Genomic DNA, 529,002 nt, shown 5'->3' with positions numbered 1-529,002 from the left:
TACGTAGACATACGTAGACATAGTACAGCATACACTAAGATAGATACATACTAATTACTAGAAAACAGTTAATTGATATGATATAACACGATAAGATAGCGATACGATATCTATGTTTAAAGTTTGCGAAAAAATCGAGTTTGAAAATTTATCGATAATACTAGAGCGTGGCTAATCATAAACGATTTATCATTGTAGAAGCGAAAGTTTATTTTCAATGAGGTGTTTCTTCATTCATTCATACGACTATTTTGGGGGAAAAATCCATTTTCCCCTTCTCCAACCTCGCACGAGGATTCGTTTCGAACGAAGAGTTCGTATGCTGAATTTCACGTCTTTAAGCTTCAGAAAAACTATTATTCCGTAAAAGAAATTTTACCCCTTTTCACCCCCTTAGGGTTTGTATTTCTAAAAACACTTTGTCATATCATATTTACGTTATATAAAAAAAAAAAAAAAAAAATAAAGAAAATACACCGTTGAAATTTCACGTTTCTAGGTACAGCGGTTTGGTGTGAGCGTTGATGAATAGATCAGTCACTTTTGCATTATACAGGGTGGTTGGTAACTGGTGGTACAAGCGGAAAGGGGGTGATTCTAGGCGAAAAAAGAAGTCGAAAATATAGAATAAACATTTTTCGTTCGAGGCTTTGTTTTCGAGAAAATCGACTTTGAATTTTGGCTCGGTACGCGTGCACTTTATCGCGTCTCGTTATAACGGATCTCACTGTAGATCGTTGTCTCGATTGACGTTATTTTTTTAAATTTTTAAATTTTTAAATTTTTAAATTTTTGAATTTTTGAATTTTTAAATTTTTAAATCTTTAAATTTTTAAATTTTTGAATTTTTAAATTTTTAAATTTTTAAATTTTTAAATTTTTAAATTTTTATTCTATATTTTCGACTTCTTTTTCTGCGTAGAATCACCCCCTTTCCGCTTGTACCACCAGTTACCAACCACCCTGTATATGTACGTCTATACAGACATACATATACGAATATGATGTATATATATTGAGTAACGTCCTTACCTTTCTAACTGTTCATTTCAAAGAGAAACACAAACAAGCTTTGAACTTGTGAATTATCTACGTACGTATTATAAAAATAAATATTATGTCATATTTAGAATATCAACTTCAGTTATTATGTAATATGGTTGTAGTACGTTAAATAATATTTAATATTCATTGGAATAATCGAGAACTTTTAATATCAACTGGCGAAATATCCGTCGCCGTTATTTTCTATGGAAAAATGTTTATATCTATATTTTATTAAGTTCTATTCAAAGTTTAAACTTTTATTTTCGTGAACTTTTCTTTATCTGTTCTTATCGGAACTTATAATGTGGGAACGTTTTCTATAAAAGTTTCACGGTCCGTGTTTTAAATAGAATCTATTAAAAAGTTTCCTAACTCTCTTCAACCCTGAATTCTTGCGATTAACGAAATTTCGTTACACGGTATTTCTTGCTTGTTGGAATGTTAGAGCATGATTTTATCGATATTTTAAATAATTCGATGATATTTAATCTCTTAGAGGTATTCCATAAATATTAAACATCGATCATTGAAACATATAATAATAAAAATGTCAATAGATATTAATAAAAATATTAATCTTCTTTCCGATATATTCGTATAAACGTTAGAAATTAATCTTTGGAAAAATCGATTGAAAAGTGACTTAACCTAATTAAGCTTCTATTGTAGTATTTTTATTCAACCCACCAAGCTTACAAAGTCGACAATCTTCAACCTAACGCTTTACCGACCCCTAGCGGTACAACAGCATTTGCACGTCCAACCGGCAGCTCAGGCGCGAATTCTCCCTGGCGCCGGCTCTGTTTCGGTTTACATTCTCCAATACCATTCTTTTCGTTCATCGCGAACGGTAAATTTTTCAAATTGGTATAAAACCGTGGCAGCTTACAAAGCAACGCAACTGACGCGACTGAGCAAGGCACTTTAGTACCAAATAACAAATTACTGCTCGAATAATGAAGAAGATTGTCGGCAACAAAAAGCCGATTAATAGGCTATCGGTTGGTAAACGTCGGCGACAAAAATCCGATTAGTCGGCTATCGGTCGGTAAAGTGTTAACGTATTTTTGATCCTCCAGATTTCTATCGTGTTCTCAAAATTTCAGTTCAATTGCATCTTCGAATTGAAAGTTAAAAAAAAAAAAAAAAGGAAGAAAGGAAACAGGCGCAACGTTCCAGATCTGCCCCGAACAAGCGATCTGGAATGTCCGAACGATAAAACGGAACGCGTTAATAAGAACAAGACAGGAATGTCAAGAACCAGATATACGTTACTTAACCATCATTGAAGCTTCGAAATCTAGAGAACTTGAGCTTATCAAATTTTTATCGATTTACATCAAACAAAATTAATTGCTTTATCGGTATTAATCCGATTAACGTAGAAAACTCTGCGAAATGACAATTAATCACAATTATATAATAGTCTATCTGTCTACCTGTCAAAGTCTCATCATTATCAACAGTTCCTGGATTGTGGATTTTTCTGCGAATTTCCATCTTTATAAAGCCAACTAACCAAATGGTATCCGAGTATAAATCTGTTTCATCCAGCGAACGTTACAGTGTACCATATTTCCCATATTTCGTCCAATTTTGCCACTTCAAATTTCCTGCAAACCTGTACAGACTTGGCTCGAACGTTTCTTAAACAGCCTGCACCTGCTTCGTTCCACGTAACCTGACGTTTGATCTTGCAAAACGTGCGATCGCTAGTAACATGTTAGGTGGTCCGAAAAGTTTCTTTCGTTGTATAAGAAAATAACGAATGCACAACATTTCTCTATTATTTTATCGAATTACGAATGATACATTTTATTCTATCGAGATAAAGATCACAACGTTCGATAGATTAGGTTTCACGTTTGTATGAAGATGCGTGGTTACGTGTCTGAGAAAGAAAGACACTTTTCGGACAACCTGATCATCGATAACGTTATCGTTTATTAACGACGAACCATCTTGGATTATACCGACGAATAAATAAACAAACAAATCGCTGACCTACTCTTTGGCAACCTTACCTTGGCAACTAATCACTTAGTTGCCAATGCAATAATCGCGCCAACTTTGCTCGCAGTACGCCGCGCGTTCATCAACACGCGGGAAGAGCAAGACGCGCGAAAGAAGGCACAGAATCCGTTTGCTGGCTACGGAGAAAGAATGGCATTGTCCGAGGGGAGTACCGTCCGAAAGGATGAGAAACTATGTCGGTCGGTTGGCATCGATTTGGCAGAAGTAACGGGAGCCAGAGTGCCTGCCAGAGGAGGAGATTCTACATATAGAGGTAGAAGCGAGTCGCGAGCCGATTCAGTCTGGTTGAAGCCACGCGACATTACGACGCTGTGCCGAATCGCGCAAGTCCAACCGCCGCTTTTTGTCCAGGTGTCATATTGTCAAGCTTCGGCCGAGTGACCGCGAGAAACACCACGTGCTCCTCTCTTCTCCCTGCTCGCAACGTAACACGAGGTGGAGCACAGCTGATCGATCTTCGTCTCAGCGTGAGTCACTTTATGCAGAACCGGACTGCGAATTTTTATTCCCATACACGCGTTTCTATTAAGCTGATGGAACGAGTGGAATTTCGGTAGAAAATCGATCTCGTCCGGTGAATATTAGAATAATAATCGGTACGCTGTATAAAGGCGAGGGATAGAAATAAGCGGGACAGGTCTAAGCGAGAGCAGCTAGTGGAGGTAGATTTTTCATTTTCGAGCAAGTTGAACATCAAACTGCTACTATTTTTTGCCGTATACTGGTCTTGGTTATCGTGCAGTTTTATAGTCAATGTCGAGGCTATTGTTGAAGAAATTTACACGTAGACAGTTGTTTCAATGGACAGTGATTTGTTATGGAGCAGGTCAGTCGAAGAAGGGGAAGGATTGTCCGTTATTTGGACGAGCTCGAGTGCGTTACTTGAAACAATGAAATTAAGTGTTATTTTGGAATGTCAGTTTACTTTTTATTTATTTTTATTTATTGCTTATCGATGTGTAAGATAATCTATTTTTACACGTAGGTAACAGTTCAATGAGGGAGAGAGAGAGAGAGAGAGAGAGAGAGTATTGTGTATTGGAATTTGGGATTGTCAATAACACGTCTGTTGATTACTATGAATAGGCCAAGATCAAATATACTTGCGAACAATTCGTTCGAAAAGCGAGTAGTTTTATGAGCAAGTGTCAACTGCGGTCTGGTTAATTAACCATCAAATTAATAAACAAATGGAAATAGATAAGACAGGAGGAAAAATTATTCGTTTATAGATTATCATTTGTTCGTCGATTAGATGCAAGTGGGAAATAAAATTTAACTTGCAAATTAGCAATAACAGATAAATTATTTTTATTATTTTTCGTTTTTAAATGATTTTCATTAAAATAAGAAATTTCATAGAATCAAATTTTGCCCAATTTTGTGGCACGTAGATTATTTACTAAATAATTGAAATTAATATTTATATTTTTGCGTAAACATTTCGTACTTGAAGAATTTATTTCCACTACGTTGTCTCTTATTTTTGCTCCCAAACTACGTTTCGTATACTTTGCTTATCTTTGCGTATTATACGATTACCTACGATCACGATCGTTGCACGATGATTTTTTCCAGCCGTGAAACGCGGAAGTTCGAAATTCTCGTTCAGAAATTTCTAACAGTTCGCAGATTTGAATTTGAATTTCGATGGGCACGGAAGATAATGATTTCGTTACGAAGCGTGGATCGTTGACATTGGGCACTTGAGTTTACATCGAAATATGGAGATTTCCCCCTCCCTTTTTTTTTTTTTTTTTTTTTTATTTCGATCGAAACGTAGAAACGTCGATTCGAATCGAGATAAAACGTAGAAGCCCGAGCTTCGACTTGAATACGCAAAAGTTCTCGTAAAAATTTCAATCGAAATTTAAACCAGTCGATAAAACGAATCAAATCTCGCAAATACGAGAATTAAATTGAAACGAGAGGAGAAAGGAAGAATTATTTGTATTTTAATCGGAATTCGAAGCAAGAACACCTGAAATCGCTAAAAGAGGAATATCCAAGACGATTAATCCATAGTTTGGTCACGGTTGTACGTTAAACTTCAGATACGTGTGTACGTATAGGAATTTTCGATTACCAACTACTCCGATGTTTACAACGCGCCACACAAAGATTACATCCTTATCGTGAGATCCTTGGCCGGGGATTAAATCAGGATTATCGATCGCTCCACTTGATTTTGATTGCACGGAGCATGCAATTCTACGATAATGCAGCCAAACAGTTGAACATTTGTGGAAACTTTCCACCTCTTATGAATAAGTTACGTACGTTGTGCAAAATATATTGCAACGTGTAGAAATGTTTGATGAGTAAATTATGGTTGTTCAATGTATTATACACCGTATGATGTTATATGAATGGTATATTATAAATAATAATTTATAATATACCTACACGGATGCATATTGAAATTGCATTAACATTGCAACGAGATACGACTATCGTAATAATATTGGTGAAATTTAATCAGGAAATGTATACAATAGTTGCAGACACAAATTTATTCAAAAATTACTACACACCATGTATAGCCAGCTTATACGTACGACGAGTGTCGAAGATGGGGAAAGTAAAATTTTTGTCGAGGTTTATTAATATGTAGTTGGCAGACGTTCGTGCAAATTCGTATTTTTATGAATGGAAGTGGACTTTACTCTTTAAATGATCTAACCGGTATCCTGATTTGAATAATCATAATAATGATAATAATTTTTATTGATCTCCCTACGCGATTAAGACGTTTCACTATCTTCATCTTCTATACAAAAATATACCACGTATGATGTAATACGACAAACATATAGCAAAATTCGTATACATCAGGCCGTGGCAGAAGTTTCTTTTCTTTTGTATGAAAATAACAGACGCACGACGATTTTTGTTCTACTGGAACAGAATGGATCGTACGTAATCCAACGAAATAATATGAAACTAAAGATACTGCGCATCTATCGTTTACTTATAAAACGAGAGAAACTTTTAGGGCAATCTAATCTATACACATAACTATAACATTTTATAAGAAATTTTAGGAGAAATTAATTTTATAAGAAAATAACAGATGCGCAACGATTTCTGTTCTATTTGAACAGAATGGATCGTACGTAATCCAATAAAACGATATAAAACAAAAGATACTTCATGCATCTATTGTTTCCTCGCAAAACGAAAGAAACTTTCAGGACAACGTTATCGACATTTTATGTTCGGAAAAAGTCGCAACGCAGATTCGGAAAGACTTACGTAGAATCGTAACTTCGCGAGTCTTTCTTCCTTTATTTTCTTTTTTTTTTTTTCTTTTTTCTTTGAAGCTTCGAAGCTTCCTACGTTAATCGTTGAAATACTTTGGCGAGCCACTGTGTGTGAAACGACGAAGCGAAACGATCCGAATTTTCCCGTTTAACACCATGAACGGCAAGTTTCGATCTGTCGATAACGCGTGACCGAGACTCTATCTTTCTGCCGTGGTATAATTAGCCGGTTAATGGAAACGCAACGATAACGTGCCCTTTAACGTCAATTAGCCTTGGCACAATGGTAGAATTCGATATCAATTAGACTACCTGAATTTCGGCCTGTGCAATTTAATTATCCGCGTCGTCAAAGTGTCACTGGTACGGTAGATTGCTAATTAATTGCTTTCTGTTTCGATCATACGACCCGCACTTTCTATCGTTTCGTCAAAGTCATCGTTACAATGCGGCGGTAAACTCGACACGCAGTGGCGGTCTTTTCGTCGAGCTTTTGCCACTTTCTTCGAGTTTCTTTCATCGAAAGAATTCTTCGAGTTTTATCGTTAGAACACGGCAGAACTACGTTTAATTGAACTTGTCGGCGGACAGTTTATATAATCGCGGTTCATAATAATAGGAACTCGTTGACTTTCCTTGCAACCTGTTATTTTTCGTTCGCGTAATTCGAATAAGAAAATACAAACAGTGACGTTCGGGTAAGCAAACTCAGCCAGCCAAAGCGCAACTAATTGATACGCTGAAATTCAAACGATCCAGCACGTTATATCGTTTCAATTTGTTACGCGAATATTTCTGAGTTTTTGAAGAGTTCAACGACACGAATATTCACAAGATGCACATAACGCGCGAGGATATGTCAAATATCCGGGCTACGTACTGCGATATTTGCTAGATGGAGCATTGTAAATTTGTATTTAGCTTCAATTCTTTTGATCGCTGTTCAGACAAACATAAAGATAGGGGTAGAATGGAAATGCAAAAGTGTACAGCTGCGGTCTGTTTCTGACGATAGGAAATAATATTGCGTTGGCAACTAAGTGATTGCGGATTTTGTCATTACCATCTAATTAGGTTTAAATAATTCAAATTTTATTAATTTAATATACCTGTATTTAATTACTAACATTATTTTCTTTCATATAAAAAATTACATTACCTACAATATTTATATAAATATAATATTTATAAATTAAGAAATTATACATACATATATATATATATATTAAATTTTATAAAATATTAAATTCATAATTATTTAATGGTAATTTCTATTTTTTGTTTACTTGCTAAACTTGCATTTTTTTTACTTTACTTTACTTTATTACTTACCTAACTAGGTGATAATGATAAAATCCGCAATCGCTTAATTGCCAATCCAATAAATTAGCTACGAACAGCAATCGCATAATATATCAAACGAAGTGGAAAAAGGTGAAATACAAACACCATAGTACCAGGTTTTCAAAATATTTACTGTCGTTTATCCAATAAAAATTCGAGATACGAGGAAAAAGAGGAGGAAAGAAAATTGGGTGTTCTCTTTCCTTTGAGATTGCTTTCTTCGTCAAATTTCTTTATAAATAGGAAATTTGTGAGTACGAAATCAATGAAAAATAGTAGATGTAATCTTTGAAACGTATAGTAAACTTTCATTTTTTGTAGAGTGAATGGGTTTGCGAAAACAGGAAACGTACAGTACCTGTGTCTCTTTATCAATTCGATGTTACGACGCGAGAAAAGCGCCGCTTCCCAACGATTTACAGCCGTCCGCCTTATTTCTCGCGTTTTTCACAGTTCTGTCAGCCGCGATTTACGATCCCGTCCCACTTATACACGCGTCTCCGAACTCGCTGATAACGAAATCGAAAAACGACGCGTTTACCATTGTGTTTCAGTCGCTACTGACAAATTCCGCATCCAGATATTTCCTATTTATAGAAATAAATAGAATTATTCATGGATGCTTTTTAAAAACAATTTCCATTTCTCTATCCTTCCCCTCCATCCCTTGTTTCTTTAAATTTATTCATCGAGATCGTTATTGACAAATTACGTATCAAAATGCTTCCTCTTTGCAAAAACGAATTAAATTATTCATAGATATTTTTGAAAAAATAATTCCTATTTTTCTCTCACTTTCTCTTGATTGTTTGTTGAAATTCGATGGGACGGCCACTGAGAAATTTCGCGACAAAATATATCTTCCATTTGTAGAAACGAACGAAACTACAAGTGGAAAGAAGAATTTCTATTTTTTCTTTTCTTTTATTTATTCCTTGCAATTCGACGAGACGGTTGCTGACAAATTCCTAGTCAAAATATTTTCCATTTGTAGAAACGAACGATATTGTCGATGAATACTTCTTAAAGAAGAATTCCTATTTCTTCTTTCGTTGCTCTATTTCTAACAATTCGACGAAATGTACACTGACAAATTACGGATTAAAATATCTCCTATTTTGTAGAAATGAACGATATTATGGATGAACACTTCTGAAAAAAGAATTTCTATTTCTTCTTTCGTTGCTCTATTTCTAACAATTCGATGAAATGTACACCGACAAATTACGGATTAAAATGTCTCCTATTTTGTAGAAATGAACGATATTATTCATAGACACTTCTGAAAAAAGAATTTCTATTTCTTCTTTCGTTGCTCTATTTCTAACAATTCGACGAAATGGCTACTGACGAAATTACGGATTAAAATGTCTCCTATTTTGTAGAAACGAACAAAATCATTTATGGATACTGCTGAAAGAAGATCTCCTATTTTGTCCTTCCTTTCTCTTAATTGTTTCTTTGAGTTCGATGGGATGGCTATTGACAAATTCCCGGGACAAATTATTTCCCATTTGTAAAAATAAACAAAATTACTCGTAGATAGCCGCTAAGAAAGAATTCCTATTTTTCTTCCCTTTAAACTCGACCAGTTCTATCGATGAAATGAACGTTGAATTTTTTAACGGGCAGGCAGATTGACGTGGACCAGTTCGTGAGACATGGAGCAAACTGGCATCTCGATAATACAGACTGGTGCGATCACCGCCAGTACAGCGGGAAAATCGAAAAGCGTTGGCATCCCGTTCAATCCGAGCTCCAGCATACAGACTGCCACGAAGAAGTTCAAAATACCATGTGAGTCTGCTCTCTTTTTCATTATTAACGGATTTTCATTGTTAATTTATAAAGAGACGGTGAATTTTTATATACTCGTTGGAAATTTATCTCTGCTATTTTTCTTACCTCTTTGTATCTCTTTAGATATCTTCTTTTTTCGCATAACGCTTTCGCGAAGTTCATCAAAATCGACGAATACCGAAAGATTAGTCAAATTACATTGCATATAAAAAATGTACAAATTTGGACAATACTCGGCGTGTAGATTCCACGTTACAATGGAACACGGCTGAAACGGCGTTAATAATCAAATAAGAACAAGCGAAAGCAATGTGCTATTTTATACGAACAATGCTTGGAATATGTGTTTTGCCTAAATGAATAGGCTTAAGAATAATTAGAATGTAGAATTTATCCGATAGAATAACAATATCAGTCTAGTTATAAATTAACAATTTCGTTTCTCAGCGATACAAAGCATAACGTGCAATGCTAAAATATGCTATATAGAATAATAAATCGTAAAGAATAGAATGATGATATATATATATATATAGTTCTATCGTGAAACTAAACGTTCCTTTTAATGAGAATGTAAGCGAGCGGCGCGACGACGAAAGTTTCGATTCCGCAAAAGTTCGTTCACCTGATGATTAAAACGCGACGCGTGGAAAAAAAGAAAAGAAAAAAAAGAAAAGAAAGAAAAAGAGACGAAAGGACGATTCGACTGGGTCTGGTGGGTTGCCGGTTGCATTGCTTCGCCATGGAATTCCACTAGGCGGCCTGGTGGATAAAAATTCGATCGTACCGCGTAGAAAGGTGCTCGCTGGCACCGGTTCCCCTCGGGTGAAAGAAAAGAAAGTACCGGCGACGCGACGTGCATTTCAGGAAATCGGGTTACCAGAGATCTCGTGATCGACCGGAAACTGCATCACGTGAAACGAAACCCGTGACCACCGAGTGATCGGTAGGCTCTGCTTGTGTTCAGCGCGCAACAGATGTTCTATTCTATGATCGGGAAGAACGATCAAATAATTTGCATAGGTGATCCACGTTGCTGAAAACAGCATCTTATAGACGAGAAAATATCGACATTACGTGGTATTTTTCCAAGTCTAGTTTTTTTTTGCCACGGAACGAATAACTAGATCGACGTAGAGGAATTATCGTTGTTCAAAGAAGGTTCACAACGATTATACTTTGATAGTTTTTCGTCAACTTTTGGTAATTTATTATTTGCTAGAAACACGTTGCTCGAAGCAACGTATTACAGACGATATTTTCACGGTTTTCTGATCCAGTTTCTTTTTCGAATGGGAAAGATAACTAGATTAAATAACTAGGTAAGAGTTATTGATATTGTTTAAGAGAGATTAAGTGCACGTTTCGGTTCTTCGTTTATTTCTTCGTGAAATTGTGATAGCTTACTATTATTTTTCCGCCTTGATCAACACATTATTCGTACTGTTTAACCGGTTTACACCCGCATTATAGACGCTTTATTTGGTAAATTGGCTAGAAATTTGAATGCGTTACATTTCCCTTACGAAACATCGGAAACGATACGTTTTTATTACTAACAATTGGCAAGAATGAATTTTTCCCCGTGTCTAAAGAAACTTCGGTCTTAAAAAGCTTCACGACGATCGTATCTACTCGTATAGTTCTTTACGAAACTTTAGTCACTTATGCTTATTTTGCACATTTAGTTGTTTTTTTCCAATCGAAAAATCAACTACACTCTGCTAAGAAATAATGTTATTCTTATTATCCGAAGGAAATTACCAACAATTTTATTATTCAGTTAGTTCCCATAAAAGTTTCTAGGATTTGCCCCTAAATGTTACTAGATTGCATTGAATATCACCAGGACGAATTCGTTCCTTAATATCTTCATAACCTTTGTATTTGCACGTCGAATTTCCATGCAGCAGCTTAAAGGACAGCAGGTGAATTATATTTACACGTGTTGAAGTTTCAATAAGTCTACGACGAACAATAACCCGGAAGATGGCTCTATTCCTGCTATTGCGTGTCATAGTGACATAGTGTGAGATAATTAGCATCGTGTTATTACCAGTCGCCCGAGACTAATGACGAACACTCGCAAATTGTTTCAGCTATTAAATCGAATAGTTACTTCGTCTCTGTCTCATTATATTTCCACGAAAGTAGATCTGCTGTTCAGGCTTAGACATTTTTAACGTCTAATTAATTAAACAATATCGTCTGTCGCTAGCATCATGGAGGTTAAAAGATTTTATTATTCGAAATTCGAGATTTTATTTTCGAGAAATGGAACGTGAACGCGATTCCATGAAACTGGCTTTCGAGAAAGGTCAAGAATACCTTGTCCTTTCTCACGATGGCAAAAACCACATGGTTTGCACGTCGAGTAAGCAGATTCGAACCTGGTTTCTGCAAGCACCGTTATGGAAGCTGAAGGCTAATCGTGCTAATTTCCCTCTTGCACAATTCAACCACTGTTACTAGGGAAACTATGCAGTCACAAGTTACCAATTAATACGTCGAATTAACACGTGAAAAAAGAGGTTCTACGCGGCAAGAAAAATTCATTGCTCGCTAATTACTTTAACTGACTGAAACGAAAGAATTACACGTTCGTTCACATGTTAATTGATCTTTCCAAGACTGCAAACTATAACACGTTCTAATAGTCAGAAATTGATGGAATTGACGTTACGAAAAATGACGTGGTTTGGCATACTGTCGAATGAGAAATTTTAGTAACCATTTCTATACAAAAACCTTTCTAAAGAGGGTCATCCCGCGTCTCACGAAGCCCACGGCGTTGTAATTTCATTAGACTTGTACAGCTGTGGTCGAAAGAAAGTTTATAACTGGAACGTGGGTTTTTAGTAACAGTATACTAGATACCTTTTATCATGTTGATAACAACAATTTGTGTTTGCAGTGTGTCCTGAAACCGCTCAAATATCTCGAAAAATACGAACGGTAGAAAAAAATGTGTCGAACGAAATTCCCACGATATCGAGGTAGATGTACTCTTGTGTATTTCACCTTGAGACGATCTTGAAACCTCTGGTGAAGAACGGTGCGGAAGGCACGTGTTTATTTTGAAAAGTTCTGGATGTCAGCTACAAAAACATGTGATAAAAGACGAAGGTCTCCTTTTAAAAATTGTAACGTTGACTTCACGGAAGATTTCAAGGTCACCGAAAAGTCAAATACACAAGAGTATAATATGTTTCTCTGCGTGTCGTGTAATTTTCTCTTTGAAACCCTCCTTTTTTTCTATCGTCCGTAACTTTTTCGACTACACGTCAACTTTAAAACTACAATTATGATACAATATAAACTACAAATTTTCTAATCCGAATCTTCGTTGCAGTTACATCGCAGTGATCAAGAACGAATATTCTTCTTTTCATATTACGCGAATTCGTTGGTTTTGCAAAGTAATCTTTTAGAAAATGTAATAAAATTCCAAGGAACTTCCACCGCCATCCAATTATACGATGAATATTTTGTTAAGAAAGATCGAAAGGTATGAAACAACGATTGACCACATTGCAACATCGTTCTGTTCCCCTTGAAGAAGACAAACGCGAAGAAATTGGACTCGCCGGTGAAAACGAGAAATCTAAAGACACTAGCACAGAAACGAAAGGTTCCCACCCTGAAGATACACCTTCGCCAGTTTGATTGCCTGGCCTGATTTAGCCAAGCATTTACGAATCGTGTTCTCACGACTGTCCCACTTGCGAAACGCAAATCACACGAAACAACGTGGCCATAGGGGCGCCACGATATCGAGCCGATATAATCGCCGTGATTTCCCTCGTTTTCCACGTTCCAGATACTTTCGCGCGCAACTTTCTTTCCGGCCCGTAAGAGTCCTCGATAAGCGAAATCCCATGAGATCTCTACCTGCAATACATCCGAGTGCCCTGTTCCTTCGTCATCTGCGCTTGCAAACTCGGCTAATAAACACGCAGGGATCCTGAAACGTATTTTTCCGGTGAAAACTGGTCTTTACGAGGCGTTCAGCGTCGTTGAAAATGGCCCGTGTAGAAAGTTAGACGCGATGCGTGTAAGCGTGACTGGCAGAGCGGCGAATCCTAATCTCGTTAGTACTGTCTTTGAGCAAGAAATCGCGATAACCAGCGTAACGAGTGTTTGTCGTGTGCAGGAACGTGTGTTTTGCGAACAGTTTATGCAGCCTAAAGCATATCGTAATGTAGTAAATTGGCAGAAGATCAAAGCCAACTTAACTAATTCCAACTTTGAGCATTAGGTTGTACGAGTAACTGCAACGAGCCTTTCATGCGCAGCCAGATATGCGTCATGTGGATATTTATAGGGCTAGAGACTTCAACTAAGCATTTGAGGAACCCAGGTACCCGCGAGACAGTCAGGTTTACAAAAATTGGCGCGCGTAACATGAGGCACCCATTTCAGGAGACACAAGAACGACGAAAGAGGTCCGTATGAACATGTGTGCTGTCTGTTCTAGTTTCCAAGTTAGAGCCATTTTTGTGTTTCCATAATTCGCAGCTACTTATCTTCGTAGGAGTTGGATAAGTACTATACACCTGGAATTTTTGGAACGTTGCGAAATTCTTTGATACGACGGTCGCGAGCTTGCGGACAGACCGAGCGGTAAGTAAGTCAGTCGCGAATTAATGAAACGCGAAAATGGCTACATGACTTTGAAACGAGGACAGGTAGCACACACGTTCTTGTGCCTCCTGTGAAATGGGTCCCATGAGTTATGGTACACCCTTATCATTAGCAAGGCAGTGAAGTAACCTGATTGATGCTGTGGATATTTACATATCTCAACACTTTACTGACCCCTAGCGGTACAACAGCATACGCACGTCCAACCGGCAGCTCAGGCGCGGATTCTCCCTGGCGCCGGCTCTGTTTCGGTTTAGACTCTCCAATACCATTGTTTTCGTTCATCGCGAACGGCAAGTTTTTCGAATTGGTATAAAACCGCTTGGCAGCTTACAAAGCAACGCAACTGACGCGACTGAGCAAGACACCTTAGTACCAAATAACAAATTACTGTTCGAATAGTGAAAAAGATTGTCGGCGATAAAGAGCTGATTAATAGGCTATCGGTCGATAAGCGTTGGCGACAAAAATCCGATTAGTCGGCTATCGGTCGGTAAAGTGTTAAATTGCATTACAATATAGTAAATTGGGGAAGAAACGAACTCTTTGAGCACGAGACTTCAGTAAAGAAGGACTTAAGGTGAAAAGCAATTTTTCTGTTATTATGGTGGGTACGTGATACGGTTCTATTAGACACCAGTTAATGAAGCGTGTGAAAGAGAGAAAGAGTGGGAATTGTGTCGTTTTGGAGAGCGGTCAGTGGACGTTCACTGCCAACTTGGCTCAATGTCGCACGTGTAACTGTTGTAGCTGTGTAGTAGAATTCGTGAGATTAATTGGCGATGGCACGACGATCGAAGCGACGAAGAGACAAAACTTATCGGCTAGCCCAATCGCGTAATTTTCAGAAAAGGTGACCGGTAGAGTTAATTAATATATTCGTGACTCGCGAGATATGGTAATCGATAAGAAGTATTTTTCAAATTATGTACAACATGATAGTTCCTTGTGAACGCAAACATAAGCACTCGTATCAGGCACTTTTATATAAATGTACGAGGATTTTGATGATTTCGAGATTTCAATGGTTTGAATGTTTTTTTTTTAATTAAATAGAACTTGACTCGTTTTCATTGCAAGTTAATTCAAAACTGATCTTGTATTGTACTCGAACAAAGATTAAACGGAATTTTTAAATCTTATCCCAAACATAATCAAACTGATTCCAACTTAATTCGAATCTAAGTGAAACTTAATCAAATCGCTTCAATTATTTTCAAACAAACGTAGCAATTGACTAATCTACACTAAACTTTTAAGTCTATTAACACTCGAGCTTAATTAAATCAAATTTATCTCAAACTCAATCGCTAAAACTAATTCAAACCTGACTCAACCCCATCAAACGAACTCAAACTTAGTTCAAACCTAATCCAATTGCTTCAAATGCTTTTTACAATAAAATTTCGTCTCCCAATCGTTTTCTGTTTACACACATTTGTCAAGTTTTTTTTTTTTTTATTAAAGATCTAAACTTAATCATCCGTTATCATTTAAAGGGAAACCAAATGAAATATCAGATAAAGCGAATCAGAATCGGCTAATCGATGAAATTTGACGACAGCAAGTTTTTTTCTTATCTAGATATTTGGAGAATTTGTCGAGTGAAGAGATGGTCGGGGTGAACGTGTTGCGGAAAGCGCGGAGGCGACGTTAATTGGAGCGTGGAACGCTCGAGCAAGAAGTAGTCCTCGATCTTGGGAGCTTTCGCGCGTGCTCTCGTCGAATCGCGAGCTATATGGGCCGAGGAACGACTAAACTGCGGCGAGACAGAAATTAATTCCGCGCGCGCTTTCTACTCCAGTCTCTCGGCACGCTATTAATTCGAGAGGAACTCTATTGTTTCAGTTTCGAGCGTATCGAGATATTTAACACCGGCCAGCTCGTAAATCACGCGATACAACGCTACATTTTCTTAATCTATGCAAAACATTCGGAGATAGGTTAGCTTTTCAATAAATTCTCCTAGACGTGGAATCTAGTTTACAGGACGATGCAAATGTAATGTAAATCGATATTTAAACAGATTTGATTAAAAGTTGTTCTTATTAGAAATCCAAAAGTACGTTAAGTTGTCAATAAGTTCTTATAAACACGGAGCTTTATATACAGAGTGATGCAAAAGTGAGCCCTAAGAAGTAGCGGTCAGAACCATGTTGGAATCTTGGACATGACCTAACCTAAAATTCAATTAATGAAGTATTTAATTTTATTATGGAATATCTTCATTAGAGATAACGATACATCTTCTAATCTACGTAAAACATTGGCAAAAAGATAAGATAATCAGGTTCTTTAAAAAATATGTCAAATAAATATAGAAAATTAGTAGGTTTGAAAATCATCATGGTGTAAATCAAGATTTTGTGAACTTGAATTTAATTATATACTTCAAGTTGAAGAAATATAATGAATTTTTTATTACAATAAACACAGAACATTAATTAGAAATATGGATGTAGAAAAAGTCGGCAACAACTATTCCTGAATGTACTTGACGATCGTGTGAATGTTAAATTAAGGTGGTTTCATCCCATTTCACGCGAATTAACCGTTTATACGTTACGTAGTGAAAAATCGATCGCTATCGAACTTTCTATCGTGACGTTTTTTTATCGACGCAACCATTTCCTTCTTTATCGAGCCACACTATCGAGTGATTAATGATTCTTCTCACTAAGAGCAGATGGCGTGCTGATTACCACCATAAAATATTAATTGATGCAAGCTATGGGGAAACTGGCCATTTCTTATCGTGTTTCATGCTCGAAACGTAGACGATCAACCTTTCACTCTTTTCTAAATCACGAACTATTACTTTCTCGAATCCTAATTACGAGCAGGTAACTTTCATCGTAATTACCGGCAACACCTATATCCCTCGCAATTCTGCTATTATGGACACCAGATATCATCGCAAACTTGTATACACAATCCTCTGAAAAGGGGAACTTTGGTTCTAACACTAAGTGAGAGAGGCACTTCCTCATTCTTAACTCAAATTTGCAACAACGGTTAGAGCGTGTTGCCACCATTATCCGACGACTCATTCTATAAGACATGACTTACATCGCGCTTTTATGTAACAAACATTTTTTCGAAAGTATTCAATTATAATATCAGCAACATCTTAGAACAGTGTTCTAAAATGAATTCACTTTCAAGCACTGAACCAAAATATTTACTTCGTTAACTTTATTCAATGTATATTTTGATTTCCACGTGATTAAATGTTTCTCCTTCCTGTGTTATTTTATCAACGTATTCATTAGGCATATTGAATCTAAGAACCGGTTTCTCTAAATTTGTTTATCGATACTCTAGTTTCTTTTTCCTTAATAGGTTACCTTACCTGGTTTCCATAAATCAGCTGAAGGAAGGTGAAATATAACCACGACTTTTGTATAATAATTTACCAATCAGTACCGATATCAATGATAGCGATGCCAATGAATTGACAAGTGATAAGTTTAAAGACTAAAGTAAAATTTCATTCATGATAGTAGTGCAATTATTTAGAACGGTCCCCTGTGAATGTGCAGATTGACGCACCTCACTCTACAGAGATGAATAACACCAGAGTCGATCCTTTCCCAATAATTAGGCTATCATCAACATGGAATCGTACTTGAAAGCCGTGGCAAACGTCAATGACTGATCACTGTCACTCTCGATGGGACGCTAATGGAAATTGTGCGTGACACGTGTTGCCTTCTAATTATATCCGGCCGGCACACGGTTAATCACGAGAACTCTGCCGTAATTCTGGGGCAGACGTGCCTCCGCATATTCTCCGTCTAACCCTATACACACCGATACGCGGTAATTTTGCGAAGAATTTGACATATCACGATCCGTCGAAAAATTGAGGAGCGCGTAACGAACACGAGGCCTGTTAGATTTTTTCAGAAATATGTTTTACGCGACAATACGTTCCGATGGTCAGGACCTAGACTCATATTTGAACTCAACTGGAAACCAGTTAAAAGTCAAATCAAACCGAACCAAACTAATTCGAGTTTAGCCCAAACCTAACCTCAAAGGTATCTTTCTTTCAGTTTTGAAACTTTCATCGAAACTGTGACTTTGTATCGCAACGTTATAAAACATGTATCGCGAGATACTTGAAACTGCACTTTGCCAAGTTTGACGCCATTAAGGCTACTTAGGCGATTTTTGATGGTTCACCGTAACGGTTATGGCGGCCATTTTCTCCGCGCGAAAGTATCACGATAGTAAACCTAATGAAACATTAATGTCAATATGATATTTTCCTTTTATTTTTTTCCTCTTATATACCTCGAGAGTGGAAAGTTGAAGCTGAGCGTTAGCTTATTAAAGCGTATCGGGTGATTCATGAAATACTAAATTCTAGGGAATTATGGGGATAATTGGTAAGAGTGACACGAACAGATGTATAGAGTGATTCACTCAGTGCGTCATCTCTGAGCTACCTGAGTTTGATGGCGATGATTCGTTTTTTTTTCTCAGAAGCTACAAAACCTCGCTAATTTACAAATAAACAAGTGCATTTCGTATATTCTTTGGACTATGTAAAACGAGAAGAAACGTTAGAAAGATATAGCAAAATTTTGTTCTGTCATTAGCAATTAGGAAATACCAGAAACGAGGATGTTTGATAAACACGAATCTAATAAAAAATTATTCGATGCTGCTGGGTTTCGTAAGAAGACAAATTACGCAATATATATGTATCGCTGCATCGCGAGCGAAACTTTTCGCCTGTATCTTTTAAGATTATTCAGAAACTGCTCGTTTGACCTATGCTATTGATTTCTTCATCGCTGATACCGGCTTTATCAATCCTGGCACACGTATACGTAACAGTGACCCGAGATTACTGCTCGCATCCACGATAAGTAGAACAGAAGCACTTGTAATCAAGCCTACAAATCGTTCAACACAAGCGTACAAGCCTCGTTGCAGTTTCCTATTAAAAATAACATATTTCTGTTTGAAGATCACAGGGGACGAATTTGATAAACGATTTTTAAATTCATTAGTCGATCGTATACGTATTGAGTTACATAATTCAATATTTAATGACGCATTCTGTCAAGACGTAAATTCTTTGGTAATATTTATCGATGGGTGAGTTTTTAGTATATTTTCATAGGCGTAGAATAGACGCTTTTTTCGTACAGGGCTATACAAAAGTGAAATGGGAATAGCTTCGGTGGTAGGACATCTCCTGTTTGGATATCGAAAGTAAGTTGCTTTTCTTACGGTATAGGGATTGCTTAAGGTTTGCAAGCTCATAGGTAAGTTAAGTTCTGGGAATATTTTCGTGATTTTGCTATGTATCTAGGCTTAGTCTATAGGATGATACAAAATTTGCATGTTCAGTTTAAGATCTAAATAAACTTATCGACAGTAAGTTGGATTCTCAATATGTGCATAATTTCATCTATTAGCTGGTACAAAAGTGAGGTTTGTCAAAATTTAGGATTTGATCACAGACTAGTTCTTACTGGGAATCCAAACATACAGATTAAGTTTCCAATAAATTCCTGTAATCATTGCACGCGGTTTCATCCATAGGATGATACAAAAGTAATGTAATTATTAAAGTAACCAAGTTTGATTTACAATACCTCTTATTAGGAAGCCAAATGGAAATCAGGTTTTCAATATATTCTCGTGTTCGTGCAGCTTCATCTACAGGACGCTACAAAAATGACGTAACCCTCGAATTAAACAAGTTTCATCGAGACTTTCGCTTCATCGATAACCCAAATGCGAATTTGATTGCCGATAAATTCTCATATTCGCACAGTTGCATCTACAGGACGTTGCAAAAGTAACATAACCTAGAATTTAACCAAGTGCAGGAACGAAATGGCTGTTATTGAGAGCCGGAGGGCGACTAGGTTTCTTCCAGGAATTCTAATCTCGTTTCCGCGTCTGTCTAACGTTCTATTCAGAAATAGAGAGACTCGGCAGCCAGGAAGGATGAAATTTCGCGCGATTCAGGGGCAATTTCATCTGGAAGCGGCATCGATCGAGCGTGCACGTTCGCGGTTACCCTAATGAGTCGCAGCCAGGGGAAGGCCCCCGACGTAATTAAGAAAATTGCAGGCGATCGAGCGTGGATCTTCGTTGCGCCAAGAAAATCTCGCACGTGCTCGCCAGCGTTATTCCGGCTTCCGGTTCGGCTCGAATATCAGCTCGTGCCGCCTCTAATGTTCACCTTTGCCTGCCCGCTTGCCCTCTTCATTATGCATTCACCGCGAGTCCCTTCGTTAAACCTCTTTCTTCGCCCGATAGCCATCTCCTTGACATCTGTATTCCAACCGAGGCTCTGTTTACTTTGGCGCCAGCGATATCGGTCAGCATTGCCATTACCATATTCCTAGATCCATTAGACAGACCTTGTTATGAGGAATTTTAAATTTACGACGGCTAAAAGCGTTCCAACTCTTAGCACGGAAGTTGCCCGCGTTATATTAAATATTTTGAAATTTCATTTACGCTGCAATGAGTCACGACGTAGTCGTGATTACGTTGGCAAGGATTGAAACAGAGCTGAACACGTCTATACAGTGGCTACGGAACGCACTCGGACACCACTGCGTTCATTATTGTAATTGATGTATTCATTGATTGGATCTGATCGTTTTATTCGTTTTATCAAAGAATGCTATCCGTTGTATGTTTCCAATTATCTACAAATACCTACAAATTTCTATGCAGTCCTATGGACATAACGTCATTCCTAGAATACAATGCTGACACGTTAACAATTCTCTGCTTCTTCTTAACAACTAAACAAAGTGACCTACAGTTTTGTCAAAGATCCAACTAAGAGAAATTACCTATTTCAATAAATTTCATTTACTACAAGTACCTAAAAATTTCTATGGAGTCCTATGGACGTAACGTCATTCCTAGAATCCAATGCTGACGCGTGAACAATTTTCTGCTTCGTACTAACATCTAAACAAAGTGACCTACAGCCGTGTCAAAGACTCAATTAAGGAAAATTTCCTATTTCAATAAATTCCATTTATTACAAATACCTAAAAATATCCACGTAGTCTATGGCCAAACCGAGAAGCTGCCATGATCGTAAAATGACCGTGTTATCGAGCATTGAGCAATTCGGCTGCACTGACAGAATCAAAAATGAAATAGCAGCGAAAGGGTTGACAGAATCGCAGCAATTCCGATATCGATGTATCGTCATTCTCCTTCCAATTGGCGGCCACCTTCGGGCCTGTGATCGGCTGTTTTTCCATCGACAGAACATGGCCTGGAGTTCCGCCGCGTCATCCGACGACCGCGTCTCTGGCAATGACTGTGCGTCCACTTTCCTTACAAAAATTGCCTCGCAGGTTCAGCTAGCGTAAGACCGTATGACAAAAGACACACCGATCGATCGTGAATCACGTCTCCGTCGCGTCGATCCGGTCCCTCGATCTCTCACAGGCAATCATAGTTCTCTCCCTCTTGTCTCGTTACAGGGCTGAGCAATTTGATGAGAGAGGATGCATCCGGCTGGAAGACGCTGTGCATTGCCGTTAGCGAGGCGATCGGCACCGCCATTCTGGTCTTCGTTGGATGTACAGGGTGTATCGGAAGCTTGGGTGTTCATCCGAACGTGATGCAGATCTCTCTGGCCTTTGGACTAGGTGCCATGATAGCTATACAGGTGAGCATCTGGAAAGTGGCTGTGAGTCGGAGTTTTCGTGCCACATCTTGGCTTGTCGTTAGGTCAAATGCAAAACCAGGGCTTCTTTCGTCACAGACGACAAAAGTTAACGCGTGTAACGTCGTAACGATCGCTGGAAAATTACTGTGCATTTCTTATCTGCTCGGATACATTTGCTGGGAATGAAAAATATCATCGACAGATAACAGCCCGTGCGTGAACGTGCAGTATGTTTTAACGTCGAATGGCTGAAAAGAAGAGTCTAGGAGAGTGAAACTTGGCTCGGTGATAACTCCACGCTATGAGGCTGTTTCTCGCGTAACGGTGTTGGCCCGCTCGTACGAATAAAAGCAACTACGGACAGATTCCTGACTATTTTACGAACTCGTATGCTGTCTGCGTGCAAACGAGATAACGCGAGCAGAGCGGTCATTTCGACGCGATGATAACGCGCGAGCTTCTAAATTAATCGACACGTTTCTTCGTTGGGACAGAACGTGGTATAGTTAAGTGGTGAAGTCGTGCTGCTCGCTTGAACGCGACGCAACATTCGCGGGATTACGTTCGACGTGAATTGGCCAGCCAATGTTTTAGAGAAACAAAAGGCAGTTCATGCACGTTGCGTACGATCAATCGAATCGACGCCACGCAGTAAACAAATCCAAGGTTTAACCAACGTCTTACTACGTTATTTCTTATGTAACTTTTGTCGAATTTGTAATTATACGATTGAAACAGGTTTCTTAACACTGTCAGGAAGTTTGATTTTCTTCACCTGATTCAATATTTAACCGAGGAGACCGTACACGAGTATAATCGAGGAAAAAATATATTGTCATTTCACGTATACACTGTTACCTCTGTAAACTATTTTCAATTTCAATTCGAATGTATCTTGGACGATAAAAAATACACAGTAATTTCCTTAACGTCTCTATCAGTACGTGTATATAAGTCGATTCACAGGTAGAAACGGTTAATTCCACATTCTGACATTTGGAAAATTTGATTGCCAACGTACTGATTAATTCATTGATCAATGCTCGTATAATATCATCAATCTTCTCTACTCTTTGTTTCGTGTAGCTGACAAATTATATGTATGTCATCGCTCAAAAGTAGCCGAACATTTCTTTATTCGTTACAAGATATGACGATCAATAATATTGCAGCGATTTTTATAATCGCCACAGATGTTTCCTAGTTCATCGTCAACCAGTTAACTGGGGAATTTAGTTTTAGAAATCTCTCGTGTACACGTCGAACGCAGTTAACGCTTTGACTGCCACGTGGGTCATATATTACCCGCCACGGTTTCTGCTGTGACGCCACGTGGGTCATCGGTGACCAGCGCGCTTCAACTTCTTACGATTGTAAAAATTGAATGAAAATTCACAGTTAGGGCATTTTCGATATAACCGATAAATAGAAGATACTTTGAAACAAAAAGTGCCCCATTGAACGATTAAACATTTTTATTAGAACGTCGATAAAAAGAAATGAGAAGAAACGTTGCATCTAACGGTGCACCGTGTTAAAACACTTTGAACATAAATGTGGCTCATCGATACAATCCGGACGATAGGTGGTCGCCTTTTTGGTCTGATTCTTACCAATTTTTGATCCTAACTGTTTAACATTATTTTATAGCACTCTCTGCAAAATTTTCGCGCCAGGTACGCTTGCCCCTCTTTCCTCTGCATTTCGCGTCGCGATCTTTGTCGAATAAGGATATTTCACGGCTCTGGTGAATGGCACCGTGTAAGGTGCATTGCGAGTGCCATTCTAAAATCTGATACCTTGATTTTTGTTGTTGTCGCTTGTTTATGGAGTATCATCGCGTTTGAAATTGATGTATTTAACAGTAACTCTAAAGCTAATTTCGTACACCACTCGAGGGTTCTTCTATGTGTCGTAGAATATGCTATCGTTCGATCCGATAAATCCACAGCACGTTTTCCTCTCTTGTATTCTACCACTACCATTGGTTTATCAGAAACATAATTTCTTTTACCTCCACCATTTCAGTCGAACGTTTCGTCGAAATCATAAAGATAATCGTAATACTGTTTACTAATATCTTCTACACGTTTCAACGATATATTCTGCACGTTTTGCCTACGACGAAGTAACGAATGCGAATGGTTTGTTGAAGTAAACGAAGCCTTGTTATAATATGTCGCTATCAACCGTTAACAAGGCGCCACGGTAATCCCCGTGACCAGCAATAAGATAAACGGTACATCGGGGAGGAACGTTGCCTTACATCGTCAACTTATTGTTATTTTACCATTATATGCTTTGAATAATGAAAATACTCCCGTGGTGTCCTGAGCGAAACGTGTGATTTCCGCGTGCCAATCAAAGTGTTACCTAATTAATATATATACATTTCATTGATATACTGCTACTAGAAATCGACCAGTTACTTGTCCGGATACTAGTTAAACATATTATATATAGTGGGAAAGCTATTTTCACATTTTTAGAGTTATCTTGCCACGTGAAAGCTAAGGTAGCCGAAGAAAAATTTGCACTCGTCGATCGATCGAAAGAATATCGATTGTGCTACGTTATTTGTATCTTTGGTACTAACGCTGTCAGTTGCTCTAGCTAATAAATTATTCCGTAATTTAACAACTCGCCAATGCGTCAGATATACACGCGCTGGCTTATAATTAATTCGGGGTTAGTCTAATTAATTCTAGTTCCGTTGCTCGAGAAACCAGATGCTAATGAAGTTCAGATAGGTTGATTTGATCGAACCTCTTGCTTTTGGCACTTCTAAAACTCATCCACTGCTTACAATTGCTAATCAAGCCAATCCAAACAGGGAATCAGAGGGTCAACGACTAGATTGAAACTCTATCTTTAGACTTCCGGGAACTCGCAATAGCTTCGATTTCAATCACGCTGACGCTTGTAAATTCTTGAATCTCTATCCGACTTGTCACTTTTCTATTCCAACTTTTCCTTTTACGCCTCTGCCATCTCTCTGTTCCATTTCATACATTTTCTATCGGTGTTCGACTCCGCTCGTGGCTTCCACCAACCCACGGAACGAGCGAACGATGATAAAAATTTACCGAGAGTGGTTCACTGATTTATCGTAACGTCTAGTTCGCCAATTTCTTCGAAATTTACAATTTCGGTTGTTTTACTTGCCGCGGCAATTCAAATTGCAAGCGAGAAAGTCGATACGTGAATTTATTACTTTCTGTCGTGCAGCAACGAAAATTCCTTTGTCCTCGCATCGTTGGTTTCTTGCTCGGTCGTCGTCATAATCACGAGGCTGACATGCGGAAATTTCGCTTTTCTAATTATACTCGCGATATATCGTTTATACTATGTCAGAGAAATAGCAAACTCCCTTTGATTATCCAAATTATTACTAATTGGGTTGGCAACTAAGTGACTGCGGATTTTGCCATTACCATTTAATGGCAAAATCCGCAGTCACTTAGTTGCCACCCAATAGATACCAGGATGTTCGCTTACAGCGGAGGACGATAGAAAGTGGAAAGAAAAAAGTAGCACAAGAACGCGCGATAATTGCAGAGGAAAGTGTTACAATTGCCAAGAACAATTAAATTACCGATTAGACGTAACGCAGATGACTGTTATCAGCGTGATAGAAATCTAGCAAAGAGTGTTATCGGTACAGCAAAGTTATGATGCAACGTAATTATTATACACGAGTATAAATTTGAAACTTTCTTCTGTTCACTGCCGTGCATTTAGCAATTACTTCATTATTGAATATTTAACTGCAGGAATATTTATATTCCCTGATGTTTCTTGTCTCACTGTGTTATTTTACTTTCCAGTGTATTGGACACATCAGTGGAGCGCACATAAATCCCTCCATAACAGTGGCAGCTCTGATCCTAGGGAAAGTCTCTCTGCCCATGACCTTCCTCTACATTTGTTCCCAGTGTATCGGTGGACTGATAGGCTTCGGTCTGATTAGGGTAAATCATCGCTCGATACTAGCGCTACAACTACCGTACTAAGTGATTGCGGCATTTATTATTGCCATTAAATGACAAAATCCGCAATCACTTAGTTGCCAAGCCGATAGTTCAAGGTGTTCGCTACGATGAAAAATTGTGCGGGATGCAATTTGCGTTAACTAACAGGACACGAGATACAAAGGACAAAAATATGTTTGCGTAGCAACCGTTGGTGTCGTTGCTGTTTTGTAAAATTCGTAGAAACCAAGGTTCAAAGTACGTGCGCGTCTTGTCGGCAATTTTTCAGTGCGTAGAACTCGAAATGTTCACCATTTGCTGATCTTTTTCCGTCGATTGGCTCTTGACTAGTCCGCGTGATTGTACGCGCGATCGATAATATTATTTACAATACAAATAAATGTATATATAGTATACATACAGGGTGGTTGGTAACTGGTGGTACAAGCGAAAAGGGGGTGATTCTAGGCGAAAAAAGAAGTCGAAAATATAGAATAACAATTTTTCGTTCGAGGCTTTGTTTTCGAGAAAATCGACTTTGAATTTTGGCTCGGTACGCGTGCACTTTATCGCGTCTCGTTATAACGGATCTCACTGTAGATCGTTGTCTCGATTGACGTTATTTTTTTAAATTTTTAAATTTTTAAATTTTTAAATTTTTAAATTTTTAAATTTTTGAATTTTTGAATTTTTAAATTTTTAAATTTTTAAATTTTTGAATTTTTAAATTTTTAAATTTTTAAATTTTTGAATTTTTGAATTTTTAAATTTTTAAATTTTTAAATATTTATTGTATATTTTCGACTTCTTTTTTCGCGTAGAATCACCCCCTTTCCGCTTGTACCACCAGTTACCAACCACCCTGTATAATGCGGTAAATAAATAAATTGTAATGAGGATTATATAGGGTGAAACAGATAGAAGAGAAATGTGCGAACCAGATCTGCGTGGTATTGCCATGTGATTTCGTGTAAATGGTTGTTTGATAGTTGGAGGTCGTACGAAGGTCAAGTTCGATTTTTCAGACGGGATGACACGTTTCTTTACGTAGCATCAGTGGTGCACTGGTACGTTAATAAATCGCCATTACATAAAACAATGTGTTGGATCGCTCACACGAAGTATATCATTTTCTCTTGCAATTGACTTTCATTGACCTTGAATGTTCTTCAACGTGCAGATCATTGTACGCGTGTTAAAACGCCACGCTAGATGGTACGTAAAGAAGCACATCGTTCCATTTGAAAAAACGAAAGTGATCTTCGTATGACCTCTACGCGTCCATTTATCAAAGAACTATTTACATCAAATTATATGCTCCACGACATCGTGCAATCTTTGCTTTCACACATCTGTTCTGTCACCAATAACAGCAGAGATATTTAGGTGGCCTATTTTAGCATCACCCTGTATATGTAATAAATAAGATCGTACGATAATTATAACAATGCACGATAATACGATGGTACGACACGGATCTAGTCAGGAGCGGATTTACCTTGACGCTAGTGACGCTATGGCGGCCCCAAAAGTGTTTGTGAAAAAGATCAACGAACGATTGTCAATGAACGATTGTCGCAATCGGATAAAATACGATATAAAAATGTAAATCTGTCAGTTTACAAAGACTGAGATAAGAATTTTGGCTCGGCTGAAACAACGTTCGTCGAATCAACGCGTATAGCTGTTGGAATATTCGAGACGCCCATCGACGACTCGATGGGTCCATTCGAAAGTGACCAGCAGGATTGTTGCGTTTCCTAAGCTGCGCGAGAATCCACCGAATCCTCCACTTGAATTTCTGCCAGCAGTTCTGCATAGTTAATATTCACCTAGCCTGAGCGAATATCGTGTCCTCACCAATTTCCATATTGGTTTAACAAAAATCATTTGTGGCATCTTATAAATTTGCTTTAGAAAGGTGAAAGACTGGGCCGAAGGTGACCCAAAGTGATCATTAGCTTCGGGCCCGCAAAGGATTAAATCCGCCATTGAATGTGACAACAATTTTATGCGACATTTCGATCAACACGTCGGTAGTTTTAGCGTTAAATCGAACCCCAATCGAAACTCGTCCAGCTTCTTCGATACAGAATTCTTCGATCTCTGCAGGTGATAACACCGGTGCAGCTAATGTACACCGCGCAGGGGGCAGGAGACACCTTCTGCATGACGGACATTCACGCAGATCTGACCACTCTTCAGGGTGCCATGGCGGAGGTCTTGGCCACTGGGCTTCTCGTCTTCTTCGCTTGCGGTCTATGGGACTGTCGAAACGCCGCCAACACAGACTCGGCACCAATGAGAGTTGGCTTCTGCATCACCGTCCTGTGTCTCATTTTCATCCCATACACTGGCTGCAGTTTGAATCCGGCGAGGACACTAGGTCCAGCCATCTGGAATGGCTACTGGACTAATCATTGGGTCTTCTGGATTGGTCCAATCGGTGGCGCTATCGTGTCGTCGTTGCTGTATCGATGTCTGTTTCTTTGCAAGACTACCGAGTCTGAATAGCGGACAACGTCGGAACAGTGCTGCAGGATGATGAATGGCGATGGTAGGTTTTGCAGTTGCAGGATCGGGATTATTAGGAATAGCGAATAGCGATAGTAGAGCGTCCATTTGTTCCAACTTGTCGCTGATTAGCCTCCTGCTACGTTTTGTTTCCCGCAGGACAAACGCGGGATGATAACAGGGCGACTCGTAACTTGTGCGATTTCTTCGTTCCAAGACTCGATATCGTCACGCGGAAGAATCTATTCACGCGTTAACCGAAGCGACTCTTTGGCGATAATTTCTTAATCGTCTGAATTAATTATAGAGGCAATTTCATAATTTCTTTATTTGAGAACGTAGTTGTATGGGAACATATATATGGCGTATTAACCGTCGCGCTGATTTTATACACAATGTATATCGATGCTACAACCGTGGAGAGGGTGATTGTACATGAAAAAATAAGTCGAAAACGTGGAATACATTTTTTTCATTCGAGGCTTCGTTTTCGAGAGAATTCACTTTGAATTTCTTCCGGCTACGCCTGCGCTTGACCATCTCGTGGTTAAAAGCAAACATATGCCGCACTTTTATGAGTAACAATAAAGCGTGTAATACTTAAGAGTTACTTTATTAATGCAATATTTATTGAAAATGCCGGCCATCGTACTGCATACACGAATGTGGTCTCCGAATTCAATTTTTAACGCATCTTCCGTTTTCAGTTCTTCGAACGAGAAAATGATCCTCGCTTTTCATTCTGCGAGATTTCTGCCGTTTTCGGAATAAACTTGTCGTTTATCATGTACGTTTCTACATAAAAGGACAAAGTAAACAACGGTTTGTATCGAGATCCGTTTGAGCACGACATATTCAAGCGCACGCGCTCCAGCATCTCAAGCATCGAACGCGCACACAGCATTCGACGATTCACAGTTCTCGTCGTCCTCTTTCGTACAGATAGAATCGAGAATTGCTGGAAAATTTCTTTCGTCTTGGTCGGTTTCCGCTCTGTTCGCTCGATCTCACTTTCCGCGACTGATCGATACGACCGAGGGGAAGAGGCGGCGAGAAAATAGTTGGAGCCACGTTAATCCACTGTCTTATTGGTTTCAGCGAGCAGAATCGTATTCAGATGGTCCGTAGTTCACAATTCGAGCGAGAAATCCTAATCGTGTCGCGGAAGCCGAAAGTGGGGGACGATCGCAGGGCCGAGTAAAGGATCGAGGATCGAGAAGAGGCGGAAACTTGGCGGAACGTGAGGCGAGAAGGACTTCTCGGTTGCGCAGACCGATTTTCCCAAACGATTCGTTCTCTTCTTAGATCGATATCATCTCCTCTTACGTATATTTTTCTACGAAGTACGTAATTTCCGAACCGCGGCGCAAAGTTTCGCGTAATTTCGATGGAAAGTTTCCGAGAGGGAGACAAGAGAGGGAAGCGTCGTAGAATGAAAATTGTTCGTAGAATTCTTTGTCTGTGAATAAAACGCGGGAAAGGATTGCCGATTGTTTTCAATGCCTCGTTTATCGAATGGATAGGTCACGGAAGAATCGAATTCTTCGATCTATTGCGTTTTTAAAATTACGAAATTCAGAATTTGCCAAAAGCGATCGAGATGTGTGCACGCAGAGGCAGAAATAAATTTGATACGTTTTAAGAAACTTTTATCGTGTCTTTTCGCCGCTCCTACCTTCTTCCATTCTTATTTCGATTTTTCATTCCCAGAAAAAAAAAAAAAAAAAGGAAAACATTTTATTATTCTATATTTTATTAAATTCGTAAGTTTACGAGATCGCGAGTAGTTTCGCGAAAGAAACGCGATCTCTGTCAACCGTTCAATCTCAAGATTGTAAATAAAATAATTCTCCAGCCATACGATCCTTTCGTACAATTATTTAATCACCCGGCAATCGTTGATAAATAAATAATAAAAACCTCATAGCTGATAAAAAGAGTGGTTTTAATTTCAACGGCAGGCTGTTGCCTGTTTCGACAGCTTTCGCATTCGAAAAAAAGATTTCGAAAATGAGCGATTAAAACCGATTTATTCGCGTCGCTCTCTGCGAGTTCCCGAAACGTGCAAACGCTGGCAGCTGGCGCAAAAAAACTCTCGGCACGTTTACCAACACCGTGCAACAGCTCTTGGCGCGATAACAGAGTTTATCTGCGAAAGTTTTTTGCTTGAAATTCGAGAAATATTCGACACGACATACACAGCAAATTAAGCGTCGTCTATGAGAGAAGATGGGCGAGTGTGTGGCTCGTCGTGTAGTCGTAAATAGACACGTTCGAATTTTTTCTTTCTTTCCTTTTTACCGTACGAAGAGGCTTGGTAAACTTTCCGTATGTTTTTTACAGAAGTCACCGGCGAACGAGTCGTTTCGCGACTCATTTTCAAAATCGTTTTTTATGCAATAACACAAACTGTCAAAACAGAGAAATGTTCGGTCGTTGAAATAACAATGGAATATCGGTGTTTCGATCCGCCACGGAGCTTTCACGCGCAACAGCGGATGAGGCTCCAGGATAAATAATTTAATCACTTCTGTTGCAATCGGACACGGATTTTTAACGCCGACTCGATATGTTTGTAGCTTTTAGCGTATTTCACTATCGTTAATTGTTCTACGATTTTTCACTCGCGATAGATACTTATATATTTACATATATTATATTTATTTATTTGTAGATGCAGATAGATCGTACACAATAGCAGCATTCGTGTCAATGACGAATTATCATAAGTCGAAGAATTCTCAGGTTTCTTAATCGCGTATTGAAAGAAACGTATGACTAATCGTTTCTAGAAATTGCATATTTTATTTTATCAACGATGTCTCTGGTTTCAGATATTTCTCATACTCGATAATATTTGTCGTTCGACGAGTCGTTTTGTTGAAACGGGTCGACTTTGGGGGTCGAAATTGCAGCTAATTAGAACGACGTATCGCGTGAGTCGATAACATCGATCGAAAGGCATCTGTCCCGTGAAAACAGAGAACACATTTCAAACCTCTCGAAGCCAATTTCCCTGATCTTCTGCATTGAAGCTCGACTTTCGAAGCACCGCGTATATTTTCTTTGAATTTCCCCAGAGTCGGTGCACGTCGTTTGAATTTATAAGAAATTTGAAGACGCAGAAGTGCACAGAGTGCAGGCGATATGCAAAGATATAAAAAATATCCGGAGCACGGGCGATGGATCAGGCGAAAGAAACGAGTGAAAGCAATTTTATAAAAATATTATTTTTCTATAAATATCCACGATATATTTACTTACAAGCAACTCTACTTCTTCACTTTGCTGTTCCGTTTCTAACCGAGTCTACGTTTCTCCCCAAAGAACGAGTCTTACATTTTTTAACCAAATCTGTCCGATCTTTCTTCCGAAGTTCGATTTTTTTAAAGAATTTAACGAATTTCGTTGGAGGCGCCGTCGTTTAATTTTGTATCAAATCGAAAGATGCAAAAATGCACAGAATGCACGTGCTTTGCAAAGATATATGAAATGTGTATAATACAAAGGGCAATATTTATCAGGCAAAAGGAACGAATGAAAGTAATTTGATAAAGATATACATTTCTACAGATATCCGTGCTACACCTGTAAGCGATCTCTAGTTGAACACAGTGAACAAACATTCTCATCATTTTTTCTCAAGAGAACGCGCTTTAAACTTTCTAATCCAATTTCCCCAATCTTCTCTCCGATGCTCGACTTTTCAAGCACGTCTCACGTTTTCATTAGATTTCTCCGGAGTGTGCGCACGTATAGCGACTCTTATTCAAAATCTATCAGGAACATCAAAACTGAGAGAAAAAAAGAATAATAACACTGAACACGATGTACAAAATATGCAAAGTGTAAAGTACAAATTAGTGAACATTTTTGTAATTTTGTAAAGACATAAACTTGTATAGATATCCGCAGTCTGCTCAAACGCAAGCTTGAAAAAGCATACTAACCAGGTCTGAACCTAATTGAGCCCACGTTCCCTCAGAGTCTCTTCTCTTATCCAAAAACCACAAGAAGCATAAGGACGCAAGGATGCAGAAATTAATAAAAGTAATTTTGTAAAAAGAAAGACAAATTTCTGTAGAGATCCGCAGTCTGTTTAATCGCAAGCTGCACTTCTGCAAGCTTGAAAAGGCATTCTAACCAGGTCTGAACCTAATTGAGTCCACGTTCCCTCAGAGTCTCTTCTCTTATCCAAAAACCACAAGAAGCATAAGGACGCAAGGATGCAGAAATTAATAAAAGTAATTTTGTAAAAAGAAAGACAAATTTCTGTAGAGATCCGCAGTCTGTTTAATCGCAAGCTCCACTTCTGCAAGCTTGAAAAGGCATTCTAACCAGGTCTGAACCTAATTGAGTCCACGTTCCTTCAAAGAGTCTCTTCTCTTATCCAAAAACCACAAGAAACCACAAGAAACCACAAGAAGCATAAGGACGCGAAGATGCAGAAATTACTGAAAGTAATTTTGTAAAAAAGAAAAAGACAAATTTCTATAGATATCTGCAATCTGCTCAAACGCAAGCTCCACTTCTACAAGCTTGAAAAGGCATTCTAACCAGGTCTGAACCTAATTGAGCCCACGTTCCCTCAGAGTCTCTTCTCTTATCCAAAAACCACAAGAAGCATAAGGACGCAAGGATGCAGAAATTAATAAAAGTAATTTTGTAAAAAAGAAAGACAAATTTCTGTAGAGATCCGCAGTCTGCTCAAACGCAAGCTCCACTTCTACAAGCTTGAAAAGGCATTCTAACCAGGTCTGAACCTAATTGAGTCCACGTTCCTTCAAAGAGTCTCTTCTCTTATCCAAAAACCACAAGAAGCATAAGGACGCAAGGATGCAGAAGTTAATAAAAGTAATTTTGTAAAAAAGAAAAAGACAAATTTCTATAGATATCTGCAATCTGCTCAAACGCAAGCTCAATTTCTACAAGCTTGAAAAAGCATTGCAACCATGTCTGAACCCAATTATGACCACGTTTCTAAACGAATCTCCTCTGAAATCTCCTAAAACCAATTTGCCTCGTGTTGCAGCCGAAGCTGAACTTCCGAAGCACCCAGTACGTACATTTGGTAGTTCCTTGAGAAAAGTGCCGCGAGTCGGCGCACCTATGTTGTTTACAGTGGCCGTGTAGACGGACTGGTGAGTTTGTTGCACGCACGTTAAAAATAAAACTGGCTACTCGCTAATCGAAAATAAACGTAGGCTGTTGCGCGCGCGTTCGCGCTCGTGCGCACGCCAGTAGCTGCAGTCTGGTGGGGCGGCTACGTGGAGCAGAGGTTCCACGCTGAATCAACCGTGGTCGAGAGACCGCGACCACGTGCCAGCGCGATAAAAGTGCGTACGATCGTACAGGATCGTGACCGTTCACAAACAATCGGGACGAGCGACCGTGCGCTGCCTCATTCTTGCTTTCCGATCGATCGAGATCGTCGCTGTTCGATCTCTCGCCGTCTTCGCACACAGTGTCAGTGTATACTATATACTATACTATACTATATTATAGTGAGCGTGTGACAGCAACTGGCGTCATGTCCTCTAGCGATCTTCGTTCAGGTGAGTAAGCCGCATTTGCAAACAAATTATTCTCGTAGCAGGTTGGTCAAGTTGGAGGGAAAATGTAGTCCGCAACTCTGTGATTAGTACAGATCGCTGTAGATAGGAAAATTGGTGAAAATTTGCAGCGGATGAAGTTTGGCAGAAACGAGAATGAAAGAGACGATTGCAGCTGACCGAAGATATATTTAACGCGGTACTGTTAGTAAATTTCGCGAGGATGAAGTATGACGAGACAAAGAGAAACGGGAATCGCGTAGGTCGTTGGAGATAAATTGTTCTGGTAGAAATTTAGCGATGTAGATGGCAAATAGATCTACCGATCGAGCACAGGTCGAGCGAACGTTTTGTTGCTACGATTTATTAATCTCGCGTGGACGAATTTTTAGACAGAAATGGAAAGGATAGGAGGATCGAGCGAATCGTTGTTAAATATACAATTGTTCTGGTAGAAGATCATTCGTGTAGATCGAAAATAAGTCCAGCGAGAAAGCATAGTAGAGATGGCTGGAGGAAAGGTGTAGTAGATTTAGCGAAAATTTGCTGAGGATAGGTTTTCATGGTTTTGAGAGAGAAAGGAAAATAAAAGAGGGATTGACCAGACCTGTAGAGTAAAATGGGGCATGGTCGTGCGTACAATGGTACACTTTGTTTGGTTTCGATGGCACCTCGTCACTCGGTTCGTAGTTATACGCGGTGGCACTGTAAATACCGAGTACAGGCGGACTGAAAATTTCGTGCAGAAGATATGGAAGTTTGCTTGTTTCTGACAAAAATTTGTACCCGAGCATCGACGAAAGGAATTTTGAATATTCAAATTGGCTAATCGAATTTTAGATTCGATGAATGTTTTTTTTTTTTTAATTGCAACTTAAACGATAATATAACGATATTTGCAAGAAATCTGATGATCTTGTGATTTTAGATTCGATGATTATCCGCAATTCGGTGGATAATTCTTTCAAATTAAATGCTGCACATATTTGGTATTCAATAGCTGATTTTTTGAATATTGATGCATAAAAGATGTTGCGAATATTTCAATTCGCCGATTGAATTTTAGATTCGTTTCGAGTTTGAAATTCATTCATATATTCGGTTGATTCGTTCGGTTTTTTAAATATGTATACGTTTGGAATTTAATGGACGAAACGACATCTTAAACGATGAAGTTTTATTCTACAATAATTTTCAGACACCCTGTGTATGTTCTATCATCGTGAGAACCAGGCCAATTGCGAGTACAGTTCCATTTCCGAAATGTTCGTAGCCTGCGAGACCAAGTGTCTCGAGATTCTTGGCTAATCAAAATACACGTTACACGCAAATCCATACACATATCCATATACCGGGTGATCGCGAGAAAACTATCGTCGAAATAAAGTTCTTTTAGAGGAAAAAGGGAAAGAGAAGGAATAAAAAGGAAATTTCTTCGATAGATACATTAGTTCCATTACTCTCTTGCCAGACTAAACTAACATAAAAAATGATAAATAAATAAAAATACATAATAAAAATCATAACCTAAAAGATAAAACGATTCGCTTTGAAAACCAGCATTGGGCTATTTTTATTACAAATAACGTGGTCTACTTTGCAAGATAATTAATTCTCACTCATCGTAATTTATTGTTTCCATCATTTTTGCGAAGCGTGAATTTTAGAGGTGACTTTCTTAATATTTGCTTAGAATTCAAACTCGATAAAAATATGTTTTCCAGGAACAAGGTAAGAAACGATTGAGACATTCAAAACGTATTATTAGCAATAGACCGAGGTACTCTATGCAAATTCATATTTCTTCGAATGTAATTAAAAAGATTCAAGCGTATGTTAGAAAATTGTTCTTACCTTGCAAGCATCACCGAAATCACTATACTTTGCATATTTTATATATTCTGCGCAATTTCGCACTTTTCAATCTTCTACGGATGCGTAAGAATCCGTGATCTGATCGTTAGGTGACAACGAGGAAAGCAAAGGCGAAGGAAAAGTTAGGGAGAATAGCGGATAGCAAAGAGAAAGGAGCGCATAGCGGGAAATTAGTAAGAAATCGTGGCGACTTTCGATAATCACAACTTGCGAACGAATACGTACGCCTATGGAATATCATTTTGCAGATAAAAAGTTAACTGACAAAAGTTGACTTTCTTCAAACGCTAAAAATCTCGTCTGTTTCGGAAAAATCTCGGAAAGGCTACTCTACTTGTGCGAAAACACGATAATAATCAACGACGATAATTAAAAGATTCGCGGCAATAAGAAGGCAGTTTCGATATTTCAACTTATTTTACTTTTACTTCTAAGCCGAACAACAGGAAGAAACGCGTAGGTTTCCGATTGAAAAGTGGAAAACTTTATTCTGACTGCAAGTTTGAGAAAGTCGTCAACGGAGAATTTCTATCGATTTTCATCACGATACTTTTCATCTACCTTTTCAAATCTACCTTTTGTACCTTTAATAATATCGATAACCTCGATACATGGCGAATTCGTCCACGTAATTTGCAGACGCGCGTGCGGACAGAATTAACGCTGCGAGATTGCAAGAAATTATTGAAAATTAAATTTTAATACAAAAATAAATCAGCTCCTACATGTTTCTCGATTCGTCGTATCGCATTTTACCACGAACGCGATCTTCCTCCCATGTTTCTTTTCTATTCCATAAATTTATTGGCTTGGCAACTAAGTGATTGCGGCCTTTGTCAATACCACCTAGTGACAAAAGCCGCAACCACTTAGTTGCCAAGCCAATATTAACAGGATGTCGTATCCGTTTTTGTTCCTTCGTATCAACTTAAATACGCGTTCGATAAAACATTTGTAATTGCTATCGACGCGCTGATGTAACGAGAAAATTGGGGAAAATAACGTGGAAAATCATCGCTTCGAAGCTGTATCATTTCTCCACTCGAACTGATCGTTTCGAAATTTCACCTTCCTTTAGAGACAAAAATATTCATTTTTCTCGCTGTCGTAACCAACATTTAAACTGCGGTTTACGTACCGTGAATTTTATTGGCTTGGCAACTAAATGACTGCGGCTTTCGTCAATGCCGCTTAATGACAAAGGCCGCAGTCACTTAGTTGCCAAGCCAATATAAACTTGTGATTTTACGAGCGAAAGTTGCAATTTGGAAAACGTGGAAACGCGATTTCAGCTTCTTCGATTAACGTCGCGCTAATTCATCTCTCCTTCTGTTTTACGATACACGTCGTCGCTCGTACAATGTTGCACAGCGTTCGTAATGCCTGTTTTATATTTGAAACGTGGTTGGTTTAAACGAATAGCTCGGTACGAAGAAGCATAATGAGATCCATTGAACATGTGAAACGTGGAGGAAGATTTGCTCGGGAATAACAAACGGTTGTTGCAACTGAGTTCCGCGACACTAGTCGACCGATGCTTCTGTGCATCATTGTATACGTTGTTACAATGATTCGATAATATGACACGATTCCAAGTCGTTCGATATGGATTTCTGTTTGACTAACATCTGTTTGTCATTTGCTATTAGTCATATAGCAAGTCATTTAACGTTTATACAATAATTTAGTACGACTTTGAAGTTGTGCCATACATCTTTGTCTCAACAATGGCAGATCACACGAAGAAACACGATAAATAGGAAGATATACGTCGATGATTATGAAATATACAGACAGTAGATGGCCTACATGAAGAATGTAGCAAAACATGAGCTTATCGCGTATGTTACGTTGCATCTATTTACATTAGAACAATCTGCAAGTAACTTTGCAAAGTAGTGGTAATTGAACTATTGGATCGAAGTGGCTGCTACGTCGTTAAACAGAATCCGGTTGATACGTCGAACGTAAAACTGTAAACATCTCGAAAGGAAAACTATATGACTTAGGCCACTTTCATAATCACCGGCACATGTATTGTCTTATTGATCGTCTCCTTTTTTTATTAGTTTAGTGACTAATCGTGATCGCTGAGAGTTAATCTTTGTACGAAATATAGTTTTATATTTGCAAAGGAAGATAATAATTTAGCCTTAAGATTGTAATTATAGATAATATTTAGAAATATAATTTTCTTTATGGAATAAATCCAAAGAGATGGAATATTAAAACTAAATAAAATATTTCCCAACAATGTAGTTAATTCGATCATTAAAATTTATATTTACACAAAATGTATTTTTTTTATATTTGGGAAAGAAGATAATAATTTAGAATTAAGATTGTAATTATGCTTAAAGATAATATTTAGAAATATAATCTTCTTTTTGGAATAAATCCAAACAGATGGAATATTAAAACTAAATAAAATATTTCCCAACAATGTGGTTAACTCGAACACTAAAATTTATATTTACACAAAATGTATTTTTTTTATATTTGGGAAAGAAGATAATAATTTAGAATTAAGATTGTAATTATGCTTAAAGATAATATTTAGAAATATAATCTTCATTTTGGAATAAATCCAAACAGATGGAATATTAAAACTAAATAAAATATTTCCCAACAATGTGGTTAACTTGAACACTAAAACTTATATTTACACAAAATATATTTTTTTTTATATTTGGGGAAGGAATAATTTACCTTTAAAGATTGTAATTATAATTAAAGATAATATTTAGAAATATAATCTTCTTTTTGGAATAAATCCAAACAGATGGAATATTAAAACTAAATAAAATATTTCCCAACAATGTGGTTAACTCGAACACTAAAATTTATATTTACACAAAATGTATTTTTTTTATATTTGAAGAAAGAGGTAGTAATTTAGCTTTAAAGATTGTAATTATATTTAAATATAACATTCGCAAATATAATTTTCATTTCGGTTCGTACAAATCCAAATGGATGGAATATTAATATTATTGGGTTGGCAACTAAGTAATTGCGGATTTTATCATTACTACCTAATCACAAAATCCGCAATCACTTAGTTGCCAAGCCAATAAATAAAATATTTTCTAACAATAAATTAATTCGAGCAGCGCGTTTGGGACCGATTACACTGATCAAGAAACGAAGCTAACGGTTACGTAAAATATGGAAACCTGGTTGGATTAGTTCGCCTTTTCTTTCCACTTCGGATGACCTTGGAATACATACAGCTACGAGAATACCATTTAAAATCGCTTCGATCGATGAATTATAATATTTACATAAACAGAGTTTCACAGGAAACGGACATTCTCGCATTTACGTTTTATGTATATTTGGTGATTATTTAAAATATTCGTTTTACATGGAAAAATAAGATTACTTCGTCGCCTAGGTATAAAAATTGAACGATCGAATAGAGAAACGATGTCTGTTCGTTGGAATTTTTCTAACAGTATTGCGAACGAGACAAAACACGTGACGGCGTATTAAAATTGCAAATCAACATCAGATATCTGCAATTACATCTTAGCAGATGATATGAGTTTATGTTGTTTCTTTTTCTTTTCCTTTTTTTTTCTATGTGATAAAGTCATGTTAAGGCTATGTAAAGTTACGCAACAATTCCCTGCAACTTACGATTTATTCCGTTTCGATTTATTTTGCTAAATATTTTCGTGTTGATAACGATGTTTAACAAATTGGAATTTTACATAAATAATATTTTATATGCTTACAATAAATGTTTCCGCGTTATATTTATGTGATCATTAATGTCGAACAGACAATTTTTCCATTTATGTGGCCTTATAATTATTATAATTTTGTTATATGATTATTAGCGTCGAGTAAATAAATGCTTTCTCCATTTAGGTGTTAACACAACTGTAACATATACGGCGTGACATTTTTAATAATGATACATTTAATATGAAGAAAAAAATTGCGCAAGAGAGATATTTTTTAACGTAGACACTGTATGTCCCATTCTCAGCATGACAAATTTTTATGCAACAGCTTTTATTTAGAAAATTAAATCCCGCTGCTGAACGAGCTATTAACATTGTTAATGAATCGCTACCTCGCTACTTGTTCGCATTTATTTTCATTAATTCCATCTTACCATATTCGTCATTTATATCTCGGCTGGTTTCTCAGGATCCATAGAAGCAAAAATAATCCAGCTTTCTATGGATATTTCCAAAGAAGTTTCAAATATGCATACAAATTCGTGCAAATAATAATAATCTGTGCTCGTCATAAAACAAAACTAACGTCCGTCGATTTTGTTGTAGGGAAGAGAATTAGCAACTTGGACTATTTGGAGGAAAAATGTCATTCTCCTGTACTTGATTGCAGTAAAATTCCAGAATAATTCATTTTCCGGGAACTCGAGGAGAAAGAGATAAACTTGAAAAAATACTGCGAAAGATTAGAAAAAATGCTTAATGTGCACAATCGAAAGTCGCGCGTTTGTTTGCGAATGTAAATGTAGCTAAAACGCAAGTAAGCAGCGAAGATTCGATAACAGAATTGCATCGTGCGATCAAACTTTTTGATTGCGTAACGATATTACTGCACGGAATACCATTTTCTACCGATCGTTATACTTTCTTTTTACGAGCGACGAACCGTCGCGTTGTCCTAAAACCTGATCCTCCGGTTATCGTGTGCCAGTCTGGCTCATAGGTGTGTGTATATATATATGTATATATGTTTAAATTAGCTTCGTTTTATATTCGTATCGAGATTGCTTCGATTTTCAGTTGGGTCAAAGTCGTTGCTCGTTCCAATTCGTGTCTAGTTCATCAGATCTATCGTGACTAAAATTTCTTCGAAACCGATAGCAACGACGAATTCTCCGCGAAGATAAGTAACGTAACTCAGAGAAGATTGGAATTGTTCGAGGAAAAATTCTTGGCCAATTTATGCCAGTTCCGTGAGAAAGCATCCAAGTATTTTCATTGTTATACGATAGAGACTTCTCTCGGTGTAAGTTTCTTCTTATCTGCTTAATTATAAATTACAGTTTATGCGTTAGATTTAAATTTTAGATTGAGATTAGATTTAAAAATGTTTCTTTATCATAGAATAGAATCTTTGCTTTAGGTCGCGAAATTTATGTTTCTCGATTATACGGTCGAACCTTAATTTCGAACAATTGAATAAAATAATGTGATTCTTATTACTTCGATTAAAAGTCGAAATTTGTTAGACCCGAATTTGAATTTTAGATCCTAAGATTTAGCTCTTTCTCTTAAATCCCAATCCAAATAATCTTATTGATTTTATATCTTCCAATTAAAATAAACAAAATATTTTGTTTATTTTATACCAACAGTTTTGTTTTGTTACAGTTCCAAAAGTTAGGTTAGGAACAAGTGGAGCAGTAGGATTAAGCTAGGTCTAATTTACGATCGTTTAGGTTAGGTTTAAGTTCGCGTCCATTACTCTGTGAAATCTGTCTACGAAGGGTTTAGGTTAGGTTCGTTTCACAAAATGTTTCTCGTTTTAGCCAAAAACGTGTCGTAAATTAGAGAGAAAGGGCCAAAAACGTTGGTCCTGATTCTGACAGACTGCCACTTATTTTAAACAACCTATCGAATATTATGAAAACAGTTCTTATCGTTCATAATGTCACAGCTGCGCTTAGATATGATCGTTTAAAATAGCTTACGAGCCTACGAGACTATAGATATCTATAGGGGGATTGAGAAACAATGTACAGACACGGATAAGCCTAGACAAGTTTTTTTATTGGCGATGAAAACGATACTAGCGCCTCTGGCCTCCATCTACCGAGACTTACGTAACCTTTTCTCTTTCGTAACGAAACTTTTTCTATTTGCATTGCTGCGTATCTACTCGTTCCTCCGCCAATTATCAGTCAGGTTTTAGAGGGTTGAATCTTCGTTTATCATTCAGATGCAATGTGCGACGATAAAGTCTAACCAAATTTGTCTTAAACCTGATAGTGACAAATTCACGTTATTCTCGACTCTCTTAATTAAGTCCTATCATATATAATACTATTTAGAATCCTATATAGTTACACGATCTTTAGGATTTCGCGCAGCTATCAGATTTTATTAAATGAAATGTTGTAGCGAGGTATAGAATTTGTTAAATTTTATGGGGGTTTTTGAGGTCACGTCGGTGTATATGAATAACACAATGTTACCAAATAAGAAAGTCATTTCGATAATTATCGGAGTACGAGGAATGGCACAAATCAGTCCAATTAAAATTTTTGACCTTTAGAATGGCTAAATCTTTTAAAGGCAATAGATCGATCATTTAAAGCGAAGCTCCTGTTAAAATTATATGAACTTTAATCTGATGGACTTAAAAGATAATTAAAACATTTGATCGATTTATAATTCCAAAATCTCTCTTTCAGTTTTTCTGAACATGTATGACGAATTTGCTAGATGGCGTAAACGTGACTAGAGCTTTTTTCATTATCACTAAATCAAACAGAAGCCCAACATTTTTATTTACGTACGATCTCGTGAGGAACCAATTAAATTTCATCTTATCTGGAAAGTTCTCCACGAAATGCCAGCGAAAATCGAACCAGACTGCCTTTTATCGGCTCTCTGTCCGAGCAAATAGAGAAATTGCGTTATCAGCCAGGGTTATCCGACAGTTGTGTCCATCGCATCGTTCTTGTCTCGTTTGAATTTCGTACACTAACATTTCTTTGCCATTTATTTTTTCATGCTGTACGAGATAAGTTTATGACAAATACATGTACCACTTGTATTAAATATCTTACCATTTTTATATATATTTTTTCAGATTTGTTCTGTCTGATTACGGCGCTAACGAAATTTCAATATGTTCTACGTGATACACGTGATAATATTAAAACTGTGGATTTCCACATATTTATGGAAAATTTAAAAATGCGAAGATACACAAAATTCGCGTAAACTGGAAAAGTACATAAAATATCGAAAATACAGTACTTGTTATAATATTTTATAGATGAAATTTAATTATATTTAATGGATGAAACACAGCTTTGCTGTTTTATTTGCATTAATAAAAATATGAATTTGCAAAAAAATCTGCGGTCTACGCATAACGCACTCATCGAGAAAAGCGTTCAAGCACTTTTGTTGACCATTGTAATTTGTACAAGTGTACTTCCAATTATATCGTCATTTTTGAATTATTTTGGCTACGTTTGATTTAAGTTGTCGTTATATTCCAGTTAGTTTTTAACTTTGTTTCAACTATGACTGTCTATACGTCGATAGATCATTTAGCATCGATTTGAATGTAAATTAACGAGCCGTACGTTTCCTGAAAACACTCGGTAAAAAAATTAGAATATAGCGTTAGTAGTAATAATAACCGTGAACGTATATGTTTAGTGCTACAACTGATACAATAGTTTTATTCATATTCAGTTATTCAAACCGGTCAAATACTTTCGCGATATTGTCAAAGTAAATGCTTGCGCTAAATATCTTGTAATTTCTGTAACATATTCCCAACTTCGTTTCAAACTCTATCAAGATAATTGTACAAGAAACTTTACAAATGCAATTATGATAGTCGTCTCTCGTTACAATGTTAATGGAATTCTAGAATGCTTGACGTAACGCACATATGTTTGTGTAAGAAAGACGTGTCTGAATACATTCTTTTCCTTAAGTCGCTGTACGTATGTAAAATGTTGAGGTGATCGAAAATCGATGGGAATCGGCCTGAAACGTGGCTGGAACGCGGAACAAAGGAGGTGGACTTAGGTTGGCCAGACTGGCCGAGCTGACACGAGGCATTAGTCAATTCGAACACGATCTGCGTTATATCTGACGCCGCTTATCCCCCTAATAGGCAGATTATACCGACTAATTGCCGCATAATGTCTCGATGCCGATTCCATAGAATTAGCCGATTGTCGGTTGGCTAGACTGCCCGAGGACACTCTCTAAAAACGTTTATTCAATGGACGATCGACTGGAATGTTTGTTTGCTTAACTGGAATTGGGTCGTCGGATTTCTTTTCTCTGCGCGGCTCCTTTTTTTTTTTTTTTTCTTTAGATTAGAATGGAAATGTATGGTAATCGCAGAGGCGTTCCGACGACGAGTCTATAATTACTTTCCTCGCTATCTCGGTAGACTTTGTAGTTTGTTCTGATGACCATTGTTATTATTAAACAACAATTCTCGAGGCATTGGGAATCTTTGCCGCGTCACGAGACAATGCAGAGTTTATGAAATGGTTCTTCTACTTTTCAGTGTTTCCTCATCTTCTGTTTTTATTAAGAAGTTACGAAGCTCGGAGAGGTGGAAGTTTTAATTGGCAAATTGCGAGATCTACGATGAGACGAGATTTAAAAAAAAAAAATTTCCAGCTTCACGGAGACTACCGCAATATCTGTAGTCGATCGAGAACTTTCGAAGAGTCTACGATGAAACGAAAATTTCCAGGAACCCGTAGTCAGTCGAAAATTCGGGAAAATATATAGCGAGGTGAAAGTTATGGGAGAATCTACGATAAATTACAGCATCCTACCACCTGTGGCTATTCTAACTGTGTTAGCCCACCTTGCTAACACTGTACACCATATGGTGTCCTTTTTCTCGATCCTTGTCGTCCTTAAGACGCTGCTTAAAACGTACACTTTAGTTTTCATATTCATCTCGACTTTCGAACCACCGTGTATATCGTTCTCTTTTTATTTTCCTTGTTTTGCATATATTTGCGCGTGCGATTTATTTTTCTCCGCGTCGTATCTTTCTACCGAAGCATTTACCCTGCTAATATTAGATAAACAATATTAATAATAATAATAACAAGAATAATAATAAAATAAGAATTCTGGGCCGATCCAAACAGACAAAGATTCCGATATCGCGAATCTACAGCAATAAATGATTATTTATCGAAAGAATAGGATAATCTGAACGATCTACGACAAAAAAAAGACACAAGTGGTTCTCGACAAAGTGTTCGAAGATAAGGCAGCACTCGAGTCGAGTCGAATCGACTTCAAAGTTCGTGTCTTTCCTTATCAATCGTGTCAACTTATGAGGAAAGATCGCATGGAAATTTTGTGAACTTCTACATTGATAGGGTTTGGTATTTTGGAAACTGGAGGAGGTTAGATTAGGTTAGGTCAGGTTAGGTTGGGTTAGGTTAGGTAAGGAAGAATATTTATGGCGGAGAACGGGGGAAAATGTCGAAGTGGCGCTAGTGTCGCTAGTGAGAGAGCCGAACAATGCGACTGGCATAAATTACACGCAATTACGATGTATCCAGCGAATCGCAATTACCTGTTCACTGGCGTAAAAGCGGCGAAACGCATCGTTGCACGATGCCTGTTTTAAAATCCAATTATCCCTTTCTAAAATATCTCATTCGTATCCTTTTGAAAAAGAAAGATACACTGTATATGTTTTTCTATGCCTCTAATAGATCGTAATGTTGTTCTTGTTACTAATTATATTATTACTATTGTTACTAATTTTGCGATTACTAATCTTCACCGTATTTATCTGTAACAGTATTACGATCTTAGAACATGAACTAAAATTCTGGATCATGTGAATATAAATCAGTTATCAATTTACGAATATTTATAGTCCTGTCGTGATACAGAATGAGGATGATAAAATAATTAATAAAAAAAGATTAAGAGATTAAAGCGAATGATTTTTGAAATTCAACTTGTATTCTCTTCTGTTTTTCTTACGTACGTCTATCATTTACGATAAAAACGTTTCGGATAAGATATTTTTAGAAAAGCGTACAATGTATGCGCTAACGTAATTCGATTACGATGAAAAAATTCCAGCGTTAACGAATTCCTCAAAATTATCGCTTTTATGTAACTGCAAATTAACTACGATGATTACGAAACGGCTACAATTACTTTAATTACTCTGGTTCGTAAATCAGAATCAGCTACTATAATGAACGTTCGAACGTTTATCTTACACCCGCCACATAAACAAAGCGCAATTACCCAAATTATAGTCGGATTATTGTAAGAGAATTAATCGGACATGTGAATTTGCTTCACAATGTCCATAAAGATTTTGTAAATTCGCGTGGGAAGAATTATCGACGTTAAGTAGCGGAAACTCGGCCGAGGCGAGTCGACTAGCGCAAATGATCATTAAATTTGCAAAGTATCAAAAATTGGGGTAGAATCACACGCAGGAGCCAAGCTTCGAAAATTCCAAAGCTTCGAAGCGAGCCCCAATTCACGCGAAACGCGATGAGAGAGATTAAATTTGCGAAATTTACGAATCAACGTAAAAATGAAAGGAGTGGCGAATTTTTGAAAATCGGTCCGAGACGAGGCGATCGGCGTAACGATGTTAAATTTTCGAGACTTGAAAATTGGCATGGAAACGAACACGAAACCGAGTTTCGGAAATTCGAATCGACTGTGTAGCACGAAAGAATTAAATTTTCAAAGTTTAGAAATTGACGCGAAATTTGGGAAATTCATGAACATTCACCAGGTGAACTTAAAGTTCGGTCGATAACGTGGATATTGTTTCTCTTTGGCGTTGCCAGGAATTTTCGGTAATTGCAGATAACGAGATCGTGGAACCACGTGTATGGGCATTATTTTGTATGGATCCAATTTCCACGGGTACAGATATTTTCATCGGGACGGATCGATAGCGATGCCGAAGAGCCACATCAATCACCGTGCACTCTTCCGATGAACGTGCACTCTGATTACTTTGCCGGCATTTACGGACTAGAAGAGCGGATTCGCGGACCAGAGGGCGAAAATACAAGTAACCGCGTGTTTCGGTGAAAAAAACGCGCCCCATTTCTTTTTTTCCAAGTCCATTCGACGCTGTAATATCATCTAGAAACGTATATGCGAAGAGATTCGTGATTAACTGTGAGGTTATGTTCGCGTGCACTTAACGATCTTTTGGTTTGAAACACCCTGTATAGAAGTATCGAGAATTAGCAGTAAGTTGGTAAAGGCTACAATTTAAAATGCAAAGAAGTGGAAAGAAAGCGTTGGATTGATCGAGCTTGGAAGATGTAGATTTAGTTACTTTGAAACGCTCTGTAGTTTTTAACGATTATTTTTAGCATTTTCTTTCGTCGCTTTCCACAAACTTCGAAAATTCTGTTTAACGTTTCTTTTCGCGAGTTTGTGAGTTGTCGGAACAACTTGTATATCGCAGAAAATATTACGTGAAAGGAATTGGTAGCATAAATTTTGAAATATTCTGTAGTCAAGTGATAATAATTCCCGATATCAATAGCAGCCAATGATGATGTTATGTAGGGGTTCTGCGTACATAAAAGATAACTAAGTAGCATTTCTTAACGCGTAAACAGTTTATTAATAAATCTACATATAGAAAATTCAGTATTTCAAAACAAATTATTTTTATCTAAAAATAAACTCTATCCTTCTTCGCTTGTCCCGAGAAAATCTCTCAATAATTTTTTTATTAAAGTTGGAAATTTCTGAAATTTCTTTTTCGATCGAAATCACACACAGTGGTGTTAATCGTTCATGACATTTTTTAAATAACGTAGACTCCTTTTAACGTAGAAACAACCATTAACCTTAAGTATATTATACTGTATTTACATAATATACGATATTTATTAGTATTATTTTGCACTTTCTAACCTCAGAGTGTTTGAGTCTTTCGTTTTTTCTGCGGGCCGCCATTGTTCGATATCATATTTCCTAACCTCTAAAACGAGTACTTCCATAAAGAAATTAATTAATAATAATTACTCTAGAAAACTTCCTTGTCTAAATTTACTTGCAATTTGTACAATTAAACACCCGAAATCCTCGCTTATCAAATTCCTAACCTCCAAGATAAAATCTTCCACGGCAGAGGTTGATACTACTGCGGAAAACTCATTTATTCGAATTTAATTAGGTCTAATTAAAGCAGAAACTGTGAAGAGCCCTGTATTAACGTAACGGAAGTGTTTGATATTGCGGTTTCAATTGCGTTACGAAACTCGCACAACTAAAGGAACAACTTCGGTAGACGGTGCTGAGTGATGTTTTACGCGACTCGATCTTCCCGGGTCTGACGTTATCTCTGTAAACGCGAGTGTACGACCTGCTTGCGTGTGGCAAGGTGACGTCCTGATTTACGATCGATCCTCGTCTCGATCTATCGTTGCACGAGTGTAATTCCTGAGTAACGTGCAAACTGTGCTCCGTCATTGAAATTCTACACTCTTTCGACGTGCACCAGCCAGTAAAAACAAATTTACGATCAATTCTAAGAAATTTCAAGGGAAATCGTATCTGGTCATCATCTTGATTCCAATACGTATCATAAACGATACAAACAGTGACATACTACGTCGTTGCTTTTTTTTTCTTTGAGACGATATCGGTTTACGGAATATTATTCGTAAAAAAATTCGTCAAAAAGGTTCGTATTACTTCGTTCGTTAGACTGTCGATACAAAAACGTGGACAGACGAAAGGATCTTTCGAGGCCCGTAAAAGCTACTACGGTTTCGTCGAACACATCAAAAAGATCTACCGGAAGTAGGCAGAAACAGTGGCGTCAATTGAGTACAGGATAAAATACGAAGGTGTTTCAAAAACAAAGTCCCATTCGCCGGAAGGTTAACGCACATAGATAAGTTCAGCCGTCGTTTCATCGTTTTATTAGAAACGATAAAGAGTACTGAAAATATGGAAAATAATGATTTTCGACGCAGAATAAAATTCAAAAGGCGTTTCAAAATACAAGTCCCGCCGATAAAATATTAATATCCGTATATTTGACTGAAAAAACGTTTCGTAGTTTTACTAAAAATAGTTAAATCGATGGTATCCTTTCTTTTCTATCTTCTATGTATATATACGAAGATAATGCATAAAATCTACCTACAGAGCGTTTCAAAAAAAAAAAAAAAAAAAAAAAGAGAGAGAGAAAAGAGAAATATCCACGTAAATGTACACAAGGACGTTTTACCATAGATATTGAACTCTTCCAAAAATACCGATCAAACAGGTGCAATATTTGCGTTTGAATGGCATCGCGCGGTGTAAGTGTATTTACACTGGGCTATCACTCGGCTGAGCCAGTTTCGTGCTGCGTCGTGTATAGTGGCTAATCAACTGTCAACATCATTGTACCAACGTATACGTCGTATTTCGTTGGACGAGACCGACGTAGATAACTATCGTTCAGACTACTTATTTCATCGGTGCAAGTGGTTCCGTGTACGCGTACTGTGTAATATCGACGCAATGGTTTGCAAGTGCGGTAATATACTCGTATATATATACATCGATGATAAAAAAGAAACAAGTTCTTCGTTCATCGTGAAAATCTTCGTCTAGGCCATTTCTCGCTTCTTCGTTTGCTTCATCTCGTTTATATTTTTATACATGTACATTTTATATATTTATATACATCGTGCGTAAATACGTAAACGAGGGAAAGAACGTGTATCGTACGTTAGTGACGACTCTTTCGTAATATACGACGAAACATTCAAGATCGTAAAAATATTACCTGGCGACAAATGTTTCGGATAAAACTCGAAGAATATCGAAAGAGAGAATTTTTAAGAGAAATTAGAAGATCAAGAAATTCGGAATTAAAAAATCTTAAAAGTTGAAGAGGTAAAACGCGACGAATATAAACGCGACGTCGTTTAGTAGCTATTCCCGTTTTTCTGCGAAATATCTGTGCTTTGGTGAAAGTGTTCCGTTTTGAGAATACCATGAAAAGCCGAGAAATTTATAATTCACTAGTTTTTGGACCCTCGAACATCTTGTACTGGTTAGACGGAAGAAAAATAGGTTTATTAATATTTCACCTTTATCACCGCCTGTCTCGCTCGTTGAGAGAGCGACCACCACGACGGGAACGTCTCTGTCCTTGTCGACACCTGTCGAGACTCGAGTCTCGAGAACACCATTACGAACGCTCGTTTGGCGTGTTTTCTATACATGATAAATGTCGCCGACGTCGTGGAAAATGTCTGTCACGAGTCTGACGAGTGGAACGAGAAGAAACATTTTCATAGAATGAAAAGTTACCGAGGCTGACGTATATCTCGATTACGAGTTCTACTCAAATTTATTTAAAGATTCTAATTAATCAGATCCCTGAATTTCGATTTGAAAATTGCTTTCCTAGAGTTTTTTGCGGGATATTTTACGGGATGCTTTATGATAAAATTTATTGAAAAGATGTAGGTCCATGTATGGACAAGGAAATGAAACCACCTGTAGCTATTAAGGTAACAAGTTTCGCGTCAAAGTAAGAATATTTGCTCGAGGTCACGGCATCTTCATTAACATTCTGGTTAAATAAAAGGATGGAAAAAACTAGTTCCATGCCGTGGATAATAAAATGAAACTACCTGTAGCTATTAAGCTAACAAGTTCCGCGTCAAAGTAAAAATATTTCCTCGAGGTTACAGCATCTTCATTAACATTCTAGTGTTTAGAAACATTCTTCTAACAAGAGAATGAAAATCCATGCCGTGGATAATAAAATGAAACTACCTGTAGCTATTAAGCTAAAAAGTTTCGTGTCAAAGTGAAAATATTTCCTCCAGTATTTTCATTAACATTCTAGTTAAATAAGAGAATTGACAAAATCATTGACGATTGAGATTATCTAAGAAGTTACGGATCGTCTACAGTGTGTTTCATGTTGCAGGTTTTAAGGAGCTGATGCATGGCGAAGGCGCCATAAAGAAAACCGTGTTGATAATTTTGGCCGAGACGATTGGCACCTCTATATTGCTATTCGTTGGCTGCATGGGATGCGTTGGAGGCCTGGGCTCTGAACCCACTCCACTTCAAATTTCTTTAACCTTTGGCCTTGCTGTGATGATTGTGATTCAAGTTGGTATCCATCAATTTTGGCAATTCGATTTTATTTACACATATTTATTCTCTGGTTAATTTTGTTATATCTGATGATCCAAATTATACACTATATTCTTATTCTTATTTTATATATCTATCACACTGTACAACTACACTATGTATTTTAAAACAGTCTATTCATAACGTATGTTAGCTCTCGTCTTTTGGATCAAAGTTAGAATTTCTATTATCATAAAGGAATACATTTCTAGACAAGACTCAAATTTGAATTAATCGTAGTAGAAATACAAATAGGTTCTATTGCATTTGTAAATAATTTTGCCATGTTCCTAAATGTCTATATGAACCGACTATTCGTGGCTATTGAATAATTCGAAGCTAAGATTCGTTTGGTCCTTTCAGTCTATTGGCCACATCAGCGATGCTCACATTAACCCTGCCATCACGGTGGGATCGGTAGTGCTCGGGAAGAAGACTATTCCCGAGGGATTGGTGTACCTGTTGTCCCAGATAGTCGGCGGAATCCTGGGGTTCGGCATGCTGAAGGCTCGTACTTTCGTAATTCATTCACAACTTTGATCATCCTCTATTTATATTGATCGTGCACCGAAACGGATAAACTGCGATGTTGAATTCTTTAAGGTCGCGCTTTTAACAGGATAACTTGAAAAATTCGTCCTCTAAAAAGCTATTGGTACTTTTCTCTAATTAAATTTTATGGGTACACGTACTTTCTGAAATATTTTAGGCTGATCAAGTTCGTGTTACGTTGTAAAATGAAACGACCTGTACCTGTTTCGAGGCAGAATATTTTCTCATTGTAACAGGCAATTCTGCAAGAGCAAATTTGGAGAATATGTGGACTTTTTACTCATTGTATTGTGCAAGCTGATAAACCAGCCACTTGACACATCAATCTTAAGCTTCAAGATTGCTCACAAGATAGATATCGCTTAATAATAACATAATAATACATCGAATATTATTATCATGCGTGGATCAGGCTGTAAATCTTTGAAAAATACGTGAAACGTACAAGAGAATGATTTTAACGCGATTTCGAAAAGAGGCCAGTATATAATCGCAACCTCGACATGTATCCGTTTATCGAGTTCAAGACCTTCTGTTACATTCATTTATGGAACGATAACTAGTCATGATATCACGCTATCTGTATAGACCGTGGTCAAGCTCTATTTGAAAACGAATACCTGTGATAACAACGTTTGCAAACGTTTTTTCTTATCTAGGTTGTGTATTCGTTAACTTTTGTTTGATTCTTTTTGAATACAGTCAATCAGGTAGATTTATAGAATTAAGCATTATGTTAATCCGAATCAATTTTAACCATTGCGTTAATCTTTGATTAATCCTAGACTCGAATTGTTTATAATAGCAATATCAATCATAACCGTTTCATTGATCTTCAGCAATCCAAACTGGGATTGAATCATCCACCATGTCCATTCTAACCAACTCCAATAGGTACTATATCGACTCAAGTGAATTCCAACCAATGCATCAACCTTCCATTAATTTTCACACATTGCCAAAGCACTAGAACCGAATAGTTCATCACATCAATATCAAACAGTCAGGACTATTTGAGTAATCTTCAACAATCCAGACTGGAACTGAATCATGTACAATATCAATTCTAACAAAATCCAGTATATAGTATATCAACTCAAGTCAATTCCAACCAATGCATCAACCTTCAATTAATCCTTTCGCATTGCCAAAGCATTAAAATTGAATAATTCATCACACCAATATCAATCAACCCTGACCAACTGCAACTATTCATTATTCTTCAAGTAATCTTGCCACGCATTATCAAAACTAATCCTAACTCCTAACCTAACCTACTAACTGATCCTAACCATATCACGTTCCTTATTACCAATTCATTCTTTCTGATCTTAACCAATCCTGTATTAATCTCTCATTTCCATGAAAACCTCGATGTACCGGAACTGGCGTTGCAGGTGGTGACGCCGGCAGGTAACCTGACGAGCAAGACCCTCAGCGAGGCGGACATGTTTTGCGTGACCGATCTACACTCGGAGCTATCTGCGATCCAGGGCCTGTTGCTCGAGGGCATTTCCACCGCTATACTGATGCTGGTCGCGTGCGCCGTCTGGGACAGTAGAAACGTGAAAAACACCGACTCGGTGCCAATCAGATTCGGCCTGACGGTCGCTGCTCTTGCGCTCGCGTTCGGACCTTACACAGGCTGCAGCATGAACCCGGCCAGGTCATTGGCACCAGCGCTCTGGAACAATCAGTGGTCACATCACTGGATCTACTGGTTCGGCCCCATTGGTGGCGCCCTTTTATCGTCCTTCATGTACAAAACTATCTTCGGCGTGAAGAACCACACGCAGGATGAGTGCTCCGCTGAAGCTGTCGCGCTGAACAGCGTCAACATTCAGAAGACGGAGGTATGATCGTTACCTTCGTGTTACATAAGTATTTTTTCATTTTTTCAGCTATTCAGGGTCCGTCTTTTTTCTCTCTAATTCCTTCTTTAACTCTTTGTAAGCTGCTATATAATCTATCGTGCGCTATTTTTGTATCTTTTCCATTTTTGAATTTTCCTTTTATCTTTAATTTAAGCCGATCAGAGTCCATTTTAGATGGAAGATCCTCTTTTCGATTCCTTGTAGACTTGGTACATTAGTATCAGCTCATGGTGCGTCATTCATTTTTCAATATTTCCAGCTGACCGCCGTGTACTTTTCTAAATATTCTACTTTTAGCTATTTACAGGCTTCGTATCAAAGTCCACTTTGTTAAGAATTCTCTTTTTCACTCTGTGTACACTTGGTACACAGTGCGGTACTATCTGTCGCTCAATTTTATCAGCATTCGTGCCACTGAAAATATTTAACTCTTCGTACACTTGGTAAGCTCGTTCACCTTCTGCTCTGGCATCTATCTTCTAATATTTCCAGCTGATCGCAGTTCCTTACAATGAACATTTTCTCTTTAATTTCTCCCACACGTTACATTCGCATTATGTACGTATCTTTCGTCCCTTTTATATAACACATACAATTTTATATTTTATAAATGAAAAGAACTTATTAAAAGAACTAACTCTTCGACTTATTTTTTCACGTACAATCATATCCTTCTCACTTATACTATGAATAACGGGACACCGTGTATAACACGTATAGCATATGCAGGAAAGTTCGCAATGCTAAGTGTTGAGATACCTTCATGAACTGTTGTAACTAACCCCGCAGTCTGGTGACGACAGACGTCAGTCTCTGGATTCCTCCTCCGAAAGCCATTAGGCTGCAACTAGGACAGTTTGCAGGAAAGTGACTTAAACCTGATTCAGAATATTCTTGCGACAGCGTGGCGCACAGGATAAGAAGTTAAACGATACGTCGTCCGAAGAACGGCTTTGCCCAGATCCACGGTTAGGGTTCCCATCGACGGTAAACCGAGAACGTTAAATCTCACCGCGTCGTAAAACCAGTTTCACCAAACTTCCTCGCCAACGACGATTTATCGCCGACCTTTACGGCCAGCCCTTACAAGATAATCCGCATCGCGAAAAATCTCCATGCACGGCATGCATCGCGTTTACATGACGTACATAGTCAGCTAAACTTACGAGCTTCTGCTCGAAATATCTTTCATTCGTCGCGATGCTTCCCTTTTAGAATTTCTTTTTTTTTTTTTTTTTTTGATTGAATTACTGACTAGTCATCTGACTGAGGTAGTAGGACGATGTGAAAAGAGAACTGATAAAATCAAGTATCAACGTTGGATTCGCCACTTCGATTTATTACGAAGATTCTTCGAGCTTTCTGAGAACTTCGGTATCAGAAAATCCAACGCGCGTCCTAGTACGTTCGTGAAGAGTTTGAAGATATTTTTGGTAATAGGAACTCTGGACGATCGGGAAGATTAAAAAATAAGCGAAAAGGCTAAACATCTGCAAGCAAAGGGATTGAGAGGTTCACGTAATTCTGAGTACCCTGACTTCGGTAAAGAGAAACACATTTCTGTCCTCTGATACGAGATGATCCAAGAAATCGTTTGATGTAACAGGTCTACAGAGTTGACGCGTCAGTTCCAACATCTTGCTGATTTTAATTTACACAAAAAATAGTTTGATCCTCCGTGTTGAATTTAGATTGAAATTGCAAATAGGCAGGACATTTTCTAAAATGCTACAAGGAAATTCTAAAAATCTTAATCAGTGCCTAAAAATAGAAAGGGTATGTTCTCTGAAGCGTTATTTAAAGTGCTATCACAGGTTAGCATTATCTTCGGTCAACTTCACAAGTCGATATATGCACATAAACGTAACTTAATCTCTTGCTCAAATATTACTTGAAATAAAAGTTTATCCATCTCGATACAATTCTTCCGTCAGTAGCACGAACGAGCTATCGCGAACAATCAAAGAATTATCGAATCTTATCAAGGGATTAGGAAAACCAACTAAAGAATTAAAGCAACCGAAGCTGTGTAGTAATTTGCTTCGCCTATTAAAGATAGTGCCGAGTATCCCACTTTGCAGTATTTTACATATTTTACGTATATCGTGTACATTCTGCTGACTTTTGTACTTTTAAATTTATGATAAATCTGAAGGCACAAACGTACACGGTGTGATACAAACAAAGCAAAGATATATAAATAAAAACTGTACGTAAAAAAAAAAAAATAAAATATGGTACTATAGTTATTATATGTAGCAAATAAAACAACTGGCACAATCCATTCTTCGAACGATATGCAGAACAATATAAATTTTTATAAAAATCTGCGTTCTATCGGGCAATGATCTATCAAGATTGATCGATTCGTTTTCTCTTTCTAGCCGTGATACAAAACTGAAGAGGGCCAATCGGAAACGGCGAGGGTACGGATCGATAGGCACCATCTTCAAGAAACCACGAGAGATTAAGCGTTCAATGGAGGATTCGAATGGATCGAACGGATCTACCGGATCGTACATCGCGCCATCTAGGATCTTTTGTACCACCGTTTTTCTCGATCGTATAGAGTTCGAACGATCCAGGAAATCGCAAGACTGCTCATCAGAGAGATAGATCATCCGTTGCCTGCGAAGTATTGTTCACACGCGGCAACGTTATCCTGTTAGGGAAACGATATACAGCGTATAGGTTATGTGCATCCCGGGAACGACGCTATTCCGCCATTTTACGATTCGATGATCCACCGTGCACAATATGGTGGCTGTTAGATCGGAACCGATGCCGGGAACACGCATCTCGTTGTTGTTGTCTTTTTTATTTTTTTTCTTTCGAATACTCCGTTAGTATATGTTTTGCGCAACATAACCGTGTTGCTTGCTGCTTCATAGGCGATTTCAATTCGCTAATTGTCGTTGTACATAATTGTTATATTTTTTATAGATGTATTTACTCGTGACGATGGAAAAATATAATCGGATAAAAGTGAGCTTGCAATTTATTCATCAACCCTTCCTCATTACCTTCTGCTTGAGAGAAATTTGTTTCTTTCTTCTTCGCATCTTCGGAGAATTGTCGAATAAGAATATATATATATATATATATTTAGGAAATTTTGAATAAAAATGTTACAATCTCCTGTAGTACCGAGAACCGTGTCGCAGCGGTGTATTGACGGTAGCCTGTTTTCAGGCGCCAGGCGAGCGTAGAAATAAAAAGTCTAGCTCTTATAATTGGTCTCTTTTATTAATGATATAACAGGCTTTTTAATTATAATCTGAGATTCTGAGATACAGAGCTTTGGAAACATTGCGCGAAAAGTTATTTACAGAGACAATTAGCCGACGATCGACCTGGAAAATTTCTCTCCGTCACTCATTACGACCATGAGGCTCCGTTCGGAAACAAAGCACACAAATCACGCTATATATGAAACAAGTTCGATAGAATGAATTCATCGGCGGCGATGACTGTTCGATAAAACCTGTACCGTTTGAAACAAACAGGAAAAATCAGGAATTATTTTTGAAATACGATAACCAACGATTGATCGTTAACTAATTCATTCATAAGACCAAAATTATATCTGCAAAGGTATTTACTGGAAGTAATAATTAGAAGCCATAATTTGTAGCCACCGAGCCATAATTAACTAATCAATCGTAATCTCAAGTCATCCAACCGCGTAATAACCATAGACTGTAATAACAAAATATAAAAACTGACTGGCTAATTAGCCTGTTCATAAAACAACCGGAAACATTAATCGTTCTTAATCTCAAGCTCCATAGGTAAAAATAAAAGAATCTTCAAGTCTCAACTTAATACTAGTAATAAATTTAATAACAAATGTTAAACTATCCAATAATAAAATTAATGATAATAAATTTAATAACTGACAAGTCCCGTTGGTGAAAGTCAATCTTATTTCGAATTATTTTATCCGCAAAGCCAAAGTCAGTCTCGACGACTAATCAATCCTAACACAAATTTCCATAACTCAGGGCCGCTATTCACTCGAGAGAATTTTGAAATCTTCATTTATAAACAGTCATCGTTCGTTATTCAATTAGCATAAAATTACGGTTCGAGTGAATAGCCAGACGGAGCGAAGGGATCTCTACGGGGTTGGTTTCCCATGGGCGACGTAGCTTGTTACAGCGGAGTCAGAAAATTAGACGAGGACCCGGCAAAGAAACAAATGTGTTTCCGCGTAAGAAAATGGGAAAACTACATCAGGCTGTTGGCGAACAGAGCGAAGTAACGTTTTCCTATGATTTACATAGCAAGCGTCGACTCAATAATTCAACTTTCAATCTGTTCCTTAATGCTCGCCTCCCTTTTCTTCGCCGTTTCTTATTTCTCACGATTCCTTCGCAGACACGTACACCTGCATGCGATATAATGACCGTCTAAGACGAAAATAATTACAGCGAGCAGTGAAGCAAATATTTGTCGGCTCAAATTTCTCGACGCGACGCGCGATAAAAAAACTATGGCTCGCGGTCTCCATCTATAGTTCCAAGAATTTCATGCCGGACACACGCCAATATCGCGATTGACGTATTTAAGGCTATTTGTCGACGAGTCTTTTGCACGTTCTACAGTTTTTTTTCGTGCAGTTCGAATCCTGATCTTTGGAAGCTGCTATGAGTGAAGTTTTATTTTTTGCAACGGCAAGCTTTTACCTCTCATCTGTATTAAGCATATTTCTTCGACTTTATCGATTCTACTGTACGCGACTGAAACGTTACACATCGTTCCTTAACATCGAAATGATTTCCTTCGATGACAGCTTCCGAGGGCTAAAATACGACAAGAAGGAGCTTCGATATGTTTGAACTTTTGTTAATCACTTGCCTTGCAATTGTTTTCCCGGCTATATCATTGTCAGGTTTCTGATATTTTAATCATTATTCTATATACACAATATGCGTTAATTATTATTTTTGTACACATTACATTCAATCATCGTAACATTACATTGCTATATTAACATATTCTTTTGTGTTTGCAAACTGTAGGATTGATGTATTACGTGGAAATTGCATTAATAATTCATAGTGCAGCAATCCGGAATTAAAACCCAAACTAAACTTCCACGCAAATATTAGTCCTATTGGTTGTATCAATTGTACAGTATATTTTACCATGTCTGGAATATATTTTATGAACCACTCTATATATATTAGTCGGCCAGCTACATAGTACAGAAACTATACATTAAACACGATATATATCTTACATTTTTCTCTTCAATTTTCCTTTACATTTATACGATAATTATTAACATGAAATAATTAAACTGTTCATCGCATATATCGCATACATTTGCACGGATAGTTTTACATTGATGTAAATTATGTGATTTTTATACAGTGGAACGATCGGTTTAAATTTAAACGGTTGGACATTGATTTATAGGAATGTATAGGGTGATTCGGAGGAGAGTTATGGTGGCCATAAAGACAGATAAAAGCGAACCCCGTTTTGTTTGCGAGGCAACGTTTGCGCCTCCATTAATATCCTCGTTTACTTAACGTTATCAGTCTTGATTGTGTCATCTTAACGTATGTGCGATCCCGTAATTCCGTTACCTACCTGTGTCAATATGCCACTTCCCCGTGGAACCGATAGACAACCATATCGTATACAAACATTCGGCATCTTATCTCCCTTAATTCATCTCACATTTTCATTTCGAAATTTATACAGATAACGCGTTACAGTTTATTCGGAACGTCCAATTTTTTTTTTCTTTACAGCAATACGTTGAACTGGGCTATTTAAAAATATCATTTTAAAGAGTGTCGCGAACGATTCTAACTACTGTTAATTTCACATTAAGACTAAACCCGAAGCTAACGTGAAACTTACGTTGAACATTCGCATTTTTATTTAGAAATACGCCTATTATTTAGGAACACTAACATTATATATCCGTTGCTTTTAACAATCACCTAATATAATTCAGTTTTGTAAAATTGTGCAATCTTCTTTACTGTACCCTTTAAACTTCTTTTCGTCCACTATTGTGTGTGATTATTAAACCAACCTGTATAAGGCGTTACCCCGAAGTTAATATTAATAAGAATAAAATCAATAGTAAATTTTCGCGAAAATAATAATCCAACCGATGGTAAATGATAGAAAGATTCGAATCTTCAGTTTTCAACACATTGCATTTTTCAGATTCGAATCGCTGGAAATAATTCTTTTAAGTTCCAGGAGAAATCGTGATCTAATCGGGAATTCAGGTTACTAACATTTACTATCACTAAAAATGATTCTCTGGTTTCTGAGGAAAAATTCGTGTCGCCAGAAAAAATTGTCTGTTTTATTTACTTTTTTTTCTGAAACGTCCAAATTACGAACAAAAACGAAACAGCCGACTAATCCTAATCCGATCGAAAGTTCAAAAGTACGAATTGCTAAAAATTGAAATACCTGTAAATAATACTCTACTCTTCAACGGCCGAGAGAGAGAGAGAGGGGGGGGGGGGGAGGGAGGGAGGGAGGGAGAGAGAGAGGGGAGAGAGGGAGAGAGAGAGGGAGAGAGAGAGAGAGAGAGATCGATAACTAATTTGGATCTAACTAAAAGTTAAAAAATTCCAAAAAACTGGAATAATAGAGAATGACTCTCTTCGGTTTTGGAGGGTCGAACGTGAGCTAAATCGATGACGAGTCTTCCTCTAATTGGCCGTGCGTTCGTACAAAAGGTGAACGGGAGACGAGGACAAAGGGAAATGCGAATGGGACGCGTTCGAACGTCCGTAATCGGAAAGGCTTACAAGCGCGTGTAATTGCCCATTGTGGAGGCAATCTAGCATTTTCCAGGAAAAATATTCGAGCACGGGCCTACTTAGAAAGCGTAACGAACCCGTTCGATATCGATATGCCGCACGCGGAGCCAATTGTACGGAAAATCACGTGACTGCTCTAATTCTTCGACGCCGTGTCGATGTGCTTTTCATACACGGGTGAAAATTTCCTTTCTTTTTTTCCTTCTTTTCATTTTTCCAACACCCGTAGTCTTGTCTCTGTACGTTTACGCGACGGACATGTGCGTTAATTATCAAATCGAAATTCTTCGAATAACGGTACATATATGGATTTACAAATAATTCAACGTTAATAAGTAAAATAGTTAAAGCAATATAATTAGAAAATAGGAATCTTACCGTTGACACGAAAAAGACGATAAAAAAATACGATAAAATGTTGTAATTTTAATATCAATACGGCAACTTTACAGTTAGCAATAAAAACACCGATATTTGATAAAAAAATATGATAAAAAAGTAGAATATTGTAATTTTAGTAGCAATAAAAGAACGTTACCGTCGGCACTTAATACAAAAAATTAGCACAAAATACAATGTACGATAAAGAACATATTAAAAATAGAATATTGTCATTTTAATACGAATAAAAAGACCTTATAGTAAAAAACAGCAGTAGTTGTACCAGCGTTGGCAGTAAAAATATAATATTTTAATTAAATATTTATTTTCACGGTTAAAATTGTCCGGCCGAACCTTTTTAGTACATGGCTTAAATATCATTAAAATATTCCATTTACGAATGAACACTTGGCATTTAAATTTAGTCAAATTCTACATTTACACGTATGAGCATGGGGTTTATTTGAATCTTGGTTTTGAATTACAGCCGTCGTTGTGTTCACGGATTTCTTTAATAAAATTGAGACAATACAGTGAGACTCTACCCGATTATTTACAGTTGATTCAAATTAGAAATTATTCGTGCAATATGATTGGTAGTGATTTGATCAGATGTCTGCGGATCTATATTGGTATGAAAAATGATCATTGGAAACACTTGGTGTATAGATAACCGCAAACAAGGTGAACGAACTGCAACGAGGCTGTAACTCTTGATCAAGGTTGGCCATGTGATCTGTTTGCATTAATCGTTCTATATATAGCACGAGATAGAAGTTATTATTACCAATTATCCTCTGTCGGATGATTTTTTCTCAAGGTTAGTTTCTTTCTAAGGTCATTACTTTCTTTCTCTTATAAATGTTAAAAACACATTTAAAAGAATAATTATTATATCAATCTTGCATTCTTTTTAATTGAAACGACTAATAATTACAATTTCGCTAACGTGCAAATTTCAACTAAGATTTTATTACGTATAAATCCAAGTCTATTACCTTTTAGCATACGAATGAAATTTTAACAAAATGGCTGCCAGTTATATCAATTATAGCTATCGTGTACAGAGAAACTAAGCATATACAAGACATAATATACATTTATCAATGTTTCTACACTTTTGAAATTGTTACAATATCATCTTAAATGTATTATATTGCTGTAATAAAATGCTATGATAAAATCTGTAACATCTCGAAATACGTTGATGCAAACGCTTAAAAAAAAATCATCCACCAATACGATTTCCGATATAAAACAAGTATCTATCGTGCGTGTGAATTAATAATGTACATATAATATATGAATTAATAAAAAACTCACGGATCTCGTAACTCTTTTTATCGGCATTCCAATGAACGTCAGCAGCTTCGTAATTCAAACGAAAATGATTTGTTGCACCTTCGACGCTCACCAGTTGAACGAGTAACGTGCTTTGGCGAGTAAACAAATCCTGGTACAATGGACAAGGTGATCATTATTGACTGCACACACAATACACGTTATTACAACTTATGACACGCCGCCGACATCGCACATTTCAATCTAACGTATCACGTATTTATTGAAAATCAAACTCAAATTACGCTTGATTTCAACGGATTCGTCAAAGAACGCGTAACGTGCGAAACTATTCGTTCGATAATCGAAAGATGCGACGCGAGCGGCGAGGTATCGAATCTCACAGGTATGTACACTACTGTACGTGTTAACTTCGCTAACTTCACCATTGGTCCATCTTGTACAATTAATTAATGACATTATTTAAATAATAAACTACCGATTTTTATGCATTTATAAGGAATTTGAAATTGTAAAATTACAAAAATGCACAAAACGCACATAATATGCAAAAATGTACAAAATTTTCAATGTATACTGTATATTATAATATTCGGTGAATGAAATAAATTTCTACTTGCTGTTAAATTCCATTTGTTTCATCAGTATATAAAAATATGAATTCGCACAAAAATTTGCATATATGGGGAATTTTACAAATTACAAATCACAAGCCAGTATTAATCACAAGCCAGTATTGTCAGTATCAATAACTTCTCTTACATAACAAACTTGGTAATAAAATAAATAAAATTGTATTTGTTAGTTTTATAACTTACACGTCAACTGATTATTCTACTTCATGTGAGAATGTGCAGTTATAATAAAGAAGTTTATATTCCATAACTTGTAACTTATTGATTGACTAGTACTGTTAATTGGTAGAGTATTGTACAAGAGGATCTTATGTAAAATAAACAGGTAAGATATTCATAGCTCACTCTCGCTTAAAGGAGTAGAAAGACGTACATTGCCTCTAAAATATATTTTCAGACATTCTTAACTTCCAATGAAGCATTTTTTTATTAGCTTCTACATTTCATTTTCATGGTATCAAATTATTGTAGTCGCATCAAAGTAGTATTAAATGATACAAAATTTAATTAGTATATTATTTGTAATATATTGTTATAGTAAATTAATTTCAATACATAGAAATATACTATATAACAAAAGAGATTATCTTATTTTCGTTATTACTGAATAGTAGTGTTAATCTAGATCCAGATCGAATCTAACCTGGACCAACTCAATTTCAACTCCGGTCTTGTAAACTCTAGTACGTATAAAGTGTTGGAAATACATGGAATATTTGGTAAGGGAGGAACTATAGGTGGAGTGAACCGTACCTTTTAGGAATTCTTCGCATAGGATCTCGCTGTAGTCCTTTCAGAATCCTACCTACCGCAGTTACGAGCCGCGTTACTTGCCCCTTCGAACATGGAAAAAGTTTGTACTGCGGTTATGCTTTGTCCACTGCGCAAACTCGACCGGTCGTTTGACTCAGTGGTCGATCTCCCCGGATCCCGCCCGACCCCTCGCCCGCAAGCGCGCGCCGGTAGGCTAACCTGACCGTGAACAGGCGTGACGCTATTAAACGTCCGAGAAAGAAATATTTATCGGAATTTCACGCAATCAACCCACTGTAAACTCCATATATGACTCTAACGTGCTATCGAATAACACTGGTCCTCTGATTTCATTGGTTGTAAATAAATACTTTTTTTCTAGAACGGATCGTTCGGAGTTAAAAACAGTTTTAATGTTCCGTTTATTTTTAGAAGAATAACAAAATATAAGAAACGGTAATACGTATTGGTGTAATTTTCGTTAGATTTTCAGAACTAATTTCTGATTGGCTTTTAGATAATTCGTAAAGGGCAAATAGCCAATAGGATTCAATCACGTATCTTATTATTAGTTTTGGCGGTAACCGACGTATGCACTTCCGGTTAGCAGTTTCGAAGTTTCGAATAGTTCTGTACGTGGTACGTTGCATGCAAAAAAGAATGGAAGAGTTTGGTATCTGGAACATGTTCCGTTTTCTTCGAGTGTACTCTTATTATTAAAAAGAAAGTAACGCATGAAAGTATAGTTAACTACAGGTTCGAAGTACGACGAAGTTTTACAGTATTCTGAATGTGTAACCTGTACACCATGAGCATTGGAAAGATGTAAGGAGAGAAACGAAGGTATGTTAAGCTTTGACAATTATATATCGTTCTAATAAACGATTGTTATATGTTATATGTAAATAACTGTAGTACGAGACTGACAAAAACAGCGAGACATTTGAAATGTAAATTGTTATTACATAAATGTTTACGTAATAAATGTCACTCGTCGATAAAATTTCATCCATGCATTTTCAAATCGTACAAAAATTATTCTCGTTAGTGAATTGTTGGTTGGAAGGTTTCAATTTATTCTTTTTATTGGTTTAGTGATATTCTTAAAGAGACATATTTTACTTCTTTTAAAACGTATTACGTATTTTATATTATACGTAATACGTATTATATTACGTATTTTAACTAATGCTTAAGTAGCCTTGAAATAGTAAGAATATTATTTCTTCACAAAATTGAAATTAATAAAGTTATGCAACAACAAAAGAGAAATGTATCGACTCGGACGATTCTTAGTTTGGTTAAAAATGTTCTATTTTAAAAGATATAATTATCGGTGCTTTTATATTTCTAAGATATAACTAGTCTTGGTCAATTTCGTATTATTACGTTTTAAACGAAGTTTTACGACATTATAACCTGTAAATCTGCAATTAGAAAAATACAAGAAAATAGGTACTGAAAGTATATCGAACTTGAACAATTATTCCAATAAAACAATTAAACTGACTAAATTTCACATTTAAAAATTTTAAAATTACAGTATCCTATCTACGATCAATACAATAAATATATAACAAACAATTATACAGTAAAGTTAAGTAAACCAAACAAAAATAATTCGACTAAACTTTAACTTTACAACGACAATTACCAACGAAAATAGTAGATTATGAATTTATAGGAAATTTGAAAATGCAAAAATGCACAGAACGTTCATAATTTACATAAATAAATATGTACAAAGTATAGTATCCTGTATAGTAAAATCTAATAATCTAATAATCTAAAATAAAATCTCTATACCGTGTATAATCTATTTAATAGATAAAGCAATTTTCTATCTAGGTTCCATTTCCTTAGTCATATTTATAAAAATACGAATTTTCATAAACATCTCTAGTCTAATGATAAAAAATCAATTTCTTTCTTACTTCCAGGAACCCCACGCCCTTCGCTACGTACGTTCCTGTCTGATGGCATTCTTCTCACTTTCTCCTACCCTGAATCGAATGGCGCCGTGCGTTCGTCCTTCTTCCTCGTTCCCGCGCAGTCTCCACACTGAAAGCCTCGTCGTTTCTCCCTCTCTGTGGTCCTACCTGGCTTCCCTCTCCCGGTCGGTGGTCGATGGAGGGGCGCGGGTGAACGCGGTCGGACGACAGTCCTTCCGCGGATTGCGGATATTGTGTCGGGAAGCCTCGTGGTACGGTGTCCTTGTTATACCCGTGTTCCTGCGACGCGCAGAGTGGAAGGCGAGTGGTATCCAGTTTTTCCAACTCGCGATAAACCAACTCGTGTCTTTTCGTCGGGACCTCGAACCTTCTGGAGGACTGGAGAATCGTTTCACGGTCGCCGTCTCCTTGGTGCTACTCGTAGTTCGTTCTCGCGTTCTCTTCCTCTCCGTACTTCCGACGTACGTACTTCGTGACACCGGTTGTAAGGTTATGTTCACTCCTGTCACATCCGCGTGCCGCTTCGTGCGACCGTACTTTTCTTTAGTGAGTCTGTCGCGAGATACAGTGTCACATCATCGTTTTACGTAGTGTTTGTCGTCGTATATCGTTCGCGAGTGCACGTCAGAGAAGTTTGTGACTTTGAGGGACACGTTTGGTCTCGAAGGAGGCGATTCACGAATGACGCTACCACGCCTGGAGTCTTTCTGCATTTCGGTAAGTGAATATTTAAAGCTTAATTTTGTTAAGGACGCTCCTCGTGGCGTGCAATGCTCGCGTGCCTAGACGCTACGTATTTCGACACTCTTTCTCTTTCTCTCTCATCGGTGTTTCCCTCCTCCAGACGCGGGGAGATCGTTTCGAAAGATTTTTTTGCGTGCATGGTATTAACACGTTGACTGCCACGCGAATTTACATATTTCGTTGTAAAAGTCGCAATAGATTGAAATATAGTACACCATAACGTTTAATTTTTGTAGAATATTTTGTTTTATTTGTACGCCTTTTTCTGGCAACGCTATCGAAGTAATTCGCATTTGTAAAAATCTGTTCTCTTATCTTAATTGTCCTATAAAATGTAACAATATGGGTCACCGGCGACGACCGTGACGATCAACGTGTTAGTGTATCGATGTTTCTATGTTTTTATTCTATCGCGAGATATTTGTGTTCTAATCCGATTCGAACAGTACAAAGTTACATTGTGTTGACTTGTGTAAAATATCAACTTTAATCACGTAAATTGTGTTTTCCTTGACACGACGTTTGGTTAAACTAATTTCTAAATGAACGTATGTATATAACGTCTCTGAATAACATTAATTAATTGTACTATTTTCAGATTTATAAACGACATCGCGTTAGAATTTAAAATTGCCCATTCAGCTTATTTATTTATTAGATGAAAATTACATGGAAGACGTTAAATGTTTGAAAAAATTGAAATCAGTTTTAATCTTTGAATTTTTGACATGGTCATTTTTCGTATTTAATATTTCTATATTTCTATATCCATTGCATGCGTAGTGCATTCGTTGCACGTGCAATACAGCAAATTTCTTTTTTTATCTACAACAAAGCGAATAGTGCTAGCCCATTAAGTCGAAACTCCATAGAAATAACATTTCACATACTCCGATCCAATAAATCCAATTACATAAAATACCTCTCTAATGTATATAATATAAGTTCTATTTATTTTAACCAAACTTTTATTTCCATTATAAAGCTCCATCATTCCGTACAAATCTTTTTCTTTGATCTAAAAACATGAAAATTAGAGACTACCATAAACGAACGATTTGGTGCCTGCATAGTGGTAAAATGCACAAGTATAATAACAGTCATTGACGCAGTTCAGTTACAAAAACTTGATTGAAATTCCATTCGTATTTGTTCGCGCAGCTAAAGCGCGTTTAGCGTATTACATTTCTCAATAATATTCGAGTAGAAGATTGGAAAAGACGTGGCTTCTTGTCGTCGCGAGAACAGAGTGTGAACTGCCAGGTGAATTAGAGCGGACGATAAGCAGAGACAGAGGATTGCCGTGGAGACGATGGCGAGGAAAAGCGGAAGTTCATCTCCGGTCTAACAGAGGGATGTGTAACGAAGTCAATCATCTTTGCTTGCTCGCTTGGCCCGGTCTCCTCGAGGCTTTGCTATTAATTAACTTTTCTGACAAGTTATTAGCGCGACGAGATCAAAGACGCCACGGTATTACTTCGTTCCATAGCGTCGTCGTCTTTCCTTCTTTTTTTCTATTCGTCTCTCACTTTCGCCCCGCCTAAATCGTCGAACCGTGGCGTGTAATTAAGACGGCCATCGCGTGCCTAGGTGTACGCGTTAATTATCTTGTTTATAAAGCTTCGTTGGGAAACTGCGATAGCGAAGAATCGGAGCCAGCGTTAGAACAACCCACGCCCACTACCATGCGTGCCGAGAATTTTACGATACACCTGTAATCATGCGATAGCTACTCGTATTTAACGAGTGGAACGATACCAGTGCGTTTTCAATTTAAACTAACGGCGTAGATTCACGGCCAACTGCGAGGTTTACCGAATCAACGCCCGCGGGATCTTCCTTTTAGTAATTAGCGCAATAATGAAATAAGAAGGCTTATAGCGCGCTCCAGTTTGAAACTTAAATACGAGGATTCGTTCTCAGCAATCGTTCTCGCAGTCCCATTAGTCTCAGAAGGGTTAATAGAATATACATCAAGTTATCATTGCCCTATAATTTCAAACTATGATACAAATTAGGGAAACGATGCAGGCATTTAAATGGAAAATATACCAACTCCAGTGTTCCGACTAATTGACTAATTTTATTAAATTATCTACTCTTGATTCTTCTTGGCTGTACACAAATTTACAATTCTATGAGAACCTTGCGATACCGTTCTGGCGTGAACGAACGAAACGTCGACTCCTTGGAATTTCTCCACTTGGTGTTTTACTCTTTCTCTCGAGGAAATTCAACGATTTTGTCATTTTTTTTTGCGCGCGCTAAGATTCAGCAAGGGATGAAAGAGTCTGTCTAATCTCTGGTTAAGCAGCTTACGAGGAAGAACGACTACGCGCGCATATGGTCGTCGTGGAGCCTGTTCCCGGTCGTCTTTGTGCGCCAGGGAATCGTTGCAGTCGCTTCTTTTGTCGAAAGTTCCCCGCTGGCTGTGACCACCTGCGCCCATCTCGATACCTGTTTCGGTGCATACGTCCTGCACGCGGTGTCTCGCCCGCGTTTTCGTCTTCCCGCGTCCTTTTGCACCTGTCTGAACCTTAGCAGTTCTCGCGCCCTGATTGATTCCTCCGCAGCTGAAACGCCTACCCCTTGGCTGCAAAGTATAGCATTCGCTGCTCTTAACTCAGGTTTTGTATTTGAGGAATATTTTAAGCCCCGACGAGTCGCCATTCTCCTTCGTGAACATGTATTTTTACCTTTTATTTCCGCTACTTCTTCGTTATTTATTTACGAATTTATATTTGTAGGTGAATGGGTTCTTGGTAAATCGGAAAGAGCAAGGAGAAATTATTTCCCTCTGTCTCTCATCTCTCTTCGTATTTGGTTAGGATGGAGGTAGATTAATTGTTTTTGTTTCTGAAAAATTATTACAAAACTTATATATATATAATTATATTGCAAAAATTTGTTGGTAGAATATGGAAATAAGTAGCTGTCGAATGACTGTGTAACATTAGAAATCCAGCAAGTAGATCACAAATTTTGGGTTTAATTAACGTTTGTTTATATATGTTACGTAATGTTTATATATATGATTATATTATAGAAATTTGTTGGTAGAATATGAAAATAAATAGCTGTCGATTGTCTCTGTAACATTAGAAATCCAACAAGTGGATCACGAGTTTTGGGTTTAGTTAACGTTTGTAAAAATTTGTGGTAAGGAGGAAGGTGGGAGAGATTCCTTTTAAATACTCGGATGAGTAGGTTTTGGATCATCTGTTATTGTTATACGGCCAATTCACGTTTCCCCGGAGTCAGAGATAGTTTTGTATATCATGAATATTCAGCTTACATAACATTGTAATGGTAACATGGTAATCGGAAATTTTCTCCTCGTACATTCCATTCGTATTATCGCCACTATCAGTTCTGGCGATTAAACTGTATCATTAAATTATTATATATTATTTCATTTTAAACGAAACTGTCGCAACCTGTCGATGACGTGACTAGTTCATTGAACCAAACGTTCCAAGCTTTTCCCAACGAAAATAGAAATTCGAAGGCGAATGAAATTTTAATACGCGTTAACCACCGTCGTCCGTTTCTCGTACGTTAATTACTTACGGTTAATTACCTAAAGGTTGAAATATTTTTAGCTCTAACAACGTCGATTAAACCGGACTTATTTTTCATCCAACGAATAAATTCATTAATAAATGAATATACAGAGTGTGGCAATTTATGAAAAAATAAGAACAAAATATGTAACAAAATTTTATCATTTAATTACTCACATCCAGTCGTTAATTAGCCATTAGTTTATCAAGCATAATTGATAATTCCTCAAACTCGATTTTGCAAACTAACCCGAGAATGAAAATTTCTATTCGTTTCCTTCTTATTCTCCTACAAGGAATCGTGTCCTGTGCTCTTTTGCGTACTATTCGACCGTATTCTGTACGTTTGATCTGATAAATTATCGGATTGAAATTACCACGTTTATCGTCACAAGTAGAGTTGTTCATTAACGAAAATAAATGTACGAAGACACAGAGGAAAGTAAGGAAACGAAGAGTCGAACTGAAAATGCCATTCTCTTCGAATTATAAAGTAGAAATCGCGATAACTGTTGTATATGACTTGTTAATAAGGTTGTATATCATCTTGAAACACTCGAGAGACCGCTTCCTGCGGGACGTGGGATTCGTCGAGGCACAGCAGCTGCTACAGTCGGTCGGTTTGCTCGTGGAACTTTCCGTTGGGCGAACGTGCACAAGCAGAGCGCAGGGTAAAATAAAATGTAATATCGTCCCGCCAATGTTAACACGCGGCGTTTGTTTTGAAACGCGCGTGCACGTGGTCCGGCTGCTTACGCTCTCGCGCTTAGAAACTGGATTCTCGCGAGTGCAATGGAGAAAGAGGAGCGACGTGGCTGCGTCGGCGAGAACGAGATGAGCTGCTCATTGATGAGAGCGAGAGCTGGCGTTGGCGAAACGAAGAAAGAATCTCGCTGCGTGGGAATATAGTATTGATCAGAAGTTTGAGGCCACGTTCAACGAACAGGCCACAGATATTTTTGTAACGGTTCAGCGATCCCAGCTATCGTTCGAGAGGAGACAGAAAGATTATTGTATTTTTCGGTCGAATGAATTAGGATTTTAAAAAGATAGGTAAGGCTGCTTTTGGTATTCTTTCTTTTTATCTTTCAAACCACCGAGTCATCGTTTTTGCTACGTTCTTTAACACTGGAACTACCGATAGTTAACACGAAGCTATTTCTATTCGACACGTTTCATATTTCGCGATTTGGACGAGAAAGCATAGAACATGGCCTGGTCCAAAACGCAGCCTTTCTACGTAGGCTGTTTCTCTTGGAAAATTTGTTAATCGATCGTGTACTCGTTGCGAATTCGTTTTATCAGTCGCTGGAAACACCAGTTGAAAAACGATCGTACTAAAATCTCTACCTCGTTGAAACGATTATCACCAACTCCTTCAGAGTCTGATAAAATGCCGAGGAATTCAGAATGAACGATCTGGTAGAAAAAATATGTGCTTTTATCTCTTTGTAAGAAATTAGTATTAGCAATTGCATTATGCTCGATAACATTCGAAACGTGACATTTATATCGTAATAGGATGTTCAATGAATTGGTCGAATCTTTCTCGAGCTACGATGCTAAAGTATTACAAGGCGCTCTATGTTATCATAAAATCATAAAACGTATGTCCGTGTTATTTTTAACGACATACGCACGCACGTGGTTCATCGGAAGATTCTTTTTCTTAGAAGCTTCTTAATAAGATGTTCACGGTAGAGCAAAATTCTTCAAAGAGGCAATCGATTGGTGAAAGAAACGTTGGACGACCGAACCCTCTTATTTTTTTCTTGTCGCAGACAGTCATTAGGCAATTTACAGGAGCGTCTGGGTCTAGCCAGAGCGTGAATAGATAATCACACGCACACAGTGCCGCTTCATTAAATTGGATTCATGCACGAGCACGTATCCTCTGGCGTTAATTCATCTTATTTCGCTTTAGCCGGTTTTTCCATCCTCTTTTAACGACGACAGACGGTCATCGAGTGTCGTTGCCAAGTCACATATCGCCTACCCAGCTGGAATAACATCAGCGAGATCCTCGTTTCTTGCCATTTTACACGTGGACAAGTTACGTTTAAAGAGCAATCCCTAAGCATAGAGTCGAGGGCATCGCCTAATTAACAATGGCGCCAGGTCAACATCGGTATGTTCACGCTATTACGTATGTAGGTAGGAAATGTAAATATAAAGCTAACTATTCGCGGTGCAATTTGGTTATTGATAGACTGTGAATATTTATGCAAATTTGTATATTTGTGCGAGCAGCAGTCAAAGAGTAGAAGCTACGCAGAGATTAGTTTTGTTTACTCAATATCGCAACTAGTAGAATATTTTGGATATTTTTGAACATTTTTTCTGTTTGCCTATAGGAGGCTGAAGACATAATGCAAATAATTGTATGGACAATTCAATGTGGATATTCGCATATTTATGCAAATTGTTATTTGTGTAAATACACCTAAAGCAGTAGGAACTAGGCAGAGATCGGTGGCTTCTACCATACCTTGCATATTCTGACAAATTTATTTAGGTATCTACTCTAGCTTTAAGGTACATTGCAAACAGTATCCATACGTGGACAATTCAATGTTGATGGATATGTATGCAAATTGTTATTTGTGTAAACACACCTAAAGCAATAGGAACCAGGCAGAGATTGGTAGCTTCTACCTTATCTTGGATATTCTGACAAATTTCTTCAGGTATTTACATTAGCTTTAAGCTTTAGCATTAGCTTTACATTGCAAACAGTATCCATACATGGACAATTCAATTTTATTTATATTTATGAAAATTCATATATTTGCAAAGACACCTGAAGCAGTAGGAACTAGGCTGAGACTGGTAGCTTCTAACATATCTTGGATATTCTGACAAATTTCTTCAGATATCTACCCCACCTCTAAGGTACATTGCAATTCAACGTTGGTGGATATTCGTGCACATTCCTATTTCTCTAAATACACCCAAACAAACAGCAACTAGACAGAAATTAGTAACTGGTACTATATCTTGGATATTCTGTACAAACTTCCTACCTGTACCAGGTTTAAGTTACAATACAAACAGTATCGTTACGTGAACGATTGAACGTTGGTTTCCTGACGTTGCTGTTAACCGCGCCACAGCCTTTTTAGCCCAGAAACAAGGAGGACTCGACTGCATCCGCCTTACGAAATTCCCGTGCCTGGTCGCGATTTTCCTGGCCCGGCTAACTGTTTTAAACAGGAGACGACGAAGAACGATTAGATGTTGAAGATCGCGCTAACCAAATCGGATCGTGGGCACGATAATTTCGAGATGGAAGTGGCGTCGTGTAATCTCGAAACGTTTAATTTGCTCGGCCCGCCGTTAAAACGATCCGGTTCTCGCGGCTGAAAATAACGAGATCTTTAATTGTCCCGTCTAACGAGAGGCTGCTGGCTGCTACCGCGTAGTTGTGCGTTACGCTTCCTCCTCCAGCCACTCTTCTCCTTCGTTTCGCTTCGTTTCGCCCCTGCAAAATTACAAACAGAATTACGCTTCGCAAAAATTGATAGAAGTTAAAGTGGATTTAAGAGACTGTTGAAAACTGTTTTCGGAGCGGAGTTCGCCTTCTTGCTTACTCGAGATTCGAGTACGTTCGTCGATCAGCTGAAAGTTGGCGATATTAACTCTTCAGGATTCAGATAAATAATTTACCTTTTAATTTTCCCTCGTATTTCCTCGTTAATTGGTTGCTTTTTTTTTTGTTAAATTTGCGATCGAATTTTTGTAAGCTTTTTACGGTTCAGGAAGTATAAATATCTTTCGAGATCGGTAACGGGACAGGTAAGATCGTCGAGTTACAAACTTTAGGATTTTGTTAATTAATTCAAATTAATAAATAACTTTGGCTGGCTTCGTGACCGCTGCCTATTTCTTCCCTAAATCTCTTCTTGCTTCTTCTTTTGCAACTTTTCTCGATATTATCCTATTTCGCATAGTCGTAACCATAGGCAACGCTGAAAAAACGCCCGGACAAATGGAAACAAAAATATATGGACGTTTTACGCTCGGGAAAGATGGAAAAATCCAATTGAAAATTAACCGAAGAAGGAGAACGCCAGGTCCACGCATGATAAAATGAAAATTAAATTTGAAAATTCAAGTTAAAATTAGTTAATTAAACGCTGACCCTACTACGAAAACACTAGTTGCATTTGAATTTTTCTGAAATTTATCACGCGCACAAATTCAGCAAGCTGGTTCGAGGCACGCAGAGTACCTCGCTGGCATAATTAGGCAATCGATCGCAGGTGAAAGCGATTTCGTTCTTCGCCTGTGGGGATGTTCAAGATGATAGATAAACTGATTCCCCTTGGTATTTCCAGTTCTGCCCTGTTTCTCTCCCAGATATTTACATTCCATTTACATTCTCCTTGTCGCCTTTTTATTTTCACCCGGTGAAATTTCAAAGAACGTCCCTTGCTACGCTGAAAGCGTAACGATAGTCGGACAGCAGACTGCAGTTTCAACGGGGAGGTCCAAGGATGGCGATTATCGCCAGAGAGGCAACAGTGCACATTCTCGACGTCGGCGTTTAAAATTCCTCCGGCCAACGATCCGATGCCGAAGGTCGATTAGACCTGGTCGTCCTTGTCCGCTGGACCATTCCGGGCGGCTCGTTCCCACTGCCGAAAGGGAGCCTGGTCTTCCATTTCCGGGTGGGTCGAAAATTAGCCTTCTTCCTGATTCCTTGATCCTTGAACCGGGTCGAATAAACGTCCCTACAGGGAAATGTCTGTGTCTACGATGTAGCTACCTCGCAGCGTTGGTAAAATTCTAGAGTTTGCGCGCCAGCCACATGGACCAGTAAATTGTCAAAAGCTACGAGAAGATAAGCGTTTCGATCTCGCGCTATTATGTTGGGTCGAGTAATAGGCTTCCTCGCTTTTCACTGCTGTGTGCGTTCTGAAGAATATTTATTTATTTATTTATTTAGGGTAAACTTTTTGAGTAAACACAGAGGACAGAAGAAGAAGAAAGGAAGTAGAAACTTCGTACGTAGTAGACTTTGTACGATAATTGAAGTGACATCATTCTGTATGAGAAAACGTTCGATTTCTTCCACTAATGTGGTGAAAATTCATCAGGAAAGGAATTCTATTCGTAGAAAAACGTGTGTGTGTCTTAGTCGTAGAGAGAACCGAGTCCGTCGTTCGTTTAAATCCTCAAGCGCCGTAGGTGGCAAACGTATTCGTCGTTAGCACTAATCTTACCAGGCTCGGTGAGATGAAACGACTGGTTTCAAGATTTCGTTTAAAATTGTAGGTAATAAAATTTTATGTAAATTGTCATATTAACGAAAATTGAGAAATTGATTGATCGGATAAAACTCGTACAAAGGCAAAGGATATATTTTCTCAAGACGTGTTTTCTATTTTCGTTGCACAAATATATTTTATAACGTTGCTATAAAATTATAAAAGAATTGTTATAAAATTGCTGATATTTCAGCGTCTATGGGTTAATGACATTCGTATCGTTTTATACAGAGGCTTATTTACCAAGCTGGCGTTGCCTCTTAACGCTAACATAGCTGTTGAGAATTGTGGATCTTAATTGCCGAAATAAAAGTAAAGGAACACTCAGGTTACACTTAGAATTCGTATTAAAATAGTTTTAGCTTTATTTATTGAAGGATTTCCAGGATCTACGTGGATACATATTTGCACGCGTCTCAGCACTCTCCTTGTCTCACCATCTTCCATACCACACAGCCAACGGAGCAGTTGCATTCTTCTGACGCTGTGCACACACATACTTGCGCACACTCATATTCACATACGTGTGTCACTACTACGCGACCAATCTAGTCTAGCACACAAAATTATACATATCTCAATAATAGCAATTATTTATATTTATAATTACTATATTGGAATTACTGGAAAATATGGAAATGGAAATTGCTGTTAGACTGTACGTTACGATAGTGCCATTTGCGTGTAGTCCAGGTTATACGATAAAAAGAGAAACATTTTTTCATTTGCCACATAAATGAACCAGACTCGCTACAATCGAAGATACTGAAAACAATAGTGAACATCCCATGGTATGTCAGAAACGAGGATATACGCAAAGACTTAAAAATACCAACGGTGAAAGAAGAAATCGGCAGGTACGTAAAAAAACACAAGGAAAGACGGCAACACACCCAAACCAGCTGGCTGCTGAAGCGGGCAAAACACTCATAGAAAGAAGACTAAAAAGAAAACACCCCATTGACCTCATTAAAGAAATAAAATAGACAAACTCGAAGATGGTATCCCTTTGGGGTTAGCCATCCACATGTTATTTAGCAATTGAGTTAGAAAAATTTGCCAATGTCCAGCTGGACAAATTCTAAAGTACAAATTAAATAATAAAAAACGAAGAAAAAGAAATAATTACAGGACTAAAAGGAAAACACACCACTGACCTCATTAAGGAAATAAAATAGTCAAACTGGAAGATGGTATCCCTTTGGGGTTAGCCATCCACATGTTATTTAGCAATTGAGTTAGAAAAATTTAGCAAATGTCAACCTTGACAAATTATAAAGTACAAATTAAATACTAAAAAATTCATTCCTACGCTCACAACAAGTCGTCCACGTGAAATCTCTCAATCGAGTTTAAGACCTGGCAGCCACCCGAATCTTAGCTTTTAGAGTCGAGGGATTGGTATCTGGCGACTATACCAGGCAACCCCGAGGCTCGATTTTTAGAACCGAGGATTTACGATCTCGTGACTGAAGCTTGGTTGTTGCGGCTTCGACTCTGGAGGAGTCGTTGCCGGCGGATATCATCGAGATATCGCCTAGCAACGAAAGCTGATAGCTGGTAGCGAATCGATAGTCGGGCCTGTAACGCAATATATTCGATGGCACTCCTCGGCCTATGCTTGCTCTATCATTTAGCCTGTCTCTCTCTCTCTTTCTCCCTCTCTCTCTCTCTGTTTCTCTGTCCCTCGTTGTCGATCACTCCCTCATCCTCTCTTCGTACACTCTGCTGGGTCCATGTACATCCTCTACCCTTGGGTAAATACATTTATTCTGATGCACGCGTGCGCGTATTAGACAGGCGTACGTGTGCGTGCACGCATGCAAATTGGCGCGTTTGGTCGCGTAGGCGCGAAAAGTCATCCGTGGCGCCACTCGAAAATTCCCTTCTTCCGCTTAGCTCTTTTTATCTTCCCGTCACTCACCGTGTTTTCTCGGTTCAAATTACTCGGCTTTTCTCCTGCAACAGATCGCGTACGGCGGACGAGTCTCACGACAGTTGCAGGAAAACGTAATGTCGAGCGATCGTTGTTGGAAAAAGTGTACGTATTGGTTTGGCAACTAAGAGATTGCGGATTTTCCAATACCACCTAATGAGAAAATCCGCAATCACTTAGTTGCCAACTCAATATTTTGCAACTTGGGGATTGCGTTACTTCCGCTGTATACGTTTCGGCGGATTTTGCACGGATCTTTGCTACCTGGTTTCTTTAAACCACGATCGTACACTTATTTCGTTAATCGCACACTTAATTCCACGTTTCGTTGAAAATAAAAAAGAAAACCGGCCGTTAGGAAGCTTTCATCGCGCTAAGGAAGGCGCGTTATTCGCACGACGCTGTAATTGAAATTATATTTAGTGGCTAATTAACACTGGAACTACCGATAGTTAACACGAAGCTGTTTCAACCAAAACCAGTGAAAATGACTGGTTTAAAAAATACGTAATAATAGAATATTTGTATATTTATCGATTTATTGCTTTCTTACAGAAGCAATTCCATGTTACGTAGTACATTTTTGCTATTATTAATCCATCTGGGATCCCTGAACGAGGGTTGACGCGTTTATAAAATCGTAGAACCAGTCATTTTCACTGCTGTGGTATTTCCAGCGTTAGCATCCAGCGATCCAGCGATCGATCCGGAATTTTCCTGATAACTGATATCGTCGTATCGAATGATACGCGGTCAAAATTTGAAAAACGCGCGGCAAGTTGTATAAAACGAGGAAACTGGTTAATTGGGGTTCGATAAACGGATTGCAGGACTCCTGTACACTTTGACAAATACCAGTCATTTTCACTGCTGTTGGTATAAGTAGCCTCGACACAAAATTATTTTCAGTTTGAATTCATAAAAAACAAAATAAAATTCGTTATATTATTCTTTTAGTTGTCGTTGCGATAGTCATTACAGTCATAACACGAAGTAAAAATTTGAAAATAAAATTATAAAACCAATTAATTTCACTGTGGTAGTTCTAATGTTAATTATATTTCGTTATTTCAATCTAACTAACATTATATTTAAAGGGCAGTAGCTTCGATAGATTTGTATGTTCACTCGAAACGAGAGGAAATTCAACGACGATCTAGTAGAAACGTAAATCCTCTCCATTTCCTTTCTTTCGAAACGTTTCTAAAGAGAAACAATTACTCCGATAGGCAGCCGTTATCCAATGTTTTCTCCATAGTTAAAAGATTAATCGAAAAGCAAGGAGGATCTAGAAACGACCGAGCATGGTCTGACAAACGTTTAACCTAAATCATGAAATCTGGAAAGCATTTGGCTGCGAACGTTTCTACAGAGGGCGGCAACTTGGATGGACCGTGGGATTTTTCTAAAAATCGCTAGAAAAATGCCAAATAATAGAGACGCGGTCGATTCAGAGATTCAAATCCCTTGCTGAATTCGCTATTTTACCAGGCACACGATTTTATAATTGACAAAATATATCTGGCGTCGAACGCATTTTACGAAGGGCCATTTGCGCCCGGGGAATTTACCGTGCTGTTTGGGGGCCAGACGAATGGCCGCAATCTGGAAAATAAACAGCTGGCGCGGCCAGCGAACGCCATCGACCAGCTCGTACATTTATTCTTCGAAAGGCGCAAGAATGCATTTCCCTTCTCGTTGTCCTCGATTCTTATCCGACTCTTGCGTTTTCCGCTTGTTTCGTCGCGGTTTCCGTTTCCAGATTACACCGATTCCCAATCCCCCCCTCTTCGCTCGTCTATTTTTCGAACAGAAAAGGGAACGATGTGTGTCGCCTTCGACGAAAATAAAACGTCTAGGAAACGAAGTTATGGTCGTGTGTAAATTCCAGTTCGCGATACGTCTCCTCTTCTGTATCATCGCGATATGTAGCAAGCTTTGGAGCAATAGCTTCCATCTCGGACAGAAATGTCGTAGGGAGGAATGACCGTTGGAAAATAAGACGAGTTCACGTTTATTGATCATTCGTACTTCGCAGCCTCTGTTTGTTAACGTTTTACGTCGTGCAGGGAATTGGTTTTCGCGCGATCGCTAATCTCAGGTGCCTGCAGCGCAATCGCTCCAGCTTTTCCCATTTTTGCCCACGGCTCTGTCGTTGGATGATGGAAATGGCGATTGGTGTTGCGATCTCAATTGTTAGCAGATTTTGTTCCGATTTTGTAGTACGTTTCTTTTTACATCTCGACTGGGACTGCAAAGTCCGAACGATTTCCAACGTATCTTTCCAACGTATGTGTTTGCCCAAAGTGTCGAGGATATGTCGACGATACATTTGTACGTTAATATTAGGTTGTCGGAAAAATGCCTTTCTTTTACAGACGCGTCTTTTACAACGGAGTAGTAGCGTGCCGTGAGGCACTTGAAGTCACCTCTAGCATGATTTCTAAAATCACGAAGAAACTTTCGAAAGATTCGATAAGCCTTGGTAGATAAAGCTTGAGTCATGGTAGATCTTAACTCTGAAAAATTTGATAAGTCACGAAATTCCTGAAAGATATCACGGTCTTGAAAGATTGCGTAGTACGCGATTCCGAGCCGTCTAATGCTTCGTGGGGCGAGAAAACGGGAGGTTTTGGTCGACAGTATGCTTGACGGGTTAATCGCGAGCGTAGGACACGCCGAGGCCTGTGCAGAAATCGCCGTTAAATGCGTTTCGAGGCGTCCTGTTTATTGCGATTATCAGACGCCTGGTTCGTAAAAGCGACAGTCGATATTTTAAATTGCGGTGATGCCGCGATAAGCCATTATTTCGAGATCATGAGGGAAATTACGCGTTTTATCGAGGCCGTTTTCCACGACGTTTAAGACCGACAGGAATTCCTTACATCGCTGAATATTTATCACTCGTCCGAGCGAAATTTAATTAAAGTCTGGCTCGCTCGCCAGCGTCGCGAGACACTTGGGCCTGGCTCGTCCCTTCTCCCACTTTATTCTCCAAGAATTTTATTCTTCCAACCGGGACAAAGATCTGTTTATCGCGTTGAAATTTGTCCTCGTCGGTTTCACTAGATTTTGTTCCAGATTTCGTTAATTCTACGCGATGTACACTCGATTGTACTTACGCGACGTAGATCTAATATCGTTGATTGTTTTTAAGTCTACTCAAAGTCTGTTTCAGATACCTAACACTGCTCAGTTTATCTATTCGATGTTTCTCCAACGTTTACTTAGTTCTATTTACATCATTTAACTCTACTCAGTGTCTACTCAGTCCTATTCTAGGTCTACTCGATTCTACTCAGTTCTATTCGAGGTCTACTCAATTCTACTCGATGTCTATTCACTTTCACTCAGATTACTCGGTTGTGCGTAATATCTATTCGGTTTTACTCAGTACTACTCCGTATTACTCCAACCTATTCGTTCCATTCAACGTCTATTTCCCATTTCTGCTGATATTTCTATTGTTGGATGATCACTCGAGTCTTCGGACAAAATTTAAAATTCTACGTACTTAAAACTCTCAAAAGTATCGATAAATCTCGATAAATAAAATTCCTCTAAGGTCATTCGGTTTAACTTGGTTCATTCGATTTAGATCATTTAACTCTACTCAGTGTCTACTCAGTTCTACTCGAGGTCTACTCAATTCTATTCGATGTCTATTCACTTTCACTCAGATTACTCGGTTGTGCGTAGTATCTACTCGGTTTTACTCAGTACTACTCCGTATTACTCCAACCTATTCGTTCCATTCAACGTCTATTTTCCATTTCTGCTGATATTTCTATTGTTGGATGATCACTCGAGTCTTCGGACAAAATGTAAAATTCTGCGTGCTTAAAACTCTCGAAAGTATCGATAAATCTCGATAAATAAAATTGCCGCAAGGTCATTCGGTTTAATTTAACGACCACACAGTCTCGCGCAATTTCACTCGATATATACTCAATTGCATTTACGCGACGCATGTTATTCCGTTGTATATTTACACAGACTATTCGCTCGTACGCGAGATCCACTTGCTTCTATTCTACTGGATTCTGGCGGATCACGTTTGAATAATTGATCGTCACTGTACGTCAAGTCATTTTATCACGGTAGAGCAACCTGACAACGCAATTTATTCGCCGGTGTGCACCATCGTATCTCCAATGATACACGCGTTTCACATTTTTGTATTTCCGCGAAGCGTAGATCGCCTGCTTGCAATGTGCGCGCGCTGCGGCGAAATAAGATTTCGTCGTCAGCACGTCAGGTAAACCGATTTCCGCCGCTTCTTGCCGCACCTTTGCGTCCCGTAACACAAAGCCAACGTAATTCCTGCGAACCTATCCGCGATTTTTCGCACGTTTCCCCTCCCGTTTCCATTTACAAACAGATAAATCAGAGTTTCAATGAGAATTACGCAAGCAACTTGTAAATCTCTTGTCCCCTGTAAACAGTACGCGGTTCCTTTCCAAGGGAAACGAATTTCCCCGCCAACCGCCAATGTCGAACAGCTCCCTTTCTTTCTCTTTTCTTTTTCTTTTTTCACGCAGTTTCAACCAACAGCGACAAGATCTCCTAATAAGAGGTACACGGTCGAGGAAGAACGACGCGTTCTCTCGCGAGAAAACCGTATATGGAGACAAGTGTAGGTCATTGGCTCTGTTTAAACCGCGCGGAACACCTCGACGTGTACGTGGAAACGATGGTTGGAAAAAGAATCGGAATTGTCGGTGGACGATCGGCGAGCGTGGCCTTCGTACGCCGGCGAAAGGAAAACGATCCGGCGCGGAAAAGGGAAAGGACGATGTTAGGGCTTGGCAATTTTTGTCGACCGTTGCAGCCTGCGTACAACCATCCGTGAGAGGCTGCTCGCTTTACAAAGAGGCCATTTTTATTTGTTGCAAGCGTGTAGAACCGTCGCTCGCCTCTACGATCTTTTTACGAGTATCGTTTAGAACCGAGTCGCTCAGCGATTACGCTAATTACGTTGATAAATAAGAAGCAAGTAAGAGACAATGCGATGTAGCAGACGTTATCTTTTACATTTTTCAATTTACTCGGACATTTACTTTGCATCTTGACGAATTCAATCGTACGTTTCTCCAGAACTGAACCGAATTGCTTCTAACGAAGTTGAGCGATTTTTACGTCGTATCTTTCTCCATAAGAAGTCTCATAATTATTCCATTCTAGTTACGTGTCCGCGTATGATATCTGTTGAGAATTGTGGATCTTAATTACCGAAATAAAAGACAAGGAACACCAAGGTTACATTTAGAATTCGTATGAAAATAGTTTTAGTTTTATTCGATAAACGATTTCCAGGATCTTCGTCGATATACATTTGCACGCGTCTCTGTAAAGAAAATTATGTTTGTGATGAACCAATGGTAGTGGTAGATTACAAGAGAGAAAAATGTGCTGTAGATTTATCAGGTCAAATGATAGCATATTCTACACCACATAGAAGAACCCTCAAGTGGTATACGAAATTAACTTTGGAGTTATTGTTCAATTGTATCAAAACGCGATGACAATCGCGTGGCAAGATAAATTTAAAAATGTGAAAATAGGTTTCCCGCTATATATAATACGTTTAACTAGTATCCGGACAAGTATTTGGCCGTAGAATCACGTTTCTCACGTGGAAAGAATGCCAACTATGCGAACTGTTAATAAGCAAACGGCGTCAGATTTTATTTATCTGAAAAGATTTATAGAAATTTTTGCTTTAGGTTCAATTTTTGAGAATAAATGTTATTTCTATCGTTGTAGGAAACGTGCTTTTCTTTTCTAAATAGTTTCGTCAAAATGCTATCGAACGTAAATTTGCCATTAGAACCAGATAATTACGAAATTTTGCCAAAAGAATATTGCGGTTTTGTGGAAATTTCGGGCACTGCAGTTTAACCGAATTGCTGGATTCATCGTTCGTTGCATATAACGTAATTGTCAGGAAGATAACAAATACTTTTTTCTACGTCTCTCGTCACAGATACGACCGTGTTATAATTTGTCATTTCGCCAGACCTTGTCAAAGACTTAAAAAGGAAAAAGAAAAGGAAAGAAACGCGATACTTGGTAAAAACGCGTAGTGGGAGGACTCCAATTAGGCGAGTTGAAGTATAATGTGCTTCGCAGAACTGTAGTATGATGGATGATGATGGATGTAAAATGTTAAGTATGGACACATAATGTAACTTTAATTGTGCATATCATTAAAATTATCGAGTAACTACAGCTGATATTTTGCACGTATCGTCGGCCAATGTACGCGCCGCTGCTACTGTCCTTGCTGAAACACGTTATATTCAAAGTCCATCAATTAGTTGTGTCACTCTAGTCAAGCCGCTAAATCTATACAGCAGAATTTTTCCATTTTTCCAGCTTTCCCGTTCTGATCCGCCTTTCGCTCGACGAATAGAATCTGCCACGGTGGAAAATCGCGCGGATTTTCTCTCAGTCGGGAAAATTCGTGGCTTAGCCCAGATTCCAATAGCAGATTCGAAACTCTGGAAAAGCCGATCGCTAGCGTACTTTCACTCCGCCTCGTTCGCTTATTTTCCAAATCAACCGATCGCCGATCTTCCTTTGTACATTTACACGTATCAGTTTTTCCATTTATCCAACTTCCACCTCTATCCATACGTTTCCCATATCCCAGCGTTCTTTACCAGGTTCCTTCGACAAGGTTTTACCAGTTGCAAAAATATCTATCTTCCTCGCGTTCGCCCACGAAACTCGCAATTTTCCCGCCTTCCGATCGAATCTGACAACGCGAAAAAACGCGGGACCTTCGACGAGGAACATTCTACGCTCAGCCTCCATTTCCATAGCACATTTTGATTCTCTAACTTCGGATCACAACCGATCGAATTAATTTCTTCCTCGCTCGCCTCGCCCTTTTCCTTTCACATCGCCACCTGGCGAAATGATAGTCAGCCGTGCGTTGCACAAGGGCCGAAGGCCTTCTATCGTGTTGGCAACTGAGTGATTGCGGATCTTGCCATTACCATCTAATGACAACACCCGCGATCACTTAGTTGCCAAGCCAATACCTTCGCACCGAATCCTCCGTCCTCTTGTCTTTTCTCTTCGGCCTTTTTATTCCTGCGCCCTTGTTGGCATACAGTATCACGATTTCGTATTATGAAATGAGCTGCAGGGTTAACGAGCGAGCCCGGACCACGTTTCCAGCGTAATTAATATAACGAACGGGTCGCTTGAACGTTAAAGTAACGCGTTACGGGGAATAATGGGTCGAGCGAGGAATTTTTAAAAGGCCGCGCGTATCGTACCGTGAAAACGAACGCGAAACGTTAGTCGCCAGTATCGTCCCTTTTCTCCGTATCGCGATCGCGTCTTCTTCCTCTCGGACAATATTTCCTTTCTTTTTTTTTTTTTATTCCATTTTAACAAGCACACCGTGCTCTTTCTTTCTTTTTTTTTTTTTTACTTTTTAATCATCGTCGTTATTTGCCTTTAATTGGCTTTACTAGCCGGTTTTTACCTGGCCGTGTACCGTTAGGTCATTAGCGACGAATTTGGCCACTGTTTCTCCGACGTTGGATTTTGTAACTGGACTTTATCTTGTTTCTGGCGATTCGCAGTGCGGACTTGTCGCGTCTCTTTTACGCTTTGAAATTATATCTGCCACGGTTGTCACTGTGTTTCTTCCTGCTACGCTCCTGCTCTCTTGTATTTTTATCTTTTTTAAGGAAGAGGTTTGATAGAGTCGGAAGAGAGGAAAAGGTAGGAATCTCGTTGGATCTGTGTTTCAGGTATTTTACTTGCAAATGATTCCGCCGTTTTGCCACTATATTTTGTTTATAGTTTACCCTTGCGTCGTTTCATCTCTGTGTTCTTCTTTCGCCGTTTTGTTTGTTGCCAGGGAATTTTGATGAAGTTTGAACAGGTCGGACGAGAAGGGAGGATTTTTCGGTCGATTAAAAGTGTAAACAGAGTTGGCGAATCAATGTGATCGACACGGTGCAATTTCCCGTCCGGGCTAATTCCCTTCATGAATATTTATGCGTGTAGCAGGCTCCCTGGCTAATGATAACGCCGATGCCAATTATGTCCTTGCGTCGAGTCACTCGCCCGTGGCTGATTGCCGCTTCTAGCCTGCAATTCTCCTTGCTGTGCATCAGTTCCCTGTTACGTGCATTTTTCTAGCGATTCTCACGCTTCGCATAGATCGCTATTGCGTCGAAAATAGCTTCTCGCAGTTTTAAAGAATCCTTTCGATCGTCCGCTTTTTCCTCCTTCGTTTCGGAAATGTTAGATTTTGAGAAAATTCTTTCGATGGATGTTGTTATCTTCTAATTGCGGAGAAAATGAGATTTCAAGCGTTTTCTACTTTGGTAAAATTCACATTTTTCATTCCTTTTCACTCAATTCTCGTTCAACGAATGAGATAGATTTTCTGAGAATTCCCAGCGAATAAACAGATGTCGACCGAAGCTTCTCGAGTATTTTACAAAATCTCACCCGTGTAACGTCCTTGGGAAACTACTTTTCTACTTCTTAAAAATAACGTAATCTTCCATTGCTCGTCATTTTTGACAATTGCAAGTACAAGAAGGGACGTAACGAGAGTCTTTAAGAAGCACCGTCGTTCGACGTTGCTTAGTCGAGCAACCGCGATGCATCGTCTTCGTATCAGCGTAAGGAATTTTTTGATATTGAAATTTTTCATTTATTTTCGTCGAGTAGCAGACTCTCTGCAAGTTTTCCTGATATAAAACCTATGACGTTTTTTACACCCGAAACAACCAATTAATTGCGTTTGACGAGTATATTCGTCGCCTGTATTTATTTACACACTCCACGACCTAACGTCATGAAAGATTTCCAAAGCTGAATTCCGCCTGGTCGACTGGTCAACGTGAGTAATATCAATATCGTTAATTAATTTTCGTTCGGCTTAATTAATTATTTCAATTAATTTATCCAACGCAATCAATTACACTGGAATTAAATATCGACTGTTTTAATAAACGATTCTCTCTTAATCTCCAAGAAATAGTATCTGTAAATACTTCTGTCGACTGTAGCAACCTAACTGTCATTGTCGCGTTAATTCTTCGCTTCGCGTAACGCTGCTATTATTTTCAACATCCAATTACCGCGTTATACGGCGAATACCCGTAACCTTGCAAGCTTCCTGTTCCGCGTCCGATGGCAAGGCCACGGTAAGATCGTACGAACCACGAAATTTTTCTCTCAGGTTCAGAGACACGGCGCGAGATATCGGCGCTGAATTCTCGCGGAACTAACCACCGTGTGTGGCCCATACGTATGGACGTATATGCCCATAAGGTAAACCGGTGCAAACGGTGGCGAACCCCGTGAAACATTTTCGTCTGGGTCGCGCAAACTGTCCATTCCATCTGGATCTGGTTCGTCGTCGTTCGGATTCCGTTTGGTACGTGACGTGGTCGATATTTGGAAGGGAACAGACTGGCAATTTGCAACACGAAGGTAGAGGGCCATGGTTGTGGTATTAAAATGCGCCAGCATGATTCTAATAGAAGGCATTACCGGGCCTGGGGTTGGATGCAAACACGTTGTAATGTATTCATATTGGCCCGGCGTGCTCCACGGACCTCAAAGCGGAGACGGCTCTTCCTCGGCCGTGATATTTGAATTTTAATGCCAACCTACGACCTATCTTTCTCTCGGTTTCTCCTACCTACCATTCCAGAGCATCGCCTTTTCCTCCACAATCGCCGGATTTCCCTCCAACTGCCGAAGCCAAATACCTTTCACGAGACATCGATCGCCGACCAACTCTCGTCGCGATCGTCCTCTCTGGAACGTTGCATTGCGGAAACTTACAAATTTAGCAGCTGCTATTGACAAAAATCGGGGTGCAGGGATTTCTTCACCTGGCGTACAACATTTTGGAGCCAGCCATTGATAAAATCCCGGCGAACTGATTTCTGGCCCGCTAGCCCACTAACCGATTGACCAGTTAGCTGTTCTCGACGAGTATACTCGTCACAACGCAAAACATTGTCGACGAGTATGTTCGTTGCGAAGGAACGACGATATTTTGCGTTAATGACGAGTATACTCGTCGACAATGTTTTGGGTTATGACGAGTATATTCGTCGACAATGGTTTGCGTTATGACGAGTATACTCGTCACGAAGGGGCGACAATGTTTTGCGTTGTGACGAGTATACTCGTCGCAAAGGGGCGACAATGCTTCGCGTTATGACGAGTATACTCGTCGACAATGTTTTGCATTGTGACGAGTATACTCGTCGACAATGTTTCGCGTTATGACGAGTATACTCGTCGGCAATATTCTGCGTTGTGACGAGTATACTCGTCATGCGTAAAAAGTAGTTACCATCGTTCGATCTCTGTTTCCTTGAAAACGAAGCCTTAAATGGAAAAATTGTATTTTGTTAATTACATTTTTTACTTACTTTCGCTTCTAAGATAACACCCTATCGGTTCTTTACTCATATCCAGTCTGTAGATTATTTTAAATTTTTAAATCATTTTATCTTTTAATAGAACATACAGATTAATAATCTCTGGATTATTTTTCTATTCTGAATATTTCTTTTTAACCGCAACTGTGCTCCACTTGGAAATTACGTTCGACGTAACAGTCGTGAAATTTTTGTCGCCCTCAACATTGGATACTTTTCAATCGGAGACATTGAGAACTATCATTGTCTATAGTGTGTTCGATATTCATCGATCGTCTCATTCCTTTCCTTTCTTCTTTTTAATTTCTGCCCAAGATTCGAAGTTTGCTCGGTTCTAGTTGGAAGAGAGCTGGTAATTTCAGATATCGGTCTACGTGAAAAGATACAGAAGAGAATCCTCGGTTTGGTTAGATTAGTAAGAGGACACGAAATCTTGGAAATGACAATTGACTGGAGACGAAGACGGGCCCTGTGGAACCCTAAGCCAGGCTAGCCATGTTCTGGATAATCGTTTCCGGCGATGTCGTTCCCGAGGGAAGAATCGAGGGTTGGTCCTGAGAAACCCTCGATTCGCAGTTATCTTTACTTCCCCACAGCTCTTGTGACTTTTGATTCTCGCAGCCAACACGGTTCGTCCTACCAATCCCAAGGAAGATGACGTTCGCTTGATCCCCGTTGGATTATTTCGCTGACTGTACGTTGCTCAGCCGGTCGACGATTCTACGAGTCTGATAAAAGTCCTTCGCTCGTACGCCTTGGCCAAAGAATCCTGCGTAGATAGCGCGACAAAATTTTGAATTAAATTGCCTCTATTCCGCACTAGCGTCGCACAAAAGCGAGGCAACCGTACTTTGTCGTAATATTAGCTTCGATCAATTATTCGGTAGTTTAACGCTAACCTTGGCAATTTAAAATTCCAACTTTATGTAAATTCTTATATTATCCGATTAATCAATTTCTCGATTTTTGTTGATATAAGAATTTACATAAAGTCGGACGAACGTGCAATTTCGAATTAAATTTTGAAATATGACATTCCTATGACCGGGTCTCGTAAGGTTAGCGCGAACGATCGAACAATCGTAAGAAAATACGAGCGTGGAACACCTGCGACGAAAGAAAGGTTTCTCGAAGTTTCACCCTCTATCTAAGTTCTATGAAAATAAAGGAAAAGGAACGAACAAATAAAGAAATGAAAAAGATGTTCAGATACGCTGTAAGAGAATGTTAGTTGGTAAATAAATGTTGACAGTGGCGTCGGCACCTCTTTGTAACAGAAGATAGCGACAAAGCGCGGTTCTCTTTTTAAAAATCGAGCATAGCGTTTGTATCATACAACGTAACGTGATTTTTCGCTATCTTGAAGAATGCGTAAGCTGATTAGTGTAGCATTATAAGAAGAATATATGCGAGGACGAAGGCAGACCGTGTTGAAGAATCGCACGAAACGCGTCGGATACGACTTTCTTATTTTTTTTTATTTACCTCGTAACATAACGACGAGACGAAAAGACAGAAGCGAGAGTTTCGATACAAACAGCGGCGAAGATGAATTAGATTCAGACGTACAACTATCGACGCGAAAGAAAGCGAAAGTAGAGATATCGACTTAGGAAAAAAAAGACGAGTGAATATAATTTCGCTTTTCACTGTTTCGTAAGAAGCGTAGTGTTGGAGCAGTTTCCTATAGAGGCGATAGGAAAAAGGTCACCGAGTGCAAATTCAAAAACGAAGATTTTGCTCGACCAATAATTCTGAACCAGTCGTCTGTTTTCGACGAGTATACTCGTCACGAGTAAAAAGTAGTTGCAGTTTGCTGTTTAAATAGCAATTTACTAATTGCAATAAACTAATAAAATGAAAAGACAAAACAGTTGTTTCGTTACAACTTAATTCTATGTTAGAACAGTGTTCGACGAGTATACTCGTCGTCGTTTATCTTTTGTCACACGTTTTGGGCACACGCTTTTCAAAGAAATCCCGACGTTAAGGTTTTTATCGTAATCAGAATCTGAGGACGAAGACATTATTCCTACATATAAAAAAAGGTACGAGACGATATTTCATCGGAAGGTTTGCTTTGGTTAATCGTGTTAGTCGAGCAAGCGTCTCCCTGGATTGTGGCAGGAGCAATAAAAATAGGAGGACGAAGTTTCCGCTGAAGGATTACCGGGGTTGAAACAAGATTATCGTATCTCGGAGAAAATTGGAGAAAGAAAGGCGAGCGTCGTTTGCTTAAAAACTGTCGTAAGCAGTCGGGAAGAAAACAGCGCGATAATAATGGCCGGCGTTGTCTGGTCCGCGGAAACGGCGCCACGGAAGCTTCCGGTCTTGTTATCTCGATGCTCCACGGCGAGCTCGTTAATCCCTGCTGCCTTTCTTAATACCTCTACCTCGTTGTCTTCAACTGCTCTGCGAATTTTTTCCTTCTTATTTATTTATTTCCTTCTTCTTGAAATAATGGTAACGTGGTGGAAGTTAAGCTGGGACAACTCGAAGAAATTAATGCATGCACACTGCTCGAAGTACAGAACGAACCATACAATACGATTTATAAGAAACTAAATGCAACTCTGTTCAAAGAACAAAGAATTGACGATCTTCTTCGCACCTTCTTCTTCTTATTTATTTACTTTCTTCTTCTTCAAATCGTAACAAGATAAACACGTTAAAACATGGTATTAAGTTAGGACAATTGAAAAATCTTAACAAGTGTACAACTGTTAGAAATTTAAACTGGGCCATGCAACGTGATCTGTAACAAGAAAGTAGATTTAAATCTACTGAAAAAAGGAAGAATTTACAATATCTTGTTCGCATCTTCTTCTTCTTCTTCAAATCGTAACAAGATAAACACGTTAAAACATGGCATTAAGCTAGGACAACTGAAAAATCTTAACACGTGTACAACTGTTAGAAGTTTAAAGTGGACCATGCAACGTGATCTGTAACAAGAAAGTAGATTTAACTCTATTGAAAAAAGAAAGAATTGACGGTATCTTCTTCTTCTTCTTCTTCTTCAAATCGTAACATGGTAAAACATGGTATTAAGCTTGGACAACTGAAAAATCGTAACACGTGTACAACACAACAACGTTACAAACTAATGTTCGCGTAATCCTTCCAAGTAACTGCTGCGATCTGACAAATTATCCAAACGAAACCGCTACCTTGATCCACCTTGAACGATGAAAATTTTACAAATATTCCAAAGAATATGGAGAATTTATCGTACAGTTAGCAGCAAGCGGATGTAAAATACGAAGTTTAGCAGTTGGTAAGCGTAGCCATCGGAAAGACTATTAATAGGCTTCGGGTGGATAAAGTGGACGCTAGAGATCAGGTCAGAGTTTATTGCATGGTGGCCGAGGGTACGCACAAGTGAAAACCCGTTTTTTGTATTCCAACGGCCGGGATGATTTATGACGCTCACCAGCTAAGCTACTTTCGGCAAAGCTGTTTCCTATCCGTAGCTCCCGTTAGTTTCGTCTGCGTTTCTCCCTTCGAGTTTGTTACCGGTCCCTTTCCAAAGGGCCTACCAGTCTCGCAGCTCCGAGACAAGCAGATCAGATACGACACGACGAAATACGAAGACAAACCGCGTCATGCGTTTCTGATCCAAGAGGAAGTGCCACGACGTCATCAAACGAACGTAGACAAATTCCCCCGTCAAGTGGCGTTCCGAAGAAGCGCGCTAAGGAAGCAGAAAGTAGGCAGCGCTAGATCGAAGACGATAAACAAACACCAACTTGGCTGAGCCAGCGCGCGAGTCAGCCAATTGGATGGAAAAGGAAATGACCGCGGACTTCGAGCGAATGGGAAAACTGCGGAGGCAGCAGTCGGTAAAAGAACACGACGCGTAAATCCAAAAGGACTTAACGTACATGTTATGATCCGCTGACGAAGCAAAGAATCATCGACGAGCTATCGCGCAACGATAGTTGAGCTTCGCGACATATCAAACGTAAAAATTCCCCTGGTAACAACATGGGAAAGAAAGAAAGAAAAAGAAAAACAGTTTCAGGGGACGAAACGGTTAATCGTAATTCTTGACAGCATAATTTCCTGGATACAACAATCAATCGAGACTTAATCGGCACTTAGCTCGTCCGCTCTACCCTCTCGACCAGCCAGAGAACCCTAAGAAGTCCCTCTTCCTTTGAACCGTTCCCAGTGACGAGCGAATTTCAGTGGATCGAGCTGGCTGAGCGCGATAACAGGCTTAATACAGCCCGGAACCGGATGCACGGCCATTGTACCCGGACAGGTTATCGGCATCCGTCGATCGTTCGTCAATTCGTTCCGTTTAAACGTGGACGTATTTCAGCCTCTCGCTTCAGCCTCGCCTTCCATTCTCCCTTTTTATTTTTTACTTTTTCCTTTTATTTTTCCTACATCGAACATCGATCAATCGAGTCCCCTGTCGGCCATCATGCGCTCTTCTTGGAGCAATCACGAGCGTGAAGAGCTGCAACTTGTTTTATTATTGCTGTACATCGTGATAGCGTGATGTAGAAAAAGAAGAGACGAGAAAGTAGGAAGAGCGAGTCGTTTCTTGAACTCTTAACACAACAGGCTGATGGGATGATCGACAAATTCTTTGCCAAAGAAAAGAAGGTTGGGAAGAAAGTGGAGGATTTTTCTGTCTGAGTCTTGGCTTTCGTTTAAACCGAAGATTTTGAAGGAATCAGAGAGATGTGCGAGCTTCGAGGAATCGAAATTTTCTGTTTTTTATTTCCTCGTCTTTTTTCAAATTTTGGTACGTGCAGCAGGTAGGTAAAAGGGTATTTTGAAATGCTAAAAAATGCTCGAGTCAGCGAATACGAGCGTGTTTATTTTATTTTACAGGAAGATTAACCGAAGGCTTTAAACACCGTTTCTCTCGAAACTATGTTCCCCATCCAGTCACATCTCCGAAACTCTTTATCCGATTAACTTGGAATTTTTGCACGTTACTCTGAGTAACATTATCTACAACGTAGCCTACAGTTTTTTCGATATCTTGATCCGTTGAATTTTTATAAATATTCCAAGTTGATTTCGCTTGAGCGAAAAGTAAAATTTCGCTCTTAACAAGCCGTCGTTCCCTTATTGTTCAAAGTCACAGAAAATTCGTAAGCTGCATCGAAGATAATCTACCTTTGTATAAGTTGGCAGAAAAATGTTTCGCTTTCTACGATCCAGTCACGTTCGCCGCTGGCTACGAGCTGGCCGCATACGCAGTCAGATAACGTTGTCTCGCTGCCTCAGTTTGCAACTTTATTCGGTAAAAAAAATATGAACTCAGAGGCAACATGTCGCGTAAGGTTGCCCATAAAAATCTTGGTCCTTTACCAAATACTCACAGGCAAAAAAAAAAAATTCCTGTCTTCCTAGGCCTGTAGGGCTGCTTGCTCCCTTGAGAGGATCCGTTGCATAAAATCCAACAGACGAATCGCTGTTTCTTACTTTTCCGAAGCTTGGGAAATTCTCTGACGAATTTATAATTCTATGGAAAACGATGCAAACCTACGAGCAGTAGGATTATCTGCTGCATTTCACTCGTACTTCGCGTCCATGCAATTGTCTAAACGTCGTTGACGTAACTGTTTCGTTCCGAACGAGTACACTGCAATCTTCTAAAGACGTGCCAGGGATATTCATCTTTCCCTATTTTCTTTCCATCTTCTCCTCCGTCCTTTCCGCAACTCTTCTCTTTCTTCATTTCCTCTTTCTTCAGTTCTTTATTTCTACCTATTGTACATGATATCCACAAATATTGGGTTGGCGACTAAGTGATTGCGGTGATTGTCGTTAGATGGTATTGACAAAATCCGCAATCACTTAGTTGCCAACTTTTGAAATTGTTCGAACAAGTGACATTTGGCTTTCGCTACGCGAAGCGACAAGAACCGCGGAAGAAGTCGCGTGCATGTTGTTATCGTAATTACGACGTTTGTGTGACGGAGTTTGAGATCATGTCGGGTCTATAGGATGTCGCCGTTTCTATTTTCCAGTTGCGCTGGCGCAACTGTTTGTCGTCGTTCCTTGCCTGACCAGGCTGCATCTATCAGGTCACGTAATATTTTACCTTGTTGACTTTCCATCTTTTGTACGTGCGATTTGGCTGCCATTCTCCGCAGTTGAATGCCGCAGGTCCAAATTTCATCATACTTCATCGTACCTTTGTAAATTAGCATCTTTCCGTAACCTGACATTCTTGTAAACTGCGAGCTTCCATAGAACGTTGTAGCGACGTCATGAAATTCCATGGCGATCCCAAACTTTCGAATTCCACGTCATCCAAGATCACACACACGCACACACACACACAGATTGCCGTATTATCCAACGATACAGACTGACACGTTCGACGTACATAGGTTGGAAAAATTGTCGTATGGATCGTAAGAGATGCAGCCGTAGAAACGGTGCGTAGCGTAAGGAGCGCGGCTGAAACGTAGTGGAAGTACGTGGCACGATTTCCCAATAGGAAAAAGGGAAGAGGCAGCGAGGCGGACACGGAAATCTCTTAGATATTTCTGCCAGTGTCTCCTATTCGCGTGTTTCGGCCGAGTATCGTTGGCTCAACGGCACGCGTGTACGTCCGTGGAAACGAGTAGCTCGGAAAGAAATAACGAGAGGCTCTTGGAGCTACCGCTCATTATTTTCCAAGTAAATACGCGGTAAAGGGGAAAAAAAGAAGAGAGAAACGGCGGAGAGGAAAAAGCGGGACGCTGGGACGAAAGAGAAGAAATTAGCCGCGAAGGTGCCGGTTCGAGGCCGACCTGGCCGGCCGGCCGCGCGTCGCTTGAAACTTTAAAAAGGACAGAGGCGAGAGGTTTCGCTAATTGGGTTCGTTGGAGGAAGAAAAGCCCTGGATTCCAGTTGAACGTAACTCACGGTCAGCACATTCCTCGAGTTAGCTTCTGTCCGCTTCTGTTTCGAAAGACACCGATCAGCCAGCCTCGAGCTCGGCTAATTACTCGCCAGTCCTTTGAGACTCTTCTGGTTCTGTGGAAACGCAGTGCGCAGAACGGTCCAGTCGGCTGGAATATCGCGTGAAACCGGGTTAAGAGTACAGCCGCGATGTCGAGTATGGGGAAGATCGATTTGCGTTTAACGCGAGCGTAATCGGATTCAGGACACGCGGCGAGATTCTCCGATCTAATCGTTTGGCATTGGGAATCTTGCTCGAATGGCGTGTAAGCCCGAGCAAGATTTAATCGAAACTAGTTGGGTATGATTTTCAGCCGCGTGGAATCGATTCTAAACTAAATCGAACTCTGATCCGGAACAGCTGGCAGTCTGCACTTGATGCAGTCTATGGTGATCTAGTCTCTTAGATCAGGATCAGAATAGACCTAACCGAGACCCGTCTTGACTTTAAGTCGAATTTAAACGCAACTCACATTCTGCACTTTGGATTCTTTGGTTAAACTTTTCCAAGCAGCATCTAAGCGCAATGAAGATCCATTTCAGAGCTAACCAAGTCCAATTTTCGTGCTGACATAGATCCGAAGTCGACAATTCCTGTCGTTTTCAACCTCAGATTCTACACATTCTACACATTTCTACACATAGTGCTATCTATCGTAGCAGAACTTTGTGCTTGATTTCACTGGCCGGTGTTTTGCTAAGGCTAATTAGGTCCAATTATGGTGTTGACATAGATCCTAAGTCGATAATTGTTATCGTTTTCAACTCACTTAGACTGTAGACCTAGTGCAGCCTATTGTAGCAAACTGTAGCAAAACTTTGCGTTGAAATTTGTTGGTTGACTTTCGGCCAAGGCTAATTAAGTGCAATTTTGGTGTTGGCATAGATCCTAAGTCGATAATTCCTATCATTTTCATCCCACATAAAGTGTAGACCTAGTGCAGCCTATTGTAGCAAAACTGGCAAAACTTTGCGCTGGTTTTTGTTGGCCAGTGTCTCGCCAGCATCTCAGGCTAAACAAAGCCTAATTTTAATTTGATTTAGCTAAATTTTTGTCGTGGTCCAAATTATTTCTAACTCAAATCTGAAGCTTAGGTCTGTGTATTTAAGGAGGGATTCTCGTGCAACAATAATAAAAGCATGTGATTTTTCTGAATTTTTTTTAGGCTAACTGCCAGTTACGTGAAACTGGACCTTTTTAGAAATGTAATATTCTTGTTTCAATCACTTTTTAACAGTTTATTAACTTTCTCAACTGCAACGTTTAATAAATTTTTCAACCGGCGCGCGCGATAACTGAAAAATTAATTGATCGATCAATTTCGGACGAAGCTCGTGCACCGTAAATTTCTCCAGGGATTCAGCCAGGTTTTCTGTTTGATTATTTATTCGTAATATTTTTTTAAACGATATAAATTCAATTTATCTACCGAAAGAATTAAATTTTCCTTCCAAACGCCAGAATCTTCCAATTTTTCATACTTGTCTTTCGAAAATAGCTTCAATCCCGGAGTAAACTATCTAACTTTAAGTTTCTCAACCTATGCATTCCGATCACTGTGACACGTGTTCACGTTGTCAAAGACCATCACAACAAACGACAAAAACCGAAACAAAAATACTACATTTGTACTTGAAGACTAGCTATTTGCGTCTAAAAATTAGCCAGCAGTTAGTCTAAAAAAAATTCATAAAAAATCTAAGCCCCTTTAAACCAGTTAACTGCGTTTGACGAGTATACTCGTCGACGCTTACTTCATGCCACACGTTTTACGTACACACTTTGCAAAGTTTTGAAGAAGCTCGTATCTAGAAGCAGCGTAGCTAGTTTGTACAACTTTCTGTGAGATCAATTCGACTAGTGTTTTAACGTGGAATAAAATCTAATCTAAAGCACCGCTACGTCTCAATCTCGTTCTCTCGAACAGCAACGCGATAAATCCTAATCTACTAAGAATCTCAAGCAGCTCCGTAGATCCTAACTCGAACGTAGCTGTAACACGAAGCTAATTGAGAATTAGCACGATCGAATCTACTGTATGGGCTGGCAACTAAGTGATTGCGGATATGTCAATACCACCTAATGACAAAATCCGTAATCACCTAGTTGCCAAGCCAATAGATCCAACGTACCTGATGCTGGAACCATCGACGAACCTATTTCCACCAAAATCAATGAAAACGTCTTTAACAAACTGGACTGTAAAAAAACACCTGACGATAGAATATTTGTATTTTATTGATTTATTACTCTCTTACAAGCGAAATTCCATCTGGTAGCACAATTGCCTAGACGAGGATTGGCGCATTTGTAAATGTTGAAGTGGTCACCACTTGCAAGAAAACTCTGCATCTGGTCTTTTTAGTTTTCTCAAGGTTTTCTCAAAGTTTCGACCGGTGTGCCGGTCCCCTGGCTCTAATCGTCATTGAACTCGACTCGACTCAAAGAAATTCAGCTCGGTAAAAATGAAAGCAGAAGCATTATGTTTCTCGTTGGAGAAAGTGTGCAGCGTTGCCAAGATCGCAGATGATCGTTGGTTGGTAAGTTGCGCGAAACAACGAAGCTCTGACTCGTTTACCGAATGCGTTGTTCCCTTTCCGCGATCTTCAGAACAAAAAGGAAATCTCTTTTCGATAAGAAGGAAACGGAACACTTTGGAGACCGCAGGCAACGATTTATCGCGGAGCGAAGAAAGGACAACAACTGGCCAGGAAAATGTACGCAACGAACAAGAAGAAGCCGGCACAAAGCAAACGCGATGCTGTGATAGATCGTTCCATACAAACTCTAACTTTGTGCGTTGAAATTTTCTGCAATGCCGATCCAATAAATCCGCCGCGAGTGGATACGCTCGACGAATTGAACAGGTACAATGCAGCAAGCCGCGATTCACGGTTCAATTAAGGTCAGCGTCGTTTTAAAGCGTGCAATTTAATCACGATATCCGGCCAGCGCTTAGCGAGAAACTCGACAGGCCAACAATGACAGGGCTGTATCGTTCGTATGGCTGGTCGAGACGCAATTACGGGTCCGGACAATGCTCGCCCCCTCGTGTTCCCTGCGTTCCGCTTTTACCTCGTCGCCGCTCGTTAATTAAGAAGCCAAGAATTTTCAGACTTTTACCTTCGATCCGTGTTTTTCAGCGTGTCGCGCGCTTGCTAATAGCGAGGAACGCGGGTCCACACGCGGCTCGTTTCGCAGCTTCACCAACTTTCGCCCCTTTGTCGATCGTTGCGAGTTGGAATTGGAGCGCAAGTCGAGACATGCCACGTTACGAAGGTCGCGATGGTCGCAGGATTAGCAAATTTTCTGTTAGAACGCCGCAACTGTGAAAACGCTCGCTTCAACCGGCAACTTTTGGTCATCGCGAGCCACAGCCTTCGGTGTAATTACGGCGTGTAATTTAAATACGAAAGAAGGGAAAGAGGCGGGTTTGCATGTTGCAGATTATGTGGAGGAAGTAGGGGATTTTTGAGAAGCGAAACTCGCGAAATCTTGTGTTACGACGCAAGAAATCTTGTTAAGTCGTATTCGTAATTACCGGCGGTATAATTTGATAAGAAAAGAGGAAAGCAGCTTTAAAAGGTTGAAACTCGGCAAGTTTCACGGAACGAAAGAAAGTTTGCCGGAGATGCTGAAATTTCATGGAATGAAAAATTCTCGAAACGCCGCGATTTCTCCAACAAAATACTGCGTAGCGTGAAATCGTTAATCCTAGTAAAATCCCGACATTCTTTATGATTACGGAACCTAAGTAGATAGGAAGAGAGGAAACGGTTCTTCTTCCTCTTCTCGCCGCTTTCGAAACGTTCCAACGTGTACGATATGTCGGGAAAATGATGGATTCTACGAAATGCGAGCGTTTGTCGTAACAGTACGTAACGGACAAATCGTGTTTGATATTTTTCACTTACTTTCGCTTCTACGATAACATCCTATCGATTGTGTACTCACGTTCAGTCGCTGATCAGCCACGTCCCGGTGTTCTTGATGAATCTTCAAACTCGATTTTCTCGAAAACCGAACCTCAAACGATAAAACGTTATTCCACATTTTCTTCGCATTTTTTTCGCAAGCAATCGCCTCGCGAAGCTTGTACGTGTCATTCGGCCGTACGATTCTGCGTAATGGCAGAAGGAAAAGGAAGGAAGAGGAGCTTCTCGTTAGCGAAGACGAACAAACGGAATCCTACGATTTTTTCCCAATACGTCGTGTAGTATTTTTGCGCGCGAAAGAGGTGGAAGCGACTAATCGGAGAAGGAAATTCCAGCTGGTAAAGGCTTTTTTAATCATCGCCTGGTTTAATTTCGACCCGGTTAGGAGAGGATTTCCACGGTTTCGTGACCTGGTTCGCACGTTTCTCGTTCTACAACGCAACAAACACGCTCGAAGCGATTAATTTACTTGAAAAGTTTCGTAATCAGACCGCAAGCGGGCGTCGTATACTCGCGATAGGGCGTGACGCTTTTAATATAATTTACATAGCTGGAGAGTAGGAAACAGGGCAGAGAGGTTCGGCGATGGCGCAGCAGTAAGAGGCGACGTCGTTCACGCATTAACCGCTTTCGAGAGCTGAAAACATTCGCTGAAACGATACGCGTTTGCCGCAGTTTCCAGCGAACGCTCCGCAGAAGCGAACTCTGTCTTCTTTCGTTCTTTCTTTTTCTCTTTTTTTCTTTCTTTTTCTTCTCTTTGGTCGCCAATGATTATCGACCTGTCGTTACGCATACCGGGTGTCCGGCTTTGATTACGTAAGTGTAGCTGACCGTAGGCGACAAGCATAGAGAAATTAAATTAGAGACGTCAAAGGACGGACGAGGGAGAGAAAGTTTCCAGACGAACACATTTATCATCGTCCCTGCAAATCGACTAGGATTATCGATGGATAAAGATGTATCGCGTGGCGGAGATAAGCGATGGATATTTTTTATATATGAGACACGCTTGATGGAAAAGCATACGACAGTGGTTGTGCAGACGTTAGACGATAGAATAGAAACCTTGGAAATATCTGGCAATTGCTGCGATCAAATGTTTCAGCAAAGGGATAACAGGCATCCAAGATGACCCTGTCTTGTTCACGTTCGCGAAGACTTTGGCCTGTGTAGGCTCTGTATCGGTTAGCTGTCGCGACGTCTTTGCTAAAAACGTGTACCTAAAACGTGTCGCGAAAGGCAAACGATGACGAGTATACTCGTCAAACAGAAATCACTGGTTTACCTTTTCATTTTACTGGTGCAACTTATTGCAATTCGAAATTGCGATTTAAACAGCAAATTGTAACTACTTTTTAGTAGTACACGACGAGTATACTCGTCAAACTGAAATGACTGCTTTACTTTTTCATTTCACTACTGCAATTTATTACAATTTAAACAGCAAATTGTAACTACTTTTTAGCAGTACACGACGAGTATACTCGTCGTAACACGGAACATCGCCATTTCTTCGTGACGAGTATACTCGTCAGAAATGGTTAAGAGTACCGCGAGTATAATTTCGTATTTGATCGTTGATCCTATCTGCAGGAAATTCAGTCGAATTTCTCCGTGTCATTATGCAACCGGTGTACGTTATGAGAATCGATAGACAAGTAATCCGGCAGGAAGGTTTGATCTCTTTCACTGGAATCTTAATGTCACGCTGCATCCATAGCTCGCCTCGTTTATCTTCATCTTTCTTAAAACGTTGTCGAGATACGACTTGGAGGAGCGAGTAGTTGGGTTGCCATTTCACAGATTCGCGTTCGATATCGAATACAACCGGATACTTTGAACGATTACCAGAGTAGACGGTTGTTTCATTCGTCCGTGGGTCGAAGATTTGCGCGATCGTGCTTCGTCGAAGGCCTCGCTGAGAACGAGCCCTACGTTTGTTCCTTAGCGAGAGAAGGTAAAAGGTAAGAACGTAGCGCGATCCTGCACTTGGATCGCCTGTTTGCGTTCTATGCAGAGTCTGAAAGACCGTGAAACGTGCGCAAGGTTGACGGTATCCCGCGAGGTCAATGACTGAGAGAAGAAGTGTGGGCGTGTCTAGCAGCCGGTTACTTATCGAGACGATTTAATCGATGATTTCCCAAACGCTTAACCCACATTCCACTTACGATTGGCTCCAGCTAGCCAAGCGTAAATTAGCTTCTACTGGTTTTCGTATCGCCTGACATAACCTAATTTGACATGGTCTTTCCTTTGCCTTGCGATAATTTAACTTTTTCACACATTCATACACATACACCTATAAAATATTCCAAACTAGATTTCTGTTCCACGATTCAACCTAACTTGATGCAGCTTTAATTTTGTCCTAATCTAGGTTCATCTTCCATAAGAATATCACGATCTATCTTGACCTAATCGAATCTAGACTTACTTCTACTTTTTTCTACCTTTACTTAACTCACACTTGGCCGAACCCTACTCGATCTATACACTCGATTAAACCTCGCTGAATTTATAGACTCGCCTTTCTTCTAACTTCATTTGAATCCATATTTGACCCAGTTTAAGCTCCACTACACCTGTCTAGCCTAGAGAAACTTCCAGTTACCTGCTGCACGTTGTGCCTATATTCAACCTTGAAAGTTGCAAGTATAACGCACGCACACTGGCCTGAACTATCGGCGTTCTTTTCATCGTACGAGATCGATCCAAGTTGCTTTCAGCTGGAACAGGCCAGGTCTTTGTCCGTAGCTGTTTGCTCCGGTGGCGACGGAACAACGAAAATGCTCGCAGCGGTCGTGCGCTCGGAAACCAGCAATCGGTCACGGTCCTTAGCAAACCGTTAGCACGGTACGTCTCTCTGTCAGCGACTGTGTCCCTTCGTCTCTGTCCTCGCGAACCACCTCGTCTGAGATGCACGCGTAGCGACTACAATTTGCCAATTAATTTCCTCCAACTAAATTCGTGACGCCAGACGAGCATTACTTTTGCTCGCTGAGTCGTAGATATACCGGTGTGCGTTTGACCAAACTGAACTCTGCAAACGTACGTTTTAACGACCGGTTACGTCGCCGCCATTCATCGTCTCGCGGCAGGACACGCGGATCGCGTGTACCGACTGTTCGCGAGCCTGTTGCGTGTTCCGGCTTCTCCTTGGCCACCAGCCAAAAAATGCGTCCTGGCTAGACGAATTTCCCTCTGTCGCTGGGGCAGACGGTTACGTTGCCGTGCGCAACGTTTCAACCAAGTTGAGTTGTTGCTTGCGGTGGCAACTTATTCGTGCGCTGTTGTTCGCACCGTGTCTCATTTGCCGTACGCTCGAAGATCTCCGCTAGAGAAATGATTTTCTTTTGTTATTCCGGGGTTCGACTTATTTGATCTGCGTGTGAGAAATATTCGCACGATTTATAAATCGATGTTGCTAAAAAAAAAAAAAAGGAAAATTCTAAAGTGGTAGTTTCCTATGAAAGTTTAATATTTTGTCCGATATGGGTTTTTTTAATGATATATTTTGAGCAGTTTAATATATCGAAGATTAGTTTTTATTGATAATTCATGTTGCATTTGATTCCTCTATTAGATGAATTTATTGTTCTTCAGCTTTTATTGTTTTTTTTTTTTTTTAGTAATTCTACGGTCCAGTTAGTCCCATAGGAATCGCCATACTTCCGTAAAAAACTCGTTGTATTAACTTGATAATTTAAATTTGCAATATATTGGAGTATTCCGGAAAATGTTAAATTCATTTCTCGTCGATTTATGTTCCAATACTCGGACAATAAATCGGCATATTCTTCTTTTTTTCAAACAATGTTGCAAATGTGGACGACATAAAATACCATAGTAAGTTCTGTAAACGAGCTTTCAAAGTTACATTCAAAATTGTACATTCGTCGTTGTTCCTTTCGTTCATCCAACTTCATGTAAATTCTCGCATCAAGAAAAATCGAAAAACTGACTAATCCGACGACAATAGGAATTTACATATAGTCAGAAAGAAGCAACGACGAATGTCCGATTGTTTAATTAAATTTTGTAACCGATGTCGTGTTAACGATTGCCGCGACAATTTGTCCTCATTTTCACCCACAGATATAGCACATACTAACGAAAGAAGTCTGAGCGAAAAAAAAGACTGGGTCACCCTGTATATGTACTTGGGCTAGACCGGAACGCGACAGTTATGAGAAAATTGCTACGAACGTAAATCATATTTTTTATCGCCGTGGCGCTCGTCTTTCTAGTTTTTACTTTGTACAGACGCGGTCCACCGTCTAACCGGGAGCTGCGAGAAGAAACGGGCTTGATTAATCCCCGCGACAGATTTTGCGCCTCAGCTAATTACGCGAAGCGAGCACGAGCAGAAGTGGAAAGGGCTAAAAGTAGCCGTGTCGTGCTCCTAAAATCCTAGGCTTCGATGAAAATAATTCCAACCCCAGCGCGTTGCGTTCCTTCTCAGGCCTCTGCGAATACCGAGAAATCTGATTAACGAGAATCACTACGTTCGCTGTAAAGTGGATTACGTTACTGCACAGCATCTGTCGCACGATTTAACACATTGTTGACCGGCAATTTTACTGACAATTTATCTCATGTCACCGGTTATTATTTCGTAATTGCACGTGGGAGTAAAACAATATAAATAAACTTGAATAAATTTTATTTATTGTTCAACTTTGAATATGCATTGGACAAGGTGCAGTTTATCAGAAAAAATGCTAATTTTTGGCTAAAATTAATAAAAAATAAAATACCGCTGTTCGTCAAATATTGATCTGCACGATCTACCCTTTTCGCGTGTTTATTGTATTGCAATATGCACGTAGGTTTAGTGATATTTCGGTGGCCTAATATATGAGATTCGCTGTCTTCTGACACGGTATCACTTTCCAAGTCACCACAATTTCATTCACAAGCACTCGGACAATTAGATAAAAAATCTGCATGTAATTCATTGGTACGTTCCGTCATCGTTGAAGTTTTGTTTACAACAAAGGACGCAATCTGACGGCTACTGCTGGTGTATGCGATTTTTCTCTTCATCCGCGTTACCTTCTTCTCAGTTAAGAATTGTGCAAACAACCGGACAGTGAGTGCCGGCATTCGAACCTGGTCTCGAACGTTCGTAACCAACTGCGCTAACCACAGCTCTGCCGTCGTCCGGTCGAGGATAGGGTCTTTGCGTAGCAAGCCACGGGACAGAGACCGTTGAAAAGTTTGCTGTCGAGTGCCGCCACATATGCATCATTTGGATGCCGGATATATGGGGTGCCGGATTCAGGAGTCGTCGCGTGGTCGCCGTCTATATGCGGCTCTCGTACCGACAGGTCATCTCCTGGATGCCGTCTATAAGCGGCACTCGTACCCACAGGTCATCTCGCGCGTGCCGCCTATAAGCGGCACTCGAAGCGAAAGGGTTAGCGTTCCAAATGTGTCTTTCAAGCACCACCGATGTGCGGCGCTCTACTTCAAACGTATTTTTGCCTCGTTATCGGTAATTGTTTACAAATAAAAAATAATACTCGTCAGCGAGTACTGTGAGACCTGTGAACTGAAACCCGGTTTGCATCCCAACGAATGTTTTTGGAGAGCTATTCTGTTCGCTCGATTGTACCAGATACGTGTTGCGCGTTATCGCAACACGCTTTGTGTGCAGTACAGAGGGACAGAACGTGGAAAAGTGTATTTCTCTGTTAGAATGGTATCGTTGAAAGACGAGAGAGAGAGAGAGAGAGAGAGAGAGAGGGAGGGGGGAGGGAGGATGGGCATTCTTGGAGGCCTCGTTCGTCGGAGCTGCGAGTTGCTTATCGAGTTAGGAGTTTAAACCGGTGTAGAGATGAAGATTAAGGGGGTTGGCAAGTGATTCCAGCGGCGGACAGCGATCGATTATTTACGAGAGTTTCCGGGGGGCGGGGGAGGGAGAACGATATCGAGAGGCAGGATATCGCGTTGGATCCGTTATATCGGAATTGAAATCGAATTAAGGAGTTGCCACGCTTCGTTACGGCAACTTCTGATACGTTAATTAGCGCCAGTGCTGCTGAACTTATCACCTTGCAGATAATTAGACCTCGTGCACGCTTGCCAGGTATTCCGGTGTCTCTGGCAATTCGAGCTCGTTCGTTTTACGCGCAACTTTCTTGCCGTTGATCTTTCCCATCGCGCCGCCATTTCTTCAGCCGATACACCTTTCAACTCATCGTCTTATCGTCCGTAATCTTCTGAAAGATCGTTTCTACCTGCCTGCACTCGGTTACGAACGATCTCCGGAAGACGTTACGAACGTGTCTGAATAATCTCTCGTTTAATCAGTCGGATGTTCTCCACGAGTGTACCCGTCGCGAACAAGTGACAATGTTCCGCGTTACGACGAGTATACTCGTCGCGCGGTACGAGTAGTTACAATTTTTGCCGCTTAAATCGCATAACATTGAACAATGAAACAGTCGTTTCGTCGCAACTTCGTGGCTCTTATAATGTAGAATCTGTGTTTGACGAATATACTCGTCATCGTTTACATTTTGCCACGAGTTTTAGATACACGCTTTTCCAAGAGGTCGTAACAGCTAATCGGTTAATCGCGATTAACGATAGTCGTCGTTATCAGTGAGTGATCCTAATGGACTTTCGAAATGCTATTAACCTGGCCCTTAAGATCGCCTCAGTTAACCTTTGAACGATGTTTAATCGACGCGTATCTTATCGGCTTTACACAGCCTTTGAAAATAATCTTGTTCCGCTGTTATATCTTGCTTAGTCTTTATCGACCATTAGGAAACCTTTATCGGTCATTAGACCAACTTCATCGATCATTAGATCACCTTGATTGATCGTCAGCAGAATTTGATTGGCAAGTCATTGATCATTACGTATCCTTGCCGCCTTTTAAACATCAGCGATCAATGTTCGATTCGATCTACGTTTAGCTAACCTTAATTGATTCTTAATCATCTGCATGTTTATGTTAATACAATAGACTGGCGTATAACGCGGTAACTAGACGAATTCGAGTTATAGAAAATCGTACTGTACGGCAATTTTTCTCCTATAACGCGCATAATTTAGAGGAACATGCTTGGAACGATCATTGATTATGTCAACTTTCATTTTCTGTGTTTTATCGAACAGGACAGTATTACAAAAGTATCGGATTGGCAACTAAGTGATTGCGGCATTTACTATTACCACCTAATGACAAAATCCGCAATCACTTAGTTACCAATCCAATATTTAAGTTTAAAATTTAGTTTAAATTTAATTTAATAGTTTAATTTAGTTTAAAAAATAATATTAAAGCCATTGAAAGCAATCTTTATTCATCTGAATTGTAATATAATTTTGATTACAGTATTTATATTAATTATAATTGAATAAGCGTGGAATTTTTTCAAACATTCGTTAGGATGCTGTTCACAAGTCTCACAATAGAAAACTGTTCTTCTACCGCATTAATTCCTATCATTGCTGTCACTATAACTGCTTTCCAAGTCAACAGCTACATCATTATAAACGTGAAAATCAAAATTCTCACCGTAACTATCCATATTTTCCTCGCAAAGATAATTCATTTTTCTTCTCGACATAATTAAAATAATTAAAATAGATGGGTTTACGATAAAACAGGTTCGGATCTGACTGTCTTTACCGATCGCTTGTAACCCACTGACGAGTATTATTTTTTATTTGTAGACAATTAATGGCCTCTGTCTGCTCCGTTTAACGCTGTTCGTCGTACAAATAAACGCGAACAGCAGCGCGATAACGGCAATCGTATCGAATCGAACCGTGGAAAATCAGGGCCGATGTTTCATCGATTAGAACGCGATTATCGGTGCGCGCAGCGTGCGAACGTAATAATACGTCGATTGTTGTCGGTTGCGCGGCTAAGTAAGTTGGCGGAATGGGAAATGGAATGGCGACGTGGAGTCGCGTGCCGGCGTCGTCGCCGTGTTGAATCGTCGCGAAATTGCTGCAGCTGGTTGCTGACTAGAAAACAAACGGTTGTTAACGATTCGATCGCGTTTTGCGCGGAGGGGCGGATGCTCGACTGCGTCGCTCCGATAATTTTCATTCGTTGGAATAATAATTCCGCGAGTGTAACGTGGGCTACCGGCCGAATTAACCGCGATTCGCTAGTCGAAACTCGGCCAACAACAATACACGGCCAATCGTTGCTGTTTGCACGCGCGAATTGTACGTCATCGGCCGCGCCGCGTCCACCGTTCGCTATCGATTGGCCGTGCGACTTTTGCGCGCCAGGATGTTACTTGGGAAATGGAAAAAGTTGAACTGGAAATATTGGCCGGCACGCTGTTTAACCCTTTGAGCGCTGCGTTGTCCGGCGTTAAGCGTGCGCCATGGATGGCCCACTCTTTACGAACAAGCACACCGTGGGCTGCTTATGTTTCACGAAGGGCGTTTTAGTCTGCTACACACTTTGCTTTTCGCTTTGGTTTGTCAGTTTGATAATTAGTTCTTTCTGTTTCAACGAAATCGTCAGAATGTCAGCTGGATAACACCCGTACGTCTATTTTATCACGCCACTTTTAGCCTAAATCGAATGGTTATGTGAGAACGTATATATACGTTCATAGCGCTCAAAGGATTGAGAGGCTGCAGATCGTAGATGGGCGTTTCTCGCCAGGCAAAATCCAATCGAGTTGCAACGTTCCAAGCGTTGGAACAGCTTCGAATAATAATAATACGAGAGGAGGCGGCGCGTTTCGGACTTTAAACTCGCTCGCTTTATCGCTGATAATAGTTTAATTGTTAAACGAAGTTTGGCAGAAACTTTGCTCGTTTGTTTTTTTCCCCGTAAAGGGATAGCCAATATCGCAGGGAAAGTTGCTTTCGCGGTGCATCTGTTTTTTAATTTAAACTTGGCAACCAGGATTTTCCGCTCAGGAGTTTGGTAGTCGATCGCCGCGAGTTTGTTTACCGATTTATCGACCCTCTTAGTCTTCATTTATCCGTGTCCGTTGCTCCGCTTGAGTTTCGACCAGACCAGCGACTCTTTCAGTGGCAATCTCGCGACGAGTACGATGCGCCACGGTGTATGGCAGCTAGAAAAATCCAACAACTAAGTTGCTCCCTGTCGCTTAAATTTTCCATTCGTCATGCGCTCTTCGCGAGCATTGCTTCTTACCACTACTTTCATTTCCACCATTAATCTCTCGAATTGTGTCTTTCCGATCTCCGACTCTCGTTTTCAACCCTCTTTTACCATACTCTCGCCATTCTTCCGATTGTCTTTCGTATCGCGCTGTTGAAAAGAACACACACACATGGAGAATATTACATATATAATTAGAATATAATGTAGTTATAGATATAATAATAATTAGAATATAACGTGCAGTTGTCACGTAGGAGACACAAGAAATCACGAAATTGGCCGGTGGTCTCCTCGCGTCGCAGTTCGAAGGTTTCACAAATAACGTAAAGAATTGAACTTTAAATATAGTGGTACGAAAAATAAAATAAAATAAAATGTATTGTATAAATTCAACAGAGTGAAGGTTCAGAGTGTTAGAACAGAGAATTTTTTTTTATTATTTAATTTGTACTTTACAATTTGTCCAGCTGGACATTTGCTAAATTTTTCTAACTCAATTGCTAAATAATATGTGTTTGACTATTTTATTTCTTTAGTGAGGTCAGTGGGGTGTTTTCCTTTTAGTCTTCTTTCTATGACAGTTTTACTCGCTTCAGCAGCCAGCTGGTTTGGATTTGTTACCATTCTTTCCTGATTTTGGCAAGTTTTATGTACTTTGGGTTTGGCTCCTATGGAGGGGATGTCACAGGGGTCCAGTTCAGAGATGGCCATGCTGTTACCGTTTTCTCACACTGCAACACTCTCTATGTTGTTGTTTCGATGGCCTACGGGATATTCGTTAGATCCCCTTGGTTTTTCTATCGTTAATTTTTGGCTCTGTGACACAGTGCTATCTGCACGCTCACTCGAAGATGGCATCCCGCTGGGAATAGCCATCCACATGTTATTTAGCAATTAAGTTAGGAAAATTTAGCAAATGTCCAGCTGGGCAAATTGTAAAGTACAAATTAAATAATAAAAAAAGAAATCTGCACGCTCGTTTATTTCTCTATACAATTTTCAAGTGCATCCCCAAAATCCATGCAACGTGCACACGACGTGCAGCAGGATTCGCCGTTGCGTGGTCTTCTCGACAGTTTCTTTCTCTTCGTAAATGGCGAAAGTAGCCTAACGGTGTACGAGAAGCAGAGAAAAACGAAAGGAACATCGAAGCTACGAATTTACTCGGAGGCTTCGTCATCGGCCGACTGCCAAATGGCAGCAACGACGTTCATGCGAAATGTGCTCGGTCGCCACTCTCTTTATCGCTGGCCCGGCATAAATATTCCCTTTGCTTCCAATCTCTCGTCAACCGCACGAATTTCACTCGCCACGCTGCCATAAAATCTGAAAATAACTCGCAACGAACGTAGGCGAGTCACGAGAGTTTTGAACAACAGTCGCATAGGAAACATAATGATATGTAAATAAGCAGTAGCTGGACGCACGAGCGAGGGCAACGTCTTTATCGGCCACTGCGATTCGCTGCGTGCGGAACGGGTCTTCGTTGGCGACTAGGTCGTAAATAAAAGCGGCGCGGAAATTACAGTGGAGCGTAACGCCGTAATACGCTGCACGTAGAACGAAGAAAAATAACCGACTGCTGCTCGCTGGGCCACCGTTTCTCCCTCTTCCCACTGTACCTCGCGATCGCTTCTTTCTTCATCGCGTAGACTTTCCTTCTCATTCGTCTGAACACCGTTGACACAGTTCTTTTTTCTTACACGATACTAATCTATCGCGGTCAGGGTAAATGATCTTGCGCGTCGTTCCCTGTGTCGCTATTTCATTGGGTTGCCAACTAAGTGATTACGGATTTTGTCATTACGTGGTATTGACAGAATCCGCAGTCACTTAGTTGCCAACCCAATACTTGATCGTCGTCAAGGAAGGAACAAATAGACGTTACGACCGCTATTTTAGCTTCTTATCTCGTCAGAATCTTCGTCATCTTCGAGAACCACGGTCCTCGTAAGTTTCATTCTCGTTTCCGCCATTGTCATGTCATTGTCAAAGCGATCGTTGCCTTTGTCTCTTTGGTATATATATATTGTTAAGAATTTGGATCCTGATCGGCGAAATAAATGTATAGGAACACTTAGAGTACACTTAGGATTGATATGAAAATAGTTTCAGATTTATCTAATATGTGATTGACAAGATATTCGTGGATACGTATTTGCGCGCGTCTCAGCGCTCTCTTTGTCTCACCATCTTCTTTACCACACTACCAACGGAACAGTTGTACTCTTCTGTTTTTACGAGACGCTGTGCACGCACATACTCTCACACATTCATACTCATATATGTGTGCCACTACTACGCGCTAATCTAGTGTTTTTTTGTTTTTATTTAATTTGTACTTTACAATTTGGCTAGCTGGACATTAATGTAGCGTAGCACACAAACTTACACATATCTCAATATATATATATATAACGTATTATCTCGAACAATTGTTCAATTAAAAAGTCCGCCCTTCCGAGCTTCGTGCTCGATGCTTGCCTCGATCGCAGAACCACGTGTCTGAATCTGATAAAATTCCCAGCTATCTGTATATTAACCGGTTACTAAAGTTCCACAATGAAAGCGAAACAACGTGCGACCGTCTGTCGTTAGCCCTCGAGTAGCCTAATCGTCCATGCACCCCTTGTTGAATCCACCCTTTTTCGATCAGCCGTCATCCTTGCACCTGACAGAGAGTGCAAACGTTCAGCTGAAACGGTGCTCGAAAGGGGAACGCGAAAGGAAGGAGGGCGTTGATGTTGACGAGGGTAGCGTTCGGTTGTGCGCTGGTGGTACAGGTTGTTCGTAGCCACGGACCCTGCGACACGGCCCATGCCAAGGGTTGCTGCGACGTTTGTTACCCCGGGAGAGGGCGTGTGTACCGATTTACAGCCGGCAGTCACGGCATTGGGTCCGCGCGATAGTGTGGCGTGAGCGTCTTCCTTTACGTAGCCACGCGGCTGTCGTAAATAAGGCGTTATCTGCGACGATTTTTCTTTCATTTTCGCGCCCTGTCGCTGTAAATCACACTCCCACACCTCGCTGCGTCCACGAATCTCCGTTGCAAGTTCTTCCTTCCAATGATTTGCTCGGTGCCACTCTAGGGACTTTTGCACCACTGCAGTACTACTGAACTAATGGAACCTACAATAGGGTAGCACCGTAAAGTGTTGAGTTAAGACAACCGGAGGTGAACCGCGTGATCAGGCTACGGGTAAAGAACGGGGGCTGAGATTTACAGTCACCAGATGTTATAAAATAAAAAGTTACTTTTTTAAATAATAATCTCTCGACACATTTTCCTTGAATCAGCTACTCTCAGGCAACGACTGCCTCTGTATGTATATTTTTTTCATATGTATATCGTTACTTATGTATTATAACTTATATAGTTGATGGAATTGAGTCAATTAAGGGATCATACTTTGATCACACGGTCTACCTAAGTTGGCTCTACTCCGTTGATAGAAAATATCGCGATAAATATGCTAGTCGAGCGTCTCGTATAGAAGACGTATCGCCAAGCTGAATTAGAAAGAAGATGAAAATTGTAGCGAGGTTGTTCGTAAATGGGGGAACCCTGGATAACTTTGTTATCCATCGTTTATTCGAATTTTCCTGTCGATATCTCTGGCTGATATTCCGAGCAACCCTATTTTCCTAGATATTCCTCGTAGATATTCCTACGTAAAAGGATCCTCTGGAACGGAAGGAATTTCCATAGTCGGATGATAAAGAGAAGGGCAAGTGGAGATGGAAGCAGATATCCAAGGAATACGAGGCAAACGTTCTCGTTGCATCTTTTAACATTGCGAAGCGAACACTGGGAAGAGTACGCGTGCCAGCAACGAATGCACGGTCTATCGTCGTGCATGGTCTTTTCTCTTCGTGGTCTTGTGCGTGCGCGCGGACCTATTTAAATATTTACAACGGCGCGGAAGCTGCCGGGCGCCGCTTTTATTTGCCAGTTCGTTTGCACGAGACCTCTAAATTGCCGGCACTCCGTGATGGAATATTGACCGTGGTGAGATCTTGTACACCGAGTTTGTAGGCTCGTCCAATCAACCTTGTTTCCGAGAAAATGAATATCCTTGACCTGGAATCTGCCCGTGATCCCACCCGGCCTCGCTCATCATCTTACGTATATTATTACGACTATGTTACGACTGTATTACGATCTCCGCTACCCCATAGACTTTACGTAAACTTCTAGAAATCTGACGTACAGAAGTGTTCGAACCCGACAGAATTAAAGCGGAATCTCGGTAACGAATTATTGGCTCGGCATTGGATTGCCACCTAATGACGAACTCCGCAACCACTTAGTTGCCAACTTCAAGAATAACTCTGCATCTTTACTTTTGCATATCCGTGACCTGGAGACCGCTGTTACGAAGACGATAGAATTCAGCGAAACAAAAAAGTATCCTAAATAAGCAGAGGTCCATATCATTGCACCTTTGAATATAAATTATGTTTTGGGTTACAAGGTCTAGGAACAAAGGAGCTATAAGTAGATTTCTGTTGCTGTTTCTTGTAGCCCTCAGCTAGAGCTACAATGTTAACTTCTTGGTAATGTCCTTTGCTATAGATACACGAACCTGCTGCCAATCAATCTTCTATTGTATTGTGACATTGTAAGAGCGAGGATCTGGACTTTGCCGCGTCTGGAAATGGGTTCTCTATCCCGCAGTGTCTGTATCGGATGTTCGTCTCCGAGCGCCTAATTTCTCGCCTACTTATGTGGTTAACGTAACGCCATTAGACGAGAGTTTGAATGTTGCTGTGACGAGCCAGGCGCGAAGCAGCTAAAACAACGACAAAGCCGATCTCGGGAAGCAAAAGGATGTTGGTTGGATCGTTCGTGGAATTTTGTTCGGAGCGTGACTGGGATGCGCTTTCGCAGCTGGTGGTCTGTGTATCGCGGCACGAGAGACGACGACGGGGCTTACGAGCTTAATGACGAGACTTAAACAGTCCCTTTGGAAGCTGGTTGGCCGTGGAATCGCGAAACTCCATTGTCCTGCTGTTTCCATTGCAGCTGCCGGCGTCCCAGCTTCCGGAAACTGCTTCCTTCGACGCCTCGTCACGCTAATGAACGGCATCGTGACTTCGTTAATGCCATTAGTCACAGGGCTAATCCCATTGACATGTAGAAATTAGATTTCGCTGGGATGTTGGCCTTTGGGGAGACCAGTTCCTCCTCTCGAAAGCAAGTTTCGCACGAAATCCTCGCCGACCGGTTGCGCTTTGCCTCCATTCGTTTAACTTGCTCGATGAAGGTTGCTCGGTCGGTTGGGACAATTAGACGATTGTCGATTATTCCGTGGTGGACTTGGTGTTTCGCAGATGGCTCGGCTCTTTCACAGTCTGCCTCGCTGATCTCCTCGCCTTTTCCATCATCGTCGAGCTTCACTTTCCGCTCTAAGGGGAAATTAATTAACGAGTTTGCAACTAGCCAAGTTGGGTTAAACAAAAAGTAGCGAATATTAACTCTTGTACTCGCATCGGACGCTTAACCTATTGGCTTTACTTCAGCTATAAATTATGCATAGAAATTGACTACCTGCTAGTCAACTTGTTTGACTTAGTAATAGCGTTAGGAATTATTAAACCGAGGTCAAACGAGCCAGCGAATATTAGCCATCGTCGTCCTGCCATACGCACGAGCGTTTAGATTTTCGCTGAATTAAGCCTAGGCAATCAGCTGACGTAATTAAGGTAAACGTAGCAGATATAATTAACCTACGATCGACTGATCATCGCACGTGAATAAGAAATAGAATAGTGGACCTCGAAGATGGTATCCGTCCACGTGTTATTTAGCAATTCAGTTAAAAAAATTTACCAAATGTCCAGTTGGACATATTGTAAAGTACAAATTAAATTAACAAATTAAAGTACAAATTAGCAAGGTTTGTACATTACGTTGTCCGGAAAGTGTCTTTCTTTTACAAACGTGTTTTTTATAACAATGCACCTTCATACAAACGTGAAACCAAGCCTGTGAGATATCGCGGTGTTTATCTCAACAGAACAAAATGGATCGTACGCAATTCGACAAAACAATATAAAACAAAAAACATTGTGCGTCTGTTATTCCTCATAAAACGAAAGAAACTTTTCGGACAACCTAATACCATGTCGTGGGTGTCGCCAGGGCCCAGTTCACAGGCAACCTGCTGGATGTTCGTGTTGAGAATTGTGGATCTTAATTGCCGAAATAAAAGTAAAGAAACACTAAAATCACACTTGGAATTGATATGAAAATAGTTTCAGATTTATTTAATATGTGATTGACAAGATATTCGTGGATACAATTTGCTCGCGTCTCAGCACTCTCTTTGTCCACCATCCCACATACTCCCACACACTCATACTCGAATATGTGTGCCACCACTACTCTAATCTAGCGTTCTTTTTTCTCTATTTGATTTGTACTTTACAATTTTTCCAGCTGGACATCAATCTAGTGTAGCACATAAAATTACACACATCTCAATAGTTCGTTAGACCACCTTGGTTTTTCCATCGCTAAATTATATGTCGGTGACAATAACGCAGATAGCGATTACAAAAATTAGGTTACAGAAAGAGCGAGCATCGTCTTTTCTTGCCTCTCGCTGCTGCAACTCGTAAACTGTAGCCTCATCAGGAGTAAAAAATTAACCGATAGCCCGTGTTATTTAGACGATAGTATCAAGAACCGCTTAAGACAGAGCAAATATTATCGTTGGCAGAGAAAGCGGCGAGCGAATGTGCGATAATTCGGTGGATGCTCGATGTGCAAGGATTCTCTGGTCGTTTTAGCTTTCGTTAAAAAGCAAACGCGTTACGTTATCCTTAAAGGGAAGTTGGTTCCCGCGGGACCCGATGTTATCGAGCTGGCGGTCGGAAATTTTCTGCACTAGCCACGAGGTGAATTCACAGGCTGAGAGAAGCAGCAAGGAAACCGGATAAAGGGCAAAAGGAAGCGGAGACCGCGTCCGACATATCGATTGTTCGCCGACCGATTATTTGCACCCAATTATAATTATTGCTGCTCTTTCAATTTCTCTCCTCCCTTTACTCATTCTTTTTCCAATACTTCCTTTCATTATCGCGGAATCCCATCTTCCTTTTCTTTTCCATTCCACGTTATCTCTGTCGCTTTAATTCTTCCGCGGCTGTAATTTCATTTCACGCGAGACAGCAAAAAGTCCCAATACAAACTGTATTAAATATAACGCACGTTTAATTTAATAAAGTCAATTTACTTGCCGCTTTTCTACCGTGCAGTTTCATCTACCGATATTACGATCTTCGCGCTATGGATTTTAAAGCCTGCGATTTTCTTGGCAGCAAGTTTCTTTGGAATTTTTAACAACACCGCTATTTATTCGTTCGCCTTATTTTCCACTAATTTTCAGAAAGTTAATACGATATTTTGTGCATCGTTTTGCGAGCGACGACCGAGGGAAACAACCTTAATTTTGCAGACAAAGAGAAAAGAAACGAGATCGACGATACTCGTTGCTTAGTAGCTTTGATAAGTTTGCCAAAGCTAAAGTGAAACTGACTATCCATCAAGCGGGAAACCTAATAGGACAGCATCTACTACCTCTCAGGTGGAAGTTGTATAGCTCTTGAAGTAGGATAATGGGAATCACGGCCGAGTTCTACCATAGACATCGCATGATCCAACGGGTTACAGGACGTAACGAGCTTTGGCAGTTCTGCCAGAAACTACCATCGTAGTCTCTCGTCTTGTCACGATCTATGGCTGAATTTCCAAGTAGAACATGGTCGGTTGTAGTTGCCTTCTTCAATCGCCATTTCCACGATATCTCGCCAGCATTGAAATCCTTGTTCCGCGTAGTCGTATCTCGCGCTTAGGAAAATGCCAATAATTCTATCGAGCATTTTTCTTTCATCTTTGGACGATCAACGATTCGACGTATCGCGCGTTCGGTAGTGTCTTTCGTTTCTCATACGACTATGCGAAATCGAGCGGATGAGATTTGCGAAGAACTTTCTGCTAGAAGCTCCCTTCTCCACACAGTTTCACATTCCTAACAATAACATTAGATAGCGTCGCGTAAAGTACTTCCCTTGCCTCTGAGACTGTTCGAGCGTCAGCTCTTCTCAGTTCACGTAGTAAAACAAACGAATGTGTCGGATAAGCTTTATCTTGTTCGCATTTAACGAAGAAGAAGGGTACTGTACATTCTCTGGAATTAAACCTCTACTGATAATTACCCGGATAAGGTCCAACTCGTGGCACTGCTCGTACCCTCGGATTTTCAATTTTCAAGACACGCTAACTCTTTCGAATCTGCCATCGCAAACCCGACAAATTTTCATCTTTCCTCTGAGCAAGTTCGGTATAACTGTAGACTATATATCTGTGACTATAAATGGCAATAGTGGATTTCCATCAGCTTCTTTCAACCATCAAACGAGCCAAACGACGCGCTGTAAGCGAGGGAAGAGGAATTTTAAAGTTCGATACGTTATCGACCCATTTTACATGGAAATCGTACGTTAGATGTTTTGTTGAAGTAATTAGTCGGAGAAAAACTCTAAATTTTTACTTTTGTATGTCCGCGACCTGGAGACCGCTGTTATGAAGAGAATATTGGAATGGAAACTAAGTCATAGTTGCCAACCCAATAGATCTACTGAAAATATAATGGAAACGTGTCAATAAGTGACGTTTATATCGCTTTTTACTAAAATTTCCAGTTCTTATAGTAAATGGTAATTTTTATTTCACACGACGAGTATATACGTCAACCGCGCCGAAATAAGTCCAAATGACGTGTATATACGTCGAGCGTAGTTAACTAGTTAAGGGAAAGTCTTAAAAATTCATCCACTCGTTCCTCCATCAGTCAACCTGAACACGTTCAAGAGTCTCTTTAGGTTCGATAGTACGACAAAATCGTTTTCTTAAAAACTTTTATCGTTGTTATTAAAACAATATATTTACATGTGTTTATCTACCATTGGACATTTTACAACTGTAAATGACAATAGTAGGTTCCTGTCAACTTTAACCACAAACGTGCTGCACGCTCAACGTGCAAAAGTCCCTCCAGGCGTCGTCATAAATCACGATCGAATTTTTCTCTTATCGCGATCCAACCGAACGTAAAATCACGAGATACCAATTAGAGCGGTGTGCAAGATCTTGCGTGGCGATCGATCGAGTTCGCTCGAGATCCCGCAGGGCCAAATCTCAGCCAACTCAAACCTGTACACGCGTAATAATAGCATACGCCGTGGCACGAATCGCAACGATCGCGAAAGGATGTGTGGCTGGTAAAAGGAGAGAGACGAGCAGCCCGGTCACGAGGTAGATCCAGTTTCCATGGATATTGGTTATCGATCGGGCAATCCTGTTTCCTTTATCGCATGTCCCGCTATAGTGTCGCCGGTATTCCAGCCCCGTGGCTCCTATGAAGTCATAAAGTTGCAACGGGGTAAAGAAACTTTATGCGTGATATTATAATACGTATGTCTCGCATGAATTTGCCCTCTCTCGTCCCTTGCCGGCAGCCAGGGGGTTGCTTTATTGCGTTTATTCTAAATCACCGCACGTGCCCGGAAATCCTGTCCCGTTCACGTATTATATTGCTCGTCCCGACGCTGCTTCATCGTCTGCTTTGCGAGAAGGAATTTTTCCTTCCTTGCTTTTGCTTTTGGTAGTTTTTTCATGGAAAATTCGTCGATACGATCGTCCTGTTGAGATGAGGCCAAGTTGGCGTTAGACTGTCAGGAGCGTTGGCTTCCACGTTCCTGACTGCGATCATCGATTAGGACACGGTGTTAATTTTAGAATAGGATCCCAGTTGTAGCCTACAATTGATTATGACGTTGCAATGGTTTGGACGTTACGGTTTTAACGTTATATCGCGTCTGCTGCACGGGATGCAGCGTCAGATCCCCGCGAAGCTTTAGGTCCGCGCTCGATCTCAGTCGAGGTGTCAGGTCTCATCCTACAGTCTTGCGTCTGAGCTATTGGGTAGGTCGTTGAACGTTCCAGTATTAGCATCACTGAGTGGACTGCTATTAAAGTGCAATTCGTTGCGATATCAGTATTGGGTTGGACGATTAAAGTTCTATATCAGCTCAGATAGGACTCCTTTACCTACGTTGCAGTTTTGACGCGTTGACGACGTCAGACGCTAATTAGCGTCTTTCATTTTGCACCCGTTGGTGACGGGTGAAGCTAATTACTTGGTCTTCCAAAAAAAAAAAAAAAGAAATAATTCGTAAAAAGCACTCGCTTTTATTATCGTTATCTGAACAGCCCTTTTGATCAGTTAGCTGGTGCGATCTCTTTGAAAAACGCGTACCTAGAACGTGTCGCGAGTATACTCGTCGGACACAGAGTATGCGCGGCTGTTACGATAGAGAATGAGGTTGCAACGAAACGACTGTTTCGTTTTCTAATTTTATTACCGACGGTGTTGCGAATTATCAACTAATCGGTCAGCTCCAACCGATCGGTCGATATCGCGAACCTTAAATGGATCCATAACGCTCAAGGTGGAGGAGGTTTAATATATCGACTGTTAGTGTAATTTGCCACTTTATTTTGCACTTGCTGTATACAAGCAAAGTTGATGGTCTGAACACGACGATTGTAAGATCTTGCTGAGACTGCAGTCTTTCATCCGCTTGGTACGACGTTCTGTAGATGACTGTCTTAGTATGTTGGTGATACTCTCCACCAACCGTTGAGTCTCGTCAATTCATCGTGTCCTCTCGGCTAGGGGTCTTCCCTGGGGTTTTTCCTTAACCTCTGAGTCATCAGATTTACAGTTATTTGGTATTTCCCAAAGAAGGAAGAGGTGCGGGTCGAGCCATAAACGCACGGCCACTGAAAATCTCGAACAGACGAGGCTCGTCGTAACACGAAATATCGCCATTGCTTCATGACGAGTATACTCGTGAAAAACCGGCAACTGGTTAAATCGGTGAAATTAAAACGCAAAGATCAAAGTATTATATTAAACCATTAAAACTAATGTAGGAAAGTTATTCTGCCAATCTGACTTGTTGCTACTATCGTTTCAGGTTTCTTGGATCTTGGCTCTACACGCGAAACTGTACGCGTCTCCGATCTGAAACAAGTAAGTGCACAATTATTTATTTTATTTTATCGATATCACCTTCCAGCTGGAACCATAACAATAAACCAATTTTATTTCTTGGCTGGTAAAGTAATTGAACGACGTGTAAATATTTCTGGAAAATTGAAATCTTCTCTGGATTTCTTCGCTTTTACTCCGTAAACACGTCGTCCCGTGTTTTATGATAATCGCGCAGCTTCGATCAACTTACTGCCTTGACGAGATATATCGCGCAAACTGCCTTCTCTTTATCCTCTTTACGCTACCAAGGCACTGTCGTCGCTTCTCAGACCTTTTGTTTCTTCGCGCCCAGCCATGGAACAGCGTTCACGATGGATCGCCGCTAAATTACGCGAATAAATTGCGGTCTAACTGTCTTGTACATTGTTTGTCTTCATCCTCGCCCCGGTTTCCACCGCTTCCACCGTTTCCGTGGCCTGGCTCGAGCTTGCGGCACCTTTCAACCGCAACATTATCGCTGCTGGATGGCTCGCCTCCACTGTATCATCGCGTGTCCTCCGTATCTCGCATACGTGCAGCGAATTTGTCTGAAAGATGAATTTATTCAGCCAGGTATTCCTCTGTACGCGATAATTCAGCCTTTCGTAAACGAGGCTAATTAACCACGCGTTTTCATCGTTTCAATGCACGCGATTAACGTTCGTGTTTGAAGAAACGAACGATTTGCTTGTACGAAAGATGACATAACCGGCGAAGAACACCGAGAGAAATTGAAAAGAAATGAAGGAAAAAGGGGAAAAAGTATAAACTGTGGTAACGTCGTGGCTTCTTCTCAGTTTATGCAGTTCATCAATGTGCTTCCCGAACGATTCAATTACACGTCGCGACCCACCAACGGTTGGCACCTGAAACTTCCCTAACTTGCTACAACTTTTTCCATTCTGTCCGCCCTTGACCCAAATCTCACTAATGGCGTTCTATCGATTCTGGCTACCACCTGCGTTCGTCTTGCAGTTGTTCCATAATTGCGCAGTTGCTTAATACGATACGAGGCACTTGCAAGTAGCAGAATTTATCGTCTACCGACGCATCTGGCCGATAAACTTCTGACTCGACTCGTTCGTTGCTGTTTCGCGACGTTCCTATCTCGATGCCGGCGGTTCAAGGCTGTGTCAAAATGGAATCACTTGCTCCAACGCGTGGAAATATCTTCAAATTTCTCGTAGAAAAATTAATCTTCGAAATTCGTTTCACGTTGCTCCCCATCGTGTCCCAGCAACCAGCCTGCCTGCCGAGCTTCCACGTTAAACGATACTTTTCCACGGTAATTTAGTCAGAGTATTATCGATACCGCTGGACGAAACAGGAATTCGGGAAAATTTTATGTCAAATGTTTCGCACGTGCAGATCAATTATCGAGAAAAGAGCGTTGGCTGCGCGTGTTCAGCCGGGAAGTTGCTTGGCGAATTTGTCAGTGCCTGAGCCAGCAGCGGGGAGTTAATTTAACTTGCTTGCAGGATTTCGCGTGCCACGCTGGCGTAATTAAATTTTGAAGCAACGTAAACGAGCAATTACTGCGTCTCGCAGTCGTGTTTTCGACGTGGACTCAACTGCCCGGTCACCGTGCAATTATTTGCTCGCGATTGATACCGGCCCTCCATCGATGCTTCTCCATCAGCAGCGGAGAATTTCGTGGAAAGACCGCTAAAGGACCTACGAGAGAGTTGCCCCGGCAATACTCAGTCTCCCCTATTTTTCTCTCATTTTAGTAGATTCCTAGTTTCGTGCTGCAGCGCTAACGATATGGTTTCACACACGCTGAAATTTCACGAACTTACACACTGATATAGAGCGTGAGTCTTCCAAGACGACGACTTAACACTGGAACTACCACACCAGTGAAATTGGCTGGTTTTACAATTTTATTTTAAAATTCCTACTTCGTGTTACATTCTTTTCCGCAATGATGTAATTACTTTCGCAACGATAACTGAAAGAATAATATAATGAATTTTTCTTCTTTTTGTTGTTTCTTTATGTATTCGAACTGAAAATAATTTTATGTCGAGGCTACTTGTACCAATAGCAGTGAAAATGACCGGCACTTGTCAAAGTGTACAGGAGTCCTGCAATTTGTTTATCGAACCCCAATTAAGTGTAAGTGAGTGTAATATCTCGCTGATAACAAACAGATTACAGCACTGTGTGTCCACTTAGATACCGTGCAACTTTTGTTCGAGACATCGTTTCGTACAACGAACAACTTGCGAGTTAATTTAAGTCGTCGTGTTGGGAGACTCGACCCGTGCAACGATTCGATCTCGAAGTGTTTTAAACACGAAGAAGGTGACACGGGAAGATGTTCGAGAAGGTGATGGATACTTTGAAGAACTGTATCTCGAAAAACGTCTCTTCTTTTTTTCTTTTTTTTTTTCGAACCTATAGAGCTATCGCTATATCGATTGAAATTTCGTTCTCGTATTGAAGATACTAAAATATCGTTTCATTGTTTCGATGCTATGTGCATGCTGCCGAGACGACAGTAATAAATGCGAGACGCGATACTCGAGGCACCCTTGAGACCTAGCCTTGAATCATGCGAAGTGGAAAATCCTGTCCTGTCTGAAGCCGATCATCGGACTGTACGATCGCGTACATACAGTAGAAGCTCGATAACTCAGAACCTGTATAACTCGAACCTCTGTATAACTGGAATATCTCAATAAGACTACAATTTTCTCTATTTCTTTGCACTCTGACTATGGAAGCCTCTGCAAGTCGAAATAAAATTTACCTTGGAATTATTTCGAATTTAATTGGAATTATTTGCCATCGCCTGTCCACACGCGTTCTTTGCACCTCTGTTTTAACTGGAATTTGGAATAACCAGACTTCGCTATGGGTCGAAGTTTATCGAAGCGCGCCTGTAGCTGCGCCGTGTGTCAGAAGATGCGAGAAAGCAATCGTACGGTATTCGATAGTCCGACATTCGATATTTCGTCGCGGAATCCCACTTCGTCGACCACAGTATACCACCTGTTACAGAACACCCTGTATATTACACGCAAACGACGAAAAGTCGACCACCTGGTCAGTCATTCACGCTGTCGGCTCGTGGGACGTTAATTTACACGGCGGAGACGTAAACGTGAGGGTTTGCTCACGTTATTTCGGTCGTTAAAGCAAAACACGTATATAACGTGTCGTTGACAAGCGACTGGTCCGTCGTTTACCGTGACGCGAACCTGCTCTGTTGATACACCGCGAAGAAACTTCGAGAGCTACAGGCAACCGAATCATAGCGCATTTCCGATACGCGAGCGCGATAATTTGTCCTAGAAATTCGGCTGCTCATCCGCTGCCGACTGGTTAATAATATTCGCTATTCTAGTTTGCTTTTTTCTTTTTTTGAAGAGAAGTAAGAGAAATTGCTTGCCTGAAATAAAAAGAGTAGCAAGATTTTTGATCGCAACTATCAAGATCGGTGAATCTATCCGAATTCGGAGTTTTTCTCGAAACGCTAAATTCGAGTAGCTCGCGACGAAGTTCGAAATAGGATAATTACTTTATAAGTAAATTACTAAAATTATGTAAATTATATTAATTATATAAATTAATAATTACGTTGGTTAATCTGCAGCGAAAAAGTTGTTGCTTAGAAATTCGGTAGAAGGTAAAAGCTAGCGTTTAATTGTATGAAATACTGGCAGAGAAGGATCGTTGACACGAAACGAAGCGTCCAAGTTACGCAAGCGTCTGGTCGTCAGCGAGATGATCACCTGGCCAGTCAGTCAGTCATTCATGCAACGTGCGTAAACGAGCGTCGCGACGCGACTAGGCGTCGACTGCCTGCGTTATTTTTGTCACCGGCAACGCTATTTCCGTTGGGGTAGCACCTAATCGAGTCTACGAAACACGGCTATTTATTCCCGCGCGGAATTAGGTCGAGTCGGTTCTACTCGAACACCAAACAGCATCCCTATTTTCATTTCGCCTTTTCAAATAACGATCGTCTGTTAACCGGTTAGCTGTTACGACCTCTGAAAGCTTCGAGAAGTGTGTAGCTGAAACGCGCGGCGAGAAACAAGCGACGACGAGTATACTCGTCGAACACAGAATACATGTGACTGTTATAATATAAAATTGAGTTGTAAGGAAATGTTTGTTTTATTTTCTCGTTCGATTACTCACAGGGCTCGTCGTAACGCAGAATATTGTCATTTTTTCGTGACGAGTATACTCGTATGAATATCATTTTGTTGAATTTCAGGGTAGATATTGAAATCACGTACCTAAATCAAATATCACGACCAGAGGCAAAATCAATGACCAGATGGTCAGAGTTGAGTTTACAATTAGTGAGGAGAAATTACATCCTAGGGATGATCGAAGTTACACCTTTGGACCAGGATTTCTGCAATTCAACTCAATTGAATCTGGCAAAAATTAGATGCTACGCAGAGTATGGCATTAGGGTCGGCATTAGATACCAGGACCAAATTTTGCACCAAATTCGCCCATTATATTCTGGAATTGATGATGGATACTAGGTATCAGCGATGACTATGTGTCGAACGTCGTACAGTCTATAACCGAGAACAGATTATCGTTTATTACTAGAACCAGGGTTAAATTGTAGAACCGAACCTAATCCGAAACTCAATCAATCATTAGAGTTGATTATATGGCATGGCTATAGATTAGATCTAGAATTAGGTATCGGTAGAATTAGGTCCAGTTATTGTATTGTAGATTGAATCTTGGGATTCAACTAAAATCGTTTCTAAGCGAAAATGGCCTCTGCTAAGAACTATCGTTTAGACCCAGAATTAAACACTGTGAAGGAATATTATTACTGAGATTCGAATTATACCTTAGAACGAATCGAAATTATAAATATAATAGAATTCTACCTTAGAATTATGTAAATCCACTCAAATATCAAATCTCTATCCTTATCCCTTGTTTGTCCTTAAAATTTACCGACCAGGTTCCAAACTGGCTTACAGATCCAGTTTAGAACGAACAGATACCAATCCATTCGAGGATCAAAACATCGATCTCTTCAATAGCAATGTTCTTTCTCAAAATTCACCAATCGGAATCTTGTCCATTGATTCGTCTTAGAGTGCGGCTCAAATTTATAGCCATCCTCTTATCCACATTGATTCGTCTTAGAGTGCGGCTCAAATTTCAAGCCATCGCCTTATCCACACTGAATCATCTTAGAGTGCGGCTCAAATTTCAAACCATCGTCTTGTACACATTGATTCGTCTTAGAGTGCGGCTCAGATTTCAAGCCATCGTCTTATCCACACTGAATCATCTTAGAGTGCGGCTCAAATTTCAAGCCATAACTTATCCACATTGATTCGTCTTAGAGTGCGGCTCAAATTTCAAGCCATCGCCTTATCCACACTGAATCATCTTAGAGTGCGGCTAAAATTTCAAGCCATCCAAGAAACTGTATTCCCCTAGCCATTCCCTTTCCCAAAGCTTATTAAACCAGATGCCAAGTTCTGCTTCGAATTAGGCACACGATCCGATCCACCCAGCTATGACTCGTATTATCGAAACTCGTATTTCCTCGATATTTATTTTTCAACACTCATCACCTTATCCACATCGATCCATCTTAGAGCGCGGCTGAAATTTCAAGCCAGCCACCGAGAAAATTCTCTGTTCCCCTAACCGTTCGGTTTCCCAAAATTTATTGACCAGAAGCCAAAAGCTTCAAAGAAGCTGCTCGCAGATTCAGCTTAGAATTAGACGAATTAGACTGGGATTTCAGCGTACCCGAACGATCGAGAAACCTATTGCTCCAACAGTTATTCTCATTTCCAACGATTCGCTAATAAACTCTCTCCCCTCGATGGTTGGTGTAGTGGCATAGCGTCGGCAGGGTCTCCGCGGCACGCAGTGTATATTTGATGCGGAGTGTATATTTCATCGGTCGGAAGAAGCGTTCGATTAAGCGTACTGTCGGTGTGCGTAGTCGCGTCGCCGAGCCGAACGCTTGCCAGCTACAAGCGGGACAGACGGGGCGAGAAGACGCGATTACGCACAAACTAAACGCAGTCTGGCTGTGCACGTCGGTGTCGTAGCTCGGTGTTAGTTGGCCAGATTCGTAGGTAGGTTGTCTGGCCGATGGCCTTTCGACCCGAGTGCAGTTTCGCTCGCGAGCTGCGTCTCGTTCGTCGCCCGTGTGCCTGTAGCGTCAAGCCCATCTTCCAGTCTCGTTCTTCCGATCTGTGGCTGCATCTCGTCCTTCTTCAAGGTACACTTGCATGCAACCTGCTACATCTACGCTCTCCTCTTCTTCTTCCATCGATTTCTCCATATTTTTCCCACCCTCCAGTACCTTTCCCACCGTAAGTTTCGCTACAACGTCGAGTATCTCGAACAGCTGCGATTCTTTTCCGCTGCTGTGGACTCGACGCAGTCTTCCTTCCTCGCCTCTTACCTGTCGGTGTGATCGGATCTGGAAATCGCCGCGAGACAGTGATTTACAAGTTACACGCCCATTTCCTACTTTTTCAATTTTCTTTTCAATTTTCGTCTATCGCGAATTACAGCGAACAGTTTCAGCGAATTACAATTTCTATTCGTCCGAGCAAACGGACACAGACTTTTGCACAGGCTACGCTTCTTCGTTTTACCTTCTGAATCTGACTGTTGCACGAGCATCCAGCGAATCGGTTGAAAAACCCATAGAGAAACGTTGGTAGAACGTACCGTCGAGTGTTCCTCTGTCTCTGGAACGAGAAACCAGGCATCTGGATATCCAGAACGAGCTTTTCACGACGCGTATCCTCGCGGACGCTGGAATCGTCAGGCTGACGACGAGTAATCGACGCTCTGCCGTCTTTTCAACCGGTTCCCACTCTTTCCTTCGTCTCTTCGGCCGGTTTACGGTTGCATTATCGTCCGAGTCTCGTCTGAAAATCTCACCAACCTTCTCTTTTACGATTCTCTTCCCTCTCGGTGCAGTCATCTTCTTGCGTTCCAGGCGTATCTCGCCCAGTAGAGTCCACGCACGGTCCGCGTCAAGTAACTGGCTGTCGTTTCCCTGTGCGCGTCATTTTTCCTGCAAACGTGAAAAATTGCATTGGGTTGTCCGGAAAGTTTCTTTCGTTTCGTAAGATGAAGAACAATTTCTGTTTTATATTATTTTATTCAGTTAGTTGCGATCCGTTTCGTTCTATTTCTATTATTATCTTCGCGCATAATTCAATAAAGTAATATAAAAGAAAAAATATCCTCCGTCTGTTATTTCCTTCTAAAGCGAAAGAAACTTTTCGGACAACCTAATACTCGCCGATTTTGGTGCAACTCGTTTCTATCCGAGCCAGCCTGTTCTGTGTAAGTGCTCAAATCTATAAAAAGTGAACGACCAGAGACGTCAAAAGATCGTTGAAGCGAAACTCGTGCCTTGTTGCTCTTACGATCTATAAATCTGTGCGAAAAGTGTTCCGAGGAGAATCATTTTCTAATGTAATTTCTGTAAGAAAGTGATTTGCTGGAATAATCGTACGTGCTTTCCGTAACGAAACGATTTCTTCCGAAGATTCGTCCAAGATTTGTTTCAACCATTTTTTCGTACCTTTTGTCGTTTTACTATTTGCAGCACTTGCGTGGAAGAGTCGTCTCGGGCAAAAGAGTTGATTTCTTTCTTAAAGCAACAAACGAAATACGACTAAATTCTCAGGTAAATCTAACGAGCAACGCTTGCGCGAAAATCGTTAAAATTGACGCGAGTCAACGAGGTTCTCTCGCTGGTGAAAATTTATTTCGCACGAAGGCAAAAATTGCAAATTGAAATTCAAAATCGAGTTACGCTCCATGTCGGTAGGCAGCGGACTTGCTTTTGTTTCTCGACCCACGCGGACCTCCAGTTAACTCCGCCGCAACTAATTTTCCTTAAGTTTTGTGAAATTCGAATTACTTCGATTAAAGCCGCGGTTTAACTCGCCTTGGATTTGGATCGAGTTATTGGCTTGGCAACTAAGCGATTGCGGATTTTGTCAATACCGCCTAATCGCAAGATCCGCAATCATTTAGTTGCCAATCCATCTGCTTGCAAGTTTCAGTCAGAGATTCGTTCAGATCCTCGTTCGATTCCTATTCATCTAGCAGCAAGTTCCAGCAACTTTGCTTAGGCTGAACCAAGATATTATCGGTGCGGATTAAGCGACGCTTGAGTTAGCTCGACTTACGTTAAATCGCACGCTTACGTTCCATTAATTACGGATCAGGTTCATAGCCATTTCACCGGACCTCGTATCACATCCTTACGATGGTGCACGCCTTTCCGCCGAAACGGTTTCACACCATTAACACTTTGACTGCCACGCAGAAATCACACGTTTCGCTCAGGACACCACGGGAGTATTTTTATTATTCAAAGCATATAATGGCAAAATAACAATAAGTTGACGATGTAAGGCAACGTTCCTCCCCGATGTACCGTTTATCTTATTGGTGGTCACGGGGACCACCGTGGCGCCTTGCTAACGGTTGATAGCGACATATTATAACAAGGCTTCGTTTACTTCAACAAACCATTCGCATTCGTTACTTCGTCGTAGGCAAAACGTGCAGAATATATCGTTGAAACGTGTAGAAGATATTAGTAAACAGTATTACGATTATCTTTATGATTTCGACGAAACGTTCGACTGAAATGGTGGAGGTAAAAGAAATTATGTTTCTGATAAACCAATGGTAGTGGTAGAATACAAGAGAGGAAAACGTGCTGTGGATTTATCGGATCGAACGATAGCATATTCTACGACACATAGAAGAACCCTCGAGTGGTGTACGAAATTAGCTTTAGAGTTACTGTTAAATACATCAATTTCAAACGCGATGATACTCTATAAACAAGCGACAAAAACAAAAATCAAGGTATCAGATTTTAGAATGGCACTCGCAATGCACCTTACACGGTGCCATTCACCAGAGCCGTGAAATATCCTTATTCGACAAAGATCGCGACGCGAAATGCAGAGGAAAGAAGGACAAGCGTACCTGGCGCGAAAATTTTGCAGAGAGTGCTATAAAATAATGTTAAACAGTTAGGATCAAAAATTGGTAAGAATCTGACCAAAAAGGCGACCACCTATCGTCCGGATTGTATCGATGAGCCACATTTGTGTTCAAAGCGTTTTAACACGGGGCACCGTTAGATGCAACGTTCCTTCTCATTTCTTTTTATCGACGTTCTAATAAAAATGTTTAATCGTTCAATGGGGCACTTTTTGTTTCAAAGTATCTTCTATTTATCGGTTATATGGAAAATGTCCTAATTGTGAATTTTCATTCAATTTTTGCGATTGTAAGCAGTTGAAACGCTCCGCTCACCGATGACCACCGTGGCGTCAGAGGAGAAACCGTGGCGGGTCATATATGACCGACGTGACAGTCAAAGTGTTAATTTCGTAGAAAATAATTTTGCCATGCGCATTAGTCCGCGTGACTGCGTTTCGCTGCGAACGCGCTCGTAACGGACGCGAAACGCACAGTTTTAGCGGCAATGGGTGATCAGGCACGCCATTTGTCGGCTCGCAAGAATGGTCCGGACAGCTGCTGAAAAACGACAGTAATCTCGCCAAAAAATATACATTCGTTCCGTCGCCGTATTACTCCCTCGACCGGTTCCACGCTCCTTCCTTTTTTTCCCTTCGCCGCGCGCGTTTCGCTTGATAAAAATGCGTTTTGCCGGCCGTCGTATTTTCGATAGCGAATTTTTATCGTAAACCGATTTCTGCCTCGCGCTGCGTCGGCTGTCTGCTCGTTGCTCGGCCTGTTGAAGCTTCTGCCTGTTTATCGTCTTATAGAACTCGATTCGGTGCCATTTTTATCCATCCGTTTCCATATTTCCACTCGCGATTTCCATTTTCCCAGTCTCGCGTTTCGCAGCTGACGATAACGTAAATGGCGATAGTGTACCTACGAAACGAAGTTACAGCTCGTCTCGGCACATTTACGGCAACGCGATCGACCAATTTCAAAATTTTATTCAACACCAGAAACTGGTAGATCGTTTCGGTGGCCTGTTCGAGAACAAACTTTCGTCCACGTGTTACCTACAGTCGGTTCCGTTAGTTACACGATGTTGTTTTAACGCGAGTGTTGAAAGTTTTTGTTGCGCTGCAAAAAATCTGGTCGAAAGACAGATAAGACAGCGGACGTTGTGTCGGGCCACGGATCGTTGCCAGCGAGACAGAAAGAAGCAAAATCTATGGAGAAGCCGAAAACAAACAAGTGGCGGAACTCGCGGGAATCGATAACATTTAACGGAATTACTGGAAGAGAAGCGTGACGAAGCGGGGAAACTGGGAAGAGGAAGAAATAAGTCGACGATCGAGGGAACTGTAAAGAGTAAAAACAGGTGTGCGCGACGTTGGTAATTGAAACGTTAATGGACACCGAGAAAAACCGTGACTAGAACGGCTCGACGTTAACATTACCACGGAAAAAGAGGGGGAAAAATGCAACTGGATAGAGGAAACGGGTGAAGAGAGAATGAAAGAGAAAGAGAGAGAGAGAGAGAGAGAGAGAGAGAGAGGAGAGTACAATGGGAACGTCGATCGCGTTGCGGCGTCGAGAATTTTAATCGATGTTTCCGGATTGTCGTTGCAGCTATTCCGTCGCTCTTTTGTCGCCAGTAATTTTCATTCGCTAACGATTCGATTCTCGCCGCAAGAAAGCCTCGTCGAAGTCTCGTTTCTCGTTAATTGCTATCCTACCGTTGTTTTACCCTTTCACCAGACGCACGTGCTGTCCTCTTCTCTCGCGCCATCTATGCAACAAATATTTTTACGCCACTGTGTCTCTCAACGAGACCTTTTTTCGGCTAATTTTCGCTTCTCAACCCTCTCGGCTCTTACCGAACAAAGGAAACGTGGAAACGACAATATCGACCGATCGAAGGATGGAAATCTGGTAGATTTTTTTGCAGCCGGAATCTTTTTTATCGATTAAAACGCAATCTGCGGACGCAACACGTGCCCATCGATCCTGCCAACTTCTTTCCACGAAATTACCACGATATTCCGCGACAGATTTTTCCATCGTAGAAACGTCGATGTGAAAATAATATCTTTGCCTATCCTTTGGATATAAATATGTATCGGGAAGTTGAAGAAAAGTGGGCATTTTTTATCCCTTTCTGGTGATCGTGATCTTTGGACAACAAGGTGTTTAGCATGGCTGGATGTAAGTGTTAATTACGTGGAAAATATTTGCGGTGTGAAACGCGAGCGGAGGGCCAGCGTTCCTCGGTCATAAAGAAATTATGGCTCGGCCACAGACAGAGAAACGCGAAGAACTCCGGAGGGAGAAGCGGGGCAGGCCGCAATCACTGTGTAACGAAGACAACAAGGACTTCCTGCATGCTTACGAAGTATACGCTGTCGGTAGTCTGCCACTTGGTCTGCATACCGGGTGTCACAAACATTTATGTAACTCGATTCCTGTTTTTCCAACCTTGCGTCGATCCGTAGCATGTTCCCGGCGCATGTACAGCGGCGTAGGAGAAAAATTTCGACACAGGAAACATTCGATAATCGCACGAAAAGATCCTCTGGATAATTGCACGATCTTCGTTCCCGTTGCCGAGGGCAAGTTCGCCCGATACAACACGAAACTCGACGGCCCACCGCGATCGAATAACGTAACACGATCCGATGTCAGATATCGCTGAAACGTGGTATCGAGTTACCAGTTCGGAAGCGAAACTTTGTTATTTCTAACGTTTGTTGTAAAATTTTGTTGCTTCTAGCAACGTGTTTGCGACGGCTCGCTGATTCGAACGAGACCAAACACGATGTAATTTGAACGATATTCAACTTTTCCTATATATTTAATTATCGTTTATCGAGTGAGCGAACATGCTGGAAATTATATGGCGTTTGGTGTCGTTCTAATCGGAAGAACGTAACGAGCACGTTGGCGAAAGTTTCATTGATCGCAAAGCAGAGATAAAGCATCTTCGTTTTCGAGTTAAAGGTCCCAGCTTATCGCGAACCTTTAAACTTTGCCGAACGCGTCCACTCTCAGTCCTCTTTCTTTGTCACTCGCGTTCTTCCTCTCTGCGTTCCACGCGTCTCAGATTTCAATTTCCAGGAACAGAGTCGTTTTTATATCCTCGTCGGTGGAAAGCTCGAGCCCCGTTCCTTGCGCAGTTGTCGAACGTAAAATTATCGCTATAGAACGGAAGACCGTGAACATTTAAAGGCTCATCGCTCGATTGCGTTGTATATTCTATGGAATCTAAGAATTCTCGTTGTTTCAACGTCATTTGTTCAAAGATCGGCGTGCTCCGAAAAAATTGATCGAGTTTGGCTACGTTTAAACAGTACGGCGATACATCGCTGCCTGTAACTAATTGTTACAAGAAACCGGTCACTTTCGAGCTCTTTATTCCGGCGAATCGTCGCGTTGGAAGAATTCAAATGTGACGAAAATTCGCGAGTCCGTGAAGATCCAGTTAGAGGAAAAAACAGGTGTCCCAAGGTTTGCCTCGTCGGTCGACTTATATCCCATCTTCGTCGACGTTGTTGAAAATTTAATGCTCAGCTGTTTCACTCACTCGTACCATAACTGTAGATACCTGCAAATGGAAAACTCTTTGGCTGAAGTTTTCGCCAAGTGAGAAGCTCGACCCCTGGTCGAAAGTAGCCTTTAAAAATCAGTGTAACCCACCCCCGAGAGACATAAACCACAGGTCCGACTCGCAGGAGTTTAGGTAGAAACACGGTCGAGTCGCAGATTTATGCGAAGTTTCCTGCGGTCGTGTCCATCCGGCGTCACCGAGCCATCCTCGTTCGTTTCTTGCCAGCGAATTATGCGAAGATCCGAGCGAGCTCCTCTTGCCAGCCGCTCGTACCGTGTTCTCCTTTGTCCGTGCCCTAACCAGGATCCTCGTAAAGCACCATACGCTCACGGAATGTCTGTTGCCGAACTCTCAAATGTCTCGTTCACGGGCCTTGGTCTTGCATCCGGCAAACTCCATGGGCAAGTTTGATGGCTGCCTTCCCTCGCACGCTATCGGGATTATTCGAACGTTAGCGGCTGGCGTCTTGGACCGGCACGCCGTATGGCTCAGCCAGCCATTAGTTTCCGAGAATCGGCTGCGACGTTGCGCGCTGCGAGTTGGACGAGCGTCGCTGACGAAACTGCCCATTGACAGCGATTTTACATCGATTGCTGCGACCTTGCTGGAAGTCTCCCAGTGGATCGACGATACAATTGTCCGCAATTTCGTTGCACTATTTTCATAATCGACTGTATCTGAGTTTCACATGATTTTGATTTTGCTTTGATTTAGGTTTCGGTTTTCTCGGATCACTCTCGCAGTTGTCTTTGTCGATCTTCGATAATTGATGGACGTAACATCTATCGGAGCTAATTCCTTTTTGCTTCATGTGGCAGTGAAGCAAATCGACAGTTTCCATAAAGACGAAGCCAGGTCCGGGACACGATTTCTCCGGCAAAGTGGAAGCTGTTGATTTCTCGGTTTTGGCTTTTGCATTTCGTTAAACGGGCTTCAAATTGGCTACGTTGAATGTTATCTTCTGGCTAGAATTTCCACAGAGCTCTCGTGCCTTCTTTTTCATATCTTCTTTTCGTTCTATTATCTTCGTAGCCATCTCTATCGGGCGTTATCCAGCTTAGCTTAAGCCGAGATTGAAGTCCCTGGAAGATTTCCGACATCGTAGATTGTTTCTTAAAGCTGAGGCTGCCTGCCGGCTGTTTAGGCGAGGCTTCTCGACATAATACACATCATGGACACGGTGTCTCCGATATTTTACGTACTTTTCGCGTGTCTTCGTCTTGCGTGTGGTAAATATCATCAGTCTGAAAATGAGGATGGCGGCTCGCAGACTTGCAGAGTTGCAGATTTCTACGATGTTTCTGGTTTCATGAGCGAGCGAATCGTAGGCGAAACGATGGATTGTTGGAAACGATGGAAACAGCCGAGAAATGCAACGAAAAGGGTGCACAGTGGTAAGAGCGACTTTGAAATTCAGCCGCGCGAGGTAAAGTCCGTAAACTCGTAATTAGAATCGGCTGGCTAATTTGATTCACGGCGAGAGGCTGTGCGAAAGGGGTGGAGGCGGAACCGGGGGATTCTAAAAGCATCGTGGCCCCGCAACGAACGGAGTAAGTGGCAATACGCCGATGCACGAAATTCAGAATGAATTTATTAGGCGACGCGCGGAGGTCTGCTGCTGACGGTCTCTTTGAGACGTCTGTCGACGCTGCTGCATACACCGTGTCTATTTATTATTCACGACGCGCTCAGTTTTAATCGCGCGCTCGTTCCTTTTCTATTTTCTTTGCTCGCCACCGTCGCAAAGCTTTTCTACCTTTCGCCTCACCTTCCACCTTTCGCTCGCATCCGATTAACGAGATTCGACTGTTCGCGTTTTGCATTGGTAACTAAGTGATTGCGGATTTTATCATTAGGTGACAATGGCAAAATCCGCAGTCACTTAGTTGCCAACGCAATATTTACGAAGAACGTAGCGCGATCCTCTGTTCTTTGCAAGTGGACAGTGTCGTTTCTGAAAGAATTTGCATTTGGCGAACGTTAGCATGAAAATTACCGATGTTTCTACAGGGACGCGCGAATCGAATGTTGGATTTTCGACAGTAATTGCACGATCGTTTGCTTCCGTCTCGATTAACACTGGAACTACCACACCAGTGAAATTGACTGGTTTTACAATTTTGTTTTAAAATTCCCACTTCGTGTTATATGTTTTTCCGCAATGATGTAATGACTTTCGTAACGATAACTGAAAGAATAACATAACGAATTTTATTTTGTTTCTTTATGTATTCGAACTGAAAATAATTTTGTATCGAGGCTACTTGTACCAATAGCAGTGAAAATGACCGGTACTTGTCAAAGTGTACAGGAGTCCTGTAATCCGTTTATCGAACCCCAATTAACCAGTTTCCTCGTTTTATACAACTTGCCACGCGTTTTTCAAATTTTGACCGCGTATCACTCGATACAACGATATCAGTTATCAGGAAAATTCCGTATCGATCGCTGGATCGCTGGATGCTAACGCTGGAAATACCACAGCAGTGAAAATGACTGGTTCTACGATTTTATAAACGCGTCAAGCCTCGTTCAGGGATCCCAGATGGATTAATAATAGCAAAAATGTACTACGTAACATGGAATTGCTTCTGTAAGAAAGCAATAAATCGATAAATATACAAATATTCTATTATTATGTATTTTTTAAACCGGTCATTTTGACTGATTTTGGCTGAAACAGCTTCGTGTTAACTATCGGTGGTTCTAGTGTTAAGCCGCAGTTTCGTGGAATCGACGCAAAGCACACCCGGTACATGGGCCGAGCGTGGAAGGGGCCGCGGCTGATTTGCTTTTCAGTCGCGCGACCAGTCGAACGTTTCGGAGCAGCGCGAACCGTTTGAAGTCGACCGCGGTGTTTGCGATGGAACATTTTTTCCACGCTGGCACCAACATCCACGCCGGGCTCCTCTGCATTCACGGCGTCGTCTACGTAGCTAATATCCGGCGTCCGACGTGAAAAATCCTCGCATCCACTGGCCACCCTGCCCTTCTCTCCTTTGTTGAAACGCGAATTTCGCCAACCCTCTTTTTCTCGCCTAAACGAAGTGGACGTGACGTGGTTCCGCGCCCGGAACCCCAGACATGAAAAACACAGTTTCATCGCGCGCGTAATTGAATTCGGCTGCCTGCGCGCCTCTGAAATATCCTTTCCTTAGCTGCGATTTAACGTTAAAGTCAACCGTGCCCCACTGACCCCGGCCCAACTAAGAAGAAACTTTAACCCTTTGCACTCGTATGTCGAGTGTGGCTCGACATCAGTTTTTATCTCAGCAGCTCCTTTATCGAGTCCCACTCGACATTCTTCCATGTCCACCTCTTTTTGTGAAACGTGCGAAAGAAAACGAGGATTGCATCCTGGAAATTGTTTCGAGATATATCATACACTTGAAAATTAGAAACTACAACAATAGTGCGAATAGAACTGGTATTTAAGTGAATCTCTTTCTTCCTTTATTTATCTAAATTGCCTTATTTTTTAGTTAAAGTAAATTTCAAACGAAACACTTGAAAGCGTTGCCAGCTACTGGTAAAAAAATTGAAATAAAATTCAGGATGCAAAGGGTTAAAGATCTTGACCGAAGGTTATGTTGACTCGCTGCGATATTTGCCAACGTCACGTTGTCAGAACGTGATTCTGTCAGAAGCGTCACCGTGTTACGTTACAACTGTGCGCAAGATGTACCGTTTATTTATATTCTGCTTCCAATTTGTTCGTATTTGACGATATCGGATCGTACAGGGTGGGGGTGGTAGTCGTAGTAGAACCGGGCAGAGAGCGACATACGTCGACAGTACGTCAAGAATTGAGTGGAAAACGTGGAATAAAATTTGTTCATTGGACGCTTGGTTTCTGAGAAAATCGAGTCTGAAGATTCGTCGGCTATGTGATTTAACTCGGCCAAGCGCCGGCCAGCTACGTGCAAACAATCAACAGGAGATTATTGCGCGCCTGAGAATAAGCGAAAAAGAAGCGAAATGAAATTTCTCCGATTTAAGGCCGCGTTTACAAGGAAATCAATTTTCAACGCGTTTAATCACGCGCCCCAAACATACGCCCGATGCATTTCCAAGATTATTCTTTGCTGGGAAACGAACCACCTTGTGAGAAAATTGCATTCTATATCGTTGGCTTGTTTTTAAACGTAGCTTAAACCCCGTGTCGATAATTTCACTCCTGTTCAGTCGGCGATTAGCCAAATTTCAAATTTTCAAGAATACTCGTCAAATCTTCCAAGTGGATTTTCCTTTTCCCGGCTGAAAACATGTTGCAGGAAATTTTTCTCTCGTCGTTTTACGTAGAATCAGCCGAATGTGCGGCGATTACCGCCGCGCCGCAAGCAGAAAATCACGTTGAAAATTGGCACGAAAACGAGGAGCATGCGGATTCGTGGAGTTTCGCAAATCGCTCGAAGTTAGCCTAACGCAGAAGATTGCGGATTGGCTTTTAAACGACTGGATCGCTGCATCGATTGTTGACCTTGCGGCACGAACCGTCGCTATTCTCGTCGCGTTTTAATGAATAACGACGAGCAATCGATAGTCCGTGGGCCGCCCAGGACTGGGTTTTCAGCAAGTCCAAGGAGAATTCCATTAAAGTTAAGCGACGTGGTCAAGTACGCCTAAAGTCCATTGAATTAAACATCGATGTGGCCCTTCTGTGGCTTTGTTTACGCCCGATGCTCGATGGTTTCGGAAGAGTCGCGCGAGGAAAAGGCGTTGGTGGCTGAGAGTGAGGCTTCTCGGTGTCTGGAATTGGCCGAATCCTGCCACGTTTGACGATCGGTTAATCGGCCAGTGAACGCGAAACGTTCGAACGAAAATTGGAAAAAGAAGTTGAAAATTGAAGTTTGCGTTGCAACTGAAATTCCAGTTCCGACGCGCTGCCATATAATCCACGCGTCTGCACGCTGTTTGAAGACCTTGCGTTCTTGCGAATGACCGATAGATCATCGAACTTCAGCTGCACCCGAACCACGAAGTTCCGAATATCCGCTGAATGTGTTTCGATCGTCCACGTAACTGACGAACCCTCTTCCTCAAAAAACAGAAGAAAAAAAAAAGATTAAACTTATTCCAACCTAACGGCTTTCGCATAAATGTGAAACGTAATTTCCCAGCATCGTAAGTCGACCGCCTCGTGAGTATCCTCCCAAAAATATTAAAGATTTTGAGAAGAGAAGAAAGCTTCACTTTTACCAGCAGACGATTCCACGAACTGTTCTGAGACCTTAACGCCAGCTCTCAGACCTCGCAGCGAGTCGCAGGATGCTGAGAATGCTGGGACCACGACAGCGCCTCTAATCGGTCTGGCGGATAAAAGAGCGAGAAAGGAACGTGGTCTCGCGACGAGGCTAAAACGGCGACGCGGTCAGATTAATCCAAACAGCTGGCGTTCCATTATTCTGCGAAATAATGACAAGTTTGCGGAGAGGAGGGGGTATCGTTCGGTAATGGCTGGCGACAGTTCCATCGCGGCTCGCTGAGAGCAATATCGACGTAAATCGAGTAATAACGTCGCGAAGCAGCGGATTCCACGCCGATGTAATTCCTCGCATAAACATCCAGCATGCAATTACGCGGTAATGCAATTTCCCGCCCAACCTGCCTCGCTTCATCCTTCTCTTTCTTTTCCTCGCGTCTGGCGTCGCGTTTCAAGGAAACCACGCGACTGTCGAAAATGAAGCGACACGTGGAACGTGCGTAGCTTTCGGACAAATGACAGTCGCGATCGAAAACGTCGCTAGAGCGAAGAACGAAGATTCGACCGGTTGCTGAGTATCGCAGGCTCGCGCTCCTGTCGCACAGACGATAACACGGGGCACAGGAAGTTTCGTCAGCCGCCGAAACTGTCCACGTTTGTTTGATCCCAACTATTCTTCCTCGCAAGATGACGTGTCTGTTTTTGAGTCAGAAGACAAAAAAGAACGTGTGAAAGTCGGCACAGTCGTTGGAATTTGTGAACAATTTCTAGGACAAAAGTCATGTACACCCTATCGCTGAACTTCGCGGTATAAAAGCTTCCTGGTGGAAATTTGATTCAGCAGCGAGAAGACAGTAGAAGAAGCTTGGCCGTATAAAACGGTCTCGTACAGGCTATCGTATGATCTCTTTCTCGACAAAGTAACGGCAATTCAGAGACGGACCAGCGATTTAATTTCGTTGCAAAGTGTGCGTGGTCCGACCTGGTCTACAAGCGTTCCAGCTGTTAAGAGATACGATCGAAGGCTAGCGCGGATAGCTTGGCGGATGGATGTACTACCAGGTAGATCTTTTCCATCGTTTTCTCTTTGCTCGGTCGAATTACAGCGGCACAATTGTATTCACGTATCGTCTATTGCGCCCCACCCTATGACATTCTATTCTACTGTTCTCTATTGTACTATTATTCTAGCATTTCTATCCTCTATATTCTACCATATGTATACGCTACCATTATAGTACTCTCTTTCATTCTATCGATGTAACATTCTCCTATTCGATATCATTCCTCCGTTCCAGTATCGCCTGCCGTGTCTGTCACCAGATATTCGCATTTCCATTTTCCAGCGTTTCGATTTTCGAAGAAATTCATATAGCAAAGGCGTGGATACCGTTAGCTGGTGCTGAAACTTCATCGAATGGCAATTACGTTGATCGAAAGGTTAACACGAGCGTTAGAACTTGCAGACCGAGAACGTTATCGCCAACTTGTATTAGTTAACACTAGCTCGCTGTTCCGGGCAAACCTCTCTTTCTCAGTGCGATGATAAATTCCGATCGATCGGTCGTGAGAACGACTAAAGTTCTGCACCAGGCGAACAAAACTGCGTTACGAATAACTTGTTGATTCGCTTCAACAACCGTCTCTCGTTCGAGAACGTTTGAAGCAAGTTGCTGGGATTCCTTATCGTCGATATTTTACTTCGATGTTCATCGAGACGGAGAGTACCGCCCAGAGACGAGAAGATGAGTAGCGAAACATCGCCCTAGCGAAAGGAGTACACTCTTCCCGCTCCGATTGATTCCAAGTTTGATGCTGCAGCCTCCGACTGTCGAATCAGTTTTTGTCAGCCTTTCAATTCGACAGAGAGTCTTCGTATCAAGCATACTTTAGCCACTCTTGTTCTTTATCTTCTCTTACGGTATACAAAAATAAGCCCCTCGACAATCAATGTACGTTCCATGGATACGATATTACATCTCTTCAGACTACTATTCTATCCAAGAATTCCAAGCTTCTTCTTCTTTTCTCGTCATTTGTACGTTAATGTAACTACGTCAGCTTTTCATTGACGAGTCCAGTCAGATTCATAATATAATCAGCTTAATCATCCTCATTTTTATTCAAAAACAGTCAATGTGCATTCCATGAATACTATATTGGATCTCTTCAGACAACTATGCTATTCAAGAATTCTAAACTCTTCATTCTTTTCCCATTAATGGTACGTTGAAGCAACTATATCATTTTCCCTGAGTCTAATAGAATTCATAGTATACTCACCTTAACTATTCTTACTTTTATTCAAAAACAGTCAATGTACATTTTACGGATACCATATTGGATCTCTTCAGACAACTATGCTATCCAAGAATTCTAAACTCTTCATTCTTTTTCCACTACTCATACGTTAAAACAACTATATCATTCTGCTATTCACGAGTCCAATAGAATTCATAATATACTCGCCTTAACCATCCTTATTTTTGTTCGAAAACGGTCAATATACATTCCATGGATACCTGAACGTTTTTTCTCGTCAGTTGTACACTAAGAAGACTACGCCAGCCTTTCATCGATGAGACCAACTCGATTCACGGTATGCTCCTTCTAACTTCCATTTTTCGGAATCTTCTATTTTCCTGCTCGTACCTTACGAAAGCAACGTAACTCTGAACGATCCATTCCAGAGATGCCAAACGGCAACGCTGCAAGCATCATTCGCCTCCAAGAATCCTAGACTTTCCACTCTTTTTTCGCCCCTAGTGCTACACCAAAAAAGCATCAGCCTTTCATTAGCCGAGTCCGCTTCGATCCATCAGGCAACCCACTACCCCTGCACTTACAAATCTTCGCATTTCTCCCTCGCATCGTACAAAAACACCCAAACTCTGTATACGCTGCATTCCACGGATAGCTGGAACTTGCGAGACAACGAAGCTTCCGTCGAAGAATCCTGCACCCTTTCCTCGCCACTTGTTCATCGATCACCGCGCGGATCACGGCAGACACCCTGTGCGTGTACCGTCATCCCCTTAGATCCGTAAAAGGAAGCGGGGTCGAGCGGACGAGCGGCGCTCGCGAGTCAAAACACCCTCGGGCCAAGCGAGACCAACCCCTTCGCCACTCCGTACGTTCACTCGGACGTTTGCACGTGTGGGTCGCGCGTATGCAGCGCGTAGGAGCGTGGATTATATCGGCACATGCGCGGTGAACGGTGTCGCGTCGCCGGAGAAGCGGACGTAGCCGCCGGCGTGTCAAAACTATTCCACCCGTGGCGAACGTTCAGTACGGCGTGGTACTCGCTCGCGAACGTTCCCTTCCGTCCCTTCTGCACGCGTCCGAGCTTCCGGCTGCCGCGTGCTCGCGAGTAAACGCGTCGCTTCCGGTACCCGTTCTTCGGAGCCGGCTGGCCAGTTGGCGCGAACAGGAACGACGCAACGTTATCGCGTGTCGTTGTTTTTCCCAACATTCGTTCACTTCTCTTGCGTTCTCGCAGTCGTTGTTCGAGTTGCCCGGTTGCTTGGAGTTTCCGTGTTCGCAGCGTTGAAACGCTTCTGTGCAGTTTGAACAGCCAAGTTGCACTACGTTTGATGGCATCTTAGCTAGACGAGTAATTTTCCAAGTGGTAAGCACGTTTCTGTAATTGCACAACTGTAGCGTCGCGTTCTTCCGGCTCTTCTACTCGTTCGTTTACGTCTATACGTTTGCATCGTTCGGGTTTGACAAGGTTTTACGAGGTTTGAACGAACAGGTTTGAGGGGATTTGTTGGGATGACGAGATAGCGCAACTGTTCGTCGCGTGGAAATTGTCATTTTGTCCTTTGAATTGGTTCGATTTGGTTGGCGTGAAGTTTGAACGAGCAAGTTGGAGAAGGTTTAAGGTTTGAAGCGAGGAATAGGCGTGTTTTTCAAACGGCTAATAGAATATTGTTTGTAAGTTTAGCGAGGCTTGTCGGCGGTTTCGTTGGTTCGATGTGCTGGATATTCTTCGTGCAACGGATGATAGATTCTTGGCGGTTTCTGCGGCAACGTGGTAATGTATTCGTTGCCGCTGACGCGAAATTGCGCTGGTTTGAGAGATAGCAGTGCAGCGTAAGAAAACGGTATCGTAAACGAAAGTAAAATACTCTCGCGTAACCGCATATCGAGTAACTGACAAATTACGAGCTGCCTTTTGCTCCTTCTTCCCATAGTTTTACAATTTCATATTTGCTTGTAACAATTTCAATTGTTCAGACTGCATCTAATAATAATAAGAGTAATATTATCTTGGCAATTACATTCATTAGGTGGCAATTACAAAATCCGCAATCACTTAGTTGCCAATCCAATATTATTTCATTGGATTATGTACATTCTTTTCCAATAGAAGAAACTTTGTTACATCTGTTATTTTCTTATAAAGTTAGGGTATGTTACAGTTATGTGCAGACATCAGGTTGTCCTAAAAGTTTCTTTCGTTTTATGAGGAAACAATAGATGCACAGTATCTTTTGTTTTATATTATTTCATTGGATTATGTACATTCTGTTGCAATAGAAGAAACATTGTCGTGCATCTGTTATTTTCTTACAAAGTTATGTGTATATATTAGGTTGTCCTAAAAGTTTCTTTCGTTTTATGAGGAAACAATAGATGCACAGTTCTTTTGTTTTATATTGGCTTGGCAACTAAGTGATTGCGGATTTTGTAATTGCCACCTAATGACCAATATTATTTCATTGGGTTATGTACGTTCTGTTTCAATACAACAAATAATGTTGTGCATCTGTTATTTTCTTATAAAGTTATGTGTATATATTAAGTTGTCCTAAAAGTTTCTTTCGTTTTATAAGGAAACAATAGATGCACAGTTCTTTTGTTTCATATTGGCTTGGCAACTAAGTGATTGCGGATTTTATCATTAGGTGGCAATTACAAAATCCGCAATCACTTAGTTGCCAACCCAATAATTGTGAATATTCACAATTGAGAAATAATTTCAGAAATTAGCAAATAATTGGTGAAATCGATAAAAGGTACAATGGAATTTTGCAATTATACGGGTAACTGTACGAGTCTGTTAAACAATTTTTTGCAATCGTAGAATACTGAAATTACGCGTTGGCGTGAGAATGTCGAAGACGTGGAAAATGTGAGGCGCGGACAGGAAGAGCTGTCCCAACGGTATATCAGCAAGTTATCGCAGATTTCGATGGCCGGTTGCGGTCCACCGATCGTTGGGTATCTCCGTTGAGGAAACTCTCGTTTCCAGGAAACTTGTGTTGCGTAACGCGCGCGACGCGAGTCGGATGAACGACACGACCGAACGATTCCACTGAAAACAGCGAATCAGCTGTTCTCCTCGATTTAACTCCTTTGCTTTGCGGTTCGTTCCGCGTTTTAAAACTCTTTTTCCTCGAAGATCAAACGCGCGATATTTGCGTACCGTCGCTCCTCAAATAATGGCAAACATCCAATTTCAGATACAAATTTCAAGAAGTTGTATGCAAATCAAAATTGCGAAAGATTCTACGGATTTGTAGATTTTTATCGAACGTACGAAATCGACGATAAATTGCCGATTGAAAGGTTCGGCGTTGAAAAGAATTTACAATCAAATGTACAGTCTTAAAATAGAAAAATGTTAACGATAAGTCGGTATCATCCTTCGTTGAGAAATTGAAATTAAAGGTAATTTCATCGAAATTCAGATTTCTCTGTTTGCCGTGTTCGATGCACAGGGCTATTTGCTTTACTTGATTCGCGACTTGGAAACCGCACAAACTGGCTATCGTGATTTTCACGTAGCAGAGCCGCGTTATGACAGTTTGACATTAACAGATGTCGATCTCGTAATTCCGCATCGCCGTCTAAAAATCAATTTTATCGTGTCATAATATCCCGCCGTACGCAACTGCGATAACACAGTGGCAAATCAAATCGTTAATCGTACATTTCCTAGTTAGATTACATGCTGTCGGAAATAAGGTAAACGCAGGAGGCCGATACGAATCAAAAATTAAAAGAGTCGCAGCCCGAGATTAAAAGGGAAATATCAAGATAAAATCTTCGAATTAAATCAGCGTGAGATCCGCCACAGAAATCATCTATCTCTCTCCGTATTTCTCTTTCTTCTCTGTTTCAACCAAAAAGTATATTGCGTGTACAAAAAAAAAAAAAAAAAAAAAGAGAGAAAAAGGGAATGCTCCTCATCTTTTAATTCGAATTTCCACTTGGGACGGATGCAATCCTGTTCATCGTAAACAAACAATCGAACCGAAATATTCGAGGCCAATGAATCGATTCGCGTCCGAGCTCGCGATCAGCCTATTTTTAAAATTCAAATGCGCACACGCCGCTGTTGTTTATGGAATCGTCGCGGAGAATGGAAGCCTGGGGCGGGGAGGGGCAGGCAGGATTCGATATACGCTGGTCGTTATTAACATACGAGTAATTGGTATTGTTCGCTAGAACCGCCGGTTTCGCGATAAATCGAATAGCAATACGGAGATTTTCCGCGTGCAAAAAATCCCGTTACGGGCATCGATTGTTGGCGTTACGTTGCGGTCGTTTCGCTTCTAAACGATTTTCTTCGCTGCCGATAAGTCGATTCTTTTCGACGTTTATTAGCATACGATAATTGCCAGCGAGCTCGTAGCTCTTTCCTATCGCCGTCGCTCTATTTTTTTTTTTTTTTGTTTTTTTGTTTTAAAGAAATGTCCATTTTCTGCTGTTAACGACGTTTCCTCGTTTCATAATGGCTTCAGTCGTTTCAGTCGTTGGACACGTGCAACGATTGATAAAAATCGAACGCCAAGTACGTGTGTCCCGTAAAACGCGAATCGACTTTGACCCACAAACGTACCTCGCGAAACGTACACGCAAAGGCCTGCCGATAAAACGTGTCTCGTATTTAGTGCTGCGCAAATTTCACGACAAAGTGTGAACCCACAGATGTCCCACAAAGTTGTACCCACAATTGGCCCACAAAGTTATACCCACAAATGACCCACAAAGCGAGGACCCACAAGTGACCCACAAAGCGAGGACCCACAAAGCGAGGACCCACAAAGTTATACCCACAAATGACCCACAAAGCTAACCGTTCTCTTTGAACCTTCAGACGGGTGGTGGAAGAACCAGGCTCCGAAAACAGCCTGCACTGCTCGAGGAACAAAAACGATCGGGACGAAATTTGAGGGAAAGTAGGGAAAGCGGAGAAAACGGCGAGGTAAATCGAATTAAGGAAACGACGCGTTCCTGTTGAATGGGTTGGCGTCGGACTGCACACGTTGCGAAGAGGCCGCGTCCTCGCGACGGTTTCGTCGAGCGCATCGAGTGAATCGCGATAGAGCACCCTCGACACGTCTGCTTGTCGAACAAAAGGGACGGCAGCTTGAATCCGGCCGGCCACTCGTCGCGCCAACCCCTATTTTTCCACCCCTCTGCCGTCTGACCATCTCGCTCGTCCGCGTCCCTCTCCAACAAGGAGAATCGAAATCGAAGGTCGAGCGTTCGTTGATCCGTGGTTGGAGAGCGAGGGGATTTTTCAAGGCAAGGTAAGCCGTTCGTGGTAATCGTCGCTTCGTGCATAAGGCTAATTCTTTCAAATTGAACTTTACGTGCTGCTGGTTGAACCACGATGATAATTAGACTGCGGATTTTCATGCGCCTACAGGAAATGTAGAGACTCAGAAATGCACGTGCACCTCCTATAGCCAGAAATAAAGAATTGATAGAACTCTTTTTAACAGCGCAATCTACGGTTCAGCTTCGAATCGCGTTCAAGTTACGCTAAACATCGTAACTTATTGGGTTCGTAGATGCAGGTGCCTGTAAACCGGACCTGACTTGTACTAAAAATCACGGTCATTCAGTTCCCTTGGACTAAGCTAGATTTATTGGCTTGGCAACTAAATGATTGCCAATTTTGTCATTAGATGGTATTGACAAAATCCGCAACCACTTAGTTGCCAAGCCAATAGATCAGATTCGAGATCAAGGAGAAATAGAAGCAATCGTTGGTCTATTTGCCAGGCAACTATCGTTCATCTTACGAAAAGTAGATGAAACGAAACGATGCGCTGCTACGAAAGTAGGTACTTGTGTTTCGTGGCAAGTTCGACCAGAGTTGGAACAGAGTGGATATTCGGGTTTTCAGCGTATAAAGTCGCGACTGGTTCTCCAGGCGGAGTCGCGGTGACAGGTTGGATCGATTATCGCGTGCGAAACGACCTTACGTCGGGAGACAGAAGGTTTCTGGGAAACCGTGTCTCTGGTTCACCAGGTCGTATTTATTGTTCTCGCTGGAATTGGATCGCCCCTTCCTCCGCCTCGTTCCTCCTTTCTTCGTGATTTTAATCCGCGGTCACGCGCGCTCCTCAAATTTTTACCAGCTCTGTAATCAGACCAGAAACTTCTTGGCCCCCGACAACTCTTCAAATATCACAGTTATCGAAATTGTTCGCCTTCTTTGCTATTATGCGACTGCAAAGATCACGACATCGTACGTTTTGAATTTCGTTTCTGTCGCTTTCATTTGCGGTGTCACGAATTCCAACGATCGACGAAACAGCAGAAATCGATGATCGAAAAGACGAAAAAGGAGAAAGGTGGAAGAGCAAGAAAGGACCTAGATAAAATGTAAAACAATATCGAATTAATGTACATAAGTATAGAGGACTTAAAATTTCTGTAAAACAGTGTATGGAATTTATCCGATGAACTGGAGGAAAATCGGCGGCCTTTTCGTCGAAGAGATCGAAACAGTTCGTGCGGAGAATTCGGCTCGCGTTCGTCATCGATGCGAGAACGCGTATCGATCGCTGGAGCCGGCCAATTTCGCGGACAGTCGAAACAGTCAGTCATAATTTTCGCGGACGTTTAATCAACCCCGTGGCCCCCTCTTTCTCTCTGTATATGCCCTCGTAATTCATAGCCGAAGCTATTTACTTTTCCCTTCCTCCTCTTCTTCCGATACTATTCGATCTCGCTCCTGGACTCTCGATATTCCCGGCAATAATATACAGCGACGCGCGAACGTGCCCGATAAATCGTCAGCCTTCGTTCCGATACTGCGACTTCGAATGGGAATTTTGACATTTTTTTATTTCTTTTTTTTTTTTTTATTTTATTCCATTCCAGTCCAGAGATAGTTTTCATTCGTCTGCAAGTTTCATCTGTCCGTGCAAAGATTTTATTGACCGCTCGTGACAAATACGTTTACGACGATTAAAAGCGATGTCGCGCAGCGACCATAAATTCCGCGACACTTTGCCGAAGGATTTTGTCAGGTTCGGTGAAAGGTGACGTCTGCAGAGATACTTTTTCGTAAGAAAGAAATTCTTTATTCCACCGTTGGATACACTTTTCCGCCAGTCTACAAGCTTCTCCATCTGTCAGACTTAGCAAGAGCCTGCTTTTACATCCACACTTCCACCTAACCCGAATCTAATGCAGTCGTCATAACAATTCAGCAACTGACCCAGAAACGCAAAATGTGTCGTCGTTACGTATACGCTCGCAAGCCTTTTTAGCCAGGTGAAAATCCTAACCTAGTTGCAACATACGGACAGTCTACTTTGAATCTGTCTCGCGCCAAATCCAAACTGAACCCTGACATTTGTTCAACTGGCGAATGTAAAATGGACGAGAAATTGAGATTCGTACAATGCGTATCGTTAGATATCGCAAGCATCCACCGGCTCTAAACAGACGTAAAATTTGTCCTTTGCAGATCGTGTCAGCGCGGACGTGTCCCATGAAGTCGATAGACGACGGCAGCAAAGTCGGGGCGCGATCTTCGAGCATCACCGACACGGGATCGGACGTTTATCGCGGCACCAGGTGAATCGAAGTCGAGCAACGCTCGCCCACAAGTAAATCCCGCCTTTGCGCCATGTACAAGATCCTTCGACGCGGCTCCAGCCGCGTGTTCTTCGCCTGCGTGGTTCTCTTGACTCTGCTCTTGTGTCTGTACTACGTGAACCAGGCACAGGCGCCGTCCACAGGTCCATCTGCCGGCATCCTGAACGAGGAGCTGAGATACGATCGAGGTCTGACCTCCATCACGCCGGACTACGTTGAATCTCCAGATGCGAAGGTCTCGCTGGACACCTGTCCCGTCATCGTGCCCAGGAACGTGAACATCGACACGCAACAGGAGTTCAGGAAGTTCGACTTTCAGGTGAGTGAGCTTGTTTCACACGGCTGACGGCGAATTTCTAGGTAAAATGGAAATCCAACGACGATATTCTCTTGCAACTGGATTGCTGACGTGTTTCTTAGGATCTAGGAGATTCGAGTGGCTGAAATTTGGTTTATTAGTGGGCCAATAGGATTCAGTCGCTTCTGAAATAGTCGTTTCGACGTTCTTCGTGTTACGTTCGACCAATTTGCCGATCCCGATTAGAAAGCGATTAGAGTTTGATGGGCCTTTGGCCTGGCTCTTTGAGGTTCGTTGACTCCCGATGAATATTAGTACAATAAGCAGTGTTTAATCGAGCATGGCCTTGATTCATGCTGGATTAAAATTTGATGGATCTTCGATCAGGTCCTTTGAGGATTAGATGATTTTCCTTGGTGAAACGCGTTAGACTAATACGCCAGAATTTGCGGTTGGAACTGTTCGTTTCGCGACTCAACGATCCCAGAGAATATAACGCGACTTAAAATGTCCCAGATAGCGTAACATAAAGAAAAGTTCGATAAAGAGTGCCTCTGTTAGCTTCCTTTATACCTCAGCTAAAATTCTGTTTGCTTTGAAGGGAGGAGAAACTGGAAGGAGGAACAACTTGTCGCCTTGAAGGATTCGGAAAGAGCAATTAGCAGGGAAACGCGGTCTTTCAATTAATTCCCGCGCTATGCAGCCGAATATTTATGTTCCCGTGGTTAGAATGATCCAGGGACAGCGCGTAAGTCCGGTCGTTTTAAAAGTACCGCGTCATTAGCCGTGAAACTTTCCTTTCTTCGTAACCCTCCGGGGAGTCTGCGGACTTTGCCGATTTAATGGACGACCCCTGTAACAAGGAATTTTTCCTCTTTTTTCTTCCCTGCTTCCCCTTCTTTTCTTCTTTTCTTGCCGAGCCATTGAATCGAAAATAATTTAGCAGTTTGTCTCGAGCTTCTAAACTCCCTGGCCGGAAAGTTCGTAAGTCTCCGCGAATTCGCCAACTTCTTCCGGCCTCTGCATTCGAACGAGAATAGCTCGCGTCTCGGATAATTTAATATCCTCGGGAAATTGGCCAGGGGAAAGTGAAAACGCACGAGATTCTCGAATTTCTGCCGTATATTCCCTCGCGCATCAGCTTGCACGCGTTGTTTTGTTTCTGTGGGTTCAGTGGCGAATGGTTTTGAAATTGCTGTTGCTTTAAGATTGCGCCTGGATTGCCAACGTTGCTGTTGGTAGCGATCGGTTCCCAGTGGATTCGAATATCCAAACGTTGGTTGCTAGGTAAAATCATAGGCGTTAAATGGATTCCAATATTCAAATATGTAACTATTGATGTATCAAATATCCAAGTAGCGAAGTATTCAAACATAGGGTATCGAATATCGAAACGTCGGGCGCGCAGGGTATCAAATGACCAAGTATAGCGTGCCAATTATCCTAATATCCAACTATGGGCTATTAAATGTCCAAATATTCGACTTTAGGGTATCAAATGGAGTTTTAAGTATTAAATAAATCGAAATATCGAGAAGCTCTTAGGACGTCTGACGCAACTCTTGTTGTATCTCGTTCGTAATTATTCCGATGCTACGATAATGCTGTACGATGGTCGATACTTCTATTAAAATACAAATAGTCCCGTTTTCGAAATGGGATAATCGAAACGCTGTAAACTATGAGATCCAATTAACAATTGCGGAATAATTAGAATCCAATTGCCGATCGATGTAACAGGATGTTTCAATTTTCTGCCATTTCATATTGAAAATATTTTTCTAAACAAGTAGTTGGCCAGATAATTGCGTATGTAGATTAAACTGGGACGACAGCTTGCATTCTATTTTTCACCCGTTCTTCCATCATCGATGAACATCGATTGCAACCCACGCACGTCCCACCGACAATTTATAAGGTTATTCATCCCGTTGCTGATAGAATTTTGATAGTCGATCAATTCTTGAAAAAAATTCCAATGGCGCGCGTCACGATTTTTCCAACTTAATATTTACCTTCTACTCTTTTTTTCAAAATCAATCGCATATTTTTCAAAGCCTGGCTACGAATTTCAGTCAATCGAATTCTATGGAATCATCGATTCTGTGAATCCACCGATTCGTATTTGCAAGTTCAAGTTTAAACGGATGATTCGAATTAATTGCGATCGGAAACCGGAAGTCTCAGTTGACGTACAATTGCGTCCAATTGTGAAAGGCAATTCGGTGACGAAACGATGCTCGTCGCGAAGGTAAACGAGTTAAACCTTTCAATTGCTTTAGACTTTCAAATTGTTTTGATTAGCGTGCAAAAACATATACAACATATATATACAGGGTGTACCTGCATAATCTTCGAGGATCTACGGAATAAGATCAGCGAAGAAAGAAATTTAAAAGAAAATATTCCTCTTCGAGACTTCGGCTGTGGACAAATCACGTTAGAAGGTTCGTTGCACAGTACACAGGGTGTACTTTGTTAACTTAGAATTCGATAAAGCTGATAGAAGATTATTCTATTGAAAAATAGAATGGAAACAGTATCTGGAAAGTTGACACTTCGCACGACTATGTTTTTAGAATCCGCGAGATAAGATCAATTTGTACGGTTAAGAGCAAAAATTTGTCTGTTACATTTGACGTGTACGTGGTAAAACGGCATGAACCGAACGTAGAATCTGAAACGCCCTGTATAATCGGCAAATTCAGCGGACGTAATATAAACGCATCGGCTATGAACATTCGGTAAATTGAATTATCGTTCGCAGAAAGTTTATGCCGGACGGTGATCAAATCGAGCGGCTTTAATTAATATGTTCGTTCCTCGATAATAATCACCGGATGAAACGATTTCGACGAGCGCCAGCTTGCGCGCGCGCGCTCCAAGTAGAGTGCACTTTACGCGAGATTGAGCGGCCAACAATCGCAATGGTGTTGATTACGAGCACTCGACATGCGTTAATCACGAGTTCCGCTAGTTTCCATACTTTATTCCCTAAAATCGAGAAATTTGACGAAAGTTTCACATTTTTATTTCAATTTGTGTTTTACGATCACAACGCAATCGTCGAAAGTATTTACTGGACATTCGGTTGTTTTTATTTGAGGTTAGGAATTTACGATTACGATTCAATATGGAAGCTGTTGCAATTGGAAGTAAATGTAGCAACACGTGCAGCTCTAGCACGGAATTGCGTTTGAGGCTCTTCGTGTGTTTTCTGTTTTTCATAAAACTTTGCTGTAGATTGCAAATTTTAAATTGTCGAAAATATCTTTTTACCATCGTTGTCCATTTACTCTTTTTCCAATTGTGCAGCGAGCACAACGCGCGTCTTGAGACTTTCAGGCGGAATCGTACTTTTGATCGACCCTGTAGTATGGCGGGAACGAAATCGCCGGACGAGACGCGACGACGTTATACAACAGTGGAAAATTTGTTTTCCGAGCGTGGCGCGTCGCCGAGGGTAGCGCGTCATCCAACAGAAGATGGAAACGAAGATGCAGACTCTTGCGATTTAGGCTTCAACCCCCTCCCTCCTGTTCTCATACCCTTCTCTGTGTCTGTCGTACACCGACAGACTACATCTCGCAATTTGCTTAAGCAAACCTTTCCAGAAATTCATATCCGTCGTTGGTCGTCTTCTTCGAGGCACCCTTGAACCTCTGCTGCACCGCCCTCCGTGATACTTGAGCCGAATATTCGTGTCTCGCACCCTCCGACCGGCCAGAAATCTCGCCATCCTCGCTACCTGTCCAGCTTATACAACCCAGGGCCAATTACTTTTGGATTTTCCAAGCTGAGGCCGCTTTTTAATCTCTCGTTTGGATTCCCCTTTTCTATCGCGCGGCTTCTGATGAAACTTTCCAAGGTCGCGAGGCTCCTCAGGCTCCTCAGAAGGTTATGGTCTACGTCAGCTTTGTCTCACATTTTCTCGCAACTGCCAGGGTTCTTCGATTTGGGCTGACTTTGGATTAGCTTTTGGGTAACTTTAGTTTCTGGAAATTGAGCAGTTGTTGGTTTGCCGTGGCAACTGACTACTTCGATCGAATTCTTCGATTTCGGTTGGCTTCGAGTTTTACCAAAACTGGATCACGTCAAGTTGTAAAACGCGACTGACAAATGGCTGTAACAGTGCGGTCTTAGCCTGAAAGATTGGCAAGCGTAGCATCCAAGCCCTTAGTAGCCTGAACCATAACAAGATCCTCTGTGACGAACGACTGACCCATAAACCCCATGAAGCAATTAATTTCGGGAACCTTTGAGCCTGCACTTGGCATGTTCCGTAAACTCGTCGAATTTCCAACCATAATTCCGTATCCCTGCATCGAGCCACAAAGAGGAACACGGTATGCTCGTCTACGTAAAGATAGACACGTAGCAGTGCGGGTATCCTCTCAAAGACGTGACGCTTTGAAACGGCCTGGCTCTCGACACAGCGCATCGACTGCATCGATGGCAACGACACGCCGCCAGCATCTCACGATTGCGGATTCGATTTTCCCGCGATTCGAATCCCAATCGAATTTCTAATCCGATCGTTGGGCCGACTCTCGACAGGGACGTACGTTTGTACCCCGTGCGAAATGTTCGTGACACAGCTTCGCCTGGGAATTTCCAATGGGAGAAACCCACTGTCCATCCGGCTCCTTATGCTGATGAAATTGAAGCGGTGCGCGTGACCGGTTCCCTCTGAAATATAAATAATACCCTGTCCGTTATCGCTGCGAGGATCGAATTTCCTCAGATCGACTAGCCGTCCTCCTCGTCTTTCCTCTCGGCTTCTCTTGTTTCGTTATTCGACGACGAGTTCTCGCTCGAGATCGATGACCTGCTTTCCAGCCGTGGATACGGATCTGCAGACTCTCAGCGAGGATAACCAGGATAATTCGCACTTAACCAAGCTTAATCCGGGCTTAACCGGGTTCAATCTGGACTTAACCAGGCCTAATGTGAACTTAAACGGCATGATGTAAGCTTAATCCTGCGCAATGTACATGCGACTACGTGAAATCTACGCTGGATATGGTTCGATATAAAATCAACTTGGCCTGATCTACGCTTAATTGGTCGGAGTATAGAGTTAATCGGGTTTAATATTAATTCGCACAGGCACGTGATGTAAATTTAATCAGCCATGTAATCTGAACTTAACCGAATTCATTTGAAACTTCAGCAGACTCGATGCTACGTAAACCAACGTAAACTGACATCGGCATAATCTGAGCTTAATCAGGCTTAATATAGACATAATCAGGCTCGATCTACATCAAAGCCTAACCAGGCCTAATCTGCATCTAAGTAGGCTTAATATAGACCTAACGAGGCGTTAGACCTGGACTTAACTAGATCTCCTAACCGAGAGCTAATCTGATCAAAAAAACTGAAACTGATACCGGCTGCCACGTAACGTCTATAGTAATTTATCGATTTAATTTTAATTAACCGCGTAAGGTATGCGTTTAATTATGAAAGAATAGAAATCCAAAATTCATTCGATGTTAAATCGAAAGAAATTCGTCGATGATTTTTGCATCTCGAGGTCCAGAGTTCACGAAGTTCTACCTCTTATTGTCTTACAATTTCAGTTCCGCTGAGAGTAATTAGTTTATCTGCAGGAGCAAATCCATGAAACTTTCACTCGACTTTAACCGAAACGAAATCTCTGTCGTTTAATGATCTCTCGCATCACTGACGAAGGGGTCCCATCGCGGATTTAACCGAGATTCGATAGAAGAAATATGTTGATCCTTCGTCTAAAGGCAATTATGCGGCGACACGACCGCGTCTCGTCGCTATGAATCAGATTTTTGCGGGTCGTGGCGGTCGATTACATCGCCAGCAAATCCGATAACGAGGTCCTTTGCCCACGGGGATTACAGGCAGAAACGGTCGACTGCCTTTTATGCGGCCCGCAGAGAAGAAGAGAGCTTAAGGGCCGCCAATCGCGCACGGGTTTACTTATTCTTCACGCTCGATGAAATCGTTCCGCTCCGAGGATTGCGTCTCCACGAGGACTCTGCTCTGTCTCAAGAAAGATCGCTAACTTCTTCCTCTTCTTCTTCATCTTCCTCTTCTCCTCTTTCTTCGTCGGTCAGTAGATCGAGTCGAACCGTTGGTTAACAATCTAAAGCTAACTGAAACCTAATCAAACCTAACCAAATGTAATCAGATGCGATTGAAAGCTGATTAAACTTAATCAAACCTGACCAAACGTAGTCCAAACCTAATCAAACCTGATCAAACGTAATCCAAACCTAATCAAACCTGACCAAACGTAATCTAAACCTAATCAAACTTAATCAAACTTAATCAAACCTATTATATATATATATTTGTATAATCAAAACTCAACAGAAATGTAGCCTAAACTTGTTCGCGGTTACGTGACTCTTTTAGATTCATGTGACGTTGTCGAAACTGACACTTTCGGTCCGTGATATTTACAGCACCGTAAAGATCGTGATAAAGCAGCAACCAAATCACGACAAAGACATCGGTGCACGTACGAACAGGACAATTAGACAGTCCGCAACGCGTCAACCGATGGGTCGGCCAAGTAACCACATCTGGATGGCTCTGAGCCCGAAGATTAAGAAACCGAGGACTCAGAAACAGGGCGACAACTTTCAGATTTCCAACCGACACTAACCGTACATCGTCCGAAACTCGTTAAAATCTCGATGACAGAGATCCTGTGTCGCAGTTGTGATCGTCGAAGAATCTGTGGGAATCTTATTTTCCAGCTACCACGAGGACAAAAAGTTGCCGGCCGCGATGCCTCGAACTGCTTCAATTGCGGGGTAAACCTTCTCTGTTCGCGCAGCTTCAGCTTCGAGGACCCTTATGTATTTTATATACGCTCGCATAAAGGGTATCGTGGCTGTTGAGGACCGCGGGGAACGCAGCACGTTTCTCAAAGGACCCGCTGTGCTTCGCCTTTCTTTTTCTTTCCATCTTATCTGCCGCTTCCTTCGTGCTTCCTCCTGCTCCTCGAGCGAGCCGGTTATAGAACGTCAGTGAGAGGAACAGAGACAACGAAAGGAAAAAGCGGACGGTTGTTCGAGCTGACAGAAATAAGAGGCACGCTCTCACTCTGATTTGCAAAGGCATTTCCGGGATTACTTTCCGCAGCTTTTTCTCTCTTATTCCTCTCCGACTCTTGCTTCACCGTCAGATTCCCAGCAGATCCTCGTCGTCGCGTCCTTCTCGATCGAGCGATTTTTAAACGAACGTCATCTGCAAGAAGAAAGAAAGAAAAGAAGAAAGAAAGAAAGAGAGAGAGAGAGAAAGAGAGAGAGAGAGAGAGAGAGAGAGGGAAAGGGAAAAAGAATAATTGGAAACGTGGAAAGGTAAAATTCCAACGAACAAAAATTCTACCTTTATCCGGGTCAGGATTACTTAGACTCACGAGTTTAGGTTCTTCGTTACACGCTGCGGACGGGGATTAACGGATCCCTTGGGGAATCTCTTTCGCGCAAGCCGATAGATTCGGGTCACAAGCTTTTGCAATTGCAACGGCGACTGATAGTTTCGGGAATTTTTCGAGCACTGCGCGTAAACGTGCTCCAGGTGACTGGCTGTTTTTCCTCTGACGGATAAAAGCAAGAGGAAAACACGGCTAATGCCGTTAGAGCTGTTTTAACCTGGCAAAGCGAAAATCTTGCTGTCAGTAATTTCATCGCGACCGCCACTGGCGATACAATTAACGAACGTAAGCGTCTGCTGTCAGTTTGCATGATCGTTTCACTCCTTTGTACCGACGAGTTTTTCAGCAAAATGGAAAAATCGTAGCTGAAAGGTAGAAGTTTCCCGCCAACTTTTGACTCTCAGCTGGATCTGCCAGTTAATTGGTACAACTTTTTCCTACGTAGACGTTTCAGACAAACTGCACCGTTTCAGTCGATAAATATAAAATGGTAGAAACAAGTTTCTTTTCATATTTGTTGCTAGATCAGTGACGATGCGTATTCCATGCCAAATTCTGACATGTACGAGGCTGGTACTTCCTGCACTTAGATATGAAAGCCACGTGAGACGATGGAATGTACTTAGAGAAGGTCGCCTAACTTTATTCGTGTATTCACGTACTGAAGACATAGCAAATTTTCTGTTTAAATATTTTAAAATTCCGCTGACGCTTTATGCTTTTCGAAGGCTGGAAAAATTTCTGCGAAAGGAATTTGTTACCGAATTACAGCAGTTAACGATAGTAGAGTTATGGATGAATTATTAGGTTGTCCGAAAAGTTTCTTTCGTTCCATAACTCATTTCGTTATATTTCTATTATTATGTTAAAATCAATTATGTTAAATAAAAGAAAAAACATTGCACGTCTATTATTCCCTTATAAAGCGAAAGAAACTTTTCGGACAACCTAATATTTGTAATGCGCTGCAGTATTTTACGAAACTTCAAAACTCGTTTCGTCGATAATCCTTCGTAAGAAACGATGATCCGGAGGATTGCGTAAGACGATGGTCGTGTGAACTGAAATATACGAAAGCTATAAAAATACAACTTAGTACTAAAGTTGCAATGAAGAAATCTTTTTAAAATGTATTTGTATCGTCGTTCTTTCGAAACGTGGTATTACTTCCTGGCCAACCCCTGTATCTTCTCGATAAGAAACTCAGAGAAAATAAAATTTCACGATTAAACTCGATCAACCTCTCCCCAAACACACACACACGATTATTGGCTTGGCAACTAAGTGGTTGCGGATTTTGTCATTAGCTGGTATTGACAAAATCAGCAATCACTTAGTTGCCAATACAACTTCAAGTAGTATCGGTCGGTAGTTGATCAGACATCTCACGAATCTCAAAGTTGTCGTTCTTCGCTGCAAAAAAAACAAAAAACAAAGAAATCTTCTGTTTCTGTGTAAAAAGTAAAAAGGGAGATGCAAAGGACGAATGGCCAGAGAATAATCGTCGCGGAGGAAATAGTTCAGGGTGGACGTAATATCTCACGAGTGAATCCATCGTGTGAGGTGTGGCCAGGTTTCGTCGACGATATACGCCGTGTAATTAGACACCGACGTCCTAATTCAGACGGTCCAAGGAAGCAGAATATTGGCTTTCGCCTCGACCCGAGTATAACGAGCCGAACCCTCTAATTGAACTCCGCAGGAATGTTCGTACAACGGAGCCTCTTCACGGAGCCGGCAGGGTTACAATACGCGGATAACCGTGGACGAGCAATGCGGCGACAGGTCGCATTCCTTTGGTCAAACTCGAATATTAATCGGGCTAATTAGAGGTGCTGCTCTCTGCTCCAGCCTCTGTCACGAACCTCGTAAACTAACTAAGAAACTATAAGATGTTTGAAAAAAGAAATAAAAAGAAGAAAGATGAAGATATATAAATATGTATCAACTTCCTTGGAGGGAGTAATTCACAGATTTGTAAAAATATTTCCATCGTTTCGAGGCTCGTGGTTGCCTGGTTCAACGGGAAAAGCGGTTTTCCGGATAAAGCCGTAATAACGATGGTGAAGGAAGATCCTCTCGGGAAGATGTTGAGAATACGTAGCTCTGTGTATGCATAATGGTAGGACGAATATGGGTCGGTATATTGTAGTATCGTGGACAAAGGCCCTAAGAAATATCGGGTGAACCATGAACAATATCGCGGGAAGGCCTAAGTGCCGTTAGGCCGAAAAGGGCCTGACAGTTTTACCGGGAATTCGAGTGATGGGAGTCGAATTGAGTAGTCGTGAGTTGAGTAGTCGTGGGTTGAATAGTCGTGAGTTGAGTAGTCATGAGTTGAGTAGTCCTGAGTTGAATAGTCATGAGCTGAGAGTCGAGTGGTCGAGTGATGAGAAGTCCAGTTGCGAGGAGTGGAGAGTTGAGTCACCGAGTTGTTATGAGTTGTAAGCTATTAATTGCGAGTTGTTTATTAACTATTTAATTACAGCACATTACTGTCTTTAGTTCACGTTATGTAACCATCGTTTCCTGTTTAATCCATTGTAAATAGATCTATCGGTCAATAAATTTATCATATGAGATAAATAAACAATCCTATAATATCGTAGACAAAAATTTTGCATCGGTGGGCACGAAGTTGACGATGTTTCTAAAATGTTCGATTGCTGACCAGTTAAGAGAACCAGCTGGTTTTCGCGTATTGATAAATTCACAAAAATTATAGCTTTCCTTATCGGATATAATTATCCGCAGTTTGCAAAGGGAGATAAGCGTGCTGAAATAACAACCAGCATTATTCTCCAGCTATTATTTTCGCAAGGTGTTTTTGCAAATCCTATGTTAAAAAAAAAAAATTATCAGCGAAAGATCTTTGGTATTTTCGATCGTTGAAGATACGGTTTTAATTGCTTAAAGAAAATAAATACTCGATAGAAGAAGACATAGACGTGGAAAAGGGAAGAAGAAAGGTAATAATAGCTTTGGTTAGAACAACGAAGTTACAACAGAGAAATGGAACCGTGGAGTGTGTGGATCAAACGAATCAGGGGACGGAGGAGACTTGTTCCGCTCGTAAAAAGTTGGACCGCGTTGTCCGAAGATACCGGGGCCAGCCTTATTGCTCAGCCAAGCGACGAGGATGCCGGAGATTGTGTAGCTCGCAACTTGTCCCCTAGTCGGCTTTTGTCGTGGAAACTGCTGGAAAAGAGCCCAGTCGCCGAGCTTTATCACGCTCAGAATGTAATTCTATCTCTGCGCCCTTAAATTTGCCAAATTCATCCAGGTCCGCGTGAATAGTCACCTTTGACGATCAACCGACGCTGTTGGCGTGTCGAAAATTACGTCTCCTACAGACGGAGGAAAGAACGCGCGAAAAAAGAATTCGTAATTTTGCCACGAATAGTTTTTCTCGGGACACGCCAGTGCCTCGTTGCTATTCTCGTCTGTTCCATCGGAAACTGACTTGCCGAGTTATTAAATTTTCGTAAGTCCGCATTTTCCCTCGAAACGATATCATTTGACCGGGATTTTCTCTTATGAAAAATTTCCAAACACTCGCTACGTCGCCCTAACGCTTTTGCTGTACCGTAGAGTCGTCCATAGACGCAAGGAATTGAAACGTAGTCTCTGCGATCCTTGTCAGAAGCTCGGTAGAGTAGAATTTGCCTGTTGCGTTTAATCTAATTCTAATCTAATTCATTGGGACGTGGGATATTTCGTGCACAAATGGCAGAGGATCGAAACGAACCTGACAAATTAAATTACAGAAATCCGACAATCCATCAGCCTACGGTGTATCTTCGACAGAATCATAGTGCTACAATAGCGGGACGCAGAAAGTTGCTGGCAAACTTGGACAGCTTGTGTTGGAGTTCTCGTCAACTTCTTACGAAACTCTTTCTTCTGAGTTGAAAACACCAACCGATTTCTATCCTCCACAGCGTTGAACGTCGTCTTTCGGTATTTCAGAATCTTCTGGTCTTTGATATATGGCACACGTCCAACGCGTTACACTGGTTCGATGTAAACGGGTCACGCGCTTCTTACGAGCCTTTTACAGGCTCGTTGTTAAAAACGTCTTCTAACTACTCGCTTTTTGCCTTCTTTCCACGAGTGCTGTATGCGCGAGCCTGAAGTTTGCCACCAACTTTCCAGAATGCCAGATTCGTCGTTGCGTATCGTATTCCAACCACTTAACACCCGGCAGCGCCAAAGTTGAAACAAATTCGAAATTCCAAGTGCAAAAGTGATGGGCAAAGTTTCCTTCCGCCAAACGCAAAGCCATTATCGTCGAATTCTTCCCATCGAAGGGGGGATAATCTGCATTCGAACGAAACGCGTGATCGATGCCCGGAATATTTACACGCGATGGAGGTTTCAGCGTGCGAGACATAAAGGGCGGAAAGGGGAAAGGGAGTGGTAGATTTATTTCAGCGGCGAGCATTTGTCGAACGTTATTCCAGAAGCCTTCGTGGCGAAAGTGAAACGCGATACGATCCGCCAACCAACGACTGAGACCCCAAATAAATTAGCGGATATTCCAGATCCCGGGCAATCCGAGAACCACCTCGTCCCTTTCGCTCCGTTGCCTGATTATTTGTCGAGTTCTTCTTTGCGTCAGCCTGTCTCCCTACTCCTTCCACTGTGTCTGCTCGAGCATCGATTCACCACTTCCGTTCTCCGCAGCGTCTCGCTGTTTCGAAGGCAAACGTCTACTGACGTCATCCTTCGTTTGATCCGCAGGCTGATCTTTGCTTCGAACGATTTTGTTCTACCGAAGCTACTGGCTAAAAAGAAGTTTGCTTTCCACCTATTACGTTTGTATTCTATGGTGTAAACAGGAACTATGGGGTCTAATGGTTCACTCGATTCTTAATCCTTGTACGTTTTTGACAAGGTTTTACGGTGTCCAATATCGTCCATAACGCGAGATTTCTGTGGCCTAAATGTTCAGTTGTGCCTCCCTTTATTAGTTTGGGATTTTGGGACACGAAGCTAATTGTTGAAATTATAATTGGCGTAATATATTTGATAATTTTCTAATGCGTAATCTGTAGAATATGCAGCCTGCATTTAACAAGGTGTAATCACAAATGGAATCAATAGATAGCGTTAGTATCGCATACGTTATCAGATAATATGGGGGTCATAGATTACTATGAATGGCCATATTGATATCATAGATTCTGATAGAAAGGGATTGAACAGTAGCACGCAGGGATTTGCGTTTTTAATGGCGCATAAATCCTCGAATTGAAGAAATTAACCTAGGTTTCACCCAGATGTGACCCATTTCGACGATAATTTCATCTAAATGTAATTGAAACGACGGTCGGTTTGATTCGAATCTAATTAAAATCTAACCTAACCTCGTCACACCTGCGATTGACTTTTTTCCCCCTCTAACCCAGGTTTATCTCACTTAATTCTATCCGTTGTCAGTTCAACACTAATTTACTGCAACTCTAACCAAACCGAACAGAAATTGAACGCGATGATCGTGATTGAATCCTAACCTAACCTAGACCTAACCTAACTCAATTTCAATTTGGCTCAGGCATCGAATAGAATTTTCCCACTTCTCTTTGCTGGCATATTCCAAGCTTCTCAAAGACTGTCGGAACAACGATTGAACAAAGCAATTAATAATAGAGGGAGGGCACGAAGGGCAAGGGTGAAAGGAGAAGAAAGGCTGGGACGCGGTCCAGGAACGGTTTTTCAGTCGTAGCCCGTATAAAACGCGCGATAAGTACAGACCGTGCTGAAAAGACCGAGGGAGGCTTTGATTCATCGAGGACCACTTCTGCGAACACTTTTTTCTCTTCCCCCCTCCCTTTCCCCTCTGGCCTGCGTCGTGTCTGCACCCTTCTCACCCTTGCGTTTCTCCCTTTTCTCGCGTCCTTTCTTTCTCCCGGTTGCCTGGCTTCGTTTTACCATTCCACGTCAGAAGTTCATCGCGTGAAAAAGCAGCCACCTTGGCACCGATTGCGAAACCGTACCTCTGCTCGTCCATTTTTCCCTTTATCGAGTCTGCCGCTCGATCTACCGGGTGGAATTTAGGCATCGGCTCAACCTAACCTATATTCATCTATCTATGAATTGGGATCGTGTCCTAACCTAAAGTTGGGTCTGCAGATATGTTAGGCAACAACTTGACGCAAATTAAATTTATTCCATCATGGAGTTGGCTGTTGGAATTGTCGAGTGCTGATTAGGCAAAAATCTGATCTGGTCCAGACCGAATCATTCGTTGGGTCGTTTAACTTCAAAATAAATCTTTCGGTGAGTCCTCCGATCGAAATATAGGTTAGGTAAACGCCTAATTCAAAATTGAACTTGTGTTCGTATAACCCACGGTTCACCGAGCCCTTTCATCGATTCTAACAGGTGCAAATTGCATGAAATGAATGTGCCCACATGCTTTCCTGTGTGTTAAACTCGCAGCTCGATGTATCGAATACAGATTATGTATTAACTTAATCTGATCGAAGACTAATCTCGATACCAGTGTAACAGCATACCTGGTAAATCTATTCCAACCATAATATTGACCTAACCTACACTTCATGTCACGTCTATGTTCATAACCTGGCCCAGATTTACCTGACTTAACCGTAATTTAACACAAACCTAACCCAACTCAATATTAACTTGGCGCAAACTTGACCCAAGTGAACATCGATTTGATCAGAATTGTCATTCGATCTGAACCTAACCTAACAACTTAACGTCGTTTCAGTTAAACCTAATCTTCAAATTAACGATTGAAACTTTTATTTGTTCAAGAATTTACATCTCCATTCTCCTGTAATATTTAGATAATGTTTTCCACGTTTCTTAAAGATGATCTAAGCGTAAGTCAGGTCTAAGCTCTTCCTCAGAAATGTGAAAGTTGAGGAAAATTCGGAATGCGTAATTTTCACGATTCGAGTTGACGGTGTTGAGCCAGGCCAAAGTCGGGCTATTAAACGGAACTAGGAACTGATCCCCCAACTCCCCGTATCGCAGTGCTATCCGACTGCGCGTGTGTGCGTGCACCATGAATTTTCCAATAAGAGTCACGTCGAAGACGACCAGCCATTTTCTCCTGTCGCCACGGCCTCAGCATATTTCTGCTTCCTCCGCCACCCTTGTGGAATTTCTCTTCCGCATAGTTCCTGGCCGCCTCTCGCGCTCGTCGTTGAAATTCCACCTAGCTTGATATCACCCTCTTCCTCCTCTTCCTTCGGTCGTTCGCTGCGTATGTTTCCAGTATTTTCTATGGCTCGAATTTACAGAGACTCGGAAGCCATTTCTCGAATATATTTCATCTTGGAAAACTGCATCCAATTTTATAATATTTATCTAGATCAAGGTTATGTTCGACTCTTCCAATCTTAGCGATGAAGTTCCATTTTGTTATCGTGGTTTTAGCTTTTGCGAATATATCGTTTAAATTTCTGGGAACTTGGCAGTCTCTTTGAATCGTATTTGCCCCTGGATGACCGCAATATTTAGCCTAGATTGAGGTTATGTTTGATATCTATAAACTTATCGATGAAGTTTCTTCTTGTTAGCGTAATTTTGAGTTCTGTGAAAGTATGGCGTAGTGTTTTAGGGGTTTCATAGTTCTTTCTTTACTATATGTCTTTGCATTAGTTCAATATTTATTAAGATTGAGGTTATGTTTCATTTCTTCTAAACTTGGCAACAAAGTTTCGTAGTTTCTAACCTATTTTGAAACCTTCTTTGAGATCTATTTACTAAAGATGTTCTAAAATCCTGTTCGATAATGAACTCCAGGATTTTCTAAGAAAGCCACATTGATGAGCTTGCGATACTAGACTCGAAAATCTGAAGATAAAGATTGGAGAAAGAAAGAAGTGATATGCTGTATTATTAGGAATATTCCCGGATGACTTGGCTCGGTGTGATTCGTCGATAAGGGTGCGCCTTTAATTATCCCCGCCCGGTAATGGAATCACGCGGCTCGCACGATAATCCGTAATGAATTTTAGTAAATTGCTGTGATAATGAGATGAAATACGCTTGACCGCCAGTTTACGCTGCTCGCGGCAACGAAATTGAATTTTCCCTCTCCCTGGTCGAGACAATGTCTTTTTATTGTCTCTGCTTCACGTGCTGCCATATTGTCACGTGGCTCGCTGACGATCCATAATACTTTCCCCTAACCTCATCTTTTCTTCCTTGTACCTTTTGATTAAAGTGTGATTAATTTTTTCAAATTAAAACATCCATATGATTCTCGTTACGATAGACAAAGTGATTCACTATATAAATTCAAACTCTGTATTTTTTAAAACAGTTCTTCGTACGGACCTGACAGAGGTTTCATCTTTCCATTGACTCGTCGCATTTCTATCAATTCCCTACTTCTGACAGGCGAAATATGTTTACTTTGACTGTTGGCTAACTTCACGAACTCGCTATATCGTTGATCGAACTCAACGACGAACACAAAGAGAGATATCGTGATCCATAACGCAGACAAATTCCATTTCTCTCGAAAGATTTGTCCCTTCGCGAGGTAGTAATTGACTTTTCCATCGTGCTGCTCCCCCCCGTCGTCCTCGCGTATCATCGAAGCCGGAAGTCGATAAAACGAATTCCAGGGACAGGGAATTTATTTCGTTCTTCGCGAGCTTTTCCAGCTTCGATCCTAACTCGGCCTATAACTGCGTTACCGTTCACAATTAGGACGCCCATTGATCGCATACGACGCGTGATTACCGATTATGAAACGATCGATCGATCAATCAGAACGTTGTATTTGTTGTAGCAAAATTGCCACCTAGTACGAACTAGCGAATAAACAGTTGAAACTGTTAACTGATGTCGTAGATATGTGACAAATTAACGATAACAGATTGGCCCTCGGTATCCTAACCTCAATCATATCGAAAATTTCGAAGCGAACTGAATTCCAAGAATTTGCAGAATGTATATACGATAATTCATTTATTAAGAAGATAAGCAGCTCGAAGGAGAAAAGTGCTTTATCTGCTGGCGAAAATCTAAGTATCTACTTTCTTGCCAGAGAAGATCGTAAAAGTCGTGGAACGGATGCACCGACAGTCTGTCGGTACTCGACGATCGCTGGAGCCCCGGAGAGCGGGGGATTAATGTTACATTGGCCTCTGGGAACGAGATATACCGTTAGAAATGCGAAGCCAGTTTAAAAGTTAGGTTAGGACGTTCAATTAACGAGTCCTCGAAGCTATCTCCTGTTTTCATCCGGGAATATTTTTATTTACTTTGCTACAGTATCGCTGAAGGAAAGTTTACTAGGTTAGGTTCAGGTTAGGTTAACCAAAGCAGCTGCTGAGGAGAATTGCAGCTTGGGAAAGTTGGATAGGTTAGGTGTGAGTTACATTAACGAAATCGATATCGTACGTAGCTCGTTCGATCGCGTTAATCGTTGGTCGTATCGGAGGGAAAACAAATCGAATCGCAGGACCAAGAGCCAGCCTCGTTCATCCCACCGTATTTCGATTCGCAGTTTCGGACGCGGAGGAGCAAAAAAAAAAAAAAAAGGAGAAAAAGAACTGGAATTCAAAGCAAACGCGACCACCGCCATCTCTCCAACGCGAAGTTATACGTAAACTACGGGTCAGAACGATGTAGTCGGTTTAATGGAGGCTGAAATAAAAGCCTGGGCCCTGTCGTTGAGTCTGGCTCCAAGTAAGTGACAGTTTCGACTTACTCTCGAACCTGAACAAATCGATAAACCTCCACATGCACGTTCTCTAAAAAAAAAAAAAAAAAAAAAAAAATGAGAATGAAAAATAAAAAAAATGATCATATATATTAGATTTTACAAGAATTTCTTTCTCTCGTTTTAATTTCCTAACCTGTTAAAGAATGTTATACGGTAACCTCCTGTCTTTGATTCGAACGTGAAATAACAACGCAAGAACATTGCGATAGGCAGGTGAAAAATATTCTGGACTGTGACGGTACTGAAACGATGGAAGAGGGTTACACAGTTCACATGCACGGAAGGAAGGTTTCGATATCGCCTGGAAAGCCTCGAGGTGAACACAGAGGTCCGGTCTGTCGCGGTAATGGATATCGTCGGGTCGGCCTTTGTGCACGCGATTCATCCGCAACGACGCTTCTTCCCGTTTGTCTGGTTCCGCTTTGTCGTCGGTTGATTCCTCTTCGAACGCGACAAAGCCAGCGAGAGCCCTCGCGATATTCGCTTTTAATTAATTCCGTCCTACTCTCCTTCCCTCTTCTTCGATCGCAGGTTCAAATTTTCTTCGTCGTCGATCGGCGTTCGAGCACAATGTGCCCCGTTGGTTATACGATAGCAACACGGCCCGGAAATGAATTTAGGGTCGGGGTTTTTCCTCGCCCAGGCATTGTTCTACCGTTGTTAATCGCGAGAAACTACTGGCTAGCCGACGTGCAAGTGACGCGCTTGGATCACCTTCAATCCGGTGGAATGGCTCTTTGTGTGCTGGCGATTAATTCGCAGTTGGACGAAGCGACGTTTCGTTGAGCCGCGTTAACAGCCGACGCTTTGTTCCGGCTGAGTCCGATGACACGAATTACAACGCAGCGCCGCTTAACGATTAACCTCGTCGTTGTGCGCGCGAAGCCGATTGTTCACGCTAACACGTCGGCTCTGCCAAATTCAAGACTCGCGCAACCATTTAATTATCGTCCATCGACCACCTTTTTGCTCACTTGTTGCTTAAATACTGGCTACTTTGAGTATTTCCGCTACTTACTGATTAGTATTCCATGCTTGATTATTGGTACTCGAGACTTTTGTTATTTCGAGTACCGATGTTCCGTACTTGAGAACATTTGCTACATGGTATTTATTTCGACGTTAGTTCGAGATTACGTATTCGTTGTTGCGAGCATTTGGTACTCGATGTTCAAGTACCGGTATTCGCTTACTAAGTATTGATATTTGGATGTTGGTATTCGGCAGGGGTGTTTGAAATCCAAATACCAGTATTTAGTATTTGAGAATAAGTACTTGTTATCCGATATTTGATACTTGATTATTGGTCTGCAGTAATCTGGCTATTTCGAATTTTAGCGGCTATTACCGGTATTCCCAATACCCATTATTCGGTATTGGAGTACTGGTATTTGTTGTTTGAGTATTGGTGTTTAGTGTGCACAGTACTTGGAACTGAAATACCGGTATTCGCTAGCCCATACTTGATACTCGAATACTCGTTTAATATTTAGTATTCCTGTAATAATATTCGACGTTTGACACTGATCCAATATGTATTAATATATACCATACTCGATACGCGTATTTTGTATTCAGTGATCCGTCGGTACGACTATTTTCTGTCTGATCGCGTCCAACGACAGAGAGTAAAACACGCAGGTATTTATCGTGACAAACGCTGTATGGTCCCCCTTCGTTTCCTTTTCAAATCGTATGCCTGTCCCGGCTTGAACGCCGGTTCCTATTTCCCCGTGGGTTGATTCACACGTAGCCAGATCGGCTTTCATGTGCCTGGCGCATTGAAAATCCCTAAATCGAGTACGCGTAGCGCGTGATAATCGCGCCGGTTATATTCGACTATTTAACCGTTTTAAATCGAGCTGCAGTGATCGATAATCGAGTGGAGGCGAGCGCGATGCACGCGCTGCAAACAAACAGGCGGACAAAGGGAGGTTCTGGGCGTGTGTTTGTCCCGACGAAACGAAAGCAGCCAGCGGGCTAACGAAGCATGATTACATAATTAATGAGACATCTACCAAGAGAGAGAGAGAGAGAGAGAGAGAGAGTTTCTTTCGAAAACAGTTCTGTCGATGAAGTTTCGTCTTGATAAATTTTCAGGATATCAGGATTCGTCGAGTGAAATTTAGAGGAAATTTTCTACCCTCGCAGTGGCTCTTGGGAGTCGCGGCAGTTATTCATAATGTACAGTACACGGCACACCTATACGTGTAATACTGCCATACACGTATGACAAATTCCCAGTCCCTTGGTGTATATTTGTGTTAGCATTTTTGAAGTTCGAAGTCCTGTAGAAACGACGCTTGGAAATGGGAATATCCTCTTAATAGAATATACGTGAGGCCGGTCTGTTCGTGACACCGCGCGGCCCGACCAAATTAACCTTAATAAGCCTGTAACCTCGTCATCGTTTCGTTGTAGATAAACCGATTATTAGCGGCACGAGCAGGTCTCGTGACATCGGCGTCGAACCTGACCCTGTGCGCACACATCTCGCAGCCCTGATCGCTGTCGCGTCACGTTTTACCGCGCGTCTCCAACAATGCCCCTATGTTACGTCCACGTCAATACCAACTTAATTAATTGATATCGTAGATTCGTTGGAAAGTATCGTCAACTAGCGGAGTAAAGCTCGATCGCTACTTCCACGTCACAGCCATGTTGTTTCGCTTCTTTTTGCAAGTGGTGAAAGCTGCGCAGGAAAATGTATTGCGATGGATTCTGAAAACATCGACAGAGAGTTCTGCAACGTGATACGAATACCGTGATTCTCAGATGGAAATTCAGGAGAAACGAAAGTCAGCCTAAATTTCGAAATTGAGCAATAGACGTTTTTAAAGAAAAATATTCCGTAAAATCTAATTTCCACCAGGTTATTCACAGCCAATTGATACCAATTTCATCGAGATCAATGGGCGGAAATGGGATATGTTTGCTCGTCAGTAGCACTCGACGTTAACGTCACGTGCATCCAAAATCTTGGCTGACCACGTGTTCTCGCTGAGAGCGTAACCCAACTTCGGACACTTGACACCTCCGCGTTAAACATCTCCGACATCTTGAATTTGATTCACTGGCAATCAAACGTTCGAGCTCAAATTTCCACAAACGGCCAATTGAATTTCGTGTTTGCTGGCCGCGTTGAATGAAATTTTTGTTGCCGCGTTATGATCCTGTTATTAGAGGCTGAGACGCGGTTGGTGAAAGTGCGTCTTTATGAGCCGCGATTCGACGCGCGGATTAGCGAGACTCGTGGAGCTTAAATTGCCGCTGTTTATTCTGCAGAAACGACACACGTAGCCCGGTTATTCAGAGGCAAATGAATTTCTGTAATCCGCCCCTTTCATGGCCTCGCCGTCCGGATATTACGGCTCACAATGGCCGCCATTCTAATCTGCTATTCTTCCTCGAGTGGACCTCCGAAATGCCTCTCGCTGACGGTACACTTCCTTTTTATTGCGTCCCGAAAGGCTGCTGTGTCTCTGCCAAAGAACGCTTCTGGTATATACGCGTGTCTCTATGTGTGTACACCTGTGTATTTCGTATTTTATCTCCCGCTATTTTCTCCTTCTCCTTTTTTCTTTTTTTCACGGAGGACTTCAATTGCCGGTCACGCTTTCGCTCGTCCAGCCCTCTTTTAAAGCTTCAGTTTACCAAAGGCGCGTACGACAGTACGACGACATAGCGGGTCACGTGACTCGACAGGGGCAGGGCGTGGGAGAGAAATAGTCGGAAGACTGGTTTTTCTCGCGAGTTTCAACAGCGACCAAGGAACTCGGCCCCGGGTATCCCGTCCAATCGATAGCCGGCATCGCGATAAACACCGTGGACTGCTATCGGTGTCGGTGAACGTGGCAGAATCACGCGAGCTTTCAACGCGCGTGCGACGGAGCAAATTGAAATTAAGCCTGCCATTTTTCAACGCGGCACGAACTACTCTCGCGTCTGTGAGCTACTCCTAGCGACGCCCTGGCAAATGTCAAGTTCTCTCCTACGTTTGTACTTAGAATGAGGCAGATATTCGAGTAATCGGCGTCCATTCCACTCGTTTGCTGCTATTCGATATTAGGTAGTCAATATTCACAGTGATCTGACAGTTTGTTAGACGAATACCGATATTCGATGTTCGATCGGTGGTATTCGGCGATTGGAAGGTTAATTTGGAATTTGGTATTAGTATTTCACACTTGAGTCCTGTTTGTTTCGTATTCCAGCATTGATAACTGGTGTATTTGGTTCCCGAGTACCGGTATTCGATAGCAAATAACTTATCCTCTTCGAATTCCAGTTGAACATATGCGAAGTACTTAATACCGTCGATCGAATGAACGTATCATGCCGCGGTATTCCCAACTATCTTCCTTTCGACGATCGCACGAGGTCGCGAATTTTACGACCGACAGCAACGAACTGTACTATCGATAATAACGGGGTTACCACGACACGTGATCGATAAACTGCTTTACGATTTATAGAACGGCGGAGCTGCTCGTTGGACCTTGCGACTCCGCCAATCGATATTACGCCAGAAATTCATGAGAAGTTAAAAATTCTGTTCACTGCGGGACCTGACACACGGATCCTCGATTCTACGAAACTCGTACAGACGAAACCAACCTAGTTCGCCCGATTAGTGGAACTAGTAACATTCTGACAACCGTAATCAACGAGAATTCGCGTTCGTTAGCTTCTACAATAGCCACTCCCACGTTTCGTCCACGGACTCGCGGTATCCAAAGGGATTAACTCGACCGATCCGACAGTCGAACTTTCCTTACTGGTGCTACCCACCATTCTCGATATTTCCGTGAAATTCCCAGCTGTTCCATCATCACGTGACCGACGCTATCTTTCAGCACAGGAAGCGCCGCACAATAGCTCCTGATTAGAGGCCTGACTCCTGTGTACTCACGAATCGAAATGGTAGAAAAATCGCACGAATACACGGACCTAGCTGTTCAATTTCATGGACTGAACGTGGTATTATCGTAAGAGCGTACCAATCTTCGGACTGGCTAGAGTGGTTTACGATCACAGTACGACCACCATTGAAGATTCTTAGGTTATCATTATCGTGGATGTGTTTTCCGGGGAAATCAACCTTCTGGTGAATATGTATTCACCGTACGGTTGAACATACGAATACAAGATCCATTTTTAAAGTAAATTCCAACTAGTATTTCACCGTGACCGAACAAACCGAGCCTTTGTCTCTGCTGTCTTGATATTTCGGGTTTGGATCGGGTCGTAAAATGAAAAAAACATCGTACTTATAACTTTCTGAATTTCGACCCTACTCGACTACAATTTCGGGTACCTGTAATTGCGGGTACCCGAACGTTAAAAAATGTCGGGTACCCGCGCATCCATCTTTTCTGAACACATCTCGTATTATAGTACAAACGATGTAAATTCTTATGAGAGTAGCTATATCGTTCTTCGTCTACTTCTTCGTAAACAAACATCTTCGTCGTAAAGAAACGGAAATAATTCTAGATCATCAACCTGGCCGAAGGCGAAATTCAATGCAGGAATTGCGACTTTCTGCAGGCTATCGGTAACTTTGAATAGGAGGCCGTAGGGTACGGAAGAAGGTTGTAGGTAGCAAACGCCGCGAGACACGTGCACGTCGATTAGCTTTACGGGCGACTGACGAAATAAACCGCGGTGAATGGCGGTTAATCGCGCGAAAACGCGGCCTGCCTGAAGAAGAATGGAAATTCTGCTCTCGTTCGTACACCTCACCGAAGGATTACCTAGGCTTCCGCTAGTACAAGGCAACAACGATCGATGGTTAACCGTTTCATAGTTGCGCGATTGCATTTATTTTATTTTATTTTATTTTATTTCACATTATGTAACTATGGGAAGAAATCTTAGAAGAACCATCTGACTATCTAATTTGTTCATATATTCATATATATTCATTTGAAGATGATAGAAGATCGTTTAGCTTAAAGCTTTTAGGATTTTTAGCGTAGCCTGTCGCGTGAACTCGGAGGGCATCTACATTTTGAAGTTAGACTTCTCGATTTAGTTTATAAAATGGACTTGGAAGGAGGTGATTTTTTTAAAGTCAGCGTTTATAACGTGGTTTATAACATGGATTAGGGAAAAGACTATTTTTGAATGTTAAGGTTGTTAGCGTGTAGAGTATGTCGGCTGCATTCGTACGCTGCTTCCTAAATGGCTTGTACAAAGCTTTGGAGCCACGGACTGAATGATGGACGCGCAGAAAGAGGGACAGAGAGAAACCGGCGGTTCCGCCGTGAAGTCGAATCAAAGAATCGGATAGTCAGGTACGCGTTAGAGATGTCGTTATCGGCTTTTAATCAAGCCTACTCTACCTTTTCTGAAACCTTTGCCACCCTCCACATTCTGATTCTTTTGCCGGTGAAAATGGCCTCGCTAATCCGAACGCGTTACGCTCTCGTGCCAGCTTAATGGACGCGCAATTCTATTTCGTGTTCCGCCAGCTGAACCTGCTGCTCTGCACTCGGCCAGAGATCTAATAGATTAGCAGCGCTTTTCGAGTTTTTCTGCCTTTTGTACGCCTCTATATGAAACTATTTGCGAAATGGAATAATTTTTCTTTGCGCTTGTGCGCGAGACAGATGAGCCTGCCGCTTTATATTCATTGTACAGACTTAACAGATTAACTGTGCTTTTCAGTTTTTATGCTTTTTATATGTTTTCTCGTGAAAGCGCGCTTGTTCTGTGCGAGTTTTTAGATCGCAGATTATAGCCATTGTGAATTTCCAATAACAGGACTTCCGATTAGCAACAGCTGAATCTATCGATTTATATTCAATCATGCGATCTAAATAAATTAGCACCACTTTTGCATTATACGGTGGGTGTACAGTAGTCCTGCACTTTTTAAAGCAGAATAACTTTTGAAAAATTCAACCGAACGACTTGATCTTTGAGAACTTGGAAGAACTAGTTTACCGGATGACGTGTAACAAGATTTCGAGGAAGTTGCAATTGCAAGTTGATCGGAATTGCGAAGAGAAAGTAAACGTGCTTTCTGGCAACTTTCTTACCTGGGCCTGTAGTCAAAATTTAAGCAACGCGTTTACAAGATTTTTTGCCAGGTCTGTAGAAAATTTCATCGAAATCGGTTAACGTTTTTACGGACGAAGAAACACGGTTCTCACGATTTTCGACCTGAAACCTAAACAGTTTTTCGATCAAATTTCGACAAAACTTTCAGCACACACGTAAGCGACATAAATCTCCAAATGTATTATTTCAATTCCCGTTACAGGCTCTGTTAAAAATACTGTAGAAATCGATCTTTGCTTCTCTTCTACGATTTCTACCAATTGCAACTTCCTCCAAATTTTCAAAAAAATTTTCCAACTGGTCGAAAAAAAGAATCAAATTAGGTTGCAAAAACGAAATTTGTAAAAGTTAATTCTGGTTTAAAAAGTCTACTTTCTTATGCTTCCGCAGAGGGGAAGATTCTTCTGAAACGTTCCAAGTTCGAACACGACAACTTATTAGGTTGGCAACTAAGTGATTGCGGCTTCTACCAATACCGCCTAACGACGAAATCCGCAACCACTTAGTTGCCAACCCAATGGAATCGACCGATGTCGTGGAGCAAAAACGTATCTTCGAATTCTGTCTAAATTCGGCTGAAAGTTGTTTGTTCGGAGTTGCGTCCCGAAACGCAAATTGCGCCTGACAGTGCATCAAATATATTTTTAAGCGGCACGTCATACAGAAATCTGCACGACACGACGAAGCGAAGTTAACCGGCTAACCGTTTCCCTATTTATACTTGTCGATACTTGTCAGCTTGTCGTGCGGAAAGCATTAATTATACAAATAATTATTTTTGTCTCTGCTATTCTTACACGCGCAACCAACGTGTCGAATAGCCGAGCAAGGGGTGAAAAAAAAAGGTGTTAATTGAACGTGAAAACGAATCGAATCTAACGGGGACAAAGTTCATCGGAGTGCAAGTTGGCCAGCAAGCGGCTAATCGAAGAGGAAAATAGCAACTGCGAAACTTTATTAAACCGTAATCGTGGCAGACGCGTTTACATTGGAGCGCATTGTGCGCGGAACGCGAGGGGCAAAAGTTGGATAATCTAACCGCCCTGCGTTAAAAGCCAGCCACCACCCCCTTAGCCTGTCGGTGTACGCCCGGCCTTTTACTCTACCCATCGCCATCGGTCTTTCTACGAGCCGGAAGGCGCGTTTTCGAGGAACGTTGCCGCGCCGCACCCAGCAAACTACAAAAATGTCTGCCTTTGACTGGAGCGTACGGCGCACCCACCTTGTCCCGATCTTCTTTACCAGCCAAGTGCAATTCCGCGTGTTAAACGTGCCAAAGTGTCGACTGCTGCGACTCCCAGACAATCCCACTCCACTTGGTACTTGCGCGCTCCCTTTTATCGCCATGGGAAACGAACGCAGCCTGTTTCGATGCAACGTTCCAATCATTTTTCCGACCATTTTACCTTGATAAGTGGGAAAGTATTTCTTTTCATTTCTCCAATCGTTCACTGAAATGCAGTTTTATCGCGTTTGTAGGAAAAGACGCGGTTTGGACGCATCGTTGAAAGTATTAGGTTGTCCGAAAAGTCTCTTTCGTTTTGCAAGGAAATAATAGACGCACAATGTTTTTTGTTTTATATTAATTTTTTGAATTATGCAGAAACATAATAATGGAAATATAACGAAATGGATCGTACCTAATTCAATAAAATGATATAAAACAGAAATTATTGTTCATCTATTATCACCTTATGAAACGAAAAAAACTTTTCGGACAAGCTAATACGAAATTTGTGAATCTGCAGTGATTTTTCTTTTTTTTTTTTTTGTGAATATAATTGAGCGAGGTGGGGGGACGATGTTATTGGGTGAATAATTTCGCGTGAGAGAATTATGCAGACGCTTGCGGCTCGTGACAGTAAGTCGATGTGGCCACTCGATGGTCTAATTTAGGATGTTTGAGTATCGTGAAAAGAGATATTGTATCCTCTGGCTGGACGAAACAAAAGATTGCACGGCCACGAAGAAGCGCAACATCGTCACGGACGATGCTCGTCTGGCAACGATAATACGATCGAGCCGTGAAACTTTTTCTATTACCCTTTGGAAACTTCTATAGGAAGCTATCCAAGTATCGACGCGAACTAGACGTCCGCCAGGGATTCTTCTTCTTCCTCGCGTTCCTCTAAGTAGAACCCATGATAAGAATGTAGCCAGATATTTGTTGATTCCTACGTTCGGTCTCCGTGTTTCTATCTTCGGGTTTTTCGTGTTGATATTTCCCTGAAACGTTGTGTTTTACGATTATCGCCGTAAACACACCGGAGTGGTATTTTTCTTTTATCACCATCGTGGCATTTCCCAATTTTTATCTTCGTTCGACGTTTCAACGCGGGCTCCACCCTGGAAATTTGTTGTTTGTCTTGTCGTTCTCTTCAAGGAACGAGATTACAGAAATTCGGGTTTGGCTTTCGTTTAAAAGGATTTTGCAATAGAATATGTTGCGTGTAAAATTTGGAAGGAATTAATTTTTTACTTAACCACGCTATCGTGGTTCTAAAATTAGTTATAGAATTGAAAATAAGTTTGTTATCTTTGAGACAAGCCCATGCTCTGCAATGCTAAATTTACAATCCTGTGAGAAAAGTAACGAATTATCGTGGTTCTAGAATTAGGTATAGAATTGAAAATAAGTTTGAGTTATCTTTGAGGCAGATCCATTCTCTGCAGTGCTTTATTTACAATCCTGTGAGAAAAGTAGCGAATTAATCAATTTGTACACTATTGTGGCTCTTTGGAATTAGCCACAGTGTAGAAAGCTTCGAAATAAAAATGAAAATTTACGCTGCTCCACGAAACCATCATATTGGTACAACATTCCTGTTGCAGCTGATGATGACGATATTCTGCTTCTGTTTTCGAATACAGAGTTCGAACGAGTTAGATGACGAGGCTCGCAGGAAATCGGCCCGTTAATTAATCAGGCTGCCGCATGATAAGCAGCGGTCCGGCACCGATAACAGCGGTAATTCTAAATTCGCAACACGCTAGTGGCGCTTGCATACGCTCGATAAACACACGCCGGCCAATCCACCCCCGCAACGTATTAAATTATTGCTAAGGAAACAGAGGGTGTGGCGGTTAGTGACTGACAAACTTTCTGTTTACACTGCCCCATATGTGTGACAGTACGTGCTCACGGTACACCGTGCCCTGTCCTGCTGATCAAGCAGCTTGTGCGATAATTATATGGAAATGCTAAGAAAATCCTGACAATCGGTCGTTTTTTCTCTTTTTCCTTTTCTTTTTTTCTTTTTTTTTTTTTTTTTTTTTGCATGATAACTAGGTGGTCTCGTCGCAAAAATCGGTGAGGATTCTTCTTATACCTGGCACTTTTACAAAGATAGGTTTGGCTTTCTAGAATCGAATTTTTCCAAATTTTATCTCCCATCTTCTGCAATGTGGAGTTTTCTCAAGTCTAACATTCCTGTATTTAACATTATGTTGCTACACAGATCAGATTGTAACTGAGTCACACCCTCTAATTTTTGCTCCACAAAAATTGAGCAGTTGCTATTGCACGATTGGGGTTAGGTTATGGTACATTACCTCATTAGGTGGTAATGAGAAAATCCGCAATCGCTTGGTTGCCAACCCAATATAAATGGAATGTTTTCGCTATAGCGAACGTCCAATTCTGAGCGTCGTTGTACCATTCTCAAGAGCAAATTCTGCAGCTTAGATTTCAATGGATATTATGATAGTTATAGTCCAGACCTACGTCATGCTATGGTCATCACGTATCTGTCAGAAGAAACATATTTGGCAAATATTTCACACATTATATGTATTAATCAATTTTCAAACTCAATTTTGTCAACAAGTAAACCTTAAATGAACAAATAGTATTCCATATTTTCTTCTTATTTTTCCACTTTTCATAAGGAACCACCTCATATAGCTGCTGGTACATGTTATTCGGTTACACCCTGTATATATCATATCACATATTTCTTATATATTTTTATATTATAAAAAATGTAACTGTAAAATGTCACAGGCAAATCGGACACAAATGGTTTCAAGCCATTTTGAACTCTGTTCCTGCACAAATTCTCCGAAGCTTTAATCCATAAATTAGTCGACACTGGTAATGGTGAAAAGTAGCTGGAGAACGTATGTTGGGCAACTAAGTAACATAAATGCTTCAAATTAGCAATAAAAATATCTTTTTCGTCGCACGACAAGGATCCATCTAACAATTGGTCAACGTTCTGCTACTTACAACTCGTTAGTAACGTGAAACCTAAACGAGCCATAAAAACCCATCAACTTGTATTCAAGTGTAACTCATAAGCTCGTGCAACGATGGGTCTCAGGCGAAACCATGGTTGTCAGCTTACCCGTAATTGTGTAAGTTGTACGGATGCGTTTGCCTGGTGCAAGGTGTAAGTGCAGGTTAGACACGAACACATGGCATAGGCAGGCGTATTGCTGGGGAGTAACCGAGTCGGAAGTCCGTCGTAGCCGCAAGTTAAATAGCTTTCCGTTACCGCTCGCATTACTCGCCGACGTACTGAAACACTCTCCTCGACTCTCCCTTTCTCTTCGACTGTGTCGCACCAACCCTCGGTTCGCTGCTCGAATGAATAATGCGGTCGACGCACAGACCCGACCCTTAACCGGTCTCAGTCAGCCACTCTCCTGTTTCTGCTCTCTCTTTCTCTCTCTGTCACGCGCATGCACACACACACACACACACACACACACATACACACACACGGAGTCCAGTTGACCAGCGAAAATTTCCTCCAACGTTGTCCACCAGGCTTCTCGTGCGAGCTTCTCTGACGCTGGACTGGAAGGGATGAAAGGGAGAACGACGAAGGTAAAGGGAAAGGGAATGAGAAAGGATGGTTTCCTAGCAGCGACGAATTTAGACTTTACACTTTGCGTGTGCATGGCGGACGATTCATCCATAGCGAGGCGTGGGAAAAATAAACGTTAAAAATAGTGGACGTTTGGTTTGTAGAGTATCACGTTACGGAGGATTATGTTCGGATTAGCTTGGACAGCGATCGTTTCACGTGATATCGTAGGGCCTGCAATTTTGTTAGAGTGCAGGGCAGTGTCCTGCAGTACCGACCGCGCTAAGTTCTTTCGTTGTATCCCTTGGTCAGATGTAAGTAGAAGAGTTGTACGTTATACAGCTACACGTATTCTGTGTTCGACGAGTATACTCGTCGTCGCTTACTTTCCACGACACGTTTTAGGCACACGCTTTTCCAGGTTTCCCGACAGGTCGCGACAGCTACCTGGCTAACATTGGGAATGTCAACGTGTACGTTTAACGTGTCAAAACAGTGAAAACAATGGGATAAACAGTACGACTGAGAAATATGTTGCACAGGATTGCTATATTCGCGTGTTCACTGAAATAACAGTGCTAGTATCTGGTGAAAATGGGGCAGAATTAATTTTGGTCGCTAGCGCGCACGACATTCTCCTAAGGAATTGCTCAATTTCAGCACTGTGCTAGTTCCCCTAAAATTGAATATTTTAATTTCGTGTGACTGTCTCGCAAAGGCCAGCTTAGGAGAAATTACAAAATTTGGATCAGCACTTTTGAACTTCGATCCGAAGATCAGGCTACCTACGATCAAACGTTCGTTAAATTTGCTACATTTTTGGCCTCATTGGTTAACAGGAAATTTCGAAATCGCGAGAAGACCGCGTGCTAAGGCAATTAATTCGCTGTTGATCAGTGTCATCTTCAGGACTTGGTCTATCTCGGCGTAGCTCTGTTTCACCGCTCGCTGCACAGCAAAATAAACTATCTCGACATCGCATGCTCCGTAACATGAATTCGAAAACGGGTTCATTATGGAGTCGTTTAAGAGGGACGTTCGAAGCAGCTGTATCCTGAAGGATAACGGGCTCGTAGAAGGTGGATTGCACCGTCGTGAACACGAAATTCTCCTGTAGAAGACAACGATATCGCGGTCGTAAAACATTTATGGATGGAGGCTGGACAGGGTCATAACAGTTTCATATCTTTTTCGCGGCATCTCTCTGGCCTGTTCTGTGAAACAGCGCGCGATTTACTTTGGCGGAAACGTTTCCGCTGTGTTTCACACCCTCTACTGTGCCACCAAACCTCTATGGAAGTTGCAACGATGGGAAAAAGAATTCACTCGGTTTCGTTCCGAGCAGAGTCTTCTTTTTTTGGAAATCGAATCGCAGGCTTCTGGGAACCGTGATTTTCACTCGCGATCCGTATTTTCGATTTCCATTAGGGCTGTATTGCCAACGTAGAGCGCTGCTGCCGCCTCCTAACATCTGTGCACAGTGCACACGTACAGGCGCATTGGGTACAGTGTACGTGACCCAATTGAAAAGTCGATACCTTAGAATTCAACGGAAGGAAAAGGCCCACACCCCTTTTCCCATCTCGTTCGTCTTCTTTCGCTTCGACATCGTCGTCGTGTGGTCCCTCCGCTGTCGTCGAACACGTTCCGCTTACGATGAAAGCCAGTCTCCCTGATCAGGATCCTATTCCCTGTCCTCGCTGTGTGCATCGCATATTTGCATAGTCGAATGAAAAAAAAAAAAAGAAAAAAAGGAAAAAGAGGACAGGAAAATAAAGGAAAAAGAAACGTTACGCTTCGAACGGGAATTCTGCACTTTGAACGCTGGCTACGGTGATGATAAGGTGAAAGTTGGTTCACGCGAGAAAATTGTTGTAAGTGAAGATAATAGCTTTCTTTATCGTCGATTGGAAAATTGCTCTTTCCTCTCGCGACCTACGTTCTTGTAATTTCATTTTAAAGCTTACGCAGTATAGGTGAATCGAAGGTTGGTCGACCAGTTTGACGTTTTTGACGAGTATACTCGTCATAAAGAAATGACGATATTTCGCGTTACGACCAGCACTGTGGCTAATAAAACGAAGAAATAAAACAATCGTTTCATTACGATTTAATTTTATATTATAACAGGTACATATACTTCTTGTTTGACGAGTATACTCGTCGTAGCTTACTTTTTGCCACACGATGCGAAAGATGGAAAATGAATTAGCATGGAGAATTTGTAGTTTCGACTTCGTTGTAAATTGTCACGTTAATTTGTCGCTTTTCGTGGTATTCTTCGGTTAAAAATCGATCAATATCGAGTTGTATTTTTGCCAGCATCCATTTTCGTTTCTATGTACGCTTCAATCTTCATTCTTGGCTTCAATCTTCACTTCCATTCCAAGTGATAGATATTGTCACCTGAAAATTGATTAACATCCAGAGCACGCCAGTTTTTCCATTGTTGTAAATAAGAAGACATAAAACACTGTTCCAAGATTGTGTAATAAAAATTGACTTTGCAAGCAGGTGAGTAGTAAAAAACGATAACGCGTTTTACGACAATATCGTCCAACTATCGCCATCGTCTTGCCGTATTTTCCTTCGTCCTCGATAAAGACACTCGACTTGCGAGCTACGTGCGCCTATATCCACGTTTTCTTGATAAATTTCGCTTGATAAATACTTTGAGAGAAGCTCGCTGTGAAAATCAAACACGCGAACATATTTTTCTGTTCTTTGAAGAAAAGAAAACTTATACTTATACCTTTAATTAGTTCAGTATACCTTTCTATTACAAATTCATTCACTGGTTCTTCGATCGGTCAAGCTCAACCTCAACAATTATCACACAGGGTTTCTGTTAACAATTTTTTAGGTTTCTGGGTCGAATATGCCAAGGGAAAGCTGAAATCGGTACGGCTTCGATTATGCTATCGATTCGACAGCTGGCTGGGTTATGGTTGCTAGCAGTCTCGACGTTGGCAGTAGGAAAAGGGAACGCGTGCAAGCTGTTCAGAGCCGCTACTTGACCCGCAAACCTTGACCGAATCTCCAGCCGCCACTGTCTTGCCTGGCTTTCGAACGTTCCAGATGCTTGCAAGTTTGTCGAGCGTAGGCGAATACCGTGTCGTCGGTTATCGGACGTTTCCTCTCCATTGCGGCATCGGTCCGGCCAGGAAACGACACATTTCCTCCCACGACCGTTAATGTCCAAACGCAGCATCGATTCCTTACGACCTTGTACAATTTACCGGCTGTCGCGAGGCTGCAGAACGATCTTCCTACGACACCGGTCGAACTAGCTGAAATCCTGCATTTTCCGCGAAATTATGACGAAATTTTCACAGAACGAGGAATTTAGCCCGAGACGACTCCGACGAGATATCGTAAAACTCTTTATTTGTAGATTTTGTGGAAATATTCGAGACTTGCGTTCTATTCCTAAAATTTCGCCGAAATATCATGGGATTTCTGCTTTTGCTTGGCGTTCCGATAAAATATCGCCAAGTGCTCGATTTTTCCTACGATTTTTCATCGAAATATTACAGAATTCCTGCACTTTCTTAAAACCGTCAAATATTCCCCAATAGTGGTTTTTCTATTATCTCAAAGATTACTTTTATTAATCTCTTAAGTATACTATCCACCAGTTTATTCGAAGTATTTCGCTTCATAATCATATCGTATCATCCGTTTAATTCCGTTTTTAAGTTCATTTCGTATTTCCTATTTGTTTTTTACGTGTCGCTTTTGCTGACGGTAAACTCGTCCTGCAACAATTTGCCGTAGTGTGTGGATCGTTTTCAGGTCGATCACGCTAATAATTCCATTCGGAAATCTTGAAACCGTTTAAGCAGTGGCGGCTGTACAAATGACAGAGCATTGCCCTCTTGGAAAATTCTTTTCGTCTGCTGTCTCGGTTACGAAAGACGATAATTCAGCGTGTAACATGGAGTCCTATTTTGTGGCGTGCACCGTGCGTTTCACAAAGGCAATTTCACCTGACTCATCCAAACCTGATCAGTGGTTTCTCACTGGAAATATCGAAAAGACAATCCTGAAAGTGTGTGTTCAATCGTATCATAATTATTATCATAATTATTCACAGCGCTGTATTTTTACAAATATGGGGAAACTTGAGACTCGAACGAAATGCGTTAGAACCGCCCCATCTCTTTCGCAATTTCCCAAGGATTGGCTGCACGAGCGGTTGAAAAACTACGTTTGCCGGTGATAAGGATCGGTGGAAGCGCAGTCGATCCTTCCGGTAAATTTCCAGGCGCCACGGGACGAGTAATTACGGCGGCGACGGTACGGCGGCGGCGGCGGCGGCGGCGGCGGACGCCGGGCGCAAACGCGATTTATCCCTCTCGTCCCTCTGTTTCGAGGTCCGCGAACGACCAGCCTTCGGTGCCTGGGACGCACGTATTATACGCGATGCCGCGTCGTAAATTTCATTTTGCCCAGGTCGATGTCTGATCGCGGCCGGTTGCGCTCGCGATGACGCATCGCGCGATAATGCGTGGCCGCAATTTCCTACGTATTTTCGGATAAAGTAATTCACACCGGGGCCCATCAGCGAGCATTACGCGGCTGCCGATACCCGATTACCCATAATCCGGCCGGTTCCAGCCGAATCCCTCACGAATCCTGAATTTTCCATGTAATTAATCGACGCGAAGTAACGAGTCGTAATTCGCGCTGCGTTGTATCGTGTCTGTAGCGGAATTCCGATTTTTAGAATCATCACGTTGGCAACTAAGTGATTGCGGATTTTGTCATTAGCTGATATCGACAAAATCCGCGATCACTTAGTTGCCAATCCAATAATTCTGAAAATCGAAATTCCGCTACAGACACCGTATTTAGCACATCGGTTCTCCTCTATTGGGTCGGCAACTAAGTGATTGCGGATTTTCTCATTAACTGGTATTGACAACATCCGCAATCACTTAGTTGCCAACCCAATAGAAGGGAACTTTGGTGCTAAATAGGCGACACGTGCTCACCAAAGGAGAACAAATTTGGTCTTCCATTAATAAAAGAATAAATCCAAAGATAATAGAAGTTGAATCCCCCTGAAAGAAGAATTCCGCTGATAAATAAACAACATAAGGCTGCTAAAAAAGAAAAAAAGAAAAAGCGAAAGAAAAGAGGAAATTCCAAGGATAAAAAAGCTATTCAGAGCGCCATAAAGATGATTCTACCGATAAAAGGAACAAATAGGGTTGAAATTTATCAGGACCCCTTGGTCAGGATTGATTGATACGATCTATAGGATTTATTTCGCTGCCAATGTGCTTTGGTTAATAGTAATAGCGCGTTCGCACAAAGGAAACACGTAAAAGCAAGGGGAACGTGTAGGAGCACGAGGCAAATGGTTGCATGCACTGCGCTAAGCATTCCTTTGTTCTTGACGCGTGATTGACGCGGAATAGTCGATGATTTGCAGTCACTCTCGTGCCAAGATTACCCTGCAGCCGAGCGCGATGGATCATCTACACGATTGAGCCAGCTGCTTGGAACAGATGAGCACGTTCTACTTCGTAGGATGATGATGTTCCTACGTTTGACGTATCCGAGTCTGTTGAGAGACATCAGTCTCCTAATCTACTGTAACGCAGTGCCATTGAAAAATTATGCGTTACGTTATCGTCTCTGTTCGATTCGATCGAAAATCGCGTCTGCTCGGCGACGAACGATCGCGTAGAGGACCGGAATCTTGGAAATTTGTCAAGGGAAACGTGGAAGAGTCGCGATTCTAGGATAAAAGTTGAAAGGCTACAGATTTGTACAGAGATCGATAGATCTCTGTACAACAACCTGGAAAATTCTTGTTATATTTCTGCTTCTTTTATTTCGCCTTTGTGTCGCATCGACATCGCTGGCTCATTAGCGACGCTTCCACCTGGTTAGTCTTAATTTGTTAATTTTGGAATTTAGTTTTAAAAATCCCTTACGAGCTGCGCAGGTAAAATCAAGTGACGAGTATACGCGTCGAAACATAGTAAATACTACTATTATAAATCTGACGAAAAAAGTAAAGGAAAACTAGAAGCAGGTATTGCATTTTTATTCGATGAAAAATTGACGATTCGTCGTTGAAAATGGTGTTTATTATTAATAACTTGAACATTGCGAGAAAATACTAAAAGAAATGTCAGAAATTCGGTTGATCTCCGTGTGCTGGTTTTCAAGACAACGTACCACACAAAGTGGCACTTTGTAACGTGAGTCCTTACAAATTCCATTCTTTCGATTTGCTTTTGACGGTGTAGCTGCTATAAAGTCGCGTAAGCTGATATAAAAGGCAAAGAAATTCGGGGAATGACCGATATACGCGGCAAAGAGGATAATCAAATAATCAAACTTTTTTCTATAAAATACACGATAGATCCAGTGAAAGTGTAAAGGAAACATGCCACTAAATGACTTCTTATAGTACTTTACTTCTTATAGTAAATGGTAATTTTTATTTCACACGACGAGTATATACGTCAACCGCGTCGAGATAAATCCAAATGACGTGTATATACGTCGAACGCAGTTAACTAGTTAAGGGAGAGTCCTAATAATAGTGGAAATGACCGGTCAATTACGGGAAACAAAAAGACGAGCATTTCAAGAGATGCTACTGTACATCTAGAAATTTGCAGGAATTTCTGTCGGTTCGTCTTTATCGAAATAATTCCAAGATGCAAGCGCAGTGCGATGCAGCGTAGCAGAACGAAATTACAATTTTATCGAGCGTTCTTGTCGAAGTAATTACTTGAAGAAAAACTCTACGTCTTTACTTTTGTATATCCAGAGGTGTGACCTGCACACCTCTGTTACGAAGAGAATAGAATTTAGTGAAACAAACAAATATTCTAAATAAACAGAGGTCCATATTATCGTGCCTTTGAATATAAATTACTTTTTGGGTTACAAGGTCCGGAAAGAAAGAAGCTATAAGTAGATTTCTATTGCTGTTTCTTGTAACCTTCAGCTACAGCTACAGGGTTAACTTTTTGCTAATGTCCTTTGTTATAAATATATGAAGCTGCTCACTGTCATAGCTTCTTCTGTTGTATTGTAACATTGGAAGAGCGAGGATCTGGATCAGTACACGCTATACCTGAACTTATACCGTTACTTGTTTCGATATATTTTTCTATTACAAATTAATCCACTCGTTCTTCTATCATTCAGTCAACTTGAAGAATTTTAAGTGCGTGATCTTTCGTCAAAATTACGTAGAACTTTCCTCGTTTAAATTTAAACAAATTTAACAACGAGCCAATTATACTGGGCCCAGCAATCTTTGGAGTTTGAAGGTTTTAGGAGGAAAATGCTTCTACTTCTCGTCTTCTTTAAGTTTCGTTGAAGAGTAAAACTGGAAATTTCAATTATCTAACTACTCGCCTTGTACTATATTTGGTTAGCCACTGCGAAACTTAACAACGTTTATTTGGAAACTTTCAGGTATTGCAATCTTGAAATGTGTAAAAGCAGAGCTTAAATGTTTGTAGAACGTAATTTTGTTAATACTACGTGCGCTGTAATTATCCTCTGCATGGAGAACATGTAAATAAAAATATGTGGTAAAGTAATAAACGAGGAATACGATATTTCGGTGTAATAATCCAGTATCAAATGAATCTTTGAACAGATGTAAATTATTTCTCGTTTTTCCACCTACTTCTACCACGAAATTTCCCATTTCCTTTGGTTTTCCTGCGCCAACTAACTCACGAATAATCGTAGAACGACTGCTTTCCATTTCAAACGCAATTCCTCCCGCTGTTTGTCGTGTATTATTTTCCGTAATATCGCTTAAAATATTATCGTCGCCAGTAATTGCCGACCTTTTCAACTTGGTTCATCTTCTAAAGAGAAATCACCAGCTTCAAATTTCCCGGAGAATAAAACCCTACAACCGTTTCAACGTTAACGTAACATGCCCCGAATACTAAATTTATAATTTCAACAATTTTTCTACTACCCTCTGTTACCTTCCGAACTAATATTCGAAAAATTCACCAGAATATTCATAACGAGTGGAAATTCAACAATTATATTCCTATCGTTCGTAGACACGCGACACAGGAAATTAAAATTAGAAAAGTTTCGCGTGCTTCTCACGAAAAGTTTCATTCGCCGATATAATTCTGACACGTCCGATGCAACGATTTATCGTACACTGCGTGTACCGATTCATCGACTTGAGGCGCGCGCATCCGCGTACCTATACGAAACAAAAAAAAAAAAAAAAAAAAAAAGAAAAAAAAAATAGAGAAAACACGAGCGCGTGAGGCCAGTAGTTTCAGCGAAGATGTCGTCGGTAGTATTTTTCGATTACGGTAATATTGGTATCGGGGCCAGCCGGTTCGAGAGAGCGAAACGAGAGGGTCGATTTAAAAACTAACCAGAAAAGAATGAAATACAAGTGTAATTTGCAAGCTAGCCGGCCGGCAACGCGAAATTTAATGCAACGACGCGAGAAACAGAGACAGGGAGAATGGCGCGCGAATATTTTTTTTACTCCCCTTCGCCTGGCGGAAAAAATTCCTCTTCCATTCGCGTATGGAGGTGGAGCAAGAGGGAGGAAAGGGTTTCTTGAAATTAATATTTGCAGGAGCGAGCGCAAATAATTATCGCGCGTATTCCTGTCCCACGAGCTACGGTGAATTGAATTTCCCCCGCTTTTCCTTTGGCTGACCGCCAAACGACCAGCGGGAAATATTCCTCCCGCCCCCCTCCACCCACTCACTCTTTGGCAATTTAAAAAAAATGCAACTGCGATCCTTTAATTAAAAACACGGCTGACCGTCCGGCCAGCTTGTTTCGACGTATCATGCGAATGAGCCGGAATTTAATTAAAAGAAACTGTCTCTGCTCAGCGCAGAGCGCTGGTATTGCCGTTTGCATAGTCTTGAATAATCTAACAATCAGTGGACCAACTTGTTTCAGCCGGATATACATAGCAGATTTGGAAAGATTGTCGGTCGTGGGAATTTTGACGGTAGGAATTTTCGTAGCTGTTCGTTAGACCGAGTACTGTTTGCAGAAATAATTAGCGCTTCTGTTGTAATTAAGATCTGCGTTTTAATTAAGATTCGCGGCGCACCGCGTTCTTACAGTGCTCGACAATTTCCGTAAAACCGCTGTAATTTTTGGTGAAATCTAATAATTGGTCTGTTCCAATGACGAGTTCGTGTACGGTGGTATTTTGATGAGAAGATTGAAAAATGGACGTGTAGGTGGAAATGGTATTGATACCATTAGCGGAAGAAATTGAAGATGATGATCTGCTTTATCGACAGGACAACGCTGCGGTTCGAGCGTCGAAACGCGCGAAGCGGTGGCTACATCTTAAAGATATCGATATTTTTGATCCGGCCAGGTTGTTCCCCACGTTTGAATATCATAGAAAATCTTTGGCGAATAACTGGGAGAAAAGTTTCTTCCAATTACAGAAGATATAATTGTATCGTGTTAACCAGTTAGCTGTTCGATAAAACGTAACCGATGACGAGTATATTCGTCAAACACAGATTATCTGTGGCTGTTATAACGTAGGATTAACTCGTGACGAGATGACCGTTTCATTTTTCAATTTTATTACTGCAACTTACTGCAATTACTAAATTGCAGTTTAAACAGCAAATTGTAACTACGTTTTACGCATGACGAGTATACTCGTCGTAACATAATATTGCCATATTTTCGTGACGAGTATACTCGTCGTAACACAGAATATTGCCACTTCTTCGTGACGAGTATACTCGTCGTAAAACACCTAACTGGTTAATCACGTGTCTCCATTTTTCACGTAACATTCTTCCGGAACCTATGTCTGTCATATTACACGAGAGGATAGCTGTATTTCTGTTATTTCTGTCGCGAGTCCAACCTAACGTCAAATCTAACGCGAACCAATCTGACCGATACAAACCTAACCTATACAAATGTAATGAACGAGACATCTGCGTTTCTTATCGATATCCTGCGTCACTGTCGTGTCAAATGGAAAATACAGATGCCACGAGAGAAGCCGTTTCATCGCTCGAATTCCTCTAAATGACACGTCCGTGGAAAGGAAGGTCTGCAGACCCCTAAAAATGAACCATTCGAGCGATACCAAAGTTCAGAATCCCGGCAGACGGATAAACGAAAAGATAGATAGCCGCAGAAAATAGGAGGCTGTCTGCTAGTCTCGGCTCTAATTTCGTTAAAGGCGCGTGAAGGCGAGGCGTAAGATCGATCGGGGGGACGAAAAGAAAGAGCCTGCCGACGAATAATCCGCCGTTAAAAGACCGCCTCGATGGATTAGATGGGACGGGAGCCGAGCTTTTCGCTGTTTAATTAACGTCCCCGGGATTAACTCTGTTACAGGGAAGCTCGGATGATCAACGGATAATCGAGCCGGCCTTTCCGCCTCGAGGACCATCTCTTTCTCCCACCCTCCCTCTCTCTCTCTCTCTCTCCTTCTCGTCGGATTGGTTGCCTGGGAATTCAATTTCCTACGGTAACATAGTCGAAAATATGAAATCTGCAGCCAGGGATTGTTGAAAGCCACCCTGGCGGAGTCTCGCCGCTCGGAACTCCGAACAAAAGTGAGATTTAGGGTCTTCCATGACGTATACGCGCCGCTACGGATTATTTCTAGCGTTGCCGAGGCTCAAGGTCAAGCTGCCGTTACTCTAAAACTCGTACTTCATTAGGGTTCAGCCTTTTGCTGACACGCAGCCACACTTGCCACACTTACGAGCGATGGCCTTGGTCGAGTAACACAGATTTCTTTCCTCGCGGATTCTTCTGCGACGATGCAGGTTAAGAACGTTAACTATTATTACAGTGGACTGCCGTCTAAGATTGCGAGTTCTTACAACGCCAGTTGCTTTAACGCGCCAAACGTATCGCGACGCGCCAAGGAACAAAACACAGGAATTATCGTGTACTGATTCAAGAATTAGGTCCGTTTTGGTCGAGCATTGGATCGTTTTCGTCGTCGTTGCCGGTTTCTTATGTTACGTCTTTGTTCTGTTCTTTCACATTCTTCATATAACGCATCGCAATTTCGATATTTCCCAGTGAGCAAGAAACGTCAATTCGCAAAAGTGTCTCAGCAAATATTCGATCGTGGCTAAAATGTGTTCAAGCTTCGCAGTAAACTGCTTGATCTACTCGTTTGCGCGTTCATTCTATGGTTTCGTGCCAATTTGCGAACACTCGGTGAATACGAATTGCGACACGGTGCTTTAGGTTTTAACGCCACCTTGCTAATTCGGAATATCAAGGAAAAACCTGCTGAGAGATGGGTGCTGTTCTGAATGTGAATTACGCCGAAGGCAAAAGAGGTGCAGTGTTTCATCCGTGCCAGATGTTTGGTACATTGCAAACGCGTCGATTATGACGCGGAAGCTGCTGCGACTGCTGCGAGTTAATTTTAAGAATCATAGACTGTGCTCGTGCTGCGACTTTTGTCCCATCGGTTCACAAGAGAAAATCGTTTTACCATCTACTCGCTCTTTAATTTCATACAGCGAAGATAAATCGGAATATCGCTGCTCCGTAACGCAATCCTTGCTTTATTTCCATTTTTTAATTACACCAAAGTTACAGATACCTTGCGCTTTCCGCCATTGCTGAGATTCTAAAGTATAAAAGTTTATTAGTCTGCCTATGATATTACGCAGTTTTATTCCTTCCTCTCGTTCTCTGCTGCAATTTCTTCTTCCTCTCAAACAAACTATATGCTTTGGTATTGGTATTTGGTATTCCAAGTACGCCGCAGCTCCTCTAATTATAAAATATTTATCATCTGAAACGTACTTTTGTCAGCAGCAATCTCAGCTCGCCGTATACTCAAATCTCGCTACTGCGATTTCTCAGAAATGTTCCAACAGTTCACACGTTTTTACATGCAAGTAGATTTTATCTTGGAAACTTGCTCGTTCGTGGTCTAATACGATAATATCATTGTCCCGTAATACGAAGACAAGAAGAGGCAAAAATATCGGTAGCAAAGTGTCCTAATACGAAAACCTGAATCGTATTCTCTGAGTGGCTTCAAAGACCATAAATCGTTGGGAAAGTTCGTGTGCGCCACTTCCATCTCGCCACTCGTCCTGCTTCTTTTTCCTCCCCCTAATTGTTTTTATTCCAGTTGCTCTTCTACTCGAACCCCACACATCGTCTCAGCGAACATGCGATCTCGCTGGACTAGGACCGATCCTTTCCCTTTCGTCAACCCATTTACCGTTCCACGATCATCCCTCTTTGCCGAAGGATACCAAAGCGTCCTTGTGCCTCCTCCAACTAATGGTGATCGAATTGCTTTCGACTGTTCTCGAGGATTCCAGATCGACCGGAAGGGAATCAGTTCTTTTTCACGTCTAGAATCCGAGCTTTTAGAGCTCTGGTGTAATAACAGCGAATCCAGATCATCCATCTGGTTTAATTTATTAAAAAACGTATAAACAATCTTCAATAGGATTTTCAGGATGGAATACTCGGTCATTCGCAGTATTCGAGTAGCTTTCCGCTAGAGAAAAATTAGACCACAAGGGTTCGATGAATTTAAAATGTAGAACTTTTTAAATACTTTTTATTGCAAATCAGGTTGGAAATGGGGATATTTTGGTAATATCCTAATGAGTAATCGTCTGAAGGGTCCTGTGGCAATTAATCGACGATCAGACCTTGAGAGATCAATAGCCACTCGGCTAAGATTTTTCAGAAGTTTGAGGTGCTCGATATTTAAAATGCAGGATTCTTAAAATATTTTTTATTGCAAATTAGGTTGGAAATGGAGTATATATTATGGTAACACCTTAATGAGTAATTGTCTGAAGGGTCCTGTGGCAATTAATCGACGACCAGACTTTGGCAGATCAATAGCCACTCGGCTAAGATTTTTTAGAACAGTTTGAGGTGCTCGAGCCTCGATAACCACTTGGCCAATTTATTCGAACGGTAGCAAGTAGCATCGGGCTTCTTCTTCCTCTAAATCAGTTTAGTAGTCAATGAGCACTTGGCCGACGGTTTTTCGCAGTAATCAGCCACGCTTGCCTTCCAAGGCTTTTATCCGCTCGACACCTGGCCGAAGCCCTCGAGTAGTCGGATAAGTCAACTTCCAGCCAATGGCCACTTGGCCAATATTTTCCGAAGCCGTTGGGCTTCGGTTTCTCACCAGCTTTTATCCACTCAACGCCTGCTCAGAAGCTTCACGCTTAAGTCAGTCTTTAACCTGTGTTTCCTAGATCAATTACAGCGGAGCCTCGGTAACTCGAACCTTAGAGGAACCAGGCCAACATCTTCGGAGGTTCGTCAAAATTTTTGAAGAAAACAGGTTCGACGAACGAAAATTCGACGCGTAGAAGCTTCGCGTTCATCTTTTCGGGAAGCGTCAGTACTTTAATCAATTTTGAAAAATGTGATTCTCAATTTCACTTGATCTGACTTTTCAACGAGTGATCACTGAAAGCGAGGCGTTAACGTTGCCCGGAACACGACAGCGAGAGAATTTCAAAGGCGCTGTAGGCGTGAAGCCTTCTTCGCTCGTACCTGGTCGCGTTTTCGTTATCGACCAAGGTATCACGTCGAGGCAATTACGACGATAAAGCCGTCGTTTAATTTAACGCGCGAACAGCACACAGCCAACAACCGCGTGAACCAAAATGATCATCGATTCTCGACAAATATTCCCCTTTATATGTCCGGATCTTCTGCCCTGTCCAACCGCAACATCGCTTCTATCAAGTTTCCGTCTTTCCATTCGATATCGTTCTTTTTCTAAAAATCAGAAACTACACAAATTTCGTCAGGAAAGTCTGTCAGAGTTCGAAAATTAGTTTTTTCCAGCAACAAAAAACCATTCTACAATCTCGCCGCGTTACTCGCCATCACAACGGATGACTTACAACTTGTTAGCTTCCCTACACCGTAATAGTATACCTTTCAGTGTGTGCGTGTATGTGAGGTGTATAGGACGTGGTAGGTGCTAAAGAAACACTCGGAGACGTTTGAACAGTATATTTATTAATACTTCTCGCTTTCGACACTTTACATAGAGCTCGCGATCACAATTGACGATTCGCACTTGGTGGTTACAACTCGACCGATAGACGATAAGTTAAGGTAGCGATTGAGCAGAGAGCGCGGTAGAAGTTAAGATGCTGACTGTTCAAGATACGTCGAGGTACTCTCTTTCTGTCACGATGATGCTGCGAAGGAGAACTGTACCAGACCATCGGATTCGTTAAGGGGGTATTCCAGTCTGGAGGCACGAATTTCGGGCGGTTTTTGAAGCTCTGTACAAACGAAACAAAAAATATTGTTACTATCCGTTTTCTTATCATTTGTTTGTTGATATTTTAAGATTACATAAAAAATTACCCGAAGAAACTCACAAAGTTATGAGCTGGCAAAGTGGGAGGTCCAAAAAAGAACGGGAGGTTCAACCCCTCCGGTCATCTGAAACAAAAAAACCGAACGGATTCTTAATTAACATAGATGCCGCTATAGCATGAACCTTAAAAAAGTCAAAAAAAGATTTTTTCGTGAAATGGCGGCCGTTTGAAAAAGAAAACTGGAATACCCCCTTAAGGAATGGTAAGACTGAAAGATGTTCGTTCGTTTGAAGGACTTTAGCTAGATTTAGGCTAGTTCAAATGTGCTATGAAAATATTTCGACATCTGACAATCATCTTGTCCGACGCATAGAATCTTTGTGTAGCGAGCCACGGGACAGAAACCATTGGAAGGTTTGTGTCGAGTACCGCTATATATGTGTTATGTGTGTATGTGTGTGTGTGTGTGTGTGATTGTTAAGGAACCCATTGCAGCAAGCAGTGAATTAGTAGACGAGTGGCAGTAACCGTTCTGTCATTAACCACGTGGTTCAGAGTCGTTAATAACCGGAGCTCGCACTTTCTTATCGTTCGTCGTAAATTCCATGACTCGTTGAAATCGATGCTAGTCGGTAGTATCGTGGTGGAAAGTCGTTCAGCCGAATGTTACTCCCTCGTGCCTGCTTATCGGCCAGCCGATGATTAATTATTAATTAAAAAGCGCCAGGTAACGCGTGACAGCAGCATAAAAATCGAGCGTCCGGCCGATTTTCATTGGCGGTTCGACGAGGTGGTTGGCAAATTTGCATATTATCGCGGTTCCTCGTCTGCTTATCGAACAACACGATAGTTCCATGTACGTAACTGATTTGTCTCTGTGTTTCTGTTACAGCCGTCGTGGATGCGCAGCCGGGAATACTGGGACGACAGCTTCGAGACTCGTTACGTGGTGCTCAGGAAAGATCCGACGAGGCCGCCGTTGAAGGTAATTATGCCATCGTTAACGTTATCGCTTGTCAACCGTTTGCGCGCGCGCTATCGTCACCGCCCGATTCTATTTTACGCGCGGAGATTCTGCATTTTCTGCGACTGAGAATATCAACGAGCATGGAAACACGAATTCTTAATGAGCGACGGAGGAAAGGAAAAGGGAGAAAAGAACACCAGGAAGCGTGAGAAAGCAGCGTTTAACACTGCAACTACCACACTAGTCAAATTGACTGGTTTTACAATTTTATTTTAAAATTCCTATTTCATGTTGTATCTTCTTCCGCGATGATATAACGACTTTTGCAACGATAACTAAAAGAATAATATAACGAATTTTATTTTGTTTTTTATGTATTCAAACTGAAAATAATGTTGTGTTAAGGCTACTTGTGCCAATAGCAGTGAAAATGACCGGTACTTGTCAAAGTGTACAGGAGTCCTGTAATCCGTTTATCGAACCCCAATTAACCGGTTTCCTCGTTTTCTACAACTTGCCACGCGTTCTTCAAATTTTTACCGCGTATCATTCGATACGACGATATCAGTTATCAGGAAAATTCAGGATCGAACGCTGGATCGCTAGATGCTAACGCTGGAAATACCACAGCAGTCGAAATGACTGCCTCTACGATTTTATAAATGTGTCAACCCTCGTTCAGGGATCCCAGATGGAAGACACTTTTCGTGACTGTCAAAAAGCGTGAAAAAAACAGCCTTTCGAAGGATCACGCGAATTTTTCTACCGTTAAAAATCCTGCAATTGTACCAGTGTAATATATAGGAGAAGCGTGGATGTGCTTTAGGTGTGTGCAGCTCTGCCCATGTCGCGGTTTTCCAGCAAACCTTTGTGCAGCGATTCCCTTGACCAGCGGTTCCCTTGGCCCTTGACGCTAATGGGAATGTTTCATTAAAACTCACGTGGTCGGGAGAGAAAACTCCAGGCGCTTGCTCGTCCGAGAATTTTCAATATTTAGCCTCATAGCTCGTTTATTTATTCGACCGGATAAAACTCCCTGGTTTTTTCACCGGAGCGGCTCGAGTGCTCGATAATGAATCCCCGGCTCGGTCGATAAGTTGCGCCTTTCGCGATGTTCGCTGAAAACTGTGGATCGTCAAGCTTGTTGAATACCGCGGTGAATGCACGAAGCGGATTTGGCCGGACGCTTGTAATCTGCAAGAAGCTTTCTTCTCTGTTCGATTGCTGTTTTTCTAACGTGGAATAACCGCGCAAAATTTATTCACCTAAATGTCAACGATCGTCAATTCGCGGTAAGTCGTAGGATCGTAACGAAAGAAAAGTAAGAAAGAAAATTTATGACGTCGTTTTCAGCTCCTCTACTCCGACACGAGTAACTCGTTTCGCGTAAATTCGGACGATCGTGGATCTTGAAGAAGAGTCAGTTTGCTATGGCGAAATCACAGAATGCGTATCCGATCAGCCAGAGGCGAAACACAGATTAGAGGGTTGGAAGGGTTGAACGCAGCGGAGAAGAATGAACACGATGCGACGATAATCTGATCTGTGTAATGAAGCGGTAGGAAAGCAACGCGGCGGATGGAAAGGTGCGTTTACAACGCAGGCCTGGGCCAAGCTCAGCACAGGGATCGTACGTGCTCAGCAACGGAGCCTCAAGGCGGATCCGCGCGGCGAGCAACTTCGTTAACGAATCTGCGAAATGCCTCGGATGCATCGGCTTAATTAGCTCGCGAACGTGAATGCCAGGCTGCCGTTGCCAGGCGCGACCGGAAGTGAAAGGTGAACCTCCCCGTACGAAGTTGCTGCTCGATCGGTTCGATGCACCGCCGATACGCCGTCACGTCTGCTCGTTAGGATGAAACATATCCCCGTGCCATGATGAATTTCAATGTTCGCTGAAAAAGAGCAAAAATCCTGCGATTTTTTCATCGCGGCAAACAAGATCCATCGTTTCTATGGAATATTCAAGTTAGGCGCTCTCGTGCGCTTCCGAATTTACAATCTGGAGCTTTCGTTTCGGATTTTCGATAAAAACTCTACGCTAACGTATCATTTGTTCACAAATGAAGTTACAGAATGTAATAGTCAAGTCGTGCAGTCATAGAGAGTCATAGCCAAGTCGTGCAGTCACAGAGAGTCGTAGTCAAGTCGTGCGGTCACAGAGAATCAATCGAATCATGCAGTCACAGGGACACGATTTTTGAAACTACCTGTAGACGTCGAATAGGAGAAAAGGGAATGGAATCGAGTGGTAGCCTCTGAATAAAAAAAAAAGAAGAAAAAGAAAAAACGTTTCAACTAGCACGAAACTGGATTTGGTTGGAGAAAATTCAATCAGGCTCACAGTTCCGCGATCTCCTGGTACGGAATCGCAAATCAAAGAGGTCGACAGATGGAAGACGTCGATCGGTGGTGTTCGTCGTCTATGCGGTGAATTTTTCTCCACGATATTATCCTCTCAGTTTTACCTTGTGGGTTATCTACGCCCGGAAGAAAAGCACTATAACCTTGTTAGGCAAGATTGCAGAATATTGGCCTGTTTATGACGCTACGGTACCGTGAATGGACGACATCGAGTACCGAACATATCTTACCATATCCGTACACGTATTCTTATATCGTGCTACGCGAGGCAACTTTTCAGTTTCAAAAAAATTGCACCGAAAAAAAAAATCTGAACACGAGAATTTCTTCCTGAAAAATCCTACGATATAAAACCTGTTCTATCTAAAATTCCTGATTCGGACATCGATTAAAAAAAAAGAACGCTGAAACAGCGGAGAAGAATTTCCATATTAAGTCGGTGTATTCAGCTGAACGAGAAGCAGTTGAAATGACGACAAAATGGCCACTGGTGGGTATTAAAATGGCGGTGCAGTAATTCGAACGATGGAATCGGCAAACAAGCGTGGAAATCGCGGAGCAGAGACGAAGAACGGAAGGAAGGATAAGCAGAATGGGAAGTGGAAGGTGCGTCGGATGCATTCCACGACTAGATCGGCATTGTTGTGCGCGTTTTCGAAAAGGCCACCGCCCACCATTGTACCTGGCCGACAATGGCCTGATGAGCCAGTATTGTCGAACTTGTCGAACTCCGGCACGATGAAAGGGCCGAGGGGAAGCCGCGTCCGAAGTCCCCCGGCAAGTACGTGCCTCCTGGGACTCGATGAAATCGCTTTCGTCCGGGAACCACTTCCGTCCAAATATTTGTTCCGTCATTCCAACTCCGTACTTTCGATCCAACAATTATTAATCCTGTTTTTCTTCTGAGCTGTTGGGCCCTCTGCTACCAGCATCCATAATTCTCCACAAGGGAAACAGTGGCCAGATTGGACCGAGTACTTCTGAAACATTCAGTCGATTGTTATTCGGTTAGGAAGCTTGCGGATCGATGGGGAATGGGTTTGATAGTATCATTTGGTCTGCGATCGATTTATACTGAGTCGCAACTCCAAGTCTTCTGATGCTTCTCGAGAGATTAGATTCGGGTTAGGTTAGAAAGATTGGATTGGATGTTGAGGCCAGGACAAAGATTGTTTATTCTTCTTGAAGATGCCAGTGGATAAATTGGACCAGGTATTTCTCAGTAATATAGCTGAATGCTGTTAAGCTGTTTTCATCGAATCTCCTGACGATATGATTCCGATGAAATAATATCGAAGGCGAATCTGTCCTAAGCAGCTGTCCGCATCCTCGAGGTTCGGATGGATGAGAACGTTCTTCCCAGCTAATGAGCTTCTGCTTAAACTTTCTTTTCCTATCGATTGACTAAAGTACACACCGGAATCGCGAAGACAGGAAGGAGACGGTGATCGCTTGAAAACGAACTGGCTTTTGGTTCTCACGAAGGGACGCATTAGACTAGGGAAGAAGTTGCGCCAAGTTTGCAAGTTGCCAGGCCGGAAATTAACCTGCACAGCTCGTGATGCACTTTTGGCGGCGACTTCTCCTTTGAGAGTGGCGTAGAAACCTGGATATAAAGTCGTCAGAGTGCGTGACTCCGGGGACATGTTTCCGGCAGTTGCAATTCTCTAATTTATGATAACAACCTATGTACACAGTGTCCAATTAATCTTCCAATTCCTCAAGAAAAATTAAGCTTCGTAAGCTAAATTTGGATCAAATTACGATTAGAGTATTTCCCACGAGAACACCAATATCTAAGGAATTCTATCGTTCGACATGATTGACGTAAAGCGCTAAACACGTAGCAGTGGAGAGAGACATGATAGGTGAAGGTAAACAGCATTCGAGATACGAGATACGTTTAGGTCGTAAGAGACGTCCTCGTAAAAAGTACGTCTGCTCTGGTAAAATGTTGGTGTGGTTGCCTATCGCGACTGGGGAAATGTAATGGAACGGTCACGAGTCGCTTGTCGTCCTCTACTTACCCTCTTCCACCCTTTAACTCTCTCCACGTTGCTTCTTTTCCTTTCCGGCGAGAACTACCGCCAGCCAGCTCGCTTATTAACGTTATTTATTCACATAATAGCAGTGCTTTCTTATGCATACAGGATAGCAGTGTAACAGGAAGAAAAAAAAAGAAGGAAGAAAGGTGAGACGCTAAGAGCACAAAAATTAGGTGCCATGGAACCGGCGTAAAGCACAAAAAACGTGTTAGCGTTGGAGTACTGATTGAAAAAAATAAATCAAAGTGCATGCAATTGTCTGTAGAGAGAAGGTCAACCGCTGACAGCTTTCGTATTTAAAACTGTCCATTCCATTTAGAGGACGACGATTCGAAGAAGTAGCCGGCAAAGTTATCGGGAAACTGAACGATCGAACGGATCGTACTAGCTGAGAAGAGGAGATCAATGAAGAGTGAAGGGGCAGGGGTGTATTAAAGGGGCGCAGTGATCCGGGCCACGATCGTCTCATGCATACGAATAAGCCTTCCTTGATATCTCCCGTGGCGGTTTCCGGTAGTAGCCGGCTTATTAAACGCTCTGGATGATCGATCTGTAATTAACGCTCGTCTTCGGGAACGACAATTCGACAGTTGGCACGAACCTACTGGAATATCAATTTAGAGAAGTTCCACTATTCTCACCTATTTCTTGCTTATTGACAGTAGAGGATCGTTCGATAGCTTCTCGATACGGATAAAATAAAATAAAATAAAATGAATGGATCTGGTGAATCTCATAGAATCCGATTCAAATCATCGATCCAGCTGAAATGAAGGGGGTGGGAGGGGGTCGGTCCGGTCGGTCGAGTAATAAACGGGGGCGCATAACAGGGATTTGTCAGTGACCTATGCACAGTTTAACGTGCCGCGGCTTCCACGCTGATTATGAGCGAATGGATATCGGTTTATTGTAATCCTTTGTGGCAGCGGTTCTCAATCAGAAGCCGAGCGAAGTATCTTCTTTTTCCCATCATGACCGAGCGAAACGGGTCGCTGTGTGAAAGATCAAACAAGCGGCGCGTTAAATATTCATAAAAGAGAGGCTGTGAAAGCCGATGGGTAGAGGAGAATGACGGGAAAAATTGAAGCGTCGGTGCCGACCGGTATGAATTTTCATTAACGCGAACTTTCGGCCCGGCCGAAAATCAAATTGACTTCGACGAATTTCAAATGCAATTTCGAATCTCCACTGAAATCTGCATGCTCTACGCTGCAACCAACAAAGTCGCCGCGTTAATCGTCGTATTAGTTACGAAAAAGTTAGGTTAACCTAGGTGTCGCTCGTGCAATCCCCTAGAATGTAGCTTCCCCTAGGGAGATTGAATTATCTGTGTACGTAGACCGGAGGAAAGGCAATTTTTCTCGAAATTTCCCCGTTCCACGTGGTAGACAATGAACAACAATCAAGCCAGCCAGGCTTACGGCTGAATGAGCCAATGGTAAATCGTAATGAGTCCTGCAAATTGTTTTACGAGCGATGCTGGCTGGCGTGCGGCTACATTACAGGCTCGACCCAGCGGTGTATCAATTACGAAATAATGTCGTTATCGTGGCGAGCCTGGAACGGCCTAATTAACGAATTTCTGCTTCGAACTCGTCGATCACGACTGGTTGAGAACCACTATCTGGCTATTTCAGTTAGGAATTCGTTAAGTCCTGCCATGGATCAGAACGGTCCGACTCATTTTGATCGGAATATGTATATATGCATATTTAATATATAATATTTTCAGCAAATATAGCGATACATTTAATTGCGACAATGGAGAAGCTAATATCGTGGCTCTTGTTGCAGTTACATAACCTAAAAACTGATCGTTTCGGTCTTCGCCTGTAAATACGATCTGTTAGCCAGGATTCAGCTGCGTTAGCCGATAAACGAATTCAAACTCCATGAAATTGCAGACCTTCTGACGTTTCGCGTTCAAATGAAAGTTAGAATCGCTGTGGGAACTTCTTTTTGACCTATGAAGATTTACGGACAGATAGTAAGAGTGTATTTTTTGTCGTTTCAGGTGATCCTGGTGCCCCACAGTCATACAGATCCAGGATGGTTGAAAACGTTCGAGCAGTACTTCCACAGCTCCACCAGGAGCATCTTGAACAACATGGTGTCGAAGCTTCAGCAGTGGCCCAACATGACTTTCATCTGGAGCGAAGTGTCCTTTTTGTCACTTTGGTGGGAAAGGTGAGTAACATGGGAACACATGATAGAGGGGATTGGAACAGAGTAGAATACATGAATACAAATGGTAAAAATCACATACGCGGTAAAAGAGAGTATAGTGGGATGCTGTAGACGAAGGGTAGCTTTTCCTCTGATCGACGACGGTCGTCATTTTTCAACAACATCTTCGGCAATTCTCGCCACATGTCCCACTCAGCAGGATTTATCATATTTTATTTACCATAATACGAGTACAAACGCGTATACAAAAATATTCCACAATAACAATCTACATGCCATCCATCAGAAACAGTATAAACGCACCAAAATTGTCGTCAGTAGATGCAATGGAAACGGGCTTATTTTCTGCAGTATCGTTCTTGTCTCTAGTCGTTCGATTGCCCCGGCCACAATGCTCATCGGTAACATCGCTTTTTATGCCCACGTTAGGAGTTGGCGTTGTACGTGGCTCGCGAAGACGACAGTCGTAAAGGGCGCCATTAAGGGCGGTCGATGGCGGCTGAGATGGCCTAGCTTGAAAGAGCAGTTAAAGCATCCCCTTACGATGGATGGAATATCCGCTAGAATCTTCCTGTGCTTCTCTTTTTTTTTTTTTTTTTTTTAACGATCGAAAGAGAATCCAGGGATAAAGATGAGGAAGTATCGCGAGTATAAAAGGGAATCGCGAAAGGACAATGAGATGAGATCCCCACCTACCACTGCTATAGAAGAACTTCTTTATGAAATTGACGGTGGATCGAATTCTGTCCAGCACCGGCTGGGACAAGGGATCATTTCCGATTCAGGGAAACGGAAATCGTGTGGATAGCGATCCAGGAAAACGGAAATCGCCTCGATACCGATCCCCGGCTATCGTTCCGTAAGAGGATCACGTGGAAAGGGGAATAGATTTCCGTGGACTTAGCTCGGCGACCGTGTGTTCGCGTGTCGTGAGCTTCTTCCTGAAACGAGGCTGTCATAAAATGGCCCATTAGAACGAGAAACGGCAGCGTCATGGTGCTTCGGGTTTAGGTAATATCCGGCGGATCGAAAACCACCTCCTTCCTTAACAACCTGCAACGCCACGACTGAGAACGAGCCTCTTTTGTACTATACTGTGTAGCAGGAATTGTTGGGTCGTTGCAGCAGAGGAGTTCTTGTTTCCTCGTGAGCCAGCGTGAATTTGAGCTTAATGCGAAGTTCTGAAGAGGAGATTTCGTATAATTAGTAAGTCTGAGTAGTAGGAGAAAAGGGAGGAAAAGGCGAGACACCGAAGGTAATTGGCTGGGATAGGTCAGAGCGTGTTTGACTGTCTCCTGGCTGACTCGGGTTTCGAATTCCCACGGACTTGGATCGATTTTCACCTGGCGAGAAATTATTTTCACTTGCTTCCCATTTTACTATATCCCTAGTGCACTCTACAGGTGAAAGAATTTTACAACCACTGAAAAGTACTGAAAAGTGGTCAAAGTATTTGATCAATGTATGTGAAAATGGAAGTTGAAAGTACGTAGTGTACTCAAGAAGATGGAAATGCAACCAATGGGATTTGAACTTGAAATGCATGTTTCTCTCCACTAGTGAGTCTCTCTGACTGAAAGCTTCGTAGTATTCTACATAGCGAAGGTCCGTGATACTTTTAAAGGTACTTCTAGATTCTCTGCTTCCCCGAGGATCAATCCGTGTACGAAGTGTTAACCGGAAAACCTAAAGACGTCTTGGTGCAAATTGACGACTTCCTCGGCATTTGGGTTATCGAAGAGCGGAAACGGCAGTGGAACGGAATTTGTTGGTGGTTTACGGACCGACGTGAACCGCAAGGAGGCGGCCATTGCGGCCTGCGTGGGATCACGTAAATCCCAGACCCACTGGAATGCGCCCCGGCTATAAATATGATTTGTATCACGGATTGTATCGTGCGAAATTACAAGTTGCGGCGTAACACGTTACACCCCTCCCCCGTTATCTGCGATGTAACTTACAATTACTTGACCTGTATATCAGCTGCACGTTGTAAGGCATTCGTGCTTAACCTCCTTAGATAGTGAATTATACTTCCAGGAATGTCTTTGCAGTTCTACAACCCTAGAAACATTCGCTTCCTTCGAAGTTAATTTAACGTCTGGCAGTATAACCTGAAAAGTGATTGATAACCACTCGCAAACTATTGTAAAATCTAGATAAACTTGAAACTATGCATAGAGATTCGTATACGTTATCAGATTCGAAATGTACTAAAGCGCAAAAGTGCTGACTGCATCAGAAATGCGAAAGCAGCTATGTTCTCGACGTGCAAATTTTCGAAGTTGAGGATGGGGTGGATCGTGAAATTTAGTTGGATCTGATCATCGTGTAGACTTCATGACCTTAACCTAAAACGAGAGAAAAGCTGCAGAAGATTTTGCAGAAGCAATGCGAGATTTGTGGCGGTTTTATGGCAGACATAAACGTTCTAACGAGGGAGCTGAGCTCTCACGGGAGTATTAAGCCCGGTAGGCAATACTTCTCCCGATCGATCATGAATTCTGACGTTAGTCGACGTTGAACCATCGATTTCGACTCACGAACAACATAAATATCGTCCATAAATTGTAATCGATCTACGTTTGGAAATTTTCAGGTTAGGATGCTAGAAATACATATTCAGCTAAAATCTTTGGCTTTCTTGTTCGTTTACAGTGCCCACCCCACCAAGAAGATGGTCGTGAAAAGGTTAGTGAAAGATGGCAGGCTAGAGATGACCACAGGGGGCTGGGTGATGACCGACGAAGCAACGTCGCACATCTACGCCATGTTGGATCAGCTGATCGAGGGTGAGTGCGGCCATCTTGAATTTTTATCGCTTCTGAATAGATCAGCATATTCAGGACCGGTATAAAACGGTATAAAATTAGAGGAAATGGAAATTGGGTATAACGTGGAACGCAATAACCCACGTTTCCTTTATTCGAAGGAATTTTTACTTAATCTCGACTTCTCGGAGGTGATGAAGATGACGAGGGTCTTCGCAGGAATTGCCTGCAGCGTTCTTAACGCCCTCTGATTGCAGAAGAAAAAGGAATCTGGCTGGTTTAATGCCAGAATTTTATCGTACCCTAGAATTCCTCTCATTACAGTTGAGACCTCCATGATACTAGCCGCGCCATAATAATTACCATTCCCTTAAATACGTCCCGGCGTTATCGTCGTCTCGTGGTCATTAAGCGCGATCGTGATCCAGGCTATGACGTTTGAGAATCCTCAGGAACTTCCTGATGATCCTGGAATCCTTCTTCAAGGACCAATAAATTGTATACGAAATCTTCCTGTCAGAATTGGATTTATATTGTCATGGGCGACAAGTGGCGAAGGAGTTTGATGAATTATTAAATTCGTCTCAAAATTTCCATTATGATAATAGCCATTTCCATTATGATAAAAGGTCTATGTAAGGAATCTTCGTTCTTCGCATCCTTCTTTATTTTGAGATTAAAATAAAATTACGATATAAACTAGTTTCGAAGTATCCAGACAAAAATGGCCAAATTGGTGATGAAAAAAGTTCGAACTTTTTGGTCAGAATCGAATGGACCAAATTTGTCGGGATATTTAAACCGCAATTTCTGTTCTCTACAGCAAGGGATTCTCTGCGCTTGATCGATTTGGGTCGGTTTGGAAATCCTTCGGGTCTGTTCCGACTGATAGCAATATAGGAGGATTTGTTGGTAACGTGTTGCGTTTTCGACGTTGCATATTCACATACAGAATATTTGCCGATATATCGGCGTGTAATGCCCGCGAGCACGCATATTGACCGCGGCTGGCCTGGATATTTAACGTTCTAAGCGCGAACCGACCGCATACATATTCAGAAGCCTAATAATTGGAAGTTAATATAGCCTGCTCGGTATTATTTCAATGGAACGTGTGGACCGGCTACACAAGTTGCCGTGTAAATTGCAAATCTGAATGCAAACCAGTATGTCCTTGAATGAAGGAAATCGTGTGGCTTCGTTGTCAATCTATAATAAGAGAATCACGAAAAGTAATATTCTGGAAAAAAAGGGAAAGTAAAGAAGGACTTTCGAGATAAGTTTATAGATTTTATCGTTTATATATTCACATACTTTTCTTTTACATTCATTTATTGGATATTTATTTATTTTATTCAATTTATTTTTCATCATTTTATATTACCATATTTCCTGTTAACGAGAGTTCCTCTCATTTCTTTTACAAGTAGGGAACGAGGATGACAGGAAAAATCGTGTTTGTAGAGGAAGAAATTACTCGTTCCCCTGAGGTAGTCAGACAACCTGATACCAACGCTACATATTTCACTTTGTTTCCTTCTGTATCTCCGAATTAGCTTCACAGACATTACAGCGTCGGATCTCAAATTGACTTCATCTCGCAGCCAACGTCGAAGTTACCAACAGAAAACGTCCTCGAACCATTTGTTCGCGGGATGAGCCGTCGAGAACCGGCAGAATCGGCCAGGCGATAAAGGATCGAGAGATCTTTGGAAACCTCGGTATCTCTCGGTGGATCCAGTGTAAATATCGCGGGAGAAAAGCGTTCATGGCCGCGTGCTATCGCGCAGCATGGAATTTCTGCTCTTCTCTGGCTGCTAGAGAACACAGGAATCCACAGTTGGAAATACAGGGAAGCGCAATCGAAGGGAAGTCCTAGCGGCGATATTACGTGGCTGAGATCCACCCACTTCGGGCTTGTCGGGTGAATATCCTCGACGAAAGCTTCTCCCTTGTATAAAGGATGTAATTTAAGTCCACCAGAATACGCGGAGCATCTCTCTGCGATCCTCTTTCCTTTGGATTCTCTTCACCGTTGATCTTTTTTTCTTTTATTTTTTATGATTCCAGCGATAACTCGCTTCTGAGATCCTTTTTGTGCCGATTTCGTTGAAAATCGAAGTTTGAAGAGGTTACGTGTGGTTTGATAAGCAAAGAATTCGTCCAGTGTAGCTGAGTAATTTTTTTATGGTGTAGAGCCTCCTGATTCCTTCATTTTCATTGCTGTTCTATGCGATAAGATCTTCTTCTTAATTGATTTTATGTGGAATCGAAGTTTGGAGAGGTTGGATTTGGTTTGAATGAATAATGGGGGGTTCGTGAGATCGATTAGACTAAGTTTTTAAAGGTTCTGATGGATGTTCTTCTTCCTGATCTTCTTTTATTGGTTCTTTTGATGGTCCACGTGATGGATCATAGTTGGGATCCTTTTTCGAATTCATATTGAGTTATATTCAGGTTGAATTAGGTTTGAACATGAATTAGGAAGCTTGTAGACCCATCAGTGATAACTTTTCGGGGACTTTCAATATCGATCCTTCCTTTTAAACTGGTTCCGCATTTTTTTAATGAAACTACTGTTATTACTTGCAACTGTGTGATTTAGCATTTTGTGATTGCTGGTTTTTACAAACTCATGCGCGCGTCTAAATTATTTCTCCATCCAAATATACACTCTCAGCTTCTAAAGCATGCCTTTTGCAAACGGATCCCGTGGTCCCCTTTTAATCAGATTACTTGTGTCGTCCTAACCATCCACCAAGGAGAACGGCTTATTACAATCGCTTCGAAACCTCCCCAAGCGTTTCGTAATTAGCTTTCCCTTCTTTCCCTCTAAGTATCGTCTCAGAAACAGGCGACTAGCCCTCTTTGAACATCTCGAATCGCGACTTTTGAACGTAAATGGCACCAGGTAGAGGCGGAATTACATTTGAAAAAAAAAAACAAGGACGCCACTTAATTGCGTTTCGCGGGAGTAATCGTCGAGCTTTTCTTCCGGGAGAAGTAAAGTGTCGCGTGGATTCCTTTGTGCCACGCCAGGCGAAATGCGCCCGTTCCTTTGTCTCCTGTTTCTGCTCGAAAAACAACCTGACGTTTGTCGTGGTCGCTTTGAAACTTGACGGATCGGCAGAAATAAATAACTAATGCTTTATTTTAGTCCTTTTTGCAGCTTGAAGAAAGTTTCTCATTTGTGAGTCAATCCCCAATATTTTTAAGCTGACCGAGAAAATGTTTTCGACGCTGCAGTGTCCTTTGGATCCGTAGAAAAGTCGTTAAACGATAGATTTTTAGGTTATTTCATGTACCAGTCTTTAAACGTTTATTGTGGTCGTCTTAAATGAAGGTAAAAGGAGGTTAGGTGGTGAATCAGGTTAGTTCGTAGGTTAGGTGTATTTGAATTGTCATTTCAGGACTACGAAATTGTTGGAAATGAGGATCGAGATAGGAACGATCGGTTTGAGGTTAGGTTTTCACGGTAGGTGGCGCACATAGGCAAAATTATGCATCTCGCAACGACAAATCCAAGCGTCACGGATCGTAAACGGATAAGCGTAATTTACGATCACGAACGCGTCTAATTCCGATCGCACCTGTTCGATCAATAGAACGATTGATTTATCGAAGCCCACGTAAGGGGACAATAGCGACAGCCAACGATAATAAACCACCCCATTGTTTAGCAGAGGAAATCGCGAGCTATAGCCGTCGTTGAGCGGCAAATTAATTATCCGTTTCAGATAACCAATTCCCTGACGGCAGTTTATCCCAATCAGGTCAAAGCTTTTACTTTGAAAAATAGATTTAAACAGTTTAATGTTTCGAAACTTTTAGGTTCGTGTCAGCTATAATTTATTACTTTCAGATTCAGGCATAGGATTAGGTTATTAAATATTAGTAATAATTAAAATATTATAAGAAGCTCGATATACTTTTGAGGTTAGAAAACATATTTTGCCAGTAGGAGGTGTTAGTGTTAGATTGGTTCGAAGAAACAATCTGCCGTGAAAGAACGGAATAAAAGTAAAAGGATTTCATAGAATTATTCGAACAGGAACCGAAGCGTACTAAGATAGATGTTAACGGCTGAGATTAAAGCGACATGGAAGAGCTGAGTTGGTGGATTAAGCGAGCACTAAAATCCAGAATCCTCTAAAGTAATGGAAGATAAGGGATGGAGAAGAGGTATCGACAATTGCAGAAATCGAGATAACCGCGATCCTGGCGTCGAACACGCAGGAAGCCCGATAATAACCGGAAGTGCACCGGGACGAGTCCATTACCGGTCTGTCCCGAAACGCCGAGCTCGTTTCGGTCGGTCCCTGAGAATTAGCAACAGCTAACGAGCCCCGTTATCTACGTAATCGATTCCATCGCAGAAGATTCGCATCTCGCGCCAGCTAATTTCCTCCCCATGACCGAGATTATCCAAAGAGTTTCAAATTTTCAGAAATAATTTTGCAAATTTAGATTAAACAGAAATACGTTACTAGGCTAGCTGTATTCAACCGCTAAGTATAAACCAGGTATTATTTATAGGTTAGGTTTGGGACAAGGTTTTAGCCATGACCAGGCAAAACTAGGTTAAGTTAGATTAGACTCAGATAGATCATAGGCATGATACCATGTCCAGGTTAAGTTTGCCTTAGATTGGATTTGGATTTGAGTTTGGATTATGATCTTAGACATACCAGGATACCGTATATATCTGGGTTAAGTTTGAACTATGCTTAGGTTAGATTTGGGTTCGAATCTGATTTGGTTAAGATCGTGAACGAGATCAAGATGTTTGTTCTAGCTTAAGTTCGATCTGAATTAAATGTTAAACCTGAGTCAATTGTTAATTAAATCTGATCTGAAATCAGTTTTACATTTCATAACTTTGATCGTGAAATATGATTGAAATATTATTTTTAGGTTATGTTATGAATCTAATATACAATGATAGATTTGATTTAACATGTCTAAAATGGTACTATATTTGATATAAAAATCGTCATCGTTGATCTCTATAAATAAATTCTTTGGCAAAGCTGCCTATAAACGGGAGAGTACTTTATTTCTGTTCTAAGGCTACGTATACCTTCCTATAGCATTTCCTAGAGTCTGAAGAAGCTGGTGGTATCTTTGATTCTGCTGAAATAAGAGCAACAAGTGGCGCGCGGTATTTATTATCCTTCCGTTTGCTCGCAGCTCTTCTGGCTGACTAATGCGACGCCTCGCTACTAGACGAGTCTGTCAGTGATAGAGGTCGACGTTCTATCGAACGGTACAAGTAGTCGCGGAACGTGTCGCGTCAGACGGCTGCCAGTAACGTTGGACGTTTTAAGGTCAGCCAACCTAGGAGGTGAAGGCTGAATTATTAAAACAGCAATGGGTGATTCTCCATCGTGCAAAATATATTCAAATTGAAAAGAACATTAATCTTACGAATTGTACTCGGCTGAAAGGTTCACTGAAAAATGAAATATACCTAGATGGCCTGTCAGTAATATCGAATATACCATCTATAGATTTACCTCTGACTCATTTTGCTTGAAATGACATTTACTACTATTTCATTGCCCTTTCTATATCATAATATGTGTTTTATCACTTTTACGTATTTGGTTGGTTAAAAACATTGTTCGAACAATTTTTAATGCGTTACTTATGCTTAAATTACAGCACAGATACTGCAAAGAAAAAAAACGAGGAAATTCACAAATTTCAAACCAAAAGATATTGATATTGCTATACAACGATAACTAAATTTTATATATTATTTATACCTTTTTCATCAATTCTTTTCTTATTGGAAATCTTCTCATCTTGAAATTTTTTGAAGAGAAATTTAATTCGATTGCAAAGTTTTTTATGGTAATTTCTTTCGTACGTGCGGATCGTTTCGGAGGAAATCAAGGCGTCGATTGGAAACCTAGAAGCAGCTTCGACGAGGAGCCTGCCCTTTAGCGATACTTGGCCTGGATGAACTTGCCAATTCCCTGGAATTAAAGCCGAAGCGTGCTCCAGAAACGTTCGAACGACGATTCGTTATCCCCGAAAGCGCACTCGGTTCATTCCCCTAACTTTTTCCAACTCGTTCGTCGGTCACTCGCCCTCCTCCTGTCCTTACAGAACTTCCGTGACGCTGAAACTTTTTTCCTCGTATCATTCTCCCCTTCTAATCAAGCAGGCTAACCTAAAACTTGATTTAACAATTTTTTAATCCTCGTTTATTTTGACCAACCCAATATTTATATATGAAAATTAGTACATAAAAGTAATCAATTTTATTAAGGGCAAAATATGAAATTATACCAACGAATATTAAATTTTACCAAAACTTGGCAAAAAAGGGAAAATTGTCAAAAGATGTTACCAAAATTAATGCAAACATTGATGATTAGGATTGAACATTTGATCATTTGATCCTAAGGAATTGGCAAATTATAAATTTGAATATTCTGAAAAATATTTTCTGTAAACTTCTCTGTAAATTTATTTTTAACAATGATTCATACCTTAGGAACCAGAGGAATTAAGAGCTTTTCAGAGATCATTGCTCGTTGCTATTTAAAAATCAATTTTGCAGCATCATAACGTTCTGCTATGGCTGTAACAGTTTACCTATGACATAGCTGTAACAATCGTAGAAAATAAAAACTTATCGTAGATCCATTGATGATCGAATTACGTGCTCAAACATCCTCAAACATCCTCAAACATCCTCAAACATCGTGAAAAAAGAGCAGAGATTTATTATTCCATGATAGTATAGTCTGTCCCGATTTAAATCACTGAATAGAACGTCTCTCCCATTGGAATTATTAGGTTCATCCACGTCAGCCAACAGGATGGTTCCGATCGTGTAGCAGGGAACAGTCTACGCGCGCGATAACTCGTTTAATGCACACATGTCATGTCTAATGGGTTATAATCAGTGGAGTACCGGCTGAGTGTAGTTTAATGGTTTGTTCGCTCGCATTAGGCCATGGCACACCCTTTCATCCGAGTTCCCCTGCTCTTCAAACCTCCTTGTACACACTTTCCCTTCCAATGGCTCCTCAGCAAGGGTCTCAGTTTTTGCCTCGCTTCCTCCATACTTATTGTACTAAATAGCTTCGCTTCTGCATATGAAATTTCATTTAAGATGATTTAACATGAATATAAATTTATATTAGTCTACATAAGTATTAGATTACGATTGAATTACTATACCTAACTATGAAGTTAAGTAAGTGGTCGTAGCGGGACAGTTTGTAAAATTGCAGTTCCTATAATAGGAGCTCGTCAATTTTCTTCGCTATCTAATAATAATATTTTCACATAATAGAAGCTCACGTTCATTGAATTCTACCGAGATATGTATATGTTTATGTGTTAGACTAGGTCAGATGCGTAGTAGTAATACTTGTATGTAAATATCAGTGTACGCAAGTATGTGTGTACGCAAGTATGTGTGTGCGCGGCGTCTCGAAGAGACAAACGAAGGTAAACTGTTCAGTCGGTTAACAGAGATAGAAGAAAGTGCTGAGACGCGTGCAAATGTGTATCGATGAATATCTCTGAAATCGCTTATCCAATAAATATAGAATTATTGTAATATAAATTCTAAGTGTAGATTTAGTGTTCCTATACCATTATTTCGGCTATTAAGATCCAAAATTCTCAAGAAATTCAATCGGCAGGGGCTCGGTTAATCAAGCGTGAACTAAATTTTCGTTCCAATAAACGCGGTTGAGATAGACGCAGCTCTACCACAGTGGTCTGGATATTACATTTGGTCTGAAATATCACGTGCAATCGCGAAGTTAAACGTAAGCAAATTAACATATAAGAAATTGCAACGAGATACATGCCATCCACAGGTAAAACGAATTTCTTGAAGAAACGCATTAATTAATTTCATCAATCTTCTGACTCCTCTTATTTGCATGCTTTAATGGCTGAATGGGAAACTCGTCGTTCTTCGAATCCTGTTACGATCTCCGTGGATTTGTGGTCGGGGACGTTCCTTCGAAACGTCTGCAATAAACTGAAAACTCTGTGGAAGCAGCGAGGAACGCGCAATTTGCGGGCCAAGCCGGCTTCCTCGAATAATTGACGCAATTTCGACGCTACGACCGGCGGCCACCGATGACTCTGTGAATGCGGATCGTACGGACTAACGGACCGGTAACAATCCGCCAGTGGACGTTAATGTTTAAGCACGCTCGAACGATTTCGAGTAGCGCGCGTCTGAATCGAAAATACCGGCCCTAGCCCCAGGAATTGCTGGCGTCCTCGCGACATCGGGCATTAGGAAACTCGAATTAGTTTCGAGCCAGGAACGCTTAACCACTGCCACGATTATTCATTTAGCTCGTCTGCCCACCCCCTACGAAACCGGCTACGACTCCGTCGAATTTATTTGCCTTTCTCGTTTTATTTTATTTCACTTATTTAATTGAGAAATCGTTAGAATGCTTGCACCGACCAATTGGTAATTTCTCATTGAAATTTTAATACATTCACAACGACGTATTCTTGCGTTGAATAATAAACAATCGACGACAAGAAATATAAAATAGAATACTAGACTTTCGAGTAGAGTGGAATGCAAACGAAAAAGGTTGGTTATAAATCTTGTTAATTTATCGAAAATTTGACTATATTTTATGCTTCTGGTGAAAATATTTTGGTGGAAAATGGTTGAAATTCTTCTCAACGTAAAATCGCTTCTAGTGGCGTATCAAGTTCCTTCATCAAAGTAGAGAAAACCACGAGCAAGATGAAATATAAACACTAACTGCTTCTCTTCGCAGTATTAATGTTTATGAAAGCTGTTGGAATGTCGTTCGTTCATAAAATATAATACACAGTGCTAGAATTGCGACCTGTGTTTTTTATCATTTTTTTTTTTTTTGTTTATATCTTGTTTTCAATCCATAGCTTCCAATAATTGAAACAAACAAGCTGTGTTGTCTGATGAGAGCGGGGGATTCGTTCAATCTGTTACGGTTAACGAATAACCACGAACGAAAACTTTTACTAATTTTATATAACGTTGCCCGTCTTCTGTCGCAAAATCTCGAAAATGTCGATTTCCACCGCAACGAGTATAAATGCCGTGGAATTTATCTGCACAGGTTAGCAGAACTAAATCGATGGACTAAAATATTGCGGATTCGAATAAAAAATTATGTCCAAGTGGTTAGAAACGGTTAACTGGCGTTCCCTGGTTAATAAGTTAAATTTGCCCAATTCGCATTTTCGTGGAATGTTCGCCGTTCCAACGATAAAACTGAAACGGCGAAACGGAAGGTTGCCTTCCGTGCAGATAAACGAGACAGATACCTCGAGGACGTTCGGAGGAGAAACTGGGTCAATCCGGATGGAACATTTGGGTCAGCCAGTCGGAAGTCCCTAAGGGGTACACGATAAGGCATGCCTCAACGAATTTATGTGCCGTAAATCGAACGCGTAAGATCACTCGAGGAATCGTAGCTCTTCGTTCATTGGTAGCCTGGTAGATGCTATTGGTTATTAATAAAATTAAATCTGATCCGGTCGGCGGTCGTTTTCATTAGCGGTCTTCCAATTGTTCCACGCCCAACGAAATGCACTTGGATTTGCACACGTGACGCTCGTGGGTTGCCTATTGTTTCCGGGGGAATAGCGCAGAGCGAGCCCCGCGGCCACCATTTTCGATTACCATTTCTCTCTATTCCTGTTAATCCGGTGTTTCAATCTTTTTCTTTGCTAAAACGCCAGGAAGTATTGTTACCACGTTTTTATGAGAAATCCAAGTTACGCGGTCGTCGTATGGTTGGTGAAATTCCTGCAATGTATTTCTCTTATTAGAAAATTAGTACGCGTGCGTGTAACGATGCTAATTTTGTTTATGATCTTTCTACCTTTGTACAAATTAATGGCCAGGCGTATCATCTTTCCACGTGGCTATTAAAAAGAAGCTTTCCAACAGCCATTGTAACGTTAAAGAATCAGAATTAACACTTGCCACAAAATTGTTTCAATTCGGCATTTTGTCATGCGGGTCTACGTGGCTATTATCATCTTAGTGGCTGATCTTTGAAACATTTAAAAAATTACTCCACGATGTTGCCATTTCCATGTCTGATATTTCTATCTCCTCGTAAGATCCGTGTAACCTCTTTGAGTTACGTACAATTGGTAGAATCAGCGTGGGAAAAATATTGAGCGAACGGTTGGAGAATTTCAACTCAACGAGCCCCTTCGTTTTCCAATCCATTGTCAAGTCGTTTCGCAATCGCGGTGTCAAAAAGCAGAACTGGAAAATGTAAATTGACTGAAAAGGAAGATCGCAGATGAGATATTGCTGGAGCGCAATGTTGGTCGTTAATGAGCTAACCTAAATCCGCAAGAGCGTTGTACGTAGGCCAGGAAGAGCCCATAGAGAACAGGCTGCATCCACACGACAGCGTGCGTTAACACGCACGCTTAGCTGCACATCGTTGCATGCACAGCAAGTGCATCTGTTGGTTGTTGTTGTTGTTGCTGGGCTGTTCTGATGCTCGTCCATGCGCATAGTAGAATCCTGAATACGAATTCGGTTTCGCAGGAATTTCGGGGACGCTTCAGACGATTGCATTAGCCTGATAATTGGACCTGTCTCCGTTTGCCTCTTTCTCCTAAAACCGTATTAACTCAATTACTGTTCTTGGAACGGTATTTCGAATTTAATTGATTAAACTTCGCATTTCTGGTTTCTTTTTATGTGAAACGAATTCTCTAATTTTCATGCATAAACTTGAAAAAAATCAAAGAATCGTTTCATGATAAAAAAAGAAAAAGAAAAGAACAGTTTATCAGGACAGTCCAAAAGCTCGGCTCTGCCCAGTAGTTCATTTTCCACGTCAGAAGTCGCGCAGATCGCAGAGAATTCTATTCCATTGTACGCGAGCATTTCATTGGATTCGATCAACGATCGTTTATCGAGGGAAACTAGGAGCCCGTGTGAATTCGTTTTCCCTTCGAAAATACAAAGACCAAAGGAATAAAATAAAGAAATACCTTGCTACGATTGCACATCGAATACTGTACCGTGTTCCTTCTCTCCACCTTCAATGTACACATTTTTCTAAATCGTCTCTTCCCTCGATCGACTCGCGTTTCTCCATGAAATATAATACAATTTCTGGCCTATAAAATTAATCGCGAAACTTTACTCCGTTCATAAAACAATTTCTAATTAATTTTTATCAGGCGATCAGCGAGAATGAGGCTCGGCCATAAACGCAGTTTATGGAGTTAATAAACGTAGATAAGCAGTCGTAGACCTAAGGATAGTTACTGTAATCGACGCTAGAGGCGCTGCGAACCATATGACACCATAAATTGTCGATCGAGAAACCGAAACGCAGTCTCTATCCTGTGGCAACGGATGTGGATTAACTCCCCCCTGTTGCACAGGGTCAAAAGGGGTTGTTTGGCCAGCGAGGAATGTTAGGAGGGTGAGAACTGATAAATAGGCTGCGATTACACCGTCCACTACGACCACGTATCGAAACGGGTCTCCGCCGTGAGAAATCGGGTCTAAATTATTGAATACCTCTGGTACAATGGCCAACCAAACCTGTTACCATCTTTTCCTATTTCGTTCTTCTTTTTTCCAAATAGTCACACTGCTTCCTAAATCGACCATCCTTCTGATGGATGATTTATTTGATCGACTGGGAAATCCTGGAAATGCGTTAGTGGATAGGATACAGATTAATTTCTGGACCCAACCGTTTCGAAAATAATCGATAAACATAAACACACACAGATATATCTTAGATTTCCACTTTTATAAGGAACTTGCATCGAATCGCACCGCGCGGATTCTACTTGTTTCGCCTGAAAGCGCTCAAGAAGAAGCTCCTGTTCTCCCTTGGAGCATGAGCTTTTAAACGAGCCCCGGAGATATTTACACGGCGATAAGTGTCTCGTGATCGGCGGTACGAACGAACGGCACTCAAAAGACGTTCTTCGAATTTAACGACGCTGTTCGCATCGATCCTTTTGATTTGTACAAGACCTGTGTCTGTCTTAATGAGACCTGCAGAAGCCTCAAAAGATTCACCTAACCGTTCCCAGGACATTAAACGGCCGGATGGCTTGCCAGTACTCGGCATACCAGAAAAGCCGATTATTCCGCGGCGTTGCTAACTATTGTGCAAACTGAAGCTCTTCATTCCCTATTCACAGCCTGCAGACTGGTGTTTTTTAATTGACCCGATTCTTGTCTTTTTAATTCCAGGTCACCAGTGGCTGAAGACGAACCTGGACGTGATTCCAGAGTCTGGTTGGTCCGTGGACCCTTTTGGTCATGGTGGTACTATACCATACTTCCTGAAAGCCTCTGGAGCTTCTGGTACAGTCATCCAGAGAATACACTATGCGTGGAAGCAGTGGTTCGCCAAGGAACAGTACGGTGACTTCGTCTGGATACAGCCCTGGGATCAAACCGGCAAGGCTGATATGTTGACTCATAATCAACCGTTCGATATCTACAACATCAAGCATTCCTGTGGTCCACATCCTCATGTGTGTCTGAACTTCGACTTTAGGAAAATTCGTGGAGAGTATACCGAGTATTCGGTCAGGGCGGTGGAGATTACGCCCAACAATGTGAAACAGATGGCTGAGCTACTTCTGGAACAGTATTCTAGGACCGGCTCACTGTTTACGCATAACGTGGTGTTGATGCCGCTTGGGGATGATTTTAGGTGAGGGTTAATTCGAATTTTGTGATAGAAATAATTAGAGAATTAAATAGATAATTATCACTTTTGAAGCTGTTTACTCGTATTGCAATCCGATTTTCTTGAAAATGTGAAACACTATACTGCATAAAGTATTTACTAGCTCCATATTCTACTCTATTTCAGATACGACCATGCTATCGAGTGGGACCAACAGTACACCAACTATAAAATCCTAATGGACTACATTAACAGTAGAAAAGAAGAGTACAATGCAGAAATAGTGTTCGGTACACCCAAAGACTACTTCCGTGAAATCAGAAAACGAATCGAGGAGTTCCCAACATTGAAGGGCGACTTCTTCGTGTACTCCGACATCTTCAGCGAGGGCAGACCAGCTTATTGGAGCGGCTACTTCACTACGAGGCCGTATATGAAAATTTTGGACCGTGAGTTGGAAGCTAATCTCCGATCAGCTGAGATCCTCTACACCATAGCTCTAAACGTGGCCAAGCAATCTGGCAAAGACTTCATGTTGTATGAGACTTACTTCGAGAAACTGGTGAAGGCCAGGAGAAATTTAGGTCTCTTCCAACATCACGATGCCATCACTGGCACCTCCAAGTCTTTCGTCATGAAGGACTATGCTCTGAAACTGTTCGAATCTATTTCAGACACGACCAGTCTCCAGAGTTTCGCCATTCAGTCTCTGGCTGGAAGCGCCAGCAAGCCTAATTCTGTGTATGTTCTGGCCGAGTCGGATAGAGACAGCTACGAAAAGCTACCAAAAAAGATACCCATTGGTATCAATGGTCAGGAAACTAAGAAGATAGTTCTATTCAACCCTCTGGCTCAGCCCAGGCAGGAGGTGATCAGTCTCAAAGTCACTTCCTACAAAATTAGAGTTCTGGATACACAGAAGAACCCTATTCCGTATCAGATAGCTCCTGTGATGAACGCCACGAGCATTACTCACGATGTTTATGTTTTGTTATTTGTGGTTGAACTGAAACCTTTGTCCATAGCCACGTATCATCTTCAGCAAGTAGATAAGGTGCCCATGGAGGCTATTTCCACGGTGTATTGCAGCAGATGTGGCAAAGACAACGTATTTCCTATCAAACCCATGCAAGTAGGCGACGTTCAGTTGGAAAACCAAAGGATGAAACTGCTGTTCGATGGTCAGACCGGGTTCCTGAAGAGGGTGACCAAAAAGGCGACTGGTAAGATCATGCAATGCGCCATTCAGTTCGCTGCCTATCCGTCTGCACAGTTCCACAGTGGGGCCTATTTGTTCATGCCTGATCCTAATCTTCGAGACATCGATAAGGACGTTCTTGAAGCGTACACCCCTCATCAAAAGATCTACATTGTTAGTGGAAGCCTGAGTTCGAGGCTGACAGTCGAGTATGGAAAGTTGTTGAGCCACCACGTGGCCATTTACCACAGAGACGACGGACTGGGCGAGGCTATCTATCTGAGAAATATTGTGGACTTCGAAACTCCGCCAAAGAATCGTGAAACAGAAATGTTCATGCGTCTGCAAACTGATATCCTGAATGGTGACCCTCCAGAGTTTTATACAGACCTAAACGGTCACCAGATGATCAAAAGGACGAAGATAGAGAGAATTGGCATCGAAGGTAACTACTTTCCCATCACCACTATGGCCTACATAGAAGATACCAATCACAGACTTACTCTGTTGGTGAATCACTGCCAAGGAGCAGCCAGTTATCAGCCAGGCTGGCTAGAAGTGATGTTAGACAGGAGAACGCTATACGATGACTCCAGAGGAATGGGTGAAGGTCTTCTGGACAATCGTAGAACTGTCATCAAGCACTGGCTACTGCTAGAAGACATCACCGGGGAAAAGGACAAGTACTCCAAGCCTTCCCTCTTTGCCAATCATCTAAGCAATGCTCTCAACTATCCTGTAAACATTTTCGTAGTAGATGGTACAGAAGGTGACATAGCAATGGCACCAGAGGTTAGGCTACTAAGTCAAAGTTTCCCCTGTGATTTGCATCTGTTAAATTTGAGGACCAATCACGATCAAAAGCTGCCACACTTCCCTGTGAATAGTGCCCTGATGGTGCTCCATAGACAAGGTTACAGTTGCTCTGTGGGAGTGGACGTGGCCATGAAACACTGTCCACTGACTGAGAAAATTGGTCAAGGGACCTCGTTCTTCAAACTAGCGAATCTTAATGTAACCAAGACTTCGCTAACCGGCACCAAGACGAAGCAGAGGCTAAAGGACGGCCTCCAGGGGGTGAGCCTACAGCCCATGGAGGTGGAAACATTCAACGTAAATTTCGTCCAATGATTGTAAGCCCAGCAGAAGCGTTTGCCTGCCTTCTCAACAGGACACTGCCCTGGCAGATGCTACCTCTTCGGGTCTTCGTGCAATCCACTGGAATCAGAGAGGGAAATTGCCCTACAGATGGCGCTGGGACCGTGTTCTTCTTGCCCCATTTGTTACCTTGTATTCCATGGTCAATTCAGTGTACATACTTAGACGCCACGGTGATGTTGACTGTGTCAGCATCAGTGTACATACACACACCAGGCCATCACACTGTGCTCCATTCTCTACCTTTTAGTTGAGTTTCTAATTAGGCAGGCAGGGACAGGAAGAGAGAGTCCTCATAAGAAGAGAAATTATACATGCTCGCTGTGTCCTCTGACTTCACGTTAGATTCACAAGGTTTCCTATGCTCCTCAAATCATCTTACACGACTGTAGGAACATTTAGGAGTCAGAAATCATTTCTGAAGCCCGGTCTCCGCCGCTAAAACCATTCAAATGTTTCTACACCAGTCAATTTTTACTCCCAGATACTTTAAAGGGATTACCGGGCGAGGCCTGGCTTCAGAAGCATGCCAAAACAAACTGACGACACAATCAAACGTTCAAAGTGCATTACAGACTAGTAATCTGTACAAAGGTAGAGATTCAGCTCGCGCGAGGCGCATGGGAATAGTGTGGATTATGATGAACAGGGTGCTCCACTTAGCTTATGCGTTTGAATGACTTTATGATTGAGATTATTCTTGAGAATAGATAGTTTTTTGATGGAAATTAATCAAAAAAGATTCTTATACCTTCAATTTCTTAATTGATCAAATTTCATAATTGATTAAAAAGGCCCAGATGACAAAATGGTGAATTAAAACAATTTTGTGGAAAGTGTTAATTCTGATTCTTTAACAATATAATGGTTGTTGGAAAGCTCCCTTTTAATTTTTTTAAAATATAGGAAGTAAGGAAAAGTTTACAAATAAACCAATATAAATTCTCATAAATCTTCTAAATATTCTAAGTTCCTCTAAGAACTAGTAAGTTACTTCGCTTAGGACAATAAAGTTTGCCCCATAAAAACAGATAATTTGTAGAATACACGTCAAATGTTTTAGCTAAATGGACTCACCATGTGAAATACTATAAATAATATATTATATTGTACATATCAAAACTGGACTTAACCTTAGACCGTATATTGTGATAGCGTGAGATATATAATGTAAATGGTATACACCTATTTTCATATGCAAAACGTAAAACGATAAGACTCTCTCTTCCTTCTCCAGACAGAGTGATGAAAGAAAATGAAATCAATCGCCAGAGACCACTGGTGACTTCCAACGCTCTTCCAATTCTAGCGGGGACACGATTTAGTTGAGCCTGAAGGCTGGAAAGTACCTATTTTTTACTTTTGCTAAGCGAATCCGGCTGGAGAGACGAAAAGGTTCGATCAGGCGTCCGCTGTACGACAGACTCGTGTAAATATTAGACTAATTAGCAAGGGAGGAAGCGTCGTACGGGTTCCACGCGAATTTTTACAACCAAACCGTTCATTGAAGTACGCTTCTTGGTCAAAGAAGAGGTTAGGTTTCAATTTCTCGTGACCAGCTTATTTCAACAACTCATCGAGCCTAGAGTGGCTTATATAAACATTTGTTATACGATTGTTAAGGTGTTTTTAATTTTATCTATTGAATATTTGTCATTTTTACAAATTTTATCAGTGACTCTTTCTTGAAATTAGGGGTATCTAAATAAAGTATAGGAAAAAATATTCAAAATAAATTTTTCAATTTATATGTATTACATTGTTTAATTAGTTATTATTTTATTCTTAAGTTTTGGGGAAGATGTATGCTAGGAGAAATTTCACTGACGATTCTGCTGCTGGAAATTCCACTACTAGTAATATTTTGCAAGGGGACTCCAACGCAGATGATGCATTTGTGTGCATCTGTAATTAAGCTCAGGTTGTTGACCTCCTAGTTTTCTAATTCAAGTACTTGGTGAATTTTATGGTATAAACAAGTAAATCGTTGGTGATGTGATTAATAGCATGTCCTGGTAATGGTGAAACTATAGGGACGGAGATGAAAAAAATACGCTCTAGTTCCTTTTAATTTTAATTCTATACGTTATTTTTATTGATTTAATTATGCTTTACACTAAGAAAACAAATTAGCGTATAATATTTTGCAACCAGAAAAATTGAAGTACAATTATTTTTAAGATTTTTGAAGTACAAGTAGTAGAAAATCCTATAATCTGAAAAGTCTCGTATGTGAAGACACTAGTATCAATCTTCGAAGAAGAAAACACTAGTTACTGGCAAAGGGACAACCTGTCTCCAAGTGGGCCAACTGAAGAAAGTAAAATATCAAGATGGTTGTTGAACACGTCACCACCAAGAGATTCGCGTTGGAACACCGGAGAATTAGATTAAAAAAAAAAAAAAACGATCGCCGGAGATCCGTGACTGTCCTTGTAACGATATTGTAACATACTACGTGTTTGTGCTGTCTCTAGAGAAGAAAGATCTATATTAAAGATGGTATATGTATACATACGTGTACGTGTGCACACGGCATGCACGTGTGTAGTACACGTATATAGAGATATATTTGCAAATCGCTGGGACCACTCGCAAGAATAGCTACTTGCGAGCTGTCCAGCTGGATGAGGACAATTACACACCACGATATTCCTTATGTTATGATGTAATATTATATTTATTGAATAAAGATAGTAACTGACGTATTTTAATTAAGAGCGTCGAGATGGATTCTTCCTATCTTCTCCTACATCTATGTTATATTTGAAATATAATCTCTCGTCACTTCATTTTATTATATTCATTATATTACACTTTAATGACTCCTGCCAAGTTTAACGCAGACTTCAACATTCTTTCAATATCAGGATACGTAACAATAAATAAGAATCTAAATTTAACTAGACACAAAACCAGAAGAATCTAAACGAAAGAATCATCATAGGATTATGTATCAAAGAAGTTCACGTCTAAAAATTTCATTTATGAAATACTGTGTTCAGATTTATTATACCAAGTAGTACTGATCTTTGACCATAAGCAATATTCCAAGTTGAACTAGACAAAAGGTTGAACCAAAATCGGGAGATTTTATTTACAAGATATTGCATCCCCACAAATGAAGCATAAATTTATTATAGCAAGTAGATCTGATCGTTGGTAATAAGACATTACATTTAAACTAGACAGGAGGTAGGCCCAGGAGGATCTAAGAACAATAAATCCGTACTAAGGAACCTCATATCTTAAGAGGATTTTGTTTATGAAATATTATGTGCCCAGATGAAGCACAAACTTGTTATATCAATTTAACTTCTTGAACTATCTCAGTGGCGCTCATTCCCAGCGAGAAGACAAAGATGTGCTTTGAAGTAACATCATCTGAGTGGTAAATTTGTAGACAACGCATGATAGTAAATCAATGAAGCGACGCCTCGTCGTCGAGTATCTAGGCTAAGCTTTAATCGATACGATTCCTTGACATAATTCTCATTAATGAGAGTACGAGATACCAGCTGATGCGCTGATGAACGCTACAATGCCAATTTCTTATCCGCCGTGATTCGTGAGACGCTGAGAACGCGGTTAAAGGGTCATCAGCATGAAATAGAATATTCATTTGCACTTCTCCTAAGAAGCTTAGAAGATCACCTTAATTCCAGGAACTTCACTATGCTATTTAGAAGGCCTGAGCTTAACCACAGGGACTCTCCGGTTTAAGATAACATCTACAAAGAAATTGGACAAAAATAATTATCTTCATATTTTATTTATACACTAGATAGGCTCACTGTTGTTATAAATTTATTGTAGATTTATCATATTGTTAAATAGATAGACTAAGTATGCTGTTAAATATAACATTTAATATAAGTCAGTTGTAACAAAATCTCAAAGAATGATACTTACCTGAATGATAACAGTGATCTAATTTTCGGGGATTTTCTTTTTCATAATTCGAGATACCTGTCAAAAACTTCAAAATGTATTGATGTGTCCCATGTTTTGGTAACAAAGAAAGGCAACTTTGAAGTGAAGAGATTCTTGCCATACTGAAAGAGTAATAGGTTTCAGTTCCATGTTGTTTACTCAACAAGTAAGTAGTAGTAGACAGTATTCTGACTATCTAAATCTGAGTTAGATGTGATAAATGAAGAAAAAATAGATAGCAAGAAATTAGAGTGGAAGAAATTATCTTCATCTCACTCCATTCAAATTCACTAAAGAAGAAATAAATAAATAGGAAGAAATTAGAGTGGAAGAAATTATCTTCTTTCTGCTATTCTATTCAAATCCACATTTAGATGGCAGACTTGAAATGTAGAGAAGTTCACGGATATATTTAAACAGTGGCTGCAGATAGCTTAAACTTCATTTGAACGTGAGAATGGCTTGCAATGACTGAGATAAGTCTCGAAGGGAGGAGAAAACTAATACGTAAACGACAGTCGCGGAGCTCGACCACTCGAAGAACTAACAACGTATTTCCGTCATTAATTAAGGATGTCAGGGGGATATTCAGTACCGTGAAAAGGCCGCGGAGAGAAAAATAAGTGGACGTTACGAGTGTCAGCTCCACGGTTGTGTTTAACGAAGCTCCAGATGGAAACTCCAGTAAAAAGGAAATCGAACCGATTGTAATTAAAAGTTGTATAACGAGAGGGGTCGTCTCTTAGCTCTTCCCAGCCTCGAATTTTCTTCGTTGCCTGCTCAAGATGCCTCTAAAATCCTTCGATAATTATATTTTTCATGCCAAATGTACAAGAAGTATTTATATGTAAAATATTTTTTAAATAATTTTGTCAGTTTAATCAACAATTGGAATTTTTAGAATTTTGTACTGTTCCTCTAATATCTTTAAATTTAGATTTTTATGATAAATGGACTCGAAAGAAAAGGACAAAATATGTTCGAAATATTTTAATTTTGTGCGTTTAACTAATTTTTGGGTATTTAGAATTTTCATATTTTCCCTTCAGTTTTGTAACATTTCCCAAATCTCAAATAAGATATGTAGAAAAATATGTTTTAAATATTCTAATCTTGTTGATTTAACGAAAATTAAACATTTGTAATAAACAACTAGTGAAATAGATGAAGTAAATGTGGTCCATGAAGTGTTGTTCTTTGAGTGATTACTGTATGGGAAAAAACCTGTCTGAATGCAGGAATGCACTTCATTTGGGCACATTTGCGTGGTTGGCCTAGTTCTCAGCTCTTTGTAGCGATATTACATACAAGTTTCACGAGCTACACGAAAATAAGTTGTTGCCTCGGTCACAAGCAGCATTGTTAAAACCTAACCAACGATTCACTCGATGGCCTGGCCGTCATGAAATACTCCATTTTCCTTCTGTCAGTCTGGGTCAATGACGACATCGCTGAACTGTTATTTTAAGCTGTTTCAAAGTACTTGCACACTCTGTTAGAACTTCACACTTCAACATCAGTCCATCCTAATCTATTTCTCACTCGTAAACTTTATACTTACTAAATGTAGCACAATTTCGTCATTTTATTTGAGCTCTGTTTGTCATAAACACTTAAATTTGAGGAAGTCAAAGGAAACGATTAAACATTTCATCATCTAACTATTTTCACTCATAGAAGAGTCACAAAGCGATACCACTATGATAATTATCCAGTAGCAAATAAAAATGTCCCTAGAAAATACTAGAAATTGTATGGCCAGATAAAAAGTTGCGACAAAGCGTCCATCTTCTATCAAATTAAAGACACTGTGGGCTAAACTTATTTCCAGGAAGACAAGTCGTCTGAAATTCCCATTTCTGTTTTGGAGCTATCAAACTAGAGGCAAACTCCGGCACAAGCTTTTTCCCAAGCTCGACAATGGCCCAGTGAAATAAAGACACGAAGGGCTTTAATAACAGAGACCAGCCAGGGGAGGCAGACAAATAGCCGGCTTTTCCTTTGTGTCGTGAAAAAGGCGTCCAACCTCTCTCTCTCCCTCTCTGTTGGTCTCGAAAGATGCCAGAAATTTCGTGTCCAGGCCCAGAAGTGCGTCGTTAATTTGTATGGAAATACAAGGTGGATTATAAACCACAGGCTGGCTTTCTTAGGATATCGTCTTGGGGCAAATTATTCTGCGGAGAGCCGGTAGATTATGACGAAAATCATTTTTTAAGGGTCGCTTCAGCGATATTGCCTCGCGTGAAGTACAGGGTGTTCCAGTAACCATGGTACATTTGGTAAAGCAGCGGTTCTACGTGAGAAAACAAATTTAAAATGTAAAATAAAGTTTTCTCGTCCAAAGTCACGCTTTCATCTACTTGAAAACTGAACGCCCTATTAAAAACTTTTATTCTAACTTTTGGTTTATCTTAACACGTAGAACAAGCTCCTGTAAATTATTTAGCTCTCTCCAGTTCAGAATTGGCCAGATTTAAGTATATTTGACAAAGTTTCAAATTTCATTTTCTTGGAAATAGAGCGTCCCATGAAAAAGTGTTATTCTACATTTTCGACTTATTTCCGTACGTAAAATAACTTGTCAATTATTTATTTCTATTCTATATTATCGACTTATTGTTTCACGCAGAATTTCCGCCTCAACGTTTGCGCCATGATTATGGAGCACCCTGTACAGGTGCACGCTGCTGGAACGTTCTTTAATGAAACGTAAAACCGAGGCTTTAAGGTAGACGTTCTTATTAGATAAGACACGATCCCTTAACCTTTAAGCGCTTAAATTTAAGGTTCTACGACGTCGGATACTGTAAAATTCGCTTTCAACTAATTGCTGACCTACGTGCTCTGGGAAAAATTATTTCACTGTTTTTATCTCGGAATGAGTTTTAAAGAGATTATAAATTTTTCTTGACCTGTTTACCAGAAGTTTGTTTCCTGTTCCTAGCCAAGGACAAGCTTGGTCAGCGAAACGCGTTCGAAGGAACAGATAAACTCTGATCGAGTTGCATTCAAGAGCTGATTCGATAATTTGGAAAGCGAGGGATACAGAAGTGCTTTGTTGGGAGTGAACTTGAAGTAGAACTCAAAATGAAATATACCTTCTATCTTTCGATTTAAAGCTAAAAAAATATATTACTTTGTGATGAAATATGGTGTAGCTTATCAAAAATGAAAGTAACTTTTATGAGCAGATATACATTTAGCAAACTGTCGGTAAGGAAAGACAGAAACTATTACCGATAATCGTCAATCGATAAAAATGCGTTAGAGATATTGGTAAAGTAGGTTACTAAATCGATCGATATATGTATCAACGGAGATCATCATTGAGAAAATTTATAAAAGGAAACATACTATCACTGCCATCTCTCCATCTTTTATGGTACTTGACCGTAGAAGAAGTTAGAATACAGTAAAACTATAACTTAAATAATCTTTATGATTATTTCTATTCAGCTTTATAATAAAACGAAAAAGTAATTTAAAAGATGTTCGTTGATTTATAAAAGACAATTAATATAACATTTTATTAGAATAATAAAATTTAATTTAGATGTTGAATTAATCAATAATAAACAGTAATTGAAATGCTGTTTGATAATGATATAATTTCAAACTTTGTAAGAAAGATCAGAATTACTTAATATATTTGAAAATATAAAATTAGATACGCTCTAATTAATTACTCAACTAATACTTACCTTACGATTATGTTCTTCCAAGTCTCTTTGTAAAAATTGCTGTATCACGTTATTAAAAATCCGAAACACATGTTATAACTTCTAATTGATTCCTGACATTTGAATGCCTAACACTAAATGTGTTAACACCTCACTGTGTTAAGTGGCGTTCTCTACCGGTTGATATTGTAAAATAAAGCTATATCATAAACGAGGCATATAATACACTTAGCACTCAATGTATCTTTCTATCCATGTCATTTTGCGAGAGAAACGATACGCAAAAAGTGAAAGAAAAGTTATTCTATCGTGATGGACGTTTGAATTTTAATCTGGAAGTAATTACAAATCTTGTTAAATATATAGCTTAGTGATTAATTAATTAAGTATATAGCTTAGCCTAGTTTTGTTAAGTATATAGCTTCTCCAATTTTGACTATTTAATTTTATTCTTTTAGTTAAAAGTTTTATTAAATCACTAATATAAAAAATCGATCAGTGAAAATTAAGAATATTTTACCATTTTATTGAAAAAGGATAGAATTTTCATTTAATTTCATTTGATTCATTGAATGCTCAAAATTTACCAAAACAGATTCATTTAAGTTAAGTTCCAATACATTTATTTAAACATGTTTGGATAAACGGAAGTAAAAGTTCTGAAAATGACCAAAATATAACTAATCTTTTTGGTAAATTTTGAACACTAAGTGGATTAAACTGTAAAGATAGAATTTAGAAAATGCTTTATTATCTTTCCAAAAACGAAGTTACTAAATCATTAAAATAATTTTCAAAGTGATTCGGTACTTGAGAGCTCTTTCATGAATTGAAATAAATTCAGAATTCTCAATTTGATGCATCCACCTATATCTGAGGTGATTCAAATTTTGGCGCCATTGCAACCAACAAGCCTCCAATCATTTCAAAGCATTTAACTGCTTTTAGTCGTTATACGACCGCGCACGCGAGAGTTCCGTGTTGAGTGTGATAAAATTCGTGTGATTTTTCGTAAAAAGTTGAAAAATATGCGTGATTGAAAAGGAGCGATTTGTAGAAAATGTTAGCGATATGGAGAAGTCTTGGACTCTGAAGAAAGTAAAAGGGATAGCTTGGATGGAATTGCCGCCATGAAGAACATCATTGCGCAGTATGAATACGTCAAGAATTACATGTGAATATGATGGTAAGTACCTTCCAATTTTCTTGATTATTTATAATTAAATGTTCATGTTGATTATTTACGAATGTAACTCCGAATATAAAAGATTATTTAAATGTATACATATTATGGAAAATATTGAGGTAACATACAATTTAAGGTTATACAATTCATATTGCATAGCGTTGTGAGGCGCGAAAATTTTATTTGAATTGAATGAATAAAACTATATAATTATTTGTGGATTATAATATAAATTGATAAACATATTCAGTGTAAATAAATTATTTAATTCTATAATTAGATTTAGATATACGTATAAGAAATTTATTGCATCATTGAGTCATTTGAGTTATTAAGAGCCATTATCAAATGCTATCAAAGTAACAATGTTTGCAATTGTCAAATATGGATTTGAATTTTTGAACTTTTTATTTTTATATATTATGTAATACTGTACAAAAAAGGTTATGTAAAATTTTTAAGTAAATATATATGTTATTTAGAATTATTAAAGTAATAAGTAGGCATAGAAATAAGTCTCAGTTACTATTGAAATAGGAAACATATTTATTTATGTGACATTGTAATGAATACGATTTAAGATTTTTAAAGAAATTTTCTTGAATCTTTAATATAGTAATCAATACTTTGTTTTCTATAATTAATGTATGAAAACCATTTCATGCAAATGTTCCAACATTTAATTGGATGTTCGTTATTGCGAAAAATGAAAAAGAAAATGCAGTAAAAGAAGAAAATAAGGATATCTCAAACATTGTACATAAAAGAAAAGATTCATTAACCTAAGTAACTCTGTTAGAATTCAAGCTGTATTTCTCTCCAGTGCAAGTATCGCGCATCCTAATTATTCTTCATTATTTCATTCTACTCAAACCAGAAGCTCAAAGAACACAGAGCAGTCTCAACAAAGATATCTGTTTAGTTCATCAATTAAAATATATATAAGATTAGTATCTCAAGCCAATCCTGTATCCTCTGGCGACAGAAAGTATAAGCAGACCATCATATTTATAGCATCATATAGCATTTACAGTCTAATTAATTAAGTCTAGGTGTATTAAATTACATGTTCTTTAGTAGTACTTTCATATGACTACTAAAATTTGATACTATGAAAATGAAATGTGTAGAAGCTGATAAAAGAAAACATTTCATTGGAACAATACCTTTTGTAGGCACTGTACAATTTGTCTGTAGAATAATTCACAAAGATATTTAGATTTTTGCTTGTTCTCATTAAAGTCCCATAGGGGATTTCCCAACATTGGGTACTCTGATCTATAAAAAAACAATGTCTTACTTTCTATCAATACTTTGCAATATTCATAAGGAACTGGAAATCTTGATTCGTTAACTCATACTCATAGAAGAATACAGAATGTTCCAGTAATCACAAGTAGACTGCTATTTACCAGCTGTTAAATAACTTTCAAGGAAACACTTTCTCCGATGAGATTCTAGACTTTAAATGATTGTACATAAAAATCTAACGAACCAAAACTGAATTCTCCAAAGAATATTACTCAGGATTCAGAACAAAATAAAAATATATTCTCTTTTGTAGATTAAGATACGTCTAATAGGGGATCTCCTGCAGAATTTCTAATAGAAGATTTCTAATTTAATTGGTGCAAGGAGTTTCATCAGACCTGTCTCAGTGAAGCTCAATGAAAGCAAATAGGAAGTTGAATACCAAAGCAACCTAAGACTCTGACCAGGCAGAATCAACGTGGTTACGTGGTTCGAACGGCGAGAGCCGGTTAAAGAAGTGTGTTCTGATGAATGAACGAATGGATAAATGTCAGAGCGCCGGTAGGGGCGGTAAAAGAAGAGACGGACTTGCGCCCCTGCAGGTCCGAAGTCTGTTGGAGGGGGCGAAGAGGACGTAGGATGTAGAAGGGTGAGGGGTCGTTGGGTTAATTGCACCGCATCACAGAACGTAGTATTTCGTAGTACGTGATGGTGGGGATGTAATGCGTCCTCGATCGTCCTCGTCCTCGTCGACGGCGTCGTCGTCGCCGTCGTTATTCGTATGTAAGCTGCACGCTCGCCTGGATCGACGTATGCGTATCAGGGCCGTATCCACACAGGTGTTCCGTTCGAAAAGGATTACTAAAGGAAATATTCAATTTTCTATTCAACTTTGGTGTAACCTCGTTACTTTAAGTCTCTACTAGTATAGTGATTATAAAATTAATTTCAAAATAACTTTATTTCTTCTTTTTTGATATAAAAGAAAGTTACTTGAATCTTCTATTGATGAGTAGTGGCATAATAATTTGTATAAAAATTGTATTTCTACTTTCCAATTTTTATTTCTTAATGCGAATTGCAGAATGCAAATGAAAGTTAAGTCATCAAACGTAGAACAAATTATCGCAGTCGTCCGTGATGCAACAGTGTCAGTTGAGGGTTAATAATGTTATTACGCTAGAATTACCAGATCAAAATAACTTGAATCAGGTTTTTTATTTTTCCAATAGAGCACTTTAAGGGAGGAACATAAGTTACATTCTCTGTCTTTTACAGAGAAACAGTTTTAAGATTCTGCATATTGTTAATCAATCCCATATTATCAAAAATGTGTTTCTACTATAATTTTCAATTAGTAGAAATAGATAAATATTTTTGGTGTTATTAATATTTTAGTTTTATTCGGATAGAAACACTTATTTTGGGTATATTACATTAAATCCAATTAACTATCTGGAACATATCAAAGAGCTTGTTAGTTTTAGTGCTAATAACAAAATTAATTCAAAGTAAATAGATAAGAAAGAATATATCTAATGGATAAAATAGACTAATTAGAGATGGCTTCATAATAATTGAAAGTTGATGAAATTCTATTTATATATTAGAATTTATGTATTTTCACTTTTCTTCAGATGACGATAATAAGGTGTTAATGGATTTGGAAGTTTTAGGGTGTACCAAGGAGTGAGAATTTCTGAAAATATCGAAAGACTTAATCTGACGAATCCACGGGCAATTTAATCGCGTATAAAGTTTAAAATAACTTCTATACTTGAGTGTCTTGGAGATTTCTGAAGGAACCTGTAATCTTGATGAATTTAAGGAGCAGGCAATTTTCGCGAAGCTATTTCTGCTCTTGAGGGAAGCACAACTTTTGCTCCATTTCGTCAGTCTTAAACAAACACTTATAGAAATTGTTTTATTTCTTTCTTAGTTAATTTATATAGATTAATTTAAATAATTTGTTTTAGAACATTTGAAGATTACAAGGGAAAACACATGTCTTCATCGTATCATGGTAATGCTATAATTTCATTGATCTTGATGTTATTCAGTGATTAAAAAGATATACTTTGATATAACATAGTTAAAGATAGGAAAAACCTATTTAGTTTAAAGGTGTAACTGATTAAAAATACCAAGTCCATAAAGATTTATGAAAAAATTAATTTACCATAATACTTTTAAAGAATCAATGTATTTGATGATCTCACTCATAATCAATTTTAATAAAAAGACAAATTTGGTAATATACGAGAATTGTTAACAAGATATGAGGTATTAAAATTGCTCTCATATGAAAAACAAAAAGTATGACTTATCACAGCTTTCCCCTGTAGTTTTCTTTTATTAGATGTGTCGCATTTAGGAGATGAATTTAACAGTGCCATATCAAACATTGGCGGAGCCCCGAGTCGCCAAATGGACGATAATACGAACCAATCGGCAGGACGCACTTGATGAACGTAATAATCGATCGGTTGAGACGTTTGACACACTTTTCCAGCCAGATAACGATTAATTTTCGTCGATGTAAATCTATACTAAGTGATGTGGCGAAGGCGTTTTCGTGGAAATGGCACAGGTACACTGAAACTCTGTATTGTAATAAATAATCGATACCATTCGTTGTCTCTGATGTAGCTGTGGTTCAGATTAGAGAAGTACCTTTTCAACATATTGGGATCCTAGGGGAAAATATCTTCTTCTTTGATATTTTCTACGGTACATTCAAGTGAGTCAGTTAATAATTTCCAAGCAAAAATTATTTCAAAGTACCAAGAGATACTCGGAAAGAAAAATTCATTCTGAATGCTAACAATTTCAAACCAAAAGCCACGCTAAAGCTCCAAAATACTTTAAATTTCAAAAGATCCAATATATTATATTATATATAGACAAATTGAAAATTTGCATAATTTTATGTACAATCAGGGCGAAGAGGAGAATTGATACGGTGTTGGTAGCTCGTGTGCGTGACGTGGAAAGCACACGCGAGCACACGCTCACGCTGCTCGCGTGTCAACTACCGTAACCCTCGAGTACATCGGGGGTTTCACGATGGACGGGGTCGCGGCTGAAAGGAAGGGGCTGAAAAAAGGTGTGAATGCCGGATGGCATTCATTCAAATGCCGTCCAATCACAGCATCGTACTCCAGGTCGAGCAGCAGGGCCGGCATGCATCGGGAATTATTAAGTCCTCGCGATTCCCTGTTGCGTTAACGAGCCAAATTAACTCAAACCGAGAAGAAAAACCGTCTGCGGGATAAACTGGATAAATATTGTATTAATTATCGCTGCATTGCGTATGCCGTTAGCCACGCCGAAGTGGATGTTCTAAAAAGGAGCTTCATGCTTATAAAATAGAAATTGAAGACTATTTTAAAGATTGGTTTGGGAAAAGGATGAGCAAATGTGGAGCAAGGACTATTGTATTTGAGCGAGATTTCAACAAATCAAATAAAACAGAAACTGGAATGGAAAGTCGTGGCATTAAATCAAGTAGATCTGCTGATTTCCTGTGGATCAATTTTGTATAGTTAATTGCATTGTAATTTTCGTTGAATAGTACAAATTGGTTTAGAAGTGTAAACAAAGCAATGAACAGTACGTCGAACGGTATTAGTTAGAATAAGGATATTTCTGATAAAATATAAACAAAAAGCAGAGCCAGAAATATGTGGTTATATTTGAATAGCAAAGTGTGTGTTGCATTGAAGAAGATAAAAATGAAAATTGAAGATAAGAATAAGGTACCATTTAACTTTCACTGATCTCTTTGAACTTTTATCAGTTTTACTTAAAATAACTCTTCTAAATGGAACAAAAGCTTCTAGGAATAAATAGAATAAAGATATAATCTTTCCTAGATTCTGCAGTTTCAGTTAGACACCGCTCTGAAATTTATGAATCAAATAGAGAGGATCCGGCTCGACTTGCCGAGGCAACGTCTTTCTGCCGAGTGTTTTTGACACGAGGCGGTCTCTCCAATCGATCCAGGCTAGAATAGCCGAACCGGAAGTGGGACGTTTAGGCTCGATGGGAATGACAACGAAGAGAGAGCGACTTAACTTTGGATCACGACGGGGCCCTCTCGCTGTGAATCACTCGAACGAATTTCCTCGATAAGATAGCTAGCTCTCCTCCCAGCCGCCTATTCTTCCATGCGAGAATTACTTTCGTTCAACGAAGGAGAGGCGATTCTTCTACTTAAGAATTAATTGAAAGGGAAACGAATCGTCGACGTTGATCGAACGGGGATCTAGAAGACATCAGCTTCTTCCATGAACCATCCTGTTTCATCTCTTTCATAAGTTATTAAATAGATAAAAAAGAAGAACGTCAAGAGAAATTGCTATTATAATTTTGCTAGATTAATTTACGGTTATGTGTATTTCATTTGTTAGAATACTAGTAGGATTGTTCATACTTAAGATGTGGCCAAAATATTGGGTTCACACGTACTCGCGTAATTGTTTTCGTGGTATAAGTTCGAAAGAAGAATTTCTTCTTTTGAAGAGATGTAACGGATTCTGTGAGAAAAATTAAACGATACTTATACTTTTGTTAAATTCTGCGATACTGCAACTGCACAGAACTTTTTAAACGCTATCTTAAAGAACTGAATATTTAAATCATGGAAATAAGTAAAAATATAGAAATTTAATGGTTGAGCTATTTAATTTTATTAATATGTTCAGATCTACTGAACGAAGATCGACTAGCCTTGATATTTCCAAAAGAACTGCTATAATCTCGTATATAATTAATTTCTATAAAGAAATTCTAATTTAATCTAACGATGAAAAAATGTTTCGTTTAATTTTAATTTAATAATTGAAAATTACCGTGAATTAATATTAAAAGAACAATAAGAGAAGATAAATTCTCTCTAGCAAAGAGAATCTTATTAATTCCACTTAATATTTCTAAATAGATTTCAAGTATCAATTTGGACAATAACTCACTAGGTCACAATTGGTGTGGTTAGAGGCATCACTGAAGCAGGATGAAGGTAGATCCCGTTTCACGTTCAGGTTTTCTGGTGTCTACGGTTGAAACTGATATACTCTGAGCTGAAAGACAAGTAACTTTCATCGATCTTGTTCGGTGATCCCGTCATCCCCCAGTGGCGAGGATCTCCCTCTCGTTTTTGCGTTTAATTGCTCGTCACGACGACGAGCGTCGAACCCGAATAAATTTGAAAGCTGTTCACGGGGAATTTTATTGAACGTCCGGCAGAAACTCTGCGATGATTCTCACCGTTATTAACGTATCCATTCTGGCCGCGTTTTACTCTCAAATTATAAGAAAATTAAGCAGTTGTTTCACTGAAATGGAAGAAAATATGTTGCAATCTGATAGAACAGTTTCCATCTCAACTAACATAACGTCAGAACAATTTTCATCCGAATCATTCTTACTGTTAAAAAGAAATCAATTTTCTAGAAAGAAGATTGTGACGAAGTTTAACTAAGTGTTACATCTGTTGGAGGTCACATTTTAAGAGAACAATTATTGTTATTGAGATATATATCGTTAAAATTGAATATTAATTGTAAATTATTATTATATAAATTATAGATAATTGTAGATCAAGAAGGGACTTGTGTATAATACGATGAAAATTTTGTTTAAAACGTTGAACCGTGCATCGAATAGAGATTAAAGTTATTCTTCCGTTTTTGGAAAGAGGGAGAACGTAGACAAAGGTGATTTTCGTTATGAACTGCTCAGTGGTCGTGGCTGGCACAAACCACTAGATTCCTCTTCATGTTAAGGTTCTGTATATTTTCAGTGACTTCTGTCAGAGAGTAGTATGACAATTGACAGCTGATTGCGATCTTGCACCCCTGTTGGGAGGGAGAGGAGAAAAAATTAGCGACGGAGGAGGCAATCAACGTGTCTGTGAAGTAGCGTGGCCCTAGGTTTTGCGACTGTATCGACCTAATAGTCCGTAGTTCGCAGCAGCTCGTAAAATACGGCGATTACACGACGTGATTTCGAGGAAAACCATAATAGCCGACCCTGACCGTCGAGAAATCGTCCCATCGGAACGAACAGTTCAGTAGATCCACCCTTTGCAATTTATCGATGCTGCAATTCGGCTCTCCGACCTATCCAACCTACAGAAACTGACGAATTTTCTAAAAGGTCCATATAAAACGTGTCTTGCTTGTCGAAATAATCAATTCATGGAAACAATTTACATCGGTGCATTTTGCAGATTTGAACGACATTTTTGTAAAGTGCATAGATGAAGAATGGGAAGCTTTTTGCATTCTACTAATTTCTAATTCTAGTAACCTTGACAGACTACAATTATAGTATGATTACAATTATAGACAATTATAGACAGACTACAATTATAGTATGATTATTAATGATCATTTCCCATAAAAAGTTGCAAGTGTATACTTTTGGAATATCAAAAAATGCAGGAAATGTTGTTCAAAGCTAGATAGATGATTATTTTCTGAATCGCTTATGCTAAATCTTTTGTTAGTTTATTATACTGTGAAAAAATTGCAGATCTCCAGATGTCGATATTGAAAATAAAAGACAAATAGTAAACTTTTCGCACCAAAGAGCCACAGGTGCAACAGTATCTCACAAAAACTCATTATAGAAAAATATCGTATGCTTCAGAAACTGCGAGGAAGAAATTTAAGAGGCATTCCATCGATCGCAGCATCCTGGAGAGCCTGGAAATACCGAGTACATCCGTTGGTGATAGAAAGCAGCGGACTAGGGGTGGGCTCTGCTTATCCTGGAGCCTCGATAAGCATCGTTTCGTATGAGGGACTATTTACAGCAAGGCAAGAAATTTAATAAAACTCGGAGAAGTCGTGGAAAACCGATGTAGCACTATGCATATGCTTCTCTGTCACTGTCGCCGTTCCTGTGGCCGGAAGAGTAGGAGAGAAGAAGAATTTCAACGTCTGCGTGCGGAGGGTTCGACAGCCTGAGAACTAGCAGAAGAAGCCAGGACTCGTCGTACAGTGGCACAGAATCAATTTACCAGCCGAATCTATATTTCAGTTTTTACGGGGACTTACTACGCCTTTGCTGTCTCCTGTCAACAACATTTTCTCAATCGTTCCCGTTAAATTTCATGAATACTATATTGTATTTATCAAATGGTATTTGTACGGCAAGTAAATATTTAATTATTTTGGGAAGTGGTAAATCAGTTATGTCAAAGAATGTATGTATGTAATTATGTAAATAGTAGGATTGCGTAGTAAAATTATTTGATAAATTATTAGGATGATTTTCTAAGTGCAGTTTGAATGATATGTAGGTTCATTAAATTATTATTTAATCAAAATAATTATCAATAGGCTGAATATTTTTATGCATTTATGGGAAATTTAAAGCCATACAAATTTGTAAAATATTTAAAATAGGGTATTTGTTATGATATTTAATAAGTGAAACATAATTTATTCTATTATAAGTTATTCAAATACTTTTATGTGTCACTATGCACAAACCCAGTAACTCAGCATATTCTGTTGAAATATTTCGATAGATTTTATTAAAATATACTATCGTTATTTGTATTACGAACACGACTCGTGGCTCTCACGTTTGAACCATAATTTGCGGCACAAGCCAACCTCGATGTAAGACAATGGCTTAAATGTGTTAGCCGAGGAGATCCAGTTAGATTAATTGATATTCAATACTAAATGCGTTTCCGTGCCACCCCATGAAATAATTCGAAGAATCGTTCAACATCGAGAACCTTAATTTCGTATTTCCATTAATTACTAGAGAAAAAATCCGAAAATCATATATCATATCCCAATGCAGAAAGAACCTGCGTATGCCTTTGTTTGAACAGACAGAACTAAATCGTTCGAAAAAAACAAAGAATCCGCAGAAAGCATTCAAATAACCTGTTGCATCGAGTCAGGCGAAAAAAAATCAAAAAGCCGCTCGGTCAACTGAGATCCAGAAGAATCAATAAACCTATTAAGTTCAACGAAATAACCATAGCCCATAGTCAAAGGCGACTAATCTACGTTACGATATGTCTTCTTTTCTGTACCTGACCAAAACTTTGTTTATTTGTGTCTTAAGTTCACTTTCGCTTCTTCCATCCTTTAAAGAAGGAAATTTCAAGCGGGATGAAATAATGGGAAGGAAAGAAAACTAATTGCGATTAATCATCTGTGGAACGACTTCTTTCCATTGCCTAACTAAAATGTAATTTGTTAATTTACAAATCGATGACCATTGACTTCCATTTTTCAGAAATAAAAAGTCCAAATTAATATCAAAATAAAATTTGAAGAGATAATGAAGAAATGAAAAGTAGTTGCGAATAAGTGTCCATTTTTATTGACTTCCATTTTCTAGAAAATAAAATTCTAAGCAAAATAAAAGAAATAAATAAATAAAATGAGATTATTTTCCCACGGAACGCCTTAGAAAATTTCCGCACACAGATTCATTTTCATTAATTTCCATCTTGCAAAAGAGAAAAAGGCAAACGAAACTAATTGGAAGAGTAGACTACTAATTGCTTAGGAAATGTCCTCTTTCCAATATTTAACAAAAATCCTATATCTTAAGCCTGTCCACATTGATTACTAATCCCCAAAAAACGAAAACTTTCATTTGAATGAAATAAAAAAGAAAGGATAAAAGGAAGAAGGAGACTAATCTCGATTAATCGCCTACTAACAAAAGCCTTCTAATCAAAATTACACTTTTCCATCCACAAGTCCATCTTCATTGACTCCTAATCTTCAAAAGAGAAGTTCCCAAACGAACCAAAGTAGAATAAAAGAAAACGAAATGAATGAAGAGAACTGAAAAGAAACTCAAAAACTGACTTCGGTCCGGCGGAAAAATTGATTCAGCGTAGTCTGGAGGGCCACGGCGAATACGCGAGAAGAAGAGCCGGGGGCGCGTGTGCGCAGTTCCCTCGACCAACATGTCCGCCCGGGTACTCTAGGTAGTCGTGGTTATGCGGCGCGGTGCGTTGCACACCGTCGTCAGGCGAATCCTCGGTTTTCCGTGCTGCGTACGTCCGCGAGACACGCGTGTCCCTTCTATGACCGGCTAAAGGGCCAGGATCGCTGAGTCGTCGCCTCCTGGTGATTGTGGCTGGCTCTGGTACGAGTTCACCAAGGGTAGTGCACGAGGTTCCGAGCAGCTGCGGGGAGGCTGGAGCCGCGACACGGACAGTCAGAGTGCTGCTCGAGAGTGGAGAATCGCGGGAGAGCCAGGGAGAGACAGGGAGAGACAGAGGCTTACTGGAGGTGAAACACAAGCGGGCAAGAGAGGGAGAAGCTTGAGGCAGGCGCGCGTATTGATTCCCGCGTGGCGTTTATACGGTGAGGTGAGAAAGCTGCAACCGGAAGACTTGTGCCCGCTTCCTTCTTGTTCGCTGAAAAAGTCGAAGGAAAGGCGGACTGGGCCAACCACATTGGGTTCCTGGCTCTGAAGCTGCTCGTCCTTCGGTTACTAGAAAGGTACGTTGCACCAATGGACAAACCGGACGGACTCAGGCTGGTCACTTTGATTCATTCAGTAGAGAGCTGTTTAAGAGAGAGAGTCGGCAACACGCGCGTCTTCCTTGAGGAGAGAGAGAGGAAAGAGGGTAGTCAGTGTTTATGTGTACGTGTGGCTGTATGTTAGTACGAGTCGAGGGAGGGTCGGTTGAAGGCACTCTCGAAAAAGGGTATATCGATCCGCTGGTCCGGGACCATTGGCTCTGGCACGCCACCACGAAATCGTGCTTCACCCGACCCTTCTTCCCTTTCTTCACCCTTTCTTCGCCGTGTTTCTATGTTCTTTCCACTCGTTCTATACTACTGTACGGTATCTCTATTACCTACTTTTCTTATTTATTCTTTATACTTTTCTTTTATATCTGTTCTTGCTCGTTCAGTATATATTTTGTGTTTTATCTCTTTTCGAGGTTAGCGAGTATATGTTTTATTATTTTGCTTCCTCTTTTATGACTTTAGATGAAGGGTACGTAGTTGGTTGCTGTCATTATTCAAAGGATAGTGGCAGGTGTTACTTGATTGATGTAAGGAACACAGTGAGCAAGATCCTGGCTGCTGCGATGCTCTTGTTACTCTCGCCCTTAAACGTATCCCTTATCGATCCAGGCCCGGCTACATTGCCGTACGATCCGAAATTGCGCTCCACGAGCTTCTTCTGCGTCCATTGCCACCTTATCGACCCTACTGGCATCTATTTTTCACAGTCGGAATCGCTTCGTTTTGCTCTTCGCCGTACCACTTCTTAATATTCTGCGTCTTTAACTACTTTAACTACACATATTGTTTCAATTAATTGGACGATCGCCTGTTTTCAGCCGAAATCTGCATGTAGAACGTGTTGGAAGATTATCGCGACATTTTAAAGAAGAGAAGAGAGCGATAGCGTTTTTGGAGGCTACTTTTTATATCGTGACTTCTAACCGGCTATTACACGAGGAAAATCCATAATTAGAATAACGACACCCTTAGGGCGAGACGCGGGGGAGCGTATAAATAGCTTTACTATCCTCCTTCTATAACTTTCTTTGAAGATAATGGGATCGTTAAACCGGTACACCTATCTCCGCTCTAAGAAGAATATAAAAATTCCAACGCTACTTGTGCTGGATGCAGAACCGAACTTTCACAATATTCTTCGCCTTCTTTCTTTCTTCTTCTTGTTGAAGAGAAGAAGAAATTCCAAGATGGTGCACAATTGTAGTATCTTCTCCCAAGTGGTTTGTCTTAGTTGGTCAGTCAGGCTTGGTCTGTCCGTTTCTATATTTTCATTTGCTAGTTTTGTGCTTCTTCATTGCCACTGGAGGCTCTCCTTGTCTCTTCCGTATCGATAGAACATGAAACGGAAAGCGGAATCGAGGAACGAAGTTCAGGAGAACCAGTTGAATGTCGCTGATTCTTTGCTCGAGTATAATAGCATCGACTGTAGCTTGTGAGAACTCTGGTGCATATCAGCACTCAAAACAATGTTTTATTACATGAAGAATTTCTTGAGAATTGTATAGTCATTAAGAAATATATTCATATTTGATGATATATATATTTTCTTTTTCTGAGAGAGCTTTCTTCTTTTCACAGTTTTGACTTGTTTGATGAAAGAAACTACGTTTATGTGGAATGACCGTAAACGTGTATTCATTCTGAAGCAGAGTTCCGCATCGTGCCTTTGTTTATTCATGTCGCTGCACTCTGGCTCAAAATAAATAATGAATGAAGCAAGTAACGGTAAAGGGGGAACTGTATGCGAAGAAGTTCCAAATATCATCCCGCGCAACTCTTAAATGATATTAAACTTTGAGTGGAAGATTGTCTCAAGATCATTTTGTACAAAGCACGTAAAATTGTTACCGCATACGCCGCTAACTAGTCAATTTTTAAATATTTAAAATCACTATCATATACTATATTACATCCTACACTTTCACGATTATTTTAAGTAGCACCTGTAGTAATCAATTTGACAAACTTTTAAAATAATTTTCATATATATATATATTTTAGGCAAATATCAATTCCACTATTAAATAACGAAATCCATAGAATAGGCAAACCTCAGGTACAGTTTTCAACAAATATCTCAAAGTAAATATCTGAAGGTAATTTATTAAATTATCATATTTTATTATTGACATAAATATTAATTATGTTACTAAAATCTTTAGATTAAATAATTCTGAGGAAAAATTTTAAACGGAAAGCGAGGAAAAAGAAGACGATTGAGTTATCATCCGGAGGATGACTGATATCACATGGACCAAACGGCGATCGAACCGCCCTTACGACAAAGATTTTGCGCAGTAGTAGGCCCCCCCTTTTATTTAACGACGGCACACACACGTCGTCGCGCAGTTTGAGACCGCGCTCGTCCCCCCGTGGAAGTCGTCGCCTTCCTCGTCCTCGCGGAAAGAAGGAAAATCGTGTGCCGCGATGTTGGGCGTTAAGTGGCGTGTACGACGTTGTTAAGATACGCTTGGCGTGAGCCGGTGTAGTTAATCTCGCGTGCCTCCTCGTGGACAGCTTTTTTCAGTTCATTTTTTTGCCCTTCTTTCTAACGAGCTGTTGTGTCTCGCCGGAAAAATTTCGCCGATTCTGTGTAAGATACTAGTGTGAATCGTTTGGGCGCTTTGTAGATAGTGTTTGTGATCAGGGAATCGCCAGCTCCAATCTGTTGTCTGAATTGTTTGGTAAAGTAGTTGATACTTCCAAGATTTCAGTTACCTTTATCTATGTCGTTGAAACTGAACTCGTTTGTTAGGAGTTCAAGTGTTGAAAATTTAGATAGTTGGATATTCGATGTTGCGAGGAATATAATCATAAAACTTTTAATTGTAATGCAATTGATAAAACTATCGAATCTGATGTATGGAATTGGTCGAAATATTCAAAAGAGTATAATATTCAAATATACGTAGTCCTGTAGAAAGAAACCTGTATAAAGTAATTAGAGGATCATGTGCTGAAAATTTTGGATATTTGGTTCTTTATAATTCTCATTTACCGAGGAAGGAAAAGCTTGTGTAAATTAATTAGACGATCATGTGCTCAGCATTTTTGAAAAATTAAATATTTAGTGTTTAAAAATTTCAATATTGTATGCGATTGATCAGAATATTGAAAAGAAGTATATCTGGCATGTGGTTATTTCGAGATAAATTATACGAGCAGTTTGTAATTGTTTTATTGGAAAGGAAAGTGAAAAGAACGATGAGTGATCAAAAGCACAATGCTCCTCCAGCTTTATGTCATATTGAGAACTCCTTTGCTTAACGCTGACGTTTTCCCATGGAGTTGTCTGCGAAGTCGAAAGTCCGGAAGCTTTATTACTCCCGCCTGTCGAAGCCAAACTTCTATGCAAGTTTTTGAATTTTCACATAGGAGCCTTAAAACTTATCGATAACTTCCAGGAATTTGCTTTGAAATTCTTCTCTCTCTCTCTCTCTCTCTCTTTCTCTTTGTTACAAAGAAGAAAATAGTCTAGGTTAATATCTAAAAGAAGTGAATCTAAGTAGATATTTGCTTCACGCAGTAAATATTATAAAGGGTACTTTACTTTTGATCCTTTCCGTATTCTTTCACCTTTAAATTTCCCATAAATGCATGGAAATGAGCAATCTACTTGTAACACAACCTGAAATAAAATACAGTTTCAGAGAGTTTAGTTTCAGCAGTTTACTAGGTTATAGAATTTGTAGAGTAAAGAATGAGATGATATAATAATCTTATTCTTTATATAAAGGTTTCGATGGAGCGCTTGTCGACGAGCAACCCGTCATACGCTCCTTGTTTCCGTGGGGTTTCGGTGTATGGGGGATTGCTCTTCAGCTGACGCCCAACACTTGCATCTTTAAAGCTTCGTTACTAAAAAGCAAAGTCACATGGAGTATACTCTAGAAAAATACTTATTTTTCATTTTACCATCACTTTCTGTTTATTCATTCAGAATTATATTTTAAATAATAATAATACAATACTGTCATTGTTGATTTGTAATAACACAGCAAAAGATACAGTAAACTCTAATAAGTAACATAAGAAAGTCAGATTGAAGTTTTGGAATTCCAAAGTGTTCCATACTTTACTTGATCCGCCTTGCGATATGCCTACGTTATCTATTCTATAAATATAAATATTTATTATACCGATTAATGAAATAACTAAAAGTCTCATTAAATACCTACGTACTAACGTAACTATTCTTATTTTGTTTCAGGAGAGCGCGAGAAGGTGATCGGTGGGCCAGAATGAGAGAAGAGACCCAGGTCTGCTCGAGCAGGGACCCGTCGGCCCTTCGCGCGAGAAATGATTTTTAGAAGGTACCGATCAAGCACGCCACCTATATCTCTTCTATCACTTCCTGTTCTTCTAACTTCTTTCCAAACTGCGAGAACTCTTCTCCAAGTGTGCCCAGAGAATTGCATCGATTGGAAATTACTCTGGAAATACGAGTAAACCTGCATGGCATGCCACCAACACACGTTTTCTTCTTTGTAATTCAACGCGATATTTCTATCTGAGACGAGCGTACAGGTGCCCTCTGTGTCAAGCACGCCGCTTGTACTTCGAATGACCATTAAACATTCGCTTCTGTTGCATTAGTTATACGTGATAGCAAATATCAAGAAGAACTAGATATGGTTCGTTCAGTTATTCAAATTATGTGTGATTGATGAAAATTTTTATTTACTGATTTACTCAGACCTATGTAATTAGACTCTTGCAATTTGTTTAATGTCTCTGTAGCTATCGAATTAATTTATTTGAGATGTGTGTAGTGTGTACTGTAACTGGGTGTCTTATAATTTCTTCTCTTTTTACGGAAATGTTTCGTATTTTTTATAATTAGGATATATATCCTATTTGTATATACAAAGTTAGAATTGTGTTTAGGAAAGGTTTTTAATCTCGAATCTTGAGACAGAAGTGATTTCTGGTTCAAAAAGATTGCATGAACGGTGGAACTTTTATGGATTCACGGTAGCAGAAGAGCGTCCATGGGGAGCACGACAGTTTACCCTTACACGTGCATCAGTATCATTACGCTGCACGTTTTTCCCCCGTGCGAGTATTTCCCTGGAACAGGTTTGTTGCCAGAAGTATCGCCAGGGACCGATTGGTCGTTTACTGGAGCAGCGTAGCACCGTTATTTATGAGCCCTCATCAAGCTACTTAGGGCCACAGAGATGTAGTAAACTAACAAGAGAGAGGAACTTCCTACCTTCATTAAACTCAAAAATTCCTAGGGCATTAACGTCCCATTCAAGATTATAATTTCCTCCTTTCTTTTTTTCCTTATTTGGTAATTGTATCCAAAAGTGGGAAGATTCGGTAAATCAGAAGAAGCTAAAACATCTCTACTCATTGTGGTACCATAATAAATGTGTCTTTTCTTCTAGGCTTCGAATTTTAGTGAATAACCTAGAAGTTAGATCATCAAGAGATATGAAAACTATAGAGAACCAATGTCACTACAAAAGTATCTTCTCCCCTAGCTCTTCAACTTTACTCTCTTCTTTCTCAATTTTTCACCAGTTATCAGCAATTTGTTTCCTCTTACTTATTACCATAAGTTTCCTAACCACTCAAAGATTCCAGGCAACTTTATCACTGATTGCTCGAACGAAGTCGGTATGGTTCAGACGAGATTATTCCATAAATTGTTCCCATGCACTAGGAGCTAACCCCCTTTTTAGGGAGAATCCGTGAAAGGGAGGGTAAGGTCAAGGTTATGCCACGACAGCCGCACGCGGTTGAGGATTTCATTGATTCTTAATGAGCCAACGCGAGCTTGACACAGAATGTGTCGTATGAATAGTACCACCAATTGAATTGAAGACCGAGACATTCGGTCGGTGATGGACGTCGCTTATGAGATTCCTGGCATAATTCTCGGTGGCCCTAGGTCAACTGTGATTGCGCACAGCCACGTGCGATCGATTATTCGGTTACCATAAAGGGGGCTGGAAGCGTTTTGTTTCGGCCCTTATTCACCTAGTGATTTAAATACACTATCCTTCTACCTGCTACACATCGTTCCAATCCCTTTCTGATACTCTTTCGAGCGGAATCTTCTTAGAGGTTAGGTTAGGGTTCGCGTCGACTAGATTAGGATTGATCCTTTGCTTATAATAGAATTTCAGTTCTCAATAGTTGACGACTAAGAATTGTTTGAACAATTCTGGTAATTTTTTAAGGCAAATCTATCGAGGTTAGGATAGGTTCCATGATGAATAGGTTAGAGAATTAATCCAAGCCTTAATTAACCTTTGCCAAGGTTAGTGAGATTTCAGTTCAATATTTGATTTGTTATGCTAATAGCCTTTTAACGATAGTTTTCTGATACTATTTTGAGAAAAATCTTCTTGAAGGTTAGGTCAAAGTTCGCGATGAATTCTTAATGAAAGCTAAGTTTCCTACCTAATCTGGTGTCAAATAAAACTTTACTAGAATATTTATTGAGATTAGTAATTTGTAATTTATAGTGGATTCCAGTGAGATGATAATATTAGAAGAAATATGCCAGGGGAGTATCAGACACGCAGAGAGTGGCCTAATAACTTTATCTAGCAGCCAGTCGATACCAGGGTGTGTTAATTTATTAATGGCTAGGATCCATCCATCGGTTCCCAGATGATCGAATGATTTTAATTTGGCACGCGATACGATGGCCTCGTTCTACATTTCCTACCGATCGTATCTTTCGTTCGTCTACATTTGTTCCATCCGAAAATAAAGATTGTCCACGGATCCATCGATTACCGACGCCCTTCGACGCTTCCTCGTTCGCTTTCCACCTTTCGAACTACGTCGAGATGAATTTTTAATAACGCGGCTGCAGCCCTGATTAAATCAAGGCTCATTAATTAACGCTGAATCACGATTTCCGCGTGTGTAATGGCGTTGTTCACCGGGCAAACGAGAAGTCTCCACTTCCAACTGACTCCCTAGTCACCTAGGGAATTTTATCCGTTGGTTCTTTTATTCTTGTTTAAGGATTAGTTAACACGGATAAATTTGATATTTAATAGAATAATATCGAATAATAGTTTTCATAAAAATATTAGTTAATTAATTTCTTTCGTGGCGAGGAATATTTTTCATGTAATCTCAGGTATACTAGCTGGCAAACTTTATTCTCAGAATCTACAGATTAAAAATTTTGTACTAGATAATAATTCCGAGAAAATTCACAAAACTTCAGCCGTCAGAAAAATTCTCTTTCTAATAATTTCGCTTTGCTTTTGTTTTATTCGCTTTACTAACCACATTCTAACATTTTTGTCGCCATTCTAACTTGGAAAATTCCCAAGGATAGGCAGAATCGCTAGTTAAAGAGAACTCTAAACAGTAGAATGAAAGGGAAAAACTTCTCTCCAATCAAGTGTACTCGCGTGGAGGATATCAATAGCAAATAAGGTTCGCCGAGGCAATATAAACAACAGTTGTTAGTGATAAAATGGGAACAGCAAATAGGGATTTTAGGAGGGCAACCTTGAACGTGCCTGATTCAGGGAAGTGATAGTAAAAAGTCTAGTGATTCCGGCCAGTCACCTATCAGCTGTCGTAGACGTCGAAACCTTCGTGTTACGATCCTCAAATTGGTTTCGTAACCTGTCTAAGCCTAATGAGTTTCAGCGTTCAATTTCGTGATTTTATTACTATGCTGTTTGCTCGACTTATCCAGTTATCCATTTATTGGGTTCTCTCGTTTTAGTATAGGGACTGTTCTTGAAAATTTCCATTTCAAAGAGATTGAAACTTATAGGAAATATAATTAGAAATCAAACAATCTGGCTATTAGGAAAGTTTCAAAATTCAGAAATTGGAGGGTTCATATATTTGAGGAATCGAAAGTTTCGAAATAGAAACGAATATACGTATATCTAATAAAACATATTGCCTGTTAATGGATTACACGTACGTGGCTTAAGATTAGATCAACAGATCGATTAAACGTGGCTCTTGGCTTAGATCAATAATAATAAAGTTTGCACAGGAAAATAATTTTTCATCGAAAGTCTCTTTAATCTCGCAATTAACTATGAATGGACAAGAAGAATGTTCGTTAAAAGTATAGTTGATTGAAGAGAGTATAATTCTTGAAAACATGTAGCTTCATAAACGAAGAAGGATAGAACTGACGGTGTCATGTTAAAAGTTTTCAAGCAGCGAAGGTGTATGGTTGCTCATGGTGTCAGGATACCCAGAACGTATGGTGAAGATTATAGAGACGTTTAATGTGTAGTAGGAGTATGCAGCCTGTGCGTTCCTCTCTTTACCCCCACCCGGTACGTATCGATCGATCTGTCCTGCTTTTCCAAGGGGTAAGGAATGGGTGGCGACTCCTGGCATCCTTAGCTTCAGCAAAAATTTGCGACTACGAGGCTGCTCTGCTAACAAAGTGCATTAGCCGTACGGCAACACCCTATGGAAGCCTTTTAGCAACGACGTGTTACGTAACGGTGATTGCTTTTGATAGCCTTGTGTGTCGTGCCGAGAGCACATGAAGATTCCGAAATTCCCACCCACCCTTTAGCCTTCGTGGTTCATTAATTAATTCTTGCGGTCAGGCTCCCGGCTTCTCGAAGAAACTGATTTAGCCGTAGCACGACCCTAGCCGCAAGGTGTTGTTTAAATGCCGAAGAAAAAAACAGCAGGACGATTGGAGACTTTTTATAGGAAATTAAATATTAAATTCAGAAATTTGAGAATTCTGCAGTTTGAATGTTCAAAGATTTAATTTGAAGATTTGGAAATTTCAGGATCTTGGCACCCAAACGTCAAAAGTTTCGGAATGTTAGAGTTTCCAAAAACTCCAAAGACCGATAGATTGGAAATTTGATAGACAAAAAATTTCCAAATTTGGGCCTTCCGAAATTTGACAACGTTGAAACTTGGAAATTCCAAACTTACCGATTTGCCAAATGACCACGTCCTAAGATCCCTCTAATTAAAGATAATTCTGTTACGTCCCACTATCCTTGTTCAAAATTAGTCCCCAACCGATCTTCCTCGAATCATTAGCCTTTTTACTAATCGATGATTGAATTTCAGGAAGAGGGCATGACGCACCGAACTCATGCAGTGGCGAAAACACGTGCGCATCAAGTACGGTGGTCGAGTCGGTGTCGGTCAAGGGCAGCGGGAGCGGGAGCAGGTGCAGCTGCAGGTGCGCGTGGTGCAGCTGCAGCGGGAAGGGGGCGCACGACTCAGCTACGTCTGTCATCAGCCTCAACTCTCGTCGACGGCTCGCCGCAGCTGCAGCGCAGCAGCCATGCTCTGCTGCGGCCGCAGAAAAGTGAGTACCAAGCATCGTTCAACCCTTCAGGATTGCATGCTCGTTACAACTGCAACACCCTTGGTACTTCAGCCAAGGAAACCCGCTTTGCATGGAACTGTAGGGACTCATCCTCGGCTGATGGGGCTGAGATCAAGTTCGAAGTTAATAGCTTCGAAGTGAAGCCGTTTCAGTCGATTACCACTCGAACCTCCTAATTGCCTACGCTCGCGTATTATTTTAGTAACATACAATGAGATCTGTGAATTGAGAAGATCCAAAATTAAGGAAACCTAAAGTTGGGGAAATTGTAAACTGGCCAATCAAAATATAGGAAGATCCAAAAGTGGACAGTCGAAAGTAGTAAAGTTCTAATTAATTGGGTACATTTAAAGCAGGAAAGTTGCAGGAGGAAAGGTACACATTGAAAGTTTCCAAATTGGGAAAAATCCTAAATAGAAAGCCCCAAAATTGAAAACTCCAAATTTGGCAAGATCTATTATCTAGAATATAAGGATGGTCTATATAAATAACAGTAAGAATCTAGGACTCGTGATAGTATCACAATAGGAGAGCAAGCAAGAGAATGGTAGATTGGTGTACTTCCGCGTGTCTTCGATTACTGGATTCAATTTACACTGGCTGCGTCCATCGAACCACCTGGACACGATTGCATCTGTGAAATCAGATTAATCGGGTTAATGTCACGTGCTCCCACGAGCATGGTCCAGTTACACAATCCTATCACCACGTGGCCTCATCGTCAATGTTTATTTAGATCCATACGATGATTAGACCATCCCGTTTCCTTGGAAACGGTTCTTGTTTCATTTTAGATGTAATTTTAGCGTGTTTGCCAGGTAATGAGAAAGTTGAACGATGTTTCCCCAAGTCTGAACCGTGGAGAGCCATTCTAGGAATATTTTGTTATAAAATAGCGCCACTGTTAAGGATTTTACTATGAGGAAATGTAGATATTTATATCCTAGTTTAAGTTTAGCCATAAACTTTTTTTCTTGAAATTTCTTTCAAAATTTTTTAAATTTTCTTTTAGAAAGCGTCACGTATGAAATTTCAGGTAGGAGATAAAAATATAACAAGAAAACTACAGATCGGCAAGATCTAAAATAGAAAAGCCCAAGCCGGGGCACATCCAAGATAAGAGAAATCCAAAAATGAAAGATCTAGGACAAAAAGCCGAAATCGGAAAAACCTGAAACGGGAAAATTCCTAAATGAGAAACCTATTTCTGTCAGGGAAAAAATACCAAAATATTTTCAGTTTCTTGTGTAGAAATTATTCCTAGGCACAACGATGTCAGAGGCTTGTACATTTTTGGCTTCAATATACTTATTGATATTCGAAGTGAAATATCAAATTTTCGGTGAATGCGTTACATGGAAATCGAAAACACAGTTCCGATATACGGTTGGCGAATATCGGCCCGTTATAAATCAATATCGAGATACGGAGCGGAACAGCTCGGCTTTTATCATATATATTTGTCACACTCCCGCCCACAAATATCCGGCAGCTTGCCATTATTTTCTATTCCAACCGATGATGCAGGACCAACCAAATAAACGTATGCAACTCCGCGATTGATTTCTCGTCCAAATCATCGCACCAACTGTCGATGATTATTATTTACCTCGCGTTTCTGCCGATGCCTCTGAAAATCAGAATATAGAGACGCGATGTGTCTCATAAGATTCCATACTAAATTCGCTACTGTACTTGGTGATTAAATACCATATGAAAATATAGCGTATTGGAACATTTTAGAAGCTTTATACAGCCGTATACCATTGGCCAAGAATTTGGAATCAATTTTTCAATTATAGTTATATTAATTCTTACACTAATTCTAAATTAGAAGATATTCCATCTCCATTGTACTATCGTCTGTTCAAATTTTTAGCTTATACAACACACTAATTCCAGTTCCACGTGGATAAATGAATAGAATAGATAAATGGATTAGAAAATAAGTTTAATCAATCTTTTTCATAGAGAATCGTACGAACTTTCTGTACATATTGGATACGATCTTTTGTTCTGCGAGCTTTATGGAAAAGCCCGGGTATTCAATTCATTTAGCGCTATTAATAGAGCACTCTATCAAAATTTGATTGACATCGTTTCAAGGATTTGTGAAAATATAGGTCAAAAGCTTAGACTCGGTTATAGGTTTACCTTTAAAAGCTATCATGGTTAACATTGGCCCGGTGAATTTAAACTTGGTAAAGGCAAAGTTCCATATAGAACGCACCAACCTAGCAAAACTACAATAGTCTAAAGAACAATATAATTCCAGGATAATTCACCATGAAAATATGTCCCTGTCCTTCGACTTTGCTTCGCTTCTTGACGTGCCTATGACGAGCGTGGAGATGGTCTTTTGAAAACGAGTCATGTGCACAAGTTCACTGGGAAGCGAAGACAATGGGGTGGACAGGGTGGAAAAGAAAAGACGACGCCCGTCCTGGCACAGAATACGTGGCACAGCTATGCCGCGTCATTTTTATATTGTTCCACTCGAAAACAACCCCACAGTTTGCCCACGGCCTGGAAACGTTTCATCTAGCCTGCAGATTTCATCATCTATTATTTCACGTTTATTATCTACCGCGTTTACGCTTTATTAAACCCACCGCGTTGCTGATTAAGTTTTATCAAGTATGATTATCCTCGTTTTAGATTAGGGTAGGGCCAACTGTGTTCCTCGCTGGTTCCCACGACGAATACTCCTCTCCTGAGGAATTTCGGCCAATTTATCGTAAACGTTGTGGAAGCTTTATTTGCATCGGAGTTTATTTTATTTTTTAGAGTTTAAAGTTTGTAGAGTTTAAGGCCATCATCTTCGTTATTGCTTTATTACTGGTTAATCTTCGTATAGGGTGACTTATGTATTAAAAAAAGAGGGGTAGGAAATGCTAAAAATCTATAATAATAATATATTGGATGAAGGGTTTCTGGAACCCTGATAGGAGATCCTTTGTTAGACAATTTGGTTAATTCATTGGTCGATGGTAGCAAGATCAATTTCTGATAGGTTTTAATTGATCTTTTATCTTCTTCTATTTAACAAAAATAAAAATTTAAAAATCAGGAATAAAATTCATTGTAAGATTGCTGGTACTATATATCAAACAATATTAGATAAGCACTGTAGGGTTATATACGTATATTGTTTGACCTGATCTTGGTAAATATGCCAAGGGTTAAGCGTGAACCATGGCATCCAGCGAATATCGAGCATGTTTCCGGGGCCACGTTCCATGGTGAGCTCGGAAACTTTTCACCATGCTAGCGTGAAACGGCGTGCTCATAGTGGCTGTGTGGAGGCCCTTCCCAGAGGGAGAGAGTGTTAAAAGTGCTACACTGGCACAAAGGGGGATACTCCCTTCAGCAGGTATCAAAAGCATCGCGACAGTGTGAAGGGGGATCCCCCGTCCGTTGCCAACCTAAAGCTCAAAGCGTTCAATTTCAACGCTTCCGCCGGAATTTTCCCGTGCTTCCTCTATTGTTGGCGAATATTCTGATCAACTTATTAATCCGTAATATTAAGTCAGCACTTTTTTTCTCTCTTCTTGTCCTCGCCATTTGTACAACCTGGTCCAAAAGTTTGCACATGTGTATATTCATTAAAGTCAGGAAATTACAACGAAGCGATTATTTTCAGTTAATTTCACACGATATATTACAGTTATTAAGAGGAAAATGTTAAACAAATTTTTGCATTACAAAAATTTACAATCGGAGAATTTTGGATTATAAAAATTTCGAATAAAAAAATTTCTAATTATGAAAATTCAAAATTGAAAACATCGCTTTTTAATTAACCAATTCCCGATATAAAATACTATATAAACAATTTAGCGATAAAATGCTTTTTAAGGTTCGTTTGATAAATCAGATAGAGAAAGATTGATGGTTGTACGTGGACATCTGTGACTGAGTGTGAATGCGATAAAATAGTTGTGGGAGGATGCTAGAGGAAAAATAAGACACTAATGGCGGTGCGAATGTAGCGAGAATAGCCAAATGTCGTGGCAACGACGAATAAAACTGTCACGGGACGAAGTGGCTCGCGAACAAGTTTATTTAAATTCCACTAATGACGTCATTAAAATAATAAACGATGTCATTTAGGCGCTTCTGCTCTTCCACGATCAGAAACTCCGTAGGAAAACTTTCTCTCCCTGTATAGACGCCATTTTCTGTCGAAAACTTTCGTCAAAATTCGATTCTACTTTTTCGATGAAAAAAAAAGTAATAAAAACCAGAAATTAAAAAGTTTCGAATTATCAAATTTCATGATATAAAATATTAAGCACAAAATTATTTTGTTGGCACGGTAATTTTTACGAATTTGGACAGAAAGTTTTTTGGCATAAATTTTATTAAATCAATTTTACTTGTAAAATATGGCAGATTTTTCAATCGTTGAAATTTGAAAGGAGAATGAAGCAATACAGTTAAGTATTGGTTAGAATTTTATTATAACTTTCTAGGGATCCCTAGGATTATTCTAGGGACAAATTTGGTTTTGATGACAAGAAGTAGATAACTGACATTGTAAAAGCCAGTTCCGGCTTGATGTATTTCCATAAGCCGGCGTATAGATTTCCGGAAGCCGGCTTTACGTTCCTTCCGCGTATCACGCGTGTCGACAGCTCGAATATTTTGCATGCTTCCGCGAAAACTCGACGTTGTAGTCGTTGCAGTTGGAGTACATTACGTGCGATCGAGCACGCGATACGGATATTTCGTAAGGATGGCCGTGGCATAGCCGGTGTCTCGAAAGAAATCACGATCTTAACGTTTATAATGTTTATTATCATTCTTATATACTTCTAAATTTTTATATTACGAAACTTTATCATTTTTAAAACTTTTCTAATTTGAAATTTTGTTGTAATCTGTAAAAAAAAAAAATGCTGTAATCTGTAGCTTTTTTATTGTAAATATTTATAATTCAAAACTTTTTGTTTCTTTATAAATTTATTTCTTTGGTCAATTAAAATCTGCAAAGATTCTACTCTCCATTCGCAAATAAAAAATTCAGAGAAAATGTCCTACTTATATAAAAGAAACGTTCTATTTATAAAAGAAACTAGTCACTACATTTATTAAAAATTTAACAACGTCGATGACGCGTAAAATTTGATTTTACACTTAGAAATAAGAATATAGAGCACGACGTATATTTTCGTCTATAACAGAAACCTTCATTGACAAATCGTATATTTAGATTGCATTCCCATTGGAAAATCGGTTGTACAACCGATGTGCTGCAAATTTAGATGTGATCCGTCTGCTTCTTGAGTAAATGATTCAGCCACGACCCAAATTTCTTTTTGGAACACGTTGTAATACAAGAATCCGTATTGCAGAAAAAAGATTTCAAGTAATATAATTATACGATATATCGAGCATCTGGTTTAAATTAAATAATCAGTTGTACGCCAAAAGCTATATCAAAAATGTAGCAAGAAATTTTTCATTGAAACGATTCAAGGGAAAGCTGTTTGGCATACGCACAGTTTTTCTCAATCCAATTTTTTCAAGAACAGTTTGTCCTACGAAAAAATTTTATTCTACATTTCCTTTTCAGTTTTTTACGAACTTTAATTTGGCTTTCAATTGAAACGTCTATCTCTTTTTATATCAGAGATATTTAAAGATATATGAAGAAATTTGGTGGTGGAAATTTGAAAGACATCATTGAATACGTGTCAAAAACAATTACCACTTTTCGCCTATCCAGAACGCTGGCTTATTATGGCTCGTTCATCTACTATCGACATCAATAGCGCCGCTATCGATCAGGGACACGCGATGAGTAACAAATTTCTGCGTAGCTCGTGTTTAATGAACACGTCGTCCTTTCAGCGCATAATGGTTTTTTAATAGTTGCTTGCGTTAATTGGTCGATATTCGGGGATAATTGGCCCACTGAATATTTTAGAAGCTTTTGACCTGTTCCTTTTGATGAATACGGTACAATTGATTTCTATATTTTTCTTTAAGTCTTAAAAAGATAGTGACACATATATACAGGGTGAAAGATATAACTAAAACCATTTCAATTATTTTATATATAATGAAAATAAAATAATAACATTTTTAGTAAAACATAGCTGGGATAAAATTTGAATGATTTTGGGGGAGGGCACATAATTTGATATGATTAATTTTATGTTAATGGACGCTTAGAAAGTGTATGAAATTTAAATTTGTTTTTAGGAAGATTTTAAAGATGTTAAAAGAAACTTCAAAAAATGGTATTTTCCCTTTTTTCGTCTTAGGTTACTTAACGGAAGAAACGGTGAAGCGAAGAACGTGGAACTGTTAAAAATATCGTACGTAGAATTGTGGTTTAGCCTTCACGACAATGTACTTCGCACGAATCTTCTCGTGAAACACCCGGGGCGTTCGATTCGAGCTACCTTACTTCCAGGAAGATTTAAATATTAGATTGCCATTCCGGGAAAGAAGTACCACTGCTTTACATTGCAATCCGGCGATTTGCTTCGCTACAATGAAGCTTTTTCTCGTCGAGAATTCTTATTTCGTTCTAGTCCCACTTCCATGGAATTTACTCGACCTGAAATACCATAGAATATTGGATAAATATTTTATTTCATAACGCTAAAAAATTCTTCGTGTGTAGATAAAATATAAGAATAGAGGAAATTCAAAGAAAGAAGAAAATTTCTATTAAATAGAGAAATTAATGCGAAGTTATGTTTCACATAAATTTATTTCTTATTTATCGATTTCACTAACATATGCTTTCCAAAATTTCTAATTTCGGAAGGAAGCGAAAAGTATACAATGTCTAATATGAACCTTGTCAGACGCCATCTTGTCTATCAATACTATTTGAGGTTATGTCACATACTGTATTTTCCAAACATTAAGATTAATAGATATCGTGCAATCCTCAAAGGATAGAAAAATGCTAAAATTTAAGGAGAACGTGTCGAATTAATTTCCATGCCTGATACGTAATTTAAAAAGTTTCCAAAAAGAAAATTGTAACTCTGAACGCGTATATTTCCGAGTAAAGTTCATCACCAGGGACAAGAAGACCTGGTGGTTAGGCAGTCGCATTCCGAGACAATGGAGAGAGTCTTTTTCAAAGGGAATGGTAAAAGAATAGGGAGAAAAGGGGGAGAGGTTGTGAAGAGAAAGAAGGTTGGACGAGCGAGTAATATGCAGAAGGTCTCGACCATCCTTTGATTTTAATAGATCGGCCAATGAACGAGGACCCCTCCGTTATAACAGGTTAATGAATAGCCGTCCATCTTAACGCGGCTCTAATGCGAAATCAATATCTAATTATCTTTCGCTGGTCTCCGTGGCCCTTTCTGCCCTTTCCGTTCTCTCGCCGTTGTTCCCAACAATTGATGTCCCTTACCGAGCTAAAAATTATCCAGAATCATTACTGCTAACCAAACAGGTGCGACTAACTTGAACTAAATGACTTCAAGAGATGAACAAAGCGACAAACAAATATTCATTGAAATTAATGGAGGGTGCTAATAAAATTATTGCAACAAGATATTCAATATTCAGACATTAACTCAAAGTGGAGAATTTCATTTAGGGAAGCAAATCACAAGCCTCTGGAACTCAATTAATAGATAAATCCATATTTGCATCTCCCTGTCTCTTCCTAGCTCTCCCTGGCTCTCCCTGGCTCTCCCTGGCTCTCCCTGGCTCTCCCTGGCTCTCCCTGGCTCTCCCTGGTCATTTCGCATTAATTTGGTACTTAGAATGAGGAATTTAACTTAAGGAAGCAAATCACAAGTCATAGAAACTTAGTTAATAGGTGGATTTTTGTTTTACATTTTGCTTAAAGGGTTCGATATAAAGAAGTAAATCAGAATTCGCCAAAGCTTGATCAACTTCATCCGTAGTTAGATCTTTCTCACTCTCCTTGTTCCTCCGTGGCTCTTCTCTTTTTCCAGCCTCTTTACTTCACTCCTCTCATTCGGTTTGAACGACAGCATAGCCGCGACGCGACAATTGGTCCTCAATTATGAAACCTCCCTCGTCAGGGTAACGGGTGACCCGGAAAAGAAGGGTGGCGGAAGGCCGCTAAAGGACGCCTCGCACACGATCAACCACCCGGTTACTATCCTCTCGAATATGTGTGGGGTTGTGTGTACCCGATCGAATGCTTCGTGTGCATGTACTTTTCGTGTCGATGCTAAACCGATGAAGGGTCGTCGCTATCGATAGGGGACTATCCGTTTTCTAACCGGTAGCTCGAAACTATCTGCCCTTTAGCCATTATTACACACGATTCTATATGCAAAATCAATCATGTTATCGTTAAACTGTCTTCATTTTTATCGTATCCTACTAGCGAATATTAAATAGCCATTGTGTATCGGGAGAAATATTATTCGATATCAAAGATAAATGTCGAAGCGATATTACTTTTGGATGGGTACTTTTGATACCAAATTTCAGAGATCCAAAATCAAATCAAATTCTCAAGTTCACAGATGCAAACACAAATTGAAATTCTTCAAGTTGTAAGCTGATACAATCTCAATGAAAGACCTAAATGTAAAATAAAACGCTTCGAATGGCAATATCTTCTTCAAATCTAAACTTCTTACAATACAAACATCCAGGCATCTCAGAACTGAGAAGTCTAAATTCTCAAAGCATCCAGCGCATCTCAAGATATCAAATAACATTTTTTCAAACTTCCAATATCTCAGAACCTAATCACTCAAATGCTTCAAAGTTGAAATACCTAAACCTGCAAACGCTCAATATGCAAACGCCAATAATTCAAAAGCCACTTGCAGTGGCAGAAATTCTCAAAAGAAATTCGCCAAACCTCGAAAATTCCACGTTACTCAAATAAAACCGATCTGATTCGTTTGAAGATAAAGCGTGGAACGCGGAAGAGACGATCAGGGTGCGAAGACAAAGGGGGTTACGTGGACCGATAAAAGGCGTTTCGAGTGCCCCCCGCCTCCCCCCGGGTGATTAACCGTGGCCTTCCGAATCAGCTCTGAAAACGAGTGATTTTTAATGAGGTCGAACGTCCGTGTCGACGTCGACAAACAAGAAACTCTCATTCAACCGGCTGGTATTGTCTCCACGATTGCTACCACCGATCTATCCCCTTTTCACCCTCCCCGCCTATCTCCATTCTCCTTGCGACGCCCTCTTTAAGTTCTTGTGCCCTCAGGCTGGCTGCATCCTTCCCCAAGAGTCTTTTCCGTGAATCTTTTCATGCGTTTTCGCGGTGAGCCACGGCCACGAGGGCTCGCTGGGGGTGGCACGAAAGAAAGGGTAGGAGAATGAGGGACTGAAAAAAAGAGAGAGAAGGGATCGTAACGATCCGACTGCTCCAGTTCCGGTATGTGGAACGTGCGAGAGGGATAATTGCGGCTCGCCTGAAAATCAAAGGGACTTCCGTTTCGTCCGACATTTCCACCCTCCGACGTTTTCGCCCCATTTTTTACCCCTCCGTTCCCATTGCCCGTTCCTCGACACTAGCGCGCCTTTATTGTCAGTGTTTTTTACTTGGATTTTAGACCATAGTAATTTTCTAGGCGAAATTAGTTTTTGGTATTTGCAGTTTGAGTTTCTATTGGATTTGAGAGACGTGGTTTTATCGCGATTGACGATCGAAATTTGCTGCGTATGAGACATGAAATCTGCAGTTGAATCTTCCTGCTTTTATTTGTAATTCTTCCGGATTATTTTCTGTTCTTGGGTAATTTAGTTTCTTGTAAAACCATCAGATTATTTTGAATTCTTTGCCTGGATATTAGAATCGACGCATACGTTACCTCGTTTTAGTCATTTGATACATATTTGGGTCTCCCTGGGTCACCCTGATTATGTAGCTTTAATTTTGCACTTAGAGTGAATAATTCCAGTTAAGAAAGCGAAACACATGTTACTAAAATAAAATCAGTAACTTAATCCACATTTAGATCTCCCCGTCTCTCCCTGGCTCTCCCCGTCTCTCCCCGTCTCTCCTCGTCTCTCCCTGGCTCTCCCTGTCTCTCCCTGGTTTTCCCCGGCTCTCCCCGATTATGTCGCTTTAATTTTGTACTTACGGTCAATACATTCAACTCAAGAAAGCAGACATAGACCACTAAGACTTAATGAATGGGTTAACACATAATCGGATCTCCCTGTCTCTCCTTGGCTCTCCCCGACTCTCCACGGCTCTTCCCGATTATTTCGTGTTAATATTGCACTTAGAGATATAACACTCCTGTAGCAACCCATTTCAGCCCATATACTCGCCACTGCATCTCATATGTTGTAATGTCTGCATCCCGAAGAATGCATTTAAAAATACCAAGCCAGATATTGAAATCGTATATTGTCGAATAGAAAATGCTTGAAACGTTTCGCATACCTGCCCATAAAAGGAATTGCGATTGCACGAGACGGATTTGGCACAGGCGACTGTGAGGATTATTGTTTTTGAATAAAAATTTTTCCACAAAATCGAACGGAAAGGAAAGGACGCACTCCACGCGGCGGACGGAAAAATATCGGTGACAGCGATCGCTGAAACAATCCATGCGAGAAAGATGAGTCCCGGCTGTCCCTCTCAATTCCATGTTAACTCTCGCCTATAAATCCTGTTGGTTGTCTATGAAAAGAGACTCGGAACCGTGTGATTAATTTCTATGGTCCTCTTTCTGAAACACTCCATTGCTTGGCACACTCGGTCAAACACACCTATATCCACTATAATCTTTGAATTAGGGTAAAGGCTTTGAATTAGGGTAGTAATTAGGCTAAATATGAATTAGGGTTTTATTCGATGAGATATTCAAGAAAATAAATCAATTAATGAGGAAACATTAGATTTAAAATTAGAAATATAGTAACTTGTGGAATTCATAGTCACTTTGCTTGTTTAAAAAATAAAAGTAGAATCTGTAAAATAACATTTATGAATGGTAGAACCTTTAGTTGACAAAAGAGAGATTTCATGTAAACTAAGTGAAAGATTATTGTGATGAAAAATTGTCTATGCTAATGTTTACTAAATAAAGCTGCAATTTACAATTAGTACAATTTTCGTTCATTTCTCTCTCTATATATATAAAAAAAAGGAGGAACTAGTTGTCTAAAAATAGAAGGATTTCAAAGCTATCTGATATATTGATTATCCCTCCATCGGAGAGTACAAAGTGAAAACGAAGAAACGAGCATGAAGTAGGGAAAATAATCCTGACTGGGGCACGAATGGACACAGAGCCACATGGATTTCTCTGCTTATTGTAAATGGGCCGCGTATATTCGGCTTTGAAGAGAACTTCGTTTCATTTCAGGCTCGTTGGTCTCGTCTCTCTCGGCTTCTCCATACATGTGTTGGCTGTTGATTCCGCTGGAATGCTGTGTGTCCGATATCTTTGATATGCATCGCGAAAAAAATGCTATGGGTCAATCGTGCGATGTGCATGTTAAATGAAGAAATAAGTGAAAAAGGTATCTGCGAAATCCGGAGGATTTTTTGCTTTGATACAACAAACACAGAGTTTAACAGACGTGGACTCTATCGTGGATTCTTTTTCTCTTTTCCTTTCATTCTTACTAAATATTACATTTTCTTGCTTATTATTGAGCCACTCTGTAATTCCTTGATCCCCAGTTGATACTATATGACGATTAGCTACATTTGTTTATGTTCTGTTTCTTTGGAGGATTTCAATCATTTTTTATCCAGAAAGGTTTAGCAACACTTTGAGTTCTTCTTCTGAAAATATGTTTCCAATGTCTGATCTTCATATTGGTAATTTGTGAAATATAATCTCTTGATATATAAGGGTACTTTACAGAATTTTCTATCAGTAATTATGCATTAATTAATTAACATGTGTTTTTGCTGTTACATATTCCTTTCTTTGTAAAATGCTGTCTGTTCAAACCCGATTATGGAAGAAATAGAAAATTCTCAGAAGTAGAATACACTTGTCAAAATCTTCTAATCTAATGTATAGACTAATTTAGTTTGATTCTGTGGTTCTGTAAAATTGATGATAAAGTGCAATCTACGCTATAATCAAATAAAATATAAAAAATTAATATAGTAATCAATGACAAATTCTGGTTTAAATCTAATTTAGCAATAAAAAAATATTTTGTGACGCTCTCTTGTCTAATCACTGTATGTAATTATCCAATCTTAGCTTAGTTTAAGCTTGTGGTCCTGTAAAATTGATGATAAAGTGTAATGTAAACTTAGCTACAATTAGTATGGATATATGTGTACAATTAATGACAGAATCTGATTTACATGTAATTTTAAAAGTAACAGAAAATTCTTTCATACATTATTTATTGTAAGTAACTTGGTTTATATTTATAACTGCGTAGAAGCAAACTCAAAGAGTTAATTGGCGAGTGTTCTCAAGAATATGGTGAAAATCAAGACAATTAGAGTGATTGCCCGGGAATAAACCACGTCAACGTGCATACGACTAAATTTATTCCGGTTGATTCGGGAAGATAATGTAATTACGGGAGACGTCGGCGAACGTTCAAATTATCTCCAATGTGCAGCGTCGAATTGAACATATGCGCTGTGGTTGCGAACGATAATGTCCAATAATTTAGGCCACGGTCTATGACAGATTTTGCAACCACAGTGTCACCGAAAAATTATCTTAAAATTACTCTGATTAACAAATTACACTCTGTATCTCTTTAAAAATAACAACTTCTCGCTTTAAAGAAATTCCTGGGTTTTACAAAGTTAGGTTCAAACCTGATTTCGCAAAATCACACATTCTTATAACAGTCAACAAATGTTGACAAAATACTAAATTTTATGCGGCTTCCAAGATTAGGACCAAATGAAATTTTACAAAACCATGAATCCCAATCAAACGTATTAATTGTGATAATCTGGGAAACCACGAGAAAGCAGCAATTATTCTAAAAATGTTCCATTACCTTGAAAAACCTAATCGCAAATAAATTTCAACAGATTTTAGTTTCTATTCTTCGTTCTGCAATTTTATAGCCAAAAATTGGCTCCCCTCGATTTTTAGTTTGATCTATCAGAGAGAAAGGAATAATGCACGATCCGTAGCGAAGACAATAAGATCAACGGGATGAACGTTAGCCGTTTTTGATCTTGAACTTTTCAAAGGGTTTGCCACACGTTTGACATTTAGCGGAGGCACTCGGTTATCTACTTTAGAAACCGACGATCGATCCTCGACATCATTCTATAACCTTTGACCGAGATGCTTCGACGGATTGAATTACTCACGTTCGTCCAATTACACCCAATTTCATGAACTTGCTACGTATCTCCATTATTCCTCCTATCTGATCAATCAGGATGTTTGACCTAAAGGCTGGTAGAGTCAGGCGATTCCTTGACAATATTTCATATAGACGTCTCTGTGATTATTACTATTTTTTATTCTCACTGTCTATCAGTACTTTTATTAACGTTAATTACCGTTTTATGTTGGTAGAATTTCTGTGAAAATGTGCAGAATCGAGAGCACGTTGCGTATAAATGTTTGTAACAAATTTGGAAAACGAGGAAATTTAAAGAGGATTATCGAAGAATTTCTTATTTCTTACTTTCTAGTCGTTCACGATGCTGAAATTTTCGTTAAAATGCTCTCACTGAATGGATATTTCGGCTGAAACAAATTTAGTTGAAACAAAGAAAGATTCGAGGGATCATTGGAGGATTGTTAATTTTTTCAGCTTTCAGTTCTCGCATTGACGAAATTCAGCCATATTTTGGCTAAAACTGTGCAACACATTTAGAAGACACGGGAAGTTATAGTTAAAGATTGCACGATGAAATTTTAAATATTGGAAAATATTTTATTTTCCACGGTATTGGACTGTACGTGGAAATACCATATCACGATTCGTGTGAAATCACTGTAATAAATCTGAGAGGCAATCTTACCGAAGGTGAAATTTTATTGGTGAATTCCATTGGAAAATGTGCTTATTAAAAAATTCCATCGTGTATAATCTGGCTGCAAAGCGGAAGAATATTGGAAGGCATTCCAAAGTTTAATGAGACTTCCATCTAAACTCTTACCTTTCGTGAATCATTAATTTATATATACAGGGTGGTTGGTAACTGGTGGTACAAGCGGAAAGGGGGTGATTCTAGGCGAAAAAAGAAGTCGAAAATATAGAATAAAAATTTTTCGTTTGAGGCTTTGTTTTCGAGAAAATCGGCTTTGAATTTTCGCTCGGTACGCGTGCGGTACGTTATAACAGATCTCACTGTAGATCGTTGTCTCGATGAAAAAATTAAAAAAAAAATAACAAGCGGAAAGGGGGTGATTCTAGGCGAAAAAAGAAGTCGAAAATATAGAATAAACATTTTTCGTTTGAGGCTTTGTTTTCGAGAAAATCGGCTTTGAATTTTCGCTCGGTACGCGTGCGGTACGTTATAACAGATCTCACTGTAGATCGTTGTCTCGATGAAAAAATTAAAAAAAAAATAACAAGCGGAAAGGGGTGATTCTACGCGAAAAAAGAAGTCGAAAATATAGAATAACAATTTTTTTTTATTTTCTTTTAATTTTTTCATCGAGACAACGATCTACAGTGAGATCCGTTATAACGAGACGTGATAAAGTGCACGCGTACCGAGCCAAAATTCAAAGTCGATTTTCTCGAAAACAAAGCCTCAAACGAAAAATGTTTATTCTATATTTTCGACTTCTTTTTTCGCGTAGAATCATCTCCTTTCCGCTTGTACCGCCAGTTACTAACCACCCTGTATATCCATTACAAGAAATAAATAATGGTACTTGTGACAGTGAAGAGAATGGTAAATTTATCAAACACAACTGCCAGCTGCTATAAAACACTATACATTTGAAACATTAAGTAAGCTCGAGCTTTTGAATAAATTAATTATGAAGTTTTAAACGCGTTTGAATTAATAATTACAATGGCTTTCAAAGTACCTTGTTCTTCTTACGTTTACAACAGAAATAAAAGTTTCATAATAATTGAAAATCATCCGTTTAACTAGAAAATACACTTAGCATCTATATTTACCATACACCTTCTTATCTGGTTATTTATGGCAGACAAATAGGTGCAAGTGGAAGCACGATCGTCAAACGGATCTTAAGGAAGGCGACAAATCCCAGATAAGACAGTTACACGTAGAGGATTAAATTGAAAAACCATTTGAAATGGCGTCGAAGAGACACGGGGAACCGATAGAGCACCTAATTGCCGCAGAAAATTCCATGCTTAATCCTCGGTCTACCCCCAGAACGACGCTAGTTTTCTCCTACGTACACACAAGAACACACATACACCTGCCTAGCCAGTCCTTTCACGCAAGTTATTGGAAAAGTTGGAGCACGGGGGTTCCTATTGGAGGGCGGACACTGTGCGCATTTTTATGCGGGACGGTGCAACAACCTTTGTGAACGAAAAGCCCTGGAAATATCATTATGCCGCTGTGAATTCGCTGGAATGTTTGCACGTCTCTCCCACCTCGTCACCCTCGCCATTATATTTTACAAACTTTTATATTGGATGAGCAGCTTGTTCGTTTGTTAGTTTCTTTATTGAAGATACGATTATTAATGTTACTCTATTCTGACGATCGGATTATTCCAGCGAAATTTCTAAAAGATCGAAGGAGGGAAGATACTTTTATAATCTGACGGGACAGAGCCAAAGGGAAATTACGATAACTGGGAAGTAGAAGATATATCAGTAACATCGATAAGGACATCGTCAGTTAAGGGCCATTTGGAATACACTTGGGACCTGGATTCTCCAATTATTCGACGAAATCGGATGAAAAAGAAAAAAGATATGGCGCGAAGCGTCAAGAGAGTGCACTCTCGCCGGACAATTAATTTTCAAAGTGTCTGTCTGGCCGACGGAAGTTGGACAATTTGCGAGGCGGTGATTTTCGGAAACAGCCGCGGAACAAACGAACGAGTGCACTCGTAGTTGCCGAAAGCGACACTCGCGCGTAGAGTACGCGTAACAACGGGCAAACGGGACCTGCACAACTTTTGGTCCCGCGTCCACGTAAATCAATTCTCGCCTAATCCCTACGGATAACTGTAAACAACTTCGTAGACAGGTTTGTTAAATCTCTACTACGTGACGATGCTATACGTGGCCCCTGTTTAACAGTAGAAAAATCCTTCTGCATAAGAACAGCGGAGAAAGAGTAAATCTGTCCGCTTAAACGACTACGAGTTGTCCCTTTAAAATAAAAAAAATAATAAAAATGACCGACGCTAGAAAAGTACAGGAAAATCGTACAAGAGGACAACTATGATGCGATGTAATCTGAGATTAACACTTTACCGACCGCTAGCTTAGCCTCTCCAATGCCATTCTTTTCGTTCATCGCAAACGCTAAGTTTTTCAAATTGGTATAAAACTGTGAGAGCTTACAAAGCAACGCGACTGACGCATCTGAGCAAGGTACTAAATAACAAATTACTGCTCAAATAATGAAAAAAAAATTGTCGGCGACAGAAAGCCGATTAATAGACTATCGGTCGGTAAAGCGTCAAGAAACGATGGTGGATACGAAACACGTGTTAAGTTGCGTGTGGCTCTTCTTCTTGCAGTGATACCAACAATGGAATCACGAATAGGATATAAATAATGGGTATGTGTGGCTACATGAAACCTGGAAACTGGGAAGATTTTCTCGAGCGTAGCAAATCGAGGAGAGACGGAGATATTCCTGTATTTTTCTTCGATAGGATTATAGGCGTAGCTTGTGCACGGACGAGCAGGATTACCCAATAAGCGGCTCTTTCTTTTCCCATGGCCGATTCCGGGGCCGATATCTTCCGAGTGACCGACTCCGCTACGGAGTCGAAAGTTCTCTTCAGGCTTGTCCAAAGCCCACTTCAGAATGTTCCTTTTATCGGAATCGCATTCTAGGAGACTCCTTTTGAGTGTTAGAGACATCTTTGGTATATGGATTGGACAACGCTAATTCTCCTTTCGTGGAAGAGCCTTTTTTGGGAATTGTTGGAAATAGAACGAAGGTGATTATCGTATTTAGAAATATTATTCCGATACGCGTTGAGTCTTGGAAAATTTCATAACAAATTTTTCACTCGCTTTCAATTCATTTGTTATTCCAATTATTATGTTCAGCTTGGTCTCTGTTTTCGATTCCTATTCAAAAAATCATAACCTTTTGCTTCGTCCTAATGAGACAATGACAAGAACTGAGAAATCTCAAATGACTTGGTGTTCTCTTCCTATCTGTGCATTCCATAAATTCTTTCCATATCTGACTTCGTAAATTCTTTTAAATTGATATTATGTCTTTTTTAATATTAAATTTTTACAATTAGTTTCGCTAAATTTATTCTTATTTATTACAGTACTCCTGCATATTCTTACAATTTTGCAGGTGGAAATTGTAACGAAAACATATGAAACAATAAATTGCTATTCTTGCCATATCCTTGTAGATGGAAGATATTTACATCGGTCGATGTCCTGTCACTCGAGCCTTCAACTTCAAATCCCGCAACACCACTATGGCTATTATGATTTATGAAACTAATAATTAATAGTTTCCACCTAAGGAATCTTCAGCGAGAAGTTCATCTACCGCTCAGTTTCAAAACCGCTCGTTTATGCAAGTAATAATTAGTTAGCTGGTTTCAAAGAATTTCTCGAAAGTTGCCAGTCAACTTGCAGGAAGAACGCATCCTCGAAGTGGTAGACAAATTCTGAAAAGTTTGGTCAGCGATTCGCTGCTGAAGTCGAAGGTTACAATTCGCGAGGACGATGTCAGGCTGGCGTTATTAATTTATGGAAATGCCCCTCTTTCGCCAGTTCGAGAAGGTTACCAGCAATTTACGTTGTTAATTGCGAAAGTTTGACTGCTCCGTGGCTCGTGCCCTGGTTATTAATGTCGCCTACTCTCTACGCACTCTGGTAACGCATACCTCGTATAATACTTTTTTTTCTTCGAGGTCAGACCCACTGCAGCTCAGAAATCGTGCAAATGATTCGTTTGCTGCAGAAATGACTTTTCATTGTATGCGAGTGTAGAAAAGTTTGTTAGCCAAACTTCTTTCTGTTTGGAAAAGAAGCATGACGCACTTGCTGCGTCATTAGGGAGACCGTATTCGTTTAGAGTTTCATGTCTAGAACGATAATCGATGAATACGCGATATTTTTCTCGATCATTTATGCTATTTTTAATGTTTCCTGACATTTTGCACGGAAATAAGTCACTTTTCATAATAAAAAGACTATGTCAAATATGTCGCAGCGCCAGATTTAAAAGTGTTGAACGATCAATTTGGGGCAAATCGTTATGAACTTTCAAAATTTAGTAGAAACGATCCAAAATAGAATAATTAAGATATTGCATTTTTCTCTTAGCAAAAATTGATGCTAGTCACATGTTTTGCTGCTGAAATAATGCAATTCCCAGACAATGAATTCCTGTGATTTTCGTATTGTAGAAGCATTTGATCTATATCGAAGGAATATCAATTGGAACAGGCATGTTCAAGGGATTAATTCTAGTGTTGCATCCCTGACATCGTGTGAGAGTGGTTGGAATCGATATTAAATTCCCAAAAGCATTTTATGAATTCAATAAAAGTGACCTAGTTGAAGAGGAACTGTACGATGCTTGGTGAAAGTGGAACAAGATAAATAGAATAGTATGTGTGTGTGTATGTGTATATTGTAATGGTGGAAGAGGAGTTGCCGAAAATTTTATTGCATTCGTCCTTCGCTGAAAGATTCCACTTAAACCGGTAACCGTATATGGAAGTTTTATAAAACTTCATTGAAACATAACCTCTTCAAAGAAAGCAATCTCCAAGTTTATTAAAATCTGAGGACCATTAAGTAATACAAACCTCAAATGCTTCTTTTATTTCATGAATTTGATTGGTTGTAAAGAATTATGGTGACTTTCCTACCCATTTCCCACATCCGAGCTCGCATTACCTTTACAATTGGGACTCCCATTTTTAAGAATCATGTAGACCCTAACCTATACACAATGGTTCAGCACACCCGCTTCTAGAAACGCAAATATATGCGACGTCTATTTGCTTTGAAGAAACGTACTACCAAAGGAAAAATCTTTCAGATAAATTTAGGTTAGAACCTCCATTTTCAAAAACTAGCATCTAAAATTAAAATTCTAAATGAAGCTAAAAAAGCTAGGATCTAGTAAGAGTCTGTAACCGCTCTAAGCACAAATTATTCGGCAGTAAATAGTACCAAGTTATTCAGTAGCTTGAAAAAGGTGGAGGAATCGCGATGAATCCGTTAAAGGGAAAAAATTGGACACGCAGCTTTGTTGCAATCAACGGCTCGCTTAGAGGCCGTATTAACTTGGTAAAAAGCTAGTACATTGGCGCAATATATGTCACGTATTGTACGTACTTGGCTGCGTACATACAGGCTACAGGCGCCCCCCTGTACTTAGCTGCGTACGTACTTCTCACCGTACTCCCGTATGTACATAGACCGGGTAGACATATAGTGAGTGCACACTGGCGTGCATCGACCTCCAGAGGGGGATAGCGCGCGCACACAGAGACCCACTGTAGAAATGTGGTCAAACACCCGGACAGAGAGGGTTCGAGACCGAGTGAAAAAGAAGAGTGTGGCTCCACCCACACACCTTCGTTCAGGCGCGTGCGCGTTTATGTGCGCGCGTGTGTGTAGAAGCAGAGAGAGAGTGCACAGTAGATGAATTCAGTTCAGTTCGAGCTACTTCAGGATCGTGAGACGCAGGCGCGTTGACCGAGCATCGTATTGCAGGATCCATCCCTCTCCTCGTACAGACTGGCCTTTGTTTCTGAATTTTTCCTGTAGCTCCGTCTGTCTCTTCTTCTTCTTACCCTCCTTCTCCGTCTTTCGATTGCCTAGTTTCTTCTTTAACTTCTTTTCCCATATATAAGGTGTTACGAAAATATGTAGCTGACTAAATTTCGATGTAGGGTCAAACACTTTTGTAGGTATTTCGGGCACATTTGTAATAGCGGAAGAAGGTTTCGTAGATAGTTATAGGTTAGGAAGATTCTGTTCTGGGAGGTATAGAAATAGGTTTCGTTACGTTAGATATTCGTGAAATTGGATCGCTTTTTCTTATCCCCTGTTGTTGGACTGTCTAATTTCTTCTGTAGTCTCTTTTCGGCTATATAGGATGTTGAAACGATACGTAGGTGATCAAATACTGTATCCCTATATATTTCTAAGATTCTTTTGTTCACTACTAGAAAAGAGCAAAATGTGAACCTAATGTTAATCTACTCCAAACTAAAGTTTAGCCACCTATGTGTCTTTCTTTAGATGGCATCCAGCGTACATTCTTCTGATTGTTCTGCACATCACATTGAGTGCATGTAAGCCTTTCCCTACATGTAGCATCGTTTCTTGTTTCTTCTTTGAACCCCGACTTTGTTTCTTCTTATTTCTTCATTGTTTTATCTGGATTCCATTTTTCCGTTTCCAATTCTTTGCCCCTGCCGTGTTTGCCTATCCTCTTTTATCTCTTTTGTCTTCCTTCAAAGTACACATCAATAATTTTTGTACCGTCCGTCCTTTCTCTATATACTTCGCGTCCCTTTTTGAGTATACTTCAGTTGTTCTTGCCCAGTCTGGTCTAACATTTGGTATTCTTCTTTCCCAAGAATGCTCTCGCCTCCCCCTCCTCCTTATATGCCATTCTTTAACCCGTTAAGAATACAGATCACGTTAATACAAAATTTTATCCTTATTTTTTCGTTAGACAAATTATTTCATTGAATTTTTTTGTTTCATCATTGAGATTATGGAAGATAATTTCAAAAATATTTTTAATATCCCCTTCTTCACTATACGTTCGTCTATCCATATCTTATAATTCCATATACATAAGTCAAGATATTTATACCACCGTAACCACCTAGTTTCTCAAATCATAGAAACATCTTTCATACCTCTGATTTATCTAGTATTCTATAAAACACATATATATTCTATCTCCTTTTTCCAATAACGTAGCATTTACGCATTATTCCACAAGTCCTTAATGGGTTAAGCTTCCACAGTTTGCTCTCTTGCAAAGCATACTTCATTTATCCTTACTCAGTTTTCCCCCTCGTCTTTCATCTTTTCTTCTTCCATGCACGCTTCGAGCTCTTTTTCTTCTTTTACACATCTTTTCTCATCAACTGGCCATCCCACCACAACCTTCCCATTCCTCTCCTCCGGTGTCCTTGTCCGTCCTACTTCCCCTTTCTCCCACCACCCAGGCACCACTCTCCCCACCATAACCCCAACCTATCCCCACCACTATCACTACATCTCCTTCCAGTGGACCACAAGCGATCCTCCTTCTCGTTCCCTTTCGTCCTCGAATCTCTCCCACCGCCGTACATTTTTTCGACCCCGAACGATGCCGAACGTGCGTACGCCTGCGTACCCGCCGTTACTACTTACTACTACGTTTTACTACTGATACTTCCGGGCTACTACGCGCAGCAGCGTAGCTTTACGCTGTTCCACCTTTACGCTACCTCCCTCCCTTTACCCGCTGCACCCTTCAACCATCCTTCCACATTTTCTATATTTTGTCGTGGTCAACCTATTTTCATACTGCACCATCGTTTTTCATCGTTTGATCTAATCGAGCAAAAAAGACCGATTTCTTGATTTTGGTTTTTGAAGACTGATATGAGTACTTTTTTTAGGTTAGAAATTGGATGTTACTAAGGTTTGTTTGGCGTTTGAGGTTTGGTTCGTAAAATTTGTAGGGTTTCTTCATTTTTAGGTTAGAGAGTCGACCGTTATTGCTGTCCTGTGTTACAAAACCGTACTTAATATTTGAGGTTAGATTTACGAAATATTGAAGATTGGTTCTTACATACAGAGAATAAAATATCAATTTAGAAATGATTTGTGATACCTGATTGTAAAATTATCATGATATCTTGGTTTAAAATTTCACTATATCAGTTCTATCAACGATAGTTAGAAAATTTGCTTATATCAAATTTAGATTCGGGATTGATAATTTTGTATTGGACTGAGCCTCGCATTGATAACAATAGCATTAGTCAGAGCAGGTACTTACGTTCATATCAAGGAGTTTTCAAGTAATTTTTGGTATCGATGTTCTCGTTTCATTTTATTCTCCATTGGGGTTGATTTGAACGAGAAAGAGCCAATGGAGCGGTGCCAAATTGAAACCAAACCGCGGTAAATCGGCCGCCTTGAATCCAGCCCAGCGGGACACGTTTCGACGTTAGACTAACCCCCTGCCCTCCTTCCACGTTTTTCGACCCTTCATCGAATCTCTTTCTCTCTCTACCCCAGAGCTGCCCACTTCTCCATACTCCGTCAGCCACGAAATAGCCACTTGAAGCTTTGAAAGTAATTCATTTAACGCTTCACGCTGCGTTAAAACTGCGCTGCTCCTGTGAACAATTAGCGAAACCAAAATGATTTATAAATCTCCTCTTTCAGCTTTTTCTTTTTTGCTTTTCTCGATCATATTAAATTTATTAATACTTTGATTAAATTTGGTGAAGAATTTTTCACATTATTTTTGAATATTTGAATATGCTTTTACCAATGATATATGATACAATATTAAAGGATCTTCTTTCTAGGCGAAACCTAACCTAACTTAAAGAAAGTGAGATGTTAGACTACTCCTAAGTAATGTTATAGTGACATTGTGTTGAAAGATTTTCTTTTACGGAACTTAATCTATCCCAAATCTGAAGTAAGTGAAACATCTATTAAACTATTGTTCCATGACACTATTTCCAAGAATTGTTCTTTAAGGTGAATCCCCTTGATAAATCTAACCGAAACTAAACCTAACTCAGACGCAAAGTAAATGAAGAGTCCGTTAAACTCTCACATCTACTTTTGTCAGTAATATATGGTACTAGTTTCAAATTTTCTTCTATAGCGAGTCCCCTTGCGAAACCTAATCTAACCTAACCTAATCCAAATGAAGAGAGGTCAGTGTAAGTTAGGTCGAAAAGCAGTATTAAGCTTAGTTGCTTCGTGATTTGTTACATAGAATGAAGAGACGATGAAAGATTGAAAAATCAGTCGCGATCAGCGAAGCGATCCAACAGGGTTCTCGATACCGGGACCGCGGTTAATCGCGTTAAAACGCTGAAACAACGATAAAACGAGGATCCACGAGGCGGAGGCGTGGACACACAGCTCAGGACACGTAAAATCCGGCCGTTCCTGTGGAAAGGTCGTCACGCCTGCGCCAACAATTTCGTTCGAAACTCAATGAAACGCCACGCTCTAATACCAGCCACGCCGAAGAAAAAGTGCCCAACCTCCCTTCTCCACCTCCCATTCAAATTAATTCCTCGTGAAATAATTTGCCTAATACACAGAGAATAAAAGACCTTGATGACCTGTATTTTCGTTCGGAAAGAAAAAAAGACGTTGGTTTTTATGACGGCTGGAAAACGAGAGGAAATTTTATTTTCCAAACACGGTGCTTGTTCGGTACAAACTGAAAAAAATTAATGGCTGCCTCTAAGACAATTCACCAGGTTGTTGAACGCGATCTTATGGAAGATATAGTGATTTCTGAGTGACACTTTTGGTACAATGATTTCTAAATGAATTTTGGTATTTATTGATTCTGTTTGACGAATTTAATGACACAAATTCCTAAATAAACTTCGGTGACTCTGATCCCATAAATATAAGAGAAGATATAGTAATTTCTGAATGAACTATAATAGAAGTTTTATTTTCATCGTTTTATTTTAGGAAACGACAACATTTTTGTTCTGGCTGCGTCACGGGTTGCCAGGAGCAAGGATAATGAGAAAATAATTGGTTCCCAGAGTTTGTATATGGAAGAGAATTGCTTTCCAGAGTGTTCGCTCGACCTCGATTTGTATCTGACCCAAAATCCAGTTCCGCGTGATTTCGAAAACGCTTTGTTGAAATATGTGAATATTCATATTTCGATACAAATAATTATCCTGAAATTCACTAGTATCTACTCGTAATCTATGGAAGAGGAATTTTGTAAAATTCCCTCATTAGCATTCTATTCTTAACTTCATAGTTTAATATTCACTGATTAAAAAAAGAGCAAAGTTCGAGGTTGTAATACCCTTTATTAATACGTTTGTACTCAGTGACGCACGCATATGCGTCACGCGTATGTTCCACTGTGCGTCTAACGACGTATAGTGTCTTCTACTGTGTGTTTCAAGGCACACGTCTATGTCTCACGAGTATATCCCACTGTGCGTCTGACGACGTATAGTGTCTTCTACTGTCTGTTTCAAGGCACACGCCTATGCCTTACTAGTATACTCCACTGTGCGTCTGACGACGTATAGTGTCTTCTACTGTGTGTTTCAAGGCACACGCTTATGCTTTACGAGTATATCCAACTGTGTGTCTGATAACAAACGAGTATTTTCCACTATGGTTCTAAAGATGTACGAGTATATTCCACCGTGCATCTGTGTACCCATACGTAAGCGTTATGAGCATATTCTCTTGTATATCTAACGATAAACGAGTATTTTCTACTGTATACTGTGATAACAAATGGTTATATTTTACTATGCACCAGTAGTCGTGCTTTCAAAAGAATTTGCTACTAGAAGAAAAATCTTCCAAATACAGAGCTTTGCTTCTGCACACATCATCAATAGCATAAATAAATCTATTCTCGCATTCTTACGCGAATTTCCCAAACCTAACCTCCAAATTCCACTCTAAAATAATTCCACAGAAAACAAAATAGATCTGTCACAAGAAGCAAGAACCTAGGACCTTAGACGATTAACCTGGACCTTACCAATGAATGCAGAATTCGTGAAAGGGACACGGTTGCAATCAGAGCAGCGAAACATTAACGTGAGGTCCCCTAGCGCCATTACAGGCATTCTTCCTGCAGCTTGGAAGCGCAGCCACCATTAACACCACCGTTACCACCATCAGCACCTCCGTCACGGGTAACATTACTACGTGCAGACGGGTACGAGCCATTGCACCTCCTCGCCAGAGGCGAGAGACGACGAGATTTTATAGTGGAGGGGGTTGTCGAACCCTGTAGGAGTTGCTCGATGGAGAAAGAACGGAGGAGAAGCCAGATAGAGGGACAAGGAGCCACGTGAGAGATAAATACGTGGAGAAACAGGATGAAGACAGTGAGAATTAGGGTTGGTTAGATGGAGAAATCGGAGATTAGAGCTGGCTGGACGAAGGAAATGGAAAATTATGAGCGGAACCAAGATAGAAAGAGCCAAGATTCTGCACATGATAAGATGATGAAAAGAAGTTGTAGCAAAGGGTATGAATGAACATATGGCAATATGTTTTTTATAAATGATCTTTTATTCTCAACTTTTACAGAAATTAAATGAAGGAAGGACGTGACTTACAAATTTATCAACCAAATTTTTAAAAGCTATAAAGATACCAGGATTACCTTAATTGTGTTCCATTTTACAGATTACCATAGCAAAGATTACTATACCAAAACCAGTATATCGTTATAACAAAATTTTTCGGCTTTAGACTAAGATCCTAAAATAAGGACCTGCCTAACTTGTGACATTATAAATTCCCCTAATTAAACAAGCAGATTACAAATAACACCAGAGACAAAGGATCCACGACAACATTCAAATAATAACGTTTGTGTGTCGTTAAGTTGGCAGACAGAGGAACTAGGATTGGACCATTTCTCTGTAAAGTCAAACAGCGCTGCAACTAATCAGCAGTTGAAGGAATAAGCAACTTACAGCCAGAGAAGAGGCAGGATTTGCGGTGAGGAAAGTTGGAAAGAATAGCAATGCAGACAGAGAAAAGCGTTTATGGCTTACATAAAGGAAGAAGCACACAGGGGATCGGGAACTGTACAACCGTTCTGTGTGCGTGTCTGGTGGATAAAACGAATTGTTGGGAATGGTAGAAAGATGTCAAGAGACGCGGCGAGTTGGATGCAATTAGAGAAGAACGGGCTGCATCGCGAAATAAAAGCCGGATAAATGAATATCCTCGAAGCAGGGTAAAATGGGTCGAAGTAAAAATAATGGGAAGATCAATGACGAGGATCTGTTCTCTGAGGCGAGTATGAAAGATGGAAGAAGGAACATGGTTGTAAATCGTGAGAAATGAAGAGGAGGAGAAAGGACCAAACACAAAGGAGTATTGATAGTTCTGGATGATGAAGAAGAGCTGATAGAGTCTAGGTTGGATCAGGCGAGCTGCAAGACGAAAGGAGATGCTGGTGAGAAACAGGTTCTCAGATTAGCAAGAAATCTGTTCTGCACGAGATTCTCCAAGACTCTGTTCAATTTTGCATCACATAGTACAAGGAATCCTTTCGTAATATTGTGAAAAAGAATTAGTCTTTGGTCACATTAGATACGTGTTCTTAGTAGTCGAAGGTGATTAGAATCTCACAACGATCCCAATATATGTTTCTTGATATCCCTCGATGACTGTTCGATAATTGTTCCCATTTTGCCCTGCAAGAAACATTACCCTTCAACCCTTAATATATTACACTAAATCTTAATCTTCCTTAATTCTTGTTCGATCTCACAAACTCCTCAATGCACTCATCAATAGCCTTGTAATAAATGAAAAAGCAAACGAACCTAACAAAATCTCAAAGAAACCAAGTGGAACCTAACCTAAAAACCAGATACACCACATCGAAGAAACTCAACAATCAGCGACAACAAAAAAGTCGCGGTAAGAAGAAGCACATCCCGATTCAAAGAAAACCCTGCACAGAAGGAGAGAGAGAGAGAGAGAGAGCATAGCAGAAATCAAACGGCACAGAGAGGTGCACAGAGCTGGCAGAACGCGTAGACGTAGCCAGAGAAACCCGGCAGCCGGTGGAGCGAGACAGCTATAACGTATAGACAGAGATAAAACGAGTGGAACAAACGAGGGGCGGCAGCGTAACCGAGAATCACCGCGAGAGACAGAGTAAGTTAAGACAGGGGTGGGAGGTTTGGTCGAGGATGGTGGTGGGCTACGGTGACGTCACATCGGGTCGATACTCACCCACACTCCATTTCCCGGTGTCGTGGTGACCATGGGGGCGCAGGCGCGGCCTCGTACGCTCCTGAGCGCTCCTTCCCGCCATATTAGCCAGCATGGGGTAGGCGAGGATGTTCTCGAGGGGTGATACGGGCTGTTTCTTCTCCCGTAAGGTAATCCGCGTACCTGCGTCGCGTGTCCGGACCCCCAGGTGTCGTGTGCGGTTTCCACCATCGAACGAGAGAAGCCTAATTTGGGTCTCCCTGTGTGGACTGGCCGGATAGTGTGCTAGGGTGGACCGGTAGCCCAGTTGTGTCGGAGGTCTGTAACGACCCCACTGTAGTAGACCCCACTGTGTTCGTGTAGCACGCATGGATAAACGTACTATCCCAAGAACGACGGACCTCGACACCTCGAGAAGGAGGAAAGAGGAACAGCAGAGGGCCTGGACACCGGTTGAGACCAGGGAGAGGGGTGCTGAGGGCTGCACGACCAAGGCTGAAGAGCTCCTAGCCGCTGCTGCCGGCCTTCCTGAGGACACGTCTAACAAAAGGGGCTGCAAATCGGCCGCGCAAGTGTGGATGTCTTTATTGTCCCTCTGTGATCGGATGTGCGGCTCCGCCGCGTGGCTAGTGCTCTTCACATGCCTCCACGGGGTGCGTTTCCGGATCGCGTGATCTGCTTTGAACGAAGGGAGAGAGAGAGAGAGAGAAGCTCTTACGATGTGGAACGTGTGCCGGCTACTCGCGTGCTGGATATAGACTAGATGTAGGATGCTTGTAAAGAGGATAGTAAATGTGATACGCATGAAGCGAGAATACGGGTGTAGTAGTGATGGTGTTAGGGATTTATAGGAGTATGGGTATGTAGAGCGACCAACGGTGAAATTGTGAGGTACAAGAAGAGATTAACTGGGTTCTGATCGGTGGATGACAGCATTCATCGGAAGAGAAAATTTTAAAGCTTGTGATTAATATCTTTATTACTCTGTGAGATTCTCATCTGAATTCCTATATGGAATGCTGTGTGGGATACTGTATATAATACAATATACTTTTGGACTAGAAATAATATTGAGAAAATAATTTTTCTTCTTTAACAATGTCGTTCAAAGTTCTTGAATTGATGCTCTTAATATTGAATTTTGAATATTGAATGCTACCGTATTCAGAAATTTTTGGGTATTGTTCCTAGAAACCTCAGTAATTAACTAACAATCACTGTATAAATTTGTCTATGAATTTGTTAGAAGTTAGGAAGACACCATGACATATTGCTCATATAATCACATCCTCAGCTAGATTACTCATTAATGGCAAAGTAGTAGAATCTTTATGGAGATTTAAGTCCTATGAAAGAACAAAAGAGGAACGTTGCCATTTCTGGCTAATTCTAATTAAAGCAGCTTTTGTAACAAGCGGTTGATTCCCCAGCATTGTTTATTACTCTTAATGAGTTCTATCAAGGTACTTGTGCATACAGTTTCTTAGCATTGAACGGAACCTCTGCATACCCTGATCAGCTCAAGGTAGCTTATTGGTTTCAAGATGTGTACAATTGAGGCAATTCACTATACACTGTGAAGTATCTTCCAATGAAGAAACGATCAACTGGCGGAATATTTAAGCACCGGTTAAATGATTTTTATACTTAGCTCAATTTGATTTCCAAATTGGTCCAGTTTCCAAATAGAAAGTGCATTTGTGAATTGACCAAATCTATGGGGTTTTCTAATTATCAACTGGATATACAAGTAGGTTTTTATCCCTAGAAATGACTAGATGGGATAGAAACTCTAGAGACAATCTACATATTCATATATCAAAACTCTGTTTAATTCCTAAAATACCATAACCAAAGACTTAATTACTAGCTATAGTAGGAAAATATGAAGTTTACTGTAGAATCTCTACTTTTACCAATAATGTTGTAAAATATAGGGCGAAGGGGGCCCCTATAATCTGAATCAATTTACAATCTCATCACAAATTGCTATAGAATTTCCAAATTAGTCATGCAAAATTTAGCAACCAATTAAATCCGTGGTTCTGGAAACTGAATTAATAATAAGCCGTCTAATTTCGTCTGAACGAGGAGAAAAGAGAAAATTGAGGATGGTAGACCGATGTTTGCACGGGGTTGATTATTATCTCTCCCGGCCCTGGGTTGGCAGCAGTGAGTAGTAGTGAGTAGGCGCCTTTGCATCGGTGACCGACAAAGCGGTTTCTATTTTCGGCGGATCCTCTGAAGCGCGTGCATCTCTGATTGTCCGTAATTTCACAGGTAAAAGCCGGCTGGGAAAGAGAACGCTTGCAATTTTTACGAGCCTCTAATCAGCACACTGATTGAATCTCGCATGCAACCGCCGCGAAGAAAATTCCCCTCCCATTTAGCCCGATTTGCTGTAGCTTTTAAGCTGATAGGGAAATCCCCCTGATACCTTTCGTGCACCAAACATTTTCATTTTCCATTATTATGTTTATCTTTAAAAATTCAATTTGTTATTTTCGTCCCCCTGTAATTTTTCTCTTAGTACTTCGAAACTTCCTTTGATTTCTTTCCAAGATTATTCGTGATTTTATTGAGGATCAATTAGGGAGACGCATGATCCTAGGTTTATGACATGAATTAGAAATTTCCTTTCTGTTTATCGCAACAAATTTCTTTATACTTTCCTATGTTTTTCATTTATGATACTTTGAATAGCTTTGCAGCGTCTCCATAATGAAGTCAGGAATCCTGTATGATGGAAAATCCTTACAATAGCGCTACTCTTACATTATGTTCCAAATCAATAGCGCGGTTACATCGTGAAAAGTATTGCAAAGAAGTAATACTGATTATAATACCAAATTTTATTTTGCCAATTTATACAATTTTATGAATACCTATTAGCTTGCCCAAGCAATTAATAATACAAAATAGATTACAAAAGTGAAACTAATTGTACATTAATTTTGATGCAGGAGGGCCGGGGGGAAGTGACAGACATCAGCGCAAGTCCTGGGAGGCAAGCACCTGCCAACCAGTTGCGCCCCAAGGAACCACCCCCCATGGTGATTCAGGGAGATTTCAGAAAGGTACTGACTTCCATGACATTTTTGCTCTCCAGCAATCTATATACATGTACTAAAATCTTATCTTTTTTCTCCTGATTATCCTACCTTCTTGTCAGTGAAAGAGATTAAAATCCTGGTTCCTTACAATGTCCCATAGGAAAAGCTAGATATCCTGCTGTTTTCCAGACCAAACATATCCTGATCCAAGGGGATGATTAGGTCTCCAAGGAAGCAATTGATAAACCCAATTACTTCAAAAATGAGAGTAGACGGAGGAAAGCAACAGGAAAAGAGAATCAGATTAGAGGAAACTATCAGGCCAATTTACCTTTTTCATGAAGCTGTTCAGCAATAACTCTAACAACAATATATGTAACAATCTATAGCCATTATAAAAAGGAACAGAGAGAATTTAAGAAATACTTAGGCTATAGATATGTTGAAATTACAATTTTATGAAAAATATATTAGTTGACGAATATTTTAAAAGAATAATTATTGGAATTGAGAAATATTTTTCTTGGAATATTAAAATTTATAATATTAATATCAAAAATTTTAGAAGTATAATATGAATTGGAGAATATTTTTTTAGAAATGCTTATTGGAACAGTTTCATGGAATATTTTTTATTGGAGTGCCTGTTCATGACATGCTGGTTGAAGTGGAAGGACCTGTCGTTGCAGGTGAGTGGAATCAGCACAGAGATCTTCAAACAGATCGAGACCGTCGAGAACGATCATGACGCCTCGACAGCAGCGGCCCTCGAAGCTGTCGAACGAAGGGGTGAGATGGTCGTCCGAGTCATCGAGCCACGACAGATGGGCAGACAGGCGTCCGAGGCGGCGAAGAAGTTCATTGCTATGCAGGTGCGACACCATACCAAATTCCCAATTGGATAAGAAAAATTAAACCTATTTCTTCATCTATGAAGACGAAATCTCAATTTCCTAACTAATAACATGACAATGAAAGAAGCTTCAAACTTGAAAAATATTCCTTAAAGGCTATAATAATATAAAAGATCTTTGTAAAAAAAGTTTAAACTTAAAAAATGATCTTCTAAGATGCCGGAAGAGAATTTTTATTCCATATATATCTTCTTATCGCCATTTCGTCATCTAAAAAAAAAGCACAATATCGACCTTCGTCCCACGTACCTCCTTCTGAACACAAAAAAATCCAATATTAAGACAGTAATTTATTAGCTCATAACTTAGTTGCCACTATATAATGAAGCAATAAATTTAACCAACAAATTTTCCCGTTTTTTCCCATAATGCTTTTGAAGTACTATTTATAAGAAATATTTTATTATTTCTATGATTTTCTAGGATCCAAAGCATCCCATCCACTTTGTCGAGATAATCAAAAGGCCAGGCCAGACGCTGGGGTTGTACATACGGGAAGGCAATGGCGTCGACAGAAACGACGGTGTCTTTATCTCGAGGATAGCCCTGGAGACCGCAGTCTACAACAGCGGCTGCCTGAAGGTTAGGAAGCATCTTTTTCCTTGAATCCTTAATTGCAGTTCTAATATAGCCAATTTGAGCTTACCACTTACTGCACTTATTCTTGTGGGAATGAAAATCATGAGATTCACTGATTTTTTCTCCAAAATATATATGAGGAGCTATCTGAAAAGAAGATTTACAAGACAATGAATAGAATAAATTCGTAGAAAGAAAAATTAATCTACTATTTGATAGCTTATATTTAACATAAATCTATGAGTCCTTTTCTTTCAGAATGTTCCTCTTATTTTATCTTCTATGTATAAAGAAAAGATTCTTATTTTTTTAATCATAATTATTTCTAAATTTAGTAATATTTTATGTAAATAATTTATATAAAAATATGTTTTATTTAGGTTGGGGATGAAATCCTAGCAGTGAATCTGGTCGATGTGACGCACATGAGCCTGGACGATGTCGTGATCATTATGTCGATACCCAGGAGGCTCGTCTTGGCGACTAGGCATGGCCAGCACCAGCCAGTCTCACATAGTCGTCAGACCGAGCACAAAGCGCCTCCGGTTGTGGTGATCAAGAGGGAGCTAAATGAAGATGAGAGCGACCATGCAACGAGTAACCACGTCAGGTAATTATATCTCAAAAATATTTTATAGTATCAAATATACTTAGAATTCTACTGGTACTTACAAGTACATCTTCTGTGAAATTACATATACATGTACACATATGCTATACTAATTGTAAAAAATAAACAATTCTAGATAGGAATTAAATATGGCTACCCAGAGAAGGAGATCTTTTCTCAGTCCCAATATTAATCTCGTCATTTTCTTACAGTTTTTAAAGTAACAATAATATTTGTTTGATTTCCGAGATAATTACAAGCCTGTTATTTCTCAAATAATTAAATATAAAAAAAGTTTACGATGAAAGACTTATTTAGATATTTATCAAACTTTTGCTATTCACATCCTGGGAACTTTAATTATTACCCACATTGCTTGGACTGATCTATTGTAAGTTCCATTAGAATCTAATTAAAACTCCATTTGTTGATTGTAATCATAAGTTGATACAGTTTTTGTATTTTGATTCCAGGGATGGCAGTCGTAGGCGTGGCGACGGTCGTGAGATGCTACCTTCCCGGTCTAGATTAGGTCTGTCGGGTCTAGGCTCCAGTCAAGACCTAGGTTCCAGCAACGGTGACCTATACTACAACTCCAGACCGGAGGGACACTGGTCGTATCAACCACCACCACCTCCTGTTATCACACATCAGCCAAAACCCTCTACGACGCAACACTTCCAGCCTTATGAGCGTGGATATCCAAAAACTTTGGAGAGTTTAGCTGAAAAAGTAAGCCTGTGTAATGTTTTACTTGCTCTTCGGGACTTTGACGCAGGTCGAGGTTTTATTAAATGAAAAACATTCGATTACATAAAGTTCAAGCAAGAATTAAGATTGAGAAAATAGGAGAAATTGATATTGATAAACTTTGCAAGGAAGATATAGGAAAGGGAGTTTAACCACCGTAAAAGTTACGATATTAGAGAAGAATGCAAGATCTTGATGTACAATTTGGCGTTTTGTTATTAAATCTCCACCTGCGTTTGAATATAGATCACATAGATGTTCTAGACGATGTGGATCGAGCACCCTTTCATATACCTGTCTGCACCAAGTTGACACTTGTTTGCCCTTCTCTGTCTTCAATTGCGATAGCGATTCGAATAAGAAAGTGGTGAATTCGTGGCAATGACTCGAGACACTCCTGATAGTGATCAGTAATGCTGTGCACCGTCTCGATTTCAAACCCTTCTAATGAAACAAAATACCACGAGTTTCTTTTATTAAATTGCCTGAAAGATTGTCTGAAATTGACTTAGAGAGTAGACGGTTCGCAGCTCGCTCGTGTTTCGACCACGTGTTTCACATGACTAATCGGTTCTATGAATGAATGCTACGTTGATATTAACCAGGATTTCACAAAGGTAAAGAAACCACTAACTCTTTCTTGATATCTAGACTTGTGTATGCAGCAATTCCCTGCACCGTGCATCACCTGGACAATGGACAAGTATTTATACTCTATATATCCATAATATTAGGAAGAAGAAGCAATGTAAAAGATTTAATAATAGAAAATTAAACAAAAACAATAAATACTTTTCAATGTCCAGGTGGAACAAAACAACCGTCGCTACTTATAACATAATTCCACTTTTTGTTGCCTTGTAAGCTTTGCTCTGTATGTTCGTTCTTTCTTTTTCTTTCTTTCTGAGTATTGTCTCTTCTCGTGGCGATCCGTGGTCGTCATAGTCCATCATAGTGATATGTGGATTTCTATGTAAAGTGTATTATAATCTATATAGAGAGATCTATCAATCATGATGGCAATATCTAATTATATTTTCCTTTAATCACAATCGACTTCCTAATCTATCCGTGTAGATAACGTAAATATCTTCTATTAAAAAATACAGATCGAGTGTAATACGAATAATCGATTGTGATATGAAAGGAAAATAAAAGAAAATTGTAAAAGAAGGAACATAAATTAATTAATTCGATTGAATTTAGGTACACTCCTTCTACACGGGGCCAGTTATGCCCTCAAATGGTGGTCGTCGAATGTCCACGGGCGCAGGGATGCAGTCGGTTGGCAGCAGATTGTCTAGTCAGACTCAGCCATCGCATTATGGTTATGGCCAACACTCTGGAAGTGGAAGAATTATGCCTAGAAGCGGTTCAGATCAACATTTACCTCGCGTTGATTACACAAGTATCACCACTCCAGCTCGACATACTCTTCTTAGATCCAGCTTGAAGTCAGGTCCGTCACTTTCCACTAAAATCATTTACGCAACTGTTTTCCTAACTTTAGACTCATATTTTGTGACGTTTCTTTAACAGGAACATCTGCGTTGAGATACAACACCAGATATGGCACTCAGGGAGACAGTACGTCGACTACTCAGAGACAAGGTCAATTTGGTACCCTAACCAGGAGGCACCGACCATCGTTGGATTATGCTTCAGACACTGAAGCAACCTGTTCGAGTTCGCCCAAGTCGGCGTATTATTACTACAGGCACAATATGAACAATCCGCCTCAGAGTAGCGCTGTCTCGCATCTTGCCACCCTATCGAGATCACAGATTGGTCAGAGTTCCTCAGGTTAGTTATTTCTTCTGTATCTTAACAAAGTTAGTTCCTCATGTGTGATGGTGAACAGACTTTAAAATTGAAGTTATGCTTTCTCTAGGCTTGAGATCGAATTCGTTGCCTCGTAGTGGCAGAACGTTGCCCCAGCAACCAGGTCTCAGGTCTGGACTTAGCACAGTAGCATCTGGACTAATAGATCAGGAAGATAGTGACGGAGCACTATCAGCGCCCGAACTACCTTCCATTAGACGCGATAGAGGTTAGTTTAAAATTCAAGTAGCGAGTCGATTCTAGTATTTTGAACATAAAATTGAGAATTCTATTGATTGGAATGTCAGGAAGAATACCGTCATCACCCAGTGTGTTCACATCAGATGAGTACCGAGCATGGCTGAGTCGAACGCCGAGTACCAGTGCATTGTACGAGCAGATTAGAGCCACTACGACTAGACCACCACGTTACACTTACAGCGCAGAGAACATCCACGCAGCTGTAAATCAAGTAAATAACATACATTAAAAATTACATTCTTTTTTGATAAACTTTTTAGATCAGTTTCTAAATTTTGACTAATTTGTTTAAAATTTAGGGTGAATATGGAAGCTATGGGACGTACAGACCATTGTCCAGCACGCTGGATCGTTTGTCAACAAGATCAGCCTCTGCTCAGCAAGTGAATCTTGCCAACTTAAGAGCATCGACAGCGATCAGCTCGACGTGTCATCGTGGAACAGCGAACCCAAGACCGGCCTCGGTTGCATCCAGTGCTCGTACGTCCTTGACGAGTCAGAAACCGTCACTGAGCAGCTCCACCACCCAGAGGGCAACGTCGGTCAGAAGAATCAGGAACCTGCTAGACCTGGAGTCCACCCGAAGCATACCTACCCCCACACCTACCAGAACTCAGGATCAAAGACTGCTAGATATTAATCCTGCAGGTGAGTATTAAAATCAATTTTGACAGTAAAAAGTTTAATTAAGGTCATAATGTCTTTTGTACAGAGTTCCTTAAGTATAAGATAGAAAAACCTCCGACTGTGGGAACTCCGAGCTCGACTAGCTCTCTTTTGAGCTCGCTCGGGGAAACCAGCAGCGGTGACCTGGCGGGTGGTGTTAGTGGACTACTTTGGGTCCATCTTCTGGCAGGTCGTGGCCTCCGTTCAACAACATCCTCCTCAGCGGCCACTACTCCTTCCACACCATCAGGTCAGCCTAATTTAGGTACGTTCGGGAGTCTGCACATCCCCTAGACTATTTTTCCACTGCACAATCACTATTCGCATTAACATAATATCTAGCAAAATTAAATTATTTCTGTTTTATTCTATTTTTTTTATTTAAAATTCAATTATTTTTAATTTAAATCTGTAGTGATTCCTACTACCTGACACTCTCGAATGTTAGAAAGTGTTCGATAGTACTATGTACTGTCTTTAAGTCTCGAGCTATTCCTTTTACAGAAACCTTTAAGGATCAAAGCTTGAGGGTTAAAGTTACCATATATAAATTTGATAAATGGCGGAATATCTTTATTGTTTGGATAACATAACAGCTAGTTGCGGCTTGAGAGACCTTTACTGCGTGTTGGAGTGCGATAGGGTGCACAAGGCGAGGACAGTGATGCGAACTGGCGATTTAATGTTCGACTGGGACGAAACCTTCGAGCTGGATCTCGTTGGCAACCGGCAGTTAGACTTGCTGGTCTATTCCTGGGATCCACAGTACAGGCACAAGCTTTGTTACAAAGGATCTGTGCACCTGGCGACCCTTTTGAAAGAATCACCAGTTCACCAGCTAGCTGTCAAAGTCGAACCACGTGGCACAATTTATCTAAGACTGAGATATACGGATGCTCAGCAAACATTCCGAAGGAGAGGACTCCCAGTCATATCTCTGGCTACCAGAGTGGCGCCACTTTTCGGAGTTGACCTTGACACAGTGGTAAGTTCAAAATTTTGAAGTTACGATATATAAATTTGAAAAATGATGATGGTTTGGATTAGGTGAGTCGAGAGAGCAAGACTGGTGGAGTTCCTGGAGGTGTTTCTACCGCCCTAGCCATGGGTGTTCCAAATGTGCCCATAATTGTATGGCGTTGTGTCGAAGAAGTTGAAAGAAGAGGTCTTGACATCATTGGTGAGATATGTTTTTACCATTTACAAAGTTCAATTTCTATACTGTTGAGTTTGGACAGTTTGTCAATGAAAACTTGGGGGCTTAGGTCTATACAGGCTCTGTGGATCAGCTACGAAAAAAAGGATACTTAGGGAGGCTTTTGAAAGGAATGCTCGTTCAGTGAACCTGTCGCCTGACAATGTACCAGATATCAACGTGATTACTGGTAAACTTCCCTTAATAATTATTTCTAATATTAATAATAATAATAATAATGTAGGAGATACACTTTGATTGTAATGGTAATTTATAATTATCGTTTAGGTGTACTGAAGGATTACTTGCGAGAACTTCCAGAACCACTCTTCACGAGGTGCCTCTATCAGATGATGGTCGATGCATTGGCCGTCTGTCTACCGGATGATCCACAAGGCAACGCAAAACTCATGTTCAGTATACTTGACTGTTTACCAAAGGTGAACAGGGTAAGTATCTAATCTCAAACTTCCCATTCATATACCTAGAGAAAATAATAATTAATTGTTCCTTCAACAGTGTACGTTAATCTACTTGCTGGACCATCTGGCAATGGTAGTATCACAGTGTAATAAGATGTCACCAGCAAGTTTGGCAGTTTGTTTCGGACCAGTTTTAATGCTACATTCTGAAGAGAACGGGCCGCCTTTGGATTTCCAACAACCAATAGCAGTTCTCAAATATCTTCTTGAAATTTGGCCTGTTAAGTCAGGTAATGTCGTCATTCCTAACAATTGACTTTCGTAATCCCAATTCACTATTAATATATGACTCAAAGTAGCTTGTAATATTAGAATTAGACTGCAGATGTTTATATATTTATGAGAAATTTAAAATATGAAATCTCCAAACTATAGCTGAAAAACTATAAAGCTACTACAAATATAAAAATAGAAATGTTCATTATAGCCATTTGCAGTCTATATAATATCTGCAACTTATTAGGCATTTTCAAAGCTTTATCGTTGAATTCACGTGCGAAAATTAGAGTCGTAGTTTAAATTAACTGAACCGAAAAAATAAGAGCCGAATAATCAGTCGCTCATTTCACAGACAGTTCGGAAGATTTCTTCAGTCGCTTCGGCGCTTCCTCGAGTTACGCCAACAGTCGAGCACAACAGCAGTCAACAGCAACTGCAGCACCAGCAGCAGGCTCAGCAACAGGTGCAACAGCAACTGCAGGGAACATTGGGACGCACAGGGCTGCCCTGGCAGCCTCAACACTCACTTCATCAACAGCCCCCAACTACGGCAGCACCCGCAGCCCTCGCGCCCTCCACTCGTCCTCCACCACCGGTCAAGCCTCGCCAGGTCAGTGTTCTATTTAGAGCTCTCGGTTTATCTCAACAACGTTCATTGCAATCTTTTGCCTCTCTTACCGTCGCTTCCTCTGTCTGTGCACTTGCTCCACTGCTATTGATGTCTAAATATCTCAGAAAGCACCTTAAGAGTACAGACCCTCTTGGTCCACTTCTTAAGCAACAGTTTGAAATTTTTGTGTCGCATAAATTAATGCATTATTATAATAAACTGTAATAAATTGCGTCTCTGGAGAATTTTACAATTAACTTATTCTCCAGATAAATGATCAGCTATGGATCACTTATGGAAGTGATTCTTTAATATGACAGTTGAAAAAGGGAACAATCTTCTAAATTAAAGTTATAGATCTTATAAAAGTAAGCGATGAATCCACGAAGTGTTGTGAAACGCCAAGAGCCTAAGTAATGTTATGACAATTGGAATTTTTAAAATATTCAGGGGGTGAGAGAAACTTATATTTAATCCCAAGATCAAATAAAATGAGAATTTTGTTTAAATGGGATTGATTGACAGTATCTTAAATTTTGTAATTACTTTCGTGTAAAAGATAAGAAATATGTCTTATCATCTACTTCACCTTATATTCTTCAAATGTGATTACTTTATATGAAGACTACTGTAAGTACTGTAATGTGTTTATTTTCGTTTAATTTGTAATTAACAGAGTAAAAGTACAGAGGATGGGCGGAAGAAGGTTAAAGAAATAATAAATCAGAGCTTTCCTGGTCCAAGATTCTTCGCCATTTCCTTATATACATATTAATTAAAAATATCATGACCACGTGAAGTGGAAGAAAGACCAGGAAAGTTGAACGAAACGCTTCAAGGAAAAAGAAAAGAAAAGAATTGAACAAGAGTCTCGTCTCGCTCTCTGCTTTTTTATCCGTGTCCCACATATGTGTATTATCTGAAGCGTGTTGTGAACAGCATGGTAGGCAAAGTAAAGACTCTGTTCTCTCCCTTTATTTTCGCTTCGCAGAAACAAGCCCTGTCGCGCTTTTATGATCACGAATCATGTATTCGCTACTCAATGAGACAAGTTCGTTCCATTCATTTATTCACATATTTTCATTCATATACGTTCTTTCATTCATTTACATCGTGTCGGTTTCAGGTTAACTCTCGAGGATCGTCGGCCATTGCAAATTGTTCGCCCTGAAGGCTATGTTATCTTAGCATGATCAAAACGAAGGTGTATAGACGAAAAAATATAAAGAAAAGAGGTTATAATGGGTGGCAAACAGTTTGCAAAACAATCACGTCGCGATGCGTCCGTGTAAATATGATACCACAATTACCAAAAACGCCTCCGTGCATGTCTCGATGTCACTTCTGTACATTTACTTGGGTGTTCTACTGGTCGAGCGGGTCGGTTATGATTTTTCCGTTTCTCTTTGCGCCAGTCTCTCGACGTCTTTCCATTATAGTGACGATTTACGTTGTCTTCTTTATCTTTTTTCGTTTGGGCACGTATTCTTCAGAGCAAACGCAAATTGCCGGCTCTACCAAACCGCTGACAGCACAGAGACGCCGCTTCTTGCACAGGTATTATCGTTATTATCGTTTTCATTCGCGTTTTTTACATCAGCCTTTAGTTATCGTTCTATCACATGCATGGCCAGATTATCAAAAAAAAAAAATATATATACATATATATTAAAGAACCAAGTAATCAGTCATCCATTAGCTTTCATCAGTTTCACAGAGTCGTTTCGAACAACAGCTATGACTGCAGTGTGTATATCAAAGACTCTGATGTACATGAAAATATATAAATACCTTTAGTTGATTGCAAAGATCAGGAATATCCAATGTCTGAAAACTCATGGTAGATCAAAAGCTATTTAATATGAATATTTATAAAAGATAGAATTGTTCTCCCTTAAAAACTATTACATTCAAAATGTTTATACAGTTTATGAAGTGACTATTCTTGATCAAGATCTTAATGTGAAGAATACTTTGACAGTGCGTCTGTTTTTGATCAATGTAAAAATGTTCATTCATAAAGTGTCTAGTACTCTTTCAACATAGTATCATCTCTCACGATATATATTTATGCTTAATTAAGAGACAAAGTGGAGAAAGAGTATAGGAAAAATGATCCCTCTTGGGAATCATTTTAATTAAGCAACCACTCCATCTCTGAAAACTATTTAGCAAGTGATAGTTTGAGGGATCATTAGTGCTCCAAGCATGCATTAATTGCACCTTGAGTGTTGCTTCTTGAATCTGGTTTGACATTACATTGTAGATCATAAACTTGATTAAATTCAATACCTCCTTTCTAATTTAAAATGTTTCAAACTGGAATCAAGAACAATATATCCTTTCAATTCCCAAAAATTCTTATCCAATGGACATCCTTTCAATTGTGAAGTATACATCAGATACATAGAATATAGTAACCAAGATGAGGCATCTAGGTTTCGATACTTTCAATTTTTCTATACATATTACACACACAACTCAAATCATAGATGTCTCATTCTACATAGGTGAACAAATTTATTTCCATACATCCCAGGACCATATCTCACTCATCAAAAACAAGTCACTAGAAGTCACCTCTATTATGAGAGTGATTTATGCTTCAACAATCCTTGAGCAGAACCTTCACAATAGAAATACAGAATTCATTTTGCACACAGCCACACCACAAGTTCTTTAACCCTTTGTGCAACAATTTGAACAAACATATGTTTATTCAATTCAAAATTCAAGCCTAAAAAATCAGACCTGAAACCTCAGAAAATCACCATATATAGAGTGCGAAGGGTTAATATTTATCAAACACAAGCACGCAAAAAGAGTCCAAGGATTGCGTAATTAATGGAAAACGACGCTGGTGATACGGCGTCTCTGTTCATATAGGTGATAGTCTCGTCTCCCGGTTCACCTAGCAGCGAGGAGTCGGAAGCCTCGCCGGAACCGATTAACAAAAGCCTCCTGGGCGGCCTGGGACTCGAAAAGAACAACGAAGGGGCCACAGCGAACTCGACTGGTCCTGGAACAGAACAGATTACGCCGACCAGCAGCGTCGACACCGAGGAGGGAAATACACCACATCCTGAAGAGGGTGAGAAGGGCGTCGAGGGTGATGCAGAGGCCAGCGATGACGATCGACATTAGCACGTACCCAATACGCATTAGAGTCTCGTGAAATATGAGGATTTAATCGGGGATGTGCGCCCTGGATAACTTCGACGTCTTCGTTTTACCGATAGTTTGGAGAATCTTGCGTTTCTTCTCTTTTTTTTAAGAAGATGAGATTACTAAGGAACAGTGTTGGGCATGAAATAATGAATACATCGAAAGGTTAAAATTTGTTCAACTAGGAATTACCTGGATTATCTAGTTGTTAGTTGTTAATTGTTGAAATAGACTGTGAACAGGCTCAAAGTCTGCTTACAGTTTCTCTAAATTTATTTATTATTTGAAGAAAGTTTGGCTAGGTTTGAATCTTGCCCAATACTGATGCATGCGTATTAAGAGATTGACAATGAAACTTGTAATAGAAATATAATGGATTTTGAAGTCTGTTGGAACAGGATTGAAAGGGTTTTGTTGCTCACAAGTGTGTTTGTTTGATATTGTTTAAAAAAAGAGAGAGAGGTTATATTCTTAAGATACAGCTTATCATTCAGAATTGTATGAAATGATAAACAAACATGTTAAGAGTTTCTGTTTCATTTTAATCAAAGATTCTCATGATGTGTTGACGAAAGCTGAAAAAAAGAAGATATACTTTCTACTTCTAATTTCTCAAAGATATTTAACGCGTTGACTGCTTTGATTTAGGAATCTAACTTGTATCTAACTTGTATCTAACTTGAACAACACTTGTATCGTGAAACGATTTTTCAATCTTTAATAGGTACCAGCTACTTGTAGAGCAGCAAAGAAGCGAAAACCAAAGACTTGAGTCTTAATCGATGCTGTATTACCTAGTGAAATAATTTTTCCTTGAATGTTATTATTGTTGGCTGTGTTAGGAAAATGGTTCTCTTCGTTGCGTAACGTTGTGTTTTGAAATATTTATAGATGTTTTCTGCGGCAGTCAGCGCGTCAAATCGCACATATATATTATGTTTGAAGAACATATAATTTATACAATGAACGAGGCTGAATATTTGTCGCCAGACGCACAATATAAGCGATCATTGTTTCCGAGACGAAATGGCGCGCATAATGGGACCACTGCGAATATTCGTTAAAGAAAATATGTTCGCGAAAAAACGAGATTCAACGCTGAAATTGACGATCTGACGACTGACTGAAAGCCTTCTACAAGTTTTATAATACGACTAAACAAAACCTAAACCAAAGAAAATGAACTAATCGAAAGTTGTACTAATATTTAGAAGAAGATTTTACTCTTTAGCTGCGATATATATTATGATTTCACAATGACCAAAGACTGTAACGGGTTCCTAGTTTGAAACTTCTTGCACAAAATTTGACTCCTAGATAATTTTGGTCTCGTTCAACCAATGAAATAAGTCGCCATATACAAGAGGAAATAATTCTCTCTTCCGCAGCTGAAGAGTCAATATTGCAAGGTTTTTGAACTTTTCTTCGAGCACAAATGCCAGAAAGATTATCAACCAGCTGAACTTTTTTTCCATTCTATCTTGAGATCAGTCAAAGCTTCTTTCAAAAACCCAACGGTTGATCAAGCAAAAATGGAGCCAGTAGACAAGAAACTAACAGAGGAAAGGAGGCAACGAGTGAATAGTTGTACGACAGTGAACGTCTCTAAACATTCCCTGCGTCCTAAATTATGCACAAATCTATTTTACCGACTGAGAAGATAATGTCCAATGCATTGGAACAGCAAAGAAAGGGATACGAATGGAATGCAAAAAGGGAATCTCGCGATTCACCGCGCACATCCTCAACTGAAGGAGAGACTCTACCATTTCTCCAGTCGATTTTTCAACAAAGTTCATGGTGTTTCCCGGCCGGTCGAGACTGAGATCTCACGCGAAAAAGTTCCGGAAGAGTTTCTTCACCGGCGAAGCTAGCTGCAGAAGAAGAAAGGCGACAAGAACTGATCACGCTGACTGGCGATGGAAGAAGAAAAGAGAGAGCGATATACAAGGAGGACAGGAGATGAAACAAAAATAAATAACCAAAGAAAAAACATACACACACAAAAGGAAAAGTTGAATAAGAGACATACACACACGTAGAGACATATAAGGAAATATGAAGATGATGAATCACACAGACACAACGGTCGATTTATATACAATATACTATATATATACATATTATATATACACACATAGGCTAGTCACGATATACATGTGCTTTTGATAAAAAAACTATTACTTAGAGGTTAGCTAGCCCTCGTATACAAAACACAAAGGAACTGCTGATGTACACGACAGCTGCGTCGCACATATACATGCATTATATGTAAAAGGAGAAAAGAAAATAATTGAAAAAAAACGAAGGATGAGAGACAAGATGCAAAGTATAGGTGCACGCAGACGATAAAGTTATACATAATATATATAATGTTCAGCGCGACAGGAGTCGAGGAACCGACTCCATGACTTCTTGTACATGTTGACAATAGCAAACCGACGAACGGAGAAGAAAGATAAAGGAGAGATTGGATCAGAATAAAAGCGGAGAGCCAGTGGTAGATGAATAGAAACTCACCGAGAAACGATAATAATTAAACGGTTAATTGTAAACTTCTAAACGATTAAAAAAACATAGCCAGTATTATAATTGTGTACGTGAAGAAGCAAGCATTTGAAGAGGACGAGCCGGGAGAGAGACCACCCTTCGGTCAGGGTATTCCCCGGGGTTCGTTTGTTCTACGATCTCGTCAACGGGGACACGAGTCGTTATTTGACTATTGTTACTGTCATTATGGTTAGTTAGTATAATATTGTTGCGTACAGACAGTAGATTTAAGTAGACCTCATGGTAATTAATGAGTAGTCCCATTTAAAGCTTATTATTCTTTTGATCTAGCTTTTAATATGGAAAACAAGTTCTCAATCTACCTTGAGATTTTACTTATTTTATCCTCACCTGGAACGAGTAAGAAGTGCATTAGTGAAGCGTTTATATGTCAATGAGGTATTCTGAGTCCTCAAATTAATGAACCCAATGTTCACTTTAGTATGGTTATTGCGACAAATTCCAATTAGTTAAATGGCATCATAACTATTATATGTCTTCCATCGCATCGCAAAACACTCCCAATTCCTGTATTCTGCACTACAAACTCAGCACACAATCTATCCCAATGAGCACCATAGCTATAATTTTTATTATTAAATAGAACTTCAAACTTCTAGTCTTTATTTTCATTTATTCTCGTGCAAACTATGCATCTATATTTCTATATTTATAGCTTTGTTCATTAGAATCCTGCTGCACTTCCTTACTGAACTAGTTATAGTACCCGTGGCGCTAGTATCGCTACTGGCAATGTTTAGCGCCATACGGTTATTTGACGATATCTTCTCAAACAGGACTAAATTCCCAAAAATCTACCGTGTGTTCGTAACAATATGTTTAAATAAGCGTTTATATGTATATATGTATATGCAGAATGAGTCGTCAGACGTTGTCATTTAAATTAACTTTCCTGTTGATCGATTTAGGAAGAGAATAATTTAATTTTTATTAACTTAAACACGAATTTCAATTAAATAATAAAATGTTTCAATTTCAATGATTGAAAGGTTGGAAACATTTTTTCTTTTAAATTAGTAAAAAGTTATTTCACATGACAATTTCCAGCGACTCATTCAGCACGAGATAGTAACTTTATTCAATTTAAATATTCTTACCATTTCGGGTGGTATAGAAAAGTGGTGATCAAACGTTTAATACAGTACTTAATGTCCAGTCACATAATGGGAATAGCTTTTTGTAAATTTAAACATAAGTTGTTCGAAGTTACAAGAGAATTGCAAGGAAGCTATTTCCATTACAAACAGTAGTTCTTAATAAACACCACTTTTTCATACTGCTGAAGACTAAGTACAGGAGTTTCCTTCGATTGAATAAAGCTATTATTCAACCCTATATAAATAATGTATAAATAATACATCGTGTATGAATAATGGTAACATTAGGATGAATGTTCACTAGCCCTTTGGAGAGGTTATGTGAACAAAATTTTATTTTAAACTATTAATCTAGTCAAGAAAGGCAAAAAATATCATTTTCTATAGTTAAGAACAATCCTGTATCAAAGACAATGTTGATGAAAGCACCCTGTTCAAAAATATTTAGTACTTGAAGGGGTTGACTGCTACGAAATTGCTTTCTCAGCTCGTGTCCTCGTGAGTGAATGCAATCTGTATAAATGGCATACGATATACTTATCGTATCAGCGTTCTTCAACAAAACATTCCAGTTCTTGGAAGTTCATACTATTAGATAATACATCAAAATAATGATACAATATTTCCTTTAATTCTCTTCGTTTTAATTCTGTTGCTATTCAATGACCCGAAATTTAAGAGAAAAAGAAGGGAAAAAGGAAGGGAAAGTGATTTTTTGAGCTCGCTGAAGTTACATAAACAAAAGTCATCTAAAGGAAAGTACCAGATCAAGATGATATTACAGTTACGATGCCCATATTACAATTTGGCGATAGTTGAAGCTATAGTTTAAGGTATCCTATAAGTTTCTGTGACGTCGCTTTTTGATCTTAATTATTCCTGAAGATGAAACTTTACTTTTTGATCAAATACTACACTAATGCACACATAAATTCCAATAGGTCAAGGGCCTGCATTGTAATTGTGTCATAACAGATATATACCAATTTTATCCCAGGGATATTCTCGAGTCTCATAATAAAGAAAGAGATCTGTAGATCTACAGATTCACTATGTTTGGCGTACTAGGTTATGTTAAGCTTGAGATAGAAACCAGTGCGGAGTCATAAGTATATATCACTGTTGACTTATTGAAAAATGCTGTTACGATACAAGAATATATCTATGCATATAATGTATTTACACGTATGCTATCGCATACTCCAGTGCGCTCTCTTTTTCCGCACAGTGTTAGTTTAATTGGCGGCATCTCGGTAGAGGATGTCACCAGGGGCGGTGTTTGTTTTGAGTAGCCGAGATTCGAGGGTCATTGTATAGCTCATTGTCTGTGTACCATAATTCGCGTAGCCACATCTCCGATCTTACCGAGCCCCCGACTGTTTCACTATCGTTCGATGTGCAAGCGCCACGGAACGCCGGTCCCTTCTTTTTTATATTCCTCCTTTTCACTGCGTATATTTTAAAATTCCATTCATTAGTTCCATGTTAGTGCCATTTATATATAATAGTTCTATATTGTGTAAGTACTGTATGATCCCTCGTTGTCATCATTTTGTAAGAATATGTAGCGATGTCTACTTAGTGTTCCTAACCTAACCTAAAATTATAAGAAGCTACAATATGGCGAGAGCGTAAAATCAGGCAAAGTAAGTGTATTTGAGTTGTCAAGGTAAAGGATTTATAAAAACATAAGCTGAAACTTTGATCAGGGCTGCATGAAGAAATTTTTATCGTGAAGATATTTGCTTATTTTTTATAAAATGTATATAAGAATTACCTTTTAAAACCCAATATGCAATAATAAAACTGACGTTCGTAATTCTTAAACATTGTAATACTGTTTTATGAATTGACTAGAAATTCTTCAATTTTTGAATTTATGTTAGGTATAGCACTCGTTATTTAGAGGATGAAACGAGCCTATTTATATTCTACTTTTTTGGTTATATTCGTCTATTCAAAAACATAAAATTATATAGAAATTAAAAAAGGACCTTATAAAAATATTGCTATATATACAATTTCTCAAGAAGATTTTGTATAATTAGGCTCATATAAAAGTTGAATTTTCCATGTTTAAAAGAATTATCGCCCGTCTATAGATTAACCAGGATAACCTTACTTTTAGTATGTAAAGCTTGTCAGAATATTATCGGCGGCCGGCGTTCCTCGACGTTCCTAATTTTTAGTAATAACGATGAAATCACGCGCCCAGAGATACGCGTACCATTAATTACAATTATACGTGAAAGCACACTGCCGCAATTTTGTATGATTGACTGTTGTTATATATACCTATACCTACATATTATGCTACGTATACATAATTATTAATTGTGACTCGAATCGAACGATTGGTACGTGTCTGATGAGGGATTCCAGGTTAATAAATTCAGGTTTCACACATTTATATCTTTTCCGAGCGTTTTCGGTTTGTTCAGTCTGGAAAAAAGTGCATTTAAAGGAAACAAAAAGCATTAGAAATGCAATCTTTGAGAACCCAATTGTCAGAAACTGAATTTCCAGTGGACTGTTGTGTTCATCAAGTAAGATATAATGAAGAGGATGATGCAAAGAACATTTCTTATCTAATAAACGTATGTCCGATTTTGCTTCCTTTTTTTTTATTTATAAAGCAAATTACTTGTTGCTAGGCGCCAAATACTCGCATTTTCAAACGTCAACTACTTGAAAACAAAACAAAATCGAATATATATCTATTAGAGAAAATATGTTTCTTTGATCAGCCTCTATCTTCGCCCGATTAATCCATACTTCTGAAATCATTCTCTATATTTCTTGAGCATGAAGAAATATAAAATATAACAAAGGGCAGATAATATAAAACTGAATACCGAAGCAACAGATGGACTAGCCGAAAGCAAAATTTGACAATCAGTTTTGAATCAATTGCAAGACATTTCATTTCGATGAACGATTCGTACGCAATGAAATATTCGTTTATGATGGCCTGGAGATCCTTCGAAAGACATCGTATCGTTATTAATGGAACCCCTTGATCGAAAGAACCGAACGAAGGAACTGAGCCCAATGTACTGCAAGTTCGTGGCCTCGACTTCTCTAATTCCTTTCTGAAGATCGTATTTTCTTTCGGTATCTTCGGTCGGCCTCTTCTTCTCCATTCCAAGAAGACTCAGCGAGCAATTGCTTAAAATAAACTAAAGAAGTATTTAAAAAATTGTGGAAAATGAAGAAGGTATTGATTCTAATAATTCACAACGAAACTTCTGAGGAAGAAGAGGGTCGAAGAGCCACTCATGACTTCCGTGAGGATTCATTTACAATGTGTAGAGAAGAGAATAGAGTGGAAGAAAAACGAAGTAGAATAGACTGGTGAGTGAAAGAAAAATGAAAGGAAAAGCAAGAAAAAAAAACGAAGCAAGGGGCGTAATATCGATATAAGAATCTAATTTTTTATTATGCTCGCATTACCTGATTCTCTTGCGCAATCGCGTTTCATCGAACAACCAATACCATGACTGCAGACGTTTCTTCGGACGAATTTTTGCGCGAAATGAAGAAAACTAAAAGAACCCAACGGCTTGTATTTTCTACCGTGGCACACGATCTTCGAGCGATTTTATTCTTCTTTACGATAACCCCGCGATATTTTATAGGCCGATTATTTTGATAAGCTCGAGCGCGCCAATATCTGGAAGAAGGAGGCGCGTTTGTCTTGCTGCGTACACGATTCACTGAAGCAGGGCCGTCGAATTTTCACTGAAAAAGGAGAAAGTAATAGAAAAGGAGAAAATATGGAGAATACGCATTGTAAAAGAAAGAAGATTCAATGAATATAGTGATTTTTAAATTCTATATCTTCTCCTTTACACTTTGAGTAATGTGTTAGAAGAAAATAAAAAACTGATTAATATTTGAACACTAATAGCTTATCTCTAGATTTCTATGAAGCTTGAAACAGAGAGATGAAATTGTAAAATAAATATGTAAAAGAAAAGAGCAAAAGAGGAAAGCAAGACTTCTTTCATGAGAGAAAAGGCACAAAGAATTTTTAACATCTGTTTCACTGTTGAGGAAGCGAAATTCCTTGCTGGCTTATAATCAACGAAACACATTTATTTTCAAACCTTAGGAAAGACATGAAAGAAGAAGAAGTAACCTATTCGACGGTTCTGAGTACTAATTCCGCACAATGAGACTAGGAAGAAGTATCAACAAAGCCTCTTGGTATTATTTTGAGGTTAGGAGCGCGTAACTTCTTCAATGACTCGTGAATACCAGCATCGTTTCTGATTTCCCCGTATACAGGTCTTTTTAATCGTCGAATCCTAGCGCTAACATATATTGAACTACGTATATACGATGGACCATGTTTGTCATACTGAAACGTTTCTAAAAAAAAAAGCAAAAAAAAATAATGTGAGAGAGAGCGAGAGAGAGGGAGTGAGATTGAGAGAGTTTTTCCATGGTTTTTCTATGATTTAGAAGCAAACAGTAGCCAGAGTGCAATTGTTGCGCTCTTGAAAAAAAAATTTCTCAAGGAAGAAAGTTTAAAGAAGAAAAGAAGAGATGAACGAATGAGTATAACTATCGACTTTCTACGATTCAAACTTAAGTAGTTCGTATCATATAGTTTCTAGTCGTTCCTCAAAAATCCTCGAATCGTCACGAGGTTCATTCTGAATCATTCAACACAAACTTCTTTGATGATCTACCTTCGATACTCGTCTCCTCGATTCGATTCATACGAAGATCCTATTCAGTGTTGCATCAGATTACTTTTAGAAACGAATTAGGTATTCCAATCATTCGTTAATCTTCTTTTAGACCTAAATGGATTTTTCAAATCAGACGCAGGTCAGTTTAGAGGAAATGCTACTTCATTGCTACAACGAAGAATAAAAAGCCAAAGTCTGACTCTAAATATACCTTTCGCCTCTCCAAATCCTTCTATGAATAGTCCAGAAGCAGAAAAAAAGAGCTGCAGCACCTAAAGAGATGGATGGAAGCTAAAGGGAAGAGGAAGACAAAGAAAACAGCTCACGGTGAACCTCGAGACGATTTCCAGAAACCAGCTTGGCTACGATTTACGTTGTTCTTCCTTCGTCCTTCCGGTAGACGATGATGATCTTCAAATGAGGGGGAGGATCCTGGAGAAAGAGACACAGTGAGCAGCACAATGCGCTCTCAGAGCGCGAATCTTAGAGAATAGTCACATGAGGATGATGAAAAACGAAGCGGAGAAGATATTCGAATTCCTCGAGCCGTCGTTCACCATGACGTAGACGTAGAAACGACGAACTTCACACTCCCACGTATTCAGTGCTCAATGACTCCAGAAAAAACGAAGCAGCCACACAGGATAGTAAGTAGTTGGCAAGTAGTCGAGTTGTCTATACAGGAAACGGTGAGACAGATATATGTATACTTTGAGTCAGTAGACCAAGCAACGAGTTAATTATGTACAGAGAAGAAAGACAAAAAGAAGGAGATGACTAGGAAGAATAATTGCATATTCTTGAAGAATACTTGGTTCTTCTGTCGTTTTCTGAGCCCCACATCTCGGGGGATTCGATGTACGAAGCGTTCTCTTCTCAATTCATGAAGAAGTTGACGATGACGATGATGCAGAAGTTGATGAAGTTAGGAGAGATCAGTGAAGCCTGTAAATAAGTAGAGTCTCGTTCGTCACGTGTTTGGACTTGGTCTTTGGTCACGGATGCGCGCGACACAATTCTATTCAGATAAAATAGAAGAGAAGAGTATTATATATATATATATATACACATACACAGAATACACGCGTACCAGGGTCGAAGCTGGCTGTCCTGGGGCCAGGTTATATTCTCTCTGATCCATGATGTACAGTTTTGGAGGCCGTTGAGAGGCGTGAGGGTCCCAGAACTGGATACGACCGTGCATAATGCAGTTATCTTCAGAAGAGTATAGCTTCTTGTGTAATTATGTGAATTGTACGTAGAAAGACACTTATCTCCAAGGAATAGCTGCGAACACATATCTCAAAGCCAGAATTCATTCTATCTGGTGCAGAGGAAAAAATGGATAGAGACGGATTCAGAATGATGGCAACGAGATGTGGGCCCTCCTTTGAATATTAGAAACTAGTTTCTAGCAAGGAACTTGCCGTGGTCGGTCTTGATCGCTTTCTTCTTTTCATTTCTTCCTGGTGGAAAGTGATTTCTTGTCTGATCGATGGACTCGGAGACAATTAAGACTCTCCCAATGTAAGATTTCATCCTTCTACTTCTTGTCACGTAACCTAGGAAATAATAAATAACATTCGGTTGTAACGTTTTAGGTTAGGTGTTTTGAAAAATAGAGAAATTAGTCAGAATTGGGCCCACAAAATCTTGAAAGTGATTTAAAGGGATCCGCCGATCAAGGTTCTGCGCTTGATCGTTTCCATCCTTCATCGAGCAGGGGCATAATTAGGTCGTAGGTTTTACCCTAAAGCTTTCATCGTCCTACATATCATAGAGAAGAAGAGATCCTTTTGTTTCTGTGGTAGAAAGATGGGCCTACGAAGAAAATTCTTAAGGTTCAGTGGAGTACTTAAATAAAAAGAATGAAAGTGAGCGTGAGAGTGAGAAAGGAAAGAAAGAGAAAGAGAAATATGCAATTAGGAACTCGAAACAAAAGAAAAGAAGAAATAAGAGGGCCTCTAGTAATTGATAGGGAAACGAGCCGCGTTTCGAGATAAACGAGAAACACGCTTTTTAGGATTAGTCGCAGCTTCGACCTAGCCCCCCAAAAATATAACTAAATGGCACTTTCTAACGTGCACCCTGAAATTTTTCCCTTTTCCTTAATTATCGTGAGTTCTATCCCTTAATATAGAAACTTTGTCTCGAAAATTCATTTACCAATAATATAATATTAATAATACATCTATTAAATTGAATTAATTCATTCTAATGTTCAATTTATGATCTTAGATCCTTTTTTAAATGTTGATTATTACTTTATGATAACCTTACGTTGTAATTAGAGCTCTCGACAATAATAAAGGAAAAGGATCTGATGCAGCTCATCGAATCATTCAGTTTTCCAACATATCCATCTTCTGACCTCGTATTTTCATAAATCAAGACGTATGACATGCACATCCTCATCTATAAGGTTCGTCGACAAATTATTTTCATAATCAGACTGATCTACATCGATCTCATACTGTCCTTATTCGATAGCTACTATCTTACAGTATTACAAAGGTCGGATTCTTTTCTCCTTTTTCGTAATTCCCGCCAGAACCAGAAACATTTTTATACAAAGAAATTTTTATGACCCGAATGAGCGACAATTGTCAACCCTTTCACATGAGGGTTTTTTTTCTTCTGATATCGTTTACGGAAACAACTCCTATTGCTTTCAGATTGTTTGACAATAATCGTGACTGATGAATACTTAGAACGATAATTATCGAGCCCGAGAACTTCATAAGGGGAGAAATACTGATAAAACCAAAAAATAAAAAAAAAATTAAAAAAAAAGAATAGGAATAATAAAATAAAAGTTGAGTATTAATTATTAAAGTATGCGCAGATAACTAAATCACACGTGTGGAAGGGATGAAACACTAAGATAAATTTGTATTTCAACAAATAGTTTTTTTATTCATTCCATGTTAATTGACGATTTTGTATCATCTTTATTATGATTTATACAGATTAGTATTTCATAGGAATCTCTACGTAAACATGTACATATAATCAGTGCTTAGATCATCGGATCTCCACACACAATATCACTGTCAATCACTGTCATGTGAAGGGAGAAAAAGTGAAAGAATAAAAAGCTTACGATTATTTAGAGAGGAGCCTGTGAAACTCTCTGTTAATAGAAATAGCGTGGATGAATAATTGCAATTCACTTGTTGTATCATACACCTTGATTGAGGAAGTCTGTTGCACATTGGTTACTGTTACACATAGAAGAAGTTTAATGTTGAACACTTTAGCCTGATATCGATGAGACTCCAAGCATACACACAATTTAATTTAACGAACGACTAACTTGTCAATGAAGTTAAAGATAAATTTGAAAGAGCTTTTTCGTTTACAGTGTTTAAATTCTTGTTGAATGTATAGCCCACTGTGCAATCAATTTCCTCAATAATTTTAACATCTATGGGGAATGATTGGTAAACAGTTATAGGAACGTATGAACAAGAGTGAGAGGCAAGCATACGTGTCTGGGTGTGGATGAATGAAACAAGAGCAGAAAGACGATACAAAGAAGCCAGGCGATTAAATCGTCAAGAGAATTGAAAATTCTAAGTGTATAAATATATTTACAAAATTGAGTGCATCGAGTGTTGTGTGTGTAGAAGAATCAGAAGATGAATGACAGAGCGAAATAATAAGCAAGGGGAGAGAGCAGTGAGTTTGGAAGAAGGCGAGTGAAAGTTTATGTGAATGTAGAATAGGTAACGAGAAACTAGAAGCTATAAAATACTAATTTTAGAAGGAGGAAAGGGAAAACGTAGAGACACTACGAAAGAAGGGAAAGAGAGCAGATAGGACAGTGATACGAACAAATGATGGATGAGTGGTATATCAGTATTTGCGCAACAACAAAAAAAAGTTAAAAGTCCCAACTTAGAAGCGTATCATGAAATAAATTTGACTCGAATTTCGAGGATCGATCGATCCTCCGATCGAAGCTGCTGAACGATCCAGAAGACGAATGTGTGGCTAAAAGTATGAATGAATGAGCAAAAGGGAGGGTGGGAACGAGGGAGGGAGGGAGATTATATATATATATATATATATATACATAAGACAAGAAAGAAAAATATATATATATATAAATTATACATATAAAAATGAAGGAGAAGAAAAAACAACTATCGTTGATCGCTATACCAAGCAAGTAGATATATATATATATTATATTGAAGAATATATAGTAGCGTGTCAGTATAATTAATTACAATTTGTAAGTGCGCGTCGCGGCGCGCTTTTACTAGAGACGCCCATTGACCGCTCATGCGAACCAGAGAAAAATCAACTATGAAAAGAAAGAGAAGCACCGATGAGAGTGTGAACACAAAAGATAGTGTCGAGTGGGAAAGTAAATGAAAATGCGTATCTTGTGTGTGACAGTGTCAATTGTAAATGCGTCCGGCTTTCTAGAAATTTTGTCTTCATCTAGGGATATTTTTCTAATCATCAAAGATCTCCCTTGAAATTTTAGATCTTACAGTTTTCAACAGAAGATTCATCATAAGTTGGTAAAATATCTAAGTAAATTTTCCTTAGATCAAAAATGTTACTAGGTACCTATAATAATTTTTGTTTTTTAAACGTTGGTCAAGCCGGACGCACTCCAAGAAGATGTAGAAGCACAGTACGCGGATACAAGTACAGCAACTTCAACACCAAAACGAAATAGAATTTCCTGCAATATAACAGAATTTAGATCAATTATGGGAATTCTTTGTAGCTAGAGATTATAAAATATTCGTATTCTTCGCTGTTTTTGCGTGTCACGCGTATTCGTTTGTCCAAGTCGCTTTGAGGTCCGCATCGTAACGAACATTCTCGCGATAAGAAAAGAAATCTAGGAATAAGATGAAAAAATCATTATGGAATGGGTAAAAACTCTGTTTTTTCGATTTATGTTATGTTCAGTGTGTTCACACGTGATCGTAAGATTTGCGCGTTAGTGAGCCAGGCACAACGGGTGAAATGGAACTTCTGCTTTCGAGGACTGACTTTTTTATGTCGTTCTAAATAAATAATAATTGTAATGATAAAGATAATGATAACAATAATATTAATAGTAATATCGATAACGATAATATTAAAGAAAAAATAAATAACGATGTGTGCGTTCGAATTGCTAATAATAATTAATAATAATAATAATAATACGTATACTTTAAGGCACGTTTTCACCCAGCGTGTTTGGCCATGGTAACCTGTTTTCCATTGTTTGTGAAAGATTTATTGCGTCGCGACGTTATCGATCTTGATGACGATCGATGTTTATTAATAATTCAAATGATTATCAATAGTAGAGCCCATTCGAGGTAAAAAAAAGCCCTTCACACTCGGAGTCACTACGGAGTCATCTAGAGAAAAATGGAATCGTATGGGGAATTCCCCGAGTTATTAAATACTATGTATGAATAATGAACATGAACATATTAACGATAGAGATAAAAAGTGGTTCGAGTGAGAAGGGTCGATTAGTTATTAATTAGCCAAGAATCGGTTAAGCTGGACGCCACACTTTATTTTTGTTTCATTTCACGGCAAGTAGACTGTCAACCTAATCGATAATATCATTAAAAAGAAGTAATAATAATTTTACTAATTTCGAACCAAACGAAATACTTCAAATTACAAAAAAACGTGTAATTTCATTATTCTCAATAATATAAATAGTTATTAGAAATGGAATTCTAGATATAGGGAATATTAGGTATACGGTATTTTCTATCGTGATCACTACTTCCGTTATCGATCATAGGTTGACAGCCTGCCGGCCAAAAAGTGACGCTTGATAGCGAATCGATAAATCTCGCGCAAGTAAATGAAAAGAAAAGCAAAAAAAAAAATGATAAAGAATAGGGTTCTAACGTCACCGATTCCGGTGATAATTTAGTCAGTGTTAAGTCCACATTAATTCAAGATGGAGGATCGATGGTGTGCGCGATCATCGATCGAATTATAAATCAACAGTAGGACATATTGTAGAGCGTGAGAATTTCAAAGAGGTAGTACTACCGTTGTTCCGTTGATCGTTTTTAATAGATTTTATTGTGCCGTGACCGCATCGCGTGCTCCTGCTAAACGTTCGTTTCATTGCTGAAAGGTAACAATAAATAATTGACTTATTAACAAACAATCATCCGGTGACCTTCTTAAATATCTGTAATTACCCGATATCGTTCTGTTCACGTTAACAATGTTACTATTTTTAATTTACTAGGGGATTTTGGGATATGCAACATAAATCCTGGGGAAAATAATTCCAGAGATTGGTATAATGTATAATAGAAGGTATAGACAGTTTTTTTGCAATTTAGGAGAAATTCTTGCTCCTGAGATTATGAAGACGTAAAGAATTTAGTCAATTAGGTGATCTTGTAGGGTATTTTCCTCAGGCATGATTCCATTTATCCATATTAGAATTAATTTTAATCACTCTATTCCAAAATCCACAAAATTATTCCAAAATCAAATTTGAATTTTAATTAAATATTATGTAATATCTTCTCTTTAATTTTTAGTTGCTTCAAGGAATTGTTCTCTTGTGGAATAACATGGAATTCAGTTTCATCTACTGCTATCTAGAGATATTATGCATAACTTGGTACGACCACCAGGTGCTTCGATCAGATCTGGTAATCTGAAAGAATAAATTCCCTAGGAAGATCGATATCGATCTTCCGAAGTGCAGATTTTAAGTTTTTGTATTTCCAGTAACAAAATGATAATCGTGAGGTTCCACGGGACGCGGCCACGCTTAGCTAGGACTATTTTTCTAAGTTGCAAAGCATAATAAATTAACGATGTTGCATTATCGTTATTAGAGTATATTATAATGTACATTGATATTTTAACTAGCCGAGTAAGTATGAAATAATGTTACAAATCATAGTAGACGAGCTCCATATAATATACACACATATATATATGTGTGTGTATATATATATATGTAGGTAACCTTGGTTGCGATCGTCAGTTATCGACTAATCGTGCCGGTTCGCACTTGAGGTCGGTGCACGCGCGCGCACTGCGACGCGCCCATTAGCCTGATATACCTATCAATAAAAACTGAAAACGACGGCGAATATAACACGTAAATGGGGATTAAAATATCATGAGATACGATTTGTTGCGAGTCAAAACACGCCATTTTGAGTTCCAGCATCGATCGATTGGCGATCAAGAAAGTACAATGGATGCGAATTATCTGAGGGAAAAAGGAATATCCTAGACGCGCGTACCACGAGGCTGGAACATTAATGAGCGTATGCATGCGTGAAATGTAAGAGTGATTGAATACGAATGGGAAAAAGATATGATTGTGGTCTTTGACCAGAGAACAAAGAGAATTAAAAATATGAATCGTTTTGTCAGTCACCTCACTTATATTATACAATGTCATATTACTATGCTGCCATATGATATAAATATATGTCTACAGTAAGGAATATATTACTAAAACATTATAAATAAATATGTTATAAGTAATTACATTCGTGATCGAATCCCTTAAACTCGAGGATTTCATTCCTTTTTCATTCTTCCATTTAGAGTTTTATATTTATAGAATGAATTGTTAACAGAATATAGTTGAATATTTATATAAATACGAGAATTTATATTTTCTAGTAATATTACTTTGAATAAAAAGGTATTCCATATAGAAACGACGGGTAATTTTACATTTCCCGCCACGGTTTATAAGATATAAGTTAGAAAATGTATCACTGGATGGCGCTTTAAATAACCAAATTATTCTGTGGTTTGTACAACTAATAATGAATGATTTAGTGATCGATGACTCTTGAAGATGGGAGTATGACTTTTCGTTGTAGTTTAACATAACCTTTCTTTTGCAATGTCTAAGGTCTTTAGAAGTTTTTAAGATATGTGTGAAGTGTACAGTATTGTATTTTTATACACTTCGTAATTATCAGTCGAAGTGTTCAGTCTATGCTCTTTTTCATACTTTGCAATTGTTTAAGCAAATAAGCGTATACTTTGAGGTTATGAATGACCTTTCTGTATTGTTTATGAGAAAATACATTCTCGTTTTAAATGTACGTAAAAATAGCGTACAGATTTGCGTCACTTGATTGAATAACTAGATATGATCTCATCATTCTACTCACATTAATTTTCATATTTGCAGATATTTTTATTATCTGTAACAGATATAATTTATATTTTATTATGAAGCGACGTCAAAGAAGGCCTGTTTTAGAACTTAATCAATCGCAATCCGGTTTTCATGGAGAACATTTACAAAGTAAACACATATATTAATTAACAAATTTTTATTATTGCATTATATCTATTTTTAGATGTTAAACTGTTACAGAAGTGCATGGCATTAGAGAATTTTATATATATACGGTAGCATTCTGTAATTATACATTCAATTTTATTAATAAAAAGAAATTGTTAATAAAAACTCGTACATAGATTTAAATTTTATGTAATATGTCTCATCATTACCTTTTTTAGACAAACACAAACATATAAATAGTGATTACCCTGGACAAAACATACCTACAAATCCTCTGGCAAATTTACTTTGTCACTATAATTCAGATAGTGATACTGAAGACTCAAAGAAAGATTGCAAATTAGATGATCAAGTTAATAATTTTTTTAAAGTAAGTAAGGCTTCTCATGATCATAATTTTTTACAAAACATTAAAAAATGTAAGATCTTTGAAATTTTGTAGGAAATCCAACTGATTGCACCCAAACAACCAGTCTCAAATGAATCTAGCAATGCTGCCTTAACAACAAATTCTAACACACGCTTAGCACATTATACAAATCAACAAGCACTCAGTAAGATACTATCATATCTTAGAATTTAGAGAATGTCTTTGCAATACTTTGTAGATTAATAATGAAAACCATTTTAGTGTGGAGAGAATGCTTAGATGAATCTTCAGGTTATCCTTACTATTGGCACATTGAGACTAACGAAGTAACCTGGGAAATGCCAGATGAATTACGGTACTTAAAAAACAACATTAAAACAAGCTCTGTTATAAAACCACTTTCAATGCAAGAGTCTCATTGGGTTGATTTCTCATCAGTTACATGTAATTGTATTTTGTTAAATTTTTATTTTGTTCTTTAACAGATATGGATTCTCTAATCAATAGCGTGAAATCTTTTTAGATCAACAATCCCATGAAAATATACCAGAAGGTATGATTCCGCGGGAAGTGGTGGCTCGAAATCGTAATAGATATATTTGCAATGAGACTTTGCAGAAGCCAGAATCTCAAACTGATCCAGACACTGCTAACACATCTGATACCATGGATAACGATTCTGATGATGGGTATAACGCTAAGGCATTAGTAATTTTAAATCTCACTTTAATAGGTTTCTTAGAAAGAATAATTTAATGATTTAGGAAAATAGAAATGATCACATCCTATGGGAGTGATGAAAGTGATTCAGATACAGTGGATGAGAATCGATCAAAGTACGACATGAAAGAATCTTCGGTGAAAAGCACAAGTACAACACCAAAATTGAGATGCCCTGAAAAACTTTCTGCATCAACCCCTATAATCCAACCACAGTTACTGACAATTTCTCAGAATACAAATCAGATGTACGAAAACAAAGGTACTGTAGAAGAATCAATGGTAGAATCCGTGGACTCAAAACCATCCGATGATGCAGAGGTTAAGTACTTAATAAACCAAATTAAACAAGATGCTGTTCAAAAGATAGATTATACGGATAAAATTAATAATGATAGTCGATTAATGAAAGAATCTGTAATAAAGAAAAGCAGTAATAAACACAGTGTTGATTCCGATGTAGACTTCCGCATTTCTTTAGTGCCTGGTTACGATGAAGATTCAGATGTTGAAGAAGAATCTGAAGATAAACAGGAGAGAAAAGCTCTATTTCCAATTCCTCAACCCAAAGAAACCATAGACAGTATGTTATTAGGTAAAATTGATGGTGATCAAATAGCAGAGAGTAATGACAATGAAGAAATTAATGGCGAAAGGAAAAACGTACAAGAAGATAATGAAGACATTCTAGAAAGGCTAGAATGCAGAGATGATTCAAATACTAAAACAGAGGAGGATACGCAAAAAGGAAACAAATTCGTCGATAACGTACATGGTCGGAATAAATTTTTTCAAAGGAAAAAACGTATTGCATTTGATGGTAAGAATATTTTACAAATCAATAATTATAACCTGAATTAAATTAAAATTCACTTATTTTTTTAGTTCCATCTACAAAGATAAAAACAAATAATGATAATGAAACAAGTAAACTGGAAGTGGAGACCCAACGTGAGGAAATAAACTCTTGCGACGAGCATCTTATTGAACCTCAGGTTGATCAGCAAGAAGAACCAAACACTGCGAACGAGAACGTGGAAGAGAATGTTTCAACTTGCAAAGATGAGTCAAATAGTACTGAAGGAGAAACAAGTACATCAGAAACGAATGGTGAATCCAAAGAAGATGAAGGGGAGGTTAATCTACTATCCCAGATCATACTTGAGAAATTAAAGTTTTTATCAGAAGGAAAACCAGGTGTATCGCCAGTTCAATTGATGTCTATTCAGCTACAAGTAAATAAAATTCCTTTTTACATAGTTATAAGAGATCAACCAATATAATGTTATATCAAATAAAATATATTATATGTATGAGATCTACATGTATAATGAACGATATATTGAATATTATGTTGCAGACATTGTTTGTTGCATGGGAAGCAGGTTGTTTAGAAAAGAATTACTTGCGTAGATGGTTGAGTGACACCAGTCACGAATTGGAACGCTTGGAACAAGATGCAGCACCACCTGGATGGCTATGTCAGTGGGATAGGTATAGTATACCATCTAAAATTTGTGTATTTCATATAAATAAACATAAATCGTACCATACAAAATATCGTGTATGTTATACACGTCATTATTCTAAAAATCTTCAAGTCATGTAATCTTTGCACATATCATTAGCAAGACACTTAGTAACGATAACGAGTGATAATTTCAATCTTTTTGTTTTAAATTAATTTTCTTCACAAGATGGTATCTTGAATTTAAAACATGAAGTATTTTTTCAAATTTTTTTTTAATTCTTCTCATGATTCATAGTAAAAGAAATGAACGAACAATTGTCATATCCTTATTAAGAAACTTAATCAATTTGATTTTATCAATTTCAGAATAAAACATTACGAAATTCTTTAAAGTTTTTAGGATCATTAATTCTACTTGCGTCCCTTAAGGGACAATATTTTTATTAATTAAATTTATTGAAAATTATACATGAATGTGCAAACAGTACCGGGTTATCTTATAAAGTAACTAAGTAATAAAAAGATAGGTTTGTGTTCAGAGTGGAGCCTCAAAGACCAAATGTGCATTATCTAAAATTATGAACGAAGAGTATATGTGGGAGAATTAACAAACATTAGGAGCATTGTTTAGTGACTTAAAGCATGAAGATTATATTATCCAGTATATTTGAACACTTCAAGAACTAAACTTCTGAAATAACTAGAGTCAAAAGCTCACCTCAACAAAGTGCAGAGACAGAGACTGTACCAAATGGATAAAACCATCCATTAGAGATGCAATCATGAAACCTGAGAAGTATTTGAAAGAGATCTTAAATCATGTGAGTGTTAAACAGACTTAGTAACCTGAAGGGATAAGTGATAAAAGGGGATGGTCATTGCTGGAAGAAACCATTAAATATCAAAAGAAGCTTATACCAAATTAACTCAAGTTCTTCTTGGACGAAGTCATATGAAGGAACTAGGAACCTAAAGAAGCTAGGCATCATTGAAAAGATTTATCAAGTCATTGAAACAAGTTGTACACAAAGTTGTTAGTCAAAGCATCAAAGTAACAATACTTGTAGACGATCATTACATATATATCGTACGAAGTTTTCGTTTCTCTACACTACATTTTATGTATATGTTTTTAATGTCACGTATATACGTCATTTGTTAAAAAAAAAAAAAATACATTTCATGAAAAGTTGTATCTTCTACATGTTTAAACAATTTGTTGAAATGTAACAATTAAAAGGCGCTTCCCTTGGTTCCTCAACGAGTGCACGTCGTTGTATATCTTTGAAAGTCATCCTCAGGCCTTTGCGCCCTTAGTTACACGCATAATCAATCCGCTTAATATTTCGCTAGCGTAACGCAGATATTGTCGACGTAATTCTCAATGTTCGAGTTTGCGGAAGACATCGCCTTCTATGTAACTGCTAAGTAACACTTAATCCTTTTATAATAAAAGGGCCTCGCTGACTTAATGGCACACCGAGCTGCAGGTAGGAGTATTAACTTTTTGTTTTCTAGCTAATAAGTTGCTTCAGAACTCAGGAGGACGTTCTTTTCATGGAGTAACGTCTTTCCAATGTTTATCAATGTAAAGAAAAAAACCATGCAAGTAAGTCACTTTTATTCGTCACTGTGCTACATCCCTTTGTGGGCTTTTTTCCAGGTCGCATAAGCGATATTATTACCAGAACACTGCCACTGGAATTACACAATGGACTTATCCGGATACTGGCATCGCCGGTGGAGCTGAAGAGATGGAAATTTGTTCCACGCCTCCTCCAGCTGAGCAAGAAGATATTATTATACCTGGTATGGTGAAGTTTTATAATATAAAGTTAGACCCTTAATTTATTTAGTGAATAATGTATGCTTCTCTTTGATAGCAGAAGAAGAAGGACTAAGATCAAAGTCAAGGAAATCAGAAGGTGGAGAGACAACAGAGGACATGACGATGCCAAGGAACAGCGACATAGAAGCTCCGCCTCCACCACAAATTTCAAATCCGAGCCCACCTCCACCCCCAAGAATATATGCGGAGGATTTGAAGAGGGACAAAAGGAAACAAGATAAGTGCAACGACAAATTGGATGATAAGAGACCACGACTAGGAGAAGGTGCATCCTTATTAAATCAATTTTTCTTTACACACTTAGGTATTTTAAATATAAACTGATATATTTCTTTCTGCAGAGGGAGCAGCAGTCGCGGAAATAAAACAATTAGAAAATTCTGTTGCCCCATCCTCTGCCTTACTGTCGCCTCAGCCTGCCAATCTTGCAAACGTAACTAACGCAGAACCCCTGCCACCAGGTGTTGATTTAACAGAAGCACCTTATGAGATACCTGCAACTGCCCTGAAAAGAATTATTTATGGCGCTGTGCAATCACAAGGTGCTGCGCTCTACGATGCAGCTGCGAGAGATCCAACAGTTCCTATTCTAAGTCATCCAGCGACCATAGTACAAGAACATTATCTTCAATATCCAGCATATCATCAACACTTACACGCTGTATGTTATTAAATATATTAATACAATCAGGTTACTTCTGTAATTAATCTTGTTATATTTATTGTCAAATAGCCAGCGGCCTTAGTACTTCCGCATAAGCACAATGTGCAGCCTGCGATTCAGCTAATACCTGACTACACTCCAATATATACGAATCATAAGGTCATTGAGAAGCCACCAGTTAAAACAGCGAAAGAATCTTTAGTGTCTGCACTAGATTCATTTTACAATGACATTGCGCGAATAGAGAATATCGGGATAGAGAAAGTTCCTCAGAGACAAGATACTACGACTGTGGAACCGTCGTCCTTACCAACAGAGGAAGCCAAATTAGAGACAGACCAAGAACCTATCCCTGTTGAAACTACTGTGAAAGAAAAGAAAAGGAAAAGGGTAAAATATTTGAATAAAAGAAGTAAAATTAATTTGATATATATAGATTACAAAGAAATTACATTGTGTTATGATTTCAGACAAGGATTGGTATTAGTAAAAAGCATAAAGAAGTCTCTAGTATGGTTGCAAAATGGCAAAAGGTGCAACAGAATTTCGAAAATACGTAAATTGGTTAGTTAATCTAATATTTGAATGTTAAATATTTTATATGTAAAATTTGTAATATTTTTGAATATTTATTATATGTAAAACTTTAAATATTGTTTCCAGCTGCAACTTGCCGATATTTAGATCACTCGACACAAATAGCACACTGTACTCTCGCCAGTATAGTGACCCCGTACCTGCAATTAACTTTATTATTCTCTGCGCTCCCTTTTCTATTTTTAAAATTTGACGAACTTACTATAAGAATTGGTAGGTTCTGAAAAAAGAATGTTGTAAATTTTGAGGAGTTATAGATATGATTTTCTTATCATTGTGTATATACAAAATATAGGCTGATCTCTTTTAATGCTCATCAACTGTGAGGGAAGAATATTATCGCGATTTATAAGCATTTGAAATAAAAAAAGTATTGTAATTTAATAACATTCAATTCCACTGTCTTCGCGTATAGGTTTATATGTACTATGCTTTGAAGTATTTAGGATTTATTTATCCTCAAATATCATGGAAGAAAAGTGTTCTCCCATCCTATACAATTTAAAAACCAAATATTTCAGTACTACGTTCTCAAAAACAAATAGCTACCTCTTATCACAGGTCTAGGGTTAATTACCTACTTTTCAAAACAACAAAAAGAGGCTTCTACTTGTTTGTTTAAGGTTATGTAACTTTGTTTGAATGCAAATTGAGGAGATAATGTTATAATCATATTTAGGTACTTTCATAATAGTAACATAAATTTTAAAACTGAAATTACACAGAATCCATAATCATTGTAGAAAATTTATAAGATTATATGTATTACAGATTCATTTTGTAACAATATGTACATACATATATGATTATCAAAAATATATATATGCATATATAAAAGCAGACAATTATAATTGGTACTTATTTAAACTTACATTTATTATTTCAAATTTTAATTTAAATTTCTACTGTATATTTTAATTAACTTTGATATTTTAAAGACTTATCATTTTATAAATAAAACTTGTTAAACTCGATTACAATTGGAGAAAGCCACGACTATCAATGTTAAGTGATAAACTTTGAATATCTGGAAAATAAAATGAGTACTTCAAATATAAATAATAAACATATATCGACATTAAAAGAGAAACTCACTCAAGATCAGCATCTAATTAATCCTTGTTTACAAGTACGTGTATGGGATTTAGTTCTTTGAGGTTATATAATTTGAACCTTTTTATTCAATTAAGATATTTAAAGAAACGAAACTTACAATTTAAAAAGTTAGAAACTAATTTAGAGAAGAATGGAAGAATAGATAAATTGTAGCTGTTGATCTATTATTTTAAAAGTTGATGGAAAGTCTGTTACTTAACCTCAAAGGTATAAAAAGCATGTTTATCTTGTTTATTTTTTAGGAATATAACATCAGTGGGAAATGCCTAGAAGACAATAAATACGAAGCTAATAATTGTATAATGCAATTTGAAAATTACAAGCTCTGTAAGAAATTTTGGGTAATTGTACATATATATTCACTAAGTACATTAATGTCAGTTCTGAATACAGTGTGCTTCAAATATTTTATGAATGTTTTAGAGAGCGGTAATGATCAATAGGAAGATTCGAGGTGTAAAACCGTACCTCCCTTTGCCTGAAGAAAGAGAAAAAATAAAAGAAGAGTACTTACAATCTCGCAAAAAATAGTACAGTTTTTTTATGGATGATAGGTTTTGTATATAATTTTATAGCTACTTTATAAACGTTATTTATATCTACAAAATCATTTTTATCATAATCCTGAAATATATAAGAGATGTATTCCTAAAATAGATAACTCTTTGTTCATTTCTATAATTACATGGATTATATGTAAAAGTAAAGTAAATGCAAAACAGTCTTTTGTGCTTTTAATTGTATTATTAATGCATTAAAAATATATAGATAAAATGTGTATATAACTGCTCGCAGTAAGCGAAATATTTATGTAAAATTCCTGTTTTTAACATCTTTGGCAAAAACAAACGTTCGAGAAATTAATACATACATTATTATATTCGATGAGTGATAAACGATACAAATAATTAATACCTTACGTAAAAAAGAAGAACTAAATATCTAAAAAGTAAAGTTACATAAACGGTGTTTTAATTAGAACGGGTTACATAGCTTTCGTTAATTACTATTTGTACAAGTATGTCCATAAACACCTAGGTAGTTAAAAAATTTAGCATTTTGAGTTCCTACACGTTCGGTAAGTTCTTTTGTGACTATGTATGTACATATACTAAAGTTTACAAAAAACTCGTTACACCTATTAACATTCTCCACTCTACTTACAATTTCGAACGAATGCTTGAATTAATTCTTTTCTTTTACAAAATGCAATGCGTTAAATTTCTTAAAATTATGTATATCGATAAGATAAATTAGACTAGTAACAATATTAAATGCAGGAATAGAAAAATTTTCGCTTAAAACATTATAATGGAATTTCAATGCATAAAATCAATGGAAACCCATGATAATAATACACATTTCAACAAATTAGTTAGTGTTACATTGACTTATTTGTTCGTTTTATTCGTACAACGTGGGAATTATTTAACACTTAATAGTTGCATATACTGTTTCCTAACTTACAAGCCAAATTATTCATTTCAGTTCACAAATTAATTAATATATTTACTATTTATATATCTTACACCATCTGCTATTGTCACCAACTACATATCTTGTAGACAAAAATTATAATAATTGATTGGTATTAATAACAAAAAATGATCAGGTAATTAATTGTTGCATGATTTCTGACTTCTGACTGTGATTTCATATATTTTTTCCCACGTTGAAAACTTATTAAATTTTTTTAGACTCCGAATTTTTAGGCAAATTCATATTTTTATAAACACAAATAAAAAAGTGAAACCTAAGCAGGCTTACTTTACCTATTGAATATTGTAACTAGTAATATATTTTATGCACTTTTGTGCTTTATGTAAATTCTATATATTTTTGCAGCTTCAAATTTCCCATAAATGCATAAAAATCCGCAATGAGTATGGACTAAAACGTCATTTGGAATATTTTATAAAGAAAGAAGAAAATGAAATATCGCGTATCCTTTCTTCAGTTACTCACTAAGTTCTTTAATCAATTCGATTGACTTGATTTAATCTAAGTCAAAATTTGTGACTCAATGTCACTTATCGTTATGACTTATCGTTATCTACGTCGGTACACGACATTTTCTACATTATTTGCAAAGATTCTTCGTTTCAGGAAGCCGATTAAATATAATATAACATACACATACATACTTACGCAAAATAAATAATGTCTTCTATCTTATTACACCAGCATTACACCCTTTCTCTTTTATCCATATCGAAGTTTATCTGCTAACTTGCTCAGAATTTTCAAGCAAAAGAAAACTTCGTCCTTTTGGCAATCACTCGAAACAAAAGAAAAGCTTCTGTGGAGACCTTTAAAAGTTCAAAAAATCTCGAAATTTGACTCTTAAATTTCTCCACAAATTTTTTAATTTCTCTAAAGGAAAGAAATGTTCGTTTTGTGGGAAAATTGAGCAAGCCAGATTCATAATCTCATTTTTCAGACAATACATGTTAAAAACGAAGAATTCGATGCGCAACAGCTAAAAGCCTTGCGTGCTTTAAATGAATGCTCTATGCACAGTCAGAGTTACGAACAGAACACAAAAAGACAAAGTAGAGAGAACGTATGTGAACTTATTTGGGAGTATGTACACATAAAGAAAGCTTCTAGGTTCTTCTTTAATTATATCACAGCAACATGAAATGGAAATGGCTTCATCTTTGCAACTGAATTATTAACATTACTTAACAGGTACTCTCTCTCTATTTTTAGATATATGATCAGCGATGGTTGTATGCTCAAATAAACTCCTATTATCTACTGTCCAATATTTGCATGTTCATATTTGAAATATTCTTTTGTTCTTCTTATCAATCGTAATTCTGAAGTTTCTTCCATTTGTCTGCTCTGTACTCAATCATTCGTAGCTCTTTCCGACCGTTTGTTCGTATTTCTTCATTTTTAACATGTATCGTCGGCAAGTAGTCAGTCTGCACGATCTTTAATATGGAACGTGTGAATACGGAAATGACGACACATCTGACGCACCTAAAGGAATAAATAATTTATTAATAATAGTCTATATAGGATGTTTCTGCAAACATGGTACAACTGGAAAGGATTCCTCGTATAAAGCTAAGTCGAACATGTAGAATAATATCTTTTTTTTGTATGTTCATTAAGTATACGTGCACCTTAATCACACATCTTGCTCGGGGAATCATATCTCATCTTCTATGTCCTATATTCTCCCATCTTATCTCATATATTCCACAACCAACTCTATTCAATCTTCCATATCTGATATTTCAAAAGTTGCATATTAAGCTATCAATCTCTCTCTCTCACTTTCTGCATTATCGACAACTGTATATACTATATCTAATATCTAATATTTATTATCTCATATTCATTAACCCAAGTCCATTCCACAGCTCACATTTTTGTTCCACATTGTATATTTTGTATATACTACCTCATATCTCATATCATATAAACAAAATGTATTTATAATTACAAGCTTCCGGTTGTACCACGATTTCAAAAACTCCCTGTATTATAAAATATTTTATTGAAAATAATAATATAAAGCTTACCACACATGTTCCATAGTGAATATGTGCCAATAAAGCTATAATGGCAAGAATATATGTGAATACCAAATCTATACTAGGCAAGATAAATGAGAAAAGGGCTGCAACTGCTACAGGTAGTAATATCCATGATAATAGTTCACATCTGGTGTTGCTCATTTGTGAAACAATTAAACGACACTGTAAATTTTAAAGAATATAAATTAATTAAATTAATTTTTATCAATCAAACGGTTTAAATTCAATTCTCTGACTAATTATCTTACACAGATGTTTGAAAAAATAGTTCCAATTGCTAAGAAAATTATCCTAGGATCTTTGTCTATGATATTACTAGGTGAATGAACTACCCAAATTGTTGAAATCGAAAAGAGTACTGCTAGAGGCAGTAGAGGTCTTATGGCATCTAGGAACGTTCGCATTTTACCAGTCTTGTCCCTATATGATCTAGAGATTACAAAATATATTTTGTTAATATATATGAGAAAACGTTACTAAAAAATGTAAATTACTTTAATTGTATTGTACTAACTTATATATATTCCATAGAACTACAGGCAAACTAGATACAATTGCAGTGACATAAAGTAATACTTCAAACATTACACCAACTGGTATACCACCAGGGAACACAATCTTCCAGGCTTTATGTCCGCCTATACTAGATATGACAAAGACAATAATAGTACCCTAAAAATTTTAGAGATAACCATAAATTACATGAATCACTTACCAATAATTTAATAGATACTTTGAATGAATACTTACTACCATAGATAGATCATATCCCCAAGGAAGAAATAGTACCCCTGTGTTATACTTTTCCCAATGAGTTAAGTAGAAACTAATAAACACGTTCCATAGAATGAAATACATTCTTAATGGAGATACACTATGGTCTGTCCTACCAAACACAGAAAACATACAAACACTAATGAGCATTGTTGTCCAACTATCTAGTCCATGATCAAATAGCTCTCCTAAAGGACCTGATGTTTGCGTACGTCGTGCTTGTTTTCCATCAATACCATCTGCAAAATAAACATTACATTAAATACAATGAATTTGTAAATTCATAGGAGATGTTAAGATTATACTTACCAAGAGTATATGCCATAAAAACATTGAATGCACCCAAGGCAAAGACCCATCTTGGTATAGGAGGATACTGTGGCTTATCATCACTTGATGCATACAAATAATAATCATAAAATGTAAACAACGTGAAGTTAAAGACAGTAAACAGAAATCCAGAGAAAGTTAATACGTTTGGGGCAACCCACTTTGGACAATACTATAAAAAAGTCCCAAATTGATATATGAAATTGAATACGTAATTATAAATAAACATTTTATATAAAGGATGTACCTGTACTACTTTATTCCAAAATGGATGCATAATATATACACTGAGAGGGCTTGTATCCACTGAACTATACTGAAAATGTAGATGAATGAAAAATTTACGATAAAATATGTATGAAACTATAGTCTTTTCTTAAATCTATATTATAATTCCGAGGTAATAAACTAATAATAAACGAAAATTTTTACCACGCATTCAATATTATTCAATACAAATTATGAAGAAAAATACTTAGCTAGAGGACTTACTTTATAGTTCTCGAAGCCGGTAAGATGTTGTTCAGTAAGATACTTGACTTCGAGATTCAATTTGTGATACATGTTGATGTATAGAATTCGTCTAACCGCTATGCTGGAGAAAGACGTGCTTCAATCCCGATTCGAAATCAATTGACCTTGTTTTACTTCATGGGAACGTCAAACGACATTCCCCGGAATATGAATATGCATGAAGGTTAGAACTGTTCACATAAAAAGATTAATAATTTCTAAGCAGCATGTGCTTTTTGCAAGGTAAGCCCGGTAAGCGTCAGTTCATGGTAACACTATCTTATGTAAATGACGACACCTTATCTTAAAACGCAACTCTTTTCCGGCAAGCAGAAACTCGTCAAGGCTGATACTCACGTGCGCGAAAAAAAAATCCTTCCAGCCGAGTTAAAATCGAACAGGAGGAACAACACGCAAATCCCGCCTATGAAACTGCGTATTGACACCTATTCATAGATTAGCTCTAACGTAAGCGAGTCCTTGAAGAATAATAATATCTCGTTAAATAATAGAAGCTGAAGATAATAGATATGCAGAGGTCAAAGTTGAATATACCAATTGAATTATTTTAGCGTTTACCAATTAAATGTTTATTGAGCAAAATAAGATGCGACATTGTACGTATTGAAATTATAACTGAATCATATATATAGAGTAACATTTGAATCGTGACACATAAAATAGGTTATATAAATGAAATAACCGCGTTTCTCTCTAGTTATGTAATGGGATAATTACTACAATTATTCTCCATTCCTGATTATAATGAAAAAATTTGCCAATTCATGTGAATCTATTTAATCTAGTATATCTCGTCTACAAATAGCAATATTTAAATTGGTTGAATATGTATATTGGTTGTTTTCATGAAAATAAAATAAATGGAAATTCTTCTGTATTATAAATCTTCTATATTCTATATTATATTATATTCATTATGTATGATAAATTATGTCAATGTCTATGTGAAAACATTTCTGAAAATGTTGACATTATGACTTTATTAAATACTTATAAAACTTTATTTTACAATATTTTTATTACAAATCTATGTTACATATTACATGTTTTGCAACAGTATTAGACTAATTTATTAATGTTAATGCTGTAATACCTGTAAAACAATGATCAAGATAAATCCAAATTTACATTGAGGTGCTTCATAGGAACTATAAATTGATAGAACTCACACATATTACTTCGTTAAGTGGTACCGGAGAACAAGGAAAGGAACAGAAAATCCACTTCCAAAGAAAGCCATGAATATTGCACATAACTTGTATCTGTTGTTGATGCTAAAAGGTAAGTTCTGTAAAAAGAAAAGTGAAATTTTTATTGTTTTTCATTGATAAGGAAAGGAGGGATAGTAAATGTCTAAAAAACATGCAGTTAATTATTTCAAGTTTCTATAGCTTATTTTTATTTTGACAAAAAATTATTAAGTCAGATTTCGTTATGTGTTATAGAATAATACATTATCTTTTTACTTACGGCACCGGGAAAACCTTCTGGCCCGTGATCACTTTTGTTAACAGCAGTAGTTTTGAAAGATCTGGTGAATCCTCGTAAAGCTGATCTTACAGTCAACATCTTTATAATTTCGTACTCCCTACGTTATTCTTGAATTACCTGGGTAAAATGGCGATAAGTCGTCTGCTCTATACTAATTTAAGACGCATTCACATATGCGACAAAATCTAGTTATGCATTGTTGTATCATGAGTAAAGGCGAATAGAGTGATCGCCAATGCATAGTTAATAAAACCAGAAAATGCACACTAGGGAAATCCACACTGGTGGTCAACATTCGAACTATATGTACATTTTTTCTGGAGCTTCTGGTGAGAGAAATGCATATACACACGGCGAGAGAGGAAATATGCATTCGCATGGGTAACCAACGAGGGATACTGGCAATTGCATATACAATAATTGTACAATTTTATAATCCATTCATTTGCTGTATATGTAATAATTCACGCGGAAATTTGATTCCGTCGCTCGACTGGTTTGCTGAAAAAACTTTTCTCATATAAAAATAACAATAAAAAATTTATAAGTGTGTACATCACGGTATGTTTTGCTGTTAGTTTTCGAATTGACACTAAGCATCTGCTTTCGGCTAGGTTTTCATTATCATTGCCACTTTCACAGTGGATACGCACGTTTTAGTCACTAAAAACACCAGAGGAAAAAATGTAAATATAGTTAATCCGTTTGACCGTTAGAGGCGATAATTCATAGAGCTGAATTTCTCCCATGCTGAAAATTATGCAGAAAATTAGAATTGTTGCATATTCGCCTTGATATGTCGTGAATGTAATTGTAAATCTGCCCTAAAATTGTAATATTACTAAATATTTCAAGCTGAAATAGAATTTTTGGGCCTTCTCATCTTGCATTATTGAATTGAATAAATATTATCAGTGAAATTTTACAACTATAGTACTATTTTACATAATAAATTATTTTATGTAACGAATGAAGCTTTGGAAGTCAATTTTATGAATTAGAAGTCAACTAATATGATCGTAATATAAAATTATATGAATTATATATAAAATTATAGAAAAGACATCTATAACATATAACTTGTAACTTATTAATTTACTAATATCATCAATTAATAAATTTGAATGCAAGAAGATCTTGGAATAGACTGTCTTGTTAATTGACGAAATTCGTCTGAACTGCATCTAATTATTAAGACAGCACTGTATCTAGTAAAAAAATAAAACTTTACTTATTTGAAATCATCTAAAACAATCATTTCTTATCGTATAATTAAATGATAAAACACGTGGAAAAGTTATGCAAAAATATTTTAAGCTTTTAAACTTATTTTACAAAAATTAAATTACATTATTAGTTGTTATAAGTTATTTGTTATTACTGATTTAAATATTTTCGAATCATTACAGCTAACAAATATTTTATGCAGTTTTATATATGAAAATACTCTCTAACCTAAAACTTGCTTAAAAAGTGGAGTACTTGCATTAATACCCATTGTTCTGTAACTATTAATAATTTTTCATATATATCTAATTTCAATAAAAAAATTATCATGACTGACAACTTGGATCGTCTGAGCAAATACTTTAAACAGACTCTAAAACCTACTGTAAGAACCAACGTAAGTCAAGCATATTTAATAAATCAAACCAAATAAACTATCTTAAATTTCTGATTTTGTTTTAAATATCAATCTTTAGGTACTAGAATGTCGTGTCTGTGAAGAAGTATTTACTGTCGATGGAATAAAAGTACCAAGATTACTACACTGTGGTCACACAGTATGTCATTCATGTCTTTTACGATTGAGACCTTGCATGACAGATCAGCAGTTCTTATTGTGTCCTTTTGATAGACAGCCAACAGGCATTAGTCAGAACAATGTCTGTAACTTGAAAAAGAATTTTGCTCTAATAGAATTGCTAGAGAGACTAGAACAGTCCAACAGTGAGAAACTATCTATACTTGAAAGGGAGAGATTCCAATCTAATCAAACTTGCGATGAAGATGAAACTCATACAGCAGTATTATATTGTACAATTTGTATGACACATTTGTGTGAGAATTGTGATAGTACCATTCATTCTTCAAGGACTTTAAGCAAACATAAACGTGTAACTCTATCAGAGAAACCGAAGGACAAACCAAAGTGTCCAGTGCATACAACACATGTTGCAGAATTTACTTGCACTCAGGAAGGTTGCCATAATTCCCTTATGTGCTATTTGTGCAAGGATTATGGTAGACATAGTACGCATAAGGTAACAAACATAATTTGTAATTGATGATCAATATTCTACTGTCTATTCTAATTGTAGCTAGCTTTGGTGGAAGTTGAGGCAGAGAATATTAGAAAATCTATTGTCACTGCTCTGCAGAAAATGACACAATTTATGGAGAGTATGAGAGATACAGCACACAGAATAGGCATGTTTGCTCTCATTATTCTAACACTTTCATATTTTATTTTAATTCTTTATTGAACAGTAGTTAATGCAAAGATTCAATAAGTAAATCCATAGTAAATCTTTATTATGATTGTTGTTATTAGAAACGGTGATACAAGAGCTAGAAGGATGGGCAATAGAAGATGCAAGACAAAGAGTACGTCAGCATTTTGAGGAACTAAGAGCTCTATTGGCTGAACAAGAAAATGCAGCCATCTCTTGTATTGAAACAGAAACCCGTGGGAGATTATGCGCTTTAAGCCAGCAACAACAGGATTTAACTACCACTAGGTCTCAAGTAGCTGATGTGTGCATTCAGTGCGAAAGTATTTTGGATTCTGAAGATTGGAAGTTATTAAGTAGCGCAACGAAAGTTAAAGAAGTGTTAACTACGTTGGAACAACAGCAACAACATTATGCTCAACTTGGCCCTGACTTCCTCACACCTGAGTCCTCTATACCTATAATATTCAGCCGTGTAAGTGTTTACATTATTAAGTCGAAGCATCACAATAATTCATAATGGAATTACAGGACAACAGAGTACATATCGGCACAAAGATTGACATGCGTGTGGTAATCTTAGGATTAGATGGTGCTGGAAAAACAAGCATTCTATCAGCCATAAGAGGCATCACGCTCTCCGGACCGCCAATTTCTACAATTGGCTTTAATGTAGAAAGTCTAGAGTATAAAAATTTGGTATTCACTTTATGGGATGTTGGTGGACAACAGAAGTTTAGGCCACTATGGAAACATTACTATCACAATACACAGGCAGTAATCTTTGTAGTTGATGCCAGTGATAGATCTAGATTCGAAGAGGCTCAGAACGAACTATCAAAAATTGTAAATGAACGCGAATTAAAAGACGCTTTATTCCTGATATATGCCAATAAGCAAGTGAGATATCTTTTACAATATTTTTTTATACATGAATCATTGATAAACTTCTAATTAATTTTATCTATGGGGTTTTTGATCTATTGCTTTTTAATTCTGTAGGACCTCGCTGGTTGCGCCAGTGTCGAAGAATTAACTGATATTCTGTGTTTGCAAAAATTATGTTGCGGCCGAGCATGGCATATACAAGGCTCGTCCTCACTTACAAACGCTTGTGGTTCTACACAAGGTCTTGATTGGTTAACCCAACAATTGGGTGCTCATGAAACTTTATATACCATACCCACTATATCATAAAACTTATGTATAGCGACTATGCCTTATAGAACGAATGAGATTACAATGAAGAAAATTCAGACTTTGTATTTATATACTTAATTAGTCTGCAATTTGTTTTATAAATTACGTATTGCACATTCCGCGTATATCTTTCTTAATTAATTCAACAATTGTGATAATGTTTTGAAGTTATGTTTAGCTTATTGCCTTTGATATGATGTAATTATCATGTGATAATAGCCGTATTAATCGAGAGGCGAAAATAAACGGCCTGGGCACGTCTAGAAAAGTCTTATTTATTTTATTACATTGGTTACTTGGTTTTGCTTTTAATACATAATCGTACCAATCATATTTATATTTATATTTCATTCAGTCATGTCTGCATACATCCAATCATTCTTACATTTTAACTGGAGCAAGATGTTTAATACGCGCGTACACTGTACGGAAATTGAAATAATATATAATATATATATTTATATATATATATATATAGTATAGCATCATTAAATTACATTTCAATTATCTTTCAATTGTATATAAAAACACTTGACAAACAAAAACGGAACAACTTAGAGTCTTTCATGGAACTGTGCCATGGGGAGGGGAGGACACGGGGCAAGATGACTCTATATGATATATATATATATATATACACCATATGTATTCTGGTAGCACATAATGAGCACTTTGATTTCTTTTTTTTGACACTCAACGTTCAGGACAATAACCTCACATCGATGAATTTCATGGAACACGACCGAACGATTGAAGACTAGGTTTGAAAATTCAGGTTACGAAGATGAGGCCATGTTTCTTTAGAAAAAAATGAGAGAATTCCTATGGGTACACTGACTCAAATTGTCCACGAATTTAATAAATATTTCTTTTTCCCCGTAGAATTTCATTCGATCGAAAGGGATCTGATTCATTTTATGGCAATGGTTAGTTTTTCTTTTTTATCGCTATGATTTTTATGTGTTCTTATGGAAAGTTAGTGCGTGTCGCGGCCACACAGCTCCTGGAATACAGTCTGTGTTCGTGTCCATCACAACACATTATTTACAATTCATCATGCTCCTGAAAAATACGGAAAGACAAATTTTAGTAATACGGCGTTAAATGTTAAGATGGTGGAAATTGTTTCATCTTATTTTCAGCAACGAAGAATTCCAGCCATTTTATCAATCAATTTAAATCAGAGCTAAATAGAATCATCATGAGAATTAAATAGAAGGAACAGTTTTTAATGTTTTTTAAATGAAGCTTACTTCAGTATCAGGGACATTATTGTCCTCTTCATCCGCATCTTCATCCTCATCATCATCTTTATTATCTTCATTTTCTTTAGTCTCCTTTTGTCTCTGTTTTCTTTCCTCCTCATCTTGAGCCTCTTTCATCTTTTTCTCACCCTCCTACAACGCGCAAATGATCGCCAAATAAATTTATGTAACTTGATACTTAAAATCGTAATAATAATTATGTAACTTCAGCAACGAGGAATTCCAGCTTTTTTATCGCTCATTAGAATCAGCAACGCTTCTAACATCATTATTTCTGCCAATAATTATATATAATCTTTTTTAATACTTACAATAGTGGGTTTCCAAACTTCCTCCCCAAATTTACGAGCGACCTCAAGATCATCCGTAATCAGGACATTGTCGAATATTGTACCAGATTTTACTTGCCAGAGATCGAAACCGATAGCACAAATTTCGTCCCTCTTGTACAATTCTGGGTCAGGAGTGTATTCGGGATTGTCAATCTCTGGGTGGATCCAGGGTCCTTTGTAGTTAGGATTATCAATTTGTTTCGGTTTCCATTCACCCTAAATACAGAGAAATTAATTTACGTGAATATAAATCTGAATTTAATTTATTTAGACATAATTTTGTACAACTAACCTTATATTCGGGATTATCAATCATTGGAGCTTCCCACTCTCCATCCATTTCATCATCCCAATCTTCGGGTTTGGTGGCCTCGGGATCAGGAATGTGCTCGGGTTTGTCCCAGTCCTCTGGTTTTTGGTCATCTGGGTCGGGAATGGTAGCATTGTCATCCCAATCTTCAGGTTTGCTCTGGGAAGGATCTCTGATCTTCTTCGGTGGAAGGAAGTCCCAATCTGCTTCCAATTCACCTGATTCAACCTCCTCATTGTTGATTAAAACCTACGAAACAAATACAAACATTTAAATAAAAGGAAAGTTAACCATTTTCCAACAAATACGTATATATGAATCACAGAAAATGTCGTTCTTTGCTACTATCGTAAATAAGTAACTTAACTTATATACACTTTACGAACAAGATAATCATTGCTCTTCGAGATCCTCTAGCACCTATTCTCCACAGTAAATCAATGAGAACATGTGACTCTAGGCTCGATATATATTTCTACAACTTAATGTTATAGTTATACTCCCTTACTTTGTATGTGTTGTCAGGCTTAACGATCAGAGTATACAAGTTGGTATATATATCGTCCTTGCAACGGATATCTTTGTTAATCAGAAGATTTTTGCCCTTGTAGCTGAAGATCACATGAACTTTCTTTGTTCCCGGTCCACAAATATCAGGTCCTGTGAAGAAGCATCACATTTAGCAATGATCATGTTCATTGGATTCCTGCCAAATACATATAATACATACTATGTATTTTTGTAACAAAGAGAGAAAGTAACCCTAATAAGCATTTTTAATATTCGCTAGATCTAACATTTTATTGTTTTATCAATCATCTTTAATTAATGAAATGGTTAATGTATCTTTAAAGGTACCTGAAATATGTATGGTTACTATATTCAGGGCATAAGTAAGAATTTGCTCTCCGAGGTCCATTAGCACCAGCATGCCACAGGGCATAACCAGTGACTCTAGGCTCGGTTTCTTATTCAAATCTCTTTAAAATAGTTAAAGATTCTTACCAAACATGATCTGATATGGACTTTCACCATGCATATCTTTTTGGTCCAACGAGCAATCAAATACTTTTACGTATCCACCGCCGCAATCGATATTTTGTTCATGCTTAACAGTAAATTGAATAACAAGCGTTTTGTCTTTATTGCTGAATGGTTTGAATTTCGTGCTCAGGGCATAGAATCTGGCATCTTGAGATGTTTGGATACCTGTTGCAAATAAGAGAAATTATTGTATCAGTTATTTTATTAAATCGTACATATAGAGAATCATGTTTTTCAATTCATATAAATTCTCTATAAGATACAAAAATTTATTTACCTTTATCATTTTCTGGATTATTCCAAAATTTTCCATGGCTTAAAACAAACTTTCCAAATTCCTTTCCAGGATGTTCAGAATATACCCAATTCTTTTCCCAGGAATCTGTAAAAAATTTATTCATGAAAATACTAATTTGATGCTAATGATTTTAAAAATCTTATTATAACAAAATAAATCCTTGATTACATGATTTTAATGTAAGAAATATGAAGTACAAATTTAACAATCTACAGCAAGAAATTTTCTAGAATAAAAACATTAAGATTTTTGTAGCACAAGATGTTATATAAAGAATAAATTGTTGCATAATAAATAATTTGCAAACAAAAGCAATTACCAGATATTCTACCATTTTTAAATATCTAAAACAAGATCTCATGAAAAAGCATCATTTATTATGCAACAAAATCTAATAATTATATAAATAACAATTTCGAAAATCTTAATATTTTTATCAAATTCATATCATCGAATTTAATCGACTATCTTTCGCCAGAGATAGTAATCTGAAAGTTATTAGTCGTATTTGAACAGAATCGATATCTATATTGATTATCATACATACAAATAATGTTACAACGAAATCAATTTAAAGATCGAATCAAACTCAATAAATATATACAGAATACCTAGTAATCATGGCACAATTGAGAAATGGACGATTCTATTCTTGAAAAAGTAAGTCGAAAATATAGAATACGATTTTGTCATGGGACGCTACGTTTTCGAGAAAATGGAATTTGAAAATTTGTGAAATATACCCGAACTTGATTAATTCCGAACTGGACAGAATTGAATAATCAATAGGAGGTTAATCTACATGTGAAAATAAGTCGAAACTACAAAATAAAATCTTTTTATAAGATGTTCCGTTTCCGAGGAAATTAAGTTTAAAAATTTATTAAATACGTACCGGATTTAATTAACGTGTTCAAACTACATTTTCTTGAAAATCATAAACTGAATGGTCTAAAATTGAAAATTTTACATCTTGTTTACTTAAATTACACGTAGAATAAACATCCTATAGATTGTTTATTCATATCCAATCGGTAATTAAGTTCACACATATAAAATATATTTTCAAATTCGTTTTCATTAAGAACAAAGCTCTGTATGAAAACTTTTAATTATTGTATATTTTAGATATATTTTTTTTATATAGAATCACCCTCTTGTCGGTCGTATCACAATTATTGGGACACCCTGTATAATTGCATCGCTCTCAGCGTTCAACGCAGATCAACCAATCGATTGCGCGTCATGTCGGCGAAATGCAACGTATGCTTATAGCCCTCGCCACGAGACGGTTCTCATGCCACGTTTACGGCGACTTTGATTTTCCTCTGTGGCATATGGTATCGTAAACAATTCTACGGCGCTTGATCATGAAATCTAGCATTAATTATGTAGAAATCCGTGTGCACATATAGAGAGCACGGTATTGCGGAAACGATCGAGGTAAGGGCGTGTGGTTACCAAGGAGAAATACACCGCTCGGTCTCTCTTGGAATCTATTAGCAGATCTTTCTGGAAAGTACTCCCCGATAAATCAATTTTCCACTCTACTACACAACTATCTTAATTAAAGACATGGGTGTGGTTTTTTCCTATGAAAACACGTAGGGAAGTTCCGTTAATTGTTCTAGACTATCTTTGGTTTGGGTAGTTGCATTTCGAAATGGAGTTACAGAGTAAGAATGAAATTACGATGGAAAATGTCTGCATGCGTGTTTACTCACCGTCGAGGAACTTTTCCTCAAAGTAGACTTCCGCGGTGACGATCGTAACCGCCAACAGAAGGAAAATTGAGCTGAAGAATCGCATTTTCAGACGCCGGGACAACGAAAGTCCGGTCGACGAGGATGCTTACTCTACGACGAACTAGCCGATAATGCTCGAATCGTGGACGTGGTTGGTGAGTTAGCGGCTGTTGGGGTAGACAGATGGAGGATGCTGATTGGCTGAAACGCGAGCACCAATCAAAGCTGACCACGCTCAACCAACAAGGCGCCGCGCCGTGGCAGTTTATAGTCATGCCGCACGCACATACTTCACGTCACTGATTACCTCATTTTATCTATTGTCGATATAGTAGAGGATATGGGATAATGATTCAGTGAAACGTTCTTATTGGTCGGCTTGCTGATGGCCATTATTTGAAGCAATATTCAAATAGGACTGACTTTCATGAATTTCTTTTGATACATTTGTTTTAAATATATGTATACAACATTGGATTGTTTTTTGATTTTGTCATGATTAATAAACCAGAATATAGGTATAGATTAAAATTATGTAAGAGATTCATATAACATAGCCTTTATAGGCAAAAAGGCGTCACAGGCTTGACAATGAAAAGCTGATTGGGGAAAGTGTTTCGTCGTTTTACAAGGGCAGGTGAAAATTGGCCTCGTCATCAAAAAAGATCTTTCGCGAGAGTGCTGTCTGGGCAAACTTCTTGGGGGCTGGTGCGCCCATCCTCAAAGTGACATGCAAGAGTCATTTAGTCAACTCCACATGGTACATTGTGGTACTATAGGGCCTGTCTGTCTGTGGTCTGTCTGGATGTTTCTAAAAAATGGGCCAAATTTCTCTTACAATTATTATAAAATTAACGAAATTAATGAATAATTGTATTAAAGATTGAAAAATTTTAAATAAAGATTACTACACGTATGGAATTTTCATTACTATTAATCAATGTTAATTGTTCTTTTAGAGCTTTATGTTGATGATTAAATCAAAAGAATTCCATAGTATTGTTAAAAATTTGCTGTATTAAGCTGTAAAATACAACAGTAGATAGATAACGAATAACCGCTTATCATGCACACTCTCGATCGGAAAATTATGTAATCGCTAGCAAATGTAGGTCTGACAATGAAACTTGACCGGCATATTTACACAGTAAACACGAAGTCGTCGATAAAACAGCCTTCCCTCACGTTTTATTCTATGTTTCTATTTGTCCATGTAGAAATTTTAACGATTTACAGGTGTCACGATAAACCAACTGGTCGAATAGAGATTCTGACCCTTGCTGATGCAACCACTTATCACCTGGAGGAACAGCTCCGAACGATGTATCGGGTTTCAGAACATATTGTATACCGATTTGTTTCCTTGGTAACGGCTTGTAGCAGGCGCACTTCGCTTTGGTCGAACTGCCACAAAATCTACAAGTAAAGCCAGTGAGGTCCAATCAGATCAGAGAAGTCGGTGGACCTGCAAGAAAACAGAAAAAATTAAAAAAAGGGAAAAATGTTGCACTCGAAGGCAACAGCTGCTCTGTTGAGGTTGAAGGAGATAGACAAGAAGTATAATATAAAACGTAACGAGAGCACGAGAGTTCAGAGTAACGTCAGCACTGAAAGTTCTCTGGAAAGTTCATCTAGAAGTTTGCAAGTCAAATCTAAGATCTTAAATGACAAGGAAGATAGTTCAGCTGTATCAACACCTAATGCAGAGACGGAATTTAGATCCAAGGTATTGACCAGTTTTGCTGGATAATTTTAAATAACTTGTGCAAGATTTCAAGATCATTTATTATGATATTGAACGTAGGAGGTATCTATAAGGAAAGAGAATTATTTTTTATATTATTGATATCACATCTATATTTTTTTCGAATCGATACTTTTATAAATTAATCTTTAATAATGTTTTATTCTTGACGAATTGGAAAATTTATTTTATTTAAATATACTCAATGCTTATTTAGGCATTTTCTAAATCCAAGATGGAGATTAAGATTCCATTCAACAACATAAAAGATGATGAATCCTCAATCAGTGACAGCGTGACCTTGAATAAGTCTTCAAAGACATCCCCTAAAACGAGATCCATAATCGAAAGTATTGAAATAGAAGAAGAAAGTAAAGGTTCAAGGTTGAAAGAATTTCCTGAGAGTCTCTCAAATCTGGATACGAATTCCAAAGATAAGGTTAAAATTCCCACGATAGGATCTCGAGGTTCCCCAAGGAACAATGATAATTCTTCTATCGCTACAGCGTTTTCCAGGCGTTCAGATGTTTCTGAAACAATTTCAGAAGCAGTTAAATCCGTGAACGAGACTTCCTCTAAAAAAAGCGATGAAAAATCGTACGAACCAGAAGTGACGATGGCTGAGGACAATGTCCCGTTATCGAATAGCGATAATAAAGAAACGACGATAGAAGAAGTTATCAGGCTAATCGAAGAAAAAAGCGAAATCACCTCTGAACGATCAAACACGATGAACAAGGACATTTCCATGGAGAAGATTTCCTTCAAAGAAGAACAGAAGACTAGATACGAAGATGACACTTTCGAAGAAGCTTCTAGTTCCATTGAATCATCCAGTTCTGTCGAACAGAAGTTGGAGCAGAGTTCGGTAGAGGATACTGTGATTTCTGGGGTGAAACATATTAAGATTACTCCACACAGGCAGACAGAGAATGTTCAGAAGACGGTGGTCGACGAAGACAGGTTATTAAAATAGAGATTCCTGTGTTTTTTTAAATATTTTTCTTTTTAGAAAATATCTTGAGTCGAAGGTACATTATAATATTTAGAATTATATTCATTTCTCAGAGACAAAGAAATCGTGGAGTTGATCGCGCCAAAAATAATGCACAGTACCAGCGAGTGTGATATTGGCCTCGACGAGGAGTTATCGAATTACGTGAAGAGAACGGAGAACATGGACGAAGCAGGGCCGATCAATCTTTTGAAGCTACCTAAACAAGTAACTCCAACGCGGAGGCACGTTCGTCGAAAAAAGTACCGGAAGTTGCCCAATGAAAACACAGAGGAGAAAACTGACTCGACTTCTGAACACGAAAGATTAACAGAACGTAAGGAAAACAGCCAAGAGTCCATGACATCCACGTAAGAAGCAATTCTGTTATCTTCGATCCCCTATAATTGAAGAAGTAAATTACTTTACCGTGTGTATCTCCTGTATTGTTTTAGAAAAGGTGAAAAGGATCCGAAGGAAACTTCCTTACCGACCGAGTACGGCAGAGGAGAATTTATTAACAGAATAGAAACTGGAAGGTCAGGAACTAAGATAGAAGATGGCAGTTCGAAAACGAATTTCAGTGAAGAGAAACTTCTAAGAGAGACTCCAAAACAGTCTGATGTTACCTGTACTTTAAGAAAATTGAATAAAGATGCAATTAATGCCATAGTTAGGAGAAGTAGGGTTCAAACCCCAGTAGAAGCTTTAAGTAGCCTAAATAAACCTAGACCTTGTAAAAATTGTGGAACTATAGCGAAGCTTCCAGTTGTAGATGCTGTAGATTATGACAGTGATGCTTCATCTCTAGAAAAATTTAAGACGGTAAATATTTTAGAGAAGAAATTTTTGGACAATTTCGTACTTTTAATATTTCTTTAACATGTAAAAAATTGTGAATCTTTATAGGGCAAGGAGACTAATTGTGATCAAAGAGTTAAACAGAAGAAGACTAAGTGTAAGAAAGTTTCGAGGTCATCGAAAAATCGAAAATCACCGAATTGTAACAAAGTAGAGGGAAAGCACTCGAGATTCGAATGCAGACAAATGCATAATCTGCGGAAGCACGCAGCAATACTTAGACTGCAACAAGAACGCGAGGACATCCGTAATTACTTGCTGGAGCTGGAAGGCACGCGATTAGAATTTGGTCCAGGCATGACGTCGTCTAAATTATCCGTCTTCAAACCTCTTGAATTTCCAAAAATCGCAGCATTTGTAAAGCCTGGTAGATTATTTTTCTTTTAATTCATTCATTTCTATTTCCCTTAATTCATGTATCTTTTTTTCGTAATAACAGATGAGGAGGATTCAATATTTAAAGCCAAAGGTGGGCTTGCCGAATTACAGAAAAGAATACTGATGATAAAGCAGTGCCTGAAGGATCAATACATTCTTTACAGGGATTACAGTAGTTTAGCACAGACAGTGAACTCAAAATATATTCCTGCCAGCCTGGAGGATGCAAAGAGGGTATATGTTTCATTTATATTTCTTTGCCTATATAAAAAAGAGAAAAATTCTGAAGTACCAATACGTGTAATCTCTACACAAAATCTATTATTCACCATAAAATTAAAATATACAATACCATTGCGTTAAATCCTCCTCACAGAAACCATATTATTTTAGTAGAAATCGGTCTAAGAAAAATTACATAACTTTTCTGGTAAATTTCTAATCTAAATAAACATTATTTACAATTAAAACTGAATAGTAGCCATTTCTCATCAAATTTTTCCAAAGTTACTATTACATTCCTAATCTAAAATAAGTACACGTTTACATAATAATTTTTCACGGCGCACCATTGTGTAGTACGACAAAAAATAGTAAGAAAGACAGTATCGACCGGTAGGAAGTACAAACGCGTAGAAAACAATGGAAAGACAATAGAAATGGCTTACGAGGAAACAAGCCAAACGGGATTCCCCTTTGCCGGAGGAAGTTTTTCGGTCGACGACATCCACATTCGAAAGTTTTAACGAAATAATCCTGTTTCAGACGATTCGCCAGTTACAGAGAGCAACGATTAAGAGCAGGTGACCGGTCGTTTCTACGAACCTCATGACAAGAACCGACCAGGCACGTGCAACGTGATTTTTCTACCGTGCCAGAGTGAACGGTGTTGTTCCGCGCAGTATTGTGTACTGTGTATTATACTTCCTCTGTGATGGTTGTGCGTCGACTTTTGCTTCGTATTATTGTACCAGTTTTGTGAAATAAATTTGTCTTGGAAGTGATCCCATGTTCATTGTTACTTTAGGTTAGGCGATTCCAATGCAATTTAATGGATAATTACAATTGGGAGTACAAGGGCCGACTCAAAGAAAGTTTCAAATTAACAATGAAATTATATTTGAATTTGATTCTTGCGCTAGAAGTGATTCACAACAGTTTAGACAAAGTTATTTAACTACAAAGTATTTTACTTTAGTTCTATTCTGTATTTTGTGTGATAAAGCTGATCGTAGAAAAAAATCCAAAGAAATCCAAAGAAATCCAAAGAAATGGGTAACTAAAACTCAAAACTTGTTACAATAGAGAGAATGACAAAACAAAGTGCATTACTTAAATAACTCAACTGAAATCTAATCTAAACTTTGTAATCCCCAATGAATCAACAATACTAATTATAGCTTATCTTCAAACAATCCAATAATAAATCGAAATCGCCCATTTCATTCTAGATAAAATTCCTATTCACTCTCACAATAAAACAGATTTTAAATCAATACCAGCCATCAATCATAACTTCAAAGATTGTTTCAAAATTCCATTATAATCGAGTCTATCCATCATAGCGCGCTCGAACTAAAAAATTTGCAGCTTCTACACAAAAGCGTTGAAACATCCAGCCGGCGTCTCAGTGAATCGATACCACAATATCATGTTGAAAAGGGTCCGGAGAGAGAAGGGCAGACCCTACGCAGCCATCCACGCTTTGGAGCGTGTGTACGCGTGCGTGTTGCACGCGCACGTGCAGGAGAAGCTCGAATGAGCGGCGGTGATGCCGGCGTTCTTTCATTGACGTGCTGTTCGCTATATCCTGTATTCTTCAGTCCCGAGCGAGCCTCTGCACGCTCGTGATCACGGATTTTGTGTTGGTGGCTTCTCTTGAGCAAAACATATTCGAAACCTTATAATTTTTGACAGTGACTGAAAAATATTTCAAAATAAAATAAATCATACTTTAGAAGAATTTGGTGATTGAAGTTGGATGTCATCTACGGTGAGTCTTTTAAGATTTCTTTGTGTTGTTTTTGGTTATTGAGTATTGTTGACTCTTTGACTCCTTCTTTTTGGGTACTTCTGTTCTTTTTTAACTGCAATAAAATAGAGAGAAATTACTGGAGTTTATAAGGTTTGAAGAAATTTAGTATGATTTTGGTAAAATGTTCTCACTGTTTTGAGAGTATATATTTAGTTGTTTGTAACACGCGGATATTTGAATAGATGACATCAGCAAGCGTCTGGAACAAGCGGCGCGCCACAATTCTTATCTTATTAAATATACATGCACTTTGCTACACCTGGAAAGCAAAACCACATATACTGTGTCAAGGTTCAATGGATCAATTGAAATTGTGCAACCGTAGACCGGTTTCTGCAAGTAAACTGACCTGCGGCTAATTAACCTTACTACCCGAGTAATTATAGTTCAGGAATATCGGATCGATTAATGCGCTCTTCACTTCATTGGTCTCTCTGCCAAAATGCTCGTATATGGAGTAACGAATTTTTGATTTTTGCAAAAGTCCGACGTCTTAATTTTCCAATTTTCATAGTGTCAAACTTTTATTTCTTCATTTTTTTAAAGCGTCAAGTTTCCAAATTCTAAAGCAACAAAATGATCAAAATTTTAAGTTTAGAATTTTACAGAATTTTCAATGCGTCAAGATATCAAAATTCTCAATTAAACGTTTTGCAATCTTCAAGCCATCAAATTTTTGAGATTCCAAATATAAAATTTTCCAATTTTCGTATCTTTCAACTTCTGAAATTTAAAATAACAGTCTTCTTTATTTCTGATACAAAATACCCAAGGAAAACCTTAGCCATAGCAAGAAATAATAAAACGCAAACCTCAGTAACTCTTGAAACCCGTGGAGAAGCCGCGAAATCGCGGCTCGTGGCAAGCGTGTTCCCACGAATTTCTCCGCAGCGTCGATCGCGTCGAACGCAATATGTACGCTGGAATATCTTAGAAATTCGAGCGCGTTTAGAATGGCGAAAGTAATCGGGGAGCTCTCCCGGGATCTCCCTCTAGAGACCTTATCCTTGATGGAATCGAGGTCGTCTTCGATGATGTCGCCGTTTCATCGACGTCTATTCGTCAGATCTCGATGTTGTCGTCATCACGATGTCGCGGAAAAACAGTCTCGAATCCGACGTTTTCTAATATCCGTTTCCGTTCGACCCTAATGCGTCTTTCTCCGTGCTACGTGTCACTCGTGTGAAATAGAACAGGAATTCTAGGAGGGGAACAGATCAAGTGGGGAGCCGACCCTAATGATGCTGGGCCGACAAAGCAAGAAACTTCTTTTCGTCTCTTCGCATAACATGGTAATTTATGGCAATGGTAATTAATACGAGTCGAACAACGGGACCGTGAAATGCCAAAAACGTGTCTGATTTTTGTACTTTTGACTGGCCAATTACTTTCGATGGTTCTTTGTTTCTTATTTTAGTCTTTTTGAGGTTTGGATATTTGGACGTGGATTGGATGTAAAATGAACCGTGAAATAGCAGAGACGTGTCTGAACCTCGTAATTTTTATAGATCAGTCATTTTTTATCATATTTTGTTTCTCATAGATAATCATGAACTTTTTGGTTAGGATAAAATTGGATAGTGAATCTAAAATAATTTTGACAATATTAATTCTTATCCCGGTTATGTCTTTTGGGAACATTTATAGCATATAATGTTGGAGATGCAGATATCCTCGTTTTCTTTATGTTTGGAGTTCAACCGAGCGTGAACTTTGACCTGGAAGAGTGCACACACGCTCCGTCGACTTCCAGCCATTGTTATGGGCTAATTTACTTTGGAGGAAGCTTGAAATTCAAAGATGTTCCGCTCTATACAATTTGATGTATCTAACTTGCTATACTTCCAGAGTTAACCTAACTTATCTTGAAGGGAGAAGATGAACAAAGGTCAAATGGACCATCTGTCTCACGTTACGCTTTTCTTCCGGAAGAAACGTTTTAAACAACTTAAAGGCCACTGATCAGGTCAATGTGAACATTAATTTTAGGTTAACCATAACTTTCAGTCCTTGTAATTGACCTTTAATAACACCTCTGTGTTTTTCATTCTAAATTATCTTTAGTTATTTTTGTTACCAGTTTTACACTTGAACGAGAATCCAATAATCCTGTGATAATGTGACACGCAAGGCTCTCATGGTGAATGTCACTTCACGGGTTGTAGGTAATTCAGAGTGTTGATCCACGCGTCCCGAGGGCGAGTTTAATTACCACGCGCCATCTTTGTTAATGGTAATCAATAATGGACGTCTTATGCATGGCATTAAACACATCTGGCTGTTTATTGACCCGCACCCCATTAAGAACTTCTGATCGATCCTCCATGAACTTCAGTGTACGACCCTTGTTTCAGGTTATAATTATTCATGGTGATTGTCGTCAGTTATAATCGATCCTATGTGCGTACAAATTCGAACTAATTGACAACGCTGGTCGTCATTGATAAAATGGAAAACTTGTAGGCGTCATTAAATCTGGTCTTTTATATTGTTAGTTCCCCGGATTTCGAACTTTCAGAATTCCAAATTAAAGATTTCCCAGTTCTGAAATTTCCACATTTAAAATTCACAGTTCTGTAATTTCCAAATTAAAAATTCTCCAAGTTTAAGATTCTGCAATTTTCAAACGCTCAAATTATCTTTTTCCAATTCTCAAACTGTAAGATTTTCAAATTTCCAAATTTAGAATTCTTAGCAGATTGTATAGGAATTATAATATTTTTACAATAACTACATTGCATGTATTATGTAATAACTACCAATCATATAACTGCATAATTACAATTTGATGGAAATTACCTTTTTTTAATCGATTGAACGCGGAACGAGAGTGGAAACAATTGTTCCAGGTTGCAGATTGTCGATTGCCCAACAAGCAAAGAATCGATTCCGCAGTGCTACAATGATTTCGTTCCATCCATTCGACTCTTGACGATTTCTCCTCCGTTCATCGAGATGCTTTCGATCAATTAACGCAGTTTTTTCGATGCGTCACTGTAAACAACGAGGATTCTTTAGAAAAAAGCGCCATTCAATAGTTCATTTGACAGAGTCAATCAATCTTGCCGCCATTACTCATTGAAAATTCTGAAGAATCGCTTCTTTATATTCAATACTCTGTGCTTCATTTCACGTTATAAGTGTCCCTATTTTATTCTCTAATTATATACCGTGTTTCCAGCATTCAATCTCTTCAATCATAAAGTGACATTCAAATAAAAAATGAGCAAAAATCCTATCCTAAGATCTTCATTTACGCGTAACCTACTATACTTTAAGTTATACCTGTCTCTCTTTTGTTCTCTAATTATACGCCATAATTCCAGCAAACGTTGTATGTTGTATCGGGGATCAAACTTCTCTCATGTGATACAGTTTGCGGCGGCGCGGGGAGTTACGAAATCACCAAGCCGGTTGCCCAAGACGCTCTATGTGTCCGGTAGTTTCTCTTTGTTCCACTGACTGCCTCCAGGATAACCGGCTATCCTCGCCTCTGTACACACATTTTCGCGCAGCGTTGTAATTACACGGTTCTTTCTGTTATACTTTGATCCATTTAGGCCGAATTATGTTTTTCCCCGTGAAATTTCATGCAACGTCCACGTAATCTCCAATTACCATCGTGTGGTAATACAACAAGCCAGTGAGTTTCTTTAACAGGCAATTACTAAATTAGAAAATCGCTACTTTCTGACTCCATTTGACACTATGCTTATATTTGAAAAAGTTTAAGATTAAATATCTAATTGCCTACTGCCTAGATTTCATAAGAAATATATTTTCCTAAATATTGTAACTTGAAATTTCAATGTATCGTCTTTAAAAAATTGAAATGAAGTTAGAATCGATAATAATCTAATACTTCGATTAGGTTTCCTTCAGATTGGCCAATTGCAATCTTTGTTCTCCGAAGACCCAAGGACGCACTTTCCCTGCTCACATGGCGGAACTATTTTTAGAATATGGCTGGTAAAAGGAGGAAAGGGCAGCGAGAACTCGGTTTGACGAAGCGTTTACTTCGATTTTCTCCCCTTAACTTGTTGTTTTGTCCGTCTGTCGCCTTCAGGCTAGTCTTTCATTCGACTGAGCCGCCTTTATCCTTCTCCGTCGACTGCTGACTATTTTCGTGCCAGAAACGAATGCAGCGTCACGGCGCCAGCGTCCGGCTCCCTAGCCAAACAAGAGAAAATTGTACAAATCGCGGCGACGTGTATTTGCATCGTAAAGTCGCCTCCAAGACAACGCCGCTTTGACTTGACCCTGTACATGAGGTATATACCAGGCTATGTATAGTCAAACCCTCAAGGCCTAACTTATTTTGGTCTCCAGTTTCGTATTGATAGAAAACGAGGCCTTTTTAAACTTGGTTACTCACTTAACAATCATTTCTCTGGACTAATTCTATTATTATTACTAATACTTCTATTTAATCCTTCTATAATTACTCTAAAAACAATTAATTTGAGAATTAGAATCCCTAAAGTAAAGTTAGATTCACTGTAAACAAAAAAGGAGAACCTTTGTTAAGGAGGAACAGGAATTAAACTGATGCTTGATAATAAAACCATGACTCGCGATTCTGTGGCTTCCCCATGGTAAACGAAACGAGGCGGAAATTGATGGAAAGTCATTGACAATGAGTCACTGGCACCGCTTCAACGGCTAGGGACGCGGGGGTGCGGATAATGTCATCGCCAGAATTAATTTAGTGGCCATCGGGGTGAACAACCTAGAACATCAGCTCTGTTTGGCCAAAAAAATGTTCGTTAAATCATCTGGAAGCGATGACGCACTCGAACCTTAATTAAAAAAGCGCTTCATCAAAGAATCTGCGCGTCTTCTTCGCTAATTACATTTTTCTGTCCATCATAACCTCGAAATTCAAACCAAATGGTGTTTCTTGCGTTTTTTCTTCTAGTCACAGATTTTTATTCCTTTATGTATTTATTATATAAGGTGTCCATGATTATTGGAATATCATGTATGATGATCCAGGGGAACTTTGTATGATATTAAATATGGTCGTGATCCAATGCTAACTGTCTTTTTCTGATCAATAAAGTTTGACTTTTTTTATCCTGTTTCTTTTTATGCGTGAGGATTCGTCAGGTGGTCTTCTCGCTCTTGATGGCCTCTCGCTTTTATACCGGATCACCTTGGGTGAGGAAACCCCTCTCTCAGTTGACTTCATCTCTGCTAGTGTCCACACGACGCTCGAATCTCTTTTAAAGGACGATAAACGCGCTCATGGTTACCTGATGCACACCTTGGACATGTGATGCCACTCCTCCTGACCCCAATTTGCGTCCATTTTTCGTCGTCTGGAAGGATCACCGATGTTACGCGCTTTTTTTAGCGGTTAGGGTAACTAATCTTACCTAGTGCGTGCGTGAGGTCGATATGCTTCTTCCGGAAGCTGTAAACAGGGTCGTAAATCGCGTCACAGCTTTCCATTCTTCTTCTTTCATGGGGAACACGATTCCACAAGGAGGAAGATATATTGGAGGTTAAAGATGAAGAGAGAGGATGAATTGAAATCGGTCATAAATAGATTAGAGGAGTAGGAAGAAATTGGTAGAGCAAGAAACATTTGTTCAAAGAACGAAAAATATGATGAACAGACATTTTTTTAGAGCTAATCTTTTTTAAAAAATATTGCTTGTTAAGACTTATTGCTGTGACTTCCATAATAATTATTACACTGCGATTCGAGACTAGAATATAAAGAAATATCTAAAATATTTGAAGTAGAAATTAAGAGAGATTAAACGATTAAATATTCAACACTAAAACAATGCAACAGAGAAGAAAAAATACAAGTGCAGCGAGAAGAAAAGGGGGAGAGAAACAAAAGAAGAGAAGAGAACTTGAAAACGAATAAGGGAGTGGCTGGGGGCGAGGAGAGACAAGAAGGAAAGTGGCCGAAAGGGAGAAGGAAATGGAGCCAGAGACTAAACACGGGATCATGGTGGTCGATGACGCCGACGGTAACTCGTGGGAGCCTGTCGCCTTAAATACCTCGTGACATTATCCGCTTTACAATGTACCTGTATATAACCTTAAATTAAAAAATGGTACAAAGTACAAGTAAAGTTAGAGAGATATTTTATTCGACAACTGTCGAATTTCCAAAATTTCAAAATTTGCAATTTTTAATCTACAAAATTTTAAAATTCGTTTCCCAGATAGTTTGACAAAGTTATTAAATATATGTAGCCTCATACAAAGAAGTAATTCAAACGAATACTTACAGATGTAGATGGCGTTTTCGAGTTCAATAGTGGATGGATCATTGTTTTAAGCAGTACATTTGAAAAAAGTACATATATTGAGTTTGAATTGTATGGAAGAATTGAAAACGCGTTGAGACAGTGAAGCATAATACAGAGAAAACAATGAACGTCGCTTCTGAAGTGAGCTATACGATTGCTTCAAAACGTTATAGAATAAGGGAAACAGGGAGATGTCTTCGTGATGTGAATAACCATGGTTTTGTATAGCTGTAAGAGCTAAATGACATTGGAGAAGTGGAAATGAAACTTCCCAATCTGAAATTAAATTGCAACTACATACATATATATTTCAATTACGTGGGTACAAAGAACTGGTATTGAAAAATGCGAAGGCTAAACAAGCAGTAAAATGTGGTTTTGTCGTAGTCGATCCAGTCGTCAAGAATGATTACACAACGTTGTTTATTTCCAATGCTATACTGTTTTTATCCATCCTGAAAATATATAACCTAATCAATTTTTCATTTCTTCTTTTTTTTTAAATTAATTCTTATAACTTTTATCTCATTCCTAATTAAATTCGTAATTAATAATTAATAAGAGGAGAACTTGTAGTTTTGGATGAGTAGGTTATAATTTTCCATAGCTATTTTGTAATGATGAAAACGATGCGGAGACAGGGCAACGGGAATCTGGACGAGCAAAGACCACTTATACGCTGCAGGTTGCATAACGGTTTCGCGCAGCATCCAGCGTATACAGTATCCAATGTCTGCAAAGAAAGAAAAAGGTGCGGACACGTGCGAGCGCTTGACTCCTCGAACTATTCGATCGATACACGCTCTCCGCCAAACAATTGGGGGATCGAACTCGGTGTAACAGTTCGAGTAAACAACCTCCTAACCTCTTCTCACTGAAACAATACGTTCTGCCCTCTTCTAAATGCTTTTTCACGTCCCATTTTAGCAATGTGATGAACGTACACTTAATTCTATACAATTTACGGTGTAACTTCTTATTACATATTACTTCACAAATGCGTGAAGATGTATCTTCCCCTAGGTATAGGATTCTAACCTCTCAGCTACTGATCATCTCTCATTATAATATACTTTTTGTCTACTACAAAGATTCGTTGGTGATATTTAATCAAGAAACAGATCAATGTTGTGACAGCAGAAGGTAAGAGGAGAATTAGTGAATGAATTTCTGGACAAACGAGAGGCGGGGTCGTTATGGCGAGTTCCACGAACTGAAATCTCGTTACTTGCTCGGTGGTCGAACGGTATCCCACAAAGGGGACGTCTTGTCGACGTGCCGCGGACTCCTTTGAGCTGTTTCCAGCACCGCACCGTCTGGACTTCTCTTGCCAAGGTCCGATTCATTCGACCGCAAACAACTTCCTTCATCAAGAAGTTTGTGCCTGACTTTTTCAACTTCATTCTTCTACCTCTTCACAGGAGTTGAATTATCGCGTCATTCACTTTCCAAACTATAAATTACTGTATTTCTCACCATTCTTTTCACATTCTCCACCTGTTGCACAATAATTTATTAATTGACAGTATTATAATGATTAGTGAATTATTAGATTATAGGTTATGTAAATTTCTTTTTATAATTTTATAGCTATACTAATTAATATAATCCAATGAAATCTCTATGCTGTTCTACAGAAATTATATATAGAATTAAGAAAAGATATTTCGCATATTTTGTGGCATAAAAAGACATTATTTCTTAGAAACACCCCAACATTTGAAACAAAATCTTCCATAATTTTTCTTCCTTTCTGAAAAAAGGTTATGTCTATATATGGAAGACTATAGAAGAGTTCCTATAAATGGGGATTCTCAGATGTAGAGCCTAGCAGAGAAATTCCTCTCCTGGCATTAAACTTTCATTAAACGCAATTAAACTGACACAATAAATTACACAGAATTTAATTAATCTTCATAAGGATAAAGAACTTTTACATCAATAATTACATCAATTATTTTTAATCTTAACCTAATTTTTGCAAATTTCCAAACCTATAAGAAGATTAGAAGAATATTTAAAACTTTGATTTACCATAAGAAAGTCTAATCGAATCAGGATCTAATAATATAGATTCTAATCTCCAATTATAAGTCGGTATAAATGAAATTAATAAACTTTCGTGTATGGTTTTAAAAACGAGTTTTAAACGAGTATCGAGCAAAGAAGAGCGCCCGGCACGGAAGGACGCCGGAGTCCAAGGAAAAAGAAGAAAAAAAAGAGTATAAAGAACAAGCAGGATGACTCGCAATCCTGATGATACTTGTCTGTCCTTGAATCGGCCTGTAAGGTAACTTAACGATCTCCGTGGATTTTTGTCGAACATCTTTCCAAAGGTACTGCCGCGTTTCAGAAGCTCTCTGATCTTCAATTAATCTCCAATTAACAATATTTCTTGTAGTTTTGTTTATTAAAAAAAAATTGTGACGCTGCTTTTCCTTACTAGCTGAAAAAAAGATAGAAACATATAATTATTAATTGGAAGGAAATTATTATACATTCTATCTTTTTACTTTAAGGAATTGTATCTGAATTGTTTTAACAATAATTTTTACCTTTAAACAAAGTAGTCTTCTTTCGTTAAATATATTAGTTTGTGTAAATATTGCAGATTCGATCACTTCTTATTTTCTTATTGTTCTATAAGACTAGTGACGTTAGAGTGTTTAATTAATTAGCAACCAGGTTGTGGATCGTTGCTTCGCCTCACCAGTATCATATCTTTTAAGAGTGTGTATTGCAAATGCACATTTTTCTTCGCAGTATTGTTCTTTCCCGTCAAATCGAGGACGCCAGCATTAAATCGTTGGCTTTGGAAAAGAGCATGCATCGTGAATGGAGAGTTTCTCTCCGGGGCTTATTACGGCCCTCCTTATTTCATGAATAATGCGTTACTTTTGCTGTTAATGCAATTATTTGCAAATCTATTATTGGCTCTACATAAATAAAACAGAAAGATATATAAATATTATAAATAGAGGAGCCCCAAATTTGTAACCATCTACATTTTTGTAAAAAGCATTAAAAAGAAAAAAGTGCTGTTATTGATTTTAATATAATTAAGTCAATAATAATTCACTGAAAAATTAAAGTTTATATAATTGAAAATATGAGGCAAAAGTTCACGTATATTGTTTGAATCATATTTCTCGTAATTTATATTATATTATATTATATTAATCTTACTTTAATTGCATTTCTATCATAAAATTTAATGACAGTAATGCAACAAGGATAACGAAATAAAAAATATTCCAATTAAATAATTGTTGAAAGAAATCCGCGACAATATAATTCTTTGTTTCGTATTGAATAAGGGCCCAAGTTAATTCTTTTCTGATATCTATGTACCTGTCTTACAACACTGTTTAGCAGAGATTAACAAGTAATTATTGAAAAGGCACAGTGGAAAGTTTATACAACAAAAAATCAAGGAAAAATATTATAATAATGGAAACGCTCCCACACGTATTTTATAGTTATCTTCGTTGATGATCATGTCGCAATGATTGTTGCATCAGAAAAAACTTCATTGGTCGATGCTTGGATGGCAGGAACACGATTTTCCAACCTTATTTCCGACGTTTCTTGAGCAACATCGCGATGAGCAGGAAGTTGTCACGAAACTACCTTCCGGAAGTAGTGACATCTTTGTTTTCCATTACTTCGTTACTCATTCTAACAAAATTGCAATCAGACATTCGACTAACTATGAATCCTAAATATAAAAATAATTTTTTATACAACAACTATACAACTCTAACGAAATCATTACAAAATTATTACAACAACGTTTACGGCGACAGTAAAATTATTTAAAAAATATACTCACATTTGACATTAAAAAATTATTGCAACATCGCTTATCTTCTTTCATTGCTTATATTCATATATCATTAATGAAAATGATTAGAAAATTATTATAAAACTACTTGATTGGTAAAATCATTTTACAAAAAGTATGTAAATTATAGACAATCAGTAATTAATAACCGATAGTTAATTATTGCATAGATTTATAAACTATAAAATCATATTTTAAAAACAAAATTATAAAAAAATTGTCAAGGAAAGAAAACGAAGGATAAAGAAAATGAAATATAGCGGAGAAAAACGTACGACTGCGTGTAACGTGAAATTACAAAGTATACAGGCGCCTTCTGTTGATATATGGTACTCTATTATTTCCAGGCACCGTTACCTTTTATTACACGGCAGATTTTCTTTTGTGGGTGGCTGCTTTCTCGATGAGACATTATAACGCCCGCGTGTTGCCTCCAACTCTCCAATGTTATCTAACCTCCAAAAAGAAACGTGAGAACGTATTTACATACATATATCAATGATAGAAATAACCGAAAAGATGGTTAGATGGTGCGAGCATCGATAGCAATTATACAAGACAGACAACCTGTGAAACACGTAGGTTAAGAAGATAATCGATAAACGCTGCACCGTTGTCACAAAACTGGTTTGCCAACCCTTCCGGGGTTTCATAGATGTCCCTGCATGAACTTTGCTTTGGAAAGCTGATGTTTGGCTTTCCAGACTTGCAAAATCTTTGCCTATAGAGATTGGCGTATATGATACTTAAGAAGATCCATTTCTTTAAAGTTCAAGTTACGTAAATCAAGATTTGTTTATTAATTTTGAATTAATATTATTTAATTTATTATTAATTTATGGATAAAGAGATTTAGGAGGATCTACTTTCAAAGTTTAGGTTATATAAATTAAAATTCGTTTGCCCGTAGAGTTTGAATCTTCATTTATAAGCTTCATCAGAAAATCAATGCTGGAATATTATCGTATCGTTGATTTAAATTAACATGAACTTGATGTTGATACATTATTATCTGTGGTAAAAATCTATAGAGTGTGTTATGTGTCTGGGTTTAATTAAGTTCGTCTAGACGCCTATGGTGATTCAACGTCGACGATGGACTCGAGAGAGGAAAAAGATAAAGAGGACCGGCTATTCTCTTATGTAATGGAGACTGAACTTTCTGCTCGGTGTAGCGTGCACTGCACACAAACAGCCTCGCAACTTCCAAACAAAACGAAGGATCCATTGTTTCTCACGTGTTCGACCGAGTTTTTCTCCTTTTTAACCCTATTAACGTCAAGTTTTCAACGGAAATATAAACGCCTCTGCAATTTTTTATTTAGAACTTATGTCAGAACTCAAAAGACTAGTACACGTGTCTACGAACCCATTGCGAGGTTATGACCGCACCTGACGACCATCTTCCAGACCTCCACCATAGAGAGCTGGTATTAAAGTCAATGAGAACTGGTTCGTGAACAGAATATGATGTCACTTTCGTGTTGGTGACTGGCAGCGAGGGCACGGGAAAATAATAAACAGGAATATGCGAATAGAATAATGATTAAGATTAGATACGATTCCAGTAAGCGAGTGATTCTCTTTGTTCGTCGATCTCTTATTTTCCTTGGCCTTATTCTACGATATTTGCTGACGAAATTTGCTCGTTTTCGGATAATGACGATCACTGTACTATCCTTGGAGCATCAGTTATTCTTCTTCCAATACTCAGCTTAATTTCTTTTACAATTTATATTTATGAAAATTCATAATTGGCAATTTAGACGTTTGACAGATTAATAATTATGAAACTCCCAATTGCTTGGTAATTAAGAAATTAAAAACTTTGGACGGTTAGTAATTTAGAAATTTAAGATTTTGATCCATTGATTGATGCACTGGCTGCTGATAACGCTACATTGACGTCACAGCCTGATCGCTCCCGAAGGCGGGTGATGCAGGTGACGCTGTGTAAGCATGACACGTGGAAATACTGACAAGCTTCAAGGAAACAGATTTCATAATTTGAAAATTTGCAAATTAAAAAATTCCAGATCATAGTCCCAGATGGATTAGTAATACCAAAAATGTACTGCGTAATATGGAATTCCTTTTATAAGATAGTAATAAATCAATAAATATAAGAATATTTTATTACTACGTATTTTTTAAAAACCAGTCATTTTGTCTGTTTTTTGGTAGAAATAGCTTAACTATCTTCTTAACTAACTTCGTTTTAATTATCGGTAGCTCTGGTGTTAAAAACTAAAAATATATAACTATTTCTTTATAAATAACAGATCAGAGTAACTCCGAACCATGTCACACTATAATTAGTAGGATTTTATTGAGTATAAAACAGCAACCCTCCTGTGGTCTAGTGAATCAGCTTTTTCAAGGATTCATTCTCGAAGAACGTGGTAGAAAACAGGGAGAGCCACGATGTTGTAATCGGTTCTGACAAGTATAGTCGCGGATCCTCCTGTCAGTACGGGTTCGAGGGGAAGGGAGATGGTTCACCTTTCACCCTGGAGTAACTGTAGAACGAGGAAAGTCAGGGAATGGATTATGCTTGGCGGAGGTGAACAGCTGGGACTCGATATAACCCGCCACGATTACGTTTCTGTTGCCGCCTTTACCATGGAGTATTAATTTTCATTCATCGATGTTCAAAAGTAAACGCTTCGTCCTTGTTAACCGATGCGTTAACTTCGATATCAATATTCAAATAATATCTTTTTTAACGAAATTCAAAATATTAATTCTGGAATTAATATCCACGCTTTCGTTTAGAAATTTTAAGATTTTTCATTGTTCGCGCTTTCAAATTCTTTAATTTCTAAATTATCAAGTGTTCAAGTTTTCAAAATTTCAATCCTTCTAATTTTCATATTTTTAAATCTCTGTTACCAATCATTGAAATTATCAAATTATCACAATTTCGAAGTTCCAAATCTTTAAATCTTCACACATTCTAGATTAGAGAACGTTTAATTCTCCATATTTTTCAATTCTCAAATTTTCAGACTTTTTGTAAAAGTGTCGCATTTTCGTGTTCCAAAATCGTAAAATTTGATCGATCTTCCAAAACTTTCTTTGGTCGAGTGATTATCGAAACTTTAGAATTTAGGTAATAATTATTATATTGCTTTCTTCGAGTGAAAAGTCGAGTTTCTACTGGTTGATTATATCAGCGAGACGGATCGCAGTGAACTGGTAGAAGCCACATGCTCTTCCGTGCTGAATCAGGATCGAGCCGGTGCATATTTGAAAAACAAACGAAAGCGCGTTTACGTAAGCGCTGACTTCTTTTCGTCTTCCTCGGCCGTTCCTCGTTCAACGAACTATGATAGCAAACTTTGAGCGGTTTCTGGTGTTGTTGACACGCGAAGTTCATTCACTTTTCTGTTCGTGTCCTTTGTTCATCGACTTCCTTTGGTATGTTCCTATATTTGTACTTCTTTCAAATCTAAAGTAAATATTCATAAAATTATTAATCTTGAATTTTTATGAAATATATTAACAAAACTTTTAGGATTTTCTAATTATTAAATTTTTATTATTATTCAAGAAATTCTTACTAATGTATCCTTACCAGTATCTTTACTTTTATTAATTCATTGATATTCATTACTTATAGTTACTGTTAGTTACTTACAGTTACTATTTATTTTCTGGGAAGCTTCTTTGATAACAAACTCTTTTCTAAAATCTTCCTTTGTTCTTGTAGCCAACCTACCACACAGTGAGGTTCAAACTATACTTTAGCATCATAAATTTTAATTAACGACTCTCCATCAAACCATTTAATTCTTCCTCCTATGTAGACATCTAGGAACTCTAAATTTTACTATCTCATTCAACCATTTTTAAAAAGAAGACATAGAGGGACTTTATATATAATTACCTAAAGTATCTAACTGTTAAGAAGTATAATTTATTTTACTTTCAAACTACTGGACCATCACTCTTATTTTTCATAAAATATCCTGATATACACTCTCCATAATTTTAGATGAATTATACTAAATAGCTAATATGTTCAGATACTTTTACAATCAATATTTCTTCCAACTTCTTTGTACACCTACATATATGAATTGTAGCCAAGAATTTTCTAATTATCCCAATTATCTTCTTCGCAATAGCAATCTCCTGCAAACAACATTCTTCAGACTGTCATTTATCCTCTAAACCCGGATAACTACGTTAACTTTTAGTTCCTGAATAAACCTAAGGAAAATCCGTCTCTGTATCAACAGAGAACCACTCTGTCCAGCCAGGGAACGGTATTATCCACGTAAAAACAATTCGATCGTGATTCAGAGTTGGAGAGCGTGGGTGTGCTACGAATAATCGGCTCGAGAAGGGACAGAGGGCCGGCTGGATCTCAAAGTGAAAGTCCTGAATCGACGTTTAGTCGTGCCGCGGCCACAGACTTGCACGGATATTCTACAACGCGGTCAAACGTTATTCTCCTCTCAGTTCATTCGCTTCTTCACAGTTTCTTCATCAACATATTTATGTGAAAATGAATAAACAGTGGTGTACATGTGACCATTTTGGATTAAGGATCTACCAGTGATCTATGGAACTGAACTGTCAAGGTTTGATTGCGACCTTAAAAGTCAAACACAATTCTGAGTCGAGATTCATGAGTGGTTCGACGCTTGAGGATCTTTTTTCGTTAGTTCTTGAATTATTGCTGTTATTGTTATGGTTTGATTGTAAAATTGGAAGCTGAATGCTATTCCGAATTGAGATTTATGGCTTGTTTTGATTCTTTAAGATCCTTGTCTTGACAATTAATTTAACTAATTTATAGTTTTGTTGTTCAAGCTGATTAAAATTTAGTACATTTAGCTATCTCATTTTAAAGCTTGAATTGCGACAGGTCAAATACTTGAAAAGATGTCTCTTCTTGTGAGTCTGTGTTTACAACATTGACAAGTGGAAGACGTCTCAGTGCAAGAATTCTATGAACAGAGTGCAGTAGTTATCTGTACCGTATTAAGAGTCGATCAACAACTTCTTCGAAAGGAAGTCCAAGATTGAATGGATCTAGCAGTGTTATGAAACCACAGAGACCTCAGAATCCCATGTTCGAATGATAATTATTCTACTACTAATTGCTCTATTACTATCCCGACACAAGTACCATTTAAACCAATCATTAATTAATCACTTGGGTTTTTCCAACATACGCTATCTGTCCAACATCCATAATTCCACTTTACTAATCCTCTAACCTGTTTCAAACTGCTTATACTTGTTTTTTCCTTAATTATTCTCATCCTATACGCTAAAAACATATTCCATTTAGCAATTAAAATTACATGTGTGTCCTTCTATAATCCATTAAATTTCTATTAACACTAAGTGCGATCTTCTGCTTAATGTAGCATCATAAAAAAGTTAATAAAGTAGGCTGAAGTCAGGTTTGCGTGATCAGTGGGGCGTTAATCGGATGAAGGCTCGTTAAAATCCGCATCGTGATCGATCAGCCGACTGGGAGAGGAACGATCACTTTCCGTATTATTACTGGGCTGTGTGAAAGGCATAACCTCGGTGCTCGTGCGCGCAATAACGGAAATATTAATGTACGGGCCTCGTTCGAACTTTCGACCAGGCTCTCTGTAACGAGCCACGAATCGATCGTGTGCTATTGCCTGTTCCTCCTGTCCTGTCAGCTTCGATCCACCATGCGTGAAGGCTCAACCAAGGCTTACGGTACATTGTGGCATTATTTCGTACACTAATAGACAGTCTCTGCCTTTCCACTTGGTCCTCTTGCTTCAGAATAAAGAACTTCCCCTGAAAATAGATCCAAGTTACTTTCGATCATCATCAATAAACTTTTTTCACCACTAATTTTGCACATAATTGTATCCTTTACGCTTTTACACTTTTAAATGTCATATGAATGCATAAAAGTCTTTAGTGTAATCATTAGTTAGGCCTGAAACGTAATTGATATTACTTCATTCAATTTTATCTTATGAGACTTGTTTCCCATATTTGTTCACTGTGATAGTTTGTAAAATATATTGGGTCAGATTCTACTTGGCTTTTATGAAGATACAGTTTTTAAGGAATTTTTGTGATCACGTAAGAAACTCGGCGAGGAAAGTTCTTTGTATAAGGTCCACTATAAAAATTCTGCTCGTGTATATATTACTTAACATGGTCATGTGCACGTACAATCACGCATGAAATAAATTTTTAGAGGGAAAGAAGAGTAATGATACACAAAAAGTTAAGCAAGCATGACTGGAAAAAAATATTGAAAACGTGCCAAATAGCGGCTGGCCTGGAAATCATACAGCGCATGATGAGGCAAGCTTATTACTCACAAAAATATGGAAAAGAAGGAAAAAAATTCCAAAAGTACAGGTGGCAACAACTATCCGTGAAACATTATCTTCATCAGAAATATCATTATGAAGCAATTATTATCCCGTTCATGTAATAGTGTCAGACTTCTTCACCAACCACTTTAATTACCGCCGTTAACAAGTTTTACGAGTTTTCTTCCCTTGATATCGTTCCATAGCTCACTCCGAATTTTAATGAAAATTGCAAATTATGATTATCAGATCATGTCTGATTGTTATCAAAATTATTCCGTAACTATTGCATAACCATTTAATTATATAGTCATGTAAAAAATTTTTGAATTCTTTTTACTATTTTTTATTATTATACTATAGATGTTTACGTGTTATATCCATAGTTCATAGATGATCAAGAACTTAGGTTAATTTCAAAGTTTGCTTCATTTTGATAGCGTTAATTAATGACGTATTAAATTTGAAAAATCCAATGCTCGATATATAAAACGAATTGCAACAGAGCTCGCCTGTAAAAAGGAATCAAAATGTGTCTCATCATGTTTTCCTCCCGTAAAAAGATTTCCAAAAATTTGGATAACAACTCTCACTACAATCTCAATTGTTTTCATTTCTTATGAGGATTTGTACAAAGATTAAATCGGTACATAACATGTTGAGGACTTAAAAAAATAGGTTTATCTTCTGCAGTTCTCATAGCACTTGTAATAATATTTAGTGAATAAATAATTGCTCTATGGATTCCATTTTTTGAATCATATTCATAATAACACAAATTTGCATAAACATCCGTCTATTATCTAACTGTACCATTTCCATACAAATAATGAATCTCGCCCAATTATTCCACGCTATTCAACCATCGTATTCAGCTACAATGTCGTTGAACCAAGCAGCGTCATAGTTTTTCACGACAGCCACGTTTTTCGCGTGGATTTTTCGAGATCTCTTGGTAATATATAATTAAAGGGCAGAGGAGCACGGAGTGTTGTTGACGACAAAATTACCAAGGATCCAAGCTCGTTCGAACGAAAGATTTTTTACTGTGATTACCACACCAGGTCGGGAGAGTCATCCATTAAATCAGTGGTGCGCAACTTGTATCGTGCCCGACGATAATTTACGAGCGTGCTTATTAATCTTGTAACAGCGATCGAACCGGAATCAACGCTTATTTTGTAACACAGAATTCACTGAACACAACTGCAGCAACATATTTCCCACATATAGGGTGTCTCAGGTTTTTACTCAAAATAAAGATGGCATATTCTATAACTGAAAAGAAGAAAAAATGTTATATATGAATAGGTTAATATATGATTTATAAAAAAATTATAACAAAAATATGAAATGACAACAGATTATTCTTACTTTAAATCTAATGATACCAACCTAATCATTAGATATTAGGCTATTAGATTTGTATTTGGAAGGCAGGGCCTAATGCAAAAAATTCGTAATGCACTGAAATTAAAGAGGATTTGCAATGTAATGAACTCGATCTTTGCATTTGATCCATAAAAACTCGCGCAAGTAATCTACTAGGAAGAAATTTTCTTTGTCCATAGTGCGATGTTTCATAACAGTTATTTAATGTACACGTCAGAATATTCGGTTTACGCAACAGTAAATGTTTTTCCCTTCTCCGGTTTCTAAAAAAAAAAGAAGAAATTTGAAAATGAAATTTTTGCACTGAATTATTAGATAACAACTAGATTATGCTACACAGACCATAAATATTACTGAAAGATTTATGTGTACTATATGAAAAGCTAGCTCAGCTGTGACCTTGAAATCTTTTCTGGAGAAAAAAGTAGAAATTGAAAAGAATTTGAAGAAGTTTTATGCCTCACATATATAGCAATATTTTTCTCTATAATGTAGATTATTTGCCATAGAATTCTTTTTCCAGTTTTATGCTATATAGATGTTTGCTATACTATATAACAATCTTCCATGTTACCAAAAAGATAATAATTTCAGTTATGTAATATATCTTTTACAGTTAATAATATTCTTTTACGAAATCCTTGAAAAGATATTTCTCCAAATTATCATAAATTTATTCCCCAAAGTGCAATTCCCCAAAATAGGTTATGTAATACATATAAAAGAACAAGTTCTTGATGAAATGAGCAACATCTGGACATTCTTCTACCAGAGTTTCTGTTTCTGGAACTTGTTTTGTGCCGTATCAAGGGAGTTTGCGCACCGCTGAGCCCGGTCGACCGATATCAAACGTCGATAGACTGGTAATATGGCGTTTGTATCGGGAACGAGGCACAAGCGGGTGAAAGAGGAAACGAGAGGAGCGGTTTACCTGGACGAAACTCGCTGCCTGGCAACCAGCTCGCCACCGGCCGACTGAGATATGTATATTGTTGATCCGTTGCAAAAGCTATGGAAATCGCTCTTCCTAACCCGAGCCTAGGCTACACCTTCGTTATAGAAGCTTTTAATCAAGCTTTTCAATTTATTTCCTAGCCTAAAGTGCCTTCATATCATGATACCTTACTGTGACAGCTTTTGATATACTATTTGCTCTTTCATACTTTGTATTCAACTTGGTATCTTCAGTGGAGTCTGTAGATTAGTTTCCACAAGTCTAAAAGTGCTGGAATAAATTTAGATACATTATTTTCTTTTCTATTTTACTCTTTATTTAGCTTGGTATGCTCAATGGAATCTGTAATTTAATTTCAAAAGTAGAACTGCTGACAGATTTTGGTACACTATTTCATTTATTTTTTACTTAATGTGGCATATTAATATACAAAAATCCAGAATTGCTAAAACAGTTTTTGATATATTACTTTTTTTATTTCCTACTTTATTTGCTATTGTCAGTGAAGTCCAAAAATCTAGAAACGTTGCAACAGATTTTACACTATTTAACAAGAATTCTTGTTTTGCTTAACTCAGTAAAGTTCATAAATTACTCTCCAGAAAATGAAAAATTTCATTTATTCCTCTTCATTTTGATAGTTATGTATCTTTTATACATTTAGATGCTGAAAAAGAAAACGTGGTTTAATTTCTAATATTTTATCACTTTGATAATAAAAAATTAACTGTGATTCATTTTCGTTCTAATGTTAAATGGCTAGCTGCAGTCATTGTTCGACACCGAGTGTCTTGCCTCGGATAAATATCATCCTACGTAATGGGGAGCGTGTTAATGTTGATTGCGGGCCGCGTAACAGTTCACGACTCTCGGACCGGTATCCTGGAGAACCACGTGCGTGCACACAGCATGCATACTTAAAGCCTGTGCGAATAACTCTTTCGTAATCGCTCGATTCGTATTCTTAAATCACTCGTTGTTTGAACTCAACGTCCTATACTCCAACAAAAACAATGCAAATATTGTTAATATTGAAATTAAATTAACCTGTTCAAATAGTTTTTTAGGAATAGCAACGATTCCATACTTCGAATATAGGTTAGGATTACTTTCCTATCTAAATTCATTTAGATCCCATTATGTACTATTCTAGGATGTTTTATTATGTACTCTCAAATAATTCGAAAAAATTCTGGGATACTCACTGAAGTCTCCACTGCAATATTTTAATTCAAAGAGTTAAGTATTTTTTTAAATCAATGAATATCTTCTTCAAAATTTAAATAAAAATAAGAAAATGCAGGACAGATTGTATATTTAAAAATTTACTTATAATTCACTGTATTTACATAAATTAATGTTCGGGATTTCCTAATTGTCTGATGCATTAACGTTGCATCAAACTGCAGAACCAGAACAAAGGATCCTATCTATCCACACGACTGCTGTACCATGGCAAAATTCTAAAACGTGTATATACATATACAAACATCGTGCTAGAAACATCAGACATTTGAATGCAAAGGGATCGGGTAAAACAAAGCACGCGAAACCAGATTACGGTTCTAGCGGAGCGAAGATCTAGGAACAGAAGTGGACTAAGCAGCCGTTATTGGAGCATTAATAAAAAGCTAGCCGGTTATTGTTCGTCAATAAAAGGCGGGCTATTACGCGATTCAGCGTGGGCCCGCGCGGTCCGATTTCAGAATCGATAACGTGAAATCTCGCCCACGTTTCCCTTAGCGCACTTTCCATCTGCGCCGTGAGAAATCACTTTATTTATACCTAGTAAGTTCTTTTTCCATCACGACCCACGAAGTGTGCACGCGTTTACGGTTGCATTCTAATATGCAAACGTGGGTGTTTGACTGCGTTCGACCACATTTGCCATTTGTGCATTCTGTCGGTGGCTTTAGAGGCGAATTCAGTGTAGAGATACTATTAATTCATTATTTTGTTACTTACTCAAAATTTATTACTTATTTATGACTAATTTAATTTAAGGGGGTAAAGTTAGGTAATCTACTGTAAGAAAGTAAATCTGGGGAATTTTCATCATAGTTAGAAAATAAAGAGTTAGATTTACTCACTTTTTATTTTTCTATTTTTGATCTTTCCTTTTTACATTTTTCTATTCCGAATATTCCCATTTCGGATTCTTCGATTTTGGATTTTGCCAATTTTGGATCTTTCCCTTCTTCGGTTTTTATATTCTAAATACTTCCTATTTTGGAATTTTCTACTTTGGTTATTCTTATTCTGCGGAAGTTCAATAAAATTCAATTACCATAGCCATTTACAGCTGCAAAGGGAAAAAGATGGACAAAAAGTAACATATATAGGCGAACATTATAGTCTAACGGGTATTTGCTGATCGTCGGTAAATCAGTTTTTCCCTTTTCATCTCTCGAACAGTTGTCGAGAATCCGGTTGGGCTACTCGGATTTCTTCACCGGCGATTTAAAGTCCGTGTATCCGTCCACTATGAAAAAGGAAATGTGTGCATGGTGAATGCATTATATACGATCTGTATTTACGGTAACGGGAATATGTCGTGTGTTAAAGCTCCTTCAAAGCAGCAGCTTCCTTGATAAACCGTGCAATTTAACGGCGCCTGGAAAACCGCTTGCGCCGTACGTTTAATTATTATCGGTGACAGATTACGATACTACGATTGGCCATTTTACGTATAATTTTAGTTTTAGACACTGGTTATATTCTATTTCATTTTCAAACCAAGCCGCGTAAATGACCAATGTAATAATGATCATTTCATACAAATATGCAGCTTTCTAATTACTATACTGTAGTGTATTTTCAACACTGAGCAGAAGATTTTTAAATACAAGAATATAAACAATTTCTCTATTTGGAGAAAAATATTTGTGAATTTTTAGTATGGGAGTCGAATACTTCTTGTAAGAAATAATTATATACATTGAAAATATTAGGTGTCATTACTGCTTAGCTCAAATATTTGATCATTTATTTATTTACCGTTCTGTATAGCGTTATCTCTCAGCTATTGCAGCTATTACACAAAGCTATAAGCTAGTGACAAATGTATAAGCAAGTGATTATAATCCTTTAAATATCAAAAATCTTTTTTCAGATTAATAATTAAACAACTGTTGAAACATTCCCAAACTTCAAGCAACAAAAATAATGGCAAGGCAGCAAACAGCCGACAGGAACATTCCCCATCTCCGAGACATCTTTGGATTCGGTAATAAATGGGAGAACACGCGTCTCCAAGCTGAAGAGAAGGCACCAGGACACGACAGTGCCGTATCTGTTGGTTCAACTTCTGGTGAAGAAGAGAGTCCTAAGAACAGTAAGAAGAAGAAGTCGCGTCGTCGTGATAACAGCAAAACTTTAACGGAAAGCGATGTAAAACACCTGGAGAGACACCTATCTATGAAAAAAACCATCCGCAAGAAAATCATGCGCGACCTGCAACAGGCATTCGTCGAGGACCCGAACGAGTTCCGGGTAGACGATATACCGCCAGAACAGCTCAAGGCGGAAATCAATATTCAGAGCCTGAGTTTTGGGACACCATCGCAGAAACAGGGACGCACACGTGGCAACGCGGAGAACACGTTCCTAGACATGCTCCGTGCTGGAGGTGGTAGGATTTTTTTAAAACTATTTATTTTCTAGGATTAGCCTAAAAAATACATAAATATGTTAATTGAGATGTTTTGATGAAAGTTTGCCAATTGGACTGAAGTTTTATTATTTGTAAGCATATACAATTCCAGACATATGTATTTTTGAGGTTATCATTAAGGGTATCTAATACCATCAAATTTATAATTCTGCAAATTGTATTAAATTTAATATTGTTGAATTATTATCCTGTAATTCGGTGTTAATATTTATCAAGTGTGTTCATTTATTAGTTGACTAACTGATAGCATACTACTTGACTGATTGAGAGCCTACTATTGATGTGTGTATTAATTCTTAGAGTTATATTTCAAGGAGATTATTTATGGAAAAATAAGTTCTTGAAAAATAGAAAAGAATAACGAATGGTAATTCATTTGTACTTCAGGTCTGGAAAAGAACTCTGGTGACGGAGACAGAGATTCTGGACATGGTGGCTCCCCCACTAGAGAAACTCCCAATGCACAAGATACGGATGACGAATCTAGTTACCCCTATGATACACCAGTTGCAACGCCATCAAAGAAAAGTGGCAACTTTTGGAGACGTTTCACCATGAAGAGCCGTAACAAGCGGTAAATCCCCCGAACGAACGTTGAATCGATCACTACCAACTTAATTTCCATTTCTGTAACTATACCAACTTAGTTATTCGAGCAGAGCTTGCAACTGTGATATATATACGAGAGAAGAAACCAAGTTGTCTCGTGTGAGCACACTTCCCCAATTTTTTTTTTTTTACTGGATCTCGAGAAATTTCCGAAGCCGCTTTGCACAAGTGAGCCAATATTATTAGTCAAATTTTACACATCAAGGTATTAATATTAATAAATTCTCTTGCATAACTATAATACTAAATTTTACAAATTACAAATCACTACAATTACAAAATCGTAGAATTATAATTTAAAAATTAAATAAACTATAATAATAATAATGGTTGACAAATCATTATGCGAAAAGACCCAGGTCTAACTGCAAGAACACAGGACCAACAATCTAAAAAAAATCTAAAAAAACAAATCTCTCATAATCAAAAATCACCATCTTACATATCAGAACAATATTTTTGGAGTTCCTTTTGAGAACGCTTTTTGGCTGAAGGTTTTTGCGAACAATCTTTGTAAATAACGATTTAAAATGTTACGAATGATGATTGAAAGTTCTCTGAGATCCTACTAACTCCATAACGTTACACGGAACTCCCTTTGGTGTGTACTTAAAGTAATAATTAATTAATTAAGGAATGCAGCGAGGATATTTAGAGCGTAAGGGTAGCTAGTTTGAATTATTTTTTTTTTTATATATATATAATTTCTAAGATAAGGACGAGGAAAACCAGATGGAAATAACAAGTATGCACAGCTCTTTCATCATACCTGTACATTGTTAGTGTTAGCTAGTCAAGCAGGTTTTGCAAGAGGATCGACATACGAAGTATTCTAAAACAATTCGTCCTAATTTGATACTGCTATTTTTTGTGCAAATTTGATACATTTATTATATTTATCACACACGGAAACGTTTAGGACTAATATACATATATTGTAATATGAAAATAAAATTACGTTTGGAAGAGAAAAAAATGTTCAAACGAAAACGAAAAATTTAGAATTATCTTTTTGGACTGAAAAAAAGCACAATGAAAAGGGAAGCATCTTTTTATATCGTAAAATATAATCTTCGATTCTCCGAGAAAATCTGAAAACAGAAGTATAAATATTCCCAACTAATAAGCGAGATATATACATTATTATGCAGTTCGATATTTATTGTATAACGATGTTGATGTGAAATTCCATTGTTCCTATCGTTCTTGGATACCTTTTACGACGTCGATGGCATTTCTGTGCTTTTACAAGAGCATTAGAATCGCTATTAATAAGAAACATTTACCTGGTATGAACTGTCACTTGTAAATGTATTATACTCAAGGATTATGATATTAGATGTAAAGGTAGCTATTAAATAAAAGTTCTTTATGAACTTTAAATCTTGGTCTTTGTTTTCCTTTAAAATAAACAGTTGTGTTTATTAGAAAAACATCCTTTTTGATAAGAAGTGTAAAAAATATATAAGATGTATAAAAATAAGTATCTAGTTATACATATATATCTTATAATGGAGTAAACAGTAAATGCTTTCTACTGGTTGGTGAAGTTGGGTGGTCTCTTCTCAATGAATGCACTCATTCCTTCCTTCCTGTCACTCTGAAATTTTAATTATATACCATTCAATTTTTGTTTTTTAAATTATTATATTTGAGAAAGAAATCCTTACTGTTGCAAATGTTCCATGGAACATTCTCTTTTCAAAGTGTAGCCCTTCCCTCAAAGTAGTTTCATATGCTAGAAAAACAGTAAAGAAATGAATATTTGATTAATGAATAAGAACAATGATGGTTACATAATTTCAATGATTACCAGTATTAACAGACTCCTTCGCCATGGAGACGATTAATTGAGAGTGAGAAGCAATTATCTCACCCAATTTGATTGCCTCAGCAACAAGTTTTTCTGCTGGGAAGATCTTGCTAACCAAACCTGCAACAAAACATGTCTAAATATATACATATAATGATATTCGTATATTATATACAGGATAATTTGTGATTCTTAGTAGGATAGAAATGTACAATTGGCAGGAAAGTATTCTATATGCGAAAATAAGTTGAAAATGAAGAATAAAACTTTGTCGCTCAAGATCACGTTTTTAAAATTAACCGGTACACGAGTATTAAGCAAATCTCCAAATTCGATTTTCTCGAAAACGAAATCTCCAACGTAATTACATTATTCTTGCTTTTCGTCTTATTTTAAGCCATAGAATTTCCCTGACTCCAGTTGTATTGAGTTACAAACCACTTTGTCTACAACTTACTTTTCAGTTTCTAATAAACCTACCGCATTTCTCTGCCTCCTCAGCAGTGATCTGACCTCCTGTTAGTACCATTTCCATCGCTTTGCTCTTACCAATTACTCTAGTCAATCTTTGAGTACCACCTGCACCTGGTATGGTACCAATGATGATTTCTGGTTGACCGAACTTTGCCTTGTCTCCGGCATAGATGATATCGCACATCATTGCCAATTCACAGCCTCCGCCTAACTGTGTATAAAAATATACTATTTAATATCTAAGATATAAGCAAATATTTGTTTTATCTGCTAAATATTATACAGTGATTTGGATATTTGATATATTTCTGAAAATTACCAAGTTGCTACTTTTTTGTAAATTATATTAACTTACAGCATATCCATTTACGGCGGCAATCACTGGTTTCGAAGTTCGTGTGATTGCGTCCCAGCTTGTAAGGAAGTTCCCTCTAATAGTCTGCGAATAAGTATTATTCTGCATTTCTTTGATGTCAGCTCCTAAACAAAAAAGTTCGCCGTTTAATTCTAATTGAATAATTCATTAATAATTTGCTAATGAATATTAATTATGGAGTAAATTATAAATAATCCATAATATAATAATTCTAATTTATTAATCTAATTAGTTAATTATAATTTCAATTACGACAAAATGTGTTTTACCGGCTGCAAATGCTTTTTCGCTGCCAGTAAGAACTATGGCCCCGATGCTGTCGTTCGTATCCAATTTATTTACAGCATTATTTAATTCAGTCATCAATTTATCACAAAGAGCGTTTAAGGCTTTTGGCCTGTTTAACGTGACCAGACCAACGTTCTTCTTTTCGCCAGCAATATCTACCTTAATGAATTCATAATTCTGTTGAGCCTGACCTACAATAAAAGAATTTTTTAATAATTCCATTTTTGTATATCACTTGACTTGATTTCACACAATTGACGAAATAAATCTTTTGGCGCGAAAAATTAGTGGTTTTATTTGGAATTTAGTATTTCCTAAGGTTATAGATTTTTTCGCTAATTAAGTAGCTGTTTATTTACCGTTTAATTTAATTGCAACAGAATCTGAATCGCAATAAGATTCGAATTGCGCTTTTGCACAAGAAAAAGCGAGTTAAAAGTATCGGTTAAATATCGACTTTTAAAAATTAAATCGGTAATTACATTAAACTGCAAGCGAAAGTATATGTGGAAATAATAATATATGCATGTATAAAAACGAATACATTTTCTACTGTAAATGTGCATGTGACATAGTAACTCATTATTTCTTTGTACACGTGTCTGTTCTTTCGCAAATGTATGTATCATATATGTAAATATATGTATATGATGTTCGCACAATATATGTACAATATATACAATGTATGTATAATATATATCTATAATATACATACCATTTTAGTCAAAGGAACAATATATAATAATATAATAAATCTCGCTTAACTTAAATTTATACAAATTATAAACAAAAGATAAGAGTTAGGTGTGAATTAGATGTTATTTCATCTGGCCACCGAGAGGCGGCTGACAATCAATACTAACGCACATGCTACCACGGACGCACAGAATGTACAGAATTCAGTGGTACTGAAGGTTGTTTGCAAACATCTCGGAAACTAAGATCAAGCGATGGTTATGTGTATGGGAAAGTCGTTCAAAACCATATCCTCAACAGCATAGTAAAAGATCATCAAAATCTAAGATGACAGAGGTTTTTTAGGTAATTACCAAAGTTGAAAAAAGAGTATTGCTCCAAAACGAAGTTCAGCCATAATAATAGTTACCAAAAAAACAATATTTACACTATAGGAATGGTATTAAAATTAAAATAAAAGGAAAAAGTATCACTGAGTTCTTTACTATGACCTTTAACCTATAACTGATTATACTCCACTGCTTATATAATTGAACAGATCGACACATGAAAAATGTTGAACCAAAGTATTTTATAAACAAAAAGGGGATTTTACAAAACGGACCCTAAGATTTTGTAACAATCCTAGAGATCTGTGTAACTGCGTACTACAATTTATATCAAGTAGCGTTCTAAAAGCAATTTACATATTCTATCCTTCCTTCCCGGCAATTCAACTAGCAACATAGTACTTACAACAATAGTATTTCACGTTCCTCGCAAAATATTGTGGTTTTTGACCAATCTGCAATCCTTTGTTAAACAGAATTTGTCCAACGCGTATAGTAGCCATGATGCTTATTAGTAGGAATACTATTATTTGAGAATAAAAATAATGAGCTTAGGATGAAATGATAAGAGTAACTTGTCACGTACACTGTGCGTACGGGATAAACAAGATCCCGTGATCCACGTGGCTACTGGCATCAGTGGTGTATCTAAAGATCACTAAACCCTATTACTTTTACTAAAAAGACCAGTACATATAAATAATTTTCTTCGATGTTATTTTCACATAGAAATATTACAAAATACATATTTCATGCCATATATATGAGTTATATGGCAAAATGCAACTATGAATTGCATTTTCATGAGGGAGTTCAATGCAAGTCGCTAAACATGTTTTGCTTCAATAATTATGTGAAAAGAATTTCGCAATCTGAATAAGTTTATCAAAACAATTTGGTATGATGTAATTTGTGGGAGAAAACATGTTTGTTATTTTTTTTATATAATTTGAGTTTTGTAGTTTATTTTGAAGATAGACATTTGTACACTACTTACATAAAGTAACAATCTGAGATATATTATTTTATTATACAAAACATTTAATATTACGGTTTTACAAAACCACATGTTAGAACTAGTTTTCGCTAATGTAAAAAGGTATCTTGAAAATTCTTTTCAAATTATATTCGAAAATTGACACATGTTCATGATTGAGAATGAGCTATGAGACTGACATCTTTGCTCCATCCGATAAAAGTAGCTTACAGTTATATGTCGCAATCGATAAGGTAGGTAAGTGGGAATAAACATAAAAACAAATAAATTACGCGATGACGGAAAAAGACGAGATTTATAAAATAATTCCATTACAGGGATTGACTAACTTGCGTAATGCAACTAATGAGTAAACAAAATAATTATAATCTTTTCACTGTCGTATCTTATTTGATCGATGACTCAAATGATCCTGAATGTAGACAACCAGATGCATTTCTTGTATCAGTATCACGATTGAGTTGTTAATATCTCGAAAGAAATAAAAAAATGTTATTTTATTGACCTTTATATAAGGAGAATTAATCTACTATTTTGTAAGATAGATAAGCTTACCAATATAGTATTCAAACAGTATCTTTATCTTTAAATACAAATATACGAATATCAACGTATGATTAAAGATTTTAAAAAATAGAAGATTGTAAATAAATTTTGAATTAGAAGAATACATAAATTTCCCCTAATATCGTGAACTAATTAATTAAAAATTAATTAAAGAAATTTTTACTGAATCGAAGAAATTGATTTAAAAGATTTTAGAAATAAATCTGCTCTAATTTTAGTGTACTATGATATTTGTAACAACGATGACTTATATATGACATTGGAAGGTTTATCAACCTCAGTAGTATAAAAAGAACTGAAATAAAAATATAGATGTATATCAGGGTGAAAGTATTAGGGGATTCAGTGTTAAAGTGGAAGTCAGCCAAGGGCAGGTAATAGTAGAGATTGCTTTCTGATGTGTGAACTTGAATTCTCTGTCAGTTCACGGACGTTCATCTGGCAACGTCATGCAGGTACCGCTACATGTCGTGCTGCTTCTTATATTCACTTTAAGAGGACAATTCGCGGGTAATTACAATATAAGTATTAATTAGAATGCGGATCTTTGATTCTACTTTTATTATCTATTTCATTTAACTATTTATTTACTATATATTCCACAGAATTATTTATGTTTATTTATCATTTAACATTTATTTCTAAACGATCAAGACGACCAAAACGACTTGGACTTTGGTTTTTTGCTCTAATGTCGAAACAACTCTGTATTATCGAAATGTAACATCCGTTTTTATTGAACTCAAAGACCCGATGGCATTCATTAATCGCAGAAACCGATATAATAACCAGCAAAGATCGATTTCTTATCGATGAAGAAAATAACAAAAACGTTATTTATTTATCTCAGAGGAAATTTGGGAGCAAGATTTGTCCATGGACATGCAAATTGGGGCTTCCACAAAAGGATATGATCTGGTCGCCTTACGCTGTGGGGCAGAAAGAATGGTAGTGGGTCTGCAAACATCGGAGAATTTTTCAGGTGTGATATACACACGAGGTAGTTTCTATTCCAGACAACCATCGTGTTTCTTGAATCCTGATCATGGTGGAAACTTCACTATGACTATTCCCTTCGACCAGTGTGACACAGAAAATGTAACTACATCGTAAAGTCCGCTGTAAATTTGGAAAAGTTACTACAAAATAAGTTAGAAATAATTCACTGGTTTAAGACATTTGTTTCAGGTTGATAACAAATATCGGAACACCTTGGTTCTTCAGCATGACGATGAGCTAATTACTCCTGGTGACGCTGCTTTTATCTTGGAGTGTGACTTTTCCAAGCCCAGAGATCTCATAGTGTCAGCAGAATTGCCTGGAACTGATAAAAAGTAATTAGGTTTTTGTTAAATGAAGATTTTGATTTGAAACATGTTAGACCATATACTTCAATTTTTGGATCTTTAAATTCCTCATAAATGCATAAAAATCTTTAGAAGAAACGAAGTCGTGTACTATGTTTTCATTTGTAGAGAGGTAAGATCGAGTATATCTCTAGTGGACGCCGATCCAGGAAGAGATAAAACGAAGAGGTCTGGGTACGTGGAGAGCGACACCAACGAAGTTGTCTTTGTGCCTAACTCGGTCATCAAGATTAACGACGAGTTATAGATCATTGTCTAATACATTTTGTAATAAAGCTTACTTCTATTTTTAAATTTTGCTTCAAACTACCTAATATAATTATAATATAAATATTTAATATAAATAAATATAATCTATTATAAATATTTCAATTTAACTTAATACTCTCTAAATAATCCCATAGATAACCAACAATCTTTGCCAATCTTTTAGATTAGAAACTTGTTTATTCCTTTTTTAAAAATATCCTGTTATGATAAATACTTCAAGCTCAGCCTGCAGAAAAATTCTATTACATCCTATTCTTTATGTTCAATTTTCCATGAAACCTTCAACTAACTTTGAGAGTGATGAAACTGATCAATGAATCTGATTATTAATTAACTATCAATAATAAAATTCCACTGTGATTTACGCAATGAAATTTTTTCGCGGCGACAACAACAGGATGTCCATGAATGACGTTAGCTCGTTGCACATGCCATACGATAGTCTGATAACCTTAGAACAAATTAGAAATTACTATATTCTCTCGCTTACATAATGCACTAAATAGTTAAAATAGTAGGTCACGCATGAAAACCAGAAGAGAATGACATGATAAATCACATTTTTGTTGTATCACGGCTGTAGATCTTTTTATTCCTTCTGTTTTTAAAATTAATATGCATTTCTACCATTCTCTTTTATTTGTATCTTTAATTTTGATTTAAAAGATTAATTAGATTTTTTATATAATAAATTGCTTCCATCTCAACTTTAACCATCAAGTAACATAAGACCTAGGAGATCAAGATAAATTTGGAAATTTTCTCACCCCCACATCTAAAAGAATTTTCCAATAATTATATTCAACAATCATTTTGACAAATTTTTATGTGAATCATTAGTAGTCTAAAATAAGACCTCTTTTAAATTTTGTAATCATAACATAATTATCAAAGATCAATTTTTCTGAACTTGCACTGAGATTAAAATTTGCCACTGAATAAGTCAATAAAAGGTCAGTCGATAATTGGTTACCAGATAAAACGTTGTTGGTCGATAAAACGTTACCAGATAAAAAAGTCAGAGGACCAAAATGAATACACAGGATATTGACACTCTTACAACAGGAGCTAACAATTTTCCACTTTTGGCTACGAAATGTTCATATCTCATACAGAATATTTCAAAAGTGTCACAACTCAAAATAATTCAATTCTGTATTAGAAGAATATTAGAAGATCATTGTTTTCTATATTCTATTCTTTTTGTTAACTTATGCGTTTAATAAGGATAATATTTGTTTTAAACTTCCAAATAGTCTTTTATTTTTCCTGAAAAACTTGTTTCAGTTGTGACATTTTTGAAATACATGTATGATACATGTATTACAGAAACGATTAGGTGTTAATGAATGAACAGAGTAACGTTAGACAATTGCTACAACTGGACATTGGCGATTTCGATGCTTTATATGAATGAGGGACTCGTTCTTATTAATCGAACGATTAACTGTATTTGATATATTCATGCCAGCTTGATGGCTATCTTAATGAGGCCAATATTTGAACCATAGCTATTTCATGAATTTACGTATGTTAATCGCACACATCTCTCCCCACTATCGTTGATCAGCTCGTTTATATACATATATAACAGGCCCATCGTTCCAGACTGTCTTCTGCCAATTGACGAATCCGGAGATCCATATTTTACTTATTTATTTAATATTTCATATTCCTAACAAGATACAATGGCAACTGCGAAATTCAAGAGTGCCTCACCTTACACAAAACCACAACCAAGGCCTCCACAGCAGGATTATCTTTATCAAAAGTGGGTATTTTTCCAAGTAGATCGTTCAAGTTCATTGAAGGTTTTGTATAAAATTTAATTAATGCAAACTAGATATTCTTCCCTTCCCTTCTTTTCATTATATGATATTCTATCCAGAGCAGAATTGACCACTTTGTAGCTGGAATGAAAACAAGAAATTAATTTGTTTGAAAATAAATTTCAAAATCTTATTTGAGAAATAAATTATTCCAAGATGACATCTACCTATTGACATAAAATATGTGTCTTGGGAACAATTCTCTTATATTTTACTTTTCTTCATCTCTTCTCTTTTAATATGTTCCAAGCCGGTTGTTGAACGTTATTCTAGACTCATATAGACTACTTAGTTCGCTCTTCCTTTTCCTCTTTCATGACTGAAAATGGATTAAATGTTATTATAGGTATCTGGAGGATCTGACACTGAGGAAGGATCTACTCCATCCTAAAGTAAGACTTGCTCTATTTGGAATCGGCCGTGCTGGAACCATTCATCTGTCCAATATTATTACCAGTTCGCGTGTCAAACTGCTCTACATCGTAGACGATGTCGAGTCTAAATGGATGAGCCTCAAGGAGTACTGGCAACTTGACGATGTTGTCTTCTTGAATAGCAAACAAGCAGACAAAGTGTACAATGATCCTAAGTAAGTAATTTAGATTTTCTTATGGGAAACATTTTAGATACAATAAAAGATGTATATATCGCAAAATTGATCAAATGAGTTAGATTTTTAAATAGGAAAAATTAAAAATAACAAATCATTAACTAGCAAATTTAAAAGAAACTTTCAAAAAGTCACTTGCTTCTTCCAAACCCCAAACATTTCCATTACAATTACTTAATTTCATGATAAAAATATCCAAAGTAGATTAAACTCGAGAGAAAACATAGAGATCAATTAGGAGTTCAATTAACAATTAAAATCGTTCTTCATGTTGATAGTGTGGACGCAGTAGTTGTTGCATCACCTACGTACACACATGAAGACATTGTAAGGAAAGCTTTGGAGGCGAAGAAGGCAGTGTTTTGTGAGAAGCCGATCGCCGAGGACAATGCTAACTCGATAAAATGTTACGAGACCGCGAAAAAGGTCGGCAAACCATTGTTCTGCGCCTTTAACAGGCGATTCGATCCCAGCTATTCTGCTGTTAGGAGCAGAGTGAGGAATGGAGAGATTGGACACGTTCAGATCATCAAAACTGTCTCTCGTGACTCTCCTCTTCCCAGCATAGAATATTTGAAGATGTCCGGAGGTATATTCCATGACTGTATGGTCCATGATATTGATATCATGACTTGGGTCCTTGGAGAGTACCCTATCAAGGTGAGATTCCCTGGATATTGCTATCAAACACTTGTAGTTGGAGTTTCAAGTAGAATAATTATGTAGAATATTGGATTAGTCTTCGCTGATACCATGGAGACCTGAATTTATAAATACTACAGCATTATAAAGAAGTTTCCATGATTTAAAAGGATCCTAACTTCATAAAATTATAGAGTACAGATAAAAGTAACTAATAGTTACAAAAATCTTCAGTTCTAATTAAAAATAGAATGTAGCTTTGATTTTTAATTGCTACTATGAGCACTTAAAGTCAATAAGTATCACAAGATCATTAAAGGGTTTCATAAATAACTATTGGTAATGTTGATTTCTATCCTATTGACTGGTATTTGATGAATTATTAAATGTTGGAATATTTTCTTGCAGATTGCTGTCCAGGCACACGCACACATTCCAGAGATAAAAGCAATCGATGACTTCGACACAGTTGTAGTGACCTTGTATTTCCCATCAGGAACCTTGGGGACCATCGACTTGTCGCGGAACAGTAGCTTCGGTTATGATCAACGCTTGGAGGTGTTTGGCCCCAAGGGTATGATCAAAGCAGATAATGAACAGCCAATGCACGGTGTCACATCCCAATATAATCTCGACGGATTAACCAGCGCACCAATATGGTATTCGTTCGCCAGCAGATTTATGAATGGCTATCGCCGAGAGCTGGACCATTTCATTGACATTGTACTTGGTAGAGCTGAATGCTCCGTATTACCTAAAGAAACTCTAGCTGTGATTAAAATCGCGACTGCATGCCAAGAATCCGCTCGTACCGGCAAGATGGTGGAAATAAAGTGGGCGCCAAACGAGCTACCATAAATGAGGTCATGGTCTAGCGAATTTTTATCGTTCCCATGATATTCCACCATTTTGTATCTTATACGACCGTGATAGATTCACAGAAAGTTGAGATTATCTTCACTGAATCATGATTTGCACGCACGAGTGAAAAGACTTAGGTGAATCTTGTTTGTTACATGTTTTTTTCTTCTTTTTTTATCGGTATAATAATATAAAGAAAATACAGAAAAATACCATATACCCTAAATATATAGTAATGATACAAAATTCACATTGTCTGTTAGCAGACTCAATCATGAAAGTTTGTAAGAACGAAACAATAAAATATTCCCAAAGTTTATTCGTGTTTCTCTTCTCTTAATTCCTTACCCTTTGAAATAAAAAAAGAATTAATGCAAAATTCTTTCTAGATTGGTCGATGCGTGATTGGTTTACATTACAATATTCTCTTTTTTTTGTAAATAATAAAATTACAGAAGTGAAACTAATGTATTCTTGGAGGTATCGCAAACTGATTTTTAGTCGCGAAGCTCGAAATATCCGTCAAACCGTGCAATATGTCTCTTTGATTAAAACATTATCCTTTCAGAAGTCTATTTTCTTTTATCTAATCTAGTAAGTAAAAATTTTGTGAGACATCTACAAATGTGACGCAACTTTCACGAAAGGCAATAAGCTGCTCCCCTAACTTATGACTTTGTTTTCAAACCATTTTATATTGATTCCTAAAATTGTGTATTGCAATAATGGTAGGCTAGGTTATCAGAGCACGCTGACTTCCACTTAAAATTCCAAATTCGATTCATTTCATTTCTGTATATCTAGCAAAAAGAATATAAAAGTCGGAGAAGATATATGTAGCTTTACTCTGAAGTAGCCACTTATTAATTAAATGAAATATGATATCTATACATACATCATAATATCTGCTCGACGAAATAAAATCTGAAACACCATTTCATGCTAATTGTCGAGCAGTGAGTATGCTTGCTTGAGCTGTGTTTCGATCGTGTGGTTTCCAGATTTTATAATAATCGATATGAAAATTCGCTACCAAAAATCAAGTACAAATTTTCCATTCCCTTATCTTTACTGTTCAAACATGGAAACCCCCACAATTTCTCTTTTCTTTCCTTGTTGCTTTATAGTCTAAAGGATTTCGTGAACAACGCATCGGTGGCTTGAGTTTTGTCTCCATTAAATCTACGCAGTTCCGCGATGACCTGTACTCTGCTGAATCCCAGAGATTCGATTTCTTTCACTGTTTCTTCTGTGAATGGGTCGTGGGGGAAGACTGTAGTTTCTATGGAGCCTAGTCTGCTTGATGTCCCGCTTGAACTATTGCTTTCTTGCCCTTCTAAAATACATAGTATTCATTAAAAAAAATTAAAAAAAATTCTAGCAAGCCACAAATAAAACTATAAAATTAAAAGCCATAATTATAAATTATCTGCTTCAAGTTACTAGTCCAGGCAAGTTAGGAGGATTTGTCTCAGTTGGATCTCCCTAGGAAAAGGAAAGGTACAGTGGCTAACATATAAGGCCTTGTATCAAATTCAGCTGCATAAACTTCAACATTGAAAAGTAAATAATAGCGATAATATCACAAGCATTACTTTTGAAAATTTTCCTTGGATGTATAAATATATCCTTTTTTTATTGCCACCACTAAAAGTCGAAATACACAATAAAGGAACATATATACAAAGGAAATTTATTGGGTTTCATTATGGAATGTTTCACAAATTATTTAACACAGGATCTTATAAGGAATTATGGTAAGAAAGGATAGCCTGGACAGATACATACTTACCCTGCTGGCGACGTTGCTTCTTTGCATCTCTGGAGCCATAATCCAGTGCTCTTTGAGGTCCTCCCCTCTTGTCATCCTTATCATCTTCTGTGTCGTAAATACTTGCATCGCTATAACCACTTAACCTTAGCCACTCTGGCAGCTCCCCTAATCAGAATTAAGCATTTATGTTGTATAACAGATAAAAAGACATTGTGCAACCATAGAAATATTTAAGACCACCTTCTGCTAAAAATGGCGTCTCTGCACCGGTGGTGCCAATTTGGAGCACGTTTTTCTTCAAATCTATGCAACATTGATGCCTCTTTAACATGTCCAGACCCAGTAGCATGTCCATGCTTTGTTCCGCGAGGACAGTGAACGATGTTGTTAGATGATCATTACCAATTTGAATTTGTACCATGTGAATGCGGCCAATGATGCGTTGAGTTCCAACACCATGTGCTATTCCAGCCCACCTTGTGTCCACCAATCGCATTATGTGGCATCGTTCGGCACAAGCATCCGACATTATAGTTGATTGTGCACCTGAATTTTTGAAAACATAATGTTACTATATATTGCGAAATGTTTTTTTTTTTTTAAGAGGAGCAAATTCATGGAATTTTTGAAGACAAAAGTACAGTCTAGGTCAGAGCACGGATTTCAATATCTAAATTTAAATTTCTCCCACCATGAAGTACCACATACTACAAAGAATGACTTTCAAAATGCAGGAATTTAAAAATAGATACATTGGCACAAACAGCAGCCAAACAAAAATACATAAAAATGATCTTGTCTCCAGTTCAATGATGATCTCTGACATTTATCACTGCGCATTTACACACGTGTATAACTCATTATTTATAAATATAAATAAAGTTGATATTTACCAGTATCAATAAATGCTTTAACTGGGAATCCATTGACTTTACAATTAACATATAACATAACAACTGATCCAAATGTTTCTGGATTATACTCCATTGCAGCTTCCATGTTTGCTTCAATGTTTTTTTGCCTAATATCCTCTGCAATAAACCTCTGTGCTTCTGTGTCAAATGGATCTGCATTCATCATTCTTAGCCTTTGTGCCTCACGCTCTTCTCTTAATTTTATTTGTTCTCTGAGTACAGTTGTAAATCTCTCTACAAATCAATATCTATTGTAGAGTAAATTCTTAGATTTCCAAAATACAGTTCTTAATATGTACTTTTGGAAGACTCACCAAGATTTCCAGAAAGTAAGGCACTAGCCAGCTTGGGATTATTCTGGCTCAGCAACGCTAGTTGATCTGGATTAGCCAAAAACATGTCTCTTATTATTTCTGGATCATCCTCCTTTCTAGGGTTTTGCATTCTGGCTATAGTGCTACTGGAAGCTGTTGGCTGTCGACTGCTGGATGATCCTGGTACTCTGATGGAACTGAAGTCCAACATGGGAATAGCTAGAGTAATATGTATCTTGGAATTTAGTACATTCTCTTCTTTACTACGCAATAGTGCGCTCTTAAATAATTGATCTGACTAAGCACATGGCGACAAAAGCTATCTCTAACAAATCAAACTCAACACAAGTGAATACAAAAAACTTGTGCTAAACTGAACCGGACAGGTGTGCGGACAAGATGAGAGGAACTTAGAAGATTCCCACACGAACAAAAAAAAAATTGTATTCTAATAGACACTATTCTATAGTGAAACCAAAAGGGGGATAACATGCTCGATCGAGTCTGTTAAGCCAAATTCATGGATCGTGCGTTATAAGTCTGGTAACATCTGATCGAGAGACGTGACAATACAATGAAAAAGAAACGTAAATCGAAGCCGAAAAGCTAACCTCACGACCCGCCTCGATCGCCACTTTAAATAATGGTGCTGTATTGAAGCTGACCTCCGTTTAACGGGTGAAGGTTCAACTCGGCCCCGCTTTGATGCATGTGCTGCAAAATCACCACGTCACCGTCACGGATCCCGTGATCCTTCAGCGATTTCTTGTCGTTCATCAATGGTAGACCATTGAAAGCGATCACCATCTCATGGACTGGTACGTTGCTCTCGATCTCGCAAAGAGCCTTGAAACTCTCCAGCTCCATATCCTCGATCACGTCCAGGACGAAGATGTCGTCGCTGAGCGTGGTTACTGTTACCTTCATCGTGTGTGTGTTTTATCTAGTTGCTTGTGCTCTCGGTTCCGTGCGTGCACAACGATTGTACGATAGATACTAGGGGCAAGCAAGATGGGCAATGAAAGTGGTCACTGGGTGGCAATAAAACTTCACGTGAGAATTTTTGCCGCTCCCCTCGCGCACGGGATGTCCGTACGAAGAGCGGCTACAGGATGTAAACAACAACCCAGCTCAGCGAAAATACTGGCTGGCTTTGAGGCTTGACCTGAAGGCTACTTAAATCACCTCGAGATATCGAGAAGTAACGAGATCGTGAAATTGTGCCGATGAACAGACTGCGCGCCAAGCTTGAATTTCGATTTGAATGCTTCATTCTGTCATTTGTTGTTTTAGCAGAACATCAGCGTATTGAATAAATTTTTCTACACAATATACACAGACAGATTACTTTGACAGATATGATCGAAAGTTTGCGGAGGTTGGTGTTGTGGGTTATGTTATTATATATTGTTCAACAACCTTAAGATGGGCGTTTTTTAAATTATCACGGAAATAGAAATTTCTAAACTTTGATATTCCATTTGTTTCAGTAATAAAGCAGCTCGAAATCAAATTTTCTAATAACATTGAGTAGATTGAAATATGTATTTAAAATATTGAAATCTAACCGAGATTCTCTTCGTTCTATCCTTGGCGGATAATCTAGAATCCTACATTACATTATCGTCAACAGAGGGCAGACCAATGAACTTCAACTTTCTAAACCCAAGATATTTAAACAATAAAAATTGCTGGTTATTACTTAAAAAGTTATTCTCTTCATCTATATATTTCAAATTGTACGGACAGATTCCACACAACTCCACAGATGTTAAAATGTTTGCATAATGTCAGGCTCATGGACTTGCAATGGAGCAAATCTTGTTGGGATCACAATAGCAATAATCGGGATGTCGATTTATCATAGATTTCAATATCTATAATCAACGTTTACTGAGGAACCCTGTGTGCACACAATTTGAGAATTAAATGTCCCATACATGACGCTCAGATCGACGTAACGATAACCTTATCTCCCACAGTGAATTGATCTTATCTTGATCATCCTATTTTCAAAGCAGCCTGTGGTATCGATAATTTTCAACCTAGTACATTTATTTCACCTAAGAAAATTATAGATTTTTGTGTACCAACCTTTTCACCTTAGATAAAGAATATTTCCTGATTCTCTGAAAATTTACCGTCTTTTGGAATATTTTATGATAAGGAATCGACCCTATGGAGGAAAAAAGTATGGGCTAAAGGTGGTGCAGTGAAGCATGCAACGTTCAGGGGATCCTGCCCTCCTGGAGGGCGCGACCACGAGGACACCACAGGGGGTGCCATCCCCCATAAACCGGAAACGGATGCAGAGGTGGATATTAGACAGGTGGCTCAGAATTTCGCGTTGGACAGGGCTGATGGTTAAATTAGCGCATGATTTCGACGGCTCGCTCGATTACACTTGGAACAGGATGTGTCACGACAAATATCGCGCAAGGTGTGTTTGTAATGTTGTATAACACTGTTTCACGCTGTTTAATGATGCTTCCTATAGTCTGTAGAAGTTTGTATGTCAATAAACAGCACCTGAAAAAGTAACAAAAATATTAGGAAAATATTACTATGTATAATAAATACAATAAATAATCAGAATGCAACACTGTCTCACGTGGTTTGATGATTTTTTGTAGAAGTTTATGTACCAATAAACAGCACCTGAAACGGAAATAAAAATGTTAATTAAATTTTGAATAAAATTGTATAAGATCAAATGATGTAAATGATATGTTTATATGATATATCATACGTATATTTTATTGTAAAATTGATTAGTGTGAAAGTTTTGAAACAGGGATTCCATTAGAGGGTATAACAGCCTACTGTAGGGCTGCAAATCGATTAAGCTTTGGAAGATGAATCGAGAGTGGGTATAAATCGATTTCACACTCCTGCTGAGTATAAATTAATAGACACTTATGGGGTTGTCTGTATTTCGAGTGGGTACCAGGATGTTCCCCGGGATTGTACCGGCTACCAGGTGTTGGACATGGGTTCCCGGGTGCAAGGATGTGCCATAGAAAATCGGTTAGGCATGGAGAGCGAGTCTTTTCGAGGAATGATGCGCTTTTATGAACTGCAATCTCTTTGTTTGCATTAAAATAATTCGCCCAGAATATAAATAGCATACTGAAAATTAAAATAAAGTATATTAAATTAAATTGAATAGTTATGATGATAGGAATCTCCACAATTTCCTCCCCTCTAATTTTCAATGTTAAATAGTAATGATAATTTTTTTTTAGCGATTATAAAAAATAAATATTACCTTCTACAGCAATGCAATTTATTCGTTTCGTATTTAGTATTTAACTTCGAATTGAGGGCACACGTGCCCAGGGGATTTGCCATTTAAATCTGGCCCCCTTTGGTTATCTCTCGATCTCGAGGATCAAAAATCCAGCCACACAATGGTCCTGCCCCAATCCTGTGTTTTTCTTTTGGATTAGATCCAGACAGGCTGCGGCTTCCGATCTTCAGATTCGATTTTTTCACAATCGATCTTTGCACCTGCACCTTGCGCCATTAAAAACTATTTCATTCGTTTGTACAATCAATTATTGATAATTCATAGTTGTAAAAAACTTTCTCTTACGCAAATTGCAAATTAAACGTTTCTGAATTAAAGCAGAAAATTATACTCGTGGGAAAGGAAAAAATCGTTTCCTAGATTTTCCCTGAAACAACAGATGGAGCGAATAATTCATCCTGTTGCAACGGGCCCTCTTAATTTGTAGCGTGTTAATTGTCTAGCCTCGGTGGATACGTTCAGTAGAAAGTTTTGTGGGAAATCGATAATGGCTCGTACTTTATATCCTGTCGGCGCTTCAAAGAAAATCTTTTGATACCTTCAAATATCCTAAAATTAACATTTCCTTCCGTTTTATCGTATATTTTTAATAGAAGAATTATTAGGATACTTTCCGGTTTTACTCCTACTTGAAGTTTGATATCTCACATTTTTTAGAACCACCACTTTTACTAGAAATTCCTCCTCCAATTTCAGACAAATTTAACTTTCTTCCTTTCTTCAATCCTTTTTGGATCTAATATTTTCGGATTTCTTTTTAAGGAATAAAATTATTACAAGTTCTCTACTGTATTATGTTGGATTTGACAGAATCTTTTTTCTTGAAAGAAAATTCAGAATATCTTCTCTTCTTTATTTTCTGAGGTTCTATATTCTTCCACAGGATCCATAGGAAATAATGAATGTTGGGGACTAGCGAGTTTCATGGTTGTCCATAAAAAGAGCATCCAAGGGAATCAAAGGTGTAACGGAGAAAGAAATTAGGGGCACGTGTCGTGCACGTGTACCGAAAACACCGTGCAAGGGTTTACTCGGGGGTTAACCACTTCTGCGACATTTGGCCTAGCCGGAGCACCGTGTAATTATGTGGCCCGTAACAGGTCCGATATGATTGCTTCTGTATCATTATCGTGCCGCAAAATTATATTATTTAATAGCGCAACAATATGTTTCTGTGAAACTTTGTGTCACGTGAAAGAAAGTTTTCCAAGCTTTGCACGATATGTACTTTTTAATATAGAGCTGTTATTCTTTAACATATTGTAGTCAGCTTTTTGTTAATTTTCTCAGTTAAATTCAAGTACGATATTTGACATTGATAAAAGTTCTAATACAATCCTTCCATTACGAATCGAATCTTCTAATCTTCTGAAGAAAAATGTCTTCTGGTTAAAAGTTTCTTTACGTAATTTCCTTTCTCTAAATTCTTTCTTAAATCCATTACTTTTCATAAAAATCCTTTTTCCAATTGTTGAATTCCTTCCTCCGATTCTTGCTATATTTACTTTCTTATCATTTCTCCTACATTTCTTCCTTTCTTTAGTTCACCAAAATCCTTTGTCCAGTTTCTATTAAATCGTATAGCCGATCCTCTTCTTGTAATTCTTTCCCAGATTCTTTCTTATTTCAATTTTTATACGACACTCGCTTTCAACCAATTTCCACCGAATTTACAGCTTCTTCCTTAAACTTCCTTTATCCATATATATACGACAACTGTCTAACATCTAAAATATCCATCTTGGTGTGCAAATTCGATTCGTAAATCTATTCAATTCGCATTATCGCTCTGTTTCTTCAATCCAGAACCTCCCTGTTCCTTATCAGATCGATGAAGAGGCGGAACCAGCAGCCAGGCAACTAGGGGTAGGTAGGCTCCACCACCAACTAGCTCGACGAATGGGGATGCAGCTAGACTTTCAACCCCAGGAATGGCTTCCCTACCGCTTTTCTCTTTCAGTTTCGACAGACTACCTGAACCAGTGCTCATCAATGATCCACACAGTTCCATTTCACATTTCTAACAGCCTAACATTCACTCAACTGTTCGATATTCTCTCTTTCACCTCAAATCCAAATAATTATACATACTAACAATACCATGTCAGTGATTTTCCTATCTTTTCTCTTACGAGAATCAATTTGAACATCAATACAGTAAATACACTGTTACTCATAAGAATTTGGTTATTAGTGGATCCGTGAATGTGGTAACAATATAACAGTTTTATCAAAGTGTACGAATTAATGCATTAACCCATTAGGTTCCAAGCACGTTTTAATTTATCACAATTTTGCAACATCTCTTCAATTTTTTCAAGATTTCATAAGATCGTAAAACCCAATTTAGTGTGAATGATGTGCGTCGAACGTCCGACTAGAAGTTTGAAGAATCTGAATTATGAGTGGAAGTGAAGAGAACGTTGTCCAGGAAGAAGATCGAGGATGAAGAGATTGGCTGATGGTTTCCTTACATCCAAAGTGGTTGCTCGGTTGTCTGGAAGAGGAATTTTGAATTAGATCACAGTATGACCAACAAGGAAGGATCGAATATATTGTGTTAAGTGTCTGGACAAACCTGGACACGTGCCCTGGCTTCCTCCTGGCACGTGCCGCTGTTTAGAAGTATTTCCTAGCACGCGCTGAGGCCACGTGTCACGTCGATGGTATCGGTGATCCTCGGGACGTGATCGAGGGTGCTTGCATTGGAATTCGCTGGAAATTTCAACAAAAACTGCCTGCTGATCCCAGTTTAATTGAATCCATTCAATGTTCCTTGCATTGAGTTTGAAGAATTGTCTCTTCTGCGTTCAGAAAACGCTGTATAACGTTCCAGGAAGCACTCAGAAATTATACAGCAGCGTCGTCCGTGATTTCAATAATCTGTTTAATATTTCCTGTATTAGGTCGAAGATATTGGTTCTTCCGCGTTCAAAGAAAACTATAGTGTCCATATAGACATGGCTTAGAGGTTGTATAAAAGCATTGTGACTGATCTCAAGGATGGTTCTTGTATTAAATTTGAATGTGGATCCCATTTGAGAGATTCTCAACTGGAAGCTACAGTGTGAAGTCAAACGTTCAAAATATCCTGTAACTCGTGATGGAAACGTTTGAATCTCAGATGAGAGATTCTCAAGTAAAAACTACAGTGTAGAATCAAATCTTCCAAATTTCTACATCTATCTAAATAGGATTAATAAACAATCTTATAAACAACTATGTAAGAGCATTTCAATGACTTAATTTGAACTAGTCAAAGATTCTAGTCACTATACCAAAGAATTTATCTGAGATACACACGTACCAAAGAAATTTAAGTATAAGACAAGCTTCTTCAAGATGTATTCTATGGATAATTTGGAATTAGACATGATGAATCGCCAGTACATGTACGAGGCTCATAGTTTCCTTGGAAATCCTGCGATTCCAGCTCTGCCACCGCATTGCGGAGCACCTACCACGGCTACGCTGCCTTCGATTCCGTCGCAGCTAGCTTCTCATACTGCTGGCAGTACTGGAAGTACCAGTGGCAGTGAAATTTATTTATATGACGAGAACAGCACCGATAATGAGAGCGCTTACAGCAGTGACCAGGAAAACCACACCAGAGAGTGAGTATTACCTGCGCAAATAAATTTTTATTAAAATTATTTTCATATTTATTTTTATTCAAAAGAGCGTTTAAGTTAGCTTCTGATATTTTGTCAAGACTGCGAGTCAGAGTAGTTTTATATTAAGAAAATTTCTTCCTCTGTCTTTCACTTTCTCGTCGCCCATATTTACACTGAATCTCACAAACATCTCAAGGATATATACAAAAATTGTCGTCCAAAGATCATAATTCCAACAAATACAGTTCAATAATACAGTTCTTCTACTATTTTGAAGGATTTTTAAACCTAACTTTCAAAGAATCTTAGAAATATCTTCAAAAATAGGTGTCTAGAGATCATTATTCTATTAAAAACAGTGTAATAATGATTTCTAGACGAAGTCAGAGCAACAGAAGGAACGGGGCAACGGGAAAAAGTCCAAGGCAGGCGGTGCAACAGAGGCAGGCTGCCAATATGAGGGAGAGGAGACGTATGCAGAATATAAACGACGCCTTTGAAGGCCTTAGGGCTCACATACCAACTTTGCCCTACGAAAAGAGACTCTCTAAAGTAGATACATTAAAATTGGCGATCGGTTACATAAAGTTCCTGAACGAACTGGTCAGAGCTGACAAGGGCAACGATCCTCTGACAGGAAACGGAGGTCTCTCGAGGTGCTCCGGTCGAGACGACACTAAGAAGGTCATAATTCGTGGTGAGGCCAATACCGATCGCACTCACATCTCCTTTCTATCATATCCACGTCGTCTTTTCCTTTTTCTTTTTTTTTTTTTTCAATTTATTGAGCTAAACTGTGATAGATTTTACCTATCAATTGGCTTAAATTGTCTTTTAGATTTACCTGTCATCCTTACAGAAGGATTTTTGTGATTTACAATAATATATTTGACATTGTTCTTTTGTTTACTCTTTTATGCAAAACAATAAATGGATTACAAACAGTGATATAAAATCTTAACTAACAAGCACATCGAATTTCGGCCTATCTGGTTTTTACAGACTTGTTTCATTGACAGTTTGTTAACAATTTTATTGAACAAGCTTTACAAGCAACCAAATCCTATAGTTCGAGTAATAAACAAGGAGAAGAGAATATTTAATTTTATTAAAATTCTGATGGTTATTTCAATAGAAATTAAGCTCCTTGATATACTAATTTTGATTAATAATCAAATTTCAGGCAGCGAGGGGAACCCATTCATTTTCCATTCTTTGTCCTGGTCTAGGAAGTCGGACATCTCCCCGAATGGGACGATGTACGCGAAAGTCTGGACCCCGGAGGACCCAAGAACATCAAAGAATGGCTCGACATTCGAATAAAGTGCTCAGGTGTTAATTATTAAGTGCGTCGAGCCTGTTATTTAGTATCTAAGGACAGAAATTTCTAGTCAATCATTCATTTTTCCTAATTTTTAATCCTACCAAAAGAACAACATTTGTTAACAAAAAAAAATTATGCTAATTAATTATCCTGTATCTCTAGTCGATTCTAACACGGTTGGACAGTATTATTAAATTATTATTGTTAACATTATTTAGTTGTCCTATATATAGACAGTATCGTTCTTTAAATTAACGTGTTAATGGAATTTCAGATAGGAATTAAATAAGAAATTCCTATAGAATGTGAAGAACATGTGTAACTTCTTTCAGTTTTTTTAGACGTGCTCAAAAAACAGCGAATCTACGCTTAGTAAATAGAGGAAGAGGAAATACATAAAAATTCTGTCAGGAGTTTTTCTCTTCTTTTAAGTAATCCATTGATTTCTCTATTGTCTGACAGAATTCATGTTATTATTGTACATATAAAGTGAGTAAAAAAGTGTAAGCAGATATTGTTTGTACGTGAAATGTGAATATGCAACAGAATGATTGTCAACGTGATTGCCATCCAAGCCAAATAAAGTAGGTTCTTCAAGTTTCAAACTGTTTCATCTTTTGTTACCATGCATTTTTTATATTTTACCGTAATTCCTGCTTTCTTCCATTCTTTCTCTTTTATTATTGAAGCAGCAGTTAATGAAGTTTACTTGGATAAGTTAAAATTCCAATATTCTGCGCACTTCCTGATAGGTGTACATAGTTCTTTTAGAAATCAATAGTCTTCCCACTGTAGCTCGTTAAAATTTAATCCGAAACCTCTTTGCTTGGTTCAGAGAAAACTGAAACCAAAATAATTTTTCTTGAAGTAGCTTTTCTTTAATTTTCAAATTTCTACAATTTCTGTCAATTTTTCAGTCTTCCAAATTTTTTATACCTTTCCATCTTCAATTTGTCTCGTTCCTCTTAATTAATTTTAACAATTTATGTTACCAAAATTTTTTCAGCGCGAAACAGACTCTATTTCATCAAATGTTCAGTCCAAGACTAATCTCTCAATCTTTTAGACTTCTTCGTATCTTCAATTTTCCTTGTATTCTTTTCCTCCATTTGATATAATTTAAAAAGTTTATTCCCCAAAATTTCATCAAGATTCAATGCAAAGTAACGTAAGGAAAATAAAGAATGTGTTTCCCGAGTGTCCAAGAAGTCGGACAAGGCTTTGAATGTAGTATTCTTCGCAACGAAATGGCGGAGGACTCCGAAAATAAAAAGGGTAGAAGCTGCGCCAAATTCTGGCGTAGAGTTCGCCTGAAAGGGGAGCAGAACCGATGTGGATGAGACAGAGAAGGAAAATCGTGGGCGGTACGTCGATATTGCGGTGTCGCGACGTCCTGCGACTCGGGAATAATGGCGTCGACGGCTGTGGATCTTCCCACGACGCGATCCTCTTTTCCCTCTTCGTTATTTCTGTACCCTGAATACGGTTTTCTACCTTCTACCCGTGCCTCACTGGTTGTTACGTTAATGAGCCGAGCCATTTACTTAAAAATAGATATCATTAGCATAATAACTAGTCCACCTGCTTTTACAAGTTTCTATCTTCCACTTACAGTACTTACGTTTTACTATTTAAAAGCATACGTATGTACAGTTAAATATGGAGTTAAAAGTGTATATGTACAGTTAAGCACCGTGTAGGGCTTGAAATTTTGCTTCGAGGGTGGAATTGTATGGTAAGCCAGAATATTGTAGAAATTGTTCCTTTGAAAATGTTTTATCCATCACTAGTTGAATTTCCTTTCTAATTTTCATGAAAATCTTTTCTCCTTGCGTCTTCTTCGTTTAAGTTTGTCTTTCCCATCTCTTCTTCTCATTTCTTCTCTTTGAAGTTCATTTAAAGTCCTTTGAAATTACAATATTTAATTCCAAATAAATGAATTGTTTAATTGCAAACAACCAATTTATCAATGATAAGAACATGACTATACTAGAGGGAATATAATTATAAATATATTATTTTATTGTGACCAAATTCTACAGTTAAAATCACATTGTTTCTTATCGAAGAGATCAGAAATTACACTTACTAGAAAGACAGTCTACTAGGTGAACTAGGTCCAACTTGGTGGAGCCGCAGCAGGACGTGGGCCGCTATCAGCTGTGAAAACAGCATTGTTTATAGACACCGTGGCACAATGAGGTGTAATTGAATCCATATTCTACCCCGTTGTATCAGGCGGCACTCAACAGAAAGCTAGCGGAACGCCCCTGGTGCCCCAGGGGGTGGTTATACTTAACGGTTCGGAAATCGAGGGTGGTCGTCGATTTGTGGACAATTAGGGGCGATATACGTGTCCCTTGGGACGAATCGAAACAGTTCCCAGCTTCTCCGAGAGTGTTCTTTCCTCTCTTCTTTGTTTTTCGTTATTTAAACAGAATTGGAATAAGTATTTTATATTTGTCGTCAAATATTTAAGAAATATGTACTTTGAAGTAATTCAAGATGCTTAATAGGTACCATTAAATATAACAGAGTACCTAGATATCTCAAGAATTTTAGTATCGTGATATAAATATTTAAAATTGAAGGGAGAGATTCTAGAATTCCTTACATGGATACATTTTAGGGTACGATGTACAACGTTAGATAGTAGATCAGTATGGACGTTGCATTCAGAGCGATGCTACGGTATTACTACATGAATCGCGAATTAATACTTTATTTGTGTGTCACTCCAGCTGCGAGGATCAACACAAGTGCGACCCTCGTGACAAGAGGGTGCTCTTAATGCGCGTCTGATACGCGGAAGGGGCTGCAGCCGCGATTCTATGGTTTGCTAATTTTCACGGGATCACGGTACCGTGACGTTCGAGCCGATTAGGTTCAACCTGGGGTATTGAACTTTCACGCCTCCCCTTAACCGCTGGACTTCTCTATGAAGATGCCCTGAAAAATGATTGAAGCTTTAATTCCATCCTTGTGAATAATAAAAATGAATATATGATCAATTATATTATTATCAAAATGTTGGGGCTCTTTGTCTTAGTTCTGATTGAAATAGAATTTCATTTTTAGATAATATGACTGAAGTAAAGAATTGGAAAATATTAGAAAACGATCGCGTTTCATATTGGCAAGAATATTAATGTAACACTTGATATTGAAAGATATAAGTGCTAAAAAATTGATGCGCCACGAAGTGGCGCGTGATAAGGGCAGGTGTATGAACACACCTGCGTCAACTGTAGATAAGACTGAACCAGTTTCAATCACCCGACGAATAGCTGTCCTTTTATCAGTTATTAATCTTATTTACTTTTGTAATCATCGCACAGAAAATACTAAGAAATACTGTTAGTATACGATATACTGCCAATCACTTGCTATCAGTATATCAAATGCTAAAACAAGTTGCATTAAAGCTTCAATGTTTCAAGGAGAATAATTTACCCTTTCAACTTGAAACATTCGTATCTAACTCCTTAATTTACAACGCCCAGCTTTCTCTTTTCCTCTATCCATACTCTAAAAGAAAGGAGTACAAATTAGTACAGAACAAAGCATGAGTAAACCAAAGGAAACAGGAAAATATATCAAATTCATAGATAGTGGTTTGAATGTAACCTGAGAGCAGAATTAACAATGTTACATCGACAGACAGGAAGCTGGGGTTCCATTACACATACTGGGGGGTGTTCTGAGCAAAAGAGAGCATCCATCCACCCTTCTGCTCCCCCTCATAGATTCCAGCCCCACAGGCTGAAAATTGGGGCACGCAAATACCTGGGCAGCTGCGTGCTCCAGGGTGTTTTCCGAAGTTCCAGCAAAATCATCGACCCCTGAACAACCCTGTCGGATCATTCTTATCCTTGTAGCTTTCCCTAAATATTCTCCACGCGATTGTACAAGTAGACAATGTAACACTTGATTTGATCGTCGTTGGTGGACGATTAGAAACGGTAACAATAACGAACTGGGCTGGCTCTTCATTAATTTCTTCTACTTTGTGCCCTGTATTCTTCGACAATTTTCTTCTACATATTAATTATTTCCCAAATTGCATTTGGGTTGCACAAGTAGGATTTAATAAACCAGATTGCGAAAATAGGATTATTTCAGTTCAGTTTAACTGAAATTTAGAAGTGAAGAGATGAGTTTATGCATGAGATGTAGGTACTGTTGGCATGAATGAATGAATAAGTAACATCTTTAGGAGTGGAACATGTAGACAGATAAGAATCTGAAATCCATAGGTGAAATCCAGCGTGAAAACTCGGGCTCGATGAAATCCTATTACTTTACATTGGACATTGTTCTGCTGTAATGCGAAACTGGAGCTTCCCCTCCCCAGAAGATGATCTAAAAATACTGACACGTGAAAAGAAAAGACACGTGCAATACTTTTGCTATATTCTCGCCTTTATGTTCTGTAACATTAATTTTTTAATAACTTTTGCAGAAAAATTGAGGATTAAATTAATGTTATAGTAACGGGCCCATTGGTGAATTTTCACCTCTGCTACAATTACAATTATTTTGTCAGACTTTAATATAATATATATTATATTACAGCGGGATTTCCCGTCCGGAATGTTGGGAAAAGTCCCAATACACTAGTCCAGACTTTTACTATAGCCGCCCTTAAGTAATAAAAATAAGAAATAGTCTTAATGTTCCAATCTGACTTTAGGACGATGGGTTTGGTCTCGACGTGATATGGCAGGTCACCGGACCTAGCCACGGTCACGGGAGGGACATGTACCTGACAGAGGTATGAAATGATTATATGGCTCTCCTTAAAAACAAAGATTAACCCGAGAGGCGGGGACAGGAGTACATAAGGGCAGCCTCTTTTAGATTAAGAGAGTTAGAGTTAGAGTGTTAGAGTCGTCGGACGAATTGCCGATCGAGTGATCCGAATCGAGCAGTACGTTGATACTTGTCCTCCCGTGGATCGTGGATTCGTTATCGAACCTGAATTCGTTGTCACCATCATCTCGACCATCCTATTACCATTACTCATAGCCTCTTGTAGTGTCCACATTCGTACTGATAAATATTGGCTACATTCGCGACGGTAAAGTAAGTAAAGGTTCATCGAACGCCCCAAAATGCCAACCTGACTGCGACATATATTTCTCTTGGGTGAATTTTTACCCATCGTACAAATTACCAACTAAAAAGCGAACATCTCTATAGAGAAGTTAATCGTCGACTTTAACATTAACATGGAAATTATTCATTTTCATTGATTTATTTAATTTACGTTGAATATATGAAGAGGATCAATTGGTTGTTTCTGGTAAGAGAGTCTTTCAGCTTTATCCATGAAACATAGCGTATTCGTACAGTCTCGTGTAATATTGATTCGTCGGAGACGAGGTCGCAGGTGAGCCTTCCCACGATCGTTGTCCGGCACTGAGGCAAACGTCAGGGATTTGTCTGGAGATAGCCATCCATGCCTCCATAGACGAGTAAATATACGCTTTTCCTCTTTGTTTCGGAAGAAATCAACAAACTTTCCATTCTATGTTCAAAATGTTCTTCGACAGCCGCTTCAAACCAACTAAAAAGTATATTTCAAGGTATATTAGTTCATAAGTAGGTATTCCTAAGAAAAAATACATTTACTCTAACAAATAAGTAAAATCTAATACATACTTTTATATCTGAAAATAATTCTAATCGTCCGGTCTGTTCTTTGCTAATTTATATTTTTACCAGTATTATTTTGTATGATAAATGAAGAAATTGCTACTAATACTGATATCTGAAACTGAACGGAGCAGCTGTAGCTCTCAGAAGGTACCTTCTCCAAATAATTACTCCTCCTATTAAAGGATCCATAGAGAAGGAACGGAAGGATCTGGAAACAGGAGATGCGTCGGTCCAGTGAAACGATGCTGTCGTCGTTTACTCTTCTTTTATTACATGCTTCCGTATGCACAGTTACATTACAAAATCGTATCGCACAGTGATTTACATCCCTGGATTCGGAACCGATCCACGCGACTCCGTGACGACGCTTCTAAATGAATCGTGTGCACCAATGACAAACGAAACTTCCAGCTTTAACTTTCTTGATCGATGGACGAAAAAATATATATATATATATATATATATATATATATAGAGAGAGAGAGAGAGAGAGAAAGAAAGATTTGAGCGTATGATTATACAACGTTGTTGTCAGAAGCGTCGTCTTTAGTCGAGTTAACTCCTTTTATGAGCTCTCGTCCATCCCTTGCACCTGAGGAAGGCCTTCAATCCTCTAGATTCGACAGGGTAAAATCTTAGCAGATGTACATATAAAAGTGAAACTTTCTAGGCATCCAATTCGAAGCAGAGAGCCTAGTCTCGTTGGCGCTGGTTCTCCTGAATTTAAGCCAGTGGCTCTTCTCACTGTTCGACACACGTGCTCTTCACAGTATTATCATATTTTGTCCAATTTAAAATGACAAACTTAAAAAGACATATATGTAGCTTTCACATATAGATTATTGAGAATTTATTAGATAAAACTGAACATCTGAATACTTACATTTTCTTCAAATGTATTTTTCAAGACACTTCTAACACATTCTGAGGGTCGGTTTTCATAATAATAATAATAATAATAATAATAATAATAATAATAATAATAATAATAATAATAATAATAAAATAACGATTCCTTTAGAACTGAAAGTCTTAGATCTGGAACCAAAGAACATATAAAGATAAAAGTTCTAATAAATTAAAAGCTAAAATTAAAATTCGTCGATTAAGCAGCGCATAAAACAAAGTAACCGAGATAGAGCATTGACAGTGTTAAACTCAGGATGCCCCTAGGAAATGGACAAGATTTCGGTGAATCGTTACACTAAACGCGTTAAAAAAACAATCAGCCTTTTCTCACGTTAGAAAATTCAGTTTTTTTTTCCCCTGTGTGGAAACACATATGGCATTTCGATCGGTATGCTCCTTCCTTTATATCCTTACACGGGTACAATAATAGACGTACGTAGTAGAGGACAGTTTAAAGGTAGCTAGCCACGGAGCAGCCCCGGATTTTTAGCTGCTCATGCTTGTTTCTCACTTGAAAATATACAAAAGACTACCGGAGGACGCGGCAGCCTTTGAAGTGTCCTCGTGATTACACCCTTTTTTTTTTATCTTTTTACATAAAGCTACCGCTTTCTACAAATTGCCAGCTGTCCCAAGAACGTGGCCGTGTTTGACCCTTGACCTTTTTACAATATCTAGCACACAGTACGCTTTATATTTAACTGGCGCGTTTCTTGGGAAAACCAACAAGTGCATCGAGACAGATAAGTGTTTGTCTCCTTTCCATTTTCCAGTTTCTTTTCTCTTTCTCTTCGAGTAGAATTATTTTACAATATGAGTTGCTTGTTTCTGTTCGCTCGTCCAGAGATTGGGAGGGATATCAGCTAACTCTCGTAGAAAAATGAAAACACGCTTCACAAACGGCGCCAAGATTGGTTCACTTGCACACTTATTTTTTTTTCTTTTTTAATTCTTTTTTAACTGTCCAACAGTGACTCTTAGCGAAGAGATCTCGAGTATCAAAATGCTACGGGTACGATCTGTGCCAATATTTCGGCCAATCAAAGCATTGCTGCCGCCTGGACATTGTGGTTTCATGATTTACAAATGCCTGAATGTCTCCTAACGCCAGTTTCTTGACAAACAAAAGTATCGTACGCGGGACTAATGGGTCCTGTGTATTCCATTTCCACTGTACTCGAGCAGCCTCCAATTTATCGTTCGAATAAATAGATTTTTGCTCATTTGTTTCTCGCTGATTCGTCTTTTGGAACAATTAATTTGTTCGAGAACATCATCGTGAGCATAATAAGTTCTTAATATCAACGAATCTAATGATACATCTAGCCTAAACGCATCAACTCTTGCGTACATAAGTATATACGTACCAAACATTTAAGTTACAATTAAACTACAAGCGAATAGAAAATCCTAATGGACAGAGCCACATTGGGTTTATACAAAATTTATCGGAGAAACATCTTTATCAAAATGTCTTGGTACAATGTTCGTCCAAAAGGTTTCAGCGACTTTGAGCGCAAAAACAATTTCCTTTTTTCTTGTCTATTCTGTATAAATCCAATTGCGGCCCAGAATTAGAGAAGACTTTGGTCAAATTAAAGTGAAATTTTCAAGCGACAAAAATCTCCGACAGTCGATCCACATTGGATTTAGGAACACAATAATTTATTTGTACACGAATAATTGAAAAGTGAACACAAAATTAAACGAGAGCATGGAAATGTCGAAATTAGGGAGCGACGTTCTGTTCAATTTACGTTTGTTTCCTTTTATCATCTTCGATCGAGAAAAGGTTTCATTAAGGCGATTCCAGTCCCAAAATCTCGAACAACTTCGTTTTCTAATACGTTGCTCGAGTTTAAAGGGAGTTCAATGATTCGATTGCAAAAATTTGGCACGGTCTGCTGTGTGTAAAAATATTATCATTAACTGCTCTCTGTTTCAACACCACACTTAATACACGCTTTGTTCTCGCCTCTCTCTCGCCCTTCTATCGTACCGTATATTATCTTAAACATACAGCGATACTACATTGAAATATAATAAACGCATAAAATACTCTTCATCGGTATAAACGCATTGTTGTCTTTGACAATCACCCGACGTTTTGGAAACCCTTTAAAACTTTTGACTAAGTCATCAGTCATTAATACTCCTTTTTTCATTTACAACAGAGAACACCATATCCATATGGTACACCTTAAAAGATTCAAATATTAATTCATTTATACATAAAATGAAACTTCTAAGAAGCTTGAAAAATTATAATTAATTTAATTTTTTAGTACTTTTGGTATTTAAGTACTATGAAGTAACGAAGAATGTAGTATAATAGGTTCGTTTAGGTTCCAAAATGTATGATAACTAGACTACGAATGTTAGTGCAAATTCATATTTTTATGAATAGGTATAATTAAAAAATTGGAACTTAGGCAAAAGTTTGTTTAATCTAATATAAATATTTTATATAGGTTTGCATATATAAATTTGAATTTATGCATAATGCATAATGCATTGAATGAATACATAAAAATCTTTAGTGATATAGTGTTCTATGCAAGATACAATCGAGGTACACGAAGAAAACTCGACAGAATTTTAGTAAATCGATTTTCCCTGAGTGGTTGCGTGCTATTCTGAACGCTTGGTGTCCTCATGATCTATCACTAAGTCGTATTATCAACGCGTTTATAGTACAATTTAAGCCTAAAGGTTCCTCTCGGTTCCCTTTAAAATCATTCGCCTATCTTTCCTCATCGAGAATCGTCTTTCCGCAAAAATAATACTTTCCGATCAAGAACACAACGTGGTAACGTTTTACGAAATCTCATTTCCTACTACAGAACAAAATGTATTAGTATACAAATCCTTACTAGCTAGGCATTAAAGACGAAAAAGAAATTCATGAATCTATATTAACTTTAAAACAGATATTCTTTTCAAACGGAAAGACAGATTGTTCCATTTCTAGCAATGTTACTATTCACTTATTAATTTTCAATTTATCAATTCACTTATTAATTTTTTATTTTGGTGAACCGAGAGACAGAAAATTAGTCTCCCCATAATAATCATTTCCTTATTCTCAACGAATCGAATATCATTCATACAAATGCAGCTCTTATACTGAGCAAATGTCCTTTCATGAAAATTTTCATAATTCAATTATTTAACAATGATTTTTTTTTTTGATTATGCGTCTCGTATCGACAAAGGTCGAAAATTCAATATTCTTGATAGTCTAGTCGAAGTAAACTGTATGCTGCCATCGAGAAAGACAAGGTACAACAAAAAACAATCGCAAATGAACTCTCTATGCGAAAACGAAGCGCGTGTGCAACATTCTGTCTAGAAATAACTTTAACCGTTTCCTCAATTTCCATGTAACGGTCGTAGTTCGATCATCCGCTCTGAAGAAACCATTAAAAACCATCATACTATAAAGAATTATAACTATTCGATCCGTTTCACGGCCATCTTCATTGATGGAAGGCAGTGCTCGAGTTATATATCTAAGTATATAATTTTACATGTATAAGATTAGAATTTACATCGGTTCCAGCCGTGAGACGGATCAATTACGAGACATTTACAAATTTAATTTTAAAGATGTAGTCATTTTTGCGAAGCGTCGACAGTGGTGCGCTAAAGAGAACCCGGGAAACGAGTTTTCGTTTGTAAGATGGCGAAAATGAAATGTCTTCGTAGAAAAGATGGGTGACTTTGCCGTACCACTAGACTCATACGCAATTTTCCTTTTTTTTTCTTTTTTTATATAAAATGTACACCTACTTCGTACCATTATTGCTATTCGTCGCGATAGATTAACTTATAGTCTAAAATTTGTACATCTGCGGATTTACTGTTTCATCATACGATGTCGATGACAATGATGAATGATGATGATGATGTAAAGATTGTCTCAGACGTGCTCGATGACGTGCAATCAAAGGAAAAAACAAAAAGAAAAAACGTATCTCTACTTCTAGATTGCTTCTTTGTTCGAATTTGCAAGGCCTCTGTTATCGCGATTATATGTAAAGCTTACATAACGTTTGAACTGACAAAACTGCTCTCGAAAATTCGCCAAGTAATGATACAAACATACATAACGCGTGTATTCGCACGCAATAAAATCGTGAATTACAAGTATCGATAAATGCAAATATTTTCTTCCCGCTGTGTAGAAACTTTCTTTAGTTAGTATGCATTAATCTATCGAATTGATCACACTGTATCGAGCAGAGACCAGTCAGAGATCGAACCAATCAGCAAAGAAGCACGAAGGACAAACGACTTCCCTGTGTTCGTGTTTTAAGGATGGTAGCACGTTTCGGTCGGCGATGACAGGTCATCACGCCTACTATCCGATGCAGTATATTCTTCCTTATTTTCCATCTATCTTCAGCTGGGTTTTCCAGGTGGTCCATGGCTGGGTGGAGAAGGTCCATGTGAATGAAGGTTATGAACATTACCTACTTGATTACTTGCCAAACTGGACATTGTGGGTTGGTACATTGAAGGTATGTAATTGCTCGACGACTGTGGCACTGACCTGAAACATATCAAAGCTCCACCTACTTTCCATGGAAATACGTTTAGCTATATGACATTTTACTCAATAGTGCAGTTTCCAACGCCACATTTTAACTAAATCAAATATTGCAAGCCAAAGAAAATAAAAGTGTCGATTTTTACCTTGGTACTCCGCGTAGAGGATCTGGTGTAACGGACGAATTCCTGACCACACCAGGATTACTAGCTGGTGCAGGGGAGACTATATTACTAGGCTGTCCTTGGTGGTACGCGCTTCCGGCCGGGCTGTGTCTGTTCACATTAATTAGGAAAAAATAAATTCTGCAGTATCAGTACGCGTGATACTGAATACAGGACAAATATATTACCTGATCGTTGGACTTGGCTGGGGCGCGACTAACGACGTCCTGTGTTGATACTGTGAAAGTGAAGCTGCAGCTGGAGGTGACGGATCCGGAGGCAGGCCATTTTCTAGTGTCGTAGAGTGATTACTGGAGCTCGAGTGTGGCATGTACGTGTTATTTACTCGTGTTTCCCTGCTCACCCTCGGAACAGGAGCCGCAGCACCTGGTGGGACTTCGGGATGTGAAACATTAGGGTGCGATGGGTTGACTGTTGGGTGTATGTTATTCACTATAATTTAAGACGATTAAATTTTCAAATGATTATTCCAAATACTAAATATGGAAAAATTCGAATAAATTACCTGGGTGAGCACTAGGCTGGGATGTCAGAGGGATTGCAAGTCTAGCGTTCACAGCCAATAAATGATCTCTCCTTTGCAAAAGACTATTTACATGTTCCTCTAACCTAAGGTTCTCTGCTCTCAATTGGTGAAGACACGAAAGTAATGAAGCGACTGTGGAAAGAATTTCAGGTTTCAAGAAACTTTTTATTTAATCCATCTAAGCGTTAGTAGATCAAACGAGCTGGGAAGCAACATACTTCGCATTTTGGTTAAATACTTTTGGCATACAAATTCATCATTGCAAAAAAATACCGTAAAAAGATGATTCATACACTACTTTTTAGTTAAAAATCCCCGACTTCACCAAACCCAAGCGACTGTAAGCATATTTTTCTTTGCCGTACACTCACTGTCAAAGTGTTGGGCTTGCTCCATCAGAAATTGGCTTCCTTGCTCCCATTGTCTCTCTAAAAGTTGGTCAAGCGTTTGGGGTATTGCTCCACCGCCCAAAGAACCGGTGCTGGTTGTACTAGCGTTAGTGTTGGCGTTGGTGTTGGTATTGTTAGTGGCATTAAAAACCGAAGAAAATGATGTAGGCTGTGCACCTGTTTGACTGGATCGTATCTGTAAAATAATATATTAGGATAAGAACACAAAATCTCAAAATAGAAATTTTTTCCTTGTTTTATTTTATTTCGAAGATACTTACAGATGCAATCACTCGACTATGTAGCTGTGGGCCAACCAAATTCGTTGTAGGATTACTAGCTTCTGTAAAAATAGAATGTGCTTCAAGTTCCTGGGAAAGAGTATCAGACATTTTTTGTGCCATTGTGGAGGTTGGGTTCAACTGATTTCCTAGCATATGTGGTGCACTAACTCCATTCTGGAATCTAGTAGATATTGCAAATTAGCATATGTACAGTAATATAAAACACTTTATTATAGCAATCATCTTTATTTCTTACAATTTTATATCCTTCTCTTCTTTTGGGTTTGTGAGAGTAGGAGTACTGGATGCAGAAGGCGTTGGTGTTATAGAAGCAGCGCTGGCGCTTTTCCGTTTCTTTCTTCCAGGCCCACTACTGCTCATACTCTCAGAACCAGGACTGCTGGGTGGAGATTCTTTGACAGTAGGTCCCATGTTGTTTGCAGATCCAGAACCAATATTACTAAAATGACCACCGCTCAATGTTGGTCCTTGAATAATTGATGGTATAGGTGCCACAGTTGCAGCAGGTGGAGGAGTTTGATGATTACTTCTTCCCCCTCGTTTAGACGTTGTTACCACTGCACTGCTAGATACTGATGTCACCACGGAAGAAACTGGTTGGGACTGTTGTTGTTGCGTCTGAGACTGTATTTGTGGCAGTGCTGGTTGACTATTTGATGATCCACGTTTCGGTTTTCGAGCCTTTTCTTGCTTATCTGACGATTGAGAACTGAGAAAGCAACGAAATGAATATTTATTCGGAGGTATTGAATAACTGTATTTTTGTGCGGTCTTGAAACTAAGAATACTCGAAAAGTTCTGGAAAATTGATTTGTTATATAAAATTCAAAACAAACGGACCGTTGCGCACTGCCATTTACATCACGTTACTCCTTTTCTTCGTTCGTTGCCCTTGAGGCCCCTTGAGGTAGAAAAAACAAACATAACCTCAAAGTATCCTTAAAGCTACAGACGAATCAGAGGACGTCAAGAAAATCACAGTCGTTCACAATAATTTCTGTCAGAATCCGATTACGATTTACATCACACAAAAGCGAAATAAAAAATTCTCCTGAATTCATTTTTGCATTCGTACAACTTGTAACTCGTCGTCGCGAACACATTCCAATCGCCACGATGTTTTTCGGAGATTTTACATAACGCAGTCGCATCCTTGATGAAACGATATTTTTCACAGTACCATAAATCCATATGTAACAAGATTTTTTCTACCTGAATGTTTTTTACGAAACGCAAGAAGAGGTTAAAAACAAAGAGGCTTGTTTATCCAGCTAGTCAGCCATTTTGATACCTCCTGTTTTGGCGCGCATTTCAAATTACCCGCAACACTCACGATTTTTCTTAATTTTAACTTTTCTTTTTATATTACAACTACATACACGTATGTTACAAATATAATTATATTATATAATATTAATATTAGTTAAAAGGTTTCAAATGATAATAATAATTATTAACGTTACTAGTAAATGTACATTTTACATATGAAAAAATATCAGTATCAAAATTTAAATGTAAACTTACCGAGATCTCTTAACAGGTGCTTCTTCAGACATAAATCTTTCAGAATTCGACATAGCACTCGCCCTCGGTTCCGTAGTAGCTGCGGTAGTTATGATACTCTGTTGCAATTGTTGGTATAACGTTGGAGCACTTGTCACCACACTCTGTACCGTATTGGACAATGAAGTCGCAGTCAATGGAACAGATACGACTATACTATTCGATGTGGTTGTTGGTGATTGAGTAACAACCGATGATTGGGATTGCGTTACTGCCATTATCACAGGTGTAGTGGTCACTTCAGTGGTGATTGGAGTACTTGATGATGACTGAATGGGGCTCTCTACCTTTAACTTGACAAAAAACTTTCAAAATATGAAACATATTGAAACACAAAGTTTGTAATGAAAATTATCGTACGAATTCTTATTTACTTTTTTCGACTTTTCCGGCTCAGTGTTCGTACTCAAACTTGTCGCTTCCGTTATGGTTGTCTGCACGTTATTGCTTGATACAGCTTGCTGTACAACAGAACTCACAGCAACCACAACCGAACCGCTGGCTTCGGAACTGACTGATTGATTTGAATTTTCATTCCCTATTACCGTCGGCGTTCGCGCCCCTGTCTTTCTTTTTTTACTGTGGCTCGAAGTTTTGTTCGACGACGAGGAGTTCGATTTCGTTTGTCCACTATTTTTGTGACCGGAGCTCGAGTTCGATCCGGATTTAATGGTAGCGGCGGCCACCGCGGCAGTGGTGGCCGCGGTTCCGTCATGTCCGAACACACTCTCCGATTGGGTGACGATCGTCTCTACGAAGTTGGAAGTAGTGAATTTACTGGAATTTGTTGTGTTGTCTTTGGGTGTATTACGGCCGCTACTGCTCTTGTCGTCAGCAACGCCATTTATTTCTAGACTTGGACTAGTATTGGATTTGTTTTTAGAATTTGTAGCTGATTTGGAACTTGAACTCTTTCGTTTACCACTTGACGAAGATTTTATCGGAGTCTCCGCTTCCTTTTCAGGAGATGAGTCTGACGAACCATTATCAGCGGGTATTGGCTTATAAGGTGGTATTGTTTTTACATTACCACCTTTTTTCTGTAAGTGAAACGATCAAATTCTTACTGGAATCAATCGATTCGATTTCGTCGAGATTTTGGTTTTAAACAGTATGACACATACCAATTTTGAGTAATGATGCTGACAATATCCACAGTATTTAACATTATCTAGATAATTGCCAGCTTCTTCACAGAGCAAGCCAAGAGCCTGAGCACAAGTAACATGAAATTGCTGCCTGCAGCCAGTCTTGTTGCACTGCATGCAGGCTCCCACATTTGCTCTACTACCCCTTCCTTGTTCCTCACAAATATAACATGACTGTAACAACCACATTACATACTTTATATTAAATAATCATTAACAAGTCTATCTTAATTTGGGATATCTTTACCTTACTGAATCTTTCAGATGGTATCAATTGCAAAATAATTGGTTCCATTGTTGTCACGTTACCAAACCTAACTTCAGGTATATAAAGTGCACAAACCACATGTGCCCATCCAGCCTGATCGGTTCTCTTAAGAGCACCATCTCTGCTCGGACATAATTCGCAGCGCTGCAAAACAATTTGACACCCAAGTAAACAATGTACTTTTTTCAGGGCAATAATTATGAAACTTACTACACGGGCACTACGTTCCTGCGACTCACACTTCCTGCAGTACCATGGTCCCGTAGGTACCGTAACGATACCATAACAAGCTATAACAACATTAGGATGTAACATTACAATTGTATACCCTCAATTGTAAGCATACAACTCTATGCAGAAGAAGAATCAATGTAACAAACAAACCTTGGTGTACAGCAACTGTACAACCTTGGCCATCACAATACACCAATGGATTTTCAGTCCAACCCCTCTCGTCAGAACACACGCAGCACCCTCCAAGCATCTCCTTCATGCTGTGTTCCAAGCAATTCGGAAGACGAGACTAGCATGAGGAGCTAGGCGAGCCGTAAGCGGAGATGTAACGCGAGGTAACCTCGCTTTCGCAATTGCATCCTGGCAATGTGCGATTCTCAACTCGTTTCTTCTTTGACTATTCTCCTCGATGCTTGTGGACACGCGTGACGCATTCAACGGTGAATCGTGGCTTGGAATGCGCGACCCCACGTTGCCCGTTGCCCGCACGATTCCACACCGTGGGAACACGAAGCACCGAGACCGAGGCGCTTTCAGAGTACCGTGCACCGGCTGTTCTTTAAAGAAATACCGTTTCGAAACGTGCTCGAACGGTTTGTTATTTACAACGGCGCTCTATTTGTTTCGCTGTTCGGCCATCTTATTTTGTTGTTGCGTCTTGCGTGCGCACGCGTATCCGCGCGCTCTACCGCGAAAATGTTAGAGCGTGTTCAAAAATCGGCCGACGTTTACTTTCTTTATAGTAGCTTCTTTCCGTCCGTGCTTCTTTCATAACAGTTATCAGACAGCTGTAAAAATGTACACAATACATGTAATGTGTAAATATATATAAAATATACAACTATAGTATTTATTATATTTGGTAAATGGAACAAATTTCTATTTAAATACACCTTCTTTAGTTATATCCATAAAAATATAAAAATATAAAAATATAAAAATATATAAATTCAATTTATTATTATTCGCTATTTATAAAATTTCCTTCTTTCTTTTCCATTGAAATATGAATTCAAAATTTTCGATTTATAAAGATTAAATTATTTTTTTTTTTATTTGCCTATAGATTCTTACATGCTTTCAAATTGATGCTATTAATATTTCTTCGTCAGAATTTTAAAGAATATAGAAGATTAGTTTGTGAAGGCTAGTTTGGAGATGAGAATGAATCACGTGCTCTATCAATGAATATGTTATGAACCGAATTCCAATATCGACCAATCAAAACCCTAGTTTACGATTCTATTTATGTGTAACACCTTCCAACAATTTACGTTTAAGTAGAGTGAGTCCATTGCACGACTAATTGTGATGTAACGAGAAACATCGACTTATAACATATTTCTGTCACCAACATAAACGAAAAGTTACATAATATAGAACTATCAATTAAGGTATACATAAATAAAAGACAATAGAATAAACAGTAACACTGCTTCAGGTGAAAGAGTGATTTAACGAATGAAATAAAAACACGATGGTAAAGTAGATTTCTAACTTACTGACATCTTCATTTTTATAATATTGATACATAGAAAAATGGAATCAAATAACGATCAATATACTTTCGAATGGGCGAATGACACTCACTTATCGGAGATTTTATCTTTCTTACATGAAAATTTCGATAAGGAAGAGACCATGTTGAAAAGTTTGAGAGATAATAATTCGTTAACAATAGAGGATGAAGAATCGATGAGGATCGATCACGAGCGACTGATACGGGCAATTTTCGCTTTTTCACCTTGCATCATAGCGATAGAAAAATCATCGAAAAATATCATCGGAGTAAACCTGATGATAGTTAGTAAGAATTCGAAGTCCGATGATGGTGCTGATGGCGTTTCCGCTGCCTTCAGCAACAATCCTCCTAAAAATGAATTAATGAAACAATATTTCAACTATTTATCAGAGATCAGTGAAACGGCTGATTTATATGGAAAGTTTCCAAACTCCAAGGCAGCCGTGGAATTTTATGCGGTCGCTGTGGATAGAAATTATCGTAGACAAGGACTTTCAAGGTCACTAATGGCTGCAGGAATTTCTTTCGCGAAAAATACCGTAAAAGACGTCGGATTCATATTTGGTGTGTATACATCTCTGTATTCGAAAAAAGCGGCGGGAAGACTTGGACTAAAAAGCATTATGGATGTAGATCTTTTGCACTACAAAGATAATGATGGGCGACCTATTTTTCAAGACACTCCGCCACATAATGTTGTTTCTGTTATGGTTTTGCAACTTATTTAAAATTTTCCAGATAGCATGTATCGTACAAAAAAGTATACAAATGTATATTTCTTCTAAAAAGTATATGAGCTAAAATTGAGTATTCTGTATCTTTCAGTTCTCATACGCCATTTAATTGTATAATAATTACTGTTTCTAAAAATGTATTATTAACAAAAATAATTATTAATAAATATTACTTTGAGATAAATTATTCAGCAGTTTTATATTAAATATTAAATTAATTTAATTTCATACTAAATAATTTATCTATAATCATTGTTTATTATATATTAATTACTCGTATCACTGATATAATTAATACTTATTATCTACACTCTCTACTATCGCTTCAATACATTTGCCATCATCACTATAATTAATTACCAACTGTAAAACGTGTGAAAGACATTTCTTATTTATATTCATGTATCTTTACATGTTTGCTCGAGCGACCGATCAAACACTAGCGCTAGAAACTGGACAGCTTGGTCTATTGCAACTTGCTTGTTTGACAGCCTGGATGGCTGCGATCCAATCGAACAATTCTTCTTCCTGAGAACATTCGTCATTTGATATTGCTATAGAATGCGATAACGTCAGCTACATAACCATATGATATCTTGTTCTGGGAAGTACCAAGACTGCGCTGAAAGTCCCGCGAATCAAATTGACTATTTTACGTGTTACACTACGGTTATAATATCTTGGCTCTGCTCAACCAATTGCAATTCGCTGAAGTTGTCGTACAGGAGCGGAATCGAAATTTTGGAACGCAATATATCTACAAACACATACAAAGAGAATTATACATTATTGTAAGTAATTTCAAATTTCTTTTATGAAATTTTTAATAATAAAAATTGATATAGTTGTTAGTGACAATTCAAGAAAACGTGCCTCTATTAATGAAGTATCTAGGTTGTCATCGATGGAAGTTTCCGGTAGTCGGTTTGAACTTCTCGCTTCTTCACGACATAGTTTTTTATGTCTTCGGTGATAAATTTTGTAACAGTGTATTTCTGAAATGTCACAGATATTAGACATAGTATTTTAATATCTGCTATATTTTTCATTATTGTCTGAATTTCTTTTTAAATTATTAACAAATACGAAATGACTACTATTGTCATCATAAAATAAAGTTCTTTTTTTCAAAATTTTCCAACGATAAAATAAAAGGATGATGCACCCTATCGTGTTAAGAACAATTGGAAATTTCAAACTTAGAAATCTGTTAGCAGTGTTGCAACAGCATTGTTTTACCCTGGACCGCTTCAATTATCATTTACGGAATTGCCAATTAATATTATCAGTCGTAAAATCACTGATACGTTTTCACATCGGCACATTTACAAATCCATCTACTATAATCTATCTGCATCCATCATGCTATCCAATTTTGGAAAACTTCAAAATTAAAACGAACGCGCAGAAATTTTGCAAAAAGCAAAAACATAGAACATATGTGGATTGATCAGAGAAAATTCTTTACTAATTGGGGATACTTGTGAAAAATGCAGGTACAAATTAATGGTACAAGTATTCTACACAAATGACCTTGTTTGTTTCAAATGACAGATCTGCTGATCTTCGAACAATTTGGAAATCGTGTTTTCCAGACTATCCAAGATAGCCATATCTTGTGTGGTACTGTCCGCTTAAAATTTAAACTACTACAGCTTTAGGACTGACAGGGAGCGCTACTCGATTGACGACAGAATCACACAGATTTTTCGACACGATTCGAAAGGATAGACTATGAAGCTGGCAAAAATATTTCTAGAAATGCTATTGGCAATTGGTTTAGGGCTTGATCCTACTTTTGTTTATTGTATCTTTGTGCAATAAATCAGAAGAAAGTAAGCAAGAGTTTATCTCGTACGGTGACAGCCTAACCCCAACCTAACCCCTCTCTATATTATAATATTAATATTTATTATATTTATAGTTGCTACATAATGATATTAAAAAATATTTCCATAGACAAAGTCGCTAAAATCGCCATCCAAAGCATGCTGGACCTCCTTCGCAAAAATAGATCTAGCTGCTACCAATCAATTATCAGTAGCATCTCTAAAACATTCTTCTTCCTTCGAACCGTGTCAAGAAATTCACCAAAATTCCATCATCAATCGAATGGCTTGCCAGTGGAAAATCTTGAACGACGAAGAATTTCAAGTTTATGGCCACTGGCGGAGGGTAATGGACAATTCTCAATGAAGATTTGGCTCATTGACTAATTAAATTAGCTTTACACACGGTTAACGACCTCTGATGGCCTGTGGATCGACTAAATTTATCTCTGCGGCACTTTCATCAGCTCCCCCTCCCACCATCTATCCACAACAAGTTGACACATGACCTTGTATGCAGCTATATGGTTCCATTGACTCGCATATATCACGTTTCTCAAACGGGTATCGCATTGTTGTCGAGTATAATGGGTTCATTCGACTCCAAAGAATTTCTCGCTATCCGTTCGCCTCATAATAAATCGTAAATGTTATTCGTTGTAATAGCAGATGCACTTGCTTTCCAGTTGGTAGAATTGTTTGAAAAATTGAAATTTCTTTGTGTGGTTGTTTTCGATCTCGTTCGACCGATTTGGTCAGTTATTTTAAGAGATATGAGGATAAAGAGAGCTGATGGAAAAATTGGAGAAATTCTAGCGCACGTGAAATGTGATAACATTGTTCGCGTGTCTTTCAAAACACGGTACATAGGTGCCGTTTTATCCATCAACCGATAGCCTGGTAATCGACGGTGTTAGGTCGCCTTGTATTCTCGTGGATGTGGCTGGTCATGGCCAGTGTAGCGTGATCCAGCATTGTCTGCACATCTGTCAGTCAAAATGAGGTGAGAAGGAATAAAATTAAACTGTAACTCGTTATTGAAAGTTACTAACGCGATTCGGTAGCTTTTTGGCAGACCACAGGTAGTGAATCGAGTAATCTGCGTCGAAAGTTGTGATCCTAATTTTTTAAACAGTTAGCTGTTTCCGACGAGTATACTCGTCGTGAGGAACTGGCAATATTTTGCGTTATGACGAGCTCTGTCAGTAATAGAATTAAAAAATAAAACAGTCATTTCGTTTCGACTTAATTCTATATTATAACAGCCACACATACTCTGTATTTGACGAGTATACTCGTCATCGCTTACTTTTTTGCTACACACTTTAAGTACACACTTTCCAAAGTTCTCAAAGAGGTCGCAACAGCTAACTGGCTCATATTAGTCGTACTGATTGGTTACAGTACTCGTTACAATATTAGTTAGATGACACAAATCTGTCTAAGTCCAACATTTTTCCATAAATATCTGTTGTCTAATAATGACGTTCAGAGAATTTTTGGTTTTCTTTATGATTTACATAATATAAGAAGAAAATTTCTATTTGTAGGTGCTATATCGTATAGAAAGATGGAAAGAAAATTTTTCAGGACGCAATTGAGATAGGCAAACGTTTCCTTATTTATAAGTTCGTTAGCGTGTCCCATCATACGTACTTCCCTTGTCATCTTTTCTAATGTAAATGAAGAATAAATATCGCATTAGTTATTTCAAATAATTGTATTTGCGTTTAGGAAACGAAACGGAATGCCACCGTACCGAGTCTGGGGTTCCACAGAGGATAGGACCATCGACTTCGAATCCTTGACGAACGAAACTCTGGAAGGAGCTCTGGATGTCATGAGAAAGAGCTTCTTTGTCTACGAGAGCGTATCCAGAGGTGTAGACCTACTCTCGGAACCTGGCGCATCAGAGGAACTCGAGAACCTTTGCCTGGATGCTGCCAAGGATGGCGTCAGTGTAGTGGCTGTGGACATACACAGTGGAGAAGTTATTGGAGTGGCTTTTAACAAGCTGCAGGTAAATAAAAAGGATGAAAAAGCCAAAACATACTGCTAGATACGAGTTTATAAGAATATCTACGATAATTACCGTACAACCATTAAAAAGACACTGTCTTCATTGTCCAGGTCCTTAACGGTTCATCAGACAAGAGCGCTTTCGAGGTATTCAGTGAAAACTGCAAGTACAAGTCGTCGAAAGCTCTAGTGGACTTCATGATCAACATAGACGCTAAGATGAATTTATTCAAGCACTATAACACCGACTGTATTTTTGAAATAATGTTCTTGGCTACCTTGCCGAATAATCAGAAGCGTAGGATAGGGGAACTATTGGTATCTACATCCATAGAAGTTGCAAAGGAGTTGAAAAAGGGAAAGGCAGTGAAGACACCAGTTACGATAAATGGCGACAACACGATACAGAATCTGGAAGCAGTGCCTAACCTAGTGTCTGCGATCATGACATCAAACTATTCACAAAAGATTTCAGCAAAGTGTGGATTCGAGAGCCTGGTGTCAACCAACTACAAAGAGTTCCAGTTTAATGGGAAATCTTTCAACGAGAGGATAGGAAACGAACATTTGAACTGTCTCCTAGTGGCTAAAAGACTATTTTAGGCTGAATGTAACTAGTTAGGACACTAATTTATTATTGGACTGCGGATTTCTATGAATTTATGGCAGATCGAAAGATGCGAGGGTGTATATAATGTGCAAGAATATATAATATAATAATATGTTAATATTGTTATACTGTTAGACGATACAAATCTTTGTGTAAATTCTATTATTTTTTTTATAAAAATATCAATTTATATGAATATCCATAATCTACTTATTAAGAAGGAATTTGATAAGAAGGATACTGATAGGTTTATCTTTAGAGATACAACAGAAAATACATATTTTCTTGCATAAAATTGTACAATACGAAGAAAATTGGCTCAGTGTCTATATATACTTCCACGACCTTGCGTTATTAAGTTAATCTGATTGTTGTAATCGAGTTTAGAGTGCTTGCACGCGATAAGGTAGCACATGTATAGTGTGTCAGTAGATAATTTACTAATCAGTGAAGAGTACTAGTTAAAAATATTTTCTTACACACGTTATGTCTTATTCCGTCAAAACATACAGGGGAAACAAGTATTGTTCAAGTATTATTATGTCAAGGGGTCTTTTGCAATAAACAAATTATTCTTTAACGATCCTTCTTTTGAATCGTTCTTTTATCTATCACGTCCAAGTATTCGACATGATAATCTTTATTTATGAACGTGTCCTAAATGATGCAAGCAGTTCAGAGTACTCGCTTTGAAAAACAATAGTGCGTCGATTATAGTTCTACAACTTGTACGCAGATAATACGAGCGTTTCCCCGATATGCATTAATTGGACGCTGAAAACTGAAGCGGAGGCTGCTTATCAAGACACTAGAGCTGTGCCAACAAAGGCCTTAATAGCCAGAGTGTAGGTCGCTTGGAAGAAACTACTCGAATTTAGCTTCATTCTGTTGTCGCACATGCAGCCGGGAACATCATTTTCCTCAAATATTGGTCTATGACTGAGTTATCGCTGCCAGTCGTCTCAGCACGTGTTGCTTCCTATCTGTTTCTTTATCAGCCTGTCAAAACAACAGGTAACAGATAAAAACGCCTTTCATCTTGAATAAAATTGATAAAACAATTAGTCGAACGTTAAATCACAGAAATTTATATGAAAATCTATATTATCTATATTTATCATAATTGTTAATCGAGCAGCTCCCTCGGAGAAAGGATTCATGAGACAAAATGGTGAATGGATTAAGTCCTGTTGGAAATTTTAGTTCCAGTTTTACCATTTCGCTTCTCAGCCATGTCTCTGGAGTCTGATGATGAACTGAACTACAAACTACTCACCAGAGACAAAGTAGAGGATGCTTTGGCTATACAGGCTCAGACCATGAAACAGGAAAATCTGGCAATAGGTTTGGGGATGTTTGAAGAAGATGGAGCTCCAGAAGAGATGTTGTTAGTCTTCAAGGAAGTCATCAAAGACGGTACCACGTTGATAGCTGTTGACAAGAAGACGAATGAATTAGCAGCTGTGGCGTTCAACAAGCTTCATGCAAGTTTTCATTCATTTCCATAGTAGCTAGCCAGTTTTTCCTCTAACTTTCTTTAAGTGATTTTCACCGAACGTTTTCTATCACTTTGAAGGCTAGACCCAAAGAAGGAGTAAAGGATGAGCTAGAGGTGTTCATAGAGGAGAACCTGAGGCACCAGACGTGCAGGCAGCTTGTCAAGCTTCTCGATGACGTAAGTGTCTCTTGATGATTGGCTAAATTGCCTCGTTTAGATCAAGTGTTATCTTCAATTTGTTCGGTAATTGCTTTGCTACCATCACAGGCTTTATTTAGAGACTCGGAAGAACTAGATGTATTTTTGAATTTGATTAAGACATTTCTTGTGACTGTAACAGTACTAGTTTATCTTCGGAGCTGAAGCTATGAATTCCAGACCACGCGCTAGTTCGCTTCTTCCCACCAATCAATAAGATCAATAACGAATCGAAGCAAATTCGTGGACTTGGCCTGTATTGGAATTCATAACTTCAATTAGAGTGTCATTAATAGCAACCAGAGCGTTATTAGAACAATCTTTTTTAAAATTTTCTTAAAGAAACCAACTAAGATTAATCCTGCTGCTTCTTGGTCCAAGAACAGACTCAGTGCAGCGTAGATATTTTTGAGAGGAACAATGCAAATGGGGCGTTGGAGTTGTTTTATCTTGGCACCAATCCACGTTACCAAGGCCGAGGGATCGGCCGCCAAATGGTAGAAAAGTGTATCGAGTTCGGTCGAGGACTGTTGAACGGTACAATGAAGAGAACATCGATCGACGGCGACGTTCTAGAGCAGCACGTGCTCCCAGAGATAATTTTTGGTGTATTTGCCTCTAACTACAGTCAACGAATCGCAGACAAATTGGGTTTCGAGGTTCTACATGAGTTTCGGTACGAAGATTACAGCTTTGCTGGCAGAAAAATGTCCGAGAGGATAGGAGACGTTCATAGAACGGCCAGGTTGCAGGTTTTGAAACTTTAAAAAGAACTAAGACGTGCGAGAGATAGGTTCTGTAGTGAGTTCTTTCATGTTATGCTGTTGCGAGAGTTAAGAGTCTATGAAAACTGTAATATTTGGAATGGTTAATAAATGGTACTAATATGTACCATTTAATGAAATATTTTTGTTAATCAAGAAATATTATCAGTATTTTTTGTTTGTAGAACCTTTCGAGATATGAATATAATATTCCAAGAAAAATAAAGGAAGAAGGAATCCAAATGGTAATTCAGTTTGTGCCATGAGTTTCATCAGACACATTCTATTGTCCATTAAGTAACAATTAAATAATTAAAACTCTTTGATAGAATAATGTTCGAATTTACATTCAGATTCGTTCTCAATCTCAAACTAAAATTCAAATTCGAATTTAGTAACTGAATAAATATCGAAACTAGTTTTTAGCTAGTCATTTTTAAAAGACGCATTTCACCATCTAGTGAGAGGATTTCAGAGGAAAAAAGAAAGCAGTGATGGGCAGAATCAGTACGAGGGCACTCGAGATGAATATCAAGTCCGACAGTGAAGAGATTCTACGTTATCTCACGAGTGTCTCGTGGCTGGTACATAATTAACTTCGTTAGTCGGTGCCTGCTTTTCAGCAACTTAATTGATCTTGTTATTCAAACGAGCGGACGACGAGTGGTCGAGTGACGAGAAGATGAGCTTTATGCGACGTCCTTTTTTTTTTTACCTTTTTTATATAAGTATATATATGTATGTATTAACACATTTACAATCCGGTACATAATTGTTGAATATAGTGAATATATTGAGCGTAATTATGAATCTAAACATCGACCACGGGAATACGCTTGTTTTCCTTTCTTTTTCATCAAATTGCTTTTTTACAAAATCCCCTCTTTTCAATACTACATACGTACTGTTATGGGAGATGCTTTCGAGGAGAAATGCAATGCGTTACATGAAAAAATTGTAACAGAATTTCTCAAATAAATTATTTTACAAATATACTTAAGAATTTCGATCCAAAATTATTAACAGCAGTTCTCCTCATTCTCGTAATATCGTTTTTATGTTAATTTCGTCGCATCCCATCGCCGAAATTTTCGATTCCACTTATTTAAAAATTTCAGCTTCGCGTCCGCCAAAAAATTCTACAACTTAATTACACAATTAATGAAATATTTTTCATACTTCGATAAATCTAAGTTTATTATATTCCAATACTAACGAACATCAAAGCTTTTGATCCGCGATTGTAAATCAAATTTGAAAAGTCCTAATAAAGAAAATCACAAAAGTAAACGATTGAAAAATTGCTTAAGCGCGGAATTAATTTGGCGGACCGGAAGTTGAAGATGCTACTGTATACGAGCTACGGTTGGAAATGTCATAGTTAACGTTATATTCACGGGGAAGACACCCAGTATAAATATATATGTATATGTATATATATTATGTGTGTATATATACGGCACTGCTGATCGCTGGTAAATAGTATTTTTTTTGTTAAGTTTCGTAAAGCGTCTATCTGAAAGAGATGCGAAATACGCGTTTATCGTTTCGCATTGCTTAGCATGTCGCGCGCTAATTTACCATTGTAATCAGTATTCGAACGCACTACGGTCCTTTTATAAAAATATTCAACCACAAGCAACCAGATAAATGTAACAATATTTCTCCATTCAAGTTTGCATCAGATGCAATCTTCTTCTTTTATTTTTGTGCAACAGAAATTTGGGTCTCTTTCGATTGTTATCTAGTTAGTTATTTTGTTTGTTTTGTTTAACACATTCGCTGTTATCAAAATACTTCATCGGAAGTGTGTTTACTTGAAATAATTCAATTCTAAAAGATATATTAAATAATAAACACGTTCATACTTTCTTCAACTTCCTAGATCATTTGATCGAAGATACAAAATATAATACTATGATTCAATATTGCACACTACAACAACTAATAACTTAATAACTAATTGAGGGATATACCGAGCGAATATAACATATTAATAACAATGTAAAAAGATACAAATATTGAAAAAGAAATTGATTCTGCATCGACGCACCATATGCATCAATAGCAGCGAATGTGCCTACGATAGGTCAACCCTTCCAGGTCGTGAGCATTCGATAAAAAAATAAATCACTATCAGAAAGCCAGCGATTAGATATCCTGTACGCAGAATATAGTTTCATCCTTTTCAACATTTGGCGATAACAACCAGCGCGATTGAACAGCGTCTTATGCATCAGATAATAATTAGGGAAAAGCCCTGGAAGTGTTGACTAGTTGATTCACAATGAAAACACTCATCGTGCTTGAGCCACATGAGAAAATGATTCGCTAAAAAATAAATTATTAAAAATCAACAGTTTGCTATTTTTTTTCTTCTTTACTTCTTTTTTTTTTTAATTTTCTTCTTATTTCTTTTTTATTCTTTAATAGACTTTGTAACCTTCTCTAAGCGTAACTTCTCCGATTCATCAAGTTTCCCTTCTGTCGAATTTATTTCCCTCGTTGAACCAGAGTAACTTATTTACTCGTTAATTGCGCTTTCTTTAAAAAAGTTTAGAATCATTTTCTTTGTATGTAACTGCGTCTGTAATTCAATTTACGTCTCGTCGATTAAGAAAGCTACAAATTGAAATCGGCTTCCCTCTTGCGTCTTCCGTTAATTGTATAACATGATTTACTTCTTAATATATGTATACGTATATATACGATTAAATGTTGCGACTATAGAGTAATAATATAATAGTAGTACGTTCGTTATTGTTTTTCTTCCGTTTTCGTCTTTTATTATTGTAGCAGCTATAGCAGAATTGCAGGAAGAATAGACCTTAATAGGTCTAGTAAAAATTCATCTTCAGCGAAGATTATATTACTGAAAATTCACTGATAAACTTCCCCAATTTCTAAAACTAGCATCATTGGATCAGAGATAACGACAATAGTTGGGTTATAATCTATAATCCAATGGTACCAAGTGAAATCTAATCACGCTATTTAATTTTTTATTCTCATTCAGTTACAGCAATATGAGAATATTAATATGATACTAATAGAATAAATAAAATAGAAATAATGACATCAGAGAGCATCTCAAAGCCTATTCTTCTTGCAATCTTGATATAATTACACTTGGAACGCTTATTATCAGTGTAAAAAAGTCATGGACGTATATAGCTTCTGCGATAGAATATGATTGACATATTTCCAACAACGAATATTCCTCTTTCTCTTACATTTCTACCATCTCAACATCTGCCAACAACAAACTACACTTAATTCACGGTACTTGTCTATGTGTGTCACGCTATTCTCAGTACGGCTCTAATAAATACTTATTAGCTATCGTTTACACGAGTCGCTACAGACTAAAACTCGGTATCTCATATTTTGGCACGAATTTTACAATTTTCCTTTCAGCCACTTTCAATCACATCCTCATTTCTTTTTGATTTTATGCGGACAGCGGTTTTTGATCAGCTTTTGGGACTGCGTGTCAGTCCAAGGAGAAGGAGGAGCGGGATTGACAGTCATGGAGAAACGATTCACCCTAATTCGTCTAAGATAAAATGCAGTGCTTACATACTAAGTACTAAATACGTAGAAAAAGAAGGCTCTTCTACAAAAGTTGAGCTAACACAGCTATCATAAGCAGACTGTGGATACCTATACATTTATGGAAAAAGACACAAAAATTTACTGGATATATATTATATAAAATATTCAAAGTAAAGTACTTCTTATAGTATTTCGTAGACAAAATCTACATTTTGGTTTCATTACTTTACATTCATAAGAATGTGAATGTGTATTGATATCCACAATCCAACCATAAGACTTTTGTTAATTAAGTACATGCATTTATCAGTTCAAAGCATTTCTAAAATAATTGTCTTTTAAAATTATGTTTTTCCTACTTGTTTTCATGGTCACTGTATACTTGATGAAAATAATAGGCTTAAAATTCTAAATGACATCTTAAATTTCATTTAATATAAGATAACTCATCTACTTATTTAATGTTTTAGAAACACTCTGTACACAGAATACTAATAGAATAATACTGAAAGCGTAGAATTATTTTCGCATAAATAGATAAATAATTAAAATGGTCAAGAATATCAACAGGATTATCCACGTGAATGAATTTTGTAAAAATATAAAAAAGGATCGCACAGTTTGCGCTGAAGAGATCAGAAATTTTGTTAAGTAGAAACATGTCTCATGTAAGTTACTCCGACTAGTTCGAATTTGTTCGTGCACCATATTTGTTCGTGTAAAATTGTGCTTTCACGCGTACGCACACACTCGCGTTTATACTCTATTTCTAAGACTGAAAAATCTGACGTTTAACATTCTTCTTCTCCTATCTTTGGCAAATATACTTATCTAAATATTCGCGTGTGCACGAAGTGGAAATGGAGGATCACAGAATCGCGATAAACCGGTAATCGTTTTGCCATCAGACAGTAAAAGCTCTATACTTCAAATATAACATCCCAAAAAATTTTATAAAATCAAAGTTTGTAAGTTTTTTTTATTTAAAAAGGTGTACCTGTGAAGATTCAACCACGTCATTTTGTCTTCTTTCATATTTGTTAAAAAAAATGGCTATAATCCCAATATGGCGACTTGGGAACATATTAGAAGCCAAATTGGTATGTTTCTGTTTACAGTTATAGAGTTATAGAGTCAGAGTTATAGAGAGTTAATATTATAGACAGATTGAACCGCTCTATTTTCTTCGATATTTCAACAAAGATATTAGATTCTCAATTTCTGTTGCTAGATTCATTAAACATGGCAATGAATAACAAAGAAGCCTAACTTCTAAGCAGATCCTTTTCAATAATATGCAACTTTCAATCCAGTACACACTATTATACTTTGAGTTTATAAAATATCTTCTGTATTTTTTGTTTCTTTCTCTGACACACTCATTCACATATACACGCACGCACACCTATTCACATATATTCTCAACACGTATAATTCGAACGTTCTTTGTTTCGAAAATATTAAATATTCTCGTTATCAAAATAAAATATAAATCGGCAATAACGTTGTGTGACTAGACGGATGTTCTCGCTGGCAAATTACATAGGAAACATTGATCGCTTCTCTCCTTCCTCCTCCTCTTTCTCTTTCGCTCTTTTTCTTTATTTCGCGTATACGAGATAGTCGATATTATTGCTTTCCCCGGGTCCATGCCACCTCCTTTATCACAACTGTGCACAGAAAGCTTTCCTCCAGTTCAAGAGAGGTCACTCCATCGATCAGGGGCGGTAAAGCCAGTTTTCTATATTTGTTTCTGTAGTATCCATAAACGTAATGATACTGATAGAAAACAAAACTTAAGATTAATCCTTTCACAGGATTAATTAATTAGATAAAAAAAGAGAAACTTTTTCAAACACAGTGCAAAGAAAGAATCGGTTCAGAACTGATGTAGAACTGGCCTAACTGCTCTAAGTCCGTATGATCCTTTTTCGTCACAACAAATTACTTGTTGTGTCACAAAAAGTTGTAAGTTTTAATCATTGATTAACTTTACGATTTCACCGTATCATTTTCAACTACTACAATATATTTGGCAGCTTGCTTAACTGGGCTTTGGGCTACAACGGTTAAAAAGTTAATTAAGTCACTACCCCAGTCGATTGCAGAGCTCTCACTACACGTGTTCTTGCACATGCTACTCCCAAAGCATCTTCTTTCTCCTTCTTACCCCTATATCTTTAATTTCTATAAAATATTGACGTTCGATTTCTTCTGTTTTTTTTTTATACGTTTAAACAAAAATTTGTAGAATGATTATTATGGATCCTTTATGCTGTAGAGTTAAATACAAAGACTCTAGATGGTTTCCTGAAAGATGTTCATCTTTGAGAAGATTCACACTGTACGTCAGGTGGTTGCATGGTCAAGTAGCAGGGCTGAGTGTCACGGAAATGCGATCTGACGAGAAGACCTAGGCCTAGAAGGACCACAGGAAGACCCAGCAGAGCGCAGATTAACTCTCCCGTCACTCCGGGAGACCATGTGATGAAACCTGTTTAAATTCTTCGTTTGAGAAATCTTATTGCTTCTAGAGGAAACAGGCAGGACTTCTAAAGTAAATTGAGTTTTGTAAAGTAAGCGATTTTAGTGTGTCTCAAAAGCGTAATCAAGATCCGAGTCTGACTTACAAATCACATATATAATCACTTCAAATGAGACAATAATTCCTACAGCTTGTTATAGTTTTCTGGTGATTATTCAGGTTTCTAATTTTTCCTAAGTATCTCAATCCTTATGAGCAAAGATATACATGGTCAATTAATTAGAGGCTTTTTACTTACGGCCGTGAACATCCATTTTATAGATGCTCCACCAGATTACAGACAATGGAAGGGACACAGTGGCGGTAGCAACAGTGAAGACAGCGCTCTCACTTATAGACAAGAAGTTCAGTACAGAAATTGAGAAGATGATATAGGCTATTAAGAAGATCCAGCCACGAGTAGAAATATTTGAGCAGTTGTCGCTGTTTTTGAAGTGACACGTGAGTCCATGCTCCACCACGCGGTATAGCTCCGCTGGAGATAATCCCTGGAACAGAAAAAGTACAACTTCATTTACTGGAATGAAGTCTTAACTAGTACTTGACTAAATCGATCAAATGAATAAATCTTGTCTATTGAATTCCAGTTATCTGAACATGAATTTCTATTATGAATGAAAAATTATAGATAATGGGGAGAATCATTAAATTCCTATGTACTATTAGATTCTTGTACTCTTGATGTCTACTGAGTAAATAGAATCCCACCATAATTAAATGTAAATTGATTTAATTAACTTACTCTGCCTATTCCTGGCAACGTGTCGATCCAGGACATCGATAAAATGGCGAAGAACGCGATTAAGTGAATGTAGAAGAGAGTTTCGAGGATCGGAGGTTTTGGAATATGTTTTGGTTTTATGGTGGGGTCAGGATCTGTCACGTGGAGCAATCTGCCTCCCTCTTCTTCAGAACCTCGTCGACGGATGTCTCGTGACGATACCAATCTTGATACCGTATAAAGGAAAGAGTTTTGTTGACTCGCCATTATTTGACACATATTCTGTTGCTGGAACATAAAAAACATTATCTTTTTTTTGTACAATTGCCTATTTTTATGACAGAATAAAATAATTTATAAAAATAATACGGAATCTGTATTTTCCATAGAATACACTTTATCATAGAATATTAAATTTTCTTGATAAAACTTTTATTTTTATGTGACGGTATACGTATATTTATTTTTTAATGATTGTTCTTAAATCCTAGTCATTATATACACGGGATAAAATGTCGTCCACAATATTTCTCTCAATTCATTTTTAAGCTCTCACCTCAGTGGTATAATGGGCCTCGAGCAAAGTGAAGAACATAGCGAAAGCGGCTAGCGCACCGACATAAACGAACGTCCAAATGGCCTTCACGCCCCAAGATCCTCTCATAGTTGTGGTATGACCCGAAACTTCCTGTCCTCTACACCGAAATTGATCACAGAGGCCATAATCAACGCTTATGAAGAGACCCACAATTATCGTAGTGCTTGAGAAGATTCTCTGCAAGCTCATCACTATAACAATAGATTATTTTTTATTTTCTTTTTATAAGAATGATAAAATGTGGAATCTTACTTTTGCGACAAAAGAAGAAATAGTAGACCAGGGAAAAGACGAGAGTAATGCCTTTTATGGGATCTTGTAGATGACAGAGGACCCTGTCCTGGTCCAAGCAAAGCGTGATCACTATGCCAGAGAGAGCATAGATGAGACTGATTTTGAGCAGAGCACAACGAGGAATCTTGATTCGCATGCTGTTTGGAATCAGGGCGGGTGGTGGAGATACTCTTCCCGCGATGAAACATATTATGCCCAGGATGAAGGCAGAGCAGAAGGCAGTGAAGAGAAGTCCTAAAATTGGTACAAAGAGGTTTCAGTTTACATTTTTTATTTATTCCTTCACGTAGAATCACTATTTTCCATTCATAACCTACGTAATAGAAAAATTCTCTGTAGGATCATAATGGAATCCCATAGCAAGCAATCCTAATCAATACTACAAACTTCTTATATCAATATCATATCAATTGTGTAAACACGTATAGACAGAACGTACGGTTTGAAAAAGACGAATGTGTTGGCGCGACAAGGAAGGATAAAAGCAGAATAAAATCGCCTACGCGAAGGAACTAGAATTAGCATTATCCATTCGTTTCCGGGATACCTGTGTATGCGTTGGACACGTAGCTGACGCTCTCGAGATAAAGGGGATAGGTGATAATCAAAAAGGTAATGGAGACGACGACGGTCAGAAGGGTTGCGACGAAGCTGAATTTTTGCCAGGCCACCCTGTCCGTGTCGAACAGCTTATCAGTGACCTGATAAGCGACATATGGCGAGTCGTCGGTGTCGGTGTACTCCTCGATCTCAACGTCGCTTCCTGTGCACCGCAGCTCCTCCTGTTCTTCGTCGTCGACCACCGTCGAAACGCAACTCGCCAGGCCCGCCAGTTTTGCAGTTTATTTTGTTCACCTCTCTGAAAAATATTGTTAAGACGTGTTATTATTAATCGTCAATAAAATGCAATGCAGATAAAACAGTTGATTGATAATTTTCTCTTGCAACGCAAGGCTATGTTATTTAACTAATTCTTCATTTACTGCTTATTTTTTGTTACATATTTTACAATATATGATACATAATATACATATTATATAACACATATTATAATAATCATATTATAGCAATTGAGGATTGACGCAACTGAGAAATGAAAAAACGAAGCGAAGAACGTAGTGCTAAGTTCTAAACACATGAATTTAAAGCGCAAACGTAGTACTGTATTTTGTGTACGTGGACTTTAGTCAATTAGAATTGAACAACAAAGCAGTACATCTGAACGCAACACGAAGCTACAAACAAGCGTAGTACTAAGTACGTGCATGACCTGTAAACTATTCCTGGAAGAAAAAACACAATACAATATTTACAATTCATCCAATGTACACTAAGATCGATCGTCATTTGCAAGGGTGAGCTTTTTTCTCGCAGCAGCGTAACTCACGCAAAACGATTCGGTTGAGTTCAGGTCGATTTGTTTTTTATCCCCGACATTTTTCCTTTTCGTCCTTGCAATGGTGCACAATTAACGAGCACGTTGCATGCACACGCCGTTCCTCTACATACGCTTTTCACCGTGCAGAGATTAGATAACCGGTCTTTTCGTTATCGGCTCACCGGAATCGGAGAATTTCGTGCCCGGTTCTCCTGTATGGAAATCTGTGTGCGAATGCAAACAGCGAACGGTTGGGTGGCTAGTTGGCAAGTGACGAGCATAGTAACGTTAATTCCCTTTTTTATAATGCTTTAACTTTTTATTCAAAGTAGAATTTGATTAAAACAGAAGGTTTTTATAGGTATATCTTAACCTACAATTAGATTGCAACGATGCATTAAAAAACTGAATAAGTCGAAAATGGTGGCTAGATTATAAGAAATATAGTCGTGGCTGAAATGACGAGTTAACTCGTGTCGCTGCCGATGGCCACTGATATAGTGTTACGTCTTTCTACGATCTATGACTGATTGCTGTCGACGTAATATTACGTCTTCCTGGAAATTACAGCTGGTTACCACTGACGTAATATTACGCTTTTTTTATAAACTACATTTGTTTACCACTGACGTAATATTACGCCTTTTTTTAAACTACGCCTGGTTACTACTGACGTAATATTACGTCTTTTTTTTAAAACTACATCTGGTTGCCACTGACGTAATATTACGCTTTTTTCTTAACTACACCTGGTTACCACTGACGTAATATTACGTCTTTTTTTTAAAACTACATCTGGTTGCCACTGACGTAATATTACGTTTCTTTACAGATCATAGCTGCTTACTATTCACGTAATATTACGTCTTTGTATAAACTACAGCCGATTACTAGTGACGTAATATTACGTTCTTTCACAATCACAAAAAAGACGACTAAAAATGCAATATCGATTATCTTTGAATATCTTGTGTTTAGTACTGTTATATAAATGACGCACATATATTATATCTTTTATTTGACGAAATATTAATTGTGGAACAGATAGGAGAGAAAGATCGGAAATCAAATTTAATCAAACTTCGAAACAAGTATTAAATTACGAAGCTTTAATTTTCAGCGGGCAGGCTGAGTTTAATAAATGCAGTAAATGTATTTTAGGAACGAAATGCATCTTTCCTTCTATTAAAGTATCTATACGTTCGTCGTCTTTCTTGCCAGTTTTGGAGAAGTGTTGATAAAACTTTTAGAATTAATGAAAGCCCTCGGTAAAGAGAAGTTATTTAATTCAGAAAATATTTAATTGTGCGTGTGTATGTGCGCGCGCGCGCGCGCGTGTTTGTGTGTATGTATGAAAACGTTCAAGTGACCGAATTTAATTAAACTGATATAACTAAATTAATTAGATCGAAAGAGTTTCTCCAGTTGAACATAAATGAAGTGTCCATTCCAATTTATAAAACGTCGTCATTTACGTGCAAGTTCTATCATATCTGTGTACAAAGTTTTGCTGCTTCCTCCTTGTAAAAGCTCTGACATTTTTAAAGCGCATGAATTTCATTAGAAAATATGTTGTAGCTCGCGTAATAATTTTTGTCACGAGTAATTGAAAAACTCAGTGAGAAAGTAATGTAAAAAAATGAGAGTACATTTTTTTCTAAAAAGAAGAAAAGAATTAGAGTGGAGGCTACATAAGACATACATACTTATCTAGGGAATTTTCTCACAGATACCATAAAACTTTGTGAATACGTGCTCTACATACTAAATGTAGTCGTTTTTTAAACTGCTTTAGTAATGTTTAATTCAACATCTGCTAACCCCTCCAGTAATTTTTAATTCCACGTAGATATATATATTTGATCTCCGGTAACTGTATTATAATAATCTTTCGTCGACTGTGTATTTTAATACTTGAACAAACGTACAGATTATTTCCCAAATGAGCGAACGTTCCCCAAATTGAAAATTTCACCGATATCACTTTTCATACGATCAAAAAATTCCCCACGTCGGTCCAGTACTGGTACACAGATTATTTCTATCTATTTTCTAAGTGAGCGAATTTTTCCCAAATTGAAAATTTCATCGCTACCATTTTTCATACGATCAAACATTTCCCTATATCGATACAAATCCGACATGGATGCTGCAAAGCAGGAAACCAATTAATATGTATCGTGTCGCGACATGTCAGATTTTCCCCTAGGATCGCGCAGCCGATAAAGCGTAAAATCCTGTCGGAAGCAGATTCCTTTCACTGTTCGACCGGCAGATGTCACAAAGCAAATTCCATTCCGCAACGATGGAGTTAACGGTTCGCTATTTCTGGGCTCGAAATAATATCGATCTCCGCGATAACGGGCCAATTTGTACAAGTTATCTAACTCAATGCAATAGATAGAAAAAATATATATATATATATATATAAAATCGGAAAATCGACAGAGAACGAATTAACTTCGATCTGAGAAGCTTTTTGGTACAATCGCAAAATAAAGCAGATATCTAAGTGATCTCATTTAACCGAGACACCTTGTATATGAACAAACACGGTTTCATACTCTCTCTCTCTCTCTCTCTCTCTTTTTATTCCCAATTTTTCGGCACAGTCAACCGAGAGGTTTTTCAACGGCTATCGCTTTTTACAAGAGATCGATTAACTTTTACTTATTATGTTCTTAAACGTGTACACGCGAGGTCTACGTGCATTCGCTGGCCCGATTTCGAATAAGCTTACTTGCGAGATTTTACCGTAAGCTAATCCGTGTCGCTCGCTGCGTATTCTAAGGGAAAACCTACTGCTACTCTTTCTTCGTAGATCGTATGATGAGGCGTTGAATCTATCCTAAAGAAGGTACAGAAGGTCTGGGTAAAGAATTCTTCGACTCATAACCTTTTTTCTTTAGCACGTTAGACTTTTTATTTTGACACAGCGCAATCGACGTTCTTCGTGAGTCAATGAGAATACGTTCGAATGATTTCGATGAACTCACGAACAAATACCTTGACTTATAAGACTTTCTTACCCGGTCGGTAATAGTCGATCGCGACGCGAATCGAATGGAGAACTTCAATGGGTTCCTTCGGTAAGAATACGGCTTTGTTGGCTTATCGGTAGCTTATCTAGCTATCCCTTTCTCTCTTGATCTCTTCATCTCTTTATTTGCGCGAACAGCTCGGCGTTGAAGCATTTATAGCTTTATTGCCATCGATGATCGACAGTGTCGTCATATAGCGAATGAAAGCTCGTAACGATTCAAAAGATCGCTGGATCTTAATAGGAATACGAACAACTACGTTTAGTACTTCCTGTAGTATTTACTACATTGGAATGTGTATTACTAAATGGAATATGCATTTTGCAATATTATGTGCAATTATTATAATTCAAATTTCTTACCACTATGTGGTAATGTACTTGCTACTATGTGATAAAAATTCAAGTTGAAACCAGAAGTGTGTTCCATGAAATACTCGATTAGAAATATTGTACAAAATGTTCGTAATTCGAATTTGTAATCGAAAAGCTAATATTACATGATAAGCATTCAAGTTGTGACCAAGCACGTAGCACTACGTTCCAGTTACTACGTACGTTTAGAGTTTTAATTGGATTGTATCTCTCTTCTGAAAAATATGTAAAATACGGTTAACCATCATGCAAAACACAATGGTATTTGGCGGGAAAAAGGCGGCGTTTAAGGGCGGAACAAAAGAATCTAATTACTAGCAACTTCACTCGTCACAAGTGGCTCGAGACAGAACCGTAAAACTCGGGTCTCTAAAAACAATAGGATAAAGTGTGACGCAAAGCGACCGGATTGAGCTTTCTTTGGGAGTTTAACCTATGTTATTTTTTAATTTTTCGCCACCTCGATAATCTAACGAGACGCGACACAGCGGAAAGAAAATAATTGAATAAATTCTACCTGAGCCATCTTGAAGACCTTTTTTGTAAAAAAGAAACATTCAACCGAGAAGAACTAGCATTTAATGTCGCTAATGCAATTCGCATCGAACAATTTAATTTTAGATTTTAATAAATTCTGGAAACAATACTGTTTAATAATATTCTATCAAAATGTTTCACTTACAAAAGCGAAGTTGAAACGTTCAATGTCTTCCAGATAATTTATACGTTTTTTAATGAAACATTTTTCATGATTTCATTTAATAAAGACAACGTAAATTTTAATCATTATAATGTAAATTTTCATCATGTATAATTAAGACAAATTTTATATACATGGCGGAAAATTAAGTTATCTCCTATGAGAAATGTGATAAAAAAGATTCTAAATTTGAGACTCGGTCGGTAAGATGGCGACAGGATATTGGCATTTTCCAGCCGAAGAATTAACAAACGTTAGGCCACGGAAGTGCGAACCCCCGGTGTCGAGGAACTCTCTCGCTCTGAAACGAGACACTTTAGAGAACATTGAGTGTACTCGAGGGATTATATCTCGGTGCATCCTTGTCCAAGATCGGAAAACTTTTCCTTAATACAGCCAGAAACTTCCGACCAATCTCCACAGAATTTATACAACTTTCCTACCGCCAAACAAACTACCCTATAAACCGTTATTTTTCCCCTTCTTCAAATTGACATCGAAATTTATTAGAAAATAAATGGAACAAAATTACAATTTATATTTCAATTTATTGAGAAATAATTTGAAAATGTTTAAAAAATAATTAGAAGTTGCATTATGGGTGTTTGTGTTTTTTTTATTATCAATAGCGAATCACATTATGTATTTAATTATTCTTCATTATTTGCTATATTCTTTGTTATGAAACATATCTGTGTATAATTTATTTGTTAATTTAATTAGCGGCGCGTGTTTGTTTATTGCACTATTAGTGAGTGATTTTTATTTATTTGTATTTCGTGATTATCAATGATATCTGTATTTGCTGTATGGTATTTGCTTCGAACAAATACAATACGAAATACAAATTTTAAATTTCGGTAACATAAAATCAAGTGGGAAATATGAAGGGAAATGAATTTTGAAATTTATCAACAACAATGAGGTAATAAATAACTCCTTAATTACAGGAAATCTCCCGTAAACAGTTGCGTTCAAAGCAACAAAGAACGCCAATAAGTTGCACGTCTACAGCCAATATCCAATACAAACTGCCACAACATCTAACCTAACAACATAATTTCGATAAGAGATCGAAAAACCGATAACCTCGAGCTACTAGGTACACCGCTATAATAAAGTATGAACTAGTTTCTGGTCACCTGTCACGAACATTCAAACGTGCTTGCAGAATCGAATAAATCAAAATCATTCGCGAAACTCTGTTTTGCAGGTTAGAGTTTAGCTTGATCGATGGAAAATTTCGATTCGAATTCCATCGAGGCGGGGAAAAAGGTAAAAAAAGAATTTCACGAAATAATGGCTTATGAACGAACTCTATATACGTGTTGGTATTGCGACTTACCTTCGAAACCTAACCTGACACCGCCCAGTGTGACACCAAAGCTGCTTCGAATCCTTCGGGAACTATCCTGTTCCTGTGGACGCTGTGCCCACTGGGGATTCACATTCGTAAAACGTCAGGAAACTCGATGGGTTTCACGAGAGCCGCGAACCACACGAAAAACCAGAAAAAACCACAACTTCGTCCCATTGTGAGACGACAACTGGCTTCGATGCGGGCTCCGTCCACTGGCGCGCAGTACTGTCGCTAGGCGCTTGGAGACCACCGCCCTCTGTGCACGAAAATCGTTTCACTTGAATTTAGAAATATAGCGTGTTTCGGTAATCGTGGTAAGAGGGTGATTCTACGTGACAGATAAGTTGAAAATATAGTATAACATTTTTTCATACGACGTTCCGTTTTCAAGAAAATCGAGTTTAAACATCTTTTAATTAAGTAGACGAAGTAGAAAAAGTAGAATGAATTTTTTCTTATACGGCACTTCAAATCATTTCCTTGCCGATTTTAGCACAATTATTAGAGCACCCCGTATATTGTTAATATTTACTAATTGAATGTAGTATAGATATTATAAGAAAGAATAGTACTTTTTATATTTTTAAATGTCTATTTCCTATATTTCATTATAATTTAGATATTTTTTGACAGCGTTATAATTGCTTTTGTAAGACTTGCCTCTTTTTAGAGATAAATTCTGTGAAATTTTTAAACATTCCTTTGTGAAAGCTGGACAATGTGTTTAATTTTTGATGAACGAATAAAATTGAAAATTTGATTTATAATCCAATATTTCCTTTTTCACCGAAATATTTTTGTTAAAAGTGAAGCACTTTATAATTACATTAATTCCATTGTACATGGTTCTCCAGCGGTAGTATTTTATAAAATTTACAATAAATAATCCTTTTGGCAACTTCATCAAATGAAATAATTTGTTAAAAATATCTTTCTTCGTGGTATTATATATATTTTTAAATATAAAACTGTTGTAATAACACGTCTTTAAATATTTCAAAGTTGACTGTGCAATAAATCACCATAGGAGAGAACGGTCCTGGTATCACGCATGCGCAATGGATGTAATTGTAACTGGCGTAGATAAAGCGGGGGATACGTTTTACTCTTCGTCGAATTAATCGTGAAAATTATGAATTGTTAATTGCAGCTTGACGAATGTCGCCTGCAGATCTTCTTTCGTTTCCAAGTAATTGTTTCGTATGTCTGTGTTAATAACTCGTTGCGAAGACGGAAAAATGAATGATCTCATCGACGACAGGAGAATTCAATTACGCGCTCTGAAAATTCGTATCGCTGCGTATTCAATTGAAAACTGATTAATCCAGATGAAAAAGTATTTCTGATTGTATCTCGCGAATATCTAGCATTGTACAATTCGATATGAGATTAATTAATCCAGATAAATTGCTCTTCTCGTATGGTGAGAAAAATGATTATTTTAGAAACGAGATTCATTCGCAAATTTTGAAGATTCTAATCTAACCTTCGCAAATTTGGTATTGCAAACGACATCCAGAAACGGGAACTGAAAAGAAGCAATTATTTAGTTTTAATAATCGTCATTTACAGATAAACACGCATTTGGCGGGAAAAGCCATTATTTTTAAATTTTCCAGTTTACCATCAGATTTTCACGAATTTGAGATCTTAGACGTCACGAAGCAACGAGGATACAATTTTTCCCGGCTCTCTGTCATTTTCAAGGAAAGTCGTGAGACACGGGGTAGGGTGATTTTGGCACTGGCTTTAAAATTCTATTCGGGACTTAGACAAAGCGGAATTTGAAACAGTATTCCCACGGCGATCCTCCTCCTCACTCCTCACTCCTCACGGCAAAGAGATGCAAGAATAATGTCGATTGTAAACTTCGCCAAATGCAGAGCTTCTCAAAGTTTCGCAGCACAGTCGCGAGAAAGGTCAATTTCGGTAACCAGATACTCACGTTTCAATGAAACCTGGCTGAATTATGAACAACTCTCTGACATATCTGTTTTAATCCCCTTACATTTGAAACTACTCCATCTTCAAATTTGAAAGTCAAACCTAACCTCGCTCTTTCGTCAAACCTTATCGAGAAATCAAACTGTTTTTATTAAAACTGCCCACTGTAATTGAACTTTCAATTTTCAAGGATATTGCACATATTTGGAGTCTTGAGTATGTCCTGAACGATAGGCGAACGTTTTAAAGGAGGCAGCATGAAAAGGAATGGCAGAAAAACGAAATAGTACGTTTGTAGTACAGTCTGCGATTAGAAGGAGCTTCAAAGCCGAGGAACGGAGAGGGAGAGCGTATGAAATTGGAGCGTAGCAATCAGAAATGGGATGTTCATTGAATTCGGCCGGTAAAGGGGAAAGAGTAAACCACGACAAGGAGCACAACACACATTGTGAACCAAACCCTGAGGGGAATCGATAAGAACTGGGTTAATACGATCAGCTAAAGCAGCAGACTTCTTTAACCTGGCTATTATATTTAAAATCGACCATATGGCCAAATGTGGTAAACAATCCCATGGGACATGCATTTTAGTCCATTCCCTTTGAACAGAATCGGTTTCGTCGCATTATTCGGCCTTGTGGTTGGTCTTTCTCTGTGAATTTATGTGACTTTTAGAATTCTCCATCTAAGATCTGCCAAGTCCTTACTGGAATTCCCGCAAAAGCTTAATCCGCAAAGAAACCTGCAATCGATTCTCACTTTCATCTAAATTTCTCCCTCTACAACACCCAGACATCAGTACTCAAACCATTCTCCAACCTAAACTACGTTCGTCGTCGTAGCTTTGCTAAAAACCGCAATGCCCGAGCAAATACAAAGCGTAAATCTTTGGTTCCATAGAACTGTATCCCACTCCAACGCAGGAAATAATTGTTTCCACTTGGTTAATAGGCGTCAGTTCAGCGGCCGTACCAAGACGGACTGGTTAATCTTCAGTCGGGGGTTGCGTGTCTTCGGCTCAGGGCTGTAGGCGTGGGACGCACGTCGAGCCCTGCGCACAGTACGCGTACTGAAAGCCGCGCGGAAGCCGCGCCGGAAGGTTTAGTCTGCGCGCGACACTTGTCCGAGACGCGTCGCGCTCCTCTCCTCCAGAAAGTGTATCCTCACAACGATTCCTTCGTAGAACCACGAGGAATATTTCAATCGAACTCTCGACAAACCTTTCTTCGTTGATCGATCATGGCTTCACACTTGCACCACGGGACACCGTGCGATAATCCTATGGTGGTCCTCTGATTCTAGGGTTGCTGGCATTCTTGAAACTTCCTGGACCGTTTCAGTGAGGAACAGAGATCTCTGTAGAGATACGGAAATAAGTTGGAGAATTGAGTTTTATTTTTCTAGTTACCTGCTGAATTTTTGCAACTTGCTGTCATCCGAAGAATCCAAGATGCAGGAAGTGAATAATTTCGTAATGATTGGCTGAGTTCCAAGAGATCCCGAGCTTCTTGCGATCCTGACAGGGGTCTCACTGTCTGGGGAAACAAAATTTGAAGCTTCTCAGTTCTGCGAATCCTTCGATCATGATTTATCCAGCCGATTCATCAAGGAAGATTCCCAGCGAAGCGCTTCTGTGAAGAAGAAGATCTGTTAAAGTATCTCTCTTCGATAGTCTTAAGATATATTCGACAAACTGTTACCTATCGATAATTAGCTGCGAAAAATTGTTGTTAGACGAGAAGATTCGTCAAAGAATCGCGTTTGAAGGGTTTAAGAGGAGTCAGACAGTGGCAGATGAGGCCAAGTCCAGGCAAATCTGTTACCAGGCTGAACATTGAGCGTCGAGGGGCCTTGGCTCGTTTAAGCTGTAATTGCCAAGCTGCTGCATGCAATTGGACCGTTTGTTCCTGTCGTGTGTCCGTGATTGATCCACATTCCTCGTCCAGATCATCGCTTTCTTCTCCGCAGGCCAGCATTCCTCACAGTTTTGGCATCCCATTTCGCCAAATGTACACTTACGCCGAATATTAACATGATCCTTCGTACCAAGCTCTGCAGAGACTCTTCAAAGGCTCTTCTAGACAAACTAAAATCAAAAGAAAACGCCTTGAAAGGCCATTTTTTAGCTTCTGATCGGCTAGAGCTATCGATCCTTTGAGTGAACAGGTGTGGAGGTGGAAATTACGAGGAGGATCTCGTGTGAAATCTCGGAAAGGGACTGGAGTCTGAGTTTGGGGAACGGAGCAAGCAGTTGGTGAGGTTTCGCAAGGATCTGACAAGAAGGGATAGTGATGAAGCTGGAAAAGAGCGCGGCAGATCGGATGGATCTTCGTGGAAGATTGATCAGTCAGTCTGATAAAACGGAGGAGGAATCGTTGTGAAAGGGGCCTAAGAGTGCCGGGAATCAAAAACGTGTCAAGATCGAGCATCGAGCGAAGGTAAGAATGCTCGAGTTTTATCGTCGATTAGCGTGACGATTCGTTGATCGTCCCTCGCGAGCACGCACTCGTTCTGATCGATGATTATGAGCGCCGCTGACCTGTCAGTTACGTCCATCTCTGTTTGGTCATAAAAATCGCAGTTAAAAATTCATCGACAGGAATTTACTTTAGTCGGGTCATTTTTGATCCTTCGTGACCCAGTCGCGTTTGACGTTCGTCTTGTTTCAGCCTCTTTACTTTTACACAGTTTACAAATGGATATTTTTAAACCTTTGTGTTAGAGCCTAATGCAACAGCCAGTCGCTAACAAATTTCGTTTCTATTCGATCGGAGATGGAACAAAGTGCCTAGGAAATGTTAATGTGATTGGCGAAAGGACTGCGCAGATACAATTTCTTTCTTCTTATCGTTCGCACGTTTACGTGGAACGATCTAAATATTGCAACTTCGCTCGTTGGCGAATAAATACGATATTACAGAAAACTGTAACAATTTCAAACGAAAATGTCTGTTTTATCGGGTGGACATTTTTTGTTTGAAGTTACAATCAACTTATTTACAAGTATCGATTTTAGACTTTCTTTCGTCCATCATCGTAAATTCGTTCGACTTGGCCCGTTTAGAAAGAACTCGCACGAAACAAAGTTACTCATCGAAAAGGTCCCTGTTATTCGATCGAATCATCGAAATTACGCGAAGAAGAAGCGAGTTTCCTTAAAATGTGGAGAACAGTCCGGAGCATGTTCTGTCGTTTCATCCAGTTCTCTAATACTTCAGCCGGTGCTCTAACCCCGTCACGATTATGTCATCGTTTCAGTTCGCCTCGTCAAAGTTACATAGACCTAGACATGGTTGCAGGGGGAAAACCCGGTTTTCGCTGCAATTGGCAGTCGGCTATTCGCGTCTGCGATCATAATGGCCCGAATAAGCAGCGGTAGAACGCGTATGCCTTCGTTCTATTATTGGCTTATGATCGACAACCATAATAACGTCCCTTTCACTACCCTAATTGGTCGATGCTCGTTAAATCCGAGACTCTGTCGTCAACCGTCAAGACAGACTGATCTGAAGCAAACAAGAGACACTGAACATCACAAGGATCATCCTTCGAAAGTGTTGGGATCACTCATCTATCGTTGACAAGGAATATATTTTAATTAGAAAATTATTATTATTATTCTCTCGATGATAGTAATCGCGGCTACGTATAATAATAGAAAACGTGATTTTGGGTTTGACTCTTACGACCATTTAAAAGGTAAAATTATTTGTTTGCAGAGGTTTCGACACAGAATTGGCAATTAGTAAAAAAAAAAGAGAGTAAAACCGAGGATAAAAATTCACCTGTCCCAAAAATATGTCGAACAGGTTCAAACGAATTATTTTCGATTTCACATTTACGTTACGTAGCCTGCTGCCAGCGAACATGCCGGTTATATTTTTTCTTCTTTTTTTTTCTATATTTTTCCAGTTTTCGATAACGATGATGGTCGCGACGATCGATCCGGTTAGAGGTAATCCCCGCCGCCTGCGATTCTTTTATGGCCTCCGATAATATCTGCAAGTGAATCCGAAGGAATATTAAATTTTCGTTAAAAAGATCGTATTGAACGATGTAAGTGAGACAAATTGTCGAGGACAACCGCAACGATCGCACCATTCAGCGGGCATCGGCGCGTAAAATTAAGCGAAGGAAATTCAGAAACGCGCATCGGTGTTTCGTTTCGTTCCGTGGAAACATTTTCGTGTCTCTAAGCGTTTTAAAGATGAAGCTCAGACTCGGCTGCATAGAGCATCCGCTACGCGAAATATGTATACGATATGCAGAGCGTATGCAAGATACAGCAGATATGCATAATGCAAAACGTATGGAATTGTGTTTAAAAGGAACGAAGAGCACAGAATCTACGTCTCGGTTTCATCAGAGAAAAGCGAACGAATTACGCGTTTGATCGGTAGGATACACCGACAGAAACGATACAGTAGAGGATCTTTGTGATTGCTGTAAGCAATACATCCAGGTTTCTCTAACTATTATATACATCTAACTATACGTCATTTAATTTTGATATTTTTACTATGAAAACAATTCATATGAATAATCTTAACCGCAATGATGAATGAAAACAATTTATGAGAACTTTAACTTAAAAAAGAATGTAATACAACAGTAAGAAATAATTTAATGTTATTAAAGAAGAAAACCAGATATTGAGATACCATTTGAAAATTAATTTCTTACAGTTGTATTACATTCTTTTTTATTTTAAAGTTCATGTAAATTTTTTACTATGAAAACAATTCATATGAATAATCTTAACCGCAATGATGAATGAAAACAATTTATGTGAACTTTAACTTAAAAAAGAATGTAATACAACAGTAAGAAATAATTTAATGTTATTAAAGAAGAAAACCAGATATTGAGATATCATTTGAAAATTAATTTCTTACGGTTGTATTACATTCTTTTTTATTTTAAAGTTCATATAAATTTTTTACTATGAAAACAATTTATATGAACAATCTTAACCGCAATGATAAAGAAAACAATTTGAGTTAAAGTTTATATAAATTTTTTACTATTAAAACAACTCATATGAACAATCTTAACCGCAATGATGAATGAAAACAATTTATGTGAACTTTAACTTAAAGAAGAATGTAATACAACCGTAAGAAATAATTTAATGTTATTAAAGAAGAAAACCAGATATTGAGATACCATTTGAAAATTAATTTCTTACGATTGTGTTACTTTCTCCTTTGAGTTAAAGTTCGTATAAATTGTTTTCTTATATCTTAATTTTAATACTACAATTAACATTGTATTGCGTTATTATAATATTTCTATTCTATGATTATAGATTATATCGTATTTGTCATATTTAAACGAGGATCCTGCCAACTTATGGTAGCGTATTGCCATAGGTATGCAGTATTGTTCGGTGTAATGCTATTCATGCACCTGTCAGTCATTAATGCCGCCCCCTTGATCCGGGTTTAATATTTAAGCCCGAAACCGAAACCTTTGTCGACCGTTTCCGGTTCGCGTGATTAGCATAATGTTGACCGCCCACGCAGAACTGCAGCTTCCTCTGTTCATTGAAATCTGTTTTCAAGAGTTTTCCACGTTACACGCTGAGGCGAATCCACTTTTACGCTTTCTTACCTTTGCGAATAAATCACCGGGCAAAAATTCTCGTCCCATTAAAATTATAGGGGATTTTTTAATAATTTCGTTACTAATGCTAACTAGGCCGCGGATATTCACGCAAATTTATATTTCTATGAATTTAATCGAGCAAATAAAATTCCGTATATGAAATAGATTAATCTACTGAATATCGTCACGTGCACTTACCAAATATCGTACTTTAGACATTTCGTACGTTTTTGCGTATTACGTGTGTTCGCGTGCCTAGGCATTTTGCTATCTTTAAATTGGCCATAATAGCGTAAACATCCACAGTGTTTTTCTAGAAACAAATCTAAATTTTTGCAGGGTGTATTCAAATTATAGGGAATTTTCTAGTAATTTTGTCATTAAACAAAATTGGACTGCCGATATTCATGCAAATTTATACTTCTACGAATTTAATCGAGGAAATAGAATTGTGTATATGAAATTGTTTAATCTACTGAATATTATACTAAATATCATTCTTTAGATATTTCATATATCTTCACGTATATTATGTGCATTCTATACGTTTTTATACCTTTAAATTCTCTATAAATACCTGAGTTAATTGTAATAAATACATAACCTAAAAATTGTCTAATATGCGCAAACAATCATAATGTGTAATCATAATGTACAGAGAATTAGATTATTCTCTTGAATACTTCGAGATTGAATTTTAAGACGTTGATATTTAGATGACCGAGTTATCCACGTGCGCGTGTGACCATAAAGAAGGCAGGGAAAAGATTAGCGTCAGACGAGTTGATTTTTACGATCGTGTCGAGATGAAAGGGATGATATCGATGTACGAGTCGTTATTCCTTTCGACACGTTGGTTTTCTCAAATCTCATCCGGATTCTTCGAGGATCAGCAGTTACCCAAGAGCTCAGCAAGCTGTCCTATTCCTTCGGATAAACGTCGTTCACTGAATTTCGATCGACTGCGAATGAAATTATAATAACTCGCAAAATTGTAACCTTTCGAGTTATATGTATGAGGAGAAAGCAAAAGTAAGCAGCAGCAAAAGTAATTTCTAGAAGATTTTTCCAAAAGAACGCGATAACGTAGATTGAATTATAAAATCTGATTTTTCCAAATTTTCCGAAGTTTCGTAACTAACTTTCCCCTAATTTTTGTTTCTCTATCGGAAAACTTATTCCAAATTTTCCCTACATTGGACAAATATCCCTTTGCAGTTTTATATTTGAGAAATTTTCTTTTCAATTTCCCTGTATTGCGAAAATTTTCCTTCGGAATTTTCCATATATTTGGAGAAAACAACGACGAAAGCACCTTTCTAAAAAAATTTCACAGAAACAGTGACGAAATTCTACTAACTAAAAGTACCGAAATAAATTCCCCAGATATATTTGAGGAAATCAGTGTTAAAGCTACTTCGAAGAATCTGTCGTAAGAACAGTGATAAATTCTGAAGAAGTTTGTACAGAGTAGCAAACAATTTAATGGACCGCCTATAAACTTGCCGCATACTTTTACGGCACGACAATTTCCATAGACTTATCAAACTTTTACTAAGATTTCGCCGAGGGGAGGCTGTTTTTCAAAGTTACGTAAATATTACTAGACGATTGATCGAGACGTCGCGTGACGGTAATTTAGAAGCAGATCGGATCGGCAGTGAGTGAAGAGAACGTTTCTTGTGTCTCGGCCAGTGGAATAGGGCGGCCTTTAATCAGACGACGCGACGCTTCCTCCGCGACCATGAAGGTACCTGCGCTGGTTGTCGTTCGATCTTAATTGGCACTGGTTACGTGAACATGAATAAATAAACACGTGCTACCTGATTCCTCCTATTCTCCGCTTTTCATCACCGTCGTCCACTCTTATCGTAAAAATAACTGAAATACAACCTTCGACAAGATATACCGATAATATAGATTTTTGTCGTATCTCCAACTACTTCAAACCTAATCCATAGCTAATTTAAGTTTTGCAATGTCAAACTTTTTTTTTTTTTTAAATATATCAATCGGAATTCAATTTCCAGTTTTCCCGTTTCACGAATTAAATCAAACCAGGCCAGAGTCAAATTAACCCTAGTTTCTGTAATTTCTTCTTTTGAGACGACGATGAAGGATAGTTGTACTAATTGAAATGCGATATGTGTCTCTTCTCGTGTCTCGAGCTAGCTGAAACCTAATTTAGTGTAATTACATAGATTTTAGTAAAAAGATAACTGTTGCTTTGATTATTCATTTGTTAGGCGAGAGAAATGGCATTTGTAGGGACATTTGCTAGTTACCATTCTCATCTAGGGGTCTCCAGGGAAATCACTAACTGTACAGCTAGCATGCCCAATTTTGAGGATCGTTATATGCTATGTTGAATAGCACACGATACGAGAATTTCGATCGCCCATTTTCAGTGCTGTCAATTAATCGTACCCTTTGTGAGCCAGTGCAGGTTTGATCGATTCCACCTGCTGCTTTTCCACCGTTCCCCAATCTACTCTGCAATTAGGCTCGTTGTAACCAAACATAACAACGAGGAAATTAAACTTGTTCATTGTTAGGGGAAGGGTCTAGGGACTTGTTTGAAGTCCAAGACGAGGAATATGCGGTGAACGATTTTTGAGCTGTGGAATTCTTCTTCTTAGGTCTCGAACGATAGATATCGAACGATAATCGAAGATATTTAACCACTTATAATCAAATCTCGTGTTTTGAACGCGGAGTCGTGTGTAATTGGAGGACAGCAATCAAACGAGTGTACTAATTCGTGCAACACGAGCAGAATATTTTTATTTTTATCGTACGGGTATACAGAGAAATTCGTCGAGGAAATAGCGACACAGAAAAATAATGAATAATCTGTAACGAAACACCGAAACGCTTCGATAGGCGATGACAATCAACCCTATGCAAACAACTGCACTATTAACGTGATTATGCGAAACGTTAAAGTAACGTAGCTTTAACGTAGCTCAAACAACATCATTCCGATCATAGCGAGTGAAATTTTGAAAAGATCCCTGCAAAGTTGCTGAAATCAAAATTTTCTAAACAATGACCAACATTCAAGCAATCAAAAACTCGCGAGGGGACTAGTAACATTTTTAAAAAATTCCTCATCTTCCCAAAAATTCTCAAACCAAAATCTCAATGACCAAAATCCTAAAATTCGATATTAAAAGGTCAAGAGGAATAGAAAATCGCGTCGTCTTGGATCAACGAAGACGAGGATCGAAGTGTTCAGAGGAAATTGTGGTTTCTAGTAAAATTTGCCAACCCAGACATTGGGTTGCCAGTGTTTGTCGTGGAAAATGATCGAACTAGGGACTTCGTTATACTCTATCGATTATCGTTAACCACTAGCTGAGATTTTCGTGGCGTCATTACCGACCAAAACCGCAATACCTCTGAATTCAGTGTACATACTCACGGGGGGGGGGGGCCAGGATAATTGTAGGCGTGATGACATTCGATTTGTTGCCCTACGGCAACCGGAAGTCGAGTTGCCCTTTCGACTAATTGCCATGGATTCTCTGTGATTGGAACTATAACAACGATGTATTACTACGTACATGTCGCTAAGGAATATCAATTTACGCGGGTGCATCGATCTGTTCTAATCAATTATCGATGTATTATTAGATCTATGCAAAAGTTCTAGTACTCTTTTCAAGCGTTTGTGTATAGTTACTTTTAATCGATCTAATTTCCCCTACTTTTCGCGCAATTGTTTGGTTGGTACTGATCTATCTGAAACGCCAACTTCATGATCGATTAGTGACGATCACCATAACCTCAAAAAACAGCAGCGACCACGATACAACGCTAGGAATCTACTTACGTAAAAACAAGTATGCATTTTCGTTGAAAAAAATAATGCAATTGTTTATTGCACTGCACCGCTGCACTAAAAAGAAATGAAAAAAGAACACGGTCCTACGGATGTATATTTTTCAACCATTCATCTTACTCCTTTGACATTTTTCTATAACTATATATCGGTAACGTATATCATGGAATAGCTGCGTGGGCTATCCTCTATATTATCAATAAAGGTTTTCAAATGAAAAGATTAATATGTATCGCGAATACAATATTTCCAATATTTATTGACCAATTGCATTTTCGTTGAGAATCTCGAAATATTGGCAATATTACTCATTGCCTGAGGACAACCTTAAAAAAGTTAAAAAGTGAATTTTTCCTCTCACTATATCGAAACAGATTTTGTAACAACGTGTAGAGAGTTTCAGAGTTCAATTTGAAATTTTAATAAAGCTATCCAAGTTTTCCCTTGTTTTTCTTCTTCCAGGATGATGACACCGCGATAACGAGATACCTGGAACTCGATTTTGCGTCGTTTCACCCGATTGCGATAATTAGCCCAATTTCCTACAATTTTTTCATTGATCCCTGACGAGGTAATGGGAATTGTATGGTATGCTAGTCCCTGTCCTCGTTTATTACGTAATTGTGTGTCAACGATGGATGCTGTTCTGATTGCTTGATCGCATGGGCATGGGACACACTTGTTGAACACACGTTCGATACTTATCCCATAAGCCGCTTGATTTCATTTTTAACCATTTCCTTCTTACTACCGTGCCCGACATTAAACACACATATAATTACTATACTAAACGTTACAATTCTTATCATTATATTATTAGACGATTGATGTTTATCGGATGGAAAACAAATTTCTAAGCGTCTCTTTAATAAATATTTTTATCTTTGCAGATGTATCATTGTTCATAATTGTAATTCAGTATGTAAATGTGATACAACAGGAATGACAAAAACGTGGTACTACGTGTTTTTAGTACATTTACCACACACTACTTCTATTTCACTGAACGATTGCAACTTTTTAAAGGTAATCTCACGAATAAGTACTCTTCTATCTTCTTGCTAAATAAATAAATAAATAAATAAATAATGCGAGAATTTTAAAGGGATAGCTCCTTTATGCAAATGTTTCGGCAGTATAGAAAGCGGCTAGTAAATTTTTTTCTCCGAGTTTCTTGGGTTATTGTGCAACGTCGGGGCGACACGAAGGACAAATTGGAATCTCTGAATGGCCCTCGAGAACACTCGACAGCGGCTCGCCTTTGCCACTCGATATCGAAAATCCTTTTTTCTCTATTCTACTCTACCAATCGAGCCTCAGGTCCGCAGACAATTCTTCCGTCCGTCCACGGCTGTTCGCTGTTCTTTAAAACGTTTCCTCGCTATTACATCTCCCTTTTCATGGATTATTTCACGAAATAAGTAGGAGACAAATTGTTCCCGACACTCATAGACCCAGTTTGCAAGATGACCTTAAGATACTTGTTTACGAGAAAACAAATCACTGTTCCAAATATCCGAGTACTTTTATTCTTAGATTCTTAAATTTTCGATACACGCAATATGTAGCCAAAAAGCGAGGTTAAGTATATTAAAAGAATATACAAATTTAGAAGAAAGCTGCCTACTTATTTAATCGTTTGAGGAAACTTTGACACCATCTATTCTTTAGTTTTCCGTTATTTTAATTAGTTTAATGGCACGCGGACACGAAAAATGAGGTTAGGTTACTTGACCCTTTAAAACATGGTGGTTATGCTGAAAGTTTCACATTGCAATTTTCATGCTCGTACTATTCGAACCAGTTAAGACTTGAAATATACATGTAAGATAGACTTCAAATTTAGACATCGTGTGCTATCTAGGTTTCAATTCCAAATTTGTAAGATACGATAGAATCTGGATTTGTTTTAGGAAATAAAGATTCTAAATTGATCGATCCCCTATTCTCACAAACTATAGCTATGCAACTATACTAGATTGCAATTATGCAATATTAAATTTTACTCGCAATATTGCAACTGAAAATTCAATGATTCATAATCAACTGCCCTCATTCACAGAGAAAGCATGAGAACTGAAAAATGAGTTATCGTCAAAGATAATAATACGAGAACCATTTTCCAGACGAGGCTAATGTCTATACGCTGTAGTGCAGGTAACTGATGGACGAAAATCGATTCAAGACACGCGGCGTGCGTTAATTTTTAACGCCACTTCGTTTCCTCGTGTATAGCGCCATTTGAAAACGGATGTCGAATCGTTTCTTTATTTTAGAAGGGAGAGATTAATGCAAGACGCAGAAAATGTCAGCCAAATATTAAGGTATTTGTAGCGCGACAATATTCCTTAAAAGTAAAGCCAAATTTATACTTCTCCAAATTTTCTCCAAAGTGTCACAGTGTAAAGTCGGCTTAAGTCTCACTGTCCACGCGGCAACGTCGCGTCGCTTCGTAAAGGCGCAAGCGTGGTCCATTAAGCCAGCTACACACTTTTCGGTAAGTCTGTCAGTTACAAAGTTCCCTAAACGGTCCCTACCCGCGATCGTGTGAACCTATTACATGTGCCTACTTATTCCTATGGTACTTTAGCAAGAGTAACTATACCTACATGTGTTATACGACCATACGTTGAACGATGTGTACGAATAAATGTTATTTATTTTCTTTACTGTACTTGCTCTATCCGCAGAAGTGCCAAACTCTATTAATTCGACTACTAACTTTGAATACGACGTTTCTTTCTCTACACGATGGTAATCTTTGGATTTCAAGTTCCGCAAGCACGGTTCGCCTCTGTAAATTTCTAATAATTCTTCCAAAATGCATAGCAACGAAAACGGGTCGTTGCCGTTTCGCGAACAGGTGCACGTTACTTTATAATAACCACTACACGCACGCATACTCGCTGTTAGCATCGACACATCTGATACGCGTGTATGAAGCGACGCTTCGTGGACAACGGGCTTAAAACACACTGAGACGCGAAAGTCATATTCCAGATGAAACCAAACCAAATGAAAATCTGTTGACCGTAACGTCGGTTTGCTAGCGGTCGAGACTGCGGTCAACGGTCGAAAAGGAACACGGAGGACGAGCGTTTAATTGAATTTGTAGGAACCTGCAGCAAACTATAGGATTTCGGTTGCAAAATATATTACAAACCCACCTGACAAAATGAAATTGTGGATCGAAATAAGAAAAAAATGGCCTGCAAACTTCCACGTTACTACGTTACTGCTGCAAACATATCGCATTAGCCATCTTATGCATCCTCATCCAAAATTAGCATGATTTTCATTAAATTATACTTGGAAAATGACATTGTCCCCGCTTCGATTGAACGAATAAAAATGAAAGAGATTGCCACGGGATCTGATTGTTTAGTTTTACTGTAAAATCTCAGATTTCAATCGATCCTGATCTGTGTCTGTACCTTAGGCTCGTAGCGTGAATCAGGCTTTAGTGTCGATGCAACGTGTTTCAACGTAGACAGAGTTTTGAAAATGTTCAACTTCGAAGTCGAATATCTCCATTTTGGTAAAGCAAATCTTCTTGAAAATTGAATCCTGTAAGGATAATATACTAAATAAAGTATTGTCAAGATTTCAGAGCAACTGTAAGAAAGAAAGGCTAATTTCCATTGCAAATACCTTAATGCATCGTTGACAAGGCGTTAATAGAACGAGGGGGAGAATAAAAAGTGTACACACTTCGTGCATCAGGTCGACGATTCCAAGCGGAAATAAAAATAGAACTTGCTCGTTCTGTCTACTTATTTCTTCCTCTCTTATCGTTCGTTTTCTATTTCTGTGACTGTGCTCTGACACGCAGCGTAATTTTCTCGTCGTTCATTCATTCTCCACCGATACTCCACCATGTATTATTCGATACTATGAAAAATTCAAGCCATGAATTCCAAAAGCAGCACAAGTCCACTCTCGACAGTTATTGCCATGAGTTATGGATAGAACTGTTTTTGGCTGGATTATTAAGAACGCTATATCACGAGATACACACTGTACGACAAAATGCTCGCAATTAGGTTTGCTACATCTACAAATTAACTGAAATTGATTACATTTTTAATTAAATGTTTAAATTGATCATACACCGATATATCACGAGTAGCCGGACGCTTTGCTCGATTTGTAGTAACAGTGTGTGAATTTGACCAAATTATACGAATCAACGATGAGTCAACAATTAAAAGCAACACTTGCTACCTTCTTATTAACCTACCTGCGTATTAAAAAACAAAGCACTAATTTATCCTCGTATTTACCGTACACAGTGTATACGCATGTATAGTAATTTAATACACACATTTGCTGTTTAGATATCAGCGACTGTATCAACATCGTGAGTCTTCCTATTTGTTTGAAACAAACTTCTTAATCCGCCCTGTAATTGAACAGTTGAATAGTTTTCAGATAAAGAGCTTGTAAAGTAGGAAAGTACTTCTGTCAGATACGTTTTATTATTTTACTATTTAATTTTATTATATAATTTAATTTGTTTTATTATTATATTTCTTGCTACATATTATTACGCATATGGTCGATTAAATTGACTTTTGAAAATCAATTTAATCGGACCTACACTTTAGCTACAGCGATCACGAAGAACCAAACCATCGTAGTTTCATTTGACCGTATGATAATTTTGAGGTTAGGATACGTCTCGTCAGAGATAAACAAGTGTCCCGTATACCTTTCAGCGACAGCGTGTTTTTTTTTTTAAGTAAATTCTGTCAAATTTGATAAGATTCGGCTCGGGGGAATGGCACGATGATTTCATTGGGAGAATCGATATCGTTGAGTTGGTTCGAGGGTGAAGAAGAATCGATACGATCGTTTATAGGGAATTATGTAAAACAGGGCATGGCTGTGGCATAATTGGGGAATAAATTCCATCGTTTGGCCCAATTAGCGGCAGTAAACCAACGAAAGTAACGATAACGAGTCAAGAGGACCAGCTGTTGGAATACTGGTGGCCATTTTTCACAGTGAAAAGAGAGAGGGAAAAGACCAACCATAGGAATTTCATGCAATTCTAACCTATTCATCAGAAACTTCGTTAGAATTAGATGGAAAATTCTTTGAAAATGTTAGGTTATGTTCGTAGCTATCAGGTTGGCCAGTTGTTAGTAGTTGTACATCGACGAGTGCTCTACAACGGGAAAATTTATCGTAGAAACAAGTCACTGGGTTCTGGGTTGCTGTTAAGCATCGACAATACAACACACGAACACAGTGGGTTCCGAAAATAACCTAACTTTTTAACACTGTCGACCGGTGTCACGTGATTTCGCTCTGCCATCTGTCGTGACCACCCAAATAGAGCGAGACGAAACGATTTAACAAATACAAAATAAATGATCCATTGAAAATGAATGGTCAGAAAATAATTACAATGTCGATTTCAGTAACTGAATGCGACAATCAAGAAATGGATTATTAAAATACCAACAGTCAGAAACCGATCCAGACAGGAAAAAAGACATCAGTACGACATCCTTCGTTATGGTGGTGTCAAATTCTTATGGCGGTTATACCACTGGAAGGAAAGTTGTAACGATCAACGTCAGAGTGGATTTTGTTCACGCGTCGAAAGATCTGATTCCGTCGCGCGATAATACGATGGCCCATCACGCGGCTACCGCAAATGCTTTTCTCTCAAACGGATCAAAATGTTCCACCTCTCAACCTGTTCGCCAGATTTAGCGCAATTACTTTTTGTCTCGACGAAACGACATCGCCTGTAGACAGTCCACACACATCTTTGGGTGCAATGTCCGTCAGCGTGAACGCGCCTTAACGTGCAATCACGCTGAGTCAACCCCGTTCGATCGCTTGATCAGATTGTCGAACATTTACGGTCCATATAATAACCTTTCTAACAACGGTTCGCGTATAGAATTGACGAACAATGAGAAAGTGAAAAACTGGTTTACCAGCCCTGCAGCCTTTTACGTTTGCCTTTGTATTTTCATTGTTCCCTTTTAACGCCTGAAACAGTTCACAGAGTGAAACACACGTTGGCCATTTTCATTCGCTTGCAGAAGTAGCTGCCGCTGGCGGGAGGCAATCGCGCGTGAAATTGCTCTGGCAAATTTGTTTCTGCTCGAGAGGGGGAGGAGGGGGGAGGGGATAGTGAGAATTGGCGGGAAAAACCGGCCGACCCATTTCCGGCGAACATTGCGAATTTCCGAAAGCGAAGGGTCACAGTCGACCCATCCTGCGAAATCATTCTCAATCTCGTTGCCTGGAAGATTTCAGGATTTTCATGGAAATTCAACGAAAAATCCTGTTTTTCTTCCCTCCTTTCCAAGTTTCGAGTCAACGATGAAAATCCAATAGGATGTTTACGCGCGCTATTGTTTGGACGCAAAGTACTGCCAGTCCGATCGGGCATTCGATACGTGGAAACAGCACCGATGGATCTCTCGATTCTTTGAAAAACCTGTTAGCCTGCTTTTGACCGGTTTAGAAGTTTTATAGCACGTACGCAGTGAACATTGAAAACACGGTAGATTGAAAAAGTTCCGGGACTAACGTCATTAGGAACACAGCTTTCAAGGTAAATGAAATTTGATTATTTGCTATTCGACATACGTCTCCTCCTACGCGAATGTTCTACTTCTCTCTATATACAAATTCTGTATGTAACTGCTGATGTAAGTGTGGAGAGTGCGCGTGGTCCTCCTTTGAAATTGTCTTTTCTCCTCGTCAGTTTCTTTGTTATTGTCTTGAGTCGTATGGGCTGCAAGGTGATCAGCGACTGAGGTACGATGCTGCGGATCATGAGATATTTTAGACGCGAGAACTACGAGAAGAATGGCGAAGAGACGGACTTACGTAGTTTTAGGTGGAACCACCTGGTAGAACATCTGGTGAAACCACTAGAGCCATCTAGATACGGTACGACGATGAATGAGTGTTACAGAAGTTCTTCTGAGATTGTATTTAAACCAGCCGTCATGTTCTTCCGAATCGTTTCTGCATCGTCAGAACGCTGCTCTCTTTCAGTGGCATCTTGGGCTTAGGAAGAAGTCAGCAGAAGCGAAATCCGGGCGGTAAGCCGGGTCTCAGGCAACCCATCGACCAAGCGTCAAATAACTGAGTGGTGAGATCCGGGAGATGTCAGTCCGATGAAAGTGACGGTCACAAAATCAGAAATGGGAACGACGTTGGTGGTATATTTTTATTCAAGGTCACTGATTCACTACGAATTCGCGCCATCCGACAAGACCGTAACTGGATCATTTGATACAGAAGCACTTGATGGCTTTTGAAAGGAATTCGTAGAGTCAGGCGGGACACGTAACAAGAGCGAGAATGGTCTCTTCTGCATGGCGATGCTCCGGCAGACTATAATCGTTGATTGCCTTGCAATTTGTTGCTAGAAAATCGGTACACTGATTAACCACCCACGCTACTCCGCAGATTTAGCTCTTCGCTTCACTTCATCCCATTTCCTACGTTGAACGCGTCACCGTGAAAGGACAGCGTTTCGACGATGTAGGAACAATTCGGAAGAATGGAAGATTAATCGGCTCTGAACAAGTCAACTGCTATGACTAATACATGAGCGATCTAAAATTTGTGTATATGCGTGTAATATTATTGTCACATCACCAGAACAACCAAAAGCCATTAATAAACACACGAAATGGTCATAAGTAATATATCTAGTAACATTTCACACTTTCGTGTGAAGAAAAACAGGAAGGAGGTTAGTTAGCATAATTTGTTATTAATTTATTTCAGTATTAACACAGAAACATTGATTCATCAATGCGGTATCTGACGTTACATCGTTCGAATTAACAAAAATCATTAATTAACTCGCGGAATAATTAGATCTATCGTGTCTAGTGACATTGCACACTTATCTAGGGGAAAACAGGAGAAAGCTTTCAAGCATAATATTTACCGCGAAATCATTTTCTCGAGAGAACCTAGCGAAAGACCAAAAAAAAAAAAAAAAAAGAGAAAAAGATAAAGAAATGTTTGAGTTGGGATGCAACGTGCGGGAGATGAAAATATTTTTCTGGTTGACAGGAGCAAGATGGAGTAGCGGAGGACGGCGTTGAATTGGTCGGAAGAGTTTTTCGACCGACACAGGCAGAGAAAGGGACGATATGGAGAAATACGGCGTCGAGTTCCCGAGGCATGAGTGGAGCCACCGCCTCAGCCTTCGTGCAAGTCGAAGAAGTCACCAGGTAAATCATAAATAACATCCGCGTTTACTTTTCAAAGCCTTCGTCCCGGTTCCTTTTACGACTTCTTTCCTGTCTCTTTTTTTCTTTCTTTCTTTTTTTTTTTTTTTATTTTATTTCGGTTTTCCGAGCGAGGAAAGAGATCTCCGAGTGTTCTCAACGCAGAAAGATTTGCAGAAACGCTTAATGTGGCGGAAAAGTTTCTCAGAATCGAAGGTTCATATTAAGAAAGTTGGCTGAGAACGATTCTTCGTCCGACCACACGGAACATTCAAGCGGCGGAAAGTTACATTTGCTCTTTGATTGAGAAACGACTTTACTGTCCCCACCCACTTTACCTTTAAACTTCTTGTTTACCTCTTTCCAAGGAAACATCCTATCTCGGACGGTTACCGTGTAATATTAGGTATCTTCCACTGCGTTTCGTAACGTGTAATACTAGGTGACTGTGAATTCCTGGATAATTCTAACGATGTAGATGCTAGTCACGACAATTCTCTAAACTGAATCTCAGGGGGGCCGAATTTTAGACGTAACATAAATCCTAACTGTCGAAGTAGATTTTACGAGTCTTGTGCGAAGCTCGGACAAGTTTCCTTAGAAATCGAACTGAAATTTGAAATTAAACGAGAAGAGTAAAAAATACGAATAACGCTAGTTTCACAACTGGTTGAGATATTAACGAAAGTCCCTATATAATATGTACATAAACAAGATGGAGACTGTCGTAGGGTATCAAGAAACGAAGTTATCGTAGAAGGTAGGATAAGCGAAGTGGCGATAAGCTGGTTAAGAGTTTTGGAAAAAAAGCGTAAGAATATAGGTAGTGAACTAATTGTGTGCCAAAGACAGATACGCGATAGTATACACGTTAATTATAGGATAATGTATCTGTATAGGTTAAGTACAGGATAGGATAGGTTAAGTGTTATACATTAATTAGTATACAATATTAGTATGTATAGTACGTACAGAACTAATTGTAAGCCAGAAACGAATACGCGATAGGTTAAGAGAAATGAAATTATATGTAAAAAAAATGACACTTCACCATAAATTTAAAAACAATTGCAACACGATGTACGAAACAGATTAAGGGGAGAAGAAAAACGACGCGTCAGCGCCATTGCTATATGGTAATTCGCGAAGACGTTGGAAAATCCCTAGACTAGTTACTTTTCCTGATCCAGAGTCTACGCTTGTAACGAAGAACGATGATTTTGCGAAACGTCGGACGCGAGGTTAAGATTAATCGAGGACAGAGATAATCGGCTTAGATCGATTGATTAATTCCGCCGGCCTGTGTCGACAATAAGAGCCAGGTTCAATTTTCGTTTCTCCTTAACTGCACTCGTGGCTCGCGAACGCGATGTAATAACGCGCGACAGTGCGTTTCACAAGGCGAGCGAATAAACTAGTGAATAATGGATGAGCCAACGAAGCGTGTCGCGCTCTTTAGAACGACGGAAAACAGGGTTACTCTATTACGACCGCGATAACCTGGCTACGGTATGGCTGTTCGTTGTTTATCGCTAAATTTGTTCCTGCAAACTGACGCCGGTTTATTTTTAAAGCACGTAGCGTCTCGTTTACACCCATTGGAATCGTCATGTTGGAGATTCTCGCGTCGATTATGGCTGCACAAGCACAAGCACCACGACTTCTTGCGTTTCAGAAGCTTGGAGGATACCACGTCCAGTAAGGGACACGGTATATCAGTTTCGGTCTCGTTGTCTGTATCACAGTTGACCGAAATCGAGACTCCTCGGCGATGAATCATCGTGTAGGGGACTCGACACTATGAAATCGATACGATCCGTCATTTTGCCGAATGTAGGGAAAGGCAGCGCGAGTGAAAGAGAAACAGATCCGAGAGACGGCTCGATGAAGCGAAACATATCAGCTGGAAGATGTTGATGCAACAATGGAACTATTTTATTTTCGATTATTGTTGAACGAAACAATCGCCGATGCAATTGCCAGGCGTTCCCGATTAGAACAAGACCAAACGCGTTGCAACTTGCAGCATATTTGCTTATCTAGTGACATTATCTTACTGTCTTTATCATATATCAAGTATACGTGCAAACGCGATTTAAACTACATCGCGTTTGGTCTCGTCTTAATCAGAAAGATCTCACGAATAGCTCGGTAAAACTTGAATCGAAGAAAAATGAAAAATAAGAAAGTATCATCGTTGTCTCGTGGGTAACTATTACTTTCTTCACGGACAATTGAATTCGGATCAGGTTACGCTACTCAATCGTCGAACTTTGTGTTCCGTCGAAGGGAACATTAGGGGAACTCCCTCCGGTAATGGCGGAGACGACCTGTCAATTACGGGGAACAAAAAGGCGAACATTTAGATACTACTGTATCACTACGTTTATCGATATAGCGCTCTGTCCTTTCATCGGATAACGAAAGATGCATAAAAATCTAGCAGTACGTCGTTTTTTTTTTTTTTTTGTATTTAGGGAAATGAAAGATCCTGCGAGTGCCACTGAATTTTCATTTCTTAACCTACAGCGCTTCTGTAGCGATTCTTTTCACTGATGAAGTATTAGGTTATTCGATTAGGGTTAGCATTAAGGTTAGGTTACCCTAGGCTACCTTAGGTTAAGTTAGGTTAGGTTAGAAAGAGTCGACGGAGATATGACTCTACGTTTCTTGGCCTTGTGAAGCTTGGAGATCGTATGCAGCTAAAGCCGTGATAATTTAATATGAATCTCCATCGATATGGCGCTCTGTTCTTTGAAGAATCAAAGAAGAATTGCTCAGCTACTGAAGAATCGATGAAAACCTATTACGTGCACGGTGTGTTGATTATGATATTTCATATAAGACCAAGAAATCTGTCCAATCCTTATGAACGAGAATCATCGTATTTCTGATTTAATGGATTGTAAAAGATAGCTTTATCTTGTAAAACAGAGCCTCATTTGGGACTTCAAAATTGACGAAGTTCGCCACGAGAATTTGCGAACCAATGCGACGGAAAGGATTCTCGCTAGATGCGACTTCGACCGAAGATAACCCGCAGCATAGAAGTAGAATGCGGCAGTTCTCGCGTGATTGAAAAATTCCACCGACTTCGCAAAGAAGAGGAGCAATGACAAAAAAAGGAAAGAAAAAGATGACACAGAAACAATTTGCTTAATGGCGTTTGTTCATTCGCCGATTAATCGTAAAAGTGGCTATAATCTGTCTGCCTTCACCGTGTACGTCCTTTTCGCGTTAAAAGATGAAAAAGTGGCACGACCGTCGCCACCAGATGCAAAGCAGTGGAAAAATTGCTCGGGCGGCAAGTGGTAAATTAATTGTTTTGCCTATCGAACGAGAAGCGCCGTGAAAGATTCGAGTGACTCCGTCCGCCACAGTGATTCGAATGATTCATCTGCATGAAAATATTCGGCTGGTATTTTACAGCGGCGACAAAAAGTATCGAAGAATGTGCGCGTTTGCCAAACGCGGCGACTATTTCAACGAGCGATTATCACAGCAGCTCCACCGCACGATCTACCGCGTAGCCACCGCAAACCCGAGCTTTCGTTTCGCCACGATATTGTTTAACCATTAAACTTTATTATTTCGCTCGCGGTTATTTAACTAGGTTACGAAACGTCGTGCAATTTTTCGCCGATTTATGCAAACACGAGCTCTCGCTGGGCAGAGGAAGGTTTTCAGAATGCGTTTATTTTACTATTTTTCGCGGAATGCGAGGTAGTACGTTTTGTTTCAGATCGGGCTGTATATTCTTTTCCTTTTTCTGCTTTTCCTTCTCTTTCTCTTTCTTCTTCTTTTTTTTTTTTTTTTTTTAATACTCCACGTAATATTAGGTTTCATAAATTTAATGTGTTTCGCGTAATATGACACCAAGGTTTTTTTTAAAAATTAAGGCATTTCGCATAATACGGATCGCATAATAAGATTTAATTTAATATTAAATTAAACGTAGTATAGTACAGGATGTTTCAAATTTCAAGCATTTCGCGCAGTATAATATTAGTGAGATTTTCTTCATTTAGATCGTTTTACGCACTACGAAATTTTTCATTAAATTTCCTGTATCTTAGGTAGTATCAAAGCCTCTTTAAAATGCAACATGTTTCGTATAGTACGAAGACGGTTTTAAATCTAAGACCACCCTTCACGTAGTGCTATGTTGTTTTTAATCTACCACTTACGTACCAGTACGTACGATCTTGTGTTACCTTAACGTGCCATTTAAACGATAATTCATCGTGGCGTAGTTATTAATATTTATTGCCTGTACAACGAAATAAATGCAACTATACTTCTGTTTGAATTTATAGCACTTTGCGTAATTACATCGCGAACGTTATTCACGACTGGCAGAAATAAAATTTGAAATTCGAGATCGATTCGAGACTATGGGAAAATTCGAACGTGTTGAACCGCAGCCGATGAATAATTCATCGCGTATAATTAATCGAATTCGCTAAGTTGTTTCACGCCTGGAGGGATGGCAACCGCCTCCTTTCAGTTTCAAAATCTCCGCCCTCTGCTTTATTAATATTTCGGCCCGATGCTCGTTAATTATTCATCGGGGATTCGTTCGATCATCGCGATTTATCGCGACACCAGATAATCCTCCACCAGAAAACCTGTTATCATAGGGTATTATTTTAACGAGAACGAAATTTATAATTGACACGCGATCATGGCGATCATATCTGACATTACAACGCGTTAATAGCGGATACGACGAAAATTCAACCGATTCGAGGGTCCTACGTAACACGGAGTTTCCATTCAACGAATTTCATGGTTAATGATTGCACGTGTTTTCGAAAACTCGCGGTAAATCGCTTCTCGAGCGAAATAGTAATTTTATATAATCTACACCGCTGTTCATAAATATTCGCACATTTGCCGAACTCGCGAGGAACATGGCAATCGATTCACGTTGTCAGGAAGAACAAACGTGACAGTTGATGCAGATCGACTGTCCGATCTTAAAACTCATCTTAGTCAACGCGACGAACCTTTCGTATAAAACATTCGCAACCTTTATGTCAGAAATGGGGGAATAAGAGGGATGATAAAATGTCCCTAGAGAAGCATCGGCGAATATCTAGGGAAGTAGAAAGCCGAAGACAGGGGAAATGCGATAGGAAACTTTTTGTCACGCGGCAGTCGCGTGTTCAGCTTTCCATGAATTGTCTGGAAATTCCTGCCGACTGATAAGTTATCGAAGTTTCCACGCGTGCAATCGTGCACGATTACACGCGTGGCCGACGAATTCAGCGAATGTTTCGAGCGCGGTGAATTTCATCGGGGCTTCACCGTGAAACGATAACAGACTATTAGAAGACTGCACATGTGTAGATTCTCTTATCACTGGCTGTTGATTCAATTTTCAGTAGCGTGCAATCTGAACAATAAAAAGCGAAAATAGACCTGCCACTCTGCCGCACGTATAATAGCAACCTAACCAATAAATGTAATGCGCTTTGAGAACATAAGAAATATACAGGGTGTTGCAAAGAAAGAATCCGAGGCTTCGGGAGTTTATAGTTACAGTACGGCGGAGCTTCGATAATCCGATCTGATGTGAACCTAACCTACCTCGGATAATCGAAAAGGAAAATCAGAAAATGGAAAAATAATACGAAATGAGTCGCGCATTAAAATAGTACAAAATCGTTTTGATAATGTAATAACGTATATGTATCTAAGTTTATTTAAGTATCTTAAGTAAGACGGAAAGTTTGATTAACCGTCTTAACAATTCCTGACTATTTTTCGTACTCTTTATGTTAAACTTTCGAGAGAAGTTACGATAAAGTTTAAAATACATCGAGTAATGCGAAACTTTGGTTAAACGGGACTCGGACAACTGAGACTCCATTGTATTGTACAATGCAGCAAAAAGATAAGGCAGCTAATTACAGAGTGCAAACTTTTCGAGAAAATTTTCTAACCTCTTTTGCAACAAAGATACGACCCGGTCCAGTTGCTACGATTACCGCCATGTTTGATTTTCAACTGTTGGACGATGTTTGTCCCGGAATCAAGCGAAATTATTCTTCTTAAACTGCGAAAAGAACATCGCACAATGGACGAGGAACAAATATAAAGCGAACCGGCCTCTGTTCCAAGTTAAAATAAATAAAAGATATAGAACAGAATTCATTTCGTTCGAAGTCGTTGTATTTGAAAAGTCGAATATAAAAATTCATGGATCTGACTAATTCCTGATCAAACGTATGTAAATTGAATTTTCTGGAGGAAAAAAAAAAAAAAAAAGAAAAAAGACAAGATCTCGAACGAAAAATGTTCCAAAACACTATCCCTCCCTACTTCGTGTCACTTTCGTATGAAAAGTGCAATGTGTTCAAACAGAGCTAATCCTCGTCGAATCTCGTCAAATCCAAAACAAAACGTATCGGCTGGCAGGAAAAAATAATACATTTTTCGAACATCTCCGTGCTTTCATAACCTGCCAAGCGAATATCGCTGTCAATCTGGAAAAAAATAAGGGGAAAAGTCACGAAATTTTCGCCTGTCCGTTTCGTTTTCAATCGATGAATGATAGGGGAGTTTTATTGCGCAAGAACGACAGATAAAGATGGTTTAATGGCCAGCGACGAGATGGTCGAAACGGTGGATGGTAACAAAAGAACAGCGAGGCCAATCGAATTAACAAAATTCCTCGATGTAGCGACTAGGAGTACGGCTGACGAAGTGGCGGCTTAATTCGAGCAGCCGAACGGAAATAACAAGCTTTATGGAAGTTTATCGACCAGTCCAGGCAAGATTAACGAGTCCCTGTTGCGAACTGCTCCATGCAATTCCTTTTGCTTCGCCAACAAAATCTAGAAATTCCTATTTTCTTACTTTGAAATATTCGCTTCACAAGCGAATGGTAGAAATTGGAATTTTCTAAAAAATGCTAGAAACCTGAATTTTCGTAGGAAAAATCGTGCAATTTTTGGTATTTTGTCACGTTGGGAGGAGTTTCGCGGGAAAATTGTAGAAATCTGAGTTTTCGTACGAATAATCGGGAGATTTCCATTTTGGAATATTGAAAAGTCTTTCCTCCCCTCAAAAAAAAAAAAAAAAAAAAAAAAAAAAAAATAGTAGAAATTTGAATTTTTACATACAGGGAAAAAGGAGGGATTTGTATTTCGTTATACTGAAATCTGTTTCACGAGGGAAGAGTAAAAATTTGGATTTCGATATAAATTTCCGTAACATCGAGAAACGGGAATAATTTTGGCCTGTATTAAACAGTTTATGGTACATTCTATTGCGGGATTTTGAAACGTCCAATTCAATGATATTTCTCCCTTTATGTAGATTTTTTTTCTTTTTTAGGGCTTTAAAGAAAAACATTGGCGAATATTTTAATAAACATGTGTATATTTCAGTATATTGTGCAGCATATGAATATGTATTCTAATGGAAAAAATAAGTTTTCCTGCTACTGTTGAATTTTTAGTTTAGAGTTTCGATTACAAAGAATATTTAAGCACAAACAAGCGTATGTGTTGAAACAATATATATCTGTCGTAGCGAAAGCAAACATTCGCCTTGTCATTTATTCATTTTTAGGGAAATTGTGAAATCTACTCTTTGACGAACAGTAGGCAGGATCTGACACGAGATAAAAGTGTAAAAGAGAAAAGAAGAATGGAGAAAAAAATTACATTTTCTATCAAGATGGATATTTATCGGTCTGATGTTAATGCTATGGTTGTTGGTGCTATGAAAGTGCTATTTATCTGTTTCTTCTACATTTTATTTTCTAAATTAAATTCTAAGATTGCAATTTTGCTCGGGGCCCCGGGGTTGCAAAACCCGTACCTACCGATTACGGTAGGCCCCCTGGAGGTTGAAATCGTAATTTCTTTCTTTGATTTTCTGAATTTTTATTTTGCAATTTTTAAGCAAATTGTAGAATATCAAAGCAGGATAAATATTTAAATAAGCCTATCTTAAACGTTGCATATCGAATGTCTAATATCAGATATTAAATAACAAATTAAATTTCTAATATGAAATATTGAATCAACCGATAATTTGACAGTCGAAATTTATCGCAAATATTCTCCAAAATTAACTATTAAAATTATGCTAATGTGAAAGAAATTTGCCGATATCCGGATAAAATTTATGTATATTATATAATATTAAATTAAATATTAAATTTATGTATTAAAATTTATACTATACTATATATACAGTATACATATACAGGGTGGTCCATTTATCTTTATCACCTGGAATATCTCGCTTTTTTTTCTCTTTGATAATATTTCAAAATATTTCAGGCACAAGTTAAATAATTTTCGGGACGCTACAATTTGACACGACTACATTTTTCGTAGGTGGATGCGTAGGGAAGTATGCGAAGGTCACTGTTGCCTTTTTAAATAGAACCATATGTCGTTTAATATATGAGTGGATCCAGTTGGACATTAGAAAAAAATGTGTTCACTTGTTTATGTCGAAAAATTATTAGTTTAGCAAATATTTTACCTTCAATTTGTGAAATTTAACGTGTGAAAGACGAAGATAAAGCAAACACGAGAATATCGTCTGTCGTACGTTAAATTTCACGAATTGAAGTTAAAATATCTGACAAACCAATAGTTCTTCGACATATAATAAATCAATATATGGTTTTCATAGGGAAAACCGAGATGGATCGACTAACGTATTAAAAGACACATAAATTCGTTAGAAAGACACATCGATGACCTTCGAGCGTCCTCTACGCGTCCATCTACGATGAGAGCTAATAACGTCGAACTATGTCAAATTCAACTCGTATCCAAAGCGTTGTTTAATATTAACAGAAGCAAGCGAGATATTCCAGGTGATGCAATTAAGTGGATTATCCTGAATTTTTAGAAAAATGGTAAAATTTAGCAAATATTTGAACGAGCATACACCGTGTCACACTGTATTTAGAAACCTTAATCAGTCAATAAAACAGAGTTATTTCATGAAAGTGACTAACTCGCGGCAGAATGGAGTTAAAAAATCCTCATTTCGTTTAACAAGTCGATAAATTCCCCCTAAAGAACTATTCACCGTAAGGGAGATCTTAATTACGTCGAGAAGTTTTCCGGGATGATAAAACGAGACTCGACGACGTTAATTCAACAAACGACCCCTCCATGTTGTTTCAAGCCACCCGTTGGTTTGCTCACCCATTTCATTTCCGATATAGCGTTTGACGATTTCAAGATGAATATTTAACCAAACATAACCTAAAAATCAATCATCTTCCGAAGTACTTTTCTTTCTTCTTTTAAAGAAACTAGAAGTTTCTTTGGTTTTCAGTTTTCTAGATAGATGTGTAGTATCTGGCCTAAGGATTGCGAATTGCCAGGAAGAAAAACACATTTAACCAAACATAACCTAAAAATCGATCATCTTGCAAAGTATTTTTCTTTCTTCCTTTAAAGAAACTAGAAATTTCTTTGGTTTTCAGTTTTCTAGATAGACGTGTAGTATCTGGCCTAAGGATTGCGAATTGCCAGGAAGAAAAACACATTTAACCAAACATAACCTAAAAATCGATCATCTTGCAAAGTATTTTTCTTTCTTCCTTTAAAGAAACTAGAAATTTCTTTGGTTTTCAGTTTTCTAGATAGACGTCTAGTATCTGGCCTAAGGATTGCGAATTGCCAGGAAGAAAAACACATTTAACCAAACATAACCTAAAAATCGATCATCTTGCAAAGTATTTTTCTTTCTTCCTTTAAAGAAACTAGAAATTTCTTTGGTTTTCAGTTTTCTAGATAGACGTGTAGTGTCTGGCCTAAGGGTTGTGAATTGCTACGAGGAAAATCAATCGATATCAGAAAATTATAGGTTATAACAATGGATAACTGTCTTTAATAACCTTGGATGGAAGGTTTAATTTTTAATTCGTGTTATTAATATCGGCAGGTGCGTGTAGCAAGTAGAATTGAATTATGTAATCTCGTGGCTGGTAGCATTTTACATAAATATAATTATTTATATCGTTAATGCTATAATAGGCTGGAAAATGAAAAATTGAGTAATCTACGGAAGCAACCTACTCTTACCTTGTACCAACGACCCCAGTTAAAGATTAATAATTCATTCATCTAAAGATCGCCAGGTTTACAGGTGCATAATTAAAATCATATTAGGTCCGGATGATCATATATTCATGTGGAAAAACCACGAGGCACGTAAATTCCGCTGTATTCATTTTTTAACGCTGCATCCTACGTGAAGACCTAAACAACCAATTGAAACTAACTTATTCAAAATTAGAGGCAACTCTAGGCAAAAATAAATTGTACCGAATGTAGAAATACTTTGCCTAGAAATTACAAAATACCAAACTGCCAAAATGATCATAGGAATAACTCTGATCGATTGTAATTGCAATTTGATCTGAATCGAAAGGAGGAGCTCCGTTATTAAATGACCAAATTATATTCGCTGTTGACGACAAGTGGCTGTTTCGTCGACCATGTAAATATTTATTGCTATTATTGGTAATTTAATACAGGGACCGATAACAAAACCGCCTAGTCCATGTTCAGTTGATCCAGATTCATTTCGAATTAGGTCATGTGTTTATAATTAATTTTGTTTCGAATTACAAAGCTTTGCAATTTACTTTATGCTTACTTAAATAAAGCGGATAAATCGGTCACATAATTATTCCATCGAAATTATAGATTCCCAATCAATCACTATCGTGTTTATGGTTATGCTTGTTCGAACAAAATTTTGGCTACGTACATATAGCTGGTTAAACGCATTTCAAATTATTAATCGTCAGCCTGGAAACGATCTTCGATATCTCAGACGGCTTTTTCAAAAAATTTCCAAATTCGCCTTCGAGGGATAAACCGCGCAAGATTTTTGCTGTTCGATTGGGAAAAGAACGTTCTTCCCTTGATTCGAGCATTTCGTAGAAAGATTTCGACGAAAGAGAATCGTTAGCAGCAGGATCGATAAAGCCCGGGATAAGACACGTTGAAAGGAGCAGAAGTGAATAGATGGGGCTTCCATGGCTGATTAGGTAATAGAAATTTAATACGACTCGGACGTCGTTCGTCCTTCGCCTTCCAGCGTGCATTGATTTCAACTGATACATTGGAAAGCTTTCAGCTGCCTCTGCCATCCCACTTTGTCTACCACACAGTCAAATACTTCTACTGTCGCCACCAACACGGAGACAAAATTATTCACGAGTCTCTAGATTTACTATTTACTGGATGGTCAAAAAATTCCAGTGACGCAAAGTCCAGTCCAATTTCTGAGCTCTCAGCTTTCCATAAACAAATACAACGCGATACAAACAAGTTCTAATAGCTTTTCGTAACACAAAAGGATTGGTACCAAAATCGATTACGAGCAAAAATGTTAAGCAGCTGAGAGATCCCGTCGATTGAACGCAGCAAAGCGAGTTTGGACGACGCGCTAAAAATGGTCAGAAACAAATTAAAGTGACAGTGGAAAATGGAACGAAGCGAAAGAGCACCTGCTCTCGCTACAAACCCCAACAACGGCTTCTTCAAAAATCGCGCGACAGATACCGAACGGTGCAGGACTACTGTAACGTAATCGCATGGTTCAGCGACTCGACTGATGTAAACTCGGCTTTAGGTTCGAAAATAGGACGAAGACGAGAGGTTTCGGAAACAAATTTTCGCTTTTTCTCCGTGGCTAATGGAAACTTCATTTCTGGAAGCGCCACGTGTTAACAGAGTCGATTAACTGATCGTAAGGAGGAGGAGTAACACCCATGGGGACCCATGTCAAGAAAACGCGACGTTAGGCGAACTTCCGAAAACCAAGATGAACCAAACACGTGTAAACTGTCTTGTCTCGTGAAAGTTCACGACCACCTGTCCATTAGCCTGACAACTTGCAGTCACGTTTCAACAAGGCGCACACGATAACTCCATTTAACTAGAAGAGTTGGCACGGTTTCCCATGAAACAATTTTCTCTCTTCGCGCGATACGGTGTTCGAGAGGCGGCAGCACGCAGCTTATGAAAGTTCACCTTGAACATTCCCCTGGCGAAGTGAAAACAAACTGGAGCGTCGAAGAAACAAGCAACAACAGAAAGTGTTGTTCCTCTTCTCCACGGGAGCTCGAAACAAATGTAATACATTTAAGAATTTTATTACTCTGCCTCCTCCGTCTTTGCTATCCCTCGCACGTCTTTCTTATCTTTCACATATTTTCTCTTTCTTTCTTTTTTTTTTATCTCTTTCGTCTCTCCTGAAAGACAAACTGGTATCTCACGCACCCTGGACCTAGCACCTCTACCATGTCTCAGAGATTGGAAAGCTTGGAAACTGAGATCTCCTCTTCCCTGGATTTAAGAGGAGATTTAAATTTCTTATACGATACTCTTCGACTGCAATTCTTTTCCTTCAACTATGATCTGCTGCTAGAAATCCAGATGGTTTCTTATCAATTTTTTGGGACTCGGTGTGTTCAGTTGGCGATTGGACTCTTTAGAAATTGTCTTTGCCCGAGAAGAATCGGAAATTTCCATGTTTCAATTTTCTCTCCCCTTTTCTGTGTTCAATAGTTTGCACTCCAAATTTGTATTCTTCGTTAATTAACATATCAAATAAATTAAAATTTTTAATGACAAAATCCGCAGTCACTTAGTTGCCAATCCAATAGTTACTATCACATATTTGTATTGTTGATCTTCATCGAGGTCCACTTGGAACGTAGTACTACGAGTTTGCCAGTGTATTTTTAAATTTGATTCATTAAACATTCAGATTTTCAATAAATGAAATTTAATTTGTCGACGAGCAGTATAACAGACTGTAGACAGTCATCTACCATACACAATCACAATTATCGAGGTTGACTGACAGAGGAACGAGTGGATGAATTAATAATAGAAAAATATATCGAAATAAGTATAGGTATAAGTATAATTACAGGTATAGTGTATGCTGATCCAAAACAGTGTTGCAATACAATAGAAGAAGATTGATTGGGAGCACGTTTATATATTTATAGCAAAGGACATTACTAAAAAGTTAACATTGTAGCTGTAGCTGAAGGCTACAAGAAACAGTAATAGAAATCTATTATAGCTCTTTTCTTTCTAGACCTTGTAACCCAAAACAAAATTTATATTCAAAGGTACAATAATATAGACCTGTCCTTATTTTCAATTTTTTTTCACTAAATTCTATTCTCTTTGTAACAAGGGTCTCCAGGTCATAGATATATAAAAGAAAAAGGGCATAGAGTTTTTCTTGAAGTAATTACTTCAACAACCATATATTCCAATTATAAAGCGATGGATTAACAAATAAATTAGCCAGAATCAATTGGATGACGTAACAGGCTAATCCCACCAACTAGAAACCCACCTCTGCATATGAATATAACTCTTCAACATAAATGAAATTCAATCTATGCATCTCTCTTCCTTATGTAAATAACAAAAATTTACCAATTACTAAATTACTAAAATAATACAAACACTTATGCAAATTAACAAAATAGAAGATTCAAGTACTTTAAACCATCCTATCATTCATCAACAGCATCACGTCCTAATTCACCACTCTTCCTAATTCCAGAACAAATCCGCCTTTCCACGTGGACATAACTTTTTAACACAAATAAGATTCAATTTACGCGTGGTCTTCTCCATGTGGTCTTAAGTTATGGAAGATCCAAAGGTGTTAGACCCTTCTAGCCCCCATTGCTTCAACCATTCTTCATCCAAAGCATCGTGTTCATCATCCCCAATCCCATCATGTTCATCATCCACAAACGGTAACCCAGTGGAATGATTTGATTTACAGGGCGAGGTGGCTACCAGATCTGTAACCGGGTCCGTGAGAAGCACGCGAAGATGGGCCAGCTTGCGACAGCACGTGAGCAACAGCGACGGTGGCAAGCCGAAGGTGGAGCTGTTGCTCGATCCCCCGGGATCCAAGTCCTCGACACCATCTTCTCAACCGCATACACCCAACACTCCTCGAACTCCTCATACACCGCTGAGGAAATCCAACTGGGAAGTGATCGAGCACTTCACTGGCGCGCCACGTCCCTCCATCGTCACGGTGAGCCCTTGTACAACTGGAATTATACCTAAAAAAGGTAGCTTAACAGGTTCAACGAGAAGTTCTTCGGTGACACATGTTGCTGTTATGACACATGTTTCCTTTCTCGTTTTTTGTGTGTGTGTGTATTTCTGAACAATTTAACTGGTACGTTCTAGCTATGTTTCAAGTGAGACCTAAGATGGTAAACAAAGTTTTTTTTTTTTTTTGTTATGGAAAGTAGAGATTCTTCCATATGGAAAATGTTAAGTCAGAAGGATCCTGCTTCTATCTGAAATGAATTCTTTCGTTCCTAACGTCGATAATAATAGAACAAACCCGAGTACAATCGATCAGTCAGAGCGCGTTGTTCAGAATATGGTTGAAATCTGAAAGATTAGAAATGTGTCATCCGATAATCGTAGTGGGAGTTGGAATCTAAAGAAATTTCTATCTAAAGGAAGAAGACCAGTATTTTATAAATAAAAATTCGACGTTACTCTTTCAACAGCTCAATATAAATACATACAGTTTGATATAACTTAGTATAGTTCATCTTCCTATTGCCCTGCATTCTCATTGATCCATGTACATATGCATGTGCATTTACATATACACTCACACACCCAACCTTATTTAATCCCCATTTTCTATCTCAAACCTAATCCAATCTACATCTATATCACCTGTACAGATGTATTAGCCTTGGACTGGGTCTTTGATTAAGGAATTTGAATATACAGATTCCCCAAAGTTTCATAATTAGAAACACTATCTGGTTGTTAACTATTATATGTACCATTATACTAACTATTACATATATCTTTTCCTTTTTTTATATATTGTTGAGATTGACTGATAGAGGAACGAGTGAATGAATTTGTAATAGAAAAATATACTGAAACAAGTACAGGTATAAGTATAACTTGTATAGATGTTAGCCTTGGACTGGGTCTTTGATTAAGGGATTTGAATATACAGATTCCACAAAGTTTCATAATTAGAAACACTATCTGGTTGTTAACTATTATATGTATCATTATACTAACTATTACATATATCTTTTCCTTTTTTTACATATTGTTGAGATTGACTGATAGAGGAACGAGTGGATGAATTTGTAATAGAAAAATATACTGAAACAAGTACAGGTATAAGTACAGGTATAAGTATAACTTGTATAGATGTTAGCCTTGGACTGGGTCTTTGATTAAGGGATTTGAATATACAGATTCCACAAAGTTTCATAATTAGAAACACTATCTGGTTGTTAACTATTATATGTATCATTATACTAACTATTACATATATCTTTTCCTTTTTTTATATATTGTTGAGATTGACTGATAGAGGAACGAGTGAATGAATTTGTAATAGAAAAATATACTGAAACAAGTACAGGTATAAGTACAGGTATAAGTATAACTTGTATAGATGTTAGCCTTGGACTGGGTCTTTGATTAAGGGATTTGAATATACAGATTGCACAAAGTTTTATAATTAGAAATACTATCTGACTGTTAACTCCTTGGCTGATAACCACGAGTCTGACTCATGGTAAAGAATTTTTGTGCCATAAGCGAAAACCACAAGTCTAAAAACACTATTTGTCCTCAAACGTTGTTTATTATTTCACAATTCCTTTTGTAGTCCCTAAATATACATGTCATAAGAAGTATACATCTTTTACCAGTTCGGGCACACGACTGAACAGACGGATGGCATAGTATTATTATACTAACTATAGTGCATGCTGATGCAGATCCTCGCTCTTACAGTGTTACAATACAACCGAAGAAGATCGATTGGGATCAAGTTCATATATTTATGGCAAAGGGCATTACCAAAAAGTTAACATTGTAGCTGCAGCAGAGGGCTACAAGAAACAGCAATAGAAATCTATCGTAGCTCTTTCCTTTCTAAACCTTGTAACCCAAAACAAAATTTACATTCAAAGGCAGAATAATATGGACCTGTCCTTATTTTCAATTTTTTCTTTCACTGAATTCCATTCTCTTTGTAACAACGGTCTCCAGGCCACGGATAGGTCAAGATAAGGTGTAGAGTTTTTCTTCGAGTAATTGCTTCAACGTATACATCTATATCCACGTTTATTCTTTCCTTTTTCAGTGACTATCTCTCCTAAACTGACAACACTTTCTAATTCCAGAAAGCCAATTTGTATGCACGTTGTGACATCGGGAACGGGTACTACAATAAATTGTACGCTGCTTTTTGTCGACAGATGAGCAGGGGATCGGAGGTGGGAGTTGGGCTTAGAACCGGGAAAGAGCCGACACAGGAGGCGAGCGTTAACGCGACGATAACTCAGCCAGCGAGGAAATGTGCGCTCTGCCGTTTTTTGAAGTCGCTGTGCGCCTCTCACCGCTTCAAAAACTTGCAGGTAAACACCTGGACGAACAGAGTGAAAAGGCAATTGGAATAACGAAGCATCCTTTTTCGCCGTCGTTTTTCTTTTTGCCGGGGAAAATTCAACCTCCAACCTCGCGATGGAAATTCTCTCCCTCTCTCTCTCTCTTTCTCGAATGAGAGGGAGAGAGAGAGAGAGAGAGAGAGAGAGAGAGTTGTCGGATCGTGTTATTGGAAGGAAAGCACAGCTGTATCGGACGTTGCAGAAAATCTGCACGTAAAACGCACATAAATTTACAAAAGTACAGCTTCTGATACGGAACATGCGCGAGGTGGACAGAGCTACGACTGGAATATTGGGTTGGCAACTAAGTGATTGCGGATTTTGTCAGTACCACCTAATGACAAAATCCGCAATCACTTAGTTGCCGACCCAATAGTAAGGAAACGATAGTAGGAGAGGGAAACACGAGACTGTAGGTAGCTGAATGTTAGGAAAATTAGGTATTACGTGGCTATAAGATTATGCTAAAGACAGGTGTAACGCGGTATCGATGTAATACGATTTGCGTGCTATTTCCACGACCACATCGATAGTCCGAGTAAGCGAAAGACGAATTACAGCAGAAAGAAGGAATCGGGGTATTTTCGTTGGTCGTCGGAACATTTTGAAGCATCCTGTACATCAAACATTTTTCCAATCTGCTAGATAAATAAAAGTGTAAAAAAAAAAAAAAAAAAATACAACGAATAACAATGAACTACAATGGCTGCGTTAGTTGAAACCACTGGATCGAACGAATTTCGAACGTTCAAGTAAAACAACCAACGAAACAGCTAAAAAAGTAAAAACAATTAGAAAATTGCTGGGACTGAGAAAATTGTCGGAGAAAATACAGGAAACAGAAGTAAAACGTTGCTGGCGATATAGAGACGATCGTGACAAGGTGTGGTTGTTTTCTGACTAAATTTCAACCACTATAGTAATGCTGCAGTCACCTAAATAGGAAAACATGAAATCGCGCAACAAGTTTGCGCGGCCAGAGAATCTGAAACTGTACGGGGCTGTTCGTAGACAGTTGCGCAACTCCGGTGCTCGTTCCTCTTCCTTCCTGCCATTTCGAATCGAATTTGTGGCGAACGATCGAGTTGCCATAAATTCGCAACTCGAGTAGAATAGTCGTGAAAATGGCGAAAAGTTTGACGACGTGGTTTCACAGCCGCGAATTGAATTCATGACGATCATTGACGATTTCAATAGCGTTTGCTTCTTTCCTCCTATCGACGAAGCTGCAACGATGAAATTATCGATAGTTAAAATACACAGACGTGATATTACGTCGAAGGGTTTTACGCTTTGAAGCATTTTTCCAATCGAAATAAAAAATAATTAAAATCCATAAAATTGCCATTGCACGATGATCATTCGGATTTTTAAGTCAGTGTCAGTGAGAAATAGTTCGCGTGCAATTGTTGCGAATCTTTAATTTTTCATTTTTTCGTTTTTAATTTCCAAATTCTAATTCTCGATAGCCACTGGAAATCGAATTAATTGACAATTATCACCTTCTAAATTGTATCTCGTTATTTCCGGAGAAAATTCGTCGATGAAACTGTCGTTGACCAGAGTTTGAATATAGACACGCGACACTATGTTATTTCCCTTATGCTACGCTTCATAACGACTACAGTCAGTGCTATATTCTGTGTCGTTGATAGCATGGTATTTCTTAATTTTACTTTACCGACCGCTAGCGATTCAACAGCACACGCACGTCCGACCGGCATCTCAGGCGCGGATTCTCCCTGGCGCCGGCTCTGTTTCGGTTTACACTCTCCAATACCATTCTTTTCGTCCATCGCGAGCGGACAGTTTTTCAAATTGCTATAAAACCGTGGCAGCTTACGAAGCAACGCGATTGACGCGACTGAGCAAGGTACCTTAGTACTAAATAGCAAATTACTGCTCGGATAATGAGAAAGATTGTCGGTGACAAAAGCCGATTAACCGGTCGGTAAGCGTTAGCGAGAAATACCGATTAATCGGCTATCAGTCGGTAAGCGTCGGCGAGAAATACCGATCAACCGGCTATCGGTCGGTAAAGTGTTAATTTTCAGAATAGTCGTTCGTATTCCTATCGTTTCGGTATTTTTTGCTGTATCAACGGTGTTTCATCGAATTTTACTTTTTGTTTTTCTTAAAGTAACGCTATACGACGTTTTATTAAATACAACATTTATATAGAACAGAACAACTATTTTATATATAGCATAATAACTCGAAGCATTAACGAACAGCGCTCTATTCTCTTGTACATCTGAAACAGCAATGAATTTGTTTTGTTGCACATCCATTCATTCATTTTCTCCTCCTCCTATTTTCTGACATTTTCTATCTTCTTTTCTCTTTTCTATTTTCTTTTATTTAAAAGAACAGCCGATAATAGAATCGTCAGTGGTTGAGACTTAACTCCCATGTCGAGTGTGACTCGATATCAGTTTTTATCTCGGCAGCTCCTTTGTCGAGTCTCGCTCGACATTCTTTCAGTCACACGTTTTTTTGCGAAACGTGCGAAAGAAACGCAGGAACTCTGCTGCTGGAAATTGTTTCCAGATATATCATACGCTTAAAGACTACAAAATTCAATAGAGCGAATAAAACTGCTATTTAAGTGAATTTCTTTGCTCCTTCGTTTATTTAAATTGTCTTCTTCTTTAGTCGAAGTAAATTTCAAATAAAACACTCAAAAACGTTAGGTGCTGCTGGCAACGAAATTGAAATAAAATTCAGAGTGCAAAGTGTTAAGAATCGGATACAACACTGTACGATAGGAATTCTTTAAATTTTCAGCGCAACACCGCAACGTATTGGGTTGGCAACTAAGTGATTGCGGGTTTTGTCGTTAGATGGTATTGACAAAATCCGCAATCACTTAGTTGCCAACCCAATATTTCCCTGTTGCTTTTCGACCAACGTTCGACAATGAAACGTTGCGCGATCGGTTTCTAAGCGTCACACAATTGGCAAAAAAATTAGCTCGCAAGCGAAACAGATGGCGGACGTCGAATCGATCGATTATCAACTCGTGACGTTTCAATTTTTCCATTTGTGGATCGAGGGGGGAATTAGTTGCAGCGGACCAGGATAATGGAAAATACGCGTAGCACGTCGTTGCAGATTATAAGCACCGATGATCACCGGTTCCGCGAATTACAAAATTGTTTATTCTCATGGATGGTCCTGCTCTTTCATGTTGCTGCTCGCGTTTGTAGCTCGTGGCTAAAAATCGCTGTTTGCCCGCCGGTGTTCACCGCCAGCACCGGATCAGATAATCCGGTTGAAATCGCTGCATTATGAAACATCCGCGTAATTCCTCTCTGCAAATATTGTCCGATGACTGTGAACCTCGTGTTACGTTCTGTAACGCCGTTCTAGCTTCTGCTTCGTCACAGCACCACGAATCCGATTATGGTGCACACCTTTTCCTTGTATTCTTCTCTTCTTTGTATTCCAGCGGTCGATCAAAACGATAACTAGTTACCATGTAAGCTGATATTTATCGCGATTTAGGTTACGTCTCAGTGAAATTTGATCCGCGTCACGCAGCTACCTAGCCTTCTCCTTCGAAACTCGATTTCTGCCGCGTCTAAGTTACATTTCAAACATTGGGTCGGCAACTAAGTGCCACCTAATGACAAAACCCGCAATCACTTAGTTGCCAACTCAATAGCTTTCGCTTGCATCAGCGAACGAAACATCGTTTTCGTTACACATTAATAATTTATCAATAAAACGTTATTTACTCGATGTGCATTGAATTTAATCGACCTCTGACGTGGATCGTCAAAGAACGATTGCACATCTAAAGAAACGTCGTGTTACTAGCATCTCGTCGATGCTATCGAATGTTCTCAATGTTAGAAACGCGTTGATATTTCCTGTTTGCGAAAAGTGTGGAGAACGTAGCGTCACGCTACGATGCTCGAACATTTTCAAAGTTTCTCGGACATGCAGCGTCGCGTCAACGCTACTCGGGTCAAACTGACCCGAAACCGTAACACACGTCCCTAGCAATCCGTTTCCTTCGGTTACGCCTGCTTAATCCGAGCTTGAGATCGCAGCTGATCCTCGAGGCTCGAGAGCTCTCGATCCTTGACGCGTACAGCTTACGTTTGACTAGAGCCAGCTTCCTGTTCCATAGTAAATCTTCGTTCTGTCGTGCGATAGAACTCCGATGGATAACACCGACGTGCAATTTCCACGTCAGCTTTCGAGAAAACTAAGCAACAAAGACAACCGGACACTGTTCTACTTTATATCTAATTTATTGTAATATCAGGTTTCGCATAAATGGAAGGATAAATGGAACGATGCGGCATAAATTTGTCCGAAAATAAATTTAGAGATTGAAAGCTGATCTACATTTGGCCCATGTCGTATCACTTGGAACAGAGTTAGACGCTGTTTCGATTGCCAGAATAAGACCGAAGGCTTTCGCATGTCGAACATTATTAATACGAAGCTATTAGATTGGCAACTAAGCGATTGAGGATTTTGTCATTACCATCGAATGGTAATTAGATAATTAGATGGTAATGACAAAATTCGCAACCCAATATGTTCTTAGGGTACGATATACGGTAAATCAAGCAGAATTTTAATATACAGGGCAATTAATAAAATAACTGCGTTCCTTTTGCACAATTACGTTAACGTGGTACTACGTTTGCCCGAGTTATACAAGTTCCTACGACTGCTCGCGTAGTCTAAAACGATCGTTCGTTTGGTAAATCTTAGTTTAATTAAATTTGGTCACGTATTCTGGTAGAAATTAGCGCAGCCTTGGGCCTCGAGAAGAGTTTCACTTCGATGGACGATTAAATCAACGAAGAAGTCTGTGTTTTTCGTTGATCGAACACCAACAGCCCCGCAGCTATCTCCAGGTATCTTCTTCGACTTAGGAAACTTAGGCGTTAGCCGGCAAGCTCTGCGCAGCAGCTTCTCTTCCTCTTTTGATTCCTCGCGTAAACCATATCACCTTACGCGACAGATACAAACGTTTAGTACCACTATATCTCGTGAAAGTCTCAGTAGCAACGCTATACCATTCTTTTTATATATTGGGTTGGCAACTAAGTGATTGCGGATTTTATCGTTAGATAGTAATGACAAAATCCGCAATCACTTAGTTGCCAACCCAATAAAACGTCGAAAAGAACGAACCAGGAAAAGATTAAAAAATTGCTGCGAATTGAACGGATTGGTCGTCTCGAACGAACGAACGAATCGGACTGTCCATCGTGGCGATTTTCCATTCTCGTCGGAAGCTCGCTGACGGATAATTCAAAAAGCAGGAAAATTTTGCCGGAGACAAATAGAAGCTACTAGGTCTACTTTTTCTCTGAAACAATTGGAAGAATACTTTGAAATATCTTGATGAATTTTGTAGCGTGTCCTTTCGAACAATCGAAGCGATTTCGCGATTAAACAGTGTTTCTTCCGAGAACAAAGGCCACGGCGTTCGCTTGAAATCGCTTTCCAAGTAAATTTGTCCGAACCTATGGAACTGATTCGGGGAAACGCTAAAAACCGGGCGAATGAAAGAAGAAATAAAATATGAAAAGCAATACCGCGGGATTAACGGCGAGGCAAGCGAATGAAACAAAGAAAATGGAAAAGGAGAAACGACAATGGCGCGGCGTTCCACTGGTTTATTTCGCCTTTCAATGGCCCGCCACCCAGCTTCTCCCACTCTCGATACTTCCGTGCTTCCTTTGATTTCACGCATCTCTGATTCAGCCAACGGTTCCAAGTAATTCTTTAATCCTGTCCGGCCTTTTTCTTTTTTGTCCAACTCCAGCCAGAATTCGATTCCATCTCGATCGAATAAATCGATCGTCTCGCGCTCCGATGCTTCGCAAGCTTTCGAATTCTCGCGAACGATCGTTCAACTGGGAACATTTTCCCAGTCGCGAGAAATATTTTCCGAACGAACAGCTGAATTAGTTGCACATTTGACTGTCGACGTTGTTTTAGGAGATTCACTCGAAGCAACGTCTGTCGCAAACGCGGCGAAGTATCGCAACGCTTGCGGAGTAGACGTTGTCCGGAAAGCTCGTGCCGATTTTCCGTACGCGGCACAAGGACAGCTCGGAATATGCGAAAATTACTGAAAACGAGTGACACATGCAACTCGACTTTCAACTCACGACTACTCGGCTCGACTTTCAACTCAGGACTACTCAGCTCAAGATTACTCAATCCATGACTACTCAACTCGACTCTCAACTCACGACTCTTTCAACTCAAGATTACTCAACTCAAGATTACTCAATCCATGACTACTCAATCCATGACTACTCAACTCAACTCTCAACTCACGACTCTTTCAACTCAAGACTACTCAACTTAAGACTACTCAAGTCAAGATTACTCAATCCATGACTACTCAACTCGACTTTCAACTCACGACTCTTTTAACTCAAGACTACTCAACTCAAGATTACTCAATCCATGACTACTCAATCCACGACTACTCAATCCATGACTACTCAATCCATGACTACTCAACTCAACTCACGACACTTTCAGCTCGACTACTCAACTCAAGACTACTCAAGTCAAGATTACTCAATCCATGACTACTCAACTTGACTCTCAACTCACGACTTGACTCCTGACAACTCGACTCTCCACTCACTACTCACAACTCATGACTCTGCCACTTGTTTATGGTTCACGCGATATTCTTTAGGCCATTTGTCCACGATACCACAATACAATATGTAACATTAGCTATAGAAGATTATAAACGATCTTTGACAAATTTACGATAGAAAAGGTTGTTTCTAGTTCCTAAACTTTTCAGGAAGTAAATGTGTCGAGTAAATGTTTGAGAAACGTTGAAAGAAGATTACTCGTTCCTGTTTCTTTTTACTCTTTAGGTTGAAATGCTGTATCAACGCTACTTTCTCAGGATGAACCAAAGCAACATGACACACGTTCTCGGCTTACTAGCGGGGCTGGCGTTTGCCCTGGGTATGCTTCTGATGCTGAGACTCGTGATAGAAGACAGCCAACAATTCCTTGCCACTTTAGAGAGGCCAGAAAACCTGTCGCTAGCAGTGACGCTGGTCGTCTGCGTCGCAATTTATGCTGGTAAGTATCAGAAAATTAAGAGACGAATCTTTAGCGCGAGGGATTCGCCAGCCGTGCGAGGACCTCTCCGGAAACAAAATCCAAACACACCGTGCAAAATCTCCGCGAGTATCGCGCAAATAAAATCTGGAAATTCAACTTGGTCAAATCTTACTGTCAAAAGTGTCGTTGTCCAAATATGATTCGCATTTCACATGGACCGTACGAAAATAGATTCCGCTGGTGCGAACGAAAGCGTGAAATCTCTGCAACCGTCGCCGCAGGACAGCAATTTTCCTCGAGACGAACGATCGAGCCTGAATTTTATTCGACGGATCGACGAGATCGTTTTCCACGTTTTCGGTCGCTTTCGTTTCAGCTTCTGTTGACCCACTTGCGCCGCCTGAACGTTAATTAAAATTTCCTCGGCAAACGTTTTGCCCGCGCGTAGTTCCAGCAAAGAGACAACGAAACCAAAGAGGGTTGCGAGAGAAGGTGGGGGCGGAAAAGAGTAAAAAAATATCAGAATGCCGTCGCGTCCTCTTACGACAGCGCGTAAGTGCGTCGTAATAGTCGTACGAAGCGCGTGTGCAGCGTCGCTGACATCAAAGGTCGAGCGGCGCGTCAGATTTTCAAAGCGGTTCTCCACGAGGAAGTTTTTTTCCATCCACTTTCGCAACCCTTCGTCTCTGAAAGCGGCTGTTCCCGCTCACAAAGTTCCAACGCCAGCGAAACGGCCACCGCTAACTTCATCGGACTTCGACTTATCCGCGACACGTACTTGCACCTCGTACGGGAAAAGCTCTTAGCAGTGAGCTGTTTCTGACGAGTATACTCGTCGCGTCGTCGTACTCGGTATATCAAACGGAACAGCCTCTTGCAGAGATCTCTGCGTGGTAGACGACGACCCCATCGATCACGAGGAACATAGCGGATACCAGTTACGAGGAAAATACCCTGCTACGCGTCCTGACAAAATCCTCGCAATCGTCTCAATCGCTCTGTATCTATCGGACCAGTTTAATCGCTGTGGCAACTAAGTGATTGCGGATTTTGTTACTAATACCTAATGACAAAATCCGCAATCACTTAGTTGCCAACCCAATACAACGTCGAGCTACGCTCGTGGTATGTTTTTCGGACCAAAAAGCCGATTAATAGGCTATCGGTCGAAAAGCGTCAGCAACAAAAACAGATTAATCGGCTATCGGTGGATAAGCGTCGGCAACAAAAACCGATTAATCGGCTATCGGTCGATAAGCGTAGGCAACAAAAAACCGATTAATCGGCTATCGGTGGATAAGTGTCGGCAACAAAAACCGATTAATTGGCTATCGGTCGATAAGCGTAGGCAACAAAAACCGATTAATCGGCTATCGGTCGGTAAAGCGTTAAGAAGATAAGAATGAAATACAAAATACCGTGAGTCGTCAGTAGCGTTCAAATGTACCGGCAATTTTTCACAGAAAATCTAAACAACGCGACCGCGTGGCTTGCGACTGGAACGGTTAATTAAATCGTAGCACAAACGGTTAAACGTTACGTACAGGGCACAGACTAACTGGCCTCTGGAGTTGCAGCGACTTGTCGAGTTTCCTTAAATTGCAGCCTTGGTAGCGGCGATATCCAGGCCTGGGATGAACGAAATCTGGTTAGCCGGCGTGAGTGGAATAGTCCTGGTGACTCTACTCGCGTTGCAAGTGGTTTTGAATGTACATCTGGCGCTCGGATCAAAGGAACATCGGAGCGGAGGCCCTTTGGCTGCAGTGTGGGCTGTGTGCTTCTTCATTTACATGGCGTACGCACTTCTGCCCATAAGGCTGCGGCACGCGTGCATCGCTGGTTTCATTTTCTCGCTGGCGCATCTGATCGGAGCGTTCGTCCTCTACCCTTCGCAATATCCTGCCATGATGGAACACGTGAGTGACATTCTGTAGCCTTGTAAATCCCGTGCTGCCATTTTATTTCGCTGCTGTTTTACAGCTTTAACGCTTCTATCGGGCAAAAAGAATCGCAGCAAATTGAGACGCCATGTGGCGATCGGGTGGCGCGAAGGAACTCTCACGACGAGTTTTTGGCTCATGGCCCCATCGTTGCGTATTTTTGTCTCTTAGAAAGATCGCCAAACGAACGTTCACGTAATATAACGATATCCATCGTGATATTAGGAAAATAACATTCCACTTTTATATCCCACATTTAATGGGAAAAATATCGCAACAAGTCGAAGCAGCACAAAGTTTAATTTCTCCCATTTCTCCCGTAGGCTACTTAGGTAGTTTTTACAACCAACTTTCAACCCATTACAACGAAGATTAAAAGCTTTCGTAAAAGAACGATGAGCCAGGTGCGCGAGGATTTTCCTCCGACCTTCTTCGTATAATATTTCCTCCTCGGTGTAATATTCAGCATGTAAATTGCATACGTTAAGCAGACTTTTGAATTCCATCGGACACTTGCCGGCAAATGTTCATTCTCGCCGTTCGTCAGATATAACGAAATATGATAAATCGTCGCGTTAGATTTTCCGATTCTCTCGCAATATTCTTCGCTGTCGAATGAATTAGAGTGGAAGCGGATCGACGAACTCGGACTCGTTAGACCGCGGATTTTTACGCGGAGAGTTCGAAGGTTTTATAGGAAATTCGAAATCGTAACAATCCACGTGATATTTGCAAACGTACGAAACACTCGAACACCAAAACTATAGGTTTTAACGCTTAGCGATTGAAATAAGTTTCTCGCGAGATTCCATTTCTTTGATTACAGGAGAAAAGCTACGAATTTCCACGAACATAGTATTCGCGGTTCTACGCGATTCTCGACTTTGGTTGGCAACTAAGCGATCGAGGATTCTCTCGTTATATATATAATTTACTTTATTTATTTAATTTATATATATATATATATAAAATTTGTAGTAGATTTCTTATTAACTCTTACCGTATTTAATTTCATTATTCCCAAAATAAGCTCGATTTTATAGAAGCGATCGTCCGATTTACCCCAAGGATTTACGTTATTACATATTTATATATATCGATAATCGATTCTGTAAAATCGAGCTTATTTTGGGAATAATGAAATTAAATACAGCAAGAGTTAATAAGAAATCTAGTACAAATTTTAGCTGGAAAATCGAGAATCCTAAATTACCGATCTTCTCTCGTGATCTAATCTATTCGGCACAACGACTGTCGGTAAAACAGAGCAAAAGTAAAAACATCGGTTGGCGGGTAGTTTGAATTCTATAGAATCTACACACATATGTATATATATATATATGTCAAGTGTAAAAAAGTTGAGAAGCTTTCGAAGGCGAAACGAACGTTTAGATGTGTTTTCTTTATGGAAAAATGGCTCGGGTTTATGGGCAGATCTTGAAGCGAACGTAGTAAATGGATTCAGTGTAGGGAACGTTACGATCACGACAGGCGTAAAGTTGGTAGAAATTTTTGGCCAAGTATCGACCCTTTGCTAGTTAATAATCTCTTATTAAATAAAGGAGGAAGGAAGACAGCGAGGGAATTATTTCGAGGAAGAAATTTAGTGAAATTTCATTTCGTTTAATTTGATTCAATTTCACATTATCGAAAAATCCAAGCACTCTTTTACTAGACCTAATATTAGTATACCTGCCACACTCTTTTTACTCGAGATACGCTTCTCTTGATTTGTCAAACTCGCGTTCAATCGTTGTAACACGGAGCGTTTAGATTTTAACGCCACGTCGATAATACGAGGCAAAGTCTACTGAGAGTAAATTTTAAGACACAGAATGGATGGTTCCAGCGCTGTGATTTTTCTGTCTGATTAAATCACAAGAGAAAATAATGTTATTATCTACTCGCTTGGTAATTTTATATAACGAAGGAAAATTGCAACACCGCAATTCCAAGCTACCTGCACCGTAACAAAATCCCTGCTTCGTGTTATTTTTATTAATTAGACCAGAGTTTCACATTTTTTTTTTTTTTTTTTTGCTTTTCATTATTATCCACAGTTTGAAATATAAAAGCTTATCAGCTTTGTTCGTTCCCCTTCTGTCGTAACTTTTAACTTCGCTCAAACAAACCGATATTCCAAACACGTTGCAATTTTACTTCGATTTCGAACGCGAATGAAAGAAACGCGAGAACGACGTTTCTATACATTTATTTATTTATCACATTGGCTTGCTTTTGCATTTCCTGCATTCGTTTCGAACTTACGACCACTTCAATTTTTCTTTCCACAGTTTTTCTTTTTCTGTACAATTTTCCCGCTCTTTGACCTTCTTCTTTGGATGATAAATTACGCCGAACTATGATAAATCGTGGTCATAGGCTTCTCGGTTCTAGCCACGAGTTTCTATCAAACAAAGAAGAAAAAGGAGCAAGTGGGTGAAAATACAGAAGGAGGTTCGATCGCGACGAAATATTTGTCGTTAGGCGAAGGTAGTTGTTCCGGCGATTGGAGTTGCCACGTAGTTTTCATCTGGAAACAGAATTATTGTATCGCTGACGTGGTGGGAAATCGCCTTTTCCTCGCCCTTTCCTTTCACACGTTCGCTGCAATTTGCCAAATTGTCGAGACTCTGGTTTTACGAAAAAGCCTTGGCAAATCTTTGAACGTTCGAGCTATTGCGCTTTCGTCGCCTTAAGCTCTGTCTCTGATGTGAATTTCACTCCCTTTTTGTCCCTTTTTCACAGGTTTTATCGCGATTGAATAAAACGATAGAAGAAATGGGCAAAAGGTAAATATATAGAATTTTTGGTATTTCGTATTTTCACATCTGTGCAATTCCTTTTACTTTCGGTGCTGGTAATTAGAAGCGAGTCCTCGGAGATGTTGAGAAATTTTTGAAATATTCGGGGTAAGTTGGAAGTATCGAAGCAGATAGAAAGGTTGGAATTTTCCGGGATATTGATGAAATTGGAAAGAAGAAAATTTGTGGAAATATCGCAGTGGCTGGAGATATTGAATCGTTGAATATCGATAAAATCGAAGACGTTGCAATTTTGTTAGCATCGAACGAAATCGCATATTGATATCTAGAAATATTAATAAAAATGGGTATATTAATAAAAATCAAGGTCAATGTGATTTTAGAAATATTCAGATATATTTCTGAAGAATTCTGAAGCTGGAAGCAATCAAATTCGTAATTGCTGTAGCAGCCAGATATGTTAAAAGCTGGGGATATTATAAAATTCCCTAAATTGAATAATATAAAGTTATGAAAATTCTAGAAACATTGACAAAATTGAATACCAAAATCAAGAAATATTTCTAAACTTGAAAGCAATAAAATTTGCAAATACTGTGGCAACCAGATATGTTAAAAGGTGGAAATATTACAAAATTACCAAATTTGATAATATAAGGTTATAAAAATTCTGGAAACATTGACAAAATTGAATACCAAAGTCAAGAAATATTTGTACAACTGGAAGCTATAGACTTTCCAAATTGGATAATATAAAATTATCAAAATTCTAGAAACATTGAAAAAATTCAATACCAATATCAAGAAATATTTCTAAAACTGAGAGCAACCAAATTTGCAATTGCTGTAGCAGCCAGATATGTTATAAGCTGGGGATATTATAAAATTCCCTAAATTGAATAATATAAAGTTATACAAATTCTAGAAACATTGAAAAAATTAAATACCAATATCAATAAATATTTCTAAACTTGAAAGTAATAAAATTTGCAAATACTGTAGCAACCAGATATATTAAGAGGAGGGAATATTATAAAACCATAAATTGAATAATATAAAGTTATAAAAATTCTAGAAACATTGAAAAAATTCAATACCAAAATCAAGAAATATTACTAAAACTGAGAGCAATAAAATTTGCAAATACTGTGGCAACCAGATATATTAAGAGGAGGGAATATTATAAAACCATAAATTCAATAATATAAAGTTATAAAAATTCTAGAAACATTGAAAAAATTCAATACCAAAATCAAGAAATATTACTAAAACTGAGAGCAATAAAATTTGCAAATACTGTGGCAACCAGATATATTAAAAGGAGAGAATATTATAAAATTCCCTAAATTGAATAATATAAGGTTATAAAAAATCTAGAAACATTGAAAAAATTAAATACCAATATCAAGAAATATTTCTAAAACTGGAAGCAATCAAATTTGCAATTGCTGTAGCAACCAGATATGTTAAAAGCTGGGGATATTATAAAATTCCCTAAATTGACACAATATAAAGTTATAAAAATTCCAGAAACATTGAAAAAATTAAATACCAAAATCAAGAAATATTACTAAAACCGAAAGCAATAAAATTTGCAAATACCGTGGCAGTCAGATATCTTAGAATTCCAGAATATTATATTATAAAATTGAAGATATTAGAAGTTGAGAACATACGTTGAGAAGAGAGAACATCTAATTAAGTACTCGTTTCATTCTCAGTACTTTCATCTACTTAAGTAAATGGGATAGGAGGACGTAGATGTTAATGGTCTTTCGCTAAAACCTGCACTGTTTAATAAAATGGATGAAAAATTGATCGAAGGTGAAGAATGATTTTCCGTGCGGTTAGAATTTAGTGTATTCGAATGGCAAGCCTCGGGCAATTTTCGAAATTGCCCGCTGCTCTCGGTCAATTAGCTTTCGCTCTCGTTGCTGAAATCCGCAAGCATACTGTATCGAAAATATCGATGCGAGGGAAGTTTGCGGAGGGCAAACTTTATTGGTAAAACCCAGGGAAACATTGATCTGGCCATTCTCAACCCCGTAAATTCCATCAGAATATGCGAAATTCCGTATCTGTTACGTTCCTTCCACTTTCCGTGTACAACCGACAAAAGAATTCGAATCTAAACTTGACACTTTACCGACCGCTAGCGATTCAACAGCATACGCACGTCCGACCGGCTGCTCAGGCGCGGATTCTTCCTCGCTCTGGCTCTGTTTCGGTTTAGATTCTCCAATACCATTCTTTTCGTTCATCGCGAGCGGATAGTTTTTCAAATTGCTATAAAACTGTGGCAGCTTACAAAGCAGGGCACTTTAGTACTAAATAACAAATTACAAAATCAAACAGCCAAAAAATTCTACCAAATGTCCAAATCGGACAAATTGTGAATGTAAACAACTAATAAAAAAAAAAAAAAAAAAAAGGAGCGGTTTAAACGAAGATACGGCAAAGAAGCGAAATAGATGGACGAGTGAATCGGCGTATTTACAAATAAGCTGGATGCAGCTTAGTAAGTTTTAGAGATGCGTGGACTAATGGAAACTTCCTGACAGTCATAGATGGAGCATTAAGCTGAAAAAGCCGCAGAACTTGTAGACAATTTACGTACACAGTTGTGTACAGTTTTATAGAAAAATGTAACGTCAACTGTAAAACATCTGGAGGATGCTAAAAGCGGATCGTCGTTGTGGTATTATCGGGCTTCTTTCAAATACACAGCACATGCTGTCGGACCATATCTAGAAACACATCTACAAATTCTCACTTTATCCTCTATGGATAAATTCCTTTTGTCAGTAGCTTCGTCGTGTTCCGTGTTAACACGCCTGGCACCGCTTTGACGAGTACCAGCAACCACTGGAAGTCGTTGGAATTGAACAGTCGCTCGCTCAAAGGACGCTGAACACGACTCATAGAAGACGCTGTCTCACCCTAATAAAGCTGAACTTCAGGTTCTGGACAGTGGTGCATTTACACGTGCTGTCCCGGTTCCAGCGTGCACCGAATTTCTCGCAGAACTTAGTTTCAGGAATATGCGAATTAAATTTACCTAATCCTTCCTCTTTGAACTTGGACGTCGCAAAACTCTTCTTCTCTTTTTGTGTAAAACAGTCACTTTCGAAGGTAATCCAAATCTGATTTAGAGGTTAGGTTTGTCTATCTTTCTCTTCCTTGGAAATTTGCCTTTAGCTCGTGGGGAAGTTTGGCATTTTTCTTACGACTCGCTACTTTGTTAAGTCTAACTTACGTGTCTGTTTTAGCTTCGATGCACACCGAGTCTCTTGAAGAAATTAATTTAGGGAACATGTCTGCTAAATTTACCAAACTCCTATTCTTTGAACCTAAACACCCCAAAACTCTTCTTTTCTTTTTGTGTAAAACAGTCACTTTCGAAGGTAACCGAAATCTGATTTAGAGGTTAGGTTTGTCTATCTTTCTCTTCCTTGGAAATTTGTCTTTATCTCGTGGGGAAGTTTGGCATTTTTCTTACGACTCGCTACTTTGTTAAGTCTAACTTACGTGTCTGCCTCAGATTCGATGCACACCGAGTCTCTTGAAGAAATTAATTTAGGGAACATATCTGCTAAATTTACCAAACTCCTATTCTTTGAACCTAGACACCCCAAAACTCTTCTTTTCTTTTTGTGTAAAACAGTCACTTTCGAAGGTAACCGAAATCTGATTTAGAGGTTATGTTCTCGTCTATCTTTCTCTTCCTTGGAAATTTGCCTTTAGCTCGTGGGGAAGTTTGGCATTTTCCTCGTGACTCAGTACTTTTCATAGACCCTTTTTAACTCTAACTTACGTATGTGTTTCAGCTTGGATGCACGTCAGATCTTTTGTGAAATTCACTTTAGGGATTGCATCTATTAAATTTACTAGCTTCCCTCTTCTTCGGGGATTTTTGAACCTCCATTTTTCTCCTGACTAGGTATTTTTCCATCGACCCTTCTCAACTTTAACTTACGCGTGTGCTTCAGCTTCGATTCACGTCGGATCTTTTGTGAAACTTACTTCGCGCATTGGGTCTACGGAATTTATCAAATTCCCACTATTCGTATGAAACTGAAATTGAATAGGAGATCAAGAGGGAACCACTTCCTTTTAAACAATTTTTCAGGCTTCCTGTTTTCATTTCGGATAACACGAGATGAACTGCTGTCGTGGTGAACAGGAATTTCTGCAAGATAGATAGCCTTTTCGATCTACCAGGATCTTCTTTTGATCCTCTTCGCTCTTGTTTCCCGGTTTCACGATCCAGCTTATTATTTTCCCGACGCTGCAAATTAACTACGCTGTTTATCTCGCCAGACAATAAGAGCTTCCAGATTAAGACAACCTACCAGTTAATTAATTTATTCAAGAAACTTGAGACGCGCTTTCCTGCCCAAACAACTCGGATATAATTTCAAAGAAGGGAATATTGCGTTACCCGGAAAGTTGGTTCCGATTTTTAAGGAATTTGGTCGCCTTCGAAGATCATATTGCAAATTTTCTCGCCAAAAAACCAGAGAGAGAGAAGCATGGAACGTTCGAGTTGCGCGAAAAATGGAGAAAATTCGTGAAACAGAATGCCACCTATATATCATTCGATAAATATAGATCTTTCAGCACGTGCCAATATTTTCTTACAATTTTTCCAAACAACATTTCGCTTAATTAATAATTACATTTCATCCAATTAATAATTACTCCTCGTTATAAATTACATTTCTAAATTTCTAAATGACCAATTTTTCCCCGATATTGTTGAACTTGTTGACGTCTCCAAATTTTCCAATATATCGGCATTATTTCAAAAATTCGACAGCTGCAAAATCTGTCGTTTCACGCGTTACTCCGTACGCTGAAATATTCTACCTGTTAGCTGAAAATTATTTGCCCATGAAAATTATCGAACGACTAGTAATAGCGAAATAATAAAACTATCGGAGAATGTTCTCGTCGATTTGCCGCTCTATTACACACGATCACGCTGGCAACATATGCGGCCACTGATAAGAGATAAGAAAAACAGATCGATGACGCGAAAGCATAAAGCTGACACGGACTCTACTAGGAAATCTCATGGAAACAGTTCGTTGTTATTGGATTTCTTTCGAGCTTGGTATCTTCATCCATCAAGCCCCCTTGCTTACTCAATCCCCATCCTCTTTTAGCCAATTTATTTAGCTTTTATTACACTGAAAGCACAGAATGCATCCTCCAGTTCTATCATTCTTTAGTCGTCTACTTTTTTTCCTTCGACCGGTGTACGCTGCAATACGGTCGCACAAAAACATTTCCATCCATTTTCAAACATTTCACGGAAAACTTCTTCGAAATACTTCGAAGATTGACTCAAGGATTTAGGGGAATTAATTTCCGTTCGGTGAAATTCTAAAAGTATTCATTTGTTGCCTGGGTCGAGACTGGACGACGCAAAGTCTGAAAAAAACAGTAAAATAGCGAGTCTCAGTTTTATCGACGAATTAAACGCTCGGCTGAAAAGCCGCGGTGTTCGTGTGGCGAACCGTCGTTTTATTTGGCAACAGTTGGCAAGAGCGTTGGCAAGAACACCCACTTGCAAGTTGTCGAAGTGTGTCGCAAATTACGGTGCAATTTTCGGGAAAAGTCGCGTGACAACGGCAACACGGGAATTTGAAGGAGGCAGCCGGTTCGAGGAACCGAGGAACAAGAGCTAGTCGCGGTAACGACGCGATTATTAACCGAAACGCCGCAATCGATGCGCGTTAGATCGAGATACGCGCGAAAACACGCCCCGGCATCACGACACACTATGAAACTTTCACGTTAATAATAGACTCGGGTCGTATGGGACCCGACCAACTTTCATACTAGGGAATTTCGAGGGTGCGTTCACCCTGGCTTCACTGACCAACTGTTTCCACTGCCCTGGAAAATATGACTCACGAAAATAATTAATACCTCGACGTGTTTCAACATTCCTCGTTACTTTCTTATTTAATTATATAAAATCGTATGAAATCGTCCAATTAGGCGAGTAATTTGGATAGATGATTCTTTCAATGTCACTCTTATCGCTGTCGTCATCGTCCAACGTACGACTAGAAAAATGTCCGACCAACGAGCCAAAAATTCCTCACTTGCGTCGTTCAGATTCATTTTGGTGGATCGAAATTGCAAAGTTTCGAAAAAGCAAGTGAAATACTGCTTTTCGCTAACGGCACAAGCGCGTATACGTCTAGTAATTTTTCTACTATCGCCTCTAACGGATTGAGGTTAGGTTGAGGTTAGGTTAGATCCAACTAATAGTCTACTCGGTCGGTAACCGAGCAAAACGCCGATTTCTAGCACCGATTAAAGACACAGGATAAGCATAAGTGACATTAAATGGCACTTTATGTCCTACGTTCCGAAGTACCGACCTGCGAAAAGTCAGAACATGTTTCACGTGTCTTTTGTCATTCGAATTGATACCTAACCTAGTCATGGAAAAAACAATGAAAGCGATACGTACGCACGTATACGCATATAGGGTGAGTCACCTAACGGTTTAAGTGGAAATATTTTCGACGCCATCGATTATATCGGGAAATGTTTCAGATAAAAGTTGAATGGCTTCGGGGGGAGCATGTTCCGATATTATTAGCTTTTCCGTAGGTGGGCGCGTAAAAGTCACGCGCAGGTCAGCTTTGCCTTTTTAAAGGGAATCGTATTTCTGTAACGTATTAATCGACGCAGTTCCAGATTCTCCATAAGGAAGAATGAAAAAGCCCTTAATTTTACTTTGCGAACCTCGTGTTACGCGAGTGAAAAACGAAAGCCACTAAGTCCAGTCTCGCAGCAGTATCAAATGAAATTTCCAAATATTCCGTCTGACGTAATATTCCTCTGACGTGTAACACGTTCTTAAAAATCGTCTACGACTATTGCAATACTCCGGTGTGTCTTGTAAGAACCAAGTATAATACAAGCGTAAGAACAAAATTGCACCAAACGTAAGAAACGTAAGAACTTCGAATGAATTCTATAAAAATGAAGAAATCGAAGAATCAACCATGGAACGTGAGACGGATACGACGATGGTCTCGGTCTCTGCGCGAGCCTCGCAGTCACCGCGTCGAAGAATCTCGCGATCTTTCGAAAATTCCAGCTTCGACGTCTAACTATACAATTTAATGTATCACGTTATAATAGTAATTTATTATTCATATTAGTAATATAAAATTATGTCGATAACGCTAATAATACGGGCATTTTGAGCGGCTTCTACGAAACTAAGCGGCTGCGGATTATCGAAACACAAAAATGTTTACGACCTTGAAACAAGTGCAGGTAAGGGGACACACGCGTTCGTACGAACTTCCTTCGTCGTTTGCCTGCCTGCTGCGTATTTCTGAAGTTGGCCCTTGCGTTATAATATTATACGTGCCGTACACTTTCACGAGCTAATCCAACCTAATTCAACGATCGAAGTTTCACGATTAAATACGCCAGGCTGATGTTCAACCGGGACAATCTGAGCAACATTCTGAACCGAAGAGTAGGACGGAAGAGAGGATGCAAAGCTTCTAATTACCGGCACAGGTCACGTTTCGATGGTTGTTGACGCGGCGAGTCCTGTTTTCGTCGAATTTCCCAGCAAATCCGTCTTCCGTTGCCAATAACGCACGACCAAGCTAACGAGCTACGAAGCTGACCAGGCGCAACAACCGCCGTATTATTATACCGAAATCCCATGATCGATGCAACGCATGTTCGATGGAAGATACTCACGCAACACCGCTCTTTTCTTATCCTGCCAACCAATTTAATTTATTTATCGTTGAGGATTTGTAGTGGCCGTCAGTTTCTCACTCGGGCAACACATGTTCCATTTTTGAGGTTGGGAAACACGTGTCTCGGCGTTTTTTGAAATTTATCCCCTAAGGGAGCGAGAAAGAAGAACCAATTTTTTTTTTTTTTTTTAATAAAAAATAATCGTATCTCTGTATCTACCAAAGTTGGAGGCGTGAAATTCAGCATAGAAACTGTTCGTTAAAAATAAAGAAACACGTGTCTCGGCGTTTTTTGAAATTCATCCCTTAAGGGAGAAAGGAGAACCAATTTTTTTTTTTAATAAAGAAATTATCGTATCTCTGTATCTACCAAAGTTGGAGGCGTGAAATTCGGCGTGGAAACTCTTCTGCACGGGATAAATCGAAAGACAGGAATCGAAAGAAAGAAAGATAGGAGGAGAGGAGTTTCTGGCGACTCGCTCGCATGTCAAACGATTCCATGGAATTCTGAAATATCGTTTGCCTTGGCGTCGTAACGCGAGAAGATACACACAAACTATGATGAAATATTCAGTTGCGGTCGTTTCGCATGTGAAAGTTTCTCGTCTCTCGGAAGAGAACGTCGTTTCTGCTTGCGCAGGATTCTTCAACTTCCGGCTGCTTGTTTTCCCCTGGTTCTGTCAGTGGCTCCTCCAAGTCCACGCCATTAGGCCAAGCGACCGTGGCCGTAATTGAATTTGCAAGTTTCTCGCTGGGGGACACAACGATTTCATCGTCATCCGCTGGCTTTCGTTCGCTCTTTTGTTCCGTACAAGCCAGGTCGATACTTGGAAAAATCATTTGTCTCTTGTTTCGTTCGTGCAACGAGCTACACGAGAACAGCTTCTTCCTTTCGTACACCTGATTCGATTTCTTTCGATGTTTTCCACCTATTGTCTTGTCTTTTTCTATTTGTTTATTTATTTATTTATTTATTTATTTATTTATTTATTCCCAGCTTTTGCGTCTGTCATTTGGCTGGCTGGAAATCCTCCCATTTATCCTATCGTTACGTATCCTTGCTTTTTAAACTGTTTAAAAATGAAAAAAGTGGTTTATTGGCTTGGCAACTAAGTGATTGCGGGTTTTATCATTAGGTGATATTGACAAAATCCGCAGTCACTTAGTTGCCAATTCAACAGAAGCGACTGTAACGATCGACTATAGTCTCGACTATTTCGCTTGCAATTTCTTCTCATTCTCGTTTGTCTATACGTTGCATCACCTGCTATCTCGTGGCTCTTATTCCATGTCTGTTCTATCGTTTCAAACTATTTAAATCCATCTATTGGCTTGGCAACTAAGTGATTGCGGGTTTTATCATTATATGATATTGACAAAATCCGCAGTCACTTAGTTGCCAATTCAACAGAAGCGACTGTAACGATCGACTATAGTCTCGACTATTTCGCTTGCAATTTCTTCTCATTCTCGTTTGTCCGTATGTTGCAACACCTGCTATCTGGTTCTGTCGTTTCAAACTATTTAAATCCATCTATTGGCTTGGCAACTAAGTGATTGCGGATTTTGTCGATATCACTTAATGGCAAAATCCGCAATCACTTAGTTGCCAACCCTGTAGTTTGGCGCTGGACTCGAACAAGGAACGATAATTTGGTCTGAGAAGCACGGAAGGTTGTCGTTGCCAGGCGCAAGCGAATACCACGCTCCGACAAACGAGCCAAGGGACCTCTAAACGTAAATAAATAAGAAAAGAAGGAAAGACGTTGCGAAATAGAATTTACCACTGTATAATTAACAAACGTCGATTTAACCAGGCGAAACTTTGTTAAATTTGCTTCAATTTGAGCGACACCGAAATGATTATTAGCTACGGTCCTGCGAATGGTTAAATCCACTTGCTGCTCGCATTTCACGCGCCATTATTCCCATAACCTCGCATTTATTTCTTTATTTTCCTATGGCGGTTCTCGTAGAGTGATCGAAGGAACTTGCTAAAAGGTCGAGGGATTTTATTCAGGTTAAATTCGATACAAACATTCTTCCCTCTTTCTTTGTCCCGTTTCTTCTTTCCTCTTCCAAGCCTTCTACTTTTACATCCTTCGTTTCACTCGTTTCTTTCTTTTCTTCTCCTTCTTCTTCTTATTTCTTATTCGCTGCAAGAAGAAAGAACGTTCTCCCCAGGCACCTCCCACCCCGCGCCACAAGAAAGAAACTCAGAAAGTAAAAACAAATTCCCTAGAATTTTAAACGTTTCCTACTCGCCATCCTTTTATTTGCATCGCCATTTCTTATTCATATATTCGTCCGTTTGCAAGAACAGTGCAAAAGGAAAGAGAAAATGGTCAGAGCCAAAACGTTTTACAGACACTCGGTGGGTTCAGCCCCGAAGGAGGCCCATCTGCCAAGGAAACTACACTGTTTCTCTTGCCCCATTAACATAACAGTTATTACCATAGGGAGAAATCCGCAAGCGTGTCGTCTGTTATCCAAAGAAATCCCTGTTCGTGTATCTTCTGTCCCCGTCGGACAGACGGCACTCGTTTTTTCGTATTTTAGTTCCTACCGATATGATCGGGCGATTATTTGCTTTACGTTGAAATATTTTCTACGCTCGATTTACGTTGAAACGCGTTACGGTGTATCGCGACGCGTCGACACTTAGGTTTCGTATTATGTTACAGCGGACACTCGATTGCCAAACTGTTACAGGATCCCTTGAAACTTTTTTTAGAATCGAAGAATTTTTTTAATCGAACCAAACGACAGTATCCCTTTTTTTTACAGAAGTTGCGAGGAGTAGTTCGTTGGTTGTCATATAAAAAAATTTTTTTTCTTCAGAAAAACTGCAGGAACGCCACCTTTCCGCCTTCCAATGAAAATTTAAACGACGTATTTTGCAGATTTATATTATTTGTGTAGGTGGATTTATGTGCATTATTCAGGTTCATATACACGGTGAAAATTTGATGGCAATCGGTTAGCGCCAAAATCTTGTCGCTTGCTATTGCGATCAACCGATTTCGACAAAATTCTCGCCACATACGCAACTTTTTTTTTTTTTTTTTTTTTTTTATTTAAAATTTCACATTCACAATTTGTCCAATTTGGACATTTGGTAGAAACATGCGCAACTGACGTAAACGTTCGAAACGTGTCGTTTACATGGAACTATCGCTTTCACAGGAGGTTTCGAGCTCGCGGTAAAGTCACACACACACACACACGACAGTATATAATATATATATACATTTTGCCATGTGAAAGTTTTTGTCATACGATCCGTGTTTCTCGGAAATAGTTCAGCGCCTGCAGATAAGCCGGGTACGCGCTGCTCGCGTGTAAAGAGACTACAGAATCGCGTCAGAGGATCAAATATTCTCAGGTTCGTTCGCTCGCCACTTCTCGACGTTTCTTCAGAAAAAATTCCACTTTTGCCTTTCGACGTTGAAAAAAGGACAGCGTGTCCGCGGGTGGAGAATTTGGCGAGTAGAAATTTGTAGGAAAATTGAAGAGGAAGGAACTTCAGCACGGAGAATATGCAACGCCAAGAGACAAAGTATTCCACGAAATACAAAGGATGAAACGTTAGAGTTCTGTGAAGCGTTCAGGGCCGTAGCAATTACGGGGGAAAGAGTTGCGCGAAGAGAAGAAGAAAGAAGAGAGAAACGAGGGAAGATAATACGAAGTGTCGTATAACGCGAGGACGAAGGAGAAAGGATCAGCGCGAGTTTAAATTGCCAAAGCAAACCACGGTCAAACGAGGGGCAAAATCGTGGAGAAACTGGGGCAGGATAAATTTTAAGGCGATGAAAAATGGATGGCCATGGCTATTGAACGAGGTTTGCGATCCTCTGGCAAACACAATCGCAGAATTATCGTTTCGTAACGTGCGACTATTCCTCTTCACGATTCCGCGATTATCGTTCGATCGAAGCCTCATGGGTATCGAAAAAGAACGAAATCGACGATAAAAGAAGATTGTTTGCCCACCACGTGCGTATTATTCGGTCGATTTGAAAAGTTTGATTCGTGGATCGCGAAGAACGAACGACGACTGCGTTTCACGTAAATTTAAATTCTCGTGGTTTAAACAATGAATTTCGAGAATTAATTGAATCAATTAAACGCAGAAACCTGTGCTGTTGTTCCGTTCGAATTGTCGCGGCTTTGGCGATTAATCGTTCGTCCAATTTACGACGACAGTGATTTTCGTAAGATGAAATTTTCAACGAGCGTAGAAAATTGAAATTGCCAATATTCGAAAGATTATCGACGAACGTTTCGCTCTCCGCCAAATCCCACTTTTGCGTTTGGTTGCAATTTTATCGCCACTGAAATATTAACGACAACGTTCGGCTGTATCGCGAATTCGCGATTATCGTTCCATTAAAATTCATTTCTTTTTTTTTTTTTTTTTTTTTTTTTTTAATAATAACGCTCGTTTCCACGGTGTCTCCAATTAACGGCGGATTGAAATTTTCGCCTTTCGAAAAATTCACGATATATCCCCGCGTTCGACTGCAATCCAGCCTTTCGAACGTTAATAATAAAGAAAGTAAGAAGATCTCTCGATTATCGTCGGATTGAAATATTCCGGATAAAGAAAGCGACGCATAGGAATAAATAAATATTTCATCGTCGCTCGATTTAAATCGTCGTCTTTTCAAACGTTAATAATAATAACGATAATACTAATTTTCATCTCGAGATTATCGTCGAATTGGAAATTCTTTCTAGATGGAAAAAAGGTACATAGAAACGAACAATGCGATTATCGCTCGATTCAAATTTCCCACGCATTTCGAAACATCGATAACGATAATAATAACGCGGTTTTAATCTCTGAGTTTTATCCATCGCGTTAAAATTTTCTACGTTCAAAGGAGAAGAACGGAATAAAAAAGAAGACCAAGCAATTATGATAAAAGCAAATTGGCGTACTAATGTTTGAACGAGAAGGTAGCCAACTCGCGGCAAGCGTTTGACATGGCCGCTCAGTGATTGACGTAAATCACTAGAATTCTTCTCTCTAGTGGAGGGAAGTTACTAGATGGAACGTTTTAATGAAAACGAGGCAGAATGATATATTTGAGCTTGTAGTGGTTATTGGCACTCTGCTGCTCAATGATATACGATGATTAATCAACAGCAGCGATAGATAGGAAACCACAACGAATCGTTCCTTTAATTAACGCGAAATTCAATATGTCGTCGTTGTTGTAAACAGCCTTTCGGATTTCGAATCGCGTGTTGATATTAAAATGGGACACAGCGTTTCGTAAAACTGTCATTGCGAAGCATACGCGTATTTCGACGTTTTGGAATTCCTTTTGAAATTATTGAAGAAGAATTAGCCAGGAAAAACGATAGAATGAAAATCGTTATATAGTGAACAATTATAATAAACGGTATCGTATAATCGTATATGAGATATAAAGTGAAGAATATAAAACATTTTAAATATTTTGCAGAGTATAAAATCACCGAAAAATATTTTTAATATATTGGAAAGTGTGGCGTGAATATAAGACAGTATGAATATTTTGAAACGTATCAAATGAATATAAAATATTTCAAAAACCTTGCCAAATGTAAACTGAATATAAAATAGTTTGAATATTTTGTCAGGTATAAATCGAACACAAAATATTTGCAAAATACATCGCAGAATATGAAATAAATATAAAATGAATAAACTATAAAATGAATACAACATATTTTAAATATATCGTAGAATATAAAAGGAATATAAAATAGCTTAAATATTTGGAAGATATAAAATGAATATAAAATGTGTTCGATATTTTGTAAACTATAAAACATTTCCACTTTCAATTTTGAACGAATCTCAATTTTCCCGATATGTATGTATTATTTGAAAAAACGAAGTTTCTCGAATGTTTCAAACGATTCGAGTAGGTGAACGGTGATTTCCTATGGAATTTTTCATGGAGAAGTGTAAACGAGGAGGAGGGAAACGTTTTCGTAGAAGAAGTTGTGAAAAGGGAAAATCGCGATATCGTCGGCCACTCGAACCGGAAAATTCAATTGCCGTTTTCAGCGCAGCATTTCTATTGGTCGAGCCTAGCCGGAAATATGGTCGGGAAGAAAGTTGACAGAGCCACAGGGTTACCAGGAAATTCAACTTCCGCTGTTTGATCGTGATCTTCGTAAAAATTGTACAAATATTTGGAAAAATTAATTTTAAACTTGCACGAAAGAGAATTATATTTAGTTATTTATTGCTTTCATGAAAATTTTATATCGTCAAGTTGAATTTTCTATTTGAAAATACGTTTAGTATTTTTTTCTGGCTATTTCACCCCGAATTTTTGTTCCAGCAATTTGTATCAAATTTTCGTTTTCAACATTTCCATTTCCCTTCGAATATTATCCAAATTTTCTCTCTCCAACTTTGGCAATTCCTCTTTGGAAATTTTCTCTCTGACCAACATTTTTTTTTTTTTATCTCCTTGCCGATATTTCCTCTGAAAATTTATTTCCGACTATTTGTCTTGGACTTTCCTGCGAAACGTTTCCCTCGACTTTATTGGGTTGGCAACTAAGTGATTGCGGATTTGTCAATACCACCCAATGACAAAATCCGCAATCACTTAGTTGCCAAGCCGATACTTCGAAAATCGTTCTGGAAAGTGGCGGAAAATTCATTTCAACGATAAAACACGAAAGTTGTCTGCTTGCTGGGAATTTTCAAAAATCCAGCGACACGTTGTTTCCGATAAATGTTAATATTATTACCAGCTACATCGCGGGGATAATTAAAAATACCTCTCTGCCTTTTCCATCCGCTTCGTACAATTATTACGCTCGTTCGGATTATTCCAACCGTTTCATCCCACGTCTTTTTTCTTCTACGCAAACTAATTCCCTTTTATGGTACAAAAATTTCAACGACAATGAAAAAAAAAAAAAAAAGACCGCGTCAAATATTTCGCAACATTTCGCAGAATCTGTTACCGACGAACCAGAAGAAGATCAAATTATTCAAATAGCAATTTGCTCCGATCAATATCTTTTGCTCCATTTCATTCTAACTTTTATAACATTATAACTAACTCTAGTTTATCGGAAAATCGTTATTATCGGTAAATACGTACGTATCGTATCTGGTCCGATTAATAACCAGCTGTAGATGCTTGACGACGCGATAAACGACATTTTTATGACATTAAACGCCCGTTTACAGTTAACACCGAGCTGGTTAATCCCGTGAGGTGGGCGACTAATTTCACACAGCCCTAAAATCGTGCAAACACTTTGCCACGCAATTTCCAGCTTCATCTCCGGCCGAAGCTCTTTCGCTGTAATTCAATTGGCCGATTTAATGAAATATTACCGACTTTATTAAAACGTTACGACTGCACACGGTTTAATGGATCCATCGAATTCAATTTGTCGGAGAGAAAACTCGTTTTTGTCAATCCATTTGCAAAAATTCCGCAGGATTGTTCCACTCTTTCTTTGCTACGAGTTAATGCACTTCTCAGTCAAATAACTTTCTCTTCACTGTTCTTTATTTGTATCTTCTCTATTTTATTTTGCAATTTTATTTGATCGAAAAATCGTTCATTCGAAATTTCTTTGCTTTCGGTTTTCGGAAGATTTCCGGCTGGTCGATCGGCTCGTTTGAAACATTTTTCACGAGGAATATGTTGTTATCTCGAACGCTGTTTACTTTGAAATTATTTTACTTTGAAATTCTTGAAACTTGGATTTTGTTTCCCTTTGGTTTTACGAAGATCTCGAGATAGTTAATTAGCTGGTTCGAAATATTTCGAAATTTCCTTAGCTCGTAGCTTTCTACTTCGAAGTTTCTTTACCTCGCAAGCTTTTCATTCGAGAATCGCGTTATTTCGAAATTTTTGGAAATTTGAAATTTCTTTTACTTTAAAAAAAACTTCCAGACGAGCGATCAGTTGGTTGGAAATCTTTTGCTCTGGAATTTTTATTCCACAGATTTATTTGCTTCTGAAATTTTTATTATTAATTTTATTTACAAATGTCCTCGCTGTGGTAGCTTTCCACTCGAAAACTCTGTCATTTTGAAATTTTGCAAACTTTCCTTTCCTTCTGATCTTCGAACGATTCAAAGGTGGTAGCATAGCAAATTTTATTTTACCTTCCATGCAATTTATCCTCTTCAATTTCCAAAGTTACTTTTTTTTAATCGAATTACAAAATACCGCTCCCTCCTCTCTTTTTCTTTTTCATTTTAATCAGTACCTGAGGACTTTCAGGTCTAACGAACAGGTCGATCAGCCGATTTTCCAATTAACAACCGCCTTTGACACCAGCTAAGTCAGACGCGCGCCACGTGAAATTCGTTTTGCTTCTGCTTCTGAGTATTTCACGCGCCTTTAACCCGCAAGTTGCGCTTCCGTGCTACAGCTACCACCAGCTTCCTCTAACATGTTGCCAAGGCGCCTAACCGCGTTTAACTGTCCAAATTTGACTTGCAAATTCCGATCGGTTTATTACACATTTTCTTAAATTCAAATCAAACCTTCCATTTTCCTTCTTCCCTAATTTTTTATTCATACAGGGTGGATAATACATTGGTTTTTCATGTGAGAATTAAAGGAATGCGGCGGAGGGAAATTTGAAAGTGAAATTTTGGGCGAAGAAAATTTCTGACGGAAGGATATTCCAAAATGAAACAATTTCGAGACTTCGTCTGTTAATTTTTAGCGCGATAGTTAGTTATCAATTTTAGTCAATTTTTATTACAATTATCAATTTTTAGTACAATGGTCAGACTGTCTGATCGACAGTGAATTCGAGGAAGATTTATCTACAAATTCGAATTTTCCTCGCATTTTCTACCGTACGATCAATTTTCGAAATATGAGCTACATTTTTATTTAAAAAAAAAAAAAAAAATGGCGCAATAAATTTGGGCTAAAAATTTATCGTTGCGGAAGATTCGATGGACAGTTAGGAATTTTAAATATTGGAGAAAATGTTACAATTTGCAACATCGAGAACGTGGAAATAAAAAGATCTTCGAAACGATGGCCAATGAAAATTTACGCGAAACGAATTGCGAGGCAATTGCAATTTCACGTTGCCGAGGGCAGACAATTTTCAATTTGATATTAGAAAAAAGACCAATTAATCCATTTACATTCGCGAATTTTCTTTTTTAATATTTAATTGCCCTAAAAAAAAAAAAAAAAAAAAATCCAACGTCCTTCACATCGCCGTGTCCCATTTATTGGGTTGGCAACTAAGTGATTGCGGATTTTATAATTACCACCTAATGACAAAATCCGCAATCACTTAGTTGCCAACCCAATAGAATTTTCTTCCTGGAAATTTCCATGAAATTGAAACGAGCTCAAATATCTGTAAATTACGACAAACCGATGTTTGGTCCTCGACAAGTTGGCGCATAACATAACATAACACAACAGCGTGAAAGCTTTTCATCTGAAAGATGAAATTCGTCCTTGAAAATATCTCGCGAGCAAGCATGGAATCGTGTGAAAAAAAGCATCCTGTAAATACGTAGAGAAATATCGCTGGAAAAATTCTACAATATTTTTTTTACACTCAACCGTTCCACCAATTTCACGCTGCACGATAAAACAGATAAACCGATTTACTTCTTTGGACATTTAGGAGGTACGAGCGAGAATTGCTGTTTTTATTCGTTGGAAACTGAAAACAACGAGTAAACTGTGTGCTTAAATGGGAGATACACGGTACAGCTTGCTTTTATGCGTACAAAAAAAAAAAAAAAAAAAAAGAAAAAAAATCTAAAAACGTGAAAAAGAGGGAAGAAGAAAGCGGTGAAATTTGTTGGAAAGCGAAGCAGACAGCGCATGTAAGAGATTGCAGCGATGCTACAGGTGGTTGTCGCGGATCGATTCGTCTGACCAGCGATCGTCTGAAATAAGTTTCGCCATCAGGAAACTTCCTTAATACCAGTTTCGACCGTATTATATTTTATATTCACTCGTCGAGAAACTTCAATTCGTAGAAAACTTCGACAACACAAAAAAATCCTACCAGCTGTACTTTCGCCTCGAATCGTAACGTTTTAGCCTAACCTTCCAACGCTCTTTCCAACATTTCAATCCTACGATTTTCAATTTCATCGATCGTTAGTTTTCCTCTGGGAAACTTTAGCGAGAACGACGACTAGTAATTTAAAAAATACGACGACAGTGGCAAACGCCTTCAGCGATAATTTCTATCTATTCGTAACAAATTTTCATTATTTATACTCGAATCCCCTGATCGGAATTCACTGGGTGGAATATAGAAATAAAGAAATAAAGAACATTGTATTGGGTACATATTTTCATAGTGTTCATATATTGGGTTGGCAACTGAGTCATTAGGTTGTATTGACAAAGTCCGCAGTCACTTTGTGGTGGATGCTTAAACGTGTTGCTTCAAATGGTAAAACGAGTTGATACTTGTTATGGTCAAACGTATTTAAAAATCGTTCTTAATACGAAGTACAGAGTTAATACAATACGTCTTAATCGTCGCTCGCTCCATGCTACTCGTTATAAGGATATTAGATACTCTCTGTCCTAGAGAGCGTGTGCTCGTTTGTTTATACTAGTCGAGAGAGTACCAGAAGGTTGAAATTCGACTCCGGCAGACGGTTACGCGTAGCGGCGATATTGTTTTGTCCGGGGTTTTTTGTTATTACATTTCGCACGTCGAGACGGTGTCGATGTCTCGAGGCAAAACAACACGAGTCACTCTCGGTTCGCATCGTCCTATGACTCATGCGCCGCTACAACTTAGTTGCCAACCGAATACATGAACACTATGAAAATATGTACATTCTTGTACTGCGATAATAAAATATGTATTACAGAAATGCACTCGTTGTTGGAAAATATTACTTCGTATTAGCTCTTCCGCAATTGTATCATTTTTCTTCCGTTTCGATTGCCAATAAAATATGCTAATTAAATCTTTGTATCGTCGGTTGATTCGAAGAAAATAATAACATTGTGAAGGACGCTGAAAGGATGACAAATACGTAATAAAATTATATTCCACGGGTTTAATATATTTTTTTTCATCAGCCTGTATTCGAAAGTAGAAATTGTCAGTCTCTGGACAGACGGAAGTTTCCGTAACGAAAAGTAGCGAGGGCCGATCAAAGGCCGGACGGTTTATTGAATTTACAAAGTTGCCAACGGCTCGATACACGTGGCCATACTAATTGCGAAGCCCATGCTAATTAAATGCCTGTACCGATCTAGCAACAGGAAACACTTGACGCTCATACAACTCCTATCTCTTTGATGTATCCCAGGCACAGGCTTCGGCACAGGCGCTGCCCACTTGTGGTGTTTCCTTTAGATTTCCATTTCGATGTGAACTTGCCTTTATTATCATATACATACACGGCAGGCAAAAGAGTAGCGAAATTTCCTCGGAATTAGAATGGTGTTTAGACTGGACATTTTGAATTTGTTAGGAAGAAATTTATGGAGATTCTGGTCAAATTTGCTTTTGTATTTCCACGGTGTATAAGTTTTCCACTGTGTAAAGAAACGTCTAGAGCGTATAGATTTTACACCTGCGAAGCAAAAATTTGTCAAGACGTGGATGAAATTTGCACCGCGTCCAATGGTCGTGATCGCAAAAATTCGCCACGAAGAAAGTTTATTTGACATGTTCGAGAAATTTCCAAAGGATAAAAATGGAAGCTGGATAAATGTTTTGGGGGATCTTGGTCAAATTTTGACAGCGTCTAAAGCCTGGATCATAGAAATTTCCCATTTGCCGAGATCTTCTAGAGTCTATTCTCTACATTTTCAACTCGCTAACCAGAAATTTCTCTTCTAACGAGTTTCTGAAGAGCAAAGTAAACGTCGTAGTATGTCTAAACTTTGGATTCTAACAGATATAAAATTTCAGATAGCGAATATGGTATTTGCTAGGCAAAAATTCGTCGACATTTTCGTAGAATCTCGGTTGTTTCGAAAATACATTTGTACTCTCGCTAAAATTTAATAATATTTCAGCTGTTTTTAAATTCTACGTTATTTAAATTTCCGCCTTACTGGGCGAAAATTTATTCAGATTTTCCGAAAATTCCAAATGTTTCCAGAGCCTAGATTATATCAATCTTATCGACTCTTTATCTTTATTATATCGACAATTAAAAATTTCTGGACACTAGGTGCTAGATTATATAATTTTCGCAAATTTCCTACGCAACAATTAATTAATTTCGGTGATGTCTAAAATCTTAGAGGCAAATATTTATTCGCATCTTGGCAAAATTGTACTCGCGTCCAAGCATTAGATCGAGTATATTTATTATTTATTATTTAATTATTATTTAATTATTATTTTTTTATTTAATCACTTAGTTGCATAAATATATAAACTAGACCCAATTTACAAACAAAAACTCAATATATAAATACATGTACAAGAGAGTACTTGTCGAACAAAACTCGATAAAGTGTTTGATTTGGAAAAGAGTAAATTCTTGATCGATCGAATGACTCGCGTTTCAATCGTATCGAGTTCGTGTTCCATTTAAGAGAATCAACTAAACGTTTTAAGGAAGGATTGATAGCGGCCTCCTTATCTGTAGAACCTCTTTCTAGCTGCACACTTGATCCCACTCTTACAATCTCCTAATCCGCTGTTGAAATTGCCCCTTCGACTATGTCGAACCTCTTAATCGGCTTATTCTCACTGTCTGTAGAGAATCTACTTCTGTCCAATAAAACTGAAAATCTCTTGAAAAGCATCAATTGAAAAGGGAACGTATATTGCGCTTTGCCGTCGCCAACATGTTGCATAACAGTGCAGTACTACTGAACGTGTTAGTCTATTCAAGGGACGAGTGACAAAATTGTAATGGTCAGTGTATGTTATTGGCTTGGCAACTAAGTGATTGCGGATTTTGTCATTAGGCGGTATTGACAAAGTCCGCAATCACTTAGTTGCCAAGCCAATACTTTTAAAACTAGCAAATCAAAGCAATGTTGACACTCCAAAACACAACAATATGGGTCACTCGGGTTTGAATCTTCCGTTGACTCACGTGCCGCTGCAACGGTATAATTATATATCTAATTATTTAATTAGAACATCATATTGTGACGGCACTCGACAGCACAAATACCACCACTCGACACTAACTAGACTCTTTAGGTTACGAACGTTCGGGACCCGGGTTCAAATCTCGGCACCTGTAACGTCGATTCACATCAGAGACCAGGCCACGCACCGCGGACAGGATGGCACCCAGATGTCTGCACATTCTTGGTGCGCACCCTCGATAGTCTTACGTACCCACCAGGGATCTTGGCACTTTTCCTAGTTAAGGTCCTTCGGACCAAGCGAGTATTTCCTGTCTTAGATTTCCCTTTACGTTTATTGTCTACCACGTGTTAGCCTAAAAAGTTGGTTTTCTTCACATCCGGTATGTTCCGTTAGCAACTTTCTCGCCGGGGCGGCTAAAACCCTTCCAGGTCCACCAACCGTCTTATCATTCAATCGGAGACGGTGTCTACTGCCCTCGCTTCCTTAACCAAAATTGTCATCAACAAATCCGATAGTCCCGTGTCCTTAGACACACCCATCCCCAAGCTTCCTCAGACACAGTATCGCCAGAAAGACTCACTTATTCTGTATCCTTGGAATAGTCAACATATCCTTACCGGTCTCTACCCTTATAACAGTCGCGTACTTAACGTATCGTTGTAACCAAGTCTTACATAACGTGGTTGGAGTGAATTGTGATTTATGTTAATTCAGTGTGTGTTACATTGTGATTGCAGAATTCGTAATAAAGTTTAATTAAAACAAAATTAATAGTTGTGTTACGACTCAGCTATTTAATTTCATCAACCAACTCTTAGGTTTACGTGACACACCCGTGGTCCGATTTTTCTTCCACGATTCTTAAATGAGAAGAAAATACAGCAGTACCCCAGCAAGACATTCTACAGCCAGCAGCCACAATTATCACGGACAACACACTTACACCTCGATATATTTAATACAAAACGAAGAAATATGTCACTACATCGACATTGTCAATTTTCCTGCAACATATTCGATATCCTTAATTAATATTACCTATGACATATTTACTAACAGTTCATCCACAGTTTTCCCTCACAATTTTTCACACTTCCATTTCGATCGCTTCAGTACTTACGTTCCAAGTCTTACGTTCTGATCATCTGCGGATAATTCCAGTCTGTCGATCTATTGGGTGGGCAACTAAATGATTGCGGGTTTTCTCATTACCACCCAATGACAAAATCCGCAATCGCTTAGTTGCCAACCCAATACTGTGCAAGAAAGCGTTAAATTTACAGTTGCCTCGTTCATAACGAATCTTTCTGCTCATCACTGGCGAACAAATTTTCGATCAGACGTGTAACAGCTTATTAGATAGCGGTATACGTAGCTTAGTATAGAACAGGCGTAGCAAAAGCTTGGAAATTTCGACGTTGCAAACTATAAATATCTATGGAATGTTCAATTTTCTATTTCAGCTGTTAAGCTCTATCGTGGTAGTGGGTGGGACAAATATGGCAGGCGTTCTGACGCATCATCCCCGCGAACTGGCACAGAGGCAAGCCTTCCTGGAAACCAGGCAATGCGTCGAAGCTCGATTGACTACACAGAGAGAAAATCAGCAACAGGTATCGTACGCGAAATTCTATGAAATTCTATCTTTCTCCGACCGTGCAGACAAAGTACCACACTTTTATTCGCAACGATAGAAGTCGCAGCTCCATCAGCGGAGGGAACTCTACAGTCTCTCGTGAATTTGGTATATCGATGGCTGTAGAGATTTTCAGAATTTAACAAATTAAAAATCTGCTCGTCCAATTTGGAAATTTATCTGAATTAAGGGCGTAGCTAGTTTAGAAATTTAATTGGAAATTTATCAAATTGTAAACTTGCTCAGCTTGGTAATTTCTTTAATTGGGAAATTGCCAATTTTGCAAGTTACCCTAATTTCTTGATTTATCCAATTAGAAATTGATCGAGTTTCCGACTATGGAGCTTCGGATTTCTAATGATCAAAAATTAGTAATTTTACTTAATCTACTTAGCTTTGAAATACGTCTAATTTAAGGTTCGCCTAAATTCACCTATTTCTCGATATCTGCCAAATTTACGTTCTTTTATCCGAAGTGTTCATTTGGGCAAACGTTACCGAATTTTTCTTTCTGGACAAGGAAGGTATATTTTGAAAATTCAAATACCTTTCGATGTGCTATGGAACGATGCTATTTAACTGAGAATTAACTTGTTAATAACGCACAGCGAAGTATTTAATACAATGTCCATAACACAATGCGCCATATTATTACAATATTCGCATAACGCCAGCCAACCTTTTATCTCTTGTTTTAATGAAAATCGTTTTTTGACAAAGAGCTGCATCACGCCGGAGTCCATGGGAAATGTTGGCGAATAAAATCTCTGTTTTACATATTTTTAAACGTTCCACCTGCGGAACATCGTGCGAAACACAATTCCGAATTTTTTACGCCAGAAACAAGCTTCTCTATTTGTAAATTTATCCGTGCGAAAAATTCAGCGAAATACAAAATTAGAGGACCGGCAACAGATTAAAAAGATAGGACAACAAAGAAATGAAAACAAAAATCGTATCGATGCAGGATACAATTTTTTGTAATTGCGTTACGTTAAGTAACGTTAATTGCTGCTCGATTACACCGATATTTAGTATTCTACGGGGAACATTAATATTACCAGGTTGGAAAATCGGCTAGTTACTAATAACGAGTTTAATCAGAGCCAGTTCGATCGAGCAAACTAACGAAATTCTAATGATCAAACCTGCCCCGTTGCTGCCTGTGCACCTCGATAATTAATGCACTTCACTAATTGTTTATTAATATCATCATCGTCAGCCACGTATAGCGAACTATTTGCCCGACATTTTCTAATTTACTGTGATTTCAAACTAGAGGAAAATAATTGTTCAATAATTTACCGAGTAAGTTGGTCTTCGTTCAAACTACGTGAAAATTCGAAACGAAATCGCGATAAGTAGATCGCTGATTTCTATGCAAGTTCACGTCTTAACGAATACAATTGAACGACCTAACCTCGTTACGAACAAACCTATTTAAAGAAATCTATAGAGAAATATTAAAACGAGTAACTAGTTGCGAATCAGACTTATCGTTTTTATCTGCTAAACGAAGTTTCAAGAATTATCAACGGCTAGTTATCCTCGATACGTTTCAACTTTAATTAAAGGTGATTAACTTAACTCGTTGGGAGGGGCGAAGGTTCTAATTTCTGAGGTAGTTAACCTAACAACAGGTAGATTATTTTTAGCAGCTAGGCGAAATAATAGCGGGCAACTGACGGAAGTCTGCTGAAGATAATGGTTTATCGGAGATCGGTTATAATTCCAGTGGACATTGTAGCCGTGACCAGGTTCATTGTATGCTTTAATCAGGTATCCGTGACCTGACGCGATAATAATCCACCACTGTCCTAGTAGCTGTCTCTTGTTTATCAAGCACATGGTCCTTGGCTTCATTCGCTCGATATCTTGCCTCTAACAAACACGTTCTCAATTTGAATTTGTGCAATTTTGTCAAATTCACGCTGTATCGCTAGAAATCTCCTACGTACAAAGAACGTTCACTAGCTAGCTTTCCGAGATATTCAAAATTCTAACCTAATTCCTAATCTAATTCTAACTTTTCTAATTCTAAGTTTTTCAATTCTATGTACACGCAGTGAATACTTCCTTCAAACTCACCAATACTACAAATGTACGTAATATTATTCTCTTTTCCAATTAAATTTTTTATCAAGGAATATTCTAAGGTAGCAAGATCCTAACCTAGCTTTTTCTTAAATTCTTCGGTTCTACGACAGACGTAGTGCTTCCTTCAAACTTACTAATACAAATATATGTAGTATCATTCTCTTTTCCAATCAGATCTTTCACCTAGGAATTTTCTAATATAGCAAAATCCTAACCTAGCTTTTTCTTAAATTCTTCAGTCCCATGACAGACGTAGTACTTTCTATAAACTTATCAATACTACAAATGTACGTAATATCGTTCTCTTTTGCAACTAAATTTTTTATCAAGGAATTTTCTAAGGTAGCAAAATCCTAACCTAGTTTTCTTTAAAATTCCTCAGTTCTTCGGCACACATAGTGCTTCCAAACTTACTTATTAACACTTATTAACGTTACAAAAGAACACAACATTCTCTGCTGCACGAAAAACGTTCATCAAAAATCTTTTCAAGATGGCAACATTCTAACCTAACTTTCCTCCAATTCCTCAGTTTCATGATACACACAGTGTATCTAAAGTAACTCGAAAGATATCGTACAGTGGCTATGACAAGTATAAGGAACTTGATATACTTGAACCTAATCGATTAGCATACATGGTGTCTCAGCTAAAAGAAGCTACCTAAATATCTCCTTTGTTTTTCGTAATATGAAGAATTGGCACAATTTGAATGGCTACAACGAACAAATACCCTGAAAAACAAATTTTTATCGATAATAGCGTTGTTAGGCTCTACCATTGCGGTGCAACATCGAGTTTTCCTCGGTTTATACTTATACCACGATACAAACAGAATAGGAAAACTGGTGGAGAAGACAGATGAAATAGAAGATCGATTTGCGCTGTTTTCATCAACAGAACCGAATTACTTTCTTCGTAACGAGATGAAATTTTGTTTGTTCGCGAAGAGCTTCCATCAGCACGAAATTAAAGCATACCGATGACCAAGTGAAAGCTGTTCAATCTCACCTGCTAAAGTACTAAGGTCAGACCGGTTGTTTTTCCTATCCCAATACTTCAATCGAAAAGTTTAATTGCAACATTAATTGTCCTTTCTGTTTTCCTTTTGGCTGATTGGTGATACTGTGAGAATTTTTGCCAAGAAGGCTACGTATGTGCAGAGATATCGTGTGTATATTATTTGCAACGCGTACGAATTTGGTTGACTTCGATTAGAAATTATCGAAGGGTGAATTTGTTTAATTTCCCACAATTTCTATCGTTCGGATTTCCAAATACACGATCCTACATTTTCGCGTTTCCCGCATCGAGCTTGCGATTTTGCAACTTTTTGACTCGTTGATTCTCGTGTTTGCCATTTAAATTTTCAATTTTGTAACTTCTCGAATTTTAATTTACCAACTTCGCCTTTCAGCTTCACCAATTTCCGCTTTTCCAGTTTTAACTTTCAACGTTGCGTCTTCCAAACATCCAATATCCAATTTTTCAAATTTCCGTCGCAACAAAAGTTTAGCTTGCAAGCAAATAACCGCAGGCAGGTAGTAAGGTATTTTTCGATAGAAAAATTTGTCACGGTGTTATTTCACGATCGAGAAAACATCGGGAAAGGTCAAGTTCTACCTATCTTCGAATTGACAGTATTTTTATTCGAACGATCAACCGATTCACGAAGGAAATAATTGCATCTCCGTGAATTTTAACACAGTTTCACGTGGCCAACAGTGGGTCATTTCTGGCCTGAACGAGCGCAATGCGTGATCGTCGTTGCTTAGAACTGCCTGGCTTCCCTTATTTTTCTTATTTTAAGGTTGCCAGTTTGCATAAGTTTCGCGTATACCGATGGAATTTATGGTTCCGTGGTATGCAGTTTCGGCACGATGCTACGATACGCTGTTAAACCGGCAACCATCGTCGACAAGTTCTTTCATAGTACTCTCGCAACAAGATATATCGCGTTCAAGATGGAATTTCCTTCCGAGAAAATTAAAAAGTCGGACTCTAAACGTTCTATGAAATATGTTTTTCATTACACGTTCCATCTACACCGCGTATGCGAATATCTTAAGAACAGAATAAGTTTTTAAGAATTGGATCAAACGATTCGAGCTTTCTTCGAGGAGTCAGAAAGGCTAATTTACCAGACGACGCGCAAGAAAATTTCGCAAGCTAATTCCTCTGACATTTCGAAAAACAGGTCAATTTTAAAGAAACTTTTACTATTCTAAAGAGTGTACGAATACTTTACATACGACAGATGACGAGTATACTCGTCAAACTCAGAGTATGTGTTAATCGCTAAACTGCAGTTTAGACAGCAGATTCTAACTACTTTTCACGCATGACGAGTATACTCGTCGTGACATAAAACACCGTCATCGCTTCACGACGAGTATATTCGTCATAACGCAAAATACTGCCACTTCTTTATGACGAGTATACTCGTCTCAACACAAAATACTGTCATCGCTTCACGACGAATATATTCGTCATAATGCAAAATACTGTTATCACTTCACGACGAATACATTCGTCATAACGCAAAGTAACACCACTTCTTTATGACGAGTATACTCGTCGTGACACAAAATACTGTCATCGCTTCACAACGAATATATTCGTCATAATACAAAATACTGTCATCACTTCACGACGAATACATTCGTCATAACGCAAAGTAACACCACTTCTTTATGACGAGTATACTCGTCGTGACACAAAATACTATCATCGCTTCACGACGAATATATTCGTCATAATACAAAATACTGTCATCACTTCACGACGAGTATATTCGTCATAACTCAAAGTACTGCCACTTCTTCATGACGAGTATACTCGTCAGAGACAGCTGGCCGTGTAGCTGTCCGAAGCTACAAGTTGCTGCGATAAACCGTTCAGAGGGAGAAGAAGAATCGATCTCGATTGAAAATTTTAATCAACTGAGAATATCGAGCAATGGAGAAGTCTAACGAGAATCCAGGAAATGCAATACGGCGAGGCGACAAAGGAATGAAGCTAGCCGACACCTGGTCAGAATGAAATGGAAGGTAGCGTTACGTGACTTGCAATAGGAAATAGCGGCCAAGAGGTCGTGCGTATTGGCCGATCACGAACGATAGGTGATCGCACGTGACACAGCACAGGTGCGCGCAACCTGTTGTGTGCGGAAAGGCTGATCGATTTATACGGCGTCAAATTAGTCGCGGTGAGGGGCCGCTGTAATTTCAGATTCTACGACGCGTACGGTATCCGTGCGCTTGGTAACAAGAGAAACCAGACTAAGTAACGATCGGACCTGAATATTTCATAGTTCGTATGAAATTGAGCGAGATACAACGAGCGACGAACGGAAGGATCACCTGGTAAAAGGAAACATCCCATTGGAATCGTTCGATCACGCCTAGCGAAAAAAGCAGCTGACGACCGGCTTCCTCGCGACAATATCAGCAGTCTCGTTTTCGTATTTGTCGGTCGCGAAAATTATGCGAGTTTCTGTGGCAAGGGCTGGGGCGCGACTGGCAGAACGAGTTTGAACGTGGCGGAGATCCTCGACGAGGGTGGAAACACGTGCCGGTGATGATGAAAGTGGTGTAAGTCGTCAGTGGGGAGAAAGTTTCTTAGAATATTTAGAGATAAAGTGATAGACAGCCAATTCGAGTGGTTCGAAGTTATAGAAATAGCGAATATTCTGATGCAGCAACCTGTTCTCGTCTTTTCTTTAAGTAAACTTTCAGTTTCGTTGAAAGATTTGTATCGTTCGTTCGTAATAATATCTATTGCGTTGGCAACTAAGTGATTGCGGATTTTGTCATTAGGTGGTAATGATAAGATCTGCAATCACTTAGTTGCCAAGCTAATAATATTAATAACTTGCAATCAGGATGACGTAAAGTACGTTACGACGTACACATAGTGTACGATATTTCAGAAAGAATACTTTCTACGTCTTTCATATTTATAATTTTTAATTTCTCCAATTGCACGACCGATAATACCGAAAATAGATATATTCGAACAGCTGTTAAAGGTAGAAAATGATAGAAAAAAAGAAAGGTTCTAATCTGGCAATCCCTTGGGATATTTGCGCGAAGTATGCGAGGAAGGGACCATGAATTTCCCGTGCGATGCGAGGAAATTGCATTCCCCTTGCTCTTTGCTGTTCGAACGTCGTAGACGAGAGGCTGTACGCGATGAACGACGACGAATTTTCTCTGATTTTTTTGCAGGAACGGCTTCTATTGAGCGTGTTGCCACGCCACGTAGCCATGGAGATGAAGGCAGACATCGCAGGGAAGCCGAAAGATACCATGTTTCACAAAATTTACATTCAAAGGCACGAGAACGTCAGGTGAGTACCGCTTCGAGTATCCAAACGCGAAGATATCAAAAAAAAAAAAAAAAAAATAAAAAGAGAAGAAGAAATATCTCAGAGATTTAGCGTCGTTATAAAGTTCAGGTTGATCGTGATTGACGATAGTTTTTGCACAGTTTGACTGACTTTCGGACATTTAAGTCGATGAAATTAGACTTGCACGTTTGGAGGTTTGAGATAGTTCGGTCAGAGGTTTGAGACTTTTTGTTTGAAGGTTTGAGAGCTTCTGTTTCAAGGTTTGAGAGCTTCTGTTTCGAGGTCTGAGAGCTTTTGTTTCCAGGTCTGAGAGCTTCTGTTTCAAGGTTTGAGAGCTTCTGTTTCAAGGTTTGAGAGCTTCTGTTTGAAGGTTTGAGAGCTTCTGTTTGAAGGTTTGAGAGCTTCTGTTTCAAGGTTTGAGAGTTTCTGTTTCGAGGTTTGAGAGCTTTTGTTTCGAGGTTTGAGAGCTTCTGTTTCGAGGTTTGAGAACTTCTGTTTCAAGGTCTGAGAGCTTTTATTTGAAGGTTTGAGAGCTTCTGTTTGAAGGTTTGAGAGCTTTTTCTCGGAGGTTTGAGACTTCTTGTCTGAAAGATTAAGATATTCCAAAAGAAATTTGATCAATTTTCCCGTAAGGTTGGTAACTGAAGTCTTCGTAAATAATACTACGTACAATTTACCGAGTTTAAATCCTTCTTTTCAAAGGAGCAAGTTTGTTTAAAGTACGATACTAACTAAATGTATTCCATTACAAATTCATCGAATTCAATTAGTTTTTCCAATGCAAGGGATTCTTTCTGTAAGAATTAACCATATTCTACCGCGACGTTCTTCTTCTTTAAAAGAAACCTATTTACAGACCTCATTCATATTCTACTGCATAATAAACAGACCACTGTATTCATTGCGTAATAATTTACCATAAAAATCCACCAAACAGCGTTTCCTATTCAAAAAGGGAAAACATGTCTGACCAAATCGATCACATTCTACTATACGGCGCTCAGCTCATTGCGCGTTTACCCATCGACTATTTAAAATAAGACTTGTACCAAGCTAGTTCCTTCATCCATAGAAAGGCGTCTGTCTCTGGAAACCAATTAAACTGCACTATATATTAGACCAATTGTATTAACATCTCAGACGTTTCAATCAAAAATTTAGCGAAACCTAATTCCTTTTGCCAAAGGAAGAAAAGCCTGTCTGCTTAAACCACTCTTCTTCTACTGTGTAGTATACAGACAATGCAGTATCTGCTCCTGAGTCATTGAAAATAGAAATCTACCGAAACCAATTCCTTGGAAACTCTTCGAAAGAAAGACAATTATCAGTCCAAATCAATCCTATTCTACCGTACAATCTATTATATGTTACACAATTAACTGCTTTACACAAAATCCCATGTAACGCAGTTAATTCGTTACTGTTGGATTGGCAACTAAGTGGTTGCGAATTTTGTCATTAGGTGGTACTGGCAAAATCCGCAACCACTTAGTTGCCAACCCAATATATATATATATAGCTATATTTATATATAAAAATTCGTGTAATACGACAAGCTACTGTATCAGATTGCTAATAAAATATGTGAAAATTAATAGACACGCGTATCTGACTGAATAATTCTGGCACGGTGTATTCAGTGAGGCGAAACAGCTGAGCATCCAACTCTATTATACACCAGGCTGACACACGCGTCTATTATACGTTACGGTAACGCGTATCTGCCACTCGAGGCTCGTTAAGTCGCACGACATCTACTACCCTTACGAATTCCAATTAACATGCTGATATAATAACGACTAGAATATAATACCGAAGAATATATAATATTGCATTTGTTCTATTTTCTAGCATTCTGTTCGCCGATATCTGCGGGTTTACTTCGTTGTCGGATCAGTGCACTGCCGAGGAAGTCGTCAGGCTGTTGAATAAACTGTTTGCCTGGTTAGTCTATTTTATATTTATTTTTAATATTTTTCTATTTTTCCTATGCTATGTATTTTTCTTTTTTATTAGAATTTCATTAATCAATAATTTACTAAAATTTTGTATCAAGGCTGCTCGTAATATTTTTTCGTTATTTCGTTAAACAATTATACGAGTTGTTGATTTTACGTTAGAACGTTTCGATCGAATCTTTGCTTCAGTTTTCTTTGGAAATTGAAAATTTATTCTAATTAATGGAGGAATCATTCGCATGGAAATTCTGTAATCTGTTTGTTACTGTTAGCTTCGACACGCTGGCGGCTGAGCACCATTGTCTTCGAATCAAACTACTCGGCGACTGCTATTACTGTGTCTCTGGACTTCCGGAACCGAGACCAGATCACGCTCGTTGTTGCGTGGAAATGGGTTTGGACATGATTAGCGCCATTACGTGAGTCTTTTGTCATATTAATTGCTATACGTGCATCCGATTTTTTTTATAGCTTTAATCACTGACCTATCACACGAGCCTCGTTGGTTCACCCTTTTCATCAACTTAACACGTTCATCGCTAATTTTCCCTCTGCAAAGCGCTAACCAAAATCACTTCTACTGACACTGTTAACGAATTAGCAACGAAAATCCTTTCTCTGTGGTGTTGGCAACTAAGTGAGTGCGGATTTTGTCAATACCACCTAATGCCAAAATCTGCAATCACTTAGTTGCCAAGCCAATTTCAAATTGCAATCAAACGACGTGGTTTCACAGCCGCGAATTGAATTCATGACGATCATTGACGATTTCAATAGCGTTTGCTTCTTTCCTCCTATCGACGAAGCTGCAACGATGAAATTATCGATAGTTAAAATACACAGACGTGATATTACGTCGAAGGGTTTTACGCTTTGAAGCATTTTTCCAATCGAAATAAAAAATAATTAAAATCCATAAAATTGCCATTGCACGATGATCATTCGGATTTTTAAGTCAGTGTCAGTGAGAAATAGTTCGCATGTAATTGTTGCGAATCTTTAATTTTTCATTTTTTCGTTTTTAATTTCCAATTTCTAATTCTCGATAGCCACTGGAAATCGAATTAATTGACAATTATCACCTTCTAAATTGTATCTCGTTATTTCCGGAGAAAATTCGTCGATGAAACTGTCGTTGACCAGAGTTTGAATATAGACACGCGACACTATGTTATTTCCCTTATGCTACGCTTCATGACGACTACAGTCAGTGCTATATTCTGTGTCGTTGATAGCATGGTATTTCTTAATTTTACTTTACCGACCGCTAGCGATTCAACAGCACACGCACGTCCGACCGGCAGCTCAGGCGCGGGTTCTCCCTGGCGCCGGCTCTGTTTCGGTTTAGACTCTCCAATACCATTCTTTTCGTCCATCGCGAACGGACAGTTTTTCAAATTGCTATAAAACCGTGGCAGCTTACGAAGCAACGCGATTGACGCGATTGAGCAAGGTACTTTAATACTAAATAACAAATTACTGCTCGAATAATGAGAAAGATTGTCGGCGATAAAAACCGATTAATCGGCTGTCGGTCGGTAAGCGCGGGCGATAAAAAACCGATTAATCGGCTATCGGTCGGTAAAGTGTTGAGAAAAATTGCCGATACAAATTAACAAGAAAATTATAAATAGATGGGAAAAATAGATGTTTGGGAAGATTGTTAATAAATCGTTGAGAGAATTTATCGTGCAACGAAATGCAATTAAACCTTCGGGAAAAGCTTGCGTCTCTTACGAAACGCACTACACGCTCGCTGTACATCCTTCGAAATATCTGTGCGCCGCGGTTGATTTTATAAGGAAAATAGATAGAATACGAGCTTCTTTCGAGAGCTTCGTTCTGAAAAGAATTTACGATTTGTTTCGTTATAAATCGTCATTATAGAATCCTCGAGAGTGACCACGTTCGTTTCTACGGCCACCACCATTCCGAATAACCTTTTATTCTCCAAGGAAATCATTCCTTTGACAAGACTGGATGTTTTTCAGTCTCATAACGAGAATCCGCGTCTCGACAGTCTACGGTCTACTTTGACTCGTTTGCTCTGTTTCCGGCTCTTAAAACGCTCTCTCTAACCTGCTTCTTCTGCCCCGCCATTTCTTCTATCATACGACGGAAACGCTATTAAACGATAATTCTGCGAAAATGCAAGCTACCCGTGTAATTTGAAACTACCTGTAGTCACGAGATTAAGAAATAGAAAGGAAAGCTCTGTTTAGTTTCAACGAGGATCTCTGATCGTACGTTCAACGTCCGAGGAATTTTTCAAACACCCTGTATGTCGTAATTTGCCATCGTGTCTTTGTCATCGTATCTATCATAATTATTACCATCATATCTACGCTTAATCCACTTGCAGGAAAAATGAAGTCCATAAGCGGAATTACAATCGCAGCTGAGAGAAAGAAACGAAATTAACTTTTCGCTTGCAACAAGCTTCCAACGGGATCTGACTTTCGAGAATTTTTTAAGCAGCCTACGTACCGCGATTTCTAACTGAAAATTAACTCGTTTCTCACTGTAAACACAATTCTATTCGCTGACTTTTTTTTTTACATTAAACCAACTTTCACCGACATGCTGGTCTAGACTGGGGGACTTTTGAAACACCTTGTACATAGTATAACTTCTCATTCATATTTTTACGTAAATAATTTCAAAGAAACAATCCATCCTCTGTAATTACAATCGTTTGTGACTCGCAGTAACAGACCGTAGTTCTCCATTCTAGAGAAGTCACAACTTTTTGAACACTCTATATATGTATTGGGTTGGCAACCAAGTGATTGCGGATTTTGTTATTAGGTGGTACTGGCAAAATCCGCAATCACTTAGTTGCCAACCCAATACTATAATTTCTCATTCCAACCATACTTAGAGAAACGAATTATCCTTTGTAACGATACTTCTTTTTTTTTTTTTTTTTTTTTTTTTTTTTTTTTTTTTAATTAGCAGTAAGAGATCGCGATATTTTATTTCGAAAGAACCAATGGAAATCCGATTATCGCGATGATATTCTCGATATACTTGACGATAAACTTTTCCAGTTTATATCGAGAGGTTGGTGCGGTGAACGTGAACATGAGAGTGGGGATACACACAGGCAGAGTTCATTGCGGGGTCCTTGGCTTGAGGAAGTGGCAGTTCGACGTCTGGAGCAACGACGTCACCCTGGCCAACTACATGGAAAGCGGCGGAATACCGGGGCAAGTTTCTCTCCTATTCTCTTTTTCCCTCAGTGACGAAATTTCCAAGCGACCATTGGGAAACCAATTTCCATTGGGGAAGAACGTTGTCTCACATCATCAACTTACTATTATTTTCCTATTGTACGCTTTGAATAATAAAAATACTCCGGTGACGTCCTGAGCGAAACATGTGATTTCCGCGTGGCAGTCAAAGTGTTAATGGACACCTGAGGTCTCTAGTATGATTTCAATATAATTAAAATCGACAATTCAATTGCTAATGATATTAATTAATAACGTGGCAATCGTATATGGGTTAACAAGGTAAAAATCCGTTCGAAGAAGCTGATAGACAGAAAGTTGTGATTTATTTTTCAAAAACCTCGATCGATGAACTGTACCGTGGTGTTGGAAATGACGAGCTGCGATTATTTCTGTACAGACGAGTGCACATCACGAAAGAAACACTGGACTGTCTTGATGGCGTTTACGAGGTGGAAGAGGGCCATGGGGGTGAGAGAAACGCGTATCTGAAGGAGCACGATATCAAAACCTACCTAATTGTCCCCGGAGACACGTATAAGGGTAACTTACCCTCGTCCGGGCTGAGGAAAGGTTTGCCAGCGAATGGCAACGTGTCGAAAGAGATGAGAGTGATGGGACACGGTTCGCAACACGGAAAACAGAACAAGTAACTGGTTCATTGTTTCTTTTCATTTTTCTTCTTCCCTTTGTGTTTTCTCCTTGTGAAAATAATTTTAGACCAACGCGCGTGGATTTTCCTAAACTTCGTACATTCCGAAATCGTAAGTTTCTTCGGAATACGAATTTTTAATAAGAAAGTTAACTCTTTTCTATTTTATCATATTAAATAAATATCATTATTTATTTATTTGTTATTTTTTAAATATCAAATAATATATTTCTACGGATCGTGTGAAATGATCGATCGTACGATATAATTTCCAGGGGTCGGGGTATCGAAAGAAAAATTTTCGAGACTTAAGTCGCGACGAATGTTTGATTTATGAATTTTCAGTTTTCCAATGTAAGAAGTTTCTCTTGTACGGACCTTTCTGTATCGGTTATTAATCCTGCGACAGATTAGGGTTTGGCGAGACGACCGAGGCGAAAAAGGACCCGGAGGACGAGGTGAACGAGTACCTGATGAGAGCAATCGACGCCAGGAGCATAGATCGATTAAGAGCGGAGTATTGTACGCCCTTTGTCCTAACCTTTCGCCTGCCCGACGTCGAAGGGAAGGTAAATGCAAATTCTTGTCCCCTTCCTGTTTATTTCAAAGATTCGTATTAATTTATAATTCCTGAAATAATTTATCTTTCCTCTAAAAGACTCTCGATAATTTACTGCCGTAAGATCGTGCAATAATTAATAATCGGCTAATAAATTACGCCATTTTGTATTCGTTTTTGGCTTCCTTTTATTCTTTCACTATTATTGTCATTATTTTTTAACACGTTCACACTAGCGCTGCTATTTTATTTCTGTGCTCGTATTCGTGTTTGTAACAAGTTTATAGCATCGAATGGTTATTTGTTTAAATAAATCCTACTTTTTTCAATTAATGTACGTTAAATTTCCATTATTTAAACGTTTTTCGCTGGTACGCACCGTCCGATGGAACGTTCGAGCGTGAGCCACCGGTGGTACACGCCGTCTAATGGAAGACTCGAGCGTGAGCCACCGGTGGCGCACGCCGCTCGTACGTGTTAAATCAAAGTGACCTAATCTACTGTTGTTTAAACGGAATAACATTCGAGGGTTTTGTTCGTAAGAAAACTGAGAAAGTGCTATGTATCCGCGAAGATTTCGAAGAAGAAGAAACTATTTATTCGTAAACCATTTGTTGCAGTATTCGCGCGAAAGGGACAGAATGCTCTCGGCATATTTCGTGTGCTCCGGCTTCGTCTACATGGTCGTCGTGATTGCCATAGCGATCACTCTACGAGGGTAACTCTGTCGTTCTGTTAATTAAACCGTCGATCAACTAGGCTTTGTCCAAATGTCGCTTTGCCTCATATCGAAAGCCAATAATTTTCAAAAGTTTGTAACGCGATCGGGATTTCGGTAAATTCCATTTTATTTCGATTCTACTGAAATTCAACAAGGACGAATACGTAAATCGAAACGTATTCCCGTACAAATTATATTTCCAAATTTTTCGGTTCCATGTCGCTGCTACGTGTTGAACAGCCACTGCTAGAAGATCGAACATGGTTTCTGTTGATATAGTTCGTCAGGAATAGGATAATAGCAGTTAGAAAAATATATAACAGCTAGAAATGAGAAAGGTTGTGTAGAAGGACCGATATTGGTTTCAGTTACGATTCTACCATCTGTTATAGTATCGGTCCTGTATCCGCGTATTTCGAAGTGCTTCTATATCGACAGAAACGGTTCTATTGACCGAGCAAAAGTGAAGCCTCCAGAGGCTTTCATAACGGTTACGAAATTGAATCATTTTTCAGGAGCGGATACTTTTACACTTGTGTGACAGTGAGCACGTTGATTATCGCCACGATCAATGGGATACTACTGGCAGAGAAGAACGAGGTGAGACTTTCGCTCAGACTATCGTCCTTCTCCGCTATCTGCGAGGAAAAGAATTCTTCAAACGAATTTGAGGAATCGCGTTGCAACGTGCATCGCGAGCAAATCGATCGCGTTCGCTCTTTGGAATCTTGCCACTTCCTCTTGACCTTGAATTCGTGGCGTGATTCCAGGTCACAATGCCGAGATCGTTAATCGTGTCTCGTACATACGTCGCCGGCGATTACATAATTCGCGGTATTTGTCCCGTACACGCGACGAAAAATTTCGACGAAAGAAGGAAAATCATTGAGAAAATTTCTATGGAATTTCACTGGCACGGTACTCTCGAAATATTACGCGTTCCACGATTACTTCCAGGCATTGGATTGGCAACTAAGTGATCGCGGATTTTGTCATTAACGCCTAATAACAAAATCCGCAATCACTTAGTTTCCAGCTCAATAGAATGAAAAATATGACAAAAACGAACGATAGGTTGCACTATTAGGTTTCCTACAAATTTTCAGTGACAGTATTTTCCAAATTTCGTTGGAGAATTTTTATCAAAAAAAAAAAAAAATACTACAAATTAAAGAATATTAGAGTTTTGTAACCAAACGAGAACGATTTATTTCGACGATAATACACCGTTTCAGAAATTTTCCAGCCAATCTATTCAAAAGAGAATAAGACTATAACTGAAGACTCGAAGAGATGAAATCTTTCAACTACGTAGACGATGTACGTTGAAATTCTGTTTCTTTAGAGAGTGCCACGGTGTCTGCGAGATTTTGCGGTGCACGTGTTCGAGAATCGTGGAGTCGCTCAGGTGTTAGCTACGTGTGTCGTGTTTCTCACTTTCGCCACAGCTTTATCACCGTTGGTAAGCTCACGTTATTACAGTACTACACACTATAAGTTCTAACATTATGCTAGTGCTCCAAGATAATACAGATCGCTGTACTACAGACATTTGTTGACGTATGTTTATTACTCGCAAGCAGTTTCTTAGTAACGAAAACACAGATAAATATGTTCACATTATCTCTTCTTTAGGTTCTTCCACCTAAACCAAGAGAAAGGTTTTAAATATCGATGAATGATAGCCGTCTATTGAGATGCGTATAATTCTATGTGCTACACTAGATTAGCTGCGTGGTAGTGATACATGTGTGTGCATATGAGTGTGTGCAAGTATGTGTGTGCGCGTCTCGAAAACAAAGGAACGTAAATTGTTCAGCCAGTTAACAGTCTGGTATGGAAGAAGATGAGACAAAGGAAGTGCTGAGATGCGTGTGTCGCGCAAACTCGAGGATTACATGATAAAAACAAGGTTAAGCCGAAGCACAACTATTAACTTTCTTTTTTTATTAAACTCTATTTTTGCGCTTAATAGTCGCAATCGAGTGTACACTGACGCGTATGTAAAAATCAAGTACGCGACTGGTCTAAGGATAGAAACCGGTAAACATATGTCGACAATTCTAAGGATACAGAATAAATGAAGTTTTACCGACGATACTGTGTCTGAGGAAAGCTAGGGGTGGCTGTGTCTCAGGACACGGCACCGTCGGATTTCTTGATGACAATTTTGGTTAGGAAAGCGAGGGCAGTAGACACCGCTTCCGATTGGATAATAAGAAGGTTGCTGGACCTGGAAGGGTTTTAGCCGCCCTCCAGAGAAACTTGCTAACGGAAGATACCGAACGCGAGGAAAACCAACTTTCCCGTGTCAGCCCGTAGCAAACAATAAATGTAAAGGTGCACTTAAAACGAAAGATACTCGTTTGGTCGTTGAAGGACCGTAACTATGAAAATGCCAAGACCCATGGTGGGTCCTTAAGACCATTGAGGGTACTCGCCAAGGATGCGTAGACATCTGGCTACCATGTTGCCCTCGGTGTGCGCCCTGGTCTCTGATGTAGATCGATGTTACACGTGCTAGCGTATCGATGAATATCCTTGAAATCGTTTATCGAATAAATATATAACTATTTTAAGATGAATTCTAAGCAGGAACTTAGTGTTCCTATAGCATTATTTCGGCAATCGAGATGCAAAATTATCAACACCATCTAATAATTTTCTTACGATATAGCTTGAGCAAGTAGCCTATTTGTTAACAGACTGTGAATATCGAACGCTATATTGCTGAATGTCGTTCGTTGTTTAGCTTCGTCTGTATTGCCTATCACGTAGTGACATGGACGTACAGTGTAGGAAAAATCTACTGTAATATCAACGATTGCAGGCATTCCAGCAGCTCGGTATAGTATTGTCTGAAAGCTGGTGTAATTCCTCAAAATCCGACAGAATCTCGCGCACCGTATTATTAGGAGAAAATTCATGAGAGTGGCTATCGATCATCATTTAATACTAGGTATATATAATGAAATAGATAGCTATAGCCATCATCCATCATCGACGAATCTATAAATCCATTGATCTGGCAGAGAATATGAACGACATTGGCCTACAATCTCATTAGAATTCCATTTTTCCTCCACCACTTGTCAGATAGAAAACTATTAAAACACGTATAGAGTATTAATGAAACTAAGTATTATGAAACTAAGAGAACTCTGCAAGTTTCTTTTCTATTTTACAGGTAGAACTTTTATACAAACTACTGATAAAACTGTAATACTATTGCCGTGCCTACAGGAATTAAAATTTTTAGATGATTAGCAACATATCATGGATCTAAAATAAATTTTAATATTACATTTATTTGGCCAATCGGTTTTATTTTAATATTCACAATTGGAGGATTAACAGGAGTAATACTATCTAATTCATCGGTTGATATTATCTTACATGATACATACTATGTTTCATTATGTTTTATCTATAGGAGCAATTTTTGCAATTATTAGAAGATTAATTCGTTGATATCCATTAGTTACTGGATTAATATTAAATAAAAAATGATTAAAAATTCAATTTAATTCAATAATAGCTATACCTCGACGATATTCAGATTATCCTGATTTAATTTCTTCCGTTGGAGCTATAATTTCTATAAATAGAATACTATTCTTAATTTTGATTATTTTTGAAAGATTAATCGCTTAGTTGCCAACCCGATAGAAGCTATTTGCACAAAGTTGTGTCACGTACAATTCGTCAGCGAACGAACCGAGAAATGAAAGTTCTATCGAAACGTACATTTCGTCGAGGTGATATTAGAAAACACTTAGAACATTACGGTTAGATTCGTAAGTATATATAGTACGAATATGTAAAGACGCGATGATACCAAACTTGATGAAACCAAGGTCAAGCGTAGCGGAAACCATACGTCGTTCCTCGACTCCTGCACGCCAAATAATTCAGCAAACACGGTAAGAGGCTGATTTAAAAATAGCTGGAGATATATTTGGAGCTTGTTCGAGATAGACCTTTTATGGCAACAGTTTTAAATTTGGAACGTGGGTGGCAAAAATTGCCAAGCAGCTAAATATAAAAATACATGTTAGTGGACGAGCGCAGGGAAACGTTGGAAAAGCCAGTTTCTAATCGAAAGGACAATTAAAAGTACACAACATAGGACAATCGATGGATGATTTTGCATTTTACATGGTTCGGTTTCATTTTCACCGATCGTTCGATCGAGAAAGAGGAACTTTTTAGGAGGAAAAAATTGGAAACGCGATGGAAACCGATTGATTTGTTTTTCGATTGCAGGTAACGCTGGAAGATGGTCACGTGTGTGGGAACGTGACGTCTTCATTGACCGAGTGGCCAGATAATTCAAGCGTAACGTTCCAGAGTATCGACACGCCCGTCGATGTTTGCTATTACACTGTCTTTGCTGACGTAAGTAACTGTGATCGATTCGATGTGCCCAGCCGCGAAGCTCCACCTTGAATTAACTCGGGATTAACCGGAAACGCGATGGCTGCTACTTGTGTGCAACTCAGACCGCGTTCCCAAGCTACGTCAAAATCGTTTCCATGCACATGCACGCGATTCGATGACTCTGTGCTTTAATCTAACTTCACTTTACACGAGTTTACACTAATGAAGTTTGTATGGATCTTCAAAGATAATTGCACGAGTCTAAATCAAGCTTGCTCTGACCTAATCCTAGTGAAACTGTACCATCAATCGAAGGCGAAATGAGCTATTTATTATTATTATTGAGCTGATTGATGCAAGCTGATTAATTCGAGCGGGACAACACTTTTAAATCGAAGACAAAATGAGTCGAGCCTAGGATTAGTTAAACTTAACTTTGTTTGAGATCTTCAGCTCAGCCATACCGATTCAAACCTAGTTAAATTAAGCCGAATTATGTGAAACCTAGCTATACAAATCGGGTCAAACTGAGCCGAACGTAGTCAATTCGAATCAAACTGAGTCAAACCTAGCTAATTCGAATCAAACTGAGTCAAACCCAGCTGAAGTCGAGCCAAGGTGAACCAAACTTAGGCAAGTTGAGTCAAACTGAGTCAAACCCAGTTAAAGTCGAGCCAAACTGAATCAAACGCAGCTAAAGTCGAGCCAAATTGAGTCAAACGCAGCTAAAGTCGAGCCAAACTGAGTCAAACGCAGCTAAACTCGAGCCAAACTGAGTGAAACCCAGCTAAAGTCGAGCCAAACTGAGTGAAACCCAGCTAAAGTCGAGCCAAACTGAGCCAAACCCAGCTAAAGTCGAGCCAAAGTGACTCAAACCTAGACAAGTTGAGCCAAACGCAGTCAAACCTAGCTAATTCCAAACCAAAGCGAGTCAAAGCTAGCTAAATCAAGTAAATGAGTCAAACCTAGCGAAGAGAAGTCGAAACGAGTCAAATCTGATTGAGCCAGGTTGTAATTTAAAACGCCTATTATTGCTATTCCTGTATCTGTGGCCCTATTATCCCTAGATTTCTGCATCTATACGTAATAACACATTAATTTCGTATGATATATGTTACAGCTTTTCCCGGTACTAGTGATGCTAGTTATGATAACCTGCGCTGTCTATCAGATTTTAACATCGGTGTTCAAAGTAGCTATACTAAGCCTAGTAGTCGCTTGCTATTTATCCATCAGCATCTACGAAGCCATACACGAAAGAGATGTAGAATTGACTGGAAGATGGTTAGCAGGTGTTCTGGTGATTTTCTTTATGACGTGTCTCATTGCTCATTCCCAACACACAGAAGCTACTTACAGGTAATACCTTTCACTCGCAATAAAATTAATACTCAGCCCCCTAACCCCATTAACAAGTAACGGTTTCATCGTAATCTTACGAATACGATCATTTCTCTAAATTTGGGTGAATTTTTTGGAAAGCTTACAAATTGAAATAAAATGCCAACATTCCTGCCAATCGCTATTTCTTCGAATTGGGAAAAATGACGAATGAAAAATATTGGTAAATGCAGGTTGGACTTCTTATGGAAGTTGCAAGCAACCGAGGAAAAAGAAGAAATGGAGCACCTGAAAGCCTACAACCAAAAGCTGCTGGCCAACATACTTCCGGAACACGTGGCTGCCCACTTCTTATCTACGGTTAATTCAGACGTAAGAACGTTAACAATCTATAATATTTATACAAAAGAAATCGTATAAATTTTATCGGGCGATAATTAGGATTCGCGAAGACCAACGGAATCTATGACTTCCTCTATCGTAATTATAGTAAACTATGGAACTAATATCTCTGCTACTGAAGGTATCTCGTATCTGCCACTTAATAGAAACTAGAAAAACAAGCGTTGAAAATCTCAACTCTGATAGTTAAACGAACTGTATTCAATTTCATAGTGGGAAATTGGGTGTCCCCATATTTTTAATTGGATCGCGACTCTTCTCTGCCCGTCAGCTTATCAACATTCTTCCATGTAATTAACGATTGCAGGAATTGTACCACGAGCAGTGCGACTTCGTTTGCATAATGTTCGCCTCGATACCTAACTTTTCCGAGTTTTACGTGGAGCTCGAGGCGAATAACGAGGGCGTCGAGTGTCTCAGGCTGTTGAACGAGATCATCGCCGATTTCGACGAGCTTCTAGCTGAAGAGCCGTACAAATACATCGAGAAGATCAAGAGCACTGGTGCCACGTACATGGCTGCATCCGGTGAGAATCTACACCACCAGCTATCCCTTTCTTTTTTTTTTTTTTTTTTTTGTACACCTCTCCTCTACCCGATTACACTATTCAACGAGGCACTGATTAAAATTCGCAACGTCGTATCTCCTGTGTTTCTCTTCCTTTCTCCTATTGCTACATATTTTTTAATGCCAACAGAGGACCAGCTTTATCTTTTTCATGGAACAAATTACGTATTTTCCGTGTCACGGGCTACCAGTCTGTTCTATACTGTTTTTTTTTTCTTTTATTTTTTTGCTTATATTTTCGAATCTCTTCGGCAAATCTTTCGCGACCTAGTTTCTTGTATTGTTTGTTTCGTTTTTCGAAAATTCTGAATTCTTCGTGATGAAACATTGGGAAACATTTTGCAAGTTTTTTTTTTACAGAAGATTTGGGTATTTTTTAAAGAGATCACATTTTCTCATTGCCGAATATTCAGTGATTCAAAGTATATGTTACGTTACTGGTAATGTACTGCGTTAAATCTGTGCAAGCGTCTCGTTGTAAATCTTTTTATCGGAAGAATTCGAGCATTTTCCTGGCAATTTATTTTAAGAGAAAAGAGAGGCCCGGCAATTTTTAATCTTCTAAGAGAATTTTCCTTTGTACTCTTTCGGTAGGATTAACGAAGAACACCTGCGACATGAAAGATTACAAACACGTAACCGCGATGGCAGACTACGCGCTCAGGATACGCGAACAGCTGGCGTCTGTTAACGAACACAGCTTTAACAACTTCCGGTTGCGTGTGGGCATCAATATTGGACCGGTAACGTCGATCAATTTCGCACTAGCTGTACGACACTCATCGAAACATCTACTTTCGTCCAGAACTAAACACTCAGCAAAATTCTATAAACTTCAACAGAACATGAGTATTAGACAAACTCCCTGAAATTCCTCTACTCCGAAATAAACTTCAAATCTCCTACATTCTAAAAATTGGCTAACCTCGACGAACCAATTTTTGAAACTGTCCTGGTGAACAATAAAACGTGGTAAATATTGGGTTGGCAACTAAGTGATTGCGGATTTTTTCGGTTCCACCTAATGATAAAATCCGCAATTACTTAGTTGCCAATCCAATATATCCAAACCAAAAATCGAATATTGCAAAAAAAAAAAAAAAATGAAACCCCATTAAACAAATGTTCGAACCTATTCTGATATACGGTGACCCGGATTCCAAAATTAAATTTCCACAAAAGAAAAGCCCCAGTAAACAAACGTTTCCTCCTTTCCTCATATACGATAAAATTTAAAAAAAAAATGAAACCCCATTAAGCAAATGTTAGAACCTATTCTCATATACGGTGAACCATAGAACGAAAAATTTCTCCAGATTCCAAAATTAAATTTCCACAAAAGAAAATTCCCAGTAAACAAACTTTTCCTCCTTTCCTCATATACGAAAGAACTTAAAAAAAGAACAAAAATAAAACCCCATTAAACAAATGTTAGAACCTATTCTCATATACGGTGAACCATAGAACGAAAAATTTCTCCGGATTCCAAAATTAAATTTCCACAAAAGAAAAGCCCCAGTAAACAAATTTTTCCTCCTTTCCTCATATACGATAAAATTAAAAAAAAAATGAAACCCCATTAAGCAAATGTTAGAACCTATTCTCATATACAGTGAACCATAGAACGAAAAATTTCTCCGGATTCCAAAATTAAATTTCCACAAAAGAAAAGCCCCAGTAAACAAATTTTTCCTCCTTTCCTCATATACGATAAAATTTAAAAAAAAAAAAAAAAGAAAGAAAAAAAACATTTGAAAAACGGGTACGGAGTAAAAATCAAATTTGTCCGGGAAGAAATCCCAGTGGATGATATATTTTTTTCGAACTTGTTCCAATGTAGGTCGTCGCCGGGGTGATAGGCGCCCGAAAGCCGCAGTACGATATTTGGGGTAACGCGGTAAATGTGGCCTCGAGGATGGAGTCTACAGGCGTGTTGGATGGGATTCAGGTCACCCAGGAAGTTCGCGACATCCTAATCGCCAAAGGATATCCGCTCACCTGTCGTGGTACCATTCAGGTGAAAGGCAAGGGTAGCATGGTCACTTATTTCCTGGATGGTCCTCGTGAGCCAACCAAGGCCAGCAATATCTACAGCAATAGCAACGAGGAGAAAATCAGCTCTGTGACGAATGGTAATTTCGATGGACCTGTCTCGCCTACCGTCGACGTCTGAACCATCTTTTTATCTCGTACGGTCCATAGGGACCGAGAGAGAATTTCTGCAACGAGAACAACATTTTTCTGTAGGGGAAAAAATATTCCTATTTTCCGGATGTGCGAAGAATTTTCGAACGGCGACAAATGACGGTAAATGAGAAAAGGATAAGCTGTCTTTTGGGTGACGTAATCAGCTTCTGGATTCAGCTTTGTAATATCTTTGCTGAAGCAAAAGAGAGAAAAAAAAAAGAAAAAATTTGAGAAAAGAAAGAAATCCAAAAGCAAATAAAGAAAATGCAAAATTACGCGGAGGAAATCAAACGAACTCTCAGAGGGAATTCAAAGAAATCAAAATTCAAAGGAATTTAGCTTTTTAACGAAAACACGATCGAACGATAGTTGTGGCAACGTTGCAATGAGAAATCATGTTTATAGACACGAGACAGACAGACGATAATAATCGTTTCCTATATCGCTCCGTGTTCTTTCTCCGATCGATAGAAGCAAGGCAAATTCATTGGAAATATAAATAATATCGTGTCTGAAGTGGAAGACGAGAGAAGAGATCAAGATCCTATGCATAGTATTTTTCCAAACAGTCGAATCATCTGTACACTACTTAACCGTTAGAAGATTCAGAGAGGAGAAGTTGGAATGCAGTTTGGAAACTTGGATTCGGAAAAAAATGTATCTTTTTGTCGTTAATATTGGGCTGGCAACTAAGTGGTTGCGGATTTTGCCATTAGGGGGCATTGGCATAATCCGCAATCACTTAGTTGCCAACCCAATAGAAACACGCAAGTGTTTTTCAAGGACATCGATATTCCTCGCAAAGTCTTGAACTTCTTTTTCTTTAACACTCTGTATATACCGCGTTATCGTTATTTTCATGGTATTTAGAGATATGGTATTTAGAGGTTGGCAATTCTGATGTTAAATTATTTCGCTGTCCGTTTGCCTGTCCTACGATCCACCGACTACCGTCCCCAATGACGACGAGAATCGATTTCTAAGATTCGTCGAGTAGTTGCGAGTGGAACACGCAGGCGAGAAATCGTGTAAGCTCAAACTAACTTCCACTATGTATCTCACCAATACATCGCGCTATATACAATAGCATCGTTATAGCGCGTGTCGTACTTAAGCCGTATCTCGCTATTCTCTCTGATTAGCTGCTTCGATTGCATTCTAATCCGGGGAATATGATCCTTCTAAGTTGTCAGCCATATCAATTTACAGGCTCTGGGATCAAGTAACTAATTCAGTGGTCAAATATCGTAATGGAGATGTATATCTGCAGAATGGAATCGCTCGAGTACTGAGAATCGTGCACGATTCGACGAATTGCTTTTCTAAGAGGATTGTAATTTAGAAAATTGCTTCTCCAAAGGGAAGACAGACGTTATGAAAGTATAATTTGACAAATTTCTCTTCTTTTTTGTCTTGTTTTTTTTATTTAAGATACGTGGTCGCATTAGTGGATAAGATCCGTAGAAATTTATTTAGAGAGCTATAATTCTGCTTGCGTTCGATTTAAATAAATTTTCAAGTAACTTTTCAACTTCCCACTTTTCTAATTTTCAAACGATCCCACAATCGATTGTCCTGGTTTTCGAATAGCCCGCGTTCCAGCTTTCCACTCCGACGTACCAAGAAAAATATAATCTTCGATATGGTTGGACGCGGTGTCAGTTGCCAGAAAATCACGTCGATCTATTCGAGCGATATTTGACCAAGTAAAAGAACGCGATCGCACATTCGAAGCTGGTAATTTGATATCTGGCTGTCAGCTCGTTACGCCCATTCTTCTAGTCAATACACGAAAGATTAATAGGAGACGCTCGATACAACGAAACCGTGGCTGGGTTCTTCGTACTGAAATTTCGTTGGAAAAAAAAACAGAACGAGATGGGACCACGGCAAGTCTCTACGAACGAGTTCACGGCGAAGACGAACGAAAGAAAGAAAGAAAAAAGAGAAAGAAATCTACTCGAAGAAAAGAGAAAAAAAGACTCACTATTTTTACATTTCTCTTTTTTTAACTCTAATTCATCGACAAAATTAATCGTCGATTAATGAGTTTTTTAATCACGTGTAAAGATCATCTTCTATATATATACCTATACATATATATACATAGAATATATATTTAAAAATATATATATATATATATATATATATATATTCTGAAAATATTTTAGATAAGAGAATACACGCGTTTCTGCACAGTGTAATTTGGTCTGATAGTAGATAGTGTTTATCGACTAAACAATGCCGCGTATGGTTGCACTAACGATACCTTCTAAGCAACCGCAACTGTGTTCTATAAGTCAATAACGTGTTACTACAGAATTCTTTTGTAATTTTCTGTTCATTCGGTGAGAAATGTAGTAATACGATTTTTTATCCTTCTCGATAAAATGGCAAATATTTTATTGAAAATATTTCCAATACAGAACGTAGTACTACGTTTATCGAGACTTTACGTTTATTGAAAGATTTGTGGCTGTCGCAGAGCGGATTCTCACACTTAGCACAGTTCCACGTAATACTGTTCGAAGCTTTCGGGTGGAAACTCAAAAGGAACCTGTTTCCAACGTTTCGCCAGCATTGCGGCTGACAGCGACGAGCCAGGACACGAACACGATTCACTGCGTTTTTAAACTGCGAAGCAGCTGGTAAAAGAAATTTCTTTTCGACTCGGTTTCTACCAGAGAGCCTCGAACCGTGTCGTGTTCGTACTCCTGCGAGTGTTAAGCGTGATCAAGATTTAACATTTCAAATTTTGTAATAATTCCAAATTTCTTAATTTTCGACTTTTATCATTTTTCAATTTTTTAACTCAACTTCTCCAATTTCTTCGAGCTACCGAGTCTTCTAATTTTTAAATCTCCAAAGTCTCAAATTTCCTTACTAATTTTATTGCTCTCCGCATTTCTATACTCGCTAAAAAAAAAAAAAAAAAAAAAACGTATTACTACGTTCGTAAATATTTAGCTACGTATTTTCATTTCAGTCAGGAAACCGTTAAATAATCTACAGACGTGAAATTTCCTAAGCGATCTAAATGCCTAAACTATTCTTTATTTTGTATCACCGTACGATACTTTGAAGAGGCAACGTCCGGCGTCGTGTATGCGAGGCGAGTGAAAAGTCGCGTCACGCTGTGCAATTTAAATGAAAAAAATTCCCAACGAAGATTATATTATAATTATGAATAAGCGACGCAAGATCGATGTTCTGACATAGTCAATAAAGTAATGGAAAATCGGAGCCTGGTGCGCTGATTCAATTACGTGTATCAGCAAATTTAGCGATTTTAGTCACTAGAATCTAGTGACATTTTCCTATCTATCGATAAATTGCGCGTTTCTATGCGTTTCTAGGAAATCGAAAGATGCAAACGTTTCTCACGTTTCATGCGTTCGATGTACATAATGTACAAAAATTACGTATCCAAAAGCTATGAAACAAAGCGCTTTCTCAATTTTTTTCATAGAATTGTGAAACTTCTGGATATTCGCAGTTTATCTGCCAACGATATTCAAACGTCTGATTTAGTCGTTCGTAATTTAATATTTTCTCCTTCTTTTTATCAAAATTTCTTCCCTTCTTTTACAAATCTCGCTATTCTTAGAACGCTTCAATTCCTATAAATATGTGACTTAACGATACGATAAATTCAAATTTCGTTTGACGAAAGATATTTCGTACGCGGTGAATCGATGATAATGTTTAAAGATATTACGACACCAGGCTCTATACAAAGAGAAACTTAGAAGCGAATTAATCGTCGTGCGTAGTGTCTGTCGTGATCGTGATGGATGTGAAACTTTCCAAAGAGTCTAATTAGTCGTCAATTGAAGTTGATCTTGAGCTGATAGAGCGAGCCTATAATTCAATGTTTCCTCTTGGCAAGAGAAATTGTATTTTGATGTTGCTGGCGGGTCCAGCCGTTGATAAATGTTAATCGACGTTACGATCGAACCAACCGCGGGCCATCGTTCGATAGATCGAATTAAGATCGACTTGCAGATGCTTCGACGAAAAACTATCCAAATATTTTTTCAATAGCTTTTCTACCCCTTCGACTTCATTTCTGCCGATTAAAAATATTAAAATTGTACACGAACGTATCGTTTCTCCATTCTTATTAAAATTATCGCAACATCAAAATATTGAAACGTTAAAATAGAAAATTTCTTTCGTCGAGGCATTAAAGCACGAACTGTTATCGTTCTTTTGTTAAGATTTCTTCGATCGAGAAAGAGATCTATCGAAGCACCTGTAACTTAATATTACAAAAAAATAAGCTAAAATCTGTCATATCAAGTCTAAGTGTGCAAAAGCCCAACGATGTGTTAGCTTTCTAGCGATAAACTGTATCAAACGAGTTCTCGCTGTTATGGCTGTATGTTATGGTGTTGTAGAGATCCTTCGTCGAGGCGTTCGTTAAAAAAAAGAAGAAAATTCTGGAAGAACGAAAGTCTCCGTAGAGATTGAAGAAACGAAAATTGAATAAAATCTGACTCTCCGACGAAAGATTATTTTTCGAACCTCTCTGCGATACTCGTCTTAGAATGAGAATGGAAACTAGTCAATTTGAGATGAAGATGAAGATGCGTCAGGCTTTCGCCAGATTCGAGGATAATCGTTACTCTTCCTCCGTCTTTCGTGTAATTTCTCGATGGCCTAATCGCAGCAACCTGGAGTCCATACTGAACGTGTATCATAGTTATTAATCGTGGCATGTGATTTGCCAGGAATAACGTGAAATAAATTTTTATTAAAAAAAAAAAAAAAAAAAAAAACCAGCTACAATGGATTATTTTATACCTTTCTACGAAAATTCACACCCACCAAATCCCCGACAAGTTCACTCCTGTAATGATTAATTACCTAAAGATTTTTAAAACAGTACGAGTTTACGGTTGTACGAATTATTTTAGGAAAAAGATAGTTAAAAATCTGAGTATAATGCAGATGTACGTACAACAGATACTCACTGGAAAAATCAACGAGACTAATAATAAAATCAATGAATTAGAAAAAGAAAAGAGCTATAGGTAAATATCTTATAATATACAGTGGCATAATTTGCAATTTATTATAAAATAATTGATCCGAATAGAATTTATTATAAAAGAATAAAAATAAAAAATATAAAAATAAAAAATCATTTAGTTAGTTTTCATAGAATTTGATACTTCTTCAAGCCTAATAGATCCTTTGATAGATCTAACGAAGAATATTATTCGCTACATAATTAATATCTGTATCACTTACATCGATGCAGGCGCTATTGAAGAAAAAAGAGCCATTTTATGTTACAACTATAACGAGTAAATTTACTCGTTTAACTTGAGAGGAATTAAAAAAGAACCTGACTTTTAAGTAAGTATTAAATGGGAATTTTAAATATCGCATACAGTGACGTAGGTGTTATTCAAGAAAAAAGAACATTTTATTTTGTAATTAGAAGGAGTAAATGAACGAATATCGATAATATAATATAACGCTTAATATGAATTTCACCTGTTTGACTATTTAATAGCTTAACTTATTTCACAGTAACGTCATCGATTGCCGTTAGGCTTTTTTTCCCTTTTTGTTCAAGCTAATTGATAGTCGAAAACTAGTATTAAAGAAGCGTGAATTTAGTCTTAGCTTGTAGAAACTATTAAAATGATAAAAATGATAAAAATGGAAATCGTTGAAGGCGCCAATTTACGATAAAATTAAGAAATTGTTCAGTTTGATTTTGTCGTAATGAAAAAACCGTCCACTGCTATGTCAAAAGATCGTTACCGTTTGAATGACATCTCGTCACATTGTCAAGGTATAAAAGGAACACGGAAGTCGCGCGCCAGCTCTTTTGTGCCTGAAATTCCGGAGAGTGAACATCGAAGAAGAACGTAAATATAAGGTAAATAAAAAAAATATCAATAACAACATTGCAATCAGTAATTTCTAACGTCTATACCATTAATTTACAACACCTAAGCTATTAATTTATAACATTTAAGCAATTGAATGAATAACATTTAAACTATTAATTTATAACATTTAAACTATTAATTTATAACATTTAACTTATTAATTTATAACATTTAAACCATTAATTTGCAACATTTAAACTGTTATTTTATACATTTAAGCTATTAATTTATAACACTTAAGCAATTGAATGTATAACATTTAAACTATTAATTTATAACATTTAAACTATTAATTTATAACATTTAACTTATTAATTTATAACATTTAAACCATTAATTTGCAACATTTAAACTGTTATTTTATACATTTAAGCTATTAATTTATAACACTTAAGCAATTGAATGTATAACATTTAAACTATTAATTTATAACATTTAACTTATTAATTTATAACATTTAAACCATTAATTTGCAACATTTAAACTGTTATTTTATACATTTAAGCTATTAATTTATAACATTTAAGCTATTAATTTACAACATCTAAGCCACTAATTTACAATATTTAAACTGTTATTTTATACATTTAAGCCATTAATTTATAACATTTAAACTATTAATTTATATCATCTAAGCCATTAATTTATAATATTTAAGCCATTAATCTAAAACAATTACTCCATTAATTCTTAACAACTATACCAATAATTTATAACCATATTCTCCCATTAATTCAAAATAATTATGCTCTTAATTTATAACAGTTGTACCATTAATCGGAAGCAACTCTACAGTCATTGATTTAAATCAATACCATCAATTCGTAGGGAGTGAATTAATGATTTATTTTGTTATACTTTATTAACGAAAGCTTTCAAGTCCCTGAAGTGCTATTTTATTTCTATACAGCATTACTTTTAATTTTAAATACAGTATTAATTTCTCATTTCACTGTTTCGTATAAAACCAGTGGTAACACAGAGTGTAATTATAAGACGTAATTTTCCACGTCTTCTCAAAACCAAGAAAACAACCCCATATTCATGGAATCAAGGAAGCAGGTGCAATTTAACCGAAGGCAACCGCATCTTATCTGTAGCTGCACATGCGTCAGAGGACAATTCAAATCATGTTGTTGTTTTGCCTCGGAGTATCAAGACCGTTAGATTACAAGTAATGTAAGAAAAAATAAACTCCGGGCAAAACAATGTCGCCGTTACAATGTCGCTTTATTATAAAACAATTTTACATCTCTGCTTCCAATGTTTAAAAACTGTTTATGTAAATGGGACCCGAGCGTAGTTACCTCCTCGTGGTGGGTCCCGGTAATTGGTATCGTTTCCCAAATAATAATACACCAAGTACTATTTTGAATATTAGTATTATTATTTGAGAAACGATATCAAGCTAAAAACTACTTCAATATAGTCTGGTTTTGATCATCCAAAATAGTTGTGGTGATCTAGACCGGACTAAGACCCCCCCGCGGGGGCGCCGTGGGACATCGTGGGACATCGCGGGACACCGTGGGATATCGCGGGACACCGTGGGATGCGAGCGTTTTAGACTTAATTAATCTTAAGATAGATACCTATGTTATGTGCATTGTAAGCTCATTCTGTACAAAGATACTTATCTATCTTGGAACGAAAAATAAAAATCTCGTCTCTCGTGATGCCCTCGCTTACCACATTGGAAAAATTGTTCCCACGATTTACCGGTTCACGGTCGCTCAGTTCTTTCAAACCGTAGCGTGACGTACTCGCTCGCGCGTATTCCGGGTACGTGCGGGTCAACGTGCACTGGGCAACTCTTTGGATTCGTAAGTCGCCCCAAGCACACCTCTGTCTTGATGACTACTCGACGACTGCTCGTCGTTTGCCTCGAATCACGGGAGTTGTCATCGCACTGGTGATACCTGCGATTCGCAATACTGTCCGATTGGTACTTCGGTACTCGGGCAGAGACCTGCATTTCACGTCCTCCGTAATCCTGTTCAAGTGACGAACCTGCGGGGGTGGACCCCACTGTTCAGTTGGGGCCTTGCCTTCGTAATCCTGTTCAGCGGTCCCTCCCCGGGCCTTCATTTGTTCAGTTGGAGTGTGTTAAATCGCAGGCCTAATTGCTTGATCGCTAGTATCATCGGTCGGTGCCATCGACCGTGATAAGATCCAGACGACGTGACAGGAATCGGGCGAAGGTCAATGCTTGGGCTTTCCGCTGAACCTTAGGGTTATCCGGTGCACGGGGGTACGTTATGTAGGTTTGTTAGTTCTTTCGAGAGATCGTGATTTCGTTCGTTCCGGGCGCGCCGCGGTTTTTCTTTCATCGTCTGATTGTTGGGGCTCCTTTTTCGTAGTAGCCTCATATTGTTTCTTTCGCTCCAAGTTAGACAAATGTGTCTTTGATACCGAATGCGGCCAGTAGGGTTGCGAATTATTGTACTGATCGATGTAATCGTTGTGTGGGAGATGGATGTTGCGTTACGTAGGCTTTGTTCTACGTTTGTAAAGATTCATGTAAGCGCTGCGTTGGAGATATGTGTTTCGCAGTTAGGCTACGAAACAACTATCTCTTTACGCAGGCCCATGACCAAGTAGAGTCAGAACTCGACATTCTTACCAATAGGTTGAATGTCGAGACCGATGCATAATGTTGAATAACTCATGGGCGGGTCTCGTGCGTAGTCACCTCCTCGTGGTGAGACCTGGTAATTGGCATCCTTTTCCAAAAATTAATCAGTTGACTAATCTTTGGAAAACGATACCAAGCCAAGAACTACGCAACAGTCCAGTTTGGATCGCCAAAAGCCACTAAGAGAATTTTGTTCAAACTAATTGATAGTCGAAAACTAGTATTAAAGAAGTGTGAATTTAGTCTTAGTTTGCAGGAACTATTAAAATGATAAAAATGGATATCGTATTAAATCGGCAAAACAATATCGCCGCTACAATGTCGCTTTATTATAAAACATATTTACATCTCTGCTTCCAATGCTTAAAAACTGTTTATGTAAATGGGACCCGAGCGTAGTTACCTCCTCGTGGTGGGTCCCGGTAATTGGTATCGTTTCCTAAATAATAATACACCAAGTACTATTTTGAATATTAGTATTATTATTTGAGAAACGATATCAAGCTAAAAACTACTTCAATATAGTCTGGTCTTGATCATCCAAAATAGTTGTGGTGATCTAGACCGGACTAAGACCCCCCCGCGGGGGCGCCGTGGGACATCGTGGGACATCGCGGGACACCGTGGGATATCGCGGGACACCGTGGGATGCGAGCGTTTTAGACTTAATTAATCTTAAGATAGATACCTATGTTATGTGCATTGTAAGCTCATTCTGTACAAAGATACTTATCTATCTTGGAACGAAAAATAAAAATCTCGTCTCTCGTGATGCCCTCGCTTACCACATTGGAAAAATTGTTCCCACGATTTACCGGTTCACGGTCGCTCAGTTCTTTCAAACCGTAGCGTGACGTACTCGCTCGCGCGTATTCCGGGTACGTGCGGGTCAACGTGCACTGGGCAACTCTTTGGATTCGTAAGTCGCCCCAAGCACACCTCTGTCTTGATGACTACTCGACGACTGCTCGTCGTTTGCCTCGAATCACGGGAGTTGTCATCGCACTGGTGATACCTGCGATTCGCAATACTGTCCGATTGGTACTTCGGTACTCGGGCAGAGACCTGCATTTCACGTCCTCCGTAATCCTGTTCAAGTGACGAACCTGCGGGGGTGGACCCCACTGTTCAGTTGGGGCCTTGCCTTCGTAATCCTGTTCAGCGGTCCCTCCCCGGGCCTTCATTTGTTCAGTTGGAGTGTGTTAAATCGCAGGCCTAATTGCTTGATCGCTAGTATCATCGGTCGGTGCCATCGACCGTGATAAGATCCAGACGACGTGACAGGAATCGGGCGAAGGTCAATGCTTGGGCTTTCCGCTGAACCTTAGGGTTATCCGGTGCACGGGGGTACGTTATGTAGGTTTGTTAGTTCTTTCGAGAGATCGTGATTTCGTTCGTTCCGGGCGCGCCGCAGTTTTTCTTTCATCGTCTGATTGTTGGGGCTCCTTTTTCGTAGTAGCCTCATATTGTTTCTTTCGCTCCAAGTTAGACAAATGTGTCTTTGATACCGAATGCGGCCAGTAGGGTTGCGAATTATTGTAATGATCGATGTAATCGTTGTGTGGGAGATGGATGTTGCGTTACGTAGGCTTTGTTCTACGTTTGTAAAGATTCATGTAAGCGCTGCGTTGGAGATATGTGTTTCGCAGTTAGGCTACGAAACAACTATCTCTATACGCAGGCCCATGATCAATTAGGGTCAGAACTCGACATTCTTACCAATAGGTTGAATGTCGAGACCGATGCATAATGTTGAATAACTCATGGGCGGGTCTCGTGCGTAGTCACCTCCTCGTGGTGAGACCTGGTAATTGGCATCCTTTTCCAAAAATTAATCAGTTGATTAATCTTTGGAAAACGATGCCAAGCTAAGAACTACGCACCGGTCCAGTTTGGATCTCCAAATGCCGCCAAAAGAATTTTGGATGATCTAGACTGGACTGCACCGTGGGACACCGTGGGATACCGTCGGTCCAGTTTGGGTCTCCAAAAGCCTCCAACAGAATTTTGGATGATCTAGACTGGACTGCAACGTGGGACATCGTTGGACAGCGTTGGACACCGTTGGACACCGTTGGACATCGTTGGACATCGTTGGACACCGTTGGACATCGTTGGACGTCGTTGGACAACGTTGGACACCGTTGGACACCGTTGGACACCGTTGGACACCGTTGGACACCGTTGGACACCGTTGGACACCGTTGGACATCGTTGGACATCGTTGGACATCGTTGGACACCGTGGGACACCGTGGGACACCGTGGGACACCGTGGGACACCGTGGGACACCGTGGGACACCGTGGGACACCGTGGGACACCGTGGGACACCGTGGGACTCCGTGGGACACCGTGGGACACCGTGGGACACCGTGGGACACCGTGGGACACCGTGGGACACCGTGGGACACCGTGGGACACCGTGGGACACCGTGGGACACCGTGGAATGCGTGCGTTTTAGTCTTAATTAATCGTAAGGTAGATACCTATGTTAAGTGCATTGTGAGCACATTCTGTACAACGATATTTATCTACCTTAGAACGAAAAAAAGAAATATCTCGTTATCCCCTCGCTTACCACACTGGAAAAATTGTTCCCGCGATTTATCGGTTCACGGTCGCTCAGTTCTTTCAAACCGTACCGTGACGTACTCGCTCGCGCGTATTCCAAATACGTGCGGGTCAACGTGCACTGGGCAACTCTTTGGATTCGTAAGTCGCCCCAAGGACACCTCTGTCTTGGTGACTGCTCGACGACTGCTCGACGTTCGCATCGGATCGCGGGAGTTGTCGTCGCGCCGGTGATGCTAGCGAATCTGTTGGGGATTCAGTCGTGGATCTGCAGTCCTGTCCGATTGGTACTTTGGTACTCGGCCAGGGACCTGCAATTTCACGTCCTCCGTAATTCTGTTCGGGCCCGCGGGAGTGGACCCCACTGTTCAGTTGAGGTCAATGCCTTCGTAATCCTGTTCAGCGGTCCCTCCCCGTGAGTGGACCCCACTGTTCAGTTGAGGCCTCTTGCCTTCGTAATCCTGTTCAGCGGTCCCTCCCCGGGTTCCACATGTTCAGTTGGAGTGTGTTAAGTTGCTGGCCTATGTGCTGGATCCACGGCTGAATTACCCGTGGATCACTGGCATCATCGGTCGGCGCCACCGACCGCGACTCGTGTAAGTTTCGAACGGCGAAACAGGAATCGAGTTACGGTCAATTCTTGGGCTTTCCGCTGAACCTCGGTGTTATCTCGTGTACGGGGGTACGTCGCGTAGGTTTGTTAGTTCTTTCGAGAGATCGCGATCTCGTTCGTTTCGGGCGCGCCGCGATTTTTTCCTTTATCATCTGATTCATCGGGCATTTTCTTGTTTTCCCATTTCTAAGGGAAACTTATTGAGATCACGTTAGAGTTTATAACTTTTCAGTCTCTTCAATATCTTATAGCAAAAGTATCTGTCGTAAAAGTAGAACGTTAAGCAGTTTAGTACAGCGACTCGTATGTCCCTTCTGCAAGACACAAAATGGTATATACAGTGTCAGTAGCTACATTTTCTTTTTTTCATTCCAAGATAGATAAATGTGTGTTTGATACCGAATGATGCCAGTAGGGATGCGAATTATTGTATGATATTTGTACTGATCGATGTAATCGTTGTGTGGGAGATAGATGGTGTGCTTTGTATGTTGTTTTACGTTTCTAAAGATTCATGTAAGCGCTGCGTTGGAGATATGTGTTTCGCAGTTAGGCTACGAAACAACTATCTCTTTACGCAGGCCCATGACCAAGTAGAGTCAGAACTCGACATTCTTACCAATAGGTTGAATGTCGAGACCGATGCATAATGTTGAATAACTCATGGGCGGGTCTCGTGCGTAGTCACCTCCTCGTGGTGAGACCTGGTAATTGGCATCCTTTTCCAAAAATTAATCAGTTGACTAATCTTTGGAAAACGATACCAAGCCAAGAACTACGCAACAGTCCAGTTTGGATCGCCAAAAGCCACTAAGAGAATTTTGTTCAAACTAATTGATAGTCGAAAACTAGTATTAAAGAAGTGTGAATTTAGTCTTAGTTTGCAGGAACTATTAAAATGATAAAAATGGATATCGTATTAAATCGGTAAAACAATATCGCCGCTACAATGTCGCTTTATTATAAAACATATTTACATCTCTGCTTCCAATGTTTAAAAACTGTTTATGTAAATGGGACCCGAGCGTAGTTACCTCCTCGTGGTGGGTCCCGGTAATTGGTATCGTTTCCTAAATAATAATACACCAAGTACTATTTTGAATATTAGTATTATTATTTGAGAAACGATATCAAGCTAAAAACTACTTCAATATAGTCTGGTCTTGATCATCCAAAATAGTTGTGGTGATCTAGACCGGACTAAGACCCCCCCGCGGGGGCGCCGTGGGACATCGTGGGACATCGCGGGACACCGTGGGATATCGCGGGACACCGTGGGATGCGAGCGTTTTAGACTTAATTAATCTTAAGATAGATACCTATGTTATGTGCATTGTAAGCTCATTCTGTACAAAGATACTTATCTATCTTGGAACGAAAAATAAAAATCTCGTCTCTCGTGATGCCCTCGCTTACCACATTGGAAAAATTGTTCCCACGATTTACCGGTTCACGGTCGCTCAGTTCTTTCAAACCGTAGCGTGACGTACTCGCTCGCGCGTATTCCGGGTACGTGCGGGTCAACGTGCACTGGGCAACTCTTTGGATTCGTAAGTCGCCCCAAGCACACCTCTGTCTTGATGACTACTCGACGACTGCTCGTCGTTTGCCTCGAATCACGGGAGTTGTCATCGCACTGGTGATACCTGCGATTCGCAATACTGTCCGATTGGTACTTCGGTACTCGGGCAGAGACCTGCATTTCACGTCCTCCGTAATCCTGTTCAAGTGACGAACCTGCGGGGGTGGACCCCACTGTTCAGTTGGGGCCTTGCCTTCGTAATCCTGTTCAGCGGTCCCTCCCCGGGCCTTCATTTGTTCAGTTGGAGTGTGTTAAATCGCAGGCCTAATTGCTTGATCGCTAGTATCATCGGTCGGTGCCATCGACCGTGATAAGATCCAGACGACGTGACAGGAATCGGGCGAAGGTCAATGCTTGGGCTTTCCGCTGAACCTTAGGGTTATCCGGTGCACGGGGGTACGTTATGTAGGTTTGTTAGTTCTTTCGAGAGATCGTGATTTCGTTCGTTCCGGGCGCGCCGCAGTTTTTCTTTCATCGTCTGATTGTTGGGGCTCCTTTTTCGTAGTAGCCTCATATTGTTTCTTTCGCTCCAAGTTAGACAAATGTGTCTTTGATACCGAATGCGGCCAGTAGGGTTGCGAATTATTGTAATGATCGATGTAATCGTTGTGTGGGAGATGGATGTTGCGTTACGTAGGCTTTGTTCTACGTTTGTAAAGATTCATGTAAGCGCTGCGTTGGAGATATGTGTTTCGCAGTTAGGCTACGAAACAACTATCTCTATACGCAGGCCCATGATCAATTAGGGTCAGAACTCGACATTCTTACCAATAGGTTGAATGTCGAGACCGATGCATAATGTTGAATAACTCATGGGCGGGTCTCGTGCGTAGTCACCTCCTCGTGGTGAGACCTGGTAATTGGCATCCTTTTCCAAAAATTAATCAGTTGATTAATCTTTGGAAAACGATGCCAAGCTAAGAACTACGCACCAGTCCAGTTTGGATCTCCAAATGCCGCCAAAAGAATTTTGGATGATCTAGACTGGACTGCACCGTGGGACACCGTGGGATACCGTCGGTCCAGTTTGGGTCTCCAAAAGCCTCCAACAGAATTTTGGATGATCTAGACTGGACTGCAACGTGGGACATCGTTGGACACCGTTGGACTTCGTTGGACAACGTTGGACAACGTTGGACACCGTTGGACGCCGTGGGACACCGTTCGTCTTCGTTGGACACCGTTGGACAACGTTGGACACCGTTGGACAACGTTGAACATCGTTGGACAACGTTGGACAACGTTGGACACCTTTGGACACCGTGGGACATCGTTGGACACCGTGGGACTCCGTGGGACTCCGTGGGACTCCGTGGGACACCGTGGGACACCGTGGGACTCCGTGGGACTCCGTGGGACACCGTGGGACACCGTGGGACACCGTGGGACACCGTGGGACACCGTGGGACACCGTGGGACACCGTGGGACTCCGTGGGACACCGTGGGACACCGTGGGACACCGTGGGACACCGTGGGACACCGTGGGACACCGTGGGACACCGTGGGACACCGTGGGACACCGTGGGACACCGTGGGACACCGTGGGACACCGTGGGACACCGTGGGACACCGTGGGACACCGTGGGACACCGTGGGACGCCGTGGGACGCTGTGGAACGCCGTGGAACGCCGTGGGACACCGTGGGACACCGTGGGATGCGTGCGTTTTAGTCTTAATTAGTCGTAAGGTAGATACCTATGTTACGTGCATTGTGAGCTCATTCTGTTCAACGATAATTTATCCACCTTAGAACGAAAAAAAGAAAAATCTCGTTCATCGGGCATCTTCTTGTTTTCCCATTTTTAAGAGAAACTTATTGAGATCACGTTAGAGTTTATAACTTTTCAGTATCTTCAATATCTTATAGTGTCGCAAAAGTAGAACGTTAAGCAGTTTAGTATAGCGACTCGTATGTCCCTTCTGCAAGACACGAAATGGTATATACAGTGTCAGTAGCTACATTTTCTTTTTTTCATTCCAAGTCAGATAAATGTGTATTTGATACCGAATGATGCCAGTAGGGCTGCGATTTATTGTATGATATTTGTACTGATCGATGTAATCATTGTGTAGGATGTAGATATTGCGTGTATGCATGCTTTGTTTAAAATTTGGATAGATTCATGTAAACGTTGCGTACAAAATGAATGTTGTGGTAGATATGTACATTTATTTGTCTGTAGATCGTTAATGTGTAACTGGGTATAATCGTTAACTGTGTACCTATTTGTGCGTCCTTACCCTTCCTCCACCACTTCGGAAGTTGCTCAACAGAAATAAGGAGTCAGGGAGTCATTCAGTCGTCTGATTTCGTACCGGTAATACGTGTTGCGTCAGCATTGCTGTGTATTCTAACTTATTGGTGGCGTCGTTCTTCATTACTATATTTGCAACGACGATTAACGATCGATCCGATGAATTTTCATGGAAATTTGTTAATGTTTAAATTATTTTAACTCAGACAGCTTTGTATGAAAGATTCTGTTGCCTTTTTATTCGAGCATGGGTAACATTCGATATACAATTTGTGTTTATTTTAAAATATATTTTAAATATAACTTCTTAATTATTTGCAATACTAAGATGAAAGTAAAATCGATTAAATAAATCGTTGTTCTATTTTCGATATATGAAATCATTCTCTCATTTCATACGAATTTTTAACCAATTATCTTATTGTTTCTAATTGGAATGTAAACAGAGTTTGAAACATAGAAATCTCAATAACTTAATTATTTCGATAGCTGTCGTAACATTCTCGTATCGAAATCAAATTAGTTTGTTATATTATATAAATTTACTACAGTTAACGTCACAAGTACATGCAACGTTGTTACTTGTATCGCGCGCGTTTGTGCAGTATTCTTTAAGTATATTTAGTGGCGAACTTTTGAATTCTTGCAAATATTTTCCAATATTTATAACTCGCGACTATAGCATATTAGTGGAATGTATATTTCGTATTCTAATAACGAAAATTCACAGTATGGCAAACGAATTTTCAACGAATATTTTTCATACTCGTACCAATTTCTTAATAATAATCTTTTAAACGTAAACAAATAGCAGTATTTTCTAAATAAACGTTCGATAGGGAAAAAAAGAAAATCGTCGAAACGATGTTTCGCTTCTGTCCCACCGCCCACCCCACCCCACCCCCACACCCAACCCGCCATTAAACAGCTTTATTTTCAGGGAATATTTGTAACCGCGCGCAATGCGGTTGTAGAGTCAGTGTTTGCTACGCGATAGTTTCTTTTCACTATTTTAAAATCACTATAGTTTTGATTAAATTCGATCGAATAATTACTCGCGAAAGTAATACAATTTTATCAAAGAAATTTGTCACGCGATATTAGAGTACTTGTTCGCCGATTATAATTTTACCGGTCGCGGTAACGTAGTCTTTTATTTTTGTTTTTTTTTATTTTTTTGAATATTCGTTTTCGGTATTAGAGTCAGTGCCTCCGTCAAGAGGATAGATAAAGCCTCTCCAGGAGCTCAAAAATGTAAGTAGTTTTATATAATGTATTTCAATTTGTTTTATTTATTATATTTTGTTTGGAATATTGTTAATTATAAAATAAAAATGATCGATAATTTAGAAAGCTGTAAATGTCCTTTTTCATTGAAATAAAGTCTTCAAGTCTTAACATTAAAATACAATAATTGTCACTGATGTGCATCAAAAATCATTGAATTCTCAATTTTTTGATTTCAAACTTTTATATTAGAATTTCAATTTACATTACTTATTAGAGTTTATTAAAATTTTAGTCTTTATTATTGCTAAAGTTCCAAGTTTGTATTACGTATTAACAATATTAATGATATCTTATGTTTTGTTATACCTTATATTTTGTTTGCTTCAACTTCTTTATCTTCTTCGGGAGTGTCCTAACAGTGGCTGAAAAGCCAAGAATGTAAGTATTTTTACATTATATCTATTCTGTATATTTTTCTTTCATCACCATCATTTAAGAGATACAATTTGATCGATAATTTACCAGTTTAGAATCTTCTCAGTTTATTCTTTCGTTACAATAAAATAAGCGTTAAAGTCTTAATAACAAATTATGAAACAAATGACCAACACATTTCACAAATCATTAGATTCTTCATTTTTACATTTTTAACTTTCACATTAGAGTCACTTCTTATACTTATCAAAGTTTATTAGAATTCCAATCTTTATTATTACCAAAGATGCAAATTTAATAAACTTCCATTTCTCATTATCTCCAATTTTTCAAACAATCTCCAATCACTCATCATGTTTTATTCTGTGTTTTATTTAGATCACCACTGGACCTTCCACGATCCCTGACGATATTCGCTGGGGTGGCGCAGCATCCATGGTACGCCCTCTGTTTCTCCGCTTCGAACAGTGAGTCGCATGCGTTTCTGTTCCTCCGGTCACCCAATCATGTCGTAGGATAAAAGGTCCGAATCGACACGGGTGACTGGTTGTATTACGTAGAATTGTTTGCGAGCATAGTGACCGCGGGTATTTTTTATACCCGTGAGTAGTAACACTCTTTGTTCAAATTTATTAATTTAGGATAGGTCTTCTTGCACGTCGCGATTATAATAATTAGTTTTTTAATAGTTAGGTTAAACGTATATTCGTGTTATTTATAAATATGTATGTTAATATCCCGTACGAATATTTGCAAATGGCAAATATCTTCACGAATATACCTTGATCTTAAGCAATGAATTTTATTGGAAATAAGAGACGCTGAAGCGATCTCGTTTGAGCATTTTGTAGCGAAGAAATCGGATACCCTCCGATTTCGTTGCTTCGAAAGATGCAATTGTAGCTGAATGACGATGACGGTACATGCAATGAGTAATCTTCGAATGTTAAGTCACGTTAGTTTATTTTACTTTGGATAGAATTTCAAAGATGAGTTAAAATTTATTTTTTTCCCGTACAAGAATGTGTGAAATTTTACGTGCAAGAGGACACTTCGCGACAGGCAGATGTTTGAATCAAAGCGATAATTTTGAACGTTGTTTGTACATTTTCGAAAATACGCTTTGACGAGGACATCGCCTGAGATTATTTTTATCTTGCTAATGCATTTAGAGTCAATTATACCATTTGATCGAGTCTCAGTCTTTTTTCAATTAAAAATCTTTTCTTGCGATATTACAATTTTCTTCTGATTTATTAAATTAATAAATTAGAGTTACTTGCTTGCTATTAAATGAATAGAGTAGAGTTAATAAGAAACGAAATAGTAAAACATAAAATCAAAGAAGGTTAGTCCGTTAAATAAAAATTACGCAAACTAATCATCTTTTTAGATCAGGATTTTCAGGTTTAACCCTTTCCGTGCCCATTGACAGGATCCCATTCACGTGCCCAGGTGCTACTTGAATGGGAGAAAGACAATGGGCACGATGATCTAGAATTAAGTAACGTAATAATTTCTCAGCGACTGACGATGCGTTAGTGTATCGTGCACGACGTATTTTCCACATTATGCGTGTGTGTGTGGTTAGGCCGTGGAATTGCGTCGCTTTTTCCCATTCCTTACAACTTCAAATATTAAAAACGTCGAGACACATATCGACTCAATTACGTCACAATTTCTGATAATATCGCCCACACGTTTAAGTGTAATCAGACTCTTGACATTGCTATCACTTGCAATTATAATTCCAACTTTGCTTATATTTATTTTCAAAATATAATTCCCTCGCGCGTGTTTTATCACGTTTCACGCAATGGTCGCTAGCCTTCGTCAGTCGATTTCAGGAAAACGATACGTACCTTAGAGTGTGCATGGTGTGTGTTAAGCTCGGGTGTCGGAGGCGTCCCGGGACGTCCTCTTTAGTGCAGGACCTTTGCGCCCGAGCGTTTGCGTGAGAACCGTGAAGCGAGCGGGTGTGTTGGTGTGCCCGTTTTGCCATTTTTTAAATATAGCGCTAGGTAGGATAGGTAGTATACTTTCTGGTGTGTCTGTTATAATTATAAGTAGGTAGGGCCGGGCAGGTTGGCACAGTCTCTGGTCGGGTAGGCGCGTTTTCGTGTGACCAACCTGTTTCTGGAAATCTGATTTGAAAAATCGACGGTGAAACTGGCACGAGCAGAGCATGCTCTCGTCTCTGGTTTTGCCTATCGATTTTTCGAATTTCGCGGTCGCGGTCGCGAATGGGTCGAAACGAACGTTTATCGCTCGAGCACGCACATGCGAGTGAGCAACGATCACTGCTGTGATCGTTGGTCAGTCCATGTGCACTTCAATCAGCTTCCGCGGTTTATATTTTTATTTTACCTTGGTAAGTTTTTTTTTTTTTTGTTTGCGATTTAGAAGTCTCGAGCTTAGATTTAAGTTTCAGCGGGCATTGCGCCCGAAGAAAGAAGAGGCTATAAGCCGAAGAGGCCCGGCAAACTGCCACTCAAGAGGGCAACTACCAATGGCTCCCCATCTTCTGGGCCATCCAGAGCATGGGAAGTCATTATCGTTACTACTTTGTCACTATGCTCGATTTTAGTATTTGTAGTAGTAGTAGTAGTAGTTTGCTTTTTTGGCCGATGTATATATCGGTCCAACGTCCCATTGGGCAAATCGCGATTTTTCTTATTAGTGTGGCGACAGATTAATTACGGGTTGAATTAGAGTTGCGAAATAACATCGCGGCCTTTCATTAGCGTGGCGAGAAAATGATCACGGTTTGAATTAGAGTTGCGATAAAATGATAATCGCGTTTGCTTTAGAGTTGCGAATTACCATATCGTGATTGTCTTTTGCAATTTTAATTATGAATTTTTAGAATTTCTTAGAGAATTATACGTATCAGAATTTATTCTGTTTTCTATTGTTTAAAATTAGATTATAAAAATGTTGATTTTTAATTAATTTTATAGTATTGCAAATAGCAATATCAGAATATTCAAAGTAGCTTTTTCATATAGTAAATAGTAATTTTCATTGAATTCACTTTAAAAGAGTTAGCGTTGCGATAACGAAATGATCGCGTTTTGTTAAGTAGAGTTGCGTTTACGAAATGCCCAAACCCTCCGACTGCATTTGTCGGACACTGGATCACACGTACAGCTGCAAAAGCTGTACAAATGTGATCGTTGATCGGCAACCTTCTAAATGGTTGCACTACGATCACTCGCTATTAGTGTTGCGTATTGCTTAAATACGAGTGCGTAGATTTATATTTATTAGCGTTGCGTATCAAATTTCGCGAATTTTCAGAATTTTTTTTTTTTTTTTATTGTAGATTAATTGATATTGCAGATATAAAACGAAGCACTCGTCGCGTTTGATTTTGAGAATTTTCTGCTTCAGAAATATTAGTAGTAAATTAGCGTTGCGAAATAAGAATATTCCCTTCCACTCACGGTTTATTGATCGGGTTTATATAGAGTGGAAGGCGATCGAATTTTACTAGCCCTTCTGGCTACTGCTTTGTTTCTTTTTCAGCGCCCCTTAATGTCCCCCTTATTAACGCGCTACTCAATGTCCCCCTTGTTGATGCATCCCTTAATGTCCCCCTTATTAACGCGCCCCTTAATGTCCCCTTTATTAATGCATCCCTTAATGCCCTCCCCCCCCCTTATTAATGCATCCCTTAATGTCTCCTTTATTAATGCATCTCCCTTAATATCCTCCTTATCAATGCCCTTACTAACGTGCCCCTTATTAACGTGCCCCTTATTAACGTGCCCCTTATTAACGTGCCTCTTATTAACGTGCCCCTTATTAATGAGCCCCTTATTACTACGTTTAATACAGAAAATACTGCTACAAGACATATTGCTTTGTCAGCATGAACATTGCTATTAGAATTAATGCTGGCGATCGTTCGTTCTTAGAATCATAAATTTTATGATCTTTTCGGCTGCGATATTGTCAATCTTTTTTGACACGTAGAATTTTATAAATATTCGAATTTCATTTGCGTGGAACAAATGTTCATTCACGATCACCGTTAGTTTGTAACAACAATTTTGCACAGAATAATTTATGTGCACATCTTTCGATTTGTTAACTGTACTAAATAAAAATAATATAGCAATAAATAACAATATAATAATAATATAAATAACAAGAAAACAGATAGAAATAACAGACATTAAAAGTTAAAAGGCAAAAGCAAGCGATTTTATATTAATCGATTTTTCTCTCATCTTTGTATTCAAATCAGATTTTCAATTTTTAATTCAGTCTAAATTCAATTACTTGAAACTCGATCGCTTTCAAATTTCCTAGTTTTGACTAAAAAGATAAAAACAGTTCACTATTTTTTTTCCAAAAATTTCTCAACACCAATTTATTCTAATCGACAATTATTACTTTATTTTCCACTTTTTTATAAAACATTCTCATCTCAAGACTGTCTGAGTTTCTCTTTCCAAGTACTAATCCAGCAAACGAGTTTGTCTCAGATTGAATATCATTTAGTATCTTCGAT

General features: G+C 38.7%; 22 protein-coding genes and 7 long non-coding RNA genes across 110 annotated transcripts; 16 read left to right on the top strand and 13 right to left on the bottom strand.

The window, feature by feature from the left end:
• The first annotated feature begins 3,316 nt into the window (after window positions 1–3,316).
• On the top strand, window positions 3,317–29,935 carry LOC126874715 (aquaporin AQPcic-like). Of its 3 annotated transcripts, none has more exons than XM_050637068.1 (6): window positions 3,317–3,548; window positions 9,325–9,485; window positions 21,617–21,804; window positions 25,632–25,775; window positions 27,888–28,332; window positions 29,388–29,935. In XM_050637068.1, the coding sequence occupies exons 2-5, from the start codon at window positions 9,350–9,352 to the stop codon at window positions 28,287–28,289; spliced, it is 870 nt and encodes a 289-aa protein (XP_050493025.1). In that variant the 5' UTR covers window positions 3,317–3,548; window positions 9,325–9,349; the 3' UTR covers window positions 28,290–28,332; window positions 29,388–29,935. The 3 variants fall into 3 exon arrangements, with proteins under 3 accessions (XP_050493025.1, XP_050493024.1, XP_050493026.1); XM_050637067.1 differs by having other exon boundaries at window positions 3,328–3,548; window positions 9,321–9,485; XM_050637069.1 differs by lacking the exons at window positions 3,317–3,548; window positions 9,325–9,485 and adding an exon at window positions 21,404–21,498.
• Window positions 29,936–33,564: 3,629 nt separating this feature from the next.
• On the top strand, window positions 33,565–56,010 carry LOC126874716 (aquaporin-like). Of its 6 annotated transcripts, XM_050637070.1 has the most exons (6): window positions 49,342–49,997; window positions 50,135–50,247; window positions 50,384–50,571; window positions 50,959–51,102; window positions 52,545–53,000; window positions 55,406–56,010. In XM_050637070.1, the coding sequence occupies exons 2-6, from the start codon at window positions 50,190–50,192 to the stop codon at window positions 55,409–55,411; spliced, it is 852 nt and encodes a 283-aa protein (XP_050493027.1). In that variant the 5' UTR covers window positions 49,342–49,997; window positions 50,135–50,189; the 3' UTR covers window positions 55,412–56,010. The 6 variants fall into 6 exon arrangements, with proteins under 6 accessions (XP_050493028.1, XP_050493032.1, XP_050493029.1 ...); XM_050637071.1 differs by lacking the exons at window positions 49,342–49,997; window positions 50,135–50,247 and adding an exon at window positions 33,565–33,844; XM_050637075.1 differs by lacking the exons at window positions 49,342–49,997; window positions 50,135–50,247 and adding an exon at window positions 47,759–48,127.
• Window positions 56,011–65,028: 9,018 nt separating this feature from the next.
• On the top strand, window positions 65,029–217,246 carry LOC126874593 (alpha-mannosidase 2). Of its 4 annotated transcripts, none has more exons than XM_050636820.1 (8): window positions 65,029–65,564; window positions 117,821–117,876; window positions 145,381–145,830; window positions 190,049–190,141; window positions 196,547–196,719; window positions 199,378–199,511; window positions 211,732–212,200; window positions 212,363–217,246. In XM_050636820.1, the coding sequence occupies exons 3-8, from the start codon at window positions 145,543–145,545 to the stop codon at window positions 214,503–214,505; spliced, it is 3,300 nt and encodes a 1,099-aa protein (XP_050492777.1). In that variant the 5' UTR covers window positions 65,029–65,564; window positions 117,821–117,876; window positions 145,381–145,542; the 3' UTR covers window positions 214,506–217,246. The 4 variants fall into 4 exon arrangements, with proteins under 4 accessions (XP_050492777.1, XP_050492780.1, XP_050492779.1 ...); XM_050636822.1 differs by lacking the exons at window positions 65,029–65,564; window positions 117,821–117,876 and adding exons at window positions 138,929–139,287; window positions 142,768–143,203; XM_050636823.1 differs by lacking the exons at window positions 65,029–65,564; window positions 117,821–117,876 and adding an exon at window positions 123,909–124,114.
• Window positions 188,828–221,046, bottom strand: LOC126874599 (uncharacterized). Of its 12 annotated transcripts, XR_007692898.1 has the most exons (10): window positions 219,690–221,046; window positions 218,445–218,587; window positions 218,187–218,263; window positions 209,842–210,121; window positions 209,366–209,760; window positions 205,259–209,289; window positions 204,571–205,162; window positions 193,170–193,467; window positions 189,217–189,280; window positions 188,828–189,117 (listed from the first exon to the last, which is right to left on the bottom strand). It is a non-coding gene; the product is annotated as an uncharacterized LOC126874599 (long non-coding RNA). The 12 variants fall into 12 exon arrangements; XR_007692906.1 differs by lacking the exons at window positions 188,828–189,117; window positions 189,217–189,280; window positions 193,170–193,467 and having other exon boundaries at window positions 204,437–205,162; window positions 205,259–205,674; window positions 205,991–206,107; window positions 206,419–209,289; window positions 219,690–221,017; XR_007692904.1 differs by lacking the exons at window positions 188,828–189,117; window positions 189,217–189,280; window positions 193,170–193,467 and having other exon boundaries at window positions 204,437–205,162; window positions 209,366–209,538; window positions 209,638–209,778; window positions 219,690–221,036.
• Window positions 221,047–222,377: 1,331 nt separating this feature from the next.
• LOC126874591 (rho GTPase-activating protein 100F) lies at window positions 222,378–300,633 on the top strand. Of its 11 annotated transcripts, XM_050636812.1 has the most exons (22): window positions 222,378–223,331; window positions 231,237–234,076; window positions 238,323–238,425; window positions 243,164–243,407; window positions 273,392–273,505; window positions 274,171–274,353; window positions 274,819–274,977; window positions 275,355–275,584; window positions 276,058–276,316; window positions 277,541–277,793; window positions 277,874–278,137; window positions 278,226–278,384; window positions 278,464–278,627; window positions 278,716–279,064; window positions 279,129–279,347; window positions 279,679–280,067; window positions 280,130–280,262; window positions 280,348–280,467; window positions 280,566–280,726; window positions 280,797–280,989; window positions 281,335–281,588; window positions 284,475–300,633. In XM_050636812.1, the coding sequence occupies exons 4-22, from the start codon at window positions 243,189–243,191 to the stop codon at window positions 284,730–284,732; spliced, it is 4,080 nt and encodes a 1,359-aa protein (XP_050492769.1). In that variant the 5' UTR covers window positions 222,378–223,331; window positions 231,237–234,076; window positions 238,323–238,425; window positions 243,164–243,188; the 3' UTR covers window positions 284,733–300,633. The 11 variants fall into 11 exon arrangements, with proteins under 11 accessions (XP_050492769.1, XP_050492771.1, XP_050492776.1 ...); XM_050636814.1 differs by lacking the exons at window positions 222,378–223,331; window positions 231,237–234,076; window positions 238,323–238,425; window positions 243,164–243,407 and adding exons at window positions 270,544–271,081; window positions 276,940–276,951; window positions 283,082–283,145 and having other exon boundaries at window positions 281,331–281,588; window positions 284,475–284,621; XM_050636816.1 differs by lacking the exons at window positions 222,378–223,331; window positions 231,237–234,076; window positions 238,323–238,425; window positions 243,164–243,407 and adding exons at window positions 270,546–271,081; window positions 276,940–276,951; window positions 283,082–283,145 and having other exon boundaries at window positions 284,475–284,621.
• Window positions 249,701–270,588, bottom strand: LOC126874600 (uncharacterized). The gene is made up of 3 exons (XR_007692907.1): window positions 270,450–270,588; window positions 265,495–265,837; window positions 249,701–249,999 (listed from the first exon to the last, which is right to left on the bottom strand). It is a non-coding gene; the product is annotated as an uncharacterized LOC126874600 (long non-coding RNA).
• Window positions 300,634–300,916: 283 nt separating the features above from the next.
• On the top strand, window positions 300,917–307,471 carry LOC126874594 (formin-binding protein 4-like). 4 transcript variants are annotated; one of them, XM_050636825.1, is made up of 16 exons: window positions 300,917–301,202; window positions 301,295–301,411; window positions 301,484–301,528; window positions 301,630–301,781; window positions 301,854–301,965; window positions 302,043–302,225; window positions 302,305–302,470; window positions 302,546–303,321; window positions 303,387–303,736; window positions 303,862–303,995; window positions 305,636–305,781; window positions 305,859–306,086; window positions 306,163–306,482; window positions 306,555–306,875; window positions 306,956–307,049; window positions 307,149–307,471. In XM_050636825.1, the coding sequence occupies exons 2-15, from the start codon at window positions 301,336–301,338 to the stop codon at window positions 307,043–307,045; spliced, it is 3,099 nt and encodes a 1,032-aa protein (XP_050492782.1). In that variant the 5' UTR covers window positions 300,917–301,202; window positions 301,295–301,335; the 3' UTR covers window positions 307,046–307,049; window positions 307,149–307,471. The 4 variants fall into 4 exon arrangements, with proteins under 4 accessions (XP_050492782.1, XP_050492781.1, XP_050492784.1 ...); XM_050636824.1 differs by having other exon boundaries at window positions 305,856–306,086; XM_050636827.1 differs by lacking the exon at window positions 301,484–301,528.
• A 140-nt stretch (window positions 307,472–307,611) lies between these two features.
• Window positions 307,612–308,983, top strand: LOC126874598 (coiled-coil-helix-coiled-coil-helix domain-containing protein 7). Its single transcript, XM_050636833.1, has 4 exons — window positions 307,612–307,936; window positions 308,021–308,211; window positions 308,441–308,539; window positions 308,622–308,983. The coding sequence occupies exons 2-4, from the start codon at window positions 308,122–308,124 to the stop codon at window positions 308,727–308,729; spliced, it is 297 nt and encodes a 98-aa protein (XP_050492790.1). The 5' UTR covers window positions 307,612–307,936; window positions 308,021–308,121; the 3' UTR covers window positions 308,730–308,983.
• A 999-nt stretch (window positions 308,984–309,982) lies between these two features.
• On the bottom strand, window positions 309,983–314,480 carry LOC126874597 (ethanolaminephosphotransferase 1-like). Its single transcript, XM_050636832.1, has 10 exons — window positions 313,922–314,480; window positions 313,724–313,845; window positions 313,346–313,557; window positions 313,101–313,169; window positions 312,833–313,025; window positions 312,500–312,762; window positions 312,264–312,421; window positions 311,998–312,178; window positions 311,735–311,911; window positions 309,983–311,186 (listed from the first exon to the last, which is right to left on the bottom strand). Exons 3-10 carry the CDS (start codon window positions 313,415–313,417, stop codon window positions 311,124–311,126), a joined length of 1,176 nt encoding a protein of 391 aa, XP_050492789.1. The 5' UTR covers window positions 313,418–313,557; window positions 313,724–313,845; window positions 313,922–314,480; the 3' UTR covers window positions 309,983–311,123.
• A 1,209-nt stretch (window positions 314,481–315,689) lies between these two features.
• LOC126874595 (E3 ubiquitin-protein ligase TRIM23-like) lies at window positions 315,690–319,403 on the top strand. Of its 2 annotated transcripts, XM_050636830.1 has the most exons (7): window positions 315,690–316,174; window positions 316,288–316,502; window positions 316,582–317,142; window positions 317,200–317,308; window positions 317,433–317,806; window positions 317,863–318,231; window positions 318,334–319,403. In XM_050636830.1, the coding sequence occupies exons 2-7, from the start codon at window positions 316,434–316,436 to the stop codon at window positions 318,526–318,528; spliced, it is 1,677 nt and encodes a 558-aa protein (XP_050492787.1). In that variant the 5' UTR covers window positions 315,690–316,174; window positions 316,288–316,433; the 3' UTR covers window positions 318,529–319,403. The 2 variants fall into 2 exon arrangements, with proteins under 2 accessions (XP_050492787.1, XP_050492786.1); XM_050636829.1 differs by having other exon boundaries at window positions 315,690–316,502.
• LOC126874596 (calreticulin) lies at window positions 318,791–323,672 on the bottom strand. Its single transcript, XM_050636831.1, has 8 exons — window positions 323,505–323,672; window positions 321,760–321,864; window positions 321,444–321,647; window positions 320,947–321,098; window positions 320,421–320,687; window positions 320,108–320,344; window positions 319,785–319,928; window positions 318,791–319,593 (listed from the first exon to the last, which is right to left on the bottom strand). The coding sequence occupies exons 1-8, from the start codon at window positions 323,587–323,589 to the stop codon at window positions 319,576–319,578; spliced, it is 1,212 nt and encodes a 403-aa protein (XP_050492788.1). The 5' UTR covers window positions 323,590–323,672; the 3' UTR covers window positions 318,791–319,575.
• Window positions 323,673–324,583: 911 nt separating this feature from the next.
• On the top strand, window positions 324,584–341,441 carry LOC126874719 (uncharacterized). Of its 2 annotated transcripts, XM_050637080.1 has the most exons (8): window positions 324,584–325,251; window positions 325,487–326,232; window positions 326,338–326,634; window positions 326,719–327,088; window positions 327,173–327,491; window positions 327,564–327,736; window positions 328,268–329,495; window positions 341,431–341,441. In XM_050637080.1, exons 1-7 carry the CDS (start codon window positions 325,027–325,029, stop codon window positions 328,307–328,309), a joined length of 2,172 nt encoding a protein of 723 aa, XP_050493037.1. In that variant the 5' UTR covers window positions 324,584–325,026; the 3' UTR covers window positions 328,310–329,495; window positions 341,431–341,441. The 2 variants fall into 2 exon arrangements, with proteins under 2 accessions (XP_050493037.1, XP_050493036.1); XM_050637079.1 differs by having other exon boundaries at window positions 327,564–329,495.
• On the bottom strand, window positions 329,456–341,420 carry LOC126874725 (uncharacterized). Of its 19 annotated transcripts, none has more exons than XR_007692973.1 (10): window positions 338,365–341,419; window positions 334,916–338,255; window positions 334,391–334,858; window positions 334,056–334,280; window positions 332,823–333,983; window positions 332,337–332,531; window positions 330,350–332,150; window positions 329,887–330,260; window positions 329,669–329,796; window positions 329,456–329,589 (listed from the first exon to the last, which is right to left on the bottom strand). It is a non-coding gene; the product is annotated as an uncharacterized LOC126874725 (long non-coding RNA). The 19 variants fall into 19 exon arrangements; XR_007692977.1 differs by having other exon boundaries at window positions 334,056–334,692; window positions 334,804–334,858; XR_007692974.1 differs by having other exon boundaries at window positions 334,056–334,858; window positions 334,916–336,037; window positions 336,111–338,255.
• A 2,725-nt stretch (window positions 341,442–344,166) lies between the features above and the next one.
• LOC126874723 (uncharacterized) lies at window positions 344,167–354,094 on the top strand. The gene is made up of 3 exons (XM_050637086.1): window positions 344,167–344,321; window positions 351,442–351,960; window positions 352,390–354,094. The coding sequence occupies exons 2-3, from the start codon at window positions 351,495–351,497 to the stop codon at window positions 352,578–352,580; spliced, it is 657 nt and encodes a 218-aa protein (XP_050493043.1). The 5' UTR covers window positions 344,167–344,321; window positions 351,442–351,494; the 3' UTR covers window positions 352,581–354,094.
• On the bottom strand, window positions 344,328–351,435 carry LOC126874728 (uncharacterized). Of its 6 annotated transcripts, none has more exons than XR_007692992.1 (6): window positions 349,535–351,435; window positions 348,306–349,323; window positions 347,378–347,637; window positions 345,989–347,260; window positions 345,504–345,594; window positions 344,328–345,449 (listed from the first exon to the last, which is right to left on the bottom strand). It is a non-coding gene; the product is annotated as an uncharacterized LOC126874728 (long non-coding RNA). The 6 variants fall into 6 exon arrangements; XR_007692995.1 differs by having other exon boundaries at window positions 345,504–347,260; window positions 348,306–348,599; window positions 348,799–349,323; XR_007692989.1 differs by having other exon boundaries at window positions 345,504–347,260.
• Window positions 353,964–357,221, bottom strand: LOC126874722 (probable enoyl-CoA hydratase, mitochondrial). Its single transcript, XM_050637085.1, has 7 exons — window positions 356,994–357,221; window positions 355,544–355,753; window positions 355,254–355,378; window positions 354,905–355,109; window positions 354,425–354,544; window positions 354,282–354,349; window positions 353,964–354,211 (listed from the first exon to the last, which is right to left on the bottom strand). Exons 1-7 carry the CDS (start codon window positions 357,088–357,090, stop codon window positions 354,146–354,148), a joined length of 891 nt encoding a protein of 296 aa, XP_050493042.1. The 5' UTR covers window positions 357,091–357,221; the 3' UTR covers window positions 353,964–354,145.
• A 135-nt stretch (window positions 357,222–357,356) lies between these two features.
• LOC126874724 (uncharacterized) lies at window positions 357,357–361,470 on the top strand. Its single transcript, XM_050637087.1, has 4 exons — window positions 357,357–358,661; window positions 359,002–359,249; window positions 359,340–359,485; window positions 359,627–361,470. The coding sequence occupies exons 1-4, from the start codon at window positions 358,601–358,603 to the stop codon at window positions 359,763–359,765; spliced, it is 594 nt and encodes a 197-aa protein (XP_050493044.1). The 5' UTR covers window positions 357,357–358,600; the 3' UTR covers window positions 359,766–361,470.
• On the bottom strand, window positions 359,349–361,957 carry LOC126874727 (uncharacterized). Of its 2 annotated transcripts, XR_007692988.1 has the most exons (3): window positions 361,785–361,957; window positions 361,508–361,698; window positions 359,349–359,475 (listed from the first exon to the last, which is right to left on the bottom strand). It is a non-coding gene; the product is annotated as an uncharacterized LOC126874727 (long non-coding RNA). The 2 variants fall into 2 exon arrangements; XR_007692987.1 differs by lacking the exon at window positions 359,349–359,475 and having other exon boundaries at window positions 361,459–361,698.
• On the top strand, window positions 361,377–364,049 carry LOC126874721 (inositol 2-dehydrogenase-like). Its single transcript, XM_050637084.1, has 4 exons — window positions 361,377–361,559; window positions 361,964–362,206; window positions 362,506–362,887; window positions 363,278–364,049. The coding sequence occupies exons 1-4, from the start codon at window positions 361,477–361,479 to the stop codon at window positions 363,725–363,727; spliced, it is 1,158 nt and encodes a 385-aa protein (XP_050493041.1). The 5' UTR covers window positions 361,377–361,476; the 3' UTR covers window positions 363,728–364,049.
• LOC126874720 (protein DDI1 homolog 2) lies at window positions 363,873–367,925 on the bottom strand. Of its 3 annotated transcripts, none has more exons than XM_050637082.1 (6): window positions 367,398–367,925; window positions 366,733–366,951; window positions 366,398–366,652; window positions 365,745–366,050; window positions 365,523–365,669; window positions 363,873–365,063 (listed from the first exon to the last, which is right to left on the bottom strand). In XM_050637082.1, exons 1-6 carry the CDS (start codon window positions 367,657–367,659, stop codon window positions 364,852–364,854), a joined length of 1,401 nt encoding a protein of 466 aa, XP_050493039.1. In that variant the 5' UTR covers window positions 367,660–367,925; the 3' UTR covers window positions 363,873–364,851. The 3 variants fall into 3 exon arrangements, with proteins under 3 accessions (XP_050493039.1, XP_050493038.1, XP_050493040.1); XM_050637081.1 differs by having other exon boundaries at window positions 363,873–365,066; window positions 367,398–367,922; XM_050637083.1 differs by having other exon boundaries at window positions 363,873–365,066; window positions 367,344–367,491.
• Window positions 367,926–373,044: 5,119 nt separating this feature from the next.
• Window positions 373,045–375,585, top strand: LOC126874718 (pancreas transcription factor 1 subunit alpha-like). Of its 3 annotated transcripts, none has more exons than XM_050637078.1 (3): window positions 373,045–373,656; window positions 374,034–374,353; window positions 374,840–375,585. In XM_050637078.1, exons 1-3 carry the CDS (start codon window positions 373,385–373,387, stop codon window positions 374,977–374,979), a joined length of 732 nt encoding a protein of 243 aa, XP_050493035.1. In that variant the 5' UTR covers window positions 373,045–373,384; the 3' UTR covers window positions 374,980–375,585. The 3 variants fall into 3 exon arrangements, with proteins under 3 accessions (XP_050493035.1, XP_050493034.1, XP_050493033.1); XM_050637077.1 differs by having other exon boundaries at window positions 374,016–374,350; XM_050637076.1 differs by having other exon boundaries at window positions 374,016–374,353.
• A 5,306-nt stretch (window positions 375,586–380,891) lies between these two features.
• On the bottom strand, window positions 380,892–391,398 carry LOC126874602 (zinc finger protein zfp-1-like). 6 transcript variants are annotated; one of them, XM_050636846.1, is made up of 13 exons: window positions 390,871–391,398; window positions 390,697–390,776; window positions 390,466–390,630; window positions 390,195–390,392; window positions 389,445–390,110; window positions 389,032–389,375; window positions 387,743–388,216; window positions 387,484–387,667; window positions 387,179–387,398; window positions 386,793–386,945; window positions 386,455–386,719; window positions 386,249–386,377; window positions 380,892–385,982 (listed from the first exon to the last, which is right to left on the bottom strand). In XM_050636846.1, exons 1-13 carry the CDS (start codon window positions 390,977–390,979, stop codon window positions 385,955–385,957), a joined length of 3,015 nt encoding a protein of 1,004 aa, XP_050492803.1. In that variant the 5' UTR covers window positions 390,980–391,398; the 3' UTR covers window positions 380,892–385,954. The 6 variants fall into 6 exon arrangements, with proteins under 6 accessions (XP_050492803.1, XP_050492802.1, XP_050492799.1 ...); XM_050636845.1 differs by having other exon boundaries at window positions 380,892–386,105; window positions 386,455–386,662; XM_050636842.1 differs by having other exon boundaries at window positions 380,892–386,105; window positions 390,871–391,395.
• A 402-nt stretch (window positions 391,399–391,800) lies between these two features.
• Window positions 391,801–393,163, top strand: LOC126874607 (uncharacterized). 4 transcript variants are annotated; one of them, XM_050636856.1, is made up of 3 exons: window positions 391,801–392,086; window positions 392,162–392,200; window positions 392,353–393,163. In XM_050636856.1, the coding sequence occupies exons 2-3, from the start codon at window positions 392,198–392,200 to the stop codon at window positions 392,968–392,970; spliced, it is 621 nt and encodes a 206-aa protein (XP_050492813.1). In that variant the 5' UTR covers window positions 391,801–392,086; window positions 392,162–392,197; the 3' UTR covers window positions 392,971–393,163. The 4 variants fall into 4 exon arrangements, with proteins under 4 accessions (XP_050492813.1, XP_050492814.1, XP_050492812.1 ...); XM_050636857.1 differs by having other exon boundaries at window positions 391,802–392,086; window positions 392,357–393,163; XM_050636855.1 differs by lacking the exon at window positions 392,162–392,200 and having other exon boundaries at window positions 391,802–392,114; window positions 392,256–393,163.
• A 339-nt stretch (window positions 393,164–393,502) lies between these two features.
• LOC126874605 (uncharacterized) lies at window positions 393,503–398,014 on the top strand. Of its 2 annotated transcripts, none has more exons than XM_050636850.1 (3): window positions 393,503–393,767; window positions 396,540–396,825; window positions 396,936–398,014. In XM_050636850.1, exons 1-3 carry the CDS (start codon window positions 393,565–393,567, stop codon window positions 397,425–397,427), a joined length of 981 nt encoding a protein of 326 aa, XP_050492807.1. In that variant the 5' UTR covers window positions 393,503–393,564; the 3' UTR covers window positions 397,428–398,014. The 2 variants fall into 2 exon arrangements, with proteins under 2 accessions (XP_050492807.1, XP_050492808.1); XM_050636851.1 differs by lacking the exon at window positions 393,503–393,767 and adding an exon at window positions 393,990–395,808.
• Window positions 393,775–397,043, bottom strand: LOC126874608 (uncharacterized). Of its 2 annotated transcripts, none has more exons than XR_007692911.1 (3): window positions 396,898–397,043; window positions 396,565–396,772; window positions 393,775–393,971 (listed from the first exon to the last, which is right to left on the bottom strand). It is a non-coding gene; the product is annotated as an uncharacterized LOC126874608 (long non-coding RNA). The 2 variants fall into 2 exon arrangements; XR_007692910.1 differs by lacking the exon at window positions 393,775–393,971 and adding an exon at window positions 396,332–396,478.
• A 287-nt stretch (window positions 398,015–398,301) lies between the features above and the next one.
• On the top strand, window positions 398,302–400,725 carry LOC126874606 (uncharacterized). Of its 3 annotated transcripts, none has more exons than XR_007692908.1 (5): window positions 398,302–398,448; window positions 398,638–398,918; window positions 399,011–399,109; window positions 399,517–400,008; window positions 400,080–400,725. XR_007692908.1 is itself a non-coding variant. In XM_050636852.1 (5 exons), the coding sequence occupies exons 1-4, from the start codon at window positions 398,370–398,372 to the stop codon at window positions 399,895–399,897; spliced, it is 840 nt and encodes a 279-aa protein (XP_050492809.1). In that variant the 5' UTR covers window positions 398,302–398,369; the 3' UTR covers window positions 399,898–399,931; window positions 400,080–400,725. The 3 variants fall into 3 exon arrangements, 1 of the variants encoding a protein (XP_050492809.1); XR_007692909.1 differs by having other exon boundaries at window positions 398,573–398,918; XM_050636852.1 differs by having other exon boundaries at window positions 399,517–399,931.
• Window positions 400,726–404,492: 3,767 nt separating this feature from the next.
• On the bottom strand, window positions 404,493–416,990 carry LOC126874735 (uncharacterized). Its single transcript, XM_050637093.1, has 8 exons — window positions 416,850–416,990; window positions 414,446–414,536; window positions 408,155–408,451; window positions 407,566–407,841; window positions 407,272–407,504; window positions 406,737–407,003; window positions 406,233–406,482; window positions 404,493–405,943 (listed from the first exon to the last, which is right to left on the bottom strand). The coding sequence occupies exons 1-8, from the start codon at window positions 416,988–416,990 to the stop codon at window positions 405,771–405,773; spliced, it is 1,728 nt and encodes a 575-aa protein (XP_050493050.1). The 3' UTR covers window positions 404,493–405,770.
• Window positions 414,735–512,033, top strand: LOC126874601 (adenylate cyclase type 6). 6 transcript variants are annotated; one of them, XM_050636837.1, is made up of 23 exons: window positions 415,977–418,059; window positions 418,139–418,842; window positions 433,920–434,080; window positions 447,896–448,156; window positions 450,381–450,539; window positions 457,451–457,664; window positions 459,252–459,562; window positions 484,628–484,777; window positions 491,127–491,248; window positions 493,100–493,192; window positions 493,479–493,625; window positions 496,257–496,415; window positions 496,840–497,088; window positions 497,501–497,660; window positions 498,271–498,368; window positions 498,887–498,971; window positions 499,717–499,833; window positions 502,638–502,769; window positions 503,872–504,110; window positions 504,326–504,464; window positions 504,802–505,021; window positions 505,657–505,805; window positions 506,903–512,033. In XM_050636837.1, exons 3-23 carry the CDS (start codon window positions 434,000–434,002, stop codon window positions 507,233–507,235), a joined length of 3,618 nt encoding a protein of 1,205 aa, XP_050492794.1. In that variant the 5' UTR covers window positions 415,977–418,059; window positions 418,139–418,842; window positions 433,920–433,999; the 3' UTR covers window positions 507,236–512,033. The 6 variants fall into 6 exon arrangements, with proteins under 6 accessions (XP_050492798.1, XP_050492794.1, XP_050492795.1 ...); XM_050636838.1 differs by adding an exon at window positions 426,318–426,426 and having other exon boundaries at window positions 415,977–418,842; XM_050636836.1 differs by lacking the exons at window positions 415,977–418,059; window positions 418,139–418,842 and adding exons at window positions 425,561–425,856; window positions 426,318–426,426.
• Window positions 426,750–431,325, bottom strand: LOC126874609 (uncharacterized). Its single transcript, XR_007692912.1, has 3 exons — window positions 430,096–431,325; window positions 429,507–429,746; window positions 426,750–429,422 (listed from the first exon to the last, which is right to left on the bottom strand). It is a non-coding gene; the product is annotated as an uncharacterized LOC126874609 (long non-coding RNA).
• Window positions 512,034–529,002: the final 16,969 nt, after the last annotated feature.

This window comes from Bombus huntii, chromosome 16 (genome assembly GCF_024542735.1).
Source record: "Bombus huntii isolate Logan2020A chromosome 16, iyBomHunt1.1, whole genome shotgun sequence".
In the NCBI taxonomy this organism is placed as follows: domain Eukaryota; kingdom Metazoa; phylum Arthropoda; class Insecta; order Hymenoptera; family Apidae; genus Bombus; species Bombus huntii.
The sequence above is the reverse complement of the archived record's forward strand: the minus strand, read 5'-3'. Positions and strand labels throughout refer to the sequence as shown.

Excerpts from the sequence above, each read along its gene's own strand:
- LOC126874607 (XM_050636855.1), top strand. The coding sequence starts at position 392,260 with ATGGAATCAAATAACGATCAATATACTTTCGAATGGGCGAATGACACT.
- LOC126874720 (XM_050637081.1), bottom strand. The coding sequence starts at position 367,659 with ATGAAGGTAACAGTAACCACGCTCAGCGACGACATCTTCGTCCTGGAC. Across the intron at positions 365,670-365,744 it reads GACGCCATTTTTAGCAGAAG|GGGAGCTGCCAGAGTGGCTA; the intron begins GTGGTCTTAAAT and ends AATTCTGATTAG. Across the intron at positions 365,067-365,522 it reads GAAGCAACGTCGCCAGCAGG|AAGGGCAAGAAAGCAATAGT; the intron begins GTAAGTATGTAT and ends TATGTATTTTAG.
- LOC126874715 (XM_050637068.1), top strand. The coding sequence starts at position 9,350 with ATGGAGCAAACTGGCATCTCGATAATACAGACTGGTGCGATCACCGCC. Across the intron at positions 9,486-21,616 it reads GAAGAAGTTCAAAATACCAT|GGCTGAGCAATTTGATGAGA; the intron begins GTGAGTCTGCTC and ends GTCTCGTTACAG. Across the intron at positions 21,805-25,631 it reads GTGCCATGATAGCTATACAG|TGTATTGGACACATCAGTGG; the intron begins GTGAGCATCTGG and ends TTTACTTTCCAG.
- LOC126874593 (XM_050636820.1), top strand. The coding sequence starts at position 145,543 with ATGTACAAGATCCTTCGACGCGGCTCCAGCCGCGTGTTCTTCGCCTGC. Across the intron at positions 145,831-190,048 it reads TCAGGAAGTTCGACTTTCAG|CCGTCGTGGATGCGCAGCCG; the intron begins GTGAGTGAGCTT and ends TTTCTGTTACAG. Across the intron at positions 190,142-196,546 it reads CGACGAGGCCGCCGTTGAAG|GTGATCCTGGTGCCCCACAG; the intron begins GTAATTATGCCA and ends TTGTCGTTTCAG.
- LOC126874723 (XM_050637086.1), top strand. The coding sequence starts at position 351,495 with ATGGCAAGGCAGCAAACAGCCGACAGGAACATTCCCCATCTCCGAGAC. Across the intron at positions 351,961-352,389 it reads CATGCTCCGTGCTGGAGGTG|GTCTGGAAAAGAACTCTGGT; the intron begins GTAGGATTTTTT and ends TTTGTACTTCAG.
- LOC126874718 (XM_050637076.1), top strand. The coding sequence starts at position 373,385 with ATGTATTCTATGGATAATTTGGAATTAGACATGATGAATCGCCAGTAC. Across the intron at positions 373,657-374,015 it reads CAGGAAAACCACACCAGAGA|TGTAATAATGATTTCTAGAC; the intron begins GTGAGTATTACC and ends TATTAAAAACAG. Across the intron at positions 374,354-374,839 it reads TAAGAAGGTCATAATTCGTG|GCAGCGAGGGGAACCCATTC; the intron begins GTGAGGCCAATA and ends ATCAAATTTCAG.
- LOC126874605 (XM_050636850.1), top strand. The coding sequence starts at position 393,565 with ATGATATCTTGTTCTGGGAAGTACCAAGACTGCGCTGAAAGTCCCGCG. Across the intron at positions 393,768-396,539 it reads AAAGAGAATTATACATTATT|GAAACGAAACGGAATGCCAC; the intron begins GTAAGTAATTTC and ends ATTTGCGTTTAG. Across the intron at positions 396,826-396,935 it reads TGGCTTTTAACAAGCTGCAG|GTCCTTAACGGTTCATCAGA; the intron begins GTAAATAAAAAG and ends TTCATTGTCCAG.
- LOC126874596 (XM_050636831.1), bottom strand. The coding sequence starts at position 323,589 with ATGCGATTCTTCAGCTCAATTTTCCTTCTGTTGGCGGTTACGATCGTC. Across the intron at positions 321,099-321,443 it reads TCCATATCAGATCATGTTTG|GACCTGATATTTGTGGACCG; the intron begins GTAAGAATCTTT and ends GCTTCTTCACAG. Across the intron at positions 320,688-320,946 it reads AGCCTGACAACACATACAAA|GTTTTAATCAACAATGAGGA; the intron begins GTAAGGGAGTAT and ends TTTGTTTCGTAG.
- LOC126874601 (XM_050636837.1), top strand. The coding sequence starts at position 434,000 with ATGGAGAAATACGGCGTCGAGTTCCCGAGGCATGAGTGGAGCCACCGC. Across the intron at positions 498,369-498,886 it reads ATAGCGATCACTCTACGAGG|GAGCGGATACTTTTACACTT; the intron begins GTAACTCTGTCG and ends ATCATTTTTCAG. Across the intron at positions 505,806-506,902 it reads TGGGCATCAATATTGGACCG|GTCGTCGCCGGGGTGATAGG; the intron begins GTAACGTCGATC and ends GTTCCAATGTAG.
- LOC126874724 (XM_050637087.1), top strand. The coding sequence starts at position 358,601 with ATGCAGGTACCGCTACATGTCGTGCTGCTTCTTATATTCACTTTAAGA. Across the intron at positions 359,250-359,339 it reads ACCAGTGTGACACAGAAAAT|GTTGATAACAAATATCGGAA; the intron begins GTAACTACATCG and ends CATTTGTTTCAG. Across the intron at positions 359,486-359,626 it reads TTGCCTGGAACTGATAAAAA|AGAGGTAAGATCGAGTATAT; the intron begins GTAATTAGGTTT and ends TTTCATTTGTAG.
- LOC126874722 (XM_050637085.1), bottom strand. The coding sequence starts at position 357,090 with ATGGCTACTATACGCGTTGGACAAATTCTGTTTAACAAAGGATTGCAG. Across the intron at positions 355,754-356,993 it reads GAACGTGAAATACTATTGTT|GTCAGGCTCAACAGAATTAT; the intron begins GTAAGTACTATG and ends CTTTTATTGTAG. Across the intron at positions 354,350-354,424 it reads GAAGGAGTCTGTTAATACTG|CATATGAAACTACTTTGAGG; the intron begins GTAATCATTGAA and ends CTGTTTTTCTAG.
- LOC126874597 (XM_050636832.1), bottom strand. The coding sequence starts at position 313,417 with ATGTATCACAAATTGAATCTCGAAGTCAAGTATCTTACTGAACAACAT. Across the intron at positions 313,026-313,100 it reads TTTGGAATAAAGTAGTACAG|TATTGTCCAAAGTGGGTTGC; the intron begins GTACATCCTTTA and ends ACTTTTTTATAG. Across the intron at positions 312,422-312,499 it reads GATATGATCTATCTATGGTA|GGTACTATTATTGTCTTTGT; the intron begins GTAAGTATTCAT and ends TAAAATTTTTAG.
- LOC126874606 (XM_050636852.1), top strand. The coding sequence starts at position 398,370 with ATGACTGAGTTATCGCTGCCAGTCGTCTCAGCACGTGTTGCTTCCTAT. Across the intron at positions 398,449-398,637 it reads TCAGCCTGTCAAAACAACAG|TTCCAGTTTTACCATTTCGC; the intron begins GTAACAGATAAA and ends TGGAAATTTTAG. Across the intron at positions 398,919-399,010 it reads TGGCGTTCAACAAGCTTCAT|GCTAGACCCAAAGAAGGAGT; the intron begins GCAAGTTTTCAT and ends ATCACTTTGAAG.
- LOC126874602 (XM_050636842.1), bottom strand. The coding sequence starts at position 390,979 with ATGAAGGAGATGCTTGGAGGGTGCTGCGTGTGTTCTGACGAGAGGGGT. Across the intron at positions 388,217-389,031 it reads GCACCTGTTAAGAGATCTCG|TTCTCAATCGTCAGATAAGC; the intron begins GTAAGTTTACAT and ends TTGCTTTCTCAG. Across the intron at positions 387,668-387,742 it reads GAAGAGAAGGATATAAAATT|ATTCCAGAATGGAGTTAGTG; the intron begins GTAAGAAATAAA and ends AATATCTACTAG.
- LOC126874735 (XM_050637093.1), bottom strand. The coding sequence starts at position 416,990 with ATGCATGTCCCATGGGATTGTTTACCACATTTGGCCATATGGTCGATT. Across the intron at positions 407,004-407,271 it reads AGGCCCATTATACCACTGAG|CAACAGAATATGTGTCAAAT; the intron begins GTGAGAGCTTAA and ends TTTATGTTCCAG. Across the intron at positions 405,944-406,232 it reads TAAAATGGATGTTCACGGCC|GTTTCATCACATGGTCTCCC; the intron begins GTAAGTAAAAAG and ends GAATTTAAACAG.
- LOC126874595 (XM_050636830.1), top strand. The coding sequence starts at position 316,434 with ATGACTGACAACTTGGATCGTCTGAGCAAATACTTTAAACAGACTCTA. Across the intron at positions 316,503-316,581 it reads AACCTACTGTAAGAACCAAC|GTACTAGAATGTCGTGTCTG; the intron begins GTAAGTCAAGCA and ends ATCAATCTTTAG. Across the intron at positions 318,232-318,333 it reads TGATATATGCCAATAAGCAA|GACCTCGCTGGTTGCGCCAG; the intron begins GTGAGATATCTT and ends TTAATTCTGTAG.
- LOC126874594 (XM_050636824.1), top strand. The coding sequence starts at position 301,336 with ATGAAGCGACGTCAAAGAAGGCCTGTTTTAGAACTTAATCAATCGCAA. Across the intron at positions 303,737-303,861 it reads TGATGTCTATTCAGCTACAA|ACATTGTTTGTTGCATGGGA; the intron begins GTAAATAAAATT and ends ATTATGTTGCAG. Across the intron at positions 303,996-305,635 it reads TGGCTATGTCAGTGGGATAG|GTCGCATAAGCGATATTATT; the intron begins GTATAGTATACC and ends GCTTTTTTCCAG.
- LOC126874719 (XM_050637079.1), top strand. The coding sequence starts at position 325,027 with ATGTTGCACTCGAAGGCAACAGCTGCTCTGTTGAGGTTGAAGGAGATA. Across the intron at positions 326,233-326,337 it reads ACGGTGGTCGACGAAGACAG|AGACAAAGAAATCGTGGAGT; the intron begins GTTATTAAAATA and ends TTCATTTCTCAG. Across the intron at positions 327,089-327,172 it reads CTCTAGAAAAATTTAAGACG|GGCAAGGAGACTAATTGTGA; the intron begins GTAAATATTTTA and ends GAATCTTTATAG.
- LOC126874598 (XM_050636833.1), top strand. The coding sequence starts at position 308,122 with ATGAGTACTTCAAATATAAATAATAAACATATATCGACATTAAAAGAG. Across the intron at positions 308,212-308,440 it reads TAATTAATCCTTGTTTACAA|GAATATAACATCAGTGGGAA; the intron begins GTACGTGTATGG and ends TTTATTTTTTAG. Across the intron at positions 308,540-308,621 it reads AGCTCTGTAAGAAATTTTGG|AGAGCGGTAATGATCAATAG; the intron begins GTAATTGTACAT and ends TGAATGTTTTAG.
- LOC126874716 (XM_050637070.1), top strand. The coding sequence starts at position 50,190 with ATGAAAATCCATGCCGTGGATAATAAAATGAAACTACCTGTAGCTATT. Across the intron at positions 50,248-50,383 it reads TGTAGCTATTAAGCTAAAAA|GTTTTAAGGAGCTGATGCAT; the intron begins GTTTCGTGTCAA and ends TTCATGTTGCAG. Across the intron at positions 51,103-52,544 it reads TGGGGTTCGGCATGCTGAAG|GTGGTGACGCCGGCAGGTAA; the intron begins GCTCGTACTTTC and ends CTGGCGTTGCAG.
- LOC126874591 (XM_050636808.1), top strand. The coding sequence starts at position 270,797 with ATGGATAAACGTACTATCCCAAGAACGACGGACCTCGACACCTCGAGA. Across the intron at positions 279,065-279,128 it reads GCTAGATATTAATCCTGCAG|AGTTCCTTAAGTATAAGATA; the intron begins GTGAGTATTAAA and ends TCTTTTGTACAG. Across the intron at positions 280,263-280,347 it reads AAGAGGTCTTGACATCATTG|GTCTATACAGGCTCTGTGGA; the intron begins GTGAGATATGTT and ends TTGGGGGCTTAG.
- LOC126874721 (XM_050637084.1), top strand. The coding sequence starts at position 361,477 with ATGGCAACTGCGAAATTCAAGAGTGCCTCACCTTACACAAAACCACAA. Across the intron at positions 361,560-361,963 it reads CAGGATTATCTTTATCAAAA|GTATCTGGAGGATCTGACAC; the intron begins GTGGGTATTTTT and ends ATGTTATTATAG. Across the intron at positions 362,888-363,277 it reads TTGGAGAGTACCCTATCAAG|ATTGCTGTCCAGGCACACGC; the intron begins GTGAGATTCCCT and ends ATTTTCTTGCAG.